Genomic DNA, 576716 nt, shown 5'->3' with positions numbered 1-576716 from the left:
GGGCAGCACTTGAGAGATTGACAAAGAGTCTCTACAGGAAGTCAGAGTTGGTGGCAGTTGAGACAGCAGATCTCCTCCCAGAGAGCAATCTACAGTTTCTGGAGACAACAGCACATTACATAAAACCTGTCTGCTAGAGCCAGTGCATCTTTGTCAAAAATCAAGAACCTAATAGGATAAAGAGCTAAAATTAGAAATTCTCTACAGTTACCTGTAACATGCACTCCTGGTAGTTACAATTACTAGTCTGTCCTAGGCCCAATAGAGTACCTTTGACCATTGACCTTTGCAGTGTCAACTCTACCCGGCTAGCCTCCTCTGAGGCCTTCAAAGATCTCTAGCCATGATCTCTTAAATCTATAGCTTAATAACCGGTAGCACACTCAAGAACAGCCACGTGTAATCTTAAAAGCCTTTATCATACCTACTCACATAATGCCCTGACTTCATGCCCTGACTTGTTGTTCCCGAGTGAACACCTGGTCAGAAGACCCATGTGTTCACTACCAAAATCCGTACCTCTCTGGGCTATTCATCTGCTTGTCTCAGGGAGCCAGGTTAAAGACCGCCAAGTTAAAGAGAGCAACTGCTCTCTGCAGTGGGCTTATAAAGGTTCTGTGAGGTCACACACACAGCCAATCAGCGAGAGAGTCACCCATTACGAAGCTATCTCAATGTGGCCAAGATCCCACCCACTGGGCAGTCCTAATATCTACAGAGAATATTTCCGGGCCTCAATCTCCTGTTGCACTCTGGCGCTGCCCATTTAAAGGGCCCTTACAGTTACCTGTGCCTCCTGCTTTCTTTTGTTTTTGGAGGAGTGTCTTGATGTCTCTGTTTCTCCTATCTAATACTGCCTGTCCCTGAGGATTAAAAGGTATGCCAGTGGTGTGTAAAATCTGATCCTGTGCACAAAAGTGTGCAAAATGTTTAAAAGTATATCCAGGTCAATTATCTGTTTTTATTGCTTGTGGCACATCCATAATTGCAAATGCTTATATAAGGAATTCTGTGGCCACTCAGGCTGTCTCTTTGGCTGTTGGTCTTGCAAAAGTGAATCCTGAAAAGGTATCTACTACAGCATGGATAAAAGACAGATGACCAAAAGATTTATAATGGGTCACATCCATTTGCTAAATTTCATTGGGTCTCAAACCATAAGGGTTCTTCCCTGGAGGGAGGGTAAGAGCATGGAAAGGAAGGCAAGCTGTACAGGCTTTTACTATGTTCCTAGCTTTTTCTCTTGTTTTCCCAAATTGTAAATGTAAAGCTGGAGCAAACTGATGATAATTAGGATGAGATTTTTGAGTTGCCTGAAATAAAGGAGTATTGGCCAACATGGTTAGAAGGCTCTCTGCCTTTTAACTTCCATCAAAAAATAGGACCTGGAAGTCCACTATGAAAATGAACATGCAAGATATAAGTCTTACCTGAATGCTTTCTCTTGAAGTTCCTTAAAGAGCTGTTATATATTGGAAGCTACAAATTTTATTTGGGCTGTGGCAATTCTTTGCACCACACCTACTGAATAGTCCAAATTAGATATTATATTTACATCTCCTGGATAATAATTAAGAGCTAGAATGATTGCATATAATTCATTCTGCTGAGTGGACTGAAAAGGAGTTGTGACTACTCTATAGTTAAGTCACGAGAGAACACAGCACATGTTATGTTTGGATGCATTTATAAAGGTAGTTGGTCCTTTAAGAGGACTTTTAGAAAACTTTTCTTCAAGAATCCATCATCAATTATGTAATAGTCTGGTTATCTTTAATGGAGACCCATGTATAAAATTTGGAGCCATGGTCAATAAAATTTGCTTCTCTGGGATGGTTTCACAGCATACATTAATTTGTGCATTAGTATAAAAGGTGTATATCTTGTCAGGTCTTATCCCAGATAATTGTACTGCTGGCTTAGTGCCTTTAATAAAATTCTGATCACAAGCAATATGTAAGGCTTTGGTCAGCTTGTGCTGAGAGGTTCACCCACTCTATCACACTGTCTCCTTGATAAAGGACTTCTGTGGGTGCCTCTTTTGTAGCAAAAACTTTTATTCCCAAGGGTTTTTGAGTGACTCAACCACATTGGATAAAGCCAGTTTGACTTCTCTCAAAGCCTCTTTAGCTTCTTTTGTAAGCTGGCATAGTGCGTTTAAAGCACTGTCTACCCTTAAAATGTCATATAATGGTTGCATTTGATAGGTAGTCAAGGCTAACACTGGACGCATCCTTTGTGAAATTCATTTGAGGTGTTTAGCTTCTCTGTTCTTTAGAAAAGTATTTGTATTATAAGCACTTTGAGGTATATTTTATATTCTAAATATTGAAAAGAAGCATGTCTTTTAATTTTTTCTGGAGCCACATGCAATTTGTAGTTCCTTAGTGTTTCCATGGTATTTTGCAGACATGCTTCTAGCATTTGTTCCTCAGGTGCACATCTCAATATATCATCCATATAATGTAATAATAATACTTCTGGAAATGCTTTTCTTGTTGGAGTAAGAGTAGTAGCACCATATATTTGAACATAGTGGGCTATTTTTTATTCCCTGTGGCAAAACTGTCCATATCTTTTATAGGACTCACCTAAGCTAACCTGGGCACTGAAAAGGCAAATCTTTTCATATCCTCTTATCTAGAGGGATAGAATGGAAACCATCATTTATGTCTATAACCAAGAGGCCATTCTCTAGGCAATTGAATAGGAGATGCAAGTCCAGGCTGAAGAGTTCCCATAGTTTCCATCTGATCATTTACTCTTCTTAGATCAGTCAACATCCTCCATTTTCCAGATTTCTTTTTTACAACAAATACTGGGGAATTCCAAGGACTTAGAGAAGGTCACAGGTGTCCTTGGTCAAGTTGCTCTTGCACTATATCTAATAAGGCCTGAATTTTATCGCTTGTTAAGGGCCCACACTGTTCTACCCACACTGGTGAATCAGTCTTCCACTGAATAGGAACCAGTGAGAGTGCAGGTAGGCCTTCAACAGCAGCCCTGCCTAAAAAGCCAAGTACTGATTTGTAATCCTATCTGCTGCAAATGTCTCTTCCCCACAGACTGATAGGGATGTTTTCAAGTATAGAAGGGAGAACAACTCCTGTTTCACCTTCAAATGTTCATCTCAAAGGGTTAGCATTAATTTCGGCTACTATTGATCCTCCTAAGCCAGACATATAGGTGTTTCTTAATCTTTGACCAGTGACTGGACCAGTTAGCACCTGTAATGATTGTACCATCTGCACCTGTGTCTACCAATCCTTCTAGTGGTATGCCATTATATAAACAGTGAGCATAGGTCTGTCAGCTGTGTTGCAGTCCAGAATTGTAATGTTCTTCTCTAAAATATAATATTGTCTGGTGTTATGGGCCAGAACTTGAAACAAGATGCTAATGCTTGTACTTAGTACACCTTTAGAGGAGTTCACATCTTAGTTCACACATTCACACCTTTAGAAATTCCTGGTATTAAGAATTGTTCCCATAATTGGCTTTTTCTTTTCAAAACATATGCATACTTTTCAACATTCACCCTTGCAAAACCTTGCATTCCAATTTTTTTCCTCCTTTCCCCCACCCCACTCTTTAGATGACAAGTAATCCAATATATGTTAAACCTGTGCAACCCTTGAAGACATATTTCCACATTTATGATGCTGCACCAGAAAAATTAGATTAAAAAGTAGGAAAAAGGGGCAGCTAGGTGGTGCCATGAATAGAGTACCAGACACTTAACACTTCTTAGCTGTGTGACCCTGGGCAAGTCACTTAACACCTATTGTTAAGGGACAGGTCAATTCTTTGAGAGCCTCCACAGCTGTGAATCATAACATCTGAAGGAGTTTCAAGGCAGCCTTTGCTGACACAGGTGTTGTAGACTGGGAATGAGATAAATTGGAGGCTGAGGGAAGAGGAGGGAGGTCAGACAAGGCAACAGCCTCTCAGTCAGAAAGGTCAGAGACCAGCAACTGCCTCTCAGTCTCCTTGTATCATGGTCTCACAAGAAGAGATCCATTCTGGGTTGGATCTACAGCAGCCACTGTCAGGTGGTTCCCATGTATTCCAACAGCTCCCGTGTATTCCAACCCAGTTGCCTTGGGGGGGAGAGAGAGAGAGAGAGAGAGAGAGAGAGAGAGAGAGAGAGAGAGAGAGAGAGAGAGAGAGAGAGAGAGAGAGAGAGAGAGAGAGAAATTGTAAAAATACTATGCTGTGATTCATATTCAGTCCCTGTGTCCTTTCTGGATGCAGATGGCTCTCTCTATCACAAGATGATTGGAAGTGACCTGAATCATCTCCCAATTGAAAGGAGTCATGACTGTCAGAATTGATCATTGTATAATCTTGCTGATGCTATGTACAATGATCTTCTGGTTCTGCTCATTTCACTCAGCATCAGTTCATTTAAGTCTCTCCAGGGCTCTCTGAAATCATCCTGCTGGCCGTTTCTTATAGAACAATAATATTCCATAACATTCATACGCCATAACTTATTGAGCCATTCTCTAACTGATGGGCATCCACTAAGTTTCCAGTTCCTTGCCACTACAAAAATGACTGCTATAAACAATTTGCACATGTGGGTCCTCTATCCTTTTATGATCTCTTTTGGACACAGACCCAGTAGAGATACTACTGTGTCTGTGAATATCCACAGTTTGAGAGAACTTTGGGCATAGTTCCATATTGCTTTCCAGAATGGTTCACAACTGCACCAACAATGTATTAGCATCCCAGCTTTCCAACATCTCCTCCAACAGATATCATTTTTTCTTGTCATACTTACATTCTTAGGAATACCATGTATTTGTAATGGTATCTCTTTGATTTTGTAGCATAGTCTTTGAAATCATCTAGTAACCCATCTGAAAATAGCAATCCACTTCTTGTTAGCTCTATGTTAGTATATGTGTCTGTGTCTAAATGCTTTTGGTCAGAACACTTGGAACAATAGACTTTTAAAACAGCTCAACCAGTTAATAGGGACTCAGTACTCATAAAGCTCTAGTGAGGGATAAGGAAGAAGTCCTTGCCAGTAAATAATTCTCTGTGTCTCTCTTATCATATAACTTGTGAAAGCCAAATAAGCTTTTACCTGGGTCATTATCAGCCCAAAGATTAAGAACAAAATGAAAACTTTTTCTTGAGAAAGCATATCTCTCTGTCTTTTAATTATGACTAAGTTAGAAGACAGATAAGAGATGCAATCTTTTCCCCATTTTGCAGAAATATATAACATTAGAAACTGATTAGAAATTCAGTTTGTGACTACAATGTACATTTTGCTTTGAATTTCCAAATTGTGATTTGAATATTTTTTAAAATGTTGAATAAATGCTAAAGAAATTGCTGAAATATTCTAGTGAGTTCCTGAAGGTAGTTTGAACAAAGTAGCAGTGAAATTCCAAAGTAAAAGAGAAATAGATCGCACCATGCATTTTAAATTTTAAATGACTTTTAGAAACTACTTGCTTGTTATTAACTCTTTTCTGGCTAATAAAAAAAGAGACAAATTTATGTAAATCAGAAACACCTAAAAAGTTTAAAAGTTTTATTAAAAATGTAAATCTAATTCAAATTCTGTTTACATTAATTAAACTTTATTGAAACAATTGGTTCCAGCAATAGTATTGGGGGAGAGATGCTCATTCTTAATCTGAGCTCCTGGGTAACAAATTCTTGAGCACCCATTAGGAAGACTTTTTTTCAGCTGGAAGGACTGGAGATTGAGGATTTCTCTTTGAAAAAAGTATAAGCAAAGTGTGAAATAGGAATGAGTTTTCTTTCATGTTTTAAATTAAAGATACTGTTGACATTATTACTTCCCTAACTGGTATTATACACACTGGGAAAATATTGTATAAGAAATGCAATTAGGAATGTAATACAATTGTATTAATAAAATTTAAACTTTTTTGACATGGTTACTGTGAAACTATTAACTAATTTATTAGAGGTCATTGCCATTATGTTAAAACCCTAAATGTTTAATTGGTATATATTAAAAAAGGAAATTAATAATTACTTACTGTGTGGGAGAAAGTACAAAAGAAAAGACCTTGTAAAATCTTTTTATTGATAAACCTGCCAAATTTCTTGAGACTATCTGGTTAAGATCAGGACATCCAATAATTCCTGGGAAAGAATTTGTGAATTGGTTTGAGAAAAATGGGATCTCTTCTTCTAAAACAAACATTCTTTTACAATGGTGGTGGTGGGGGGGATTTACAAGTTTATTTATAATATGGCAATATTTCTGTCATGATTTGAGATTATGAATTTATACCTGGAATAGTATACATTGAAGTTGTATCTTGACCTAATTTAATCTCAGCTCTCTAGTCTTGCATATTTAATCTGATGTAAAGCCTGTGGGGAGGAAATAGCACTGAGCCAATAGCACTTTATTAGAGTCCATGTTCTGCTCTAATGAAGTGGCTCTCAGATCTTTCTCATGACTTGAGATGCTTCCTCCTTCAAGGGGCCTATTTTTATAGGGCTAGATATCCAGTTATTGAAAAACAGTTATATCAAATACAGAATAGTTCCATAGATTGATATATGACACATAAACCAAAATATGGAAAATAATATATCAGCAGGGTTACAAATTAGGTGAAGTAAGGAACATCTCCATACAAGATGGACAGGCTTCTCCTCAGGTTGGGAAGGAAGAAATAGCACAAGCTATCACAAATTGGTTCTAAATGGTCAGAAGATAGTCACCTGCTCCTATTGAACAAATGCTTCCTGTAGAGGTACAAAAATATTTTGAAGTCTTTCCATTTATTTGTCACCTCTGTCAGTCTGGATTTGGTCACCATGGTAAGTCAAAAGAAGGGTGTTGGGCCATTAGTTAAATTCCTATAGTTTAGTAAGTGAACTAAAAATCTGCAGCTCACAACTCTGGGGCCTTATCCACAGAAATAATTTTATCAAATTCCATCAAATATTGATTGGAATAGAGTAGGGGTCCAAATAAATCATCTCTCACAGGGGTTAATAATATGTATTTAGAGATTTGATATCTGATATTTGTTAGTCTGGAGATAGGACAAACACAATCCCCAATCATTTTGGCTCTCTTGGATAGTCTTCATCTCTAAATGAGCCTCACAATTCCCATTAAGGATATGATAGACCTGTTTTCTCCTCAAATGTGTTACACCATCTCTTTCTTTAGGTAAAGGATGTTACCTGGGAATGAATGTTTAAATATTAATCAAGCGATTTCTATGTACCAGATACTCAGGTAAGTGCTGGGAGTGCAATCAAATTTAATGAAGACAATCCCTTGCCCTCAAGGAGCTTTCATTTTAAGAGGAGTAGAGAGAACATAAAGAAAGAAGGTGGGAAGAGAAGTAAAAATGCTTTAGAAATGTTTAGGAAGTGATATGGAGGCATGTAAAGGGCTGAAACTCTTGAGTCAATGCATTGAGGTTGGACAATCGCGCACTTGAGGCGAATTACCGATTGGACAATACTCTCTAGAGTATGCTTGGAAAATGGCCCTTCCCACTATCCTGTGCTGGCCCAATCATTTAGTGTATACAGAGAATTGTGGGAGGGACTAGGAGGTAGAGGGAGACTAGCCAGGGTCACTTCGAGAGAGAGACGAGGTGAGGTCAAAGACATCCTACATGTCCACTCTACCGCTAAAGACCAAGAATAAAGACTTTTGCTCAGCCTGACTCTGGCTGATTTGAAGGTTCCAGGGTGCTAATGTGTTTGCCACAGATGCAAGATAAGGTGAAAGCAAAAATATTAGGAATCCAGGAACAGAATTCAGGTGATTTCAGCCCACAATATCTCTTAATCTGTTACCTTCTTTCCATTCATTTTGTCTCTTCCCCAACCTCATTATTTCTTACCTGGGCCTGGCTTCCCCTTCTTCAGTATTCTCCTTCTACCAAAATAATCTTCTGAATGTACCACCAAGCATTTGTAGGTCACTCCCTTGTTTCTAAACTTTGAATTACTCTCCATTGACTATATAAAAATACAAGCCAGTCATACATCTCAGACCTCATTTATTTCTGAAGTCTTCCATGATTCCTATCTAGAAGTATGCCTATGAATATTCCAGCTCTCTCTAGTTTCCAATTAATCTCTATTATTAATATTTTCTTAAGCCTGGGCCATTAACAAACACATAAAACAAGCCTTAGTTTGTAGCATTTACTGACTTCCAAGGTGTAAATACTGACAATAAAAACTAAAAACAAACAAACAAAAAAATGCTGACAAAAACCTCCTAAAAACACAATTGTCTCTGGCTCCAGAATACTCTTACCTTATTTCCCTTCACAATCAGACTTTGATTTTGAGTTTTGGTGTAAAGCTAATGAAGTTAGATTGTGGCATATTGAACTTCATTTGCCTTTAAGACATCTAGTTTTATATTAAAACTAGATATATAGATCTGAAAGACATCCAAAAAGAGATAATGTTTCTGAGATGATCAAATGAGAGGATATAGAGATAAGGAGAGTGTAGGACATAACTTTGATAATGGTACAAACACAGTTAGGGGAAGTAAAAGCAGCTGAAAAGGAATGGTCAGAGAGGTAGAACTAAGAGGATGCATTGCCTCAAAAATTCCGAGGGAGTGTCCCAGATGAGAAGGTGGCCAAAAGTGTGAAATGCTACAGAGAGATCCAGAAATATGAAGACTCAGGGAAGACCAAAACTCTGTATGGTTCTCAAGTGCTCTTTAACAAATATTTTGTTCTATTATTTTCCCTCTTGCCTTCTTTTTCAGAAAATCTACTATTAAAGACTGCCTGTTTTTTGGTAGTGTAATGCTGGAGAAACTGAGGCAAAATAGAGATTAGAAAGTATTTAATATTTTATTTGAAAGGGAGAGATTTCCTGGGATCCAATGGATCCATGGTTTGGTCCCAGGGCTGAAGGAGACTATCATCTCTAAGAATTCAACAAACAATGTGAATTCTCAATGACATATATGCACATGGCTCAGACATAGTGGGTAGATGGAGGCAGGGCAGAGTCAGGGTGCTAAGAGTGGGAATAGGACTCGGACAATACAATTGTGACAGGGTGAGGAGAGCCACGGGAGATGGGGATGACATAATGAGAGGAGGCACCCCCTTCCCCCCCCCCCCCCGGCCAGATGGGGAGAGTCATCTTGATAAGACAGTATCTGTTATTCTGATAAATTGGAATGGGGAGAGGCATTCTGATATTCTAAAATATGAGATCATTTACCCTTATCAAGTATTCTGATGATTAAGAGGGAGGGGTGATTGCAGGATTGACCAGAACAATTAGGTCACAATTCAGGGAAACTGAGGCTGGACAATTTAGGGAAACTGAGTCAGGATAATTAGAGAAATTGAGTCAAGACAATAAAAGAGAACTGTGGCACACCAATAGTTTCTGGTTAGACATGCTCATTTCTTCCTAGAGACCTCTAAATTCTGTTCTTAATATTTTATGTATTCTTTTCATTCATTAATTGCTTTTCTGAACCACTCCAGGGTCCTTGATTGCCCTGTTGATGTTTTGTATGGTCAAATTATGGTCATTTTTCCTTCCTTCCTACTCCCTTTCTTGTTCACCAGTCTCTAAAATCCTCCCCATTTGATCCCTTTACTTCTTGATTCTAATAGCTAGTGCCAAATTCACTTACTTATGTTTTAACACTGCAATTTGAGAAATGGGTTAATCACAAAAGTCAGGGAAGGGTGGAATAGCTGCTCAGCATGCCCACAAAAACTTTTTGAGAGTGAGTTGAACCCAATGATTGTGCAATATTGTTCATATTTTAAGTATTCGTTAATTTTTTATGGATCTTTTGTGTTATATGTTTTTATGGTGGAGAAAATAACTGTTCCAGATTTGATACCGCCTCTAAATGTCTGAGTACTTTTTTTGAAGGGAAATACTGATTCCTTTTGTGGAAACTGTAGTCATGAGACACATCTAAATCTTATGTTCAGATATATTCACTGGAGTTCTAGTCTCGTTTGGGTGTAAATCAGAATTATGAGAGAAAAAGCATGAATTTCTCTTCTTTGGTCAGGTTGTCCTCCAAATGAATCCCGATCCACTTAATCAGAACTAAAATCCAAATGTGAGAAGAGCTTTCATTTGGGTCATGGATGACAGGCCAAAATATTCACCCTTTTTGTGGTAGCATAGTACATAGTAAGAGTATCCATTTAGATATGAATGTAATGAGATGTGATCATATAATAAGAAATGACAAATATGAATGATTCAAAAAAATCAAAAGACTTCTGTGATTGGACCTAGTCTAGATAGCTACATGAGGATTCTGGATCTTTTTCTGAAGTACAGTTTTTTAGGGAATTATTCTTTTTGACAAGAGTCTGGGAAGATGTTAAGGACTGGATCCCTGGTTTTACTTCTCAGGTTGAGAACTTTTTCTTCCATGGACAGCCCTGTAATACCTCAGGATTTGTGAGTCACTGCTGATCAGCACAAAAGGGCTAAGCATTGGAAAACAGGAAGCCAAGAGGGCAGAGCTATGCAACAGCCAGGGTCTAGGTGTCATTGAGTGCATGCAGGCAGTCAAGATAGAATTAAGTAAGTAAAAAGTGACAAAAGTGCTCACTAGCAGGAGGATCATTTGGGTGGCTCTGGTTTCTGGGGAGGATCTAGTAAAACAGCTATTAGAGTGAATCTGTTGAACTCTCTTGTGATGCTTGTGTAGAAGATAAACCTTGTAGCCACTGGTAAAGCTAATGAAAGTCATACACACAGCATCAGGGAGGGAGAACACAACTCCATGAAGTGAGTTACTAATAGAAGTTGCAGCATTCACAGAGCAGTATCCATATATATTTGTTTTTGAAGTATTTCTGGTGCTCCTTGGTCCTTTAAGTTTCTCAAGAATAGCAATATTTTGTAGTAGGGGGAAAATCCAGCAGAGAAGAATAGAGGGCATAATGTATCTTGGGAGTCTGGTTTTAAGCTTCATGAACCTGGAGTTCAGGGGACTGATATTGATGGCCTGAAAACCACTCAGAAGACAGGTTATGCAGAGGGAAAGCCCTCGACCTACTCTGTGAAGGTAAAAGACAATTTTACAACCAATGTCATCCAGTAAGTTTTTCAGACCCAAAGCTGCCAATCCCTGAAGGAATCCCTTGGAGAGAAGCACCAAGGAATTAGCCAAAGCCAGCTGGCTGAGAATCAGATCTATGAGCCTCAGATTCTGACCAGTGAAGAAAAGAAAGCTGAAGAGATAAAGTAGGAATAGATTTCCCTGAATCCCAATTCCTGTCTGGGAGAAGAAGGCAATACTCAGGAATATGTTCATAGGAATCATGTTCTTGGTGTGGTGAGATAAAGAACTTCAATCCGAGCCTGAGGACCCTGGAGAGAAACACAAGGACTTTATGCCATCTCATTCCAATCTAAAGAAAACTAGTGACATAACTCCTTCCATGCTACAGATGACAAAGGATACCTGTCATTTATACATTATTGATTTGGGGAATCATTTATTTTTCAGCTCAGGTGTTAGTAGGCTCAGTTTCATTATCTGTATTTATGCCATGAATCATTTCACATTTTGTTCCAGGCTTAGCTTTCTGTTTTCCCTGAGCTCACTTAAGGAAACTAGCCTAGTTGCTTGTTAACTGCTCTGGCTCAAAGTCCTTACTTGCCATTTTTCTCATCTGGTTACTATTACTCTGCCAACTCATTGTGAACTTCCAGTCTATTATACTCCACAGATCTTTCTTAATCACAGTCCTTTCTTTCTAGACACACTTGTTTCATACTCCTTCCTACATTAATGTAATATAGTTTTAGATCCCAGGTCTAAGAATTTATATTTAATTTCATCTTATTAGATTCAACCCAATGAATTTAGAAAGAGCTCTACAAATTAGAAAGCTGGGCTGAGTAAAAGAAAAAAAGCAAATTTAATAGGAAAAATATAAAGCAGCTTTGGAATTCCTTCATGCAAAAGTTGCTCCTCCCAAAGATTCCTCTACTCATTTTTCAAGGCACAGGGATTGGGGGTAGGTGTGGTGGGAGTTAGCATCCCCACAAAATCATGGCTTTTTTGTCCCCACCAGAGTAGTTACTTTTACCAACCATCCCATGGACAGATTAACTTTTTAAAAGATATTATATCGGGGGAGCTAGGTGGCCCAGTGGATAGAGCACCAGCCTTGAATTCAGGAGGAACGGAGTTCAAATCTGGTCTCAGACACTTAACACTTCCTAGCTGTGTGACCCTGGGCAAGTCACTTAACCCCAGCCACAGGGGGAAAAAAAGATATTATACCCACTGGCATAAAAATTGATTGCCAAGAAAAGATTCTTGCCTATTTCTATAAGTATACTTTCCCACAGTTTATAATAAGGGAGAATGCATGCATACACACACACACACACACACACACACACACACACACACACACAGAGCTTGTGAATAAAGAACTGATGAACATATATGAAATTCTAGGAAATAGACATTGGTTGTACATATGGAAGCAACCTTTTCTGGACACTGTGTAGCGTATCACTTTGAATAGCAGTAAGTCCAGATGTGGCATAACAAGGATAAATTTTAGAGGGTATGTCTTCTCAGAAGCATGGTGGTGAAATCTGGAGAGCCTGAAGGAGAGATAGAAGAGCAGTTGTCTTCAGAACAGACCCCAAAGAGTTGTTAGCGTTTTATTCCAGAAAGATCTTATGAAATTCATAAGAATTTATTCTAGATCCAGCTCCTACATTATAATTATTGTCTTAATTAGTTTCTTTGCTAATTATCTGGGATCATCCAAATAAGGTTTCATGTCATCAGCAAACACAGAGAATTTTTGCCTCTCTTTGTCTTTTTTTGGTGCTGTTAATTTCTATCTTTCCTCCTTTTGCTGTTAGCACTTCTAGAACCATAGGAAACAAAAGTAGACAAAAAGAACATTCTTTTTTTTAAAAATACTCTGTTAGTGTTTTTGCTTAAAAAAAATACTGTTGAATTGAGTTTTAGACTATTTTTTTCTATTATAATAAAAATGTCTTATTTTAACCCTGTGCTTTGAAGGTTTTCTTTTTAAAGCACTGATGAATACTATACTTTATTAATTAACAACACACTAATGAACTGGACTAGTTAAGTAGAAAATGAGGAAGAAAGAATTTATTTGACTAAAAAGGGGAAAATGTATCAGTAGATAAAAGCAAGAGAGAGAAACTAATACACTAAACTGTAAAGAAAGGGACTAACTGTTGAGAAGAAGGAATCTAAAGTAAGAGAAAGTTAGTCATTGAGAACAGTCCACCTAAAAATAGATTCAAGTAACAAGAAAAACTTAATACTGTTTTTACAACAGTAAATACCTTCTTCCCCCACCCCTCAATTTAGAGACAGCTGAAGAAAATTGTAAACCCAGCTCTTACAACTTGAAATTAAATAGATTAAACAATCCAAATAAAATGAAAAGTTGTGATAGATTGGATAAGAAAACAAAACCCTACCATCTGATGTTAACAAGAAACACATTTAAACAACAAAGATGTACACAAAATAAAAACTGTGGCAATGGAATAATATTATGCATCCTAATGAATTAAAAAAAAAGAAATCAGAGATTGCCACTATGTTATCAAACATCAGCAAAATAAACATTAAAGATATTAAAATACAATATAAATAAATAAGTAAACTATTTTAGGCTGATATGACAAAACAATATCAGTAATAAATGTGTGCACTCCAAATGTCTTAGCATTTTAAAATTTATAAATGAAATTGAGCTTCAAGAAGACATAAACAGTAACAATGTTATGTGAGAGGAGACTTTAATAAGAACTGGCTTTGGTTTCTAGGAGGCTCTGAAGGAAAGTGGAGGAGAAGAGGTATTAGATGTCTACTAAACTGAAGATCTATGTGCTGACCACATTGTATTACTATGAAATCTGGACAGTCTATCAGCACCATGTCAGAAAACCGAATCATTTCCATTTGAATTGCCTTAGGAAAATTCTGAAGAGTTGAACAATGAGGATTTTTGTCAAGCTGGAATGCCAACTTCCACTGCAAAGATGACCACTATGATGGTCTGTTACTGCTGTTTGAATGCTTAAAAGATTGTTTTTTAGAGAACTCAAACAAAGCAAGCACTTATTTAGACAATAGAAGAAGTAATACCAGGACAGTTTCAAGGTCTCTGTAGAGAAATTTGGAATAAATTATGAGACATAGGAGACACTGACACAGGATTTCTGAGTACAGCATGCTCATATCAAAGAAGACACTTTGTTCTATGAACAAAGTAGAAATTGCAGGCACTCAAAATAAAGACGAGATGTACAAATTTAGAGGCATTTAAACTCTAATTGATCATATGGACTATTTGTGTCCAATATGTTGCAGTATTCTGAGCTTGTATTGGTCTGATCAGACATAGTAGGATGCAGTGTACCTTGACCCCACCCTAATGATGTCATTTTGGTCTTCCTGGAAAATGGACAACAACCAATCAGTTTTGCCTAAGTCTATCAGAAAGATAAACAAAAGGGGAAAAAAGTGGAACTGAACTGATTTCTGGAGAAACTAGAGTTAATAAAACTTTTGGCATCTTCTAAATAGGACATCAAAAGATTGTATTTGTTCTGCAGCATATGAAATTTTTACAAATATTGACCATACACTAGGGCATAAGGATATTGCAAATAACTCTAATAGGACAAACATAATGAATATATGCGTTACAGATCATAATAAATTCAGAATAGAAATTATTTCAGGAATGAAAAACAAAAGATACAGCTCTAAAAGTAGACGTAATGAAATCTTAAATTATGGATGGGTCAAAGAGAAAATCTATGTTTTTCTATGTAATAATCAACAACCATGAAAAAGAATATCATAAACAACATGCCGAATTTTCTGGGATGAAGTTAATTCAGTCACTCAGGGAAAAATAATATTCTTACAATCATACATTAACCAAATTTAAAAAGAGAAGTTCAAGGAACTGAATATGCATTAAAATTATATAATCAACAAATAAACTAAAATAAGCACAAAACAGAAGAAATAAAAGATTAGAAGGGAAACAGATAAATTGGAACTCCACCATAAATAGATAAATAATATCAAAATCAGATTTCTTAAAAAAAACTAATGAAATTTATAAACACTTACATAATCTGATTAAAAAGAACAGCAGAAAATCAACTCAATAAAATAGCAAATGAATAAGGTAAAATCACAACAAAATCCAAAGAAAAAGGAATATTAAAAACAAATTATACACAACCATAGTCTAACACAATAGAAAGCAGGACAGATATAGGAGAATACCTTCAAAACTATGAAAAGAAAATGGAAGTCCTGGGAAAATTAATGAATGGAAAATAGGGACTATGGGGGCAGAGGAATATTCAAAAGTGAGAAGGTTGCTGAGGCTGATTGCAAAATCTAGAATGTCAGAGGCAATTCAGTTTAGTAGTCTCCTTGTCTGATCTTTTAAATATACTTTCTTTAATTTTCAAAATGTCCTTTTGGTGTCTATTTTGGTTGTATTTATTTGTGGGCTTTGCTAATTTTGCAACTGCATTTAAGTTCACCAATTGGATATTTTCTGTTTTCTTTTTTCTATTCTCCTAATACTTGTTTTCAGAAATGGCACTTTTCTTATGACTAATGATTTGTTGCATCAAGGAAATTTGGGTAAGATGTATAATTGTTACCAGCTTTTTATACATAGTTATTGTTTTTATGCTTTCTGCTTTGACTCAATAATCACTCAGGTTGTTAGTATTCAGTCTCTATTTAGGTTTATTCACCACATGTTATTTTCTATTTTTACAGCATTACATTCCTTAAATGATGTGGTTGTGTGCTCTACTAATATTTATTAATATTATTCTGTGCTGTAGCATGTCAGGTGAAAACTTGTAATACCCATGTCATATACTCATGAAAATATTCTTTTAAAAATATTTCATTTTTTAACCCCAATTGCAGGTTAAACATTTAAAAAACATTTTAAAAAGAGGGGCAACTAGGTGGTGCAGTGAATAGAGTACCAGCCCTAGATTCAGGAGGACCTGAGTGCAAATCTGGTCTCAGATACTTAATACTTCCTAAAAAGAGTTTTGAGTTTCAAATTCTATCTGTCTTTTACTTTTCTTCCTGCTTGCCCACATTGAGCTAGTTAGCAATATATTATAGGTTATGCGCACAATCATGTAAAGCATTTCTATGTTAGCATTTCTTCTTGCAAGAAAACTCCAATCAAATGAAACACAGGAAAGAAGGAAGGGAGGAAGGGAGGAAGGAAGGAAGGAAGGAAGGAAGGAAGGAAGGAAGGAAGGAAGGAAGGAAGGAAGGAAGGAAGGAAGGAAGGAAGGAAGGAAGGAAGGAAGGAAGGAAGGAAGGAAGGAAGGAAGGAAGGAAGGAAGGAAGGAAGGAAGGAAGAAAAGACATAGCATCATCATTTGTCTGTTTGCATTGTCTTGGATCACTATATTCCTGAGAATACGTAAGTCATCCACAATACTTCCTGCTATGATATTTCTGTTATTGAATACAATGTTTTTATAGTTCTGCTCACTTTCTATTGGGTTAGATAAGTGTAACGAGCTGTTGTCTCTAGAAGCTGCCGGATCGCTCTCTGGGAAGAGATCTGCTGTGTCTTCTACTCAAATCTCTCCAACAGATTCTTCTTCCTGTAGTGAACCGTTGTCTCCATGTAGTTGCTGTTAACTCTTGTCCAGAGAAGTGACTTCCCTTCCTGCAGAGAGCCCCGTCAGGCCTGATGCAATGCAGACACTTCTCCTTGAATCCTGGCTCTGAATCTCCTCCAGCTCTTATCCTTCTCCAGGCAGACTCACTTTCCAGGCCCACTGTTCTCTCTTTTATTCTCCCAGAGAATGGGCGTGGGATAATGCAAGGGCTTCTGGGAAGAACCACCTCAGCCAATGAGCCTGCTCCTTCCATCAAGTCAACCTGAGTTCTCACCTTGTAATTGTCCAACCTGAATTCTCACCTTGTCACTATCCAGACAACCCGAGTTCTCACTTAGTAATCCTAACAGATAAGTCTTTCAAGATGTTTTTGAAATCATCCTGCTTATCATTTCTTATGGCATCATCTAGTAAAATGTGTTCAGCTATTCCCTAGTTGATGGGCATCCCTTCAATGTGCATTCTTTGTCACCACAAAAAGAGATGTTATAAATATGCTTGTACATTTACATCCCTTTTTTGGGTATGTCTTTTTGGAATACAGACTTAGCAGTGGTATTAGTGGATCAAAGGGAATACACAGTTTTATAGCCCTTTGGAATGAAAATGTTGTTGAGGAGGATCATTATCCTAAAAGTAGCTTGGTGATATAGTAGATAGCATGCTGGAACTCAGGAATTTCTAAATTCAAAACTGATCTCAAACACTAGCTGTGCGATCCTTGTTAAGTCACTGCTTGCCTCAGTTTCCTCAACTGTAAAATGAGGATAATAACAGTACTGACCTTTTCAGGACTATTATGGAATAAAGTGAGTTAATATCAGGAAAGTACTTGGCACAGTTCCCAGCAAATAGTGGGTGTTTAATAGATGGTTGTTGTCTTCCCACCTGCAGCCCCCTTTCCTCAGTCTTTCCCCTCCAGAGAAGTTGTCAGGTAATAAATTATTCTGTAAGAGTCAGAGGCAAAACCAATAGTTATAGCTAGTGAATCCTTTCCCAAGAGCATAGAGGTAGTTATTTCTCAACCTGATAACAGTAGAATTGGTGTTTATTATCTTCCTGAGGCACATAGCCAAATTATAACCAGGATGTACTGAAGTGGATTATCACAATTTATTTCTGATAACTCACTTTGGCACAAATGGCATTGTCAGAAGGAAGCTGAGAAAGGTTTTCAAAAATTATGAGGTGAGAAATTGAAGGCCATTGGCACATAGGTTTTCATTTCATTCTTGTTGCCCAATGAAAATGTTATACAGAAGAGAAAAACTCAGTTGGAAAATGAACAGCATATAAGCAGATATAAAAACAAAATAATGATTTGGTAGATTGGCCAGTTTCTTATAACATTCTAATTCTTAGGACTAAAGGCAAAAAATTTCTGCAGGAGGAGAGAATAAAAATGTGTGTTCTGATAACATACAGGCCACCGAATGTAGCCAGTCTTTGAGAACTTAAACATTGAAACATCACTGACAGTCATCAGAGGTAGAAAGTCTTCTATATAAAAATCTAAGTGAGTCATTTTTGAGGACGATCACCCCATCTTACATCTTGTTATACTTAGAGTCCATCTTGTGGTGTTCTGGTCCCCACTATTACCCCACTGATTAATTAGAGTCTACAAAGGTTCTGTGGTACCCTCATTACTTCTGGACACACAACTTAATATGTATACCCAAGGAAGCATAATAACCCCCATTTTCATATGCTCAGTACCTTGGCTGGTTTTATAAAATATCCTCCAACAAAGCTCCTTATGATAGGTTGATAAGTTTTATTCAGAAATGGTTCATTTTTTCCCTTCCAGTCTCCTATTTAGATTATAACAAAATTACCCATTTAGATAGCAATTGCTATTAAATATAGGCAATATATGATCACAGAATCATAAAACCATTGACTTGGAGCTAAAAGAGAACTTAGTGGCTGTCTCATTTTACATCAGGAAACTAGGACAGAAATGTTGCATGAGCTAGCAACTATCTGAAATGGGATTTGAACTTTAGTCTGCCTGACTGCAAGTTCAGTGCTCTCTCCACTGCTACATGAAATTAATGATCCTTCTTTCCAGCCATTCCCACAGCTCTCCAAAGAGCACTGAGTCAGATCATACTGTACAAGACCAGCAGTGATCTGTAGATAAACAGATAATAGGTTATGATGGTGTTCAGACAATTTATTTAACATACCTTTCCACTTTCTCTTCTTGTTTCCTGTGATATATAGATTTATCTACCCAATAGAGTGGCATAAAGAAGAACCAAGAGTATAAGAAATGGCACAAAATAGATGTAGAATGGGAAGAAGGAAGAGCCAGGAACTTCAGAGGACTTTGAACAGGAGAGGAAACAGAAGTAAGCTGGATTTAGAGGTGCAAAAGACCCACCTAGTAGAAACAACATTTCTCAGATTCTGAAGGAACAAAATACCAATCCCTGTTGCAGAGACTTTCCTCTGCAATATACAAACATCTTGCATGCATTTCTGTGTTTCTCCTTAACTTTTTGACTCTGAGGACAGAATCTTTGTGGCTAAGCCTGAAACACAAGAACTCACCTTGCTTTTATCTCTATTTCTGGGCCCGACGATGACTCCAGCAAGGAGTGTAGACTTTAATTTGGTTCTGTGTTTGTGCATATATGGGGGATACATCCAGGGCTATCTTTATAAGACTTGATTCACTGATCTGATCTGCCCCAGAGCAGCAATAATCATGTCTCCTGAAAAACACAGAACACTGTCTATCCCCAAGGTGCAAATCAGAAAAGCAATTAATGTTGATTAATCATACTTCTTAGCAATTACCAACGAATATGAAAAGTGCCAAGAAAGTAGCAGGAGCAGCTGAGGGAGAAGAGGACATGAAGGTGGGGCAGTGATTAGACTTGATAAGTGAGTGCCTCTGAACCTGTGTCTGTCCACTGGATTGGGTTTGGGAATCATTCTCTGAGTGCCCTAGGCCCATTGTATATAACCATTGTACCTCCAGAGAGTTTTTTTTCCTATTCAGTGTTTTCACAAGTGCTTACAGGGTTCTCAACTACTCAGTCCTGATGGAGTAACTTTGGTTAATAATAAGGACATGATAATAGAGAGATGGGCTGAACCCTTCCATGGTATATCTCAGGGATGAAGTCAGTGATTATATATTTCAAGTAGAAGTCAATCTCTTTCTAGCCTGAATTCCAAGTGAAGAAGAGGTTTCAATTGCCATTTGTCTTTTTTTCCCCATGACTAAGCACTGGATATTGATTCTATTCCAGCTGAGATTTACAAGATAGGGAGGCCATTACTTATATAAAAGTCAACTGAAATTTTTGGGTTTATATGACAAGAGCAAGTTATTCCTCAAGAATTTAAGGACTCTATAATCTTTATAAAGGTAAAGGGAATAGATTGTCATGTAAAAATCACAGGGATATGTATGTGGGGGTATCTCCCAGTTATTGGTCGTAAAATTTTTGCCATAGTCCTGCTTAATAGGTTGATCCTTCACCTGGACGGTGATCGTCTATTTAAGAGACAGTAGTGCTTCAAAAAGGGCCCATAAATGGTTGATATGGTGTTTGCTGCCTGAGTCCTCCAGGAGTAATACAAGAGCAAAATGTACAGAATGTTTGTCAATCTGACAGTGGTATTTAATACCGTCAGTTCTGAGGGCTTTTGGAAAATCATGCCAAAATTTGTTTGCCTGGAAAAGTTCATCAGTATTTTATGTCAGTTTCCTGACAGCATGTTTTCTCATATAGGTAATTTTCCCTTAATATTCATTTTCTTTCCTTTTTTTTTTTCTGAGTCAATTTTGTTTAAATGACTTGCCCAGGGTCACACAGCAAAGAAGTGTTAAATGTCTGAGGCTAGATTTGAACTCAGGTCCTACTGATTGCAGGGCTGGTGTTCTATCCACTGCACTACCTAATCACCCCTAATATTTCTTGAAATAAGATATTTAGGCTTTTTTATGTGGAGCTGGAGGGTCATAATATTTGGGAAGCCTGGTGGTTCTTTTTTTTTTTTTTTTTTTTTTTTTTTGTATCTTTATTATATATATAAGTTACCACCTAATAGTTTTTGGTCAACTGAGTTTAATGTTTTGTTTTGTTTTGTTTTGAAGGAATCATTGGCTTCTGTTTTGTTCATTCTAATTTTAAAATATTTCTCTGGCAAAGTTTTGTATTTTTTGTGATAAGTTGTTAATTCCCATTCCAATTCTTTCTTCCATAGTTCTGATCCTTTCACTCTTTTTCTTTTATTATTTTGGAGTGTAGACATGTAATATTCTCTTTAAAATGTAAAGTTCTTTGTTGAGGTTTCCTTGGGGTCTCTGAAGAAAGCCTTCATTTCAGTTCAGTAATCACTACAGGAGAGCAGCCAAGTGTTAAAGTCCAAATCCTTTATTATCTCTTTCAAAGTCTTGTCTCCTTTCCTGGGGCCAGTTTAGCTTTCTTAGAGGCCTATTCCTCTCCTTGCTTCCGTGGGCTTGAGCTCCTGCTTCCTTCTCTACCTTCTGAATCTCTGCGAATCCAAAGGTTTCTGCTTCAGCCTCCAACCAAAGGTTGGAAGATGCAATGAATCTGTCTCAGCCTCCCAGAGCTTCTAGTGCAGTTGTCCCTTCTGACCCTGAGAGCTTCTTGCTTATATGCTGTACACTGAGTAAAAACCAGTCATTACATCACTAGGAAATCATTATTTGTTGTAAGATTAAATCAATGATAAACTAGATTCAACATTGTCTCCTCAATTCTGCTTAGTACCTTGTTTCAAGTTCTAGCCCATAACATCTCCTTGTAGGATTAAATCAATCCTACTGAACCATGCTAAATTAGATAACTATTGTCTATATCAATTCCACTGACTTCATACCTTGTAAGAATCCTTTGTTTCAAGTTCAGAGTTCTGGCCCATAACATATTTCTATTCTCTTCAGACTTTATGCATGACAATGAGAATAATAGTTTTAGGAATCATAACCTGAGTTGACTCTCTTGACCCTACTTTGAATATCCTCAAAGCTACCCCTGCTTCTAAAAAAGGAGATATGCATTCAATATTTAGGTTGCAATACTTTAGATTTAATAGGATGTGAGTATTCCTTCCTTCTGATCAGAGTCTTCCAGAAGTCAGTCTGGTCAGGTATTTTAGCTTGATAGTAGGATCAAAATCTGAGTTTTCCATCCCAGAAAAGAGCACAGTAGTATTTGGGAACTCCTAGGTAATTATTAACCAACACACAAGGGCTAATACTTGGGAAATATGAAAATAGAAAGGCAGAGGCATATCTCAATTATGATAGGAGATTAATAAAAACATATAAGGTGTCACAGGGGAATTAAGAGGAAACAAAGGTAATCACCACTAATAGGATAGTTTTCTTGTTTCTTTCAAGAGAAATTCTGGCAGAGATGCAGATAATTTGGATTTACTGGATTTTTTGGGGTGCCTGTGTAGATGAAATACTATGTTGGTGCTGGAAAATACCATGATTCCCAAATACACAGAATCAGGAAAGGACAGAATGATTGCAAAAATGGAGTCATGACATATAGAAGAAATTAAATGGGAACAATATTTGTAATCCTCTCTCTCAGGAATGTTTCTGTTATGAATTGACCATTAATTCTCCAAGAAATTATGAAATTTAAAAACAGATGGAGAGTCCCACAGAAGATAGTGGAAGGACTGTGTTTTTGAGTTCTGCCTATATGAAGTTACTGGGGCTGATGGTAATGACCTGAAAGGTACTCTGAGCATAAATAATGCTTAGAGGCAAACACTGAGCCATTCTGAAGGAAGAAAAATTTACAGCTAAAGACATCTGTGAAATTCTTCAGATTCAAGATCATCCTTGTTTGGGGGATGCTCTTGGAAAGAAGCACCAATAAATTGGCCAAGGATAACAAAGATCATATCTGTGTTTTGGTTTATGTCTATTAAGATACACTTAGAGATAAAGAGACAAGCAAGGAAGGGATTCCTAAGGACCCTACTTCCTTCCTGAGAGAAGAGAATGATTAGGATAATAACATTAGGAGATCAATTCTTAGAGTCCTGGGAAGGGAAATTGTTATCAGAGTAAGAAGTATCCATAGGAAAACACAAATTAATGGTATTTATGAACATTATCTCTTCAATCCCACACAAAAGAACCTATTGAGAATATCTCCTTTGATTTCTTGGTAAGGAAATGAATTAATAAATTTATAAAGTCTTATCATTTCCATTATATTGGCTCAGCCTAACTATGAAACATTAATATTTCTTTACATGTTTTATTTTTTCATTTTCCTCAAGAGGGTTACATAATATTTAGTCCTTTTTGCAGATTTTAGGGAATATTTCTTTTTTAATCCCATTTCTTATTTTTTTTTACTTTTGATAAAATATTTATAGTGCTTAATATTTTAAACAAATTTAAAGGTGTTTTACAGAAAAGATAACAGGCTCTTATATAGCAATTCATCATGTTAAGAAATTTGAACAGAAATACACCAAAATTAATTTTTAATAACTAAAAAGTCACCTAAAATTCATCTTAGAATTTTACTAGAAAATGTGTCTTGGACACCTCTTTATTGTGCACTAATGACTATCCAAGGGAAAGAAAATGAGTAGTATAATGTTTAATAAAAATACAATAACTGGGGAAGCTAGGTGGCACAGTGGATAGAGTTAGCCCTGAAGTCAGGGGAACTTGAGTTCAAGTGTGGCCTCAGACACTTAACACTTCCTGACTGTGTGATCCTGGGCAAGTGTAGTATAATGTGTAATAAAAATACAATACTTGGGGCACCAGGTCTAATTCAGTTCCAATTAATCAATGATGGACAGAATCAGCCACACCCAGAGAAGAAACACTGAGAAATGAGTGTAAACTCTTTGCATTTTTGTTTTTCTGTCCAGGTTATTTTTACCTTCTGAATCCAATTCTTCCTCTGCAACAAGAGAACTGTTTGGTTCCGCACACATATACTGTATCTAAGATATACTATAACATATTTAACAGGTATAAGACTGCTTTTCATCTAGGGGAGTGGGTGGAAGGAGGGAAGGGAAAAATCAGAACAGAAGTGAGTGCAAGGGATAATGTTGTTAAAAAAAAAATTGCCCATGCACATGTACTGTCAATAAAAAGTTACAATAATAAAAAAAAAAAGAAAAAAACTTTAAAAAAACCCAATAGTTCCTGCAGTTAGAAATACTTGTGGTTATTTTTAAACATACTGTAAAGTATACCTCTGAGGGTCTTCAAAATATCATGGAATCCCATATCGTTTATGTGAAAATTTATGCCACTCTAAGTCTCAAATACATTGTAACTGGAGACCCATCCAGAGACTGGATAATGTGGGTCTTCATTCACCAATAAATTCCAATTCCCCCTCTTTAAATAAGCGGCTCAAAGGACCTGGGAGCAGGGCATGGGTGATCTCATCTTCTGAAACTACTTGCTGAGAATGAGTATAGATTTGAGTCACTTGCAGGGTCCCATCTTATTATGGAGGGTTGGCAAGTTACAAATCCATCTGGTCATGGTGCTTTTTTCTTAGGAACTCATTTACGTCTTGTTCAATTCAATTTTTTTTTTTCTCTCTAATATACCTCTTTTTAAATATTGTATTTCCTCTTCTACTAATCTTGGTAGTTTACAATTTTGTAAATATTCTTCCATTTCATTTAAGTTGTTAAATTTACTGGTATAAAATTAGGCAAAATATTCCTTATGATTGCTTTGATTACAAAATAGTGATATATATACCCTTTTCATTTTTGATTCTATGATTTAGTTTTTTTCTCAATATTTTTTCAATCAAATTAAACAATGATTTATCTATTTAATTTTTTTATGATTATACTTTGTGAAGTTTCCTCCATTTTATTGTTACTCACTATTCTCTGCCTTTCTTTTTAACCTATCTCGGTTACCTTAGGTCTCCCCCTTGTTCCACTAGGAGTTCCTCCCTTATTTTCTCCCCCACCCTTTCTAAAAGTCCTGCCATTATCCTTTACCCAGTTTTCCACCTCTCTAGAATGTCAGAACTCACATTTGGATTTTCAGGCTGTTTTCCCTTCAACTCTGAGGAGAGCAAGATTCTAATATTTCCAACATATCCCACTGTAAAGTTATTGAATTGTGAGGATCCAGTCGTCTGCTCAATTTTAATCTTTGTCTGTGAGGAGGTCTGAAAAATTTATATCTCTGTGCACAGAGAAGGATTATAATTGAGCAGATGACCAGATACTCACAATTCAAGAACTTTAGATACTGGCGCCCAAAGTGGGCCAAGGACTTTTGGTTATCCTGTCAAGGACTTATTCTGAGCCCTTCAGAGGAGCTAGTCCAGACCTTCACATTTAAGGACTTATTCTGAGCCCTTCAGAAGAGCTAGACTGGACCATTGCAATTTGGTGCCTGAACAGGGACAGACACGATCCTGATTCCAGTGGAAAATTTTGCCTCCGATTCAGATTACAGTGGAAAAGACTTTCTGACACAGAAATAACCATGAGTAACAAGGAAACTTTGTTAAAGATTAAGTGAGTGTTCTAATAGACAAATAAGGAACTTACCTTGTTAAGGGCTAAACCAGCAATATCTTATAGCTGAAATGGGGCAGATGTTAGCTAAGAATATTCCTTTGACCTTAGCAAACTCAGCCCCAGCCCCAGAGGCAGCCTCAGCTCCACCCCCAATCAGGAGTGGTACTATAGAGAGTATAATTAAGATAATTGAGGAACAGAGTTTACTTGTAAACTGGGTACAGAGTACTAAACTCTTGGCTGCATTAAGATGCACGTCCCCATGGTTCTTATAGGAAGAAAAGATAGAAGTAGATAACTGGAAGCTAGTGGGATTTGAAATGAAAGAATTTCATGCAAAAAAAAATGGGCCTTGTTCAATTTCTGCAGAGTTTTTTATATCTACAACATAATTCAATTAGCCTTAAACTATGGAGCAAGTTGTAGGAGAAGGAAAAGTTTTTAAAATGAACAGAAGAGGAAGTGTGAGGAAAAAAGGAAAGATCAAGCTCTTGCCCAAGAGCAAAGGGATTTAAATGAGGAATTAGGGAGTGATGACTCTAATTCTCTTGAAGAAGCTTCAACCCCACCTAGAGAGCAGATTATTGACAGGCCCACATCAACTCCACCTTCAGAGGTGGAGGAAGAAGGAGGAAGGGAAGAGGCAGAAACACAAACAGAATTGCCTGTGAAGCAGCCTAAGCCTATGACAAGATTAGAAAAAGCATTGGTTAAAGCTAAGAGAGAAGGACAGGATATAAGTGATTTTATACATGCATATCCTGTGATTAAAGAGATTGACTCTGTAGGTCAAAAAGGAGAAGATATGCACCTTTAGATTTGAATAAAATTAAAGATTTGAAAAAAGGTTGTACCCTTTATGGGGCTCCATCAGCTTATGTTAAAATGTTACTAGATGGTTTGCTTATGAAGTCCTAACCCTGAATGATTGGAAATCCATAGCAAGGACATGTCTAGAACCTGGACAAAATTTGTTACGGCTTGCGGAGTTTCATGAATTATGTAAAATCCAAGTCAGATGCAATTTGGAAATAGGAGTTAACACACAATTCACTTTTGAGCAATTACCTGGTGAAGGTCACTATGGAGAGAATTCAGAACAGATTGATTATACCATGACAATATATGATCATATTGCTAAAGCTGCAATAATAGCTTGGGGTATCCTCACTGGACAGAAAGATCAGGGAGAGGCTTTCACTAAAATAGAGCAAGGTCCCAATGAACCTTTGGCAGATTTTGTGGGACGTTTGCAAACTGCTGTCAAAAGAACTATTGGAGAAAATGCAGCTACAGAAATAATGACCAGATATCTGGCTAAGGAAAATGCCAATGAGATTTGCAAAAGAATTATATGGTGATTAGACAAAGATGATCCTTTAGAGGAGATCATAAGATGATGTGCTACAGTAGAAATAAATGCTTTCTACACCCAGACTATGACGAACATGGAAAGACAGGGTCCCTCCTGGCAAGGACCTTCTAGAGAAACTCATCGATGTTTCCAATGTGGAAAAATTGGGCATCTAAGAGCTCAACATAGATATGGAGATATAGTGAGAAGACAGGGTGAGAGAAAAACTAAAACTCCATGTCCAAAATGTCACAAGCGCTTCCACTGGGCCTCCGAATGTAGATTGACCAAGGGAAATGAGAGGTGGGGCTTAGCTCCAGCCCCCCAGGTGAAGTGTGATGGCAGCCAAGGTTACATCCAGAGAAATTTAAGACATGATCAATCAGCCAAAAGGCTATCAGATGGAAGAATGGATTAAATTAGGAAAAACAGAGTTGTATGCAGTAGAGACTACTGAGATATTCCCTGGAGAAGTGAAACCTATTCCTGTTGAGCCTATGGATCCTTTGCCTCCAGGCTTGACCATTTCACTTTCTGAGAGTGCCTACAAAACAGTGTCCATCCATACACTGATGTGGGAAACTGGAGAACGTGTAGCTAATATCCCAGTCACTAACACAGGTAGACAATAGGTGATTTGTCAACCAGGAGAAGTAATAGCATCAGACTTATTGTTATGTACCCCTAATAAGCAACCTGGTAATAGTCACCTAGATACTGACTCCAATCAAGAAAATCTAGGAATATATTGGACAGCAGCTGTGACAGCTGACCAACCTGGGCTTACTATTTATATAAATGGAATACCATTTGAAGGATTGGTAGACACGGGTGCTGATTGTACAGTTATTAGAGGTGCCAATTGGCCCAGTCACTGGCCAACGATTAAGGTAGACACCTACATGTCTGGGGTAGGAGGATCAATTGCAGCACAAGTTAGTGCTAGGCCTTTGAGATGGATATTTGAAGGTGAAACAAGAGTTTTTACTCTTTTGTGGTTGAAAAAAACCCCATCAATCTGTGGGGAGGAGACATTTTACAGCAGATAGGATTATAAATAAGCACTTTGGCTTTTTAGGCAGGGCTGCTGTTGAAGGCTTACCTGCACTTTCATCAGTTCCTATTCAGTGGAAGACTGATTCATCAGTGTGAGTAGGACAGTGGCCCTTAACAAGTGGTACAATCCAGGCCTTATTAGACATAGTGCAAGAACAACTTGACCAAGGACACTTGCGGCCTTCTCTAAGTCCTTGGAATTCCCCAGTATTTGTGGTGAAAAAGAAATCTGGAAAATGGAGGATGTTGACTGATCTAAGAAGAGTAAATGAACAGATGGAAACTATGGGAACTCTTCAGCCTGGACTTCCATTTCCTACTCAGTTGCCAAGAGAATGCCCTCTTTGGGTTATAGACATTAAGGACTGTTTCTATTCTGTCCCTTTAGATAAGGAGGATATGAACAGATTTGCTTTTTCAGTGCCTAGTGTTAATTTGGCTGAGCCTTATAAAAGATATGAATGGACAGTTTTGCCACAGGAAATGAAAAACAGTCCTACCATGTGCCAAATGTATGTTGCTGCTGCTCTTGCTCCAGTAAGAAAAGCATTTCCAAAAGTAATATTGTTACATTATATGGATGATATTTTGGGATGTGCACCTGAGGAACAAATGTTAGAAGCATGTCTACAACAGAACCTAAACACTAAACAACTAAAATCTAAACAACACTAAAGTACTACAAACTGCATATAGCTACAGAAAAAAATTCAAAGACATGCTCCTTTTCAATATTTAGGATAAGCAGTATATCCTAAGATACTCACAGTACAAAAGCTTTAAGAACAGAGAAGTTGGACATCTTAAATGATTTCCAAAAATTAATAGGAGATATCCAATGGATGTGTCCAGTGTTAGGCCTAACTACCAATCAACTGCAACTTCTATATGACATTTTAAGGGGAGACAGTGCTTTAAATTTACCACACCAGCTTACAAAAGAAGCACAAGAGGCTTTGAGGGAAGTTAAACTGGCTTTATCCAATGATAAAGAGTCACTCAAAAACCCTTGGAAATATCAATTTGTTACAAAAGAGGCACCCACAGCAGTCCTTAATCAAGGAGACAGTGTGATTGAGTGGGTGAACCTCCCAGCACAACCAGAACAAAGGCTTACTCCTTACCCAGTGCTTGTGGCTAGGATTTTATTAAAAGCTATTAAGAGAGTAATACAATTATCTGGAATAAGTCCTGAAAAAATATACACATTCTATACTAATGCACAAATTAATGTATGCTGTGAGACCATCCCAGAATGGCAAATTTTATTGGCCACAGCTCCAAATTTTGCACATGGGTCTCCATTAAAAATAACCCAGCTACTACATAATTGGCAATGGATTTTTGAAGAAAAGGTTTCTAAGGTTCCTCTTAAAGGACTAACAATCTTTACAGATGCCTCCAAAGAAAATATTTGTGCTGTATAATCTCATGATTTAACCATAGAGAGAGTAGTCAGGACTCCTTTTCAGTCTACTCAACAGAATGAATTATTTGCTATCATGCTAGCTCTTACTTATTACCATGAAGACGTAAATATAATTACTGATTCAGCCTATTCAGTAGGTGTAGTACAAAGAATTGCCACTGCCCAAATAAAATTGGTAGCCTCCAATATATATCAGCTCTTTAAGGAGCTTCAAGAGCAAGTGAAAAAGCATCCAGGCAAGATTTATATCTTACATGTCCACCTACATAGTGGACTTCCAGGTCCTATTTTTGATGGAAATTCAAAGGCAGATAGCCTTTTAACCATGTTAGCCAGTACTTCTTTATTTCAGGAACCACAAGAATCTCATTCTAAATATCATCAGGCTGCTTGATTTGGAATAACAAAAGAAGAAGCTAGAAGCATAGTAAAAAGTTGTACAGCTTGCCTTCCTTTCCATGCTCCTACACTCCCTTCAGGAAGAACCTAATGAATTCTGGCAAATGGATGTGACCCATTATAAATCTTTTGGTCGTCTGTCTTTCATCCACGTGGTAGTTGATACCTTTTCAGGATTCACTTTTGCAGTGCCAACAGCAAAAGAGACAGCCCACGTGGTCACTGAATTCCTTATCCAAGCATTTGCAATTATGGGTGTGCCACAAGCAATAAAATCAAACAATGGACCTGCTTATAATTCTAAACATTTTGAGCACTTCTGTGTGCAGTATAAGATTTTACACTCTACTTGAATAACTTTTAATCCACAAGGTCAGGCAATAGTAGAGAGAAGTAACAGAGACATTAAGACACTCCTCCAAAAACAAAAGAAAGGGGGAGCCACAGGTAGCCCTAGAGTACTTCTAAATTTAGTTCTCTATACCATTAATTTTCTAATTTTGGACAAAGATGCACTGGCTTTGCCAGACAGGTTTGATAACCCACCAGAAGGGCAGTGTCCAGTGCGAGCAGCTCCATTGTCCTTAGATAATTGCTAGGTGATGTGGAGAGACCCAGAAAGTGGTGAATGGAAGGGACCAGAGAGGGTTTGCTTGTATTTCTTCAGATGGAGAAGGAATCAGATGGGTGCCAACGAGTCATATTCTCCTTGTCCATCAGAGAGAGACAGAAAAAGAGAAAGACCTCAAAACAAAAGAGAAAATCTAAGAAACATCTGACACTGAAAGAGCATGGCTAATAAGAAGACTGGGAAAGAACTTTAAAACCAGCAGGAATCATTGGATTTCCTAACACAAGATGAGACTAATGGACAGTAGACTTCTGGACATTTATAAATTGTCAATTTATGATTATTTGATCATGTTATTTGTTATGTACTTCTAGTATGTACTATGTTACTATGTTACACTATGTTACTATGTGTTCATGTAATTTATGTAATTATGTCTACTACCTCCCATAGTGATGGATTTATGTTTCAAGGTCATGACTACCCTATGTTCTAAATCAAAAGAAAGGGGGAGATGTTGGGATTACAAGGTGAGAACTCAGGTTGTCTGGACAGTGACAAGGTGAGAACTCAGGTTGACTTGACAGTTCTCTGGCTCAGACCTTTGGTTCGGGCCTTTAAAGGGAGTTTACACCTTAGGAATTCTAAGAGGGTCAAGTTCATTGGTGGAAGTATTTCCCCACGCCCTGTTGAGTTCTCACATGCCTATTATCTGGGAGGATAAAAGAAGGGCAGCATTGGGTGTGAGAGAATCGACTCTGGGATAGAGTTTTGATGCCAGGCAGGCTGAAAGGAGACCAGTCTGATTTGGGGAAGAATAAGAGCCGGAGGAGATTCAGAGCTCCCAAGAAACCTGGGCACAGAGATAAAGATTTTACAGATCTCCCAGAGAATAGGTATGTGAGAACTCAAAGGGGGCGTGGGGAAATACTTCCACCAATGAACTTGCTCCTCTTAGAATTCCTAAGGTGTAAAGTCCTTTAAAGGCCCGAACCAAAGGTCTGAGCCAGAGAACTGTCAAGTCAACCTGAGTTCTCACCTTGTCACTGTCCAGACAACCTGAATTCTCACCTTGTCACTGTCCAGACAACCTGAGTTCTCACCTTGTAATCCTAACATCCCACCTTCAGCCTCTGTGCAGTTCCTTCTTTCACACTCAAATTTATGAAGTGATTGCTCCGTTTTACCCTTTTGTAACCAGTTTTGTTTTTCAGAAGCACTCCATCATATACAACTCAGCTCTCACCTTTCTTTCAAACTTCTCAGTAATGATGAGAGCTTGAAGAATTCTGACAGCATTTGTGTATATAGGCAAACTTAGGGTGTTTGGAGTTAATTTTTCCAGGTTTACTGTGTCCCCAACATAATATTTGTGGTGCTATTACTTACTGTCTACTTATTCTTCCAGGTTCCTTTCTGACCTAAGACTTAGCTCTCTCCATATATAGAGGAAATGTCCAGGATATTCTTATGGCTCTTTCTTGGTGTAAGGAGTTTTGAAATTTCCCAGGATATCAAAAAAACTAAAACACAAACAAAACAATCAAACAAACAAAACAAAACTTTTGCTGGGGTCCTTCAATCTTTCAGTGCTCTGTAAATGGTGTCATTTCCTCTTCTCTTTCTTATTGTGGTTCTCAAAATCCTGACTTCTTTTTGTACTTGTATGGATTTCCCCCATGTGAGGTTTCAGAAGATTATTGATGCATTCAGTCTCTTTAACCCAGCTAGAAAACTGTATTGGTCCCTACTGAGAAAACTTCAGGGTCCTTTCTTTTATAAAAGTCTAGTTTTCTGCTACAAGCATTAGGCTGGGCTGGAGGTTGGATCTGAAACTTCACTCTAGGATCAGAACTCTACAGTTGCTTTTTGTGTTGAATGTATTCCTTGATTAATACCCAATTTAAGGTTCAGAATCTTCTCCTCCCCTTAGATCAAACTTTTGACACCTGGAAAGCCCCCACTTTGGACCTGCCTCATTTCTGGATTTTGGTGGAAAGCCTAACCTCAGAATCTTGGGAGAGCACTCTGAGCCAGTCTGACTCTAACGGGAACCTTTCAGTGTTCCTGATACCCTTGTGAACAATTTTTTCTTGAAACTTACTTAGAAGCTTTGACAAATGGGATTGCCATGTTTGAACTTTGCCTTGTGTATCATAGAGACTAGATTTGTTTGAAGCTTTCAGACTAGATGTGTTGCTTAATCAGGATGTGCTGGTCACGCTGATCCCAGAGCCTTTTGGGGGGACAGGGAGAGTGATCCAGACAATGAGGAAAGGAATTTTCTGAGATCTACCTTTTTAGCAACTTGTGTGCTGTATTTGGAAAGTGCTTCAAGCTGAGCACTAAGCTGTTATATGTAATCACATCACACTCTCAGAATCATTTTTTAGATTAGTATTTTTATACTCTAGTTTCCCCAAATATCAATATAAGAAAAACTAGAAATATAACAATAATATAAATAAGGTTTTTGTTTTAAAACATGGAGAAAAATTGTCAGTGAAATTACATCAATGCATTTCTAAATTCTCTTCCATAAACAAATCTTCATCCTTCTGACTATTTGACTCTCTTGACTTGCTGGGGACCACAGGACTTCAGTTGTTGATCTGGACTGGGACTCTGTTCCTCTTTTACCCAAGTGAAACTGGTCTTTCCTGCAGTCTTTTTAAATTATCTAAGGTTGGAAAATTTTCTCACCATCCTTTTGTAGGTCCTGTCACTCCACTCTTAAATGAAAGTTACTTCATAGGAAACTGGAGAGAGTTGAGGCAATATCCTGCCTTTTCTCTCCCATCTTGACTCCACTGTTTTCATTTTTCAACCTGCCCCTCCTTTCAGCCTCTCTTCCCCTGTTTGCTGGGGTCTCTGCTCTACAGGCAGAGTAACTTCCCTGGAACCTCATCCTCTGTAATTTCCTGTAGGCTAGCCCCCTGTCCAGGAAAAGAAGGAAACAATATCTGTGCAGCTATAATCATCCCAATCATCCCGCCCCCCCTCCCCCCCCACAGCCTGCAGAGGACCAAGGCCTGCCCAAGCAGGGAGCCTGAAGCCAGAGGGAATGGCCCCTGAGAACTGCAGAGCCCCACCCCAGGTGAGTGTATTCTGCCTACAGATGGCAGCACAAGAGGCCATTTCCATGGATCTGGAAGGTGGTCCGTGAGGCAGGCCATCTCTCTTATCATTGGATCCTTTACAAAGATAGGTAGGAAAGTGAATGCAGTAATAACAAGGCTGCCCTCCTCTCTCCTAAGTTTTAGACTGATTCACTGTTCCTTTGGCATCTTGAGCACTAACTCTCTTCCCCCAGTTGCTGCCCAAACATGTTTGTTTAAATTTCCCCTCAATATAAGTCCCTGACTAGGATGACTACTTCACTCATTAGTGTCTGTCCTGTAGGTATTATGTCTTTGTTTTAGTCCAGAACCAGCTCCCCACTACACACACACACACACACACACACACACACACACACACACACACAAACACACACACACACACACACACACACACACACACACACACACACACACACACCTACACCTTCTAGCCACTCTCTGTGTGCTGTGACCAACCTCCCTCCTGTAGCCACTGACTTTCCTGGCAACCGTTGACCTTGTGGTCTGGAGCAGAACCCTGGAAGCTTCCCCAGTCATTCTATCCCTGGCTGGTAGCAGATTAGAATTTGTCCCCCTGCTGTTGCTCAATTGTCTCAGGTCATACAGATCTTCCCAAATTTCTCTGAATCCCTTCTCTTTACCATTTTTGCCGTTATTATTGTAATTTTATTTCATTTTTTCTCCTGAGGCAATTAGAGTCACTAACTTTGCCCAGGGTCACACAGCTAGAAAATATTAAGTATCTGAGGTCAGATTTGAACTCAGGTTCTCCTGACTTCAGGGCCAGTGCTCTATCCACTGTTCCATCCAGCAGCCTCTATTAGAATTTCTTTTAACCTTAAATACAAAATAAGAAAAGAAAAAATATTTCAGGTAACCAGCAGAACATAAGAGCAAATTCGATAAAACAAACCCACATAATATATGTCACATATGGTTCAGGAGCTGTCCAGCATTTCTTTGCTTCCTGGTAGGTTTTGTTTTATTCTATTTTATTTTCTTTATCTCCTGAGACCCCCTCAGCTGCAATTAGGCACTTCTAGAATCACTCCATCACACTTGGCTCATACTTAGCCTTTCTCTCCCTTTACCATTGCTTGGGTCAAAGCAACAGGCATTTAGAAAGGGAAGAGGCTCTGTGGGAATATAGAGGAGATGCAAAGAAAGAAAGATCGGTCCCTGACCTCAAGAAACTTCCATTCTAACATGGAAGACAACATATCAGCAGCTGTGTCCACACCAGCTGTGTACAGTAAAGATGGGAGGCCTTTGCATGGCAGTGCTTCCAAGTGCTCTCATGGAGGATGTGACCTTTGGGTAAATCCCTTTTCTCTGCTTCAGTTTCCTTTTATAAATTGGTGACCATTGATCCACATCCATTAAGAAGTGTGTGCTGCTGAAATTTGGAATGCCAAACCTTACAAAAATGAGTGTTGAAAAGTATCTGTACTTGCATTTGGAAAAATAAAATATTATTTGGGGGAAAGATAGTGTTTTCATCAGTATAAAACTTAATTTCTGGCCTTTGGAAAATTCACAAGATCTTTTTTTCTCCTCAAGGATCATGGAAATGTTTTAGCTCTACAGCACATAATACTTGCTGCCTTCACACAAACACTTCATGCCATTTTCTTAACATAGCACTGTCTGATTTCACCTCCAAGAGTCCTCCTCTCTCTCTGATAGAACCCATAAGTTTCCTGATTGCACAGGCAGTAATTTCCTAGTAAGACATTTCTCCATTTTATTCCAACTGAATATAAAATGTGTTTCTCTATATTCCACTGGTTTTGGGGGGACTTTGGTTTCAGTGCAGGCTCAGAATCCTGTAAGGGCTGTCACCTTTGGGCAGATCCCTCCTCCATGCTTCAGGTCCCTTCTGTAAATTGAGGAGCATTAGATCAGAACAGTTAAAGCTTGTTTCAACTCTGAAGTGCTCTGTGTCTTGGTGTTTTAGGAGTTGGTGACCTTCAAGGATGTGGCTGTGGACTTTAGCCCTGAGGAGTGGGGTCTATTGGACCTGGATCAGAAAGAGCTGCACAAGGAGGTCATGCTGGAGAATGCCAAGAACTTGCTCTTCTGGGTAAGGAACACTTCCCTTGGAACTCTGGGAATGGCATCAAAAGGAGTGACACTATCCCATCCCTGAGGTGCAGAGTTTCAGGCTTTTATCAGTTCTTAGAAAGGCCCAAGGGCAGCCTCCTGTCCCCAAGAGACAGGGTCCTCCTGCTGCCTGTTCTTCTATGGGTGGTGTTTACATTGTAAGATGGGCACCTAGCACTTGTGTCTGCAAAGCTTCTGAAAACTGCTCCTGCCCCTTTTCATTGAACATGGGATAGGGGAAGGAACCCCCTTCCTCTTGGGGAGAACCATTTTGTCTTTGCCATGTTCTTTTTACCTTGCTGCCCCTGGGGTAACTGAAATTCCCAGCACAACAAGTGGGCCCCTGTTCCTTCATACATCCCCCAAAGGTCTGTGCAGATACAGGGGGAGAAGGGGAAGGGAGGAGGTCTTTCCATACATTTGCTGGGATCCAGGCCTTGTGCTCAGAGCTTCCTTCATGTCCATTATTGAACTTGATTCCCACCACAATCCTTTGTTTTGGGCACCATCTTTATCCCCATTTTACAGGTCTGCAGGCTAAAGCAAAAAGATGAAATTACTTGCCCAGAGTCACATAGCCAGGATATGTCTAAATACAAATTTGACCTCGGGGCTTCCTAACTCCAGGCCTGGTGCTCCCTTGTCTATGCTACCAGCTCCTTCTAATGTCCAGAAAAGGGAGGATGTTATGTCCACCCTGCTGAGGAGGCAGCAAAATCAGGATCTTCTGACTCCAGATTGCTTGCATGGACTCCTTTGCCCTCTGCACTCTTCCCTTGGAAATAAGTACCCTGAAAACCATCTTTGAGTTGTCCTTGGAATCCTCCAATGGGCCTCCCACCCCAGCCCTATTGCAATGGGGAATAATGACAAGTTTCCAGGCTCACACCCACTATCTCCTCCCATCCCAGGATTTCCAGTTCCCAGAGAAGATTTCATCTCCCATGTGGAGAGAGGATGTCCTGGTGAGTGAGTTGCAAGCTGGGGTGCAGGCTGCTATCCCAGGAAGCTTCTTGATGTGATGGGCCTGGGGGTGGGTAAACTGGCTTGGAATCCCATTTCAGACTCTTGTGATAGGGAGATCTTGAGCACTTCTCTGAATCTCTCAACTTCAGTCACTTCATCTGTAAAAGGAGGGTTTTGTACTCTAAGGCCTTTCAGTTGCCTTCTAATAAAGAATCAGTGGTCCTAGTGGAAATTTGGGGCCATGCAACTATCTACAACCAAAGAAAGAGGGGTCAGGCTGTCTAATATGACTTTTCTTATACCTTCCTTAAGCCAAAAAGCATTTATTTGTACTTTTTTGATATTTATTTAAAACTAAAAACAAAATAGAAAAAGACAGAAAAGAACAATTTTAAAAAATGTTTTATGTTCAGCAGAACATAAGGGAGGATTCTAAATATGTAACAATAAATTTTCATAAACCACAAATGAAAGACATTATATTCAGAACCCTTCATCGATTTTTGCTTTCCTGTAGTTGTTCTTTTGTTCTCTGTTGGGCACTTTTACTTTATTGTTCTCTCCCCCTCACTTCCCCTTCATCCTTTGCCAACTTCCTGAAGCAGGCTATAGTTGAACACAGATATATAGAAAAAGCAACAATTTCTGAGGAAAGCTGGCTGCAAGCTGGAATCAATGAATCTTCCTTACCTGCCTTCTTCCCTCCATTCCTGCCTTTTCTCTCTCTCTACTCTCTTCTTCCTTCATTGCCTGTTTCCTTCTTTCTTTTCATCTTTCCTCCTTCCCTCTGTCTAGCTAGGATATCATATACCCTTACCTACAAATGCTCTTAAAATTATTCCCCCCCTTTCTTCACCACTGTACCATCCCTGCATAATGTCTCTCTCTCTCTCTCTCTCTCTCTCTCTCTCTCTCTCTCTCTCTCTCTCTCTCTCTCTCTCTCTCTCTCTCTTCGCTGAGGCAATTGGGGTTAAGTGACTTCCCTAGGCACACACAGCTAGAAAAGTATTAAGTGTCTGAGGCTAGATTTGAACTCAGTTCCTCTTTGCTTCAGGACTGGTACTCTATCCACTATGCCCCAATTCCTTCCTTAAGGAACAAACCTTAAATCAAAATCAGTCTGATTCTCATTGAGCACCCATAGGTCCCTTGCTAAACCACATTTGGTCTTTGTTTGGATCCTGATTGACTCAGATTGAGTGTAAATTGAAGTCATTTCTGCTTTAACCAGAAACCTGAGGTTCTTCCCAGAGTCACTCATTCATTCCTTTTTATTTATTGAGAGTTTTCTTTTTGCCTAGGTGAGACAGGAGATTCTTTGCCTCCATTGCTCCCTAGCCTTAATCACTGGATGGGCGCAGCCTCAGTCACAGGAGACATGTTGGAGGCCTTACCTTAAGAAGGCCCAGGTCTCCCATGGCCATCTGCATCGAGAGCCATTTGCAATAATCTTGATCTGTACCTGGCCATGGGACATTTTTGGCTCTGTGGGAGAAAATGAGGCCAGTAACATTCGGCAGCCCTCCCTCACTTAAATTCAAGCAATTCACTATATATAACTGACAGCTTCCCTTGGATTAGAGATATGGGAGGGAAAGACTGGTGGTTATTCCATAACAACCAGGAGCCCTAGGCCCTTGTTATCTTCACTATGGGATTTGTTCATAGGTGAGAGAGAGCAGGAAAGAGATAGAAATAGAAACATAAATTTGGCCCCTCAGAGGGACCAGCATGCAAGCACTGAGGTGGGGTTAGGCCATAAGATGAGCACTAGGGAATGTTAACCAATTAATACACATCGAATAAGCACCTGTTCATTATACACATTGCATCGAGCCCTAGGTATACAAACAGAACTTGTCAGGAAGTTTTAAATCCAGCATAGAAACTTGGAGATGGTTTGAGAATAAGCAACAGTTTATGAAACGTATTCTTAGCTAATTCAGGCAAAGGAAAGTGTTTTTATTGAAATGGATCACATTCAACAGACATATGTATATAAAGAGAGGTTGGAAGGGAAGTTGATGAAGGAAGGGTTGAGGTGGAGAGAATCAAAATCATAGTGCAATGATAGTAGTTAACAAACATATATGCCTACTGTGTGCCAAGAGATTTAAAGATATTGTCTCTTTTGAAGCACAAAACAACCTCGGAAGTGGGTACAATTATTACCTTCACTCTACAGGAAAACTGAGGCAAAGAAACACATTCCCAAGGGTGCAGAGCTAGGTGGTGCCTGAAATTGAGTTTGAAAGAAAGGATTGGAAGTAAAATGGAGAACATGTCTAATGTAATGGATTGAGAAGACTCAAGTTTCCAGTTTCCACTTCTAATCTCCTTCAGGGATTTGAATCAGATTACTCAGCCATTCAGAGTACATATCCTGGTTTCTAAATTATGAGAACCTTGCCTTTGTCTCAGCTTTGTTGTGGGGGTCCCATGAGTGTGAGTGGAACTCTGTGTTAATTGAACCACTTTATTGGTGTGAGCTAATAGCATTTAAAAATGATTGAATCTCTCCATTTCAGTTTGAAAACTTTGCCTGGAGAAATTAAAAGTCAATCATTTTATTATCAGCCAGTATTAGAGGGTACATTTATATACATGTGTGTTTGTTTCTTTCAGATGCAGAGACATGGTTTGATATGAAGGAGATGAGTGCAAATCTGAAAATGATCTCATGGAAAGACCTTTTTCAATATCGTGAATACAGGGCTGTTATTGCTAAGCACAAAAGAAACCACATTGGAGAGGAACACTGTGAATGGAATACATACAACAAAGCTTTAAGAAAGAGTTCCATTGTTGCTAAAGATAAGAATATACATCCTGAAGAGAAGACACCTGAGTGTCATGAATATGATAAAGCTTTTCTTGTACTCTCTTCCCATCAGAGAATCCATGCTGGAGAGAAGCCTTATAAATGTAAGAAACATGGAAAAGCTTTGAGAGAGAGATCTACTCCTGCTAAACATGAGAGAATTCACATGGAAAAACAACAATCTTACATATGTAATCAATGTGGAAAAGATTTCCAATGTTATTCCAAATTGGTCCAACATCAGAGAATTCACCCTGGAGACAAGCCTTATAAATGTAATCAATGTGGAAAGGCTTTCATAGATCGCTTCAGTCTGGCTAAACATCAGAGAATCCACACTGGAGAGAAGCCTTATAAATGTAATGAATGTGGAAAGGCTTTCACATTTCACTCTTATCTTAATGCACATAAGAGAATCCACACTGGAGAGAAGCCTTATGAATGTAAAGAATGTGGAAAGACTTTCATACAGAGTTCCTGTCTTCATAAACATCAGAGAATCCACACTGGAGAAAAGCCTTATAAATATAATCAATGTGGAAAGGTTTTCACACAGAGTGGCAGTCTTGCTTTACATCAGAGAATCCATACTGGAGAGAAACTATAAATGTAATCAATGTGGAAAGGCTTTTATAGATCTCTCCTACCTTGCTATCCATCAAAGAATCCACACTGGAGAGAATCTTTATGAATGTAATGAATGTGGACAGGATTTCACAAAGCTCTCCTACCTTTTAGCACGTCAAAGAATCCACACTGGAGAGAAGCCTTATGAATGTAACGAATGTGGAATGACTTTTACACAGCGCTCCCATCTTGCTGTCCATCAGAGAATCCACACTGAAGAGAAGCCTGATAAATGTAATGAATGTGGAAAGACTTTCATAGATCGCTCCTACCTTGTAGTACATCAGAAAATCCACACTGGAGAGAAGCCTTATAAATGTAATGAATGTGGAAAGGCTTTCACCCTGCGCAGCACTCTTACTTCCCATGAGAGAATCCACACTGGAGAGAAGCCTTACAAATGTAATGAATGTGGAAAGACTTTCATAGATCGCTCCTACCTTGTAGTACATCAGAGAATCCACACTGGAGAGAAGCCTTATGAATGTAATGACTGTGGAAAGGGTTTCCTAGATCGCCCCTATCTTGCTGTCCATCAGAAAATTCACACTGGAGAGAAGCCTTATGAGTGTAATCAATGTGAAAAGGCTTTTACATTTCACTCTTGTCTTGCTATGCATCAAAGAATCCACACTGGAGGGAAGCCTTATGAATGTAATGACTGTGGAAAGGCTTTCACAAGGCATGAAAGTCTTGGTAAACATAAGAAAATCCACATTGGATAGAAACCTTCAGACAAAGGTCAAATCTTGCTTAGCAACAAAGAGTGCACATTAGAGAAAAACTTTAACTATCTGGATCATGGTAAAGTTTTTTAATATATTAGTCTCTGACTAGACATAGGAGATACCATACTAGATGTAAAACCTCATTTATATAATCCATGTGAAAAATCATTCAGGCTCACTTCATCCCTGAATTGCCTCTAGAAAATTCCTAGAAGATTGAAATCCCAAATAAAGGCATAAAAATGGAGGAGAGACCTTGTTAATCAGCAGAGATTTTCTGTTTGGAAACAAGTCTCCTATGGACTTGGCATGGGAAGGTCTTTAGCCCAGGTTTACATGTGAGTATACGGAGTTCAGGGAAGAGTTACAGATGTGCTGAAGGAAGACATGCCCTTACCTGGAGCATAAAGGTCACTACATATCACAATATTCACACTGGAAAGAAACATTATACAAAATGTATTTGCAGAAAGGCTGGATCTCATCCTTTGTGTAGAAATCTAGCAGCAGATGAAACATGTGAATATAATGAATGAGGGAAGGCCACTTCCTACAGCACAGATTGCATTAGACATTGCAATTTTATACTGTGTATAAAGATCAGAAAAAAGATGTGAGTTTTTCTCTGAAATCCCCAGATTGCTATCCAATGAAGGGTCTTTATAATGGGGGGGGGGGAAACCAATTGTTTTAATCTCTTTACTCTATTAAGAATGATTAAGAGATTTTAAAATCTAATTTTACATTGTTTTTATTACTTAATTTTCCTCTTCATTGTCTTGTTTATTCCTAAATTCTTTGGCTTTCCATTTGTATAATAAATTATATGTTACATGTTTTAATTTTCTTTTAAAATATCTGTGGCATGGCAGCTAGGTGGTGCAGTAGATGGAGGGCAAAGCTTGAAGTCAGGAGGACCTGAGTTCAAATCTGGTCTCAAACACTTAACACTTCCTACCTGTGTGACCTGGGCAAGTCACACTTAACCCCAGCCTCAGAAAAAATAATAATAAAAAAAGAATAAAATATCTGTAGTTAGGTCTCCATTTTGACCTTTTTTTGCTAAATTATGTTGGAGGGGATGGTGGGCCTTTTCAGAAATTTGATCCCCAGAAGAGTGCCATAGTTTAGGGCTACATTTCCAGAAAAACTTTCCCCCTTAGACTTTGCTTAATCTTGCACAAACAAATTTGCTACATCAGAAAGCTTTATAATGTATAGTTACTGTTAAGTGGAATGGGTTGGTTTAAAAAAAAAAATTTATTTTAAAGGAAAATATACCAGTTAAACAGATAAATTTTCAATCATTCTAGCACAGAGATAAGAGCAAATTTATTCATCTGAGGATAAGCGTGTGTGTGTGTGTGTGTGTGTGTGTGTGTGTGTGTGTGTGTGTCTGTGCACTTTAAACAAAGCCAATAGTGTGTCCTCCTGGGAATATTAGTCTTTTCTCATGGGACTATAAGCTATGAAATCACCCAGACAGTTTCTTCCCTTCCTTGCAATCTCCAAGGACATTCTTTTCCCTTGAGACAGAACAGAGGAGTGGTGAGCCACCATTCTGAGTTCTCACAGCCATGGAACAGGGATCAAGCTTTAGGGAAAGCCTGAGCTGGTCTGTATCCTCTGCCTCCTCAGAGCTGGCCCTCTTCCTGTTCTTCTGTGCTACCTTGAGATACAGAAGAGATACTTGAAGCTCATCTAAGGAGTGGTGAGCTTGTCTTAGAAAACAGGGTAGGAGGAAACATGCCAAGGTAACAAAACTTATTCAAGGCAGAAAATGCAACAGCAAGCTTGATACATTATTAAGAGGATTGGGTTGATTTATCCACTTCCACAATGTGTTTGCAATATCATGAGGATCAGTACCGTCCATCTGAGAATCACCTCCTTTATGTTGTATCTTAGACAATTGAATAATTTCCCATGAAATATTTTCAGAATGCAGCACCCTATATAGCTTGTTCAATATTTGCTTAATAGTTCAGTTGTTAAGAGTTGGAATATATATAAGTAGTTATCCAGATAAAGGAATAGTGATAATCACATTCCCAAATTCAGGGTCACCCAGAGTCAGGATGAATTAAAGTCCTTGGTCTTTAATTAAAGTCCTTGGTCTTTAAGGGGAGAAGTGAAGGACCTAGGCAAGCTGCCATGAAGCTTGTCAAAGATCTCTCTTTGATTCTGGAATCCAGAATCTCCAGCTTCATTCCTCCTCGTCCTACTGCCAAGTGACTGTGGCCTCTCTCATCCTGCTCTCTACAATTATTGCTTTCAATTATCTTAACACCAAACATTCTGCAAGCTCCATTTATGAGAAGAACCATTTATCCAAACATATGCAAATAGAGTCATTGTCTCATGTCTAACAGGTGATTAATCTTACATGCTCAGTTGTCTGATTCAAGCATATCTTTTTTGAGTTTCAACCCTCTACATCTACTGCTTTCTTTTGTTTTAGAACAGAGGTGGTCATGCCCTCCCTGACCTCTCAGGGAGGTGAGAACTCCCCAAAATGGAGGAATGACTTCTCAGGAAAGGAAGTGAAAACAAAAAAGGATGTGATCACCCCCCCCCCCGACTTCTCAGGAAAGGAGGTGAAAAACACCAAATGGAAGTGGGGAGTCAAGCCAGATATTGTTAGTGGGTTTCTGGACTGAAGGGTCTTAATAGAAACTAATATACATGAACCCTTCAACAAGGGAAGTATTGCACATGCACATAGCAATAAAGCACAGGCTAGCAGTAATGACTCCCCCCACAGCTGGTGTAGGCACCATGTGGTATAACAAACATAAATTGCACATGCAATATAACATGACAAACAACATGAAACAATATGGTGTTGTAAAAGATTTCCTGAAGTCCTAGAAGGACAGCATGTAAACAACAATCACACATACACCTCCTTCAGCAGCCAAGAGATAGTCCAAAACCAATCTATTGTCCATTGCTTCACATGTCAGGGAATCCATGATCCCTGCAAGTTTTTGAAATCCCACAAGTCTTTTTATGTGTTAAGGAATCCAATGCAGATTTTGAAGTCTTAAAATAGTCTTATCATGTCTCAGGGATTCCAATGATGCCTGAGGGTTTTGAAATCCTGCATTAATCTCTTTATCAGATTTTGATGTGCATGAGTCAATTGCCATAACTGCCATGCTCTTTCAGTTGTGGGCACAATCATCAATAGAGCCTCCAAATGTTTCTTGGGTGTTCTTCATTTTAAGGGTCTTCTCCATCTGTCTCTGATGGACAAGGTGAATACGGTTCATTGGCACCCATCTGATTCTTTCTCCATCTGTAGAGATACAAGCAAACCCTTTCCCCCAAGCAATTAACCTATATGGTCCTTTCCATTCAGCACTTTCTGGATCTTTCCACATCACCTGGTGAATATCTAAAGATAGTGTGTTTAGGAAGAGCAAGTTCATTGGTTGAAGTATTTTTCCCAGAAGCCTTTGCGTTATCCCACACCCATTCTCTAGGAGGATAAAAGAGGGTGGCTCTTGAGAGATTGACAAAGAGTCTCTACACTAGGTCAGAGTTGGTGGCAGTTGAGACAGCAGATCTCCTCCGAGAGAGCGATCTACAGTTTCTGGAGACAACAGCACATTGCATAAAACCTGTCTGCCAGAGCCAGTGCATCTTTGTCAAAAGTCAAGAACTTAATAGTATCAAGAGCTAAAATTAGATATTCTCTAGAGTTACCTGTGGCTGCCGCTTTCTTTTGTTTTTGGAGGAGTGTCTTGATGTCTCTGTTTCTCCTCTCTACTATTGCCTGTCCCTGAGGATTAAAAGGTATGCCAGTGGTGTGTAAAATCTGATACTGTGCACGAAAGTGTGCAAAATGTTTAGAAGTATATCCAGGTCAATTATCTGTTTTTATTGCTTGTGGCACATCCATAATTGCAAATGCTTATATAAGGAATTCTGTGGCCACTCAGGCTGTCTCTTTGGCTGTTGGCACTGCAAAAGTGAATCCTGAAAAGGTATCTACTACAACATGGATAAAAGACAGATGACCAAAAGATTTATAATGGGTCACATCCATTTGCCAAATTTCATTGGGTCTCAAACCATAAGGGTTCTTCCCTGGAGGGAAGGTAAGAGCATGGAAAGGAAGGCAAGCTGTATAGGCTTTTACTATGTTCCTAGCTTCTTCTCTTGTTTCCCCAAATTGTAAATGTAAGGCTGGAGCAAACTGATGATATTAGAATGAGATTTTTGGATTGCCTGAAATAAAGGTGTATTGGCCAACATGGTTAGAAGCCTCTCTGCCTTTTAATTTACATAAAAAAATAGGACCTGGAAGTCCACTATGAAAATGAACATGGAAGATATAAATCTTACCTGAATGTTTTCTCTTGAAGTTCCTTAAAGAGCTGTTATATATCGGAAGCTACAAATTTTATTTGGGCTGTGGCAATTCTTTGCACCACACCTACTAAATAGTCCAAATCAGATATTATATTTATATCTCCTGGATAATAATTAAAGGCTAGAATGATTGCATATAATTCATTCTGCTGAGTGGACTGAAAAGGAGTTGTGACTACTCTATAGTTAAGTCACGAGAGAACACAGCGCATGTTATGTTTGGATGCATTTATAAAGATAGTTGGTCCTTTAAGAGGACTTTTAGAAAACTTTTCTTCAAGAATCCATCCTCAATTATGTAATAGTCTGGTTATCTTTAATGGGGACCCATGTATAAAATTTGGAGCCATGGTCAATAAAATTTGCTTCTCTGGGATGGTTTCACAGCATACATTAATTTGTGCATTGGTATAAAAGGTCTTATCCCATATAATTGTCCTGCTGGCTTAGTGGCCTTTAATAAAATTCTCATCACAAGCCATGTGTAAGGCTTTGGTCAGCTTGTGCTGGGAGGTTCACCCACGCTATCACACTGTCTCCTTGATAAAGGACTGCTGTGGGTGCCTCTTTTGTAGCAAAAACTTATATTCCCAAGGGTTTTTGAGTGACTCAACCACACTGGATAAAGCCAGTTTAACTTCTGTCAAATCCTCTTTAGCTTCTTTTGTAAGCTGGCATAGTGAGTTTAAAGCACTGTCTACCCCTAAAATGGTTGCAATTGATAAGTAAAGGCTAACACTGGACACATCCTTTGTGAAAGTCATTTGACGTGTTTAGCTTCTCTGTTCTTCAGAAAAGTATTTGTATTATAAGCACTTTGAGGTATATTTTATATCCTAAATATTGAAAAGGAGCATGTCTTTTAATTTTTTCTGGAGCCACATGCAATTTGTAGTTCCTTAATGTTTCCATGGTCTTTTGCAGACATGCTTCTAGCATTTGTTCCTCAGGTGCACATCCCAATATATCATCCATATAATGTAATAATATTACTTTTGGAAATGCTTTTCTTGTTGGAGTAAGAGTAGTAGCACCATATATTTTAACATAGTGGGCTATTTTTTATTCCCTGTGGCAAAACTGTCCATATCTTTTATAGGGCTCACCTAAGCTTACCTAGGTATTGAAAAGGCAAATCTTTTCATATCCTCTTATCTAGAGGGATAGAATGGAAACCATCCTTATGTCTATAACCCAAGAGACCATTCTCTAGGCAATTGAGTAGGAGATGCAAGTCCAGGCTGAAGAGTTCCCATAGTTTCCATCTGGTCATTTACTCTTCTTAGATCAGTCAACATCCTCCATTTTCCAGATTTCTTTTTTACCACAAATACTGGGGAATTCCAAGGACTTAGAGAAGGTCACAGGTGTCCTTTGTCAAGTTGCTCTTGCACTATGTCTAATAAGGCCTGAATTTTATCCCTTGTTAAGGGCCCACATTGTTCTACCCACACTGGTGAATCAGTCTTCCACTGAATGAGAGTGCACTTCCACTAGTGAGAGTGCAGGTAGGCCTTCAACAGCAGCCCTGCCTAAAAAGCCAAGTACTGATTTGTAATCCTACCTGCTGTAAAATGTCTCTTCCCCACAGATTGATAGGGATGTTTTCAAGTATAGAAAGGATAACAACTCCTGTTTCACCTTCAAATGTTCATCTCAAAGGGGTAGCATTAACTTCAGCTGCTATTGATCCTCCTAAACCAGACATATAGGTGTCTCTTAATCTTTGACCAGTGACTGGGCCTGTTGGCACCTGTAATGATTGTACCATCTGCACCTGTGTCTGCCAATCCTTCTAGTGGTATGCCATTATATAGGCAGTGAGCATAGGTCTGTCAGCTGTAAGTGTTGCAGTCCAGAATTGTAATGTTCTTTTCTAAAATATAATATACTCTGGTGTTATGGGCCAGAACTTGAAACAAGGTGCTAATGCTTGTACTTAGTACACCTTTAAAGGAGTTCACATCTTAGTTCACACATTCACACCTTTAGAGAGCATATAGAAGGAGGAATTCACAAGCCCACTAAAGGACAAGTCTACTCTTAGACTTTGAGGAGATTCAGAAGTCAGAAACCCACAAGCCCACTATCTGGGAGGAGGAGTCAAGATTCATTCCAACTTCCACCTTTGTGCTGGATGGAGACATTTGGAGAGAGCTTTCTGAACCAAGGAGTGAGATATGCCTCTAAGAAAGCTAACCAGTCCAAGGAAAAGAGACAAGAATTTGAAGGAGAAAATAAAGGATCTGGACTTTAACTCCTGGCTGCAGTTGGGATTATTGAACTGAACTGAAACTAGGCTGCTCTCAGAAGCTCCCTAAGAAACCTGCTCCAAGAGAACTTTACATTTTAGGGAAGAGAACATTACATTTTGGTTCCTGAACAGGGACAGAGAGAATCCTGATTTCAGTGGAAAAGTCTTCTTGACACAGAAATTAGGGTGAGTGCAACAAGGAAACTTTGTTAAAGAGCTAAAGTAGAATTTCAGCTGAAATGGGACAGATGTTTAAAAAACAGCCTTCTGATTCTCTTCAAGGAAAATGTTTAGAGAACATTGTCAGATTTATGAAAAGCCAAGGTATGAGTATAATTTGGGAGCAGATCACTGAACTTTTAGAAACTGTACAGTACACATATCCTTGGTTTTCTATGGAAAAAGAATTGGATCTAGAGGAATGGAAATTAGTAGGAGAGCAACTTTGTCAATACTACAATAAAAATGGACCTGACTCAATTTCCAAAGACACACATAATACATATAATTTAATACAACTGGCTTTAAGAAATTATATAAGTTATAGAATAAAGAAAAAGAAGAAAGAACAGGAGGTGAGGTGCCAAATGAACTAGGTGAAATGAAGAATCAGATAAGAATTCACAGCAAGAGAAATTAGATTATTTCCCATCCCCTGACCTCCCTCCCTCAATTAACCCTTCATGGTGAAGGGAGAAGGAGGAGGGGGAGAGACAGTAATGAAATCAGAACCACCAATTAAACAGCCTATGAGAAGATTAGAAAAAGCATTGGTTAAGGCAAAAAGTGAAGGACAGGATGTATCTGATTTAATACATGCATACTCTGTAATTGAAAAGTCAAAAAAGGAGAAGATACACTCCTTTTGATCTGGAAAAAATTAAGGATTGAAAAAAAGGTTGCACTCTTTATGGGGCTACATCCTTTTATGTTAAAATGTTACTAGATAATTTGGCTTATGAAATCCTAACCATGAATGACTGGAAATCCATAGCAAGGACATGTTTAGAATGTGGACAAAACTTGTTGTACCTTTCAGAGTATCATGAATTATGTAGGATTCAAGTCAGATGCAATAAGGAAACAGGAGTTAACACACAATTCACTTTTGACCAACTAGCAGGTGAAGTTCAGTATGAAGAGAATCCAGCACAGATTAATTATCCCATAACAGTGTATGTGCAAATTTCTAAGGCTGCAATAAAAGCTTGGGGTTCCCTTCCCGGACAAAAAGATTGATGGAAAGACTTCACAATAATAGAGCAATGTGCCAATGAAGCCTTTGCAGATTCTGTGGGATGTTTGCAAACAGCTGTGACAAGAAATGCAGCTACAGAAATAATGACCAGACATCTGGCTAAGGAAAATGCCAATCAGCTTTGCAGAAGAATTATATGGGGACTACACAAAAATTCTCTTTTAGAGGAGATCATAAAACGCTGTGCCACAGTGGGCATAAATGCTTATTATACCCAGACTATGATGTACATGGAAAGACAGAGTACCTCTTGGCAAGGGAGTTCTAGAGAGAGTCTTCGATGTTTTCAGCGTGGAAAAGTTGGACATCTAAGAGCTCAGTTTAGATATGGAGTTAGAATGAGAGGACAAGGTGAGAGAATACCTAAAACCCTATGTCCAAAATACCAGAAGGGCTTTCATTGGGCCTTAGAATGTATATTACCGCAGGGAAATGAGAGGTGGAGCCCAGCTCCAAGAAATCATACAAAAGGCAGGTGGGGCATGATGGCAGCTGAGTTTGCACCCAGAGAGTCTTTAGAAGATCAGGACTCTGCTGTGATCTATCCGCCAAAAATCAATCACATGGCATAGAGTACCAGCCCTAGATTCAGGAGGACTTAAGATCAAATCTGGTCTCAGATACTTAATACTTCCTAAAAAGAGTTTTGAGTTTCAAATTCTATCTGTCTTTTACTTTTCTTCCTGCTTGCCCACATTGAGCTAGTTAGCAATATATTATAGGTTATGCGCACAATCATGTAAAGCATTTCTATGTTAGCATTTCTTCTTGCAAGAAAACTCCAATCAAATGAAACACAGGAAGGAAGGAAGGAAGGAAGGAAGGAAGGAAGGAAGGAAGGAAGGAAGGAAGGAAGGAAGGAAGGAAGGAAGGAAGGAAGGAAGGAAGGAAGGAAGGAAGGAAGGAAAGGAGAGAGGGAGGAAGGAAGGAAGGAAGGAAGGAAGGAAGGAAAGACATAGCATCATCATTTGTCTGTTTGCATTGTCTTGGATCACTATATTCCTGAGAATACTTAAGTCATCCACAATACTTCCTGCTATGATATTTCTGTTATTGAATACAATGTTTTTATAGTTCTGCTCACTTTCTACTGGGTTAGATAAGTCTTTCAAGATGTTTTTGAAATCATCCTGCTTATCATTTCTTATGGCATCATTTAGTAAAATGTGTTCAGCCATTCCCTAGTTGATGGGCATCCCTTCAATGTGCATTCTTTGTCACCACAAAAAGAGCTGTTATAAATATGCTTGTAAATTTACATCCCTTTTTTGGGTATGTCTTTTTGGAATACAGACTTAGCAGTGGTATTAGTGGATCAAAGGGAATGCACAGTTTTATAGCCCTTTGGAATGAAAATGTTCTGAGGGGGATCATTATCCTAAAAGTAGCTTGGTGATATAGTAGATAGTGTGCTGGAACTCAGGAATTCCTAAATTCAAAACTGATCTCAAACACTAGCTGTGCGATCCTTGTTAAGTCACTGCTTGCCTCAGTTTCCTCAACTGTAAAATGAGGATAATAACAGTACTTACCTTTTCAGGACTATTATGGAATAAAGTGAGTTAATATCAGGAAAGCACTTGGCACAGTTACCAGCAAATAGTGGGTGTTTAATAGATGGTTGTGGTCTTTCCACCTGCAGCCCCCTTTCCTCAGGCTTTCCTCTCCAGAGAAGTTGTCAAGTAATAAATTATTCTGTAAGAGTCAGAGGCAAAACCAATAGTTATAGCTAGTGAATCCTTTCCCAAGAGCATAGAGGTAGTTATTTCTCAACCTGATAACAGTAGAATTGGTGTTTATTATCTTCCTGAGGCACATAGCCAAATTATAACCAGGATGTACTGAAGTGGATTATCACAATTTATTTCTGATAACTCACTTTGGCACAAATGGCATTGTCAGAAGGAAGCTGAGAAAGGTTTTCAAAAATTATGAGGTGAGAAATTGAAGGCCATTGGCACATAGGTTTTCATTTCATTCTTGTTGCCCAATGAAAATGTTATACAGAAGAGAAAAACTCAGTTGGAAAATGAACAGCATATAAGCAGATATAAAAACAAAATAATGATTTGGTAGATTGGCCAGTTTCTTATAACATTCTAATTCTTAGGACTAAAGGCAAAAAATTTCTGCAGGAGGAGAGAATAAAAATGTGTGTTCTGATAACATACAGGCCACTGACTGTAGCCAGTCTTTGAGAACTTAAACACTGAAACATCACTGACAGTCATCAGAGGTAGAAAGTCTTCTATATAAAAATCTAAGTGAGTCATTTTTGAGGACGATCACCCCATCTTACATCTTGTTATACTTAGAGTCCATCTTGTGGTATTCTGGTCCCCACTATTACCCCACTGATTAATTAGAGTCTACAAAGTTTCTGTGGTACCCTCATTACTTCTGGACACACAACTTAATATGTATACCCAAGGAAGCATAATAACCCCCATTTTCATATGCTCAGTACCTTGGCTGGTTTTATAAAATATCCTCCAACAAAGCTCCTTATGATGGGTTGATAAGTTTTATTCAGAAATGGTTCATTTTTTCCCTTCCAGTCTCCTATTTAGATTATTAAAAAATTACCCATTTAGATAGCAATTGCTATTAAATATAGGCAATATATGATCACAGAATCATAAAACCATTGACTTGGAGCTAAAAGAGAACTTAGTGGCTGTCTCATTTTACATCAGGAAACTAGGACAGAAATGTTGCATGAGCTAGCAACTATCTGAAATGGGATTTGAACTTTAGTCTGCCTGACTGCAAGTCCAGTGCTCTATCCACTGCTACATGAAATTAATGATCCTTCTTTCCAGCTATTCCCACAGCTCTCCAAAGAGCACTAAGTCAGATCATACTGTACAAGACCAGCAGTGATCTGTAGATAAGCAGGTAATAGGTTATGATGGTGTTCAGACAATTTATTTAACATACCTTTCCATTTTGTCTTCTTGTTTCCTGTGATATATAGATTTATCTACCCAATAGAGTGGCATAAAGAAGAACCAAGAGTATAAGAAATGGCACAAAATAGATGTAGAATGGGAAGAAGGAAGAGCCAGGAACTTCAGAGGACTTTGAACAGGAGAGGAAACAGAAGTAAGCTGGATTTAGAGGTGCAAAAGAACCACCTAGTAGAAACAACATTTCTCAGATTCTGAAGGAACAAAATACCAATCCCTGTTGCAGAGACTTTCCTCTGCAATATACAAACATCTTGCATGCATTTCTGTGTTTCTCATTAACTTTTTGACTCTGAGGACAGAATCTTTCTGGCTAAGCCTGAAACACAAGAACTCACCTTGCTTTTATCTCTATTTCTGGGCCCGACGATGACTCCAGCAAGGAGTGTAGACTTTAATTTGGTTCTGTGTTTGTGCATATATGGGGGATACATCCAGGGCTGTCTTTATAAGACTTGATTCACTGATCTGATCTGCCCCCAGAGCAGCAATAATCATGTCTCCTGAAAAACACAGAACACTGTCTATCCCCAAGGTGCAAATCAGAAAAGCAATTAATGTTGATTAATCATACTTCTTAGCAATTACCAACGAATATGAAAAGTGCCAAGAAAGTAGCAGGAGCAGCTGAGGGAGAAGAGGACATGAAGGTGGGGCAGTTCACAGTGATTAGACTTGATAAGTGAGGGCCTCTGACCCTGTGTCTGTCCACTGGATTGGGTTTGGGAATCATTCTCTGAGTGCCCTAGGCCCATTGTATATACCCATTGTACCTCCAGAGAGTTTTTTTTCCTATTCAGTGTTTTCACAAGTGCTTACAGGGTTCTCAACTACTCAGTCCTGATGGAGTAACTTTGGTTAATAATAAGGACATGATAATAGAGAGATGGGCTGAACCCTTCCATGGTATATCTCAGGGATGAAGTCAGTGATTATATATTTCAAGTAGAAGTCAATCTCTTTCTAGCCTGAATTCCAAGTGAAGAAGAGGTTTCAATTGCCATTTGTCTTTTTTTTCCCATGACTAAGCACTGGATATTGATTCTATTCCAGCTGAGATTTACAAGATAGGGAGGCCATTACTTATATAAAAGTCAACTGAAATTTTTGGGTTTATATGACAAGAGCAAGTTATTCCTCAAGAATTTAAGGACTCTATAATCTTTATAAAGGTAAAGGGAATAGATTGTCATGTAAAAATCACAGGGATATGTATGTGGGGGTATCTCCCAGTTATTGGTGGTAAGATTTTTGCCATAGTCCTGCTTAGTAGATTGAGCCTTCACCTGGAAGGTGATCATCTATTTAAGAGACAGTAGTGCTTCAAAAAGGGCCTATAAATGGTTGATATGGTGTTTGCTGCCTGAGTACTTCAGGAGAAATACAAGAGCAAAATGTACAGAATGTTTGTCAATCTGACAGAGGCATTTAATACCGTCAATTCTGAGGGCTTGTGGAAAATCATGGCAAAATTTGTTTGCCTGGAAAAGTTCATCAGTATTTTATGTCAGTTTCCTGACAGCATGTTTTCTCACATAGGTAATTTTCCCTTAATATTTATTTTCTTTCTTTCCTTTTTTTTTTTTTTCTGAGTCAATTTTGGTTAAGTGACTTGCCCAGGGTCACACAGATAAGAAGTGTTAAATGTCTGAGGCTAGATTTGAACTTAGGTCCTCCTAATTGCAGGGCTGGTGTTCTATCCACTGCACTACCTAATCACCCCTAATATTTCTTGAAATAAGTTATTTAGGCTTTTTTTATGTGGAGCTGGAGGGTCATAATATTTGGGAAGTCTGGTGGTTCTTTTTTTTTTTTTTTTTTTTTTTTGTATCTTCATTATATATATAAGTTACCACCTAATAGTTTTTGGTCAACTGAGTTTAATGTTTTGTTTTGATTTGTTTTGTTTTTTTTGAAGGAATCATTGGCTTCTATTTTGTTCATTCTAATTTTAAAATATTTCTCTAGGAAAGTTTTGTATTTTTTGTGATAAGTTGTTAATTCCCATTCCAATTCTTTCTTCCATAGTTCTGATCCTTTCACTCTTTTTCTTTTATTATTTTGGAGTGTAGACATGTAATATTCTCTTTAAAATGTAAAGTTCTTTGTTGAGGTTTCCTTGGGGTCTCTGAAGAAAGCCTTCATTTTAGTTCAGTAATCACTACAGGAGAGCAGCCAAGTGTTAAAGTCCAAATCCTTTATTATCTCTTTCAAAGTCTTGTCTCCTTTCCTGGGGCCAGTTTAGCTTTCTTAGAGGCCTATCCCTCTCCTTGCTTCCGTGGGCTTGAGCTCCTGCTTCCTTCTCTACCTTCTGAATCTCTCCGAATCCAAAGGTTTCTGCTTCAGCCTCCAACCAAAGGTTGGAAGATGCAATGAATCTGTCTCAGCCTCCCAGAGCTTCTAGTGCAGTTGTCCCTTCTGACCCTGAGAGTTTCTTGCTTATATGCTGTACACTGAGTAAAAACCAGTCATTACATCACTAGGAAATCATTATTTGTTGTAAGATTAAATCAATGATAAACTAGATTCAACATTGTCTCCTCAATTCTGCTTAGTACCTTGTTTCAAGTTCTAGCCCATAACATCTCCTTGTAGGATTAAATCAATCCTACTGAACCATGCTAAATTAGATAACTATTGTCTCTAACAATTCCACTGACTTCGTACCTTGTAAGAATCCTTTGTTTCAAGTTCAGAGTTCTGGCCCATAACATATTTCTATTCTCTTCAGACTTTATGCATGACAATGAGAATAATAGTTTTAGGAATCATAACCTGAGTTGACTCTCTTGACCCTACTTTGAATATCCTCAAAGCTACCCCTGCTTCTAAAAAAGGAGAGATGCATTCAATATTTAGGTTGCAATACTTTAGATTTAATAGGATGTGAGTATGCTTTCCTTCTGATCAGAGTCTTCCAGAAGTCAGTCTGGTCAGGTATTTTAGCTTGATAGTAGGATCAAAATCTGAGTTTTCCATCCCAGAAAAGAGCACAGTAGTACTTGGGAACTCCTAGGTAATTATTAACCAACACACAAGGGCTAATACTTGGGAAATATGAAAATAGAAAGGCAGAGGCATATCTCAATTATGATAGGAGATTAATAAAAACATATAAGGTGTCACAGGGGAATTAAGAGGAAACAAAGGTAATCACCACTAATAGGATAGTTTTCTTGTTTCTTTCAAGAGAAATTCTGGCAGAGATGCAGATAATTTGGATTTACTGGATTTTTTGGGATGCCTGTGTAGATGAAATACTATGTTGGTTCTGGAAAATACCATGATTCCCAAATACACAGGATCAGAAAAGGACAGAATGATTGCAAAAATGGAGTCCTGACATATAGAAGAAATTAAATGGGAACAATATTTGTAATCCTCTCTCTCAGGAATGTTTCTGTTATGAGTTGACCATTAATTCTCCAAGAAATTATGAAATTTAAAAACAGATGGAGAGTCCAACAGCACTGTGTTTTTGAGTTCTGCCTATATGAAGTTACTGGGGCTGATGGTAATGACCTGAAAGGTACTCTGAGCATAAATAATGCTTAGAGGCAAACACTGAGCCATTCTGAAGGAAGAAAATTTTACAGCTAATGACATCTGTGAAATTCTTCAGATTCAAGACCACCCTTGTTTGGGGGATGCTCTTGGAAAGAAGCACCAATAAATTGGCCAAGGACAACAAAAATCATATCTGTGTTTTAGTTTATGTCTATTAAGATACACTTAGAGATAAAGAGACAAGTAAGGAAGGGATTCCTAAGGACCCTACTTCCTTCCTGAGAGAAGAGAATGATTAGGATAATAACATTAGGAGATCAATTCTTGGAGTCCTGGGAAGGGAAATTGTTATCAGAGTAAGAAGTATCCATAGGAAAACACAAATTAATGGTATTTATGAACATTATCTCTTCAATCCCACACAAAAGAACCTATTGGGAATATCTCCTTTGATTTCTTGGTAAGGAAATGAATTAATAAATTATCCATCATATTGGCTCAGCCTAACTATGAAACATTAATATTTCTTTACATGTTTTCTTTTTTCATTTTCCTCAAGAGGGTCATGTAATATTTAGTCCTTTTTGTAGATTTTAGGGAATATTTCTTTTTTAATTCCATTTCTTATTTTTTTTTACTTTTGATAAAATATTTATAGTGCTTAATGTTTTAAACAAATTTAAAGGTATTTTACAGAAAAGATAACAGGCTCTTATATAGCAATTCATCATGTTAAGAAATTTGAACAGAAAACATGCCGAAATTAATTTTAATAACTAAAAAGTCACCTAAAATTCACCTAAGAATTTTACTAGAAAATGTGTCTTGGACACCTCTTTATTGTGCACTAATGACTATCCAAGGGAAAGAAAATGAGTAGTAGAATGTATAATAAAAATACAATAACTGGGGCAGCTAGGTGGCACAGTGGATAGAGTTAGCCCTGAAGTCAGGGGGATTTGAGTTCAAGTGTGGCCTCAGACACTTAACACTTCCTGACTGTGTGACCCTGGGCAAGTGTAGTATAATGTGTAATAAAAATACAATACTTGGGGCACCAGGTCTAATTCTGTTCCAATTAATCAATGATGGACAGAATCAGCCATACCCAGAGAAGAAACAATTCTTCCTCTGCAACAAGAGAACTGTTTGGCTCTGCACACATATACTGTATCTAAGATATACTATAACATATTTAACAGGTATAAGACTGCTTGTCATCTAGGGGAGGGGGTGGAAGGAGGGAAGGGAAAAATCAGAACAGGAGTGAGTGCAAGGGATAATGTTGTAAAAAAAAAAAAAATGCCCATGCACATGTACTGTCAATAAAAAGTTGCACTAATTAAAAAAAAAACAACAAACAAACCAACAGTTCCTACAGTTAGAAATACCTGTGGTTATTTTTAAACATAGTGTAAAGTATACCTCTGAGGGTCTTCAAAATATCATGGAATCCCATATCTGAGATGTGAAAATTTGTGCCACTCTAAGTCCCAAATATATTGTAACTGGAGACCTGTCCAGAGACTGGATAATTTGGGTGTCCATTCACCAATACATTCCAATTCCCCTTCTTTAAATAAGCGGCTCAAAGTCCTTGGGAACAGGGCATGGATGATCTCATCTTCTGAAACTACTTGCTGAGAATGAGTATAAATTTGAGTCACTTGCAGGGTCTCATCTTATTATAGAGGGTTGGCAAGTTACAAATCCATCTGGTCCTGTTGCTTTTTTCTTAGGAACTCATTTATGTCTTGTTCAATTTCTTTTTTTTTCCCTCTCTCTAATATACCTCTTTTTAAACATTGTATTTCCTCTTCTACTAATCTTGGTAGTTTACAATTTTGTAAATATTCTTCCATTTCATTTAAGTTGTTAAATTTACTGGCATAAAATTAGGCAAAATATTCCTTATGATTGCTTTGATTACATCATAGTGATATATGCACCCTTTTCATTTTTGATTCTATGATTTGGTTTTTTTCTCAATATTTTTTCAATCAAATTAAACAATGATTTATCTATTTAATTTTTTTATGATTATACTTTGTGAAGTTTCCTCCATCTTATTGTTACTCACTATTCTCTGCCTTTCTTTTTACCCTATCTCTGTTACCTTATCTCTCCCCCTTGCTCCACTAGGAGTTCCTCCCTAATCTTCTCCCCCACCCTTTCTAAAATCCTGCCACTATCCTTTCCCCAGTTTTCCACCTCTCTAGAATTTCAAAACTCATTTTTGGATTTTCAGGCTGTTTCCCCTTCAACTCTGAGGAGAGCAAGATTCCAATATTTCTAACACATCCCACCGTAAAGTTCTTGAATTGTAAGGGTCCGGTCGTCTGCTCAATTTTAATCTTTCTCTGGGAGGAGATCTGTAAAATGTTTTCCTCTGTGCACAGAGAAGGATTATAATTGAGCAGACGACCAGACACACACAATTCAAGAACTTTAGATACTGGCGCCCAAAGTGGGTCAAGGATTTTGGTTATCCTGACAAGGACTTATTCTGAGCCCTTCAGAGGAGCTAGACTGGACCATCACAATTTGGCGCCTGAACAGGGACAGACACGATCCTGATTCCAGTGGAAAGTTTTGCCTCTGATTCAGATTCCAGTGGAAAAGTCTTTCTGACACAGAAATAACCATGAGTAACAAGGAAACTTTGTTAAAGATTAAGTGAATGTCCTAATAGACAAATAAGGAACTTACCTTGTTAAGGGCTAAACCAGCAATCTCTTATACCTGAAATGGGGCAGATGTTAGCTAAGGATATTCCCTTTACCTTAGCAAACTCAGTCCCAGCCCCAGAGGCAGCCTCAGCTCCACCCCCAATCAGGAGTGGTACTATAGAGAGTATAATTAAGATAATTAAGGAACAGTTTACTTGTAAACTGGGTACAGAGTGCTAAACTCTTGGCTGCATTAAGATGCATGTTCCCTTGGTTCTTAGAAGAAGAAAAGATAGATGTCGATAACTGGAAGCTAGTGGGATTTGAAATGAAAGAATTTCATGCAAAAAAATGGGCCTCGTTCAATTCCTGAAGAGTTTTTTATATCTACAACATAGTTCAATTAGCCTTAAACTATGGAGCAAGTTGTAGGAGAAGGAAAAGTTTTAAAAATGAACAGAGGAGGAAGTGTGAGGAAAAAAGGAAAGATCAAGATATTGCCCAAGAGCAAGAGGATTTAAATGAGGAATTAGGGTATGATGACTCTAATTCTCTTGAAGAAGCTTCAACCCCACCTAGAGAGCAGATTATTGACAGGCCCACATCAACTCCACCTTCAGAGGTGGAGGAAGAAGGAGGAAGGGAAGAGGCAGAAACACAAACAGAATTGCCTGTGAAGCAGCCTAAGCCTATGACAAGATTAGAAAAAGCATTGGTTAAAGCTAAGAGAGAAGGACAGGATATAAGTGATTTTATACATGCATATCCTGTGATTGAAGATACTGACTCTGTAGGTCAAAAAGGAGAAGATATACACCTTTAGATTTGAATAACATTAAAGATTTGAAAAAAAGGTTGTACCCTTTATGGGGCTACATCAGCTTATGTTAAAATGTTACTAGATGGTTTGTCTTATGAAGTCCTAACCCCAAATGATTGGAAATCCATAGCAAGGACATGTCTAGAACCTGGACAAACCTTATTGTGGCTTGTGGAATTTCATGAATTATGTAAAATCCAAGTTAGACCCAATATAGAAACCGGAGTTAACAAACAATTCACTTTTGAGCAATTAGCTGGTGAAGGTCAGTAGGGAGAGAATTCAGAACAGGTTAAATATCCCATGCAGCTAAGGCTGCAATAAAAGCTTGGGGTATCCTCCCTGGACAGAAAGATCGGGGAGAGGCTTTCACTAAAATAGAGCAAGGTCCCAATGAACCTTTGGCAGATTTTGTGGGACGTTTGCAAACTGCTGTCAAAAGAACTATTGGAGAAAATGCAGCTACAGAAATAATGACCAAACATCTGGCTAAGGAAAATGCCAATGAGATTTGCAAAAGAATTATATGGGGATTAGACAAAGACGCTCCTTTAGAGGAGATCATAAGATGCTGTGCTACAGTAGGAACAAATGCTTTTTACACCTGGACTATGATGAACATGGAAAGACAGGGTCCCTCCTGGCAAGGGACTTCTAGAGAAACTTGGCGATGTTTTCAATGTGGAAAAATTGGACATCTAAGAGCTCAGTGTAAATATGGAGATACATTGAGAAGAAAGGGTGAGAGAAGACCTAAAACTCCATGTCTAAAATGTCACAAGGGTCTCCACTGGGCCTCCAAATGTGGATTGACCAAGGGAAATGAGAGGCAGGGCTCAGCTTCAGCCTCTCAAGTGGGGTATGATGGCAGCCGAGGATACATCCAGAGAATTTTAAGACATGATCAATCAGCCAAAAGGCAATCAAATGGAAGAAACAGATTGAAGTTAGGAAAAACAGAGTTGTGTGCAGTAGAGGCTACTGAGATAACTCCCTGGAGAAGTGAAATCTGTTCCTGTTGAGCCTATGGATCCTTTGCCTCCAGACACAGTAGGCTAGATCATTTCACCTTCTGAGAGTGCCTACAAAACAGTGTCTATCCATACACTGATGTGGGAAACTGGAAAACGTGTAGCTAATATCCCAGTCACTAACACAGGTAGACAATGTGTAGCATCAGGCTTATTGTTATGTACCCCTAATAAGCAACCTGGTGATAGTCACCTAGATTCTGACTCCAATGAACAGAATCCAGGAATATATTGAACAGCAGCTGTGACAGCTGACCAACCTGTGCTTACTATTTATATAAATGGAATACCATTTGAAGGATTGGTAGACACGGGTGGAGATTGTACAGTTATTAGAAGTGTCAATTGGCCCAGTCACTGGCCAAAGATTAAGGCAGACACCTACATGTCTGGGGTAGGAGGATCAATAGCAGCAGAAGTTAGTGCTAGGCTTTTGAGGTGGATATTTGAAGGTGAAACAGGAGTTTTTACTCCTTTTGTGGTTGAAAAAATCCCCATCAATCTGTGGGGAAGAGACATTTTACAGCAAATAGGATTGCAAATAAGCACTTCAGCTTTTTAGGCAGGGCTGTTGTTGAAGGCCTACCTTCACTTTCACCAGTTCCTATTCAGTGGAAGACTGATTCATCAGTGTGGGTAGAACAATGGCCCTTAAGAAGTAATAAAATTCAGGCCTTATTAGACATAGTGCAAGAACAACTTGACCAAGGACACTTGAGGCCTTCTCTAAGTCCTTGGAATTCCCCAGTATTTGTGGTGAAAAAGAAATCTGGAAAATGGAGGATGTTAACTGATCTAAGAAGAGTAAATGAACAGATGGAAACTATGGGAACTCTTCAGCCTGGACTTCCATCTTCTACTCAGTTGCCAAGAGAATGGCCTCTATGGGTTGTAGACATTAAGGATTTTTTCTATTCTATCCCCCTAGATAAGGAGAGTATGAAAAGATTTGCTTTTTCAGTGCCTAGTGTTAATTTGGCTGAACCTTATAAAAGATATGAATGGACAGTTTTGCCACAGGGAATGAAAAACAACCCTACTATGTGCCAAATGTATGTTGCTGCTGCTCTTGTTCCAGGAAGAAAACCATTTCCAAAAGTAATATAGTTACATTATAGGATGATATTTTGGGATGTGCACCTGAGGAACAAATGTTACAAGCATGTCTACAAAAGACCATGGAAACACTAAAGTACTACAAACTGCATATAGCTACAGAAAAAATTCAAAGACATGCTCCTTTTCAATATCTAGGATATGAAGTATATCCTAAGACACTCACAGTACAAAAGCTTTAAGAACAGAGAAGTTAGACACCTTAAAAGATTCCCGAAAATTAATAGGAGATCTCCAATGGATCCGTCCAGTGTTAAGCCTAACTACCAATCAACTGCAACCTCTATATGACATTTTAAGGGGAGACAGTGCTTTAAATTCACCACACCAGCTTACAAAAGAAGCACAAGAGGCTTTGAGAGAAGTTGAACTGGCTTTATCCAATGTGGTTGAAAGAGTCACTCAAAAACCCTTGGAAATATCCGTTTTTGCTACAAAGGAGGCACCCACAGCAGTCCTTCATCAAGGAGACAGTGTAATTGAGTGGGTGAAACTCCCAGCACAACCAGAACAAAGGCTTACCCAGTGCTTGTGGCTAGGATTTTATTAAAGGCTATTAAGAGAGTAATACAATTATCTGGAATAAGTCCTGAAAAAATATACACATTCTATACTAATGCAGAAATTAATGTAAGCTGTGAGACCATCCCAGAATGGCAAATTTTATTGGCCACAGCTCCAAATTTTGCACATGGGTCTCCATTAAAGATAACCGAGCTACTACATAATTGGCAATGGATTTTTGAAGAAAAGGTTTCTAAGGTTCCTCTTAAAGGACCAACAATCTTTACAGACGCCTTCAAAGAAAATATTTGTGCTGTATAATCTCATGATTTAACCATAGAGAGAGTAGTCAGGACTCCTTTTCAGTCCACTCAACAGAATGAATTATTTGCTATCATGCTAGCTCTTATTTATTACTCAGGAGATGTAAATATAATTACTGATTCAGCCTATTCAGTAGATGTAATACAGAGAATTGACACTGCCCAAATAAAATTGGTAGCCTCCAATATATATCAGCTCTTTAAGGAACTTCAGGAGCAAGTGAGAAAGCATCCAGGCAAGATTTATATCTTGCATGTCCACTCACATAGTGGACTTCCAGGTCCTATTTTTGATGGAAATTGAAAGGCAGATAGCCTTCTAACCATGTTAGCCAGTAGTCCTTTATTTCAGGAAGCACAAGAATCTCATTCTAAATATCATCAGGCTTCTTGAGCTTTACATTTACAATTTGAAATAACAAAAGAAGGAGCTAGGAGCATAGTAAAAAGCTGTACAGCTTGCCTTCCTTTCCATGCTCCTACACTCCCTTCAGGGAAGAATCTTTGTGGTTTGAGACCCAATGAAATCTGGCAAATAGATGTGACCCATTATAAATCTTTTGGTCGTCTGTCTTTCATCCACGTGGTAGTAGATACCTTTTCAGGATTCACTTTTGCAGTGCCAACTGCAAAAGAGACAGCCCAAGTGGTCACTGAATTCCTTATCCAAGCATTTGCAATTATGGGTGTGCCACAAGCAATAAAATCAGACAATGGACCTGCATATAGTTCTAAACATTTTGAGCACTTCTGTGTGCACTATAAGATTTTACACTCTACTTGAATACCTTTTAATCCACAAGGTCAGGCAATAGTAGAGAGAAGTAGCAGAGACATTAAGACACTCCTCCAAAAACAAAGGAAAGGGGGAGCCACAGGTAACCCTAGAGAACTTCTAAATTTAGTTCTCTATACCATTAATTTTCTAATTTTTGACAAAGATGCACTGGCTCTGCCAGACAGGTTTGATAACCCACCCTTAGAAGGGCAGTGTCCAGTGCGAGCAGCTCCACTGTCCTTAGATAATCACCAGGTGTTGTGGAGAGACCCAGAAAGTGGTGAATGGAAGGGACCAGATAGGTTAACTGCCTGGGGGAGAGGGTTTGCTTGTATTTCTTCAGATGGAGAAGGAATCAGATGGGTGCCAACGAGTCATATTCTCCTTGTCCATCAGAGAGAGACAGAAAAAGAGAAAGACCTCAAAACAAAGGAGAAAATCTAAGAAACATCTGACACTGAAAGAGCATGGCTAATAAGAAGACTGGGAAAGAACTTTAAAACCAGCAGGAATCATTGGATTTCCTACCACAAGATGAGACTAATGGACAATGGACTTCTAGACATTTATAAATTGTCAATTTATGATTATTTGATCATGTTATTTGTTACATACTTCTAGTATGTACTATGTTACTATGTTACACTATATTACTATGTGTTTATGTAATTTATATAATTATGTTTACTACCTCCCATAGTGATGGATTTATGTTTCAAGGTCATGACTACCCTATGTTCTAAATCAAAAGAAAGGGGGAGATGTTGGGATTACAAGGTGAGAACTCAGGTTGACTTGACAGTTCTCTGGCTCAGACCTTTGGTTCAGGCCTTTAAAGGGAGTTTACACCTTAGGAATTCTAAGAGGAGCAAGTTCATTGGTGGAAGTATTTCCCCACGCCCCGCTGAGTTCTCACATGCCTATTCTCTGGGAGGATAAAAGAAGGGCAGCATTGGGTGTGAGAGAATCGACTCTGGGATAGAGTTTTGATGCCAGGCAGGCTGAAAGGAGACCAGTCTGATTTGGGGAAGAATAAGAGCTGGAGGAGATTCAGAGCTCCCAAGAAACCTGGGCACAGAGATAAAGATTTTACAGATCTCCTCCCAGAGAATAGGTATGTGAGAACTCAAAGGGGGCGTGGGGAAATACTTCCACCAATGAACTTGCTCCTCTTAGAATTCCTTTTAAAATCCTTTTAAAGGCCCGAACCAAATGTCTGAGCCAGAGAACTGTCAAGTCAACCTGAGTTCTCACCTTGTCACTGTCCAGACAACCTGAATTCTCACCTTGTCACTGTACAGACAACCTGAGTTCTCACCTTGTAATCCTAACATCCCACCTTCAGCCTCTGTGCAGTTCCTTCTTTCACACTCAAATTTATGAGGTGATTGCTCCGTTTTACCCTTTTGTAACCAGTTTTGTTTTTCAGAAGCACTCCATCATATACAACTCAACTTTCACCTTTCTTTCAAACTTCTCAGTAATGATGAGAGCTTGAAGAATTCTGACAACATTTCTGTATATAGGCAAACTTAGGGTGTTTGGAGTTAATTTTTTCCAGGTTTACTGTGTCCCCAACATAATATTTGTGGTGCTATTACTTACTGTCTACTTATTCTTCCAGGTTCCTTTCTGACCTAAGACTTAGCTCTCTCCATATATAGAGGAAATGTCCAGGATATTCTTATGGCTCTTTCTTGGTGTAATGAGTTTTGAAATTTCCCAGGATATCAAAAAAACTAAAACACAAACAAAACAATCAAACAAACAAAACAAAACTTTTGCTGGGGTCCTTCAATCTTTCAGTGCTCTGTAAATGGTGTCATTTCCTCTTCTCTTTCTTATTGTTGTTCTCAAAATCCTGACTTCTTTTTGTACTTGTATGGATTTCCCCCATGTGAGGTTTCAGAATAATATTGATGCATTCAGTCTCTTTAACCCAGCTAGAAAACTGTATTGGTCCCTACTGAGAAAACTTCAGGGTCCTTTATTGTATAAAAATCTAGTTTTCTGCCACAAGCATTAGGCTGGGCTGGAGGTTGGATCTGAAACTTCACTCTAGGATCAGAACTCTACAGTTGCTTTTTGTGTTGAATGTATTCCTTGATTAATACCCAATTTAAGGTTCAGCATCTTCTCCTCCCCTTAGATCAAACTTTTGACACCTGGAAAGCCCCCACTTTGGACCTGCCTCATTTCTGGATTTTGGTGGAAAGCCTAACCTCAGAATCTTGGGAGAGCACTCTTAGCCAGTCTGACTCTAACAGGAACCTTTCAGTGTTCCTGATACCCTTGTGAACAATTTTTTTCTTGAAACTTATTTAAAAGCTTTGACAAAATGGGATTGCCATGTTTGAACTTTGCCTTGTGTATAATAGAGACTAGATTTGTTTGAAGCTTTCAGACTAGATGTGTTGCTTAATCAGGATGTGCTGGTCACACTGATCCCAGAGCCTTTTGGGGGACAGGGAGAGTGATGCAGATAATTTGGAAAAGAATTTTCTGAGATCTACCTTTTTAGCAACTTGTGTGCTGTATTTGGAAACTGCTTCAAGCTGAGTACTAAGCTGTTATATGTAATCACATCACACTCTCAGAATCATTTTTTAGATTAGTATTTTTTATACTCTAGTTTCCGCAAATCCCAATATAAGAAAAACTAGAAACATAACAATAATATAAATAAGGTTTTTGTTTTAAAACATGGAGAAAAATTGTCAGTGAAATTACATCAATGTATTTCTAAATTCTCTTCCATAGAAAAATCTTCATCCTTCTGACTATTTGACTCTCTTGATTTACTTTATTCAGAGTAGAATGGAATCATTGTAATGTAATTATGCCGAATGTTTATTCCTATAGCTCCCAATAAAATGACCTCAATGTCAAATTTTTTGTGATCTCCCAGTAGAGGCTCAAACATCCCTATTATTATAATGGAAGAACAAGTCTTTAAGTGAGCCCACATTGCAATTCATTTATTTTTAAAATTATTTTTATAATTATAACATTTTTTGATAGTACATATTCATATGTAATTTTTTACATTATCCCTTGTACTCCCTTCTGTTCCAAATTTTCCCCTCCTTCCCTCCATATCTACCCCTAGATGGCAGGCCAGTGCCATCCATGTTAAATATGTTATAGTTTATCCTAGATACAATATATATATGCAGAACGGAAATTTTTGTTGTTGTTGTTGCAAAAGACGAATTGGATTCGGAAGGTAAAAATAACCTGGGAAGAAAAACAAAAAATGCAAACAGTTTACACTCATTTCCCAGTGTTCCTTCTCTGGATGTAGCTGTTCATCATTGATCAATTGGAACTGGATTTGATCTTCTCTATGTCGAAGATATACACTTCCATCAGAATACATTCTCATACAGTGTCAGGATTACAAGGTGATAACTCAGGTTGTCTGGGCAACTCTCTAGCTCAGAATTCACATCTGTGTTTCAGGCCTTTGAAAGGAGTTTGCACTTTTGGACTTCTGGGGGAGAGTTTACATGTTTAAAAGAGTTTGCACCTTTAAGAGGAGCAAGTTCATTGGTTGAAGTATTTCCTGAAGGCCTCTTGAGTTCTCACTAGCCCAATCTCAGCCAGGATAAAAGAGGAGGGCAGTCAGGCAAGGAGAGGCTAGTCCGGGAGAGTTGGGACTGCAGTCTGGAAGGAGAGAGTCTGGCTGGAGGCTCCAGAAGCTTCCCAATAAACCTGTTCACAGAGGAAAAGATTTTACAGAAGAGATCTCCTCCCAGAGAAGGATTATAATTGAAGAGTCAACAGGACCTTTAAAATACAGTATTATTGTTGAAGTGTATAATGATCTCCTAGTTCTGCTCATTTCACTCAGCATCAGTTCATGTAAGTTTCTCCAACCCTCTCTGTATTCATCCTGTTGGTCATTTCTTACAGAGCAATAATATTCCATAACCTTCATATACCATAATTTACCCAACCATTCTCCAATTGATGGACATCCATTCATTTTCCAGTTTCTAGCCACTACAAAAAGGGCTGCCACAAACATTTTGGCACACACAGGTCCCTTTCCTTTCTTTACTATTTCCTTGGCATATAAGCCCAGGAATAGCACTGCTGGATCAAAGTGTATGCACAGTTTGATAACTTTTTGGGCATAATTCCAGATTGCTCTCCAGAATGGTTGGATTCTTTCACAACTCCACCAACAATGCATCAGTGTCCCAGTTTTCCCACATCCCCTCCAGCATTCATTATTATTTGCTCTTGTCATTTTAGCCAATCTGACAGGTGTGTAGTGGTTTCTCAGACTTGTCTTAATTTGCATTTCTCTGATCAGTAATGATTTGGAACACTCTTTCATATGAGTGGATATAGTTTCAATTTCATCCTCTGAGAATTGTCTGTTCATCTCCTTTGACACATTGTAATTTAGATTAGGAAAAATCCAATACAATCTGCATTAACACTTGAAGGTAAATAGAATCCCCAATGTTCCCAAAGTCGACTCGCACCTCAAATTCGGGACCCACTACTTCCGGTTTGGCTACGGCCCAGGATTGCTCTCACCACCCTTTCAGCTCCAGAGCGGAAGGAGGGAGCCCCCGAGCAGGAAATGAGAGTGAGAAAAGGAGGCCCCTGGGGGGGGCCGAGGGGGGGGGTGGAGAGGAGATCTCAGAGAGGAACAGCCTGGTGCGTGCTGATCCAGGTGGAATAAGAGCCTTGGGGTGGAGTTTGGAAGCCTGGGCGGAGTCCAGGGCAGACATTGGGCCTCTCCTGCGGTGAAGACATTTCACGTGATGGGGGCGGGGTTTGGGGCGGGGAAGCAGCTCAGGGCCTGACTTCCTGCTCTTGGGCGTCCTAGAAGGAGACCGCTCATTTTGGGAAGTCTCAGGGCTGGCTAAGGTGGGATCTCTTGCGCCCCGGAGAAATCTCTTCCGAGAGCTGGCTGGAAACTGGGACTTCCGGACTTGAGATCTCTCTGCCTCCTGCAAGGCAGCTCTGTAGGGGCAGGTCCCAGGTAGGTCCGTCCACCTCCCGGCATATCTCCCCCCCCACCTCCCTAGAACTAGAGAACTGAGAAAGGGGAGGAAGGCGGAGAGCTAGAAACATTGGAACCTTCCTCTCTGAATTCTCGAGGAAACAATGTATGCATCGGGAAGGCTGTAGAAGCCTTGTGATTTATGTAAGAAACCTTGGGGCTGGAAGGAGGGCTCTGGATGGAGGCGCCAGGGGAACCTGAGATCTAGCCCGGGGAGGGAGGGGGCAGGTGAGGTTTGAGGGCACCTCCGAGCTGTTGCTAGTTGCCTTTGTCTTTGCTGATGGGGCATCATCTCTTCAGCTGCACCAGGAACGTGCTGCTCTGCCAGACTCGGCTGTCGGACAAGTCCTCCCTTCCCGGCTCCCCCTCACCCCCCCCTGCTTTTCCCACCCAGAACTTCCCAAACGTCAGACGTTACTGTCCCCGGATTTATCTCGGATTCACATTTCCCCAATTTCTGACCTTGCCCACAAGGACCCGGGACTCCCGCCTTGTTCCTGGATCCCAGTTAGAAACGTGGTGCTTCTGTCTTCCGACTTGGGCCCCTGATAGATTCCAGAGTTCTGCCTGAGAACCACTCTGGACGTGGGCCCCAAAACTCCTGCCTGCCTCTGCCTCTCTCCCCCCCAATTCCCCAGGCCTTGACTCCCTGTGTCCAGGCTCCCTTTAGGGTCGCCAAACCTAAGCTCTACCAGCGTCCCAGACAACCTCCCCTGCTGCTCTGTAGACGTCAGGGCACAGTCACGCTGCTTTCCCAGGGTCCGTGTCCCCCCCAATCCTTGTGCCCCTCCAGTGTCCCTCATCTCCTTACCCTGAGCTTGGTCAGAATTTCGCTCTCCTTTCCTCCTGCTTCCCTGCCCCCTCTCTTAAAGCCCTCACTATCTCCACCCCAGGGGACCAGATCCCAGGCTTCCCCAGCTTCCCTGGCGCCTCCATCCAGAGCCATCGTTCCCTCCCCAAAGTTTATTACATATTCACCAGGCTGCTACATCCTTCCCCATGCATACATTGTTTCCTCCTGAATTCGGAAAGGAAGGTTACAGTGTTACCAGCTCTCCACCTCCCCCCTTCTCTGTATTAGTTCTTCCTCTTGCCCAGTTTTTATACTTGTTTCCTTTTACCCTTTCCTGCCCGTCACACACATTTTAGTCCCAACCTTTAAAACTACCTATAGTTATACCGATAACATTTTCTCCTATAGAAGTAAACAATTGGCCGTAATGAGGGCCTTGGAATTTGTCATTAATGTTTTCCTTTTTTTCTGGACCTTCTATATTAAATTTTCTATTGACTTCAGCTCTTTTTGTTACAAATACATGGAAGTTTTTCAGTTTGTCAAATGTCTACTTTTCTCCTTTTTCCATATTCTATTCCAGATTTCTGGGTAAATTATTCAGGATGTAAGTCCAGTTCTTTTGTTCTTTGAAATTTAATATAAAAACCCATGGTTTTGAAGCTGTTGGTTTTGTGAAATCCTGACTCTTTCTGCAATGTTGAAGTCTACTTTTTTTCTGCTTGGATTGCAAGATTTTCTCCTTCACCTGGGAATTGTGAAATTTTGCTAAGATATTCTTGTACGGTTTTCTCCTGTGATCTCTTCAGTTGGTGAACAGTAGATTTTTTCTTTTCCCCTTTGCCTGCTTGTTGTAGAACTTCAAGGCAATTTTCTTTCATAATTTTTTGAAATATTGTATCCATATTCATCTTTCAAAAACATAGTCTAACCATTTTTCTATTGTTTCACCTTGATCTGTTCTCTACTTTTTCTAATAAGATGTTTCAGATTCTCTTCTATGTTTTCTAATTTAATTATTTTTTGGTGTCCCATGTCACTCGATTCCTCTTTTTCAATTCTGTTTTTCAAGAACTTTTTTGTTGCCTCTTTCAAATTGATTAACTTTCTTTTCCTAATTCCTTGGTTTGATTTTATTTCCCCTCCTAATATTTCCTTGATCTCTTATTTGATTTTTGAATTCCTCTTTATGTTCTTGCGGGAACTCCTTTTGGGCTTGTTGTGTACCATTGATGTTACCCTTTGGGATAGGAATGGCTTGTTTTTTAACCTCACTATTTTCTGGATATTTACCGTGATCTCCTTTTATAGCAGAGTGGCTATGGTGAGGTCCTTTTTCCTTTACTTATTCATCCTGAATTTTCATTTGGTTTTATTTTTATTTTTAGCAACTTATAACAATGATCATTATTACAGTCAAGTTTGATTTCTGGGTAATGCTGCCTTAACCCTCAGCTCCTCCTTACTGTTATGTTCAGAATTTTGTCCAGGGGCTCAACCTCAGCAGCAGTTCTCACCTAAGGCACATGTAGGTTTCCTCTACTGCTGTCCTGGAAATGTTTTTGCTCCCTAAAGTACGTTCCCAGCAGTGCTCATTCCTCCTTGTTCACAACCACAGCCCAGCACAATGTCTGGCCAGCACTGCTAGCCCTTTTGTTTGTGCAAAACCCTTTTAATTCAATGTAATCAAAATTGTCCATTTTGTATGTATTAATATTCTCTACTTCTTTGGCCACAAATGCCTTTCTTCTCAGATCTGAGAGGCAAACTATCCCTTGTTCTCCTAATTTGTTTATAGTATGGTCCACTATATCTGAATCAGGAACTCATTCTGACCTTATCTTAGTCAATTGGTCAATGCCTAGTTTCTGCAATGCTCAAAAAGCAATGTAGCATTAAATAATTTTTTAATAGGAGCTAATCTGAGACATGACTTCCAGTCTAACTTCTAAACAGATGTGAATTTTGTCTACAAAGTCTCTAAAAACTATCACTGCAGCCTTTTCTTGAAGTCGTGCAGTGAAGGGAACCCCTTCCTTATTGGGATAGGTCTAGACTTAGGTCTTCTTATTATCAAGCATAAATTGGCCCTCTTGTTCTTAATGCTGCCTGGTATCAGAAATTTGTCCTTATACTTCCTTCCTTGGTCCCTCAAATTCCAGCACAGTTAGTGGGAAAAAGAAGGGTAAGGAATAATCTGTACATACTTAGTATGTGGCAGCTACTTTACTAAGTATATACATATTTTTTCATTTGAGCCCCACAACATATCTGTGGCTTTGGCTCTATCATTTTCCTTATTAATAATTGGGGAAACCGAGGCACACATATATGAAGTAATGTGTCCTGGACATATAGCGAGTAAGAGTATGAGGATGGATTTGAAATCAACCTTTCTTGAGTCCATTCTCAGGATTCTTAGCACTGAAAGACCAAATGTGTCTTATTTCTAATGATGGAATTGTTTAATTTAAAATAAATATGGAACGAAGGGGATCATTGTAATTTCCAGGTGTTTGCTATCACAAAGAGCCACTTTATACATCCCATTCAAATAACTGATTGGATTTCCATCTTATATTTATTCACCATTCTCTCAAGCCCATTTTTACCTTATCAAATAACACGAAAATCATGATATAGAAAGGCTTCTAGGGAGTAATCTAAGAAGTTTATGTTAATGATGATGTTTTATTCTTTTGTTTTTATCTTTTTTATTATACCTTTTTATCGACAGAACATATGTATGGGTAATTTTTCAACATGGACTCTTGCAATGACTTCTGTTCCAACTTTTCCCTTCCTTCCTTCCACCCCCTCCCCTAGATGCCAAGCAGCCTCATACATGTTAAACTTGTTAAATTATATCTTAAATACAATATGTGTGTACATATCTAAAACTGTTGTCTTGTTGCACAAGAAAAATCAGATCCAGAAAGGTAAAAATAACCTGGGAAGAAAAACGGAAATGCAAGCAGTCCACACTCATTTCCCAGTGTTCTTTCACTGGATATAGCTGGTTCTGTTCCAATGATTCTTGAAGAGGACTGCTGATAAAAGGGAGATGTCTCCATTTGTGTTTGAATGGAATGTAAGGGAGGCAGTGCTCTGCCAAGTCCAGTGGCAAGGTAAAAGTCCCGAATCCTTCCTCCCACAAAACATGAGGTGATGGAAGCATGGGGGAGGAGGAGCTCATGGGAGACAAGATGAACTGCCTGGTGGATCTATCCAGGTGAAATATGTGTCCTAGGGTGGAGTTTGGAAGCCTGGGAGGAGTCTAGGGCTGGAGAAGAGCCATTGCAGTGACCTTTGACCAAGTGATGAAGGGAAGGCCTGGGAGAAGGGAGCCAGACAGCTTTCAGAGGTCATCACCCTTCATGATTTGGGGAGTGAGGTCCCACCCTCCAGGCTGCTTGGGGCTCTTGAGCCTTAGAGGACAGCCCTGGAATAGATTAATGGGAAGCAGAAAGGCTTGGAACTGAGATCTCTGGGCATTCTCTTGCATCTGCCATTTTCTACTTACTGCAAACCTTCCCTGCTGGGGTAGGACCCAGCTCCTCATAAGTCCTGGTTTCTGCTGGCTGCCCTTGCATAAGCATTCACACTTCTTATCTGCTCTGATGGCCAGTGTCCTCCCCATCTGTCAGAACAATTCCCTTCCAGGTCTGGCTACTTAATGAATTCTTGGCTCCTACCTCTTTTTCAGGTTCCCAAACACTTCACAAATATCCAGTGTTCCCCTCTTCCTCAAGCTTACCATTGGGTCATGTTTGCCCAAAGACAGGCTTTCCCACAGTAACCCCAATTCCCATTTTCAGCCTCCCCTTCTGTACCTAGGTGTCCTAGCTCTGCCTCCAGCTCCTGTTTGGTGAATTGATTGTGAGACTTTAGACATGATTTTTTATGAGCTTCCACAGGCTCTGCCTTCTGCTTCCAAGAACTTGGTTGCAGGAACTGAAGCTGTTTACTGAGCCAAGTTCTCTGGACCCGCACATCTTGGGCTCCTTCCCAGGCATGTGGCTCACAGTTCGCACATTCCCTTTCAGGATTCTAAACCTAAAATCTACCCAAGAGTCTTGGGAACCTTCCCCCATCTTCTGCTTAGATTTCGGGACTCAGCCATCTTGTTTTTCCTGATTCAACTACTCACCTAAATCCCTTCTGGACACTTACATTTCTTTTTGTTTTTACTCAGGCTTCCCAGTTTCCTTCCCCTTCCCTTACCATAGGTTCTGGCAGCTGAATCCTAGACTAGATTGTCTCCCAGCCTTAGGTTTTGTCTAGTTTTTCCCTAGGGGCTCCATCTCAGAGCCCTTACCTCCTTACTAGATCCCTCAGTCAGTTTATTTTCTAGACAATATGTCTGTTGGGGAGAAGGGATGCTGGGAGGACCAAATATCACTGGCAGGGAGATTTCTGACTCAGGGGACATTGAGATTCTACACACTCTCATCCCACTTGGGGTCTTAAATCCCTCCTGCATCTTACTTCTGTAAGAAGGTAGGGGAGAGAAAGGTGTCAGAAGAGTAGCAATAAGAGAAGATGAGCTCATCTTCAAATTTATACCATCCCATCCATTCCCCTTGTCATCCTTTCTACCTTGTAAACTCTTGACTGTCTCTATGGCCAGTAACCCTGAGGACTTTTCCCTCCCAGACTTGTTTTTGACTGGGTAAAAGAGAACATTCTGGGCTTCATTTCTTCCCCAACTTTAGTCACTCAAAGGGTGTTGAGACTGAGAGTTAGCTTAAGGTCAAGGTCATCTCCAGTCATTCTGATTTATATCTTGCCTCTGGAACCAAGAAGCTCTGAAGGAGGAGGTGAGGCACCTCACCACCCTCTCCTCCCCTGAACCAGTTCAGTTGATTAACTTCCCAATCTTGGCTTGCCAGGTGTAGCGAGCTATCGTCTCCAGAAGCTGCTGGATCGCTCTCTGGGAAGAGATCTGCTGTGTCTACTCAAATCTTTAAGACAGATTCTTCTTCCTGTAGTGAACCGTTGTCTCCAGGCAGTTGCTGTTAACTCTTGTCCAAAGAAGTGACTTCCCTTCCTGCAGAGAGCCCCGTCAGGCCTGATGCAATGCAGAGAGTCTTCTTCTATCTCTGAGAGTCCTCTTTGCTTGTTTCCATGCTGGTCATACTTCCACTGTCTGAGGAGTCCGCATCATCGAATCTGAGGGTCCAGGGTTCAAGTCCCTGTTCGGGCGCCAAATTGCGAAGGTCTGGTCTAGCTCCTCTTGTCAGGATAAGTTAAAGTCCTTGCCCCACGTTGGGCGCCAATTGTAACGAGCTGTCGTCTCCAGAAGCTGCTGGATCGCTCTCTGGGAAGAGATCTGCTGTGTCTACTCAAATCTTTAAGACAGATTCTTCTTCCTGTAGTGAACCGTTGTCTCCAGGCAGTTGCTGTTAACTCTTGTCCAAAGAAGTGACTTCCCTTCCTGCAGAGAGCCCCGTCAGGCCTGATGTAATACAGAGAGTCTTCTTCTTGAATCCTGGCTCTGAATCTCCTCCAACTCTTATCCTTCTTCAGGCCGATCTGCCCTCTGCGCCCAGTGCTGTCTCTTTTTATTCTTCCAGAGAATGGGCGTGGGATAATGCAAGGGCTTCTGGGAAGAACCACCCCAGCCAATGAGCTTGCCCCCTCTATCAAGTCAACCTGAGTTCTCACCTTGTAATTGTCCAGAAAACCTCAGTTCTCACTTAGTAATCCTAACATCTCCCCCTTTCTTTTGATTTAGAACATAGGACAGTCATGACCTTGAAACATAAATCCATCAATATGGGAAGTATTACAGATAATTACATAAATTACATAAGCACATAGTAACATAGTAACGTAACACATGCTAGAAGTATATAACATAATCATAAATTGAAAATTTATAAATGTCCATAAGTCCATTGTCCATTAGTCTCATCTTGTGTGAGGAAGTCCAATGATTCCTGCTGGTTTTTAAAGTTCTTTAACAGTCTTCTTATTATCCATGCTCTTTCAGTGTCAGATGTTTCTTAGATCTTCTCCTTTATTTTGAGGCCTTTCTCTTTTTCTGTCTCTCTCTGATGGACAAGGCGAATATGACTCGTTGGCACCCATCTGATTCCTTCTCCTGCTGAAGAAATACAAGCAAACCCTCTCCCCCAGGCAGTTAACCTATCTGGTCCCTTCCATTCACCACTTTCTGGATCTCTCCACATCACCTGGCGATTATCTAAGGACAGTGGAGATGCTCTCACTGGACACTGCCCTTCTGGTGGGTTATAAAACCTGTCTGCTGGAGCCAGTGCATCTTTGTCAAAAATTAGAAAATTAATGGTATAGAGAACTAAATTTAGAAGTTCCCTAGGGCTACCTGTGGCTCCCCCTTTCTTTTGTTTTTGGAGGAGTGTCTTAATATCTCTGTTTCTTCTCTCTACTATTGCCTGCCCTTGAGGATTAAAGGGTATGCCCGTAGTATGTAAAATCTTATACTGTGCACAAAAGTGTGTAAAATGTTTGGACGTATATGCAGGTCCATTGTCTGTTTTTATTGCTTGTGGCACACCCATAATTGCAAAAGCCTGTATAAGGAATTCAGTGACCACTCGGGCTGTCTCTTTTGCTGCTGGCATTGCAAATGTGAATCCTGAAAAGGTGTCTACCACAACATGAATAAAAGATAGACGACCAAAAGATTTATAATGGGTCACATCCATTTGCCAGATTTCATTGGGTCTCAAACCACGAGGATTCTTCCCTGGAGGGAGTGTAGGAGCGTGGAAAGGAAGACAAGCTGTACAGCTTTTTACTATGCTCCTAGCTTCCTCTCTTGTGATTCCAAATTGTAAACGTAAAGCTCGAGCAGCCTGATGATATTTAGAATGAGATTCTTGTGCTTCCTGAAATAAAGGACTACTGGCTAACATGGTTAGAAGGCTATCTGCCTTTGAATTTCCATCAAAAATGGGACCTGGAAGTCCACTATGTGAGTGGACATGCAAGATATAAATCTTGCCTGGATGTTTTCTCACTTGCTCTTGAAGTTCCTTAAAGAGCTGATAAATATTGGAGGCTGCAAATTTTATTTGGGCTGTGGCAATTCTTTGTACTATACCTACTGAATAGGCTGAATCAGTAATTATATTTACGTCTCCTGGGTAATAAGTGAGAGCTAGCATGATAGCAAATAATTCATTCTGTTGAGTGGATTGAAAAGGAGTCCTGATTACTCTCTTTATGGCAAATGTAGCGAGCTATCGTCTCCAGAAGCTGCTGGATCGCTCTCTGGGAAGAGATCTGCTGTGTCTACTCAAATCTTTAAGACAGATTCTTCTTCCTGTAGTGAACCGTTGTCTCCAGGCAGTTGCTGTTAACTCTTGTCCAAAGAAGTGACTTCCCTTCCTGCAGAGAGCCCCGTCAGGCCTGATGTAATACAGAGAGTCTTCTTCTTGAATCCTGGCTCTGAATCTCCTCCAACTCTTATCCTTCTTCAGGCCGATCTGCCCTCTGCGCCCAGTGCTGTCTCTTTTTATTCTTCCAGAGAATGGGCGTGGGATAATGCAAGGGCTTCTGGGAAGAACCACCCCAGCCAATGAGCTTGCCCCCTCTATCAAGTCAACCTGAGTTCTCACCTTGTAATTGTCCAGAAAACCTCAGTTCTCACTTAGTAATCCTAACAGCCAGGGACCATGGGACCTCAGTTGTTGATCTGGGCTGGGGCTCTGTTCCCCTTTTACCCAAGTGAGACTGATCTTTCCTGCAGTCTTTCTAAATTATTTAAGGCTGGAAAATTTTCTCACCATCCTTTGGTAGGTCCTGTCACTCCACTCTAAAGTGAAAGTTACTTCATAGGAAACTGGAGAGAGTTGAGGCAATATCCTGCCTTTTCTCTCCCATCTTGACTGCACCATTTTCATTTTTCAACCTGCCCCTCCTTTCAGCCTCCCTTCCCCTGTTTGTTGGAGTCTCTGCTCTAGGGGCAGAATAATTCCCCTGGAACCTCACCCTCTGTAATTTCCTGTAGGCTAGCCCCCTGTCCAGGAAAAGAAGGAAACAATATCTGTGCAGTTATAATCATCCCAATCATTCCACACACACACAGCCTGCAGAGGACCAAGGCCTGCCCAAGCAGGGAGCCTGAAGCCAGAGGGAATGGCCCCTGAGAACTGCAGAGCCCCACCCCAGGTGAGTGTATTCTGCCTACAGATGTGGCCACATCAGCACAAGAGGCCATTTCCATGGATCTGGAAGGTGGTCTGTGAGGCTGGCCATCTCTCTTATCATTGGATCCTTTACAAAGATAGGCAGGAAAGTGAATGCAGTAATAACAAGGCTGCCCTCCTCTCTCCTAAGTTTTGGACTGATTCACTGTCCCTTTGGCATCTTGAGCACTAACCCTCTTCCCCCAGTTGCTGCCCAAACATGTTTGTTTAAATTTTCCCTCAATATAAGTCCCTGACTAGGATGACTACTTCACTCATTAGTGTCACTCCTGTAGGTATCATGTCTTTTAGTCCAGCACCATCTCCCCACTACACACACACACACACACACACACACACACACACACACACACACCCCTACACCTTCTAGCCACTCTGTGTGTCCTTTGGCCAATCTCCCTCCTGTAGCCACTGACTTTCCTGGCTTGTGGTATGGAGCAGAACCCTAGAAGCTTCCCCAGCTCTTGTCCTTTCCCTGGCTAGTAGCAGAGCAGAAATTGTCCCCCTGCTGTTGCTCAGCTCCTGTTGCCTCAGACCACACAGATCTTCCCAAATCTTTCTGAATCCCTTCTCTACCATTTTTGCCGTTATTATTGTAATTTTATTTCATTTTTTTCTCCTGAGGCAATTAGAGTCACTAACTTTGCCCAAGGTCACACAGCTAGGAAATATTAAGTATCTGAGGTCAGATTTGAACTCAGGTTCTCCTGACTTCAGGGCTAGTGCTCTATCCACTGACCCATCTAGCAGCCCCCATTATAATTTCTTTTAACCTTAAATACAAAATAAGAGTAAAAGTAATTTCAGGTAACCAGCAGAACATAAGAGCAGATTCGATAAAACAAGCCTGCATAATAAATGCTTACACATGGTTCAGGAGCTGTCCAGCATTTCTTTGCTTCCTGGTAGGTTTTCTTTTATTCCATTTTATTTTCTTTATCTCCTGAGACCCCTCAGCTGCAATTAGGCACTTCTAGAATCACTCCATCACACTCAGCTCATACTTAGCCTTTCTCTCCCTTTACCATTGCTTGGGTGAAAGCAACAGGCATTTAGAAAGGGAAGAAGCTCTGTCTGAGTATAGTAGAGATGCAAAGAAGGAAAAATCAGTCCTTGCCCTCAAGAAACTTCCATTGTAACATGGAAGACAATATATCAGCAGCAGTGTCCACACCTGCTGTGTACAATGTAGTTGGGAGGCCTTTGCATGACTGCTTCCAAGTGCTCTCATGGAGGATGTGACCTTTGGGTAAATCCCTTTTCTCTGCTTCAGTTTGCTTTTGTAAATTAATGACCTTTGGCCAGATGCATTAAGAAGTGTGTGATTCTGAAATTTGGAATGCAAAATCTTGCAAAAATGAATGTTGAAAACTATCTGTATTTGCATTTGGAAAAATAAAATATTATTTGGGGGAAGGATAGTGTTTTCATCTGGATAAGACTTAATTTAAAATCACAATATCTTTTTTCGTCCTCAGTGATCATGGAAATGTTTTAGCTCTACAACACATAATACTTGCTAGCTTCACACAAACACTTCATCCCATTTTCTTAACATATCACCTTCTGATTTCACCTCCAAAAATCCCCATCTCTCTCTGATAGAACCTGTAACTTTCCTGATTCCAGGCAGTAATTTCTTAGTGAGACATTTCTCAATTTTATTCCAACTGACCATATAAAATGTGTTTCTCTATATTCCAATGGTTTTGGGGAACTTTGGTTTCAGTGCAGGCTCTGACTCCTGTAAGGACTGTCAGCTTTGGGCAGATCCCTCCTCCATGTTTCAGGTCCCTTTTGTAAATTGAGGAGCATTGGATTAGGCCAGTTAAAGCATGTTTCAATTCTTAAGTTCTCTAAGTGTTGGTGTTTTAGGAGTTGGTGACCTTCAAGGATGTGGCTGTGGACTTCAGCCCTGAGGAGTGGGGTCTGTTGGACCCGGATCAAAAAGAACTGCACAAGGAGGTCATGCTGGAGAATGCCGAGAACTTGCTCTCCCTGGGTAAGGAGCGCTTCCCTTGCAACTCTGGAACTGCCATCAATTTGAGTGTCACCATTGCCTCCCTGGGGTGCAGAGTTTCAGGCTTTTATCAGTTCTTAGAAAGGCCCAAGGGCAGCCTCTTGTCCCTTAGAGACAGGGTCCTCCTGCTGCCTGGTTTTTCTACGACCACTATCTTTGCATTGTAGGATGGGAGCCCAGCAGTTGTGTCTGCAAACTTTCTGAAAACTGGGATAGAGGAGGAGGAATCCCCTTCCTCTTGGGGGGAACCATTTTGTCTTTGCCATGTTCTTTTTACCTTGCTGCCCTGGTGTAACTGAAATCCCCAGCATAGCAAGTGGGCCCCTGTTCCTTCATACATCCCTCAAAGGCCTGGACAGATACAGGGAGAGAAAGGGAAGGGAGGAGCTCTTTCCATACATTTGCTGGGATCCAGGCCTAGTACACAAGAGCTTCCTTCATGTGCATTATTGCACTTGATTCCCACCACAATCCTTTGTTTTGGGCACCATCTTTATCCCCATTTTACAGGTCTGCAGGCTAAAGCAAAAACATGAAATTACTTGCCCAGAGCCACATAACCAGGATGTGTCTAAATACAAATTTGAACTTGGGGCTTTCTGACTACAGGCCTGGTGCTCCCTTCTCTGTTTTACCAGCTGCTTCTAATGTTTAGAAAATGGAGGATATAGAATGTGTCCACCCTGCTGAGAAGGAGGCAGCAAAATCAGTATCTTCTGACTCCAGATTGTTTGCATGGCCTCCTTTCCCCTCTGCTCTCTTCCCCTGATAATAAGTACCCTGAAAACCATCTTTGAGTTGTCCTTGGAACCATTTAGTGGAATGAGAAATAATGACAAGTTTCCAGGCTCACACCCACTATGTCTTCCCTCCCCAGGACTTCCAGTTCCCAGAGAAGATTTTATTTCCCATGTGGAAAGTGGAGGCCTGAGGAACTCCTGTCCTGGTGAGTGAGTTGCAAGCAGGTTGCAGGCTGCTATTCCAGGAAACTTCTTTAAGTGCTGGGCATGGCAGTGAGAAAAGACCCCATTTGGTCTTTGTTTGGGTCCTGATTGACTCAGATTGAGTGTAAATTGAAGTTATTTCTGCTTTGGCCAAAAACCCTGAGGTTCTTCCCAAAGTCACTCATTCATTCCTTTTTATTTATTGACATTTTTTTTTAACCTAGGTGAAAGAGGAGGTTCTTTGCCTCCATTGCTCCCTAGCCTTAATCACTGGATGGGGGAAGCCTCAGTCACAGGAGACCTATTGGAGCCCTTACCTTAGTCTCCCCTGGCCATTTGCATCAAGAGCCATTTGCAATAATCCTGATTTGTACCTGGCCACGGGACATTTTTGGCTCTGTGGGAGAAAATGAGGCCGGTGACATTCGGCAGCCCTCCCTCACTTAAATTCAAGTAACTCACTATATATAACTGACAGCTTCTCTTAGGTTAGAGATATGGGAGGGAAAGACTGGTGGTTATTCCATAACAACCAGGAGGCCTAAGCCCTTGTTATCTTCACTATGGGATTTGTTCATAGGTGACAGGGAGCAGGAAAGAGATAGAAACAGAAACATAAATTTGGCACCTCAGAGGGACCAGCATGCAAGCACTGAGGTGGGGTTAGGCCATAAGATGAGCACTAGGGAATGTTAACCAATCAATACACATCGATTAAGCACCTGTTCATTATACACATTGCATTGAGCCCTAGGTATACAAACAGAACTTGTCAAGAAGTTTTAAATCCAGCATAGAAACTTGGAGATGATTTGAGAATAAGCAACAGTTTATGAAACTTATTCTTAGCTAATTCAGGAAAAGGAAAGTGTTTTTATATAAATGCATCACATTCAACAGACATATGTATATAAAGAGAGATTGGAAGGGAAGTTTATGAAGGAAGAAAAAGTTAAGATGGAGAGAATCAAAATCATAGTGATAATGATAGTAATTAACAAGCATATATGCCTACTGTGTGCCAAGAGATTTAAAGATATTGTCTCTTTTGAAGCACAAAACAACCTCGGAAGTGGGTACAATTATTACCTTCACTCTACAGGAAAACTGAGGCAAAGAAACACATTCCCAAGGGTGCAGAGCTAGGTGGTGCCTGAGATTGAGTTTGAAAGAAAGGATTGGAAGTAAAATGGAGAACATGTCTAATGTAATGGATTGAGAAGACTGAGTTTCCAGTTTCCAGTTCTAATCTCTTGCAGGGATTTGAATCATGTTACTCAGCCATTCAGAGCACATATCCTGGTTTCTAAATAATGAGAACCTTGCCTTTTTCTCAGCATTGATGTGGGTGTCCCATGTCATTATACTGTGAGTGGAACTCTGTGTTAATTGAATCACTTTATTGGTGTGAGGTAATAGCATTTAAAAATGATTGAATCTCTCCATTTCAGTTTGAAAATTTTGCCTGGAGAAATTAAAAGTCAATCATTTTATTATCTGCCAGCATTAGAGGGCATATTTATACACGTGTGTGTTTATTTCTTTCAGATGCAGGGACATGGTTTGATATGAAGAAGATGAGTGCAGATCTGAAAATGATCTCATGGAAAGACCTTTTTAAACATCGTGAATACAGGGCTGTTTTTGCTAAGTACAAAAGAAACCACTTTGGAGAGGAACATTGTGAGTGGAATACACACAACAAAGCTTTAAGAAAGAGTTCCATTGTTGCTAAAGATAAGAATATATGTTCTGAAGAGAAGACACCTGAGTGTCATGAATGTGATAAAGGTTTGCTTGTCCTCTCTTCCCTTGCCAAGCACCAGAGAATCCATGCAGGAGAGAAACCTTATGAATGTAAGAAACATGGAAAGGCTTTGAGAGAGAGATCTACTCCTGCTAAACATGAGAGAATTCACACAGAAAAACAATCTTACATATGTAATCCATGTGGAAAGGATTTTCAATGTTATTCCAAATTGGTTCAACATCAGAGAATTCACACTGGAGATAAGCCTTATGAATGTAATCAATGTCGAAAGGCTTTCATAGATCGCTTCAGTTTGGCTAAACATCAGAGAATCCACACTGGAGAGAAGCCTTATAAATGTCAAGAATGTGGAAAGGCTTTCACACGGAGTGACAATCTTCATGAACATCAGAGAATCCACACTGGAGAGAAGCCTTATGAATGCAATGACTGTGGAAAGGCTTTCACATTTCACTCTTATCTTAATGCACATAAGAGAATCCACACTGGAGAGAAGCCTTATGAATGTAAAGAATGTGGAAAGAGTTTCATACAGAGCTCCAGTCTTCATAAACATCAGAGAATCCACACTGGAGAAAAGCCTTATAAATGTAATGAATGTGGAAAAAATTTCACAAAGCGCTCATCCCTTGATGCACATCAGAGAATCCACACTGGAGAGAAGCCTTATGAATGTAATCAATGTGGAAAGGCTTTTATGGATCGCTCCTACCTTGCTGTCCATCAGAGAATCCATACTGGAGAGAAGCTTTATGAATGTAATGAATGTGGAAAGGCTTTCACAAAGCTCTCCTATCTTTTAGCACATCAGAGAATCCACACTGGAGAGAAGCCTTATGAATGTAATGAATGTGGAAAGACTTTTACACAACGTTCCCATCTTGTTGTCCATCAGAGAATCCACACTGGAGAGAAGCCTTACCAATGTAATGAATGTGGAAAGGCTTTCATAGATCGCTCCAACCTTGTAGTACATCAGAGAATTCACACTGGAGAGAAGCTTTATGAATGCAATGAATGTGGAAAGGCTTTCACAAGGCGCTTCTGCCTTGTAGTACATCAAAGAATCCACACTGGAGAGAAGCCTTATGAATGTAATGAATGTGGAAAAGCTTATACAAATCGCAACTGTCTTGATGTACATCAGAGAATCCACACTGGAGAGAAGCCTTATAAATGTAATGAATGTGGAAAGGCTTTCACCCAGCGCAGCAATCTTACTTCCCATCAGAGAATCCACACTGGAGAGAAGCCTTATGAATGTAATGAATGTGGAAAGACTTTCATAGATCGCTCCTACCTTGTAGTACATCAAAGAATACATACTGGAGAGAAGCCTTATGAATGTAATGAATGTAGAAAAGCTTACACGAATGGCTACTGCCTTGATGTCCATCAGAGAATCCACACTGGAGAGAAGCCTTATAAATGTAATCAATGTGGAAAGGCTTTCACACAGCGCAGCAATCTTACTTCCCATCAGAGAATCCACACTGGAGAGAAGCCTTATGAATGTAGTGAATGTGGAAAGGCTTTCACAAGGCGCTCTTCCCTTGAAGTACATCAGAGAATCCACACTGGAGAGAAGCCTTACAAATGTAATGAATGTGGAAAGGCTTTCACTAAGCGCTTCTCCCTTGAAGTACATCAGAGAATCCACACTGGAGAGAAGCCTTACAAATGTAATGAATGTGGAAAGGGTTTCCTAGATAGCTCCTACCTTGCTGTCCATCAAAGAATCCACACTGGAGAGAAGCCTTATGAATGTAATCAATGTGGAAAGTCTTTTATCTATCGCTCCCATCTTGCTGTCCATCAGAGAATCCACACTGGAGAGAAGCCTTATGAATGTAATGACTGTGGAAAGGCTTTCACACGGCGCGAAACTCTTGGTAAACATGAGAAAATCCACATTGGACAGAAACCTTCAAAGCTCAAATCTTGCTTAGCAACAAAGAGTGCACATTAGAGAAAAACTTTTAAGTATCTGGATCACGGTAAAGTTTTTCATATATATTAGTCCCTGACTAGACATGGGAGATCCCATACTAGATGTAAAACCTCATTTATATAATCCATGTGTGTTAAGATTCTTAATGCACTTAGTTCACACTTTTAAAGGAATTCAAACTTTAAAGGAGTTTTCATTTTTAAAAGAGTTCACTCATTGGTCTACTCATTAGACTGACACCTTTAAAGAGCATATAAAAGCCCACACTCTGGGAGGAGGAGTCAAGATTTCATTCCAACTTCGATGTTCATGCAGGCTGGAGACATTCAGACAAGAGCTCTCGGGAACCAAAGAGAGAGGAAGGCCTCCAAAAAGCTAGCCGAGCCCCAAGTGAAGGAGACAATACTTGAAGGAGAAAAAGGATCTGGAGATAAGATTTGGAAAAAGACAGTAAAGGACTTTAACTCCTGGCTGCATTTTGAGGTGATGAAACTGAACTGAAGCCAAGGCTGCCTTCCAGAAGCCCCCCCCAAGAGATCTGCTCCCAGAGAAGGATTACAGTCTATAGCAGTGGTCCTCAAAATTTTTAAGTAGGGAGCCAGTTCAGTGTCCCTCAGACTGTTGGAGGGCTGGACTATAGTAAAAACAAAAGCTCACACTCTGTCTCCGCCCCTCAGCCCATTTGCCAAAACCCAGGGGGCCGCATAAACGTCCTCAGCAGGCCACATCTGGCCTGCAGGCCGTAGTTCAAGAACCAGTGGTCTAGAGAAACAGAACACTACATATATGGAAAAACATTCAGACTCACTTCATCCCTGAATTGCATCCAGAAAATTCCTAGAAGATTAAAATCACAGATAAAGGCATAAAAATGGAGGAGAGACCTTGTTATTCAGCAGGGATTTTCTGCTTGGGAAGAAGTAGAAGGTCTTTAGCCCAGGTTCATCTCTAAGTTTACATCTAAGGATATGGAGTGCAGGACTGACTTACAAATGTGCTGAAGGACGACTAGCTCTTACCTGGAACGGAAGGGTCACTGAAAATCACAATACTCACACTGGAAAGAAACATTATACAAAATGTATTTGCAGAAAGGCTTTCACCTGGATCTCATCCTTTGTGTAGAAATCTTGCTGCAGATGTTAACATGTGAATATAATGAATGAGGGAAGGCCTCTTCCTACAGCATAGATTTCATTAGACATTGCAATTTTATACTGTGTATAAAGGTCAGGAAAAAAAGATGTGAGTTTTTCTCTGAAATCCCAAGATTTCTATCCAAAGAAGGGTCTTCATAATGGGGGGAACCAATTGTTTTAATCTCTTTACTCTTATCAAGAATGATTAAGAGATTTTAAAATCTGATTTTACATTGTTTTTATTCCTTAATTTTCCTCTTCATTCTCTTATTCCTAAACTCTTTGGTTTTCCATCTGTGTAATAAGTATTATGTTACAGGTTCTAATTTTCTTTTAAAATATCTGTGGCTTAGGTCTCCGTTTTGGCCTTTTTTGCTAAATTATGTCAAGTGGGTTGGAGGGGATATGAGGTCTTTTCAAAAATTTTACCCCCCAAAAAGTGCCATAGTTTAGGGCTACATTTCCAGAAAAACTCTTCCCCCTTATACTTCGCTTAGTCTTGCACAAACCACTTTGCCACATCAGCAAGCTTTGTAATGTATAGTTATTCTTAATTGGAATGGGTTCCTATGACAGATTGGGAGCCCAATGTGAGATATCATATAAATTCTAATCTTGTATTTGACAAATATAAAAAGTAAAGACTTGGGGATAAAAATTTATTATTTGGTTAAAAAAATTTAATATTCATTTTAAAGGAAAATATACCAGCTAAACAGGTAAGTTTCAAACATTCTAGCTACAATTTTTCACATTAATTTTAGAATCCAGATCAGAAGAGTTCATTTTCTAAGGGAACATTTACATAATCTTCTAGAAATTATTTTTCAAATACCAGTATTTCTATGAAAAGATTTTCCCCTAAATTCCAAATGAGAAAAATCAGACGAAAAATAATGGCATGAATGTTTTTGAAACAAGAGAAAATTGCCAAATAACATGAACTCAGTTGTTCATCTTAGAATTGTCTCATGTTGCTGTCCATCCAACCCTAGCAGCCAAGCAGCCTGTGAGCTTCTAGACCTTGGTGAAGGACAAGCTGACAGGAAACAGAGAGATAATTTATTCATCTGAGGCTAACCAGGTGTATATGTGTGTGTATTTTAAACAAAACCAATAGTGTGTCCTCCTGGGAACATTAGTCTTTTCTCATGGGACTATAAGCTATAAAATCACCCAGTTTCCTCCCTTCCTTGCAATCTCCAAGGACATCCTTTTCCCTCAAGACAGAACAAAGGAGTGGTGAGCCATCATTCTGAGTTTTCACAGCCATGGAACAGGGATCAAGCTTTAGGGAAAACTGGAGCTGTTCTGAATCCTCTGCCGCCTCAGAGCTAGCCCTCAACCTCTTCCTGTTCTTCTGTACTACCTTGAGATACAGAAGGGATATTTGAAGCTCATCTAAGGAGTGTAGAATGTGTCTTAGAAAACAGGGTAGGAGGAAACATGCCAAAACATCCAAGGCAGAAAATGCAACAGCAAGCTTGATACATTATTAAGAGGATTGAGTTGATTTATCCACTTCCACAACCTGTTTGCAATATCATGAGGATCAGTAGCGTCAATCTGAGAATCAGCTACTTTATGTTATATCATAGACAACTAATTTCCCATGTAATATTTTCAGAATGCAGCACCTTATAGCTTGTTCAATATTTGTTTAATAGTTCACTTGTTAGAGTTGGAATATATATATATATATATATATATATATATATATATATATATATACATATATATATATATATATATATATATATATATATATATTATATATATATGAGTTATACAGATAAAATGATGATAATCACATTCCCAAATGAAACAAGTTTCTAATTGTCTGGCACATTTTTTATTATGACCACAGAGTGGGATTTCCATTTGCCATATTAATTAGGCCAGGGTTGGGTAAGCAGACACTTTTAGGGCATCTTTTATTGCCCCTTCCTCAGAGATGATCAGTGCAATCCTCATAAAGCTGTTCAGATACTTAGGTGGCTGCTGGATCCCACTGCTGCTTCCAGTGACAAGATGACTTTATGGCCTGGGCCACCTCTGTGCAGGGTTGTGACCACAGCTTCCATTGTATTCATACCTACTTCTTCATCACTCACCCATAGCTCAGCCCCTCCCCCCCCAGGCTCTCAGAGCTCTTATGGGGGCTTGTTAAGGACTATCCCTAAGTATGAAGGGGGCAGTTTGGTTCTCCAAAAGCCCCCACAACTATGAATCATAATACTCCTGAAGGAATTGCAAATTGGCCTTTTTTGACATAGATATTGTTCGTGGATTGGGAATGAAATAAAGCAGAAATGAACAGGAAGAGATCTGTTCTGGTCAGAATTAGATCCCCAGCAGCCACCAGTGGGTGGCTCCCATAACGCCCACCCACTGAGAAGAGCTTGTCAGAAGCATCTATGGACCTCTCCGAAAGATAACTGCTGTTGTGGGTGGGAGAGAGTGAAGCAAGGCAGGTGGGAAAAGAACTATGCTGGAAATTTTCTTCTCTTGTTTCTTCTCTTTGATGTACAGACCTAGTAAGTTATATTTCTGGGTCAAGGAAATAGAGGTAAACCATTAATTTTTAAAAGTAAATGACCTTAGACTTTGTCACCTTAGAGTTTTGGGAGGAAGCTTCTTTCAATTGGAATGTCATTTGATATGATTGTTTTCATTATGGCCTTTTATGAATTTTCAAATATTCTATTGGGACACACATGGTCCTTAGGTTGTCTTTATGCTTCTCTTCAAGATCAGTAAGTTGGTTTTTAAAAATAGTGAACATATTTCCTTTTAATGTGATTGGGTTTTGTTTCCCTTTTGATCAGTTGTCCTTTATTTCTATGTATTTGAATTCCCAATCAATTGTTCTCTCTCTCTTGTTTCTTTAGTGAAGCTTGCCATTGGAGATTCAAATTTTTCTATACTATTATTTTCAAAGGACAAAATTTCTGTTCACCTAAAATTTATTTTACTTTTAAGACACTCAGGAACAGCATGTTGTGGCCAATGTTCTCAAATTCCAGAGTTTTCTGTGTCATTAAGCATTACTTTCCTTTATTTTGATTCAGAGAATCATGAGACTTCTTCACTATATCTGGAGACAATATTTCCTGTTCCCACTGTTTTTCCCAATTATTTATTTATGTTCTAATCTTGGAGTTTTCATCTTACTGAAATCCTTGGTACTTTCAGTGTCCCATATACAAACACTTCTTTTTCTCCGCATTTACTTCCAGACTCTCTCCCCTCTGATCTGGTTTCCTTTGGGGCATTCATACTTCCCCCGCCAAGTTCTCTGCCCTAACTTTTAAATGGACATAATTGACCGCAGCTGGGTGCTAGGCGATGCTCCTTCCAATAGATTTAGTGGAATATTGCACATCATTCCATACCGTACATGCAAGAATTCTTTCTATCCTGCTGATCTGTCCCATTCCCTCTGTTCTTCAGTTCTCTAGTGCTGCTCCAATACTTTTTGTCTACAACCACTGAAGCTTTGTGGTACTGAGGGAGACACTTCCACTTGCAGGGCTGTGGCCAAGCAAGAATATTTCCACAGGATGTCCAAAGACTGGAAATAGAAAGGGGTACCAGGTATAAGGATATATATTTTTTTAATAAGCCCATGTTTTGTCCTATGTCTGCTAGTGTAATTTCACTGCCTGTAGTGTTGGAGGTAGGGGGAGAGTACTGAATGGGCTCAGGGTTAATGAATATCATTTTAACTTTCTTTTGGATTCTGTATGTCCTAGACCTTAGGAATAGCTGAAGTTGCTTTATCTTTAAAGCACAATTTCTACTTTGGAAAGCTTCAATGAGGATTGGGGGGAAAGTCTAATCCACTATCTTGTTGCTTATTCATATAAATTCCTATCAGAACTTCTATTTACAAGAAGTATCCGTCTTTCATCCTCTTCTGGCTTTATTCTGACTCTTCAGGCATTGCTTCAAACTCTTGGAGAGCAAGGACTGACTTTCTTTGTGCTAATATTTATAGCCCCAGCATTTAACACAGTGCCTTGCACATAAGAAGTGCTTAATGAATGCTTTTTGACTTGTCTCACCTTATAGGGAAATGGAAAGGTGGAAACTAATGGAAGGGAAAACAGAAGTAGTAAGTAGAGGGGAAGGTACAAGAAAAAGAGAGGGGCTATAAAGGGGAAGGGCTATTTGAGGGAAGTGGTGGTCAAAAGCAAAATACTGGAGAAGAAAGAAAGGGGGAAAAGAAAGAAAAAAGTATAATTTGGGATAAATAAGATGGCAGGAAACACAGAATTAGTTATTTTAACTGTCAATGTGAACTCTAATAAATAAGAACAGCAGACTGGATTGAAAGTCAGAATCCAACAATATGTTGTTTTTTTAAAAGAGTGATGATACACACAGAGTAAAGTAAAAGACTGGAGTAAAATCTATTGTGCTTCAGGTGAAGTAAAAAAAAAAAGCAGGGGTAGCCACCCTGATCTCAGATTAAGCAAAAACAAAAATTGATCTAATTTTTAAAAATAAGGAAGGAAACTATATCTTGCTAAAAGCACTATAGATAATGAACTAACATCAATACTAAACATATGCACCAAGAGATATAGCATCTAAATACTTAAAGTATCTAAAGGAGAAGTTAAGAGAGCTGTGAGAAGAAATAGACAGCAAAAAAAAAAAAAAAAAAAAAAAAAAAAAAAAAAAAAAAAAAAAAAAAAAGCTCTCTCAGAACTAGATAAATCAAAACACAAAATAAATAAGAAAGAAGTTAAGGAGGTAAATACAATGTTAGAAAAGTTAGGTATGCTAGATCTTGGAGAAAATTAATGGAGACAGAAAGGAATTTCTTTTTTCTCAGCAGTTCATGGAACCTATACAAAAATTGACCATGCATTAGGGTATAAAAATCTCAAAATTAAATGCAGAAAAGCAGAAACAGTAAATGCATTTTTTTTCAGACCATGATGCAATAAAAATTACATGCAATAAAAGGGCAGGAGAAAATAGACCAAAAAACAAATTGGAAACTAAATAATCTAATCCTAAAGAATGAATGGGAAAAACAACAAATCACAGACACAATCAATAACTTTATCCAAGAGAATGACAACAATGAGATAACATACCAAAATTTGTGGGATGCAGCCAATGTGGTTAATAGTGGAAAATTTATATCTCTAGATGCTCAATTGCATAAAATGGAGAATTGGGCTTGCAACTAAAAAAGCTAGAAAAAGAACAAATTAAAACCCCCCATTTAAATACCAAATGTGAAATTCTAAAAATTGTAATGTTCTAGTTTAATATTCTTGAGGTCTTTGAACCAGCCTTGGTTTCTGCTGAGTAATCACTACAAGAATAGCCAGGGATAAAGTCCAAATTCTTTATTGTCTTCTTCATAGTCTATCACCTTTCCTGGGGCTGGGCTAGCTTTCTAGAGGCCCTTCAGATCGGCCTTGGTCTCAGTGGAGAAATGAAAAACAGGTCAGCCACCATGGTGGTGGGAGATGGAATGAATGTTTCTTTTTGGCTCTGAGAGCTTGAGCTCCAGCCTCCAGTACTCTGTCTTCTCCAAGTCTGTCTCTGGCTGAGTTTGTCCCAGGTTATATGCTCTATTATAATTACATCTTCATAGGTGTAAATCTTGTAGCATAGGTGTCAATCTTGTAGAACTATATTAAATACTAAGTACATGTACTAAACTAGAGAACTATTAATCACCATGCTAAACTAGATAACCATTGTATTATCAATTCCATTGAGCTAACACCTTGTTGTAAGAATTTCTCCAGAATTCTGGCCCATTACAAAAAATAAAAGGAGATTAATAAAATTTAAAGTAAGAAAACTACTGAATTAATAAATATAACTAAGAGTTGGTTTTATGAAAAAACTAACAATTCATAAACCTTTAGTTAATTTGATTTAAAAAAGGAAAAAGGAAAATCAAATTATTAGTCTCAAAAATGAAAAAGGGGAACTTTCCAGCAATGGAGAGGAAAGTAGAAGAATAATTAGCAGTGATTTTGCCCAACTATATGTCAATAAATTTGATCATCTAAGTGAAATGGAAGGATACATATAAAAATATAGATTGCCCAGGTTAACAGACAAAGAAATAAATTGTTTAAATTTTAGAAAAAGAAATAGAACAAGCTATTAACTCCCTAAGGAAAAAAAAAATCTCATTAATTAAGTGGGCCAAAGATAAGATGGTAAAATCAGGAACTTACCTTAATACTTCCCTAAGACCCTCCAAATACCTTTACATAGTGATTGAAATTTTAGAGTGCCAAAACACACAAAAAATACAGTGAAGCAATTTCCCACACTAGATAACCTAGGTTTGCGGGAAACTTCTGCTGGACCATTATGAGAGTAGATCTCACAGTCTCCACTCCCAAGCAAACCAGTAGCAGTCTTCAGGACAATGGAATCCATGGCAGCAGGGGTGGTTTCCAGACCTCTCATCCCACAGACTAAAGACAGCTTAAAAGGGTAGCAGAAAAGTATTGGTGCACCACAGAGCAAATGAAGCATAGTCCAATACAACGTTCAACAACATAGCCCTGAAGTTCTCCCGGAAAGTCTTCTTCTTGACTGAATCCTGACTCTCTCAATCTTCCCACTGAATCCTGGCTCCTTATATCCTCTCAGAGAGTGGGCTTGTGGGTACTCCCTGGGCTTGTGGGAAATTCTTTAAAATATGCTCTCTTAAAAATGTGAATCTCATGGAATTCTAGAAAATACATAACTGAACTAGAGAATTATTCAGTACCATGCTAAATTAGATAATTATATCCATTTCAGTGACTTAGCACCTTGTAAGAATCCTAACACAGGAGAATGGTACATTTCTCCTTACATTGGAGAAACTGAAAAATTACAGGTCCTTGGAAGTATCTCTGAAAACAACTACACAAACCCCAAAGCTTTGAATGTTGCATTTTCTACCCCAAAGTCCTACTTTATCAAAGAATGAAAAGTCAAATAATATATCATAAAAATGAGCAAACAATGAGAAAAAATTCTGACCATAGAAAGTTAAGATGGTAACAAGGAAGATCAAAGCACACACTCAGAAGATAACAAAATCAAAATTCCAATATCCTAAGCCACAAGAAAAATATGAATTAGTCACATGAAAGAGCTCAAAAAGAATTCTGAAAATTAAGAGATATAGAGAAAAGATTGTGAAGACAAATGAGAGTAATGCAAGAAAATCATGAACAAAAATGAGCCAACACCTTGATAAAGGAGATACAAAAAAGTAAAAATACTGAAAAAAAATAACTTCTTCAAAATGGAGTAGGGCAAATGGTAAAGAAAGTACAAAAAGCCAATGAGGAGAAGAATGCCCCCCAAAGGAAGAATTGTCCAAATGGAAATAGAGTTACAAAAAAAATTCCTCAAAAAATAGAATTATGCAAATCAAAAAAGGGGAACAAAAGCTAACTGAAAAAAAAATTCTTAAAATTTTGAGTTGGGTAAGTGGAAGCTAAAAACTTTGAGACATCAAGAAACAATAAAACAAAAACTAGAAAACTGTGAAATATCACATTGGAAAAACAATTTATCTGGAAAAATAGATGCAGGAGAAATCATTTTAAATTATTGGACTACCTAAAAGCTGTGATCAAAAATAGAGTTTAGATATCTTGCCAAAAAAAAATTATCAAAGAAAACATCCCATATAATCTAGAATCAGAGAGTAAAAAATAGAATCATCTCCTTAAAGAGATCCCAAAAGAAAACTCTCAGAAATATTATATCCAAATTCTAGAGCTCCTAAGTTAAGGAGATCATATTACAAACAGCCAGAAAGAAACAATATAGTAGCTTGTATTTTAGCAATTTGGATGGCTTTGGATATGCTATTCCAAAGGAGAAATGGGGGGGGGGGGGAAGAGAAAAGGATGGTCATTCAATGAAATAAAAGACTTTCAAGCATTCTTGTTGAAAAGATCTGAGTTGAATAGAACATTTGACTTTCAAATACAAAATTCAAGAGAAACATAAAAAGGTAAACAGGAAAGGAAAATCATAAGGCATTTAATGGGGCAAACTATTTACATTTCTACATTGGAAAATTATTCTTGCAGCTCATAACTTTTTCATTATTAAGGCAGTTACAAGGAGTATTTATAGATAGAGGGAACAGGTGTGGGTTGAATATGAAGGAATGATATCTAATACAATTAAAGGGTGAGAAAGATTTACTGGGGCAAAGGAAAAGGGAGAGGTAGGATGGAATCAATTACCCCACAAAAAGTGAAAATAAAAAGCTTTTTTTTTCATATTACTACAAATAGTTTCAATTTCTTCATGTGAAAATTGTCTGTTCATATCCTTTAACCATTTGTTGATTGGAGAATGGTTTGAATTCTTATGTTAGTTAATTCTCTATATATTTTAGAAATGAGGCCTTTATCAGAACTTTTGAATGTAAAAATGTTTTCAGTTTACTGCTTCCTTTCTAATGTTGTCTGTATTACTTTTGTTTGTACAAAATCTTTTTAACTTAACATAATCAGAATTATCTGTTTTGTGATCAGTAATGATCTCTAGTTCCTCTTTGGTCACAAATTCCTTTTTCACTTTTACACTCATTTCCCAGTGTTCCTTCTCTGGGTGTAGCTGATTCTGTCCATCATTGATCAAGTGGATCTGAGTTAGATCTCTTTATTGAAGATATCCACTTCCATCAGAATACATTCTCATACAGTATTGTTGTTGAAGTGTATAATGATCTCCTGGTTCTGCTCATTTCACTCAGCATCAGTTCCTGTAAGTCTCTCCAAGCCTCTCTGTATTCATCCTGCTGGTGATTTCTTACAGAACAATAATATTCCATGATATTCATATACCATAATTTACCCAACCATTCTCCAATTGATGGGTATCCATTCATTTTCCAGTTTCTAGCCATTACAAAAAGGACTGCCACAAACATTTTGGCACATACAGGTAGGTCCCTTTCCTTTCTTTAGTATTTCTTTGGGATATAAGCCCAGTAGTAGCACTGTTGGATCAAAGGGTATGCACAATTTGATAACTTTTGGGGCATAATTCCAGATTGCTCTCCAGAATGGTTGGATTCTATCACAACTCCACCAACAATCTATTAGTGTCCCAGTTTTCCCACATCCCTTCCAACATTTATCAAGATCTTTTCCTGTAATCCTAGTCAATCTGACAGGTGTGTTGTGGTATCTCAGAGTTGTCTTAATTTGCATTTCTCTGATCAATAGTGATTTGGAACACTCTTTCATAGGAGTGGAAATAGTTTTAATTTCATCATCTGAAAATTGTCTGTTCATATCCTTTGACCATTTATCAATTGGAGAATGGCTTGATTTCTTATAAATTAGAGTCAATTCTTTGTATATTTTGGAGATGAGGCCTTTATCAGAACCTTTAACTGTAAAAATGTTTTCCCAATTTGTTACTTCCCTTGTAATCTTGTTTGCATTAGTTTTGTTTGTACAAAAGCTTTTTAATTTGATGTAATCAAAATTTTCTATTTTGTGATCAATAATGATGTCTAGTTCTCCTTTGGTCACAAATTCCTTCCTTCTCCACAAATCTGAGAGGTAAACTATCCTATGTTCCTCTAATTTATTTATGATCTCATTCTTTATATCTAAATCATAGACCTATTTTGATCTTATCTTAATATGTGGTAAGTGTGGGTCCATGAAAAATTGGCAAAAAACTTGACAATCATAGTCTTCCCTGAGTCTTCATGTTTCTGAATATAGCATTTAACTTTTTTGGCCACTTTCTTGCAATCTTCTGGTTAGCTTTCTGGAGGTATTTGTTTCATCTGAAAAATTACTACAAGAATAGTCAGAGATAAAGTCTAAATTCTTTATTATCTCCTTCATAAACTGTTTCCTTGCCTGGGGCCCAAGCTAACTTTCTGGAGGCCCTTCAGACAGGCCTTGGTCTCTATTTTATTGGCTTTTTCATAAAACCAACTCTTGGTTTTATTTATTAATTCAATAGTTTTTTTTACTTTCAATATTATTGATTTCTCCTTTTAATTTTTGTATTTCAAGTTTAATTTTTGGTTGGGGGTTTATAATTTGGTCTTTTTCTAGCCTTTTAAGTTGTAAGCCCAATTCGTTAATCTTCTCTTTCTCTATTTTCTTCAAATAAGCCTCTAAAGATAAAAATTTCCCCTTATTACTGCTTTAGCTGCATCCCAAAGATTTTGATATGATGTCTCATCATTGTCATTATCTTGGGTGAAATTGTTAATTGTTTCTATAATTTGCTCTTTCACCCAGTCATTCTTTAAGATGAGATTATTCAGTTTCCAATTACTTTTTATTCCATTTACCCCTAACTTTTTACTGAATGTAGCTTTTATTGCATTGTGATCTGAGAAGAAGGCATTTATTATTTCTGCCTTCCTACATTTAATTTTGAAGAGCTAACAGCCTGTGCCAGATTCTTTTACCTCAGTGGCTTCTCTGATCCCAGAGCCCTTCCCAGCGCAATGGGCGCAGTATGCGAGCACCCAGCAGTCTGTGCTGGCCTCTCTTCCTCCCCTGGAAACTGACCTTTCCTGTTGAAACTCCAGATTCTCTTCAGCTGGTAAGTCGTGCTTCCAGTCCTTGTGGTATCTATCAGTCCTGGGCTTATTCTGAGGCTGATTTATCTAATTGGTTGTGAGGGAGTGAGGACCTTTACAGAGTCGTGTGTTTCTTCTCCGCCATCTTGGCTCCGCCCCAGCAGGCCTTGGTCTCAATGGAGAAATGAAGGCGGACAGGCCAGCCACCATGGTGTTGGAAGATGGAATGAATGTCTTTCTTGTTAGGTTCTTACTAAGTGCTAATGAGATAATGAGATATTAGGTTCTTACTAAGTGCTAAATTGGCACATAACAATTCTCTAGTTCCGGCCTTTAAGGGGAGTTTTATCCCTTTTACCCCTTTTTCTGATGACAGAAAGGGCCCTTGAAAGATTTCTAGCATTTCAATGGGCTGAGGATGGAGTAAAGACCATCATATTATGGGAGACAAGTGGAAGCAGGAGAGAGAAAGGTGAGATTGAGTAATGGTAAGCAGGAAAATGTGGCTGGACGGCATTGTGGTTATTCTGCAAAGGGAATCAGATCTGAAGACTTTGAATGATAGGCGAAGGAGTTTATAATTAATAGCTAGGCAGTGTGGATGATTTTGGATCACAGAATGTGTGGGAGACATTCCTAAGCAATGAGCTTAAGTCAGGGGAGACAGCGAAGCCTTTATACATGACCCCCCTGTTCTCCTCAGTAGAAGAATCCTGGCTGGGTGGATTAAAGGGCATTCCACATTGGAGTTCTTATACTTTTAGATTCTTGCTTTATTTACTCATTCATGTAACAAATAATTGGGCAGTAGCTATTGGGTACCAAGCCCCAAGTTAGATACATAGTTCGCTACTGTAGCTTCTCCTGTCCATTCTCACCTCCCAAGGAGGTAGCTATCTATCTACTTCCTAGGAGGGATAAGACTTGGATGTAGTCTTTCATTAAGAGGCATGTGAACAAGTTAGTCTATTACAAGGCTGAATTTGAAAGTTTCTAAGAATAGAATTGATGGTCCGTGTTCCACGCAGTGCCTGGACTCCCTGTCTCTCGACCAAGGTCTGGGACCATTTAAGCTCTTTTTATATTTGAGGGATAACTCGCTTTCTCGGCCAGAGGTCATCTGCAATCCGGAATCTGTCATCCACGTCAGATTTTGGTGTCTTGTTACCCATTTCAAGGTGTGAGTTGTGGGGTAGCTATTGTTATTTTTAAGGCCTAAGGTTCTAGAAGGGCAAACCTTTGTGGGATGTTTGAAATGAAGGTGTCTTTGGGGGAATTTTCATGGTTAAGAAACTACCTGACTTAGCACTTAGTAAAAACCTAATATCTCATTAGCACTTAGTAAGAACCTAACACTTTCTTATCCAGTCCTTGTTGGCTCTTAAATACTCTATTAGGATTACATCATCAGAAGTGTCAATCTTGTAGAATAGGTGTCAATCTTGTCGAATTATATTAAGTACTAAGTACATGTAAGGAACTAGAAAATTATTAATCACCATGCTAAACTAGATAACCATTGTCTAATCAATGCCACTGAGTTAACACCTTGTTTGAATAAATCATTTGCCCTCTACACTTTTTCATCTTAGATTTCCCTCCTCTGGATTTTTGTGGCACTGTATTCTCTTAGTTGTATCTTTCAGCAGCCTTTACTTCCCCTAATTGAGGATGTACTATCAAAATTATGCACTGGTCCTTCTTTACTCTCTCTAGCCTTTCATTTTATCACTCAGAAACTCCCAGGGATTTAATTATCTTTCTGCAAATGTCTTTCAAATCGATAGATCTAGTTTTAATGTCAAACTAGATGTCTTAAACATATATAAATTCAACATGCCACAATCTGACTTTAAGAGCTTTACCTACAAACCTAAAATCAAAGAAGGATGAGGATTCTGGAGCCAGAGACAAATGTGAGGTTTTTAGAATGAGCATGAGCATTTGTACCTCAGAAGTCAGCAAAAACTACAATCTGGAGTTTGTTTTAAGGGTTTAATGATGGTCTAGAATTAAGAAAATGTAGAGATTAAATGGAAATTAGAGCTAAACACTGACAAGCATAATCCCAGGTAGAAAACAGAGAAGACTTCAGAAGTAAATTTGGTCTGAGATGTATGACTAACTTGTATTTTCATATAATCAATGGAGAATAATCCAAAATTTAGAAAAAAGAGAGTGGCCTACAAAGTCCTGCTGGTGCATTCAGAACATTATTTTGGTAGGAGGGCAAGGGAAAGACAGATCCTAGGCAAGAAATAATGAGGATGGGGAGAGAAAATATGAATGGAAAGAAGAGAACAGATTAAGAGATATTGTGGGTTCAGTTTGCCTGAATTCTGTTCCTCTTCCCTGGGGTCTGATATATTTATTAGCTTTGATGCTATTTTATTTCCATATCACTTCCTGCACTTTTTCTAAGCTTTTGCATCTTCCTTTCCTTCCTTCAGTTTCTCCTTGTGTGTTGTCTTCTCCCATTAGAATGTGAACTCCTTGAGGGCAAGGACTATCTTGATTAAATGAGATTGCATTCCTAGAACTTGGCAGAGTGTTTGATACCTAGCAAGTGGCAATGTTTCAACATTCATTCCCAGGTAAGAGAAAGTTTACATAGAGAAAGTTAGACAGAGATGATGTAATATATTTGAGGAAAGAAGAAAAAAATCTATAATATCATTTATAAGAATTGTGAGTACTCAGAGAAAAGGTCCCCAAATCCCATCAAATATGCAGATACAGATTCAGAGGCCCTCACTTCTCAAGTCTAATCATTGTAAGTTGATCTCTAGTCCTACCTGCCCCAACTTCTTGTTATCCCCTCCCTCAGACTACAGGAAAATGTCTTGCCTAGCTATTCCCACTAATAGCTTGGCACTTTTAACATTTGTTAGTAATTGCTGTTAAGGAATTATAATTAATCAACGTAATTGCTTTTGTGATTTGCAGCTTGGGGACATGCAGACATGTTTTTCAGGGGATATAATTATTGTTGCTCTGGGGGCAGATCAGATCAGAGAATCATGATTATAAGTAGGGTCCTTGCTGTGGCCCCCCTCCCCATAGATGTACATATGCATAACCAAATCAGAGTCTACACAGATTGCTGGAGTCATCCTCAAACCCAGAAACCAGACAGATGCAAGGTGAGTTTTCTAATTTCAGTCTCAGCTACAAGGATTCTGTCCTCCCAGGAGTATGTCCAGGCAGGCAGTAAGTGGAGAGGGACACAGAAGTGAATGAAAATTGTTTTTAAGTTGCAGAGAGGAAAACCTCTGAAACAGGGATTGCAATTTTTCTCTTAAAAATCTGATCTAGTGCAACAAGAAAATGGTATTTATACAGATATGTTGTATCTAGGTTATATTGTAACACATGTAAAATGTATGGGATTACCTGCCATCGGGGGGAGGGAGTGGAGGAAGGGAGGGGATAATTTGGAAAAATGAATTAAAAAAAAAAAAAATCTGATCTACTGGATAGTTTTGTGGTTTTTTTTTTTTGCACCTCCCAGTCTAATTTAGTTCTCTTCCCTCTCCCTGTTCAAAGGTTTCTCAAAACCCTGACTTTTCTCTCTCCCCAGTCTACCTCTATTTTGTGCCATTTCTTATATTGTTGAATCTCCTTTATGTCATCTTATTGGATAAATTCATATATCATATGAGACACTAAAAGAGAAATAGAAAGATATATTAAATAAATGAAGTGTCTAAACACCACCAGAATCTTTTTCCTGTATATCTAGAGATTACTGCTGGTTTTATAAACTATGATCTGAATCAGTGCTCTTTGGAAGGTTGTGGGAATGATTGGATAGGAAAGATAATTAATTTCTCATAATGGAGAATAGAGTACTGGACTTGTCAGTAGATCAGAGTTCAAATCCCACCTCAGATACTTATTAGCTCACTCTGCCCCAGTTTCCTGATTTGTAAAATAAGACAGCCACTAATATCCCTTTTAGCTTTAAGTCAATGACCTTATAATCCTTATAATAATTATGTAATTGCCTACATTTAGTAGCAATTACTATCCAACTAAATAATTTTGTTACAAGCTAAATAGCAGACTAGGGGTGGGGGTGGAAACAGTTTCTGTATATGTCCCAGATAGCTTTCTAGAGGACCTCCAGATGGGCTTTGGTCTCAGCAGGATAGTCATAACTAGGATAGTCAGGAATAAAGTGTAAAGTCTTTATTTTCACATTCTGTCTGCTTCATAATCTGTCCCAGTCTGACTCCTTCATAGTCTATTCCAGTGGTCCTCAAACTTTTTAAATAGGGGGCCAGTTAACTGTCCCTCAGACTGTTGGAGGGCTGGACTATGGTAAAAACAAAAGCTCACACTCTGTCTCTGCCCCTCAGCCCATTTGCCATAACCCAGTGGGCCGTATAAACGTCCCCAGCAGGCTGCATCTGGCCCATGAGCCGTAGTTTGAGAACCCCTGCTCTATTTACTCTGACTGACCTTGTCCCCAATTCTCTCAGCCCTTAAATACCCTATTACAATTACATCATTACATCATACTGAGTATGTATGAACTAGAGAACCATTACATTGCTATACTAAGTACTAAGTATATTTAAACTAGAGAACTATCATCACATCAGAGTTAACACCTTGTTTCAAATATACTTCTCCAGAGTTCCAGCCCTCTACATGTATAGAATTTATTAACCCATCATAATAAGATTTATTGGAGGATATTTTGTATAAAAACAGCCTAGGTATTGGAAATAGTGAAAATGGGGATTATACATCTCAAATTCGGTGTCCATAAGTAATGAGGGTACCACAGAAGCCTATAGACTCTAATCAGCTAGTGGGGAGGGGTGGGGTGAGAATAGAGGCTAAAAAGCACAAGATATACTCTAAATCTAACAAAATTCCAGATGACATGGCCATCCACAAAAATGGCTTGCCAGATTTTATTTTTTTTGTATATAGAAATGTTTCCATCCCTGATAATATGTCAGTGATATTTCAGTTTTTAAGTTCTCAAGGACTGGTTAAATGGGGTACATATGTGTGATCAGAACGTTCATCTTTATTATCTCCCTTCAGGATGCAGAAATTTTTTGCCTATAGTCCTAATAATCAGAACATTATAAGACACTGCTCAGTTTGGGATAGTTCTCTCAAATCATTACTTTTTTATATCTGCTTATTGAGTTGTTCACTTTCCAATTTACTTTTTCTCCTCTGTATAACTTGCTTTCGTTAGGCAACAGCAATGAAAAGAAAACCTATGTCTTCATGGTCTTCACTTTATTACCTCATATTTTTTGGTAACCTTTCTCAGGGCTTCCTGACAATGCCATTTATACCAAAGTGAGTCATTAGAAATAAGTAGTGATCATCCAGTTTGATAAGTCTTGGTTATAACTTGGCTATATGCCTCAGGAAGATATTAAATACCTTTTCTATTATTGAAAGGCTGATAAATAACTGTCTTTATACCCCCTGAGAAAGGATGCATGATCTAAAACTGTTCTTCCATTTTGCCTTTGACTCTCGCAGCATGATTTGTCATCTTATGACTTCTCTGGAAGAGAGAGACTTGGATAGCAGAATAAAAGAGAGTCCAGGTGAGAAGGAAACAAGCATTTATTTATTAAGCACCCACTATGTGTTGAAAATGTGCCAAGTGTTTTCCTGATATTATCTCACTTTATTCTCACAACAGTTCTGAAAGGTAGGTACTATTATATCTCTGTTTTACATTGAGGAAATTTAGGCAAGCAGTGATTTTCCAAGGATCACACAGGTAGTAAATGTTTGAAATCAGATTTGAATTGACGACTTCCTGACTTCTGCTTCAGTACACTATCTATTATATCACCTAAGTGCCTCTAAGGGAAAAGGATAATAGTTCCACTCAAGAACATTTCCATGGAACCATGCCCAAAGAGTTATAAACTGTGTGTACCCTTTGATCCAGTAATACCACTGCTAGGTCTGTATCCCAAAAAGGCCTAAAAAGGAAAAGGATCTAAATGTACAAAAATATTTATAACAGCTTTTTTTGTGTGTGGTGATAAAGAATTGGAAATTGATGAGATGCTTATCAATTGGAAAATGGTTGAATAAGTTGTGTTATATTATGGTTATTGAATATTATTGTGGTATAAGAAATGAGAGACAGTATAATTTCATGGAAACCTAGAAAGACTTACTGACCTGATAGAAAATAACCAGAACTAGGAAAATATTTTATATAGTAACAGTAATATTATACAATGTAAATCTGTGAATCACACAACTATTCTCACCATTACAATCATCCAAGGCAATCCAAAAGAACAAATGATGAAACATGCAATCCACCTCCAGAAAAAGAACTGATGTAGTCTGAATAGAGACTGAAGCATACTAGTTTTTCACTTTCTTACTTCTTTCCTTCCTTCTTGTCTTTTTTGCTTGAGTCTTCTTGAAAAAATTTTTTTTACTAATATGGAAATGTACATAGTTGCACATATGTAACTTGCATCAAATTGCTAACCATCTCAGTGGGGGTGGGAAAGAAAAGAATGGAAGGAGAGAAAGAATTTGAAACTTAAAACTTTTTAATGTTAAAAATTTGTATTTACATATAGTTGGGGTAAAAACTAAAATATTTTTTTAAAGAACATTTCCATGAGAAAAGAGACATAGATCTGTAGTATATGGCATGGGTATTTAAAGTTTTCACAAGGCATGCTACAGCACAGAATAATCAAAATAAATATTAGAAGAACATATAACCTCATCTTTTACAGATCATACTGTGATCAAATGGAAAAATAACACATCTGAAAAAACTTAAACCTAAATAGAAACAACCTGAATGATAACTGAGTGTTCACCAGCACTAATAGTTAAGCACTTTGTGGTGCTGAAGGAGACTCTTATACTTGCTGGGCTGTGGCCGAGATAGTTGTTGAGGGTCAAGAATACTTCCACAGGATGTCCAAGGACTGGAAAGAAGAGGAGTATCAGGTGTAAGAATGGGTAGTTTTTTATAAGCCCATGTTTTATCCTTTGATCTACTAGTGTAATTTTGCTGCCTGTAGTGTTAGAGGTGGGGGGAGAGTGCTGAATGGGCTCAGGGTCAATGAATATCATTTTCTAGGTTCTGTTTGTTTTTTTAACCTTGTTTTGGATTCTGTATGTCTTGGACCTTAACAACAGATGAAGTTGCTTTATCTCTGATGCACAGTTTCTACTTTGGAAAGCTTCAATGAAGATTAGGGAAAAAGTCTTGTTGCTCATATGACCTGGTACAAGAAGCGTCCTGTCCAACTATCTTTTACCCACTTCTGGTTTTACTCTGATTCTCCAGACTTTGCTATCATAATTCATAGACAGAACTTTCCCATAATTTGTCAGCTCCCTTGCACATGTTTCCCTCTTTGAGATCAAGGGTTAACTTTCTTTTTGCTTGTATTTACAGCCTCAGCATTTAACACAGTTCCTGGTATATAATAAGTGCTTAATGAATGCTTTTTGACTTAATTTAATAAATGAAGCTCAAACTCATCTATATAAAAAGACAAATAAAACTAGTAAGCCTTCTGCTAGCATGATCAAAAAAGAAAATGGACAAAAATCAAATTATCACATAAAAAATGAACAATGTGAAACCAATATAGAGAAGAAGATATAATGATCAGCATCTGACTACAGAAGTATCAAACAGAGAATTGGTAAATAGAGGTTTATCTGTGAAAATAAAAAAAAATAAATTAAGAGAAATTAAAATATAGATCCTAAATAATTCACCCATAGACTCTGAGACTGAACTATGAAATATCAGATTGAGATATGAAGGAGGAAATTCTCAAAGAAGAAAAGCCTTTGTCTAACATGATTTATAGGCAAGTGAAAATGTGTGCTATAAATTTATTCTCAAAATTTGATAAAGCAAATATTCTACAAAATATCCTTCACAAAAAAAATTGGGTTTCTAATATAAAACTCAGGGAAGAATAGAACAAAGAAATAGAACTATGGAACAATATAACTAAAGAATGTTAATACAAAAAAAAAGTATAAACAAAATCCTAGCAAAAACATAGCAATTATAATACTCAAAATTTATTTCCTGTGGTCAAGTTGGATTTATACTGAAGTAGCAAAAATGCTTCAATTGCAGAAAAGAAATGAATATGATTAATATTATTCAAAAGAAAATACCCCATATATGTCAAAAAAGAAAGAAAATGCCTTTAGCACTCATCAGTGCTTTAAAAAAAAAAAACCTTCAAAGCATAGGTTTATTAAAAGAGCATTTTTATAATAATAAAAATATGTCTAAAACCCAAATCTAGCATTATTTTCTAGCAAAAACAAATGGAATTTTTAAAAGTATGTTCTTTTTGTTTACTCTTATTTAATATGATTCTAGAAGTTCTAATAGTAAAAGGAGGAAAGATAGCACCAGTAAAGACAAAGAGAAGAAAAATTCTCTATATTTGTTGATGACATGAAAACTTGGATAATTCCAGATAATTAGCAAAGACACTAATTAACACAATAACTATAATGTAGGAAGTGGATCCAAAATGAGTTCTTAATATCTTTCTAGAATAAGACACTAACAATCTCTCTGTGGTGTGTTCTCAAGACAACTGCTCTTCTGTCTCTGCTTCTGGTTCTCCAGACTTCCCCATCATGTTCCATCATGGAAGACATGCCCTCAAAACTCTAGCCTGGTCCCACCACTTCTAGAATTTCCAGTATTCAGGAGGTATACTGATAGGATGCACAGTGTCCAGAGAAGGTTGCCACCATGTGCACAACTCATGCCTATTTCCTCTTCCCTTAGTATGTGCTCATCAGTTCTGTGACTACTTGTTTGTGTGTGTGTGTGTATGTGTGTGTGTGTGTGTGTGTATGTGTGTGTTCTGTCTCTCTTATTATAAACTGTGAAAGAGTATACTCAGTGATTCCAATACAGCATGCATGTGGGGAAAGTCAGGAATATTTTTTTGGCAATTAATTTTTTATGCCTTTGGATACAATATTCTTTTTTTAAAATTAATAATATTATCTCTTGTATTCATTTTTCCAAATTATCCCTCCCCTCCCTCCACTCCCTCTCCCCGATGACAGGCAATCCCATTCATTTTACATGTGTTACAATATAACCTAGATACAATATATGTGTGTAAATACCATTTTCTTGTTGCACATTAAGTAATTATTAGATTCCGAAGGATACAATATTCTTTTAAAAAGCTCATCATCTTCCATGAGATGGTTGATAAAAATAAGCCATATTTTTGTGATCCATTCTATCCATTCTCTATCCCTGTGCCTTGACTGTTGGGTAGCTTTTGATGGGGGAAACTTATGTAAGAAGGAATGTCATGTTCTCTTCTCTAAAGATATAATGTTCTCTGTGAACAGGTCTCTTGGGTAGCATCTGGAGGCAGCCTTAGTTTCAGTTCAGTTTCAATAATCCCAAAGGCAGCCAGGAATTAAAATCCAAATTCTTTATTGTTCCTTTTAATTCTTGTCTCTTTTCCTAGGGCCTGGTTAGCTTTAATAAAAGCCTATCTCTCTCCTTGGTTCCAAGAGTTCTTGCCACTAGTCCTTTGTCTCTGCCAGCTTCAGCCTCTTGTCCTCCCAATGTCTCCAGCCAGCACAAAGGTGGAAGTTGGAATGAATCTTGACTCCTCTTCCCAGAGAGTGGGCTTGGGGGCTTCTGTGGGCTTGTGGGTCTGGCCCTGAGAGCTTCTTGCTTATGTTTCTGCCCGACTTGTGAATTTCCTCTTTATATAAATTCTCTAAAGGTGTGAAGTCTAATAAGTACTTAAGTACATAATCACTTAGCACCTTGTTTCAAGTTCTGGCCAATAACAAAGGAATTCCACAGGTATTACATATTTTTCATCTTAAATTTTATTTTTTTGAGTCAGCTCAGTGTTCTAGTCTGTTGAGCTCTTTTAAAAAGCATAGGTTTGAATCTAATAAAATGAAATGAAAATATAAATGCTTAGACCTGGGATCTAAAACTGTTATGTTAATATAGGAGAGAGGCATGAAACAAGGGTATCTAGAAAGAAAGGAGTATGTCTAGAAAAGGTTTGTGAGGTATTATGGACTGTAAGTTGAAAATGAACTGGCAGGGTAATAAGTCAGCCAAAAGCAGCTGAGAAAAAAATTGAGAAGGGAGTTTGAGCCAGAACAGCTAATAAGCAACAAAGCAAGTTTCCATAAGTGAACTCAGGGAGAATAGAAAGCTAAGCCTGGAAAAAACATTCACCATTTTATCCTGTATTTGTATTTGTACCACAAAGACAGATATGAGCCTACTAATTTTAGCTAAAAAATAAATGATTCCTGAATCCAATAATGTGGAAATGACAGAAGATATCCTTAAGTTGTACAAACAGAATCACTGCAGAAAAATCACTGACTTTGTGGCATGAAAGGAGTCATGTTATGATTTCTCTGAAGGAGGGAATAAGATTCCATAAAATCATTGTGTTTCTCTCCAGGATCCTTCGGCTCAGACTGAAGATCTTCTGCTCACCACACAAAAACCATGATTCCTATGGACATACTTCTGAGTATTGCTTTCTTCTCCCAGACAGGAATTGGGGTTCAGGGAAACTTCTTCCTACTTTATCTTTTCAGCTTTCTTTTCTTCACTGGTCATAATCTAAGGCTCATAGATCTGATTCTCAGCCAGCTGGCTTTGGCCAACTCCCTGGTGCTTCTCTCGAAGGGATTATTTCAGGGATTGGCAGCTTTGGGTCTGAAAAATTTACTGGGTGACATTGGTTGTAAAATTATCTTTTTCCTGCACAGAGTAGGTCGAAGTCTTTCCCTCTGCATAACCTGTCTTCTGAGTGGTTTTCAGGCCATCATCATCAGTCCCCAGAACCCCAAGTTCATAAGGCTTAAAACCAGAGGCCCAAAGTACATTATCCCCTCTATTCTCCTCAGCTGGATTTTCTCCCTGCTGCAAAATATGCTTATTCTTCAGGCTCTTGAAGGACCAAGGAGCATCAGAAATACCTCAAAAACAAAAGGGTATTTGTATTGCTCTGTTAATTCTGCTATAGATTTTAATGCTTCACTCCATGCAGTTGTGTTCTCCCTGCCTGATATTGTGTGTATGACATTCATCTGCTTTACCAGTGGCTACAAGATTTATCTCCTGTACAAGCACCACAAGAGAGTCCAGCAGCTTCACTCTAACAGATTTCTCCCTAGAGCCTCCCCAGAGACCAGAGCCACCCAGATGATTCTCCTGCTAGTAATCATCTTTGTCACTTTTTACTTATTCAATTCTATGTTGACTGCATGTATGCATTCAATGACCCCTGGACCCTGGCTGCTGCATAGCTCTGCTTTCTTAGCTTCCTGTTTTCCAATGATTAGCCCCTTTGTGCTGATCAGCAGTGACTCGAAAATCCTGAGATATTACAGGGTTGGCTGTCCATGGAAGAAAAAGCCTTCAACAGGGGAAGTAACTCAAGGGACTTAATACCTTTGCAGGCTTTGGTGAAATAGAAACATTCATTAAAAGATCTTAAGCCAGAATTGTCAAAGCAGATTCAGAATAATCATGTAGCTATTTGGACTAGCTCCAATTTCACATCTTTCCACTTTTTTAAATGCTCTTAGTCATTTCTTATTACATAATCACATACCATTATATTTATAGTCTAAATTGATATTCTTATATTGTTTCCAGGTCTATCCTGCCACAAAAAGGGCAGCTATGACTATTTTGGTACATTATCCATGACCCAAAGAGAAACCTTTATTACATGAGGGTATCATTTCTGAGGTCAAGTGAATCTGAATTCATTTGGATGACAACTTGATCACAAGGAAGGGAAATTCAGGATAGTTTTTCCCATACACTAACTTGTTACATCCACAAACCAGACTGAAACTCCAATGAATGTATCTTAACATAAGGTTTAGATGTGGCTCATGTGTACAGTCTCCACAGAAGGAATCAGTATGTTCAATTTTAGAAAAACACTCAGACATTCAAAGTAATTATCAGAGCTGGGTCAGTTATTTTTTTTTCTACAAGGAAAAAAAGGATACTCACAATACAAAAAAATCCATAAGCAAATTAACAAATAATTTAAAATATGAACAACATATCACAATCACTGTAATCAACTCTTCTCTCCAAAAAAAGTAATTTTTTTGACAAAGACAGCTCACAGAAAAAGAAAGGAATAAATACTGGAAGAAGAGTTATCTCAATGCACAAGTATTCACAACAAAGGAACTTGAGTAAAAACAACCTCCTAAGAAAGAGGAAGAAGGAGGTATTTCAATAAATTAAGAATTCCCAAAGCACCCACAGGGTATTTAAGTATGCCAGAATGGTTCAGAAGAGGAATCAATGAATAAAGTGAAAACAGAAAATTCTAAGAACAAAATTTAGAAGTTTCTAGGAAGAAATGAGCATTTCTAACCAGAAAATACCCAATTCAGACTAAAAAAACCGACAGAGTCTTTAATGATCGAGTCTCTAAAAGAGAACTAGAGAATGAGGCTAGAAAGAAAGGAGAGGGAAGCAGAAAAATAACAGAACAACATGTTTGTGGAAGATTGGCAGAACACTTGATAACTAAAGACAAAGATGGTCTTTCCTGAGTCTACATGTTTCTAGATCTCTCCATAACGTTTGACACTTTTGGCCACCTTCTTCTCTTGGGATACATTCAGTGGATACTCATTTTTCTGGTGCTGCATTCTCTTAGTTCTGCCTCTCAGTTCTTCCCTCCCATCCCCCAACTGTGGATCTACCATTATCAAAGGTATGTGCTGGGCCTTATTTACTCTTTACACCCTCTAATTTGATCATCTCTGATACTTCCAGGAAATTAATTATCTCACTGTGAATGATCTGTATGTTCAGTCTGATATAAACTAAGATATTTTGGAGGGAAGGGTCGGAAAGGTCCTGATGTGAACCATGTACTCTTTAATCTAGGGGGGGAAGGGTGATTCGGGATCTCAAACTGTCTAGGACTTTGGGAAGAGCCACACCCATTCATGATAAGTAATCTCATTCAATTCAAGATCTTGGCCTGGGGCATAATCACCACCCTCTATTAAATTGGAAATTAATCCCTTGAACTGTTCCCTGCTCAGGGGGCTGGGCAAATCTCCATAAAACCTGAGAAGACTAATAAAAGGTGACTCTAAAGCCTGAGTCTTTGCTATTTGCCCTTCTGGACTTAGCCCATTGATGAAGACATTTTCTTCTCAGTGTAAATTCATCTTTACAAGAGGATCCTACCCACTAAGAAAGCTGACTTCTTAGTGCAAATAGATCCCCTTTTGCCACAAACTTCGGGGTTGTGCATTCTTTTGCAAGGGATCTGCACATCAACCAGAGGGGATCTCTTGCCCCCAATTTTCACACCTCATCATTTGTTGGCCTGATACAGGGATCCCTGAGAGTCTGGCCAACATAAAGCTTTTTTTTTGCTGGTTGTCTATGCTATAGCTCGGACACCCTATATTTCCTGGGAAAATTTGGGTCATTGGAGCTCAAGCAGAATTCTCTCAGGAATGCCTGAAATCAGAATTCCTGTGTTTTCTGACAAAAATTAATTCCCTTAATCAGGGAGCATTTTGTCAGAGAAGGATAAGTCACCATGGAATCAGGGAAATCTAAAGCTTGTGGCAAAATAGGGCAATTGGCCTCTTTACCCCTAAGGATTCTCCCTTAGGTAATCTCTTAAAAAACAGAGACAAATTCAGCTTAAAATATCTTAAAACAAAAAAAAAAACTTAAATAAAAACATCACTGCAGGATGCTGCTTAAATTTGCTAGAGGGAAATCAAACTCCCTCTTTCCTACTCCTCTAGGGACATAGGATCCTTTCTCTGCACCCCTATGTAGTTCTTATCAGAAGGCTTCTGAACTGAATCCCTTCCAGAACAGGACCTTATGTCTGACAATATTTCTTTAACTCTATCCCCCTCACCTGAACCAGATCCTGGGACTTCCCAGCCCCCACTCCTCAATCCCTCTGATACCAGGAGTCGGAACCCTTTTTTTCCTCCTCAGGACACTGATTTTAACCTCTGCTCCCTGGGAAAAGTAGTAGACTCTCAGAGAGAGACGCTCAGAGAGAGATGCTCAGAGACTCTGAGAAACTCACCCAGCTTTTTGAGGGGTCCGGCCGATGCTCATCTTGATCTTTCCTGGGGAGATATTAATATTAAACAATCTGCCCCAGATACACAGAGGAAGCTGCAGAAGCCAGTTTGGGGCTCTCAAATTTCTCTCACTCTGCTATTAGAAACAGCTGTTGGAGTCTTTAATAACAGGGATCAAACTGCAGCAGAGGAAGGACTGCAGAGTTAAAGTGAGAAGGGGCAGGGCAATTCTCCAAGAGCCTCCACAGGTGTGAATCATAACATCATAAGGAGTTGCAAAGCAGCCTTTGCTGACACGGATAGATGTTCCTTGTGGATGGGGAATGAAATAAATTGGAGGCAAGAGGGAAGAGGAAAGAGGACAGACAACAGCAATTGCCTCTCAGTCTCCTTGCGTTATCGTCATCATCCTCTCACAGGAAGAGATCCATTCTTCTAATCTGAGTTGGATCTCCTGCAGCCACTGGCAAGTGACTCCCATATCACAACAGAAAAATGGAGAGCAGTCCCTACTCCTGGCTGCTGACGTTTCTAGGAATCATACATAGAGGTTCGTGCTTTAGGTGTCATGGAAACTGTGTGAGGAAACTCCCCAGTCCTTGCCCTAAGAGGCACTGGAGGAGAGACTGCCTAGAGGGGACAAGTTGCTCCCCCCCATGTCTTGTCTTCCAGCAGAAGTTGGGACTTGGTCAAGCTTCCACTTTCTCCACTACCATACCCAACACCTGGCTGGTAAGATCATTGAAGTTATTTTTGCCATTGGGGCGAGGGGGAACTTCTCTTTCTTCCTCGATCCAGCACTCTGGTCTCATTTGGCCCTCCCCCCAAAAAAGTAGGGCTTGCAGAGGAACTTAAGAATTGTTTGAAGACTTTCTCTCTGCCTTGCCAGTTTGGTGAGCTGTTATTTAAACACTCTTATTCCCTCCTATCCTGTTCCCTCATTGGGGTGTGATTTAATTGTGAAATTGGGGGCTCAATTTTCTCTCCTTAGACCTCCAGATGGTCTTTTCTTGCTGCTCCCAAAGCCCTCCCATATTCCCTCTGAAATCTGGGAGAAAATAGATTCTTTTGTCTGGGATCAACAGATTCCCAGGAGGACCATACACACCACCCCAGCCTTAGTTAAGCTGCAGGACCCCAGTGTATTTTCCCATAAATATCAATACCCAATAAAACTGGAGGCTAGGGAAGGGTTGCAACCTCTTACTGGGAAATTCCTTAAGTATAAGCTTCTAGTTCCCTTCCAGTCTCCCTGCAACACTCCAATTCTTTGTTAGAAAATCCAATGGGGAGTTTCACATGATGCAGGACCTCAGGGCAATTAATGAAGCTATCCTTCAGATCCATCCCATTGTGCCTAACACTTATACAATCTTTAGTCAGATTCCAGGGGACACAAAATGGTTCTCCTCCCTAGATCTTTTTTTTTCCCCCCCTGAGGCTGGGGTTAACTGACTTGCCCAGGGTCACACAGCTAGGAAGAGTTAAGTGTCTGAGACCAGATTTGAACTCAGGTCCTCCTGAATTCAAGGCTGGTGCTCTATCCACTGTGCCACCTAGCTGCCCCCTCCTCCCTAGATCTTAAAGATGCTTTCTTTTGTATACCTTTGCATAAAGACTCACAGTTTCTTTTTTGCTTTTGAATAGGCAAAGCCAGGGAAACTTCCCCACTAACTACTTGGACAGTTTTGCCCCAAGGCTTCTGGGATAGCCCTACATATTTGGATGGGCACTGGCTAAAGAATTAAGAGAATTGGAGCTGCTTGACAGCAGTCTCATCCAGCACCTGGATGATATTTTAATCTGCAGTCCCAATAAAAAGGAGTACTTAAATGCAGCCATGAAAACTCCAAATTTCCTAGGCTTGAGGGGCTATAGGGTTTCCACCCAAAGCCCACAATGCCTGTCAGTCTGTCAAATATTTGGGCCACAATCTCACCCCCACTTCTTGCTCTCTAATTAAGGAGAGAAAATAGACCATTTTAGTCCTTCTAGACCCTACCTCAAAGAAGCAGCTATATACTTCTTGAGCATGGCTGGTTTCTGCAAAATCTGGATTCCTAATTTCAGGATTATTGCCAAACCTCTTTACTTTTCTATTCAAGGCTCTGATAATCTTCCCCTTGAAGGGGACCTGATCAAGCCAAGGCTTTTAAAACCCTGAAGGCCAAATTGACCACCACCCCTGCTCTGGCCCTATCTAATTTAGAAAAACCTTTTACTCTATATGTGGATGAAAGATGAAGTCAGGCTTTTGGGGGGAGGGGTGTCAACTCAGTCTCTAAGACCTGACCCCAGACCAGTCATCTATTTCTCAAAGGAAACAGAAGCAATTTGCCTAGAATGGTTCTTGTGCCTTAGAAAAGAATCCTCAAATTTTACCCTATGGCATCAGAACATTTTAGAAGCCAAAGGGCATCAGCGGCTTGCTAGTAGGAGGCTTACCAGATACCAGGCTCCCTTGTTAAATACCCCTGACCTGACTCTCTGTGTGTGCCATACCTTTAATCCTGCCACTTTGCAAATGCTCTAATTTGGGGCTTGTTTTATGGATTTGTTGATAGTGTAGACTTTTTAAAAAGGTGGACAAAATGTAGAGATTAGATAGAAATTAGAGAAAGCAATGGTTGTTAAACATTTACAAGCATAGTACTAGGTACGCAGCATGAAAAACTTAATGGGATCAGAGATGAATGACTGGCTTGGATTTTCATATAGTCAATGGGCAATAATCCAAAACTTAATAGAAAGGGAATGAATGGCCTACAAAACCCGGCTGGTGCATTCAGAAGATTATTTTGGTAGGAGGGGAGTCCTGGAGAAGGGGAAGGCAGACCCTAGGCAAGAAATAATGAGGATGGAGAGAAACTATATAAATGGAAAGAAGAGAACAGATTAAGAGATATTGTGGGCTTGAAGAGGGAACCCCAAAACTCTGAAAAATCCTTAAAGGAGAAAACCTTCTTTGACTCTGCCTCAATGAGGGGACTCCACCCCAAGCACAAACAGTGCTTCATCTTTGTTATCTGGGTGGGGACAGATCAGTCCCAAAACCCCTTGAATGCAATTCAAATTCTAACCCTAGCTTAAACCTGGGACTCCATCCATGAACTGCCTTCAGCTTGTAGCCAAAACCCCCTATTATAAAAGCCAGACTGGAGCCCTCTCTTTGCAGAGGCTCTAAACATGTCAGCGCCATGCCTGGCACTCCAAAGACTCTCTGTCTCCTGGAATGCTTCCAGTGTCCTCCTCTCTTTATCCTCACCTATTCCTTTAACTAGGCTTTAACCTTACTTCCAATCCCCATGATAAACCTCTTTTATCAATCTAGCTTTTCAGGTCTGTAAATTCCTTTACAGACAACTGCTTACACTGCCACTTGAGCTCATTTTCATTTGGGGACCCCAAATCTAAACCTCATCAGAATGGCAAAAATAACAATTGCATGGAAACTCCCTTAAAATATTTTTATACCTCCATTTGTTCAGTAGGAGCAAGTAACCATGCTATGACCATTTAGGTCACCCAATTTGTGATAGCTTTTTACCATTTCCTCCTTCCCAACCTGAGGAGAAGCCTGTCCATCTTTTATGAAGATATTCCTGACTTCACTCAACTTGTGACCCTGTTGACATGTTATTTTCCTTATTTTGGTTTATGTATCAAACATCAATCAATAGAATTACTCTGTATTTGGTATAACTGTTCTTCAATGACTGTACATCTATCCCTAAAAAAAATAGGACCCTAAAAGAAGGAGTAAGTTCCAATCATGTGGAACATCTGAGGCCCACTTCATTAGAGTGGGGACTATGAGCTTTAATAAAGTGCCATGGGTTGAGAACTTTCCTCAGTTTCTTTTACTGTAGGTGGGATAATTTTAATCCCCACATACCTTAAATCGAGTTAAACCTGTAAGACTAGAGTCTGTTGAGTGTTAGTTCAAGATATAACATCAATGTATACTATTCCAAATATAACTTCATAATTTTCATAATCCCAAAAGATCACAAATATTGTTGCTATATTATAACCAAACTGATAAAATAATTTGTAAAAGAATTATAAAAGAATATTTAAATTGGAAGAGAAGATCCTATTTTTCTCAGTAAAACAGTTCCCAAATTCTTTCCCAGGACTTATAGCTTTGAGGATATTCATAGTAGGGTCAAGAGAGTCATTATTCCTAAAACTATTATTGTCATTGTCATGCATAAAGTTCTAAGAAAACAGAAATGGTGTTTCCTGATAATGTCTATACTCCAAATTAATAAAAAGAAAAAAAAAAGAGGAAGATTTATCTATAAAATAATATTTATAAGGACTTTCTCATGGTAACCCAATATTACTGTCCTATTGGGGAATAACTGAACAAATTGTGGTACGTTAACATAATGCGATATTGTGTGCCATGAAAATAATCAATTTTAGGATAGACTGGGAATATCTCTGTGAACTAATACAGAGCAAAATGAACAGAACTAGAAGAGCAATTTATATAACAACATAATTTGTAAAAAGCCACTTTGAGGGGCAGCTAGATGGCACAATGGATATAGCACCAGCCCTGAAATCAAGAGACCCGAGTTCAAATTTGGTTTTAGAACTTAATACTTCCTAGCTGTGTGACCCTGGGCAAGTCACTTAATCCCAATTGCAAAGAAAAAAAAAGCCACTTTGAATGGCTTTAGAACTCTAAACAGTATAGTAATAACCTTTTAGTCTAGATTAGTTTATCTTCACTGAAGTTTAAAAAGGGGAGAGGAAAATAATTTGAAATAAACAGAGAGAGAGGAGTAGAGATAACAAAGTCTCAGAAAATGGAAGGAAATAATTGTCATAGTTATGAGGGTGAATGGAAGGAACTCATAAAACAAAAGAAGTTATCAAAATGAATAAAATATATTTGTATGTATGTGAATTTTAAAAATCTAAATGGCCTATTATAAGAGTTATATCAAACATATTTTCCATTTTTGCAATGTATTGTCCCATCACAGTCCACAAGATCAGCTGACTGCTTTCATCATCTCCTTGCCACCTCTAATTTGCTACAAAAATTTTTAATGCTGCAAAGGAAGACTTTGATAGCATAGAAATTTCCTCTCTTTTTCATTATCTTTTCTGGTTCTTTGATCTAGAGTGAATGACTATGCTAACAAGGGTACGACCTTTTTTTCTAATGGGATAATATTATGTTTTTCTTTTATGCTTATTAAAAATTAATATGCATGGAATCTCAAAATCTCTTCCAGGTATATGCTCACTAATGACTTTATTGCTGATTTGTCTTTCTTTTGTAGTTACTAAAAGTTCATGTATGTTTAACACATGATTAGCAAATTCTTTTATTGTAACAAATCTGGTCAGGTAATAGAGTGGAAGAATGAATAACCAATAGAAATAATGTTGTTTTTTTAAAAAAAAATCACATCATAATAAGTTATTATGGTGGCCAAGACATTCAAGACATAAACCCAAGGGGAAAAAAAATTGACTCCAAACTATCTATAAGCAAAAGTTCCAAAGAAAACATAGCTTGGAAAGAGATTCAACTAGAATTCCTGGAACAGATTAAGCAAGAGATTGAAACAATGACACTTGAGGAGTAAAATTGGAAAAGAAATGAGAACTATGTAAGAAAGAATTGGAAAGGGAATTAATAATTTAACACAAGAGGTACAAAACTGTCCCTGAAAATACCTTAAAATTAGAATGAACAAAATAGAAGCCCATGATTCCTTGAAACGAGCAAAAAACCATTAAATTCAATTGACCAACAAAATAAGAAACTATGATGGAGGTGACAGTTTCTTTTTTTATGATGTGGTTACAAAGCAGCTAAAGAGGAAAAAAGTTAAGAACCACTGGATTTCCTAAATGTCATGACCCTCCACCTCCATTAAAAAAACAAAAACAAAAAAAAAAAAAAACCTAAATACATTATTTCAAGAAATATTGAAGGAAAATTACCTAGATGAGAAAATGTGCTGTCAGGAAATTGACATATAATACTGATGAATTTTTCCAGGCAAATTTTGCCACGATTTTCCACAAGCCCTCAGGATTGACAGCATTTAATGCCATGGTCAGATTGACAAACATTCTGTACAGATTATTATTTTGCTCTTGGATTTCTCAGGCAACAAAAACCATAACAACAATTTATAGGCCCTCTTTGAAGCACTACTACTCAATGACCATCTTCCAGATGAAGAATCAACTTATTAAACAGAACTATGGGGAGAATCTTGCCCCCAATGACTGAGAGACATCCCCACATCCCTGTGATTGTTACATTACAATCTATTCCCTTTATCTTTATAGAGATTATAGAGACCTTAAATTCCTGAGGGATAACTTGCTCATATAAATCCAAAACTTTCAGTCAGCTGTTATATAAGCAATGGGCTCCCTACCATATAAATCTCAGCTGGAATAGAATCAACATCAGATACCTAGTCATAGGAAAAAAAAGACAAATGGCAATTGAAATCTCTTCATCAGTTGGAGTTGGGCTAGAAAGGGATTGACTTTAACCTGAAGTATATAATCAGTGACTTCAACATTGACTAATGGTTTGTTGAGAACACCATGGAAGGATTCAGGCATCTCTCTAGTATCATGTCCTTATTACTAATCAATGTGACTCCATAAAGATTGAGTAGTTGAGAAGTTTTAGCAGGCAGGTTAAACTGTATTGAGGGAATCTCAAACCCTACAGAGAATTTGAAAACACTGTAAGCACTTGTGATAACACTAAATAGGAAGAAAAGCCTCTCTTGAGGCACAATGGGTACATACAGTAGATTTGGGAGCATTGGGAGAAATCCCCAAATCCAATCCAGTGGACAGACACAGATTCAGAGGCCCTCACTTATCAAGTGTAATCACTGTGAGCTGTCTCACCTTCATGTCACCCTGTCCCTCAGAGTACATGAAAGTTTCTTGTCTACCTGCTCTTGCTTTCTTGGAACTTTTCATATACTTTGGTATATCAGCATTAATTGCTTTTCTAATTTGCACTTTGGGGACATGTAGACAGTGTTATGTGCTTTTCAGGAGACATGATTATTATTGCTCTGGGGGCTGATTGAGATCTGGGAACCATGTCTTATAAGGACAGCTCTGGATATGTGCCCGATATATGCACACACACATAACCAAATTAAAGTCTACACTCCTTGCTGAAGTCATCGTCAGGCCCAAAACAGAGGCAGAAGTAAGGTGAGTTTCTGTGTTTGTCTCAGCCACAGGGATTATGTCCTTGGAGAAAGAGCATGTCCAATCAGAAAGTGGAAGGAAAACACAGAAATGCATGCAAGACGTTTGGGTGTTGCAGAGAGAGAAGCCTCTATAACAGGGATTGGGACTTTTTTTCTTTACAATCTGAGAAACGTTGTTTCTAGTGGGTGGTTCTTTTGCACCTCTAAATTCCTCTCCCTGTTCAAAGTCCTCTGAAGTTCCTGGCTCTTCCTTCTTCCTACTCTACATCTATTTTGTGGCATTTCTTTTTTATGCCACTTTATTGGGCAAATAAATCCATGTATTATGTGAAACAAGAGAAAATGGAAAGATATATTAAATAAAGTATCTGAACACCACCATAACTTGTTACCTGTGTACCCACAGATTACTGCTGGCCTTGATCTCAATCAGTGCTCTTTGTAAGGTTGTTGGAATGATTAGAAAGGAAAGATGATTTCATAGAGCAGTGGATAAGATACTGGATTTGCACTCAGGAAGATTAGAGTTCAAATCCCATCTCAGATACTTACTAGTTCACTCAACAACTCTACCTCAGTTTTGTGACCTGTAAGACAGCCACTAAGTTCCCTTTTAGCTCTTATAATCCTGTAATCAGATGATTGCCTACATTTAGTAGCAAATGTTATCCAAGTGGGTAATTTTGTTATAAACTAAATAGGACACTGGAGAAAAAGAGAACAGTTTCTTCATAAACTTATGAACCCATCATAAGGAAATTTGTTGGAACATATTTTATATAACCAGCCAAGGTACTAAGCATAGAGAAAATCAGGGGTATTGTGATTCTTTGGTTATACATATCAAGTTGTGTGTCCAGAAGTAATGGGGACACCACAGAACCCTGTATTCTTTAATCAGCCAGTGGAGGTGATAGTGGGGACCAGAACTCAACAAGATGGACTCTAAGTTTAACAAAATCCAAGATAAAGTGACCATCCCAAAAAATAACTCACCAGATTTTATTTTACATAGGAAATTTTCCATCTCTGATGTGTGTCAATGATGTGACAGTTTTTAAGCTCTCAAAGACTGATTCAATATGGTACATGTGTGTGGTCAGAACATTCATTGTTATTTTCTTCCCCAAGGATGCAGAAATTTTTTTGCCTTTAATCCTAGGAATTAGCATGTTACAAGAGAGTCGTCTATCTACCAAGTCTTTTTTTAAATATCTCCTTATTGAGTTATTCATTTTTCCAATTACGTTTTTCTCTTCTATATAACTTGCTTTTGTTTGGCAACAGTAATGAAAAGAAAAACTAAGTCTTAATGGCCTTCAGTTTCTTACCTCATAATTTTTGGTAACCTTTCCTTCTGACAATGCCATTAATACCAAAGTGAGCCATTAGAAATAAGTGTGATCATCCAGTTTGATAAGTCTTGGTTATAACTTGGGCATGCGCCTCTGAAAGATAATAAACACCAATTCTGTTGTTATCAGGTTTGAGAAATAACTGCTTCTGTACCCCTGGGAAAAGATTCATGAGCTAAAACTATTCTTTTTCCCTCTGACTCTTGCAGTATGATTTATCACCTGATAACGTCTCTGGAGGGAAAAGCCTAGTTGGCAGAGTAAAGGAGGCTGCAGTTGGGAAGAGAACAATCATTTATTAAGTACCTACTATGTGCTGGGAACTATACCAAGTGCTTTCCTGATGTCTCATTTTATTCTCACAACAGCCCTGAAAGGTAAGTGCTATGTTAATCTCCGTTATATAATTGAGAAAACACACAAGAATTGATTTGCCAAAGATCACAAAGATAGTGTTTGAGGGGAGATTTAAATCCAGGATTTCCTGTTTCCCAGTACACTATCATATCACCTTGCTGCTTTTAGGGTAATGCCCCCCCCCAAGAACATTTTCATGTCCAAAGGGCTATAAAATTGTTCTACTACTAAGTTTGTATTCCAAAAACACATGCAAAAGAAAAGATCTAAATGTGCAAACATATTTATAACAGCTCTTTTTGTGGTGGCAAAGAATTCACATTGATGGGATGCCCAACAATTGGGGAATGGCTGAACAAGTTGTACAAGATGATGGTAATAGAACATTATTGTGATAAAGGTTTTATATATATATATATATATATATATATATATATATATATATATATATATATATATATATGAGAGAGAACTGTGTCAAATTTATAAGAATACAAGTCAGTTCCCAAGTGATAAATGGTCAAATGATATGAACAATTTTCAGATGACAATATTAAAGAAATTTATAGTTATATGAAAAAATGCTCTAAATCACTATTGATTAGAAAGAGGCAAATTAAAACAAATCTGAGGTACAACTTCACATCTCTCAGACTAAGATGACAGGAAAAGAATGACAAATGTTGGAGGGAATGTGGGAAAAATGGGACACTGATTCATTGTTGATGGAGTTGTGAAACAATCCAACCATTCTGGAGAGCAATGTGGAACTATGCCCAAAGGGCTATCAAACTGTGAATAACCTTTGGCCTAACACTGACATTTCTAAGTCTATATCCCAAGAAAATCATAAAGGGGGAGGGGGGAAAGGACCCACATGTGCAAGAATGTTTGTGGCAGCTTCTTTGTGGTACCAAAGAATTGGAAAAGGAGTGGATGCCTTTCAGTTGAGGAATGGCTGAACAAACTGTGGTACACGAAGGTAATAGAATATTATTGTTTTATAAAGAATGATGAGCAAACTGATTTTAGAAAGGCCTGTAAAGATGAACTGATGCTGAGTGAACCAAGAAGAATCAGGAATACATTGTACACAATAACAGCAAGAATGTGTGATGCTCAACTATGAAAGGGTTGGCTCTTCTCAGTGATTTAGTGATGCAAAGTAATCCCAATATGCTTTTCAATGAAAGTGCCATCTACATCCAAAAAAAGATCTAAGGAGACGAAATGTAAATCAACACATGATATGTTCACTTCTTTTTTTTTCTGTTTATTTTATCTCTCCTATGTTTTTTTTCCCTTTTGTTCTGATTTTTCTCTCCCAATGTGATTCATAAACCAATATGTATTAAAAATGAACTTACTACAATAAAAAATAAATAAGTATTAGGAGAGCACATAACTACATCCTTTCCCTACCATAATATGGTAAAAATAGAGGGGGAGAGAGAAGGTGGGGGAAGAGAGAGGGGGAAAGACAAGGCTGGGGAGAGAGATAAAGAATGAGAGAAAGAGACTCTATATCATATTTGAGGGGAAAAGATCAGTTCTATCATATTCTTTATGGGAATTGTGAGGCTCAATCAGAGATGAAGAATATATAAGAGCCAAATTGGTTGGGTTGTTAAGTTCAAGCTAGCTCCCGGAGGCCTCAAGATCAGAGTCAGGATAAATAAAAGTCTTTAGGGGAAGAAGTGAAAGAAGCAGGCAAACTGCCAGAAGTTTTGCCAAAGATCTCTCCTAGATTCTAGAGTCCAGAATCTCCACCTTTTTCCTCCTCCTCCTTCCACCAAGTTACTCTGGCCCGTCCCATCCCACCCTCTAATCCTTGCCTACGATTATCGTATTTTTTTAAAATTAATTTTATAATTATAATTTTTTTGACATTACATATGCATGGGTAATTTTTTTACAGCATTATCCCTTGTACTCACTTCTTTTTCAAATTTTCCCCTTCCTCCTTTTACCCTCCCCCCTAGATGACAGGCAATCCCATACATGTTACATGTGTTACAGTATATCCTAGATACAATATATGTGTGTAAAACTGAGTTTCTTGTTGTACCGTAAGAATTGGATTCAGAAGGTAAAAGGAAACTGGGTAGAAAGACAAGAGTGCAAACAGTTTACACTCAATTCCCAGTGTTCCTTCTCTGGGTATAGCCGATTCTGTCCATCATTGATCAATTGGAACTGAATTAGATCTTCTCTATGTTGAAGATTTCCACTTTAATCAGAATACATCTTCATACAGTATCGTTGTTGAAATGTATAATGATCTCCTGATTCTGTTCATTTCACTCGCATCAGTCCATGTAAGTCTCTCCAAGTCTCTCTGTATTTATTCTGCTGGTCATTTCTTACAGAGCAATAATATTCCATAACCTTCATATACCATAATTTACCCAACCATTCTCCAGTTGATGGACATCCATTCATTTTCAAGTTTCTAGCCACTACAAAAAGGGCTGCTACAAACATTTTGGCACATACAGGTCCCTTTCCCTTCTTTACTATTTCTTTGGGATATAAGCCCAATAGTAGCATAGCTGGATCAAAGGGTACGCACAGTTTGATAACTTTTGGGGCATAGTTCCAAATTGGTCTCCAGAATGGCTGGATTCTTTCACAACTCCACCAACAATGCATCAGTGTCCCAGTTTTCCCACATCCCCTCCAACATTTGTCATTATCTTTTCCTGTCATCTTAGCCAATCTGACAGGTGTGTAGTGGCATCTCAGAGTTGTCTTAATTTGCATTTCTCTGATCAGTAGTGATTTGGAACGCTCATATGAGTGGATATAATTTCAATTTCATCATCTGAGAATTGTCTGTTCATATCTTTGACCATTTATCATTTGGAGAATGGTTTGATTTCTTACAAATTAGGGTCAGTTCTCTATATATTTTGGAAATGAGACCTTTATCAGAACCTTTAACTGTAAAAATATTTTCTCAATTTGTTACTTCCCTCTTAATCTTGTTTGCATTAATATTGTTTGTACAGAAACTTTTTAATTTGATGTAATCAAAATCTTCTATTTTGTGATCAATAATGATCTCTAGTTCTCCTGTGGTCATAAATTCCTTCCTCTTCCACAGATCTGAGAGGTAGACTATTCTCTGTTCCTCTAATCTATTTATGACCTTATTCTTTATGCCTAAATCATGGACCCATTTTGATCTTATCTTGGTATATGGTGTTAAGTGTGGATCCATATCTAATTTCTGCCATACTAATTTCCAGTTTTCTCAACAGGCAAAAGCCCATTTATTCCTATACTCTTTAAGTATTTATAATAGGAATGGATGTTGGATTTTATCAAATGCTTTTTCTACATCTATTGAGATGATGATATAGTTTTTAATTTGGTTATTGATATAGTCAATTATGCTAATTATTTTCCTAATATCGAACCAGCCCTGAATTCCTGGTATAAATTCTACTTGGTCATGGTGTATTATCCTGGGGATGATTTTCTGTAATCTTTTTGCATCAATATTCATTTTGGAGATTGGTCTATAGTTTTCTTTCTCTATTTTCAACCTACCTGATTTAGGTATCAGTATAGTACCATGTCTGTGTCATAAAAGGAATAGGAGTCCTCCATTCCCTATTTTTTCAAATACTTTATATAGCACTGGAGTTAATTGTTCTTTAAATGTGTGGAGGAATTCACATGTAAATCCATCTGGTCCTGGGGATTTTTTTCTTAGGGAATTGATTAATAGCTTGTTCTATTTCTTTTTCTAAAATAGGACTGTTTAACCAATTTACTTCCTCTGTTAACCTGGGCAAGCTATATTTTTAAAGGTATTCATCCATTTCATTTAAGTTATTGAATTTACTGCCATAAAGTTGGGCAAAGTAACTCCTAATTACTGCTCTAATTTCTTCATTAGTGGCAAATTCTCCCTTTTCATTTTTAAGACTAACAATTTTATTTTCCTCTTTCCTTTTTCTAATCAAATTTACCAAGGGTTTATCTATTTTTTTGTTTTTTTCATAGAACCAACTCTTAGTTTTCTTCATTTAATAGTTTTTTTTCTTAAACTTTCAATTTAATCTCTCCTTTTATTTTTAGAATTTCAAGTTTAGTGTTTGACTGGGGTTTTTTAATTTGCTCTTTTTCTAGTATTTTTAGTTGCAAGCCTAATTTATTGATTTTTCTCTTTCTCTATTTTATGCAAGTAGGCCTCTAGAGATATAAAATTTCCCCTTATCACTGCTTTGGCTGCATCCCACACATGTAATTTTCATTGCATCGTGATCTGAAAAGGATGCATTTACTATTTCTGCCTTTCTGTATTTGAATTTGAGGTCTTTATGTCCTAATATATGGTCAGTTTTTGCATAGGTTCCATGAACTACTGAAAAGTGTACTCCTGTCTCCATTCAGTTTTCTCCAAAAGTCCATCATACCTAACTTTTCTTGTATTCTGTTTACCTCTTTAATTTTTTCTTATTTATTTTGTGGTTTGATTTGTCTAGTTCTGAGAGTGCAAGGTTGAGATCTCCCACTATTATAGTTTTGCTGTCAATTTCTTCTTGCAACTCTCATTGTGCCTGCATCATAAAATTCTTATGATTTTCAAATGATTTAATACATGGAAATAATTTGGCAAATATTAAAGTACTATATAAATTTATGGAATTTGGGGCTGGATCTGATTGTTCATGACCTCATTTGAGTTTTGTTTTGTTTTTGTTTTTGTTTTTTGGCAAAGAAACTGGTGTTTGGTATTTCTTCCTCCAGCCCATTTTTTCTATGAGGAAGATGAGGTCATCAGGGTTAAGCGAGTTTCCTACAATCACACATTTAGTAAGTGTCTGAGACCACATTTGAACTCAGAAAGATGAGACTTCCTGCTTGCAGGTCCTATATAGAGCCTCTGTTCCATCTACTGTAACAACTTCACATACCTGTAGAAGGGAAAACTCTCCTGCAGGTAAACAGTATCTTTTTTTCTTTCTTTCTTTTTTTTTTTTTTTCTGTTTTCTGAGGCTGGGGTTAAGTGACTTGCCCAGGGTCACACATCTAGAAAGTGTTAAATGTCTGAGACCAGATTTGAACCCGGGTCCTCCTGAATTCAAGGCTGGTGCTCTATCCACTGAGCCATCTAACTGCCCCTAACAGTATCTTTCTTGAACTGCTTCTCAAACTTTTTCTAACCCTCACACTTGTGAAGATCTAATATAATATGACTCTGGCATACATCCCAAAGAGAGGCATTGCTGCCTAGATTGAAGGGCATTTATGAGAATTTACCATTAATAAATTATCACTGAAATGTCCTTGAGAATAGGATCCTGTGTTTGCTTCCCAATGCCCAGAGAGAGGGAGCTTAGTTCATGAGGGGCTCTTGGAACCATTCCTGCTTGGGGCTTTGATTGCTATAAGACATGATAAAAGGAACAAGTCTGATCTCCTCAATCTCTGTTGTCTATGTCTTCTCTGAGTCACTTGAAAGGTAAGTTAGATACCAGAATTTCCCAAAGCTATTTGGGGGCAAATTGTGGCAGACCCTTCAAGGCCTGCCTCTGCCATTCAACCAGTATAGACTAAATTGAGATTATTATTTCCTACCGGTGGGAACTAACAAGAGTTCCAGTATGGTTCCCATGGAGAATGGCCACTACACCCTTGCCTAACCTCTCACAGCTGTTATTTAGAATAGTCTGTCCCTTCCCTGAGAGCCACTTAAGGGAACTCTCCAAGGTCCTCTCATCATTGTGACAGGCATTGTAGATGTGGAATCCCAGAGTAATGTTGGGTAACAGATTGAAGTTCCTGTTGATCTCTTCTATAAAAAACATTAAGGTGAGGACCTGATAATAGTGTTTGAGCAGAAACCTGCAGTGGGAGGGAGATTGTCAAGGACAAGGATTATTTCTGGTTCTACTCTTGCCTGAACAGGAACTGAAAATTTCAGAAATAGAATTTCCTCAGCCACATGAAGGTGCAACTTTAGGCCACAATATGTGGCAAGTTACTTTTTAATTCCATTTTGTAATGATAGTTTTATCCTGAATATTTTTTCTATTACTAGCAATGAGGCCTTTACCATCTTACTCATATCTGGCCTGAAAGCATTAGCAGCATTATTAAAGAGTCTCCTTCCATTTACCTCTATTCAGATTTATCACATTTAAAAAGCTACCAGTTCATCTCTAAAAATTACAAGCTGTTATTCTATAGACTACCAATCTTTTAGATAATCAATTACTAAATTTTCAAAAAGTGGAACAATTTAATACAATCATAAAAAAGACAAAATTTTGGGAAAACTGCTTGTTAGCTTAGTAGAACTCTAATCTAAAAAAGATATTTCAATATAATCTCTTTTTTTTATAATTTAATTTTTATTTTATTTTATAATTATAACTTTTTTTTTTGACAGTACATATGCATGGGTAATTTTTTACAACATTATCCCTTGCACTTACTTCTATTCAGATTTTTTCCCTTCCTCCCCCAACCCCCTCCCCCAGATGGCAGGCAGTCTTATACATGTTAAATATATTACAGTATATTCTAGAAACAATATATGTGTGTAGAACCGAATTTTTTGTTGCACAGGAAGAATTGGATTCAGAAGGTAAAAATAAGTTTACACTCATTTCCCAGTGTTCCTTTTCTGGATGTAGCTGATTCTGTCCATCATTAATCAATTAGAATTGGATTAGCTCTTCTCTATGTTGAAGATAACTATTTCCATCAGCATATATCCTCATACAGTATCATTGTTGAAGTGTATAATGATCTTCTGGTTCTGCTCGTTTCACTCAGCATCAGTTGATGTAAGTCTCTCCAATCCTCTCTGTATTTCTCCTGTTGGTCATTTCTTTTTTTTTTTTTTTTTTAGATAGTCTAATATTTTCATTTTTTTTTTAATTTTTTATTATATATATATATTTTATAATATTATCCCTTGTATTCATTTTTCCAAATTATCCCCCCCTCCCTCTATTCCTTCCCCCCGATGACAGGCAATCCCATACATTTTACATGTGTTACAATATAGTCTAGGTACAATACATGTGTGTGAATATCATTTTCTTGTTGCACAATAAACATTAGAATCCGAAGGTACATGCAACCTGGGCAGACAGATATTAGTGCTAACAATTTACATTCACTTCCCAGTGTTTCTTCTCTGGGTGTAGCTACCTCTGTCCATCATTGATCAACTGGAAGTGAGTTGGATCTTCTTTATGTTGAAGATTTCCACTTCCATCAGAATACATCCTCATACAGTATTGTTGTTGAAGTGTACAGTGATCTTCTGGTTCTGCTCATTTCACTCAGCATCAGTTGATTTAAGTCTCTCCAGGCCTCTCTGTATTCCTCCTGCTGGTCATTTCTTACAGAGCAATAATATTCCATAACCTTCATATACCATAATTTACCCAACCATTCTCCAACTGATGGACATCCATTCATCTTCCAGTTTCTAGCTACAACAAAAAGAGCTGCCACAAACATTTTGGCACATACAGGTCCCTTTCCCTTCTTTAGTATTTCCTTGGGATATAAGCCCAGTAGTAGTATGGCTGGGTCAAAGGGTATGCACATTTTGATAACTTTTTGGGCATAATTCCAGATTGCTCTCCAGAATGGTTGGATTCTTTCACAACTCCACCAACAATGCATCAGTGTCCCAGTTTTCCCACATCCCCTCCAACATTCATCATTATTTGTTCGTCATCTTAGCCAATCTGACAGGTGTGTAATGATACCTCAGAGTTGTCTTAATTTGCATTTCTCTGATCAATAATGATTTGGAACACTCTTTCATATGAATGCAAATAGTTTTAATTTCATCATCTGAAAATTGTCTATTCATATCCTTTGACCATTTATCAAATAGAGAATGGCTTGATTTCTTATAAATTAAAGTCAATTCTCTGTATATTTTGGAGATGAGGCCCTTATCAGAACCTTTAACTGTAAAAATGTTTTCCCAATTTGTTACTTCCCTTCTAATCTTGTTTGCATTAGTTTTGTTTGTGCAGAAACTTTTTAATTTGGTGTAATCAAAATTTTCTATTTTTGTGATCAATAATGGTCTCTAGTTCTCCCTTGGACACAAACTCCTTCCTCCTCCACAAGTCTAAGAGGTAAACCATCCCATGTTCCTCCAATTTATTTATGATTTCGTTCTTTATGCCTAAATCTTGGACCCTTTTGATCTAATCTTAGTATGTGGTGTTAAATGTGGGTCCATGCCTAGTTTTTGCCATACTAATTTCCAGTTTTCCCAGCAGTTTTTGTCAAATAATGAATTCTTATCCCAAAATTTGGGATCTTTGGGTTTGTCAAAGATTAGATTGCTATTTTTATTCACTATCTTGCCCTGTGAACCTAACCTATGCCACTGATCAACTAGTCTATTTCTTAGCCAATACCAAATGGTTTTGGTGACTGTTGCTTTATAATATAGCTTTAAATCAGGTACACTTAGACCACCTTCCTCTGACTTTTTTTTCATTAGTTCCCTTGCAATTCTCGACCTTTTATTCTTCCATATGAATTTTGTTGTTATTTTTTCTAGGTCATTAAAATAGTTTCTTGGGAGTCTGATTGGTATAGCACTAAATAAATAGATTAGTTTGGGGAGTATTGTCATCTTGATAATATTCACTCGGACTATCCAAGAGCACTGAATGTCTTTCCAATTATTTAAATCTGACTTTATTTTTGTGGCAAGTGATTTGTAATTTTGCTCATATAATTCCTGACTCTCCTTTGGTAGATATATTCCCAAATATTTTATACTATCAACTGTTATTTTGAATGGAATTTCTCTTTGTATCTCTTGCTGTTGGATTGTGTTGGTAATGTATAAAAATGCTGAGGATTTATGTGGATTTATTTTGTATCCTGCAACTTTGCTAAAATTCTGAATTATTTCTAATAGCTTGTTAGCAGAGTCTTTGGGGTTCCCTAAGTATACCATCATGTCATCTGTGAAAAGTGATAATTTGATTTCCTCATTTCCTACTCTAATTCCTTGAATCTCTTTCTTGGCTCTTATTGCCGAGGCTAGAGTTTCTAGTACTATATTGAATACTAATGGTGATAGTGGGCAACCTTGTTTCACTCCTGATCTACAGGGAAAGGTTCTAGTTTATCACCATTACAAATGATGTTTACTGAAGGTTTTAAATATATGCTCCTTATTATTTTAAGGAATAGTCCATTTATTCCTATACTCTCAAGCGTTTTTAGTAGGAATGGATGTTGGATTTTATCAAATGCTTTTTCTGCATCAATATAATCTCTAGATGTTACATAACTTAGAACAATAACATAATAAAAACTTAGAGGTATATGGAAAAATTACTTTTCAGCATTATGACTTCAAGAAAAATTCATGACCAAAATAGTAATTTTTTTTTACATAAAATTTTTTAAAGCATTTTTTGTCCCCCCCCCCAAATTGAATGCAGTCAAAATTAGAAGGAAAACAGTTAAGTGGAAAAAACATTTTTCTTACAATTTTCTTTTGAAAGGTTTGGTTTCCAAGATATCTAGGGAATTACTTCATATTTATAAAAATATGTGCTATTCCATTCTCCAATTGATAGTCAAAGGATATGAACAGATAATTTTCAGATGATGAAATTGAAATAATTTCTACTCATATGAGTGTTCCAAATCATAATTGATCAGAGAAATACAAATTAAGAATTTACTATACACCGTCAGATTGGCTAAAATGACAGGAAAAGACAATGATGATTGTTGAGGGGATGCAGGAAAACTGGGACACTGATGCATTGTTGGAGGAGTTGTTAATGGAGCTAACCATTCTGGAGAACAACTTGGAAATATACTCAAACAGTTATCAAACTGTGCATACCCTTTGATCCAGCAGTATTTTTACTGGGCTTATATCCTAAAGAGATACTAAGGAAGGACCTGTATGTGCCAAAATGTTTGTGGCAGCTCTTTTTGTAGTGGTTAGAAACTAGAAACTGAATGGATGCCCATCAATTGGAGAATGGTTGGATAAATGATGGTATATGAATGTTATGGAATATTATTGTTCTATAAGAAATGACCAGCAGGATGAATACAGAGAGGCTTGGAGAGGCTTACATGAACTGATGCTAAGTGAAATAAGAAGCAGGAGGTCATTATACACTTCAACAACAGTACTGTATGAGGATCAACTCTGGTGGAAGCGGCTATCTTTGGCAATGAATGGATCCAATTCAGATCTAATTGATCAGTAATGAAGAGAACCAGCTACACCCAGCAAAAGAACACTGGAAAATGAGTGAGGACTGCTAGCATTTTCATTTTTCTTCCCAGGTTATTTTTTTCCTTTCTAAATCCAATTTTTCTTTTGCAACAAGAGAACTGTATAAATGTGTACGCATATTGTATTCTAGATATACTTTAACATGTTTAACATGTATAAGACTGCCTGCCATCTAGGGAAGGGGGTGGAGGAAAGGAAGGGAAAAGTTGGAGCAGAAGTGATTGCAAGGGACAATGTTGAAAAATTACCCATGCATACATTCTGTCAAAAAAAAAAAAAAAGTGCTATTTTTCAGTTGATGAATTGCTAAAGGATATAGAAAAGTAGCAGTCTGAGAAATGTAAACTAATGCTAGACCCATGAAAAATCATCCAAATAACTAATAACTATGGTAATGAAAAGAAAACCACCATTGAGTTTTGGCCTTCACTCGATCATATTGATAAAATGCACTGGAAAACAGACAAATGTATAAGACATTGGAAGGTAACAATCACATAGAGTTGGAATTCTTGATTGATTTAGACATTCTGGAAAGCAATTTGTATTTATGGCCAAAAGTGACTGAACTGTAGATATCTTTTGACCAAGCAATGTCTCAAAGAGCTTTTCAAAAAGAGGAAAAGAAACTATATGAAATGAAACACATGTACTGTTTCTTTTTGTAGTGAAAAAAATCTGGACATGGAAGTGTTACTCACTGATTAGGGAATGGCTGAACAAAATAAGACATATGGATGTAATTGAATACCAGTATGCTGTTGAAAATGAAACAATACGCTGCCAATCATATTCAGTTAAGAGACTTTTAGGAACTGGAAAAGGAAGAACAGCTTTTACTTTACTTCAGAGCTCTGTGGAAACGATGATCTACAATGATTGCAAAGGATTGATTATGAAGAATGTACTCACATCAGTATAGAAAGTTGATGAATTGATGAACAAAAAATACTTTTCATTTGTTCACTATGCAAATTTTTGTTTGATTATGTTTAATTGTTAGAAGTATTTTTCTTTTTTTTCCCTTTTTTTCCATTGGGTAACTGGAGGTGATACACTTTCAATTACCAAGGGTTTATTTTTCTGCAAGTTAAAAATAAAATAGAATAAGTACTTACTGCTGCTCTTTAATGTTAGATTTAGGGTGAAACCAAAACCTTTTCCCAAATTGGTAATTGGTAAATCTTTGTGTAACTAAATGAAAAAATCCTCCAATAACAAGGTCCCCATCTCTTTAGTATATGGGGCTGAAAGTGTTTACTAGGTAGCAGAGGTTCCCTTCCTCCATATTCCCACAGAGAATGGCAGTTGAGAGAGCAGGAAGAATAGCAGGGACAACATCAGAGAGATCACTTTCCAGTCCACCTGTTTTCTAGCCATTTTTTGTGGTGCACTATAGAATAAGCAAAGTAAAAACATCTATAGCAACTTCAGATAGCTGGGGAAGGGAAAACTCTCCTGCAGGTTAACAATATCTTTCTTGAACTGCTTCTCAAACTTTACTCCAACCCTCACACTTGTGGAGACCAAATGTAAAAAGACCCTGGCACATTTCCTAAAGAGAGGCATTGCAGGCTAGGTCAGAGGGCATTTATGAGAATTTACCCTTAATAAATGATCACTGTGAATGGCCTTGTGAATAGGATCCTGTGTTTGCTTCCCAATGCCCAGAGAGAGGCAGCTTTTTTTTCTTAAAATATAATGGCTAAGCTCTTTTTTGGGTCATGAATTTTAGGAAATCCAATTCTCCTTAATTACTTTTTCTCCTTGATATGTTTTCCTGCTTGGTTAATGTATAATTTCTCCCATTTTTCAATATTTTATCTTGTAATATTTTTCATTTTCTCAAAGATAATTGATTAATTGGGTATAATCTAATTTTCAGGGAGTTGTTTTCATTGGGATAAAATTATGTATTTCATGTGTCAAGGTGTTCCTTTCCTCTAGAATTCATTCTTTTTTCTCTCATTTACTGTCAGTATGTAACATTCATGGGGTTAATTTTTGCGGCTTCTAGTATTGTAGGATTTTACTCCTAACTTCATTTTCACTTGTGATCAGAAATTATTTATAGACAGAAGAGAAAAAAATTAGAATTAAGCTTTGTGGGCCATCAACCTGATTCTGGACTCTGATACCCTTAAGGATCTCAAACACTGCAGAAGTAGATGTTATTGATGGATTATTTCCAGGTGGTGCATTCTTTGTGATTTCCAACAACTACCTGTCATCAGGCACCAACCCAGATTCCAGAGACAGACCACCAGAAGGTAAGGGTGAAGCGAAAGATTACTTTATTCCTAGATAGCACAAAATTATACCTCCCCTGAGGATCTGAGGGAAGGCTGAGGTCCTCTAGGAACCTGGCATAATAGAATTGGCCCAAGAAGAGGGAGGGAGACTTGCTAGGCTTTGAGAGCACTAAGGAGGGAGCCGTGGTACCTGGGGTCAGAAGCAGCCTCTTGGGGCTATGCCCCACCTCCACATAGGACTCACCTGTGCCTTAGTACCTCTCATCCCTCAGGTCCTCTCACATGCCTTGAACTCCATTCTTTCCTTCTAGAGCCTTTTTGACCCTTACAGTAAGGGATGATGTCAAGGCCTAAGCAGTCTTGATGAATCCAGGAAGAAATTACTAATGGTATGGAACCTTCTCCTTTGGCCTTCTGAAAGCAGCAATATAGAGGCACCATCATCTGACAGAAGACAAAGTAAGATAAAAATGTTTTAAATTTAAGAATTCTATTCATTGTCTATGATACTGTAAATTTTGTGTATTATAAAAATTAAATAGTCACTGCTTTTTACTTATTTTTGTTTATTTTATTAAGATGTCAGCACAAAACATTACAGAATGCTAGGGAATTATCTGTGAGAAAAATGTTTTGTGTTTTACCATGTCTTACGTCTGTTCCATTTCATAAGATAGTTCATAGTTGCTATGCTATGGAAAGTGCAAATTATTAAAATTAACATTTTTTAAAAAAATTTGCATGAGAAAAGTATATTTTTAGCAATCTGGATCAAAAGATTAGTTTTTGGTGGTTGAAGGAAGCTGATGCTCTTGTTTCCTACTTTCAATATATCAGCATAGAATTTTGGCCATTTGCAAGCAACATTGCCTCTGTGAAACTTGAGCTTGAGCACAATTTTTCCAATATTGCCATCCAATTGGATAGATATCCAATTGATAGCCATCAAATTGATACTTTTTTTTTTCTTTTTTAAAAAACCTATTTGTTTTTAACACACATTGATTTGTGAATCCTGTTGGGAGAGCAAAATCAGTGTAAAAGGGAAAAGCCATGACTGCTGTTTAATTGATGGAAATGCTTTTCAACTTGAAGATACCTGAAAGTTTTCAGGAATTCCTGAGCTGTGCTTTACTTGAGGCCTTTTTTGGGAGCTCTTTTGCTGGGCTCTTGGGCAAAACCAAGTTTTCGGCCAGCCCCTAAGCCCCAGCCCCAGGCCAGGGTAGGGATGTACAATTAGAAACAATTAGAACAGGAAGAGGTTGAGGGCCAGCTCCAGGGAAGCAGAGGATAGAGACCAGCTCAAGTTTTCCCTAAAACTTGATCCCTGTTCCATGGCTGTGAGGTCACCAACCTTCTGTTCTGTCTCTAGATAAAAGGATGTCCTTGAAGACTGCAAGGAAGGGAGGAAACTGGGTGATTTCATACCTAATAGTCCCATGAGAAAAGACTAATGTTCTCAGGAGAACACACTATTGCCTTGGTAAAAGATATACCCTTAGATGAATAAATGAAACATATATATACCCACACACACACTTACCCTCAGATGAATGAATGGAATTTGCTCTTATTTCCCACCAGCCTTTCCTCCTCCAAAGTCTAGAACATTACAGGCTGCCTGGCTGCTAAGGCTTGATGGGCAACAACTTAAGATAATTCTAAGATAATCAATTGAATTCATGTTATTTGGCAATTTTCTCTCATGTTTCAAAAACATTATTCATGCCATTATTTTCATTCTGATTTTTCTCATTTTGAAATTTAGGAGAAAATATTTTCTTAGAAATACTGCTTATTTGAAAAAAGAATTTCTAGAGGATTATGTAAATGTGCCCTTAGAAAATGAAAATGAATTCTCCTTTTGATCTGGACTCTGTAAAATTAATGTGAAAAATTGTAACTAAAATGTTTGAAAAGTTACCTATTTAACTGGTATATTTTCCTTTAGAATGAATTATTAATTTTTTAACCCAATAATAAATTCTTATCCACAAGTCTTTATTTTTTGCATTTGTCAAATACAAGATTATAATTTATATGATATCTTACACTGGCTCCCAATCTCTCATAGGAACCCATTCCGCTTAAGAACAGTAACTATACATTACAAAACTTGCTGAGATGGCAAAGTGGTTTGTGCAAGACTAAGCAAAGTACAAGGGGGAGAGTTTTTCTGGAAGTATAGCCCTAAACTATGGCACTCTTCTGGGGAATCAGCTCTCTACAAAGGCCTCACATCCCCTCAAACCCACCCAACAATTTAGCAATATAAGGTCAAAATGGAGACCTAAGCCACAGATATTTTAAAAGAAAATTAGAACATGTAACATAACTTATCACACAGATGAAAAGGCAAAGAATTTAGGACAAAACAAGAAAATGAAGGGTAAAATTAAGTAATTAAAACAATTTAAAGTCAGATTAAAAAATCTGATTAAGAGATCATTATTGATTGAGAGAGGAGATTGAAACAATTGGTTCCCCCATTATAAAGACCCTTCTTTGGATACTAATCTTGGGATTTCAGAGAGAACCTCAAATCTATTTTCCGACCTTTATACACAGAATAGAATTGCAATGTCTAATGAGATCTCTACTGTAGGAAGAACCCTTCCCTCATTCATTATATTCACATGTTAACATCTGCAGCAAGATTTCTACACAAAGGATGAGATCCAGGTGAAAGCCTTTCTGCAAATACATTTTATATAATGTTTCTTTCCAGTGTGAAAATTGTGATTTATAATGACCCTTATGTTCCAGGTAAGGACAAGTCTTCCTTCAGCACATTTTTAAGTCTTCTCTTGACTTAGTATCTTCAGATGAACCTGGGCTGAAGACCTTCCTGTGCCAAGTCCATTAAGAGATTTCTTCCCAAGCAGAAAATCCCTGCTGACTAACAAGCTCTGTCCTCCATGTTAATAACTTTATTCATGATTTCAATCTCCTAAGAATATTCTGGAGGCAATTCAGGGATAAACTGAGCCTGAATGTTTTTCCACGTGGATTATATGAATGAGGTTTTACATCTAGTATGGTATCTCCCATGTCTAGTCAGGGAGTAATTTATATGAAAAACTTTACCATGATCCAGATATTTAAAAGTTTTCCTCTAATGTGTACTCTCTGTTGTTAAGCAAGAGTTGATCTTTGTCTGAAGTTTTCTGCCCAATGTGAATTTTCTCATGTTTACCAAGACTTTCGCGCCGTGTGAAAGCCTTTCCACAGTCATTACATTCATAAGGCTTCTCTCCAGTGTGGATCGTCTGATGGGAAGTAAGACTGCTGCGCTGGGTGAAAGCCTTTCCACATTTGTTACATGCATAAGGCTTCTCTCCAGTGTGGATTCTTTGATGTTCTTTAAGGGAGGAGCGTTTTGTGAAAGCCTTTCCACAATCATTACACTCATAAGGCTTCTCTCCAGTGTGGATTCTCTGATGTGCATCAAGGGAGGAGCGCTTTGTGAAAGTCTTTCCACATTCATTACATTCATAAGGTTTCTCTCCAGTATGGATTCTCTTATGTTCATTAAGACTGGAGTGAGATGTGAAAGCCTTTCCACATTCATTACATTTATAAGGCTTCTCTCCAGTATGGATTCTCTGATGGACAGCAAGTTTAGAATTGCATCTTAAACTCTTTCCACACTGATTACATTCATAAGGCTTCTCTCCAGTGTGGATTCTCTGATGTTCACGAAGACTGTCCCACCATGTAAAAGTCTTTCCACATTCATTACATTCATAAGGCTTCTCGCCAGTGTGGATTCTCTGATGGATAGCAACATGGGAGCGTTGTGTAAAAGTCTTTCCACATTCTTTACATTCATAAGGCTTCTCTCCAGTGTGGATTCTCTGATGGACAGCAAGGTAGGAACGATATATGAAAGCCTTTCCACATTCATTACATTCATAAGGCTTCTCTCCAGTGTGGATTCTCTGATGGACAGCAAGGTAAGAGCGATCTATGAAAGCCTTTCCACATTCATTACATTTATAAGGCTTCTCTCCAGTGTGAATTCGCTGATGTTCACGAAGACTGTCACTCCGTGTGAAAGTTTTTCCACATTCATTACATTCATAAGGCTTCTCTCCAGAGTATAGTCTCTCATGGACAGCAAGACTGGAGTAAGATGCAAAAGTCTTTCCACATCTGTTACAATCATAAGGCTTATCTCCAGTATGGATTCTCTTATGTGTATTAAGATAGGAACGATGTGTGAAAGCCTTTCCACATTCATTACATTGATAAGGCTTCTCTCCAGTGTGGATTCGCTGATGTTCTCGAAGACTGTCATTCCTTGTGAAAGTCTTTCCACATTCATTACATTTATAAGGTTTCTCTCCAGTGTGGATTCGCTGATGTTCACGAAGACTGTTACTCCTTGTGAAAGTCTTTCCACACTGGTTACATTCATAAGGCTTTTCTCCATTGTGGATTCTCTGATGTTGAGCCAATTTGGAATAACATTGGAAATCCTTTCCACATTGATTACATTTGTAAGATTGTTCTTCTGTGGGAATTCTCTCATGCTTGTCAGTAGCTCGCTCTCTCAAAGTCTTTCCATGTTTCTTACATTCATAAGACTTCTCTCCAGCATGGATTCTCTGGTGCTTGGGAAGGGAAGAGAGTACAAGAAAAGCTTTATCATATTCATGACACTCAGGTGTTTTCTCTTTAGGATGTATATTCTTATCTTTAGCAACACTGGAACTCTTTCTTAAAGCATTTTTCTTTGTATTCCATTCACAGTGTTCCTCTCCAATGTGGTTTTTTTTATGGTTGGCAAGAACGGCCCTGTATTCACTATATTGAAAAAGATCTTTCCATGAGATCATTTTCAAATTTGCACCCATCTCCTTTATATGAAACCACGTCTCTGCATCTGAAAGAAACAAACACACGTGTATCAATATACCCTCTAATGCTGGCTGATAATAAAATCAATGACTTTTAATTTTTCCAGGCAAAAGTTTTCAAACTAAAATGGACAGATTCAATCATTTTTAAATGCTATTAGCTCACACCAATAAAGTGATACAATTAACACAGAGTTCCACACAGTACACACATTGGATCCCCTCAGCAAAGCTGAGACAAAGGCAAAGTGAAGGTTCTCGTAATTTAGAAACCAGGCTATGAGCTCTGAGTAATCTGATCCAAAGTCCTGCAAGAGATTAGAACTCAAATCTGTAAACTGAGCTTTCTCAATCCATTGCACTAGACAGATGTTCTCCATTTTACTTTCAATCCTTTCTTTCAAATTCAATCTCAGGCACCACCTAGCTCTGCACCACTGGGAATGTGCAGAGTGAAGGTAATAATTTTACCCACTTCCCAGGTTGTTGTGAGCATCAAAACAGATAATACTGAATGAGATGAGGAGAGATCTTTCAAGACAGTTGTGAAAATAGAGTAAGGCTTCATCTACTTCAGAATTGGAGTAGGCCTGAAGGACTTTGAGCATTGATAGGGCATAATTGAGTCTCCTTCCTGCTATCCTCCCATGACACACTCCCTATTTCAATCAAATATGGACAACTATGTACTTATTGGTCAAGTTCAATTTTGTGGGTAGATCTCACGTTTAGAATGTAAGACTCTCAGCCAATGAGGATGAGGTCAGTGGTGGGAGGGGGTGTTTTGCTAGGGATTAAAGGTGCTAATCCTGCCCACAGGAGGCGCTTCTGCTTGAGGGGTGGGACACCTTTCTTGCTAGAATGTACAATAAACATTGCCTTGCTCTAGAGATCTCTCCAGCTTTTTTTATTAAATGGTGATCTCTCACCATTTCCGTACCACACAATATCTTTAAAACTCTTGGTACAAGGGAAAATCAGAAACTATGTGAGCAACACTACAAAATACTTTCCACACATTAAATCTGATCTAACCAATTGGAAAAACATTAAATGCTCTTGGATAGGGCGAGCAAATGTAATAAAGATGACGATACTACCTAAACTAATCTATTTATTTAGCATTATACCAGACTCGCAAAAAAGCTACTTTAATGACCCAGAAAAAATAACAACAAAGTTCATATGGAAAAACAAAAAGTCAAGAATTTCAAGGAAATTAATGAAAAAAAAAAAAAAATCAAATGAAGGTGGCTTAGCTGTACCAGATTTAAAATTATATTATAAAGCAGGGGTTACCAAAACCATTTGGTATTGGCTAAGAAATAGACTAGTTGAGCAGTGGAATAGGTTAGGTCCAAAGGACAAAATAATCAATAACTCTAATAACTTAGTGTTTGACACACCCAAGGGCCCAAGCCTTTGGGATAAGAACTCAATCTCTGAGAAAAATTGCTGGGAAAATTGGAAATTATTATGGCAGAAACTAGGCATTGACCCACACTTAACACCATACACCAAGGTCAGGTCAAAATGGCTTCATAGCCTAGGAATAAAGAATGAAATTATAAATAAATTTGAGGAACATAGCACAGTTTACCTCTCAGACCTGTGGAAGAGGAATGAATTTATGTCCAAAAGAAGGGACTAGATAGAAGTTGTCAAAAAGCAATGTTTGGCTTTTCTTCAGGAAAAATTTCCTAACAATTGAAGTTGTACAACGGTAGCATGAATTGCTTTGAGAAGTTCCCAATTTTGGGGTGATTAAAAGCAGAGGCCACATAATGATTTGTTAAGTGTATTCTAGTGGTTATTATTTTCGCATGTGAATGAGTTGAACTAGAGGGTCACTGAGTTTTTTCCAACTTTCAAATTCTGTATTTCTGAGTTAAAATTGGAGAGGAATAATAACCTGGAGTAAAATTTTGAAGATTTAAACTATAGTTTACTATTATAATAAAAATTATTATTAAATTTCTAAAGTGGCAAACATTTGTTACACATTATGTTGTTTGCTTTAATAGAAATTTGGAAACCTTAAATAATAAACATAAAATAAAGTTGTTGAATATTAAAAAAAAAAAAAGAAAAGAATTTATGTCCCAAGAAGAACTAAAGATCATTATTGATCACAAAGTAGAAAACTCTGATTATATCAAATTGAAAAGTTTTTATACAAACAAAACTAATGCAGATAAGATTAGAAGGGAAACAATAAACTGGGAAAACATTTTTACAGTCAAAGGTTCAGATAAAAGCCTCATTTCCAAAATATATAGAGAACTGACTCTAATTTATAAGAAATCAAGCCAATCTCCAATTGATAAATGGTCAAAAGATATGAACAGACAATTCTCATATAAAGAAATTGAAACTATTTCTAGTCATATGAAAAGATGCTCCAAATCATTATTGATCAGAGAAATGCAAATTAAGGCAACTCTGAGATACCACTACACACCTGTCAGATTGGCTAGAATGATAGGGAAAGGTAATGCAGAATGATGGAAGATTGTGGGAAAAGAGGGACACTGATACATTGTTGGTGGAATTGTGAATACATCCAGCCATTCTGGAGAGCAATTTGGAACTATGCTCAAAAAGTTATCAAACTATGCATACCCTTTGTCCCAGCAGTATTGCTACTGGGTTTGTATCCCAAAGAGATCTTAAAGAAGGGAAAGGGAGCTGTCTGTGCAAGAATGTTTGTGGCAGCCCTCTTTGTGGTGGCCAGAAACTGGAAACTAAGTGTATGCTCATCAATTGGAGAATGGCTGAATAAAATATGGTATATGAATATTATGGAATATTATTGCTCTGTAAGAAATGACCAACAGCATGATTTCAGAAAGGCCTGGAGAGACTTACATGAACTGATGCTGAGTAAAATGAGCAGGACCAGCAAATTGTTGTATATTTCAACAACAATATTATATGATCAATTCTGATGGATATGTCCATTTTCAACAATGAGATGAACCAAATCAGTTCCAATAGAGCAGTAATGAACTGAACCAATTACACTCAGCAAAAGAACTCTAGGAGATGATTATGAACTACTATATGGAATTTCCAATCCCTCTAATTTTGTCCGCCTGCATTTTGGATTTCCTTCACAGGCTAATTGTATACTATTTCAAAGTCCGATTCTTTTTGTACAGCAAAACAACTTTTTGGTCGTGTATACCTATATTGTATTTAATTTATACTCTAACATATTTAACATGTATTGGTCAACCTGCCATCTGGGGGGGAGGGGAAAAATTAGAACAAAAGGTTTGGCAATTGTCAATGTTGTAAAATTACCCATGCATATATCTGGTAAATAAAAACTATTTAAAATAAAAAAAATAAAAATAAAGAACAGGTCTTGCCAGACATAAATAAATGAATGAATGAATGAATGAATAGATAGATAAATGCACAAGCAGTAAGCAGGGGGAAAAAAAAAACTCTTGGCACACTGTAGGTACCATATGCTTGTTAACTACTATCATTGTCACAATGATTTTGATTTTCTCCACCTCAACTCTTCCTCCATAAACTTCCCTTCCTCTCTCTCTTTATATACAAATGCTGTTGAACATGATGCATTTCCATGAAAAACAAAAAAAAAAACACTTTCCTTTGCATGGATTAGTTAAGAATAAGTTTCATAAACTGTTGCTTATTCTCAAACCATCTCCAAGTTTTTATGCCCGATTTAAAACTTCTTAACAGCTTCTCTTTGTATACCCAGGGCTCAATGCAATGTGTATAACAGAACAGGTGCTTAATCAATGTTTATTGATTGGCTGACATTATCCCAGGCTGATAATATGGCCTAACCCCACCCTCAGTGCTTGAGTGCTGGTCCCTCTGAGGGGCCAAATCTCTGTTTCTATTTCTGTCTCTTATTTGCTTCCTCTCATTTATGAACAAATCCCATAGTGTAGATAACAAGGGCCTAGGGTTCCTGATGCCATTATGGAATAACCACAAGACTTTTCCTCCCATATCCCTAACCTACGGGAAGCTGTCAGTTATGTAGTGAGTGACTTGGATTTAAGTGAAGGAGGGCTGCCCAAGGTCATCAGCCTCATTTTCCCCCACAGAGCCATCTGCTTCCTATGATCAGGTACAGATCAGGATTACTGGAGATGACCGTGCATACAGGGGCAGACCTAGGCCTTCTTAAGGTAAGTTCTCTAATAGGTCTCCTGTGACTGAGGCTGCTCCCATCCAGTGATTAAAGCTAGGGAGCAATGGAGGCAAAGAATATCCTCTCTCACCTGGGCCAAAAAAATCTCCATAAATAAAAATGAATGAATGAAAACTCTGGGAAGAAGCTCAGGGTTTCTGGTCAAAGCAGAAATGACTGCAATTTATACTCAGTCTAAGTCAGTAAGAATGCAAACAAAGACCAAATGAGTTTAGCAAGGGATCTATGGGTGGTCAATGAGAATCGGACTGATTTTGACTTAAGGTTCCTTAAGAAAGAAATTGGGGAATCTTAGTGGCACAGTGGATAGAGTACCAGACCTGAAGTAAAGAGGACCTCAGTTCTAATCTGGCTTTAGACAGTTAATACTTCCTAGCTGTGTGTCCTTGGGCAAGTCCCTTAACCCCAATTGCCTCGGGGAAGGAGGGAAGGAGGAAGAGAAAGAAGAGAGGGAGGGGAAAAAAGGAAGGAAGAGAGGTAGGTAGGTAGGTAGGGAAGGAAAAGAAGGAAGGAAGGAAGGAAGGGAAAGAAGAAAGGTAAGGAAGGGAAAGAAGAAAAGGAAGAAAGGGAAGGAAGGGAAAGAAGAAAGGGAAGGAAGGAAGAGAAGGAAGGGAAGGAAGGAAAAGAAGAAAGGGAAGGAAGGATCGGATCAAGGGAAGAAAGGAAGGGAAGAAAGGAATCAAGGGAAGGAACGAAGGGAAGGAAGAGAGGGAAAGAGGGAAGGGAAGGAAGAAAGAGAAGGAAGGAAGGGAAGGAATGAAGGGAAGGAATGGAAGGAGGAAAGGGAAGGCAGGGGAAGGAAGAAAGAAAGGGAAGACAGGGAAGGAAGGAAGGGCGAGAATGAAATCTATCCAGGAATGGTTCAGTGGTGAAGAAAGAGAGAGGGTAAATGCTTTTAAGAAACAGGCAATGGAGCCAGGAAAAATGGCCAAGATGGTGGAGAAGATACACACTCTTTCAGCTCCCCTCATGCCCTCATTACCATTCTTTGAATTTAGCCTCAAAAATAGTGCTTGACTAGTGAAATTCAAGAAGATTTAAGGTGCAACAACTTACCAGCTGAAGATAATCTGTAACACTGCCAGAGCAGGCTTGTCCTGAGGGGCAGGAACAGACCAGTGGCAGGCAGGGAGATAAAAGTCTAGTGTCCTTAGCAGACATGGGACAGTGGTAGCCTCTGTGGCTAAAAGAGCAGTAGAAAAGACTGCCATAGGAGTCTTGTAAAGCAGGGGACCAACATAGAAATTAGAGCCAGAGGTACATGGTACTCTAAAAACACCAGAACTATGCCCCCCCCCCCAAACGGAAAGTGACTAAGCATAGGCCAGAGCTACTGTGAAGCTGCATGCCAAAGCAAGCCAGGGCAGCTGCAAATCTACATGGCACGGTGGGGTGCAGCATGGTGCAGCCTCTAATATGCAGTGTGGGGCTCAGCCTGGGGCAACAGAACTTCCTCAACAGGGCAGAGACACTTCTGGTCAGAGAAGGGCTATTCAGCTGGTCAGCTGCTAATACCCATAGCTCCATAGCCCCACAGCCTGCTTTGGATTGGGGTAGTTACATTTTCACTGCTCAGACTCTTGCCACAGAGAAGTTGTTAATCCACACAGCGGGGTTCTTAGCAGGGCATCCACTCAGCTGGCGTGCAGACCTGAGTCACTTCCTTTGGGGAACTATTTCCCAGAGCACTCCCCTACCTGGCCACTCTTTGTAGCTAGTTGACAGGCCATCCATACGCCTATCCCTGTTCTGCAGAAGAAGCTGGTAACCTCCTGGACCTGAAGGCAGACCCTAAAGGCTTTAAAAAATGAGTAAAAAAATTAAAAGGGGGACAGCTAGGTGGCGCAGTGGATAGAGCGCCAGCCTTGATGTCATGAGGACCCGAGTTCAAATCTGGTCTCAGACACTTAACTAGCTGTGTGACCCTGGGCAAGTCACTTAACCCCAGCCTAAAAAAAAAAAAAAATTAAAAAAAAATTTAAAAGGACAATTGATAGCTTCTATATAGAAAGAGAGCAGGTTTTCAACCCCCAAGAGACTCATAGCAGACAGTCTCCAGACAATTGTTAGTCCCCAACACAAAAGGCTCTCGTAGAAGAGACTATTAAAAATCTTAAAAGAGAGCTAGAAGAAAAATGGGGAAAGGAAAGAGAAGCTATGCAAGAGAATAACAACTTCCTGAAAGGTGAATTGGAAAAGGTAAAAAACTCCCAGGAAGTACAGGGAAACAGAATTTGTGAATTGGAAAAGGTAAAGAACTCCCAGGAAAGTAGGATTTGTGAATTAGAAAAAGAAAATAACTCACTAAAAAAAAAATAATGAAATAAAATAATGAAATGGAAAAAAATTTTATAGAGCAAAAAAACTCATTTAAAAACTCAATTGGACATACACAAAAAGAAGCAAAAAAAGGCTAATAAAGAAAATAACTCATTAAAAATCAGAAGAATAAATAGAAACAAATGATTCCCTGAGACATCAAGAATCAGTCAAGCAAAACCAAAAAAATGAAAAAATAGAAAGAAATATTACATATCTACTTGGAAAAACAACAGACCTAGAAAATATATCTATGAGAGATAATCTGAGGATTATTGGACTTTGAGAAAATTATGATGGAAAAAAAGAGCCTAGGGATACTATTTTACAGGAAATCATCAAAGAGAACTGCCCAGAGGTAACAAAACCAGAAGGGAAAATGTGCATCATCTCAAAATATGATTATCTCAATAGATGCAGAAAAATCATTTGATAAAATCCAACATCTATTCATACTAAAAACACTTGAGAGTATAAGAATAAATGGGACTATTCCTTAAAATAGTCAGGAGCATCTATTTAAAACTGGCAGTAAGTATCATATGTAATGGGGATAAACTGGAACCTATTTCAGAAAGATCATGAGTGAAATAAGGTTGCCCACTATCACCATTACTATTCAATACTGTATTAAAAATAATAGCCTCGGCAATAAAGAGTCGAGAAAGAGATTAAAGGAATTAAGAGTAGGTAATGAGGAAACTAAACTATCACTCTTTGCAGATGATATGATGGCATACTTAAGAGAACCCCAGAGATTCTAATAAAAAGCTATTAGAAATAATCCACAGCTTTAGCAAACTTGCAGGATACAAAATAAATGCACACAAATCCTCAGCATTTTTATGCATCAACAAAATCCAACAGCAAGAGATACAAAGAGAAATTCCACTCAAAATAATTGTCGATAATATAAAATATTTGGGAATCTATCTACCAAAGGAAAGTCAAGAATTATATGAGCAAAATTACTAAACACTTGCCACAAAAATAAAGTCAGATTTAAATAATTAGAAAGACATTAAGTGCTCTTGGATAGGCTGAGGGAATATAATAAAGATGACAATACTTCCTAAACTATCTATTTATTTAGTGCTATACCAATCAGACTCCCAAGAAACTATTTTAATGACCTAGGAAAAATAACAACTAAATTCATATGGAAGAACAAAGGGTCAGGAATTTCAAGGGAATCAAAAAGATCAAATGAAGATGGCCTAGCTGTACCTGATCTAAAATGATATGATAAAGCAGCAGTCACCAAAACCATTAGGTATTGGGAAAGAAAGAGACTAATTGATCAGTAGAATATGTTAGGTTCACAGGACAAAATAGTGAAAAACTGTAGCAATCTAGTGTTTGACAAACACAAAGATCCCAACTTTTAGGATAAGAACTCATTATTTGACAAAAACTCCTGGGAAAACTGGAAATTAGTATGGCAGAAATTAGGCATGGACCCACACTTAATGCCACATACGATCAAAATGGGTCCATGATTTAGGCATAAAGAATGAGATCATAAATAAATTAGAGGAACATACGATAGTTTACCTCTCAGACTTGTGGAGGAGGAAGGAATTTGTGACCAAAGGAGAACTAGAGATCATTATTGATCACAAAATAGAAAATTTTGATTACATCAAATTAAAAAGCTTTTTTACAAACAAAATTAATGCAAACAAGATTAGAAGAGAAGTAACAAATTGGGAAAACATTTTTACAGGTAAAGGTTATGATAAAGGCCTCATTTCCAAAATATATAGAGAACTGACACTAATTTATAAGAAATCAAGCCATTCTCCAATTGATAAATGGTCAAAGGATATGAACAGACAATTCTCAGATGATGAAATTGAAACTATATCCATTCATATGAAAGAGTGTTCCAAATCACTACTGATCAGAGAAATGCAAATTAAGACAACTCTGAGATACCACTACACACCTGTCAGATTGGCTAGGATGACAGGAACAAATAATGATGAATGTTGGAGGGGTTGTGTTGGGATTACTAGGTGAGAACTGAGGTTGTCTGGATGGTGACAAGGTGAGAATTCAGGTTTTCTGGACAATTACAAGGTGAGAACTCAGGTTGACTTGATAGAGGGGGCAAGCTCATTGGCTGGGGTGGTTCTTCCCAGAAGCCCTTGCATTATCCCACGCCCATTCTCTGGGAGAATAAAAGAGAGGACAGCACTGGGCGCAGAGCAGATCGGCCTGGAGAAGGATAAGAGCTGGAGGAGATTCAGAGCCAGGATTCAAGAAGAAAGACTCTGAATTGCATCAGGCTTGACGGGGCTCTCTGCAGGAAGGGAAGTCACTTCTTTGGACAAGAGTTAACAGCAACTGCCTGGAGACAACGGTTCGTTACAGGAAGAAGAATCTGTCTGAGAGATTTGAGTAGACACAGCAGATCTCTTCCCAGAGAGCGATCCAGCAGCTTCTGGAGACGAAGCTCGCTACATTTGGCGCCCAACGTGGGGCAAGGACTTTTGCTTATCCTGACAAGAGGAGCTAGACCAGACCTTCGCAATTTGGCGCCCGAACAGGGACAGCAGCAAAAGAGACAGCCCGAGTGGTCACTGAATTCCTTATACAAGCTTTTGCAATTATGGGTGTGCCACAAGCAATAAAAACAGACAATGGACCTGCATATACGTCCAAACATTTTACACACTTTTGTGCACAGTATAAGATTTTACATACCACGGGCATACCCTTTAATCCTCAAGGGCAGGCAATAGTAGAGAGAAGAAACAGAGATATTAAGACACTCCTCCAAAAACAAAAGAAAGGGGGAGCCACAGGTAGCCCTAGGGAACTTCTAAATTTAGTTCTCTATACCATTAATTTTCTAATTTTTGACAAAGATGCACTGGCTCCGGCAGACAGGTTTTATAACCCACCAGAAGGGCAGTGTCCAGTGCGAGCAGCTCCACTGTCCTTAGATAATCGCCAGGTGATGTGGAGAGATCCAGAAAGTGGTGAATGGAAGGGACCAGATAGGTTAACTGCCTGGGGGAGAGGGTTTGCTTGTATTTCTTCAGCAGGAGAAGGAATCAGATGGGTGCCAACGAGTCATATTCGCCTTGTCCATCAGAGAGAGACAGAAAAAGAGAAAGACCTCAAAATAAAGAAGAAGATCTAAGAAACATCTGACACTGAAAGAGCATGGATAATAAGAAGACTGTTAAAGAACTTAAAAACCAGCAGGAATCATTGGACTTCCTCACACAAGATGAGAATAATGGACAATGGACTTATGGACATTTATAAATTTTCAATTTATGATTATTTGATTATGTTATATACTTCTAGCATGCGTTATGTTACTATGTTACTATATGCTTATGTAATTTATGTAATTATCTGTAATACTTCCCATATTGATGGATTTATGTTTCAAGGTCATTTATGTAATTATCTGTAATATTTCCCATATTGATGGATTTATGTTTCAAGGTCATGACTGTCCTATGTTCTAAATCAAAAGAAAGGGGGAGATGTTGGGATTACTAGGTGAGAACTGAGGTTGTCTGGATGGTGACAAGGTGAGAATTCAGGTTTTCTGGACAATTACAAGGTGAGAACTCAGGTTGACTTGATAGAGGGGGCAAGCTCATTGGCTGGGGTGGTTCTTCCCAGAAGCCCTTGCATTATCCCACGCCCATTCTCTGGGAGAATAAAAGAGAGGACAGCACTGGGCGCAGAGCAGATCGGCCTGGAGAAGGATAAGAGCTGGAGGAGATTCAGAGCCAGGATTCAAGAAGAAAGACTCTGAATTGCATCAGGCTTGACGGGGCTCTCTGCAGGAAGGGAAGTCACTTCTTTGGACAAGAGTTAACAGCAACTGCCTGGAGACAACGGTTCGTTACAGGAAGAAGAATCTGTCTGAGAGATTTGAGTAGACACAGCAGATCTCTTCCCAGAGAGCGATCCAGCAGCTTCTGGAGACGAAGCTCGCTACAGGTTGTGGGAAAACTGGGACACTGATGCATTGTTGGTGGAGTTGTGAAAGAATCCAACCATTCTGGAGAGCAATTTGGAACTATGCCCAAAAAGTTATCTAACTGTGCATACCATTTGATCCAGCAGTGCTACTACTGGGCTTATATACTAAAGAAATACTAAAGAAGGGAAAGGGACCTGTACATGCCAAAATGTTTGTGGCAGCTCTTTTTGTAGTGGGTAGAAACTGGAAAATGAATGGATGCCCATCAATTGGAGAATGGTTGCGTAAATTATGGCATATGAATGCTATGGAATATTATTGCTCTGTAAGAAATGACCAGCAAGATGAATACAGAGAGGCTTGGAGAGACTTGCATGAACTAATGCTGAGTGAAATGAGCAGAACCAGGAGATCACTATACACTTCAATACTGTATGAAGATACAGTGGTTATCTTCAACATAAAGAAGATCCAACTCACTTCCAATTGATCAATGATGGGCAGAAACAGCTACACCCACAGAAGGAACACTGGGAATTGAATGTAAACTGTTTGCACTATTGTCTTTCTACCCAGGTTACTTATACCTTTGGAATCCAATTCTCATCGTGCAATAGGAAGTTTGGTTTTGCACACATGTATTGTATCTAGGATATACTGTAGCATATTTGATATGTATGGGATTGCCTGTCATCTGAGGGAGAGGGTGGAGGGAGGGAGGGGAAAATTTGGAAAAATGAATACAAGTAACAATGTTGTAAAAAAAAAAAAAAAAAAAAAAAATTACTCATGCATATGTACTGTCAAGAAAGATTGTAATTATAAAATTAATTTTTAAAAAAGTGATAGACAATTATGAATACAATCTTTCACTTATGGTTTATGGAAAGTTATTATTACATATTTTGAATCCTTATATTCTACTGAACATAAAACATTATTTAAAAATTTTTTTTCTATTTTTTCTATTTTGCTTTTAGTTTTAAATAAATATCAAAAATAAATAAATAAATAAATAAATGCTTTTTGGCTTAAGGAAAGTCTAAGAAAAGTCATATTAGACAGCCTGAGCCCTCTTTCTTTGGTTGTAGGTAGTTGGACGGCCACAAATTTCCAACAAAGACTTCCACTAGGATCATGATTCTTCATTTGAAGGGAACTGAAAGGCCATGGAGTCCAACCCCCTCACTTTACAGATGAAGAGACTGAAGTTCAGAGGTTCAGTGAAGTGCTTAGGATCTCCCTATTACAAGTCTGAAAAGGGTTCCCTGCCCCCATACCTATCACATGAAGAAGCCTCCTGGGATAGCAGCTTGCATCCCGGCTTGCAACTCACTTACCAGGACTGGAGTTCCTCAGGCCTCCTCTCTCCACATGGGAGATGAAATCTTCTCTGGGAACTGGAAATCCTGGAGAAGGGGAGTGACTGTGAGTCTTGAAACTTGTCATTTATTCCTCATTAGAATAGGGCTGAGGTGCAAGGTCCATTGGGTGGTTCCAAGGACAACCCAAAGATGGTTTTCAGGGTGCTTATTTCCAGAGGAAAAGGGCAGAGGGGAAAGCATGCTATGCAAGCAATCTGGAGTCAGAAGATTCCAGTGGGGCTGCCTCCTTCTCAGCAGGATGGCCACATCCCACCACCTCTATTTTCTAGACATTAAAGGCACCTGGTAGCAAAGAGAAGGGAGCACCAGGTCAACAGTTAGGAAGCCCTGAGTTCAAGTTTGGATTGAGACATATCCTGGCTTTGTGACTCTGAGTAAGTAATTTCATATCTTTGCTTCAGCCTCAACATGTATAAAATAGAGATAAAGAAGGCGCCCAAAACAGAGGATTTTGGTGGGGACCAAGTGTGATAATGTGCATGAAGGAGGCTCTGAGCACAAGGCCTGGATCCCAGCAAATGTAGGGAAAGACCTCCTCCTTTCCCTTTCTCCCCCTGTATCTTTCTGTACAGGCTTTTTGGGGGATATATGAAGGAAGAATAAAGGCCCACTTGCTGTTTTGGGGATTTATGAGTTATACCAGGTGCAGTGAGGTAAAAAAAATTTTTTTCCCAAAAGAATATTGCAAAGACAAAATGATTCCCCCCCAAAAGGAAGAGGGTTCCTTCTCCTATCCCATGTTCAGTGAAAAGGGGCAGGATCAGTTTTCAGAAGGTTTGCAGAAAAAATTGCCAGGTTCCCATCCTACAAAGCAAACATGACTCATAGAAGAACCAGGCAGCAGGAGGACCCTGTCTCTTGGGGACAGAAGGCAGCCCTTGGGCTGATAAATGCCTGCAACTCTGCATCCTAGGGACAGTACAGTGACACTTCTGTTGATGGCAGTTCCAGAGTTGCAAGGGAAGCACTCCTTACCCAGGGAGAGCAAGTTCTTGGCATTCTCCAGCATGACCTCCTTGTGCAGCTCTTTCTGATCTGGGTCCAACAGACCCCACTCCTCAGGGCTGAAGTCCACAGCCACATCCTTGAAGGTCACCAACTCCTAAAACACCAACACCCAGAGGATATAAGAGTTGAAACTGGCTTCATAACTGACCTAATCCAATGCTCCTCAATTTACAGAAGGGACCTGAAGCATGGAGGAGGGATCTGCCCAAAGCTGACAGCCCTTACAGGAGTCAGAGCCAGCACTGAAACCAAAGTTCCCCAAAGACCAGTGGAATATAGAGAAACACATCTTATATTTTCAGTTGGAATAAAATTGAGAAATATCTTACTAGGAAATTACTTCCTGTGGAATCAACAAAGTTATGAATTCTATCAGAGAGAGAATAGGATTTCTGGACATGAAATCAGACAGTGCTATGTTAAGAAAATGGGATCAAGTATTTGTATGAAGCTAGCAAGTATTATGTGTTGTATAACTAAAACATTTCCATGATCCCTGAGGAGGAAAAAAGATCTTCTGATTTAAATTAAGTCTTATCCAGATGAAAACACTATCCTTCCCCCCAATAGTATTTTTTTTCCAAATGCAAGTATAGATAGTTTTCAACATTCATTTTTGCAAGATTTTGCGTTCCAAATTTCAGAATCACAGACTTATTAATGCATCTGGCCCAAAGGTCATCAATTAACAAAAGCAAACTGAAGCAGAGAGAAAGGATTTACCCAAAGGTCCTTAAGAATTAGAAATGGGAAAATGAAAACTATGATTCTATGAGATCAAAAATGAATTTTTAAAAGCCACAGCTGCAGACATGTTGTCTTCCATGTTACAATGGAAATTTCTTGAGGGCAAGAACTGATTTTCCTTCTTTGTTTCTCCTCTATATTCCCACAGAGCCCTTTCTAAATGCCTGTTGCTTTCACCCAAGCAATGGTGAAGGAAGAGAAAGGCTAAGTATGAGCTGAGTGTGATGGAGTTATTCTAGAAGTGCCAAACTGCAGGTGAGGGGTCTGAAGAGATAAAGAAAATGAAATGAAATAAAAGAAAACCTACCAGGAAGCAAAGAAATGCTGGACAGCTCCTGAACCATGTCTAAGCATTTATTATGCAGGCTTGTTTTATCAAATCTGCTCTTATGTTCTGCTGGCTACCTGAAATTATTTTTCCTCTTATTTTGTATTTAAGGGTAAAACAAATTATAATAGGGACCATTAGATGAGGCAGCACCTACAGTACAAGCCCTAAAGTCAGGAGAACCTGAGTTCAAATTCTACTTCAGACAGTTAATACTTCTTAGCTGTGTGACGTTGGGCAAAGTCACTGAACCACAACTGCCTTGGAAAAAAATAAAATTTATAATAATAACTACTAAAATGGTAAAGACAAGCGATTCAGAGAGATTTGGGAAGATCTATGTGCCCTGAGACAACAGGAGCTAAGCAGCAGGGGGACAATTTCTGCTTTGCTACTAGCCAGGGAAAGGACAAGAGCTGGGGAAGCTTCCAGGGTTCTACTCCAGACAACAGGATAAAGGGGTTTTGGGAAAGTCAGTGGCTACAGGAAGGAGCTTCACCACAGGACACAGAGTAGCTAGAAGGGGTGTGTGTGTGTGTGTGTGTGTGTGTGTGTGAAAGAGAGAGTGTAGTGGGGAGATGGTGCTGGACTAAAGCAAAAACAGGATATCTCCACAGAATAGACACTAGTGAGTGAAATGTTCATCCTTGTCAGTGACCTATATTGAGGGGAAATTTAAACAAATGTGGGAGCAGCAACTGGGGGAAGAGAGTTAGTACTCAAGGGACAAGGAATCAGTTCAAAACATAGCAGAGAGGAGGGCAGTGTTGTTATTACTGCATTCACTTTCCTGCCCATTTTTGTAAAGGATCCACAGATAAGAGAAATGGCTAGCCTGACAGACCATCTTCCGAATTTGTGGAAATAGCTTCTTGGGCTGATGTGGCCACATACATGGGCAGAATACACTCACCTGGGGAGGAGCTCTGCAGCTCTCAGGGGCCATTCCCTCTGGCTCCAGGTTTGCTTCTTGGTCCAGGCCTTGATCCTCTGCAGGCTGTTGGGAGGAGACGATTATAACTGAACAGATGTTGTGCCCTTCTTTTCCTGGACAGGGAGCTAGCCTACAGGAAATCACAGAGGGTAAGGATCCAGAGGAGTTACTAAGCCCCTAGCACTGCCCTTAGGGCACAGACCCCAGACAACAGGGGGAGGGAAGCTAAAAGCCGGGTCAAGTTGAAAAATCTAAATGGTAAAGTGACCAGTTCAAGAAAGATGGAAAAGGAAAAGGAAAGAGAACCATGAACTCAGCACTCCCATACCTAGAACATCTTGTCCCAGCCTGAATCTTCCCTGGACAATCCTAGAAACCACACTGAGGCCTTGTTCCAGACCCACTCCTCCCAGTGATCACTGGCATAGCAGGTGAACAGTGAGTTCCAGATCCCCGGCACAAATGGCAAGGAGTCAGTCCCTGAGGCTCTGAGTAATACAGCAAGTCAGTGCCCAAACTCCTGGCCACAGAGCAAAAACCTTGGGGAGGTGCCATCAGCAGAGCTCAAGCTTAAAAAATCTCAGAATAGGCTGGGAAATGGGGAAAAAAAAAAAAAAAGCAACCACAAAAATCCTGAAAATAGAAAATTACTGTGGTAGAAGAGAAGTTCGAAAGACAAATGTAGAACAAGTCAAGGTCAAAATGCCTCTAATTCGGTGATTTTAAAAATCAAATAAGGGAAGTAGAATAAATTTAGGAAAGGAAATGAGAGTGGTGCAAGAGAATCATGGGGGGAAAAAAGTCACCAGTTTGGTTTAAGGAAAACACAAAAATCCACTAAAGAAAACACCTTTAAAAGAATTGGTCAAATGAAAAGGAAGGTACAAAAGCTCACTGAAAAAAAAAATTCCTTAAGAATTAGAAATGAGAAAATGAAAGCTATGACTCTATGAGATCAAAAATGAATTTTTAAAAGTCAAAGGAATTAAAAAAACAAAGGCCAAAATAAACTAGTTGGGAAAAAGCATCTGATTTAGAAGCCAGATCCAAGAAAGATAATTTAAGAATTCTAGGACTAAAAGCAATGATCACAAAGAGAGCAAACTGACTTCATATCTTAGAGTAAAAAGGTAAAATATAAATCTATAAAGCAGTCCTATAAAGGGGTTCTAAATAATAAAGAGCTGGAGCCTAAGAGAGCTGGCCTAGAGGCAGGTATTAGAAATGAAGTACCTGTTTAAGTTATCGCTTTCACAGTGAGGAATACACTTTGCAAATTAGAAGCTCTCCTGGGCAGGAGATTTCCACTTATTGCAGAAAAGGTAGAGGTTTTAATGTAATATGACTTGTGATCTCCTGATTTTAGGGATCTTCTGTTCTAACAATAAGTTGGGAAATCCTAAATCTTTTGATTGTAGAGTCTGTCTCAGAGTCCTCCCAATCTAAGAACAACAATCTGTCTGATTCTGAATAGATTATTTCCCAATTCAATTCAATGATGACTGATAATCTTGTCAATGGAAAGCAACTTCCAGAGAAAACCAGGCAGCCTCTGCATTTGGTAAGATCACCATTTTCTGTCTCAATTATGGACATTTCTTAGCTATGAAATCTAGAGACAAACTATTTTGTCTCTGCTCAATTTTCTGATTTGTCAAGAGAAATAATAGATATTATTGTAAAGTGCTTAACAAAAAAACATGCTATATGAATGTTAACTGCTTTACTGGATGTAATTGCTTCATATTTGATAACTTTATAGCCAGCATACAGAAATGCTAGTTGTTATTTCATTTATGTTATTATTATTATTATTAAATTAACTTGATGTGGAATCATGTCAAGGAATTCTACTTATTATAGTGGAATCACATGATCAGTTTAGAACTTTGGAAAGCAAATGTTATCCTGGGCATTCATGTAAATACTTAATACATAGATGTGAAAGAATATTATGAATAGGAAAGTGAATGACAAGAGGGCTTCACAACACTAATTTTTTGTTTATGAAAGGAGCTCTAAAAACAAAACTTTAGAGAACTAATGCTTTGGAGTCATGGCTTCACTGTATTGCTCAGTGTTGCTACAGTACAAACTGTTCCCCTGATTCTGGCTCACTTCTCTCTGAATCAGTTCAGACAATTTTCCCAAGATTTTCTGACACGGTGCCTTTCTTATGTCTCCATAACCTTCCATTATATTTCTAGGTCATCATTGTTGATGTATTTACCAACATATGGGCACCATCTTTTCTTTCTAGATCTTTTTTGTCCCTAAGGCAATTGGGGTTAAGTGACTTGCCCAAGGTCACACAGGTAGGAAGCATTAAGTATCTGAGACCAGATTTGAACTCAGGTTCTCCTGACTTCAGGGATGGTGCTCTATCCACTGCACCACCTAGCTACCCCCCTCCCTAGATTTTTTGTTTTTAATAAAAATCCATTAGGAAATTTCATGTGGTATATATGGGCCATATAACTTTTTAGTTTATAGGTTTACTGATTCTCATTGGGTTAGAGGAGATATAATAGAGTGACTTTAGGGGCCAACTCCAAAAGATACTACACAACTTTGATCTTTTCATTTGATGGCCATGTGAATCTTTGTGTCAAGTGTGTTTCTTTTTGCAGAATATCGAGTTCTACTTTCTAATGCATTGTGCTACCCTCCCTCGGTATTAAATGTGTACCAAGTCATGTACATTTTATTATGAAAATTGTAAATTTCTCAATGATATCTTTTGTTACTATCTCATTGTTTCTACCCCTCCTTATCTTTACACAAAAACTAAATGGGAAAAAGGAATGGGATCAGCAGGCAGTAACTGATCACTGAAGTGGTCTGAACCCCACTCTTCAGCCCACCTAAACTTCCATTCATTCTACTCAAAAAAAAAAAACAAACAAAAAAAAAAACTGACAATAGCTACTTTGTATGAAAGAAGATCTGGGTTGATATTCAAAAGAATATTGTGAGCTTTAAAAAAAAGCCACTTTGTCCCAAAGAGTAACATCAAAAGATATACAAGCTAAAAAAAAAAAAAAAAAAATGCTTGGAAGAATATAAAAAGGAATTCAAAAATCAAACAAGACATCAAGTAAATATTGGGGGGGGGGTTAGGTGAGGGGGAAATAAAAGCAATCCAATAAATTATGAGAAGAAAGTTAATCAATTGGAAATAAGTTTTTTTTTTAATAAGTCCTTGAAAAATAGAATTAGAAATAGAATTGAACAAGAGGAATCTAGTAACATTATAAGACACCAAAAAAATTAAACTTGAAAAAACAAAAGGGATAGAATTGATTATGCTGATAGCTTTCCTAATATTGAACCAGCCCTGTACTCCTGGTATAAATCCTTCTTAGTCATAATGTATTATCCTAGCGATGACTTTGTGTAATCTCATTGCTAATATTTTATTTAAGATTTTTGCATCAATATTCCTTAAGGAAATTGGTCTATAATTTTCTTTCTCTGTTTTCACCCTACCTGGTTTAGCTGTCAGCCACATATCTGTGTCATAAAAGGAATTTGGTAAAACTCCTTCTTTCCCTATTTTTTCAAATAGTTTCTATAGTACTATAATTAACTGTTTTTGAATGTTTGGTACAATTCACATGTAAATCCATCTGGCCCTGGAGATTTTTTTCTTAGGGAGTTGATTAATAGCATGTACTATTTCCTTTTCTAAAATGGGACTATTGAAATAATTTATTTCCTCTTCTGTTAACCTGGGCAATCTATTTTTGGAGATAATCCTCCATTACATTTAAATTATCAAATTTGTTGGCAACTGGAAAATGACTGAATATGAATGTTATGGAATATTATTGTTCTGTAACAAATGATCAACAAGATTATTTCAGAGAGGCTTAGAGAGACTTATATAAACTGATGCTAAGTGAAATGAGCAGAACGAGGAGATCATTATACACAGCAACAAAAAGATTATAGGATGGTCAATTTTGATGGACATGACTCTCTTCAACAATAGATAATTCAAACCAATTCCAATTTTTCAGTAACAAAAAGAGCCATCTACACCCAGAGAGAGGACTATGGGAACTGAATGTGGACAACAATGTAGCATCTTCCCTCTTTCTGTTGATGTTTGCTTGCATTTTGTTTTTGTTCTTGAGTTTTATTTTCCCTTCTATACCCAATTTTTCTCATTTAGCAAGATAACTGAATATATTTATATAGATATTGGATTTAACATATATTTTAACATATTTAAAATGTATTGGACTACCTGCCATTTAGGGGAGGGGTGAGGGGAAGGAGGGAAAAACTTGGAACAGAAAGTTTTGCAAGGGTCACTGCTGAAAAATTACCAATGCATATGTTTTGTACATAAAATTAAAAAAAGAAAAGAAAAGAAAAAATAGAAGAGAATCTGAAACATCTCATGAGAAAAACTGGAAAACAGATCAATGAGAGACAATATAAGAATTGTTGGACTACCTAAAAGGTATTATTTTTAAAAGAATCTGGATACAGTATTTCAAGAAATTATGAAAGAAAATTGCTCTTAAGTTCTAGAATAAGAGGGTAAAAGGGGGAAGGAAAAAAATCTACTGTCCACCAATTGAAAGAGATCAGAAGAGGAAAACTTAAAAGAATATCCTAGCAAAGTTTCAAAATTCCCTGATTAAGGAGAAAATATTGCAGTCTAAACAGAAAACAAGACAATAAAATATTCCAGAAATGGTCAAGATGTCACAAAACCCAGCAGTATAGTGTGGAATAGAGAAATAAGGTGAAGAACTTAAGGAATATGTGAATTGCTTTTCTATATTTTATTTTCATTATTTCTGTGTTTCCCCTATGACATGTCCAATATGTGCAAGTCCATATTTACTTTAGTCTTGGCCAGCTATAAACATATTTACTTAATCTGAGCTGATAACATTTATCAATATTTAGTCTATTAGCTTGACCACTGGTTATTCAAAGCCAGAAGGCCTGATTTTTTGTTTTCTAGAAACCAGATGATTTCCAGGAAACATTCCATTCCAATCTCTCCAGATAGCAACAACCAATTAGATGCCTCTCCCTCTCCTTCTCAATGCTCTCTTACTTGTGATGTAATTTCTTATATAAAAGCTGTGTATCTTTACTACTTCTTTAGGCCCAGGAGCTTTCTCTTTCCCTTGTCTCAGGATAGAATGGCTCATCCTGCAAAGGTTTTAATAAACAACCTTTCTGCTCTCTACTGAATGACCTCTGAATATTCATTTTGGGTATGGGTCCTCTACATCCCAGAGTTTCTACTCTAAAAGACCATAGGTTTGCTTACATTAAATATCATAGAGCAAAAGAACTGCAGTTGCATCCAGAATAATTTACCCAGAAAGTTGAAAATAATCTGGAATGAAGGGGGGAAAAATGGACGTTTGATAAACTGAAAAGCTTTCAAGTATTTGTAACAAAAGGAGCAGAATTCAATGGAAAATTTAATATAAAAGATACAGAAAAAGGAAAACATTAAAGACTAATTCTGAGGCATTCCTTAAGGCCAACTAGTTACTTATATATGTGAAAATGTTGTCAGTATAACTGTAGGTAGTTTGAAAGACTGGGGCATGATAGGGTAGGAAAAGGTAAAAGGAAACAATTATAAAAATTGGGTAAAAGGAAGAAGTAATACTGAGAAGGCAGGTGGGGGAGGGGTGCAGAGCTGGTAATATTGTAACTTTAAAATCGCAGTGATTTCCCCCCCCCTTCATTCCTTATGTATTTTAAATTTAAAATTCCATTCATTATTAGAAATTGGAGACAGGTGGTTTTGCAGTGCTAAGAATCCTGAGACTGGACTCAAGAAAGGTTGATTTCAAATCCATCCTCATACTCTTAACTAGCTGTGTGTCCCTGGGCACATTACTTCATAGATGTGGGCCTCAGTTTCCCCAATTATTAATAGGGAAAATGATAGGACCACACTCACAGATACGTTGTGGGGCTCAAATGAGAAAATATTTATATACTTAGTACAGTAGCTACCACATACTAAGTATATACAGATTATCCTTTTCCCTTCTTTTCCCACTAACTGAGCTGGAATTTGAGGGAACAAGGAAGGAAGTAAAAGGATAAATTTCTTGTACCAGGCAGCATTAGGAACAAGGAGGGCCAATTAATGCTTGATAACAAGAAGATCTTTCTAAAGTCTAGACCTATCCCAACAAGGAAGGGGTTCCCTTGACAGGTGGAGGGTTCCCTTCACTGCACAACTTGAAGAAAAGGCTGCAGGGGCAGTTTTAGAGCCTTTGTAGACAAAATTCACATCTGGTTAGAAGTTACACTAGATGGCATGTCTCAGATTAGCTCCTATTAAGAAATTCTTTAATGCTGTATTGCTTTTTGAGCATTGCAGAAACTAGACACTGACCAAGATCTAACACTCTATACCTAGATAAAGTCAGAATGTGTTCCTGAGTCAGATATAGTGGACGATACTATAAACAAATTAGGAGAACAGGGGATAGTTTGCCTCTCAGATCTGGGGAGAACAAAGGCATTTCTGGCCAAAGATGAACTAGAGAATATTAAATACACATACAAAATGGATAATTTTGGTTACATTCAATTAAAAAGATTTTGCACAAACAAAAGAGCTAGCAGTGCTGGCCAGATAGTATGCTGAGCTGTGGCTGTGGACAAGGAGGAATGAGCACTTGCTGGAAAAGTACTTTAGGGAGAAAAAATGTTTCCAGGACAGCAGTTGAGGAACCCTACATGTACCTTAGGTGAGAACTGCTGCTGAGGTTCAGCCCCTGGACAGAATTCAGAACATAACAGTAAGGAGAGCTGAGGGTTAAGGCAGCATTACCCACAGCTCAGAAATCAAAGTTGAGTGTAATAATGATCATTGTTATAAGCTAAAATAAAAATAAAAATAAAATAAAACCTACAGGTTAATTTAGCCTTCCGAGGCTGATTGCCAGGGACATACATACCAATCTTACACATGAAGACCAGCTGATGTTAAGGGGCCAAATAGTTTTTCTTAGATGGTAATCACAGCAGGGGTTAGCAGGAAGTGTATGTATGTCTCTGCTTCTCTCTTTCTACATCCTTCTTTGACGAAGGACTCAAAGCTGGCCATTTATATTTATTTACTCTCCTCTGGGATTACCCTGTGCCTAGCCCACTCAGCACTGAGTAGGTGGATCACCAACAGGGACACCTGGAGTTAGTGCTACATCCTAAGACACACCTGCAAGACACAGCCTCCTGTCTCAGAGGCCAAGCCCCTTATACCTCCTGAGTCCACCCCACCAGCTGACATGGCATATAGGGCAATTCCCAGAAGGAAAGTCCCTAACAAAAAACAAATGAAAATTCAGGATGAGTAAGCAAAGGAAAAAGAACCTCACAATAGCTACTTTGGTATAAAAGAAGATCATGGTTAATATCCAGCAAATAGTGAGGTTAAAAAACAAGCCATTTCTATCCCAAAAGGTAACATCAAAGATACACAACAAGCCCAAAAGGAGTTCCCGCAAGAACATAAAAAGGAATTCAAAAACCAAATAACAGATCAAGGAAATATTAGAAAATGAACTGAAAGCAATCCAAGAAATTATGAAAAGAAAGTTAATCAATTTGAAAGAGGTACCAAAAAAGAAAAATGAAGAAGAATGAAAAATAGAAGAGGAATGGAGTGACATTATGAGGCACCAAAAAAGAAATAAACTAGAAAACATGGAAGAGAATTTGAAACATCTCATTAGGAAAACTGGAGAATAGATCAAAGTGAGACAATATAAGAATTGTTGGACTACTTGAAAGTTATTTTTTAAAGAACAATCTGGATACAATATTTCAAGAAATTATGAAAGAAAATTGCCCTCAAGTTTTAGAACAAGCAGGCAAAGGGGGAAAGAAAAAAATCTGCTGTTCGCCAATTGAAGAGATCATGCAAGAAAACCTTACAAGAATATCAGCAAAATCTCACAATTCCCAGGTTAAGAAGTAAACACTGCAATCCAAAGAGAAAATCAGACAGACTTGGACATTGAAGAAATAATCAGGATTTCAAACCCAGCAGCTTCAACTCTAAAAGACCATGGCTTTGGTGACATTAAATTTCAAAGAACCAAAGACCTGGACTTGCATCCTGAATAATTTACCCAGAAATCTGGGGTATGGAATGAGGGGAAAATAGATATTTGGCAAACTGAAAAACTTTCATGTCTTTGTAACAAAAGGAGCAGAACTGAATGGAAAATTTAATCTAAAAGATCCAGAAAAGAGGAAAACACTAAGGACCAATTCCAAGGCCCTCATTATTTACTTCTAAAGGAGAAAATGTCATCAGTATAGCTCTAAGGGGGAGGGCGGGGAGAGCTGGTAACATTGTAACCTTTCTCTCAATTCATGAGGAAACAATGTATACTGCCTTGTGGTTATGTAACACACACCGGGGATGGAAGGAGGGCGCTGGATGGAGGCTCCAGGGGAAGCCTGAGATCTAGCCCGGGGAGGGAGGGGGCGGATGAGGGGAAGTTTCAGGGCTTTAAAAGAGGGGGCAGGGAAGCAGGAGGAAAGGAGAGCCCAGGTCAGATCTGGGAGAGAAATTCTGACCCAGCTCAGGGTAGGATCAGGGACACTGCAGGGGCAGAAGGATTGGGGGGACACGGATCCCGGGAAAGCAGCGTGACTGTGCCCTGAGGTCTTCCTAGGAGCTGGGGAGGTTGCCTGGGACCCTCTGGTAGAGCTTGAGCTTGGCGACTCTAAAGGGGGCCTGGACACAGGGAGTCAAGGCCTGGGGTCTGATGGGGCAGCAGCCCAAGAGCCTGGGGAATTGGGGGGTGGGGGGAGAGGCAGAGGCAGGCAGGAGTTTGGGGGCCCACGTCCAGAGTGGGTCCTCGGGGCAGGCAGAACTCTTGAATCTATCCGGGGCCCAAGTCAGAAGGCAGAAGCACCACGTTTCTAACCGGGATCCAGGAACAAGGGGGGTCTCCTGGTCCTTACGGGCAAGGTCTGAAATTGGGAAAATGTGAATCAGTGATAAATCCGGGGACCATAACGTCTGACGTTTGGAAGTATTGGGGGTGGGGAAAGAAGAGATGGCGGGGAGGGGGGGTTGGGAAGGGAGGGCTTATCCGATAGCCGAGTCAGGCAGAGCAGCACGTTCCTGGAGCTGCAGAGGAGATGATGCCCCATCAGCAAAGACAAAGGCAACTAGCAACAGCTCAGAGGTGGGAGGGGGTAGATATGCCGGGAGGTGGACGGACCTACCTGGAACCTGCCCCTGCAGAGCTGCCGCACAGGCAGAGAGATCTCAAGTCCGGAAGTCCCAGTTTCCCGCCAGCTCTCTGGAGGAGATTTCTCCGGGGCCCAAGAGTTGCCACCTTAACCAGCCCTGAGACTTCCCAAAATGAGCTGTCTCCTTCCAGGACGCCCAAGAGCAGGAAGTCAGGCCCTGAGCTGCTTTTCCGTCCTAAACCCCACCTTCCATCACGTGAAATGTCATCACCACTGGAGAGGTTCAACGTCTGCCCTGGATTCCGCCCAGGCTTCCAAACCCCACCCCACGAGCTCATATTCCATCCACTGGGCTGTTCAGCTCCGAGATCTCCTCCTCCCCCCAGGCCGCCTCCTTTTCCCACTCTCATTCACAGCTTTGGGGCTCACTCCTTCCTCTCTGGATCTGAAAGGGTGGCTAGAATAAGCCTGGGCCGCAGCCAAACAGAAAGTAGTAGGTCCCGTATTTGAGGTCGACTTTGGGAACATTGGGGATTCTATTTACCCTTAAGTGTTCATCGAGATTGGATTGGATTCTCTCCTAATCTAAATTAGAATGAGGGCTCTCTTAAAGAAAGACTTGTTCTCCCATTATAATAATAGGGATATTTCAGCTTCTTCAGGGAGATCATTAAAAATTTGACAATGAGGTTATATGATTAGGAGCTGTAGTAATAATCATTCACCATAATTGGATCAGAATGACTCCGTTCTACTCTGAAGGCAGTAAAATATCCACAGGGTCAAATGGTCAGAAGAGTGAAGTGATTTTTCTATGGAAGGGAATTCAGAAATGCCTTGCTGTCGTTTCACTGGCAATTTGTCTCCATGTTTTAAAACGAAAACATTACTTATATTATTGTTATGTTTCTAATCTTATGTTGAGAATTGGGGAAACCACAGTATAAAAAATGCTAATCTAAAAAGTGATTCTGAGAGTGTGATGTGATTGCCTATTTAGAAAATTCACTAATATTTTGATCTGGTAGAGGCAAGAGCTGAAATCGAAAAAACCAGAACCTTTAGGAAGTTTTACATTAATAGAGCTCAAAACCAGGAACAAGATAACAGCTAAGTGCTCAGCTTGAAGCAGTTTCCAAATACAGCACACAGGTTGCTGAAAAGGTAGATCTCAGAAAATTCCTTGCCTCAGTGTCTGGATCATCCTCCCTGCCTCCCTGGGATCAGTGTGAGCAGCACATCCTGATTAAGCAACAAATCTGGTCTGAAAGCTTCAAACCAATCTAGTCTCTATGATACACAAGGCAAAGTTCAAACATGGCAATCCCATTTTCCCAAATGTTCTAAATGTGTTTCAAGAAAAAATGTCCACAGGGGTATCAGGAATACTGTAAGATTCCTGTTAGGGTTAGACTGGCTCAAAGTGCTCTCCCAAGATTCTGAAGTTGGGCTTTCCACCAACATCCAGAAATGAGGCAGGTCGTAAGTAGCAACTTTCCAGGTATCTTCCAGAGGGAGTAGAAGATGCTGTAACTAAACTGGGTATTAAGCAAGGAATACAATTCAACACAAGCAGCAACTGAGGGGTTCTGATCCCAAAATGAGGTTTCAGATCCAGCCTCCAGCCCAGCCTAATTCCTGTGGCAGAAAACTACAGGACTTTCATACAAAAAAGGACTCTGAAGTTCTCAGTCTGGACCAATATAGTTTTCTAGCTGGCTTAAAGCCGGTTGGGTACAAATAGGGGCATGAAGATTTGGGGTAGCTTCTCTAACTCTGCTTATCTCAGATTTCTTCTCAGCTAATTCACTTCTGCTTTGCTCATAGAACACAGCACCTTCCCTAAGAAGGATATGCCATGCTGGGAATGCCAGTGTCTCCCATGTTATACAATCAATTCTAAAGTTCTTCAGCGATACCTTGAGGATGTCTTTGTATTGCTTTTTCTGACCACTTTGTGGCCAGATCCCTTGCCCTGTGTGAGTCTTTCTGGCAAGTGAACATTTGGCATTCAAACAATGTGGTCAGCCAATTGAAGTTCTGCTCTCTGCAATAGAGTTTGAGGGTGTGACAATTTAGTTCAAGAAAGGACCTTAGTGTTTGGTGCTTTATGCTGATAGGAGATCTTCAAAATCTTTCAAAGAAAATTTGTATGGAAACAATTCAGTTTCCTAGTGGTGGACTGTCCAGATGTCCTAAGTATACAACCATGAGGTTAGGACAAGGGCTCTGTAGGCTTTCTTTTTGATAGTCAGTCTAATACAGGTGTTCTCAAACTATCGCCCACTGGCCAGATGTGACCCACTGAAGAAGTTTATGCGGCCTGCTGGGTTATGGCAAATGGGCTGAAGGGGGGAGACAGAATGTGAGCTTTTGTTTTTACTATAGTCTGAGGGACAGTGAACTGGCCCCCTATTTAAAAAGTTTGAGGACCACTGGTCTAATACTTCTTCTGTCCCCCACTTTCCTTTGGAGCCTCACAAAATATCTCTGGCAATCCTCGAGTCAACCTCATTATCAATGTGACCTCCCTGGAAAGTATGCTGCCAGCATAACCGAACTCATCCACAGCTGTCAGAACTTCTCTATTTGCTGTAACCAAGGGTTTATAGATGTTACAAGCTCCATAGCAGACCAGAGGAAAATGAATAGTTTGTGCCTAAATCTTAACTCATCATAATGAGATTTGTTAGAAAATATCTTACGTGACCAGCCAAGGTATTGAGCACAGTGAAGATGGGGTGGGGATGGGGGGATATTTGGTTTCTTGAGTATACATCCAGAAGTAATGAGGCCACCACAAAACCCTATAGACTCATCAGCCATAGTGCGTGATAGCATGGACAGAACACCATAAGATGGACTGTAAGTCTGACAAAATCCCAAATGAGGTGACTGTCCCCTAAAATGGCTCACCACCTTTCATATTTTTATATAGTTAAATTTCCATTTCTAATGTGTCAGGGATGTTTCAGGTTTGAACTTCTCAAGGATTGGCTAAAGGTGGTGGCTTGTTTGTGATCAGAATATGATATATTTTCCTGGTTGGTTGATGTACAATTTCTTCTATTTTTCAATATTTGATCTCATACTATTTTTCTTTTTCTTAAAGATAATTGATTTTACAGAGAAATGCAAATTAAGACAACTCTAAGATACCACTACACATGTGTCAGATTGGCTAAGATGACAGGAACATATAATGTTGAATGTTGGAGGGGCTGTGGGAAAACTGGGACACTAATCCATTGTTGGTGGAGCCGTGAAAGAATCTGGCCATTCTGGAGAGCAATCTGGAATTATGCCCAAAAGGTTATCAAACTGTACCTACCCTTTGATCCAGCATTGCTGCTATTGGGCTTATATCCCAAAGAAATACTAAAGGGGGGAAAGGGACCTGTATGTACCAAAATGTTTGTGGCAGCCCTTTTTGTAGTGGCTAGAAACTGGAAGATGAATGGATATCCATCAATTGGAGAATGGTTGGGTAAATTATGGTATATGAAGGTTATGGAATATTATTGCTCTGTAAGAAATGACCAGCAGGAGGAATTCAGAAAGGTTTGGAGAGACTTACATGAACTGATGCTGAGTGAAATGAACAGAACCAGAAGATCGCTGTACACTTCAACAACAATGCTGAATGAAGATGTATTCTGATGGAAGTGGATATCTTCAACATAAAGAAGATCCAACTCACTTCCAGTTGATCAATGATGGACAGAAACAACTACACCCAGAGAAGGAACACTGGGAAATGAATGTAAATTGTTCACTACTGTCTATCTACCCAGGTTACTTATACTGTTGGAATCTAATACTTAACGTGCAACAAGAAAATTGAATTTACATACATATATTATATCTAGGTTATACTGTAACACATGTAAAATGTATGGGATTGCCTGTCATCTAGGGGTGGGACTAGAGGGAGGGAGGGGAAAATTTGGAAAAATGAATACAAGGGATGTTATAAAAAAAATTACTCATGCATATATACTGTCATAAAAAAGTTTTATAATTAATAATAGCTATCACTTTAAAAAAGATAATTGATTTTAATGGGGCATAGTCTAATTTTCAGGAAATTTTTCATTGGCATGAAATTGTGTACTGTGCCAATCTGTTCATTTCCTCTAGAATTCATTCTTCCTTTGCTCTCATTTACTGTCAGTATGTAACACTCATGGGGTTAATTTTTGTGGCTTCTAACATTGCATGATTTTACTCCTAACTTCATTTTCACTTGTGATCAAAAGTTGTATATAGACAGAAGAGAAAAATATTAGAACTAAGATGAGTTTGTGGGCCTGTCTCTGCTATGTTCCTAGGCTCTGATACCTTTAAGGATCTCAGTGCAGAAGCAGATGTTGCTGAGGGATTATTTCTAGGTGGTACATTCTTTATGATCTCCAAGAACTTCCACCTTGGGTCAAGGACTCATTGTAAGGGGTGATTCCAAGGCCTAAGCAGTCTTGGATCTCCAGAAAGAAGTCACTAATGATACAACAACTTCTCCTTTGGTCTTCTGAAAGCAAATAAAGAGGCACCATCATCAGACAGAAGACAAGGTAAGATAAAAATGTTTTCAATTTAAGAATTCTATTTATTTTCTATGATCTTGTAGATTTTGTGTATTATAAAAATTAAACAATGTCTGGTAACTGGTTTTTGGTTTTTTAAAGAGATGATTGCACAGAATGCTAGGAAATTATTTGTAAGAAGAATGCTTTGCATTTTGCCGTATCTTATGTCTGATAGTTCATGGTTGTTGTGCTATGGAAAGTGAAAATTATTAGAATTAAACATTTTTAAATAAAAAAATAAGATTTAAAAAACCTATTTATTTGTGTGTAACACACATTGCTTTGTGAATCCTGTTGGGAGAGCAAAATCAGTGTAAAAGGGAAAACCATGACTCCTGTTTAGTTGATAAAAATGCTTTTCAACTCCAGGAATTCCTGAGCTGTGAGTCCTTTTTAGGGAGCTCTTTAGCTGGGCTTTTGGGAAAAACCAAGTTTTTGCCTAGTCCCTCAACCCCGGCTCCAGCCCCAGCCCAGGGAACAACCCTAGAACTCGCCCCAACCCTAGCCCAGCCCCAGGTGGAGATATACAATTAGAAACTTGTTTCACTTGGGAACAAGTTATTTTATCTGTGTAATATGTATATTCAACTTTACCAAATGAACTCTTGAGCAAGTATTGAACAAGCTGCAGGGTGCTCAATTCTGAAAATATAACATGGGAAATTAGTCAGTTGTCTAAGATACAACATAAAATAGCCAATTCTCATATAGTATTGATCCTCATGATATTGTAAACAGATTGTTGAACTGGATCAACCAACCCAATCCTCTTAATAATGTATCAAGCTTACTATTGCATTTTTGGCCTTTCTGCTATGTATTAGGATTCTTACAAGGTACTTATGTACTTAGTTCACATCTTTAAAGGAGTTTGCTCATTGGTCTACACATTAAACTTCATACCTTTAGAGAGCATATAAAAGGACAAGCCCACTGGGAGGAGATAGAGAGCCAGGATTCAGTGGAGAGATTCCCAAGGCCAGGTGATTCCTAAGTCTAAAAAAAAAAAAAAAGCCTGCTCATGGACTTCGAGGAGATTCACAAGGCAGAAACCCACAATCTCACACTCTTGGAGATTTAGAGTCAAATTCATTCCCACTTTAACCTTCTTGCTGGCTGGAGACATGCGGTCAAGAGCTCTCAGGAACCAAGAAAAGAGATAGGCCTCTAAGAAAGCTAACTAGGCCGAAGAAAAGATTCAGGATTTTGAAGGATACAATAAAGGATCTGGATTTTAACTCCTGGCTGCATATTGGGATTATTGAACAGAACTGAAACTAAAGCTGCCTCCAAAAGCTCCCCAAGAAACCTGCTTGTTAGGATTACAAGGTGATAACTCAGGTTGTCTAAACAATTCTCTAGCTCAGAATTCAGACTTTTGTTTCAGGCCTTTGGAAGGAGTTTGCACCTTTGGACTTCTGGGGAAGAGTTTACATGTTTAAAGGAGTTTGCATCTTTAAAAGGAGCAAGTTCATTGGCTGTAGGAGTTCTCCCAAGCCCCATTGAGTTCTCACTAGCCCAATCTCTTCAAGGATAAAAGAGGGCAGCATTGGGTCTGGAGAGTAGCCTGACTGGGAGATTGAGTTTAGACGGTGGTCTGGAAGGAGGGTCGAGGCTGGGAGAGTGAGTTGAGATGGCAGTCTAGAAGGATAACTTAGAGACTACAGGACCTTCACAATTTGGTGCCTGAACAGGGACGACAAGATCCTGATTCCAGTGGAAAAGCTTCTGATCCAGATCTCAGTGGAAAAGTTTCTCTGATCCAGAAGCGTGATTAACAAGGAAACTTTGTTAAAGAGCTAAAGTAGAATTTCAGTGAAATGGGGCAAATGCTTTCTGTTCAAGGAAAATGTTTAGAGAGCATTATCAAGATTGTGAAAAGCCAAGGATTGATTATAATTTTGGAGGAGATTACTGAACTTTTAAACTGTGCAGGTCATATGTCCTTGTTTTTCTCTGGAAAAAGAATTGGATCTAGATGAATGGGAATTAGTAGGAGAGCAATTAGGTGAATACTACAATTCCAAACCAAACTTAATTTCAAAAGATACACTTCATACCTACAATTTAATACAAGTGTCTTTAAAAATTGTTAGACTAAAGGAGCCAGAGGGGGAGGATCCAACTAAACTAGGTAAAGACTATGAATCAGATAACAATGGGGTTAAGTACAATTCTGAGGAAAAGGAGAACTGCCCATCTCCTCCCTCAAGTAACCCTTCAGGGGTAGAGCAAGAAGGAGGAGGGGAAGAGGCAGTGATACAAACAGAATTGCCTATGAAGCAACCTATGACAAGATTAGAAAAAGCATTGATTAAGGCTAAGAGAGAAGGACAGGATATAAGCGATTTTATATATGCATATCCTGAGATTGAAGATATTGACTCTGTAGGTTAAAAAAGGAGAAGATATGCACCTTTAGATTTGAATAAAATTAAAGATTTGAAAAAAGGTTGTACCCTTTATGGGGCTACATCAGCTTATGTTAAAATGTTACTAGATGGTTTGTCTTATGAAGTCCTAACCCCAAATGATTGGAAATCCATAGCAAGGATATGTCTAGAACCTGGACAAAACTTATTGTGGCTTGTGGAATTTTATGAATTATGTAAAATCCAAGTTAGACACAATATAGAAACAGGAGTTAACACACAATTCACTTTTGAGTAATTAGCTGGTGAAGGTCAGTATGGAGAGAATTCAGAACAGATTAATTATCCCATGATAGTGTATCAGCAAATTTCTAAGGATGCAATAGAAGCTTGGGGTTCCCTCCCCAGACAGAAAGATCAGGGGGAGGCTTTTACTAAAATAGAGCAAGGTCCCAATGAACCTTTTGTGGATTTTATGGGACGTTTGGAAACTGCTGTCAAAAGAACTATTGGAGAAAATGCAGCTACAGAAATAAGGACCAGACATCTGGCTAAGGAAAATGCCAATGAGATTTGCAAAAGAATTATATGGGGACTAGACAGAGATGCTCCTTTAGAGGAGATCATAAGCTACTGTGCTACAGTGGGAACAAATACTTTTTACACCCAGACTATGATGAACATGGAAAGACAGGGTCCTTCTTGGCAAAGTACTTCTAGAGAAACTCAGCGATGTTTCCAATGTGGAAAAATTGGGCATCTAAGAGCTCAATGTAGATATGAAGATAGAGTGAGAAGATAGGGTGAGAGAAGACCTAAAACTGCATGTCCAAAATGTCACAAAGGCTTCCACTGGGCCTCAGAATGTAGATTGACCCAGGGAAATGAGAGGCAGGGCCCAGCTTCAGCCCCCCAGGTGGGGCATGATGGCAGCCGAGGACACATCCAGAGAAATTTAAGACATGATCAATCAAGCAAAAGGCAATCAGATGGAAGAAAGGTATTGAAATTAGGAAAAATAGAGTTGTATGCAATAGAGACTACTGAGATACTCCCTGGAGAAATGAAACCTGTTCAGCCTATGGATCCTTTGCCTCCAGACACAGTAGACTTGACCGTTTCACCTTCTGAGAGTACTTACAAAACAGTGTTTGTCCATACACTGATGTAGGAAACTGGAGAATGTGCAACTAATATCCCAGTCCCTAACACAGGTAGATAATATGTGATTTATCAACCAGGAGAAGTAGTAGCATCAGGCTTATTGTTACATACCCCTAATAAGCAATCTAGTGACAGTGGCCCAGATTCTGACTACAATGAACAAAATCCAGGAATATATTGGCCAGAAGCTGTGACAGCTGACCTGCCTATGCTTACTATTTATATAAATGGAATACCATTAGAAGGATTGGTAGACACGGGTGCAAATTGTACAGTTATTAGAGGTGCCAATTGGCCCAGTCACTGGCCAAAGATTAAGGTAGACACCTACATGTCTGGGGTAGGAGGATCAATTGCAGCACATGTTAGTGCTAGGCCTTTGAGATGGATATTTGAAGGTGAAACAGGAATTTTTACTCCTTTTGTGGTTGAAAAAATCCCCATCAATCTGTGGGGAGGAGACATTTTACAGCAGATAGGATTACAAATAAGCACTTCAGCTTTTTAGGCAGGGCTGCTGTTGAAGGCTTACCTACATTCTCACTGCTTCCTATTCAGTGGAAGACTGATTCATCAGTGTGGGTAGAACAATGGTCCTTAACAAGTAATAAAATCTAGGCCTTATTAGACATAGTGCAAGAACAATTTGACCAAGGACACTTGTGGCCTTCTCTAAGTCCTTGGAATTCCCCAGTATTTGTGGTGAAAAAGAAATCTGGAAAATGGAGGATGTTAACTGATCTAAAAAGAGTAAATGAACAGATGGAAACTATAGGAACTCTTCAACTTGGACTTCCATTTGCCTCTTTGGCCTCTTTGGGTTATAGACATTAAGGATCGTTTCTATTCTATCCCTCTAGATAAGGAGGATATGAAAAGATTTGCTTTTTCAGTGCCTAGTGTTAATTTGGTTGAGCCTTATAAAAGATATGAATGGACAGGTTTGCCACAGGGAATGAAAAACAGCCCTACTATGTGCCAAATGTATGTTGCTGCTGCTCTTGCTCCAGTAAGAAAAGCATTTCCAAAAGTAATATTGTTACATTATATGGATGATATTTTGGGATGTGCACCTGAGGAACAAATGTTACAAGCATGTCTACAAAAGACCATGGAAACACTAAAGTACTACAAACTGCATATAGCTACAGAAAAAATTCAAAGACATGCTCCTTTTCAATATTTAGGATATGAAGTATATCCTAAGACACTCACAGTACAAAAGCTTTAAGAACAGAGAAGTTGGACACCTTAAATGATTTCCAAAAATTGATAGGAGATATCCAATGGATGCGTCCAGTGTTAGGCCTAACTACCAATCAACTGCAACCTCTATATGACATTTTAAGGGGAGACAGTGCTTTAAATTCACCACACCAGCTTACAAAAGAAGCACAAGAGGCTTTGAGAAAAGTTGAACTGGCTTTATCCAATGTGGTTGAAAGAGTCACTCAAAAACCCTTGGAAATATCAGTTTTTGCTACAAAAGAGGCACCCACAGCAGTTCTTCATCAAGGAGACAGTGTAATTGAGTGGGTGAACCTCCCAGCACAACCAGAACAAAGCCTTATTCCTTACCCAGTGTTTGTGGCTAGAATTTTATTAAAGGCCATTAAGAAAGTAGTACAATTATCTAGAATAAGTCCTGAAAAATATATATACATTCTATACTAACACACAAATTAACATATGCTATGAGACCATCCCAGAATGGCAAATTTTACACATGGATCTCCATTAAAGATAACGATGTTGGGATTACTAGGTGAGAACTCAGGTTGTCTGGACAGTGACAAGGTGAGAATTCAGGTTGTCTGGACAATTACAAGGTGAGAACTCAGGTTGACTTGATAGAAGGAGCAAGCTCATTGGCTGAAGTGGTTCTTCCCAGAAGCCCTTGCATTATCCCACGCCCATTCTCTGGGAGGATAAAAGAGGCAACATTAGGCCTGGAGAGCAGATTGGACTGGAGAAGGACAAGAGTTAAAGAGGAGAAGTCTCTGCATTACATCAGGGGTGACAGCTCTCTGCAGGAAGGGAAGTCACTTCTCTGGACAAGAGTTAACAGCAACTGCTTGGAGACAACGGTTCGCTACAAGAAGAATCTGTCTGAGAGATTTGAGTAGACACAGAAGATCTCTTCCCAGAAAGCGATCCAGCAGCTTCTGGACACGACAGGTCGCTACAATTGGCGCCCAACGTGGCGAAAACGTGATGAAAAGATTTGCTTTTTCAGTGCCTAGTGTTAATTTGGCCGAGCCTTATAAAAGATATAAATGGACAGTTTTGCCACAGGGAATGAAAAACAGCCCTACTATGTGCTAAATGTATGTTGCTGCTGCTCTTGCTCCAGTAAGAAAAGCATTTCCAAAAGTAATATTGTTACATTATATGGATGATATTTTGGGATGTGCACCTGAGGAACAAATGTTACAAGCATGTCTACAAAAGACCATGGAAACATTAAAGTACTACAAACTGCATATAGCTACAGAAAAAATTCAAAGACATGCTCCTTTTCAATATTTAGGATATGAAGTATATCCTAAGACACTCACAGTACAAAAGCTTTCTTTAAGAACAGAGAAGTTGAACACCTTAAATGACTTTCAAAAATTAATAGGAGATATACAATGGATGCGTCCAGTGTTAGGCTTAACTACCAATCAACTACAACCTCTATATGATATTTTAAGGGGAGACAGGGCTTTAAATTCACTACGCCAGCTTACAAAAGAAGCACAAAAGGCTTTGAGAGAAGTTGAACTGGCTTTATCCAATGTCATTGAAAGAGTCACTGAAAAACCCTCGGAAATATCAGTTTTTGCTACAAAAGAGGCACCCACAGCAGTCCTTCATCAAGGAGACAGAGTGATTGAGTGGTGAACCTCCCAGCACAACCAGAACAAAGCCTTACACCTTACCCAGTGCTTGTGGCTAGGATTTTATTAAAGGCTATTAAGAGAGTAACACAATTATCTGGAAAAAGTCCTGAAAAAATATACACATTCTATACTAACGCACAAATTAATGTATGCTGTGAGACCATCCCAGAATGGCAAATTTTATTGGCCACAGCTCCAAATTTTTCACATGGATCTCCATTAAAGATAACCCGGCTACTACATAATTGGCGATGGATCTTTGAAGAAAAGGTTTCTAAGGTTCCTCTTAAAGGACCAACAATCTTTACAGATGCCTCCAAAGAAAATATTTGTGCTGTATACTCTCATGATTTAACCATAAAGAGAGTAGTCAGGACTCCTTTTCAGTCCACTCAACAGAATGAATTATTTGCTATCATGCTAGCTCTTACTTATTACCCAGGAGACGTAAATATAATTACTGATTCAGCCTATTCAGTAGGTGTAGTACAAAGAATTGCCACAGCACAAATAAAATTTGCAGCCTCCAATATTTATCAGCTCTTTAAGGAACTTCAAGAGCAAGTGAGAAAACATCCAGGCAAGATTTATATCTTGCATGTCCACTCACATAGTGGACTTCCAGGTCCCATTTTTGATGGAAATTCAAAGGCAGATAGCCTTCTAACCATGTTAGCCAGTACTTCTTTATTTCAGGAAGCACAAGAATCTCATTCTAAATATCATCAGGCTGCTCGAGCTTTACGTTTACAATTTGGAATCACAAGAGAGGAAGCTAGGAGCATAGTAAAAAGCTGTACAGCTTGTCTTCCTTTCCACACTCCTACACTCCCTCCAGGGAAGAATCCTCGTGGTTTGAGACCCAATGAAATCTGGCAAATGGATGTGACCCATTATAAATCTTTTGGTCGTCTATCTTTTATTCATGTCGTGGTAGACACCTTTTCAGGATTCACATTTGCAATGCCAGCAAAAGAGACAGCCCGAGTGGTCACTGAATTCCTTATACAAGCATTTGCAATTATGGGTGTGCCATAAGCAATAAAAACAGACAATGGACCTGCATATACATCCAAACATTTTACACACTTTTGTGCACAGTATAAGATTCTACACACTACTGGAATACCTTTTAATCCCCAAGGTCAGGCAATAGTAGAGAGAAGAAACAGAGACATTAAGACACTCCTCCAAAAACAAAAGAAAGGGGGAGCCACAGGTAACCCTAGAGAACTTCTAAATTTAGTTCCCTATACCATTAATTTTCTAATTTTTGGGTTTTATAACCCACCAGAAGGGCAGTGTCCAGTGCGAGCAGCTCCACTGTCCTTAGATAATCGCCAGGTGATGTGGAGAGATCCAGAAAGTGGTGAATGGAAGGGACCAGATAGGTTAACTGCCTGGGGGAGAGGGTTTACTTGTATTTCTTCATCAGGAGAAGGAATCAGATGGATGCCAATGAGTCGTATTTGCCTTGTCCATCAGAGAGAAACAGAAAAAGAGAAAGACCTCAAAATAAAGGAGAAGATCTAAGAAACATCTGACACTGAAAGAGCATGGATAATAAGAAGACTGTTAAAGAACTTTAAAACCAGCAGGAATCGGGGGCGGAGCCAAGATGGCGGAGAAGAAACACACGACTCTGTGAACGTCCTCACTCCCTCACAACCAATTAGATAAATTAAGTCTCAGAATTAGCCCAGGACTGATAGATACCACAAGGACTGGAAGCACGACTTACCAGCTGAAGAGAATCTGGAGTTTCAACAGACAAGGTCAGTCCCCAGGGGAGGAAGAAGAGAGGCCAGCACAGGCGGCTGGGTGCTCGCATACTGCGCCCATTGCGCTGGGAAGGGCTCTGGGATCAGAGAAGCCACTGAGGTAAAGGAATCTGGCACAGGCTGTTAGCTCTTCTCTGCTAATTATTTAGCTGTTCAGAAGAGAAAGCCAAAATATTTTAAAACTCAGATTAGATTTTCCCCGAACCCTGGGGGTGACTCAGCAGATCTCCGCACCAGGGGGTGTGGCCTCAGCTACCTCCTGAGAATAGTTAAGAGATTGACAAGTGGGTGGATACGGCCCAAGGCAACACACACTGCCTAGCTTAGCTGGAGGGAGTGGAACTCAGCTCCAGGAAGTCCCAGAGAAGCGGAACCTTTGAACTAGGGACCGCGGTTTCTGGCAGACACTTCCAGTTTGAGCACAGGGGCTTTTCACGTCACCTGCTGCAGACATCCACTCCCCACCCGGACACATAGGCTGGGCTTTGTACTGTCTTTACTATTCAACGCCCTCCAAGCACAGTAGTGCTAATCACCTCTGAGGCACCTCCAGGGAGGGGGTGGGGAACTCTCTCCCAGAGCTCTATCTTAGCTCAGGCGCAGGAGCCACTGCATCCATCCGGTCTGGGAGGAAGCTGGTAAAGAAGTAAATAAATAATTTCCTATCCCAGGGACAGACCCCAAAACATTTTTTAAGTATGAGCAAAAAGCCAAGAAAAACCATAGATTCCTTCTATACAGAGAAAGAGCGGGTATCCAACCCCGAGGAAGTTAACAGCAGAGAGACAGCAGATAACAACCTAAAGGGGAACGATTCCTGCCCCCCATCACATAACTCTCTCCTAGAAGAAACTCTTAAAAAATTAAGGGAGATTGAAGAAAAATGGGGAAAGGAAAGGGAAGCTATGATAGAGAATAACAACGTCCTGAAATTGGAGTTGGAAAAAATAAAGAATTCACAGGAGATGCAGGGAAACAAAATTTATGAATTAGAAAAGGTTAAAAAAACACAGGAAAGTAGGATTTCTGAATTGGAAAAGATAAAAAAGTCTCAAGAAAATAGAATTTCTGAATTGGAAAAAGAAAATAATTCTCAAAAAAAAATTAGGGAAATGGAAAAAAATTCAATAGAGCAAAATAATTCATTTAAAAACGAAATTGGGCATTTACAAAAAGAACTAAAAACTGTGAAAGAAGAAAATAACTCCTTAAAAGTCAGGATGGAACAAATAGAAATGAATGATTCACAGAGAACCCAAGAATCAGTCAAACAAAACAAAAAAAATGAGAAGCTGGAGAACAACGTCAAATACTTACTGGGAAAATCTATAGACCTGGAAAATAGATCTAGGAGAGATAATCTGCGGATTATTGGACTTCCAGAAAACTATGACCCAAAAAAGAGCCTAGATTCTATTTTACAGGAAATTATCAAAGAGAACTGTCCAGAGATAATAGAAACAGAAGGGAAAGTAGATGTGGAAAGAATTCATCGAACTCCTTCTGAAATAGACGCTAAAAAAAGAACACCACGGAATATAGTGGCTAAGCTGCAGAATTACCACACAAAGGAGAAAATCCTGAAAGCAGCTAGAAAAAAACAATTTAAATACCAAGGTGCCACAATAAGGGTCACCCAAGATCTGGCTGCCTCCACATTAAAAGATAGAAGGGCCTGAAACCTGATATTCCGTAAGGCAAAAGATCAAGGACTGCAACCAAGAATGAACTACCCAGCTAAGTTTAGCATCTTTTTCCATGGAAGAAGATGGTCATTCAATGAAACAGAGGAATTCTATATGTTTCTAAGAAAAAAACCAGACTTAAACAAAAAATTTGATCTACATCCACAAGACTGAAGAGAAACAGAAAAAGGTACATAGAACCCTTGAGAACTGTAACTCTGTTGTGGGTATATAAAAAGTACTCAAGGATAATTTGATTTTACTGATATAAAAGAAAAAAAGGGGGGTGTAGTAAAGGGAAGGAGGTCGGTTCAGAAAAAGGGGAAGGAATGATAAAAAGAGAGAAACTACATCCCAGGAAGAGGCATAGAAAATACACCATATCTGAGGGAACTTAGTGAGGGGGAGAATCATTGTGTGAATCTTACTCTCATCAGGAGAGGCTCAAAGAGTAAATAATTAACATATTTGTTTTTCAGAGAATTTTCTCTCACCTCATTAAAAGGGGGGAGAGGAAAAGGGAAAAGGAAAAGGAGAATAAGTGAAGGGACTTGGAGGGAGGGGGGAGGGATACTAAAAAAAAAGGGGAGGGTTGCACGTCACAAGGGGGGTCTGTAAATTAAATATTGGGGAAGGGGTTCAGGGGGGTCAAGGGAAAAAGCATAATCTGGGGATAATATGATGGCAGGAAATACAGAATTAGTAATTTTAACTGTAAATGTGAATGGGATGAACGCTCCCATCAAACGGAGACGGATAGCAGATTGGATCAAAAAGCAGAACCCTACAATATGTTGTCTACAGGAAACACTTAAAGCAGGGAGATACATACAGAGTAAAGGTAAAAGGTTGGAACAGAGCCTATTATGCTTCAGGTAAAGCCAAAAAAGCAGGGGTAGCTATCCTTATCTCAGATCAAGCAAAAGCAGAAGTAGATCTCGTTAAAAAAGATAAGGAAGGAAACTATATCCTGCTGAAAGGTAGCATAAATAATGAAGCCATATCAATACTAAACATATATGCACCAAGTGGTATAGCATCTAACTTTCTAAAGGAAAAGTTAAGAGAACTGCAAGAAGAAATAGACAGTAAAACTATAATAGTGGGAGATCTCAACCTTGCACTCTCAGATTTAGACAAATCAAACCACAAAACAAACAAGAAAGAAATTTTAAAAGTAAATAGAACATTAGAAAAACTAGGTATGATAGACCTTTGGAGAAAACTGAATGGCAATAGAAAGGAATATACTTTCTTCTCAGCAGTTCATGGATCCTATACAAAAATAGACCATATATTAGGACATAAAGATCTCAAAATTAAATGTAGGAAGGCAGAAATAATAAATGCCTTCTTCTCAGATCACAATGCAATAAAAGCTACATTCAGTAAAAAGTTAGGGGTAAATAGACCAAAAAGTAATTGGAAACTGAATAATCTCATCTTAAAGAATGACTGGGTGAAAGAGCAAATTATAGAAACAATTAACAATTTCACCCAAGATAATGACAATGATGAGACATCATATCAAAATCTTTGGGATGCAGCTAAAGCAGTAATAAGGGGAAATTTTATATCTTTAGAGGCTTATTTGAAGAAAATAGAGAAAGAGAAGATTAACGAATTGGGCTTACAACTTAAAAGGCTAGAAAAAGACCAAATTATAAACCCCCAACCAAAAATTAAACTTGAAATACAAAAATTAAAAGGAGAAATCAATAAAATTGAAAGTAAAAAAACTATTGAATTAATAAATAAAACCAAGAGTTGGTTTTATGAAAAAGCCAATAAAATAGATAAACCTTTGGTAAATCTGATCAGAAAAAAGAAAGAGGAAAATCAAATTGTTAGTCTTACAAATGAAAAGGGGGATCTTTCCACCAATGAAGAGGAAATTAGAGAAATAATAAGGAGTTACTTTGCCCAACTTTATGCCAATAAATTTGATAACTTAAGTGAAATGGATGACTTCCTCCAAAAATATAGGCTCCCTGGATTAACAGAGGAGGAGATAAATTGCTTAAATAGTCCATTTCAGAAAAAGAAATAGAACAAGCTATTAATCAACTGCCCAGGAAAAAATCCCCAGGGCCAGATGGATTCACATGTGAATTCTACCAAACATTTAAAGAACAATTAGCCCCAATGTTATATAAATTATTTGAAAAAATAGGGGATGAAGGAGTCCTACCAAACTCCTTTTATGACACAGACATGGTACTGATACCTAAACCAGGTAGATCGAAAACTGAGAAAGAAAATTATAGACCAATCTCCTTAATGAATATTGATGCTAAAATCTTAAATAAGATATTAGCAAAAACACTTCAGAAAATCATCTCCAAGATAATACACTATGATCAAGTAGGATTTATTCCAGGAATGCAGGGCTGGTTTAATATTAGGAAAACTATTAATATAATTGACCATATTAATAATCAAATTAATAAGAACCATATGATCATCTCAATAGATGCAGAAAAAGCATTTGACAAAATCCAACATCCATTCCTACTAAAAACTCTTGAGAGTATAGGAATAAATGGACTATTCCTTAAAATAATCAGGAGCATATATTTAAGACCTTCAGTAAGCATAATATGCAATAGAAATAAACTGCAACCTTTCCCAGTAAGATCAGGAGTGAAACAAGGTTGCCCATTATCACCATTACTATTCAATATAGTACTAGAAACGCTAGCCTCGGCAATAAGAGCCGAGAAAGAGATTCAAGGAATTAGAGTAGGAAATGAGGAAATTAAACTATCACTTTTTGCAGATGACATGATGGTATACTTAGAGAACCCCAAAGACTCTGCTAAAAAGCTACTAGAAATAATTCAAAATTTCAGCAAAGTGGCAGGATACAAAATAAATCCACATAAATCCTCGGCATTTTTATATATCACTAACAAAATGCAACAGCAAGAGATACAAAAAGGAATTCCATTCCAAACAAATGTTGAGAGTATAAAATATTTGGGAATCCATCTACCAAAGAAAAGTCAGGAATTATATGAGAAAAATTACAAAACACTTGCCACAAAAATAAAATCAGATTTAAATAATTGGAAAGACATTCAATGCTCTTGGATAGGCCGAGCGAATATAATAAAGATGACAATACTCCCCAAACTAATCTATTTATTTAGTGCTATACCAATCAGACTCCCAAGAAACTATTTCAATGACCGAGAAAAAATAACAACAAAATTCATATGGAAGAATAAAAGGTCGAGAATTGCAAGGGAACTAATGAAAAAAAACTCAGAGGAAGGTGGTCTAAGTGTACCTGATCTAAAGCTATATTATATAGCAGCAGTCACCAAAACTATTTGGTATTGGCTAAGAAATAGACCGGTAGATCAGTGGAACAGATTAGAGACAAAGGACAAAAAAGGATACATATATAGCAACCTAATCTTTGACAAACCCAAAGATTCCAACATTAGGGATAAAAATTCATTATTCGGAAAAAACTGTTGGGAAAACTGGAAATTAGTATGGCAGAAATTAGATATGGATCCACACTTAACACCATATACCAAGATAAGATCAAAATGGGTCCATGATTTAGGCATAAAGAGGGAGATAATAAATAGATTAGAGGAACAGAAGATAATCTACCTCTCAGACTTGTGGAGGAGGAAGGAGTTTATGACCAGAGGAGAACTAGAGATCATTATTGATCACAAAATAGAAGATTTTGATTACATCAAACTAAAAAGTTTCTGTACAAATAATACTAATGCAAACAAGATTAGAAGGGAAGTAACAAATTGGGAAAATATTTTTAAAAACAAAGGTTCTGACAAAGGTCTCATTTCCAAAATATATAGAGAACTGACCATAATTTATAGGAAACCAAACCATTCTCCAATTGATAAATGGTCAAAGGATATGAACAGACAATTCTCAGAGGAAGAAATTGAAACTATATCCACTCACATGAAAGAGTGTTCCAAATCACTACTGATCAGAGAAATGCAAATTAAGACCACTCTGAGATACCACTACACACCTGTCAGATTGGCTAAGATGACAGGAACAAATAATGATGAATGTTGGAGGGGATGTGGGGAAATTGGGACACTAATACATTGCTGGTGGAGTTGCGAAAGAATCCAGCCATTCTGGAGAGCAATCTGGAATTATGCCCAAAAAGTTATCAAACTGTGCATACCCTTTGACCCAGCAGCGCTACTACTGGGATTATATCCCAAAGAAATACTAAAGAGCGGAAAGAGACATATATGTGCCAAAATGTTTGTGGCAGCTCTTTTTGTTGTAGCTAGAAACTGGAAGATGAATGGATGTCCATCAGTTGGAGAATGGTTGGGTAAATTGTGGTATATGAAGGTTATGGAATATTATTGCTCTGTAAGAAATGACCAGCAGGAGGAATACAGAGAGGCCTGGAGAGACTTAAATCAACTGATGCTGAGTGAAATGAGCAGAACCAGAAGATCACTGTACACTTCAACAACAATACTGTATGAGGATGTATTCTGATGGAAGTGGAAATCTTCAACATAAAGAAGATCCAACTCACTTCCAGTTGATCAATGATGGACAGAGGTAGCTACACCCAGAGAAGAAACACTGGGAAGTGAATGTAAATTGTTAGCACTAATATCTGTCTGCCCAGGTTACATGTACCTTCGGATTCTAATGTTTATTGTGCAACAAGAAAATGATATTCACACACATGTATTGTACCTAGACTATATTGTAACACATGTAAAATGTATGGGATTGCCTGTCATCGGGGGGAGGGAATAGAGGGAGGGGGGGTAATTTGGAAAAATGAATACAAGGGATAATATTATAAAAAAAAAATATATATATATATATAATAATTAAAAAAAAAAAAACCCAGCAGGAATCATTGGACTTCCTCACACAAGATGAGACTAATGGACAATGGACTTATGGACATTTATAAATTTTCAATTTATGATTATTTGATTATGTTATTTGTTATATACTTCTAGCATGTGTTATGTTACTATGTTACTATGTGCTTATGTAATTTATGTAATTATGTGTAATACTTCCCATATTGATGGATTTATGTTTCAAGGTCATGACTGTCCTATGTTCTAAATCAAAAGAAAGGGGGAGATGTTAGGATTACTAGGTGAGAACTCAGGTTGTCTGGACAGTGACAAGGTGAGAATTCAGGTTGTCTGGACAATTACAAGGTGAGAACTCAGGTTGACTTGATAGAAGGAGCAAGCTCATTGGCTGAAGTGGTTCTTCCCAGAAGCCCTTGCATTATCCCACGCCCATTCTCTGGGAGGATAAAAGAGGCAACATTAGGCCTGGAGAGCAGATTGGACTGGAGAAGGACAAGAGTTAAACAGGAGAAGTCTCTGCATTACATCAGGCGTGACGGGGCTCTCTGCAGGAAGGGAAGTCACTTCTCTGGACAAGAGTTAACAGCAACTGCCTGGAGACAACGGTTCGCTACAAGAAGAAGAATCTGTCTGAGAGATTTGAGTAGACACAGAAGATCTCTTCCCAGAGAGCGATCCAGCAGCTTCTGGAGACGACAGCTCGCTACATAACCTGGCTACTACATAATCAGCAACAGATTTTTGAAGAAAAGGTTTCTAAGGTTCCTCTTAAAGGACCAACAATCTTTACAGACGCCTCCAAAGAAAATATTTGTGCTGTATACTCTCATGATATAACCATAAAGAGAGTAGTCAGGACTTCTTTTCAGTCCACTCAACAGAATGAATTATTTGCTATCATGCTAGCTCTTACTTATTACCCAGGAGACGTAAATATAATTACTGATTCAGCCTATTCAGATGTAGTACAAAGAATTGCCACAGCCCAAATAAAATTTGCAGCCTCTAATATTTATCAGCTCTTTAAGGAACTTCAAGAGCAAGTGAGAAAGCATCCAGGCAAAATTTATATCTTGCATGTCCACTCACATAGTGGACTTCCAAGTCCTATTTCTGATGAAAATTCAAAGGCAGATAGCCTTTTAACTACACTCCTTCCAGGGAAGAATCCTAGTGGTTTGAGACTCAATGAAATCTGGCAAATGGATGTGACCCATTATAAATCTTTTGGTCATCTGTCTTTTATGCACGTGGTGGTAGATACCTTTTCGGGATTCACTTTTGCAGTGCCAACAGCAAAAGAGACAGACCGAGTGGTCACTGAATTCCTTATCCAAGCATTTGCAATTTTGGGTTCCCACAAGAAATAAAAACAGATAATGGATCTGCATATACTTCTAAACATTTTTGTGCACTTTTGTGCACAGTATAATATTTTACACACCACTGGCATTCCTTTTAATCCCCAAGGTCAGGCAATGGTAAAGAGAAAAAACAGAGTCATTAAGACAATCCTCAAAAAAAATAAATAAATAAATAAGGGGGAGCCACAGGTAACCCTAGAGAACTTCTAAATTTAGTTCTCTATACCATTAATTTTCTAATTTTTGACAAAGATGTACTGGCTCCAGCAGACAGGTTTTATAACCCACCAGAAGGGCAGTGTCCAGTGCGAGCAGCTCCATTGTCCTTAGATAATTGATGTGGAGAGACCCAGAAAGTGGTGAATGGAAGGGACCAGATAGGTTTACTGCCTAGGGGAGAGGGTTTGCTTGTATTTCTTCAGATGGAGAAGGAATCAGATGGGTGCCAACGAGTCATATTTGCCTTGTCCATCAGAGAGACAGAAAAAGAGAAAAACCTCAAAACAAAGGAGAAGATCTAAGAAACATCTGACACTGAAAGAGCATGGCTGATAAGGATACTGTTAGATTCCCTAACACAAGATAAGACTGTTAAAGAACTTTAAAACCAGCAGGAATCATTGGATTTCCTAACACAAGATGAGACTAATGGACAATGGACTTATGGACATGTATAAATTCTCAATTTATGATTATTGATCATGTTATTTGTTACACACTTCTGGAATATGTTATGTTACTATGTGTTTATGTAATTATGTGTAATACCTCCCATATTGAGGGATTAATGTTTCAAGGCCATGACCACACTATATTCTAAATCAAAAGAAAGGGGAAGATATTAGGATTACAAGGTGATAGCTCAGGTTGTCTAAACAATTCTCTAGGACAGAATTCACATTTTTGGTTCAGGCCTTTGAAAGGAGTTTGCACCTTTGGACTTCTGGGGGAGAGTTTATATGTTTAAAGGAGTTTGCATCTTTAAAAGGAACAAGTTCATTGGCTGTAGGAGTTCTCCTAAGCCCCATTGAGGTCTCAGTAGCTAGCCCAATCTCTGAGAGGATAAAAGAGAGCAGCATTGGGTCTGGAGAGTAGTCTGACTGAGAGAGTGAGTTGAGATGGCAGTCTAGAAGAATAACTTGGAGACGACAGGACCTTCACACTTGCTCACAGAGAACGATTACAATTTAGAGAGAGAGAACATTATAAATATGTTTTCTTACCCTGGCATGTTTCTTCCTGCCCTGTTTTCTAAGACATACTTGCCACTCCTTAGATGAGCTTCAAGTATCCCTTCTGTATCTCAAGGTAGCACAGAAGAACAGGAAGAGGTGAAGGCCAGCTACAAGGAGGCAGAGGATACAGACCAGCTCAGGTTTTGACTGTAGCTTTCTCCTGTTCAATGGCTATGAGAACTCAGGATGGTGGCTCACCACTCCTCTGTTCTGTCTCAAGGGAAAAGGATGTCCTTGCAGATTGCAAGGAAGGAAGAAAACTGTCTGGGTGATTTTATACGTAATAGTCCCATGAGAAAAGACTAATGTTCTCAGGAAAACACACTATTGTCCTGATTAAAAATATATAAATCCTTGTCCTCAGATGAATAGAGTTTGCTCTTATCTACACCTGACCTTTGTTTCATGTCAACTTGTCTTCCAGCCCTTCCTCCACCAAAGTCCAGAAGTTCACAGGCTACCTGACTGCTACAGCTGGATGGGCAGCAACATAAGATACTTCTAAGATAATCAGCTGAATTCATGTTATTTGGCAATTTTCTCTCGTTTCAAAAACATTATTCCTGCCATTATTTTTATTCTGATTTTTCTCATTTTGGAATTTAGGGAAAAATATTTTCTTAGAAATATTATTATTTGACCAAAAATTTCTAGGGGAATATATAAATGTGCCCTTTGAAAATGAATTCTTCTTTGCTCTGGACTCTGTAAAATTAATGTAAAAAATTGTAGCTAGAAATTTTGAAAACTTACCTGTTGGTTATATTTTCCTTTAAAATGAGTATTACAGAGAGGATTAGAGACTTACATGAACCGATGCTGAGTGAAATGAGCAGAATCAGGAGATCACTATACACTTCAACAACCATACTGCATATAGATACATTCTGATTGAAGTGGATATCTTCAACATAAAGATCTAATTCAGTTCCAGTTGATCAATGATGGATAGAAACAGCTACACCCAGAGAAGGAACACTAGGAATTGAGTGTAAAATGTTTGCACTATTGTCTTTCTACCCAGGTTACTTATACCTTCGGAATCCAATTCTTACTGTGCAACAAGAAATTCAGTTCTGCACACATATATTGTACCTAGGATATACTATAACACATTTAAGATGTATGAGACTGCCTGCCATCTAGGAGAGGGAATGGAGGGAAGGAGGGAAAATTCAGAATAGATGTGAGTGCAAGGGACAATGTTGTAAAAAATTATGCATGAATATGTACTGTCAAAAAAAAGCTATAATTATAAAATTAATTAAAAATGTAAAATTAAAAAATAAATGACTATTAAACTTTTTAATACTTTTTACTCTTTACATTTGTCAAATACAAGATTATAATTTATATGATAAATTATACCATGTGGGATAATGATCACAAACCCATAATAGTTCAAATGGACATTTCTCAGAGTCAGAGCAGAAAGCAGTTGATTCCATTTCTGCAGGAATAGGGCAACAACTCTACTAATGCAGTCTAGAGAAGGGAGGCAAAGTACAGGCAACGGAGCAGGAGTTTTTACACTCTGGACTGAGCAACTTTACCACATAGTGGACTCCAGCTAGAAACCCACTCCACATAAAAACAGTAACTATATATTACAAAGTTTGCTGATATAGCAAAGTGGTTTGTGGAAAACTAATCAAGGATACAAGGGGGAGAGTTTTTTTTTTGGAACTGTAGCCCTAAACTATAGCACTCTTCTGTGGGTCAGCTTTCTGAAAAGGCCTCAAAAACCCTTAAACCCACACAACACAATTTAGGCAATATAAAGTTAAAATGGAGATCTAAGCCACTCATATTTTAAAAGAAAATTAGAACATGGAGCATATTACTTATCACACAGATAGAAAGCCAAAGAATTTAGGAATAAACAAGAGAATGAAGAGGAAAATTAAGTAATAAAAACAATTTAAAGTCAGATTTTAAAATCTCTTAATCCTTGTTGTTTGAGAAAGGAGATTAAAACAATTGGTTGATCCTATTATAATGATCCTTCTTTGAAGACCAATGGTAGGATTTCAGAGAAAAACTCAAATGCATTTTCTAACCATTATACACAGTTAAAATTACAATATCTAATTAGATCTGTGCTGTAGGAAGAGGCCTTTCCTCATTCATTATGTTCACATTTCACCTGCAGGAAGATTTCTACACAAAGGATGAGATCCAGTCTCATTGTAAATATATTTTGTAAACTGTTTCTTTCCAGTGTGAATCATTTAATTAACCTTTATCTTCCAGGTAAGGGCTACTCTTCCTTCAGCACATTTCTAAGTCTTCTCTCCACTCCATATCATCTGATATAAACTTAGAGATGAATCTGGGCTAAAGACCTTCCCAAACTAAGTCCAGAGGAGATTTCCTCCCAGTCCCTGCTGACTAATAAGCTACATCCTCCATTTTTATGTCTTTATCCATGATTTCAATCTACTAGGAATTTTCTGGAGGCAATTCAGGGATGAAGTGAGCCTGGATGTTTTTCCACATGGATTATATGAAAGAGGTTTTACATCTAGTATGGGATTGCCCATGTCTAGGCAGGAACTAATATATATTAAAAACTTTACCATGATCCAGCCACTCAAAAGTTTTTCTCTAATGTATACTCTCAGTGGTTAAGCAAGATTTTAGCTTTGTCTGAAGGTTTCCACATTCATGAGGTTTCTGTCCAATGTGGATTTTCTCATGTTTACAAACACTATGGCGCTGTGTAAAAGTTTTTCCACAATCATTACCTTCATAAGGCTTCTCTCCTGTGTGGATTTTATGATGTTTTATGAGACAGTTTTTGTATTTGAAAGTCTTTCCACATTGCTTACATTCATAAGCATCCTCTGCAGTGCAGATTGTATGATGGGAAATAAGATTGCTGCGCTGTGTGAAAGCCTTTCCACAGTCATTACATTCATAAGGCTTCTCTCCAGTGTGGATTTTCTGATGTACACGAAGACTGAAGTTACATCTAAAATTCTTTCCACATGTGTTACATTCATAAGGCTTCTCTCCAGTGTGGATTCTCTGATGGACAGCAAGATTTGAGCGATATGTGAAAGTCTTTCCACATTCATTACACTCAAAAGGCTTCTCTCCAGTATGGGTTCTCTGATGGACAGCAAGATTGGAGCGATAAATGAATGTCTTTCCACATTCGTTACATTCATAAGGTTTCTCTCCAGTGTGGATTTTCTTATGTGCATCAAGATAGGAGCGATATGTGAAAGCCTTTCCACATTCATTACATTTATAAGGCTTCTCTCCAGTGTGGATTCTCTGATGGACAGCAAGGTAGGATCGATCTATGAAAGCCTTTCCACATTCATTACATTTATAAGGCTTCTCTCCAGTGTGGATTCTCTGATGAACAGCAAGATGGGAGTGCATTGTGAAAGCCTTTCCACATTGATTACATTTATAAGGCTTCTCTCCAGTGTGGATTCTCTGATGGACAACAAGATGGGAGCGATAAGTGAAAGTCTTTCCACATTGATTACATTTATAAGGCTTCTCTCCAGTGTGGATTCTCTGATGGGCAGCAAGACTGGAGTGAGATGTGAAAGTCTTTCCACATTCATTACATTCATAAGGCTTTTCTCCAGTGTGGATTCTCTGATGGACAACAAGATGGGAGCGATATGTGAAAGTCTTTCCACATTGATTACATTTATAAGGCTTCTCTCCAGTGTGGATTCTCTGATGAACAGCAAGATGGGAACGCACAGTGAAAGTCTTTGCACATTGATTACATTTATAGGGCTTCTCTCCAGTGTGGATCCTCTGATGTTTAGCAAGACAGGAGTGATATATGAAAGCCTTTCCACATTCTTTACATTCATAAGGCTTTTCTCCAGTGTGCAGTCTCTGATGGACAGCAAGATGGGAACGCACAGTGAAAGTCTTTCCACATTGATTACATTTATATGGCTTCTCGCCAGTATGGATTATCTGATGTTTAGCAAGACTAGAGTGATATATGAAAGCCTTTCCACATTCCTTACATTCATAAGGCTTCTCTCTAGTGTGCATCCTCTGATGGTTAGCAAGATTGGCAGGAGATTTGAAAGGCTTTCCACATTCGTTACATTTATAAGGCTTCTCTCCAGTGTGGAGTCTCTGATGGATAGCAAGATGGGAGTGATATATGAAAGCCTTTCCACATTCATTACATTTATAAGGCACCTCTCCAGTGTGGATTCTCTGATGCACAGCAAGACGGGAACGATATATGAAAGCCTTTCCACATTCTTTACATTCATAAGGCTTCTCTCCAGTGTGGATTCTCTGACGTGCGTCAAGACAGAAGCGCTTTGTGAAAGCATTTCCACCTTCATTATGTTCATAAAGTTTTTCTCCAGTGTGGATTCTCTGATGCACAGCAAGACTGGAGCAATGTATGTAAGCTTTTCCATATTCATTACATTCATAAGCCTTCTCTGCAGTGTGGATTCTCTGATGTTTAGCAAGACAGGACTGATATATGAAAGCCTTTCCACATTCTTCACATTTATAAGGCTTCTCTGTAGTGTGCATTCTCTGATGGTTAGCAAGATTGGCAGGAGATGTGAAAGCCTTTCCACATTCATTACATTTGTAAGGCTTCTCTCCAGTGTGGATTCTCTGATGGACAGCAAGACGGGAGTGAGATGTGAAAGTCTCTCCACATTCTTTACATTCATAAGGTTTCTGTCCAGTGTGGCTTCTCTGATGTTGAGCCAATTTGGAATAACATTGGAAATCTTTTCCACATTGATTACATTTGTAAGGCTGTTTTTCTGTGTGAATTCTCTCATGTTTAACAGAAGTAAATTCCTCTCTCAAAGTCTTTCCATGTTTCTTACATTCATAAAGTTTCTCTCCAGTATGGATTCTCTGATGCTTGCCAAGGGAAGAGAGTACAAGAAAAGCTTCATCACATTCATGACAGTCTGATGTTTTCTCTCCAGGATATATATTCTTATATTTAGCAATACAGGAACTCTTTCTTAAAGCATTTTTGTGTGTACTCCATTCACAATGTTCCTCTCCAGTATGGTTTCTTTTCTGCTTAGCAACAACAGCCCTGTGTTCATTATATTGAAAAAGGTCTTTCCATGAAATCACTTTCAGATTTGTACTCATCTCTTTCATATCAAACCATGTATCTGCATCTGAAAGAAATAAACACGCATCTGTATAAATGTACTCTCTAAAGCTGACTGAAAATAAAATTATTGCCTTTTAATTTTTCCACGCAAAATTTTCCAAACTGAAATAGACAGATTCAATCATTTTTAAGTGCTATTAGCTCACACCAATAAAGGAATTCAATTACCACAGAGTTGTACACACAATACAACAAAATTGGACCCCCACAACAAAGCTGAGAGAAAGCCAAAGTGAAGGATCTCATACTTTAGAAACCAGGCTATGAACTCTGAATGGCTCAGTAACCTGATCCAAATCCCTGCAGCAGAGATTAAAAATAGAACCTGGCAAAGGAAGCTTCTCAATCTATTGCATTACATAGATATGCTCCATTTTACTTCCAATCCTTTCTTTCAAATTTCATCTCAAGAACCATCTAGCTGTGTACCACTGGGAATGTGCTTATTTGCCTCAGTTTTCTTTTAGAGTGAAGGTAATTATTGTACCCACTTCTCAGATTGCTGTGAGCATCAAAAGAGATAATACCTATAAAACACTTGGAACACAGAAGGGACCATATGCTTGTTAACTATTATCGTTATCACTATAATTTTGATTCTCTCCACCTCAACTCTTCCTCCTTCATAGACATCCCTGTCCTCCATATACATATGTCTGTTCAACATGATACATTTCTGCAATATTCTATTTAAAATGTAATATTCTCTGTTGAGGTTTTCTTGGGGTCTCTAAAGCAGGCTTCATTTCAGTTCAGTAATCACCATACGAGTGGCCAGAGGTTAAAGTCTAAATCCTTTATTGTCTCCTTCAAAGTCACATCTCCTTCACTTGGGACTCGGCTAGTTTTCTGGCGGCCTTGTGGATCTTAGTCTCAGTGGAGAAGTGAATGAGGAGAGCCTGCCACCACTTGTCTGTCTTTCCTCTCTGTCTTTCCTAGTTCTGATTCTGGCTGAGTTTCTCTGAGCTTATATGCTCTCTTATCATAGGTGTGAATCTTGTAGAACTATATTAAGTACTAAGTACATGCACTGAAATAGAGAAATATTAAGCACCATGCTAAATTAGATAACTATTGTCTCTATCAATTCCACTGACTTAGCACCTTGAAAGAATCCTTTCGTTTAAATTCAGAGTTCTGGTCCAGAGCACATTTCCATTAAAAACACTTTCCTTTGCCTAGATTACTAAGAATAAGTTTCATAAACTGTTGCTTATGCTCAAACTATCTCTAAGTTTTTATGCCAGATTTAAAACTTCTTGACAGTTTCTCTTTGTACACCCAGGGCTTAATGCAATGCCTAGAGCAGAACAGGTGCTTAATCGATGTTTATTGATTGGCTGACATTACCCCAAGCTGATCATATGGTCCAATCACACCTCAGTGCTTGCATGCTAGTCCCTCTGAGGGGTCAAATCTCTGTTTCTATTTCTGTCTCTTTTCTGTTTCCTTTCACCTATGAACAAATCCCATAGTAAAGATGACAAGGGCTTAGGACTCCTAGTGCTAGAATCTTTCCCTCCATATCCCTAATCTAAGGGAAGCTGTCAGTCATGAAGTGAGTGACTTGAATTTAAGTGAAGGAGGGCTGCCCAAGGTCACAAGCCTCACTTTCCTGGACACAGCCCATCTGTGTCCAGTGGCAGGTACAGATCAGGATTACTCGAGATGGCTCTGGATACAGATGGCCAGGGGAGACTTGGGCCTTCTTAAGGTAAGGTCTCCCTGTGACTAAAGCTGCCCCTATCCAGTGATTAAGGCTAAGGAGCACTGGAGGCAAAGAATCTCTTCTCTTACCTAGGCTAAAAAAATCTCAATAAATAAAAAGGAATGAATGAATGACTAGGGGAGGATTCAGGGTTTCTGGCCAAAGCAGAAATGACTCTGATTTACACTTAGTTTAAGTCAATGAGGACCCAAACAAAGACCAAATGAATTTAGCAAGGAAGCTATGGGCACTCAATGAGAAGCAGACTGATTTTAATTTAAGGTTTCTTCCTTAAGAAAGGAATCAGGGGCACAGCGGATAGAGTACCAGCCCTGAAGTCAAGAGACCCCAGTTTAAATCTGTCCTCAGACAATAATTCCAAGCTGTGTATCCGTGGGCAACTGAATTAACCCCAATTGCCTCAGGGAAAAAAAAAAAGAAAGAAAAAAGAAAGAAAGAAAAGAACACATAAAGGAAATCTATTCACTGATGAAAAAGAGGGGGAAAATGCTTTTAAGAGCATTTTTAGTTAAGGGTATATGATATCCTAGGTGAACAGAGGGATGGAAGGAAAGAAGAAAGAAGAAAACAGGCAAGGAAGGAAGAAGAAAGTGGAGAGAGAGAGAAAGGAGGAAGGGAAAGAAGGAGGCAAGAAGGGAGTCTTGCAACTAATCAGTTCCAGCTTGTGGCCAGCTTTCCTCAGAGGCTGTTCTTTGCCCTATGTAATTGTGCTTACCTGTAGCCTGACTAAGGGAGTTGGCAGAAGATGAAAGGGGAGGGGGGGGAAGAATAAAATAAAAAGTGTACAGCAAAGAAGAAAAGAAAAACTTAAGGAAAGCAGAAAGATAATACATTGTCTTTCATGTATGGCTTATGGAAATTTATTATTATCTATTTTGAATCCTCCCTTATGTTCTGCAGAACATAAGATATTTGCAAAAATTTTTCTTTTCTGTCTTTTTCTATTTTATTTTAGTTTCAAATAAATATAAAAAAAGTAAAAATAAATGCTTTTTGGCTTAAGGAAGGTCTAAGAAAGTCCTATTGGACAGCCTGAGATCTCTTTCTTTGGTTATAGATAGTTGGACAGCCCCAAATTTCCAACAAAGACTCCACTACAATCACTATTCTTCATTAGAAGGGAACAGAAAGGCCATGGAGTCCAAGCCCCTCATTTTATAAATGAAGAGACTGAGGCAGAGGTTCAGTGAGGTGCTCAAGATCTCCCTACCACAAGAGTCTGAAAAAGCATTCCAAGCCATTTTCCCCACCCACATGCCCATCACATGAACAAGCTTCCTGGGATAGCAGCCTGCACCCCAGCTTGCAACTCACTCACCAGGACAGGAGTTCCTCCGGGCTCCTCTCTCCAAAAGGGAGATGAAATCTTCTCTGGGAACTAGAAGTCCTGGGGAGGGGGAAGATAGTGACTGTGAGTCTTGAAACTTGCAATTTATTCCTCATTGGAACAGGGTGGAGGTGTGAGGCCCACTGGGTGGTTCCAAGGACAACAAGGATGGTTTTCAGGGTGCTTATTGCCAAGGGAAGAGGGAAGAGGGGAAAAGAGGCCAAGCAAGCAATCTGGAGTTAGAAGATCCTGATTTTGCTGCCTCCTTTGTAGCAGGATGGCCACACCCCACAGCTTCCATTTTCTAGACATTAGAAGCAGCTGGTAGCCCAGAGAAGGGAGCACCAGGCCTGCAGTCAGGAAGCCCGGAGTTCAAATTTGGATTTAGACACATCCTGGCTATATGCTCTGGGTAAGTAATTTCATCTGTTTGATTCAGCCTCCAGACCTGTAAAATGAAGGTAAAGATGCAGCCCTAAACAAAGGGTTGTGTTGGGAATCAAGTGCAATAATGCCCAAGAAGGAAGCTCTGACCACAAGGCCTGGATTCAAGCAAATGTATGGGAAAACCTCCTCCCTTCCCTTTCTCTCCCTGTATCTGTGCAGGACTTTGGGGGAATGTATGAAGAAAGAACAAGGATCCACTGCTGTGCTTGGAATTTATGAGTTACACAAGGGGCAGTGAGGTAAAAATTTATTTTTTTTACTCAAAAGAACATTGCAAAGACACAATGATTTCCCCCAAGAAGAAGGAGTTCCTCCTCCTATCCCATATTCAGTGAAAAGGGGCAAGACCAGATTTCAGAAGGTTTGCAGACACAACTGCTGGGTTCCCATCCTACAATGCAAAGACCACTCCTAGAAGAACCAGGCAGCAGGAGGACCCTGTCTCTTGTGGACAGGAGGCAGGTAGTCTCTCACCTACACTGTACACAACTGCTGTGGACACAGGTGCTGGCATGTTGTCTTCCATGTTAGAATGGAAGTTTCTTGATGGAAGGGACTGATTTTTCCTCCTTTGCATCTCCTCTATATGTGCACAGAGCCTCTTCCCTTTCTAAATGCCTGTTGCTTTCACTCAAGCAATGGTGAAGGAAGAGAAAGGCTAAGTATGAGCCGAGTGTGATGGAGTTATTCCAGAAGTGCCTAATTGAAGCTGAGTTCTAAGAACGGGTAAAAGCCTGAAACTCTGCACCCTAGGGAGGGGATAGTTACATTCCTTTTGATGGCAGTTACAGAGTTCCAAGGGAAGCACTCCTTACCCAGGGAGAGCAAGTTCTCGGCATTCTCCAGCATGACCTCCTTGTGCAGCTCTTTCTCATCCGGGTCCAACAGACCCCATTCCTCTTGGCTGAAGTCCACAGACACATCCTTGAAGGTCACCAACTCCTAAAACACCAACACCCAGAGGACTTAAGAGTAGAAGCACACTTCATAACTAGCCCAATTCAATGCTCCTCAATTTACAGAAGGGACCTGAAGCATGGAGGAGGGATCTGCCCAAAAATGGTATCCCCTATAGGATTCAGAGCAAGCACTGAATCCAAAGTCCCCCAAAGTCCAGTGGTATATGGAAAAACACATTTTCTGGTGGAATAAAATTGAGAAATGTCTTACTAGGAACAGGTACTGCCTGTGGAATCAGGAAAGTTATGGGTTCTATCAGAGAGAGAGGAGGATTTTTAGAGGTGAAATCAGACAGTGCTATGTTAATAAAATGGCATCAAGTGTTTGTGGGAAGCTAGCAAGTTATTATGTGCTGTTGAGCTAAAATATTTCTGTGATCACTGAGGAGAAAAAAAGATCCTGTGAAATTTCCAAAGGCCAGAAATTAAGTTGTATACAGATGAAAACACTATCCCCCCCACCCCACCAAATTATTTTATTTTTCCAAATGCAAGTACAGATAGTTTTCAACACTCATTTCTGTAAGATTTTGCATTCCAAATTTCAGAATCACACACTTCTTAATGGATCCAGTCCAATGGTCATCAACCTACAAAAGCAAACTGAAGTAGAGAGAAGGAATTTACCCAAAGGTAACATCCTTTGTGAGAACATTTAGAAGTAGTCATTCAAAGGTCTCTCACCTACACTGTACATAGCTGCTGTGGACACAGGTGCTTGCATGTTGTCTTCCATGCTAGTATGGAAGTTTCTTGATGGAAGGGACTGATTTTTCCTCTTTTGCATCTCCTTTATATGTGCACAGAGCCTCTTCCCTTTCTAAATGCCTGTTGCTTTCACCCAAGCAATGGTGAAGGAAGAGAAAGGCTAAGTATGAGCCAAGTGTGATGGAGTTATTCCAGAAGTGCCTAATTGAAGCTGAGGGGTCTCAGGAAATATAGAAAATAAAATAGAAGTACCAGGAAGCAAAGAAATGCTGGACAGCTCCTGATCCATTTGTAACATTTATTGTGCAGGTTTGTTTTATCCAATCTGCTGTTATTGTTCTGCTGGTTCCCTGAAATTTTTTTCTTCTCTTATGTATTTAAGGTTAAAAGAAATTCTAATAGGGGCCACTAGATTGGGCAATGGATAGAGCAGTGTCCCTGAAGCCAGGAGAACCAGAGTTTAAATACTACCTCAGACAATACTTCCTACCTTTGTGACCCTGGGCAAAGTATTTAATAACAATTGCTTGGGGGGGGGGAATATATATATATATATATATATATATATATATAACACTACAAAAATGGTAAAGAGAAGGGATTCAGAGAGATTTGGGAAGATCTGTGTGGCCTGAGGCAGCAGGAGCTGAGCAGCAGCAAGAAGACAATTTCTCCTCTGCGGAAAAGACAAGAACAAGGGAAGTTTCCAGGGTCCTGCTCCAGACAATACTCAAGGTCAAGGGTTTGAGGAAAGTCAGTGGCTGCAGGAGGGAAATTGGCCACAGGACACAGAGTGGTTAGAAGGGTGTGTGTGTGTGTGTGTGTGTGTGTGTGTGTGTGTGTGTATGTGTCTAGTGGGGAGATGGTGCTGGACTAAAGCAAAGACATGATACTCACAGGACACTAATGAGTGAAGGGGTCACCCTTGTCACTGACCTATATTCAGGGAAAATTTAAACAAACATGTGTGGGCAGCAACTGGGGGAAGGGGGTTAATGCTCAAGATGCCAAAGGGACAATGAATCATTCCAAAACATAGAAAAGAGGAGGACAGTGTTATTATTACTGCATTCATTTTCCTGCCCATTTTTGTAAAGGATCCACAGAAAAGAGAGGGGCCAGCATCACAGACTACCCTCCAGATCTGTAGAAATGGCACCTTGGACTAATGTTGCCATATCTGTGGACAGAATATACTCACCTGGGGTGGAGCTCTGCAGCTCTCAGGGGCCATTCCCTCTGGTTCCAGGCTCCCTGCTTAGGTTAGGCCTTGGTACTCTGCAGGCTGTTGGCAGGGGATGATTATAACTCCACAGATGTTGACTCCTTCTTTTCCTGGATAGGAGGTATGCCTACAGAAAATTACAGAGGATGAGGTTCCAAGGAAGTTACCAAACCCCTGGGCCTGCCCATAGGGCAGAGACCCCAACCAACAGGGTAGGGAGGCTGAAAGGAGATTCAGGCTAAAAAATGAAAATGATGGAGTCAAGATGGGAGAGAAAAGGCAGGATATTGGCTGAACGCTCTCCAGTTTCCTATGAAATAACTTTCAATTAAGAGTGGAGTGACAGGACCTACAAAAGGATGGTGAAAAACCATTTTCTAGTCTTAGATAATTTAGAACTGCAGGAAAGATCTGTCTCACTTGGGTAAAAGGGGAACAGAGCCCCAGCACAGATTAACAACTGAGGCCCAGTGGTCCCTGACAAGCCAATATTGGGAAGTTAGTTAACTGAATTGGAAAAGAGTAGGAGAGCATGGTGAGGTGCAAAGTCACCACCCTCACCTTCTCCTCCAGAGCCACTTGGCTCCAGTGGCCAGATATAGATCAGATGACTGAAGATGGCCCTGAAAGCAGTGGAGACCTTGACCTTAAGCTAAATCTCAGTCTGAAGGAGGCAATACCCATTGAATGCTTAAAATTGGGGAAGAAATGAAGCCAAGAAAGTTCTCTTTCACCCAGTTAAAAACAAGTCTGGGAGCATATATTTAAAACCGTCAGTAAACATCATATGTAATGGCGATAAACTGGAACCTTTCACAGTAAGATCAGGAGTGAAACAAGGTTGCCCACTATCACCATTTCTATTCAATATAGTACTAGAAATGCTAGCCTCAGCAATAAGAGCCGAGAAAGAGATTAAAGGAATTAGAGTAGGTAATGAGGAAATCAAACTATCACTCTTTGCAGATGCTGTGATGGTATACTTAAAGAACCCCAAAGGTTCTGCTAAAAAGCTATTAGAAATAATTCATAACTTTAGCAAAGTTGCAGGATACAAAAAAATCCACACAAAAACAAGTCTTGGAGGGAAAAAATCCCCAGAGCTATTGGACATAGGGGCAGTTAGGAGTTTATATAGAAGGTACAGGGAATAAGATAACTAGGATAGGATGGTATGAAATGGAAGATGAGCACACCTTCTCTTACTCCTACTGTTAAGACTCCCTTCTTCTCCCCCACAGAGGGAGGAGGGATTTAAGGCCCCAGATGGAATGAGAGTGTGTAGAACCTCAATGTCCCCTGAGTCAGAAATCTCCCTGCCAGTGATACTTGGTCCTCCCAGCATTCCTTCTCCCCAATAGACATATTGTATAGATAAATAAACTAACTGAGGGATCCAGTAAGGAGGTAGACTCTGAGATGGAGCCAGCAGAGAAAGACCACAAGAAACCTAAGGTTAGGAGACAATCTAGTCTGGGATTCAGTTCCCAGAACCTTTGGCGAGGGAAGGGTCTGGGTGCTAGGAAGCCTGGGTAAAAAAGAAGAAATGTAAGTGTCCAGAAGTGATTTAGGTAGATAGTTGAATCAGGAAAAATAGGAGGGCTGAGTCCTGAAATCTATTCAGAAGATTCTTGGGTAGATTGTAGGCTTAGAATCCTGAAAGGGAATGTGGAAACAGTGAGCCACATGCCTGGGAAGGAGCCCCAGATGTGCGGGTCCAGAGAAGTTGGCCCAGGAAACAGCTTCAGTTCCTGCAAACAAGGAGAGTTCCTCAGGGCACAAAGACAGGGCCTGTGGAACCTCATAAGAAATCAAGTCAATTAAATCAACTGTTGCTGAGTGAAATGAGCAGAACCAGAAGATCACTATACACTTCAACAACAATACTGTATGAGGATGTATTCTGATGGAAGTGGAAATCTTCAACATAAAGAAGATCCAACTCACTTCCAGTTGATCAACGATGGACAGAAATAACTATACCCAGAGAAGGAACACTGGGAAGTGAATGTAAATTGTTAGCACTACTGTCTATCTACCCAGGTTACTTATACCTTCGGAAGCTAATAATTAATGTGCAACAAGAAAAAGGTATTTACACACATATATTGTATCTAGGTTATATTGTAACACATGTAAAATGTATGGGATTACCTGCCATCGGGGGGAGGGAGTGGAGGGAGGGAGGGGATAATTTGGAAAAATGAATAAAAAAAAAAAAAAAAAAAAAAAAAAAAAAAGAAAGAAATCAAGTCAATTCACCAAACAGGAGCTGGAGGCAGAGCTAGGACACCCAGGGCCAGAAGGGGAGGCTGAAACTGGGACTCCTGGATTATTATGAGGAAAGCCTGCCTTTGGGCAAATATGACCTAATGGTAAGCTTGATGAGAGAGGAACACTGGATTTTTGAGAAGTGTTTGGGAACCTAAAAAAGAGGTAGGGGCCAAGAATTCATTAAGTAGCAAGACCTGGAAGGAAATTGTTCTGACAGATGGGGAGGACACTGGCCATTAGAGCAGAAAAGAAGTGTCAAGGCTTATGCAAGGGCAGCCAGCAGAAGCCAGGACTTGTGAGGAGCCCTGGCTCACACCTACCTGGGTCCTACCCCAGCAGGGATGGTTTGCAATAAGTAGAAAATGACAGATGCAACAGAATGCCCAGAGATCTCAGTCCAAAGCCTTCCTGCTTCCCATTAGTCTATTGCAGGAATGTCCTCTCAGGCTCAAGAGCCCCAAGCAACCAATCCCCTGATGTCAGGGGGGTAGGACCCTGCTCCCTGCCTCCCTTCCCCAAGGCCTGCTTATCATCACATGGCCAATGTCCACTAGAATGGCTCTTCTACGGTCCTAGATTCCTCCCAGGCTTCCAAACTCCACCCTAGGACTCTTATTTCACCTGGTCACTTACCCACCAGGCTTGTCATCTTATCTCCCATGCTTCCATCACCTGATGTTTTGTTGGAGGAAGGATTCAGGACTTTTATCTTGCCACCGGAATTGGCAGAGCATTGTCTCCCTAACATCCCATTCAAACAACTCTGAGATACCACTATACACCTGTCAGATTGGCTAAGATGACAGGAAAAGATAATGATGAATGTTGGAGGGGCTGTGGGAAAACTGGGACACTGATACATTGTTGGTGGAATTGTGAAAGAATCCACCCATTCTGGAGAGCAATCTGGAATTATGCCCAAAAAGTTATCAAACTGTACCTACCCTTTGATCCAGCATTGCTGCTACTGGGCTTATATCCCAAAGAAATACTAAAGAGGGGAAAGGGACCTGTATGTGCCAAAATGTTTGTGGCAGCCCTTTTCGTAGTGGCTAGAAACTGGAAGATGAATGGATGCCCATCAATTGGAGAATGGTTGGGTAAATTATGGTATATGAATGTTATGGAATATTATTGCCCTGTAAGAAATGACCAGCAAGATGAATACAGAGTGGCTTGGAGAGACTTAACATGAACTGATGCTGAGTGAAATGAACAGAACCAGAAGATCACTGTACACTTCAACAACAATGCTGTATGAAGATGTATTCTGATGGAAGTGGATATCTTCAACATAAAGAAGATCTAATTCACTTCCAGTTGATCAATGATGGATAGAAACAGCTATACCCAGAGAAGGAACACTGGGAATTGAGTGTAAACTGTTTGCACTATTGTCTTTCTACCCAGATTACTTATACCTTCAGAATCCAACTCTTACCATTCAACAAGAAATTTACACACATATATTGTATCTAGGTTACACTATAACACATTAAATATGTATGGGATTGCCTGTCATCTAGGGGAGGGAGTAGAGGGAGGGAGGGGAAAATTTGGAAAAATAAATACAAGGGATAATGTAAAAAAAAAAAAAATTATCCATGCATATGTACTGTGAAAAAAATTTATAATTATACAATTAATAAAAAAAAAAGAAAAAAGAAATAGCATATTATCCTGCGAATGACTTTCTGTAATCTCGTTGCTAATATTTTATTTAAGATTTTTGCAACAATACTCATTAGGTAAATTGGTCTATAATTTTCTTTCTGTTTTCACCCTATGTGATTTAGCTATCAGCCACATATCTGTGTCATAAAAGGGATTTGATAGTTCTTTTTTCCCTATTTTTCCAAATGGTTTATATAGTTTTGGAATTAATTGTTCTTTGAATATTTGGTAGAATTCACATGTAAATCCATTTGGCCCCAGAGATTTTTCCTTAGGGAGATGATTAATAGCTTGTTCTATTTCTTTTCTAAATTAAGACTATTTAAATAATTTATTTCCTTTTCTGTTAACCTGGGCAATTTACATTTTTCTAGCTAATCCTCCATTTCATTTAGATTATCAAATTTGTTGGCAATTGTAGAATAACTGAATAACTTATGGAATATGAATGTTAGGGAATATTATTCTTTTGTAAGAAATAACCAATAGGATGATTTCAGAGAATCCTGGAGAAACTTATATGAACTGATGCTGAGTAAAAATGAGCAGAACCAGAAGATCATTATACACTACAACAATAAAATTATAGGATGACCAGTTTTGATGGACATGGCTCTCTTCAACGAGATGATTCAAACCAGTTCCAATTCTTCATTGATGAGAGCCATCTACACCCAGAGAGAGCACTGTGGAAACTTTGTGAACAATAATGTAGCATCTTCACTCTTTCTGCTGATGTTTGCTTATATTTTCTTTTTGTTCTCTTTTCCTTTTACACCAGACTTTTCTTGTGTAGAAAGATAACTGTATAAATATGTATATATAGATATTGGATTTAACATATATTTTAACATATTTAACATGTATTGTACTACCTACCTGCTATCTAGGGGAAGGAGTAAGGGGAAAGAGTGAAAAATTTGGAATGAAGTTTTGCAAAGGTCAATGCTGAAAAATTACCCATGCATATGTTTTGTAATAAAAAGTTTTAATCCTTTTTTTAAAAAGAAAAGAAAAAATAGAAAATCTGAAACATCTCATTAGAAAAACTGGAGAACAGATCAAGGAGAGACAATATAAGAATTGCTGAACTATCTAAGTTGTTATTTTAAGAAGACTCTGGATACAAGATTTCAAGAAATTATGAAAGAAAATTGCTCTGAAGTTCTAGAACAAGAGGGAAAAGGAGGAAAGAAAAAAATTGACTGTTCACCAAGTGAGAGAGATCAGAGGAGGAAAACTTACACAAATATCCTAGCAAAGTTTCAAAATGCCCAGGTTAAGGAGAAAATATTGCAATTCAACAAGAAAATAACAATAAAATACTGCAGAAAGTCAGAATGTCACAAAATGCAACAGTTTCTACTCTAAAAGACCATAGGTCTGGTTATATTAAATTTCATAGAACAAAAGAACTGCAGTTGCATCCAGTATAATTTACCCAGAAAGTTGAATATAATGTGGAAAGAAAGGGAAAAAAATGAACTTTTGATAAACTGAAAAGCTTTCAAGTATTTGTAAAAAGATCAGAATTCAATGGAAAAAATAATATGAAAGATCCCGAAAAAAAGGAAAACATTAAAGACTAATTCTAAGGCATTCCTTAAGGCAACTATTTACTTATGTAACTGAAAATGTTACCAGTATAACTGTAGGTAGTTTGGAAGACTGGGGCTGAGTTATGTATGATGGGGTAGGAAATTATAAAAACTGGCAAGAGGAAGAAGTAATACTGAGAAAGCAGGTGGGGAGGGGGGGGGTGGAAAGATGGTAATATTGTAACCTTTCTCTCTGAATTACCCAGGAAACAATGTATACATCCAGAAGGATGAAGAAGCCTGAATATATAGAGGTGAGGAAACTGGGGGATGGGGTGGGGGAGGGACTTTTAGCTGGATGGGAGAGAAGATCAAGTGACAGAGATAGTGTTAAAAGAGGATTGAGAAAGAGAATGGTAAGTAAATATAAGAAGGAAAGACATTCAGTTGTTTGGATGGAAAGTTTAAAGTGGCTCTTTGTGACAGCAAATTTCAGTGATCCCCCTTTATTCCTTATTTATTTTAAATTTAAAATTCCATTATTAGAAATTAGAAACAATTGGTCTTGCAGTGCTAAGAATCCTGAAACTGAAGAGATCACAGGAGAAAACCTTACAAGAATATCCTAGCAAAATTTCACAATTCCCAGGTTAAGGAAAAAAAATCCTGCAATCCAAGCAGAAAATCAGACTTGGACACTGCAGAAATAGTCAGGATTTCACAAAACCTGCAGCTTCAACTCTAAAAGATCATGGGTTTGGTTACATTAAATTTCAAAGACCTGGACTTGCATCCTGAATAATTTACCCAGAAATCTGCAATATGGAATGAGGGGAGAAATAGATATTTCACAAACTGAAAAACTTTCATATATTTGTAACAAAAGGAGCAGAACTGAATGGAAAATTTAATCTTAAAGATCCAGCAAAAAGGAAAACACTAAAGACCAATTCCCAGGCCCTCATTATTTACTTCTATAGGAGAAAATGTTATCAGTATAACTTTAGGTGGGGGGAAGGGCGAGGGGAGCGGGTAACATTGTAACCTTCCTCTCAATACCTGAAGAAACAAAGTATAGATCGGGAAGGCTGTGGAAGTCTCGTGGTTATGTAACACACACCGGGGATGGAAGGAGGGCGCTGGATGGAGGCTCCAGGGGAAGCCTGAGATCTGGTCCGGGGAGGGAGGGGGCGGATGAGGGGAAGTTTCAGGGCTTTAAAAGAGGGGGCAGGGAAGCAGGAGGAAAGGAGAGCCCAGGTCAGATCCGGGAGAGAAATTCTGACCCAGCTCAGGGTAAGATCAGGGACACTGAAGGGGCAGAAGGATTGGGGGGACACAGATCCCGGGAAAGAAGCGTGGCTGTGCCCTGAGGTCTACCGAGGAGCTGAGGAGGTTGCCTGGGACCCTCTGGTAGAGCCTAGGCTTGGCGACCCTAAAGGGAGCCTGGACACAGGGAGCCATGGCCTGGGGTCTGATGGGGCAGTAGCCCAAGAGCTTGGGGATGGGGGGGAGCCAGGGAGAGCCAAGCGGGAGTTTTGGGGCCTACGGCCAGAGTGAGTCCTCAGGGCAGGGAGAACTCTTGAATCTATCCGGGGCCCAAGTCGGAAGGCAGAAGCACCGCGTTTCTAACCGGGATCCAGGAACAAGGCGGGACTCCTGGGTCCTTGTGGGCAAGGTCAGAAATTGGGGAAATGTGAATCGATGATAAATCCGGGGACGGTAACGTCTGACGTTTGGGAAGTTCTGGGGTGGGAAAAGCAGCGGGGGTGAGGGGGAGGCTGGCAAGGGAGGGCTTGTCCGACAGCCGAGTCTGGCAGAGCAGCAGGTTCCTGGAGCTGCTGAAGAGATGATGCCCCATCAGCAAAGACAAAGGCAACTAGCAAAAGCTCAGAGGTGGGCAGGGAGGGTTAGGGTTATACCGGGAGGTGGACGGACCTACCTGGGTCCTGCCCCTACAGAGCTGCCTTGAGTCCCAGTCCAGAAGTCCCAGTTTTCAGCCAGCTCTCGCAAGGAGGTTTCTCCGGGGCCCAAGAGTTGCCACCTTAGGCACCCCCTGAGACTTCCCAAAATGAGCCGTCTCCTTCTAGGACGCCCAAGAGCAGGAAGTCAGGCCCTGAGCCGCTTCCCCGCCCTAAACCCCGCCCCCATCACGTGAAATGTCTTCACCGCCGGAGAGGCCCAACGTCTGCCCTGGTCTCCTCCCAGGCTTCCAAACTCCACCCCAAGGCTCCTATTCCGCCTGGATCACCACCCACCAGGCTGTTCCGCTCGGAGATCGCCTCCTCCCCCCAGGCCGCCTCCTTTTCCCACTCTCATTCACAGCTTTGGGGCTCCCTCCTTGCGCTCTGGAGCTGAAAGGGTGGCTACATCAATCCTGGGCAGCAGCCAAGCAAAAAGTAGTGGGTCCCATATTTGAGGTACTGACTGCAAGTCAAGTTTGGGAACTTTGGGGATTCTATTTACCTTCTACTGTTAATGCAGACTAGATTGGATTTTCTTCTAATCTAAATTAGAATGAGGGCTCACTTAAAAAAAGACTTGTCCTATTACAACAATAGGGATGTTTGAACCTCTACAGGGAGATCACTGAAAATTTGACATTGAGGTGATATGATTAGGAGCTGTAGGAATAAACATTCAGCATAACTGGATCAGAATGACTCTGTTCTACTCTGAAGGCTGTATGTCCACAGAGTCAAGTGGTCAGAAGGATCACGTGATTTTTCTATGGGAGATAATTCAGAAATGCATTGATGTCGTTTCACTGGCAATTTTTCTTCATGTTTTAAAAAGAAAACCTCATTTATATTATTGTTATGTTTCTAATCTTATATTGGGATTTGGGGAAACCACAGTATTAAAAAATGCTAATCTGAAAAATGATTTTGAGAGTGTGATGTGATTGCCTATTTAGAAAATTAACTAATAATTTGACCTGGTAGAGGCAAGAGCTGAAATAGAAAAAACCAGAAATTTTAGGAAGTTTTACATTGATAAAATTTCAAAACCAGGAACAAGATAACACCAGCTTAGTGCTCAGCTTGAAGCAGTTTCCAAATACAGCACACAGGTTGCTGAAAAGGTAGATCTCAGAAAATTCTTTGCCTCATTGTCTGATCACCCTCCCTGCCTCCCAAAGGGCTCTGGGATCAGGGTGACCAGCAAATCCTGATTAAGCAACCAATCTGGCCTGAAAGCTTCAAACCAATCTAGTCTCTATGATACACAAGGCAAAGTTCAAACATGGCAATCCCAATTTTCCAAAACTTCTAAATTTGTTGGAAGGAAAAAATGTTCACAAGGGTATCAGGAACACAGAGATTCCTGTTAGAGTCAGATTGGCTCAGAGTGCTCTCCCAAGATTCTGAGGTTGGACTTTCCACCCACATCCCAGAAATGAGAGAGGTCCAAAGTGGGGACTTTCCAAGTGTCAAAAGGTTCTTCCAAGGGGAGTAGAAGATTCTGGACCCTAAACTGAGTATTAAGCAAGGAATACATTCAACACAAAAAGCAACTGATCCTAGAGTAAAGTTTCAGATCCAGCCTCTAGCCCAGCCTAATGCCTATGGCAGAAAACTACAGGACTTTCATACAAAAAGGACCCTGAAGTTCTCTCAGTCTGGACCAATATAGTTTTCTAGCTGGCTTAAGAGACTGAATGAATCAATTTTCCTCTGAAATTCCACATGGAACAAATAGAAAGAAGTTCAAACATAAATCAGTATTTTGAGATCTACTATGCGGAAGAAAAGAGGGAATGAGACATCTACAGAACTCTGAAAGACAGAAGGACCCTAACAGGAGGTTTTCTTTGTTCTTGTTGTTTTGGGTTTTTTTGGTTGTTGTTGGGTTTTGTTTTGGGGTTTTGTTGTTGTTGTTGTTGTTGTTGTTGTTGTTGTTGTTGTTGTTGTTGTTGTTGTAGTTTTTTGATATCCTGGAAAATTTCAAAACTCATTATCCCAAGAAAGAGCAACAAGAATATACTGGACATTTCCTCCAGATATGGCAACAGCCAAGTCTTAGATCAGAAAGAAGCCTGGAAGAATAAGTAGACAATAAGTAATAGCACTACAAATATTATATTGGGGACACAGTAAACTTAGAACAAGAGACTGACTCCAAACACACTAAGTTTACTTATATATAGACATGCTGTCAGAATTCTTCAAGCTGTCATCATTACTGAGAAGTCTAAAAGAAAGGTGAGGGATAAGTTGTGTATGATGGAGTGCTTCTGAAAAACAAAAGTGGCTAGAAAAGGGTAAAACAAGGCAATTACCTCATAAATTTGGGTGTGCAAGAAGGAACTGACACAGAGGGAGCAGGTGGGATATGTTGGAACCTTGTTCTCAGAGTTGAAGAGGAAACAGCCTTGAAATCTAAAAGTGTGTTGTCAGGTTCTAGAGAGGTGAAAAACTGGGGAAAGGATAGCAACAGGACTTTTAGAAAGGGTGGGGGAGAAGATAAGGGAGGAACTCCTCAGGAACAAGGGGGAGAGATAAGGTAACAGAGATAGGGTAAAATGAAAGGCTGAGAAAGATAATAGTGAATAAGAATAAAGAATCTCATTCTAAATATCATCTGGCTGCTTGAGCTTTACCTTTACTATTTGGAATAACAAGCAAGGAAGCTAGGATCCTAGTAAGCTAGACAGCTTGCCTTCCTTTCTACCCTCCTATGCTCCCTCCAGGGAAGAACCCTCATGGTTTGACTCCTAATGAAATTTGGCAAATGGATGTGACCCATTATAAATCTTTTGGTCATCTCTCTTTTATCCACGTGGTGGTAGATACCTTTTCAGGATTCACTTTTGCAGTGCCAACAATGGTCACTGAATTCCTTATCCAAGCATTTGCAATTATGGGTGTGCCACAAGAAATAAAAACAGATAATGGACCTGCATATACTTTTTTTTTTAATTTTTTTTCCTGAGGCTGGGGTTAAGTGACTTGCCCAGGGTCACACAGCTAGGATGTGTTAAGTGTCTTCACCAGATTTGAACTTGGGTCCTCCTGAATTCAAGGCTGGTGCTCTAAATACTGCGCCACCTAGCTGCCCCATGGCCTGCATATACTTCTAAACATTTTGTGCACTTTTGTGCACAGTATAAGATTTTACACACCACTGGCATACCTTTTAATCCCCAAGGTCAGGCAATGGTAAAGAGAAAAAACAGAGACATTAAGACAATCCTCAAAAAAAAAAAAAAAAAGAAAAAAGAAAAAGAAAAAGAAAAGAAAGGGGGAGCCACAGGTAACCCTAGAGAACTTCTAAATTTAGTTCTCTATACTATTAATTTTCTAATTTTTCACAAAGATGCACTGGCTCCGGCAGACAGGTTTTATAACCCACCAGAAGGACAGTGTCCAGTGGGAGCAGCTCCACTGTGCTTAGATAGATAATCGCCAGGTGATGTGGAGAGACAAAGAAAATAGTGAATGGAAGGGACCAGATAAGTTAACTGCCTGGGGGAGAGAGTTTGCTTGTATTTCTTCAGATGGAGAAGGAATCAGATGGGTGCCAATGAGTCGTATTCGCCTTGTCCATCAGAGAGACAGAAAAAGAGAAAAACCTCAAAACAAAGGAGAAGATCTAAGAAATATCTGACACTGAAAGAGCATGGCTGATAAGAAGACTGTTAAAGAACTTTAAAAACTTGCAGGAATTATTGGATTTTTGGCACATGAACTAATGGACAATGGACTTATGGACATATATAAATTCTCAATTTATGATTATTTGATCATGTTATTTGTTACATCACTTCTAGCATGTGTTATGTTACTATGTGTTTATGTAATTATGTGTAATGCCTCCCATATTGATGGATTTATGTTTCAAGGTCATGACCACCCTATGTTCTAAATCAAAAGAAAGGGGGAGATGTTAGGATTACAAGGTGCTAACTCAGGTTGTCTAAACAATTCTCTAGCTCAGAATCCACACCTTTATTTCAAATCTTTAAAAGGAGTTTACACTTTTAGACTGCTGAAAAGGAGTTTACACATTTAAAGGAGTTTACACCTTTAAAAGGACCAAGTTCATTGGCCATAGGAGTTCTCACAAGCCCATTCTCTTTGAGGATAAAAGAAGGCAACATTGAATGTGAAGAGCAGTCTAAACTGGGACATTGAATTGGGACGGCTGTCTGGATTGAGTCAAAGAGAAGACGTCCGTGGATTCGAAAATCCAGCAATCCCACACTTTTGGAGGGGAAAGCTCCAGAAGCCTGCCAAGAAACCTGCTCACAGAAGAAAAGATTATACAGAAAAGAAACCTCCTCCCAGAGAAGGATTACAATTGAGAGACGATCAAGAACATTACAGGAGGGAAATCCATAAAGTGTAATTATAAAAATATAATAACACAGATAAATCATTGTTTAATTTGATTTTTAAAATATAGACAAGAAAACCAAATCACTAGAATCAAAACTGAAAAGGATGCATATAGCACTATGATGAAAATAAAGCAATCATAAGGAATTTAGGGTTAGAGTCGGGAGTCGGGAGGGTTAGAGTCGGGAGGCATTTTGCCTCATTCTGTGCCAGTAAATTTAACAATTTCAGTGAAATGGAAGAATACTTTAAAAATTCTAAATTACCAAGATTAGTAGAAGAGGAAATACAATGTCTAAATAGAGGTATATTAGGAAAAAAAAAGAAATTGAACAACACATGAGTTCCTAAGAAAAAAGCACCAAGACCAGATATATTTACAACTTGTCACCCCTTACATAAAAAGAGGGGACCCTGCAAGTGACTCAAATCTATGGGCATTCTCAGCAAAAAATAATTTCAGAAGATGAGATCATTCCCCCCCTGCTCAAAGAGGACTCTGAGCCACATTTGTTTAAAGAGGGGGAACTGGAAGTGTTTGCTAAATGGACACCCATATTATCCAGAATCTGGTTGGGTCTCCTATTATAATGTATGTGAGAGTTAGAATGGAAGAAATTTTCCCATCTCAGATTTGGGATTCCATGATGTTTTCAGGACCCTTAGAGATATACTGTACAGCATGTTAAAAAATAACCACAGGTATTTCTAACTGCAGATACCATTTTAAGGAGACTCTGGAGAGCCTGAAGACAGGAGTGCCAGGAAAACAAAGCCAGATGGGATTCCAGGAAAAAGTCTTCCTTGACCTAGAAGAATGGTTAGAAAAGACAGGGGCCCTTGAGAAGTCAAGACTAGGATCTCAGTCCTTGTAGTTGTGAGAGGAGTAGAAGAAAGTTAGTAAACCCCTTCTGAAGAGTGTAGAACCTTTCCCCCATCCCACCCTTAGGCTATGAGGCTTAGAAACTGGAATAGTCATGAGTGTCCACTCTGAGACAATGTAGCCTAAAGGTCCATTAGAGAGGCCAGGCAGGAGCAGTTAGGATGTAATACAGTCCTATGGCCTGGAGATCTCCAGATGTGATTAGCTATGAGTACATAGGGACTACTTTCATGGGTGGGATCTCCAGCCAGTCAAGAGTCCCAAACACTCTGAGACTGCTTCAGGTACAGGAGGTATTTCTGTCACTGATTGGCTGTGCCTGTGACCTCATGGACCCAATATAAGTTCAGTGGAGAGGGAGCCAGGACCCTTTTTTCACCTGGAGCTCAGATGAAAGAAGAGAGACTAAAGAGTGCAGGAAGTCATACAGTAAGATGTAAACCACCTGAATGAAGTCTTTGAGCTTACCTGCTAAAAACACTCAGGAGCTCTGTTATGCTTAAATTACATGCATATGAGATAGCAGCTAGAGGATTTCTAAAGGCCTCAAGAAGAGGTAAGATTGATATTACTATTTACCAGAGATTTCTCTGATGCCCTAAGAATTAGGAGAGACTGGCAATAGCAAATGCAACTATAGCATGTTGCAATGTATTTGAGATTGGTTATTGTCTTTAGTTTTCCAAGAGGATCAAAATAACATCACTATGTTAGAGTGTATCCATTTGCAGCTGATCATACCAATATGAGCTCAGAAGGCTATGCCATGGATCGGGTAGAAATAGGGGCCATGAAGATTTGGGGTAGCTTCTCTAATTCTGCTTATCTCAGATTTCTTCTGAGTTAATTCACTTTTGCTTTGCTCATAGAGCACAGCACCTTCCCTAAGAAGGATATACCATGCTGGGAATGCCAGTGTCTCCCATGTCATACAGTCAATTCTAAAGTTCTTCAGAGAGACCTTGAAAATGTCTTTTTCTGGCCAACTTGTGGCCAGATAATTTGCTCTGTATGAATTCTCTATAAAACTGTCTTTCTGGCAAGTAAACATTTGACATTCAAACAATGTGGCCAGCCAATTAGAGTTCTACTCTCTGCAATAGAGTTTGAGAGTGTGACAGTTTAGTTCAAGAAAGGACCTTAGTGTTTGATCCTTTATCCTGACAGGATATCTTCAAAATCTTTCAAAGAAAAATTGTATGGAAACAATTCAGTTTCCCAGTGTGGCACTGGTGGACTGTCCAGGATTCCAGGCATACAACCATAAGGTTAGGACAAAGGCTCTGTAGGCTTTCTTTTTGGTAATCAGTCTAATACTTCTCTGCCCCACTTTCCTTTGGAGCCTCACAAAATATTTCTGACAATCCTCAAGTCAACTTCACTATCAATGTGACCTCCCTGGAATTGCCAACATAAGTGAACTCATCCACAGCATTCAGAACTTCTCCATTTGCTATAACTAAGGTTTTATAGATGGCTGGTGTGGTGCTGGCTGATGGAGGACCTGGGTTTTCTAGATGTTCAATTAGCAGGAGTAGCAGAGAACTGATGCATCCTTTGTTGCACCTCAGCTTCAGGGGCTGCATTGAGGGCACAATCATCTGCAAACAAAAAATCAGGCACCAATACTCCCTTTAGTTTTGACTTGTAGCCTTTTAAAGGAGAAGAATTAGCCATCAGTGTGGTAGCTGACTTTGATGCTATGTTTCTCCTCCTTGGAGGGGTTTGAAAACATCAGGCTGAAAAGCCTGGGAGCAAGCACACAGCCTTGTTTGACTCCACTGGTGACTGGGAAAGCTGAAGAGCATTGTCCATTGTCCAGAGTGGCAAGCACACCATAGTGAGGAACAATACTGATGAACTTCTCTGTATGCTTAAATTTTGAAATAATTTTGCATGAGTCACTAGTGATTGAAAATATTAAAGACCTTGGTCAAATCTCTAAATGTTGTATACAGATTTCTGTTCTCACTCCTGGCATTTCTCCTGTTATATAGAAGCAAACACCATATCAACTGTTCCTTGGCCCCTTCAGAAGCCACCCTGGGTCTCAAGTAGATGATCTTTTTCCAGATGGAGCTTCACACTTTTTTTTTTCTCAGTTATTTTTAAAATTAATTTTATAACTATACTTTTTTTGACAGTACATATGCATGAGTAATTTTTTTATAACATTATCCCTTGCATTCATTTTTCCAAATTTTCCCCTCCCTCCCTCTACTCCCTTCCCTGGATGACAGGCATTCCCATACATATTTAATGTGTTACAGTGTAACCTAGATATAATATATGTGTGTAAAACCAAATTTCTTGTTGCACCGTAAGAATTGGATTCCGAAGGTATAAGTAACCTGGGTAGAAAGACAATAGTGCAAACAGTTTACATTCAATTCCCAGTGTTCCTTCTCTGGGTGTAGCTGTTTCTGTCCATCATTGATCAATTGGAAGTGAATTAGATCTTTATGTTGAAGATATCCACTTCACTCAGAATATATCTTAATATAGTATCATTGTTGAAGTGTATAGTGATCTCCTGGTTCTGCTCATTTCACTCAGCATCAGTTCATGTAAGTCTCTCCAAGCCTCTCTGTATCCACCCTGCTGGTCATTTCTTACAGAGCAATAATATTCCATAACATTCATATACCATAATTTACCCAACCATTCTCCAATTGATGGGCATCCATTCATTTTCCAGTTTCTAGCCACTACAAAAAGAGCTGCCACAAATATTTTGGCACATACAGGTCCCTTTCCCTTCTTTACTATTTCTTTGGGATATAAGCTCAGTAGTAGCACTGCTGGATCAAAGGGTATGCACAGTTTGATAACTTTTTGGGCATAGTTCCAAATTGCTCTCCAGAATGTCTGGATTCTTTCACAACTCCATCAACAATGCATCAGTGTCCCAGTTTTCCCACATCCCCTCCAACATTCATTATTTTTTCCTGTAATCTTAGCCAATCTGACAGGTGTGTAGTGGTATTTCAGAGTTGTCTTAATTTGCATTTCTCTGATCAGTAGTGATTTGGAACACTTTCATATGAGTGGAAATAGTTTCAATTTCACCCTCTGAAAATTGTCTGTTCATATCCTTTGACCATTTATCAATTGGAGAATTGTTTGATTTCTTATAAATTAGAGTCAGTTCTCTATAAATTTTAGAAATGAGGCCTTTATCAGAACCTTTAACTGTAAAAATATTTTCCCAATTTGTTACTTCCCTTCTAATCTTGCTTGCATTAGTTTTGTTTGTACAAGCCTTTTTAATTTGATGTAATCAAAATCCATTATTTTGTGATCAATAATGATCTCTAGTCCTCCTTTGATCATAAATTCCTCCTCCTCCTCCACAAGTCTGAGAGGTAAACTATCCCATGTTCTTCTAATCTATTTATGATCTCAATCTTTATGCCTAAATCATGGACCCATCTTGATCTTATCCTGTTATATGGTGTTAAGTGTGGGTCCATATCTAATTTCTGCCATACTAATTTCCAGTTTTCCCAACACTTTTTTTCAAATAATGAATTCTTATCAAAAAAGTTTGTATCTTTGGTTTTGTCAAACACTAGATTGCTATAATTCTACCCTATTTTGTTTTGTGTACCTAACCTGCTCCACTGATCAACTAGTCTATTTCTTAGCCAATACCAAATGGTTTTGGTCACTGCTGCTTTATAATATAGCTTTAGATCAGATACAGCTAGACCACCTTCATCTGATTTTTTTTTCATTAATTCCCTTGAAATTCTCGACCATTTATTCTTCCATATGAATTTTGTTGTTATTTTTTCTAGGCCATTAAAATAGTTTCTTAGTGGTCTGATTGGTATAGCACTAAATAATTAGTTTAGGGAGTATTGTCATCTTTATTATATTCACTCAGCCTATCCACAAGCACTTAATGTCTTTCCAATTATTTAAATCTGACTTTATTTTTGGGCAAGTGTTTTGTAATTTCGCTCATATAATTCCTAACTTTTCTTTGGTAGATGGATTCCCAAATATTTTATACTCTTGACAGTTGTTTTGAATGGAATTTCTCTTTGTATCTCTGGCTGTTGCATTTTGTTGGTGATGTATAAAAATGCTGAGGATTTATGTGGATTTATTTTATATCCAGCAACTTTGCTAAAGTTGTGAATTATTTCTAATAACTTTTTATTAGAATCTCTGGGGTTCTCTAAGTATACCATCATATCATCTGCAAAGAGTGATAGTTTGGTTTTCTCATTACCTACTCTTATTCCTTTAATCTCTTTCTCGACTCTTATTGCCGAGGCTAGCATTTCTAATACAATATTGAATAGTAATGGTGATAGTGGGCAACCTTGTTTCACTCCTGATCTTACTGGGAAAGGTTCCAGTTTATCCTCATTACATATGATGCTTACTGACAGTTTTAAATATATGCTCCTGACTATTTTAAGGAATGGTCCATTTATTCCTTATACTCTCAAGAGTTTTTAGTAGGAATGGATGTTGTATTTTATTAAATGATTTTTCTGCAGAGTTTTCTCCTCTTTTTAAGGAGGATTTTGGCAAGACTCTTGCTAGCAGAGAGAGAGAGACAGAGACAGAGACAGAGAGACAGAAAGAGATAGAGAGACAGAGAGAGATAAAGACTAAGAGACCGAGACAGACAGAGATAGAGAGACAGAGAGATCCTCCCTGGAACTGTCACACTCAAATAAATTCCATTTAATTTATACAGATGGACAATGGAAGCATTCCTGAATTCCTAGGGCATAACCTGTTCTTGCTACGTAATCTAGAAAATGTCAGTCAGCTTTTGTATGAGCATTGGCCCCCCACCTTGTGAATCTCACCTGATGTATAAAATATGATGTCCACTAAGTTCCCTTTTAGTTCTAAATCAATGATATTATGATCCTGTCATCATATGATTGCTTACATTTAATAGCAATTTCTCTCAAGGGAGTGATTTTGTTATAAGTTACATAGCAGAACCAGATCCAAAGGAACAGTTTATCACTAGAACTCATGAACCTTCATAATGAGATTTGTTGGAGAATATCATATGTAACCAGCCGAGGTATTGAGCAGAGTGAAGATGGGGGGTGTTTTGATTCATTGGGTACACATCCCAAGTTGGTGGTCCAGAAGAAATAAGGGCACCACAATTGCCTTAGCACAGGAAAGTAGTCTAATGGCATTCAAAGCCTTTTCTTTACTTAGAACTTCAGCTAAGGAGTGATTGATTTTAACTTGAAGCAAACAATCAGTGGCTTCAGCATGGATTGATGATGATCTGTTAAGAACACTATGGAAGTGTTGAGCCCATCTCTAGTATCATAGCCTCATCACTAATGACTGTGACTTCATCAGCACTAAGTAGTTGAGATGTTTCAGCAGACAGACTAAACCAGGTTGAGGATAACCAAGAGGATCTCAAACCCTAAAATGAATCTGAGAACACTGAAAGCATTCGGATAACACAAAATAGAAAGAAAATCCTCTCTAGAGGTACAATGAGGATGCACACTGGACATGGGAGCACTCAGAGTTTTCTAAATCCCAAAGACTCAGGTTCAGAGGCCCTCACTTCTCAAATCTAATTATTGTGACCTAATCTCTAGTCCTACCAGTCCCACTTCCATGTCACTCTCTCCTGCAGAGTACGGAATTTTTAATATTCATTAGTAATTACTGTTGAGGAATTGTGATTAATCAGCATAATTGCTTTTGTGATTTGCACCTTAGGGATATAAAGACAACATTATACATGTTTCTGGAGAATTGATTACTATTACTCTGGGTGCAGATCAGATCAGGGAATCTTGTTTTATAAGGAGGACCTTGCACATGTTTCCCCATATATGCATACATATAACCAAAGTTTGCATCATTGTTGGAGTTATCCTCAGGACCAGAAACAGAGACAAAAATGAGGGGAATTTCTGTTTCACTCTCAGTCACAAAGATTCTGTCCTCAGAGAAAGAGCATGTCCAGACAGGAAGTGGAGGGGAAATACAGAAATGGTGCAAGCTGTTTGTGGGTTGCAGAGAGGGAAGCCTCTGAAACAGGGACTGTGATATCTTTTTCTTCAGAATCTGAGAAATATTGGTCCCAGTGGGGATATCCTCTTGCACCTCTAAATTCAGCTTAGGTCTCTTTCCTCTCCTTTTCAAAGTCCTCTAATATCTGTGACTTTTCTCTCTTCCCCCTCTACATCCATTTTATGCCATTTCTGTTGGTCCTTCTTTATACCTCTTTATTGAGTAGATAAAAATATATGTATCAGATAGGACATCAAGAGAAAAATGGAAAGATATATTAAATAAATTCAGTGTCTGAACACCACCACAACCTCTTTCCTGTATATCTATAGGTCACTGCTGGTCTTATACACTATGATCTGGATCAGTGCTCTTTGAAATGCTGTGGGAATGATTGGAAAGATAATTAATTAAATTCTCACAATTTCTCATAGCAGTGAAGAGATACTGGACTCGCATTCAGGAAGACCAGAGTTTACATCCCATCTCAGACATTTACTAGCTCACTCAACATCTCTGCCTCACTTTCTTGATCTGTAAAATATGATGGCCACTAAGTTCCCTTTTAGCTCTTAATTAATGATATTAGGATCCTGTAATCATATGATTGTCTACATTTAATAGCAATTTCTCTCTAATTGAATGATTTTGTTACAAGTTCCATAGTAGACCAGAGAAAAAAGAACAGTTTGTGCCTAAATCTTATGAACCCATCATAATGAGGTTTGTTAGAAAATGTCTTATGTGACCAGCTAAGATATTGAGCAGAGTGAAGATGGGGTGGAGGTGGGGGAAATATTTGGATCCTTGAGTAAACATCTCAAGTTGTGTGTCCAGAAGTAATGAGGGCACCACAGAACCCTGTAGACTAATCAGCCATAGTGGGTGATAGCATGGACAGAACACCACAAGATGGACTGTAAGTCTGACAAAATCCCAGATGAGGTGGCTGTCCCACAAAATGGCTCTCCACCTTTCATATTTTTATATAGTTAATTTTCCATTTCTAACATGTCAGGGATGTTTCAGGTTTAAACTTCTCAAGGATTGGCTAAAGGTGGTGGCTTGTTTGTGATCATAACATTAATTTTTATTATCTCCCCTCATGCAGATTTTTTTTCCCTGAGACAAGTGGGTTAAGTGACTTGCCCAGGATCACACCTAGGAAGTGTTAAGACCAGATTTGAACTCAAGTCCTCCTGACTTCAGGGCTGGTGTTTTATCCACTGAACCACCAAGCTGCCCCAATTTTAAAATTTCTTAAAATATAATGGCTAAGCTCTTTTTTGGGTCATGGATTTTAGGAAATCCAATTCTTTGTATTTTTTCTCCTTGATATGTTTTCCTGGTTGGTTGGTGTACAATTTCTTCTATTTTTCAAAATTCGATCTTGTACTATTTTTCTTTTTCTCAAAGATCATTGACTTTAATGGGGTACTATCTAATTTTCAGGAAGTTTTTCATTAGCATGAAATAGTGTACTTCCATGTGCCAATCTGTTCATTTCCTCTAGAATTCTTTCTTCCTTTGCTCTCATTTACTGTCAGTATGTAACGCTCATTTTTGTGCCTTCTATCATTGTATGATTTTATGCCTAACTTCATTTTCACTTGTAATCAAAAATTGTCTATATACAGAAGAGAAAAATATTAGAATTAAGACAAGTTTGTGGGCCTGCCTCTGCTATGTTCCTGTTCTCTGATACCCTTATGGATCTCAGTGGGGAAGCAGATGTTGCTGAGGGATTATTTCCAGGTGGTGCATTTTTTATGATCTCCAAGAACTCCCATCTTGGATCAAGGACTCATTGTAAGGGGTGATTCTAAGGCCTAAGCAGTCTTGGATCTCCAGAAAGAAGTCACTAATGATACAGCAACTTCTCCTTTGGTCTTCTGAAAGCAAATAAAGAGGCACTATCATCAGAAGACAAGGTAAGATAAAAATGTTTTCAATTTAAGAATTCTATTTATTTTCTATAATACTGTAGATTCTGTGTATTATAAAAATTAAATAATGTGAAATGACTGGTTTTGGGGTTTTTTTTTTAGAGATGATTGCACAATATGCTAGGGAATTATTTGTGAGAAAAATGCTTTGCATTTTACCGCGTCTTAATTCTCCACCATTTTACAAGATAGTTCATAGCTGCCTTCTATGGAAAGTGCAAATTATTAGAATTAAACATTTTTAAATAAAAAAATAAGATTTAAAAAACCTATTTATTTGTGTGTAACACACATTGCTTTGTGAATCCTATTGGGAGAGCAAAATCAGTGTAAAAGGGAAAACTATGATTCCCATTTAGTTGGTGGAAATGCTTTTCAACTCCAGGAATTCCTGAGCTATGCTTTACTTGAGTCCTTTTTAGGGAGCTCTTTAGCTGGGCTTTTGGACAAAACCAAGTTTTTGCCTAGCCCCTCAACCCCAGCTCCAGCCCCAGCCCAGGGAACAGTCCTAGAACTCACCCCAACCCCATCCCCATCCCCAGGGGGGCATGTACAATTAAAAACTTGTTTCACTTGGGAACAAGTTATTTTATCTAATATGTATATTCAACTTTACCAAAAGAACTCTTGAACAAGTATTGAATAAGCTGCAGGGTGCTCCATTCTGAAAATATAACATGGGAAATTAGTCAGTTGTCTAAGATACAATATAAAATAGCTGATTCTCATGATGACAGTATTGATCCTCATGATATTGTAAACAGGTTGTTAAACTGGATCAAACAACCCAATTAATAATGTATCAAGCTTGCTATTGCATTTTCTGCCTTGGATATGTGTTAGGTTCTTACTAAGTGCTAAATTGGTACTTAATAATTCTTTAGTTCTGGCCTTTAAGGGGAGTTTTACCCCTTTGAACTTCTGGGGAGGAGCTTACATGTTTAAGAGGAGCAAATTCATTGGTTGAAGTATTTTTCCAACAAGCCCCTGAATTATTCCATGCCCATTCTCTGGGAGGATAAAAAAAGAAATTAGGGTCTGGAAAGTGAGTTCTGGATTGGATCAAGAAGCCATCCCATGGATTCACAAGGAAAGAGGACAGAGAAAAAGATTCACAGAGAAAAGAAACCTCCTCCCAAAGAAGGATTACAACTGAGAGTCTATCAGAACTTGACAGATATGTGTTAGGATTCTTACAAGGTACTTATGTACCTAGTTCACACCTTTAAAGGAGTTGGATCACCATTGTCCACACTTTAGACTTCATACCTTTAGGGAGCATATAAAAGGACAAGCCCACTGGGAGGAGATAGAGAGCCAGGATTCAGCCTGCTCATGGACTTCCAGGAGATTCATAAGGCAGAAACCCACAATCCCACACTCTTGGAGATTCAGAGTCAAGATTCATCCCCACTTCAACCTTCGTGCTGGCTGGAGACACTTGGACAAGAGCTCTCAGGGAACCAAGAAGATAGGCCTCTAAGAAAGCTAACTGCGCCCAGGAAAAGATTCAGGATTTTGAAGGACACAATAAAGGATCTGGACCTTAACTCCTGGCTGCATTTTGGGATTATTGAACTGAACTGAAACTAAGACTGCCTCCAGAAGCTCCCCAAGAAACCTGCTCACAGAGAAAGATCACAATCTAGAGAAAGAACATTACAAATATGTTATCTTGGCATGTTTCCTCCTACTCTGTTTTCTAAGACAAGCTCACCACTCCTTAGATGAACTTCAAGTATCCCTTCTGTATCTCAAGGTAGCCCAGAAGAACAGGGAGACATTGAAGGCCAGTTCCAAGGAGGCAGAGGATTCAGACCAGCTCCGGTTTTCCCTGTAGCTTGTCCCCTGTTCAATGGCTATGCCTCACCACCTCTCTGTTCTGTCTCTAGGGGAAAGGATGTCCTTGGAGATTGCAAGGAAGGGAGGAAACTGTCTGGGTGATTTCATACCTAATAGTCCCATGAGAAAAGGAGAACACACTATTGCCTTGGTTGAAGAGATATATACCCGTGTCCTAAAATGAATAAATAGAGTTTGCTCTTATTGCCCACCTGACCTTTGTTTTATGTCAGCTTATCTTCCAGCCTTTCCCCCACCAAGGTCTAGAAGCTCACAGGGTGCCTGGCTGCTAGGACTGGATGGGCAGCAACATAAGATAATTCTAAGATAATCAGCTGAAGTCATGTTATTTTGCAATTTTCTCTTGTTTCAAAAACTTTATTCATGCCATTATTTTTATTCTGATTTTTCCCATTTTGGAATTTGGGAGAAAATATTTTTCTAGAAATACTGTTATTTGGGGGCACCTAGGTGGCACAGTGGATAGAGCACCAGCCCTGAATTCAGGAGGACCCAAGTTCAAATCTGGTCTCAGACACTTAACACTTCCTAGCTGTGTGACCCTGGGCAAGTCACTTAACCCCAGCCTCAGAAAAAAAAAAAAAAAGAAAAAAATACTGTTATTTGACCAATAATTTCTGGGGGATTATGTAAATGGGCCCTTTGAAAATGAACTCTTCTTTGCTCTGGACCCTGTAAAATTAATATAAAAAACTGTAGCTACAAATTTTGAAAACTTACCTGGTTGGTATATTTTCTTTTAAAATGAGTATTCAACTTTTTAGCCAAATAATAATTTCTTATCCAAGTCTTTACTCTTTACATTTGTCAAATACAAGATTACAATGTATATAACATCTCACACCATGTGGAACAATGACCACCAACCCCAAATAGTTCAAACAGATGTTTCTCAGAGTCAGAGCAGAAAGCAGTTGATTCCATTTCTGCAGGAATAGGGCAACAACTCTACTAGTGCAGTCTAGAGAAGGGAGGCAAAGTACAGGCAATGGAGCAGGAGTTTTTACACTCTGGACTGAGCAACTTTACCACATAGTGGACTCCAGCTAGGAACCCACTCCACTTAAGAACAGTAACTATACATTACAAAGCTTGCTGATGTGGCAAAGTGATTTGTACAACATTAAGCAAGGATTCAAGGGGGAGAGTTTTTCTGCAACTGTAGCACTAAACTATAGCACTCTTCTGTGGGCCAGCTTTCTGAAAAGGTCTCACAAAACCTTAAACCCACACAACACAATTTAGCAATATTAGGTCAAAATGGAGATCTAAGCCACAGATATTTTAAAAGAAAATTAGAACATGGAGCATATTACTTATCACACAGATAGAAAGCCAAAGAATTTAGGAATAAACAAGAGAATGAAGAGGAAAATTAAGTAATAAAAACAATTTAAAGTCAGATTTTAAAATCTCTTAATCTTTGTTGTTTGAGAAAAGAGATTATTCAGGAAGACCCGAGTTCAAATCTGGTCTCAGACACTTAACACTTCCTAGCAAGTCACTTAACCCTAGCCTCAGAAGAAAAAAAAAAGAGAGAAAGGAGATTAAAACAATTGGTTTCTCCCATTATAAAGAACCTTCTTTGAACACAAATCATGGGATTTCAGAAAAAAACTCAAATGTATTTTCTGACCATTATACACAGTTAAAGTTACAATATCTAATGAGATCTGTGCTGTAGGCAGAGGTCTTTCCTCATTCATTATGTTCACATTTCACCAGCAGGAAGATTTCTACACAAAGGATGAGATCCAGCCTTTCTGCAAATATATTTTGTATACTGTTTCTTTCTAGTGTGAATATTGTCATTTATATTACCCTTTAACTTCCATGTAAGGGCTAATCTTCCTTCAGCACATTTCTAAGTCTTCTCTCCACTCCATATCGTCTGATATAAACTTAGAAACGAATCTAAGCTAAAGATCTTCCCAAGCCAAGTCCAGAGTAGATTTCCTCCCAGTCCCTGCTGATTAATAAACTATGTCTCCATTTTTATGTCTTTATCCATGATTTCAATGTACTAGGAATTTTCTGGAGGCAATTCAGGGATGAAGTGAGCCTGGATGTTTTTCCACATGCATTATATGAAAGAGGTTTTACATCTTGTATGGGATTGCCAATGTCTAGGTAGGGACTAATATATATGAAAAACTTTATCATGATCCAGCCTCTCAAAAGTTTTTCTCTAATGTGTACGTACTCTCAGTGGCTAAGCAAGATTTCAGCTTTGTCTGAAGTTTCCCACATTCATGAGGTTTCTATCCAATGTGGATTTTCTCCTGTTTAAAATCATTATGGAGCTGTGTAAAAGTCTTTCCACATTCATTACCTTCATAAGGTTTCTCTCCTAAGTGGATTTTATGATGTTTTATGAGACAGTTTTTGTATTTGAAAGTCTTTCCACACTGCTTACATTCATAAGCATTCCCTGCAGTGCAGATTGTATGATGGGAAGTAAGATTGCTGCGCTGTGTGAAAGCCTTTCCACAATCATGACATTCATAAGGCTTTTCTCCAGTGTGGATTCTGTGATGGACAACAAGATGAGAGCGATATGTGAAAGTCTTTCCACATTGTTTACATTTATAAGGCTTTTCTCCAGTGTGGATTCTCTGATGGGCAGCAAGACTGGAGTGACATGTATAAGTCTTTCCACATTCGTTACATTTATAAGGCTTTTCTCCAGTATGGATTCTCTGATGGGCAGCAATACTGGAATGAGATGTGAAAGTCTTTCCACATTCGTTACATTTATAAGGCTTCTCTCCAGTGTGGATTCTCTGATGGACAGAAAGATAGGAGCGATCTATGAAAGCCTTTCCACATTCATTACATTTATAAGGCTTCTCTCCAGTGTGGATCCTCTGATGGACAACAAGATGGGAGTGCATTGTAAAAGCCTTTTCACATTCATTACATTTATAAGGCTTCTCTCCAGTGTGGATTCTCTGATGGACAACAAGATGGGAGCGATATGTGAAAGTCTTTCCACATTGATTACATTTATAAGGCTTCTCTCCAGTGTGGATTCTCTGGTGGGCAGCAAGATGGGAACGATATGTGAAAGTCTTTCCACATTCATTGCATCCATACAGCTTCTCTCCAGTGTGCATTCTCTGATGATCAACAAGACTGGAGCGATGTATGAAAGCTTTTCCACATTCATTACATTCATAAGGCTTCTCTCTAGTGTGCATTCTCTGATGGTTAGCGAGATTGGCAGGAGATGTGAAAGCCTTTTCACATTCATTACATTTAAAAGGCTTCTCTCCTTTATGGATTCTCTGATGGGCAGCAAGACTGGAGTGAGATGTGAAAGTCTTTCCACATTCATTACATTCATAAGGCTTTTCTCCAGTATGGATTCTCTGATGGACAACAAGATGGGAGCGATATGTGAAAGTCTTTCCACATTGATTACATTTATAAGGCTTCTCTCCGGTGTGGATTCGCTGATGGGCAGCAAGACTGGAGCGATATAGGAAAGCCTTTCCACATTCTTTACATTCATAAGGCTTTTCTCCACTGTGGATTCTCTGATGGATAGCAAGACGGGAGCGATATATGAAATCTTTTCCACATTCTTTACATTCATAAAGCTTCTCTCCAGTGTGGATTCTCTGATGTTGAGCCAATTTGGAATAACATTGGAAATCCTTTCCACATTGATTACATTTGTAAGGCTGTTTTTCTGTGTGAATTCTCTCAGATTTAGCAGAAGTAAATTCCTCTCTCAAAATCTTTCCATGTTTCTTACATTCATAAAGATTTTCTCCAGCATGGATTCTCTGATGCTTGCCAAGGGAAGAGAGTACAAGCAAAGCTTTATCACATTCATGACACTCAGGTGTTTTCTCTTCAGGATGTATATTCTTATCTTTAACAACACTGGAACTCTTTCTTAAAGCTTTTGTGTGTGTACTCCACTCACAATGTTCCTCTCCAGTATGGTTTCTTTTCTGCTTAGCAACAACATCTCTATATGCACTATATTGAAAAAGGTCTTTCCATGAAATCACTTTCAGATTTCCACTCATCTCTTTCATATCAAACCATGTATCTGCATCTAAAAGAAACAAACACACACATGTGTAAATATACCCTCTAATGCTGCCTTATAATAAGATTATTACCTTTTAATTTTTCCAAGCAAAATTTTCCAAACTGAAATGACAGACTCAATCATTTCTAAATGCTATTAGCTCACACCAATAAGTGATTCAACTACCACAGAGTTCCACACAAAATACAATAAATTTGGACCTCCACAACAAAGCTAAGACAAAGGCAAAGTGAAGGATCTCATAATTTAGAAACCAGGCTATGAGCTCTGAATGGCTCAGTAACCTGATCCAAATCCCTGCAGCAGAGATTAAAAATAGAACCTGGCAAAGGAAGCTTCTTAATCTATTGCATTACATAGATGTGCTCCATTTTACTTCCAATCCTTTCTTTCAAATTTAATTTTAAGCACCACCTAGCTATGCATCACTGGGAATGTACTTATTTGCCTCAGTTTTCTTTTAGAATGAAGGTAATTATTGTACCCACTTCCCAAATTGTTGTGAGCATCAAAAGAAATAATACCTATAAAACTCTTGGCACACAGTAGGCACCATATGCTTGTTACCTACTATCATTGTCACTATCATTTTGATTCTCTCCACCTCAACTTTTCCTTCCTTACAAGACATCCCTCCCCCCATATACATATGTCTGTTCAACATGATGCATTTCTGCAATATTCTATTTAAAATGTAATATTCTCTGTTGAGGTTTTCTTGGGGTCTCTAAAGCAGACTTCATTTCAGTTCAGTAATCACCATATGAGTGGCCAGAGGTTAAAGTCCAAATCCTTTATTGTCTCCTTCAAAGTCCTATCTCCTTCACCTGGGGCTCGGCTAGTTTTCTGGCGGCCTTGTGGATCTTACTCAGTAGAGAAGTGAATGAGGAGAGCCTGCCACCACTTGTCTGTCTTTCCTCTCTGTCTTTCCTAGTTCTGATTCTGGCTGAGTTTCTCTGAGCTTATATGCTCTCTTATCATAGGTGTGAATCTTGTAGAACTATATTAAGTACTAAGTACATGCACTGAACTAGAGAAATATTAAGCACCATGCTAAATTAGATAACTATTGTCTCTATCAATTCCACTGACTTAGAACCTTGTAAGAATCCTTTATTTCAAGATCAGTGTTCTGGGGAAGACAACAGACCTGTAAAACAGATCCAGGAGAGACAATTTGAGAATAATCGGACTCCCTGAAAAATATGAGAAAAAAAAGAGCTTGGACACTATTTTCTAGGAAATTATCAAAGAGAACTGCCCAGATGTTTTAGAAACAGAGTGAAAAATAAACATTGAGAAAATTCATAGATCACCTACTGAAAGGGACCTTAAAATCAAAACGCCAAGAAATATAGTGGCCAAGTTCAAGAATTTTCCATTAAAAACACTTTCCTTTGCCTAGATTACTAAGAATAAGTTTCATAAACTGTTGCTTATGCTTAAGCTATCTCTAAGTTTTTATGCCAGATTTAAAACTTCTTGACAGTTTCTCTTTGTACACCCAGGGCTTAATGTAATGCCTAAAGCAGAACAGGTGCTTAATCGATGTTTATTGATTGGCTAACATTACCCCAAGCTGATCATATGGTCCAATCCCACCTCAGTGCTTGCATGCTGGTCCCTCTGAGGGGCCAAATCTGTTTCTATTTCTGTCTCTTTCCTGCTCCCTCTCACCTATAAACAAATCCCATGGTGAAGATGACAACGGCCTTGGGCTCCTGGTGCTGTGATGGAGTCTTTCCCTCCATATCCCTAATCTAAAGGAAGCTGTCAGTTATGTAGTGACTGACTTCAATTTAAGTGAAGGAGGGCTGCCCAAGGTCACCGGCCTCACTTTCCCCCCGCACAGCCATCTGTGTCCAGTGGCCAGGTATAGATCAGGATTACTGGAGAAGGCTCTGGATGCAGATGGCCAGGGGAGACCTGGGCCTTGTTAAGGTAAGATCTCTAACAGATGTCCTGTGACTAAAGCTGCTCCCATCCACTGATTAAGGCTAGGGAGCAGTGGAGGCAAAGAATCTCCTCTCTTATCTAGGCTAAAATAATCTCAATAAATAAAAAGAAATGAATGAATGACTAGGGGAGGACTCAGGGTTTCTGGCCAAAGCAGAAATGACTCTGATTTATGTTAAGGTCAGGGGCAGATCTCAAGGGCAGAGTATAAGAGGCACTCGGAAGCTTATTCTGCCTGAGCCTGATAACAGGACATTAAGGTATTGAGTAAGCTTCATTAACGAGGAAAAGTCTCCTCGATCTTGCTGATCATGCTCAAACTTGTGCACTCTCAGTCATGTGATCTGGGGACTATAAAAAAGGGGTTGCAGAAGGTGGAGAGAACTCCAAGGGGACTCGAGGGAACTTGGGGAAACTCCAGGAGAACTCTGGAGGGAATGCTAGAGGGAATGTTAGGGAATATTTACTTATGTTAGAATTAAGTTAGAATAAAGACCTGTTGTTGCATACTTAAGTGACTCGGGTGCTCTGTGGTGGAACCTCTAAAGAGGTAGCTCTCTGATTGGGATAATCAGAGCTGAGACTTCTGAAGACCTGATGAAGGTGAGAAACCAGTTGAACCCCTGCTAAGGTAAGCAGCTGGGAAGTAACGGATTTACACTTAGTTTAAGTCAATGAGGACCCAAGCAAAGACCAAATGAATTTAGCAAGGAAGCTATGGGCACTCAGTGAGAAGCAGATTGATTTTAACTTAAGGTTTCTTCCTTAAGAAAGGAATCAGGGCACAGTGGATAGAGTACCAGCCCTGAAGTCAAGAGGGCCCTAGTTTAAATTTGTCCTCAGACAATAATTCCTAGCTGTGTATCCCTGGGCAAATGACTTAACCCCAACTGCCCAATTGCTTCAGAAAAAAAAAAAAAAAAAAAAAGATAAGAAAAAGAAAAAAGCTCTAAACATTTTATGCACTTCTGTGCACAGTATAAGATTCTACACACTACTGGAATACCTTTTAATCCCCAAGGTCAGGCAATAGTAGAGAGAAGAAACAGAGACATTAAGACACTCCTCCAAAAACAAAAGAAAGGGGGAGCCACAGGTAACCCTAGAGAACTTCTAAATTTAGTTCTCTATACCATTAATTTTCTAATTTTTCACAAAGATGCACTGGCTCCGGCAAACAGGTTTTATAACCCATCAGAAGGGCAGTGTCCAGTGGGAGCAGCTCCACTGTGCTTAGATAATCGCCAGGTGATGTGGAGAGACCCAGAAAGTGGTGAATGGAAGGCACTAGATAGGTTAACTGCCTGGGGGAGAGGGTTTGCTTGTATTTCTTCAGATGGAGAAGGAATCAGATGGGTGCCAATGAGTCGTATTTGCCTTGTCCATCAGAGAGAGAGAAAAGGAGAAAGACCTCAAAGCAAAGGAGAAAATCTAAGAAACATCTGACACTGAAAGAGCATGGCTAATAAGAAGACTGTTAAAGAACTTTAAAAACTTGCAGGAATTATTGGATTTTTGGCACATGAACTAATGGACTATGGACTTATGGACACATATAAATTCTCAATTTATGATTATTTGATCATGTTATTTGTTACATATTTCTAGCATGTATCATGTTACTATGTGTTTATGTAATCTATGTAATTATGTGTAATGCCTCCCATATTGATGGATTTATGTTTCAAGGTCATGACCACCCTATGTTCTAAATCAAAAGAAAGGGGGAGATGTTAGGTTCTTACTAAGTGCTAATGAGATAATGAGGTGATAAGTTCTTACTAAGTGCTAAGTAGGTACTTGACAATTCTCTAGTTCCTGCCTTTACTGGGAGTTTTACTTCTGTGACCTCCTGGGGAGGAGCTTGCATGCTTAGGTGGAGCAAGTTCATGGGTTGAAGTAATTTTCCCCAGAAGCCCTTGCGTTATCCCCCTCCCATTCTCTGGGAGGATAAAAGAGGGCGGCACTTGAAAGATAGAGAGTCTCTGCTCTAAGCCAGAGCTGAGGTGGCTCTCTGGAGGAAGAAGTCTCTCCTCTAGACCAGAGAGTGATCGGCAGTCTCTGGAGACAACATCACATTACAAAAAAAGAAACAGAAAAAGAAAAAAGAAAGAAAGAAAAGAAAACATAAAGGAAATCTATCCAAAGATGGTTTAGTGATGAAACAGAGGGGGAAACTGCTTTTAAGAGCATTTGTAGTTAAGGGTATATGATATCCTAGGTGAACAGAGGGATGGAAGGAAAGAAGAAAGTAGAGAGAGAGAGAAGGGAGGAAAGGAAGGAGGCAAGAAGGAAGTCTTGCAACTAATCAATTCCAGCTTGTGGCCAGCTTTCCTCAGAGGTTGTTATTTGCCCTATGTATTGGTGCTTACCTGTAGCCTGCCTGGGGGAGTTGGCAGAGGATGAAAGGGGAGGGGGAGAAGAATAAAATAAAAAGTGTACAGCAAAGAAAAGAAAAACTTAAGGAAAGCAGAAAGCAATGGATGGCACTGAATACATTATCTTTCATTTATGGCTTATGGAAATTTATTATAATCTATTTTTAATCCTCCCTTATGTTCTAATGAACAAAAAACAATTGTAAAAATTGTTCTTTTCTGTCTTTTTCTATTTTGTTTTAGTTTCAAATAAATATCAAAAAAGTCAAAATAAATGCGTTTTGGCTTAAGGAAGGTCTAAGAAAGTCCTATTAGACAGCCTGAGCTCTCTTACTTTGGTTGTAGATAGTTGGAGAGCCCCAAATTTCCAATAAAGACTCCACTAGTATCACTGATTCTTCATTAGAAGGGAACAGAAAGGCCATGGAGTACAAGCCCCTCATTTTATAAATGAAGAGACTAAGGCAGAGATTCAATGCTCAATATCTCACTACCACAAGAGTCTGAAAAAGCAATTCAAACCAGTTTTCCCACCCATATGCACATCACATGAAGAAGCTTCCTGGGATAGCAGCCTGCATCCCAGCTTGCAACTCACTCACCAGGACAGGAGTTCCTCAGGCCTCCTCTCTCCACATGCCAGATGAAATCTTCTCTGGGAACTGGAAGTCCTGGGAGGGGGGAAATAGTGGGAGTGAGCCTTGAAATTTGTCATTTATTCCTCATTGGAACAGGGTGGGGGTGCAGGGCCCACTGGGTTGTTCCAAGGACTACAAGGATGGTTTTCAGAGTGCTTATTGCCAGGAGAAGAGGGCAGAGGGGAAAAGAGGCCAAGCAGTGAGAAAATCCTGATTTTGCTGCCTCCTTTGCAGCAGGATGGCCACACCCCACAGCTCCCAGTTTCTGGACATTAAAAGCAGCCAGGAACAGAGAAGGGAGCATTGGAACTGCAGGCAGGAAGCCCAGAGTTCAAACTTGGATTTAGATACATCCTGGCTATGTGCTCTGGACAACTAATTTCATCTGTTTGCTTCAGCCTCCAGACCTGTAAAATGAAGCTAAAGATGCAGCCCTAAAGAAAGGGTTTTTGTGGGGATCAAGTGCAATAATGCACATGAAGGAAGCTTTGAGCACAAGCAAATGTATGGGAAAACCTCCTCCCTTCCCTTTCTCTTCCTGTATCTGTGAAGAACTTTAAGGAATGTATAAAAGAAGAACAAGGACCCGCTGCTGTCCTGGGATTTATGAGTTACACAAGGGGCAGTGAGGTAAAAATTTATTTTTTTTTTACCCAAAAGAACATAGCAAAGGCACAATGGTTCCCCACCAAGAGGAAGGAGTTCCTCCTCCTATCCCGTGTTCAGTAAAAAGGGGCAGGAGCAGTTTTCAGAAGGTTTGCAGACACAACTGCCAGGTTCCCTCCTACAATGTAAAGACCACTCATAGAAGAATCAGGCAGCAGGAGGACCTTCGCTTGTGGACAGGAGGCAGCCCTTGGGCCTTTCTAAGAACTGAAACTCTGCACCATAGGGAGGGGATGGTGACACTCCTTTTGATGCCATTCCCAGAGTTCCAAGGGAAGCGCTCCTTACCCAGGGAGAGCAAGTTCTCGGCATTCTCCAGCATGACCTCTTTATGCAGCTCTTTCTGATCTGGGTCCAACAGATCCCACTCCTCAGGGCTGAAGTCCACAGCCACATCCTTGAAGGTCACCAACTCCTAAAGCACCAACACACAGAGGATATGAGTGGAAGCTCCTTCATACCTGACCTGATCCAATGCTCCTCAATTTACAGAACAGACCTAAAGCATGGAGGAGGGATCTGCCCAAAAGTGACAGCCCCTATAGGATTCAGAGCAAACACTGAAACCAAAGTCCCTCAAAGACCAGTGGAATATAGAGAAATACATCTTATATGTTCTAGTGCAATAAAATTGAGAAATGTCTTACTAGGAAATTACTGCCTGTGGAATCAGGAAAGTTATGGATTCTATCAGAGAGAGAGTAGGATTTTTGGAGGTGAAATCAGACAGTCCTATGTTAAGAAAATGGCATGAAATGTGTGTGTGAAGCTAGCAAGTATTATGTGCTGTTGAGCTAAAATATTTCCATGATCACTGAAGAAGAAAAAAAAATCCTGTGAATTTTCCAAAGGCCAGAAATTAAGTCTTATCCCAGATGAAAACACTATTCCCCCCCCCAATATTATTTTATTTTTCCAAATTCAAGTACAGATAGTTTTCAACACTCATTTCTATAAGATTTTTTGTTCCACATTTCAGAATCACACACTTCTTCTTCTTCCTTTTTTTTTTTTTTTTAAATAGTTTTTATTTGTCAGATATATGCATGGGTAATTTTACCGAACAGTTCACACACTTCTTAAGGGATCCAGCCCAATGGTCACCAATTTGCCCAAAAGTCACATCCTTTATGAGAATATTTCGAAGCAGTCATTCAAAGGTCTCTCACCTACACTGTACACAGGTGGTGTGGACACAGCTGCTGATATGTGTCTTCCATGTTAGACTGGACCGATTTTTCCTTCTTTGCATTTCCTTTATATTAGCACAGAGCCTCTTCCCTTTCTAAATGCCTGTTGCTTTCACCCAAGCAATGGTAAAGGAAGAGAAAGGCTAAGTATGAGCTGAGTGTGATGGAGTGATTCTAGAAGTGCCTAAATAAGCTGAGGGGTCTCAGGAGATAAAGAAAATAAAATAGAATAAAAGAAAATGTACCAGGAAGCAAAGAAATGCTGGACAGCTCCTGATCCATTTGTAACATTTATTGTACAGGTTTGTTTTATCAAATCTGCTGTTATTGTTCTGCTGGTTCCCTGAAATTTTTTTCTTCTCTTATTTTGTATTGAAGGTTAAAAGAAATTCTAATAGGGGCCACTAGATTGGGGATAGAGCACTGTCCCTGAAGCCAGGAGAACCAGAGTTCAAATACTACCTCAGACAATACTTCCTACCTTTGTGACCCTGGGCAAAGTCAACAATTGCTTTGGGAAAAAAAAAAAATTATATATATAAAACCACAAAAAGAGAAAAGGGTAAAGAGAAGGGATTCAGAGAGATTTGGGGAGATCTGTATGGCCTGAGGCAACAGGAGCTGAGCAGCAGCAAGAGGACAATTTCTCCTCTGCTCCCAGCCAGGGAAAGGACAAGAGCTGGGGAAGCTTCCAACAGGATCAAGGGTTTGAGGAACGTCAGTGGCTGCAGGAGGGAAATTGGCCACAGGACCCAAAGTGGTTAAACTGTGTGTGTGTGTGTGTGTGTGTGTTGTGTGTCTAGTGGGAGATGGTGCTGGACTAAAGCAAAGACAGGATACCCACAGGACAGACACTAATGAGTAAAGTGATCATTCTTGTCAGGGACCTGTATTGAGGGGAAATTTTAAACAAATATGTGGGGGCAGCAACTGGGGGAAGGGGGTTAATGCTCAAGATGCCAAAGGGACAGTGAATCAGTCCAAAACATAGCAGAGAGGAGGGCAGTGTTGTTATTACTGCATTCATTTTCCTGCCCATTTTTGTAAAGAATACACAGAAAAAGAGAGATGGCCAGCCTCACAGACCATCCTTCAGATTCGTGGAAATGACCTCTTGGGCTGATGTTGCCACATCTGTGGGCAAAATACACTCACCTGGGGTGGGGGTCTGTAGCTCTCAGGGGACATTCCCTCTGGCTCCAGGCTCTCTGCTTAGGTTAGGCCTTGGTTCTCTGCAGGCTGTTGGCAGGGGATGATTATAACTCCACAGATGTTGACTCCTTCTTCTCCTGGACAGGGAGCTAGCCTACAGGAAATTACAGAGGTGAGGTTCCATGGGAAGTTACTAAGCCCTTGGCCCTGCCCTTAGGGCACAGACCCCAACCAACAGGAGGAGGGAGGCTGAAAGGAGATTCAGGCTGAAAAATGAAAATGGTGGAGTCAAGATAGGAGAAAAAAGGCAGGATATCACCTTAACTCTCTCCAGTTTCCTGTGAAATAACTGTCAATGAAGAGTGCAGTGACAGGACCTACAAAAGGATGGTGAAACACCATTTTCTAGCCTTAGATAATTTAGAACTGCAGGAAAGATCTGTCTCTCTTGTATAAAAGGGGAACAGAGCGCCAGCACAGATTAACAACTGAGGCCCAGGGGTCCCTGGCAAGCCAAGATTGGGAAGTTAGTTAACTGAATTGGAAAAGAGTAAGAACCATGGTGAAGTTCAAAGTCACCAGCCTCACCTTCTCCTCCAGAGCCACCTGGCTCCAGTGGCCAGATATACATCAGGATGACTGGAGATGGCCCTGAAAGCAGTGGAGACCTTGACCTTAAGCTAAGTCTCAGTCTGAAGGAGGCAACACCTATTGAGTGACTAAAAGTAGGGGAAGAAATGAATGAATGTTCTTTTACCCAGTCAAAAACAACAAGTCTGGGAGTGAAAAGCCCAGGGCTATTGGTCACAGGGGCAGTCAGGAGTTTAGATAGAAAGGACTGGGAATAAGATAACTGGGGTGGGATGGTATAAACTTGTATATTATCCTGGGGATGATTTTCTGTAATCACCTTTAACTTATATAACTGAAAATGTTATCAGTATAACTGTAGGTAGTTTGAAAGACTGGGGCTGAGTTATGTATGATGGGGTAGGAAATTATAAAAACTGGCAAGAGGAAGAAGTAATACTGAGAAAGCAGGTGGGAAGGGGGGTGGAAAGATGGTAATATTGAAACCTTTCTCTCTAATTACCAATGTATACATCCAGAAGGATGAGGAAGCCAGAATATATACAGGTGAGGACACTGGGGATAGGGTAGGGAGTGGGAGAATGGGAGAGAAGATCAAGTGACAGAGATAGGGTTAAAAGAGGATTGAGAAAGAGAATGGTGAGTAAATAGAAGAAGGAAGGTGTAATGTTCTGTTGTCTCCAGAAACTGCCCATGGCTCTCTGGGAGGAGATCAAGGATATTCAGTTGTTTGGATGGAATATTTAAAGTGGCTCTTTGTGACAGCAAACACCTGGAAATTGCAGCCACCCCCCCCCCTTCATTCCTTATTTATTTTAAATTTAAAATTCCATATTAGAAATTAGAAACAATTGGTCTTGCAGTGCTAAGAATCCTGAAACTGTTCACCAACTGAAGAGATCACTGGAGAAAACCTTACAAGAATATCCTAGCAAAATTTCACAATTCCCAGGTTAAGGAAAAAAAATCCTGCAATCCAAGCAGAAAATAAGACAGACTTGGACCCTGCAGAAATAGTCAGGATTTCACAAACTCAGCAGCTTCAACTCTAAAAGACCATGGCTTTGGTTACATTAAATTTTTTTTCTTTTTTTAATTAATTTTATAATTATAACATTTTTTTGACAGTACATATGCATAGGTAATTTTTTTTTTTTACAATATTATTGCTTATACTCCCTTCTGTTCTGAATTTTCCCCTCCTTCCCTCCACCCCCTCCCCTAGATGGCAGGCATTCCCATACATATTAAATATAGTATATCCTAGGTACAATATTTATGGTTACATTAAATTTCGAAAAAGAAAAGAATTGGTGTTGCATCTTCAATAATTTACCCAGAAATCTGCAATATGGAATGAGGGGAGAAATAGATATTTCACAAACTGAAAAACTTTCATATATTTGTAACAAAAGGAGCAGAACTGAATGGAAAATTTAGATCCAGAAAAGAGGAAAACACTGAGGACCAATTCCAAGGCCCTCATTATTTACTTCTATAGGAGAAAATGTTATCAATAGAACTCTCGGTGGGGGGAAGGGCGGGGAGAGCTGGTAACATTGTAACCTTCCTCTCAATACCTGAAGAAACAATGTATAGATCGGGAAGGCTGTGGAAGCCTTGTGGTTATATAACACGCACTGGGGATGGAAGGAGGGCGCTGGATGGAGGCTCCAGGGGAAGCCTGAGATCTGGTCCGGGGAGGGAGGGGGCGGATGAGGGGAACTTTCAGGGCTTTAAAAGAGGGGGCAGGGAAGCAGGAGGAAAGGAGAGCCCAGGTCAGATCCGGGAGAGAAAGTCTGACCCAGCTCAGGATAAGATTAGGGACACTGCAGGGGCAGAAGGATTGGGGGGGGGCGCGCGGGAGGGGGGCACGGATCCCGGGAAAGCAGCGTGGCTGTGCCCTGAGGTCTTCCTAGGAGCTGAGGAGGTTACCTGGGACCCTCTGGTAGAGCTTAGGCTTGGCGACCCTAAAGGGGGCCTGCACACAGAGAGTCAAGGCCTGGAGTCTCATCGGGCAACAGCCGAAGAGCCTGGGGGATGGGGGAGCCAGGCACAGGCAGGCAGGGGTTTGGGGCCCACGTCCTCAGGGCAGGCAGAACTCTCGAATCTATCAGGGGCCTAAGTGGGAAGGCAGAAGCACCGCGTTTCTAACCGGGATCCAGGAATAAGGCGGGACTCCCGGGGCCTTGTGGGCAAGGTCTGAAATTGGGGAAATGTGAATCTGTGATAAATCCGGGGACGGTAACGTCTGACGTTTGGGAAGTTCTGGGGTGGGAAAAGGGATAGGGAAGGGTGGGGTCTGGGGAGGGAGGGCTTGTCCGACAGCCGAGTCTGGCAGAGCAGCAGGTTCCTGGAGCTGCTGAAGAGATGATGCCCCATCAGCAAAGACAAAGGCAACTAGCAAAAGCTGGGAGGTGGGCAGGGAGGGTTAGGGTTATACCGGGAGGTGGACAAACCTACCTGGGACCTGCCCTTACGGAGCTGCCTTGCAGAGGCAGAGAGATCTCAAGTCCAGAAGTCCCGGTTTCCAGCCAGCTCTCTGGAGACTTCTCCTGGGCCCACCTTAGCCAGCCTCTGAAAATTCCCAAAATGAGCTGTCTCCTTCTATGACGCACAAGAGCTGGATCTCAGGCCCAGAGCTGCTTCTCCGCCCCAAACCCCGCCCCCATCACGTGAGATGTCTGCACCGCGGGAGAGGCCCCACCTCTGCCCTGGACTCCGCCCAGGCTTCCAAACGCCACCCCAAGGGCTCATATTCGGCCTGGATCGCCACCCACCGTTCTGCCCTGAGATCTCCTTTTCCCACTCTCATTCACAGCTTTGGGGCTGACTCCTTCCTCTCTGGAGCTGAAAGGGTGGCTAGAATAAGCCGGGGCCGCAGCCAAACAGAAAGTAGTGGGTCCTGTTTGAGAACATTGGGGATTCTATTCACCTTCAAATGTCAAACCAGATTGGATTGGATTTTCTCCTATTCTAAATTGCAATGTGGGCTTTCTTAAAGACTTGTTGTCCCATTATAATAATAGGGATGTTTGAGCCTCTTCTGGGAGATCACTGAAAATTTGACATTGAGCTGATATGATGAGGAAGTATAGGGAAAAACATTCGGCATAACTGGATCAGAATGACTCCGTTCTACTCTGAAGGCTGTATGTCCACAGAGTCAAGTGGTCAGAAGGATCAAGTGATTTTTCTATGGGAGATAATTTAGAAATGCATTGATATTGTTTCACTGGCAATTTTTCTTCATGTTTTAGAACCTTATTTATATTATTGTTATGTTTCTAATCTTACATTGGGATTTGAGGAAACCACAGTATAAAAAATGCTAATCTAAAAAATGATTCTGGGAGTGTGATGTGATGGCCTATTTAGAAAATTAACTAATATTTTGATCTGGTAGAGGCAAGAGCTGAAATAGAAAAAACCAAAACCTTTAAGAAGTTTTACATTAATAAAGCTCAAAACCAAGAACAAGATAACAGCTAAGTGCTCAGCTTGAAGCAGTTTCCAAATACAGCAAAAAAGTATCTCAGAAAATTCCTTGCCTCATCGTCTGGATCATCCTCCCTGCCTCCCTGGGATCAGGGTGACCACACATCCTGATTAAGCAACAAATCTGGTCTTAAAGCTTCAAACAAATCTACTCTCTATGATATACAAGGCAAAGTTCAAACATGGCAATTCCATTTTGTCAAAGCTTCTAAATAAGTTTCAAGAAAAAATTGTTCGCAAGGGTATCAGGAACACAGACAGACTCCTGTTAGAGTCAGACTGGCTCAGAGTGCTCTCCCAAGATTCTGAGGTTGGGCTTTCCACCCACATCCCAGAAATGAAGCAGATCCAAATGTTGTGCCACAGTTCCCTTTTAAAGTCCTGACCCATGTTCCCTAATTCTCCTATTCTGTTATTCTGCCTCTGGTTATAACCATTCCCACTTTAAGTTAAGATTTAAGTTAAGTCTTATATCTTAGATCTTAGGCTATAGTCATTCCCTCTCAAGGTTTGATGGAATAAAGGTCTTTATCCATTTTAGATCTCATTAGAATATCAGGAGCCTCTCCTGTACTTGCCTTCATTAAGTCATCATTCTTGTAACCCTATAAAAGAATCTTGTATCTGACATTCCGGGCTGGATTCTTGGAGACAATAATAATCTCATTAAGCCCTGGAACCAAACCATGGATCCATTTTGTCCCAGTAAATCTCTCCCATTTAATAAATTGTTAAATACTCTCTAATCTCTATCTTGCTCAGGTTCTCCATCATTACACAAAGTGGGGACTTTCCAGGCTTTGCAAGGAGAGGAGAAGATGCTGGAACCTAAAGTAGGTATTAAGCAAGAAATACATTCAACACAAGCAGCAACTGTGGGTTCTGATCCCAGAGTGAGGTTTCAAAGCTAGCCTCCAACCTAATGCCTGTGGCAGAAAACTAGACCACTTTCATACAAAAAAGGACTCTGAAGTTTTCTCAGTCTGGACCAATATAGTTTTCTAGATGGTTTAAAGAGACTGAATGGATCAATATTCCTCTGAAACCCCACATGGGGGAAGTCAAAAGAAGTACAAACAGAAGTCAGATTTTTGGGATCCCTTTATGGGAAAGAGGAAAGGAAATGAGACCATCTACAGAGCAAGAAAGACTGAAGGACCCTAGCAAGAAGTTTTTCTTTTTTTATTCTTTTGATATCCTGGGAAATATCAAAACTCATTATCCCTAGAAAGAGCAATAAGAATATCCTGGACATTTCCTCCAGATATGGGAGAGACAAGTCTTAGGTCAGAAAGGAGCCTGGAAGAATAAGTAACAATAAGTAATAGCACCACAAATATTATGTTGGGGACACGGTAAACTTGGAAAAAGAGATTAACTCCAAACACATGAAATTTGCTTATACATGGACACGCTGTCAGAATTCTTCAAGCTATCCTTATTACTGAGAAGAATGAAAGAAAGGTGAGAGCTGAGTTGTGTATGATGGAGTCATTCTAAAAAACAAAACTGGCTAGAAAAGGGTAAAATGGAATAATGGTATCTCAGAAAATTCCTTGCCTCATCGTCTGGATCATCCTCCCTGCCTCCCCAAGGGCTCTGGGATCAGGGTGACCAGCACATCCTGATTAAGCAACAAATCTGGTCTGAAAGCTTCAAACAAATCTACTCTCTATGATACACAAGGCAAAGTTCAAACATGGCAATCCCATTTTTTCCAAAGCTTCTAAATTTGTTTCAAGGAAAAAATGTCCACAAGGGTATCAGGAGCACAGACAGATTCCTGTTAGAGTCAGACTGGCTCAGAGTAGAGTAAAATGGAATAATCACTTCATAAATGTGGGTGTGAAAGAAGGAATTGGCACAGAGGGAGCACAGTAGAGTGAGCAGGGCCATTCTCCAAGCATATGCAATATTGTCCAACCAGTAATTAGCCTTAAGTGCTCAGTTATCCAACCTTATCCAACTCAGTTTCAGCCCTTTACAGTTTTCCCATCGCAGATATGGGAATTCCATGATGTTTTCAAGACCTTCAGAGATATCCCATACAGCATGTTTAAAAATAACCACAGGTATTTCTATCTGCAGATACTGTTTTAAGGAGAATCTGGAGAGCCTGAAGACAGGAGTGCCAGGAAAACAAAGCCAGATGGGAATCCAGGAAAAAGTCTCCTTTGACCTAGGAGAAAAGTTAGAAAAGCCTATGAGAAGCCAAAACAAGGATCTCAGTCTTTGTAGTGAAGTGGACAGACACGAGATAGACAGCTCTGATCAGATTATTCAATTTAAAGCATCATTTATTAGCTGGCCAGCAACTGACTGGTTAGTAGAGATCAGCCCCGAACCTTTAGTGAGGTACACTTTTAAGCCCATTTGCCACATCCGGGTACAGCCTTGCGGTTACACAGCTTCTTGTTTACAATGGGGCAGTGTCTGGATGAGAGTTAAGTACATGTTTTGCATGTTTTGCAATGTTGTGACTTTGTTAGACACTTACTTTTTCTGGTCAAAACCAGTTCTGAGAAAATCAGATAGGGAGTTTGAGCCAGAACAGCTACCAATTTACAAGGTAAGTTTCCTTAAGTGAACTCAAGAAGAGCAGAAAACTAAGTCAGAAACAAAAAATTAACTACTTTCTCTTGATTTGTTGTACAAATCAGAGCATGAAAACATAGCTTATTCATTTTAGCTAAAAAAAAAAAATGATATTTCAGTGCAATAATGTGTAAATGACGCAAGGCATCCTTAAGTCACACAAGCAGAGTCCCTGCAGAGAAATCACTGACTTTGTCTATAGCATGGAAAGAGTCATGAATTGGGCTCTTCTCAGATGGGAATAAGATGGCATAAAGTCCTTGTATTTCTCTCCAGGTACCCCAGGCTCAGACTGAAATTCTTTTGCTCACCACATTGAGAGCATGATTCCTATGGATATTTTCCTGAGAATTGCCTTCTTGGCTCAGACAGGAATCAGGGTTCAGGGAGGTTCAGGAAGAGGTTTCTCTTCCTACTTTGTCTCTTCAGCTTCTTGTTCTTCACTGGCCAGAGGCTGAGGGCCATAGAGCTCATTCTCTTCCAGCTGACTTTGGCCAAGTCTTTGATGCTTCTCTCTAAGGGCTTCCTTCAGGGATTGGTAACTTTGGGTGTGAAGAATTTTCTGGATGATATCAGCTGCAAAATTATATTCTATCTTCATAGAGTAGATGGGGGCTTTCCCTCAGCATAACTTGCCTCCTGAGTGGTTTTTAGGCCATCATCATCCATCCCCAGAACCCTAGGTTCACAAAGTTGAAGTCCTAAAATACATAATCCTTTCTATTCTCCTCTTCTGGATTTTCCCAATGCTGCAAAATATTATTATACTTGAGGAACTTAAAGGACTAAGGAGCACCAGAAACACCTCAGAGACAAAAGAATAAGTCTTTTACTGTGACTCCTATTAATGCCTCACTCTATGCAGTTGTGTTCTCCCTGCCTGATACTGTGTGTATGACCACCATCAGCTTTTCCAGTGGCTATAAGGTTTACCTGTTGTACACGGACCACAAGAGAGTCCAGCAGCTTCATTCTGACAGATTTCTCCCTAGAGCCTCCCCAGAGACCAGAGCCACCCAGATGATTCTCCTGCTAGTAATCATCTTTGTCACTTTTTACTTATAGCTCTGCCTTCTTAGCTTCCTGTTTCCCAAGGGTTAGCTTAGAGGCAGGAGGAAGAACAAAGGAAAACGCTTTGACACTTTTCGGTCCATGTCATTTGACCATTTATCATTTGAGGAAAGTCTCTCCCTAACTCTCCTTTCTTCCTTAATCTAGACTCTCGGCCGTTGGAAGCTATTCACACTGGATCCGAGACCCCAGGTTCATTCCAGTGACCGGAGTGAACATCACCCTTGTGGGTCCCTGACCTGCTGAGGAGCAGGCGAGGCTGGGAGAATAAACCCGCAGGAACACTCCCATAAATCACGCGTCTCTTCCAAAAACCCAGCGATCCTCGTGACTTTCTGTGTTCGTCCCACAAGCTGATATTACTGTGAGCTTTCAAGAAATCCTTTATAGAAGATTCACTGATGTTCCTTCTGTGGTCCTCGGGGATTTATAGGAAGCTTGCTTGTTCTTCATTTTCAGTCCGAGACCTGGCTTTTCTGCTCATACATAGTCTTGTGGTAACCCATAATGCCGCTCTCATCTGCAAGTTCCTTTTTTCCAAGTTAGGTTTGTTTGTTTTTTTTTCTTTTTGGTATTTATTTTTTTATTGGTAACATGCTTCAGCCTTGTTCTTCGGCTAACTTGAAATTTTGATTTTTCTGGCGAGTCACTGGCAAATAGCATCTTCAGAAGAAATAGTGGAATTTGGGATCTTTTAAATCATGGCCATTTTCCTTGCTTTTCCTTAAGAAATCAAATCCATGACTATTATAGATCCCATTTTTAATCTCAGTACAGAAATCACTGAGCTCTTATTTTCAGGCACCAGAAGACTATTTTGAAATATTACCAACTCTTCAATAAAGGGAGATCTCCTTATCCCAAAGTTTTTTAAAATGGTATTTCCCCTTAATTACATCAAGACTATTTTTAGCATTAAATTTGTTTTTTATTTATTTATTTATTTTTTACAATTTGGAGCTCCAAATTTTTCTTCCTCTGTCCCTTCCCTCTCCTTTTCCTGAAATGTAGAACCTCTTTCCATCTTAGCCACAGTTGTGGAAAAAAAAATCAGAATGGAAAAGAAAAACATTAAAAAGAATGACGTTATTAATGAATTAAAAAAAAAGACTGCTTTATGTGTATTCAGCCTATCAGTTCTTTATCAGGAGGTGGATAGTATTTTCCATGGTGAGTTCTTTGTCATTTGTGTTCCTGACAAGACCTGACTCACTCAGAGTTGATCATCACACAACGATGTTGCTGATTTATGTATTATGATTTTATAGGAAAGTTCGGATTCGTTCCTATAAATGACGCTCTCAAACTCAATAAAAAGGTAAAAGTATAAAAGTTTTAATCAAACAAGACAAAATACAGACAAGTCAGACTTACATAAAAAGCAAATAATTATGAGAATAACTAAAATAACAACAAGAATAGTTAATATAACAGATAGAGGAAGAGAATACATCACCAATTCAAGGGAACCTCATGGGAGGGAGTCCCGTTTCAGCCTCAATCAGCTTGAATTGTGTAAAGATTTTTCCGGGCGAAGCGTCCTCCCCACGGATGAGACTCAGTGGAGATGTAAGATTCTTAATCTTATATACCTCTCTTAAACAAAGAAGGCTTTCAGCCAGGAAGTCTGGCATGTGTACATGTATAGAAATACGTGACCTTCTAGTGTTTTGACTTACTCCCTATATCATCTTGACATATATGAAAATAAGTGACCATCTGGTGTTTTGACCCATTCTATATTGTCTATACTTTGACGTATTTCCTTATCAATTGTGTATGCTCAGGGAGGAAGCCAACCACCCTAAGCATAAACATTCCCAGGAATGGCTAGTTCCTGGTATCTATTGTCAAGGACATATAGAGTTCATAGAATGGTCAAATTCCCATAATTTTAGAAGCTCAGGCCTGTTAGATTTGAGTGAGCTTACAATTACAATTTTAATTTCTTATTCATTTGGCCTTAAGATCACGAAAATAATAAGAGGACTGAGCTAATGGGGTAAAATTAGAATAAATTGTTTTCATCTTCCGATACATATAACAATTACACATACATAGTATTACAAAAAAGAATAATAATAATGATATGGGTATGGCCAAACTATTAAAATACATGGTAGCACTACCTAATCTGAATAAGAAGTCATACCAATGATGATTAGTATCTGACGTCACTATATGAGAGGCCTCGATAAGCTGTCCTGCAGCTATATGAGTTTGTATTCGATGTTCATTTAACGCGCTGATTAGACTCTAACAGTTTCTTCAAAGTCAAGGATTTGTTCAGGATATCCATAAGAGGTTGTAGTGATAGGGAGACATGGGGTAAAGGAAGAAGCTTGGGTACCCAGGTTAAATTCTTGATTACAGTTGTATCAGGTGAGAAATAAAAGTCTTTTCCTTGCCAATGCAAGAAAGAGACGTTAGACAAACAGCCAGAAAAAGGGACAGTAACAATATTTACAGAACTAAGATCAGTAAGATTACTAGTAGTTATACAAAGGAATTGCGAGGATACCTCATATATCATGGAAAAGTTGTTCACGGGATACAGTGTTCAATCACACAAATTGGATGAATGTGAGAGAAGGCAGGGTTCCATCTGCCGAGTCATCATCCCACAAACAATCCCCCTATCAGTTGCAGTACAGTCAGACAAAGTGTGGGTCACATTATTCAAATCTATGTAGTTTCCATATATATGGGGCAAAGCAAAGTAGTTATGTAGGACAAAAGGTATTACATGGAATTGACACATAACAGTCCATATTTTAACTTGATAATATACAATAGTTCCAGTACACCAAAGAGAAGTACATATAGCATTTTCAGGTCGTTGTTTTCTCCATGCTTCTTGTAAGTCAAACATATGATCCCATATTTGAGTATTTCCTTCTTGTAGTAATCTCTGAGCATTTTCTTTCTGTATTAATGCATACATATTTTGCAAAGAGCATTTGGTCCACTTAAATAGTCTGCTGATGTTCCCAGCGAGGCCCAAACTAGCAATTGTACTATCGTTAAAAGCTTGTAAGAATTGGCCTTGATAATTTAGGGTATTTTGGTGGGGCAGGATCGTCGTGGGCAACTATTTGAGCATTTACAGTCAAAGCTTGAGAAACATCTTGTCCAGCACTGCACAGTCTGCTGGCCAAGGCCTTAAGATCTATAGAATTAACTATGCCCAAACCAGTTCCTCCTCCACCAAGTAAGGTATCATACCAAGTTCTTTTCTCTCTGACACAATGTAATAAGGGAGGAAAAGTTACATTATAATGGAATATAATTTTATGTTGAGAAATGGAAGCATTAATGCAAGACTTAGGAACCCTTATAATGGACGGGGGCTCCTGACTGATAGGATTGTTCCATACTAATTTATTATACCATTCTTTATAACATCGGTCTAATATTGGAGTGGCATTATGACAATAAATAAATTTGTTGTTCATTTCTGGCATATAAATGGAAAATTCCACAGTCCTATTATATACATTAGTCCACGTAATATTACTCCACATGGTCCATTGTCTATCAAGATAATTAAGAGAAGGGTGAATATTGAATGACATATCAGTAATGGCACAGGAGATATTAGCTCCTGCAGCAGGAGTAATAGTTATGTTAAACGCAGTTAAATTAGTCTTTAATAAGAAAAAGATTGGGCCAGAAATAGCCCATATATCAACACTTTCAGGATATGACCAGTTCATATAATTACACTGTGACACGGGAGGACATGCAAAGCTGTCTTGCGTTTGAGTGTCATCATAATCCCAGGACATATAGGATATTGGTACGGTAACAGGTCCTCTGGTGTTGCTATACATCTGGGTCCCTGGAGTCCACGTTTTCGTCAATAGACAATAGCCGAGTACTAGAAAACACTTAATTTCGTAGAAACATTTGGGTTAGTGGAACATGGTACCATTTATCATCACCAGGGTATACTACAATAGCAGTACTAGTATTTCCTTGTGCTATTAATTCAGCTGGCCTTGGTTTATCGGCTGAATGTTTCTTAACCCAGACTTTAGTTCCTGGTATAATTTTCTCAGGAGTCCAATATATATCGTGGGACTTTTCGGACTCCTGATTATGTCCTTCAGTCCTATTGGATGATTGATGTATCAATTCCCATTGGCCAGTCAGATATGGTAGTATTATGAATTGACATATTCTTTCTCCAATCTTACAGGTATATGCTTTTGTGTTGTTTAAATTTTGTAAACAAACCTTAATTTCCCCTCTATAATCATTGTCAATTATTCCTCCCAACACGTGTATCTGATGTTTCGACACCAGCTCTGGACTGGAAAAAAGTTGTCCATAATACCCGTTAGGAAGTTTAATTCCAATACCAGTAGAACACAATTGTTGATTTAAAGGAGGAATATTAACATCATGTGTAACATATAGATCATATCCTGCGGAGCCTAATGAAGCTCTCCAGGGTTGTCTAGCATTAGGATGTAAAGTCCACCACTGAATAGTGGGCACAGAGGACAATTTTCTAATTTGTAAATTAGGAGTCATCATCCTGGATAGTGGGGTTCCACCCTCATGAGTTAAGGGCCTATTATTTAATTGTTTTAGGGCTTCAAATAGATTTTCTTTCCATTTTTTCAAATCATTATTATCACTTAGTTTTCTTAATTTTTCCTTTAGTAAGCCATTCATTCTCTCTATTAGGCCGGCAGCCTGGGGGTGATAGGGTATATGATAAATCCATTCAATATTATTGTATCTACAATATTCATCGATTTCTTTTCCTTTAAAATGGGTACCATTATCACTTTGTATTTGTAAAGGTGTACCATAATAAAGAGAAACAATATCCAAGGTTTTACATGTATTCTTCTGAGTAGCTCTCTTATAAGGGCATGCAATTAATACCCCAGAATAAGTATCCACACAAGTGCAGGCATATTGACATCCTTGGCTAATAGGTAATGGTCCAATATAATCTATTTGCCATATTTGGGCAGGTAAAGTGCCTCTAGCCAATTCTCCCATTATTTTCTTAGGCAAAGGCCTCTGAATAAATAATTGGCATTGAGGGCAATCCTGTACAATTTGCTTAAATACATCTAAAGGTAGATTAATTCCTCTATCTAATGCCCACCTGTAAGAGGCAAGGGCGCCAAGCTGTCCTGCCGTGTTGTGGATCCATTTTCCTAATTGTTTATCATCTTCTTCGCTAGGAGCTATTTTCAAAGCTTTCCCTTGGAGTTTAGATAATTCATCAGCGCGAGCATTATACTCACGTTCCACCGAATCCTTGTTCACATGGGCATCTACATGAAACACAGATACGTTAGTACAGTGGCACCATTCCCATATTTGTTTCCATAACTTTTTTCCCCACACATCCTTATCTCTGATTTTCCAGTCATGTTCCTTCCACATTGGCATCCAGACCACCAGGCCATTGGCCACAGCCCAGGAATCAGTATACAAATGACATTGACCACCCTGCTCCTTTTGGATTGCTTGATGGACAGCAATTAATTCAGCCCATTGACTGCTACGACCCTCACCAGTACTTTCTAAAATAGTCTTTTTCATAGGGTTGTAAGCTATGGCTTTCCAATATCTCTTTGATCCTATGTATTTAGTTGATCCATCAGTAAACCAAGCATGTTCTTTTTGTGTAGTAATGAATCATATCCGTGATTCCAAGAAACAGGTGATTGTTCATAAATTTTAGGGGTGTTGATTTCAACAGATTGATTAGGTAATTCTAGCACTTTCTCATGTAGGGCTGAAACTCCCTGTTTACCTGTTTTAACTATTTTGTAAATACCATTTCCATTTAATTATAGATGACTCTTGAGCATGGCCTATTTTATGTGAGGCAAGTGTGCCCAATATCCAACTCATTATTGGAATAGCTGGTCTTAAGATAACTTCATGATTTAAGGTCAAATGTTCTGTTTCTACCAAGGCCCAATATGCGGCTAACAATTGTTGCTCAAATGGGGTATAATTTTGTCCAGCAGGAGGCAGTTTTCTGGACCAGAATCCTAAAGGGACATTTTTACTTTGTTGTTTTTGCCATAAACTCCAATCAGCATATCCATTTAACACTGAAACTTGAAGCTCCATAGGCCCTGGTTGTACAGGCCAAAGATCTAAGGCAGTCTGAATGGCTATTTTGGCCTCCTCAAAAGCTTTTGACTCTGTATCTCCCCATTCAAATTCATATTTTTTCCTAGTTACTTTATACAATGGTTGCAGTACTTGCCCCAGGTGAGGAATATGGTTTCTCCAAAAGCCAAATAATCCAATAAATTTTTGGGCCTCCTTTTTATCTTTAGGGGGTGAGAAATCTAATATTTTCTGTCGGGCCTTAGGTAAAATTTCCCTATGGCCTTTATTCCAAATTATTCCTAAAAATTTTACACTTTGGGCAGGACCTTGTAATTTTTTCTGGATTGATTTCCCACCCTTTTTTCCTCATATATTCTATCAATTGAATTAGTCTCTCTTCTACAATGCCTTTATCATCAGCTTGGATCATAATGTCATCTATATAATGAGTTATTTTTACATCAGACCATTTTAACTCGTCTAAATGTTCTGCTACAATTCTGTGGCAAATAGTAGGACTATGTAAGTATCCTTGAGGCAGTCTTGTAAAAGTATATTGTCTGCCTTGCCATGTGAATGCAAATTGATCCCACTGTTTTGGTTCTATAGGAATGGTAAAAAATGCATTGGCTAAATCAATGACTGCATACCAGGAGCCCGGGAAAGTTTGTATTGTTTCAATTAAGGTTATAGTATCAGGAACAGCAGCATACAAAGGTGGGGTGACTTTATTTAACTGCCTGTAGTCTACTGTCATTCTCCATGAACCATCAGATTTTCTCACCGGCCAGACTGGATTATTCCAGGCAGTAGTGGTAGGAACCAGTACTCCTGCCTGTACATACTCTTGAATAGTTTTAGTAATTTCTTCAGTTCCTCCCGGTATCCTATATTGTTTTAAACTGACTATTTTAGATGGGACAGGGACTGATACGGGAGGCATTAACAGCTTCCCAACTACAACATGTACTTTTAAAGTCCTTATAGCAAATTGATATCGACCATCAGGTAAATGTAGAGTCATTCCTTTCAAAATGTCTATTCCAATGATATATTCAGGGATGGGAACTATAACTACTTTATATTCCTTTTTAGGGAAGTTGCCTATTTTTATTTCTAACTGTACTTGTCTGGCCTTTACTTCATTACCTCCTAATCCAGATATGGTTATAGGGGTCCCTTTCTTAAATTTAGAAGGATTTCCATAAATTAGAGTGGCCTCCGCCCCCGTGTCCACCAGGGCATTTGCTTTAGTAGTTGATCCATTTTTCCAAAACACCGTTATTGGTACGTGAGGCCGATAGTCTGTATGCAAAACATGGACACGTAGGGTTTGGCCTATATCCTATTCTCCTTTCAAATGACTTAAGGAGGGGTAAAGTGAAGGGAAAGGGGGAGCACTGGGAGCTGTATTTAAAACTGACACTTGACCGCTTTTCCCTACTTTCTTCTTGTATATTTGAACTAATTCGGGAGTAGAAATACCATCTATTTCTTCTCTATTAACTCCAGCCTTTAAAAGAGCCATAAACATTTCCTTTCTAGTCAACCTATTATTGGAATTATGGCGGGGCCGTCCCCATTCCTTTGGAGCAGATTCTCCCACATCTTTAAATTCTCCCAGATCTCCTAGTTGAGATAGTTTATCAATTACTTGTCCCAATGATTCTCCAATGGCCGCTACTAACAAAGTTAAAATCAGGTGTTTATATGCCGGAGGGGCGGATTTAACAATGGGAGCCCTATGCAAAGCTATCACTGGAGTGTCTGTGTAAGAATCGGCGTCTCCCATTAATACCGCCGTTTTCATGACCTCTTCTTTTAGTCTCTGTATCCCCTCTCTTAAAGTATACCAGGGGCGGGAGGCATGTGGCCACATAGATGAATCAGGATATTGAGTCCTTAATCCCTGAGCAACTAACTCTAAAACCAATGTGCTGCTATTATTCTGTCCCAGTCCTACCTGGCTATGGTCCCTGATTGCTTGTTGTACAAAGGGGTTAGAAGTTAAACTTAAAAGTTTTACACAATCTTTAGGATCTAACCACACTCCCCCAGCTCCCCCATCACTCAGTCTTACTAACCAGATGATTGCTGGTTCTCCTGATTTCTGGGAGAATCTGCTGAGTAAATCAGTGATTTCCCTCTGTGAATAATCCTCAGTAATCTCTGTTATTTGGGGAGGATTGTTTCCTTCTTTCTCAGCCTTTCTTCTAACAATTGGCCTAACTTCTTCATCTCTGACATCAGGAATTTCTTCCTCTATCACATTTTCCCATCTCTCATCGTCTTCGTCCCAAATATCACCATCCCAATTATCTGGATCCCAATTCATGTCAGCGGTGGCTATGACAGCATGCACTTTCTTTTTATTCACCTTTCCTCTCCTATTTCTAGATTTATATTGTGCCACTCGAACGGCAGCTTTCTCAGCTACATTCTGATAGTTTCTAACTTGGTCTCCTAATAGAAAGTTCTGACACTGTAACATTGACATACGCCCTTGCAATTCAGCCATTTCCTTTTCCATTTGTATTTTCTCCTCCTCTTTCTTTTCTAATGCTAAACATACAGCTCTATAAGCAGTTAGGAGAGCCCATCCCCTCCTACACACTCCGCTCATTTCCTTTCCCTTTTCAATCGCTATGTTTGTTAAACAAGCAGTTAACGGTGGAGGCTTTCCCTTTCTAATCCTACTTCCCCAGTCCTCGCTAGGTCCCCTATGCTGTGACCAGACTTTAGCAAGCGAGGAAAACGGGGAATCTTCCCAGCCCGGGACTTCCACCGGAGCTGGGGGTTCAATATTTTTCTTGAATAGAGGCATTTATACAGCGAATCCTGCCGACTACGCCAATTTATGTATTATGATTTAATAGGAAAGTTCGGATTCGCTCCTATAAATGACGCTCTCAAACTCAATGAAAAGGTAAAAGTATAAAAGTTTTAATCAAACAAGACAAAATACAGACAAGTCAAACTTACATAAAAAGCAAATAATAATGAGAATAACTAAAATAACAACAAGAATAGTTAATATAACATATAGAGGAAGAGAATACATCACCAATTCAAGGGAACCTCAAAAACTCATGGCTGGGAGTCCCATTTCAGCCTCAATCAGCTTGAATTGTGTAAAGATTTTTCCGGGCGAAGCGTCCTCCCCACGGATGAGACTCAGTGGAGATGTAAGATTCTTAATCTTATATACCTTAAACAAAGAGGGCTTTCAGCCAGGAAGTCTGGCACGTGTACATGTATAGAAATACGTAACCTTCTAGTGTTTTGACTTACTCCCTATATCATCTTGACATATATGAAAATAAGTGACCATCTGGTGTTTTGACCCATTCTATATTGTCTATACTTTGACGTATTTCCTTATCAATTGTGTATGCTCTGGGAGGAAGCCAACCACCCTAAGCATAGACATTCCAAGGACATATAGAGTTCAGGGAATGGTCAAATTCCCATAATTTAGAAGCTCAGGCCTGTTAGATTTGAATGAGCTTACAATTCTATTATGAAATTTTAATTTCTTATTCATTTGTGGGTGCACAATTGTACAATGTTTTTCTGGTGCTGCTCATTTCACTTCGTAGCAATTCATCCAAATCTTTCCAGGTTTTTCTGAAATCTGCCTGCTCTTGTTTCACAATTTCTTGTTACACAATATTTCATTACATCCTTATATCCCAGCTTGTTCAGCCATTTCCCATGGATGTGCATGCCTTCCATTTTCAATATTTTGCCTCCATAAAAAGAGCTGCTGTAAATATTTTTGCCCATGTAGGTGCTTTTCTATTTATTTATTTTTTTAATGATCTCTTTGGGATACATACTTAGTACTGGTATTGCTACATCAAAGGTTATACACAATTTGGTTGCCTTTTAGGTATAGTTTTAAATTGCTCTCAAGAATGGTTGGATCGTGTCAGATTGGCTAAGATGACAGGAACAAATAATGATGAATGTTGGAGGGGATGTGGGAAAACTGGGACACTGATACATTGTTGGTGGAGCTGTGAAAGAATCCGGCCATTCTGGAGAGCAATCTGGAATTATGCCCCAAAAGTTATCAAACTGTGCAAACCCTTTGATCCCGCAGTGCTGCTATTGGGCTTATATCCCAAAGAAATACTAAAGAGGGGAAAGGGACCTGTATGTGCCAAAATGTTTGTGGCAGCTCTTTTCGTAGTGGCTAGAAACTGGAAGATGAATGGATGTCCATCAGTTGGAGAATGGTTGGGTAAATTATGGTATATGAAGGTTATGGAATATTATTGCTCTGTCATCCTGTCAGCAGGATGAATTCAGAAAGGTTTAGAAAGACTTCCATGAACTGATGCTGAGTGAAATGAACAGAACCAGAAGATCGCTGTACACTTCAACAACAATGCTGTATGAAGAGGTATTCTGATGGAAGTGGAAATCTTCAACATAAAGAAAATCCAACTCACTTCCAGCTGATGGATGATGGACAGAAACAACTACACCCAGAGAAGGAACACTGGGAAGTGAATGTAAACTGTTAGCACTACTGTCTATCTACCCAGGTTACTTATGCCTTCGGAATCCAATACTTAACGTGCAACAAGAAAATTGGATTTACACACATATATTGTATCTAGATTATACTATAACACATGTAAAATGTATGGGATTGCCTGTTATCTAGGGGAGGGAATGGAGGGAGGAAGGGGAAAATTTGGAAAAATGAATACAAGGGATAATGTTATAAAAAAAATTACTCACGCATATATACTGTACAAAAAATTTTATAATTATAAAATTAAAAAAATAAATTAAAAAAAAAAGAATGGTTGGATCAATTCATAATTCCACCAACAATGTATTAATGTCCCAATTTTTTCACATCCTTTCCAACATTTATCATTTTTTTCTCCTTAGCCAATGTGATAGGTGTATTTGCATTTCTCCAGTCCAAAGTTATTTAGGGTGGTTCTTCATATAAATATAGATGGCTTTGATTTCTTCACGGAAAATTTTCTGTCCATATAATTTGACCATTTATCATTTGAGGAAAGTCTCTCCCTAATTCTTCTCATTTCTTCCTTAATCTAGATTCTAGGGGGTTTGGAGTATATTTCTCTAATTATCTCATGAACCCCTCCCTCACTTAAACTTATTCCTTTGTCTCATTACTGCTGTATTTCAATGGAAGCTATTTACAAAGGCACCAGAGCCTGTGATTCTTTATCTCAGAAATGACTAAATATATCCATGTCCCTAATGCGGACATTTCCTCTCAGTCCTCATGAGACTCTTCAGGTTCATACTAAGCCACTGATGGAAAACAAACCCAAACCCAGGGGCTCAGTTCCTTTTTCTAGCTGCTCCAGTAGGGGTAGAGTCTGATATCCTCCCTGGTTTCTGCTCCTTGTGGACAGCAACAATAACGCTAGAACTCAGGACTTTTGGTCTCTCCCTTTTTTCTTTTTCAAACAAATACTATTTTTTCTGATTTCTCCTTACTTTTTATATCTATAATCCTTCTCCCCAGTGTTGGCTTTTCCCCCCAAGATAGCTTGGGCCTAGGTCTTCTAGCAATGTGAATTGAGTGTGGATTACCCGCTTGTGCCCCAGCTCTTGGGCAAGTGTCTTTTGCTCTACTTTCATTGTGGCACATGTGAAGGAGGGGATTTCTCTTCAGGAAACGGCGGGTTTTCTCTCAGTGCTTTCCAGGTGTCCATGTTCTTAATCTTTCCTTCACATCCCTTTCAGTGCTGTTCCGTTTGCTTCATTCTGCATCAGTCCACCCAAGCTGTCCCATGTTTCTCTGAATTGTACACAGTCGTTATTTCCTACGATGTAGCGTTGTCGAGGACTCCCCAGAGCTTGGGTGGGTATGTTTTCTCCCTAGTGATATTTATCCCATTCAAAACGAAAGGATTGTAGTAGGGTTTTGAGAATGCATTCGGTCCAGGGAACCCTTTAAAAGGCCTAAGAGACCTCAGGAGTGTCTGGACCATACTTTGAAAAGTATTGACATAATGGATAGAACCGGTGACCTTGAAGTTAATGAATTCTACTTCCCAGACTTACCATGTGTCACTAATGGAGCAAGCCAGGTCTTTTTTTTTTTTAAGGCTGGGGTTAAGTGACTTGCCCAGGGTCTCACAACTAGGAAGTGTTAAGTGTCTGAGACCAGATTTGAACTCCGGTCCTCCTGAATTCAAGGCTGGTGCTCTATCCACTGCGCCCCCTGGCTGCCCCCTTTTTTCCCTTTTCTTTCCCCTCCCTCCCTCCCTCCCTCCCTCTCTCGCTTCCTTCCTTCTGTAAGGGCCCTTTAAAGGGGCGGACACAGTGCATCGGGATTGAGGCCCAGAAGTAATTTCTGTGGATATTAGGACTGCCCTTGGGCGGGATCCTGGCCATATTGAGATAGTTTTGTAATGGGTGACTCTCTCGCTGATTGGCTGTGTGTGTGACCTCACAGGCCCTATATAAGCCCACTGCAGGCAGCAACCGCCCTCTTTAACCTCCTGCTGTTCACCCTGGCTCACCAGCCTGGGTGGCCAAGCCAAGATGGGTAGCCGAAAGAGGTAAGGGTTTTGGTAGTGAACACATGGGTCTTCTGACCAGGTGTTCACTAGGGAACCAACAAGTCAGGGCATCAGTTAAGGCATTATGTGAGTAGGTATAATAAAGGCTTTTAAGATTACATGTGGTTGTTCTTGAGTGCGCTACCGGTTACTAAGCTATAGATTCAAGAGATTGTGGCCAGAGACCTTAGAAGGCCTCAGAGGAGGCGAGCCGGGTAGAGCTCACACTGCAAAGGACAGTGGTCAAAGGTACTCTGGTGGGTCTAGGACAGACTAGTAATTGTAACTGCCAGGAGAGCACGTTACAAATGGCGCTCAACGTGGGGGACGCATCAGGAATTATCAGGTTTTGAAAATATTTAATATTCAGAATTAAGATTCTGAAAGATCCGGTAGAAACGCCACTTAAGAGGGAAGACAGAGAAGCAATATGGACCCAGGTAAATCTGGGATCAGACTCAAGGACACAGCTGAACATAATGCTTATTATATAAAGACGTTAAAGAGCCAGATGGAAGATCTTTTAACAAAGATCGCCACTGAAGAACAGCAGGAAGCTTGTAATCAAGCTCCACAAAGGCTATCCCCACACCCAGTAAATAGAGCTAGGAGAGGGAGCAACCTAGAGCTAATGCGATTGTATGACAGTAGAGAGTATAAAATGCCACAGCAAGAGTTGCTGGAATTGCAGGTTAAACTACAGATGGAGATAGAGAAAGAAGAAAAAGCTAGGTTACTACAGATAGAACAGGAAGAGTTCAAACCAGTGGCTGAAACTAAGGAAGGAAATAAACGAATCACATGGACTTCAGTTGTAGAAATTCTTCTTAGCTTTTTGTTGGTTTACCTTGTGCATTGTTGTTTTAAGGAATTTATTGATTACTCTTTCATTGAGAAGAAGTTTAGTTCTTTTTATGTGCAAAGCTCAGGTTTGATTTTAAATCAGCCTTTGGGGAATTTTCCAATTCTTCTTCCCTCTGCCTCACCTTCTTGGGCCAAGGGAGTAGGGGGAGGAGGAAAAGGAAGGGCGATAATGCTATCAGCACTGCCCATTAATCCATTTAAAACTCCTGTGTCTTCATTTCAAAGGACTGGAGTAGGCTTTATGCCCCAAGGCAAAAAGGAATTGTGGGGTATTGAGTATAATCAGAAAAGTTTTAAAAATACAGTTCAGTTAATTTCTAAGAAACCTTACTGGGACAAGACCTTGCAGTTAGAGAGAGTGGAGTTTTATACTTGTAAAACTGCTAGGATCGTCTTTGGAGAGTTGGAACTCCTCTTTTATTACCTCGTGGATTTTCCACTTCCACAGGTGAGCTTGATTTCCCAACCCCCTACGGGTACTTATAAAACAGTGTTTATGTTTAGAATGGGTTGGAAAATTGTTGTTTTAATCACTAGAATAAATAGACAGTGTGTGATCTTTGACCCAGGAGGAAAAGTAATATCAGATTTATTGATTCACACTCCTGGAGTACAATTCGGTATCAGAAACTCAAACTTTGATTTTTAGGCAAAAGAATTCAGGGATATAGCCGAGTGTTCTAGTAAAGTCATTACTGCACAGACTATCCCCAAGATCTTCTCTTCTAAACAAGAGAAGGGAATTTTGGGATATGTGATTGCTTACAATTTTTAAATTTTGATTTTACATTTTTAAACATTTTTGATTTTACATCTTCAAAGTATTTTGATTTTACATTTTAAAGTTATTTTGGTTTTACATTTTTAATCTATTTCGGTTTTACACTTTTAAATTATTTTGGTTTTACATTTTTAAATTCTTTGCATTTTACCTTAGCAATGCACTTCGGGCATACACAGAAAGTGCAGCTAAGTGACAGACTGACTTTTGTCTGACTTGTTAATCTTTTTGACAACAACTTTGTTTCCACTGTGATGTGGAAAGGCCTGGATGGCATTTGGAAAGGCCCAAGTTGGGCCCCGGGGACATTCCTTCCTAGGTGCAGATCCAGCAGCAGAGTTCATCCCCACCAGAGACATTTGTAACCTGGGGATCCAAGAGAAGGACCAGACAACAGCCCAGAGGGACCAGCCAGATGTCCGCAGCCCTTCAGACGCTGATGGCAGCAATGTCCCTCCTGACCGTGACCAGAGACACCAGACACAGTTCCAGTGTTGCAGCTGAAATGGACTGTTTTGGGTGATACGCAATATAAAGACTGTAAATGGACAATGGGCCTGCTTGCTTCTCCCGTGGCTACTTGCCATATGGTGGCCTGGGGAGAGGCTTTGCCCTATGCTTTCTATTGAAGGACTATGCTTTTAAATTAGTGGGTGAAAAACCAACACACCCACCTGCCATTGTTATTGAGACAATGTTACTGGACATGACTTTGCTTATGTGCACCTGTGAATCTAGAATTGTTCTAGAATTGTGAAAAGTGCAATAGAGAATTGTGATAAACTAGAATTGTTCTAGAATTGTGAAAAGTGCAATAGAGAATTGTGATAAGCTAGAATTGTTCTAGAATTGTGAAAAGTGCAATAGAGAATTGTGATAAACTAGAATTGTTCTAGGATTGTGACAAGTGCAATAGAGAATTGTGATAAGCTATAATTGTTCTAGGAGTGTGAAAAGTGCAACAGAAAATTGTAAGAAACTAGAATTGGTCTAGAACTGTGATAAATGTAACTAGAATTGTGACAACCTACCTACTGATATTTGTTAACTAGAATTGTGATGTTTTACCTTGTTGACTTCCCACCTCAGTGTTGACATCCTACCTCATTGGCATCCAATCTCTTTGGCCTATTATCTCGAGTATGACTTTGATGAATGGGTTGAACATTTGGGCCACTGTTGAGCCTGGTTCTCATTGTCATACTTCTGTTTACTGATTTGCTGCTTTGTACCTCCTTGGGCATAACACTCTGTCATCTCATGGACCAAGTGAACTATAGCTGGTGCTAAAAGTTTAGCTTGGTGAGATGTGTGGTTCCCGCAAAACAAGAGAAAGGGAATTGTAAGGGCCCTTTAAAGGGGCGGACACAGTGCATCGGGAGATTGAGTGGTCCGGAAGTAATTTCTGTGGATATTAGGACTGCCCTTGGGCGGGATCCTGGCCATATTGAGATAGTTTTGTAATGGGTGACTCTCTCGCTGATTGGCTGTGTGTGTGACCTCACAGGCCCTATATAAGCCCACTGCAGGCAGCAACCGCCCTCTTTAACCTCCTGCTGTTCACCCTGGCTCACCAGCCTGGGTGGCCAAGCCAAGATGGGTAGCCGAAAGAGGTAAGGGTTTTGGTAGTGAACACATGGGTCTTCTGACCAGGTGTTCACTAGGGAACCAACAAGTCAGGGCATCAGTTAAGGCATTATGTGAGTAGGTATAATAAAGGCTTTTAAGATTACATGTGGTTGTTCTTGAGTGCGCTACCGGTTACTAAGCTATAGATTCAAGAGATTGTGGCCAGAGACCTTAGAAGGCCTCAGAGGAGGCGAGCCGGGTAGAGCTCACACTGCAAAGGACAGTGGTCAAAGGTACTCTGGTGGGTCTAGGACAGACTAGTAATTGTAACTGCCAGGAGAGCACGTTACATCCTTCCTTCCTTCCTTCCTTCCTTCCTTCCTTCCTCCCTCCCTCCCTCCCTCCCTCTCTCCCTTCCTTCCTTCCTTCCTTCCTTCCTTCCTTTCTTCCTTCCTTCCTTCCTTCCTTCCTTCTTTCTTTTTTTTTCTGTGCTATAATTTCCTCATTTGTAAAATGAGGAAATTGGACTTCTTGGCCCCCAAAATCTCTCCCATAATTTGGTCTCCAGATCTCTTATTCCATCTGCATCCTCCTGCTTTCGAGGAAGCAGTATTGTACAACATGATTACTGGCTGTACTGTATGTGGAGCTCATTCTATATTCCTACAGTCCAGAACCAGGAAGAACAAAAAATGCCATTTCAGCACCTCTGACCAGGCCCGGAAGGGCTGCCTGAGGGCAGCAGGAACTGATCTTTAGGGCTTTGGATGACCCAAGGAAAGCTTTCCTACCACTTGAGGTCATTCAGGAGCCAGCTCCATGTGACCAACGCTAATTCAGGCACGGGGACGGCTGATTGTTCACCTGAGACCGGCAGAGGGAAAAGGGGGGGGAGCGGCGATCTCAAACCAAAATGTCAAACCAGCCACGGGAGAGATGACAGTTGTTTCATGAATGTTGTGAATGCTTTTATTTTTCATGTCAATCGGTTCCCAATACCCGGCCTCGAACTCGGGCCCCAAAGCCCTGCCTCATGGCAGAGCCGAGCAAAGCCCCTTATTTCCTGGGACCTGGTGCTCAGAGTCTCTGTTCTGGCCTTTCTTTGGAAGAGGAAAGCGAGCGTTCGTTCTGTTCTAGGCTCCTCTGCCGGGCTCTGGAGTCGAGGCTGACGGGTGCCTGAACGGGCCTCCTGATGACTGCTAGGGTCTTTTCCCACTTCCTGAGGGTCACTGCCCATGGCTGCCCTCTGTGGGGGGGGAGCCCTCTATAGGGTTGGCTGCGCTCTGTGGCTGGGTGTGCCCTCTATGGGGGAGGAGCTGCCCTCTGTGGGAGGGGCTGCCCTCTGTGGGGGTGTGACCTCAGTAGGGGGGGGTGAGCTCTGGAGGGGGGCTGCTCTCTATGGCGTGGGTGAGCACTCAATGGGGAGGATACACTCTGAGGCGGAGAGTTCCCTCAGGGGTTGGGCTGCCCTCTGTGGAGAGGGATGACCTCTGTGGGGGGGGGCTGCCCTCTGTGGGGGGGGTTGCCCTCTGTGGGGGAGGTGACTTCTGTGGGGGGGCTGCCCTCTGTGGAGAGGGATGCCCTCTGTGGGGGGGGTTGCCCTCTGTGGGGGAGGTGACTTCTGTGAGGGGGCTGCCCTCTGTGGGGAAGATGACCTCTTGGGGGGGAGCTGCCTCTATACAAAGGGGTGACCTCTGTGGGTGGGGCTGGGCTCAGTATGAGGGGTGACCAATATGGGGGGAGCTTACACTCAGTGGGGAGGGTGAACTATGAAAGGGAGCTGCCCTATATAAGGGGGGTGACCTCTGTGGGGGGAGTTCCATCTGTGGGGAAGATGACCTCTAGGGGGGAGCTGCCCTCTATAAAAAGGGGTGACCTCTGTGGGGGGGGGCAGGCCTCGGTGTGGGGGGTGACCACTGTGGGGGGAGCTTAAACTCAGTGGGGAGGGTGAACTATGGGGGGGAGCTGCCCTCTATAAGGGGGGGTGACCTCTGTGGGGGGCTGCGCTCTATAAGGGGGGGTGACCTCTGTGCGGGGGCTGCCCTCTATAAGGGGGGGGTGATCTTTGAGGGGGGAGTTCCATCTATGGGGGGGGCTGCCCATTGTGGAGTCTTGTAACATCTGTGGCGAGGTGTGACCTCTGTTAGGGTGTCGACCCTCTGTGGAGCCATGTGACCTCCAAGTTGAGGTATGACCTCTTTAAGGGGCGCCTCCAGGAGTGCAGCCATGTGACCTCTGTAGGAAGGTGTAACCTTTTTAAGGGGGATTCCCTGAGTGGAGCCTGTGACCTCTGTGGCAAGGTGTGACTTCTGTAAGGGGGGCTTCTCTGAGTGGAACCATGTGAGCAGTGTGGTGAGGTATGACCTCTGTAAGGGGCGCTTCCCTGAGTGGAGCCATGTGACCTCACTGTTGAGGTGTGACCTCTGTAAGTGGGGCTTCCCTGAGTGGAGCCATGTGACCAGTGTGGCGAAGTGTGACCTCTTTAAGGGTGGCTTTCCTGAGTAGAGATATGGGACCTCTGTTGGGGGGTGTGAACTCTGTAAGAGGTTCTTCCCTGAGTGGAACCATGTGACCTCTGTTACGAGGTGTGACCTCTGTAAGAGGTTCTTCCCTGAGTGGAACCATGTGACTTCTGTGTTGAGGTGTGACCTCTTTAAGTGGGGCTTCCCTGAGTGGAGCCATGTGACCAGTGTTGTTAGGTATGACCTCTGTAAGGGGGGCTTCCCTGAGTGGAGCCATGTGACCAGTGTGGCCAGGTATGACCTCTGTAAGGTTGGCTTCCCTGAGTGGAGCCATGTGACCAGTGTGGCGAAGTGTGACCTCTTTAAGGGTGGCTTTCCTGAGTAGAGATATGTGACCTCTGTTGTGGGGTGTGAACTCTGTAAGAGGTTCTTCCATGAGTGGAGCCATATGACCTCCGTGTTGAGGTGTGACCTCTTTAAGTGGGGCTTCCCTGATTGGAGGCATGTGACCTCTGATGCGAGGTGTGACCTCTGTAAGAGTGGCTTTCCTGAAAGAAGCCATGTGACCTCTTTTGTGAGGTGTGACCTCTGTAAGAGGTTCTTCCCTGAGTGGAGCCATGTGACCTCTGAGGGGACGTGTGACCTCTCTAAGGGTGGCCTCCATGAGTGCAGCCATGTGACTTCTGTGTTGAGGTGTGACCTCTTTAAGTGAGGCTTCCCTGAGTGGAGCCTGGGACCTCTGATGCGAGGTGTGACCTCTATAAGGGGGGTTTCCCATAGTGGAGCCATGTGACCTCTGTTGTAAAGGGTGACATCTGTAAGCGGTTCTTCCCTGAGTGGAGCCATGTGACTTCTGTGTTGAGGTGTGACCTCTATAAGGGGGGCTTCCATGAGTAAAGCCATGTGACCTCTGAGGTGAGGTGTGACCTCTGTAAGAGCTTCTTCCATGAGTGAAGCCATGTGAGCAGTGTGGCGAGGTGTGACCTCTTTAAGTGAGGCATCCCTGAGTGGAGCCATGTGACCAGTGTGGCGAGGTGTGACCTCTATAAGGGGGGCTTCCATGAGTGGAGCCATGTAACCAGTGTGGCGAGGTGTAACCTCTTTAAGGGTGGCTTTCCTGAGTAGAGATATGTGACCTGTGTTGGGGGGTGTGAACTCTGTAAGAGGTTCTTCCATGAGACGAGCCATGTGACCTCCGTGTTGAGGTGTGACCTCTTTAAGTGGGGCTTCCCTGATTGGAGGCATGTGACCTCTGATGCGAGGTGTGACCTCTGTAAGAGTGGCTTTCCTGAATGAAGCCATGTGACCTCTTTTGTGAGGTGTGACCTCTGTAAGAGGTTCTTCCTTGAGTGGAGCCATGTGAGCAGTGTGGCGAGGTGTGACCTCTTTAAGTGAGGCATCCCTGAGTGGAGCCATGTGACCAGTGTGGCGAGGTGTGACCTCTATAAGGGAGGCTTCCCTGAGTGGAGACATGTGACCAGTGTGGTGACGTGTGACCTCTTTAAGGGTGGCTTTCCTGAGTAGAGATATGTGACCTCTGTTGGGAGGTGTGATCTCTGTAAGAGGTTCTTCCATGAGTGGAGCCATGTGAACTCCGTGTTGAGGTGTGACCTCTTTAAGTGGGGCTTCCCTGAGTGGAGCCATGTTACCAGTGTGGTGAGGTATGACCTCGGTAAGGGGGGCTTCCCTGAGTGGAGCCATGTGACCAGTGTGGCGAGGTATGACCTCTGTAAGGTTGGCTTCCCTGAGTGGAGCCATGGGACCTCTGTTGGGGGGTGTGACCTCTGTAAGAGGTTCTTCCATGAGTGGAGCCATGTGACCTCCCTATTGAGGTGTGACCTCTGTAAGTGGGGCTTCCCTGAGTGGAGCCATATGACCTCTCAGGTGAGGTGTGACCTGAATAAGGGGGGTTTCCCATAGTGGAGCCATGTGACCTCTGTACCGAGGTAAGACCTCTGTACAGGGGGCTTCACTGAGTGGAGCCATGTGACCAGTGTGGCGAGGTGTGACCTCTATAAGGGGGGCTTCCATGAGTGGAGCCATGTGACCAGTGTGGCGAGGTGTAACCTCTTTAAGGGTGGCTTTCCTGAGTAGAGATATGTGACCTGTGTTGGGGGGTGTGAACTCTGTAAGAGGTTCTTCCATGAGACGAGCCATGTGACCTCCGTGTTGAGGTGTGACCTCTTTAAGTGGGGCTTCCCTGATTGGAGGCATGTGACCTCTGATGCGAGGTGTGACCTCTGTAAGAGTGGCTTTCCTGAATGAAGCCATGTGACCTCTTTTGTGAGGTGTGACCTCTGTAAGTGGGGCTTCCCTGAGTGGAGCCATATGACCTCTCAGGTGAGGTGTGACCTGAATAAGGGGGGTTTCCCATAGTGGAGCCATGTGACCTCTGTACCGAGGTAAGACCTCTGTACAGGGGGCTTCACTGAGTGGAGCCATGTGACCAGTGTGGCGAGGTGTGACGTCTATAAGGGGGGCTTCCATGAGTGGAGCCATGTGACCAGTGTGGCGAGGTGTAACCTCTTTAAGGGTGGCTTTCCTGAGTAGAGATATGTGACCTGTGTTGGGGGGTGTGAACTCTGTAAGAGGTTCTTCCATGAGACGAGCCATGTGACCTCCGTGTTGAGGTGTGACCTCTTTAAGTGGGGCTTCCCTGATTGGAGGCATGTGACCTCTGATGCGAGGTGTGACCTCTGTAAGAGTGGCTTTCCTGAATGAAGCCATGTGACCTCTTTTGTGAGGTGTGACCTCTGTAAGAGGTTCTTCCTTGAGTGGAGCCATGTGACCTCTGAGGCGAGGTTTGACCTCTTTACGGTTGGCTTTCGTGAATGAAGCCATGTGACCTCTGTTGGGAGGTGTGACCTCTGTAAGAGGTTCTTCCCTGAGTGGAGCCATGTGACCTCTGAGGGGAGGTGTGACCTCTTTAAGTGGGGCTTCCCTGAGTGGAGCCATGTGACCAGTGTGGTGAGGTATGACCTCTGTAAGGGGGGCTTCCCTGAGTGGAGCCACGTGACCTCTGTTGGGGAGTGTGAACTCTGTAAGAGGTTCTTCCATGAGACGAGCCATGTGACCTCCGTGTTGAGGTGTGACCTCTTTAAGTGGGGCTTCCCTGAGTGGAGCCATGTGACCAGTGTGGCGAAGTGTGACCTCTTTAAGGGTGGCTTTCCTGAGAAGAGATATGTGATCTCTGTTGGGGGGTGTGAACTCTGTAAGAGGTTCTTCCATGAGACGAGCCATGTGACCTCAATGTTGTGGTGTGACCTCTTTAAGTGGGGCTTCCCTGAGTGGAGCCATGTGACCAGTGTGGTGAAGTGTGACCTCTTTAAGGGGGGCTTCCCTGAGTGGAGCCACGTGACCTCTGTTGGGGAGTGTGAACTCTGTAAGAGGTTCTTCCATGAGACGAGCCATGTGACCTCCGTGTTGAGGTGTGACCTCTTTAAGTGGGGCTTCCCTGATAGGAGGCATGTGACCTCTGATGCGAGGTGTGACCTCTGTAAGAGTGGCTTTCCTGAATGAAGCCATGTGACCTCTTTTGTGAGGTGTGACCTCTATAAGAGGTTCTTCCTTGTGTGGAGCCATGTGACCTCTGAGGCGAGGTTTGACCTCTTTACGGTTGGCTTTCCTGAATGAAGCCATGTGACCTCTGTTGGGAGGTGTGACCTCTTTAAGTGGGGCTTCCCTGAGTGGAGCCATGTGACCAGTGTGGTGAGGTATGACCTCTGTAAGGGGGGCTTCCCTGAGTGGAGCCATGTGACCAGTGTGGCGAAGTGTGACCTCTTTAACGGTGGCTTTCCTGAGAAGAGATATGTGATCTCTGTTGGGGGGTGTGAACTCTGTAAGAGGTTCTTCCATGAGACGAGCCATGTGACCTCAATGTTGTGGTGTGACCTCTTTAAGTGGGGCTTCCCTGAGTGGAGCCATGTGACCAGTGTGGTGAAGTGTGACCTCTTTAAGGGTGGCTTTCCTGAGTAGAGATATGTGACCTGTGTTGGGGGGTGTGAACTCTGTAAGAGGTTCTTCCATGACACGAGCCATGTGACCTCCGTGTTGAGGTGTGACCTCTTTAAGTGGGGCTTCCCTGATAGGAGGCATGTGACCTCTGATGCGAGGTGTGACCTCATTAATGGTGGCTTTCCTGAATGAAGCCATGTGACCTTTTTTGTGAGGTGTGATCTCTGTAAGATGTTCTTCCCTGAGTGGAGCCATGTGACCTCCCTATTGAGGTGTGACCTCTATAAGTGGGGCTTCCCTGAGTAGAGCCATGTGACCAGTGTGGCGAAGTGTGACCTCTTTAAGGGTGGCTTTCCTGAGTAGAGATATGTGACCTCTGTTGTGGGGTGTGAACTCTGTAAGAGGTTCTTCCATGAGTGTAGCCATGTGACCTCCGTGTTGAGGTGTGACCTCTTTAAGTGAGGCTTCCCTGATTGGAGGCATGTGACCTCTGATGCGAGGTGTGACCTCTATAAGGGGGGTTTCCCATAGTGGAGCCATGTGACCTCTGTTGTAAAGGGTGACATCTGTAAGCGGTTCTTCCCTGAGTGGAGCCATGTGACCAGTGTGGTGAGGCATGACCTCTGTAAGGGGGGCTTCCCTGAGTGGAGCCACGTGACCTCTGTTGGGGAGTGTGAACTCTGTAAGAGGTTCTTCCATGAGACGAGCCATGTGACCTCAATGTTGTGGTGTTACCTCTTTAAGTGGGGCTTCCCTGAGCGGAGCCATGTGACCAGTGTGGTGAAGTGTGACCTCTTTAAGGGTGGCTTTCCTGAGTAGAGATATGTGACCTGTGTTGGGGGGTGTGAAATCTGTAAGAGGTTCTCCCATGAGACGAGCCATGTGACCTCCGTGTTGAGGTGTGACCTCTTTAAGTGGGGCTCCCCTGATTGGAGGCATGTGACCTCTGATGCGAGGTGTGACCTCTGTAAGAGTGGCTTTCCTGAATGAAGCCATGTGACCTCTTTTGTGAGGTGTGATCTCTGTAAGATGTTCTTCCCTGAGTGGAGCCATGTGACCTCTGAGGGGACGTGTGACTTCTATAAGGGTGGCCTCCATGAGTGCAGCCATGTGACTTCTGTGTTGAGGTGTGACTTCTTTAACGGGGCTTCCCTGAGTGGAGCCTGGGACCTCTGAGGCGAGGTGTGACCTCTATAAGGGGTGTTTCCCATAGTGGAGCCATGTGACCTCTGAGGCGAGGTTTGACCTCTTTACGGTTGGCTTTCCTGAATGAAGCCATGTGACCTCTTTTGGGAGGTGTGACCTCTGTAAGAGGTTCTTCCCTGAGTGGAACCATGTGACTGCTGTGTTGAGGTGTGACCTCTTTAAGTGGGGCTTCCCTGAGTGGAGCCATGTGACCTCTGAGGCGAGGTTTGACCTCATTAAGGGTGGCTTTCCTGAATGAAGCCACGTGACTTCTGTTGGGGGGTGTGACCTCTGTAAGAGGTTCTTCCAGGAGTGGAGCCATGTGACCTCCCAATTGAGGTGTGACCTCTGTAAGTGGGGCTTCCCTGAGTAGAGCCATGTGACCAGTGTGGCGAAGTGTGACCTCTTTAAGGGTGTCTTTCCTGAGTAGAGATATGTGACCTCTGTTTTGGGGTGTGAACTCTGTAAGAGGTTCTTCCATGAGACGAGCCATGTGACCTCCGTGTTGAGGTGTGACCTCTTTAAGTGAGGCTTCCCTGATTGGAGGCATGTGACCTCTGATGCGAGGTGTGACCTCATTAATGGTGGCTTTCCTGAATGAAGCCATGTGACCTCTTTTGTGAGGTGTGATCTCTGTAAGATGTTCTTCCCTGAGTGGAGCCATGTGACCTCCCTATTGAGGTGTGACCTCTATAAGTGGGGCTTCCCTGAGTAGAGCCATGTGACCAGTGTGGAGAAGTGTGACCTCTTTAAGGGTGGCTTTCCTGAGTAGAGATATGTGACCTCTGTTGTGGGGTGTGAACTCTGTAAGAGGTTCTTCCATGAGACGAGCCATGTGACCTCCGTGTTGAGGTGTGACCTCTTTAAGTGGGGCTTCCCTGATAGGAGGCATGTGACCTCTGATGCGAGGTGTGACCTCATTAATGGTGGCTTTCCTGAATGAAGCCATGTGACCTCTTTTGTGAGGTGTGATCTCTGTAAGATGTTCTTCCCTGAGTGGAGCCATGTGACCTCCCTATTGAGGTGTGACCTCTATAAGTGGGGCTTCCCTGAGTAGAGCCATGTGACCAGTGTGGAGAAGTGTGACCTCTTTAAGGGTGGCTTTCCTGAGTAGAGATATGTGACCTCTGTTGTGGGGTGTGAACTCTGTAAGAGGTTCTTCCATGAGACGAGCCATGTGACCTCCGTGTTGAGGTGTGACCTCTTTAAGTGGGGCTTCCCTGATTGGAGGCATGTGACCTCTGATGCGAGGTGTGACCTCTATAAGGGGGGTTTCCCATAGTGGAGCCATGTGACCTCTGTTGTAAAGGGTGACATCTGTAAGCGGTTCTTCCCTGAGTGGAGCCATGTGACTTCTGTGTTGAGGTGTGACCTCTTTAAGTGGGGCTTCCCTGAGTAAAGCCATGTGACCTCTGAGGTGAGGTGTGACCTCTGTAAGAGGTTCTTCCATGAGTGAAGCCATGTGAGCAGTGTGGCGAGGTGTGACCTCTTTAAGTGAGGCATCCCTGAGTGGAGCCATGTGACCAGTGTGGCGAGGTGGCGAGGTGTGACCTATATAAGGGGGGCTTCCATGAGTGGAGCCATGTGACCAGTGTGGCGAGGTGTAACCTCTTTAAGGGTGGCTTTCCTGAGTAGAGATATGTGACCTTTGAGGTGAGGTGTGACCTCTGTAAGAGGTTCTTCCCTGAGTGGAACCATGTGACTTCTGTGTTGTGGTGTGACCTCTTTAAGTGGGGCTTCCCTGAGTGGAGGCATGTGACCAGTGTGGTGACGTGTGACCTCTTTAAAGGTGGCTTTCCTGAGTAGAGATATGTGACCTCTGTTGGGAGGTGTGATCTCTGTAAGAGGTTCTTCCATGAGTGGAGCCATGTGAACTCCGTGTTGAGGTGTGACCTCTTTAAGTGGGGCTTCCCTGAATGGAGGCATGTGACCTCTGAGGCGATGTGTGAGCTCTATAATGGAGGTTTCCCATAGTGGAGCTATGTGACCTCTGAGGCTAGGTGTGAACTCTTTAAGTGGGGCTTCCCTGAGTGGAGCCATGTGACCAGTGTGGTGAGGTATGACCTCGGTAAGGGGGGCTTCCCTGAGTGGAGCCATGTGACCAGTGTGGCGAGGTATGACCTCTGTAAGGTTGGCTTCCCTGACGGAGCCATGGGACCTCTGTTGGGGGGTGTGACCTCTGTAAGAGGTTCTTCCATGAGTGGAGCCATGTGACCTCCCTATTGAGGTGTGACCTCTGTAAGTGGGGCTTCCCTGAGTGGAGCCATATGACCTCTCAGGTGAGGTGTGACCTGTATAAGGGGGGTTTCCCATAGTGGAGCCATGTGACCTCTGTACCAAGGTAAGACCTCTGTACAGGGGGCTTCCCTGAGTGGAGCCATGTGACCAGTGTGGCGAGGTGTGACCTCTATAAGGGGGGCTTGCATGAGTGGAGCCATGTGAATTCTGTGTTGAGGTGTGACCTCTTTAAGTGGGGCTTCCCATAGTGGAGCCATGTGACCTCTGAGGCGAGGTGTGAACTCTGTAAGCGAGGCATCCCTGAGTGGAGCCATGTGAATTCTGTGTTGAGGTGTGACCTCTTTAAGTGGGGCTTCCCATAGTGGAGCCATGTGACCTCTGAGGCGAGGTGTGAACTCTGTAAGCGAGGCTTCCCTGAGTGGAGCCATGTGACCAGTGTTGTTAGGTATGACCTCTATAAGATTGGCTTCCCTGAGTGGAGCCATGTGACCTCTGTGGCGAGGTGTGACCTCTTTAAGCTGGGCTTCCCGGAGTGGAGCCTGTGACCCCTGAGGCAAGGTGTGACCTCTATAAGGGAGGCTTCCCTGAGTGGAGCCATGTGACCAGTGTGGTGACGTGTGACCTCTTTAAGGGTGGCTTTCCTGAGTAGAGATATGTGACCTGTGTTGGGGCGTGTGAACTCTGTAAGAGGTTCTTCCATGAGACGAGCCATGTGACCTCCGTGTTGAGGTGTGACCTCTTTAAGTGGGGCTTCCCTGATTGGAGGCATGTGACCTCTGATGCGAGGTGTGACCTCTGTAAGAGTGGCTTTCCTGAATGAAGCCATGTGACCTCTTTTGTGAGGTGTGACCTCTATAAGAGGTTCTTCCTTGAGTGGAGCCATGTGACCTCTGAGGCGAGGTTTGACCTCTTTACGGTTGGCTTTCCTGAATGAAACCATGTGACCTCTGTTGGGAGGTGTGACCTCTGTAAGAGGTTCTTTCCTGAGTGGAGCCATGTGACCAGTGTGGTGAGGTATGACCTCTGTAAGGGGGGCTTTCCTGAGTGGAGCCACGTGACCTCTGTTGGGGAGTGTGAACTCTGTAAGAGGTTCTTCCAGGAGTGGAGCCATGTGACCTCCGTGTTGAGGTGTGACCTCTTTAAGTGGGGCTTCCCTGAGTGGAGCCATGTGACCAGTGTGGCGAAGTGTGACCTCTTTAAGGGTGGCTTTCCTGAGAAGAGATATGTGATCTCTGTTGGGGGGTGTGAACTCTGTAAGAGGTTCTTCCATGAGTGTAGCCATGTGACCTCAATGTTGTGGTGTGACCTCTTTAAGTGGGGCTTCCCTGAGTGGAGCCATGTGACCAGTGTGGTGAAGTGTGACCTCTTTAAGGGTGGCTTTCCTGAGTAGAGATATGTGACCTGTGTTGGGGGGTGTGAACTCTGTAAGAGGTTCTTCCATGAGACGAGCCATGTGACCTCCGTGTTGAGGTGTGACCTCTTTAAGTGGGGCTTCCCTGAGTGGAGCCATGTGACCTCTGAGGCGAGGTTTGACCTCATTAAGGGTGGCTTTCCTGAATGAAGCCACGTGACCTCTGTTTGGGGGTGTGACCTCTGTAAGAGGTTCTTCCAGGAGTGGAGCCATGTGACCTCCCAATTGAGGTGTGACCTCTATAAGTGGGGCTTCCCTGAGTGGAGCTATGTGACCAGTGTGGCGAAGTGTGACCTCTTTAAGGGTGGCTTTCCTGAGTAGAGATATGTGACCTCTGTTGTGGGGTGTGAACTCTTTAAGTGAGGCTTCCCTGATTGGAGGCATGTGACCTCTGATGCGAGGTGTGACCTCTATAAGGGGGGTTTCCCATAGTGGAGCCATGTGACCTCTGTTGTAAAGGGTGACATCTGTAAGCGGTTCTTCCCTGAGTGGAGCCATGTGACTTCTGTGTTGAGGTGTGACCTCTTTAAGTGGGGCTTCCCTGAGTAAAGCCATGTGACCTCTGAGGTGAGGTGTGACCTCTGTAAGAGGTTCTTCCATGAGTGGAGCCATGTGAGCAGTGTGGCGAGGTGTGACCTCTTTAAGTGAGGCATCCCTGAGTGGAGCCATGTGACCAGTGTGGCGAGGTGTGACCTCTGTAAGGGGGGCTTCCCATAGTGGAGCCATGTGACCTCTGAGGCGAGGTGTGAACTCTGTAAGCGAGGCTTCCCTGAGTGGAGCCATGTGACCAGTGTTGTTAGGTATGACCTCTATAAGATTGGCTTCCCTGAGTGGAGCCATGTGACCTCTGTGGCGAGGTGTGACCTCTTTAAGCTGGGCTTCCCGGAGTGCAGCCTGTGACCCCTGAGGCAAGGTGTGACCTCTATAAGGGAGGCTTCCCTGAGTGGAGCCATGTGACCAGTGTGGTGACGTGTGACCTCTTTAAGGGTGGCTTTCCTGAGTAGAGATATGTGACCTCTGTTGGGGGGTGTGAACTCTGTAAGAGGTTCTTCCATGAGACGAGCCATGTGACCTCCGTGTTGAGGTGTGACCTCTTTAAGTGGGGCTTCCCTGAGTGGAGCCATGTGACCAGTGTGGCGAAGTGTGACCTCTTTAAGGGTGGCTTTCCTGAGTAGAGATATGTGACCTCTGTTGTGGGGTGTGAACTGTGTAAGAGGTTCTTCCATGAGACGAGCCATGTGAGCTCCGTGTTGAGGTGTGACCTCTTTAAGTGAGGCTTCCCTGATTGGAGGCATGTGACCTCTGATGCGAGGTGTGACCTCTATAAGGGGGGTTTCCCATAGTGGAGCCATGTGACCTCTGTTGTAAAGGGTGACATCTGTAAGCGGTTCTTCCCTGAGTGGAGCCATGTGACTTCTGTGTTGAGGTGTGACCTCTTTAAGTGGGGCTTCCCTGAGTAAAGCCATGTGACCTCTGAGGTGAGGTGTGACCTCTGTAAGAGCTTCTTCCATGAGTGAAGCCATGTGAGCAGTGTGGCGAGGTGTGACCTCTTTAAGTGAGGCATCCCTGAGTGGAGCCATGTGACCAGTGTGGCGAGGTGTAACCTCTTTAAGGGTGGCTTTCCTGAGTAGAGATATGTGACCTCTGAGGTGAGGTGTGACCTCTGTAAGAGGTTCTTCCCTGAGTGGAACCATGTGACTTCTGTGTTGAGGTGTGACCTCTTTAAGTGGGGCTTCCCTGAGTGGAGCCATGTGACCAGTGTGGTGACGTGTGACCTCTTTAAGGGTGGCTTTCCTGAGTAGAGATATGTGACCTCTGTTGGGAGGTGTGATCTCTGTAAGAGGTTCTTCCATGAGTGGAGCCATGTGAACTCCGTGTTGAGGTGTGACCTCTTTAAGTGGGGCTTCCCTGAATGGAGGCATGTGACCTCTGAGGCGATGTGTGAGCTCTATAATGGGGGTTTCCCATAGTGGAGCTATGTGACCTCTGAGGCTAGGTGTGAACTCTGTAAGCGAGGCTTCCCTGAGTGGAGCCATGTTACCAGTGTGGTGAGGTATGACCTCGGTAAGGGGGGCTTCCCTGAGTGGAGCCATGTGACCAGTGTGGCGAGGTATGACCTCTGTAAGGTTGGCTTCCCTGAGTGGAGCCATGGGACCTCTGTTGGGGGGTGTGACCTCTGTAAGAGGTTCTTCCATGAGTGGAGCCATGTGACCTCCCTATTGAGGTGTGACCTCTGTAAGTGGGGCTTCCCTGAGTGGAGCCATATGACCTCTCAGGTGAGGTGTGACCTGTATAAGGGGGGTTTCCCATAGTGGAGCCATGTGACCTCTGTACCGAGGTAAGACCTCTGTACAGGGGGCTTCCCTGAGTGGAGCCATGTGACCAGTGTGGCGAGGTGTGACCTCTATAAGGGGGGCTTCCATGAGTGGAGCCATGTGACCAGTGTGGCGAGGTGTAACCTCTTTAAGGGTGGCTTTCCTGAGTAGAGATATGTGACCTCTGAGGTGAGGTGTGACCTCTATAAGACGTTCTTCCCTGAGTGGAGCCATGTGACTTCTGTGTTGAGGTGTGACCTCTTTAAGTGGGGCTTCCCTGAGTAAAGCCATGTGACCTCTGAGGTGAGGTGTGACCTCTGTAAGAGGTTCTTCCATGAGTGAAGCCATGTGAGCAGTGTGGCGAGGTGTGACCTCTTTAAGTGAGGCATCCCTGAGTGGAGCCATGTGACCATTGTGGCGAGGTGTGACCTCTATAAGGGGGGCTTCCATGAGTGGAGCCATGTGACCAGTGTGGCGAGGTGTAACCTCTTTAAGGGTGGCTTTCCTGAGTAGAGATATGTGACCTCTGTTGGGAGGTGTGATCTCTGTAAGAGGTTCTTCCATGAGTGGAGCCATGTGAACTCCGTGTTGACGTGTGACCTCTTTAAGTGGGGCTTCCCTGATTGGAGGCATGTGACCTCTGAGGCGATGTGTGAGATCTATAAGGGGGGTTTCCCATAGTGGAGCTATGTGACCTCTGTAGCGAGGTGTGAACTCTGTAAGCGAGGCTTCCCTGAGTGGAGCCATGTTACCAGTGTGGTGAGGTATGACCTCTGTAAGGGGGGCTTCCCTGAGTGAAGCCATGTGACCTCTGAGGCGAGTTGTGAACTCTGTAAGCGAGGCTTCCCTGAGTGGAGCCATGTTACCATTGTGGTGAGGTATGACCTCTGTAAGGGGGGCTTCCCTGAGTGGAGCCATGTGACCAGTGTGGCGAGGTATGACCTCTGTAAGAGGTTCTTCCATGAGTGGAGCCATGTGACCTCCCTATTGAGGTGTGACCTCTGTAAGTTGGGCTTCCCTGAGTGGAGCCATGTGACCTCTCAGGTGAGGTGTGACCTGTATAAGGGGGGTTTCCCAGAGTGGAGCCTAGTGACCTCTGTACCGAGGTAAGACCTCTGTACAGGGGGCTTCCCTGAGTGGAGCCATGTGACCTCTATTGGCAGGTGTGACCTCTGTAATGCAGGCTTCCTTGAGTGGAGCCATGTGACCTCTGTTGGGAGGTGTGACCTCTGTAAGAGGTTCTTCCATGAGTGGAGCCATGTGACTTCTGTGTTGAGGTGTGAACTCTTTAAGTAGGGCTTCCCTGAGTGGAGCCATGTGACCTCTGAGGAGAGGTTTGACCTCATTAAGGGTGGCTTTCCTGAATGAAGCCATGTGACCAGTGTGGTGACGTGTGACCTCTTTAAGGGTGGCTTTCCTGAGTAGAGATATGTGACCTCTGTTGGGAGGTGTGATCTCTGTAAGAGTTTCTTACATGAGTGGAGCTATGTGAACTCCGTGTTGAGGTGTGACCTCTTTAAGTGGGGCTTCCCTGAGTGAAGCCATGTGACCTCTGAGACGAGGTGTGACCTCTGTAAGAGGTTCTTCCATGAGTGGAGCCATGTGAATTCTGTGTTGAGGTGTGACCTCTTTAAGTGGGGCTTCCCATAGTGGAGCCATGTGACCTCTGAGGCGAGGTGTGAACTCTGTAAGCGAGGCATCCCTGAGTGGAGCCATGTGACCTCTGTGGCGAGGTGTGACCTCTTTATGCTGGGCTTCCCGGAGTGAAGCCTGTGACCCCTGAGGCAAGGTGTGACCTCTATAAGGGAGGCTTCCCTGAGTGGAGCCATGTGACCAGTGTGGTGACGTGTGACCTCTTTAAGGGTGGCTTTCCTGAGTAGAGATATGTGACCTGTGTTGGGGGGTGTGAACTCTGTAAGAGGTTCTTCCATGAGACGAGCCATGTGACCTCCGTGTTGAGGTGTGACCTCTTTAAGTGGGGCTTCCCTGATTGGAGGCATGTGACCTCTGATGCGAGGTGTGACCTCTGTAAGAGTGGCTTTCCTGAATGAAGCCATGTGACCTCTTTTGTGAGGTGTGACCTCTATAAGAGGTTCTTCCTTGAGTGGAGCCATGTGACCTCTGAGGCGAGGTTTGACCTCTTTACGGTTGGCTTTCCTGAATGAAGCCATGTGACCTCTGTTGGGAGGTGTGACCTCTGTAAGAGGTTCTTCCCTGAGTGGAGCCATGTGACCTCTGAGGGGAGGTGTGACCTCTTTAAGTGGGGCTTCCCTGAGTGGAGCCATGTGACCTCTGTTGGGGAGTGTGAACTCTGTAAGAGGTTCTTCCATGAGACGAGCCATGTGACCTCCGTGTTGAGGTGTGACCTCTTTAAGTGGGGCTTCCCTGAGTGGAGCCATGTGACCAGTGTGGCGAAGTGTGACCTCTTTAAGGGTGGCTTTCCTGAGAAGAGATATGTGATCTCTATTGGGGGGTGTGAACTCTGTAAGAGGTTCTTCCATGAGACGAGCCATGTGACCTCAATGTTGTGGTGTGACCTCTTTAAGTGGGGCTTCCCTGAGTGGAGCCATGTGACCAGTGTGGTGAAGTGTGACCTCTTTAAGGGTGGCTTTCCTGAGTAGAGATATGTGACCTGTGTTGGGGGGTGTGAACTCTGTAAGAGGTTCTTCCATGAGACGAGCCATGTGACCTCCGTGTTGAGGTGTGACCTCTTTACGTGGGGCTTCCCTGAGTGGAGCCATGTGACCTCTGAGGCGAGGTTTGACCTCATTAAGGGTGGCTTTCCTTAATGAAACCACGTGACCTCTGTTTGGGGGTGTGACCTCTGTAAGAGGTTCTTCCAGGAGTGGAGCCATGTGACCTCCCAATTGAGGTGTGACCTCTATAAGTGGGGCTTCCCTGAGTGGAGCCATGTGACCAGTGTGGCGAAGTGTGACCTCTTTAAGGGTGGCTTTCCTGAGATATGTGACCTTTGTTGTGGGGTGTGAACTCTGTAAGAGGTTCTTCCATGAGTGTAGCCATGTGACCTCCGTGTTGAGGTGTGACCTCTTTAAGTGAGGCTTCCCTGATTGGAGGCATGTGACCTCTGATGCGAGGTGTGACCTCTATAAGGGGGGTTTCCCATAGTGGAGCCATGTGACCTCTGTTGTAAAGGGTGACATCTGTAAGCGGTTCTTCCCTGAGTGGAGCCATGTGACTTCTGTGTTGAGGTGTGACCTCTTTAAGTGGGGCTTCCCTGAGTAAAGCCATGTGACCTCTGAGGTGAGGTGTGACCTCTGTAAGAGGTTCTTCCATGAGTGGAGCCATGTGAGCAGTGTGGCGAGGTGTGACCTCTTTAAGTGAGGCATCCCTGAGTGGAGCCATGTGACCAGTGTGGCGAGGTGTGACCTCTATAAGGGGGGCTTCCATGAGTGGAGCCATGTGACCAGTGTGGCGAGGTGTAACCTCTTTAAGGGTGGCTTTCCTGAGTAGAGATATGTGACCTCTGAGGTGAGGTGTGACCTCTGTAAGAGGTTCTTCCCTGAGTGGAACCATGTGACTTCTGTGTTGAGGTGTGAACTCTGTAAGCGGTTCTTCCCTATGTGGAGCCATGTGACTTCTGTGTTGAGGTGTGACCTCTTTAAGTGGGGCTTCCCTGAGTGAAGCCATGTGACCTCTGAGGCGAGGTGTGAACACTGTCAGCGAGGCTTCCCTGAGTGGAGCCATGTGACCAGTGTTGGGAGGTATGACCTCTGTAAGGGGGGCTTCCCTGAGTGGAGCCATGTGACCAGTGTGGCGAGGTATGACCTCTGTAAGGTTGGCTTCCCTGAGTGGAGCCATGGGACCTCTGTTGGGGAGTGTGACCTCTGTAAGAGGTTCTTCCATGAGTGGAGCCATGTGACCTCCCTATTGAGGTGTGACCTCTGTAAGTTGGGCTTCCCTGAGTGGAGCCATGTGACCTCTCAGGTGAGGTGTGACCTGTATAAGGGGGGTTTCCCATAGTGGAGCCTAGTGACCTCTGTACCGAGGTAAGACCTCTGTACAGGGGGCTTCTCTGAGTGGAGCCATGTGACCTCTATTGGCAGGTGTAACCTCTGTAATGCAGGCTTCCTTGAGTGGAGCCATGTGACCTCTGTTGGGAGGTGTGACCTCTGTAAGAGGTTCTTCCATGAGTGGAGCCATGTGACTTCTGTGTTGAGGTGTGAACTCTTTAAGTAGGGCTTCCCTGAATGGAGCCATGTGACCTCTGAGGAGAGGTTTGACCTCATTAAGGGTGGCTTTCCTGAATGAAGCCATGTGACCAGTGTGGTGACGTGTGACCTCTTTAAGGGTGGCTTTCCTGAGTAGAGATATGTGACCTCTGTTGGGAGGTGTGATCTTTGTAAGAGTTTCTTCCATGAGTGGAGCCATGTGAACTCCGTGTTGAGGTGTGACCTCTTTAAGTGGGGCTTCCCTGAGTGAAGCCATGTGACCTCTGAGGCGAGGTGTGAACTCTGTAAGCGAGGCTTCCCTGAGTGGAGCCATGTGACCAGTGTTGTTAGGTATGACCTCTGTAAGGGGGGCTTCCCTGAGTGGAGCCATGTGACTAGTGTGGCGAGGTATGACCTCTGTAAGGTTGGCTTCCCTAAGTGGAGCAATGTGACCTCTGTTACGAGGTGTGACCTCTGTAAGAGGTTCTTCCATGAGTGGAGCCATGTGAATTCTGTGTTGAGGTGTGACCTCTTTAAGTGGGGCTTCCCATAGTGGAGCCATGTGACCTCTGAGGCGAGGTGTGAACTCTGTAAGCGAGGCATCCCTGAGTGGAGCCATGTGAATTCTGTGTTGAGGTGTGACCTCTTTAAGTGGGGCTTCCCATAGTGGAGCCATGTGACCTCTGAGGCGAGGTGTGAATTCTGTAAGCGAGGCTTCCCTGAGTGGAGCCATGTGAATTCTGTGTTGAGGTGTGACCTCTTTAAGTGGGGCTTCCCATAGTGGAGCCATGTGACCTCTGAGGCGAGGTGTGAACTCTGTAAGCGAGGCTTCCCTGAGTGGAGCCATGTGACCAGTGTTGTTAGGTATGACCTCTATAAGATTGGCTTCCCTGAGTGGAGCCATGTGACCTCTGTGGCGAGGTGTGACCTCTTTAAGCTGGGCTTCCCGGAGTGCAGCCTGTGACCCCTGAGGCAAGGTGTGACCTCTATAAGGGAGGCTTCCCTGAGTGGAGCCATGTGACCAGTGTGGTGACGTGTGACCTCTTTAAGGGTGGCTTTCCTGAGTAGAGATATGTGACCTCTGTTGGGGGGTGTGAACTCTGTAAGAGGTTCTTCCATGAGACGAGCCATGTGACCTCCGTGTTGAGGTGTGACCTCTTTAAGTGGGGCTTCCCTGAGTGGAGCCATGTGACCAGTGTGGCGAAGTGTGACCTCTTTAAGGGTGGCTTTCCTGAGTAGAGATATGTGACCTCTGTTGTGGGGTGTGAACTGTGTAAGAGGTTCTTCCATGAGACGAGCCATGTGAGCTCCGTGTTGAGGTGTGACCTCTTTAAGTGAGGCTTCCCTGATTGGAGGCATGTGACCTCTGATGCGAGGTGTGACCTCTATAAGGGGGGTTTCCCATAGTGGAGCCATGTGACCTCTGTTGTAAAGGGTGACATCTGTAAGCGGTTCTTCCCTGAGTGGAGCCATGTGACTTCTGTGTTGAGGTGTGACCTCTTTAAGTGGGGCTTCCCTGAGTAAAGCCATGTGACCTCTGAGGTGAGGTGTGACCTCTGTAAGAGCTTCTTCCATGAGTGAAGCCATGTGAGCAGTGTGGCGAGGTGTGACCTCTTTAAGTGAGGCATCCCTGAGTGGAGCCATGTGACCAGTGTGGCGAGGTGTAACCTCTTTAAGGGTGGCTTTCCTGAGTAGAGATATGTGACCTCTGAGGTGAGGTGTGACCTCTGTAAGAGGTTCTTCCCTGAGTGGAACCATGTGACTTCTGTGTTGAGGTGTGACCTCTTTAAGTGGGGCTTCCCTGAGTGGAGCCATGTGACCAGTGTGGTGACGTGTGACCTCTTTAAGGGTGGCTTTCCTGAGTAGAGATATGTGACCTCTGTTGGGAGGTGTGATCTCTGTAAGAGGTTCTTCCATGAGTGGAGCCATGTGAACTCCGTGTTGAGGTGTGACCTCTTTAAGTGGGGCTTCCCTGAATGGAGGCATGTGACCTCTGAGGCGATGTGTGAGCTCTATAATGGGGGTTTCCCATAGTGGAGCTATGTGACCTCTGAGGCTAGGTGTGAACTCTGTAAGCGAGGCTTCCCTGAGTGGAGCCATGTTACCAGTGTGGTGAGGTATGACCTCGGTAAGGGGGGCTTCCCTGAGTGGAGCCATGTGACCAGTGTGGCGAGGTATGACCTCTGTAAGGTTGGCTTCCCTGAGTGGAGCCATGGGACCTCTGTTGGGGGGTGTGACCTCTGTAAGAGGTTCTTCCATGAGTGGAGCCATGTGACCTCCCTATTGAGGTGTGACCTCTGTAAGTGGGGCTTCCCTGAGTGGAGCCATATGACCTCTCAGGTGAGGTGTGACCTGTATAAGGGGGGTTTCCCATAGTGGAGCCATGTGACCTCTGTACCGAGGTAAGACCTCTGTACAGGGGGCTTCCCTGAGTGGAGCCATGTGACCAGTGTGGCGAGGTGTGACCTCTATAAGGGGGGCTTCCATGAGTGGAGCCATGTGACCAGTGTGGCGAGGTGTAACCTCTTTAAGGGTGGCTTTCCTGAGTAGAGATATGTGACCTCTGAGGTGAGGTGTGACCTCTATAAGACGTTCTTCCCTGAGTGGAGCCATGTGACTTCTGTGTTGAGGTGTGACCTCTTTAAGTGGGGCTTCCCTGAGTAAAGCCATGTGACCTCTGAGGTGAGGTGTGACCTCTGTAAGAGGTTCTTCCATGAGTGAAGCCATGTGAGCAGTGTGGCGAGGTGTGACCTCTTTAAGTGAGGCATCCCTGAGTGGAGCCATGTGACCATTGTGGCGAGGTGTGACCTCTATAAGGGGGGCTTCCATGAGTGGAGCCATGTGACCAGTGTGGCGAGGTGTAACCTCTTTAAGGGTGGCTTTCCTGAGTAGAGATATGTGACCTCTGTTGGGAGGTGTGATCTCTGTAAGAGGTTCTTCCATGAGTGGAGCCATGTGAACTCCGTGTTGACGTGTGACCTCTTTAAGTGGGGCTTCCCTGATTGGAGGCATGTGACCTCTGAGGCGATGTGTGAGATCTATAAGGGGGGTTTCCCATAGTGGAGCTATGTGACCTCTGTAGCGAGGTGTGAACTCTGTAAGCGAGGCTTCCCTGAGTGGAGCCATGTTACCAGTGTGGTGAGGTATGACCTCTGTAAGGGGGGCTTCCCTGAGTGAAGCCATGTGACCTCTGAGGCGAGTTGTGAACTCTGTAAGCGAGGCTTCCCTGAGTGGAGCCATGTTACCATTGTGGTGAGGTATGACCTCTGTAAGGGGGGCTTCCCTGAGTGGAGCCATGTGACCAGTGTGGCGAGGTATGACCTCTGTAAGAGGTTCTTCCATGAGTGGAGCCATGTGACCTCCCTATTGAGGTGTGACCTCTGTAAGTTGGGCTTCCCTGAGTGGAGCCATGTGACCTCTCAGGTGAGGTGTGACCTGTATAAGGGGGGTTTCCCAGAGTGGAGCCTAGTGACCTCTGTACCGAGGTAAGACCTCTGTACAGGGGGCTTCCCTGAGTGGAGCCATGTGACCTCTATTGGCAGGTGTGACCTCTGTAATGCAGGCTTCCTTGAGTGGAGCCATGTGACCTCTGTTGGGAGGTGTGACCTCTGTAAGAGGTTCTTCCATGAGTGGAGCCATGTGACTTCTGTGTTGAGGTGTGAACTCTTTAAGTAGGGCTTCCCTGAGTGGAGCCATGTGACCTCTGAGGAGAGGTTTGACCTCATTAAGGGTGGCTTTCCTGAATGAAGCCATGTGACCAGTGTGGTGACGTGTGACCTCTTTAAGGGTGGCTTTCCTGAGTAGAGATATGTGACCTCTGTTGGGAGGTGTGATCTCTGTAAGAGTTTCTTACATGAGTGGAGCTATGTGAACTCCGTGTTGAGGTGTGACCTCTTTAAGTGGGGCTTCCCTGAGTGAAGCCATGTGACCTCTGAGACGAGGTGTGACCTCTGTAAGAGGTTCTTCCATGAGTGGAGCCATGTGAATTCTGTGTTGAGGTGTGACCTCTTTAAGTGGGGCTTCCCATAGTGGAGCCATGTGACCTCTGAGGCGAGGTGTGAACTCTGTAAGCGAGGCATCCCTGAGTGGAGCCATGTGACCTCTGTGGCGAGGTGTGACCTCTTTATGCTGGGCTTCCCGGAGTGAAGCCTGTGACCCCTGAGGCAAGGTGTGACCTCTATAAGGGAGGCTTCCCTGAGTGGAGCCATGTGACCAGTGTGGTGACGTGTGACCTCTTTAAGGGTGGCTTTCCTGAGTAGAGATATGTGACCTGTGTTGGGGGGTGTGAACTCTGTAAGAGGTTCTTCCATGAGACGAGCCATGTGACCTCCGTGTTGAGGTGTGACCTCTTTAAGTGGGGCTTCCCTGATTGGAGGCATGTGACCTCTGATGCGAGGTGTGACCTCTGTAAGAGTGGCTTTCCTGAATGAAGCCATGTGACCTCTTTTGTGAGGTGTGACCTCTATAAGAGGTTCTTCCTTGAGTGGAGCCATGTGACCTCTGAGGCGAGGTTTGACCTCTTTACGGTTGGCTTTCCTGAATGAAGCCATGTGACCTCTGTTGGGAGGTGTGACCTCTGTAAGAGGTTCTTCCCTGAGTGGAGCCATGTGACCTCTGAGGGGAGGTGTGACCTCTTTAAGTGGGGCTTCCCTGAGTGGAGCCATGTGACCTCTGTTGGGGAGTGTGAACTCTGTAAGAGGTTCTTCCATGAGACGAGCCATGTGACCTCCGTGTTGAGGTGTGACCTCTTTAAGTGGGGCTTCCCTGAGTGGAGCCATGTGACCAGTGTGGCGAAGTGTGACCTCTTTAAGGGTGGCTTTCCTGAGAAGAGATATGTGATCTCTATTGGGGGGTGTGAACTCTGTAAGAGGTTCTTCCATGAGACGAGCCATGTGACCTCAATGTTGTGGTGTGACCTCTTTAAGTGGGGCTTCCCTGAGTGGAGCCATGTGACCAGTGTGGTGAAGTGTGACCTCTTTAAGGGTGGCTTTCCTGAGTAGAGATATGTGACCTGTGTTGGGGGGTGTGAACTCTGTAAGAGGTTCTTCCATGAGACGAGCCATGTGACCTCCGTGTTGAGGTGTGACCTCTTTACGTGGGGCTTCCCTGAGTGGAGCCATGTGACCTCTGAGGCGAGGTTTGACCTCATTAAGGGTGGCTTTCCTTAATGAAACCACGTGACCTCTGTTTGGGGGTGTGACCTCTGTAAGAGGTTCTTCCAGGAGTGGAGCCATGTGACCTCCCAATTGAGGTGTGACCTCTATAAGTGGGGCTTCCCTGAGTGGAGCCATGTGACCAGTGTGGCGAAGTGTGACCTCTTTAAGGGTGGCTTTCCTGAGATATGTGACCTTTGTTGTGGGGTGTGAACTCTGTAAGAGGTTCTTCCATGAGTGTAGCCATGTGACCTCCGTGTTGAGGTGTGACCTCTTTAAGTGAGGCTTCCCTGATTGGAGGCATGTGACCTCTGATGCGAGGTGTGACCTCTATAAGGGGGGTTTCCCATAGTGGAGCCATGTGACCTCTGTTGTAAAGGGTGACATCTGTAAGCGGTTCTTCCCTGAGTGGAGCCATGTGACTTCTGTGTTGAGGTGTGACCTCTTTAAGTGGGGCTTCCCTGAGTAAAGCCATGTGACCTCTGAGGTGAGGTGTGACCTCTGTAAGAGGTTCTTCCATGAGTGGAGCCATGTGAGCAGTGTGGCGAGGTGTGACCTCTTTAAGTGAGGCATCCCTGAGTGGAGCCATGTGACCAGTGTGGCGAGGTGTGACCTCTATAAGGGGGGCTTCCATGAGTGGAGCCATGTGACCAGTGTGGCGAGGTGTAACCTCTTTAAGGGTGGCTTTCCTGAGTAGAGATATGTGACCTCTGAGGTGAGGTGTGACCTCTGTAAGAGGTTCTTCCCTGAGTGGAACCATGTGACTTCTGTGTTGAGGTGTGAACTCTGTAAGCGGTTCTTCCCTATGTGGAGCCATGTGACTTCTGTGTTGAGGTGTGACCTCTTTAAGTGGGGCTTCCCTGAGTGAAGCCATGTGACCTCTGAGGCGAGGTGTGAACACTGTCAGCGAGGCTTCCCTGAGTGGAGCCATGTGACCAGTGTTGGGAGGTATGACCTCTGTAAGGGGGGCTTCCCTGAGTGGAGCCATGTGACCAGTGTGGCGAGGTATGACCTCTGTAAGGTTGGCTTCCCTGAGTGGAGCCATGGGACCTCTGTTGGGGAGTGTGACCTCTGTAAGAGGTTCTTCCATGAGTGGAGCCATGTGACCTCCCTATTGAGGTGTGACCTCTGTAAGTTGGGCTTCCCTGAGTGGAGCCATGTGACCTCTCAGGTGAGGTGTGACCTGTATAAGGGGGGTTTCCCATAGTGGAGCCTAGTGACCTCTGTACCGAGGTAAGACCTCTGTACAGGGGGCTTCTCTGAGTGGAGCCATGTGACCTCTATTGGCAGGTGTAACCTCTGTAATGCAGGCTTCCTTGAGTGGAGCCATGTGACCTCTGTTGGGAGGTGTGACCTCTGTAAGAGGTTCTTCCATGAGTGGAGCCATGTGACTTCTGTGTTGAGGTGTGAACTCTTTAAGTAGGGCTTCCCTGAATGGAGCCATGTGACCTCTGAGGAGAGGTTTGACCTCATTAAGGGTGGCTTTCCTGAATGAAGCCATGTGACCAGTGTGGTGACGTGTGACCTCTTTAAGGGTGGCTTTCCTGAGTAGAGATATGTGACCTCTGTTGGGAGGTGTGATCTTTGTAAGAGTTTCTTCCATGAGTGGAGCCATGTGAACTCCGTGTTGAGGTGTGACCTCTTTAAGTGGGGCTTCCCTGAGTGAAGCCATGTGACCTCTGAGGCGAGGTGTGAACTCTGTAAGCGAGGCTTCCCTGAGTGGAGCCATGTGACCAGTGTTGTTAGGTATGACCTCTGTAAGGGGGGCTTCCCTGAGTGGAGCCATGTGACTAGTGTGGCGAGGTATGACCTCTGTAAGGTTGGCTTCCCTAAGTGGAGCAATGTGACCTCTGTTACGAGGTGTGACCTCTGTAAGAGGTTCTTCCATGAGTGGAGCCATGTGAATTCTGTGTTGAGGTGTGACCTCTTTAAGTGGGGCTTCCCATAGTGGAGCCATGTGACCTCTGAGGCGAGGTGTGAACTCTGTAAGCGAGGCATCCCTGAGTGGAGCCATGTGAATTCTGTGTTGAGGTGTGACCTCTTTAAGTGGGGCTTCCCATAGTGGAGCCATGTGACCTCTGAGGCGAGGTGTGAATTCTGTAAGCGAGGCTTCCCTGAGTGGAGCCATGTGAATTCTGTGTTGAGGTGTGACCTCTTTAAGTGGGGCTTCCCATAGTGGAGCCATGTGACCTCTGAGGCGAGGTGTGAACTCTGTAAGCGAGGCTTCCCTGAGTGGAGCCATGTGACCAGTGTTGTTAGGTATGACCTCTATAAGATTGGCTTCCCTGAGTGGAGCCATGTGACCTCTGTGGCGAGGTGTGACCTCTTTAAGCTGGGCTTCCCGGATCGGAGCCTGTGACCCCTGAGGCAAGGTGTGACCTCTATAAGGGAGGCTTCCCTGAGTGGAGACATGTGACCAGTGTGGTGACGTGTGACCTCTTTAAGGGTGGCTTTCCTGAGTAGAGATATGTGACCTGTGTTGGGGGGTGTCAACTCTGTAAGAGGTTCTTCCATGAGACGAGCCATGTGACCTCCGTGTTGAGGTGTGACCTCTTTAAGTGGGGCTTCCCTGATTGGAGGCATGTGACCTTTGATGCGAGGTGTGACCTCTGTAAGAGTGGCTTTCCTGAATGAAGCCATGTGACCTCTTTTGTGAGGTGTGACCTCTATAAGAGGTTCTTCCTTGAGTGGAGCCATGTGACCTCTGAGGCGAGGTTTGACCTCTTTACGGTTGGCTTTCCTGAATGAAGCCATGTGACCTCTGTTGGGAGGTGTGACCTCTGTAAGAGGTTCTTCCCTGAGTGGAGCCATGTGACCTCTGAGGGGAGGTGTGACCTCTTTAAGTGGGGCTTCCCTGAGTGGAGCCATGTGACCAGTGTGGTGAGGTAAGACCTCTGTAAGGGGGCCTTCCCTGAGTGGAGCCACGTGACCTCTGTTGGGGAGTGTGAACTCTGTAAGAGGTTCTTCCATGAGACGAGCCATGTGACCTCCGTGTTGAGGTGTGACCTCTTTAAGTGGGGCTTCCCTGAGTGGAGCCATGTGACCAGTGTGGCGAAGTGTGACCTCTTTAAGGGTGGCTTTCCTGAGAAGAGATATGTGATCTCTGTTGGGGGGTGTGAACTCTGTAAGAGGTTCTTCCATGAGACGAGCCATGTGACCTCAATGTTGTGGTGTGACCTCTTTAAGTGGGGCTTCCCTGAGTGGAGCCATGTGACCAGTGTGGTGAAGTGTGACCTCTTTAAGGGTGGCTTTCCTGAGTAGAGATATGTGACCTGTGTTGGGGGGTGTGAACTCTGTAAGAGGTTCTTCCATGAGACGAGCCATGTGACCTCCGTGTTGAGGTGTGACCTCTTTAAGTGGGGCTTCCCTGATTGGAGGCATGTGACCTCTGATGCGAGGTGTGACCTCATTAATGGTGGCTTTCCTGAATAAAGCCATGTGACCTCTTTTGTGAGGTGTGATCTCTGTAAGATGTTCTTCCCTGAGTGGAGCCATATGACCTCCCTATTGAGGTGTGACCTCTGTAAGTGGGGCTTCCCTGAGTAGAGCCATGTGACCAGTGTGGCGAAGTGTGACCTCTTTAAGGGTGGCTTTCCTGAGTAGAGATATGTGACCTCTGTTGTGGGGTGTGAACTCTGTAAGAGGTTCTTCCATGAGACGAGCCATGTGACCTCCGTGTTGAGGTGTGACCTCTTTAAGTGAGGCTTCCCTGATTGGAGGCATGTGACCTCTGATGCGAGGTGTGACCTCTATAAGGGGGGTTTCCCATAGTGGAGCCATGTGACCTCTGTTGTAAAGGGTGACATCTGTAAGCGGTTCTTCCCTGAGTGGAGCCATGTGACTTCTGTGTTGAGGTGTGACCTCTTTAAGTGGGGCTTCCCTGAGTAAAGCCATGTGACCTCTGAGGTGAGGTGTGACCTCTGTAAGAGCTTCTTCCATGAGTGAAGCCATGTGAGCAGTGTGGCGAGGTGTGACCTCTTTAAGTGAGGCATCCCTGAGTGGAGCCATGTGACCAGTGTGGCGAGGTGTGACCTATATAAGGGGGGCTTCCCTGAATGGAGGCATGTGACCTCTGAGGCGATGTGTGAGCTCTATAATGGGGGTTTCCCATAGTGGAGCTATGTGACCTCTGAGGCGAGGTGTGAACTCTGTAAGCGAGGCTTCCCTGAGTGGAGCCATGTTACCAGTGTGATGAGGTATGACCTTGGTAAGGGGGGCTTCCCTGAGTGGAGCCATGTGACCAGTGTGGCGAGGTATGACCTCTGTAAGGTTGGCTTCCCTGAGTGGAGCCATGGGACCTCTATTGGGGGGTGTGACCTCTGTAAGTGGGGCTTCCCTGAGTGGAGCCATGTGACCAGTGTGGCGAGGTGTGACCTCTATAAGGGGGGCTTCCATGAGTGGAGCCATGTGACCAGTGTGGCGAGGTGTAACCTCTTTAAGGGTGGCTTTCCTGAGTAGAGATATGTGACCTCTGAGGTGAGGTGTGACCTCTGTAAGAGGTTCTTCCCTGAGTGGAGCCATGTGACTTCTGTGTTGAGGTGTGACCTCTTTAAGTGGGGCTTCCCTGAGTAAAGCCATGTGACCTCTGAGGTGAGGTGTGACCTCTGTAAGAGGTTCTTCCATGAGTGAAGCCATGTGAGCAGTGTGGCGAGGTGTGACCTCTTTAAGTGAGGCATCCCTGAGTGGAGCCATGTGACCAGTGTGGCGAGGTGTGACCTCTATAAGGGGGGCTTCCATGAGTGGAGCCATGTGACCAGTGTGGCGAGGTGTAACCTCTTTAAGGGTGGCTTTCCTGAGTAGAGATATGTGACCTCTGAGGTGAGGTGTGACCTCTGTAAGAGGTTCTTCCCTGAGTGGAACCATGTGACTTCTGTGTTGAGGTGTGACCTCTTTAAGTGGGGCTTCCCTGAGTGGAGCCATGTTACCAGTGTGGTGACGTGTGACCTCTTTAAGGGTGGCTTTCCCGAGTAGAGATATGTGACCTCTGTTGGGAGGTGTGATCTCTGTAACAGGTTCTTCCATGAGTGGAGCCATGTGAACTCCGTGTTGAGGTATGACCTCTTTAAGTAGGGCTTCCCTGAATGGAGGCATGTGACCTCTGAGGCGAGGTGTGAACTCTGTAAGCGAGGCTTCCCTGAGTGGAGCCATGTTACCAGTGTGGTGAGGTATGACCTCGGTAAGGGGGGCTTCCCTGAGTGGAGCCATGTGACCAGTGTGGCGAAGTATGACCTCTGTAAGGTTGGCTTCCCTGAGTGGAGCCATGGGACCTCTGTTGGGGGGTGTGACCTCTGTAAGAGGTTCTTCCATGAGTGGAGCCATGTGACCAGTGTGGCGAGGTGTGACCTCTATAAGGGGGGCTTCCATGAGTGGAGCCATGTGACCAGTGTGGCGAGGTGTAACCTCTTTAAGGGTGGCTTTCCTGAGTGCAGCCATGTGACCTCTGTTGTGAGGTGTGACCTCTGTAAGAGGTTCTTCCATGGGTGGAGCCATGTGACTTCTGTGTTGAGGTGTGACCTCTGTAAGTGGGGTTTCCCTGAGTGGAGCCATGTGACCCCTGTCGCAAGGTGGGTATTCTGTGGCATTCTGTGACCTCGGTAGCTTGGTGTGAACTCTCTAATGGGTTTTACCATCTATGCAGTCATGAGTGCCCTGTGGCAAGGTGTGACCTTTGTAAGGGGGGCTTCCCTGAGTGTAGCCAAGTGAATTCTGTGGCAATGTGTGACCTCTGTAAGGAGGTTGAACCTTTGTGGAGCCATGTGACCTCTGAGGCGAGTTGTTACCTCTATAAGGGCGGTTTCCCTGAGTGGAGCCATGTGACCTCTGTAGCGAGGTGTGAACTCTGTAAGAGGTTCTTCCATGAGTGGAGCCATGTGACCAGTGTGGTGAGGTATGACCTCTGTAAGGGAGGATTCCCTGAGTGGAGCCATGTGACCTCTGAGGCGAGGTGTGACCTCTATAAGGGGGGTTTCCCATAGAGGAGCCATGTAACCTCCATGTTGAGGTATGACTTCTTTAAAGGGGGCCTCTATGAGTGGAGCCATGTGACCTCTGTAGCGAGGTGTAACCTTTTTAAGGGGGATTTTCTGAGTGGAGCCTGTGACCTCTGTAGCGAGGTGTGACCTCTGTAAGGTGAGCTTCCCTGAGTGGAGCCATGGGACCCCTGTGGCAAGGTGGGTATTCTGTGCCATACTGTGACCTCGGTAGCTTGTTGTGAATTCTCTAAGGGGTTTTACTTTCTGTGCAGTCATGAGTGTCCTGTGTTGAGGTGTGACCTCTGTTGTGAGGTGTGACATCTGTAAGAGGTTCTTCCATGAGTGGAGCCATGTGACCCCTGTGGAATGGTGGGTATTCTGTGGCATTCTGTGACCTCAGTGGCTTGGTGTGAACTCTCTAAGGGCTTCTACCCCCTGTGCAGTCACGAGTTCCCTGTGGCGAGGTGTGATCTCTGTAAGGGGGTTTAACCTTTGTGGAGCCCTGTGACCTCTGTGTCGAGGTGTGACCTCGGTTAGGGGGGCTTCCTTGAGTGGAGCCATGTGACCAGTGTGGTGAGGTATTACCTCTGTAAGGGGGGTTTCCCATAGTGGAGCCATGTGACTTCCATGTTGAGGTATGACCTCTTTAAGGGGGGTCTCCATGAGTGCAGCCATGTGACCTCTGTAGCGAGGTGTAACCCTTTTAAGGGGGATTCCCTGAGTGGAGCCTGTGACCTCTTGGCAAGGTTTGACTTCTGTAAGGGCGGCTTCTCTGAGTGGAGCCATGTGACCTCTGTAGCGAGGTGTGAACTCTGTAAGCAAGGCTTCCCTGAGGGGAGCTATATGACCAGTGTGGTGAGGTATGACCTCTGTAAGGGGGGCTTCCCTGAGTGGAGCCATGTGACCTCTGTGGCGAGATGTGACCTCTTTAAGCTGGGCTTCCCTGAGTGGAGCCATGTGCCCCTGTGGCAAGGTGGGTATTCTGTGGCATTCTGTGACCTCAGTGGCTTGGTGTGAACTCTCTAAGGGGTTCTACCCTCTGTGCAGTCACGAGTTCCCTGTGGCGAGGTGTGACCTCTGTAAGGGGGTCTTCCCTGAGTGGAGACATGTGACTTCTCTGGCGAGATATGATCTCTGTAGTGGGGCTTCCCTGAGTGTGGCCACGTGACATCTGTGGCAATGTGTGACCTCTGTAAGGGGGTTGAACCTTTGTGGAGCCATGTGACCTCTGAGGCGAGGTGTGACCTCTGTAAGGGGGGCTTCCCTGAGTGGAGCCATGTGACCAGTGTGGTGAGGTCTGACCTCTGTAAGGGGGCTTACTTGAGTGGAGCCATGTGACCTCTGAGGTAAGGTGTGACCTCTATAAGGGGGGTTTCCCATAGTGGAGCCATGTGACTTCCATGTTGAGGTATGACCTCTTTAAGGGGGGCCTCATGAGTGCAGCCATGTGACCTCTGTAGCGAATTTAGGGTTAGGGTCCTGCCCTGTGTAGAGGCAAATGACCTCTGTGCCGAGGTGTGACCTTAGTGGCTTGGTGTGACTTCTGTGGGGGCCTGCCCTCTGTGGAGGCCTGTGACCCCTGTGTTGAGGTGTGACCTCTGTAAGGGGGGCTGCCCTCTGTAGATGCGTGAGCCCTCTGTGGGGTTTTGTGAACTCTGTGGCAGGGTGAGCCCTCTCTAGTGGGTTGCGGTGGTGTGGGGAGGATGGGGGCTGTCTTCTCTCGGGGGTTGTGTACTCTCTGGGCTGGGGGTTCCCTCTCCTGCAGTATTGTACCCTCTCCTGGGGGTGGGGTTGGAGGGAGATTGTGCCCTCTCTTGTGGGGTGGGGAAGGGTGTGCCATCTCTGGGGGGGTATCCTCTCCCATGGGTGTACCCTCCCCCCCTGGGGGGGAGGGGTCGGGTGGGAGTGGAGTGTGCTTTCATTGGGGGGGGTGTCCTCTCTCAGGGGGATTTTTGCCCTGTCTTGGAGGGGTGCCCTCTCTGGGGGGGGCGTGTCTTCTCCATTGGGCATGTACCCTCTGGGGGGTGTGCCCTCTCTTGGGGGGGGTCGTCCCCTGATAGGGGGGGCGTCTTCTCCAGGGGAGGTGTACCCTCTGGGTGGGGTGCTGTCTCTGGGGGGGGGTGTCCTCTTGGGGTGGGGCGGGTGTGCCATCTGGGGGGCGGGGTGGTAGGCGTGCCCTTTCTGGGGGGGTGTCCTCTCCCATGGGTGCACCCTCCTCCCGGGGGGAGGGGTGGGGTGGGAATGGGGGGTGCTGTCTGGGGGGGGGGGGGGGGTTGTCCTCTTAGGGTGGGGTGGGTGTGCCATCTGGGGGGGGGGGTGGGGGCGTGCCCTCTCTAGGGGGTGTCCTCTGGGGGCGTGCCCTCTCTAGGGGATGTCCTCTGGGGGAGTGCCCTCTCTAGGGGGTGTCCTCTGGGGGGGTGCCCTCTCTGGGGGGTATCCTCTGGGGGCGTGCTTTCTCTAGGGGGTGTCCTCTGGGGGGGTGCCCTCTCAGAGGGGTTTTCCCTGTCTGGGTGGGGTGCCCTGTCTGGGGAGGGGCGTGTCTTCTCCATTGGGCATGTACCCTCTGGGGGGGTGTGCCCTCTCTTGGGGGGGTCGTCCTCCTCACAGGGGGGCGTCTTCTCCAGGGGAGGTGTACCCTCTGGGTGGGGTGCTGTCTCTGGGGGGGGGTGTCCTCTTGGAGTGGGGGGTGGGGCGGGTGTGCCATCTCGGGGGGCGGGGTGGGGGCGTGCCCTCTCTAGGGGGTGTCCTCTGGGGAGGTGCCCTCTCTAGGGGGCGGGGCCCTCGCTTTCCCCGCTGCCCCTCCTCCTAGATTTGCTTCAGGCTTAGCTTTTTCAGGGTGCGCTCGTCCAGCTGGGCCTGGGTGGGCCTGCTCGTGCTGTGGGTGCTCAGGTGCTCGCCCAGGGCCTCGTCTGCTTCACCGCCTTGCCCAGGTGGCGGCTCTCGGGGAAGTCACAGAGGGCGATCCCCGTGGCTCGAGTCCAGGGCGTGCGGCTCCGGGAAGGCCGTTCGGACACTTGTTCAGGTTCAGGGCTGCCAACCTGCGGGCCCTCTCCTCTTGGGCAGGTTTCTTGGAAAGGTGAAAAGCAAACGCCAGAGAACTTCATTCCCCAGAAGCCTCTGGGGGTAGTTCAGCAGCTCCCAAGAGGAATCTTGGCCGCACGGCCCTCGGGGAAATGTAGTCCATAGAACACCTGCTCTCCCTACACTTGCCAGCAGGAGGAGCCAGCCCTCACGCGGGCTCAGGAGCTTCAAGAGCTGCTCGGCGCCCTGTTTGTCCTTTCCCAGCTCCCACAAAAGTGCAGGCCCTGCACAGGGCGCCGCCCCGCCGGGGACACGGAAAGCCGGGGACAGGGAGGAGGCGGCGGCCTGCAGGCGGGGCCGGGCGGGTGGGCGAGCACAGCCTCTGAGAAGTTTGGGCGGGTCTGGGAGCTGGAGCTCTGGCACTGACGGGAGGCGGCGGCGGCAGCGGAGGCGGCAGCTTTGCCGGGCCGGCAGGAAGGCGAGGGCGAAAGTGAGGGGAGCCTGGGGGGGTCCGGATCTGTTCCGTCCAAACACCGATGAAACAAGAACCGAGCCGGGAGAGCGCCGCGGCCCGGAAACCTTTGAAAGCCCCTTGTGGTGACCCCCACAGCGCCGGCGGGTTCGGGCCGGCTCACTTCTGGCCTCCGCTGCCCATCTGGGTTCTTCTTTTACCGCCCGTGGTCTGATTCTCCGAGCTCCAACACCTTCCCCCGAGCACCAGGGACGTAGCCCAGCCCCTTGAGCCCGAGCCGCCAGCGCTGTCCGGAGCTGGGGGAGGATCGGGCTCAGCATCCTGGGGAAGGTCAGAGGTTAGGGGGAGAGACGCGGCCACCTGAGCTGGAAGCGCTCTTCAGACGCTGCTGCCTTTGTGCATCTGCCCCTTGACCTCTGGACTCGCTGTGGTTGTCGGACACTGACTCCTCGGGGTCAAAGGCCAACTCTCCGTACCCTTTGCCAGAGAGGGCCGGGGTGCAGAACCGGGCGTCTTCCGTTCCTGCTTCCTGGGCCCAAGCCTCTGCCCCGCGAAATGCCGGGAAGTGTTGTTCCCACCCCGTCGGGATTCTTGTCAGCCTTCAGTCAGAAAATCGATGGAAGGTGCTCTGGGATGAACTATTTGCCCTTAATAGCTCCTTGTGGATGAAATTGCATGGGGCCGCTTTGTTAATATCTGCAAAGGTGGCACTTTTGTGACTCTTCGGGCTTCTAACTCCTGAGATACAGCGACGGTCCGGTCCCAGCCCCTCCCGGAGCGGTACTGCCTGGTGGAAGCCCCACTTCTACGGTCCGCTCCTGCCGCCGTCTCCGCTCAGTGTGACCCTCCCTCGGGCTTGCGGAGGTTAATGATGCTCTCGGGAGCGCGGGTCCCTCTGTGACTCAGAGCGAAGGCTCTGTTCTGTCATCAGGGACTCCTCTCCCGAAAACTCCCTCTGTGACGCAGAGCGAAGGCTCTGTTCTGTCATCAGGGACTCCTCTCCCGAAAACTCCCTCTGTGACTCAGAGCGAAGGCTGTGTTCTGTCATCAGGGACTCATCTCCCGAAAACTCCCTCTGTGACTCAGAGCGAAGGCTCTGTTCTGTCATCAGGGACTCCTCTCCCGAAAACTCCCTCTGTGACGCAGAGCGAAGGCTGTGTTCTATCATCAGTGACTCCTCCCTCTGTGACTCAGAGCGAAGGCTGTGTTCTGTCATCAGGGACTCCTCTCCCGAAAACTCCCTCTGTGACGCAGAGCGAAGGCTCTGTTCTGTCATCAGTGACTCATCTCCCGAAAACTCCCTCTGTGACGCAGAGCGAAGGCTCTGTTCTGTCATCAGGGACTCATCTCCCGAAAACTCCCTCTGTGACGCAGAGCGAAGGCTCTGTTCTGTCATCAGTGACTCCTCCCTCTGTGACTCAGAGCGAAGGCTGTGTTCTGTCATCAGGGACTCCTCTCCCCAAAGCGCCGGCCGCTTCTTGTCTAACGCGAGTGCTCGGATTCTTTCTGTGCCCGCGGTCCTCGGGCCTGAGGTCAATGGAACTTTGCCTTGTGCGGGAGACCGGGCTGTTTCTGTGTGTGTGTGTGTGTGTGTGTGATATATAGATAGATATATATTTACATATGCATATACGTGTGTACATTAAGGGTCCACGATTTCCGCAGCCCAACAGGGACAGACCGCCCCGCCACAATTAGGAGATAAGACTTGTCTGATGCTCAGCAAGATTAATGGATTTCTCCGTGGCTCACGGGCCAGTGTGTGGGTATGTTTGTGAATTTGTATATATACATACATATGTGTACTGACATCTGTCTATTATTGACTCTTTTACAAATCATTTACATGCTCAGATTTATCCTCAAGAAACATGTGGATAGTGTAAGTTTAATTATTATTTTTGCTATTAAATGTTATTATTTCATTTGGTTCTTTAGGAGGTAGATGCCCTAAGTACCCCATTTTACAGATGAGAAATCTAAGACCAAGAGAAGTTAAGACACTTGACCGCACTCTCACAGCAGACAGGCGTCTCAGCCCGAGGTCTTTTTTATTTGAAGCATTTATTGGAGAAATGTTTAACTATTTCCTTCCTTCGAGGAATTTATATTGTACGTGGGGGAGACAATATGTACCTAAATAGGCGAGGGACTTTGTGGTGGACTGGAGCTCCCAAGTGAATTGATGGTTCTCTGTCTCTCTGTGCATATAGATTTGTCTCTTTATATATTCCTATACGTATATCCACACACATAGACCTGGAACATAAGGCCAATATAGATTATATATAACAGATCTTTCTAATGCATGTGTATGTACACGTGTACAGATGCGTGTTCCTTTGTGTGGCATTGTAAATTTATGCTTATAGAGAAAGGCGAGTGAAAAGTAGATGTAGAACTGCCCGTTGTAGCCGCTAGGATGGATGGAAACGTTAAGAGAAAGCGGGGAGAGTGGAGATTATCTGCTTGGGGGACACTGACTTTTAGAGGCTGGGATAATGACCCAACCAAATGGACCCAGAAGGAAGAGTCGGGTAGAGGGGAGGGGAGTGTCGCTGCCGGCGAGAGGAGGCTCTAGAGCTTCAGGAAGAGGGGCTGGAGGTCCGTGGCAGTAGCGGGACAGAAATCAGAGAAGCTTAGGCCTGAAAAGGGCTGTTGTATTTATCAAGTAACAGGTGGCTGGGAGAGGCCAGGTTCAGTAATGGGGCCGGAAGTGACAGTGCAGGGGGCTAAAATGAGTTGGAGGAAAGGGCGGGGTGAAAATATGGATTTCCAGGCATAGATGACTCTTTTTTCAGAGGTTTGTGAACATGAGACTAGAGAGAAGAGGGTGACTTGAGGAGCTGGAAGGACAAGGTTGTTCATGGGCAGCAGGGAGGCAGCTGGTCAATAAGGGGAGACTAACCGATGATGAAAGAAAAGAGAGAGGAATGAGAAGGCTCCCAGAGTTCTTAGAATGCACAGGATCAAGGGTGCCCATAGAGGGGTTGGTCTTGCTTAATAAAAAGAGGAACGTCTTCCTCAAAGCAGATGGCTTGGATCAAAGTGGATAAGGATGGGGGATAGTGGGAAAGGATATTGAAGAGCAGAGGAGGAGTAAGCTGGCGTTCATGGTGGTGCTTGGATTTTCTGATAAGTAGGAGTTGGGGCTCTTGGCTGTGGGAGAGATAGCGGATGGAAGTAAGGAGAGAAAAGAAAGTTGCAAGTGGATGCTGTGAGAATCGTGCTAAAGGTTTAACCGGGCTACAATAGATTGTCCTGTAACTTTTTAAATTTTTAAATTGTTAATGTGTTGTTGATGCCTTTTTCCCGTCATCTTCATTTCCAGATCCATTCCTGTAATGTTCTTCTCTAAAGTGTAATGTTCACTGGGAGCAGGTTTCCTGGGGAGCTTCTGGAGGCAGCAGCCTTTGTTTCAGTTCAGTTCAATAATCACCTCAAATGCAGCCAGGAGTTAAAGTCCGGATGCTTTATTGTCTCTTTCCAAGTGTTCTCTCCTTCCTTGGGCCCAGTTAACTTTCTTAGAGGCCTTTCTCTCTGTTACCCCCTATCCCACCCCCATGGTCTGGGGTGTCTCAAGCCCTCCCCAGCCCTAGAACGCCTCCCCTCCCATTTCCATCACAACCCACTCCTCCTCCGAGACCAGACTCCAGCGTCCCCTCTTCCAGGAAGCCTTCCCTGATTTTGCCTACTCCTCAGAGCAATCTGAGCATTTTCCATCCACACGTGCCCTTAATTCGTATTCTATCTATCCACTTTGTGTCTCTTCCTTCTACTGGACTGTGAGCTCCTGGTGGGCAGGAACCGTCCTCAGTTTGCAGCTTTCTGAGCTTTTTGCACAGAGCCTTACACGTAATGGGAACTGCAGGGGGAGGGGGGACTGGATTACTGAATTTACAGGGTTCGGTGGGTTAGTTCTGTGTCATAGATTCCCTAACCAGACCCTCCCAGGCTGCTCCGGCCATTGATAATAAGCAAACCCGTCCTGGAGAGAGGAATTGGCTGCTGTTTTTCGTCATCTACTTCTTCTCTCTGGGTCTCTAATTTTAAAACAACACGTTTTCCTCCACGCCTGTTGTATGGATGATTTCAGCTCTTTCTTTTCTCCTACCGCCAGTGGCAAATACAGAAAGAAGAACCCACGCTCAGCAAGGCGTCCTCTGACACTTGCCCAGATTTAAGGAAAGTCTCCGGGCCATGAGACTCAACAAATTATAGAACGTGAATCCAATGGAATGGAAGCAAAGTGAAGCAGAGGAGTGAGGAGAGGCAGGGTGAGTAGGGTGAGAAGGATACTGAGGAAAAGAGGGGAAAAACACAGTCATTATAATTTAGGATGTGGCTGGGACAAACACCCAGAATATGAGGATTAAAAGTCTGAATTGTGTAAAAATGTTTTCCCAATTTGTTACTTCCTTTCTAATCTTGTTTGCATTAGTTTTGTTTGTGCAGAAACTTTTTAATTTGGTGTAATAAAAAATTCTATTTTGTGATCAATAATGGTCTCTAGTTCTCCCTTGGACACAAACTCCTTCCTCCTCCACAAGTGCGAGAGGTAAACCATCCTATGTTCCTCCAATTTATTTATGATTTCGTTCTTTATGCCTAAATCTTGGACCCATTTTGATCTTATCTTAGTATGTGGTGTTAAATGTGGATCCATGCCTAGTTTCTGCCATACTAATTTCCAGTTTTCCCAGCAGTTTTTGTGAAATAATGAATTCTTATCCCAAAATTTGGGATCTTTGGCCTTGTCAAACACTAGATTGCTATTTTTATTCACTATCTTGCCCTGTGAACCTAACCTATGCCACTGATCAACTAGTCTATTTCTTAGCTAATACCAAATGGTTTTGGTGACTGTTGCTTTATAATATAGTTCTAGATCAGGTACAGCTAGACCACCTTCATTTAATCTTTTTTTTCATTACTTCCCTTGAAATTCTCGACCTTTTGTTGTTCCATATGAATTCTGTTGTTACTTTTTCTAGGTCATTAAAATAGTTTCTTGGGAGTCTGATAGATTAGTTTAGGGAGTATTGTCATCTTAATTATATTCGCTCGGCCTATCCAAGAGCACAGTTAAAGGTTCTGATAAAGGCCTCATCTCCAAAATATACAGAGACTTTAGTTTATAAGAAATCAAGCCATTCTCCAATTGATAAATGGTCAAAGGATATGAACAGACAATTTTCAGATGATGAAATTGAAACTATTTCCACTCATATGAAAGAGTGTTCCAAATCACTCTTGATCAGAGAAATGCAAATGAAGACAACTCTGAGGTATCATTACACACCTGTCAGATTGGCTAAAATGACAGGAACAAATAACCAGGAATGTTGGAGGCGCTGTGGGAAAACTGGGACACTGATGCATTGTTGGTGGAGTTGTGAAAGAATCCAACCATTCTGGAGAACAATCTGGAATTATGCCCAAAAAGTTATCAAAATGTGCATACCTGTTAGGTTCTTACTAAGTGCTAATGAGATAATGAGATATTAGGTTCTTACTAAGATTGTTCTTTCACATCATCACGGTTACGGAAGTACACTTAAAAGTGTTGTACATGTCTAGGCTGTATCACATTGCTTCCTGTCTTGGGGAAGGGGAGGTAAAGGACAGAGGGAGGGAGAAAAAATTTGGAACACAAAATCATACAAAAATGAATGTTGAAAACCATTTTTAATGTACTTGGGGAAAATACTATTGAGGAACCAAAAAGAATGTAGACCATAGAAAATGAGAGATTCAAGGGAACTGAGGTCTCAGAACATAGAATTTCAGAACTGGAAGGAATCTTTAAGCAACATGACCCATCGATGAATCAAATAGCAAGAATTTATTAAGCTCATACTGTTTGTCAAAAACAGTTCCCGCCTTGAAGGAATTCACAAATCTAATGAGACAGACAACAAACAAACAAATCACACACACAAAAGTACAAAGTAAACTAGATAGCATAAAAAAGAGAAATACTTAACAGAGGGAAGGCACTAGAATGAACATTCCTGTAGAAGACGGGATTTTAGTTGGAACCAGAGGGACAGGCAGGATGGCTTTGCCCTCTGCAGGATTAGGGAAGGTCAGGGGAGGGGGAGGATTGAACTGACCAAGTTCTGTCCTCAGTGTGTTGAGTTTAAATATCTTGTGGACATCCAGCTCAAGATGTCTAAAAGGCAGTTCCAGGTGCAAGGTTGGAGCTGAGCTGGGTCGCTGGGCAAGAGATGGACTGGGAAATTATCAGCTTTGAGATGGTAATTAAATCCATGAGAGTTGTCAGGTTCCTCAAAGGAAACAATGCCATAGTATGGAGGGAGTGGAGAAAGGGGACATTTGAGGACAACAGCTGCCTGAGGATCCAGCCAAGGAGATTGAGTAGAAGGGTTAGGCAAGTGGGGGAGAAAACCTAGAGGGGAGAGAGGCCCACGGAGAGGGTGGTGACCCCCAGGGTCAGAGGCTGCAGCAGCTCAAGAAGAAAAAGGCCCTGGATCTGGCCACCAGGAGAGCTCTGGCAATAGGAGGGGGAGCCGAGCTCGGAAGGAAGCCAGCAAGTCCCCCTGCCAGGCTCGGGGCGGGCAGAGATGTAGGCCATAAAACCCAGAACTCTGGAGATGGAAGGAGCACCTAGAGCTTGGGAGAAGCACCTAGAGCTTGGGAGGAGCACCTGGAGCTTGGGAGAAGCACCTGGAGCTTGGGAGGAGCACCTAAAATTTGGGAAGAGCATCTAGAGCTTGGGAGGAGCATCTAGAGCTTGGGAGGAGCACCTGGAGCTTGGGAGGAGCACCTAGAGCTTGGGAGGAGCACCTAGAGCTTGGGAGGAGCACCTGGAGCTTGGGAGGAGCACCTAGAGCTTGGGAGGAGCACCTGGAGCTTGGGAGAAGCACCTGGAGCTTGGGAGGAGCACCTGGAGCTTGAGAGGAGCTCTTAGAGTTTGGGAGGAGCACCTGGAGCTTGGGAGGAGCACCTGGAGGTTGGGAGGAGCATCTAAAATTTGGGAAGAGCTCCTAGAGCTTAGGAGGAGCATCTAGAGCTTGGGAGAAGCATGAAGAGCTTGGGAGGAGCACCTGGAGCTTGGGAGGAGCATCTAAAATTTGGGAAGAGCTCCTAGAGCTTAGGAGGAGCATCTAGAGCTTGGGAGAAGCATGAAGAGCTTGGGAGGAGCACCTGGAGGTTGGGAGGAGCTCTTAGAGCTTGGGAGGAGCACCTGGACTTTGGGAGGAGAAGGGCTTCACCCATTGGCCGTCCTCCAGGCTCTTGGCCTGTGGGAAGCCTGCGGATCCTTCTCAGAACAGCGTTCTTAAGGGAGTAAGCTGAAGCACGCTGGGTACAAAGAAGCCAAGGATCCGGAAATACAAATCGGTTCGGGAAGTCCGCAGAGAGGGTTCGTCCTCCCGGGAGGAGGGAGGGGCCCACGGGGGCCGGAAAGCAGAGGAAGTGACGCCCGGGGCGCCCACGCAGGCTTTTCCTTTTCCCGGCCGTGCCTCGGCGGCCCCCTTGGAGATCACGGACCGGGAGCACGCTGGGCCGAGCGCTAACTGCCTCTTCTCCGGGCAGGAGAGGTCGTGTTCCCTCCTCGCCGCGTCCCGGGTCGGGGCTCAGGGCTCCTCCTTTCTCTACAGATACAACCTGTCGGTGGTCAACGCCCCCTCGCGGATAAGTCCTGAAAGTCCCCGCGTCCTCGGCCGGAAGGGGGCGGCCCCGCCTCACGCACCGCGCGTCCTCGGCCGGAAGGGGGCGGCCCCGCCTCACGCACCGCGCGTCCTCGGCCTGAAGGGGGCGGCCCCGCCTCACGCACCGCGCGTCCTCGGCCGGAAGGGGGCGGCCCCGCCTCACGCACTGCACAGGCCGGTTCGGCCCCTTTGCTGTGGACAGAACCCGGGCCGGCCTTGGGGGGAACGTCGCCCGCTGGCCGCCGCGGTTTTAGCCGAAAAATCGCCCTGCTGCTCCTTGATTTTACGGCGTAATTCTTTTCCTTTCCTCCTCCCTCCTCTCCTCAGTGGAAGCCGTTCTTACTGACTAGGGAGCCGGTAAGCAGTTATTAAGCTCCATCTGTATGCCAGCCGCTGGGCAGCTGCCGGGACAGAGAGTCCGAGAATCCTTGTTTTTAGGGCAGAACGCGGCTCCTGTCGCTCTATTCGAGGAGCGGCCCTTGCGGCTGAGGGGCCAGGAGGGGCCGATCCCGGAGGGGAACTAGGGGCCCAAGTCCGAGCTCCCGAGGGCTCCGGTGGGAGGGACAGCGGGGAGGCTGGAGATGGGCGGCTCTGTCTGCCAGAAGAGTTGTCTGGAATAAAGCTGGGAGTAATCCGGGAGGAGCTCAGAGAGGGGGCGGGGACAGGTGGGGAAGAGCTTTCCATACCAAACTGCAGAACTTGGAAGTGATAAATCAGGCAGCAAACATTTCTCAGGTACCTCCTAGGTGTCCCAGGCCGCGCTGAATGCCGGGACCACGGAACGGGGTTCGGACCCGGGGAGTAGTTGGGAGTGGATTTATTTCATTAGATCTTGATTCAACCTCTACCCCATTTAAACCCATTCCTTGGTCTCATCCCCACGTATTTTCATGGAGGCTGTTAACAAAGGCCCCGCCCTCCGAGGCTCTTTAATCCTATTAGAAAAGAGGACAAGTAAATGCCGGAATGTTCCTCCTGGGAGAATCTGCTCCCGGCCCACGCTGGCCCCCCTGTGAGGAGCCGAATACCTGCGTGCGAGGAAGCTCGCGGTGACAGCCCTTTTGTGCTGATCAGCAGTGACTTACAAATCCTGAAGTACTATAGGACTGTCCTTGGGAAAAAAAGTCCTCATAACAAACTTGACTACAGTAATACCCAGTCCCTAATTTTGTTCATCATAGATTTTTGGCCATTTGCAAGCAACATTAACCCTGAGAAACTTGAGCCTGAGCTCGATTTTCCAAAATTGCCTCCAGCACTCCATTAAATTGATAGGTTTTTTGTTGTTGTTGTTTTAAAAACACCTATTTATTTGTTTTTAACACATATTGCTTTGTGAATCCTGCTGGGAGAGCAAAATCAGTGTAAAAGGGAAAATCATGACTCCACTTTAATTGATGGAAATGCTTTTCAACCTGAAAATACCTGGTTTCCAGGAATTCCTGAGCTATGCTTTACTTGAGGCCTTTTTCAGTTCTTTTGCTGGGCTATGAGCAAAACCAAATTTTTGCCTAACCCTTCAACCCTAGCACTCAAAACAACAACAGCAACAGCCCCTGCCCCTGCCCAAGAAAGGGATGTAAAATTAGAAACTTGTTTCACTAGGGAACATGATTATCATGATTTTATGTCTAAAATATATATTCTAACTTTTATCAAATAAACTAGCAAATATTGAACAAGCTACAGGAAGCTTAACATACTGAAAATATCACATGGGAAATTAGTCAGTTGTCTAAGAAACAACATAAAATAGATGATTCTTAAATTGATGATATTGATCCTCATGATATTGCAAACAGGTTATTGAACTGGATCAATCAACCCAATCCTTTTAATAATGTATTAAGCTTGCTGTTACATTTTCTTTCTTGGATATGTTTTATAACTCTGGCATGTTTCCTCCTGCCCTGTTTTCTAAGATACACTCACCAATGCTCAGATGAGCTTCAAGTATCCCTTCTGTATCTCCCAGAAGAACAGGGAGAGGTTGAGGGCCAGCTCCGAGGAGGCAGAGGATTCAGACCTGCTCAAGTTTTCCCTGTAGCTTGTCCCCTGTTTGATGGCTGTGAGAACCCAGGATGGTGCCTCACCACCCCCTGTCTCTAGGGAAAATCATGTCCTTGGAGACTGTAAGGAAGGGAGGAAACTGTTTGAGTGATTTCATAGCTAATAGTCCCATGAGAAAAGACTAATGTTCCCAGGAGGACACACTATTGCCTTGGTAAAAGATATATAAACTCCCACCTGTCAGCTTGTCTTCCAGCCCTTCCTCCACCAAGGTCCAGAAGCTCACAAGCTGCCTGGCTGCTAAGGTTGGATGGGCAGCAACATAAGATCATTCTAAGATAATCAACTGAATTCATGTTATTTGCCAATTTTGTCTCATTATTCATGCAATTATTTTTATTCTGATTTTTCTCATTTTGGAATTTAGGGGAATTATTTTCTTAAAAATACTGGCATTTGAAAAATAATTTTTAGAGGATTATGTAAATGTTCCCTTAGAAAATGAACTCTTTTTTTGATCTGGACTCTAAAATTAATGTGAAAAATTGTAGCCAGAATGTTTGAAAACTTACCTATTTAACAGGTATATTTTCCTTTAAAATGAATATTATTTTTTAAAACCAAATAAATTCTTATCCCCAATTCTTTACTTTTTATATTGGTCAAATATAAGATTATAATTTATATGATATCTCACAGTGTGGGACAATGACCACCAACCCAAAATAGTTCAAATAGATATTTCTCAGAGTCAGAGTAGAAAGCAGTTGATTTATTTTCTGCAGTAAAAGGGCAACACCTCAAGTAGTGCAGTCTAGTGAAGGGAGGCAAATTACAGGTGATTGAGCAGGATGTTTTACACTCTGGACTGAGCAACTGCACACAGTGGACTCCAGCTAATCCGAACTTTGTATCAGGGCTCACAATGTATCATACGAACCCACTCTATTTAAGAACAGTAGCTATACATTACAAAGCTTGCTGATGTGACAAAGTGGTTTGTGCAAGACGGCAAGGGTACAAGGGGGAGAGTTTTTCTGGAACTATACCACTAAACTATGGCAGTCCTGGGGGGGGGGGGAGTGTCATTTTTCTGAAAAGGCCTCACTTCCCCTGGAACCCAACTGATACAATTTAACAAGATAAGGTCAAAATGGAGACCCTTCTTCGGACACCAATCTTCGGATTTCAGAGAAAAACTAAAATCTATTTTCTGACCTTTAGACATAGAATAAAATTACAATTAGATCTGTGCTGAGGAAAGAGGCCTTCCCTCATTCATTATATTCACATGTTTCACCTGCAGGAAGATTTCTACACAAAGGATGAGATCCAACCTTCCTGCAAATACATTTTTTATAATGTTTCTTTTCAGCCTGAATACTGTGATTTATATTAACCTTTATCTTCCAGGTAAGGGCAAGTCTTCCTTCAGCACATTTGTAAGTCTTCTCTCAACTCCATATCCTGAGCTGTAAACTCTAGAGATTTCTCCCCAAGCAGAAAATCCTGTTAACTAATAAGCTCTGTCCTCCATCTTAATACCTTTATCCATGATTTCAATCTTCTAGGAATTTTCTGGAGGCAATTCAGTGATGAAGTGAGCCTGGATGTTTTTTCCACATGAATTATATGAATGAGGTTTTACACATAGTATGGGATCTCCCCTGTCTAGTCAGGGACTGATATATATTGAAAACTTTACCATGATCCAGACACTCAAAAGTCTTCCCCTAATGTGATTTCTCTTTTGTTAAGCAAGATTTCAGCTTTGCCTGAAGGTTTCCACATTCGTGAGATTTCTGTCCAATATGGATTTTCTCATGTTTACCAAAACTGTTGCATCATGTGAAAGGCTTTCCATAGTCACTACAATCATAAGGCTTCTCCCCAGTGTGGATTCTCTGATGGGAAGTAAGATTGCTGCACTGTATGAAAGCCATTCCACGTTTGTTACATTGATAATGCTTCTCTCTAGTGTGGATTCTCTGATGTTTAGCAAGACTGGAGCAATATGTGAAAGTCTTTCCACATTCATTACATGCATAAGGCTTCTCTCCAGTGTGGATTCTCTGATGGATGGCAACATGGGAGCGTTGTGTAAAAGCCTTTCCACATTCATTACATTTATAAGGCTTCTCTCCAGTGTGAATTCTCTGATGTTTAGCAAGACTGGAGCAATATGTGAAAGTCTTTCCACATTCATTGCATTCATAAGGCTTCTCTCCAGTGTGAATTCTTTGATGGTCAGTAAGATGGGAGCTATATGTGAAAGCCTTTCCACATTGATTACATTCATAAGGCTTCTCTCCAGTGTGGATTCTCTGATGTACATTAAGATAGGAGCGCTTTGTGAAAGCCTTTTGACATTGCTTACATTTATAAGGCTTCTCTCCAGTGTGGATTCTCTGATGATCAGCAAGACTGGAGTGGGATGTGAAAGCCTTTCCACATTCATTACATTCATAAGGCTTCTCTCCAGTGTGGATTCTCTTATGAACAGAAACACTGGAGTGTGATGTGAAAGTCTTTCCACAATCTTTACATGCATAAGGCTTCTCTCCAGTATGGATTCTCTTATGTGCATTAAGATAGGAGCGATATACGAAAGCCTTTCCACATTCATTACATTCATAAGGCTTCTCTCCAGTGTGGATTCTCTGATGTTCATGAAGACTGTCGCTCCGTGTGAAAGTCTTTCCACACTGATTACATTCATAAGGTTTTTCTCCAGTGTGGATTCTCTGATGTTGCGCCAATTTGGAATAACATTGGAAATCCTTTCCACATTGATTACATTTATAAGATTGTTTTTCTATGCGAATTCTCTTATGTTTAGCAGGAGTAGACCGCTCTCTCAAAGTCTTTCCATATTTCTTACATTCATAAGGTTTCTCTCCAGCATGGATTCTCTGATGCTTGGCAAGGGAAGAGAGTACAAGAAAATCTTCATCACATTCATGACAGTCAGGTGTTTTCTTTTCAGGATGTATATTCTTATCTTTAGAAACACTGGAACTCTTTCTTAAAGCTTTTTTGTGTATATTCCATTCATAGTGTTCCTCTTCAATGTGGTTTCTTTTGTGCTTAGCAAGAACAATCTTGCGTTCACTATATTGAAAAAGGTCTTTCCATGAGATCATTTTCAGATTTGCACTCATCTGCTTCATATCAAACCATGTCTCTGCATCTGAAAGAAACAAACACATACCTGGATAAATATACCCTCTAATGCTGGCTGATAATAAATTTTTCAATTGCTTCAGGCAAAAAGTTTTCAAACTGAAATGGACAGATTCAATCATTTTAAAATGCTATTAGCTCACACCAGTAAAGGGACTCAATTACCACAGAGTTCCACACACAATACAATAAAATTGGACCCCCACAACAAAGCTGAGACAAAGACAAGATGAAGATTCTCATAATTTAGAAACCAGGCTAGGAGCTCTGAATGGCTGAGTAACCTGATCCAAATTCCTGCAATAGAGATTAAAACTGGAACCTGGTAAAGGAGGCTTCTCAATCTATTGCACTAGACATATATGCTTCATTTTACTTCCAATCCTTTCTTTCAAATTTAATCTCAAGCATCACCTAGCTGTGCACCTCTGGGAATATGCTTCTTTGCCTCAGTTTTCTTTTAGAGTGAAGGTAATAATTGTACCACTTCCCAGGTTCTTGTGAGCATCAAAAGAGATAATATCTATAAAACTCTTGGCACACAGTAGGCACTATATGCTTATTAAGTACTATCATTGTCACTATGATTTTGATTCTCTCCACACCTCAACTGTTCCTTTCTTCATAAACTTCCCTTCCCTTCTGTCTATATACAAATGTCTATTGAACGTGATTCATTTCCATAAAAACAAACAAACAAACAAACAAAAAACACTTTTTTTTTTTTGCCTGGATTAGCGAAGAATAACTTTCATAAACTGTTGCTTATTTTCAAAAGATCTCCAAGTTATATGCTGGATTTAAAACTTCTTGACAGCTTCTCTTTGTATATCCAGGGCTTAATGCAATACATAAAATAGACCAGGTGCTTAATCTATTTTTATAGATTGATTGCCATTATCCAAGGCTGATCACATGGCCTAACCCCACCTCAGTGCTTTTATGCATCTTTGTTTCTATTTCTGTCTCTTTACTGTTCCCTCTCACCTATGAACAAATTCTATAGTAAAGATAACAAGGGCCTAAGCTTCCTGATACTGTTATGGAATGACCAGGAGTCTTTCTCTTCATATCCCTAACCTAAGGGAAGCTGTCAGTTATGTAGTGAGTGAGTGACTGGATTTAAGTGAGGGAGGGCTGCCCAAGGTCACAGGCCTCACTTCCCCCCCCCAAGAGCCTTCTGCACCCTGTGGATAGGTACTAATAAGGATTACTACAGATGGCTCTAGATGCAGATGGCCAGGGGAGACCTGCCCTTTTGAAGGTAAGGTCTCCAACACATCTTCTGTGACTAAGACTGCCCGCATCCACTGATTAAGGCTAGGGAGCTAAAAAAAAATCACAACAACAAAAAAAAGGCAATGAATGACTCTGGGAAGAACTTCAGGGGTTCTGGCCAAAGCAGAAATGTTTGCGATTTATACTCAGTCTGACTCAATGAGGGTCCAAACAAAGACCAAATAATTTAGCAAGGGATCTATGAGTGGTCAATGAGAATCAGACTGGTTTTGATTTCAGATTTGTTCCTTAAAAAAGGAATCAGGGAAGCTAGATGGCACAGTGGATAGAGCACCAGCCCTGAAGTCAAGAGGACCCAAGTTCAAATCTGGCCTCAGACACTTAATACTTCCTAGCTGTGTGTCCCTGGGAAAGTCACTTAAACCCTAATTGCCTCAACAACAAAAAAGTTAAAAAAAAAAAAGAGAGAGAGAGAAGGGAGGGAGGGAGGAAGGAAGGAAGGAAGGGCAAGCAAGCAATCTATCCAGGGATGGTTCAGTGTTCAAGAAGAAAGGTTGGGGGAGGGGGAATCCTTTTAAGAACATTTGTAGGTAAGACTACATGATATCCTAGGTGACCAGAGGGAAAGAAGAAAAGAAAGAAGGAAACAGGCAATGAATGAATAAGAGAAGAGAAAAAGAGAGAAGGGAGGGAAGAAGGCAAGAAGGGAGTCTTCCAATTGATCAATTCCAGCCTGTGGCCAGCTTTACTCAGAGGTTGCTGCTTTTCCTACTTATCTGTGCTCAACTGTAGCCTGTGTGAGGGAGTTGGCAGAGGATGAAGGTGGGGGGAGAAGGATAAAGTAAAAAGTGCTCAGCAGAGAACAAAATAAAACCTACAAGGAAGCAAAAAGTGATAGTTCTGAATACAATATCTTTCATATATGGTTTATGGAAATTTATTCTTACAGATTTTGAATCCTCCCTTATGTTCTGCTGAACATAAAACATTTTAAAATTTTGTTCTTTTCTGTATTTTTCTATTTTGTTTTTAGTTTTAAATAAATATCAAAAAAAGGTACAAGTAAATGCTTTTTGGCTTAAGGAAGGCCTAAGAAAAGTCATATTAGACAGCCCAAGCCCTCTTTCTTTGGTTGTAGATAGTTGGAGGGCCCTAAATTTCCAACAAAGACTTCCACTAGGATCATTGATTCTTCATTAGAAGGGAACAGAAAGGCCATGAAGTCCAACCCCTTCACATTATAGATAAAGAGACTGAGGTTCAGAGGTTCAGTGAGGTGCTCAGGATCTCACTACCATAAGAATCCCGGAAAAGGGATTCCAAGCTAGTTTTCCTACCCACACTCCCATTAAGTGAAGAAGCCTCCTGGGAAAACAGCCTACACCCCAGCTTGCAACTCACTCACCGGGCCAGGAGTCCCTCAGGCCTCCTCCCTCTACTTGGAAGATGAAATCTTCTCTGGAAACTGGAAGTCCTGAGAGGGGGAAGATAGTGGGTGTGAATTTAAAAACTTGTCATTTATTACTCATTGGAATAGGGTGGGGATTCAAGGCCCACTGGGTGGTTCCAAGGACAACTGAAAGATGGTTTTCAGGGTGCTTTATTACCTGAGGAAGAGGGCAGAGGGGAAAGAAGGCTATGCAAGCAATCTGGAGTGAGAAGATCTTGATTTTGCTCCCTCCTTTGCAGCAGGATGGCCACATCCTACAGCTTCCAGTTTCTAGACATTAGAAGCAGCTGGTAGCATAGAGAAGGGAGCACCAGGCCTGAAGTCAGGAAGCCCTGAGTTCAAATTTGGATTTAGACACATCCTGGCTGTGCAACTTTGGGCAAGTAATTTCATCTTTTTGCTTCAGCCTCCAGATCTGAAATTGGGGATAAAGATGGAGGCCAAAACAAAGGGTTTTGGTAGAGATCCATTGCAATAATGCTCATGAAGGAAGCTCTGAGCACAAGGCCTGGATCTCAGCAAATATATGGAAAGACCTCCTCCCTTCCCTTTCTCTCCTGTATCTGTACAGGCCTTTGGGGAATATATGAAGGAAGAATCAAGACTCCTTTGTGCTGGGGATTTATGAGTTACAACAGGAGCAGTGAAATAAACATGGTTTTTTTTTTTTTTTTTTTTTTTTTTTTTTTTTTTTTTTTTTTTTTTACCCAAAAGAACATTGCAAAGACTAAAGGAAGGGGGTTCCTCCTCCTATCCCATGCTCAGTGAAAAGCAACAAGATCACTTTTTAGAAGGTTTGTAGACACACTTGCCAGATTCTCATCCTACAATGCAAACACCACTCATAGAAGAACCAGGCAGCAGGAGGACTCTGTCTCTTGGGGACAGGAGGAAGCCTTTGGGCCTTTGTGAGAACTGCTAAAAACCTAAAACTCTGCACCCTAGGGAGGCAATGGTGACACTCCTGTTGATGGCAATTACAGAGTTCCAAGGGAAGCGCTCCTTACCCAGGGAGAGCAAGTTCTCGGCATTCTCCAGCATGACCTCCTTGTGCAGCTCTTTCTCATCTGGGTCCAACAGACCCCACTCCTCAGGGCTGAAGTTCACGGCCACATCCTTGAAGGTCACCAACTCCTAAAACACCAACATCCAAAGGACTTAAGAGTGGAAGCACACTTCATAACTAGCCCAATTCAATGCTCCTCAATTTACAGAAGGGACCTGAAGCATGGAGGAGGGATCTGCCCAAAGGTGACAGCCCCTACAGGATTCAGAGCCAGCACTGAAACCAAAGTCCCCCAAAGACCAGTGGAATATAGAGAAACACATTTTATATTTTCAGGTGGAATAAAACTGAGAAATGTCTTACTAGGAAATGGTACTGCCTGTGGTATCAGAAAAATTATGGGTTCTATCAGGGAGAGATGAGGATTTTTGGAGGTGAAATCAGACAGTGCTATGATAAGAAAATGGGATCAAGTATTTGTGGGAAGCTAACAAGTATTGTATATTTTAGGGCTAAAACATTTCCATGATCACTGTGGAGAAAAAAAGATCCTGTGAATTTTCCAAAAGCCAGAAATTATCCAAATGAAATAACTTATCCAAATGTAAACATGATGCTTCCTCTCCAAGAGATTTTTATTTTTCCAAATGTAAGTACAGATAGTTTTCAAGATTTATTTTTGTAAGATTTTGTGGTCCAAATTTCAGAATCATAGACTTCTTAATGGATCTGGCCCAATGGTCATCAAATTACAAAAGCAAACTGAAGCAGAGAGAAGGGATTTACCCAAAGGTAACATCCTTTATGAGAACACTTAGAAACACAGTCATACAAACTGTACACAGGTGGTGTGGACCCAAATGCTGACATATTGTCTTCCATGTTAGAATGAAAATTTCTTGAGGGCAGGGACCGATTTTTCCTTTTTTTGCATCTCCCATATATATATTTGTACAGAGCCTCTTTCCTTTCTAAATGCCTGTTCCTTTGACCAAAGCAATGGTGAAGGAATAGAAAGGCTAAGTATGAGCTAAGTGTGATGGAGTTATTCTAGAAATGCCTAATTGCAGCTGAGGGGTCTCAGGAGATAAAGAAAATAAAATGGAATAAAAGAAAACCTACCAGGAAGCAAAGAAATGCTGGACAGCTCCTGAACCATGGATAGCATTTATTATGTACTTTTATTTTACTGAATCTGCACTTGTGTTCTGCTGGTTACCTGATTTTTTTTTTTTTTCTCTTAGTGTTTGAATACAGGGGGGCTGTTGAAATACATAGGATTCACTTGACAGTGACTGCTGGAAATCCAACCCAGAATGGATCTCCTCTTGTGAGACGATGATACAAGGAGATTGAGAGGCAATTGCTGTTCTCTGACCTGACTGAGAGACTGTTTGCCTGACCTCTCTTCTCTTCCCTCTGACTCAATTATCTCATTCCCACCTGTGTCAGCAAAGGCTATCCTGCAACTCCTTCAGAAGCTATGATCCACAGCTGTGGAGGAACTTTGAGAATTGAACTGTCCCTTAACATCTTATTTTGTATTTAAGGTTAAAACAAATTATAATAGGGGCTACTAAATGGGGCAGTAGATAGAGCACTGACCCTGAAGTCAGGAGAACCCAAGTTCAAATCCCACCTCAAACATTTAATACTTTCTAGCTGTGTGACCCTGGGCAAAGTCACTTAACTCCAATTGCCTCAGAAATTAAATAAATAAATGAAAATTATAATAATAACCATAAAAATGGTAAAGAGAAGGGATTCAGAGAGATTTGGGAAGATCTCTGTGGCCTGAGGCAGCAGGAGAACAATTTCTGCTCTGCTACTAGACAAGAGCAGGGGAAGCTTTCAGGGTTCTGCTCCAGACAACAAGGTCAAGGGTTTACAAGAAAGTGAATGGCTATAGAAGGGGGCTTGGCCATAGGACACAGAGAGTGGCTAGAAGGGTGTGTGTGTGTGTGTGTGTGTGTGTGTGTGTGTAGTGGAGAGGAGAGAAAGTGCTGGACCAAAGCAAGGGTGTGTGTGTGTGTGTGTGTGTGTGTGTGTGTGTGTGTGTAGTGGAGAGAAAGTGCTGGACCAAAGCAAAGACATGATACCCACAGGATAGATACTAATGAGTGAAGGAGTCACTCTTGTCAGGGACCTATATTGAGGGAAAATTTAAATAAACATGTGGGGGCAGCAACTGGGGGAAGGGAGTTAGTGCTCAAGATGCCAAAGGGACAGTGAATCAGTCCAAAACTTAGGAGAGAGGAGGGCAGTGTTGTTATTACTGCATTCACTTTCCTACCCATTTTTGTAAAGTAAGGATCCACAGATAAGAGAGATGGCCAGCCTTACAGACCATCCTCCTGATCTGTGGAAATGGTCTCTTGGGCTGATGTCACCCACATCCGTGGGCAGAATACACTCACCTGGGGTGGGGCTCTGTGGTTTTCAGGGGCCATTCCCTCTGGCTCCAGTTTTGCTACTTGGGCCAGGCCTTGATCCCTCTGCAGGCTGTTGGGAGTGGATGATTATAACAAATGTCATTCCCTTCTTTTCCTAGATAGAGGGTTAGCATATAGGAAATCACAGAGGGTGAGGTTCCATGGAAGTTACTAAGCCCCTGACCCTGACCTTAAGGCACAGACCCCAACTCACAGGGGGAGGGAGGCTGAGAGGAGGGGCAGGTTGAAAAATCTAAATGATAGAGTCAAGATGGGAGAGAAAAGGTAGGATATTGCCTGAACTCTTTCCAGTTTCCTATGAAATAAGTTTCAATTAAGAGTAGAGTGACAGGACCTACAAAAGGATGGTGAAAAAATTTTCCAACCTTAGATAATTTAGAAGGAGTGCAGGAAAGATCTGTCTCACTTGGGTAAAAGGGGAACAGAGCCCCAGCACAGATCAACACAACACAGATCAACAACTGAGGCCCAGTGGTCCATGGCAAGCCAAGATTGGGAAGTTAGTTAACTGAATTGGAAAAGAGTAGGAACCATGGTGAGGTTCAAAGTCACCAGCCTCACCTCCTCCTCCAGAACCCCCTGGCTCCAGTGGCCAGATATAGATCAGGATATGGCCCTGAAAGCAGTGGAGTCCTTGACTTTAAGCTAAACTCTCAGTCTGAAGGAGACAACATTGAGTGATTAAAGTTGGGGAAGAAAAGAAGACAAGAACTTTCTCTTTTACCCAGTCAAAAACACAAGTCTTGGAGGGGAAAGTTCCCAGGGCTATTGGCCACAGGGCCAGTCAGGAGTTAATATAGAAGGCACAGGGAATAAGATGACTGGAGTGGGATGGTATAAACTTAAAGATGAGCTCACCTTCTTTAATTCTTACTCTTCTGACTCCCTATCTCTCCCCACTGTTAGGCTCTTACTAAGTGCTAAGTTGGTATTTAACAATTCTCTAGTTCCCGCCTTTGGTTCTGGCTTTTAAGGGGAGTGTACTCCTTTGAACTTCAGAGGAGGAGTTTACATATGAAAAGGAGTTTACACAACCTTTAAAAGGAGCAAGTTCATTGGTTGAAGTAATTTTCCCACAAGCCCTTGAGTTATTACACACCCATTCTCTGGGAGGATAAAAGAAGACAACATTGAGCAAGGAGTGAGTCTACTCTGGGATTGAGTTGAGACCACTCTGGAGGAAGAAGAGTCTGGCCAGGAGATTGAGTTGAGACAACAGATCTCCTCCCAGAGAGTGATTGGCAATTTCTGGAGACAGCAGAACATTACAATTTGGTGCCCACAATGTGGGGCAAGGACTTTTGCTTATCCTGACAAGGACTGATGATGAGCCTTTCAGAGGAGCTAGTCTGGACCTTTGCATTTTGGCGTCCGAACAGGGATCCTCAGACCGACAAGATCCTGATTCCAGTGGAAAAGCCTCCGATCCAGATCTCAGTGGAAAAGTCTCTCTGACCCAGAAGCATGAGTAACAAGGAAACTTTGTTAAACTTTTGTTAAATTTTGTTTAACTTTGTTAAAGAGCTAAAGTAGAATTTCAGTGAAATGGGGCAAATGCCTTCTGTTCAAGGAAAATGTTTAGAGAGCATTATCAAGGTTATGAAAAGCCAAGGATTGATTATAATTTTGGAGGAGATTACTGAACTTTTAAAAACTGTGCAGGTCATATGTCCTTGTTTTTCTCTGGAAAAAGAATTGGATCTAGATGAATGGGAATTAGTAGGAGAGCAATTAGGTGAACACTACAATTCCAAACCAAACTCAGTTTCCAAAGATACACTTCATACCTATAATTTAATCCAAGTGGCTTTAAAAATTGTTATTCTAAAGGAAAGGAAGAAGGAGCAAAATGGGGAGGTGTCAACTAAAGTAGGTGAAAAGGATGAATCAAATAACAATGAAGTTAAGTACAATTCTGAGCAACAGGAGCATTTTCCATCTCCTCCCTCAACTAACCCTTCACGGGTGGAGCAAGGGGAAGAGGCAGAAGTACAAACAAAATCGACTATTAAGCAGCCTATGACAAAATTAGAAAAAGCATTGGTTAAAGCTAAGAGAGAAGGACAGGATATAAGTGATTTTATACATGCATATCCTGTGATTGAAGGGATTGATTCTGTAGGTCAAAAAGGAGATATACCTTTAGATTTGAATAAAATTAAAGATTTGAAAAAAAGGTTGTACCCTTTATGGGGCTACATCAGCTTATGTTAAAATGTTACTAGATGGTTTGTCTTATGAAGTCCTAACCCCGAATGATTGGAAATCCATAGCAAGGACATGTCTAGAACCTGGACAAAACTTATTGTGGCTTGTGGAATTTCAAGAATTATGTAAGATCCAAGTTAGATGCAATATAGAAACAGGAGTTGACACACAATTCATTTTTGAGCAATTAGCTGACGAAGGTCAATATGGAGAGAATTCAGAACAGATTAATTATCCCATAACAGTGTATGAACAAATTTCTAAGGCTGCAATAAAAGCTTGGGGTTCCCTCCCTGGACAGAAAGATCAGGGAGAGGCTTTCACTAAAATAGAGCAAGGTTCCAATGAACCTTTTGCGGATTTTGTGGGAGGTTTGAAAACTGCTGTCAAAAGAACTATTGGAGAAAATGCAGCAACAGAAATAAGGACCAGATATCTGGCTAAGGAAAATGCCAATGAGATTTGCAAAATAATTATATGGGAATTAGACAAAGATGCTCCTTTAGAGGAGATCATAAGACGATGTGCTACAGTGGGAACAATGATGAACATGGAAAGACAGGGTCCCTCCTGGCAAGGGATTTCTAGAGAAATTTGTCGATGTTTCCAATATGGAAAAATTGGACATCTAAGAGCTCAATGTAGATATGGAGATAGAGTGAGAAAACAGGGTGAGAGAAGACCAAAAACTCCATGTCCAAAATATCACAAAGGCTTTCACTGGGCCTCAATTCAGATTGACCCAGGAAAATGAGAAGTGGGACCCAGCTCCAAGATATCATTCAAAGAATAGGTTTGCATGATTGCAACTGAGTTTACACCCAAAGAGCCTTTAGAAGGTCAGAACTCTGATGTGATCTATCAGCTGAAAACCAATCACATGGAAGAAAGGGATTACCTGATCAGTCAGCCAAAAGGCAATCAGTTTGCAAAAATGGATTACACTTGGGGAGAATACAGGCCTTAAACCAACAGAGTTGTGTCCAGTGCAAACAACTCCAATGTAATTGCCAGATGATGAGAAGAGATTTAGAAAGTGGTAAACAAAAGGGAATTAGATAGGTTAACTGCCTGGGAGAAAGGGTTAGTTTGTATTTTAACAGACAGAAGGAAACAGATGAAGAAGGAAACAGATGGGTGGCAACAAGCACCTGGAGAGAGACAGAAAAAGAGAAAGACCTCGAAACAAAGGAGAAAAATCTAAGAAACATCTGACACTGTAAGAGCATGGCTAATAAGAAGATTGTTAAAGAACTTTAAAACCAGCAGGAATCATTGGATTTCCTAACACAAGATGAGACTAATCGACAATGGACTTATGGACATTTCTAAATTCTCAATTTACATACTTGTAGCATGTATTATGTTACTATATTATTATGTTACTATGTGTTTATGTAATTTATGTAATTATGTGTAATACCTCCCATATTGATGGATTTATCTTTCAAGGTCATGACTACCCTATGTTCTAAATCAAAAGAAAGGGGCAGATCTTACGTTCTTACTGAGTGCTAAGTTGGTACTTAACAATTCTCTAGTTCCCACCTTTGGTTCCTGCCTTTAAGGGGAGTTTACTCCTTTGAACTTCTGAGGAGGAGTTTACATATAAAAAGGAGTTTACACAACCTTTAAAAGGAGCAAATTAATTGGTTGAAGTAATTTTCCCACAAGCCCTTGAGTTCTTACATGCCCATTCTCTGGGAGAATAAAAGAAGACAACATTGAGCAAGGAGTGAGTCTACTCTGGGATTTAGTTGAGACAACACAACATTACACCCCACCTTCGTACAGACCCAAGAGGCAGGAGGGATTTAAGGTCCCAGATGGGATGAGTGTGTGTAGAACCTCAATGTCCCCTGAGTCAGAAATCTCCCTACCAGTGATACTTGGTCCTCCCAGCATCCCTTCTCCCCAACAGACATATTACCTAGAAAATAAACTGACTGAGGGATCCAGTAAGGAGGTAAGGGCTCTGAGATGGAGCTCCCAGGGAAAGACTGAGGAAATCTATGGCTGGGAGACAATCTAGTCTGGGATTCAGCTCATAGGACCTATGGTAGGGGAAGTGGCAGGGAGCTAGGAAGCCTGGATAAAAAGGAAGAAATTTAATTATCCAAAGTGATTCAGGTGGGTAATTGAATCAGGAAAAACAGAATGGCTGAGTCCTGAAACCTAAGCAGAAGATGGGGAAAGAGTCTCAAGACTCTTGGGTAGATTTTAGGCTTAGAATCATGAAAGAGAATGTGCAGTGAGCCACATGCCTGGGAAGGAGTGGGTCCAGAGAAATTGGCTCAGGAAACAGCTTCAGTTCTTACAACCAAGGAGGGTTCCTGGAAGTAGAAGGCAGAGCCTGTGGAACCTCATAAGAAATCATGTCTGAAGGCTCACAATCAATTCATCAAACAGGAGCTGGAGGCAGAGCTAGGACACCCGGGTCCAGGAGAGGAGGCTGAAAGTGGGACTTCTGGCTTCTTGTGAGGAACGCCTGTGTTTGGGCAAACATGCCCAATGGTAAGCTTGAGGAAGAGGGCAACACTGGATATCTGTGAAAGTGTTTGGGAACTTGAAAAAGAGGTAGGGGCCAAGAATTTATTAAGTAGCCAGACATAGAAGGGAATTGTTTTGACAGATGGAGAGGACACTGGTCATCAAAGCAGATAAGAAATATGAACACTTATGCAAGGGCAGCCAACAGAAGCCAGGACTTGTGAGAAGCCCTGACTCAGACCTGAGACCTACCCCAGCAGGTAAGGTTTGCAGTAAGTAGAAAATGGCAGATGCAAGAGAATGCCCAGAGATCTCAGTCCCAAGCCTTCCCGCTTCCCCTTAATCTATTCCAGGAATGTCCTCTCAGGCTCAAAAGTCCCAAGTAGCCTACCCCCTGAAGCCAGGTGGATGGGACCTCACCCCCAACATCATCTAGGGTGATTACCTCTGAATGTTGCCTGCCTCCCTTCCCCCAGGCCTGCCCAGCATCCCATGGCCAATGACCATTGAAAAGGCTCTTCTTCAGCCCTAGACTCTTCCCACAATTCCACACTCCACCTTAGGAGTCTTATTTCACCTGGCCACTTACCCACCAGGCTGCTCATCTTATCTCTCATGAGCACCCCCTACCTCATGATTCCATCACCTGAAGTTTGTTGGAGGAAGGATTCAGGACTTTTATCTTGCCACTGGCCTTGGCAGAGCACTGCCTCCCTTGCATTCCATTCAAACACAAATCAAGACATCTCCCTTTTATCTGTGGTCCTCTTCTAGAATAAAACATCATCTGAACAGAACCAGCTACACCCAGGGAAAGAACACTGGGAAGTGAGTGTGGACTGCTCCAATTTTTGTTTTTCTTCTTAGGCTATTTTTACCTTTCTGGATCTGATTTTTTCTTGTGCAACAAGAGGACAGTTTTAAATATGTACACATATATTTTATTTAAAATATGCTTAATATGTTTAACATGTATGAGAGTGCCTGCCATCCTGGGGAGGGGGTGGAGGGAAGGAAGGGAAAAGTTGGGACAGAAGTGATTGCAAGGGTTAATGTTGCAAAATTACCAATGCATATGTTCTGTCAATAAAAAGCTATAATAAAAAAAGAACAAAACATCATCAACAGATTAAAAAAATGAAAACTTTCTAGGCTTTCCACAGTGAAAACACACTGATTTTAATGTTATTCAATTTCATATTATATTTGTAATGAATATTTTATATTATATTCATAATGAATATACTAATAATTTAGATTTCTCAGAGCTGCCTTTTCTGGGTTAAGAGGCAGGACTCACAATGCAAAGTAAAATTATCAATCACTCTGATAATGCATATTCTTTTTTTAAAATTAATTTTATAATTATACATTTTTTTGGACAGTATATATGCACGAGTAATTTTTTTTTTATAACATTATCCCTTGTATTCATTTTTCCAGATTTTCCCCTCCCTCCCTCTACTCTCTCCCCTAGATGACAGGCAATCTCATACATTTTACATGTGTTACAGTATAACCTAGATATAATATATGTGTGTAAATACCATTTTCTTGTTGCACATTAAGTATTAGATTCCGAAGGTATAAGTAACCTGGGTAGATAGACAGCAGTGCTAACAGTTTACATTCACTTCCCAGTGTTCCTTCTCTGGGTGTAGTTGTTTCTGCCCATCATTGATCAACTGGAAGTGAGTTGGATCTTCTTTATGTTGAAGATTTCCACTTCCATCAGAATACATCTTCATACAGTATTGTTGTTGAAATGTATAGTGATGTTCTGGTTCTGCTCAGATAATGCATATTCTTGTGCTATACTGTACTTATGTACAATCAGTGAATTGACTGGAAAACTACAGAAAACTGTTCTTATCACAGAACTCTGTGCTTTGGAGAGGGAATGATCACAACCCTCAAGAATCAAAACAATCCAAGAAGTTGTAGTCTTCCATGGGAAACCAATCTAACTTGGGGATTGATTGTATCTTAACTGACTTTCCCCTACCCTTCCCACTTAGGATTTGTTTATAAAACCTCTGCCTATTCTGCAACAAGTGGAGATCTCCTGCCCAGGAGAACTTCCAATTTGCAAAGTGCATTCCTCACTGGGAAAGTGGTAACTTAAAAAGGTAATTTGTAAAACCTGCCTCTAGTCCAGCTGCCCACACATTGCATTTATGAGGCTTTTCAATAGGAAAAACTTTCTATCTAATAAGATTTGCATTCCAACCAAAGACATTCTGATACTGATTGAATATGTATGTTTTTATTGCTTTGTATATTATAGCAATTATTATGGCTATTATCTTAACATTTTTGAACAATTCTTACAGAAAATTCCACATAGAAGTTTCTTAATTATTACTTTGGGTTTTATAATTTTATAATTACTAATTAATCTGTCTACCTCAGTTTCTATATTTTAAGGAATGAGGAAAATAAGAAACCTAAGCTGTAAGGCTAAATCAGTCCAACATAAATGCCTCCTTTCTGTCAGATGCTGAATGATAGGGATTTTCAAAAAAGGTAAGTAATAATCTCTGCCTACAACAAGTGCACAAAATAATGGGAGAAACAACAAGCTAAGAAATAACTTGCAAAGAAGCCAAAGGCAAAATAAATGGGATATCATTTAAAAGAAGAAAACACTGGAAGCAAGAGAGCTTATGGATGAAGTGAACTGTGAAAGCTGTCTCACAAGATGGAGACAGTGCTCTAAAAATTGAGACATGGTTGGTTACATCCCAAGCCCAAGTTTCTTTCTCCAGAGATCACCAGTTTTACAAAGAATGGGATCATATTACCCTTTTATTGTGGGACTAAGTTAGGGCTATCTTGGCATTAAAACTCCCATATAACATAATTTAATAATCCTAGAGATGTGATTGGGTTAGAAGTTTCTCCTCATTTTGTACTTAGAATTCGAGCACATTTCTGCTGACTAAACAGGGCAAAGGTCCAACCTATAGGGAGTGTTACCCCAGCCCCTTATGTAATCATTGTCTGCTGACTGTCTCTTACCTCTCTGTACTGCCAGACCACCCTAGGTGTTTGGGGAGATGCTCAAATCTCCCAAGCTCTGGCAAATTAAAACTCCTTTATTTTCTACCTTAAGATGACTTTGATTTGTTGAAGTTGAAGGTCTTCTGCCCCACACAGTTAAAGGTTTCCTATAGAAAGAAAGAATGAAGATAACTTGGAGACACAAATTAGGGAGAGCACATAGCCAGAGAATAGCCAGAGAAATTTCTTGAAGGCTAGAGTTACAGTATCATCTTCCTAAAATAGCAAGGAAGCCATTGTCATGAGATCCCAAAGAACTAAGGTGTAAGAACCCTGCCCATAATCAGTGAGGAATAGAAAACATTCACATTTGCAGGTTGGTAGAAAATCCCTGCTGTTTACTAAGTCCAGGAAAATTGGATCTTCAGGAAAAACACCTTGTTGGCTGAATGAAGGATGCATTGGAGTCATGCAGTCTGCAATCAGGCCAACCCACAAGTAGGCTGTTGCTATACTCTAAGGGTGAGGTGATAAGGATCTACAGCAAGAAGGTTGAAACATCAGTGGAGAGAAGATGGAAGGCAGAGATGTTGCAGGGTTGACATGATGTAAGTGGGGGTAAAAAACAGGATTCATGGAGGACATCTTGGTTGTGAGCCTGAAGGACTGAGAGAGTAATAGGGCCCTTATCAGGAAGAAACAAAGAAAAGAAAGTGAGTTCAGGCTTACATGAAAATTGTAACTAGAGAACAAGTTCAATATGTCTAAAAGACTGAAGTTGATTGACCTCATTTTTTTTATATTAAATAGTATTTATTTCCCAATTATTGTAAAAGCAATTTTTAACACTTTAAAAAAAATTTTATTCAGTTACAAATTCTCTCCCTCCCCTTTTCACTTCCTCTCACCTTAAGGTGATAAGCAATTTACAGACCTTGTGTGTGACTTAGTTGAGAACTGTGGCTGAGGTTGAGCTCTTGGACAGAATTCAGAACAAAACAGTCAGGAGGAACTGAGGCTTAAGGCACAATTACACAGAACTCAGAATTCAAACTTCATTATAATAATGATTAGTATATAAAATAAAATAAAACCAAATTAAAATTCAGGATGAGTAAGCAAAGCAAAAAGAACCTGACAATAGCTACTTTGGTGTGAAAGATCTGGGTTAATATTCAGAAGAATATTGTGAGGTTAAAAAAAAGCCACTTTGTCCCAAAGAGTAACATCAAAAGTATACAAGACCAAAAAGAACACTTAGAAGAATATGAAAAGGAATTCAAAAATCAAATAAGAGTTCAGGTAAATATTGGGGAATGAGGGGTAGGGAAATGAAAGCAATCCAAAAAATTATGAAAAGAAAGTTAATCAATTGGAAAAATAGTTTTTAAAAAGTCCTTGAAAAGTAAAATTAAACAAGAGGAATCTAGTAACATTATAAGACACCCCCCAAAAAAATTAAACTTGAAAAAATAGAAGACATATAGTTGATTAGCTGATAGTTTTTTCTAATATTGAACCAGCCCTGTACTCCTAGTATAAATCCTTCTTGGTCATAGTGCATTAACCTGGGGATGACTTTCTGTAATCTCATTGTTAATATTTTATTTAAGATTTTTGCATCAATATTCATTAGAGAAATTGGTCTAAGATTTTCTTTTTCTTTTTTCACCCTACCTGGTTTAACTATCAGCCACATATCTGCTTCATAAAAGGAATTTGTTAGGAGTCCTTCTTTCCCTAATTTTTCAAAAAATTCATATAGTATTAGAATTAATTGTTTTGGATGTTTGGTAGAAATCATATGCAAATCCATCTGGCCCTGGAGATTTTTTTCTTAGGGAGTTGTTGTAGTTCCCTTTCTAAAATGGGACTGTTTAAATAATTTATTTCCTCTTCTGTTAACCTGGGCAATCTATAATTTTGTAGATATTATTCTATTACATTTAGGTTATCAAATTTGTTGGCAACTGGAGAATGACTGAATAAATTATGATATACGAATGTTATGGAATATTATTGTTTGGTAATATGAACTGATATTAAATGAAATGAGCAGAACAAGGAGATCATTATACATGGCAACAAGAAGATTATATGATCACCAGTTTTGATGGATGCAGCTCTATTCAACAATGAGATGATTCAAACCAATTCCAATTTTTATTGAAGGGAGCCATCTACACCCAGACAGAGGACTGCTGGAATTGAGTGTGGACAACAATACCTTCCCTCTTTCTGTTGATGTTTGCTTGCATTTTGCTTTTGTCCTCAAATATTATTTTCCTTTCTACACTCAAATTTTTTTCTTGTGCAGCAAGATAACTGCATAAATGTATATATAGATATTGGATTTAACATATATTTTGACATATTTAACAATGTATTAGACTACCTACCATCTAGGGGAGGGGTCAGGGAAAGGAGGGAAAAACTTTGAAAAGAAAGTTTTACAGGGGTCACTGTTGAAAAATTACCAATGCATATGTTTTGGAAATAAAAAGCTTTAATAATTTTTTAAAATAGAAAATATGACACATCTCATTAGAAAAACTGGAGAACAGATCAAGAAGAGACAAGAATCGTGAGACTACCTAAAAGCTATTATTTTAAAAAGAATCTGGATATATTATTTCAAGAAATTATGAAAGAACATTGCTCTGAAGTTCTAGAACAACAGGGTACAGGAGGAAATAAAAAATCTACTATTCACCAAATGGAAGAGATCAGTGGAGGAAAACTTACCAGAATAGCCTAACAAAGCTTCAAAATTCCCAGATTAAGGTGTAAAGAGGTGAAACTCTGAATAGGTGCACTGGAATCAGACAACTAAGCACTTAAGGCTAATTTCCTATTGGCCAATAACTCTATTAGCATGTTTGGAAAAATGGCCCTTCTCACTATTCTGTGCTGGCTCAATCTTTTGGTGTATACAGATAATCCTGGGAGGCTTTAGAGGGTGGAATGAGACAAGTCAGACTCACTTTGCAGGAGGTCCAGGAGAAGGAAGGTTGGTGGAGAGCTTGTGGCAGTTTCTTCCATCTCCTTTACTTCTCCTCCTGAAGACCAAGGCCTTTTGTTGATCCTGACTCTGGCTGTCCCTGAGGCCTCCAGGAAGCTATCCCGGACTTTAAATTTAGTAGAAAATATTGCAATCTAACCAGAAAGCAAGACAGAATAAAATATTGCAGAAATAGGACTTCACAAAACCCAGCAGTTTCTACTCTGAAAGACCATAGGTTTGGTTATATTAAATTTCACAGAACAAAAGAACTGCAGTTGCATCCACAATAATCTACACAGAAAGCTCAATATAATCTGGAATAATGGGGGGGAAATGAACTTTTGATAAACTGAAAAGCTTTCAAGTATTTGTAACAAAAAGCAAAATTTAATACAAAAGAGACAGAAAAAAAGGAAAACCTTAAAGACTAATTCTAAGGCATTTCTTAAGGCCAACTAGTTACTTATATATGTGAAAATGTTATCAGTATAACTTCAGGTAGTTTGAAAGATTGGGGCTGAGTTATGTATGATGGGGTAAGGAAAAGGTAAACTTGGCAAGAGGAAGAAATAATACTGAAAAAGCAGGTACAGAAGAGGGTGGGGAGCTGTTAATATAATTTTACTCTCTGAATTTCCCAGGAAAACAATGTATATATTCAAAGGGATGTAGAAGCCTTCTGAATATATAGAGGTGAGGAAACTGTGGGGTAGAGTGAGGGAGGGACTTTTAGTTGGATGGAATGGGAGAGAGAGAGTGGGAGAGAAGATGGAGTGACAGGGATAGGGTAAAATCTGGCTTCAGAAACAGAAAGGTGAGTAAATATAAGATGGAATCAGTCATTTGGATGGGACATTTAAAGTGGCTCTTTGTGATAGCAAACACCTGGAAATTGCAGTGATCCCCCCTTCATTCCATATTTATTTTAAATTTAAAATTCCATTATTAGAAATTAGAGAGAGTTGGTCTTGCAGTACTAAGAATTGTGAGACTGGACTCAAGAAAGGTTGATTTCAAATCCATCCTCATACTCTTACCATCTGTGTGTCCCAGGGAACATTACTTCATAGATGTGTGCCTCAGTTTCCCCAATTATTTTTTTTTCCTAAGACTAGGGTTAAGTAACTTGCCCAGGGTCACACAGCTAGGAAGTGTTAAGTGTCTGAGACCAGATTTGAACTCGGGTCCTACTGAATTCAAGGCTGGTGCTCTATCCACTGCGCCACCTAGCTGCCCCCCTAGTTTCCCCAATTATTAATAGGGAAAATGATAGGACCAAAGTCACAGATATCTTGTGGGGCTCAAATGAGAAAAGATGTATATATTTAGTACAGTATCTGCCACATAGTATGTATAGATTATCCCTTTCCTTTCTTTTCCACTAACTGCGATGGAATTTGAGGGAATAATGAAAGAAGTATAAGGATAAATTTCTGATATCAGGCAGCATTAAGAACAAGAAGGGCTAATTTATGCTTGATAACAAGAAGATCTTTCTAAAGTCTAGATCTGTCTCAAAAAGGAAGAGGTTGCCTTGACAAGTGGAGGGTTCCCTTAACTGTAAAATTTCAAAAAAAGGCTGCAGGGGCAGTTTTCAGAGACTTTGTGGACAAAATTCACATCTGGTTAGAAGTTACACTAGATGTCATGTCTCAGATTAGCTCCTATTAAGAAATTCTTGGGACCTCTAGGTGGTGCAGTGGATAGAGCACCAGCCCTGAGGTCAGGAGGACCTGAGTTCAAATCTGGCTTCAGACACTTAATACTTCCTAGCTGTGTGACCCTGGGCAAGTCGCTTAACCCTAACTGCCTCAGAAAAAAAAAAAAAATTCTTTAATGCTGTATGGCTTTTTGAGCATTGCAGACACTAGACACTGACCAACATCTAACACTCTATACCTAGATAAAGTCAGAATGACTTCTTGATTCAGATATAGTGGATGACACTATAAACAAATTAGGAGAACAAGGGATAGTATGCCTCTCAGATCTGGGGAGAAGAAAGGTATTTATGGCCACAGAAGAACTAGAGCATAGCATCAAATACAAAATGAATAATTTTGATTACGTTGAATTAAAAAGATTCTGCACAAACAAAAGGGCTAGCAGAGCTGACCAGACATTATGCTGGGCTGTGGCTGTGGACAAGGAGGAATGAGCACTTGCTGGGAAAGTGCAGTGCTTTAGGGAGCAAAAACGTTTCCAGGACAGCAGTTGGGGAAGCCTACATGTGATTTAGGTGGAAACTGCTGCTGAAGTTGAGCTGCTGGACAGAATTCTGATCATAACAGTAAGGAGGAGCTGAGGGTTAAGGCAGCATTACCCAGAGCTCTGAAATTAAATTTGATTGTAATAATGATCATTGGTATAAGCTGCTAAAAATAAAATAAAACCTGTAACCTCTCTCTCTGAGGCTGATTGCCAGTGCCATACATACCAATTTTACACATGAAGACCAGTGCCAAACATTTTTTTCTTTAATGGTAATCTCAGCAGGGGTTAGCAGGAAGCAAGAGCAAGTGCATGTATGTCTCTGTGTCTTTCTGAGATTCTCTGAATCTCTCTACATCTCTGCCTCTCTCTACTTCTCTCTGAATCCTTCTTGTCTATAGACTCAAAGCTGGTTATTTACATTTACTCTCCTCTGGGATTACCCTGTGCCTAGCCCACTCACCACTTCGGAGGTGAATCCCCAGAAGAGAGACACCTGGAGTTAGTGCTACATCCTAAGAAACACCTGCAAGACACAGCCTCCTGCCTCAGAGGCCAAGCCCCTTCTGCCTCCTGGATCCACCCCACCAGCTGACATGGTATATATGGCAATTCCCAGAAGAAAAGTCCCTAACAAAAAACAAATGAAAATTCAGGATGAGTTAGGAAAGAAAAAGAACCTCATAAGAGCTACTTTAGTACAAAAGAAGATCACAGTTAATATCCAGCCAATAGTGAGGTTAAAAAACAAGCCATTTCTATCCCAAAGGGTAACATCAAAGGTACACAACAAGCCCAAAAGGAGTTCCTCCAAGAACATAAAAAGGAATTCAAAAATCAAATCAAGGAAATACTAGGAGGGGAACTGAAAGCAATCCAAGAAATTATGAAAAGAAAGTTAATCAATTTGAAAGAGGTAATAAAAAACGTTCTTGAAAAATAGAAGAGGAATGGAGTGACATTATGAGGCACCAAAAAAATAATTAACTAGAAAACATAGAAGAGAATCTGAAACATCTCATTAGAAAACTGGAGAACAGATCAAGGTGAAACAATATAAGAATTGTTGGACTACCTAAAAGTTATTATTTAAAGAACAATATGGATACAGTATTTCAAGAAATTATGGAAGAAAATTGCCCTGAAGTTCTAGAAGAAGAGGGTAAAGGAGGAAAAAAAAAAAATCTAATGTTTACCAAATGAAGAGATCACAGGAGAAAACCTTACAAGAATATCTTAGCAAAATTTCAAAATTCCCACGTTAAGAAATTCCTTCAATCCAACCAGAAAACAAGACAGACTTGGACACTGCAGAAATAGTCGGGATTTCCAAGCCATTCTCCAATTGATAAATGGTCAAAGGATATGAACAGACAATTCTCAGAGGAAGAAATTGAAACTATATCCACTCATATGAAAGTGTTCCAAATCACTATTGATCAGAGAAATGCAAATTAAGACAACTCTGAGATACCACTACACACCTGTCAGATTGGCTAAGATGACAGGAACAAATAATGATGAATGTTGGAGGGGATGTGGGAAAACTGGGACACTGATACATTGTTGGTGGAGTTGTGAAAGAATCCAGCCATTCTGGAGAGCAACTTGGAACTATGCCCAAAAAGTTATCAAACTGTGCATACCCTTTGGTCCAGCAGTGCTACTACTGGGCTTATATCCCAAAGAAATACTAAAGAAGGGAAAGGGACCTGTATGTGCCAAAATGTTTATGGTAGCTCTTTTTGTGGTGGCTAGAAACTGGAAGATGAATGGATGCTCATCAATTGGAGACTGGCTGAGTAAATTATGGTATATGAATGTTATGGAATGAATATTATTGCTCTGTAAGAAATCACCAGCAGGATGAATACAGAGAGGCTTGGAGAGACTTGCATGAACTGATGCTGAACAAAATGAGCAGAACCAGATCATTATACACTTCAACAATACTGTATGAGGATGTATTCTGATGGAAATGGATATCTTCGACAAAGATAAGATCCAATTCAGTTCCAGTAGATCAATGATGGATAGAATCAGCTACACCCAGAGAAGGAACACTGGGAAATGAGTGTAAATTTTTGCACTATTGTCTTTCTACCCAGGTTACTTATACCTTCGGAATCCAATTCTTCCGGTGCAACAAGAAATTTGGTTTTACACACATATGTTGTATTTAGGATATACTGTAACACATTAAATATGTATGGACTGCCTGTCATTTAGGGGAGGGGGTAGAGGGAGAGAGGGGAAAATTCAGAAAAGAAGTGAGTACAAGAGATAATGTTGTTAAAAAAAAAAATTACCCATGCATATGTAATGTCAATAAAAAGTTATTTAAAAAAAGAAGAAGAAATAGTCAGGATTTCACAAACCAGCAGCTTCAACTCTAAAAGATCATGGGTTTGGTTACATTAAATTTCAAAGAACAAAAGACCTGGACTTGCATCCTGAATAGTTTACCCAGAAATCTGGAATCTGGAATGAGGGGAAAATAGATATTTGACAAACTGAAAAACTTTCATGTCTTTGTAACAAAAGGAGCAGAACTGAATGGAAAATTTAATCTAAAAGATCCAGAAAAAAGGAAAACATTAAAGACCAATTCCAAGGCCCTCATTATTTACTTCTATAGGAGAAAATGTTATCAGTATAGCTCTAAGGGGGAGGGCGGGGAGAGCTGGTAACATTGTAACCTTCCTCTCAATTCATGAGGAAACATTGTATATACCTCGGGAAGGCTGTGGAAGCCTCGAGGTTATATAACAACACACCGGGGATGGAAGGAGGGCGCTGGATGGAGGCTCCAGAGGAAGCCTGAGATCTAGCCCGGGGAGGGAGGGGGCGGATGAGGGGAACTTTCAGGGCTTCAAAAGAGGGGGCAGGGAAGCAGGAGGAAAGGAGAGCCCAGGTCAGATCCGGGAGAGAAAGTCTGACCCAGCTCAGGGGAGGGAGATCAGGGAAACTGGAGGGCAGAAGGCTTGGGGGGGGGGAACACGGATCCCGGGAAAGCAGCGTGGCTGTGCCCGAGTCTTCCTAGGAGCTGGGGAGCGTGCCTAGGGCGATGGTAGAGCTTAGGCTTGGCGACTCTGGGGTCAGATCGGACAGCAGCCCAAGAGCCTGGGGATGGGGGGAGCCAGGCAGAGCCAGGCAGGAGTTTTGGGGCCCGCGTCCAGAGTGGGTCCTCAGGGCAGGCAGAACTCTGGAATCTATCAGGGGCCTAAGTGGGAAGGCAGAAGCACCGCGTTTCTAACCGGGATCCAGGAACAAGGAGGGACGCCCGGGTACTTACGGGCAAGGTCTGAAATTGGGGAAATGTGAATCTGTGATAAATCCGGGGACGGTAACGTCAGACGTTTGGGAAATTCTGGGGGTGGGGGAGGGGCTGGGGGCTGGGAAGGAAGGGCTTGTCCGATTACCGGGTCTAGTAGAGCAGCACTTTCGTGGTGAAGTTGAAGACATGATCCCCCATTCGCAAAGACAAAGGGAACTAGCAACAGCTCAGAGGTGGGCAGGGAGGGGGGTGTAGATATGCCGGGAGGTGGACGGACCTACCTGGGACCTGCCCCTGCACAGCTGCCTTGCAGGAGGCAGAGGGATCTCAAGTGCAGAAGTCCCAGTTTACCGCCAGCTCTCGGAGATTTCTCCCGGGCCCAAGAGTTATCACCTTAGCCAGCCCTGAGACTTCCCAAAATGAGCCGACTCCTTCTAGGACGCCCAAGAGCAGGAAGTCAGGCCCAGAGCTGCTTCCCCGCCCCAAACCCCGCCCCCATCACGTGAAATGTCTTGACCACGGGAGAGGCCCAACGTCTGCCCTGGTCTCCTCCCAGGCTTCCAAACTCCACCCCAAGGGCTCCCATTCCACCTGGATCCACCCACCAGGCTGTTCCGCTCGGAGATCTCCTCCCCCCAGGCTCCCTCCTTTTCTCACTCTCATTCACAGCTTTGGGGCTCATTCCTTCCTCTCTGGAGCTGAAAGAGTGGCTAGATCAATCCTGGGCAGCAGCCAATTTACCTTCCATTATTAATGCAGATTGGATCTGTTTTTTCCTAATCTAAATTAGAATGAGGGTTCACTTAAAGGCTTGTTGTCCCATCATAATAATAGGGATGTTTGAGCCTCTACATGTAGATCACAGAAAATTTGACATTGAGCTGATATGATCAGGAAGTATAGGGAAAAACATTTGGCATAACTGGATCAGAATGACTCCATTCTACTCTGAAGGCTGTATGTCCACAGAGTCAAGTGGTCAGAAGGATCAAGTGATTTTTCTATGGAGATAATTTAGAAATTCACTGATGTTTCACTGGCAATTTTTCTTCATGTTTTAAAATGAAAACCTTATTTATATTATTGTTGGGTTTTTTTTTGTTGTTGTTGTTTTTGAGGCTGGGGTTAAATGACTTGCCCAGGGTCACACAGCTAGGAAGTGTTAAGTGTCTGAGAATAGATTTGAACTCAGGTCCTCCAGAAGTAAGGACTGGTGCTCTATCCACTGCGCCACCTGACTGCCCCTATTTATATTATTGTTATGTTTCTAATCTTACATTGGGATTTGGGGAAACCACAGTATAAAAATGCAAATCTAAAAAGTCATTCTGAGAGTGTGATATTGATGAGATTTAGATTTTGGGATTCCCTTTCAGGGTACCAAATGATAAGGGCTAGATTTAGGGAACCAAGATGAGATGAAGGTTTCTGGTGGTCAAGGAGTTAAATAAGATCTAATTGCAGGTTTGGGGTTCAGGGAACCAAATGGAGAGGTTTGGCTCCCCTACACCCCTTAGGATTTGGCACAAGGGTAGGGAGTTTGAGGAACCCTCTTCTAGTGGCACAGAGACTCTCTGTAAAAGAATTTACAGAACCAAAAACCTAAACTGATAAAAGGTTATTATAGGGATTGGGAAGCAAGGTTAGAAATCCTGATGGAATATTATAGTTGTGTGATAGCACAGAGTCCCCTGTAAAAGGAATTTACAGGCCCGAAAACCTAGATTGATAAAAGGTTTATTGTAGGGATTTGGAAGTAAAGTTAAAAGTAGACAGATGCCAGAGCCAGAGATAGTGGCTGGGCAGGCAGGAACCCTTACATGGCCGGAAAGATACCATTGTAATGTGCTATTGTCTCCAGAAGCTGCCTATCGCTCTCTAGGGGGAGATCTGCTGTGTCAACTCAAATCTCTCGGACCCATTCTTCCGTTGTCTCTAGACAGTTGCCGTTAACTCTGGTCCAGAGAAGTGATTTCCCTTCCTGCAGAGAGCTGCCTCAAGTCTGGTCTAGAGCAGAGACTGCCTTTTTCCTCCAGAGCTGCCCTCTTTATCCTCCCAGAGAATGGGCGTGGGATAATGCAAGGGCTTCTGGGAAGAATTACTTCAACCAATGAACTTGCTCCTCCTAAGCATGTAAGCTTTTCTTCCCCAGGAAAGGCCGGAACTAGAGAATTGTCAAGTACCGACTTAGAACTTAGTAAGAATCTAATATCTCATTAGCACTTAGTAAAGACCTAACATACCAGGTTTTGGGGAAAGGGCTCCTGCAAAGAGAGAGCTCCAGTTTAGCTTTTATACCTAAAGGGGCTTGTGGGTGGTATCCCAAGTTGGCTCAGATCCACTTGGTCGGGGCTTGGGACAGGCCCAAAGACTAGGATTTGTAAATCAAAGGTCAGCCATGGGGGACGGTGGATTTCTTAAAGGGACCTCAACCCCCATCAGGCAGAGACCTACTTGGCATAGCATAGCATGGCATAGTTTAGCATGGCATAGCATGGCCTGTTTAGAACCTCTGCAAAGAGAGCAAAGTTTGGCTCTTTTATAATTGGAGTTTTGGCTACAAGCTGAAGTGGGCTCATGGGTGGAGTCCCAAGTTGGCTCAGATACTCTCTGGGTTTCAGCTTGAGCTGGAATTTGAATAGAATGAGTTTCTGGAATAGAGAGTTGGAATTCTTTTCCTAAGGACTAGAATCAGCCCCACTTGGATAACAGAATGAAACTTCTTGTTTTGTTCCCCTCCAGCAGGGTCCCTCACTGAGTCAGAGTTAAAGGAAATTTTCTCCTTCAAGGAGTTTTAGGTTGTATGGGTCCCTTCTTCATTATGATTACATATTTAGAAAATTAACTAGTATTTTCATCTGGCAGAGACAAGAGCTGAAATAGAAAAAAAAACCAGAACCTTTAGGAAGTTTGTAATATTTTCTTTAAAATGTAATTTTCTCTTGTTGAGGTTTTCTTGGGGTCTCTGGAGACAGCCTTCATTTCAATTCAGTAATCAGTACAAGTGCAGCCAGGAGTTAAAGTCCAAATCCTTTATTGTCTCTTTCCGAGTCTTGTCTCCTTTCTTGCAGCCCGGTTAACTTTCTTATAGTACAGATCCTTCATTATTTCCTTCCTGGGGATGGGCAGCTTCCTGGAGAGCCTTTCAGTCTGACCTTTTCCAAGAGTTTGAGCTGCCTTCTCTGGCTTCTGAATCTCCCCAACTGAATCTTGGCTGAGACTCCTAGCTTAGATATGGTCTCTTATCAAAAGTGTGAATCTTGTAGAACTATAGTAGGTACTAAGTACATGTACTGAACTAGAGAACTGTTAAACACCATGCCAAATTAAGTAACTATTGTCTCTATCGATTCCACTGACTTAGCACCTTGTTTCAAGTTCTGGCCCATAACAGAAGTTTTACATTAAGAGAGCTCTAAACCAGGAACAAGATAACAACAGGTAAGTGCTCAGCTTGAAGCAGTTTCCAAATACAGTACACAGGTTGCTGAAAAGGTAGATCTCAGAAAATTCCTTGCCTCATTGTCTGGATCACCTTCCCTGTGCCCCTCTGGGATCAGTGTGACCAGCACATCCTAAATAAGCAACAAATCTGGTCTGAAAGCTTCAAACAAACTAGTCTCTGTGATACACAAGGCAAAGTTCAAACATGGCAATCCCATTTTCCCAAAGCTTCTAAATTTATTTCAAGGAAAAAATGTCCACAAGTGTATAAGAAACACTGAAAGGTTCCTGTTAGGGTCAGACTGGCTCAGAGTGCTCTTCCAAGATTCTGAGGTTGGACTTTCCATCAACATCCAGAAATGAAGCATGTCCAAAGTGGGAGCTTTACAGGTGTCAAAAGGTTGTTCTAGGGGTAGGAGAAGATGCTAGACCCTAAACTGGGTATTAATCAAGAAATACATTCAACACAAGCAGCAACTGTGGGGTGCTGATCCTAGAGTGAGGTTTCAGATCCAGCCTCCGGTCCAGCCCAATGCCTGTGGCAGAAAACTACAGGACTTTCATACAAAAAAAGGACCCTGAAGTTCTCTCAGTCTGGACCAATGCAGTTTTCTAGCTGGCTTAAAGAGACTGAATGCATCAATATTTCTCTGAAACTCCACATGGGAGAAATCCAAAGAAGTACAAACACAAGTCAGGATTTTGAGATCTACTATGGGGAAGAGAAGAGGGAATGAGACATCTACAGAGCTCTAAAAGACAGAAGGAACCTAACAGGAAGCTTTTGTTGTTGTTTTGGTTTTTTTGGTATTTGTTTTTTTCTTTCTTCCTTTCTTTCTTTCTTTTTTTTTTTTTTTTTTAAATATCCTGGGAAATTTCAAAACTCATTACACCAAGAAAGAGCCATAAGAATATCCTGGACATTTCCTCCAGATATGGAGAGAACCAAGTCCTTAATCAGAAAGGAGCCTGGAAGAATAAGTAGACAATAAGTAATAGCACCACAAATGTTATGTTGGGGACACAGTAAACTTGGAAGAAGAGATTAATTCCAAACACACTAAGGTTGCTTATATATGGAAATACTGTCAGAATTCTTCAAGCTGTCATCATTACTGAGAAGTCTGAAAGAAAGGTGAGGGCCAACTTCTGTATGATGGAGTGATTCTAAAAAACAAAACTGGATAGAAAAGGGTAAAATGGAGCAATCACCTCATAAATTGGGGTGTGAAAGAAGGAACTGATACAGAGGGAGCAGGTGGGATGTGTTGGAAATGTTGGAACCTTGCTCTCCTCAGAGTTGAAGAGGAAACAGCCTTGAAATTTAAAAGTCTGTTTTAAGGTTCTAGAGAAGTAGAAAACTGGGTGAAGGAAAGCAGCAAGACTTTTAGAAAGGTGAGGGAGAAGATAAGGGAGGAACTCCTAGTGGAGCAAGGGGGAGAGGTAAGGTAACAGGATAAAAAGAAAGGCTGAGAAGGACAATAATGAGTAACAGTAAGATGGAGGGAATTTCACAAAATCTATGCCCATTCTAAGCAGGAAGTACCCACTCTACCTCCCTTGCTCCCAGAGGACATTGAGCCACATTTGTTTAAAGAGGAGGAACTGGAACTAACTGGTGAATGAACCCAAATTACCAGTCTCTGGATGGGTCTCCTGTTACAATGTATTGGGGACTTAGAATGGCACAAAATTTTACATTTCAGATATGGGATTCCATGATGTTTTCAAGACCTTCAGAGATATAATTTACAGTATGTTTAACAGTAACCACAGATATTTCTAACTGCAGATACTGTTTTAAGGAGAATCTGGAGAGCCTAAAGACAAGAGTGTCAGGAAAATAAAGCTAGATGGGATTCCAGGAAGAAGTCTCCTTTGATCTAGGAGAAAAGTTAGAAAAGACAAGGGCCCATGAGAAATCAAGACAAGGATCTCAGTCCTTGTATTTGTGAGAGGAGTAGGAGAAAGTTAGTAAACCTCTTCTGAAATGTGTAGAACCTTTCCCCCATCCCACCCTTAAACTATGAGGCCTGGGGAACTGGAATAGCCATGAGTGTCTCCTCTGAGACAATGTATTTCAGGTTGGTTATTGTCTTTAGTTTTCAAAGACCAAAATAACATCATTATGTTAGAGAAAAGTTTGTGTATCCATTTGCAGCTGATCATACCAATATGAGCTCAGAAGGCTGTGCCATGGGTTGGGTACAAATAGATGCCATAAAGATTTGGGGTAGCTTCTCTAACTGTGCTTATCTCAGATTTATTTTTTGACATAATTTAATATGAGCCCTCGTGACTGAAAATATTAAAGGCCTTGGTCAAATCTCCAAATGTTGAATATAGATTTCTGTTCTTGATCCTGGTATTTCTCCTGGAGTTGTTGAGAAGCAAACACCATATCATCTGTTCCTTGGCCCATTCAGAAGCCACGCTGGGTCTCAGGTACATGACCTTTTTCCATATGAGAGTCAGTATTTTAAGGAGGACTTTGGAAGAATGTTACTAGCAATGATTGAGAGGGGAGGGGGTGGGGAAAGAGAGAGAGAGAGAATGAGAATGAGAGAAATCGAGAGAGAGATCCTCCCTGCAGTTGTCACAGTAAAATCAATTCCCTTTATATTTATAGAGATGGATAATGGAGTCATCCTTGAACTCCTGGGGCATAACCTCCTTTTGCCAGGTAATCTGCAAAATTTCAGTCAGCTTTTTTATGGCCATTGGACCCCTCACCTTGTAAATCTCACCTGATCTGTAAAATATAATGGCCATCAAGTTCCCTTTTAGCTCTAAATCAATCATACTCTGATACTGTGATCATATGATTGCTTACATTTAATAGCAATTTCTCTCTAAATGGGTGATTTTGTTATAAGTAGAGCAGATAAAAAGGAACAGTTTATGCCTAGAACTCATGAACCCATCATAAAGTTTGTTGAAGAATATCCTATATAACCAGCCAAGGTATTGAGCAGAGTGAAGATGGGGGGGGGGTGTTTTGGTTCGTTGGGTACATCCCAAATTGTGTGTCCAGAAGGAATGAGGACACTACAAGTGCTTTGCCACAGGAGAGTAGTCTAATGGCATTCAAAACCTCTTCTTTACTTGGAACTTCAGCTAGGGAGTGATTGATTTTAACTTGAAGCAAACAGTCAGTGGCTTCAGCATGGATTGATGATGGTCTGTTGAGAACACTATGGAAGTGTTGAGTGCATCTCTACTATCATAGCCTCATCACTAATGACTGTGACTTCATCAGCATTGAGTAGTTGAGATGTTTCAGCAGACAGACTAAACCAGGTTGAGGGTAACCAAGAGGATCTCAAACCCTAAAATGAATCTGAGAACACTGAAAGCACTTGGATAACACAAAATAGGAAGAAAATCCTCTCTAGAGATACAATGGGGATGCACACTGGACATGGGAGCACTCAAAGGTTTCCAAATCCAAATAATATTCTGGCACATACAGTTCCTTTTCCCTTCTTTAGTATTTCTTTAGGATATAAGCCCAGGAGTAGCACTGCTGGATCAAAGGGTATGCACAGTTTGATGACTTTTGGGGCATAATTCTAGATTGCTCTCCAGAATGGTTAGATTCATTCACAACTCCCAGGTGGTGCATTCTTTTTTTTTTTTTTTTTTTTTTTATATATATTTTATAATATTATCCCTTGTATTCATTTTTCCAAATTGCCCCCCCTCCCTCTATTCCCTCCCCCCGACGACAGGCAATACCATACATTTTACATGTGTTACAATATAGTCTAAGTACAATACATGTGTGTGAATATCATTTTCTTGTTGCACAATAAACATTAGAATCCGAAGGTACATGTAACCTGGGCAGACAGATATTAGTGCTAACAATTTACATTCACTTCCCAGTGTTTCTTCTCTGGGTGTAGCTACCCCTGTCCATCATTGATCAACTGGAAGTGAGTTGGATCTTCTTTATGTTGAAGATTTCCACTTCCATCAGAATACATCCTCATACAGTATTGTTGTTGAAGTGTACAGTGATCTTCTGGTTCTGCTCATTTCACTCAGCATCAGTTGATTTAAGTCTCTCCAACCCTCTCTGTATTCCTCCTGCTGGTCATTTCTTACAGAGCAATAATATTCCATAACCTTCATATACCACAATTTACCCAACCATTCTCCAACTGATGGACATCCATTCATCTTCCAGTTTCTAGCTACAACAAAAAGAGCTGCCACAAACATTTTGGCACATATATGTTTCTTTCCGCTCTTTAGTATTTCTTTGGGATATAATCCCAGTAGTAGCGCTGCTGGGTCAAAGGGTATGCACAGTTTGATAACTTTTTGGGCATAATTCCAGATTGCTCTCCAGAATGGCTGGATTCTTTCACAACTCCACCAGCAATGTATCAGTGTCCCAATTTCCCCACATCCCCTCCAACATTTGTCATTATTTGTTCCTGTCATCTTAGCCAATCTGACAGGTGTGTAGTGGTATCTCAGAGTGGTCTTAATTTGCATTTCTCTGATCAGTAGTGATTTGGAACACTCTTTCATGTGAGTGGATATAGTTTCAATTTCTTCCTCTGAGAATTGTCTGTTCACATCCTTTGACCATTTATCAATTGGAGAATGGTTTGGTTTCTTATAAATTATGGTCAGTTCTCTATATATTTTGGAAATGAGACCTTTGTCAGAACCTTTGTTTTTAAAAATATTTTCCCAATTTGTTACTTCCCTTCTAATCTTGTTTGCATTAGTATTATTTGTACAGAAACTTTTTAGTTTGATGTAATCAAAATCTTCTATTTTGTGATCAATAATGATCTCTAGTTCTCCTCTGGTAATAAATTCCTTCCTCCTCCACAAGTCTGAGAGGTAGATTATCCTCTGTTCCTCTAATCTATTTATTATCTCCCTCTTTATGCCTAAATCATGGACCCATTTTGATCTTATCTTGGTATATGGTGTTAAGTGTGGATCCATATCTAATTTCTGCCATACTAATTTCCAGTTTTCCCAACAGTTTTTTCCAAATAATGAATTTTTATCCCTAATGTTGGAATCTTTGGGTTTGTCAAAGATTAGATTGCTATAGATGTACCCTTTTTTGTCCTTTGTATCTAATCTGTTCCACTGATCTACCGGTCTATTTCTTAGCCAATACCAAATGGTTTTGGTGACTGCTGCTATATAATATAGCTTTAGATCAGGTACACTTAGACCCAGGTGGTGCATTCTTTATGATCTCCAACAACTCCCACCTTGGGTCAAGGACTCATTTTAAGGAGTGATGCCAAGGTCTAAGCAGTCTTGCCATGTCCAGACAGAAGTCACTAATGATACAGCAACGTCTCCTTTAGTCTTCTGAAAGCAAATAAAGAGGTACCATCATCTGACAGAAGACAAGGTAAGATAAAAGTGTTTTCAATTTAAGAATTCTTTTCATTGTCTGTGATACTGTAGATTTTTGATATTATAAAAATTAAATAATGTCTAGTAAGTGTTTTTTTTTTTTTAAGAGATGATTGCACAAAATGCTAGGGAATTATTTGTGAAAAAAAAATGCTTTGTATTTTACTGCATCTTTTGTCTGCACCACATTACAAGATAGTTCATGGTTGCTGTGCTATGGAAAGTGCAAATTATTAAAATTAACATTTTAAAATAAAAAAGGTTATAAAAAAAACCCTATTTATTTGTGTGTAACACACATTGCTTTGTGAATCCTGGTGGGAGAGCAAAATCAGTATAAAAGGGAAAACCATGACTCCCGTTTAATTGATGGAAATGCTTTTCAACTTGAAAATACCTAAAGATTTCCAGGAATTCCTGAGCTGTGCTTTACTTGAGGCCTTTTTTGGGAGCTCTTTAGCTGTGCTATTGGCTAGAATGTTTGAAAACTTACCTATTTAACTGGTATATTTTCCTTTAAAATAAATATTAAATTTTTAACCAAATAATAATTTCTTATCCAAGTCTTTACTCTTTACATTTGTCAAATACAAGATTACAATGTATATAATATCTCACACCATGTGGAACAATGACCACCAACCCCAAATAGTTCAAATAGATGTTTCTCAGAGTCAGAGCAGAAAGCAGTTGATTCCATTTCTGCAGGAATAGGGCAACAACTCTACTAGTGCAGTCTAGAGAAGGGAGGCAAAGTGGAGGAGATGGAGCAGGAGTTTTTACACTCTGGCCTGAGCAACTTTACCACATAGTGGACTCCAGCTAGGAACCCACTCCACTTAAGAATAGTAACTATACATTACAAAGCTTGCTGATGTGGCAAAGTGATTTGTACAACATTAAGCAAGGGTTCAAGGGGGAGAGTTTTTCTGCAACTATAGCACTAAACTATAGCACTCTTCTGTGGGTCAGCTTTCTGAAAAGATCTCACAAAACCTTAAACCCACACAACACAATTTAGCAATATAAGGTCAAAATGGAGATCTAAGCCACAGATAATTTAAAAGAAAATTAGAATATGAAACATATTACTTATCACATAGATAGAAAGCCAAAGAATTTAGGAATAAACAAGAGAATGAAGAGGAAAATTAACTAATAAAAACAATTTAAAGTCAGATTTTAAAATCTCTTAATCTTTGTTGATTGAGAAAGGAGATTGCAATTCAGGGATGAAGTGAGCCTGAATGATTTTCCACATGGATTATATGAATGAGGTTTACATCCAGTACGGTATCTCCAATGTCTAGTCACGGACTAATATATATTAAAAACTTTACCATGATCCAGCCACTCAAAAGTTTTCCTCTAATGTGCAATCTCAATTGTTAAGATTTAAACTTTTTCTGAATGTTTCTACATGAGGTTTCTGTCCAATGTGGATTTTCTCATGTTTACGAACACTATGGCACCGTGTAAAAGTGTTTCCACAGTTATTGCCTCCATAAAGGTTCTCTTCTGTGTGGATTTTCTGATGTTTTATGAGACAGTTTTTGTATTTGAAAGTTTTTCCACATTGCTTATATTCATAAGCCTCCTCTGCACTGCAGATTGTATGATGGGAAGAAAGCTTGCTGGCTGTGTGAAAGCCTTTCCATAGTCATTACATTCAAAAGGCTTCTCTCCAGTGTGGATTTTCTGATGTACATGAAGTTGCATCTAAAAGTCTTTTCACAAGTTATATTATTAAGGCTTCTCTCCAGTGTGGATTCTCTGATGGACAACAAGGTGGGATCGATCTATAAAAGCCTTTCCACATTCATTACATTCATAAGGCTTCTCTCCAGTGTGGATTCTCTGATGAACAACTAGATGAGAGCAATGTATGAAAGCTCTTCCACATTCATTACATTCATAAGGCTTCTCTCCAGTGTGGATTCTGTTGTGTGCATTAAGATAAGAGTGCCTTATGAAAGTCTTTCCACATTCATTACATTTATACGGCTTCTCTCCAGTGTGGATTCTCTGATGGACAGCAAGGTGGCATTGAGCTATGAAAGCCTTTCCACATTCATTACATTTATAAGGCTTCTCTCCAGTGTGGATTCTCTGATGGACAGGAAGGTAGGATCGATCGATGAAAGCCTTTCCACATTCATTACATTTATAAGGCTTCTCTCCAGTGTGGATTCTCTGATGGATATTAAAACCGGAGAGATGTGTGAAAGTCTTTCCACATTGATTACATTTATAAGGCTTCTCTCCAGTATGGATTCTCTGATGGGCAGCAAGATTGGAGTGAGATGTGAAAGTCTTTCCACATTCATTACATTCATAAGGCTTTTCTCCAGTGTGGATTCTCTGATGCACAACAAGTTGAGAGTGCATTGTGAAAGCCTTTCCACATTCATTACATTTATAGGGATTCTCTCCAGTGTGCATTCTCTGATGGACAGCAAGGTAGGATCGATCTATGAAAGCCTTTCCACATTCATTACATTTATAAGGCTTCTCTCCCGTGTGGATTCTCTGATGGACAACAAGAGGGGAGCGTTGTGTAAAAGTCTTTCCACATTCATTACATTCATAAGGCTTCTCTCCAGTGTGGATTCTCTGATGGGTAGCAAGATTGCAGTGAGATGTGAAAGTCTTTCCACATTCATTACATTCATAAGGCTTCTCTCCAGTGTGGATTCTCTGATGGACAACAAGACGAGATTGCATTGTGAAAACTTTTCCACATTCATTACATTCATAAAGCTTCTCTCTAGTGTGAATTCTCTGATGTTCAGCAAGACTGGAGTGCATTGTGAAAGTCTTTCCACATTCATTACATTCATAAGGCTTCTCTCCAGTGTGGATTCTCTGATGGACAACAAGACGGGAGTGCATTGTGAAAGCCTTTCCACATTCATTACATTCATAAGGCTTCTCTGCAGTGTGGATTCTCTGATGGGCAGCAAGATTGGAGTGAGATGTGAAAGTCTTTCCACATTCATTACATTCATAAGGCTTTTCTCCAGTGTGGATTCTCTGATGGACAACAAGATGGGAGCGATGTATGAAAGCTTTTCCACATTCATTACATTTATAAGGTTTCTCTCCAGTGTGCATTCTCTGATGGACAGCAAGTCGGGAGCGATTTATGAAAGCTTTTCCACATTCATTACATTCATACAGATTTTCTCCAGTGTGAATTCTCTTATGGTCAGCAAGACTGGAGTGAGATGTGAAAGTCTTTTCACATTCATTACATTCATAAGGCTTTTCTCCAGTATGGATTCTATGATGGACAACAAGACGGGAGTGAGATGTGAAAGTCTTTCCACATTCATTACATTTATAAGGCTTTTCTCCCCTGTGGATTCTCTGATGTTGAGTCAATTTGGAATAACATTGGAAATCCTTTCCACATTGATTACATTTGCAAGGCTGTTTTTCTGTGTGAATTGTCTCATGTTTAGCAGAAGTAAATTGCTCCTTCAAAGTCTTTCCATGTTTCTTACATTCATAAAGTTTCTCTCCAGCATGGATTCTCTGATGCTTGCCAAGTGAAGAGAGTACAAGCAAAGCTTTATCACATTCATGACACTCAGGTGTTTTCTCTTCAGAATGTATATTCTTATCTTTAGCAACACTAGAACTTTTTATTAAAGCATTTCTGTGTGTATTCCATTCATAGTGTTCCTTTCCAGGATGGTTTTTTTTCTGCTTAGCAACAAGAGGCCTGTATTCACTATATTGAAAAAAGTCTTTCCATGAGATCACTTTCAGATTTGTAGTCATCTCTTTCATATCAAACCATGTCTCTGCATCTGAAAGAAACAAAGACACACGTGTATAAATATACCCTCTAATGCTGGCTGATAATAAAATCAATGAATTTAATTTTTCCAGCCAAAAGTTGTCAAAGTGAAACAGACAGATTCAATCATTTTTAAGTGCTATTAGCTTACACCAATAAAGGGATTGAATTACCACAGAGTTCCACACACAATACAACAAAATTAGAACCCCACAACAAAGCAAAGAGAAAGGCAAAGTGAAGGATCTCATAATGTAGAAACCAGGCTATGAGCTCTGAATGGCTGAGTAACCTGATCCAAATCCCTGTAGCAGAGATTAAAAATAGAACCTGCAAAGGAAGCTTCTCAATCTATTGCATTACATAGATGTGCTGCATTTTACTTCCAATCCTTTCTTTCAAATTCAATCTCAAGCACCACCTAGCTATGCATCACTAGGAATGTACTTATTTGCCTAGTTTTCTTTTAGAATAAAGGTAATTATTGTACCCATTTCCCAGATTGTTGTATGCATCAAAAGAGATAATACCTGTAAAACACTTGGCACACAGAAGGCACCATATGCTTGTTAACTACTACTGTTGTCACTATAATTTTGATTCTCTTCACCTCAACTCTTCCTTCCTTCATAGACATCCCTCCCCTCCATATACATACATCTGTTAAACATGATGTATTTCTGCAATATTCTATTTAAAATGTAATATTCTTTGTTGAGACTTTCTTGGGGTCTCTAAGCAGCCTTCATTTCAGTTCAGTAATCACCATACGAGTAGCCAGAGGTTAAAGTCCAAATCCTTTATTGTCTCCTTCACCTGGGGCTCAGCTAGTTTTCTGGCGGCCTTGTGGATCTTACTCAGTGGAGAAGTGAATGAGGAGAGCCTGCCACCACTTGTCTGTCTTTCCTCTCTGTCTTTCCTAGTTCTGATTCTGGCTGAGTTTCTCTGAGCTTATATGCTCTCTTAACATAGGTGTGAATCTTGTAGAACTATATTAAGTACTAAGTACATGCACTGAAATAGAGAAATATTAAGCACCATGCTAAATTAGATAACTATTGTCTCTATCAATTCCACTGACTTAGAACCTTGTAAGAATCCTTTGTTTCAAGATCAGTGTTCTGGGGAAGACAACAGACCTGTAAAACAGATCCAGGAGAGACAATTTGAGAATAATCGGACTCCCTGAAAAATATGAGAAAAAAAAGAGCTTGGACACTATTTTCCAGGAAAATATCAAAAAGAACTGCCCAGATGTTTTAGAAACAGAGGGAAAAATAAACATTGAAAAAATTCATTGACCACCTACTGAAAGGGACCCTAAAATCAAAACACCAAGAAATATAGTGGCCAAGATCAAGAACCATCAGATGAGGGAAAAAATACTGGAACCTGCTAGAAAAAAAATCAATTCAGATATGGAGGAGCCACAATAAGGATAACCCAGGATCTAGCAGCATCCACATTAAAGGAGCGAAGGGCCTGGAATTTGATATTCCGAAAGGTTAAGGAACTTGGTATGCAGCCAAAAATAACTTACCCAGCAAAAATGACCATCTTTTTCCAGGGAAGAAGATGGACATTTAACGAAATAAATGAATTCCATCCATTCTTGATGAAAAAACCAGAGCTACACAAAAAGTTTGATCTTCAAATACAGAACTCAAGAGATTTCTAAAAAAGTAAAAAGAAATCTTGAGAACTATATTTCTGGCATAAAGATATGTAAAGAACACATAGATAATTTGTCCTAGAAACTAGAGGTGGAAAGGAAATTATATCACAAAAAAGGGTAAAGTGGTGGTACTACATCTCATGAAGAGGTAAAGGTAACCTGTTATATCTGAAAGAAAGAAAGGAGGGGGATGAACATAGTGTGTATAATTGGTATATTCGATTTATGGTGAAACTCCTTCCACTTCATTGAAAAGTGGGAGGGGAAAAGGGAAAAGGGAAGGAGTAAGGTAAGGAGAAGGGAATACAGAAATTGTGGGGTAAAATAGGGGGAGGAACTTTAAGGTGGGGAAGGGATACTAAAAAGGGAGGGCTGTGAAAAGCAAGTGGTGCTCACAAGTTTAATACTAGGGAGGGGGGTAAGAGGGATGGAAAGGAGAAAAGCATAAGCAGGGGTTAACAGGATAGCAAGCAATATAGAATTAGTCATTTTCACCTTAAATGTGAACGGGGTAAACTCCCCCATAAAGAGGAAGCAGTTAGCAGACTGGATTAAAAGCCAGAATCCTACAATATGTTGTTAACAGGAAGCACACCTGAAACAGGGTGATACATTCAGAATAAAGGTAAAAGAATGGAGCAGGATCTAGGATCTACTATGCTTCAGGTGAAGCCACAAAAGCAGGGGTAGCCATCCTCATCTCAGATCAAGCAAAAAAAAAATTGATCTAATAAAAAGAGATAAGGAAGGGCATTATATTTTACTAAAGGGTAGCATACATAATAAAACAGTATCAATATTAAACATATACGCACCAAGTGGTGCAGCATCTAAATTCTTAAAAGAGAAATTAAGAGAGCTGCAAGAAGAAATAGACAGCAAAACTAAAATAGTGGGAGATCTCAACCTTGCACTCTAAGAATTAGATAAATCAAACCACAAAATAAATAATAAAGAAGTCAAAGAGGTAAATAGAGTACTAGAAAAGTTTGATATGATAGATCTTTGGAGAAAGCTAAATGGAGACAGAAAGGAGTACACTTTCTTCTCAGCAGTTCATGGAACCTATACAAAAATTGACCATATATTAGGACATAAAAACCTCAAAATCAAATGCAGTAAGGCAGAAATAGTAAATATGCAATGAAAATTACATTCAATAAAAAGCCAGGGGAAAATAGAACAAAAAATAATTGGAAACTAAATAATCTCATACTAAAGAATGATTGTGTGAAATAGCAAATCATAGACATAATTAATAACATCACCCGAGAAAATGATAATAATGAGACATCATAGCAAAATGTGTGGGATACAGCCAAAGCAGTAATAAGGGGAAATTTTATATCTCTAGAGGCCTACTTGCATAAAATAGAGAAAGAGAAGGTCAATGAATTGGGCTTACAACTAAAAATGCTAGAAAAGGAGCAAATTAAAAACCCCCAGACAAACATGAAACTTGAAATTCTAAAAATAAAAAGAGAGATTAATAAAATTGAAAGTAAAAAAACTATTGAATTAATTAATAAAACTAAGAGTTGGTTCTATGAAAAAACCAACAAAAGAGACAAACCCTTAGTAAATCTGATTAAAAAAAGGAAAGAGGAAAAGCAAATTGTTAGTCTTAATAATGAAAAGGGAGAACACGCCACTAATAATTAGAACAATAATTAGGAGTTACTTTGCCCAACTTTATGCTAATAAACTCGATAAATGAAATGGAAGAATACCTTCAAAATTATAGCTTGCCCAGATTAACAGAGGAAGAAGTAAATAGTCTAAATAGTACCATTTCAGAAAAAGAAATAGAACAAGCTATTAACCAACTCCCTAAGAAAAAAATACCCAGGACTAGATGGATTTACATGTGAATTCTACCAAACTCTTAAAGAACAATTAACTCCAATGCTATATAAACTATTTGAAAAAATAGGGATTTGAAGGAGTCCTACCAAATTCCTTTTATGACACAGACATGGTACAGATACCTAAACCAGGTAGGCTGAAAACACAGAAAGAAAATTATAGACCAATCTCCCTAATGAATATTGATGCTAAAACTTAGATAAAATATTAGCAAGAAGACTACAGAAAATCATCCCCAGGATAATACACTATGACCAAGTGGGATTTATACCAGGAATGCAGGGTTGGTTCAATATGAGGAAAACTATTAATATAATCGACTATATCAATAACAAAATTGACAAAAACCATATGATTATCTCAATAGATGCAGAAAAAGCACTTGATAAAATTCAAAATCCATTCCTACTAAAAACACTTGAGAGTATAAGAATAAATGGACTATTCCTTAAAATAATCAGGAACATATATTTAAAACCATCAGTAAACATCATATGTAATGGCGATAAACTGGAACCTTTCCCAGTAAGATCAGGAGTGAAACAAGGTTGCCCACTATCACTATTACTATTCAATATTGTACTAGAAATGCTAGCCTCGGCAATAAGAGCCGAAAAGAGATTCAAGGAATTAGAGTAGGTAATGAGGAAATCAAACTATCACTCTTTGCAGATCATATGATGGTATACTTAGAGAACCCCAAAGACTCTGCTAAAAAGCTATTAGAAATAATTCATAACTTTAGCAAAGTTGTAGGATACAAAATAAATCCCCATAAATCCTCAGCATTTTTATACATTACCAACACAATTCAACAGCAAGAGATACAAAGAGAAATTCCATTCAAAATAACTATCGGTAGTATAAAATATTTGGGAATATATCTACAAAAGGGAAGTCAGGAATTATATGAGCAAAATTACAAAACACTTGCCACAAAAATAAAGTCAGATTTAAATAACTGGAAAGACATTAAGTGCTCTAGGATAGGCTGAGCGAATATAATCAAGATGACAATACTCCCTAAACTAATCTATTTATTTAGTGCTATTCCAATCAGACTCTCAAGAAACTATTTTAATGACCTAGAAAAAATAACAAATTCATATGGGAAGAAAAAAAGGTCGAAAATTTCAAGGGATTTAATGGGAAAAAAAATCAAATGAAGGTGTCCTAGCTATACCTGATCTAGAACTATATTAAAAAGCAGCAGTCACCAAGACCATTTGGTATTGGCTAAGAAATAGACTAGTTGATCAGTGGAATAGGTTAGGTTCACAGGACAAGATAGTGAATAAAAATAGTATCTAGTGTTTGACAAACCCAAAGATCCCAACTTTTGGGATAAGAATTCATTATTTGACAAAAACTGCTGGGTAACTGGAAATTAGTATGGCAGAAACTAGGCATGGACCCATACTTAACACCACATACTAAGATAAGTTCAAAATGGGTGCATGATTTAGGCATAAAGAACGAGATTATAAATAAATTAAAGGAACATAGGATAGTTTACCTCTCAGACTTGTGGAGGAGGAAGGAATTTGTGACCAAAGGAGAACTAGAGATCATTATTGTTCACAAAATAGAAAATTTTGATTACATCAAATTAAAAAGCTTTTGTACAAGCAAAACTAATGCAAAAAAGATTACAAGGAAAGTAACAAATTGGGAAAACATTTTTACAGTTAAAGGTTCTGATAAAGGCCTCATCTCCAAAATATACAGAGAACTAACTCTAATTTATAAGAAATCAAGCCATTCTCCAATTGATAAATGGTCAAAGGATATGAACAATTTTCAGATGATGAAATTGAAATTATTTCCACTCATATGAAAGTGTTCCAAATCACTATTGATCAGAGAAATGCAAATTAAGACAACGCTGAAATACCACTACATACCTCTCAGATTGGCTAAGATGACAGGAACAAATAATGATGAATGTTGGAGGGGTTGTGGGAAAACTGGGACACTGAGGCATTGTTGGTGGAGTTGTGAAAGAATCTAACCATTCTGGAGAGCAATCTGGAATTATGCCCCCAAAAGTTATCAAACTGTACATACCCTTTGATCCAGCAGTGCTACTACCAGGCTTTTATACCAAGGAAATACTAAAGAAGGGAAAGGGACCTGTATGTGCCAAAATGTTTGTGGCAGCCCTTTTTTAGTAGCTAGAAACTGGAAAATGAATGGATATTGATCAATTGGAGAATGGCTGAGTAAATTATGGTATATGAATGTTATGGAATATTATTGTTCTGTAAGAAATGACAGCAGGATGAATACAGAGAGTTTTGGAGAGACTTACATCAACTGATGTTGAGTGAAATGAACAGAACTAGAAGATCATTATACACTTCAACAAAAATATTATATGTGGATGTACTCTGATGGAAGTGGATATCTTCAACATAGAGAAGATCTAGTCCAATTCCAATTGATCAATGATGAACAGAAACAGCTACACACAGAGAAGGAACACTGGGAAATGAGTGTAAACTGTTTGCATTTTTTGTTTTTCTTCCCAGGTCATTTTTACCTTCCGAATCCAATTCTTCCTTTGCAACAACAACAACAACAACAACAAAATTCGGTTCTGCACATAGATACTGTATCTAGGTTATACTATAACATATTTAATATATATGGGAATGCCTGACATCTAGGGGAGGCGGTGGAGGGAAAGAGGGTAAAATTTGGAACAGAAGGGAGTGCAAGGGATAGTGTTGTAAAAAATTACCTACATATGTATCGTCAAAAATGTTATAATTATAAAATTAATTAAAAAAAAAAAAAAAAGATCAGTGTTCTGGTCCATAATACATTTCTTTTTTTTTTTTTTTTTTTTTTTTTTTTTTTACCATAATACATTTCAATAAAAAAGTTTCCTTTGCTTAGATTACTAAGAATAAGTTTTATAAACTGTTGCTTATGCTCAAACTATCTCTAAGTTTTTATTCTGGATTTAAAACTTCTTGACAGTTTCTCTTTCTACACCCAGGGCTTAATGCAATGCCTAGAGCAGAACAGGTGCTTAATCGATTTTTATTAATTGGCTGACCTTATCTGGGGCTGATCATATGGCCCAATCCCACCACAGTGCTTGCATGCTGGTCCCTCTGAGGGGCCAAATTTATGTTTCTATTTCTATCTCTTTCCTGCTCCCTCTCACATATGAATAAATCCCATACTGAAGATGACAAGGGCCTAGGGCTCCTGATGCTATTATGGAATAACCAGGAGTCTTTCCCTCCATATCCCTAACCTAAGGGAAGCTGTCAGTTATGTAGAGAGTGAATTGAATTTAAGTGAGGGAGGGCTGTCCAAGGTCACAGGCCCCACTTTCCCTCACACAGTCCATCTGTGTTCATTGGCCAGGTACAGATCAGGATTACTGGAGATGGCTCTGGATGCAGATGGACAGTGGAGACCTGAGTCTTTTTAAGGTAAGTTCTCCAACAGGTCTCCTATGAATAAAGCTGCCCTCATCCAGATTAAGGCTAGGGAGCAGTGGAGACAATTAATCTCTTATCTAGGCTAAAAAAATCTCAATAAATAAAAAGGAATGAATGAATGACTAGGGGAGGACTCAGGGTTTCTGGCCAAAGCAGAAATGACTCTGATTTACACTTAGTTTAAGTCAATGAGGACCCAAGCAAAGACCAAATGAATTTAGCAAGGAAGCTATGGGCACTCGATGAGAATCAGACTGATTTTAATTTAAAGTTTGTTCCTTAAGAAAGGAATCAGGGCATAGTGGATAGAGTAGTACCAGTCCTGAAGTCAAGAGGACCCCAGTGTAAATCTGTCCTCAAACAGTAATTTCTAGGTGTGTATCCCTAGGGGAGTAAGGAAGGAAGGAAGGAAGAGAGGGAGGAAGGGAGGGAGGAAGGAAGGAAGGAAAAGAAAACATAAAGGAAATCTATCCAAAGACAGTTTAGTGATAAAAAAGAGGGAGAAACTGCTTTTAAGAGCATTTATAGTTAAGGATATATGATATCCTAGGTGAACAGAGGGATGGAAGGAAAGAAGAAAAAAGAAAACAGGCAAGGAAGGATAAGAAAGTGGAGAGAGAGACAAGGGAGGAAGGGAAGGAAGGAGGCAAGAAGAGAGTCTTGCAACTAATCAGTTCCAGCTTGTGGCCAGCTTTCCTAAGAGGTTGTTATTTGCCCTATGTATTGGTGTTTACCTGTAGCCTGCATGGGAGAGTTGGCAGAAGATAAAAGCGGGGGAAAGGGAGGAGAAGAATAAAATAAAAAGTGTACAGCAAAGAAGAAAAGAAAAATTTAAGGAAAGCAGAAAGCAATGGATGGCACTAAATACACTATCATTTATGGCGGATGGAAATTTATTGTTATCTATTTTGAATCCTCCCTTATGTTCTGCAGAACATAAAACATGTGTAAAAATTGTTCTTTTCTGACTTTTTCTATTTTGTTTTAATTTCAAATAAATATCAAAAAACTAAAAATAAATGCTTTTTGGCTTAAGGAAGGCCTAAGACAGCCTGAGATCTCTTTCCTTGATTGTAAATAGTTGGACGGCCCCAAATTTCCAACAAAGACTCCACTAGGATCATTGATTCTTCATTAGAAGGGAACAGAAAGGCCATGGAGTGCAAGCCCCTCATTTTATAAATGAAAAGACTGAGGTTCAGAGGTTCAGTGAGGTGCTCAAGGTCTCACTACCACAAGAGTCTGAAAAAGCAATCCAAGCCAGTTTCCCACCCACATGCACATCACATGAAGAAGCTTCCTGGGATAGCAGCCTATACCCCAGCTTGCAACTCACTCACCAGGACAGGAGTTCCTCAGGCCTCCTCTCTCCAAAAGGGAGATTAAATCTTCTCTGGAAACCATAAGTCCTGGGAGGAGGAAGATAGTGGGTGTGAGCCTTGAAACTGATCACTTATTCCTCATTGAACAGGGCGGGGGTGCAAGGCCCACTGGGTGGTTCCAAGGACAAGGATGGTTTTCAGGGTGCTTATTGCCAGGGGAAGAGGGCAGAGGGGAAAGAGGCCAAGCAAGCAATCTGGAGTCAGAATATCCTGATTTTGTTGCCTCCTTTGCAGCAGGATGGCAACATCTCACAGCTTCCATTTTCTGGACATTAGAAGCAGCTGGTAGCTGCTGTGTTAGTAGCATAGCACTCCATGCTGGTAGCATAGAGAAGGGAGCACCTAGCCTACAGTCAGGAAACCCGGAGTTCAAATTTGGATTTAGACATGTCCTGGCTATGTCCTCTGGGCAACTAATTTCATCTGTTTGATTCATCCTCCAAACCTGTAAAAGAAAGGTAAAGATGCAGCCCAAAACACAGGGTTATGGTGGGGATCAAGTGCAATAATGTGCATGAAGGAAGCTCTGAGCACAAGGCCTGGATACAAGCAAATGTATGGAAAAACCTCCTTCCTTCCCTTTCTCTCCCTGTATCTGTACAGGACTTTGGGGGATGTATGAAGGAAGATCAAGGACCCGCTGCTGTGCTGGGAATTTATGAGTTCCACGGGGGCAATGAAGTAAAAATTTATTTTTCTTTTTTACCCAAAAGAATATTGGAAAGATTCCCCCCAAGAGGAAGGAGTTCTTCCTCCTATCCCATGTTCAGTGAAAAGGGGCAGGACCAGTTTTCAGAAGGTTTGCAAACAAAACTGCCAGGTTCCCTCTTAACTGTAAAGACCATTCATAGAAGAACAGGCAGCAGGAGGACCCTGTCTCTTAGGGACAGGAGACAGCCCTTGGGCCTTTCTAAGCAGTGGTAAAAGCCTGCAACTCTGCACCCTAGGGAGGCGATGGCGACACTCATGTTGATGGCAGTTCCAGAGTTCCAAGAGAAGCACTCCTTACCCAGGGAGAGCAAGTTCTCGGCATTCTCCAGCATGACCTCCTTGTGCAGCTCTTTCTGATCTGGGTCCAACAGACCCCACTCCTCCGGGCTGAAGTGCACAGCCACATCCTTGAAGGTCACCAACTCCTAAAACACCAACACCCAGAGGACTTAACAGTTGAAGCATGCTTCATAACTGACCTAATCCAATGCTGCTCAATTTAGAGAAGGGACTGAAAGCATGGAGGAGGATCTGCCCAAAAGTGAAAGCCCATATAGGATTCAGAGCCAGCACTAAAACCAAAGTCCCCCAAAGACCAGTGGAATATAGAAAAACACATTTTATACATTCAGTTGAAATAAAATTGAGAAATGTCTCATTAGGAAATTACTGCCTGTGGAAGTAGGAAAGTCATGGGTTCTAGCAGAGAGAGATGAGGATTTGTGGAGGTGAAATCAGGCAGTGCCATGTTAAGAAAATGGCATGAAGTGTTTATGGGAAGCTAGTAAGTATTATGTGCTGTAGAGTTAAAACATGTCCATGATCACTGAGGAGAAAAAAAGATTCTGTGAATTTTCCAAAGGCCAAAAATTAAGTCTTATCCAGATGAAAACACTATCCTTCCCCCCCAATGTTATTTTATTTTCCCAAATGCAAGTACAAATAGTTTTCAACACTCATTCTTGTAAGATTTTGTGTTCCAAATTTCAGAATCACATACTTCTTAATGGATGTGGCCCAATGGTCATCAACTTACAAAAGCAAACTGAAGTAGAGAGAAGGAATTTACCCAAAGGTCATATCCTTTGAGAACATTTCAAAGCAGTCATTCAAAGGTCTCTCACCTACACTGTACACAACTGGTGTGGATACAGCTGCTGGCATGTTGTCCTCCATGTTAGAATGGAAGTTTCTTGAGGGCAGGGACTGATTTTTCCTCCTTTGCATCTCCTCTATATTCCCACAGAGCCTCTTCCCTTTCTAAATGCCTGTTGCTTTGACCAAAGCAATGGTAAAGGAAGAGAAAGGCTAAGTATGAGCTGAATATGGTAGAGTTATTCTAGAAGTACCTAATTATAGCTGAGGGGTCTCAGGAGATAAAGAAAATAAAATAGAATAAAAGAAAACTTACCAGGATGCAAAGAAATGCTGGACAGCTCCTGATCCATTTGTAACATTTATTGTGCAGGTTTGTTTTATCCAATCTGCTGTTATTGTTCTGCTGGTTCCCTGAAATTTTTTTCTTCTCTTATTTTGTATTGAAGGTTAAAACAAATTCCAATAGGGGCCACTAGATTGGACAATGGTTAGAGCAGTGTCCCTGAAGCCAGGAGAACCTGAGTTCAAATATTACCTCAGACAATACTTCCTACCTTTGTGACCCTGGGCAAAGTCATTAATGACAATTGCTTCGGGAAAAAAAGAATTACATATATATATATATATATATATATATATATATATATCTGAAAACTACAAAAATGGCAAAGAGAAGGCATTCAGAAAGATTTGGGAAGATCTGTGTGGCCTGAGGCAGCAGGAGGTGAGCAGCAGCAAGAGGACAATTTCTCCTCTGCTCCCAGCCAGGAAAAGGACAAGAGCAAGGGAAGTTTCCAGGGTCCTGCTCTAGACAATACTCAGGATCAAGGGTTTGAGGAAAGTCAATGGCTGCAACAGGGAGATTGGCCACAGGACACAGAATGGTTAGAAGGGTGGGTGTGTGTGTGTGTGTGTGTGTGTGTGTGTGTGTGTGTGTGTGTGTATGTATCTAGTGGGGAGATGGTGCTGGAATAAAGGAAAGACTTGATACCCACAGGACATACACTAATGAGCAAAGGGGTCACCCTTGTCAGGGATCTGCATTGAGGGGAAATTTATACAAACAAGTGGGGGCAGCAACTGGGGGAAGGGGGTTAATGCTCAAGATGCCAAAGGGACAGTCAATCAGTCCAAAATATAGGAGAGAGGAGGGCAGTGTTGTTATTACTGCATTCACTTTCCTGCCCATTTTTGTAAAGGATGCACAGATAAGAGAGATGGCCACACTCACAGACCATCCTCCAGATCTATGGAAATGGCCTCTTGGGCTGATGTGGCCACATCCGAGGGCAGAATACACTCACCTGGGTTGGAGCTCTGCAGCTCTCAGGGGCCATTCCCTCTGGCTCCAGGCTCTCTGCTTGGGCCAGGCCTTGGTACTCTGCAGGCTGTTGGCAGGGGATGATTATAACTGCACAGATGTTGTTTCCTTCTTTTCCTGGACAGGAGGTATGCCTACAGGAAATTACAGAAGGTGAGGTTCCATGGAAGTTACTAAACCTCTGGGCCTGCCCATAGGGCAGAGACCCCAACCAACAGGAGGAGGGAGATTGAAAGGAGATTCAGGCTGAAAAATAAAAATGTTAGAGTCAAGATGGGAGAGAAAAGGCAGGATATTGGCTGAACTCTCTTCAGTTTCCTATGAAATAACTTTCAATTAAGATTGCAGTGACAAGGGGCAGCTAGGGGGTGCAGTGGATAGAGCATCAGCCCTGAATTCAGGAGGACCTGAGTTCAAATCTGGTCTCAGACACTTAACACCTCCTAGCTGTGTGACCTTGGGCAAGTCACTTAACCCCAGCCTCAAAAAGGAAAAAAAAAAAAAAGACTGCAGTGACAGGACCTACAAAAGGATAGTGAAAAACCATTTTCTAGCCTGTGGTCCCTGGTAAGCCAAGAGTGAGAAGTTAGTTAACTGAATTGGGAAAGAGTAGAAGAGCATGGTGAGGTACAAAGTCACCAGCCTTCCCTCCTCTTACAGAGCCACTTGGCTGCAGTGGCCAGGTATAAATCAGTATGAGTGGAGACGGCCCTGAAAGCAGTGGAGACCTTGACCTTAAGTCTCAGTCTGAAGAAGGCAACACCCATTGAATGATTAAAGTTGGGGAAGAAATGGAGCCAAGAAAGTTCTCTTTCACCCAGTCAAAAACAAGTCTGGGAGGGAAAAGTCCCCAGGGCTATTGGCCATGGGGCAGTCAGGAGTTTATATAGAAGGGACAGGGAATAAGATAACTGGGGTGGGATGGTATAAACTTGAAGATGAGCTCACCTTCTCTTACTCCTACTCTTAAGACTCCCTTCCTCTCCCCCACCTTCCTACAGACCCAAGAGGCAGGAGGGATTTAAGGCCCCAGATGGGATGAGAGTGTGTAGAACCTCAATATCCCTGAGTCAGAAATCTCCCTGCCAGTGATACTTGGTCTTCCCAGCATCCCTTATCCCCAATAGACATATTTTTCTAGAAAATAAAGTGACTCTACTGATCAGAGAAATGCAAATTAAGACAACTCTGAGATACCACTACATACCTGTCAGATTGGCTAAGATGACAGGAACAAATAATGATGAATGTTGGAGGGGATGTGGGAAAACTGGGACACTGATACATTGTTGGTGGAGTTGTGAAAGGATCCAGCCATTCTGGAGAGCAATTTGGAGATATGCCCAAAACGTTATCAAACTGTGCATACCCTTTGACCCAGCATTGCTGCTATTGGGATTATATCCCAAAGAAATACTAAAGAGCGGAAAGGGACCTGTATGTGCCAAAATGTTTGTGGCAGCTCTTTTTGTTGTAGCTGGAAACTGGAAGTTGAATGGATGCCCATCAATTGGAGAATGGTTGAGTAAATTATGGTATATGAAGGTTATGGAATATTATTGCTCTATAAGAAATGACCAGCAGGGGGAATACAGAGAGGCTTGGAGAGACTTACATCAACTGATGCTGAGTGAAATGAATAGAACCAGAAGATCACTGTACACTTCAATGTTGTATGAAGATGTATTCTGATGGAAGTGGATATCTTCAACATAAAGAAGATCCAACTCACTTCCAGTTGATCAATGATGGACAGAAATAACTACACCCAGAGAAGGAACACTGGGAAGTGAATGTAAATTGTTAGCACTACTGTCTATCTACCCAGGTTACTTATACCTTCGGAATCTAATACTTAATGTGCAACAAGAAAATGGTATTTACACACATATATTGTATCTAGGTTATATTGTAACATATGTAAAATGTATGGGATTGCCTATCATTGGGGGGAGGGAGTGGAGGGAGAGGGGGGATACTTTGGAAAAAATGAATACAAGGGATAATATTATTTAAAAAATTACTCATGCATATATACTGTGGGAAAAAATTCTAAATAAAAAAAAATAAAATAAAATAAAAAAAGAAAGAAAAAAAAAAGACAATAAAGTGACTGAGGGATAAAGTAAGGAGGTAAAGACTCTGAGATGGAGCCCTCAAAGAAAGACTATAAGAAACCTAAGGTTGGGAGACAATCTAGTCTGGGATTTAGTTCCCAGAATCTTTGGCGAGGGAAGGGTCTGGGTGTTAGGAAGCCTGGGTAAAAAAGAAGAAATGTAAGTGTCCAGAACTGATTTAGGTAGAGAGTTGAATCAGGAAAAACAGGAGGGCTGAGTCCTGAAATCTATTCAGCAGATTCTTGGGTAGTTTGTAGGCTTAGAATCCTGAAAGGGAATGTGGAAACAGTGAGCCACATGCCTGGGAAGGAGCCCCAGATGTGCGGGTCCAGAGAAGTTGGCCCAGGAAACAGCTTCAGTACCTGCAAACAAGGTGAGTTCCTCAGGGCACAAAGGCAGTGCCTGTGGAACCTCATAAGAAATCAAGTCAGTTCACCAAACAGGAGCTAGAGGCAGAGCTAGGACACCCGGGGCCAGAAGGGGAGGCTGAAACTGGGACTCCTGGGTTATTATGAGGAAAGCCTGCCTTTGGGCAAACATGACCCAATGGTAAACTTGATGAGAGGGGAACACTGGATTTTTGGGAAGTGTTTGGGAACCTGAAAAAGAAGTAGGGGCCAAGAATTCATTAAGTAGCCAGACCTGGCAGGAAATTGTTCTGACAGATGGGGAGGACACTGGCCATCAGAGCATATAAGACGTGTCAACGCTTATGCAAGGGCAGCCAGCAGAAGCCAGGACTTGTGAGGAGCTCTGGCTCAGACCTGCCTGGGTCCTACCCCAGCAGGGATGGTTTGCAGTAAGTAGAAAATGACAGATGCAACAGAATGCCCAGAGATCTTAGCTGGAAGCCTTCCTGCTTTCCATTAGTCTATTGCAGGAATGTCCTCTCAGGCTCAAGAGCCCCAAGCAATCAATCCCCGGAAGGCAGAGGGGTGGGACGCCACTCCCAAAATCATCCAGGATGATTACCTCTGAATGCTGCCTGCCTCCCTTCTCCCAGGCCTTCCCATCATCACATGGCCAATGGCCACTGGAATGGCTCTTCTCCAGCCCTAGACTCCTCCCAGGCTTTCAAACTCCACCCTAGGACTCTTATTTCACCTGGCCACTTACCCACCAGGTTGCTCATCTTATCTACCATGAGCTCCCCCTTCCCCTTGCTTCCATCACCTCATGTTCTGTTGGAGGAAGGATTCAGTACTTTTATCTTGCCACTGGCCTTGGCGGAGCACATCCTCCCTTACATCCAGTTCCAACACAAGTCAAGACATCTTCCTTTTACCTGTGGTCCTTTTCTAGAACAAAGCATTATCATCAACAGAAACTTCTTAGATTCATGAAAGTGAAACTTTCCAGAAGCCTTCCCACAGCAGAACCATTATGATTTTCATGTCATTTGATTTCATATTATATTTGTTAGGCTTGTCTTGGCATTCAAACTCCCATATAACATAATTTAGTAATCCTAGAGATGTGATTGGGTTAGAAGTTTTTCCTCATTTACAACTTAAAATGTGAGGTCATTTCTGCTGATTAAACGGCGCAAAGGTCCAACCTACAGGGAATGTTACTCCAGACCTTATGTAATCCTTGTCTGCTTGACCAGGGAAACTGAGGTCAGAGACCCTAAAAAGTCACTTTGACTTTCAACATTATCCTGACCCAGAAGTCAGCCTGACCCCACCTCTGTTAAGTACCACTAATTTACCTTTCTATAGAAAGTTTCTATAGAGTTCAGCTGACAGTACCCAAGTTTTCTATAGAGCTGAACTAAAGCTAAGTACTCCTACTTAACTTTCAATAAAACTGAATTAATGTTAAGTACCACCACTTAAGCTTTCTATAATTTGAACTATCACTAATCAAACTTTCTATAGCCTTACTGAAGCCTATTCAAATCCAAAAGCTCTGTATTGTCTCAAATCATATAACTATGTACTCTGACTGTAGGAGGGTGGGCAGAATGGGCAGAACAGACAGAACTCTAATTCCATCTGAGAGTTCTGGTCCACTGAGATCTCTTGATTGATTTAAAATAAACTTTTACTTTTACTTTTAATTGAGTAAATTCTTTTACTTCATCCGTGCCTTGTATCATGCATCATAAAGCCTGGAAATCCCCCAACATGCTGACCGTCCCTTACTTCTCCTCACTGCCAGACTACCCTCGGTGGTGGGGAGATGGACAAATCTCCCAAGTCTGGCATATTATAATTCCTTTGTTTTCTACCTTGAGATGTTTCTGACTGATTGAACTTGAAGGTCTTCTGCCCCACACAGTTAAAGGTTTCCTATAGAAAGAAAGCTTTCCGTTGGAAAAAGAAGATACTGGGAGGTACAAATGAGGGAGAACACATTGCCAGAGAATAACCATAGAAATTACTTGAAGGTGAGAGATAGGGATATCATCTTCCTGGAATAGCTAGGAAGCCATTGTCATGAGATCCCAAAGTACTAAGGTATAAGAACACAGCACATAATCAGTGAGGAAAATAAAGCATTCACATTTGCAGGTTGGTAGGAAATCATTATAAGACACCAAAAAAAAAAAAAATTAAACTCAAAAAATTTGAGGAGATATAACTGATTATGCTGATAGTTTTCCTAACATTGAACCAGCCCTGTACTCCTGTTACTTGATCACAGTGTATGATCCTGGGGATGACTTTCTCTAATCTCATTGCTAATATTTTATTTAAGATTTTTGCAATAATACTCATTAGGAAAACCTGTCTATAATTTTCTTTCTGTTTTCATCTTATGTGGTTTAGCTATCAGCCACATATCTGTGTCATAAAAGGAATTTGGTAGTTCTCCTTTCCCTATTTTTCCAAATGGTTTATATAGTTTGGGAATTAATTGTTCTTTGAATGTTTTGTAGAATTTACATGTAAATCCATCTGGCACCAGAGATTTTTCCTTAGGGAAATGATCAATACCTTGTTCTATTTCTTTTCTAAAATAAGACTATTTAAATAATTTATTTCCTCTTCTGTTAACCTGGGCAATTTATATTTTTGTAGATAATCCTCCATTTCATTTAGACTATCAAATTTGTTGGCAATTGTAGAATGGCTGAATAATTTATGGAATATTAATGTTATGGAATATTATTCTTTTGTAAGAAACAACCAATAGGATGATTTTAGAGAGGACCGAAGAAATTTACAGGAACTGATGCTGAGTGAAGTGAGCAAAACCAGAAGGTCTTTATACACTACAACAATAAAATTATAGGATGATCAGTTTTGATGGACATGGCTCTCTTCAACGAGATGATTCAAACCAGTTCCAATTCTTCATTGATGAAGAGAGCCATCTACACCCAGAGAGAGCACTGTGGAAACTTTGTGAACAATAATGTAGCATCTTCACTCTTTCTGCTGATGTTTGCTTGCATTTTCTTTTTGTTCTCTTTTCTTTTACACCAGATTTTTCTTATGCAGAAAGATAACTGTATAAATATGTATATATAGATATTGGATTTAACATATATTTTAATATATTTAACATGTATTGGACTACCTGCCATCTTGGGGAGGGAGTAAGGGGAAAGAATGAAAAATTTGGAACAAAGTTTTGCAGAGGTCAATGCTGAAAAATTACCCATGCATATGTTTTGTAATAAAAAATTTTAATAATTTTTTTTTAAAGAAGAGAAAAAATAGAATCTGAAACATCTCATTAGAAAAACTGGAGAACAGATCAAGGAGAGACAATATAAGAATTGCTGAACTATCTAAGTTGTTATTTTAAGAAGACTCTGGATACAAGATTTCAAGAAATTATGAAAGAAAATTGCTCTGAAGTTCTAGAACAAGAGGGAAAAGAAGGAAAGAAAAAATTGACTGTTCACCAAGTGAGAGAGATCAGAGGAGGAAAACTTACACAAATATCCTAGCAAAGTTTCAAAATGCCCAGGTTAAGGAGAAAATATTGCAATTCAACAAGAAAATAACAATAAAATACTGCAGAAAGTCAGAATTTCACAAAATGCAACAGTTTCTACTCTAAAAGACCATAGGTCTGGTTATATAAAATTTCATAGAACAAAAGAACTGCAGTTGCATCCAGTATAATTTACCCAGAAAGTTGAATATAATCTGGAAAGAAAGGGAAAAAAATGAACTTTTGATAAACTGAAAAGCTTTCAAGTATTTGTAACAAAAAGAGCAGAATTCAATGGAAAAATTAATATGAAAGATCCCGAAAAAAAGGAAAACATTAAAGACTAATTCTAAGGCATTCCTTAAGGTAACTATTTACTTATATAACTGAAAATGTTACCAGTATAACTGTAGGTAGTTTGGAAGACTGGGGCTGAGTTATGTATGATGGGGTAGGAAATTATAAAAACTGGCAAGAGGAAGAAGTAATACTGAGAAAGCAAGTGGGGAGGGGGGGGTGGAAAGATGGTAATATTGTAACCTTTCTCTCTGAATTACCCAGGAAACAATGTATACATCCAGAAGGATGAAGAAGCCTGAATATATAGAGGTGAGGAAACTGGGGGATGGGGTGGGGGAGGGACTTTTTAGCTGGATGAGATGGGGAGTGGGAGAATGGAAGAGAAGATCAAGTTACAGGGATAGGGTAAAAGAGGATTGAGAAAGAGAATGGGAAGTAAATCTAACATGGAAGGATTCAGTTGTTTGGATGGAATGTTTAAAGTGGCTCTTTGTGATAGCAAACACCTAGAAATTTCAGTGATTCTCCCTTCATTCCATATTTATTTTAAATTTAAAATTCCATTATTAGAAATTAGAGACAGTTGGTTTTGCAGTGATAAGAATCCTGAGACTGTTCACCAACTGAAGAGATCCACAGCAGAAAACCTTACAAGAATATCCTAGCAAAACTTCACAATTTCCAGGTTAAGAAGAAAATCCTGCCATCTAAGCAGAAAATAAGACAGACTTGGACACTGCAGAAATAGTCAGGATTTCAAACCCAGCAGCTTCGACTCTAATTTACCCCGAAATCTGGAATGTGGAATGAGGGGGAAAATAGACATTTGACAAATGGAAAAAAAAACTTTCATGTGTCTGTAACTAAAAGAGCAGAACTGGATGGAAAATTTAATCTAAAAGATCCAGAAAAGTGGAAAACACTAAAGACCAATTCCAAGGCCCTCATTATTTACTTCTATAGGAGAAAATGTTATCAGTACAGCTCTAAGGGGGAGGTCGGGAGAGCTGGTAACATTGTAACCTTCCTCTCAATTCATGAGGAAACAATGTATACATCGGGAAGGCTGTGGAAGCCTCGAGGTTATGTACCACACTCTGGGGATGGAAGGACGGTTCTGGATGGAGGCACCAGGGGAAACTGGGGAAGCCTGAGATCTAGCCCGGGGAGGGAGGGGGCGGATGAGGGGAAGTTTCAGCGTTTTAAAAGAGGGGGCAGGGAAGCAGGAGGAGAGCCCAGGTCAGATCTGGGAGAGAGAAATTCTGACCAAGCTAAGGGTGAGGAGATCAGGGACACTGGAGGGGCAGAAGGCTTGGTGGGGACACAGATACCTGGAAATCAGCATGGCTGGGTCCTGACGTCTACAGGAGGTTGCCTGGGACGCTGATAGAGCTTAGGTTTGGCGACCCTAAAGGTGGCCTGGACACAGGGAGCCATGGCCTGGGGTCTGATCGGGCAGCAGCCCAAGAGCCTGGGGGATAGGGGGAAGCCAGGCAGAGCCAGGCAGGAGTTTTGGGTCCTCAGGGCAGGCAGAAATCTTGAATCCATCCGGAGCCCAAGTCCGAAGGCAGAAGCACCACGTTTCTAACTGGGATCCAGGAACAAGGGGGGGGGGTCTCCCGGGTCCTTACGGGCAAGGTCTGAAATTGGGGAAATGTGAATCTGTGATAAATCCGGGGACGGGAACGTCTGACGTTTGGGAAGTTCTGGGGTGGGAAAAGCAGGGATGACGACGGAGGCGGGGGTGGGTGGGAGGGGAGGGCTAGTCCAATAACCGAGTCTGGTAGAGTAGCAGGTTCCTAGAGCTGCTGAAGAGAAAATCCCCCATTCGTAAAGACAAAGGGAACTAGCGAAAGCTCAGAGGTGGGCAGGGAGGAGGCGGGGGATAGATACACCGGGAAGTGGACGGACCTACCTGGGACCTGCCCCTGCAGAGCTCCCTTGCAGGAGGCAGAGAGATCTCTAGTCCAGAAGTCCCAGTTTCCAGCCAGCTCTCGGAGGAGATTTCTCCGGGGCCCAAGAGTTCCAACAACTTAGCCAGCCCCTGAGACTTCCTAAAATAAGCAGTCTACTTCTACGACGAACAAGAGCAGGATCTCAGGCCCAGAGTTGCTTCCCCGCTCCAAGCCCCGCCTCCCATACGTGAAAGGTCTTCACCACCGGAGAGGCCCAACGTCTGCCCTGGACTCCTCCCAGGCTCCCAAACGCTACCCCAAGGCTCCTATTCCACCTGGATCCACCCACCAGGCTGTTCCGCTCGGAGATCGCCTCCTCCCCCCTAGGCCGCCTCCTTTTCCCACTCTCATTCACAGCTTTGGGGCTCCCTCCTTGCGCTCTGGAGCTGAAAGGGTGGCTACATCAATCCTGGGCAGCAGCCAAGCAGAAAGTAGTGGGTCCCATATTTAAGGTGCTGACTGCTACTCGACTTAGAGAACTTTGGGGATTCTATTTACCTTCAAGTGTTAATGCAGACTGGATTGGATTTTCTCCTAATCTAAATTGGAATGTGGGCTCTCTTAAAGAAAGACTTGTTGTCCCATTATAATAATAGGGATGTTTGAGCCTCTACATGTAGATGCACAATCATCTGCAAACAAAAAACCAGGCACCAATATTCCCTTTTGTTTTGACTTGTAGCCTTTTCAAGGAGAAGAATTAGCCATCAGTGTGGTAGCTGACTTTGATGCTATGTTTCTCCTCCTTGGAGGGGTTTGAAAACATCAGGCTGAAAAGCCTGGAGCAAGCACATAGCCTTGTTTCACTCCACTGGTGATTGGGAAAGCTAAAGAGAATTGTCCATTGTCTAGAATAGCAAGCTCATCATACTGAGGAACAATACTGATGAACTTCTCTAGGCGCTTAAATTTTGACATAATTTTCCAAGAGCCCTTCTGACTGAAAATATTAAAGGCCTTGGTCAAATCTCTAAATGTTGTTCGCAGATTTCTGTTCTTGCTCCTGCCATTTTTCCTGGAGTTATTGAGCAGCAAACACTATATCAACAGTTCCTTGGCCCCTTCAGAAGCCACCCTGGGTCTCAGGAAGATGACCTTTTCCCAGGGAGAGCTTCAGTCTTTTAAGGAGGACTTTGGCAAGAATCTTGCTAATCGATGATTAAGAGAGAGAGAGAGAAACAGAGAGAGAAACAGAGAGAGAGAGAGAGAGAGAGAGAGAGAGAGAGAGAGAGAGAGAGAGAGAGAGAGAGAGAGAGAGAGAGAGAGAAGAGAGAAGAGAGAGAGAGAGAGAGAGAGAGAGAGAGAGAGAGAGAGAGAGAGAGAGAGAGAGAGAGAGAGGAGAGAGAGAAATCCTCCCTGCAATTGTCACAGTAAAATCAATTCCCTTTATATTTATAGAGATGGACAATGGAGCATGCTTGAACTCCTGGGGCATAACCTCCTTTTGCCAGGTAATCTACAAAATTTCAATCAGCTTTTGTACAAGCATTGTAACCCCCACCTTGTAAATCTCATCTGATGTATAAAATATGATGCTCACTAAATTCCCTTTTAGTCCTAAATCAATGATATTATGATCCTGTCATCATATTTATATTTAATAGCAATTTTTCTCTGATTTTGTTATAAGCTATGTAGCAGAGCAGAGAAAAAAGAACAGTTTCTGCCTAGAACTCATGAACCTTTCATAAGGAAGTTTGTTGGAGAATATTATATATAACCAGCTGAGGTATTGAGCAGAGTGAAGAGGGGGTGTTTTGGTTCCTTGGGTACACATCCCAAGTTTTGGGTCCAGAAGTAATAAGGGCACCACAAGTGCCTTACCACAGGAAAGTAGTCTAATGGCATTCAAAACCTCTTCTTTACTTGGAACTTCAGCTAGGGAGTGATTGATTTTAACTTGAAGCAAACAGTCAGTGGCTTCAGCATGGATTGCTGATGGTCTGTTGAGAACACTATGGAAGTGTTGAGCCCATCTCTAGTATCATAGCCTCATCACTAATGATTGTGACTTCAGCATTGAGTAGTGAGATGTTTCAGCAGACAGGCTAAACCAGGTTGAGGGAAATTAAGAGGGTCTCAAACCCTAGAGTGAATCTGAGAACACTGAAAGCACTCGGATAACACAAAATAAGAAGTAAATCCCTTTAGAGGCACAATGGGGATGCACATTGAGCATGGGAGCACTCAGAGGTCCCTAAATCCAATCCAGTGGAAAGACTCAGGTTCAGAGGCCCTCACTTCTCAAGTCTAATTATTGTGAGCTGATCTCTAGTCCTATCAGTCCCACTTTCATGTCACTCTCTCCCTCATAGTACAGGAAAGTTGCCTTCCTAGCTGGTCCTGCTACTTCCCTGTTATAGGCCAGAGCCCTGAAACAAGGAATCTTACAAGGTGTTAAGTCAGGGGAATTGATAAATATAATGCTTATCTAGTTTATCATGGTGGTTAATAGTTCTCTAAGTTCAGTATGATTGATGTTCTCTTACAACAAATAATGATTTCCTAGTGATATAATGATTGGTTTATACTCAGTGTGGAGCATTTAAGCAGGCATTGAGCACCACAGAAGACAAGCAGTGTTGTAGAGGTAGGAGCTTAAGCTCTCAGAGCCAAGAAGAGAGAATTCATTTCCACCTTCATCAGCACCCTGGCTGGCCTGGCCTCCTGCACTTCCCTCACTGTATTCAAGGCTGGCAAAGGCTCCAGGCAAGGAAATTAGATTGTGAAAGAGATAATAAAGGATTTGGACTTTAACACCTGGATATTCTTGTGGTGATTACTCTGCTGAAAAGAAGGCTGCCCCAAAGACCTCCAGAAAGCCATCAAAAACATTATACTTCCCTGACACTTTTTTTACCCCCTCACACTTTTAATAGTCCGTAATTATTATTGTGAGGGATAGAAAATCCTATCTAAAAATGACTACTCAGAGATCACTCATAGAAAAGCAGAACTATTTATTAGAATCTCTAGAAGCAGACCCCATCCTGGTCTGTGAGCCAGATTCACAGCAGGAGAGAGCCACTCTCTTGAAGATGTTTACAACTTTTATACATTTCAGACAAAGAACCTCCAAAATCCCACCCTCCATAGGTTGTGATTGGTCATATTTGGTCAGTGGAATGCAGCTGGCAATGTGATTTATAGCTTCTTCAGTCATGTATAGGTTAATCCCTATTTGGGCAAAGGAATGCAGCCTAGGCCTTCATGTGACTGGGGCCTATAGGCCTGATTTTATGTTAGCTAGCAGTCTCTGATCAATATGTGCTTAATCTGTAAGTTCTTCACCATACCTTACTCCACACACTCTTGAGGAACTGTGATTAATCAGCAGTAATCGCTTTTGTCATTTGCACTTTAAGGACCTAAAGACAGCATTATATATTTTTCCAGAGACATGATTATTATTGCTCTAGGGACAGATCAGATCAGGAAATCTTGTTTTATAAGGAGGACCTTGCACATATTCCCCAGATATATGCACACATATATACCAAATCAATGTCTGCACTCATTTTTGGAGTCATTCCCAGGTCCTGAAACAGAGACAAAAATGAGGGGAGTTTCTATGTTTCACTGTCAGTCACAAAGATTCTGCCTCAAAGAAAGAACATGTCTAGTCAGGAAGGGGAGTCAGGAGGGGAAATACAGAAATAGATGCAACTGTTTATGTGTTGCAGAGAGGGAAGCCTCTGAAATCAGGACTGGTATTTTTTTTTTTCTTCAGAATATGAGAAATATTGGTCCTACTAGATGATTCTCTTGCACCTCTAAATCCAGCTTAGTTCTCTTTCCTCTCCCTGTTCAAAGTCCTCTAATATCTATGACTTTTTTTTCCTCTTTCCACTCCACATCCATTTTATGCCATTTCTGCTAGTCCTTATTTGTACCTCTTTATTGAGTAGATAAAAATACTAAATAGATATATTTAGATAAATATATTTAGATAGATAAATAGATTTCATATGGGACATCAAGAGAAAAATGGAAAGGTATATTAAATAAATTCAGTATCTGAACACCACTACAACCTCTTTCCTGTATATCTATAGGTCACTGCTGGTCTTGATGAGATTTGGAAAGGAGATAGCTTAAGATCAAAAAATACCAACAGGAAATTCCTTTTTTTGGGAGACACTGAAGAAGATAACAATAGAGAATGTTTGTCTTATTTACAACAACAGAGAATTATTGTATTATTGACAAATATCTCCGGAACCTCTTGATAACATCTCTGTGCAAACATTGTTTTGATGACTCTAGTTATGTATATAAAGAAGGCTGAAAAATAAAATCTTTGCATTTTGGTATATACCAGCCAAATGCCCGTGTATTATGATATTAAAGAAAAGTTCTGATTCGCTCCTATAAATGACGCTCTCAAGCTCAATTAAAAAGTAAAAGTAAAAAGTTTTAATCAAACAAGACAAGGTACAGACAATTTAGATTTACACAACAAAACAAATAGAAACAAGAACAATTAACAACATGACAATTATAGTAGATAGAGGAAGAGAATACATCACCAATTCAAGGGAACCTCCAAAACTCAAATGGCTGGGAGTCCCGTTTCAGCCTCACTCAACTTGAATTGTGTAAAGATTTTTCTGGGCGGAGCGTCCTCCCCACGGATGAGACTTAGTGGAGATTTAAGATTCTCAATCTTATATACCTCTCTTAAACAAAGAGGGCTTTCAGCCAAGAAGTCTGGCACGTATACATGTGTAGAAATATGTGACCTTCTAGTGTTTTGACTTACTCCATATATTATCTTGACATCTATAAAAATACGTGACCATCTGGTGTTTTGACCCATTCTATATTGTCTATACCTTGACGTATTTCCTTATCAATTGTGTATGCTCAGGGAGGAAGCCAACCACCCTAAGCATAAACATTCCCAGGAATGGCTAGTTCCTGGTATCTATTGTCAAGGACATATAGAGTTCATGGAATGGTCAAATTCCCATAATTTAGAAGCTGAGGCCTGTTAGATTTGAGTGAGCTTACAATTCTAATATGAAATTTTAATTTCTTATTCAGCCCGTCAACTGACATCCCCCTTTTCAGGCAGTTTGGGTCTTCCTGAAGGCCAAATGCCTGTCTATCCTTTTACTATCAATAAATACTTTGTTTCCATACAGCATTAAGTAGCAAATTCCTTTGCTGCCGAACCCTGCCCTTGGTTACTTTGGGGAAGGAAGGAGAAAGAGAAAAGGAACTGCCCTATCTCGGTTTAGAACCTCAGTTTACTCCTCATCAGTCTTACACACTTGTAAGGGACCTAGAACCGATCTTCTCTGTGCGGAAGGGAGCCGCCCTAATGTCAGTCATCTCCAGGATGTGGTTCCCGGTAGACTAATAGAGCTACGTGTCGGTAGATGCGTGGAACTATGAGTTGCTTGGCCATATAAGGAGAAAAACGGCTAGGCATTGCTAAAGGAGCTGGCCCCGCCCACGATGGGAGGAATGGGGAGGGTCCAAGAAGATTCTGTATAAAAGTAGGGAACAGCAACCGCTCGGGGAGACATTTTGGGGAGCAGACAATAAAGAACAGCTCTGCTACATGTTGGCTCTCTGTTTGCTTATTCCCCGCTCCTGTCTCCAGAGCGGGGCCGGAGACGTCCAAAGGCTGGTGATAGCGTGAAGCGCGCAGTAAGAAACTTTCAGTTTCCAGTGAAGCTGCAGGGAAGCAGACCCACAACACACACTATGATCAGGATCAGTGCTCTTTGGAGGGCTGTGGGAATGATTGGAAAGGAAAGATAATTAAATTCTCACAGCAATTTCTCATACCAGTGAAGAGGTACTGGACTTGCATTCAGGAAAACCAGAGTTTATATCCCATCTCAGACATTTACTAGATTGCCCAATGTGGGGCAAGGACTTTTGCTTATCCTGACTCTGGCTGATTCTGAGCCCTTCAGAGGAGCTAGCCTGGACATTAACATTTTGGTGCCTGAACAGGGACCCATGTTGGGTGCCAAATTGTAGTGTCCTGTTGTCTCTAGATTTGCAATCGTTCTCTGGGAGGAAGTTTCTTTTTTGTAAAATCTTTTGTCCTTGTCTTGTCCTTCTCCAATCCCGACTGCTTCTCCAAATGCAATGTTGCCTCTTTTTATTCTCCCAGAGAATGGGCTTGTGGGTACTCCCAGGGGCTTGTGGGAATTATTTACAAGCAAAGAACTTGCTGCTTTTAAAGATGTGAATTCTTTGAGCTAGAGAATTGTTAAGTACCAACTTAGCACTTAGTAAGAACCTAACACCTTATCTTACCAGGTGACCTTCAGAATCCTCCTCCGGTAATTCAAATGCAAGAGATTGTTACTTAGCATGATGCTGTTAGAGTGTCCAGATTTCATAGGCATACAATGAAGTCAGCATAATGGCTCTGCAATCCTTCAGTTTGGTAGGCAGTCTAATTCTTCTCTCCTACTTTTCCTTCAGAGGATCCCAAACACAAGCCTCAAAATCTCCTGTCACCATGGTATTACTGTCTGTCTTCTTGAAGCTCAGATACAGTTTCTGTAACAAATTTGAATGCATTTGGAGTATCCATTTATTATTGATATTGATTTGTCATCTCTAGTACCTTTCAGCATAACATAGTTTCCTTGTTTATGTGTTTATATTTTTGAATGTTTACTTTTGCTTTGTCTGATAGCATGATGGTGTTGGGGGGATTTCTAGGTTTTATGGTGTATGAGACCAGGCTCGGGTGAAGTAAAAGAATTTACTCAATTAAAAGTAAAAAATAAAAAGTTTTTATTTTAAATCACCAAGATATCTCAGCGGACAGGAACTCCCAGATGGGATTAGAGAGTTCTGTCTGTTCTGCCCCCCCCCCCCCCCCTTGTACAGTCCGAGTACTTAGTTATAGGATCAGAGTTAGGTCTTCAGGGCTTTTGAGACAATACAGAGGTTTTGGGGTTTGAATAGGCTTCAGTAAGGTTATAGAAAGTTTGATATTTTGATAGTTCAAATTATATAAAGCAGTGGTACTTAACATTAATTCAGTTCTATTGAAAGTTAAGTAGGAGTACTTAGCTTTAGTTCAGCTCTACAGAAAACTTGGGTAGTGTCTGCTGAACTCTATAGAAAGGTAAATTGTGGTACTTAACAGAGGTGGGGTCAGGCTGACTTCTGGGTCAGGATAAGGTTGAAAGTCAAAATAACTTTTTTAGGGTCTCCAACCTCAGTTTCCCTGTTCAATGGCAAATTGCTTTTTTGTTGTTGTTTTTCAAATTCACTTGATGAATAATAGTTTTTCCTTTTCCCCAGTTTTATTTTGTGTATATATTTGTTATTTAAATGTGATTCTTGAAAGCTTTAGAAAGCAAGATGTTTTTTTTAAATCCAATCTGACATTCTTCATTTTATTGAATTGTTTGAGCCATTAACATTTCAAGCTGTAAGAGTTAAGTTTATATTTTCCTTTCACTGTTTCTTAATTGAGGGAAGAGAGTATCAACTTTTTATTTCCCCCTCTTCTCTTGTAAAAATAGTGTTAAATGCCTTTGGTTACTTTCATCTTTTTTAGGATGGCCTGTTCCCAGGGACTCTCTTCCTCTCACTTCAGATACTTTTTTTTTATTTGTTAGCTCTTTGTCATTTAGAGTTGAGTTTACTAGTTCTTCTCACCTATTTTTATCTAGTTATATATTTCTTCCTCTTCTTTTTTCCTCTTAGTCAAATAGATTGCCTCTTACTCTTTTTCCATTCAACTAGTCCAGTTCATTCATTTATTATTAGTTTTTGGTTTTTGAGTATTCTCTCACTCTCACCATTTTTCTCTCTCTTTTCTATTTAATCTAGATCCTCATTTCTGATTCATGATTCCTATTATTCATCTCTTTTCTTTGTATTCTTCATACAATGAAAACTTCCAAAATATCTATTCAATTTTCTACCCTCTAAGCACTTTCTTTCCTGGCCATGTATTTCCCTTTTCCATTGGGTCTCACTCTCAGAACAATATCAGATATTACAAGAGGATATTACCTCTTGGGAGTGCTCTTTCTGCACCTCTTCTGTTGACCTTTCTACATTTTCCTGATAATATCCTCCCTGTGTCCATGCTCTCCCACTCTTTCTGGTACTAGTTACACACAAAGATTCCAACTCCTCCTTCCAGAATGGGAATATTTTTCTGATATCAAATACTCCAGAACTCATCCACTTTAGGGAGCTCATTTCCCTTTACCTATTGGAGTATTTATCAGTGGAAGCCTCTCCCACCTCCAAAGTAAGTTCTCCTTCCTTCCTCCCCTTTCTAATCTTTTCCTCCTTCTCTCCTCCTACACCTACTCCCCTGTAGGCTCTTGCCTTTCTTAGAAATCACTCACACTGCGTTTCCCTTGCTGCTAGACTTTGATTTGATCTGGGCATATCATTCATCTTATTATCCTTTTATTCCTCTTCCTCCTTTTTATGCACTCTCCCAAATTGTAATGTAGTGCCATAAAAGATGTATTCACCTGTAGATAGGCTTTCACCAAGTTCTGTTATGATATTCCTATTCAGCTTTTCACTGTTTAACCAGATTTCTATCTATCTCTACCCTATCCCCTTGTAACCATTTAGAAGAAAGTCTCTTACTGATTTTTCTGTTGTCACTCTATTGCTGCTGCTCTCTGCCTTCTTCACATATTGGCTCCTCTTCCATTTCTATTGTTTGAGATATTCAAAAAACAAATAATCTCTTTAGTTCTGGTTTTCTTTTCATAGTTGTTGTTTTTTTTTTTTTTTTTTTTTTTCAAGAGAAGAGACTTACAGCAAAGAGTTCTATTAGAAATGCTAACCATACAGTAACAGGAATGATGGATTCAGAATGCAAAATTTGGACATGGCCAGTATCTGAATTTATTTTACTTGACTAAACATATTTGGAAGAAGGAGATAGTTATCGTGTCCAGTGTAAAGGAAACATGAGGAAGAGAAATTTTAAATAAAAATTCCTTGGATTAAAAAGAAATATTTCATTATCCTGAATGTTATCATGTTAGATTTAGAGATTTAAGAGAGTGAGAATGTGGAGGTAAAAATTTTAGTTCTCCTCCCTCTTCTCATTCTCAAAGAAACATATGCATACATAAAATTCATTAATTTGTCCACCCATCATGTTAAATATAGCATTTAGCATTTATTAATTATCAACAATTTCTAATAGCTGCTTCAAAGGGACTGTGAAATGGAAATCATTGGACTCCAGTGAAGAGGGAACCCCAATACTGAAAATCCTTAAAGGAGAAAATCTTTGATTCTGCCACATTGAGGGGACTACACTCCAAGCACACACAGTTTCATCAATGTTATCTGGGTGAGGTCAGCTCAGTCCCCAAACCCATTGAATTCAATTAAAATTCTAAGCATAGTTGAAATCCAGCAAGGAGCCTACCTGGGCTCCACCCATGAGCCTCCTTGAACTTGTAGCCAAAGCTCCCTATTATTTTTTAATTAATTATGCATTAATTTTATGCATAAGTAATTTTCCAGCATTGACAATTGCAAAACCTTTTTTTTCAACTTTTCCCCTCCTTACCCCCACCCCTTCCCCCAGATGGCAGATTGACTAATACATGTTAAATATGTTAAAGTATAAGTTAAATACAATATATGTATACATATCCAAACAGTTATTTTGCTGTACAAAAAGAATCGGACTTTAAAACAGTGTACAATTAGCCTGTGAAGGAAATCAAAAATGTAGGCAGACAAAAATATAGGGATTGGGAATTCTATGTAGTGGTTTATAGTCACTCCCAGAGTTCTTTCACTGGGTGTAGTTCATTACTGCTTTATTGGAACTGATTTGGTTCATCTCATTGTTGGAGATGGCCACATCCATCAAAATTGATCATCATATAGTATTATTGTTGAAGTATATAATGATCTCCTGGTCCTGCTCATTTCACTCAGCATCAATTCATGTAAGTCTCTCCAGGCCTTTCTGAAATCATCCTGTTGATCATTTCTTACAGAACAATAATATTCATACACCACAATTTACTCAGGCATTCTCCAATTGATGGACACCAACTCAGTTTTCAGTTTCTGGCCACTACAAAGAGGTCTGCCACAAACATTTTGCACATACAGGTCCCTTTCCCTTCTTTAAAATCTCTTTGGGATATAAGCTTAGTAGTAATGCTGCTGGATCAAAGGGTATGCACAGGTTTTTTGTTTATTTTTTGTTTTTTTTTGTTTTTTTTTTTTTGAGGCTGGGGTTAAGTGACTTGCCCAGGGTCACACAGCTAGGAAGTGTTAAGTGTCTGAGACCAGATTTGAACTCCTGTCCTCCTGAATTCAAGGCTGGTGCTCTATCCACTGCGCCACCTAGCTGCCCCGGCTGTGTATGCATAGTTTGATAGCTCTTTGAGCTTAGTTCCAAATTGCTCTTCAGATGTATTCATAATTCTACCAACAATGTATCAGTGTCCCAATTTTCCCACATCCCCTCCACCATTCTGCATTGTCTTTCCCTGTCATTCTAGCCAATCTGACAGGTATGTAGTGATATCTCAGAATTGTCTTAATTTGCATTTCTCTGATTAATAATGACTTGAAGCATCTTTTCATATAAAAGCTCCCTATTATAAAAGAGCCAAACTAAAACCCTCTCTTGGCAGAGGTTCCAAATATGCCAGCTATACCAGGTTTAGCATCCCAAGGAGCTTCTGCCCACTGGAATACTGTTTCTGGTGCCCTCTTTTCTTTACCTAACATCTTTTACTAACTAGACTTTAAACTTACTTCCAATCCCCATAATAAACCTCTTTTATCAATCTAGGTTTTGGGATAAATTCCTTTACACAGGACTCTTGCATCGAGAGAAGGGAATCCCAGAACTCCCTACCCTTGCGCTGTCACTAGACATCATTTAGACCTTATTTAATTCCCTGACCTTCAGAGATCCTTATTTCATTTGGGTACCCCAAATCTAAACCTCATCCTTTATGGTTCCCTGACTTGGAATCCTGAAAACTAGACATAATTTGGCGACCAAACTCAGAATCAATCTGTGTTTTGAGCCGTTCATTCAGTATTTTTCCGGGAAGAATATCTGAGTTCCTTCTTTTGTTTCACCCTATCTCTAAATGTAGTGAGCACCCAGACCTGGTCTGGGCTTTCCCCTGGAGTGGGGGTGGGGTGGAATATTTGGATTTTCTGACAAAAAGGCCCCTTTCTGTCACACTCTATTTTTAAAGATAGTGGGACCAGGATGAGCAGAGATGCTTGAAACTCCTTCTGCCCAGCCCCCCCCAGAGACAAAGGACCTTCTTTAGCATCTCAAGGCATTTCTAATCTTTTTTTTTTTCTCTCTCTCATCAGAAAGTCCTACACTCAGGCAGGAACTCTGAGACACAAGAGGAAATGTCTCTTTAACACCCCACCCCCAGACCAAGGACACACATGGCCATTCTGGGGGGGGGGTCCCAGGTCAGCATTTGCTTTGATCTGTTCTGGAGAGATAACTGGAAAAGCTTAAGAGGAGCTGTGTTTAGGCCCTTCTCCCACTCCACTGTTAAATACAATGGAGTGTCTAATGGTCAGGCTATAGCCATGAGGAGAAAGGTCACTGAATTGGGGTGATCTTGGAGATATGTCTCTGCCCAAGGCTGCTACTCCCTGAATAGGGGTGGAGCTCTCTCCTTCAGGACTTGCTCTCCCAGCAAGATTTGGGGCTTAGATGAGCTACCCACCCTCAAGTTCCAGCGTGGAATCACCAGAAGAGCCCTCACTATTTGGGACACACTGGTTAAGATGGCATCTCTTTCTCTCCCACCCTCCCTTTGGCCTTTCCTCCCTCTCCCCCATGGAGTGGGGATAACAAAACTCAAGGCCTTTTCAGATCTCTCCCATATGGCTTGGCAACCTGCCATTTAAATGCTCCTATCCTGTCCCCTTCTTGGGGTACTTGCAGTGGGGAAATTGGGGATTCATCTTAATCTCTCAAATCTCCAGAAAAGTTTTCACCAACTTTCAAAACAGAACTTTGCCAGCAATCTGGACATTTTAAACTTTGTCCCATACATTTTAAAACGGGACTTGCTTTCCCTGATTTGGTCATCCTGCCTGAGAGCAATGCTTCCTGTCATAGCCTTTTAACTGTAGAAGCCTCAAAATTATGCTTTTGCATGTTCATGGGGCTGTCTACAAGACAGAGGATTCCAAACTGATCTTGGTTTTTTCCCTAGCCTCAGGGCATTTCCTTAAACTTTTCTCAACCTGCTGGTGGAGAGATAAATAGCCTAGCTATCTCCTAAAACCTGGCTATGACTCTCTCTCGCTCTCTCTCTCTCTCTCTCTCTCTCTCTCTCTCTCTCTCAATCTCTCTCTCTCACTTACTTTCCTACCTAACTTTACATTTCAATCCTAACTCCTAATTTTCTCAGTCCTAAGACCTTTTGCTCTTAGCACACTCTCCTATTTTTGTGGATTGGCATTCTATGACCCTGCCAACAACTTAAGTTTTCTTTTCTATACTTCAAACCTGGCCAGGTTGCAACTTCAAGAAAGAACTTTGGAATGATGGCTGGGGAATAAATTCTGAATCATTGCAAATTACATTGTTAGAGTGAAGATAGCATCTTTCTTTCTTTTCTCTTCTCATTTCCTGACTGAAGCAGAAAATGAGGAGTTTAAGGGAGAGCCTGAACCTATTTAAAAACTCCTTAGCAATTTGGACTGATATTGGGGAATGGGAAAGTGGTTGAATTATTGTTAACATTTTAACTGTATCACTGTGTCTAAATAATTTTACTGTTGCTTTTGTAGGCTAGATTTGGTTATCTTTCAATATAAGATCTTAAGAACTTGTTTGGGTGAAATTCTGGTAACTTACTTGAAAGGGGTCACGTGTCTCCAATTAGTGTCTAAAAGCTTCAATGCCCCCAACCCACTAAAGGTTGGGTGAGGTAGGATCTTTTGTCTTAAACTCACCCACTGCTCTCTGCTAGCACCTAGTTAGCCTGGGGTGAAGGTTAGCTGCCTTCCCTCCCTCCTGCCTCTTGGAAAGTGGAGTGGGGGAAAGGGTGGCCACATGGAGCCCCCCCCCCCACACACACACACGCACTAAGTGGGTTGCAGATTCCTTTCTGCAGAGGCTTGGCTTTGGCAAAAGATTTCGAGATAGGTCGGCTTTTAAGTTAATTGACCTATTTTTAAGATTTGTTAAAATTGGGATTTGTTAAAACTGTTTAATTATTGCTGTATGTTTGAGGGAGACTTTAACTATTGCTGTATGTTAGAGGGATTTTTAGGATGTATATGAATTTTGATTCACTCTTGGGATTTATATGTGGAATGGTAATCTGATAATTTCTTTTCCGTGTAAAAAAGGGAGGAAGGAAATTGATTGAAACTGGTCAGAAAATTGGGAAAAATGGATATATTTTTCTTAGGCACTTCTGCCATGTCCCCTATTTCATTAGTTCAGATTAAATTGGAAGTAATTTAATTCCTTGCTTAAGATTTACCGGACTCTGATTTGTTGGGTTATGTTTTAACTTTGAATTCCCTTATTCTGCTGGAATTGCTCTGACAGACTCAGTTTTGGGGATTATTTTTTTAGAAACAACAAGAAATCAGACACCTGTCCTGGGACTGGCAGTCTCTCTGATCTGTTTCTCCATTCCTGTTACCCCAGTTCCTTAATTACTATTTCTGCATTTTGAAATTAAGACTCTAATAGTTTGGGTTTGTCTGTGTGTGGAATGGAGAGATAAGGTAAAGAACTTACGGGAATGTTTAGAATCTTTTTCTGTATTTTTGTCTTTTTTTATTATTATTATTATTTCTATGTCTCTGTGACCTACATAATATGGTGTGTGCTAGCCAATATTTACTTAAACTTCAGATACATTTACTTAACCAGAGATGACGTTTGTTCTTGTTCAATGTTATCAATATTTAGATTATTAAATGCTGTCAGCTCAGTAATCTGAAGTTTGAAGGCCTGATGGATGATTCCTCTCAGAATCAGGGAAACTGAAAATGTTCTGTTCTAATCTGCTTTTGGTATCTATTTCTTAATATTCCCCAACCTATAATGTAATCCTTTGTAACAGAAATTATAAAAATGGTATATCTCTACTACTTCTTTAGCCATTCTACTGTGAGCTTTCTCTCTTTCCCTCCTCATGGTGGAACTGCTCATTCTCATGAGAATTTATTAATAAACAATCGCTTTTATGATTTTTACTTCAAAAAGTCTCTTGAGTAGTCATTTTTGGATAGGAGTTCTATCCCTCACAGCTGTCTTGGTCTAACTGCATAATTTGTTCAGAAATATGTCTCCTAAGAGCAGCTCCTGTTCCATAGAAAGGGGACAGGTGGAGCTACTCCATGCCCCACTTTTTCCCTCTTTTGGAGCTCCTTACAGACTTGGGGTGCCCCTCTTAAAGCAGTAGGACTGCCTCAAGCTGCTACTCAGCAAAGGCTGAGTTTAATGCACAAATGACCATAGACCTCAAACTGTCCATCTCTGGCTGAGATGCTCCCCAACAGAGGACCTGAACAGGGAGGCCTGTGTGTCTCCCTAAATGAGGAATAATGTTTGATGCTAATAATTCTGGGGTTATCAGGGAGAAACTGATCCTTGCCACAAGTACTTGCATTTTTCTAATTTTATTGTCCTGACTTAGTTTCCCTAATTATCCTGACTCAGTCCTGCCTCAGTTTCCCTGCTTCACAGTTCTGCAAAACCTTCCCTTGCTCTTTATCAGAATACTTAATAAGGGTAAAAGATCTTCTGTTTTAGAATATCAGAATGTTTCTCCCCATCCCAAGCTATCCAAATGTCAGATACTGTCTTATCAAGATGCCTCTCCCCATGTCCAGGGTGTCTCCCCCTGATTGTCATCTCATGTTTGGAGGCTCACTCCATCCTGTCAGAGTCCCGTCCCACTCTCAGTACTCTGACTCCACCCCTGCCTCAGTCTAAGGATTTTAGTCTTTCTGATTTCCCATTTGGTGATTGTTCACCAGGTGTTTTTTTTTTTTTTTTTTGTTCGTTTGTTTGTTTTCAATAAGCCACCACCCCACCCTTTCTATAGTGAGGTGGGACAGCTCAACATCCCCAGACTTGGTTGACGCTGTCTAGAGCACCAATGCTCAGCAGAGTATTTTCTATAGAAACGTCTATGGTGAAAACTCCTGTGAAATTGACAAAAATTAAAGTTTTTGTCATATCTTTCTCTTTCTTGGGGACACCTGTAGAGAATGAAGAGCTATAGAATTGGCGTGCTTGGGCTTGTTCCCTTACCTTTAGGATGTCTCAATGTAAAGAAATACTTGGCTTGAAAAAATGCCTTAACCTCACAATTTGAACACTGATTAGATAATCTGAAAGGCTCCACCCATCTTGAAAGGAACTGCCTTTGCATTTTAACACTTCTGCCCTCAGACAAAAAGTGGCTAGTGAAACACACTCAGCAGACTAGTCTCTTTCAAAACTCCCAGCTTAATGAGACTTGGGACCCACCTAGACCCTCAGCCCTGGAAACAGCTATTTTTTGTTTTTTGTTTTTTTTTTCTTTAACTCTCTAACCTGAGACTCTCAGCTCTTTTCTTTCAGGGAAACTTCTGCCTCCTGAAACCTAGAGCGGAGCCCTTTTAATACAAATCTCCCCCAGACTTAGGCCTCTAGGTGCCACAGAAACTATCCAAGGAGACCCCAGTCTCTGTCTTGAATTCGAGCAGAAGGAACTGCCTTTCCACCATGACAGCAAACGCCAGGGGTTGAACTGATCCCCTAGCATCCTGCTCCCTGGTAGGAATTTAGGATCTGGCCCTGTTTCCCCTTTTATCCCAGGACAGTCCGAATGCCTCAGGGGCCGGTAAGCTGATATTTCTTTCTCTTGGGTCTTTGCTAAAATTAATTTGGAACTTAGCCTGCTTCAATTGGTATTACAATAAATTTTGTCCCATGACTTGGAGAGACTGCAAATTCTTTTAAGACACCTCACAACACTGGTCTTGATCCCCAACCTTTGGGGATCCTTTCTGAATTTCAACATATCCAATGTACCACCTAGCTGCTGCTCAGACAGCCATTTCTGAATTCAAAATTTGGAAAAATTTTAAATTACAATCACAAGAGATTTTCACCTCACATACCAAGTGAGCAAGATACATCAGAGCTTAGAGCTAGCTAAAATTATTATTACTCTCCTATTGCAATAATAGTTAAAAAGTTTACTAAGTCTTTTAAAAAAAGGACACTCAACTTAAAAAATTTTCATTCAACAGCCTTCTCTTGTATTTTTTCATAATAAAATTTCATACTGGTATAAAGATCGATCAGAAATTAAGAAGATAATCAAACTCTAGAATTCCATATTATGGAATTTCTAAATAACTAAGAATCAGGAGCTTTTTATATATGTGCTAACTTTGTATATTTGGAAAGAATAGCAAGTTGTACATGGCAGATTTGAAGTTCCATGGGCAATCATCTTTTTTTCTGTACTATATTATGGAAATGAGGCTTTCTTCAATAAATTTGTGTGGTACAGAAATGGTGAGGGGTCACCATTTAATAAAAAAGCTGGAGAGAGCTCTAGAGAAAAGCAAAGTTTATTGTACATTCTCTCAAGAAGGGCGTCCCACCCTTTGAGCAGACCATTGAAGAGAGGAAGTGCCTCCTGTGGGCAGGACAGCCCCTTTAATCCCTAATGAAAAACACCCCCTCCCACCACTGACCCTCATCCTCATTGGCTGAGAGTCTTACATTCTAAACTCGAGATCTGCCCATGAAATTGAACTTGACCAATAAGTACATAGTTGCCCATATTTGGCTGAAATAGGGAGATGATATCATGGGAGAGGAATGCAATTATGCCCTTGACTCAATGTTTAGAGTTCTTCAAGCCTACTCAAACTCTGAAGTAGATGAAGCCTTACTCGATTTTCACAACTGTCTTGAAAGATCTCACCTCATCTCATTCAAGTTGAAAACATTTTTTTAAAACATTGGGAAGCCAAGAAATAAATAGACATTATTACTGTATTAAATTACCAATATTAAACCAAGATTAAACATTTTGTGTAAAAAGGATAAACTAAATCATTTCTGATGAAATCAGAAGTAAAACAAGAATTGCCATTATTGGTGGTATTCTTTGATGTGGTGCTAAAAATACTAGCATGAAGAGGGGCTGTATGTTGTTCTTTGGGTGTACATCTCAGATTGTGTGTTCAGAAGTAATGAAGGCACTACAGAACCCTGATGTCTCTAATCAGCCAGTGGGGAAGATAGTGAGGATCATAGATGGACTCTAAGTCTCAAAAACCACAGACAAGGTGGCCATCCACCAAAATAGCTCACCAGCTTTTATTTTATATAAGGAAAGTTTCCATCTCTGATGTGATTCACTGATATATCAGTTTTTAAATTCTCAAGGATTAGCTAAAGGTGGTGGCTGTGTGTGAGCAGAACATTCATCTATATTCTCGTCCCTGAAAGGAAGAATTGGATTCAGAAGGTAAAAATGACCTGGGAAGAAAAACAAAAAATGCAAACAGTTTACATTCATTTCCCAGTGTTCCTTCTCTAGGTGTAGCTGGTTCTGTCCATCATTGATCAATTGGAACTGAATTAGATCTTCTCTTGCTGGATCAAAGGGTATGCACAGTTTCATAATTTTTTGGGCATAATTCCAGATTGCTCTCCAGAATGGTTGGATTTTTTCACAACTGCACCAACAATGCATCAATATCACAGTCTTCCCGCATCCCCTCCAACATTCATCATTATTTTCTCCTGTCATCTTAGCCAATCTGACAGGTGTGTAGTGGTGTAAGGATGCAGTTCCCACAAAACAAGAGAAGGGAATTGTAAGGGTCGTTTAAATGGGCGGCCTCAGCGCAACAGGAGATTTGAATGGCCCAGAAGTAATCTCTGTGGATATAGGACTGCCCTGTGGGTGGGATCCTGGCCATATTGAGATAGCTTCGTAATGGGTGATAGCTCTCTCACTGGTTGGCGGTGTATGTGACCTCACAGGCCCTTTATAAGCCCACTGCTTATACCTCTTTAACCTGGCTCTCTAGCCTGGGATGGCAGAGCCAAGCTGATGGATAGCCGAGAGGTAAGGAGTTTGGTAGTGAACAAGTGGATCTTCAGACCAGGTGTTCACTAGGGAGCTAACAAACCAGGGCATTAAGTCAGGGCATTATGTGAGTAGGCATAATAAAGGCTTTTAAGATTACATGTGGCTATTTTTGAGTACGCTACCGGCTATTAAACTATAATGGCCAGAGACATTTGAAGGCCTCAGAGGAGGTGAGCCGGGTAGAGTTGACACTGCAAAGGTCAGTGGTCAAAGGTACTCTGTTGGGCCTAGGACAGACTGGTAATAGTAACTGCCAGGAGGGCATGTTACATAGTGGTATCTCAAAGTTGTCTTAATTTGCATTTCTCTGATCAATAGTGATTTGGAACACTCTTTCTTATGAGTGGAAAGTTTCAATTTCATCATCTGAAATTGTTCATATCCTTTGACCATTTATCAATTGGAGAATGGCTTGATTTCTTATAAATTAGAGTCAATTCTCTATTTATTTTGGAAATGAGGCCTTTATCAGAACTTTTAACTGTAAAAATGTTTTCCAAGTTTTTTGCTTCCCTTCTAATCTTGTTTGCATTAGTTTTGTTTGTACAAAGGCTTTTTAATTTGATGTTATAAAAAAAATTTCTATTTTGTGGTCAATAATGATCTCTGGTTCTTCTTTGGTCACAAATTCCTTTCTCCTCCACAGGTGAACTATTCTATGTTCCTCTAATTTATTTATGATCTCGTTCTTTATGCCTAAATCATGGACCCATTTTGATCTTATCTTGGTATATGGTGTTAAGTGTGGGTTCATGCCTAATTTCTGCCATACTAATTTCCAGTTTTCCCAGCAGTTTTTTTTTTTTTTTCAAATAATGAATTCTTATCTCAAAAGTTGGGATCTATGGGTTTTTCAAACACTAGATTGCTATAGTTACCGACTATTTTGTCCTGTGAACTTAGCCTATTCTACTGATCAACTAATCTATTTCTTAGCCAATACCAAATGATTTTGGTGACTGCTACTTTATAATATAGTTTTAGATCAAGTACAGAGAGAATTTCTTTCTTTCTTTCATTAATTCCCTTGAAATTCTAGACCTTTTGTTCTTCCACATGAATTTTGTTATTTTATTATTATTATTATTATTATTATTTTTTGGTCATTAAAATAGCTTCTTGGGAGTCTGATTGGTATGGCACTAAAAGATTAGTTTAGGCAGTATTGTCATCTTTATTATATTTGCTCGGCCTATCCAAGAGTACTTAATATTTTTCCAATTATTTAAATCTGACTTTATTTGTGTGGAAAGTGTTATTTTGCTCATATAGTTCCTGACTTTCCTTTGGTAGATTCCCAAATATTTTGTGCTACAGTATTCTGATTGGAATTTTTCTTTGTATCTTTTGTTCTTGGATTTTTTGATGATGTATAAAAATTTTGAGGATTTATGTGGATTTATTTTATATCCTGCAACTTTGCTAAAGGTGTGGATTATTTCTAATAGCTTTTTAGTAGAATCTCTGGGGTTCTCTATACCATCATGTCATCTGCAAAGAGTAGGAATTTGGTTTCCTCATTACCTATTCTAATTCCTTTAATCTCTTTCTCAACTCTTATTGCTGAAGCTAGCATTTCTAATACAATATTGAATAGTAATGGTGATGATGGGCCACCATATTTTACTCCTGATCTTATTGGGAATGGTTCTAGTTTATCCCCATTACATATGATGCTTACTGATGGTTTTAAATAGATGTTATTAATTATTTTAAGGAAAAGTCAATTCATTCCTATACTCTCAAGTGTTTTTAATGGGAATGGATGTAGGATTTTATCAAATGCTTTTTCTGCATCTATTGAGATGATCATATGATTTTTGTCAATTTTGTTATTGATATAGTCGATTATACTAATAGTTTTCCTCATATTGAACCAACTCTGCATTCCTGGTATAAATCCCACTTGGGCATAGTGTATTAGCCTGGGGATGATTTTCTGTAATCTTTTTGCTAATATTTTATTTAAGATTTTAGCATCAATATTCATTAGGGAGATTGGTCTATAATTTTCTTTCTCTGTTTTCAACCTACCTGGTTTAGGTATCAGTACCATGTCTGTGTGATAAAAAGAATTTGGTAGAACTCTTTCAATCCCTATTTTTTCAAGTAGTTTACATAGCATTGGAGTTAGTTGTTCTTTAAATGTTAGGTAGAATGCACATGTAAATCGATCTGGTTCTGGGGATTTTTTTCTTAGGGAGTTAGTTAATAGCTTGCTCTATTTCTTTTTCTAAGATGGGAGTTTAACCAATTTACTTCTTCCTCTGTTAATCTGGGTAAGCTATATTTTTGAATGTATTCTTCCATTTCATTTATCGAATTTATTGGAATTCTAGGGAATATGATTATAATTATTTTATCTGTGTGATATGTATGTACATTCCAGCTTTACTAAATGAACCATTGAGCAAATATTGAACAAACTACAGGAAGCTTGACATTATGAAAGTATTACATGGGAAATTAGTGAATTGTCTAAGAAACAACATAAAATAGCTGATTCTTATATTGACAGTATTGATCCTCATGATATTGCAGATTGTGGAACTGGATAAATCAACCCAATCCTTTTAACAGTGTATCCAGCTTGCTGTTGCATTTTCTGGCTTGGATATGTTTTGTTATCCTGGCATGTTTCCCCCTGCCCTGTTTTCTAAGACATGCTCACCACTCCTTAGATGAGCTTCAAGCATCCCTTCTTTATCTTAAGGTAGCACAGAAGAACAGGGAGAGGTTGAGGGCCAGCTCCAAGGAGGCAGAAGATTCAGAAAAGCTCAAGTTTTACCTGTAGCTTGTCTCTGTTCAATGGCTGTGAGAAATCAGGTGGGTGGCTGAATCCTCAGGGTGGTGACCTTTCTGTTCTGTCTCTTGGGATGGGATGTCCTTGGAGATTGCAAAGAAGGGAGGAAACTGCCTGTGTGATTTCATAGCTAATAGTCCCATGAGAAAAGACTAATGTTCTCAGGAAAACACACTATTATTGCCTTGGTGAAAGATATGTAAACCCTAATCCTCAGATGAATAAATGGAATTTAGTCTTATCTCCTACCTGACTTGTGTTTCATGTCAGCTTGTCCTCCAGCCCTTCCTTCACCAAGATCTAGTAGCTCACAGGGTGCCTGGCTGCTAGAGATGGATGAGCAGCAACATGAGATAATTCTAAGATAATCAACTGAATTCATGTTATTTGGCAATTTTATCTCATGTTTCAAAAACATTCTTTTTATTCTGATTTTTCTCATTTTGGAATTTCAGGGAAAATGTTTTCTCAGAAATACTGTTATTTTATCCAGCCACTCTGGAGAGCAATTTGGAACTATGATCAAGAAGTTATCAAACTGTGCATACGCTTTGACCCTTTGACTACTGGGCTTATATCCCAAAGAGATCTTAAAGAAGGGAAAGGACCTGTATGTGCAAGAATGTTTGTGGCAGCCCTCTTTGTAGTGGCCAGAAACTGGAAACTGAGTGGAGACCCATCAATTGGAGAATGGCTGAGTAAATTGTGGTGTATGAATATTATTGTTCTGTAAGAAATGACCAACAGGATGATTTCAGAAAGGTCTGGAGAGACTTACATGAACTGATGCTGAGTGAAATGAGCAGCACCAGGAGATCATTATATACTTCAACAACAATACTATATGATGATCAATTCTGATGGATGTAGCCATCTTCAACAATGAGATGAACCAAACCAATTCCAATAGAGCAGTAATGAACTGAACCAATTACACCCAGTGAAAGAACTCTAGGAGATGACTATTAATCAGTACACAGAATTCCCAATCCCTCTATTTTTGTTCACCTGCATTTTTGATTTCCTTCACAGACTGATTGCACACTACTTTAAAGTCTGATTTTTTTTTGTACAGCAAAATAACTATTTGGACATGTATACATATATTGTATTTAATTTATACTTTAACATAATTAACATGTATTGGTCAACCTGCCATCAGGTGGGGTGGGGTGAGGGGTAGGGAAGAGGGGAAAAATTAGAACAAAAGGTTTGGCAATTGTCAATGTTGTAAAATTACCCATGCATATATCTGGTAAATAAAAACTATAAAAAGAAAGAAAGAATGAAAGAAATATTATTTGAAAAATAATTTCTAGATATTATGTAAATGTGCCCTTAGAAAATGAACTCTTCTTTAGATCTGAACCCTGTAAAATTAATGTGAAAAACTGTAGCTAGAATATTTGAGAACTTACCTCTTTAACTGGTATGTTTTCCTTTAAAATGAGTATTAATTTTTTAAACCAAATAATAAATTCTTATTCCCAATTCTTTACTTTTTACATTTGTCAAATACAAGTTTATAATTTATATGATATTTCACACTGGGCTGCCAATCTGTCATAGTAATCCATTGAACAGTAACTATACATTACAAAGCTTGCTGATGTGGCAAAGTGATCTGTGAAAGACTAAGCAAGGTAAAGACTAAGGAGGAGTTTTCCTGGAACTGTAGCTTTAAACTATGGCACTCTTTTGGGGAGTCAGATTTCTAAAAAAGCTTCACTTCTCAAACTGACCCACACAATTTACCAATATGAGGTCAAAATAGAGACATAAGCCACAGATATTTTAAAAGAAAATCATATAACTTATCACACAGATGGAAAGCCAAAAAATTTAGGAATGAAGAAGAGAATTTAGAGGAAAATTAAATAATAAAAACAATTTAAAATCAGATTTAAAAATCTCTTAATCATTATTGAGAGAGAAAGGAGATTAAAACATTGGTTCCCCCCATTAAAAAGACTCTTCTTTGGACACCAAACTTGGGATTTCAGAGAAAAGCTCAAATCTATTTTCTGATCTTTATACACAATATAAAATTGCAATGTCTAATGAGATCTGTGCTATAGGAAGCAAGATTTTTACACAAAGAATGAGATTCAGGTGAAATCCTTTCTGCAAATACATTTTGTATAATGTTCTTTCCAGTGTGAAAATAATGACCCTTATCTTCCAGGTAAGGGCAAGTTTTCCTTCAGCATATTTGGCAATCTTCTCTCCGCTCAGTATCCTCAGATGTAAACTTAGAGATGAACCTGGGCTAAAAACCTTCTGGTGCCAAGTCCATAGGAGATTTGTTCCCAAGCAGAAAATCCTTACTGACTAACAAGCTCTGTCCTCCATTTTTATGGGTTTATCCATGATTTCAATCTTCTAGGAATTATCTAGGAAGGCAATTAAGAGATGAAGTGAGCCTGAATGTTTTTTCACATGGATTATATGAATGAGGTTTTACATCTAATATGGCAACTCTCCTGTCTAGTCACTTTACCATGACATTGATGCATTATTGATGGTGTTGTGAACAGAGCCAACCATTCTGGAGAACAATTTGGAACTATCCTCAAAAAGTCATCAAACTGTGCATACTCTTTGATCCAGCAATGTTACTACTGAGCTTATATCCCAAAGAGATTTTAAAGAAGTGAAAGGGATCTGCATGTACCAAAATGTTTGTGGCAGCCCTTTTCAGAGTGGATAGAAATTGGAAATTGAATGGATGCCCATCAATTGGAGAATGGCTGGATAAGTTGTGGTATATGAATGTTATGGAATATTGTTGTTCTGTAAGAAACGACCAGCAGGATGATTTCAGAGAGGCTTGGAGAGACTTACATGAAATGATGCTGGTGAAATGTGGAGAACCAGGAAATCATTATACACTTCAACAACAATACTGTATGAGGATCAATTCTGATGGAAGTGGATATCTTCAACAATGAGAAGATCCAATTCAGTTCCAAGTGGTCAATGATGGACAGAATCAGTTACACCCAAAGAAGGAACACTGGAAAATGCATGTGGACTACTTGTATTTTTATTTTTCTTCCCAGATTATTTGTACCTTCTGAATCTGATTTTTCTTGTACAACAAGAGATTTGTATGGATCTGTACACATATATTGTATTTAAGATAAACTTTAACATGTTTAACATGTATAAGACTGCCTGCCATCTAGGGGAGGGGATGAAGGGAAGGAAGGGAAAAGCTGGAACAGAAATGAGTGCAAGGGACAATGTTGAAAAATTACCCATGCATGTGTTCTGTAAATAAAAAGCTATAATAATAATAATAAAAACCTTTACTATGATCCAGACACTTAAAAGTTTTCCTCTAATGTGTATTCTCTGTTGTTAAGTAAGATTTGAGGTTTGTCTGGAGGTTTCTGTCCCAAATGAATTTTCTTATGTTTACCAAGACCTTTGCGCCGTGTGAAAGCCTTTCCACAGTCATTACATTCATAAGGCTTCTCTCCAGTGTGGATTCTCTGATGGGAAGTAAGACTGCTGCGCTGTGTGAAAGCCTTTCCACATTCATTACATTCATAAGGCTTCTCTCCAGTGTGGATTCTCTGATGTACTTCAAGGGAGGAGCGCTTTATGAAAGCCTTTCCACATTCATTACATTTATAAGGCTTCTCTCCAGTGTGGATTCTCTTATGTTCATTAAGATTGGAGTGAGATGTGAACGCCTTTCCACATTCATTACATTTATAAGGCTTCTCTCCGGTGTGGATTCTCTGATGTAGAGCAAGTTTAGAGATGCATCTTAAAGTCTTTCCACACTGATTACATTCATAAGGCTTCTCTCCAGTGTGGATTTTCTTATGTTCTTTAAGATTGGAGTGAGATGTGAAAGTCTTTCCACATTCACTGCATGCATAAGGCTTCTCTCCAGTGTGGATTCTCTGATGGATGGCAACATGGGAGCGTTGTGTAAAAGCCTTTCCACATTCATTACATGCATAAGGCTTCTCTCCAGTATGGATTCTCTGATGAACAGCAAGGTAGGAGCGATATATGAAAGCTTTTCCACATTCATTACATTCATAAGGCTTTTCTCCAGTGTGGACTCTCTGATGTTCAAGAAGACTGGAGCTCTGTATGAAAGCCTTTCCACATTCATTGCATTCATAAGGTTTTTCTCCAGTGTGAATTCTCTGATGTTGAACCAATTTGGAATAACATTGGAAATCTTTTCCACATTGATTACATATGTAAGATTGTTTTTCTGTGTAAATATTCTCTTGTTTAGCAGGAATAGACTGCTCTCTCAAAGTCTTTCCATGTTTCTTACATTCATAAGGTTTCTCTCCAGCATGGATTCTCTGTTGTATATTCTTGTCCTTAGCAATACTGGAACTCTGTCTTAAAGCTTTTTTGTGTGTATTCCATTCACAGTATTCCTCTCCAGTATGGTTTCTTTTTTGCTTAGCAACAACAGCCCTGTATTCACTATATTGAAAAAGGTCTTTCCATGAGATCATTTTCAGATCTGCACTCATCTCCTTCATATCAAACCATGTGTCTGCATCTGAAATAAACAAACACACACACGTATAAACATACCATCTAATGCTAGTTGATAATAAAATCATTGAATTTTAACTTCTCCAGGCAAAAAGTTTTCAAACTGAAATGGACAGATTCAATCATTTTTAAATGCTATTAACTCAAATCAATAAGGTGATTCAATTAACACAGAATTCCACACATAATACAATGACATTGGACTCCCACAGCAAAGCTGAGACAAAGAAAAAGTGAAGGATCTCATAATTTAGAAACCAGGGTATGAGCTCTGAATGGCTCAATAACCTGATCCAAATCCCTGCAGGAGAAATTAAAAATAGAACCTGGTAAAGGAGACTTCTCAATCTATAGCACTACATGATGAACTCCATTTTACTTCCAATCATTTTTTTCAAATTCAGTCTCAGGCACTGCCTAGCTCTGCACCCCTCAGAATGTGCTTCTTTGCCTGACTTTTCCTGTAGAGTGAAGGTAATAATTGTACCACTTCCCAGCTTGTTATGAACATCAAATGAGGTAATACCTATAAAACTCTTGGCATGCAGTAGGCACCAATGCTTGTTAATTACTATCATTTTCACTATGATTTTGATTCTCTCCACCTCAACTCTTCCTTCATAAACTTCCCTTCCCCTCTCTCTTTATATACATAAGTCTGTTCAATGTGATGCATTTCAATAAAAACACTTTCCTTTGCCTGGATTAGCTAAGAATAAGTTTTACAAGCTGCTGTTTACTCTCAAACCATCTCCAAGTTTTTATGCCAGATTTAAAACTTCTTGATAGCTTCTCTTTGTATACCCAGGGTTAATGGACAGAACAAGACAGGTACTTAATTGATGCTTATTGATTGATTCACATTCCCCAGAGCTGATCACATGGCCTAACCCCACTTCAGTGCTTGCTTGTGGGTCTCTCTGAGGGGCCAAATCTCTGTTTCTATTTTTGTCTCTTTCCTGCTCCCTCTGACCTATGAACAAATCCCATAATGAAGATAACAAAGTCCTAAGGCTCCTGGTCATGTTATGCAATAACCAGGAGTCTTTCCCTCCCGTATCCCTAACCTAAGGGATGCTGTCAGTTATGTAGTCAGTGACTTGGATTTAACTGAGGTAGGGCTGCACAAGGTCGCTGGCTTCATTTTCCCCACACACAGCCATCTGTGTTCAGTGGCCAGTTATAGATCAGGCTTACTGGGAATGGCTCTGGATGCAGATGGCAATGAAAGACCTGGGCTTTCTTAACGTAAAGTCTCCAACAGATCTCCTGTGACTAAAGGTGCCCCCATCCAGTGATTAAGGCTAGGGAGCAATGGAGGCAAAGAATCTGCTCTCTCACCTGGGCTAAAAAAAAGTCTCAAATAAAAAGGAATGAATGAATGACTCTGGGAAGAACCTCAGGGTTTCTGGCCAAAGCAGAAATGATGGCGATTTACACTTAGTCTAAGTCAATGGAGACCCAAATAAAGACCAAATGGATTTATAAAGGGATCTATGGGAGGTCAATGACAATCAGACTGATTGTGATTTAAACTTTCTTCCTTAAGAAAGGAATTGAGGAAACTGGGGAATTGAGGAAGAAAAAAGAAAGAAAAGAAAGAAAGAAGGTAAGAAAAGAACAGAGAAAGAGAGAAAAAGAGAGAGAAAAGAAGGTAAAGAAAGCAAGAATAAAATCTAACCAGGGATGGTTCAGTGGTGAAGAAAGAAAGGAGGGAAATGCTTTTAAGAACATTTGTAGGCAAGGGTATGTGATATCTTAGGTGGACAGAGGGAAGGAAGGAAAGAAGAAAAGAAAGAAGGAAACAGGCAATGAAGAAATAAGAGAGGGGAGAAAGAGAGAGAAGGGAGGGAAGGAGGCAGGAACTGGGTATTCTAATTCATTGATTCCAGCTTTTGGCCAGCTTTCCTCAGAGGTTGATACTTTTCTTATGTATCTGTGCTTAACCGTAGACTGTGGGGGGGAGTTGGCAGAGGATGAAAGCAGGGGAAAAGAATAAAGTAAAAGTGCACAACAGAGAACAAAAGAACAACTACAGGAAAGCAAAAAGCGATAGATAGTTATGAATACAATACCTTTCATTTATGGTTTGTGGAAATTTATTATTACAAATTTTGAATCCTCCCTTATGTTCTGCTGAAGATAAAACAGTTTTTAAAATTGTTCTTTTCTGTCTTTTTCTATTTTGTTTTTAGTTTTAAATAAATATTTTAAAAGTGCAAATAAATGCTTTTTGGCTTAAGGAAGGTCTAAGAAAAGTCATATTAGATAACCTGAGCTCTTTTTCATTGGTTATAGATAGTTGGAGCTCAAATTTCCAAAAAAGACTTTCACTAGGATCATTGATTCTTCATTAGAAGGGAATTGAAAGGCCTTGGAGTCCAAGCCACTCATTTTACAGATGAAGAGATTGAGGTTCAGAGATTCAGTGAGGTACTCAAGATCTCACTACCACAAGAAAATGGATTCCAAGACAATTTCCCTACCCCCATGCCCATCACATGAAGAAGTCTCCTGGGATACCAGCTTGCACCCCAGCTTGCAACTCACTCACCAGGACAGGAGTTCCTCAGGCCTCCTCTCTCCACATGGAAGATGAAATCTTCTCTGGCAACTGGAAGTCCTAGGCAGGGGGGAGATAGTGGAACTTGCCATTTATTCCTCATTGGAACAGGGCTGGGGTGTGAGGCCCACTGGGTGGTTCCAAGGACAACTCACATATGGTTTTTAGGGTGCTTATTGCCAGGGGAGGAGAGCAGAGGGGAAAAGAGGCCATGTAAGCAATCTGGAATCAGAAGTTCCTGATTTTGTTGCCTCCTTCCCAGCAGGGTGAACACATCCACGACCTCCATTTTCTGGACATTAGAAGCAGCTAGGAGCACAGATAAGGGAGCACCAGGCCTGCAGTCAGGAAGCCCTGAGTTCAAATTTGGGTTTAGATACATCCTGGCTGTGTGACTCTGGGCAAGTAATTTCATCTTTTTGCTTTAGCCTCCAGACCTGTAAAATGGGGATAAAGATGGTGCCCAAAACAAAGGGCTTTGGAGGGAATTAAGTGTGATAATAGGCATGAAGGAAGTTCTGAACAAATGCCTGGATCCCAGCAAATGTATAGAAAGACCTCCCTTCCCTTTTTCTCCTTTATCTGTACAGACCTTTGGGGGATGTATGAAAAAGGAATAAGGGCCCACTTGTTTTGGTGGGGATTTATGAGTTACACCACGGGCAGTGAGGTAAAAATTTATTTTTTTTACCCAAAAGAACATTGCAAAGACAAAGTGGTTCCTCCCAAGAGGTAGGGGGCTCCTTCGCCTATCCCAGTTTCAGTGAAAAGGGGCAGGACCAGTTTTCAGAAGGTTCACAGATACAACTGCAGGGTTCCCATTCTACAATGCAAAGACCACTCATGGAAGATTAGGAGGACCCAGTTTCTTGGGGACAGGAGGCAGCCCTTGGGCCTTTCTGAGAAATGGTAAAAGCCTGAAACTCTGCACCCTAGGGAGGGGATGGTGACACTCCTTTTGATGGCAGTTCCAGATCAAGGGAAGGGTTCCTTACCCAGGGAGAGCAAGTTCTCAGCATTCTCCAGCATGACCTCCTTGTGTAGCTCTTTCTCATCTGGGTCCAAAAGAACCCACTCCTCAGGGCTAAAGTCCACAGCCACATCCTTGAAGGTCACCAACTCCTAAAACACCAACACCCAGAGGACTCAACAGTTGAAGCATGACTCATAACTGACCTTATCCAATGCTCTTCAATTTACAGAAGGGACCTGAAGCATGCAGGAGGAATCTATCCAACCCTTTTACAATTCAGAGCCAGCACTGAAAGCAAAGTTCCCCAAAGACCAGTGGAATATAGAGAAACACATTTTATATTTTCTGGTGGAACAAAATTGAGAAATGTCTTACTAGGAAATTACTGCCTGTGGAATTAGGAAAGTTATGGGTTCTATCAGAGAGGGGAGGATTTTTGGAGGTGAAATCAGACAGTGCTATGTTAAGAAAGTGGCATGAAGTGTTTGTGTGAAGCCAGCAAGTATTATGTGCTATAGAGTTAAAACATTTCCGTGGTCACTGAGGAGAAGAAAAGATCTTGTGAATTTTCCAAAAGCCAGAAAATTAGGTCTTATCCAGATGAAAACACTATCCTTCCTTCCTAATAATATGTACTTTTCCAAATGTAAGTACAGATAGTTTTCAACACTCATTTTTGTAAGATTTTGTGTTCCAAATTTCAGAATCATACACTTAATGGATCTGGCCCAATGGTCATCAATTTACAAAAGCAAACTGAAGCAGAGAGAAGGAATTTACCCAAAGGTCACATTCTCTATGAGAACTTAGAAGCACAGCCCTACAAAGGCCTCCCACCTAACACTGTACACAGCTGGTGTGGCCACAGCTGCTGACATGTTGTCTTCTATGTTAGAATGGAAGCTTCTTGAGGGCAGGGACTGATTTTTGCTCCTTTCCATCTCTATATTCGCCCAGAGCCTCTTCCCTTTCTAAATGCCTGTTGCTTTGACCCAAGCAATGGAAAAGGGAGAGAAAAGCTTGGAATAAGCTGAGAATGATGGAGTTATTCTAGAAGTGCCTAATTGCAGCTGAGAAGTCTCAAGAGATAAAGAAAATAAAATGGAATAAAAGAAAACTTACTAGGAAGCAAAGAAACGCTGGACAGCTCCTGATCCATATGTAGCACTTATTGTGTAGGTTTATTTTACCAAATATGCTGTTATGTTCTGCTCCTTACCTGAAATTTTTTTCTTCTCTTATTTTGTATTTAAGGTTAATACAAATTACAATAGGGGCCACTAAATGGCACAGTGGATACAGCACTGGCCCTGAAGTCAGAAGGATCTGAGTTCAAATTCTACCTCAGACACTTAACACTTCCTAGCTGTGTGACCCTGGGTAAAGTCATTTAACTCCAATTTCCTTGGCAAAATAATAATAATAATACATACATATATATATATATATATATATATATATATATATATATATATATATATATATATATATATATGTGAATAACCACAAAAATGGTAAAGAGAAGGGATTGAAAGAGATTTGGGAAGATCCTTGTGGCCTGAGGAAGCAGGAGCTGAGCAGCAGCAAGAGGACAATTTCTCCTCTGCTCCCAGCCAGGGAAAGGACAACAGCTGGGGAAGCTTCCAACAGTTTCAAGGGTTTGAAGAAAGTCAGTGGCTACAGGAGCGAGCTTGGCCACAGGACAGAGTGCCTAGAAGGGGTGTGTGTGTGTGTGTGTGTGTGTGTGTGTGTGTGTGTGTGTGTATGTGTGTATCTATGTGAATGTGTGTGTGAGTGTCAGTATGAGTGTAGTGGGGAGATGGTGCTGGACTAATGCAAAGCCATGATACCTACAGGACAGACACTAATGAGTAAAGTGATCACCCTTGTCAGTGATTTATATTGAGGGAAAATTTAAACAAACAAGTGGGGGAAGCAACTGGGGGAAGGGGGTTAGTGCTCAAGATGCCAAAGGGACAGTGAATCAGTCCAAAACACAGCAGAGAGGAGGGCAGTGTTGTTATTACTGCATTCACTTTCCTGCCTATTTTGTAAAATAGGAATCCACAGAAAAGAGAGATGGCCAGCCTCACAGACCATCCTCCAGATCTGTGGAAATGGCCTCTTGGGCAGATGTTGCCACATCTGTGGGCAGAATATACTCACTTGTGGTGGAGCTCTGCACCTCTCAGGGGCCATTCCCTCTGACTCGAGGCTCCCTGCTTGGGCCAGGCCTTGGTCCTCTTCAGGCTGTTGGGGAGGGATGATCATAACTGAGCAGATGTTGTTCCCTTCTTTTCCTGGACAGGGAGCTAGCCTATAGGAAATTAACGAGGGTGAGATTCCAAGGGAGTTACTAAGCCCCTGGCCCTGCCCTTAAGGCAAAGACCCCAACCAAGGGGGAGGGAGGCTGAAAGGAGGGACGGGTTGAAAAATGAAAATGGTGGAGTCAAGATGGGAGAGAAAAGGCAGGATATTGCCTTAACTCTCTCTAGTTTCCTACGGAATAACTTTCAATTAAGAGTGGAATGACAGGACCTACAAAAGGATGGCAAGAAACCATTTTCTAGCCTTAGATAATTGAGAAGAACTGCAGAAAAGGTCTGTCTCACTTGGGTAAAAGAGGAACAGAGCCCCAGCACAGATTAACAACTGAGGCCCAGTGGTCCCTGGCAAGCAAAGATTGGGAAGTTAGTTAACTGAATTGGTTCAGAAGAGAACAGGGTGGTGAGGTACAAACTCACTAGCCTCACCTCCTCCTCCAGAACCCCCTGGCTCCAGTGGCCAGATATAGATCAGGATGACTGGAGATGACCCTGGAAGCAGTGAAGGCCTTGACCTTAAGGTAAGCCCTTAGTCTGAAGGAGGCAACATCCATTGAGTGATTAAAGTTGGGGAAGAAATGAAGCCAAGAATGTTCTCTCCCAGTCAAAAACAACAACTCTGGGAGAGAAAGGTCTCCAGGGCTATTGGCCACAGGGGCAGTCAGGAGTTTACATAGAAGGGACAGGGAATAAGATGACTAGGTGGGATGGTATAAACTTGAAGATGAGCTCACCTTCTCTTTCTCCTACTTTTCTGACTCCCTTTCTCTCCCCCACCTTCCTGCAGACCCAAAAGGAAGGAGGGATTTAAAGCCTCAGATGGGATGAGAGCATGTACAATCTCAATATACCCTGTCAGAAACCTCCTTTCCAGTGATACTCACCCTTCCCCTCATCCCTTCTCCCCAATAGACATATTGTGTAGATAATAGTAAGGAGGTAAGGGCTCTGAGATGGAATACCCAGGGAAAGACCAGATGAAACCTAAGGCTGACAGACAATCTAGTCTGGGATTCAGCTCCCAGGACCTATGGTGAGGTAAAGGGCAGGGTACTGGGAAGTCTGAGTGAAAACGAAGAAATTTAAGTGTCCAGAAGTGATTCAGGTGGGTAGCTGAATCAGAAAAAATGGGATGGCTGAGTCCTGAAATCTAAGCAGAAGATGGGGGAAGGTTTCTAAGACTCTTGGGTAGATTTCAGGCTTAGAATCCTGAAAGGGAATGTGGAAACAGTGAGCCACATGCCTGGGAAGGAGCTTAAGATATGCAGGTCCAGAGAAGTTGGCCCAGGAAACAGCTTTAGTTCCTGCAAGTCACTGTACCTCTTTTTTTTCTTCTGTTACTTTTCCATACAGTTAAGATACTAATGGTACCTCCTACTTGCCATGATTGTTGTTAACATGAAATAAAGATTTCTCTATCAGTTGGACAATAGATAATTAATATATGAAGGTTAGCTATTAATGCTGTGATTTAGAGGGAGAAAACTTTGGAACACAAGGTTTGGTAATGGCGAATGTTGAAAACTATTTTTGCATGTATTTACAAAAATAAAAAATAATACCAGTAAAAACAATTCTGGATTGATTTTTGACCTAATGCTACTAAAATAAGAAACAAAATTAGAAGCAAAAGAAAGTCCCAGTTACTCTTCATAAGACTCAAACATCTTTCATAGGAAAACCAACCAGAAGGACCTTGGGGAGAAACCAACACTTTTGCCTTTCAAATAATTGTCTCATATGTTCATTGTAAGACATCTCGGATCAACCAACTGGTTCAAGATGTCCAAAAGAGAGTTTGGAACAGAAGGGCATGAGGTTTATTGACCTCAATTTTTTTTTTTTTAATACTTAATGTTACTTTTTTTCCAAAATACATCTAAAGACAATTTTTAATAATTTCAAAAAAAATTAGGGGGGCAGTTAAGTGGCCCAGTGGATACAGCACCTGTCCTGAATTCAGGATCACTTGAGTTGAAATTTGACCTCAGACACTTAACACTTTAGAGCTCTGAGGGCAAGTCACTTAACTTCAATAGCCTCAGGGGAAATTTTTTTTTTTAAGTTTCAAATTCTCTGCCTCCCCTTTTTACTTCCTCTTACCCTAAGATGATAAGTAAATTGCAAAGATTATATAGGTACAAAAATGTAAAACACATTTGCTCAAGAATTTTCACCTCATGAAAACTGAGTAGGCAAGACTGAAGTATCCTAGTCAGAGTTAGCAATGCTGGCCAGACATTATGCTGGGCTGTGGCTGTGGACAAGGAGGAATGAGCACTTGATAGGAAAGTGCAGTATTTTGAGGAGCAAAAACATTTCCAGGACAACAGTTGAAGAACTCTACATGTGACTTAGGTGAGAACTGTTGCTGAGGTTGAGCTCCTGGACAGAATTCAGAACATAACAGTCAGGAGGAACTGAGGCTTAAGGCACAATTACTTAGAACTCAGAATTCAAACTTGATTATAATAATGATCATTATTATTCACTGTTAAAAATACAATAAAACCAAATGAAAATTCAGGATGAGTAAGCAAAGCAAAAAACAAACAAACAATTAAACAAAAAAAACAAAACCTGACAATATTGATACTTTAGTATGAAAGAAGATCTGGGTTGATATTCAGAAGAATATTATGAGGTTAAAAAAAAAGCCATTTTGTCCCAAAGCTTAACATCAAAGGTATACAAAACCAAAAAGAATACTTGGAAGAATATAAAAAGGAATTAAAAAATCAAATAAGAGATCAAGTAAATATTGGAGGGGGGGTGGAGGGGAATGAAAGCAATATAAGAAATTATGAAAAAAAAAGTTAATCAATTGGAAACTTTTAAAAAAAGTCATTCAAAAAAATTGAACAAAAGGAATCTAGTAACATTTTAAAAAACTCCCCCCCCCCAAATAACTAAACTTGAAAAAATAGAAGAGATACAGTTGATTATGCTGATAGTTTCCCTAATATTGAACCAGCCCTGCACTGTTTTTCCCTCCTTCCTGTTACCCTCCATCAGGAAGGAGGGAAAAACTTGGAACAGAAAGTTTTGCAAGAGTCACTGCTGAAAAATTACCAATGCATATAATTTGTAAATAAAATTAAAAAAAAAAAAGAAAAGAAAAAAATAGAAGAGAATCTGAAACACCTCATTAGAAAAACTGGAGCACAGATCAAGGAGAGACAATATAAGAATTGTTAGACTACCTAAAAGTTATTATTTTAAAAATAATCTGGATACAGTATTTCAAGAAATTATGTAAGAAAATTGCCTGGAAGTTCTAGAACAAGCAGGTAAAGGGTCCTCTACATCCCAGAGTTTCTACTCTGAAAGACCATAGGTTTGCTTACATTAAATTTCATAGAGCAAAAGAACTGCAGTTGCATCCAGAGTAATTTACCCAGAAAGTTGAATATAATCTAGAATGAAGAGAAAAAAATGGACTTTTGATAAACTGAAAAGTTTTCAAGTATTTGTAACAAAAAGAGCAGAATTTAATATAAAAGATTCAGAAAAAAGGAAAACATTAAAGACTAATTCTAAGGCATTTCTTAAGGCCAACTATTTACGTATATATATGAAAATGTTATCAATATAACTGTAGATAGTTTAAAAGACTACGGCTGAGTCTTGTATGATGGAATAGGCAAAAGGTAAACGGAAACAATTATAAAAACTGGGCAAAAGCAAGAAGTAATACTGAGAAAGTAGGTGGGGAGGAGGATGGAAAGCTGGTAATATTGTAACTTTATTCTCTGAATTTACCAGGAAACAATGTATATATTCAGAAGGATGTAGAAGCCTTCTGAATATACAGAGGTGAGGAAACTGGGATAGGGGAGAGGAAGGACTTTTGGGTGTGATGGGGAGTGGGAGAATGGGAGAGAAGATCAAGTGACAGGGATAGGGTAAAATTGGGCTTGAGAAACAGAATGGTGAGTAATATAATATGGAAAGATATTCAGTTATGTGGATTGGATGTTTAAAGTGGCTCTTTGTGATAACAAACACGTAGAAATTGCAGTGATCCCCCCCCCTTCATTCCTTATTTATTTTAAATTTAAAATTCCATTATTAGAAATTAGAGACAGTTGGTCTTGCAGTGCTAAGAATCCTGAGACTGAACTCAAGAAAGATTGATTTCAAATCCATCTTCATACTCTTACCAGCTGTGTGTCCCAGGGCACATTATTTCATAGATGTGTGCCTAAGTTTCCCCAATTATTAATAGGGAAAAACGATAGGACCAAACTCACAAGTATGTTGTGGCATTCAAATGAGAAATTTATATACTTAGCACAGTACCTGTCATATGGTAAGTATATATGATTATTCCTTTCACTTCTTTTCCTACTAACTGTGCTGGAATTTGAGGGACCAAGGAAGTATAAGGATACATTTCTTATACCAGGCAACATTAGGAACAAGGAGGGCCAATTTATGCTTGATAACAAGAAGATCTAAGTCTACACTTATCCCAAAAAGGAAGGAGTTGCCTTGACAAGTGAAGAGTTCCCTTCACTGCACAACTTCAAGAAAAGGCTACAAGGGCAGTTTTCAGAGACTTTGTAGACAAAATTCACATCTGGTTAGAAGTTAGACTGGATGTCATGCCTAAGATTAGCTCCTATTAAGAAATTCTTTAATGCTGTATTGCTTTTTGAGGACTGTAGAAACTAGACATTGATCAAGATCTAACTTTCTATAATGAGATAAGCTCAGAATGAGTTCTTGATTCAGATACAGTGGATGATGATATAAACAAATTAGGAGAACAAGTGTAAAGGGCTGAAACTCTGAATAGGTGCACTGGAATCACACAACCTAGCATTTAAAGCTAATTACCTACAGAACAATAATTCTATTAGCATATGCTTGGAAAAATGGCCCTTCTGGCAAGGGACCTGTATGTTTGTGGCAGCCCTCTTTGTGGCTGCCAGAAACTGGAAACTGAGTGGATGCCCATCAATTGGAGAATGGCTGAATAAATGGTGGTATATGAATATTATTGTTCTGTAAGAAATGATCAACAGGATGATTTCTGAAAGGCCTGGAGAGACTTACATGAATTGATGCTGAGTGAAACGAGCAGGACCAGGAGATCATTATATACTTCAACAACAATACTATATGATGATCAATTCTGATGGACGTGGCCATCTCCAACAATGAGATGAACCAAATCAGTTCCAATAGAGCAGTAATGAACTGAACCAGCTACACCCAGCAAAACAACTTTGGGAGATGACCATGAACTACTACATAGTATTTCCAATCCCTCTATTTTTGTCTGCCTGCATTTCTGATTTCCTTCATAGTCTAATTGTACACTGTTTAAAAATCCGATTCTTTTTGTGCAGCAAAATAACTGTTTGGACATGTATACATATATTGTATTTAATTTATACTTTCACATATGTAACATGTATTGGTCAACCTGCCATCTGGGGGAGGGGGTGGGGGAAAGGAGGGGAAAAGTTGGAACAAAAGATTTTGCAATTGTCAATGCTGAAAAATTACCCATGTATATATGTTGTAAATAAAAAGCTATAATAAAAAAGAAAGAAAGAAAGAAAAGAAAATGGCCCTTCTCACTATTCTGTGCTGGCTCAATCTTTTGGTATATACAGATAATCATAGGAGGGAGTAGGGGTTGGAGTAAGACAAGCGAGAGTCACTTTGGAGGAGACTGAGGAGAAGGGAGGTCAGAAGGTCCCCCTAAAGACCAAGTATTTTTGCTGATCCTGACTCTGGGTAATCCTGAGGTCAACAGGGAGCGAACTTGAACTTCACAAACAAGGGATAGTCTGTCTCTCAGATCTGTGGAGAGAAAGGCATTTATGGCCAAAGAAAAACTAGAGAATATTATCAAATAAAAAATGGATAATTTTGATTACATTGAATTTAAAAAGTTTTGTACAAACAAAAAGGCTAGCACTGCTGGCCAGACATTGTGCTGGGCTGTGGTTGTGGACCAGGAGGAATGAGCACTTGCTGGGAAAGTGCAGTACTTTAGGGAGCAAAAACATTTCCAGGACAGCAGTTGAGGAACCCTACAAGTGCCTTAGGTGAGAACTGCTGCTGAGGTTGAGCCCCTGGACAGAATTCAGAACATAACAGTAAGGAGGAGCTTCGGATTACCCAGCATGACCCAGAGCTCAGAAGTCAAACTTGACAGTAATAATGATCATTGTTGTAAGCTGCTAAAAATAAAATAAAACCAAATGAAAATTTAGGATGAATAAGCAAAGGAAAAAGAATCTCACAATAGCCACTTTGGTATAAAAGAAGGTTAATATCCAGAACATAGTGAGCTTAAAAAACAACCCATTGCTGTCCCAAAAGGCAACATCAAAGGTACACAACAAGTCCAAAAGGAGTTCCTGAAAGAACATAAAAAGGAATTCAAAAATCAAATAAGAGATCAAGGAAATATAGGGAGGGTGTAATGAAAGCAATCCACGAAATTATCATCAATTTGTAAGAGGTAATAAAAAAGTTCTTGAAAAATAGGAGGAAAGGAATAGAGTGACATTATGAGAGTCCAAAAAATAATTAAACTGGAAAATAAAGAAGAGAATCTGAAACATCTCATTAGAAAAGCTGGAGAATAGATCAAGGTGAGACAATATAAGAATTGGTAGACTACCTAAAAGTTATCATTTAAAGAAGATCTGGATACAATATTTCAAGAAATTATGAAAAAAAATTGCCCTGAAATTCTAGAACAAGAGAGTAAAGGGGGAAAGAAAAAATCTGCTGTTCACCAATTGAAGAGATCATGCAAGGAAACCTTACAAGAATATCCTAGCAAAATTTCACAATTTCCAGGTTAAGAAGAAAATCCTGCAATCCAAGCAGAAAAAAAAAGCAGACTTTGACACTGCAGAAACAGTCAGGATTTCACAAACCCAGCAGCTTCAACTCTAAGACTATGGGTTTGGTTACATTAAATTTCAAAGAACAAAAGACCTGGACTTGCATCCTGAATAATTTACCCAGAAATCTGGGATATGGAATAAGAGGGGAAATAGACGTTTGACAAACTGAAAAACTTTCATGTCTTTGTAACAAAAAGAGCTGAAGTCAATGGAAAATTTAATATAAAAGATCCAGAAAAAAGGAAAACATTAATGACAAATTCCAAGACACTCTTTAAGGCCAGTTATTTACTATTATATGAGAAAATGTTAACAGTAAAAAATGTAGGTATTTTCAAGGGTTTGGGACCAAAATGTGTATGACGGGGCAGGAAAGGGTAAAAGGAAACAATTACAAAAATTAGGCAGGAGGAAGAAGTAATACTGAGAAAGAGGAGGGGGTGTGTGGAGAGCTGGTAACATAGTAACCTTCCTGCCTGAATTCCATAGGAAACAATGTATGCATCGGGAAGGATGTAGAAGGCTTGTGATTATATAATAAAAGTTGGGGATAGAAGGATGGTTCTGGATGGAGGCATCAGGGGAAGCTGGGGAAGCCTGGAAACAAGCGGGGGGGGGGGGGAGGGGAGAGGCTGGAGGGCTTTAAAAGAGGGGGCAGGGAAGCAGGAGGAAAGGAGAGCCCAGGTCAGATCTGGGAGAGAAAAATTCTGACCCAGCTCAGGGGAGGGAGATCAGGGGCACTGCAGGGGCAGAAAGATTGGGGGACACACGGAAAACAGCGTGACTGTGCCCTGAAATCTACAGAGGAGCTGGGGAGGTTGTCTGGAACCCTGTGGTACAGCTTAGACTTGGTGACTCTAAAGGGGGCCTGGACACAGGGAGCCATGGCCTGGGGTCTGATCGGGCAGCAGCCCAAGAGCCTGGGGATGGAAGGAGCCAGGCAGAGCCAGGCAGGAGTTTTGGGGCCCACGGCCAGAGTGGGTCCTCAGGGCAGGCAGAACTCTGGAATCTATCAGGGGCCCAAGTCGGAAGGCAGAAGCACCGCGTTTCTAACCGGGATCCAGGAATGAGGCGGGACTCCTGGGTCCCCATGGGCAATGTGAATCAGTGATAAATCCGGGGACTGTAACGTCTGACATTTAGGAGTATTTGGGATGGGAAAAGTAGAGATGGCGAGGGGGGGGGGGCTGGGAAGGGCGGGCTTGTCCGATAGCCGAATCTGGTACAGCAGCAAGTTCCTGGAGCTGCTAAAGAGATGATGCCCCATTTGCAAAGACAAAGGCAACTAGCAAAAGCTCAGAGGTTGGCAGGGAGGCGGGGGAGGATAGATATGCCGGGAGGTGGGCGGACCTACCTGGGACCTGCCCCTACAGAGCTGCCTTGCAGGTGGCAGAGAGATCTCAAGTCCAGCAGTCCCACTTTCCAGCCAGCTCTCTCGAGGAAATTTCTCCTGGGGCCAAGAGTTCTCATCTCAGCTAGCCCCTGAGACTTCCCAAAATAAGCTGTCTCCTTCTAAGACGCCCAAGAGCAGGAAGTCAGGCCCAGAGCTGCTTCCCCGCCCTAAAGCCCGCCCCCCATCACGTGAAATGTCTTCACCACTGGAGAGGCCCAACGTATGCCCTGGACTCCTCCTAGGCTCCCAAACTCCACCCCAAGGGTTCATATTCCACTTGGATCACCACCCACCAGGCTGTTCCACTCTGAGATCTTCTCCTCCCCCCAGGCTTCCACCTTTCCCCACTCTCATTCACAGCTTTGGGGCGCCCTCCTTCCGCTCTGGAGCTGAAAGGGTGGCGAGATAAATCTTGGGCCGCAGCAAACAGAAAGTAGTGGATCCCATATTAGAGGTGCTGACTGCGAGTCTACATTGAGAACTTTGGGGATTCTATTTACCTTCAAGTGTTAATCCAGATTGGATTGGATTTCCTCCTAACCAAAATTAGAATGAGGGCTCACTTAAAAAAAGACTTGTTTTCCCATTACATTAATGGGGATGTTTGAGCCTCTACAGGGAAATCACTAAAAATTTGACATCAAGGTGATATGATCAGTAGTTGTAGGAATAAACATCCGGCATAATTGGCTCAGAATGACTCCGTTCTACTCTGAAGGCAGTAAAATAGCCACAGGGTCAAATGGTCAGAAGGACGAAGTGATTTTTCTATGGAATATAATTCAGAAATGCATTGATATTGTTTCACTGGCAATTTTTCTTCATGTTTTAAAACGAAAACCTTATTTATATTATAATGTTTCCCAGTTTTCCCACATCCCCTCCAACTTTCTGCATTATCTTTCCCTGTCATTCTAGCCAATCTGACCTCAGAGTTGTTTTAATTTGCATTGCTCTGATAAATGATGACTTGGAGCATCTTTTCACATGGCTAAAAATAGTTTCAATTTCTTCACTGAGAATTGTCTGTTCATATTCTTTGACCATTTATCAATTGGAGAATGGTTTGATTTCTTATAAATTAGAGTCAATTCTCTGGATATTTTGGAGATGAGGCCTTTATCAGAACCTTTAACTGTAAAAATATTTTCCCCATTCATTGCTTCCCTTCTGATCTTGTCTGCATTAGTTTTATTTGTACAAAAACTTTTCAATTTGATATAATCAAAATTTTCTACTTTGTGATTAGTAATGATTTCTAGTTCTTCTTTGGTTATAAATTCCTTCTTCCTCCACAGGTCTGAGAGGTAAATATCCTATGTTCTAATTTATTTATAATCATATTCTTTATGCCTAGGTCATGAACCCATTTTGACCTTATCTTGGTGTATGGTATTAAGTGTGGATCAATGCCTTTTGGTTTGTCAAACACTAGGTTAAACCATTCTTTAGCCAGGACTTAAAATACTTCCATATGTTACATGACCTCTTACTGACTTTCTCCAGCTTTTCAATGTAAAGTCTCAACTGTGACATTAAGAAGAGCACCATATTGTGGGACTATCACCTTATTCTTCACTTATGCACTGTTTATTATAGCCCAGAATCACAAGAGCTTTTTGCCTTCCATATCATCCTGTTGACTTAAATTGAACTGTGGTACATTTGAATACCTAAAACTTTCATTTAAGAGTGATATACAGAATTAAATTTCTAATTATTCATTCCACAATTTCCCCCAGAAATTTGAGGAAATTTTAATGGCTCCTATATCCTGCCCCTCTCTTATTTGTGAAAGTAAAATTTTGAGCTTGTATAAGAATTTACATAAATTTTAAATTCTCTCTTCTTAGATTGACAACAATATTATCATTTTTCAAGATCTTTTTTTCTCAGCAAAGATGCCAACTATGATTTTTCATTAATTTATAATAAGTTCAAAATCTAAGGCTAAACACAGGTCCACTAGAAATCTTTTTCTAAGTTGATTTATTAAGAATTTCTTTTGGAACCATTCAAAGAATTTCAATTCCTTGTAGCAGATTCTTGCCCACACATCAATATCTTTCCCAAAATAATAGTATTAGGTGCTTTCTCCAATACTGTTAATTTTTTATTGCTATCTTTAAAAAAAAAATTCCCATTTCAAATTCTGTTCCTTATTCCTGTTTCTTTTTGTTTCTTTTCCACTTCTTAAAACATATATATATATATATATATATATATATATATATATATATATATATATATATATATACAATTCCTATTACACATGTAAAATAATGTAAAACATATTTCTATGTTTGCAATGTTGTGTAAAAAAAGAATGAAAATAAATCTCAGAGATTCTCAGTTTTCTTTTGAAAGTGGATATATTTTTCATCATGAATCCTTTGGAACTGTAAATCATTGTATTAAAATTAATATTCCTGTTATAGTATACAATTTCCTGGTTCTTTTGCTAAAATTTAATAAACTCTTTGCAATATTCACATTAATTACAGTACATTAGAGAATGAGATCCTTGAAGGCAGTGACTTCAGTTTTCACTTTATTTGGATATATCCATGCTTACTGAAGTGCCTGATACATACTAACTGCTTAGCAAGTGATTATTGATTGATTTTTCAATTTATACCTATGAAGTAATCCTGTCCACCTAGCAAATAAGTTCACTTTTGTATGGCCTCTTCTTGATAGAATTATGCTGGCTCCTTGAAATTTGATCTTCCTTTACTTTTAAATTTATATTTATTTTTACAATTAATTAAAAGTTTTTCTTTAATGGAATAGAGAGAAAAATAAAACTCTCAGAATAAACAAATATGTTCCAATTTAAACTCTCGGAACATAATCTCTTTATCAGGAGACTAGCATTATGTTTCATTATGATTCTTATGGTATTATCTCTTCCTTTTCTCAAAGTCCAGAAGTAGTTCTCCAAATTATTCCCGATTTCTTTTCCAGAAATCAGTATATTTCACTGGTTTCTGTATTCAGATTTAATCTCAAATTTGTGAAATTGCAGTTTGAACAATCATAAGAGTTTATACATGTCTGTATTGAATTCCACCTTCTTGCATTTAGGTCAGTATTCTGGCTTTCTGACATCTTATTTGCCCTTGTCTTCTTCACACAAAAGCACCTAGATACACATACAGGTACTTTTTCCAAAGACAGAGAAAAAAAACTACACATTTTAATTATTTCCTTATGCAATTTTGATAAAGGCCATGTATGGCTTTAACTCATTCTTTTATAAAATATCAATCATCTCTGGAAAAGAGACCCAATTAAAGTCTCTTTCCAAGCTTATAAAAGTAGCATTTCCGAAGATAACTAATAGTTTCTTTTTATATGTTTTGAACTCTGGTTATACGAGATCTGGGCAGTTTTGTTTATTTATTTATTTGTTTGTTTGTTTATTTATTTGCTCAGGCAATGGGGGTTAAGTGACTTGACCAGGGTCACACAGCTAGGAAGTGTTAAGACCACATTTGAACTCAGGTCCTCCTGACTTCAGGGCTGGCGCTCAGTGCACTGTGCCACCTAGCTGCCCAATTTTAAAATTTCTTAAAATATAATTGCTAAGCTCTTTTGGGGGTCATGAATTTTAGGAAATTCAATTGTCCTTACTTTCCATGATTTATTTTCCTGGTTAGTTGATATACAATTCCTCCTATTTTTCAACATTAGATCTTGTAATAGTTTTCTTTTTCTTAAAGATCATTGATTTCAATTGAGTATAGTCTAATTTTCATTGAGTTTTTTTTTTTAATTTTTAAAATTAATTTTATAATTATAACTTTTTTTGACAGTACATATGCATAGGTAATTTTTTACAACATTATCCCTTGTACTCCCTTCTGTTCCGAATTTTCCCCTCCTTCCCTCCACCCCCTCCCCTAGATTGCAGGCATTCCCATACATATTAAATATGTTATAGTATATCCCAGATACAATATATGTGTGCAGAACTGAAATTTTTTTTTTTTTTTGTTGTTGTTGTTGCAGAGGAAGAATTGGATTCAGAAGGTAAAAATAACCTGGGAAGAAAAACAAAAAATGCAACCAGTTTACACTCATTTCCCAGTGTTCCTTCTCTGGATGTAGCTGATTCTGTCCATCATTGATCAGTTGCATCTGAGTTAGATCTTCTCTTTGTTGAAGATATCCACTTCCATCAGAATACATCCTCATACAGTATTTTTGTTGAAGTGTTTAATGATCTCCTGGTTCTGCTCATTTCACTCAACATCAGTTGATGTAAGTCTCTCCAAGCCTCCCTGTATTCATCCTGTTGGTCATTTCTTGCAGAACAATAACATTCCATAACATTCATATACCATAATTTACCTAACCATTCTACAATTGATAGGCATCCATTCATTTTCTAGACACTACAAAAAGGACTGCACAAACATTTTGGCACATACAGATCCCTTTCCCTTCTTTAGTATTTCTTTGGGATATAAGCCCAGTAGTTGCACTGCTGGATCAAAGGGTATGCACAGTTTGATAACTTTTGGGGCATAATTCCAGACTGCTCTCCAGAATGGTTGCATTCTTTCACAACTCCACCAACTATGCATCAGTGTTCCAGTTTTCCCACATCCCCTCCGACATTCATCATTATCTTTTCCTGTCATCTTAGCCAATCTGACAGATGTGTAGTGGTATATTAGAGTTGTCTTAATTTGCATTTCTCTGATCAATAGTGATTTGGAACACTTTCATATGAGTGGAAATAGTTTCCATTTCATCATCTGAAAATTGTCTGTTTATATCCTTTGACCATTTATCAATTGGAGAATGGTTTGATTTCTTATAAATTAGAGTCAATTCTCTATAAATTTTAGAAATGAGACCTTTATCAGAACCTTTAACTGTAAAAATATTTTCTCAATTTGTTACTTCCCTTCTAATCTTGTTTGCATTAGTTTTGTTTGTACAAAAGCCTTTTAATTTGATGTAATCAAAATCCTCTATTTTGTGATCAATAATGATCTCTAGTTCTCCTTTGATCATAAATTCCTCCTCCTCCTCCACAAGTCTGAGAGGTAAACTATCCTATGTTCTTCTAATCTATTTATGATCTCAATCTTTATCCCTAAATCATGCACTCATTTTGATCTTATCTTAGTATGTGGTATTAAGTGTGGGTGGGTCCATGCCTAGTTTCTGCCATACTAATTTCCAGTTTTCCCAGCAGTTTTTGTCAAATAATGAATTCATATCCCAACTTTTGGGATTTGTCAAACACTAGATTGCTATATTTATTCACTATCTTGTCATATGAACCTAAGCTATTCCACTGATCAACTAGTCTATTTCTTAGCCAATACCAAAATGGTTTTGATGACTGTTGTTTTATAATATAGTTTTAGATCTGGTACAGCTAGGCCACTTTCATTTGATTTTTTTTTTCATTAATTCCCTTGAAATTCTTGACCTTTTATTCTTCCATATGAATTTTGTTGTTATTTTTTCTAGGTCATTAAAATAGTTTCCTGGGAGTCTGATTGGTATAACACTAAATAAATAGATTAGTTTAGGGGGTATTGTCATCTTGATTATATTTGCTCAGCCTATCCAAGAGAACTTAATATTTTTCCAATCATTTAACTCTGACTTTATTTTTGTGGCAAGTGTTTTGTAATTTTGCTCATATAACTCCTGATTTTCCTTTAGTAGATATATTCCCAAATATTTTATACTATTGACAGTTATTTTGAATGGAATTTCTCTTTGTATCTCTTGTTGTTGGATTGTATTGGTAATGTATAAAAATGCTGAGGATTTATGTGGATTTATTTTGTATCCTGCAACTTTGCTAAAGTTATGAATTATTTCTAATAGCTTTTTAGCAGAATCTTTGGGTTTTTCTAAGTGTACCATCATATCATCTGCAAAAAGTGATAGTTTGATTTCCTCATTACCTACTCTAATTCCTTTAATCTCTTTCTCAGCTCTTATTGCCAAGGCTAGCGTTTCTAGTACAATATTGAATAGTAATTGTGATAGTGGGCAAACTTGTTTCACTCCTGATCTTACTGGGAAAGGTTCCAGTTTATTGCCATTACATATGATGTTTACTGACGGTTTTAAATATATGCTCCTGAGTATTTTAAGGAATATTCTATTTATTCTTATACTCTCAAGTGTTTTTAGTAGGAATGGATGTTAGATTTTATCAAATGCTTTTTCTGCATCTATTGAGGTGATCATATATTTTTTGTTGTTGTTGTTATTTTGGTTATTTTTGGCTCCACCTGAGGCATAGTAGATTCTGCTCCAACCTTTTACCTTTATTCTGTTTGTATCACCCTGTTTCAGGTGTGCTTCCTGTAAACAACATATTATAGGATTTTTGCTTTTAATCCAGGCTGCTAACTGCTTCCTCTTTATGGGTGAGTTTACCCCATTCACATTTATGGTTATTTTTACCTTCCGAATCAAATTCTTCCTTTGCAACAACAACAACAACAACAAAATTTGGTTCTGCACATATACATTGTACCTAGGATATACTATAACATATTTAATATGTATGGGAATGCCTCCCATCTAGGGGAGGGAATGGAGGGAAGGAGGGAAAAATTCGGAACAGAAGGGAGTACAAGGGATAATGTTTTTTTTTTTTTTTTTCTTAAATTTTATAATTATAACATTCTTTTGACAGTACATATGCATGGGTAATTTTCTACAACATTATCCCTTGCACTTACTTCTATTCAGATTTTTTCCCTTCCTCCTCCAACCCCCTCCCCCAGATGGCAAGTAGTCTTATATATGTTAAATATATTACAGTATATTCTAGATACAATATATGTGTGTAGAACCGAATTTTTTGTTGCACAGGAAGAATTGGATTCAGAAGGTAAAAATAACAGTTTACATTCATTTCCCAGTGTTCCTTTTCTGGATGTAGCTGGTTCTGTTCATCATTAATCAATTGGAATTGGATTAGCTCTTCTCTATGTTGAAGAAATCCACTTCCATCAGCATACATCCTCGTACAGTATCATTGTTGAAGTGTATAATGATCTTCTGGTTCTGCTCGTTTCACTCAGCATCAGTTGATGTAAGTAAGTCTCTCCAAGCCTCTCTGTATTTCTCCTGTTGGTCATTTCTTATAGAACAATAATATTCCATAACATTCATATACCATAGTTTACCCAACCATTCTCCAATTGATGGACATCCATTCATCTTCCAGCTTCTAGCCACTATGAAAAGGGCTGCCACAAACATTTTGGCACATACAGCTCCCTTTCCCTTCTTTAGTAGTTCCTTGGGGTATAAGCCCAGTAGTAGTATGGCTGGGTCAAAGGGTATGCACATTTTGATAACTTTTTGGGCATAATTCCAGATTGCTCTCCAGAATGGTTGGATTCTTTCACAACTCCACCAACAATGCATCAGTGTCCCAGTTTTCCCACAGCCCCTCCAACATTCATCGTTATTTGTTCCTGTCATCTTAGCCAATCTGACAGGTGTGTAATGATACCTCAGAGTTGTCTTCATTTGCATTTCTCTGATCAATAGTGATTTGGAACACTCTTTCATATGAGTGGAAATAGTTTTAATTTCATCATCTAAAAATTGTCTGTTCATATCCTTTGACCATTTATCAATTGGAGAATGGCTTGATTTCTTATAAATTAAAGTCAATTCTCTGTATATTTTGGAGATGAGGCCTTTATCAGAACCTTTAACTGTAAAAATTTTTTTCCCAATTTGTTACTTCCCTTCTAATCTTGTTTGCATTAGATTTGTTTGTGCAGAAACTTTTTAATTTGGTGTAATCAAAATGTTCTATTTTGTGATCAATAATGGTCTCTAGTTCTCTACAAGGGATAATGTTGTAAAAAATTGCCTATGCATATGTACTGTCAAAAAAAGTTATAATTATAAAATTGATTAAAATAAAATAAAAAAATAAATGTGTGGGATGACTTCTACAGACTCTCTTGCCAAGCTTCCCTTTTGTTTTCCAATTTCTCTTCTAGCTCTCTTATGAGAGCCTTTTTGATTTCCTCTATGAGAGTTTTGTGTATTCAGGTACAGATCATATCCCTCTTTAGGGATTCCTCTGGAGACAGTGTTTTTAGACCACCCCCCCCCCACCTCAGGGTTTTAACTCTGTTCTCTATCCATATAGAAGCTGTCAATTCTAGGGAATTATTTGTGAGAAAAATGTTTTGCATTTTACTGTGTCTTATGTCTGATAGTTCATGGTTGCTTTTCTATGGAAAGTGCAAATTATTAGAATTAACATTTTTAAATTAAAAATATAGGTTTTAAAAAAGCCTATTTATTTGTGTGTAACATATTGCTTTGTGAATCCTGCTGGGAGAGCAAAATCAGTGTAAAAAGGAAAACCATGATTCCCGTTTAGTTGATGGAAAGCTTTTTAACTTTTAAATATCTAAAGGTTTCCAGGAATTCCTGAGCTGTGCTTTACTTGAAGCCTTTTTTGGGAGCTCTTTAGCTGGGCTATTGGGCAAAACCAAGTTTTTGCCTAGCCCCTCACTTCCAGACTCAGCTGGGGAAACAGCCCCAGAACTAGCCCCAACCCCAGCCCCCGCCCCAGCCCCAGCCCCAGGGAAAGATGTTCAATTAGAAACTTGTTTCACTTGGGAACGTGATTATCATTATTTTATCGGTGTAATATGTATATTAAACTTTACCAAATGAACTATTGAGCAAGTTTTGAACAAGGTACAATGTGCTTGGAATTCTTAAAACATTACATGAGAAATTAGTCAATTGTCTAAAATACAACATAAATAGCAGATTCTCATAATGACAGCATTGATTCTCATGATATTGAACTGCCTTAGGATTCTTACAAGGTACTTATGTACTTAGTTCACACCTATAAAGGAGTTCACTCATTAGTCCACACATTAGACACACCTTTAAGAGAGCATAATTTTAAGGAGCTCTCACAAGCCCATTCTCTGGGAAGATATAAGGAGCCAGAATTCAGTGGAGAGGGGGAGAGTCAGGATAGAGTCAAGGAGAGGACTTCCGGGAGAATTTCAGGGGACTTCCAAGAAGAGGACTTTGGGAGATTTACAACTTGGATTGACTTCTGGGAAACCCACAATGCCACACTCTCAGAGGTGGAATCTGATTCCCACACTCTAGGAGATTCAGAATCAAGAATTCATTTGATATTCCACTGTTGTGCTGGCTGGATACACTCAGACAAGAGTTCTCAAGAATCAAAGAGAGAGAGAAATCTCTAAGAAAGCTAGCTGAGCCCCAAGAGAAGGAGACAAGACTTGAAGGAGAAAATAAAGGATCTGGAGATAAGATTTGGAAAGAGACAGTAAGGGACTTTAACCCCTGGCTGCATTTTGGGGTGATGAAACTGAACTGAAGTCAAAGCTGCCTCCAGAAGCCTTCCAAAAAACCTGCCCCCAAAAGAATGATTACAATTTAGAGAACAGAACACTACAGAACTGGATCAATCAACCCAATCCTCTTAAAAATGTATCAAGCTTACTGTTGCATTTTCTGCCTTGGATATGTTTTCTTACCTTGGCATGTTTCCTCCTGCCCTATTTTCTAATACACTATCATCACTCCTTAGTGAGCTTCAAGCATCCATTTTTTTATCTCAAGGTAGCACAGAAGAACAGGGAGAGGTTGAGGGCCAGCTCCAAGGAGGCAAAGGATTGGGAGCAGTTCAGGTTTTCCCAAAGCTTGTCCCATGTTCGATAGCTGTAAGAAGTCAGGATGGTATCTCACCACCTCTCTGTTCTGTCTCTAGGTGTTAGCACCCTGGATACCTTAGAATCACCCAGAGTTAGGATAGGCAAAAGTCTTTATCATTGGTGTTTAGCAGTAGAAATGAAGGAGATGGATGCATAGGATCTCCCCAACCTCACCTCTTTGTCTCCCACCCAGAGTGAGTCTGGGTAGTCTCAATCCACCTCCTAGCCCCTCCCTAATTCTCTGTATACACCAATGATTGGGCCAGCACAGGATAGTGGGAAGGGCCATTTTCAAGCATATTCTTATAAAGTATTGTCCAATCAGTATTTTGCCTCAAATGCTCGATTGTCTGACCTCAGTGCATTGACTTAAGAGTTTCAGCCCTTTACAGCTAGGGAAAAGCATGTCCTTGGAGATTGCAAGGAAGGGAGGAAACTGTCTGAGTGATTTCATAGCTAATAGTCCCATGAGAAAAGACTAATATTCTCAGGAAAACACACTATTGCCTTGGTGAAAGATATATACAAATTTATCCTCAGATGAATAAATGGAGTTCTTATCTCCTACCTGACCTGTACTCAATGTCAGCTAGTCCTCCATCCCTTTCCCCCACCAAGGTTTAGAAGCTCACAAGCTGCCTGGCTACTAGGGCTGGATGGCAGCAGCATAATTCTAAGATAATCAACTGAATTCATGTTATTTGGCAATTATCTCTCATGTTTCAAAAACAATATTCATGCCATTATTTTTCTTCTGATTTTTCTCATTTTGGAATTTAGGGGACAATATTTTTTTTTTTTTTTAGAAATACTGGTATTTGAAAAATTATTTCTAGGAGATTATGTAAATGTGTCCTTAGAACATGACCTCTTCTCAAAGTCTTATCCCCAAGTCTTTACTTTTTCCATTTGTCAAATACAAGATTGTAATTTATATAATATCTCACACTGTGTGGGACAATAACCACAAACCCAAAATAGTTCAAAAAGATGTTTCTCAGAGTCAGATCAGAGAGCAGTTGATTACATTTCTGCAAGAATAGGGTATCACCTCAACTAGTGCAATCAAGCAAAGGGTATCAAAATACAGCTGATGGAGAAGGATTTTTTTACACTCTGGACTGAGCAACTTCACATACGACTCCAGTTATCCCAGATTTTCTATCAGGGTTGGCAATGTGTTATAGGAACCTACTCCACTTAAGAACAGTAAGTATACATTACAAAGCTTGCTGATGTAGCAAAATGGTTTGTGCAAGACTAAGCAAGGTATAAGGGGGAGAGGTTTTCTCGAACTGTAGCCCTAAACTATGGCACTCTTCTGGGGGTAAGCTTTCTAAAAATGTCTCACGTCTCCTCGAATCCACCTGATACAATTAGCAAAATAAGGTCAAAATGGAAATCCTTCTTTGGGCACCAATCTTGGGATTTCAGAGAAAAACTCAAATCTTTTTTCTGACCTTTATACACAATATAGAATTGCAATGTCTAAGGAGATCCGTGCTATAGGAAGAGGCCTTTCCTTATTCATTACATTCACATTTCATCTGCAATAAAATTTCTACACAAAGGAGGAGACCCACATGAAAGCCTTTCTGCAAAAACAATTTGTATGTTTCTTTAAAGTGTGAATATTGTGATTTATAGTGACCTTTATCTTCCAGGTAAGGGCAAGTCTTGATTCACCACATTTGTAAATCTTCTTTCCTCAGTATCCTCAGATGTAAACTCAGAGATGAACTTTGGCTAAAGACCTTCCAATGGCAAGACCTTTTTCACAAGCAGAAAATCCCTGTTGACTGACAAGCTCTGTCCTCCATCTTTATGCCTTTTTCCATGATTTCAATTTTCTAGGAATTTCCTGGAGGCAATTCAGGGATGAAGTGAGTCTGAATGTTTTTCCACACACATTATATAAATGAGGTTTACATCTAGTATAGGATGTCCCATGTCTAGTCAAGGACTAATATCTATTAAAAACTTTACCATGATCCAGACACTCAAAATTTTTCCTCTAATGTGGACTCTGTTGTTAAGCAAGATTTGACCTTTGCCTGAAAGTTTCCACATTCATAAGATTTCTGTCTAATGTGGTTTTTCTCATGTTTACCAAGACTGTTGTGTCATGTGAAAGCCTTTCCACAGTCATTACCTTTATAAGGTTTCTCTCCAGTGTGGATTCTCTGATGGAAAGTAAGATGGCTGTGCCACATGAAAGACTTTCCACAGTCATTACATTCATAAGGCTTCTCCCCAGTGTGGATTCTCTGATGGGAAGTAAGATTGCTACGCTTTGTGAAAGCCTTTCCACATTCTTTACATTCATAAGGCTTCTCTCCAGTGTGTATTCTCTGATGGGAAATAAGATGGCCGCGCTGGGTGAAAGCCTTTCCACATTCATTACATTCATGAGGCTTCTCTCCAGTGTGGATTCTCTGATGTACTTCAAGGTAGGAGCGATATATGAAAGCCTTTCCACATTCATTACATTCATAAGGCTTCTCTCCAGTGTGGATTCTCTGATGTACTTCAAGGTAGGAGCGATATATGAAAGCCTTTCCACATTCATTACATTTACAAGGCTTCTCCCCTGTGTGGATTCTCTGATGTTCATGGAGACTAGAGCTAAGCATAAAAGCCTTTCCACATTCGTTACATTTATAAGGCTTCTCTCCAGTGTGGATTCTCTGATGCAGAGCAAGTTTAGAGTTGCATCTGAAACTCTTTCCACACTGATTACATTCATAAGGTTTTTCTCCAGTGTGGATTCTCTGATGGACAGCAAGACTGGTGCAATGTGTGAAAGTCTTTCCACATTCATTACATTCATAAGGTTTCTCTCCAGTGTGGATTCTCTGATGGACAGCAAGATGGGAGCGATATGTGAAAGTCTTGCCACATTCATTACATTCATAAGGTTTCTCTCCAGTGTGGATTCTCTGATGTAGAGCAAGTTTAGAGTTGCATCTGAAACTCTTTCCACACCGATTACATTCATAAGGTTTTTCTCCAGCGTGGATTTTCTGATGAACAGCAAGTCCGGATTGAGATGTGAAAGTCTTTCCACATTCATTACATTCATAAGGCTTCTCTCCAGTGTGGATTCTCTGATGGACAGCAAGTTTAGAGTTGCATCTGAAACTCTTTCCACACTGATTACATTCATAAGGTTTTTCTCCAGTGTGGATTCTCTGATGGACAGCAAGACTGGAGCAATCTGTGAAAGCCTTTCCACATTCATTACATTTATAAAGCTTCTCTCCAGTGTGGATTCTGTGATGGACAGCAAGTTTCGAGCTGCATCTGAAACTTTTTCCACATTGATTACATTCATAAGGTTTTTCTCCAGTGTGGATTCTCTGATGGACAGCAAGACTGGACTGATATGAGAAAGCCTTTCCACATTCGTTACATTCATAAGGCTTCTCTCCAGTGTGGATTCTCTGGTGTGCATCAAGGGAGGACAGCTTTGTGAAATCCTTTCCACATTCATTACATGCATAAGGCTTCTCTCCAGTGTGGATTCTCTGGTGTTCATGAAGACTGTAACTGCGTACAAAAGTCTTTCCACATTCATTACATTCATAAGGCTTCTCTCCAGTGTGGATTCTCTGATGGTCAGCAAGATGGGAGCGATCTATGAAAGCTTTTCCACATTCATTACATTCATAAGGTTTCTCTCCAGTGTGGATTTTCTGATGTTCACGAAGACTGTCACTCCGTGTGAAAGCCTTTCCACATTTGTTACACTTATAAGGCTTCTCTCCAGTGTGGATTCTCTGATGTAGAACAAGTTTAGAGTTGCATCTGAAACTCTTTCCACACTGATTACATTCATAAGGTTTTTCTCCAGTGTGAATTCTCTGATGGACAGCAAGATTGGAGTGAGATGTGAAAGTCTTTCCACATTCGTTACATGTATTAAGTTTCTCTCCAGTGTGGATTCTCTGGTGTAGCACAAGTTTAGAGTTGCATCTGAAACTCTTTCCACACTGATTACATTCATAAGGTTTTTCTCCTGTATGGATTCTCTGATGTTCACGAAGACTGGTACTTCGTGTGAAAGCCTTTCCACATTCATTACACAAATAAGGCTTCTCTCCAGTGTGCATTCTCTGATGTTGAGCCAAGTTGAAATAACATTGGAAATCGTTTCCACATTGATTAATCATGTAAGATTGTTTTTCTGTATGAATTCTCTCATGTTTAGCAGGAGTAGATAGCGCTCTCAAATTCTTTCCATGTTTCTTACATTCATGAGATTTTTCACCAGCATGGATTCTCTGATGCTTGGCAAGGGAAGAAAGTACATGAAAAGCTGTATCACATTGATGACACTCAGGTGTTTTCTCTTGAGGATGTATATCCTTATCTTTAGCAACACTGGAACTCTTTCTTAAAGCTTTTGTGTGTGTATTCCATTGACACTGTTCCTCTTCAATGTGGTTTCTTTTCTGTTTTGCAAGAACAACCCTGTATTCACGATATTGAAAAGGGTCTTTCCATGACATCATTTTCAGATTTACACTCATCTCCTTCATATCAAACCATGTGTCTGCATCTGAAAGAATCAAACACACATGTGTATCAATATAGCCTCTAATGCTGGCTAATAATAAAATCATTGACTTTTAATATCTCAAGGCAAAAATTTTCAAACTGAAATGGACAGATTCAATCATTTTTAAATGCTATTAGCTCAAACCAATAAGGTGATTCAATTAACACAGAGTTCCACACACAATACAATGACATTGGACCCCTACAACAAAGCTGAGACAAAGGCAACATGAAGATTCTCATAATTTAGAAACCAGGCTATGAACTATGAATGGCTGAGTAACCTGATCCAAATCCCTGTAGCAAAGATTAGAACTGGAACCTGGAAACTCAACCCATTGCACTAGACAGATGTTCTCCATTTTACTTCCAATGCTTTCCTTCAAATTCAATCTCAGGCCCCAGTTAGCTTTGCACCACTGGGAATGTGCTTCTTTGCCTCAGTTTTCCTGAAGAATGACGGTAATAATTAAATCCACTTCCCAGATTGTTGTGAGCATGAAATGAGATACCTTTAAAACTCTTGGCACATACTAGGCACAATATGCTTGTTAAGTACTATCATTGTCACTATGATTTTGATTCTCTCTACCATAACTCTTCCTTCCTCCATATACTTCCCTTTCTCTCTCTCTTTATATACAAATGCCTGTTGAACATGATGCATTTCATAAAAATAAATAAATAAAACCCCAAAACTTTCCTTTGTCTGGAGTAGGTAAAAATAAGTTTCATAAACTGTTGCTTATTCTCAAACCATCTCAAAGTTTTTATGCTGGATTTAAAACTTCTTGACAAGTTCTTTGTATACCTAGGACTCAATGCAATGCATAGAACAGAACAGATGCTTAATCAATGTTTATTGTTTGATTGACATTATCCAGGGCTGATCACATGTCCTAACCCCACCTCAGTGCTTGCATGCTGGTCCCTCTGAGAGGCTAAATCTCTGTTTCCATTTTGTCTCTTTCCTGCTCCCTCTGACCTATGAACAAATCCCATAGTAAAGATAACAAGGGCGTAGGGCTTCTGGTCCTGTTATGGAATAACCAGGAGTCTTTCCCTCCCATATCCCTCACCTAAGGGAAGCAGTCAGTTATGTAGTCAGTGATTTGGATTTAAGTGAGGGAGGGCTGCCCAAGGTCACCAGCTCACTTTCCCCCACACAGCCATCTATGGCCCCTGGCCAGTTATAAATCTGGCTTACTGGGAATGGCTCTGGATGTAGATGGCCAGGAGAGACTTGGGCCTGCTTAAGGTAATGTCTCCAACAGATCTCTTGTGACTAAAGGTGCCCCCATCCAGTGATTAATGCTAGGGAGCAATGGAGACAAAGAATCTTCTCTCTCACCTGGGCTAAGAAAATCTCAATAAATAAAAAAGGAATGAATGAGTGACTTTGGGAAGAACCTCAGGCTTTCTGGCCAAAGCATAAATGACTGTGATTTACACTCAGTCTAAGTCAATGAGGACCCAAAGATCAAATGGGTTTGGCAAGGGATCTATGGGCAGTCAATGAGAATCAAACTGATTTTGATTTGAGGTTTGTTGGTTAAGAAAGGAATCGGGGCAGTTAGGTGGCACACTGGATAGGGTACCTTGAAGCCAAGAGGACCCAAGTTCAAATCTGGCCTCAGACACTTAATACTTTCTAGCTGTGTGTCACTGGGCAAGTCATTTAACTGCATTTGAAAAGAAAAGAAAGAAAAGAAAGGAAAGAAAGGAAAGGGGAGGGGAGGGGAGGGGAGGGGAGGCGAGGGACGGGGAGGGGAGAAGAGGGGAGAGGAGGGAAGGGAAGGGAAGGGAAGGGGAAAGGGTAAGGGAAGAGAAGGAGAAAGGGAAAGGGAAAGGGAAAGGAAAAAAGAAAGAAATCTATCTAGGGATGGTTCAGTAGTAAAGAAAGGGGGAGGGGGATGCTTATAAGAGCATTAACAGATAGGGGTATATGATATCCTAGGTCATGGGTTCTCAAACTACAGACTGAGGACATTTATGTGGCCCGCAGGGTTATGGCAAATGGGCTGAGGGGCAGAGCCAGTGTATGAGCTTTTGTTTTTATTGTAGTCCAGTCCTCTGAAAGTCTGAGAGATAGTGAACTGGTCCCCTATTTAAAAAGTTTGAGTGTTAGGATTACAAGGAGAGAACTCAGGTTGTCTGGACAGTGACAAGGTGAGAAGTCAGTTGTCTGGACAATTACAAGGTGAGAACTTAGGTTGACTTGACAGTTCTCTGGCTCAGACTTTTGGTTCGGGCCTTTAAAGGGAGTTTACAGCTTAGGAATTCTAAGAGGAGCAAGTTCATTGGTGGAAGTTTTTCCCCCACACCCCATTAAGTTCTCACATGCGTATTCTCTGGGAGAAGGGCAGCATTGGGTCTGAGAGAATCTACTCTGGGATAGAGTTGTGATGCCAGCCAGGCTGAAAGAGACAAATCTGATTTGGGAAAGGACAATAGCTAGAGGAGATTCAGAGCTTGCAAGAAACCTGCACACAGAGGAAAAGATTTTACAGATCTCCCAGAGAAGGATTATAATTGAGCAGACGACCAGACCCTCACAATTCAAGAACTTTACATTTTGGCACACAACCTGGGGCCAGAAGTTAGTGCTATACATTTGAGATGGATATTTGAAGGTGAAACAGGAGTTTTTACTCCTTTTGTGGTTGAAAAAAATCCCAATCAATTGGTGGGGAAGAGACATTTTACAGCAGATAGGATTACAAATAAGCACTTTGGCTTTTTAGGCAGGGCTGCTGTTGAAGGCCTACCTGCACTTTCACCGATTTCTATTCAGTGGAATTCTGATTCACCAGTGTGGGTAGAACAGTGGCCCTTAAGAAGTGATAAAATTCAGGCCTTACTAGACATAGTGCAAGAACAACTTGACCAAGGACACTTATGGCCTTCTCTAAGTCCTTGGAATTCCCCAGTATTTGTGGTGAAAAAGAAATCTGTAAAATGGAGGATGTTAACTGATTTAAAAAGAGTAAATGAACAGATGAAAACTATGGGAACTCTTCAACCTGGACTTCCATCTCCTACTCAGATGTCAAGAGAATGGCCTCTATGGGTTATAGACATTAAGGATTGTTTCTATTCTATCCCTCTAGATAAGGAGGATGTGAAAAGATTTGCTTTTTCAGTGGCTAGTGTTAATTTAGCTGAGCCTTATAAAAGATATGAATGGACAGTTTTGCCACAGGGAATGAAAAACAACCCTACTATGTGCCAAATGTATGTTGCTACTGCTCTTGCTCCAGTAAGAAAAGCCTTTCCAAAAGTAATATTGTTACATTATATGGATGATATTTTGGGATGTGCACCTGAGGAACAAATGTTAGAAGCATGTCTACAAAAGACCATGGAAACACTACAGTACTACAAACTGCATATAGCTACAGAAAAAATTCAAAGACATGCTCCTTTTCAATATTTAGGATATGAAGTATATCCTAAGACACTCACAGTACAAAAGCTTTCTTTAAGAATAGAGAAGTTGAACACCTTAAATGATTTCCAAAAATTAATAGGAGATATCCAATGGATGCGTCCAGCCTTAGGCTTAACTACGAATCAACTGCAACCTCTATATGACATTTTAAGGGGAGACAGTGCTTTTTAAATTCACCACGCCAGCTTATAAAAGAAACACAAGAGGCTTTGAGAGAAGTTGAACTGGCTTTATCCAATGATAAAGAAAGAGTCACTCAAAAACCCTTGGAAATATCCGTTTTTGCTACAAAAGAGGCACCCACAGCAGTCCTTCATCAAGGAGACAGTGTGATTGAGTGGGTGAACCTCCCAGCACAACCAGAACAAAGGCTTTCTCCTTACCCAGTGCTCGTGGCTAGGATTTTATTAAAGGCTATTAAGAGAGTACTACAATTATCTGGAATAAGTCCTGAAAAAATATACACATTCTATACTAATGCACAAATTAATGTATGCTGTGAGACCATCCCAGAATGGCAAATTTTATTGGCCACAGCTCCAAATTTTGCACATGGATCTCCATTAAACATAACCCAGCTACTACATAATTGGCGATGGAATTTTGAAGAAAAGGTTTCTAAGGTTCCTTCTAAAGGACCAACAATCTTTACAGAGGCCTCCAAAGACAATATTTGTGCTGTATACTCTCATGATTTAACCATAAAGAGAGTAGTCAGGACTTCTTTTCAGTCCACTCAGCAGAATGAATTATTTGCTATCATGCTAGCTCTTACTTATTACCCAGGAGATGTAAATATAATTACTGATTCAGCCTATTCAGTAGGTGTAGTACAAAGAATTGCCACAGCCCAAATAAAATTTGCAGCCTCTAATATTTATCAGCTCTTTAAGGAACTTCAAGAGCAAGTGAGACAGCATCCAGGCAAGATTTATATCTTGCCTGTCCACTCACATAGTGGACTTCCAGGTCCTATTTTTGATGGAAATTCAAAGGCAGATAGCTTTTTAACTATGTTAGCCAATACTCCTTTATTTCAGAAAGCACAAGAATTTCATTCTAAATATCATCAAGCTGCTCGAGCTTTACATTTACAATTTGGAATCACAAGAGAGGAAGCTAGGAGCATAGTAAAAAGCTGTACAGCTTGTCTTCCTTTCCACGCTCCTACACTCCCTCCAGGGAAGAATCCTTGTGGTTTGTGACACAATGAAATTTGGCAAATGGATGTGACCCATTATACATCTTTTGGTTGTCTGTCTTTTATCCACATGGTGGTAGATACCTTGTCAAGATTCACTTTTGCAGTGCCAACAGCAAAAGAGACAGCCCAAGTGGTCACTGAATTCCTTATCCAAGCATTTGCAATTATGGGTGTGCCACAAGAAATAAAAACAGATAATAGACCTGCATATACTTCTAAACATTTTGCACACTTTTGTGCGCAGTATAAGATTTTACACACCACTGGCATATCTTTTAATCCCCAAGGTCAGGCAATAGTAAAGAGAAGAAACACAGATATTAAGACACTCCTTCAAAAACAAAAAAAAGGGGGAGCCACAGGTAACCCTAGAGAACTTCTAAATTTAGTTCTCTAACTTACATGAACTGATGCTGAGTGAAATGAATAGAACCAGAAGATCGCTGTACACTTCAATGTTGTATGAAGATGTATTCTGATGGGAGTGGATATCTTCAACATAAAGAAGATCTAACTCACTTCCAGTTGATCAATGATGGACAGAAATAACTACACCCAGAGAAGGAACACTGGGAAGTGAATGTAAATTGTTAGCACTACTGTCTATCTACCCAGGTTACTTATACCTTCGGAATCTAATACTTAATGTGCAACAAGAAAATGGTATTTACACACATATATTGTATCTAGGTTATATTGTAACATATGAAACATGTATGGGACTGCCGGTCATCAAGGGGAGGGAGTAGAGGAAGGGAGGGGATAATTTGGAAAAATGAATACAAGGGATAATATTATTTAAAAAAATTTACTCATGCATATATACTATGAAAAAAATTATAAATAATAAAAAAATAATAAATAAATTTAGTTCTGTATACCATTAATTTTCTAATTTTTGACAAAAATACACTGGCTCCGGCAGACAGGTTTTATAACCCACCAGAAGGGCAGTGTCCAGTGCAAGGAGCTCCACTGTCCTTAGATAATCGCCAGGTGTTGTGGAGAGACCCAGAAAGTGGTGAATGGAAAGGACCAGAAAGGTTAACTGCCTGGAGGAGAGGATTTGCTTGTATTTCTTCAGCTGGAGAAGGAATCAGATGGGTCCCAATGAGTTGTATTCACTTAGTCCATCAGAGAGAGACAGAAAAAGAGAAAGACCTCAAAACAAAGGAGAAAATCTAAGAAAACATCTGACACTGAAAGAGCATGGCTAATAAGAAGACTGTCAAAGAAATTTAAAACCAGCAGGAATCATTGGATTTCCTAACACAAGATGAGACTAATGGACAATGAACTTATGGACATTTATAAATTCTCAATTTATGATTATTTGATCATGTTATTTGTTACATTGTTAATTTACGTAATTATGTGTAATACCTCCCATACTAATGGATTTATGTTTCAAGGTCATGACTACCCTATGTTCTAAATCAAAAGAAAGGGGGAGATGTTAGAATTACAAGGTGAGAACTCAGATAGTCTGGACGGTGACAAGGTGAGAACTCAGGTTGCCTTGACAGTTCTCTGGCTCAGACCTTTGGTTCGGGCCTTTAAAGGGTGTTTACATCTTAGGAATTCTAAGAGAAGCAAGTTCAGTGGTGGAAGTATTTCCTGACGCCCCATTGAGTTCTCACATGCCTATTCTCTGGGAGGATAAAAGAAGGGCAGCATTGGGTCTGAGAAAATCTACTCTGGGATAGAGTTGTGATGCCAGGCAGGCTGAAAGGAGACCAGCCTGATTTGGGGAAGGATAAGAGCTGGAGGAGATTCAAGCTCCCAAGAAACCTGTTGTATTGTGATTTTAAAGGAAAGTTCGGATTCGCTCCTATAAATGACGCTCTCAAGCTCAGTTAAAAAGTAAAAGTAAAAAGTTTTAATCAAATAAGACAAAATATAGATAGTTTAGATTTGCATAAAAAAACAAATAAAAATAAGAACAATTAACAATATGACAATTATAGCAGATAGAGGAAGAGAATACATCACCAACTCAAGGGAGTTGGTGGGTTCAAGGGAACCCACAAGATCATCAAACGGCTGGGAGCCCCTCTTTTTCAGCCTTCTCAACTTGAGTTGTGTAGAGATTTTTCCGGGTGAAGCGCCCTCCCCACGGATGAGACTCGGTCATAATATGGGGCACTGACTTTTTATAGGTCTTTAGACAAAGAAGGATTTTTGCCAAAAAATTATATAAGGGTTTGGCACATACATCTGTGCAGGTGCGGGGTACGGGAGGGCTTCACTAGTTGACTCGTTCCATATCGTCTGTATCTTGACAGTTCTTTATTAATTGTCTATGCCCAGGGAGGGAGCCACTCTTCTCTGGAGCACAAACATCTCTAGGAATGGCTAGTTCCCAGCATCTAGTGTCAAAAATATACAGAGTTCATGGAACGGTCAAGTTCCCATAATTTGGAAGCTCAGGCCTGTTAGATTTGAGTGAGCTTATAATCCTAATATGAAATTTTAAATTTCTTATTCACCTGTGCACAGAGGAAAAGATTTTACAGATCTCCTCCCAGAGAAGGATTATAATCACAATTCAAGAACTTTACATTTGAGGACCACAGTCCTAGGTGGAGAGAAGGAAGGAAGGAAAGAAGAAAAGAAAGGAAACTGGCAAGGAAGGAAGAAGAGAGGGAAAAAAGTACAGGGAAGAAGGGAGGGAAGCATGCAGGAAGGGAGTCTTCCAACTAATCAATTCCAATTTGTGGCCAGCTTTGCTCAGAGGTTGTTGCTGCGAAATCCTGCCATTCCTATCTCCATACTTTTCCCATTGGATCCTTTCTCTTAGCCACCTTAGTTCAAGTTCTCTTCACCTCTTTCCTACATTTTTCGTAACAGCCATTGATTGGTCTTCATGCCTGGTCTCTCTCCATTGCTGCCAAAGAGATTTTCCTTAAGGACAGTTCTGACTGCAGCACTCCTCTATTGAATAAATAAATGCCCTGTCTGTGCTTAACTATAGCCTGCATGAGGAAATTGGCAGAGGATGAAAAGGGAGGAAAGAACAAAGTAAAAAATGCACAGCAGAGAACAAATGAAAAATTACAGGAAACCAAAAAGCAATGGACCGCTCTGAATATAATATCTTTCATTTATGGTTTATGGAAATTTATTATTACAGATTTTGAATCCTCCCTTATGTTCTACTGAATATAAAACATTTTTAAAAATTATTCTTTTCTGTATTTTTCTATTTTGTTTTTAGTTTTAAATAAATATCAAAAGAGTAAAAATAAATGCTTTTTGGTTAAGGAAGGTCTAAGAAAAGTCATATTAGCCCAAGTTCTCTTTCTTTGGTTGTAGATATTTGGATAGCCCCAAATTTCCAATAAAGACTTCTGCTAGGATCATTGATTCTTCATTAGAAGGGAACTGAAAAGCCATGGAGTCCAACCCCCTCATTTTACAGATAAAGAGACTGAGGTTCATAGGTTCAGTGAGATGCTCAGTTTCTCACTACCACAAGAATTTGAAAATGGATTCCAAGCAAGTTTTCCTGCCCCCATGCCCATCACATGAAGAAGCCCCCTAGGATAGCAGCCTGCACCCCAGCTTCATACTCACTCACCAGGATAGGATTTCCTCAGGCCTCCTCTCTCCACATGGGAAAAGAAATCTTTGGGAACTGGAAGTCCTGGGGAGGGGGAGGATAATGGGTGTGAGTCTTGAAACTTGTCATTTATTCCTCACTGGAACAGGGCTGGGGTGTGAGGCCCACTGGGTGGTTCCAAGGACAATTCAAAGATGGTTTTCAGGGCGCTTATTGCCAGGGAAAGAGGGCAGAGGGGAAAAGAGGCCATGGAAGCAGCCTGGAAGCAGAAGATCCTGATTTTGCTGCCTCCTTCACAGCAGGGTGGACACATCCCACAACCTCCATTTTCTAGACATGAGAAGCAGCTGGTAGCACAGAGAAGGGAGCACCAGGCCTGCAGTCAGGAAGCCTCTAGTTCAAATTTGGATTTAGGCACATCCTGGCTGTGCCACTCTGGGCAAGTAATTTCATCTGTTTGCTTCAGCCTCCAGACCTGAAATTGGGGATAAATATGGTGGCCAAAACAAAGGGTTTGGGTAGAGATTAAGTGCAATAATGCACATATAGGGAGCTCTGAGCACAAGGCCTGGATCCCAGCAAATGTATGGGCAAACCTCCTCCCTTCCCTTTCTCTCCCTGTATCTATAGGGGCATTTAGGAGATGTAGAAAGGAATGTATGAGTTACACCAGGGGCAGTGAGGTAAAATTTTGGTTTTTTTACCCAAAAGAACATTGCCAAGACAAAAGGGTTCCCCCTAGGAATAAGGGGTTCCTTCTCCTATCCCATGTTCATTGAAAAGGGGCAGGACCAGTTTGCAGACACAATGTAAAGACCATTCATAGAAGAACATGCAGCAGGAGGAACCTGTCTCTTGGGGACAGGAGGCTGCCCTTGGGCCTTTCTTAGAATTGATAAAAGCTTAAAACTCTGCACGCTAGGAAGAGAATGGTGACACCCCTGTTGATGGTATTCCCAGAGTTCCAAGGGAAGTTATCCTTACCCAGGGAGAGCAAGTTCTCAGCATTCTCCAGCATGACCTCCTTGTGCAGCTCTTTCTGATCTGGGTCCAACAGACCCCACTCCTCAGGGCTGAAGTCCACAGCCACATCCTTGAAGGTCACCAACTCCTAAAACACCAAGACCCAGAGGACTTAACAGTTGAAGCACGCTTCATAACTGACCTGATCCAATGCTCCTCAATTTACAGAAGGGACCTGAAGCATGGAGGAGGGATCTGCCCAAAGGTGACGGCCCTTACAGGATTCAGAGCCAGAACAGAAACCAAAGTTCCCCAAAGACTGGTGGAATATAGAGAAACACATCTTATATTTTCTGGTGGAACAAAATTGAGAAATGTCTTACTAGGAAATGGTACAGCCTGTAGAATCAGGAAAGTTATGGGTTCTATCAGAGAGAGATGAGGACTTTTGGAGGTGAAATCAGACAGTGCTATGTTAAGAAAATGGCATGAAGTGTTTGTGTGAAGCTAGCAAGTATTATGTGCTGTAAAGTTAAAACATTTCCATGATCACTGAGGAGAAAAAAAGATTCTGTGAATTTTCCAAAAGCCAAAAATTAAATTTTATCCAGATAAAAACACTATCCCCCTTCAATATTATTTTATTTTTCCAAATGTAAGTACAGATAGTTTGCAACATTCATTTTTGCAAGATTTTGCCTTCCAAATTTCAGAATCACACACTTCTTAATGGATCTGGCCCAATGGTCCTCAACTTACAAAAGCAAACTGAAGCAGAGAAGGAATTTACCCAAAGGTCACATTCTCTATGAGAACTTAGAAGCACAGCCCTACAAAGGCCTCCCACCTACACTGTATACAGCTGGTGTGGACTTAGCTGCTGACATGTTGTCTTTCATGTTAGAATGGAAGCTTCTTAAGGGCAGGGACTGATTTTTCCTTCTTTGCATTTCCTCTATATTTGCACAGAGCCTCTTCCCTTTCTAAATGCCTGTTGCTTTAACCCAAGCAATGGTAAAGGGAGAGAAAAGCTTGGGATGAGCTGAGTATGATGTAGTTATTCTAGAAGTGCCTAACTGTAGCTGAGGGGTCTTGTCAGGGACTTTCCTTCTGGGAATTGCCATGTATGCCATGTCAGCTGGTAGGGTGGGCCCAGGAGGTACAAGGGGCTTGGGCTCTGAGGCAGGAGGTTATGCCTTACAGGTGTTTCCTTGAGAAGATGAGGGGGGGTGTCCTCTTGCTGATCTTTTCTGAGGAGGCAGCACTAGCTGCAGGTGTCTCCCTTCTGTGGATTCACATGAGCAGTGCTGAGTGGGCTACAACATGGGGTAGTCCCAGAGGTGAGTAAATATAATTGGCCAGTTTCGGGTCCATAAAAAGAAAGATGTGAAGAGAAATAGAGAGAAGCAGAAATGTAGAGAGATTCAGACACAGAAAGAGAGACGCAGAGACATACATCCATTGCTCTTGCTTCCCGCTAACCCCTGCTGAGATTACCAATAAAGAAACATTGGCTGGTCTCCATGTCTTTGGGGGAAGATGGTTATGTATGACCTTGGCAGTCAGTAGCCTCAGTGGGAGGTAACAAGAGATAAAGAAAATAAAATGGAATAAAAGAAAACCTACCAGGAAGCAAAGAAATGCTGGACAGCTCCTGATCCATTTGTAACATTTATTGCGTAGGTTTGTTTTCTCAAATCTGTTCTTCTGTTCTGCTGGTTCCTTGATTTTTTTTTTTTTTCCCCTTCTCTTATTTTGCATTTAAGGTTAAAAACTAATTATACTAGAGGCTGCTAGATGGGGCAATGGATACAGCACTGGCCCTGAAGTCAGGAGAACTTGAGTTCAAATCTGACCTCAGATACTTAATATTTCCTAGCTGTGTGACCCTAGCAAAGTCATTTAACTGCAATTTCCTTGGCAAAAAAAAAAAAAAAAAAAAAGATAATAATAACCCACAAAAATGGTAAAGAGAAGGGATTCAGAGAGATTTGGGAAGATCTGTGTGGCCTGAGGTATCAGGAGCTGAGCAGCAGCAAGAGGACAATTTCTGCTCTGCTCCCAACCAGAGAAAGGACAAGAGCAAGGGAAGTTTCCAGGGTCCTGCTCCAGATAATACTCAAGGTCAAGGGTTTGAGGAAAGTCAGTGGCTGCAGGAGGGAAATTGGCCACAGGACACAGAGTGGTTAGAAGAGTGTGTGTGTGTGTAAGGGGAGGTGGTGCTGGACCAAAACAGGATAGACACTAATGAGTGAAGTGGTCATCCTTGTCAATGACCTATATTGAGGAAAAAATTTAAAGAAATATGTTGAAGCAGCAATTGGGGGAAGAGGGTTAGTGCTCAAGATGCCAAAGGGACAGTGAATCAGTCCAAACACAGCAGAGAGGAGGGCAGTGTTGTTATTACTGCATTCACTTTCCTGCCCATTTTTTAAACTAAGGATCTAATGATAAGAGAGATGGCCAGCCTCATAGACCATCCTCCAGATCTACGAAAAAGACCTCTTGGGCTGATGTTGCCACATCTGTGGGCACTTACCTGGGGTGGGGGTCTGCAGCTCTCAGGGGACATTCCCTCTGGCTCCAGGCTCCCTGCTTGGGCCAGGCCTTGGTCCTCTGCAGGCTGTTGGGAGGGGATGAGTATAAGTGAACAGATGTCCTTCCCTTCTTTTCCTGGACAGAGGGTTAGCCTACAGGAAATTACAGAGAATGAGGTTCCAGGGGAGTTACCAATGCCCTGCCCTAGGGCACAGACCCCAACCAACAGAGAGGCAATACCCATTGAGTGATTAAAGTTGGGGAAGAAATGAAGCCAAGAATGTTCTTTTACCCAGTCAAAAACAAGTCTGGGAGGGAAAAGTCCCCAGGACTATTGGCCATGGGGCAGTCAGGAGTTTATATAGAAGGGATAGGAAATAAGATGACTCTGGGGGGAATGGTACAAACTTGAAGATGAGCTTACCTTCTTACTCCTACTCTTAAGAGTCCCTTCCTCTCCCCCACCTTCCTACAGACGGAAGAGACAGGAGGGATTTAAGGTCCCAGATGAGATAAGAGTGTGTAGAATCTCAATGTCCCTGGAGTCAGAAATCTCCTTGCCAGTGATACTTGGTCCTCCCAGCATCCCTTCTCCCCAACAGACATTTTACCTAGACAATAAACTGACTGACAGATAAAATAAGGAGTTAAGGGGTCTGGGAGGCAATTTAGTCTGGGATTCAGCTCCTAGAATTTATGGTTGGGGAAGGGGAAGGGAGCTGGGAAACCTGGGTAAAAAGGAAGACATTTAATTGTCCAAAGTGATTTAGGTGGGTAGTTGAATCAGGAAAAACAGGATGGCTGAGTTCTGAAATCTAAGCAGAAGATGGGGGAAGGTTCCTAAGACTCTTGGGTGAATTCTAGGCTTAATATCCTGAATGTGCAAACAGTGAGACACACGCCTGGTAAGGAACCCAAGGTTTGCAGATCTAGAGAAGATGCACAGGAAACCATTTAGTTCCTACAACCATAGGGGTTCCTAGAAGCAGAAAGGCAGAGCCTGTGGAACCTCAGAAAAAAATCCCTTCTGAAAGCACACAATCAATTCACCAAACAGAACCTGGAGGCAGAGCTAGGATTCCCGGGTCCAGGAGGGGAGGCTGAAAGTGGGCCTTCTGGGTCACTATGGGGAAAGCCTGCCTTTGGGCAAATATAACCTTATGGTAAGCTTGAGAAAGAGCACAACACAGGATATTGGTGAAGTGTTTAGGAACCTGAAAAAAAAGGTAGGGGCCAAGAATTCATTAAGTAGAAAGATCTGAAAGGGAATTATTGTGACAGATGGGGAGGACACTGGCCATCAGAGCAGATAAGAAGTGTGAATGTTTATATAAGGGCAGCCAGCAGAAGCCAGGACTTATGAGGAGCCATGGCTCACACCTAACTGGGTCCTACCCCAGTAGGGATGGTTTGCAGTAAGTAGAAAATGGAAGAGAATGCCCAGAGATCTCATTTCCAAGCCTTCCTGCTTCTTATTAATTTATTCCATAAATGTCCTGGGAGGCTCAAGAACCCCAAGAAGCCTATCCCCTGAAGCCTGGAGGGTGGGACCTCACTCCCCAAATCATCCAGGGGGATGACCTCTGAATGCTGTCTATCTCCCCTCCCCCAGCCCTGCCTACCATCATGTGGCCAATGGCCATTGGAAAAGCTCTTCTCCAGGTGGTCTAGACTCCTCCCAGGCTTTCAAACTCCACCCTAGGACTCTTATTTCTCCTGGCCACTTATTTCAGCCTGGCCACCAGGCTGCTCATCTTATCTCCCATGACCTTCTCCTCTCCTATGCTTCCATCACCTGATGTTTTTTGGGGGGAAGGATACAGGACTTTTATCTTGCCACTGGACTTGGCAGAGCACTGCCTCTTTAACATCCCATTCAAACACAAATCAAGACATCTCCCTTTTATCAGTGGTCCTCTGGAAGAATAAAAGCCTTTCCACAGTGTAACCATTACAGTTTTCATGAGATTCAATTTCCTATCATATTTGTAATGAATATTTTATATTAGATTCCTAATGAATATACTAATAATTTAGATTTCTCAGAGCTGCCTTTTCTGGGTTAGGAGGCAGGACTCACAATGCAAAGTGAAATTATCAAACATTGTGATAATGTATATTCTTGTGCTGTACTGTATTTATGTACAATCAGTGAATTGACTGGAAAACTACAGAAAACCGTTCTTACCACAGAACTCTGTTTTTTGGAGAGGGAATGATCTCAACTTTCAAGAATTGAAACAATCCAAGAACTCTTGTATCTTCTTCCATTGGGAAACCAATCAAACTTCGGGAATGATTGTAGTGTAACTGAGTTTCCCCCACTCTTCCCACTTAGGATTTGTGTATAAAATCCCTGCCTCTTCTGCAACAAGTGGAGATCTCCTGCCTAGGAGAACTTCCAGTTTGCAAACTGTATTCCTCACTGAGAAAGTGGTAACTTAATTTCTAAAACCTGCCCCTAGTCCAGCTCCCCACATATTCATTACATTTATGAGAGGATAAACCTTCTACCTAATAAGATTTGAATTCTAACCAAAGATCGTCCCACACTGATTGAGTATGTATATGTATATTTGTATCACTTTATATATTATAGCTATTATTATGGTTATCATTTAAAATTTTTTGAACAATTGTTACAGAAAATTTCACATAGAATTTTCTTAAATGTTACTTTGGGTTTTATAATTTTATAATTACTAATTAATCTGTCTGCCTCTTTTTCTATATTTTAGAGAATGAGGAAAATAGCAAATCTAAGCTGTAAGGCAAAATCAGTCCAGCATAAATGCCTCCTTTCTGTCAGATGCTAAATGACAGAAAGATTCTTTCTTTCTTTCTTTTTTTTTTTTTTTAATATATATTTTAATAGTTTTTATTTACCAGATATATGCATGGGTAATTTTACAACACTGATAATTGCCAAACCTTTTGTTCTAATTTTTCCCCTCTTCCCCCATCCCAGATGGTAGGTTGACCAATACATGTTAAATATGTTACAGTATAAATTAAATACAAAATAAGTATACATGTCCAAAAATTTGTTTTGCTATACAGAAAGAATGGGACTTTGAAATAGTGTACAATTAGCCTGTGAAGGAAATAAAAAATGCAGGCAGACAAAAATAGAGGGACTGCGAATTCCATGCAGTGATTCATAGTCATCTCCCAGAGTTCTTTCACTGGGTGTAGCTCCATTGGAACTGATTTGGTTCATCTCATTGTTGAAAATGGCCACATCCATCAGAATTGCTCATCATATAGTATTGTTGTTGAAGTATACAACGATCTCCTGGTCCTGCTCATTTCACTCAGCATCAGTTCATGTAAGTCTCTCCAGGTCTTTCTAAAATTATCCTGTTGGTCTTTTCTTACAGAAAAATAATATTCCATAATATTCATATGCCACAATTTATTCAGTCAATCTCCAATTGATGGGCATCCACATAGTTTCCAGTTTCTGGCAACTACAAAGAAAGCTGCCACAAACATTCTTGCACATACAAGTCCCTTTCCCTTTAAGATCTCTTTGGAATACAAACCCAGTAGCAACACTGCTGGGTCAGAGGGTATGCACAGATTGATAACTTTTTGAGCATAGTTCCAAATTGCTCTCCAGAATGGCTGGATATATTCACAATTCCACCAACAATGTATCAGTGTCCCTGTTTTCCCACATCCCCTCCAACATTCTACATTACCTTTCCCTGTCATTCTAGCCAATCTGACAGGTGTGTAGTGGTATCTCAGAATTGTGAATGACAGGAATTTTCAAAAAAAAAGGTAAATAACAATTTCTGCCCACAACAAATGCACAAAATAAGGGGAGAAACAAGAAGCTAAGAAATAACTTGCAAACAAGCTACAGGCGAGATAAATAGGATATCATTGAAAAGAGGGAAACACTGAGTACTTATAAATGAAGTGAACAGTGAAAGTTATCTCACAAGATGGAGACAGGGCTCTAAAAATTGATTTGCTACACCCCAAGCCCAAGTTTTTTTCTCCAGAGATCACCAGTTTTACAAAGAATAGGATCATATTGCCCTTTTTTTGTGGGACTAAGTTAGGGCTAAATTGGCATTAAAACTCCCACATAACATAATTTAATATTCCTAAAGATATGATTGGGTTAAAAGTTTTTCCTCATTTACAACTTAGAATGTGAGGCCATTTCTGCTGACTAATCAGGGCAAACGTCCAACCTATAGGGAGTGTTATCCCAAATCCTTATGTAATCCATGTCTGTTGACTGTCTCTTACCTCTCTTCAATGCCAGATTACATTAGGTGTTTGGGGAGATGCTTAAATCTCCCAAGTTCTGGCAAATTAAAATCCTTTGTTTTCTTAAGATGCCTCTGATTTGTTGAAGTTGAAGGTCTTCTGCCCCACACAATTAAAGGTTTTCTACAGAAAGAAAGCTTTCCATTGGAAAATGAAGGTAACTAGGAGGCACAAATGAGGGAGAGCACATAGCCAGAGAACAGTCAGAGACATTTTTTGAAAGCTAGAGTTAGGGTATCTTCTTCCTGGAATAAAAAGGAAGCCATTGTCATGAGCTCCCAAAGAACTGAGGTGTAAGAACCCTGCCCATAATCAGTGAGGAATAGAAAGCATTCACATTGGAGGTTATAGAAAATCCCTGCTGTTTACCGAGTCCAGGAAAATTGGATCTTCAGGAAAATCACTTTGTTGGATAAATGAAGGATACATTGGAGTCAGACAATCTGCAATCAGGCCAACACACAAGCAGGCTGCTTCAGTACTCCAAGGGTGAGGTGACAAGGAGCTAGAGCAAGAAGGTGGAAATATCAGTGGAGAGAAGATGGATGGCAGAGATGTTCCAGGATTGACATGATGTAAGTGTGGATAAGAATCAGGATTCATGGAGGACATGTTGGTTGTGATCCTGAGAGACTGAGAGAGTAGTGGGGCCCTTATCAGGAAGAAGAGACAAAGACAAGAAAATGATTTCAGTCTTACAGGGTAATTGTAAGACATCTCAAATTAGAGAACTAATTTGCTATGTCTAAAAGACATTTGGAACAGAGGGGATTGAGGTTGATTGACCTCATTTTTTAATATCAAATAGTATTTTATTTCCCAATTACATGTAAATACAATTTTAAACATTTTATTTTTAGTTCCAAATTCTCTCCCTCCCCTTTTTACTTCCTTTCACCTTAAGATAAGCAAGTTACAAAGGTTTCATAGGTACAATAATGTATAACAAATTTCCTCAAGAATTTTCTTCTCATGAAAACTGAGTAAGGCAAGAATGAAGGATCCAGGACTATTTCCAAATTCACAGTTGACTGATAATCTTGTCAATAAAAAACAAAATCCAGACCCACTCCACAGTTGTTTGCTGACTGATGATCTGGTCTGTGATAATCAAAACCCAGAGACTTCTCCCTAGTCCTACCCGTAGGCCATAGAATGAGCCTATCTGTGATTGAAAGTTGGATCATTATTATCTCCTTGCTTCTATTTCTCTGTAGAATTCCCTTTGAGGTTTAGCTGGCTTTGTAATGGTGTTACTATTAAAAGAAAGTATTCCCTGTTGAATAGGAGATAAGTTTAAGTCTGTAAATTCTATTGATATACCTCGTGACACCAGTCTGAGCCCCCAAATTTTTGGGGTCTCTCACCTGAGATAACAGAGAAGGCAGCAATGCTTTAGGTTAGCTTTTGACAAACATGGGCCAGTCCTCTTTCATGTCATGTTGTCTGGGTCTGTGCTTCTGGGTAGAATGTCTGTTTCACATTTGTTCTGTGAGCTACTTTAAAAGTACAATCAAAAAAATATCCCTGAAACACCTCAGTTATGGGGACTGTTACCAAGATCGGTGTAGCCCAAGTCTTTCTATTTGCTCACTCTTCTCATTTCAGAAGTGGAAAAAAATTCAATTTTTGCCTCACCTGTAGGAATAGAGGAAGCAAAACTGAAGGGACCACACACAACCTTGCCCAGATATCCCCAAACCAACTTGGGGGAATGGGAATGGGGTGGGGGTCAGGCTTTATGTTAAGCATTTCCTGAGCTCTGGCCCCTGAAAATATTTATGTCTCCATAAACTTCCATTAATTTCTAGATCATCACTTTGACATATTTACCAACATAGGGGCACCATCTTTTCTTTTGAAATCTTTTTTGTGCCCTGAGGCAATTGGAGTTAAGTAAGTTGCTTAAGGTCACACAGCCAACAAGTCTTAAGTGTCAGACATCACATTTGAACTTAGATCCTCCTGACTTCAGGGCTGGTGCTCTATCCACTACACCACTTAACTAGCCCCTCTAGATCTTTGCAGTAACAAAAATCCATTGGGAAATTTCATGTTATATATAGGGGTCATAAGACTTTGGAGTTTATAGATCTGCTGACTGGCATTGGGTTAGAGGAAATACAGTAGAGTGATTTTAGGGACCAAACTCCAAAAGATATTACAGAACTTTGATCTTTTCATTTGAAGGCCATGTGAATCTTTTGTCAAGTGTGTTTCTTTTGCAGAATTTCGAGTTCTACTTTCCAATGCATTATGCTACCCTCCTCTGCATTAATCGTCTATCACCTCATGTACATTTTATTATGAAAATTCTAATTTCCTCAATGATATCCTTTGATACTTCCTCATTATTCCTACCCCTCCTTATCTTTAGATAAAAACTAAGTGGGAAAAGGGAATGGGATCAACAGGCAGTAACTGATCACTGAAGTGACCTGAACCCCACTTTTTAGCCCACCTAAACTTCCCTTCCTTCCACTACCAGATGACTGATTAGAACTTTAGCTAAAAACTCTCTGATGCACTTATCTCCCTTATTTCAAGCTTCCATTATGGTGCAAAGCTATTTCCCACCACTCTGGAGGGACAATGGACAGAGCATACTGCCCGGAGTCAGGAAGACTTCAATTGAAAACCACTCAGACAGTTTTCACCTGGGTGACACTAGGCAAGTCACTGTCCCTCTGTTTTCTTCTGTTATTTTTCCATATATTTAGAATACTAATAGTACCTCCTACTTGCCATGGTTGTTGTAAAGAAGAAATATTATTTGTGTATCACTTGGACAATAAATGATATTATATGAAGGTTAGCTATTAATGCTGTGATTTAGAGGGAGAAAACTTTGGAATACAGGGTTTGTCAATGGTGAATGTTGAAAATGATCTTTGCATGTATTTACAAAAATAAAAAATACTACCAGTAAAAAAAATTCTGGATTGATTTTTGACATAAAGTTACCTAAAATAGAAGAGAAAATTAGAAATAAAAGAAAGTCTTACTTTCTCTTCATAAAACTCAAACACCTTTTATAGGAAAATCAACCAGAAGGAACTTGGGAAGAAACCAGAACTTTTGCCTTTCAAATAATTGCCTTACATGGTCATTGTAAGACATCTCAAATCAGTGAAATGAGCAGAACCAGGAGATCATTAGATACTTCAACAACAATAATGTATGAGGATGTATTCTGATGGACGTAGATATCTTCAACAAAGAGAAAATCTAATTCAGTTCCAATTGATCAATGATGGACAGAATCAGCTATACCCAGAGAAGGAACACTGGAAAATGAGTGTAAACTGACTGCATTTTTGTTTTTCTTTCCAGGTTATTTTTACCTTTTGAATCCAATTCTTCCTATGCAACAAGAAATTTGGTTTTGCACACATATATTGTATCTAGGATATACTATAACATATTTAACATGTATGGGACTGCCTGCCATCTAGGGGAGGGGATAGAAAGAGGGAAGAGGAAAGTTGAAACACAAATGAGTACAAGGGATAATGTTATAAAAAAATTGCCCATGCATATATACTGTCAAAAAAAAGTTATTACTATAAAATTAAAAAAAAAGAAATTAAAAAAAAAAAAAAAAAAAAAGAAGAAGACATCTCAAATCAGACAACTTGTTCAAGATGTCCAAAAGACAGTTTGGAACAGAAGGGCTTGAGGTTGATTGATATCAATTTTTGTTTATATTGAATATTACTGTTTTCCCCAATTATATGTAAAGACAATTTTTAACTTTTTCAAAAAAAATTTTAGCGGCAGCTAGATGGCACAGTGGAAAGAATACCATCCCTGAAGTCAGGAGGACCTGAGTTCAAATGTGGTCTCAGACTCTTAATACTTCCTAGCTGTGTTTGACCTGGGTAAGTCAATTAACCCCAATTGCCTAAGCAAAACAAACAAACAATCTTTGCTTCTTCTTTTGATGTTTGCTTGCATTTTGTTTTCATTCTTAGGTTTTTTTCTTTCTTTCCTTCTATACTCAATTTTTTCTTGTGCAGCAAGATATTAGATTTAACAAATATTTTAACATATTTAACATGTATTAGACTATATGCCATCTAGGGAAGGGGTGAGGGGAAGAAGGGAAAAACTTGGAACAGAAAGTTTCCCACTCATGCACATGTTTCATAATAAAAAGCTTTAATAAAATTTGAAAAGAAAAGAAAAAATAGAAAAGAATTTGAAACATCTCATTAGAAAAACTGGAGAATTGGAGAGGCTGTGGGAAACCTGGGACACTGATAAAATTGTTGGTGGAGTTGTGAAAGAATCCAACCATTCTGGAGAGCAATCTGGAATTATGCCCAAAAAGTTATCAAACTGTGCATATCCTTTGATCCAGCAATGCTACTACTGGGCTTATATCCCAAAGAAATACTAAAGAAGGGAAAGGAACTTGCATGTACAAGAATATTTATGGCAGCCCTCTTTATGGTGGCCAGAAATGGTGACTAAGTGGATGCCCATCAATTGGAGAATGGCTGAATAAATTGTGGTATATGAATGTTATAGGATATTATTGTTCTGTAAGAAATGACTAAGAGGATGATTTCAATAAGGCCTGAAGAGATTTACATGAACTGATGCTGAGTGAAATGAGCAGGACCAGGAGATCATCATATACTTCAACAACAATACTATATGATGATCAATTCTGATGGCCATCTTCAACAATGAGATGAAGCAAATCAGTTCCAATAGAGCAGTAATGAGGTGAATCAGCTACACCCAGCAAAAGAACTCTGGGAGATGACTATGAACCACTACATAGAATTTCCAATCCCTCTATTTTTGTCCGTCTGCATTTTGGATTTCCTTTATAGGCTAATTGTACACTGTTTCAAAGTCCGATTCTTTTCATACAGCAAAATAACTGTTTGGACATGTATACATATATTGTATTTAACTTATGCTTTAACATATTTAACATGTATTGGTCAACCTGCCATCTAGGGAAAAAGGTGAGGGGAAGGAGGGGAAAAGTTGAAACAAAAGGTTTTGCAATTGTTAATGCTGGAAAATTATCTATGCATAAAACCTTTTGTTAAAATTAATTCAATCAAAGGGGCAGCTAGGTGTCTCAGTGGATAGAACACCAGCCTTGAATTCAGGAGGACCAGAGTTCAAATCTAGTCTCAGACACTTAATTCTTCCTAGCTGTGTGACCCTGGGCAAGTCACTTAACCCCAGCCTCAAAAAAAAAAAAATTAATTCAATCAATCAATTAATTTAAAAAAAAAAAAAAAAAAAGGAAATTCGGTTCTGCACTCATATATTGTATCCAGGAAATATCATAACATATTCAACATGCCCCATTTAGGGGAAGGGATGAAGGGAAGAAGGGGAAAATCAGTACAGAAGTGAGTGCAAGGGATAATATTGTAAAAAATTACCCATGCATATGTACTGTCAAAAAAATGTTATAATTATAAAATAAAAATTAAAAAAAAAAAAGAAAAAAGAAAAACTAGAGAACAGATCAAGGAGAGACAATAAAAGAATTGTGAGATTACCTAAAAGTTATAATTTTTAAAAGAATCTGGATACAGTATTTCAAGAAATTAAGAAAATTGCTCTGAAGCTCTAGAACAAGGGGGAAAGAAAAAATTGACTGTTCACTAACTGAAAGAGATCAGAGGAAAACTTACAAGAATATCCTAGCAAGATTTAAAAGTTCTTAGATTAAGGAGAAAATATTGCAATCTAACCAGAAAATAAGACAGAATAAAATACTGCAGAAATAGTCAGGATTTCACAATACCCAGCAGTTTCTACCCTAAAAGACCATAGGTCTGGTTACATTAAATGTCATAGAACAAAAGTTGCATCCAGAGAATAATTTGCCCAGAAAGATGAATGTAATCTGGAATGAAGGGGGGGAAATGGACATTTGATAAACTGAAAAGCTTTCAAGTATTTGTAACAAAAAGAGCAGAACTCAATGGAAATTTTAATATAAAAGATCCAGAAAAAAGAAAAACATTAAAGACTAATTCTAAGGCATTCGTTAAGACCAACTACTTATAGATGTGAAACTATTATCAGTATAACTGTAGGTAGTTTAAAAGACTGGAGCAGGGGCAGCTAAGTGGCACAGTGGATAGAGCACCAACCCTGGAATTCAGGAGGACCCGGGTTCAAATCTGGTCTCAGACACTTAACACTTCCTGGCTGTGTGACCTTGGGCAAATTATTTAACCCCAGCCTCAGAAAAAAAAAAAAAAAAAAAGACTGGGGTTGAGTCTTGTATGATGGGGTGGGAAAAAGTAAAAGGGAACAATTGGGCAAGAGGAAGAACTAATACTGAGAAAGCAGGTGGGGAGGAGGTTGAAGAGCAGGTAATATTGTAAGCTTTCTCTCTGACTTTTCCAAGAAACATTGTATAACATCCAGAAGGATGTAGAAACCTTCTGAATACATAGAGGTAAGGAAACTGGGAGATGGGATGGGGGAGGAACTTTTAACTGGATGGGATGGAGAGTGAGAGAGTGGAAAAGAAGATCAAGTGATAGGGATAGGGTAAAATCAGGTTTGAGAAAGAGAATGGTGAGTAAATATAAGATGGAAAGACAATCAGTTGTGTGGTTTGGATATTTAAAGTGGTTCTTTGTGATAGCAAACACCTGAAAATTGCAGTGCTTCCCCCTTTGCTCCATATTTATTTTAAATTTAAAATTCCATTATTAGAAATTAAAGACAGTAAGCCTTACAGTACTAAGAATCCTGAGACTGGACTCAAGAAAGGTTGATTTCAAATCCATCCTCATACTCATTAGCTGTGTGTCCCAGGGCACATTATTTCATAGATCTGTGCCTCAGTTTCCCCAATTATTAATAGGGAAAATGATAAGACCAAAGGCACAGGTATATTGTGGGGCTCAAATGAGAAAATATTTATATACTTAGCAGAGTGCCTGCCACATAGTAAGTATGTATAGATTATCCCTTGCCCTTCTTTTCCCACTCACTGTGCTGGAATTTGAGGGACTAAAGAAGGAAGTATAAGGATAAATTTCTGATATCAGGCAGCATTAAGAACAAGAAGAGCTAATTTATGCTTGATAACAAGAAGACCTTTCTAAGTCTAGACCTATCCCAACAAGGAAGAGGTTCCCTTGACAGGTGGAGGGTTCCCTTCACTGCACAACTTCAAGAAAAGGCTGCAGGAGCAGCTTTCAGAGACTTTGTAGACGAAATTCTCATCTGGTTAGAAGTTACACTAGATATCATTTCTCAGATTAGCTCCTATTAAGAAATTCTTTAATGCTGTATTGCTTTTTACACATTGCAGAAACTAGACACTGACCAAGATCTAACACTCTATACCTAGATAAAGTCAGAATGAGTTCTTGATTCAGATATAGTCCATGATACTATAAACAAATTAGGAGAACATGAGATAGTCTGCCTCTCAGATCTGGGGAGAACAAAGGCATTTGTGGCCAAAGAAGAACGAGAGAATATTAACACACACAAAATGGATAATTTTGATTACATTCAATTAAAAAGGTTTTTACACAAATAAAAGTGCTAGCAGTGCTGACCAGACATTGTGCTGGGCTGTGGCTGTGGACAAGGCAGAATAAGCACTTGTTGGGAAAGTGCAGTACTTTAGGGAGGAAAAACATTTCCAGGACAGCAGTTGAGGAACCCTACATGTGCCTTAGGTGAAAACTGATATTGAGGTTGAGTTCTTGGACAGAATTCAGAACATTACAATAAGGAGGAGCTGAGGGTTAAGGCAGCATTACCCAGAAATCAAACTTGATTGTAACAATGATCATTATTATGAGCTGCTAAAAAATAATAAAACCAAATGAAAATTTGGGATGAATAATCAAAGGAAAAAGAACCTCACAATAGCTATTTTGGTTTAAAAGAAGATCACAGTTAATATCCAAAACATAGTGAGGTTAAAAAACAAGCCATTCCTATCCCAAAGGGTAACTTCAAAGGTACACGACAAGTCCAAAAGGAGTTCCTGAAAGAACATAAAAAGGAATTCAAAAATCAAATAAGAGATCAAGGAAATATAGGGAGGGTGTAATGAAAGCAATCCAAGAAATTATGAAAAACAAGTTCATCAATTTGTAGGAGGTAATAAAAAAATTCCTGAAAAGCAGAATTGAAGAAGAGGACTCGAGTGACATTATATGACACCAAAAAATAATTAAACTAGAAAACAAAGAAGAGAATCTGAAACATCTCATTAGAAAAGCTGAAGAACAGATCGAGGAGAGACAATATAAGACTACCTAAAAGTTATTATTTAAAGAACAATCTGGATACAAAATTTCAAGAAATTATGAAAGAAAATTGCCTGGAAGTTCTAGAACAAGCAGGTAAAGGGAGGAAGAAAAAATCTGCTGTTCACCAACTGAAGAGATCACCCAAGGAAACCTTATCCTAGCAAAATTTCACAGTTCACAGATTAAGGAGAAAATACTGCAATGAGAGCAGAAAATAAGACAGACTTCGACATTGCAGCAATAGTCAGGATTTCACAAACCCAGCAGCTTCAACTCTGAGACCATGGCTTTGGTTACATTAAATTTCAAAGAACAAAAGACCTGGAGTTACATCCTGAATAGTTTACTCAGAAATGTGGAATATAGTATGGAATGAGGGGGAAAATAGATATATGACAAACAGAAAAACTTTCATATATTTGTAACAAAAAGACCAGGACTCAATGGAAAATTTAATATATAAGCTCCAGAAAAAAGGAAAACATTAAAGACTAATTACAAGACGCTCTTTAAGGCCAATTATCTGCTTAGATATGAGAAAATGTTATCAGTATAAAATCCCAAAGGTTTGGAATTAAAATGTGTATGACCAGGCAGGAAAGGATAAAAGGAAACAATTACAAAAATTAGGCAAGAGGAAAAACTAATACTGGGAAAAGGGAGGAGCTGTGTGGAGAGCAGGTAACATAGTAACCTTCCTCTCTCAATTCATGAGGAAACAATGTATACATCGGGAAGGCTGTGGAAGCCTCGAGGTTATGTACCACACTCTGGGGCTGGAAGGACGGTTCTGGATGGAGGCACCAGGGGAAACTGGGGAAGCCTGAGATCTAGCCCGGGGAGGGAGGGGGCGGATGAGGGGAAGTTTCAGGGCTTTAAAAGAGGGGGCAGGGAAGCAGGAGGAAAGGAGAGCCCAGGTCAGATCTGGGAGAGAAATTCTGACCCAGCTCAGGGTAGGATCAGGGACACTAGAGGGGCAGGCGGCTTGGGGGGACACGGATCCCGGGAAAGCAGCGTGGCTGTGCCCTGAGGTCTTCTCAGGAGCTGAGGAGGTTGCCTGGGACCCTCTGGTAGAGCTTGGGCTTGGCGACTCTAAAGGGGGCCTGGAAACAGAGAGTCAAGGCTTGGGGTCTCATCGGGCAACAGCCCAAGAGCCTGGGGGATGGGGGAGCCAGGCACAGCCAGGCAGGAGTTTTGGGGCCCACGTCCAGAGTGGGTGCTCAGGGCAGGCAGAACTCTTGAATCTATTAGGGGCCTAAGTGGGAAGGCAGAAGCACCACGTTTCTAACCGGGATCCAGGAACAAGGAGGGACGCCCGGGTACTTACGGGCAAGGTCTGAAATTGGGGAAATGTGAATCCGAGATAAATCCGGGGACGGTAACGTCTGGCGTTTGGGAAGAATTGGGGTGGGAAAAGCAGGGGTGGCGAGGGGAGGAAGGCTGGGAAGGGAGGGCTTGTCCTATAGCCGGATCTGGCAGAGCAGCATGAAAGTCAGATGATCCCCCATTAGCAAAGACAAAGGCAACTAGCAACAGCTCAGAGGTGAGTAGGGAGGTGGGTGAGTAGATATGCCGGGAGGTGGACGGACCTACCTGGGACCTGCCCCTACAGAGCTGCCTTGCAGGAGGCAGAGAGATCTCAAGTCCAGCAGTCCCAGTTTCCAGCCAGCTCACTGGAGGAGATTTCTCCGGGGCCCAAGAGTTGCCACCTTAGCCAGCCCTGAGACTTCCCAAAGTGAGCCGTTTCTTTCTAGGACGCCCAAGAGCAGGAAGTCAGGCCCTGAGCTGCTTCCCCGCCCCAAACCCCGCCCCCATCACGTGAAATGTCTTCACCGAGGGAGAGGCCCCATGTGGGCCCTGGACTCCGCCCAGGCTTCCAAACTCCACCCCAAGGCTCCTATTCCACCTGGATCATCATCCACCAAGCTGTTCATATATTTCAGAGGCAGGATTTAAACCTAGGTTCTTTGACTTTTGAATGAGAGCTCTTTCCATGGTACTTACTATGCTCTCATAAGGAAAGACCGCCAGGAAAAGGAAACATGCATGGTTCTGACTTCCTCAGCCTAGTGGAGACATGGTACCTGTAATATTGATGGTCCTATGCTTTCTGACATTCTCTTTGTCAAAGATCAAAAGTTGATCTGGATTGTCTCTCATGCATCCTGTCCAGGAAACTGAAATGACCAGAAATGAATTAAAACATCTTGAGTCCACTGTGCAGAGGTTACTCACTGAAAAAAAGGGGTGAGCAGCATTACTAGTCCCTTATCTCTTTTGTGGATATGGCAGTTCCCTCAATCAGAGATTTGAGTTTCAGTGCTTGGGGGGAGGGGAAAGAAAAGAGGATATCTTACCTTTCAGGGATAAACAACCCTGTTGTCTCCATCTCTACTGGATTCCATTTCTGATGTTACCAGGAATATTTCATGAAGAGCCTAGGCTACATGCACAGTAATAATTCCCTCACTCCACCATTCTACAACTGAACCTGCTCTCTCCATTCCCTTCTACCTAGCATGGATTCTTCATTTCTACCTGGTAAAGTACTTCTGATTATTCAGACCTCCACCTAGGGCTGATCTCTTTTATCAAGCCTGCCCAGCTGATACAGATATATGAGTATTGTATGTCTTTCCAATTCTTGATATCTCTAGCATTGAACATGGATTTGAAAACATTAAATGTTTAATAATGCATGTAGGATTCAATTGCAAAATATTTAAAGCTCTGAAGGTCAAAATAGGCTGCTTGTTATAAGACATGATGAAAGGAACAAGTCTGATCTCAATCTCTGTGTTTTCTATTTCTTCTCTGAGTCACTTGAAAGGTAAGTTAGATACCAGAATTTCCGAAAGCTATTTGGGGGCAGAATTGTGACAGACCCTTCAAGGCCTGCCTCTGCCTTTCCACCACTATAGACTAAATTGAGATTATTATTTCCTACTGGTGGGAACTTATAGAGTTCCAGTATGTCCCATGGAGAAAGTCATTTCAGAAGTACTTCCTCCAATAACCACTACAGACTTGCCCAACCTCTTACAGCTTTTATTTAGAATATTTAGAGAGTCTTCCCCCATTCATCTCTATTCAAATTTATCACCACATTCAAATCATAACCACAGCTAAAAGCTACCAGCACATCTCCAAAACTTATAAGCTGCTATCTTTTAGATAATCAATTACTAAATTTTCAAAAAATGGAACAATTTAACACAATCATAAAAAAGAAAACAAATTTTTGGGAAAACTCGCTGTTAATTTGGTAGAATTCTCACCTAAAAAGATATTTCAATATAACCTCCAAATATTACATTACTTAGAAAGAAAAATAACATAATAAAAAGTTAGAGGCATATGGAAAATTTCTCTCCAGCATTATGAATTCAGGAAGAATTCATGACCAAAATAGTATATAGATAAATACACAAAATTTTTATATAACATTTTTAAAGCTTTTTTTTGGTCCTCCCCAAATCCAATGCAACCAAAATTAGAAGGAAAACGGTTAAGTGAAAAAAAATTTGTTTTATTACAATTTTCTTGGTTTCCAAGATATTTGGGGAATTATTTCATGTTTTTAAAAATAAGCGCTATTTTTCCTTTGATGAATTGCTAAAAGATTTAGTCAAGTAGCAGTCTAAGAAATATAAACTAATGCTAGACCCATGAAAAATGATTAATAATTATGGTGATGAAAAGAAAACCACCACTGAGTTTTGACCTTTAATTGATCATATTGATAAAATTCACCTGAAAACAGAAAAATGTGTAAGACATTGCAAGGTAACAATCACATTATGGTATTGGAGTTGGAATTCTTAATTGATTTAGACATTCTGGAAAGCAATTTGTATTTATGCCAAAAGTAACTGAATTATAGATGTCTTTTGACCAAGCAATGTGTCAAAGAGCTTTTCAAAAAGAGGAAAAGAAACTATATGAAATGAAACACATATAGCATTTCTTTGTGTAGGACAAAGTTCTGGATATAGATTCTGGCTCATGCCCCCAGATTAGGGAATGGCTGAACAAAATAAGACATATGGATGTAATTAAATACTAGTATGTTGCTGAAAATGAAACAATATGCTGCCAATCATATTCAGTCAACAGGAGACTTTTAGGAACTAGAAAAGCAAGAAGAATAGCTTTAACTTTAATAGCAATCTTGCAGAAATAAACAACTCCAAAAGAATTCAGAACTCTGTGGAACACAATGATCTATGATGATTGCAAAGGATTGATTATGAAGAATGTACTGAAATTAGTATAGAAAGTTTATGAATTGATGCACAAAATAAAATATTTTGATTTGTCCACTATGGGAATTTGTTTTGTTTGATTATGTTTAATTTTTTCAAGTGTTTTTTTTTTCTTTTTTCCATTGGGTAATTGGAGGTGATACAGAAAATAAACCCTTGGTAATTGAAAATGTGAATTAAAAATAAAATTGAATAAGTACTTACTGCTGCTCTTTAATGTTAGATTTAAGGTGAAACCAAACTTTTTCCAAAATGGATAATTGGTAAATCTTTGTATAACTAAATGAAAAAATCCTCCAAAAACAAGGTCCCCATCTCTGTAGTATCTGGGACTGAAAGTGCTTCTTAGATAGCAGAAGTTCCCTTCCTCCATTACCAAAGAGAATGGCAGTTGTGAGAGCAGGAAGAAGAGCAGCTCCAAGGTGAGGTTCACATGTTTTCTATCCATTTTGGGGATGCATTGTGCAACAAGCAAAATAAAAGCATCTAACAACTTCAGGTACCTGGGGAAGGGAGAACTCTCTCTTCCAGGTCAACAGTGTCTTTCTTGAACTGCTTCTCAAACTTTAACCCTCACACTTGTAGAGACCGAATGTAATATAACTCTGGCACATGTCCCCAGAGAGACATTGCTGGCTAGGTCAGAGGGTATTTATGAGAATTTACCCTTAATAAATGATCACTGAAATGTCCTTGTGGATAGGATCCTGTGTTTGCTTCCCAAGGTCCAGAAAGAAGGAGCTTCATTCATGAGGGGCTGTTGGAACCACTGCTCCTTAGGGCTCTACACCAGTGTCCCTGTGTCTGAGTAAAAAATTTGTTATTCTCAATTCTCCTTCCCAACTTCTCTATCCTCAGCACTACTAATTGCTATCAAGTGGGTAGGAATCCCAGTGACCTCTCCAGAAGCAGGGAAATTTTATTCTATGTGAGAACCTGTGTAGGAACCTGAGCAACTTTAATCTGGTACATCATAGTAGAGACTATGATACATAACAAGGCCAAAAAGTAATAGTGCCTGAATGGCCAATATCTGGATGATCTTAATCTCCTGCCCCACACTCTCAATTCAACAACCTTGACTCTCTGGCATAGATCCTCTTCCAATTATTTTTTCACTAGTCCTTCCAGCAGGATATAGAACTTTTTCCTGCAGTTATGGCCTGGCAAAATCCTCCAAGGTCAATTGGATTTCTAACTAGTTCTGATACAGAAGAACCTACCTTTTATTTCTGTATTCACTCAATTCTCAGCCCTTCAGTAGTGCATGCCTACTTTTGAATCAGGCATATCATAATTCAAAAGAAAGCACCATATTATATCACTCTAGTTCCACAAATACCGTACATTTTTATACTTTGATCATTAGTGATACAATGAAATGACTCATTTAAACTTATGAAAGAATTCAATAACTAAAACATTAATAGCAACTTAACAGCTACAGTGACAGATGGAGTTTTCTCAATGGAGAGGATTTTATACCAATGAATTAATGGATCTAGTCTCTAATGCTAAACTGTGTGTGCAGAGTCTGGGGATTCAAGGACTAAAACACCAATAGTCCTTTCTGTAAACAAATTTTCAGTCTCCTTAGAAAAAACTTGGTGTAAGAAAAAAATAAATGCTTCTTTACTTGGATCTGGGATGATGCTTTCAGCCTGATGCTATACCGATGTGGCAGCAGGGCCACTTGGAGTTGGTTCATGTCTTTTTTCACCACTCTGAGGTGGTTATTCTCCTCTACAAAAGTGAGGATATGATTGTAACATTCAGACTTGGGAGTGAGACCTCCACATAGCTCATGAGGAATCTTGTCTTCCTTGTAGCCACTGATATCATTTACAAGGCACTTTCATATACTGGTCCTGGTCTAAATAATTCTGTTTAACTTCTGTAACACTACTATCATTTTAAAGGAAAATAAACTAAGGCACAGATACAAGAAAAAAAAACTTTCTCATGATTCCATAGTAAGTATAACAGGATAGAATACAAATCTGTGTATCTTGCTTATAATTTCAGTTCTTGTGCCAGCATACCACATTGCCTATCAATGAGGTCATTCAGCTCTTTAGAGTATATCAAAAAGAGTTAAATTTGATCAATTCAAAGATTAACCATGATTCTAACAGTCTTAGTTTTAACCACCATTCATGAGATACTCTAAAACAATTCACTTTAGCTACTTTTCTGTGGAGAACTATTCTTTTTTTTTTAATAATAGTTTTTATTTACCAGATATATGCATGGGTAATTTTACAACATTGACAATTGCCAAACCTTTTGTTCTAATTTTTCCCCTCCTTTCCTCCTCTCCCTCCCTCCCCCACCCCTGCAGATGGCAGGTTGACCAATACATGTTAAATATGGAGAACTATTCTTTATTACTGAAATATCACTGAATTATCTGTCATTTCTAATGAGAGTTGAACTTAGTTAACTGTTATTTAGTTGAGAATTTCTGAGGAAATTCCTAAAGAGAATGGAAAGGGTAACTTCCATCTTGCATGAACTGCATTGATGAGATGCTGTTTGATTGTTTTGGATGAATGCAATAGTGATGAGTGTTGAGTAAATTCTAAGTGACAATATCTCATTTTCCTGCTTTTGAAGAACATAGGGTAATTTTTTAATGTAGCTTTTTATTTACAAGATATATGCATAGGTAATTTTTCAGCACTGAATGTTGCAAAACCTTTTGTTCCAATTTTTCCCCTCCTCCCCCTATCACCTCCCCCAAATGGCTGGTTAAAGTATATGTTAAATACAATATATGTATACATGTCCATACAGTTATTTTGCTGCACAAGAAGTATTGGACTTTGAAATAGTGTACTATTAACCTGTGAAGCAAATAAAAAATGCAGGCAGACAAAAATGGAGGGATTGGGAATTCTATGTAGTGTGTTCACTCATTTCTAAGAGTTCTTTCACTGGGTGTAGCTGGTTCAATTCATGACTGTTCTATTGACACTTGTAATGTTCTCTTCTCTAAATTGTAATCATTCTCTGGGAACACATCTCTTGGGGAGCTTCTGGAGGCAACCTTGGCTTCAGTTCAGTTTCAATAATCACCTCAAATGCAGCCAGGAGTTCAACGCCAGATCCATTATTGTGTCCTTCAAAATCCTGAATCTTTTCCTGGGCCCAGTTAGCTTTCTTCAAGGCCTATCTCTCTCCTTGATTCCTGAGAGCTCTTGTCCTAATATCTCCAGACAACACAAAGGTGGAAGTGGAAATGAATCTTGATTCTGCCTTCAAGAGTGGGATGGTGGGTTGGCTTGTGAATCTCCTGTTAGTCAATCCTAGTTGTGAATCTCCTGGAAGTCCATAAGCAGGCTTTTCCTTTCCTCCTTATATATGCTCTCTAAAGGTGTGAAATCTAATGTGTCAACCAATGAGTGACCTCCTTTAAGGGTATGAACTCCTTTAAAGGTGGGAACTAAATACATTACCTTGTCTCAAGTTCTGGCCCATAACATCTCCTTGTAGGATCAGATCAATCATACAATCATGCTGAACCATGCTAAATTAGATAATTAGTGTCTTTCTGATTCCAGTGACTTAGCACCTTGTAATAATCCTAACAGGAACTGATTTGTTTCATCTCGTTGCTGAAGAGGTCCACGTCCACCAGAATTGATCATCCACCAGAATTGATCATCATATGGTATTGTTGAAGTATATAATGATCTCCTGGCCCCGCTCATTTCATTCAACATCAGATCATGTAAGTCTATTCAGATCTTTCTGAAATTATCTAACTGGTCTTTTCTTACAGAACAATAATATTCCATAACATTCATATATTACATTACTCAGCCATTCTCCAATTGATGGTCATCCACTCAGTTTCCACTTTCTGGCCTGCCACAAACATTCTTGTATATACAGGTTCCTTTATATCTCTTTGTGAAATAAGCCAAGTAATAACACTGGATCAAATGGTGTGCATAGTTTGATAACTTTTTGAGCATAGTTCCAAATCACTCTCTAGAAGGGCTGAATATGTTCACAATTCCACCAACAATGTATCAGTGTCCCAGTTTTCCCACTTCCCCTCCAACATTCTGCATTATCTTTCCCTGTCCTTCTAGCCAATCTGACCTCAGAGTTTTTCAATTTGCATTTCTCTGCTTAATAATGACTTGGAGCATCTTTTCATATGGCTAGAAATAGTTTCAATTTCTTCATCTGAGAATTGTCTGTTCATATCCTTTGACCATTTATCAATTGGACAATGGCTTGATTTCTTATAAATTAGAGTCAATTATATATTTTGGAAATTGTTAGAATCCTTACTAGGTGTGAAGTCAGTACTTAAAAATTCTCTACTTCATAATTCACACCTTTAAAAGGACTTTACACCTTTAGACTTCTGAAAGGAGTTTATACCTGTAAAGAAGCTAGCTCATTGGTTCTCTAAGGAGTTTCCACAAGCCTGTGGAGTACCCACAAGCCCATTCTCTGGGAGGATAAAAGGAGCCAGGATTCAGGAAGGAGATGATTTGAAATTCTATAGTGGTGCTGACTGGGGACACTTGGAATGAGCAGATTCACAAGAACTAAAGGAAAAGCTTGCTCATGGAGATTCAAAACTAGGATTGACTTCCAGGAAACCCACAATCCCACACTCTTGGAGGAAGAGTCTGATTCATTCCTGTAAAGGTCCTGATCATCTCTAAGTTATAATCCTTCTCTGAGAGGACATCTCTTTTGTGTAAAATCTTTTCCTCTGTGACCAGGTTTCTTGATAGGCTTCTGGAGCCTCCAGCCAGAGCAAAGGTAGAATCTTGAATCCTCTTCTTCCTGAATCCTGGCTCTGAATCTCCTCGAGCTTCCCTGAAATTCTCCTGTGAAGTCTTGTTCTTCTTCCAACCTAGACTCTCCTTCCAGACCACCATCTAAACTCAATCTCCCAGTCAGATTCCTCCTTGCCTGACTGCCCTCCTCTTTTATCCTAGCAGAGATTGAGCTAGTGAGAACTCAACAGGGCTTCTGAGAGCTCCTACAGCCAGTGAACTTGCTTTTTTAAAAGGTGCAAACTCCTTTAAACATGTAAACTCTCCGCCAGAAGTCCAAAGGTGCAAACTCCTTTTAAAGGCCTGAACCAAAGGTGTGAATTCTGAGCTAGAGAATTGTTTAGACAACCTGACTTATCACCTTGTAATCCTAACATCTCCCCCTTTCTTTTTATTTAGAACATAGGGTGGTCATGGCCTTGAAACATAAATCCATCAGTATGGGAGGTATTACACATAATTACATGAATTGTATAAACACATATTAACATAGCACATATTAGAAGTGATAAAACAAATAACATGATCAAATAATCATAAATTGAATTGTGGTACATTTGAATACCTAAACCTTTCATTTAAGAGTGATATCCAGAAATAATTTTCTAATTATTCATTCCACAATTTCCCCTAGAAATTTGAGGAAATTTTAATGGCTCATATATCCTGCTTCTCTCTTATTTGTGAAAGTAAATTTTTGAGCTTGTATAACAGTTTACATATATTTTTGTTTAATTCTCTCTTCTTAGAGTGACAAAAATATTATCATTTTTCAAGATCTTTTTTCTCAGCAAAGATGCCAATTATGATTTCTGATTAATTTATAATATGTTCAGAATCTAAGGCTAAACACAGGTCCACTAGAAATCTTTTTCTAAGTTGATTTATTAAGAATTTCTTTAGGAACCATTCAAAGAATTTCAATTCCTTGCAGCAGATTCTTGCCCACACATCAATATCTTTCCCAAAAAACAATATTAGGTGCTTTCTCCAGTACTGTTAATTTTTTATTGCTGTCTTAAAAAAAATGCCCATTCCAAATTCTGTTCCTTTTTCCCATTTCTTTTCGTTTCTTTTCCACTTTTTTTTCTTTTCCACTTCTTAAAATATATATATATACAATCCTATTATACACGTAAAATAATGTAAAACATATTTCTATGTTTGCAATGTTGTGTAAAAAAAGAATGAAAATAAATCTCAGAGATTCTCAGTTTTCTTTCTGAAAGTGGATATTTTTCACCATGCATCCTTTGGAACTGTAAATCACACTCTTTGCAGATGATAACCCCAGAGATTCTAATAAAAAGTTATTAGAAATAATTCACAACTTTAGTAAAGTTGCTGGATGCAAAATAAATCCACATAAATCCTCGGCATTTTTATACATCACCAACAAAATGCAACAGCAAGAGATACAAAGAGAAATTCCATTCCAAATTCCAAACAAATCCAAACAGGAATTATATGAGCAAAATTATGAAGCACTTGCCACAAAAATAAAGTCAGATTTAAATAATTGGAAAGAAATTCAGTGCTCTTGGAGAGGCTGAGCGAATATAATAAAGATGACAATACTCCCCAAACTGATCTATTTATTTAGTGCTATGCCAATAAGACTCCCAAGAAACTATTTTAATGACCTAGAAAAAATAACAACAAAATTCATATGGAAGAATAAACGGTCGAGAATTTCAAGGGAACTAATGAAAAAAAAAGTCAGATGAAAGTGGTCTAGGTGTACCTGATCTAAAGGTATATTATATAGCAGCAATCACCAAAACCATTTGGTATTGGCCTAAGAAATAGACCAGTCGATCAGTGGAACAGATTAGGTACAAAGGACAAAAAAGGGTACATCTATAGCAATCTAGTGTTTGAAAAACCCAAAGATACCAACAATTGGGATAAAAATTCATTATTTGAAAAAAAAAAACTGTTGGGAAAACTGGAAATTAGTATGGCAGAAATTAGATATGGATCCACACTTAACACCATATGCCAAAATAAGATCAAAATGGGTCCATGATTTAGGCATAAAGAATGAGATCATATGGAAGTGGAAATCTTCAACATAAAGAAGATCCAACTCACTTCCAGTTGATCAATGATGGACAGAAATAACACTGGGAAGCGAATGTAAATTGTTAGCACTACTGTCTATCTACCCAGGTTACTTATACCTTCGGAAGCTAATAATTAATCTGCAACAAGAAAATGGTATTTATACACATATATTGTATCTAGGTTATATTGTAACACATGTAAAATGTATGGGATTACCTGCCATTGGGTGGAGGGAGGGAGGGGATAATTTGGAAAAATGAATAAAAAAAATTAAAAAAAAAAAAAAGAATGAGATCATAAATAGATTAGAGGAACAGAGAATAGTTCTGTGGAGGAGGAAGGAATTTATGACCAGAGGAGAACTAGAGATCATTATCGATCACAAAATAGAAGATTTTGATTACATCAAATTAAAAGGCTTTTGTACAAACATTACTAATGCAAACAAGATTAGAAGGGAAGTAACAAATTGGAAAAATATTTTTACAGTTAAAAGGTTCTGATAAAGGCCTCTTTCTAAAATTTATAGAGAACTGACTCTAATTTATAAGAAATCAAACCATTCTGAAATTGATAAATGGTCAAAGGATATGGACAATTCTTAGATGATGAAACTGAAATTATATCCACCCATATGAAAGAGTGTTTCAAATCTCTACCGATCAGAGAAATGAAATTAAGACAACGCTGAGATATGACCACACACCTGATAGATTGGCTAAGATGACAGGTACAAATAATGAATGTTGGAGGGGATATGGGAAAACTGGGACACTAATACATTGTTGGTGGAGCTGTGAAAGAATTCAGCCATTCTGGAGAGCAATTTGGAACTATGCCCAAAAAGTTATCAAACTGTGCATACCCTTTGATCCAACAGTTATGCTATTGGGCTTATATCCCAAAGAAATACTAAAGAGGGGAAAAGGACCTGTATGTGCCAAAATGTTTGTAGCAGCCCTTTTCATAGTGGCTAGAAACTGGAAGATGAATGGATGTGCATCCATTGGAGAATGGTTGGGTAAATTATGGTATATGAATGCTATGGAATATTATTGCTCTGTAAGAAATGACCAGCAGGATGAATTCAGAAAGGTTTGGAAAGACTTACATGAACTGATGCTGAGTGAAATGAACAGAACCAGAAGATCGCTGTACACTTTAACAACAATGCTGTATGAAGATGTATTCTGATGGAAGTGGATATCTTCAACATAAAGAAGCTCCAACTCACTTCCAGTTGATCAATGATGGACAGAAACAACTACACCCAGAGAAGGAACACTGGGAAATGAATGTAAATTGTTAGCACTATTGTCTATTTATCCAGGTTACTTATATCTTCAGAATCTAATACTTATCATGCAACAAGAATATTGGATTTACACACATATATTGTATCTAGGTTATACTGTAACACATGTAAAATGTATGGGATTGCCTGTCATCTAGAGGAGGGAGTAGAGGCAGGGAGGGGAAAATTTGGAAAAATGAATACAAAGGATAATGTTATTTAAAAAATTACTCATTCATATATACTGTCAAAAATTTTATAATTTTAAAATTAAAAAAAAGCTGGAGTTTTTATAATGTATAATAAAGTAAAATGTTAAAAAAAAGGAACTGCAAATCATTGTATTAATCAGAGTAGCAAAGTCTTTACATTTGATTAAAATTAATATGCCTGTTACAGTATACAATTTCCTGATTCTTTTGCTAAAATTTAAACATCTCTTTGAAATACTCACATTAATTACAGTACATTAGAGAATGAGAACCTTGAAGGCAATGACTTCAGTTTCCACTTTATTTGGATATATCCATGCTTACTGAAGTGCCTGATACATACTAAATGCTTAGCAAGTGATTATTGATTGATTATTCAATTTATACCTATGTAGTAATCCTGTCAACGTAGCAAATAAGTTTACTTTTGTATGGCCTCTTCTTGATAGAATTGTGCTGGCTTCTTGAAATTTGATCTTCCTTTACTTTTTTAATTTATATTTTATTTTTACAATTAATTAAAATTTTTTCTTTAATTGAATAGAGAGAAAAATAAAACTTTCAGAATAAAAAAAAATATGTTCCAATTTAAACTCTTGGAACATCATCTCTTTGTCAGGAGACTAGCATTACATTTCATTATGAGTCCTATGGTATCATCTCTTCCTTTTCTCGTTATCGAGAAGTAGTTCTCCAAATTATTCCCAATTTCTTTTCCAGAAATCAGACATTTCACTGGTTTCTATATTCAGATTCTATATTAATCTCAAATTTGTGAAATTACAGTTTGAACAATCATAAGAGTTTATACATGTCTGTATTGAATTCCACCTTCTTGCATTTAGGTCAGTATCCTGGCCTTCTGACATCTTATTTGCCTTTGTCTTCTTCACAGAAAAGCACCTAGATACATGTACAGGTAATTTTTCCAAAGAGAAAAAAAGCTACACATTATAATTATTTCCTTATGTAATTTTGATAAAGGCCATGTATGCCTTTAGCTCATTCTTTTATAAAATATAAACATCTCAGGGCAAAAGAGACCCAATTAAAGTTTTTTCCAAGCTTATAAAAGTTGCATTTCAGAAGAAAACTGATTTTTTTTTTAAATGTTCTAAACTCTGGTTATACAAGACCCAGGCAGTTTTATTTTATTTATTTGCTGAGGCAATCAGGGTTAAGTGACTTGCCTAGGGTCACACAGCTAGGAAGTGTTAAGACCACATTTGAATTCAGGTTCTCCTGACTTCAGGGCTAGTGCTCTGTCCACTGCACCCTCTAGCTGCCCCAATTTTAAAATTCTTAAAATATAATGGCTAAGCTCTTTTTTCGGTCATGGATTTTAGGAAATCCAATTCTCCTTATTTTTTCTCCTTGATATGTTTTCGTGGTTGATGTACAATTCCTATTTTTCATATTAGATCTTGTAATATTTTTCTTTTTCTCAAAGATCATTGATTTTAATTGAGTATAGTCTAATTTTCAGGGAGTTTTTCATTGGCATAAAATTGTGTATTTCATGTGACAAGTTGTTCATTTCATCGAGAATTCATTGTTCCTTTGCTCTAATTTACTGTCAGTATGTAACATTCATGAGGCTAATTTTTGTGCCTTCTAGCATTACATGATTTTACTCCTAACTTCATTTTCATTTGTGATCAAAAATTGTCTATAGACAAAAGAGGAAAACTTTAGAACTAAGACGAGTTTGTGGGCCTTCCTCTATGTTCCTGTGTTCTTATACCCTTAAGGATGTCAGACAGAGCAGAAGCAGATGTTGCTGAAGGAGTATTTCCAAGTGGTGCATTCTTTATGATCTTCCACCTCGGGTCAAGAATTCATTGTAGGGGGTGATGCCAAGGCCTAAGCAGTCTTGCTATCTCCAGACAGAAGTCAATAATTACACAGGAACGTCTCCTTTAGCCTTCTGAAAGCAAATGCAGAGGCACCATCATCTGAGAGAATACAAGGTAAGATAAAAATGTTTCCAATTTAAGAATTCTATTTATTGTCTGTAATACTGTAGATTTGGTGTATTATAAAAATTAAATAGTATCTAGTGATGTGTTTTTGTTTTTTGTTTTAAATTCTGATGATAGCACAGGTCATCATAGAATGCTAGGAAATTGTGCAAAGAATGCTTTGCATTTCACCATGTCTTGTGTCTGATAGTTCATGGTTGCTGCTCTATGGAAAGTTCAAATTATTAGAATTAACATTTTAAAATAAAAAATAGCTTTTGAAAAACATTTATTTCTGTGTAACACACATTGCTTTGTGAATATTGCTGGGAGAGAAAAGTGAGTGTAAAAGGGAAAACCATGACTCGTGTTTAATTGATGGAAATGCTTTTCAACTTGAAAATACCTAAAGGTTTCCAGGAATTCTTGAGCTGTGCTTTACTTGAGGCCTTTTTGGGGAGCTCGTTAGCTGGGTTACTAGACAAAACCAAGTTATTGCCTAGCCCCTCAACTCCAGACCCAGCCTGGGGAACAGCCCCAGAACTAGCCCCAAACCCAGCCCCAGCCCCAGGTAGGGATGTACAATTAGAAACTTGTTTCACTTGGGAATGTGATTGTTATTTTATCTGTGCAATTATGTATATTCAACTTTACCAAATGAACTATTGAGCGAGTATTGAATAAGCTACAGGGTGCTGCATTCTGAAAATATTACATGGGAAATTAGTCAATTCTCTAAGATACAACATAAAATAGCCAATTCTCACGACAGTATTGATCCTCATGATATTGCAAATAGGTTGTTGAACTGGATCAATCAATCCAATCTTCTTAATAATGTACCAAGCTTCCTGTTGCATTTTCTGGCTTGGATATGTTTTGTTACCCTGGCATGTTTCTTCCTGCCTTGTTTTCTAAAACACTTTCACCACTCCTCAGATGAGCTTCAAACATCCCTTCTTTTATCTCAAGGGCACAGAAGAACAGGGAGAGATTGAGGTACAGCTCCAAGGAGGCAAAGGATTGGGACCAGCTCAGGTTTTCCCATAGCTTGTCCCATGTTTGATGGATGTGAGAACTTAGGATGGTAATTCACCACCTCTCTCTTCTGTGTCTAGGTGTTAGCACCCTGGATATAGTAGAATCACCCAGAGTTAGGATAGGCAAAAGTCTTTATTATTGGTGTTTAGCAGTAGAAATGAAGGGGATGCATGCGTAGGATCTCCCCAACCTCATCTCTTTGTCTCCCACCCAGAGTGAGTCTGGGGAGTCTCACTCCACCTCCTAGTCCCTCCCATAACTCTCTGTATACACCAAACGACTGGGCCAGCACAGGATAGTGGGAAGGGCCATTTTCCAAGTATATTCTTATAGAGTATTGTCCAATCGGTATTTTGCCTCAAATGCTCGATTGTCTGACCTCAGTGCTTCGACTTAAAGAGTCTTAGCAATTTACATCTAGGGAAAAGCATGTCCTTGGAGATTGCAAGGAAGGGAGGAAATTGGGTAATTTCATAGGTAATAGTCCCTAGAGAAAAGACTAATGTTCTAGGGAGAACACACTATTACCTTGGTGAAAGATATATAAGCCCTTATACTCAGATGAACAAATGGAGTTCTTATCTCCTACTGTACTGTACAGCTAGTCCTCCATCCCTTTCCCCCACCAAGGTTTAGAAGCTCACAGGCTGCCTGGCTGCATGGGGATCAACATCATTCTAAGATAATAAATTGAATTCATGTTATTTGGCAATTTTCCCCCTTGTTTCAAAAACATTATTCATGCCAATATTTTTATTCTGATTTTTCTCATTTTGGAATTTAGTGAACAATATTTTTTTTAAATACTAAATTTCTAGGATATTATGTAAATGTGTCCTTAGAACATGAACTCTTCTCAAAGTCTTATCCCCAGGTCTTCACTTTTTCCATTTGTCAAATACAAGATTATAATTTATATAATATTTCACACTGTTTGGGACAATGACCACAAACCCAGAATGGTTAAAAAAGATGTTTCTCAGAGTCAGATCAGAAAGTAGTTTATTCCATTTCTGCAAGAATAGGTTATCACCTCAACTTGTGCAATCAAGCAAAGGGAGTCAAAGTACAGCCAATAAAGGATTTTTTTACACACTGGATTGAGCAACTTCACCACACATAGGACTCCAGTTATCCCAGATTTTCTATCAGGGCTGGCAATGTGTTATAGGAACCCACTCAACTTAACAACAGTAAGTATACATTACAAAGCTTACTGATGTGGCCAAATGGTTTGTGCAAGACTAAGCAAGGTACAAGGGGGAGAGGTTTTCTGGAACTGTAGCCCTAATCTAGGGCACTCTCCTGAGGATAAGCTTTCTAAAAATGCCTCCTGCCCCCTCCAATCCAACTGATACAATCAGCAAGATAAGGTCAAAATGGAAACCCTTCTTCAGACACCAATCTTAGGATTTTAGAGGAAAAACTCAAATCTTTTTTCTGCTCTTTATACACAGTATAAAGAATTGCAATGTCTAAGGAGATCTGTGCTGTAAGAAGAGGCCTTTCCTTATTCATTATATTCACATTTCAGCTGCAATAAGATTTCTACACAAAGGATGAGATGCAGGTGAAAGCCTTTCTACAAATACATTTTGTATGTTTCTTTCCAGTGTGAATGTTGTGATTTATAGTGACCTTTATCTTCCAGGTAAGGGCAAGTCTTGATTCAGCAGATTTGTAAATCTTCTTTCCACTCAGTATCCTCAGATGTAAACTCAGAGATGAACTTTGGCTAAAGACCTTCCAGTGCCAAGTCCATAGGAGACTTCTTCACAAGCAGAAAATCCTGTTGAATGACAAGCTCTGTCCTCCGTCTTTATGCCTTTTTCCATGATTTCAATTTTCTACGAATTTTCTGGAGGCAATTCAGGGAAGAAGTGACTCTGAATATTTTTCCACATAGATTATATAAATGAGGTTTACATCTAGTATAGGGTGTCCCATGGCTAGTCAAAGACTAATATCTATTAAAAACTTTACCATGATCCAGAGACTCAAAATTATTCCTCTAATGTGGACCCTCTGTTGTTAAGCAAGATTTGGCCTTTGCCTGAAAGTTTCCACATTCATGAAATTTCTGTCTAATGTGGATTTTCTCATGTTTACCAATACTGTTTTGTCTTGTGACAGCCTTTCCACAGTCATTACCTTTATGAGGTTTCTCTCCAGTGTGGATTCTCTGATGGAAAGTAAGACTGCTGCGCTGGGTGAAAGCCTTTCCACATTCATTACATTCATAAGGCTTCTCTCCAGTGTGGATTCTCTGATGGACAGTTAGACTAGAGTGAGATAAGTAAGCCTTTCCACATTCATTACATTTATAAGGTTTCTCTCCAGTGTGGATTCTCTGATGTCGAGCAAGTTTAGAGTTGCATCTGAAACTCTTTCCACACTGATTACATTCATAAGGTTTTTCTCCAGTGTGAATTCTCTGATGGACAGTAAAACTGGAGCAATCTCTGAAAGCCTTTCCACATTCATTACATTCATAAGGCTTCTCTCCAGTGTGGATTCTCTGATGGACAGCAAGATTGGAGTGAGATGTATAAGCCTTTCCACATTCATTACATTCATAAGGCTTCTCTCCAGTGTGGATTGTCTGATGTAGAGCAAGTTTAGAGTTGCATCTGAAACTTTTTCCACACTGATTACATTCATAAGGTTTTTCTCCAGTGTGGATTTTCTGATGAACAGCAAGACTGGAGTGAAATGTGTACGTCTTTCCACATTCATTACATTTATAAGGCTTTTCACCAGTGTGAATTCTCTGGTGGACAGCAAGTTTAGAGTTGCATCTGAAACTCTTTCCACACTGATTACATTCATAAGGTTTTTCTCCAGTGTGGATTCTCTGATGGACAGCAAGAGTGGAGCAATCTGTGAAAGCCTTTCCACATTCATTACATTTATAAAGCTTCTCACCAGTGTGGATTCTGTGATGGACAACAAGTTTAGAGCTGCATCTGAAACTCTTTCCACATTGATTACATTCATAAGGTTTTTCTCCAGTGTGGATTCTCTGATGGATATCAAGACTGAAACGATATGCGAAAGCCTTTCCGCATTCCTTACATTCATAAGGCTTCTCTCCAGTGTGGATTCTCTGATGTTTAGCAAGACTGGAGCAATGTGAGAAAGCCTTTCCACATTCATTACATTCATAAGGCTTCTCTCCAGTGTGGATTCTCTGATGTTTAGCAAGACTTGAGTGAGATAAGTAAGTCTTTCCACATTCATTACATTTATAAGGCTTCTCTCCAGTGTGGATTCTCTGATGTCGAGCAAGTTTAGAGTTGCATCTGAAACTCTTTCCACACTGATTACATTCATAAGGTTTTTCTCCAGTGTGGATTCTCTGATGGACAGCAAGTTCAGAGTTGCATCTGAAACTCTTTCCACAATGATTACATTCATAAGGCTTCTCTCCAGTGTGGATTCTCTGGTGGACAACAAAAGTGGAGCAATCTGTGAAAGCCTTTCCACATTCATTACATTTATAAAGCTTCTCTCCAGTGTGGATTCTGTGATGGACAACAAGTCTAGAGCTGCAAGTAAAAGTCTTTCCACACTGATTACATTCATAAGGTTTTTCTCCAGTGTGGATTCTCTGATGGACCCTAAGACTGGAGCACTGTCTGAAAGCCTTTCCACATTCATTACATTCATAAGGTTTTTCTCCAGTGTGGATTTTCTGATGGACAGTAAGACAGAAGCGCTGGCTGAAAGCCTTTCCACATTCATTACATTCATAAGGCTTTTCTCCAGTGTGGATTCTCTGATGTTTAGCAAGACTGGAGCAACGTGTGAAAGCCTTTCCACATTCATTACATTCATAAGGCTTCTCTCCTGTGTGGATTCTCTGATGTCTAAGAAGTTTAGAGTTACATGTGAAACTCTTTCCACACTGATTACATTCATAAGGCTTCTCTCCAGTGTGGATTCTCTGATGAATAGCAAGACTGGACTGAGATATGAAAGTCTTTCCACATTCATTACATTCATAAGGCTTCTCTCTTGTGTGGATTCTCTGATGTTGAGCCAAGTTGGAATAACATTGGAAATCCTTTCCACATTGATTACATATGTAACATTGTTTTTCTGTATGAATTCTCTCATATTTAGCAGGAATAGATTGCTCTCTCAAAGTCTTTCCATGTTTCTTACATTCATGAGATTTCTCACCAGCATGGATTCTCTGATTCTTGGCAAGGGAAGAAAGTACATGAAAAGCTGTATTATATTGATGACACTCAGGTGTCTTCTCTTGAGGATGTATATCCTTATCTTTAGCAACACTGGAACTCTTTCTTAAAGCTGTTGTGTGTGTATTCCATTCACATTGTTCTTCTTCAATGTGGTTTCTTTTCTGTTTTGCAAGAACAACCCTGTGTTCATGATATTGAAAAAGGTCCTTCCATGAGATCATTTTCAGATTTGCACTCATATCCTTCATATCAAACCATGTGTCTGCATCTGAAAGAAACAAACACACATGTGTATCAATATACCTTCTAATGCTGGCTGAAAATAAAATCATTGACTTTTAATTTCTCAAGGCAAAAACTTTCAAACTGAAATGGACAGATTCAATCATTTTTAAATGCTATTAGCTCAAACCAATAAGGTCATTCAATTAACACATAATTCCACACAAAATACAATGACATTAGACCCCCACAACAAAGCTGAGACAAAGGCAACATGAAGGTTCTGATTATGTAGAAACCAGGCTATGAGCTCTGAATGGCTGAGTAACCTGATCGAAATCCCTACAGCAGAGATTAGAACTTGGAACCTGGAAACTGAGGCTTCTCAATCCATTGCACTAGTCAGATGTTCTCCATTCTACTTCTAATCCTTTCTTTCAAATTCAATTTCATACATCAATTGATGCTGAGTGGAACGAGCAGAAATAGGAGATCATTATACACTTCAACAATGATACTGTATGAGGATGAATTCTGATGGAAGTGGATATCTTCAACATAGAAAGAGTTAATCCAATTCCAACAGATCAATGATGGACAGAATCAGCTACACCCAGAAAAGGAACACTGGGAAATGAGTGTAAACTGTGAGCATTTCTTTTTGTTTTTCTTCTCAGATTATTTTCACCTTCCAAATAAAATTCTTCCTTTGCAACAATAACAATAACAAAAAAAAAAAAAAAAAAATTCAATTTCAGGGCCCACTTAGCTTTGCACTACTGGGAATGTGTTTCTTTGCCTCAGTTTTCTTGCAGAGTGAATATAATAATTGTACCCACTTCCCAGGTTGTTGTGAGCATGAAATGATATACTTTTAAAACTCTTGGCACACACTAGGCACAATATGCTTAAGTTCTATCTCTATCACTATGATTTTGATTCTCTTCACCTTAAGTCTTCCTTCCTTCATACTTCCCTTTTCCTCTCTCTTTATATACAAATGCCTGTTGAACATGAGGCATTTCAATAAAAAACAAAAACAAAAACACTTTCCTTTGTCTGGAGTAGCTAAAAATAAGTTTCATAAACTATTGCTTATTCTCAAACCATCTCCAAGTTTTTATGCTGGATTTAAAACTTCTTGAAAGCTTCTCTTTGTATACCCAGGGCTCAATGCAATGCATAGAACAGAACAGGTGCTTAATCGATGTTTATTGTTTGATTTGACATTATCCAGGGCTGATCACATATCCTAACCCCACCCCAGTGCTTGCATGCTGGTCCCTCTGAGGGGCCAAATCTGTTTCTATTTCTGTTCATTTCCAGCTCACTCTCACCTATGGACAAATCCCATAGTGAAGATAACAAGGGCCTAGGGCTCCTGGTGCTGTTATGAAATAACCCTAACCTAAGGGAAGCTGTCAGTAATGTAGTCAGTGACTTGGCTTTAAGTGAGGGAGGGCTGCCCAAGGTCACTGGCCTTACTTTCCCCCACAGAGCCATCTATGGCCCTTATCCAGTTATAGATCTGGCTTACTGGGAATGGCTCTGGATGCAGGTGGTCATGGGAGTCTTGGGCCTGCTTAAGGTAAGGTGGGGTCTCCTGTGACTTAGGCTGCCCCCATCCAGTGATTAATGCTAGGGAGCAATGGAGGCAAAGAACTGCCTCTCTCAATAAATTAAAAGGACTGAATGAGTGATTCTGGGAAGAACTTCAGGCTGTCCGGCCAAAGCATAAATGACTGATTTGCATGCAGTCTAAGTCAATGAGGACCCAAAGATCAAATGGGTTTGGCAAGGGATCTATGGGCAGTCAATGAGAATCAAACTGATTTTGATTTGAGGTTTGTTGCTTAAGAAAGGAACCAGGGCAGCTAGATGGCATCCTGGATAGAGAACCTTGAAGCCAAGAGGAACCAAGTTCAAATCTAGCCTCAGACACTTAATACTTCCTAGCTGTATGTCTCTAGGTAAGTCACTTAACCACATTTGGAAGAAAAGAAAGGAAAGAAAGGAAAAAAAGGAAAGAAAGGAAAGAAAGGGAAGGAAGGAAAGGAAAGAAAGAAGGAAGGATGGAAGGAAGGAAGGAAGGGAAGGATGCAGAAGGGAGTCTTCCAACTAACCGATTCCACCTTGTGGCCAGCTTGGCTCAGAGGTTGTTGCTTGTCCTATCTATCTGTGCTTAACTGTAGCCTGCATGAGGAAGTTAGTAGAGGATGAAAGGGGAGGAAAGAATAAATTAAAAAGTGCACAGCACAGAACAAATCAAAAACTACAGGAAACCAAAAAGCAATGGACCTCTCTGAATACAGTATCTTTCATTTATGGTTAATGGAAATTGATTATTACAGATTTTGAATCGTCCATTATGTTCTGGTGAACAGAAAACATTTTTTAAAATTATTCTTTTCTGTATTTTTCTATTTTGTTTTTAGTTTTAAATAAATATCAAAAGAGTAAAAATAAATGCTTTTTGGTTAAGGAAGGTCTAAGAAAAGTCATATTAGCCCAAGTTCTCTTTCTTTGGTTGGAGATAGTTGGAGTGCCCCAAATTTCCAATAAAGACTTCCGCTAGATTCATTGATTCTTCATTAGAAGGGAACTGAAAAGCCATGGAGTCCAACCCTATCACATTATAGATAAAGAGACTGAGGTTCAGAGGTTCAGTGAGGTGCTCAGGATCTCACTACCACAAGAGTCTGAAAAGGGATTCCAAGCCAGTTTTTCCACCCCCATGCCCATCACATGAAGAAGCCTCCTGGGATAGCAGCCTGCACTCCAGCTTGCAACTCACTCACCAGGACAGGAGTTCCTCAGGCCTCCTCTCTCCACATGGGAAAAGAAATCTTCTCTGGGAACTGGAAGTCCTGGGAGGGGGGAAGATAGTGAGTCTGAGCCTTGAAACTTGTCATTTATTCCTCACTGGAACAGGGCTGGGGTGTGAGGCCCACTGGGTGGTTCCAAGGAAAACTCAAAGATGGTTTTCAGGGTGCTTATTGCCAGGGAAAGGGGGCAGAGGGGAAAAGAGGCCATGGAAGCAGCCTGGAAGCAGAAGATCCTGATTTTGCTGCCTCCTTCTCAGCAGGGTGGACACATCCCACAACCTCCATTTTCTAGACATTAGAAGTAGCTGGTAGCACAGAGAAGGGAGCACCAGGCCTGCAGTCAGGAAGCCTCTAGTTCAAATTTGGATTTAGGCACATCCTGGCTGTGCCACTCTGGGCAAGTAATTTCACATGTTTGCTTCAGCCTCCAGACCTGAAATTGGGGATAAAGATGGAAGCCAAAACAAAGGGTTGTGGTAGAGATCAAGTGTAATAATGCACATATAGGGAACTCTTAGCACAAGGCCTGGATCCCAGCATATGTATGAAAAGAACTCCTACCTACCCTTTCTCTCCCTATGCAGGTCTTTAGGGGATGTAAAAAGGAGGAACAAGGGCCCACATGCCATGCTGGAAATTTATGAGTTACACCAGGGGCATTGAGGTAAAAATTTATTTTTTTACCCAAAAGATCATTGCAAAGACAAAAGGGTTTCCCCTAGGATAGGGGTTCCTTCTCCTATCTCATGTTCAGTGAAAAGGGGCAGGACAGTTTTCAGAAGGTTCACAGATAGAACTGCAGGGTTCCCATTCTACAATGCAAAGACCATTCATGGAAGATTAGGAGGACCCAGTTTCTTGGGGACAGGAGGCAGACCTTGGGCCTTTCTAAGAACTGATAAAAGCCTGAAACTCTGCACCCTAGGGAGGGGATGGTGGCACACCAGTTGATGCCATTCCCAGAGTTCCAAGGGAAGCGCTCCTTACCCAGGGAGAGCAAGTTCTCGGCATTCTCCAGCATGACCTCCTTGTGCAGCTCTTTCTGATCTGGGTCCAACAGACCCCACTCCTCTGGGCTGAAGTGCACAGCCACATCCTTGAAGGTCACCAACTCCTAAAACACCAACACACAGAGGATATAAGAGTGGAAGCACATTCATAACTGACCTGATCCAATGCTCCTCAATTTACCGAAGGGACCTGAAGCATGGAGAACGGATCGGCCCAAAGGTGACAGCCTTTTAGGCTTCAGAACCAGCACTGAAAGCAAAGTCCCACAAAGACCAGTGGAATATAGAGAAACACATTTAATATTTTCAAGTGGAATAAAATTGAGAAATATCTTACTAGGAAATGGTATTGTCTGTGCAATGAGGAAAGTTATGGGTTCTCTCAGAAAGAGATAAGGACTTTTGGAGGTGAAATCAGACAGTGCTATGTTAAGAAAATGGAATGAAGTGCTTGTGTGAAGCTAGCTAGTATTATGTGTTGTAGGGCTAAACCGTTTCCATGATGGCTGAAGAGAAAAAAAGATCCTGTGAATTTTCGAAAGGCTAGAAATTAAGTCTTATCCAGATGAAAACACTATCCTTCCTCCCAATAATATTTATTTTTCCAAATGTAAGTACAGATGGTTTGCAACATTCATTTTTGCAAGATTTTGCATTCCAAATTTCAGAATCACACACTTCTTAATGGATCTCGCCCAGTGGTTATCAACTTACAAAAGCAAATTGAAGAAGAGAGAAGGGATTTACCCAAAGGTCACATCCTGGATGAGAACACTTGGAAGCACAGCCATGCAAAGGCCTCCCACCTAACACTGTACACAGCTGGTGAGGACACAGCTGCTGACATGTTGTCTTCCATGTTAGAACTGAAACTTTTTGATGGAAATGACTGATTTTTCCTCCTTTGCATCTCCTCTACATTCCCACAGAGCCTCTTCCCTTTCTAAATGCCTGTTGCTTTGACCCAAGCAATGGTAAAGGGAGAGAAAGGCTAAGTATGAGCTGAGGATGATGGAGTGACTCTAGAAGTGCCTAACTGCAGCTGAGGGGTCTTGTCAGGGACTTTCCTTCTGGGAATTGCCATGTATGCCATGTCAGCTGGTAGGGTGGGCCCAGGAGGTACAAGGGGCTTGGGCTCTGAGGCAGCAGGTTGTGTCTTACAGGTGTTTCCTTGAGAAGGAGAGGGGGGTGTCCTCTTGCTGGATCTTTTCTGAGGAGGCAGCACTAGCTGCAAGTGTCTCCCTACTGTGGATTCACATGAGCAGTGCTGAGTGGGCTACACAAGGGGTATTCCCAGAGGAGAGTAAATGTAAATAACCAGCTTGGAGCCCAAAGGAAGAAGGATGCAGAGAGAAGTAGAGAGAAGCAGAGATATAGGGAGATTCAGATATGCAGAAAAAGAGAAGCAGAGACATCCATTGCTCTTGCTTCCTGCTAACCCCTGCTGAGATTACCAATAAAGTAACATTGGCTGGTCTCCATGTCTATCCAGGGAAGAAGGGCATGTATGGCCCTGGCAGTCAGTAGCCTCGGTGGGAGGGAACAAGAGATAAAAGAAAATGAAATGGAATAAAAGAAAACCCACTAGGAAGCAAAGAAATGCTGGACAGCTCCTGATCCATTTGTAACCTTCATTATGTAGGTTTTTTATCAAATCTGTTCTTCTGTTCTGCTGGTTCCCTGATTTTTTGTTTTCCCTTCTCTTATTTTGTATTTAAGGTTAAAAACTAATTATACTAGAGGCCGTTAGATGGGACAATGGGTAGAGCAGTGGCCCTGAAGTCAGGAGAACCTGAGTTCAAATCCTACATCAGACCTTTAATAATTACTAGCGGTGTAACCCTAGTGAAGGCATTTGACTCCAAATTCCTTGGCAAAAAAAAAAAAAAAATTCAAGCATAACCACAAAAATGGTAAAGAGAAGGGATTCAGAGAAATTTGGGAAGATCTGATGGTCTGAGGCAGCAGGGGGATAATTTCTGCTCGGCTCCCAACCAGGGAAAGGGCAAGAGCTAGGGAAGCTTCCAGGGTTCTGTCCCAGACAATAATAGAAACTTGGTGACAGGAGGAAACTTGGTCACAGTAAATAGAGTGGCTAGAAGGGGTGTGTGTGTGTGTGTGTGTATGAGTGTAGTGGGGAGATGGTGCTGGACCAAAGCAAAGACACTAATGAGTGAAGTGGTCATCCTTTTCAGTGACCTATATTGAGGGAAAATTTAAACAAACATGTTGGGGCAGCAACTAAGGGAAGGGAGTTCCTTCCTTCCTGTCTTGTCCTGCCAAAGAGACAGTGAATCTGTCCAAAACACAGCAGACAGGAGGGCAGTGTTGTTATTACTGCATTCATTTTCCTGACTCTTTTTGTAAAGTAAGGATGCAATGATAAGAGAGATGGCCAGCTTCACAGACCATCCTCCAGATCTATGAAAAAGACCTCTTGGGCTGATGTTGCCACATCTGTGGGCAGAATACACTTACCTGGGGTGGGGGTCTGCAGCTCTCAGGGGACATTCCCTCTGGCTCCAGGCTCCCTGCTTGGGCCAGGCCTTGGTCCTCTGCAGGCTGTTGGGAGGGGATGCGTATAAATGAACAGATGTCCTTCCCTTCTTTTCCTGGACAGGGGGCTAGCCTACAGGAAATTACAGAGGATGAGATTCCATGGAAGTTACTAAGCCCCTAGCCTTGCCCTAGGGCACAGACCCCAACCAACAGAGAGGCAACACCCATTGAGTGATTAAAGTTGGGAAAGAAATGAAAGAAATGAAGCCAAGAATGTTCTTTTACCCAAAAACAACAAGTCTGGGAGGGAAAAGTCCCCAGGACTATTGGCCATGGGGCAGTTAGGAGTTTACATAGAAGGGACAGGGAATAAGAAAACTGGGGTGGGATGGTGTAAACTTGAAGATGAGCTTACCTCCTCTTACTCCTACTCTTAAGACTCCCTTCCTCTCCCCCACCTTCCTACAGACCCAAGAGGGAGGAGGGATTTAAGGCCCCAGATGGGATGAGAGTGTGTAGAATCTCAATGTCTCCTGAGTCAGAAATATCCTTGCCTGTAATACTTGGTCCTCCCAGCATCTCTTCTCCCCAACAGACATATTACCTAGACAATAAACTGACTGATGGATAAAATAAGGCGGTAAGGGCTCTCTGGGAAGCAATTTAGTTTGGGATTCAGCGACCAGGACCACCATGTCGGGAGAAGGGGCAGGGAGCTGGGAAGCCTGGGTAAAAAAGAAGAAATTTAAGTGTCCAGAAGTGATTTAGGTGGGTAGTTGAATCAGGAAAAACAGGATGGCTAAGGCCTGAAATTAAGCAGAAGATGGGGGAAGGTTCCCAAGACTCTTGAGTAGATTGTAGGCTTAGAATCCTGAAAGGGAATATGCAACCAGTGAGCCACATGCCGGGGAAGGAGCCCAAGATGTGCGGGTCCAGAGAAGTTGGCACAGGAAACAGCTTCAGTTCTTGCAACCAAGGAGAGCTCCTGGAGGCAGAAAGGCAGAACCTGTGGAACCTCCTAAGAAATCATGTCTGAAGCCACACAGAAAACAGGAGCTGGAGGCAGAGTTAGGACATCCGGGTCCAGGACGGGGGCTGAAAGTGGGACTTCTGGGTTACTATGGGGAAAGCCTGCCTTTGGGCAAATATAACTCTATGATAAGTTTGAGGAAGACGGCAACATTAGATATTTGTGAAGTGTTTGGGAACCTGACAAATAAGTAGGAGCCAAGAAATCGTTATGTAGCCAGACCTGGAAGGAAATTTTTCTGACAGATGAGGAGGACAATCCAAGGGAAAGGTGATAAAGATCTACTCAAAGAAGGTTGAAACAGAGAAGTGGATGGCAGAGATGTTGCAGGGTTGACATGAAATAAGTGGGAATAAGAAAAATGATTCATGGAGGACACCTTGTTGTGAGCCTGAGGGAAGGAGAGGGTAGTGGGGCCCTTATCAGGAAGAAAGAAGAGACAAAGACAAGAAAATGAGTTCAGTCTTAAAGGGTAATCATAAGACATCTCAAATTAGAGAACTAGTTTGGTATGTCTAAAAGACATTTGGAACAGAGGGGATTCTGGTTGATTGACCTCATTTTTTTTTTTTTTCAATCACACCAAACATAAAACATTTTATTCTTATAACCATATAGCATGTATTTCTGTACTTTTTAATTCTACAGATGAAAGATTTTAAGAAATAAAATCATATATCAACTTGTGACATGAAGTATGGCATTAAATGGATCCCTTTTAGATATTCATAATTTTGTCATAGATTAGATATCAGAGAACATAAAAGTATCATGTAGTTTACATTTTAAATACCTCTAAAGTCTTATTTCTCTTTACTGATCATCTTAACCTGTGATATTAATATCTATTCAGTGCTATAAATGACATGAATACCTTATGTCAACAAAGGCAAAATATAATCCAAATAAGATTTACTGACCTCATTTTTTATATCAAATAGTATTTTATTTCCCAATTATATGTAAATACAATTAACATTTTCAGTTCCATATTCTCTCCCTCCCCTTTTTACTTCCTTTCACCTTAAGATGATAACCAACTTATAAAGGGTTTATAGGTGCAATAATGTTAAACAAATTTCCTCAAGAATTTTCACTTCATGAAAACTGAGTAAGGCAAGAATGAAGGATCTTGGACTATTTCCCAATTCACTGTTGACTGATAATCTTGTCAGTAAAAACCAAAATTCAAACCCACTCCTCAGTTGATTTCTGACTGATGATCTGGTTTGTGATAATCAAAACCCAGAGACCACCCCTCAATTCACTGCTGATTAATGATCTGGTCAGTAAAAACCAGAGATTACTCCCTAGCCCTTCCCCTAGGCTATAAAATAGGCTATCCATATTTGAATGTTGGATCATTTTATCTCCTTGCTTCTGTTTCTCTGTAGAATTTCCTTGGAGTTTCAGCCAGCTTTGTAATGGTGTTACTATTGCAATAAAGCTTTCTCCCTGGGCTAGGAGATGGGGTCAAGCCTGTAAATTCTGTTGAGACACTTTGTGACACCAGTCTGAGCCCCCCCACATTTGGGGTCTCTCACCTGGGATGCCAGAGAAGGCAGAAGTGCTATAGGGTAGCTTTTGACAAAGATGGGCCAGTCCTCTTTCATGCCATTTTGTCTGGGCCTCTGTCTCTGTGTAGAATGTCTGACATGTTTCTTCTGTGAACTATTTTAAAATTGCCACCAAAAAAATATTCCTGAAACACCTCAGTTATGGGGATTGTTAGCAAGATTAATATAGCTCAAGTCTCTGTTTGCTCAACTCTTCTCATCTCAGAATTGGAGGGAAATTAAAATTCAGCCTCAACTGCAGGAATAGGGGAAGGAAAACTGTGGGGACCACACACAACCTTGCCCAGAAATCCCAAGCCAGCTTGTGGGAATGGGGATGGGGTGGGGTCAGGCTTTATGGTCAGCATTCCATGAGCTCTAGCCCCTGAAACTATTTATGTCTCCTTAACCTTCCATTGTATTTCTAGATCATCACTGTTGACATATTTACCAACATATGGGCATTATCTTTTTTTTATAGATCTTTTTTGTGCCCTGAGGCAATTGTGGTTAAATGACTTGCCTAAGGTCACACAGCCAAGAAATATTAAGTGTAGGAGACCAGATTTGAAGGCAGGTCCTCCTGACTTCAGAGCTGGTCCTCTATCCACTGTATCACCTACCTAGCCTCTGTAGATTATCCCAGTAACAAAAATACATTAGAAATCTCATGTTGTATACATGGGCCTAAGACTTTGGAGTTTATAGATCTACTGACTGGCATTGTGTTAGAAGAAATACAGTAGAATGAGTTTAGGGGCCAATCTCCAAAAGGTATAACAGAACTTTGATCTTTTCATTTGCAGGCCATGTGAATCTTTTCTCAAGTGTGTTTCTTTTACAGAATATCATGTTCTATTTTCCAATGCATTGTGCTGCCCTTCTCTGTATTAATTATCATTCACCTCATGAACATTTTATTATGAAAATTCTAATTTTCTCAATGACATCTTTTGATACTTCCTCATTGTTCCTAATCCTCCTTATCTTTACACAAAAGCTAAATGGGAAAAGGGAATGGGATCAACAGGCAGTAATTGATCACTGAAGTGGCCCACATAAACTTCCCTTCCTTCAACTCCCAGATGACTGGCTAGAACTTTAGCTGAAAAGTCTCTGACCTTTTTTCTCTTATATCTCCCTTATTTCAAGCTTCCATTATGGTGCAAAGTTATTTTCCACTACTCAGAAGACACAAAGGACAGAGTATACTGCCCGCAGTCAGGAAAACTTGAATGGAAAATCACTCAGACATTTTTCACCTTGGTGAAACTAGGCAAGTCACTGTCCCTCTGTTTTCTTCTGTTACTTTTCCATACACTTAGAATACTAATAGTACCTCCTACTTGCTATGGTTGTTGTAAAGAAGAAATATTGTTTGTGTATCACTTGGACAATAAATGATATTATATGAAGGTTAGCTATTAATGCTGTGATTAAGAGGGAGAAACTTTGAAACACAAGGTTTGGCAATGTTAAATGTTGAAAACTATCATTGCTTGTATTTACAAAAAAAAAAAAAAATACTACCAGTAAAAAAATTCTGGATTGATTTTTGACCTAAAGTTACCTAAAATAGGAGAGAAGATTAGAAATAAAAAGTCCCACTTTCTCTTCATAAAACTCAAACACCTTTCACAGGAAAATCAACCAAAAGCAACTTGGAGAGAAACCAGCACTTTTGCCTTTCAAGCAATTTACTTACAGGGTCATTGTAAGATATCTGAAATCAGTGAAATGAGCAGAACTAGCAGATCATTAGACACTTCAACAACAATACTGTATGAGGGTGTATTCTGATGGAAGTGGGGTATCTTCAACAAAGAGAAAATCTAATTCAGGTCCAATTGATCAATGACGGACAGAATCAGCTACACCCAGGGAAGGAACACTAGGAAATGAGTGTAAACTCTTTGCATTTTTGTTTTTCTTCTCAGGTTATTTTTACCTTCTGAATCCAATTCTTCTGGTTCAACAAGAAATTTGGATCTGCACACATACATTGTATCTAGGATATTCTATAACATATTTAACATCTATGGGACTGCCTGCCATCTAGGGAAGGGGAAGGAGGGGAAAATTTGGAACAGAAGTGAGTGCAAGGGATAATGTTGTAAAAAATTACCCATGCATATGTACTGTCAAAAAGAAGTTATAAGTATAAAATTATTTTAAAAAATAAAGTAAAGTTTAAAAAAAATTAAAAAAAGAAAAACTGGAGAAAATTCATTCTATGCAACAAGAAATTCAGTTTTGCCCAGAGATTCTACTAAAAAGCTATTAGAAATAATCCACACCTTTAGCAAAGTTGCAGGATACGAAATAAGCCCACACAAACCATCAGCATTCTAATAGATCACTAACAAAATCCAACAGTTACAACTACAAAGAGTAATTCCATTTAAAGTAACTACTGATAGTATAAAATATTTAGGAATCTATCTGCCAAGGGAAAATCAGAAACTATATCAGCAAAACTATAAAACACTTTCCACACAAATAAAGTCAGATCTACTCAATTGGAAAAAGATTAAATGCCCTTGGATTGGGTGAGCAAATATAATAAAAATGATAGTACTATCTAAACTAATATATTTATTTAGTACTCTACCAATCTAAACTAATCTATTTATTTAGTACTATACCAATCGGACTGCCAAAAAAATATTTTAATGAACTAGAAAAGATAACAACAAAGTTCATATGGAAAAACAAAAGGTCAAGAATTGCAAGGGAATTAATTAAAAAAAAAAAAAAATCAAATGGAGGTGACCTAGCTGTACCATATCTAAAATTATATTATGAATTAGCGGTTACCAAATTTGAACTGGCTAAGAAATAGACTAGTTGATCAGTGGAATAGGTTAGGTTCAAAACAAAAAACAGCTAATAACTTCAATAATCTAGTGTTTGACAAACCCAAAGATTCCAGCTTTTAGAATAAGAACTCACTGTTTGACAAAAATTGCTGGGAAAATTGGAAATTAGTGTGGCAGAAACTTGGCATTGACTCATACTTAACACCATACACCAAGATCAAGTCAAAATGGGTTCATGCCATAGGCATAACGAATGAGATTATAAATAAATTAGAAGAGCATAGGATAGTTTACCTCTCAGACCTGTACAAAAGGAAGGACTTATGACTAAAGAATAATTAGAAATCATTATTGATCACAAAATCAAAAAATTTGATTATATCAAATTAAAAAGGTTTTGTACAAACAAAACTAATGCAGACAAGATTAGAAGGGAAGTAATAAACTGGGAAAACAATTTTACAATTAAAGGTTCTGATAAAAGCCTCATTTCCAAAATATATAGAGAATGAACTCTAATTTATAAGAAATCAAACTATTCTCCAATTGATAAAAGGTCAAACGATATGAATAGACAATTCTCAGATGAAGAAATTGTAGCCATATGGAAAGATGCTTCAAGTTATTGTTAATCAGAGAAATGTAAATTAAGACAACTCTGAGATACCACTACATACTTGTCAGATTGGCTAGAATGACAGGGAAAGATAATGCAGAATGTTGGAGGGGATGTGAGGAAATTGGGACACTGATACATAGTTGGTGAAATTGTAAATACATCCAGTCATTTTGGAAAGCAATTTGGAACTATGCTCAAAGAGTTCTCATACTGTGCATACCCTTTGATCCAGCAATATTACTACTGGGCTTATATCCCAAAGAGATTTTAAAGAAGGGAAAGGGACCTGTATGTGCAAGGTTTGCGGCAGCCCTCTTTAGAGTGGCCAGAAACTGGAAACTGAGTAATGCCCATCAATTGGAAAATGGCTGAATAAATTGTGGTATATGAATATTATTGTTCTGTAAGAAATGACCAACAGGATGATTTCAGAAAGGCCTGGAGAGATTTTCATGAACTGCTGCTGAGTGAATTGAGCAGAACCAGAAGATCACTATACACTTCAACAACAATACTTTATGAAGATATATTCTGATAGACAAGGCGCTTTTCAACAATGAGATGAACCAAACCAGTTCCAATAGAGCAGTAATGAGGTGAACCAGCTACACCCAGTAAAAGAACTCTGGGAGTTGACCATGAACCACAACATAGAATTCCCAATCCCTATGTTTTTGTCTGCCTACATTTTTGAATTCCTTAACAGGCTAATTGTACATTGTTTCAAAGTAAGATTCTTTTCGTAAAACAAAACACATGTTGGGACATGTATACATATGTTGTATTTAACTTATACTTTAATTTATTTAACATATATTGGTGAACCTGCCATCTGGTGGAAGGGGTGGGGGGAAGGAGAGGAAAAGGTGAAACAAAAGGTTTTGTAATTGTCAATGCTAGAAAATAACCTATGCATAAAATTTTTGCAAAAATTAATTTATTAATAATAAAAAAAAAGAAATTTGGTTCTGCACTCATATATTGTATCTAGGATAGATTATAACATGTTCAACATGTATAAGACTGCCTGCTATCTAGGGGAAGGGGTGGAGGGAAGGAAGGGGAAAATTGGAACAGAGGTGAGTGCAAGGGATAATGCTGTAAAAAATTACCCATGCATATGTAGTGTCAAAAAAAAATGTTATAATTATAAAATAAAAACAATAAAAATTAAAAAAAAAAGAAAAAGAAAAAGAAAAACTGGAGAACAAATCAGGAAGTAATATAAGAAATTTGACATTTCCTAAAAGCTATAATTTTTAAAAGAATCTGGATACAATATTTCAAGAAATTAAGAAAATTGCTCTGAAGTTCTAGAACAAGCAGGTAAAGGGGGAAAAGAAAAAAATCGACTGTTCAACAACTGAAAGAGATCAGAGGAAAAGTGCTAGGAATATCCTAGCAAGGTTTAAAAATTCCCAGATTAATGAGAAAATATTGCAATCTAACCAGAAAATAAGACAATAAAATAATGTAGAAATAGTCAAGATTTCACAAAACTGAGCAGTTTCTGCTCTAAAAGACCATAGGTTTGGTTACATTAAATCTCATAGAACAAAAGAACTGCAGTTACATCCAGAATAATTTACCCAGAAAGTTGAATATAATCTGGAATGAGGGGGGGAAATGGACATTTGATAAACTGAATAGCTTTCAAGTATTTGTAACAAAAAGAGCAGAACTCAATGGAAAACTGAAGACTACCTATTTACTTATAGATGTGAAAATGTTAACAATATAAATGTAGGTAGTTTAAAAGACTGGGCCTGAGTCTTGTATGATAGGGTAGGAAAAGGTGAAAGGGAACAATTATAAAAATTGGGCAAGAGGAAGAACTAATACTGAGAAAGCAGATGGGGAGGAGGTTGGAGAGCTGGTAATATTGTAACTTTATTCTCTGAATTTACCAGAAAACAATATATACATTCAGAAGGATGTAGAAGCCTTCTAAATATATAGAGGTGAGGAAACTGGGAGATGGGATGGGGGAGGAACTTTTAGCTGGATGGGATGGGGAGAGTATCAGAGAAGATCAAATGACAGGGCAAAATCAAGGTTGAGACAGACAATGGTGAGTAAATATAAGATGGAAAGACAATCAGTTGTATAGATTGGATGTTTAAAGTGGTTCTTTGTAATAGCAAACACCTGGAAATTGCAGTGATTCCGCCTTTAGTCTGTATTTATTTTAAATTGAAAATTCCATTATTAGAAATTAGAGACACTAGGTCTTGCAATACTAAGAATCCTGAGAATGGACTCAAGAAAGGTTGATTTCAAATGCATCCTCATATTCTTACTAGCTGTGTGTCCCAGGACACATTATTTCATAGATGTATGCCTCAGTTTCCCCAATTATTAATAGGGAAAATGATAAGACCAAAGGTAGGTTGTGGGGTTCAAATGAGAAAATATTTATATACTTAGCAGAGTGCCTGCCACATAGTAAGTATATACAGATTATCTCTTTCGCTTCTTTTCTTAGTAACTGCACTGGAATTTGAGGGTCCAAGGAAGGAAGTATAAGGACAAATTTCTAAAAGCAGACAGCATTAGGAACAAGGAGGGCCTATTTATGCTTGATAACAAGAAGACCTTTCTAAGTCTAGACCTATCCCAATAAGGAAGAGGTTCCCTTGACAGGTGGAGGGTTCCCTTCACTACACGACTTCAAGAAAAGGCTGCAGGAGCAGCTTTCAGAGACTTTGTAGACGAAATTCTCATCTGGTTAGAAGTTACACTAGATATCATTTCTCAGATTAGCTCCTATTAAGAAATTCTTTAATGCTGTATTGCTTTTTACACATTGCAGAAACTAGACACTGACCAAGATCTAACACTCTATACCTAGATAAAGTCAGAATGAGTTCTTGATTCAGATATAGTGCATGATACTATAAACAAATTAGGAGAACAAGGGATAGTCTGCCTGTCAGACCTGGGGAGAACAAAGGCATTTGTGGCCAAAGAAGAACTAGAGAATATTAACACACACAAAATGGATAATTTTGATTACATTCAATTAAAAAGGTTTTACACAAATAAAAGGGCTAGCAGTGCTGACCAGACATTGTGCTGGGCTGTGGCTGTGGACAAGGAGGAATGAGCACTTGATAAGAAAGTGCAGTACTTTAGGGAGCAAAAACATTTCCAGGACAGCAGTTGAGCATGTGCCTTAGGTGAGAACTGATATTGAGGTTGAGTGCCTAGAAAAGAAAATTTAGGATGAATAATCAAAGGAAAAAGAACCTCAAAATAGCTACTTTGCTATAAAAGAAGATCACAATTGATATCCAAAATATAGTGAGGTTAAAAAACAAGCCATTCCTATCCTAAAGGGTAACTTCAAATATACACGACAAGCCCAAAAGGAGTTCCTGAAAGAACATAAAAAGGAATTCAAAAATCAAATAAGAGATCAAGGAAATATAAGGAGGGGAAATGAAAGCAACACAAGAAATTATGAAAAATAAATTCATCAATTTGTAAGAGGTAATAAAAAATTCTTGAAAAATAGAATTGAAGAGGACTCGAGTGACATTATATGACACCAAAAAATAATTAAACTAGAAAACAAAGAGAATCTGAAACATCTCATTAGAAAAGCTGGAGGACAGATCAAGGAGAGACAATATAAGAATTGGTGGACTATCTAAAAGTTATTATTTAAAGAACAATCTGGCTACAATACTTCAAGAAATCATGAAAGAAAATTGCCTGGAAGTTCTAGAACAAGCAGGTAAAGGGGGGAAGAAAAAAAATCAACTGTTCAGCATCTGAAGAGATCACAGGAGAAAACCTTACAAGAATATCCTAGCAAAACTTCACAATTCCCAGATTAAGGAGTATACACTGCAATCCAAGCAGAAAATAAGAGAGACTTGGACACTACTAAAATAGTCAGGATTTCACAAAACCAGCAGCTTCAACTCTAAAAGACCATGGCTTTGGTTACATTAAATTTCAAAGAACAAAACACCTGGACTTGCATCCTGCATAATTTACCCAGAAATCTGCAATGTGGAATGAGGGGGGAAATAGACATATGACAAACTGTATTTGTAACAAAAAGGCCAGGATTCAATGGAAAATGTAATATAAAAGATCCAGAAAAAAGGAAAACATTAAGGACTAATTACAATGTGCTCATTAAGGCCAATTATTTTCTTAGATATGAGAATATGTTATCAGTATAAAATCCTAAAAGTTTGGGATTAAAATGTGTATGTCCAGGCAGGAAAGGGTAAAAGGAAACAATTACAAAAATTAGGCAAAAGGAAAAAGTACAACTGAGAAGTGGGGGAGGGGAGGTGAAGAGCTGGTAACAAGGTAACATTCCTCTCTGAATTTAGGAGGAAACAATGTATGCATGGGGAAGGATGTAGAAGCCTTGTGAATATGAAATAAACTTTGGGGAGGGAACGATGGCTCTGGATGGAGGCGCCAGGGAAGCTGGGGAAGCCTGGGATCTGGTCCCCTAAGGGTGGGGATAGTGAGGGCTTTAAAAGAGGGGGCAGGGAAGCAGGAGGAAAGGAGAGCCCAGGTAAGATGTGGGAGAGAGAAATATTGACCCACCTCAGGGTAAGGAGATCAGGGACACTGGAGGGGCAGAAGGCTTGGGGGGACTCGGATCGCGGGAAAGCAGCGGTGACTGTGCCCTGAGTCTTCCTAGGAGCTGGGGAGCGTGCCTGGGACCCTCTGATAGAGATTAGACTTTGGTGACTCTAAAGTGAGCCAAGAAGGAGCCATGGTCTGGGGGATGGGGGGAGAGAGGCAGAGCCAGGCAGGAGTTTTGGGGCCCACGTCCAGAGTGGGTCCTCAGGGCAGGCAGAACTCTTGAATCTATTCGGGGCCCAAGTCGGAAGACAGAAGCACCACGTTTCTAACCGGGATCCAGGAACAAGGCGGGAGTCCCGGGTCCTTGTGGGCAAGGTCAGAAATTGGGAAAAAGTGAATCGGTGATAAATCCGGGGACGGTAACGTCTGACGTTTGGGAAGTTCTGGGGTGAGAAAAAAAGGAATAGGGAGGGGGGGGCTGGGAAGGGAGGGCTTGTCCGAGTCTGGCAGAGCAGCACGTTCCTGGTGCAGCTGAAGGTCAGATGATCCCCCATTAGCAAAGACAAAGGCAACTAGCAACAGCTCAGAGGCGGGCGGGGCGGGGGGGAGCGGGGGGAAGGGGAGGGTAGATATGCCGGGAGGTGGACAAACCTACCTGGGACCTGCCCCTACAGAACTGGCTAGCAAGAGGCAGAGAGATCTCAAGTCCAGCAGTCCCAGGTTCCAGCCAGCTCTCTGGAGGAGATTTCTCCCGGGCCCAAGAGTTCCCACCTTAGCCAGCCCTGAGACTTCCCAAAATGAGCGGACTCCTACTATGACTACCAAGAGCAGGAAGTCAGGCCCGGAGCTGCTTCCCCGCCCCAAACCCCGCCCCTATCGCGTGAAATGTCTTCACCGCGGGAGAGGCCCAAAGTCTGCCCTGGACTCCGCCCAGGCTTCCAAACTCCACCCCAAGGCTCCTATTCCACCTGGATCACCACCCACCAGGCTGTTCCGCTCTGAGATCTCCTCCCCCAGGCCGCCTCCTTTTCCCACTCTCATTCACAGCTTTGGGGCTGATTCCTTCCTCTGTGGAGCTGAAAGGGTGGCTGGAATAAGCCTGGGCCGCAGCCAAATAGAAAGTAGTGGGTCCCATGTTAGAGGTGCTGACTGCTACTCGACTTTGGGAACATTGGGGATCCTATTTACCTTCAACTGTTTACCCAGATTGGATTGGATTTTCTCCCAATCTAAATTAGAATGAGGGCTCTCTTAAAGAGACTTGTTCTTCCATCATAATAATAGGGATGTTTGAGCCTCTTCAGGGAGATCACTAAAAATGAAACATTGAGGTGATATGAGTAGGAGCTGTAGGAAAAAACATTCAGCATAATTGGATCAGAATATAACTCCATCCTACTCTGAAGGCAGTGTGTCCAAAGGGTCAAATGATCAGAAGGATCAAGTGATTTTTCTAAATGTGTGATTCAGAAATGGTGAAGGACCACCCTTTAATAAAAAAAAAGCTGAAGAGATCTCTAGATGGAAAGCCAAGTGTATTATACATTCTCTCCAAAATGGGGAGTCTCAACTGTGGAGCAGACACTAGAAGGGAAGAAACACCTTCAGGGGCAGGGTTAACACTTTTAATCCCTAATGTATATACCCCCTCCCATCACTGACCCTCATCCTCATTGGCTGAGGATCTTACATTCTAAACAAGGGAACTACCCCAGAAATTGACCTTGACCATTAAGTACCTAGTTGCCCATATTTGGCTGAAATAGGGAGAAAATTATGTCATGGGAGAATAGCAGGAAAGAGAATTTAAGTATGCCCTTGACTTAATCTTCAAAGTCCTTCAGGCCTACTCAAACTCTGAAGTAGATGGATCCTTACTGGATATCAGATAGCAGAAAGGGATTTACCTTACCACTTTCCAAATTTCTCCTCATCACCTGGCAATTACATTGGAGCTGCTTGAACTGGACACTGCCCTTCTGTTGGGTTAAAAAAGCTTGTATTATCCCCAATTGTATCCCTTTCTGCTATCTGATTGCTTTTTTGCTGAGTGATCACATCAGAGTCCTGAACTTCTAAAGGTGTAACCTTGGTTGCCATCATGCCCTATTTGGGGCCCTGAAGCTGGGCCCCATCTCTCATTTCCCTGGGACAATCTACATTCTGAGTCCCAGTGGAAAACTCTGTTGCATTTTGGACACAGAGTTTTGGGTCTTCTCTCACCCTGTCTTCTCACTCTATCTCTATACCTACATTGGACTCTCAGATGTACTATTTTTCCACACTGAAAACATTGGCGAGTCTCTCTAGAAGTCCCTTGCCAAGAGAAACCCTGTCTTTCCATGTCCATCATAGTCTGGGTGTAATAAGTATTTGTGCCCACTGTGGCACAGCATCTCATGATCTCCTCTAAAGGAGCATCTTTGTGCAGTCCCCATATAATTCTTCTGCAAACCTCATTAGCAGTTTCCTTAACCAGATGTCTGGTCATTATTTCTGTAGCTTCATTTTCTCCAATGGTTCTTTTGACAGCTGTTTGAAAACATCCCACAAAATCTGCAAAAGTTTCATTGGGACCTTGCTCTATTTTTATGAAGGCTTCCCCTCAATCTTTCCCTGGGAGGGAACCCCAAGCTTTTATTGCAGCAGTAGCAATTTGTTCATACACTTCTATGGGGTATTTAGTCTGTGCTGAATTATCTGCATACTGACCTTCACCTGATAGTCAAAAGTAATTTATATGTTAACTCCAATTTACTTATTGCAACAACTCATAACTCATGATACTCTGAAAGCCACAAAAAAGTTTTGTCCATTGCAGATGATATGATGGTATACTTAGAGAACCCCAAAGCTTTTGCTTAAAAGCTATTAGAAATAATTCATAACTTTAGCAAAATTCCAGGATACAAAACAAATGCACATAAACCCTCAGCATTTTTATATATTACCAACAAAATCCAACAGCAAGAGATACAAAAAGAAATTCCATTCAAAATAACTGTGGATACTATAAAATATTTAGGAATCTAGCTAACAAAGTAAAGTCAGGAATTATATGAGCAAAATTACAAAACACTTGCCACAAAAATAAATTTAAAAATGAAATAGATTTAAATAATTAGAAAAATATTAAATGCTCTTGAATATGCCTAGCGAATATAATAAAGATGACAATAATCCCTAAACTAATATATTTACTTAGTGCTATACCAATCAGACTCACAAGAAACTATTTTAATGACCTAGAAAAAATAACAACAAAATTCATATGGAACAACAAAAAGTCTAGAATTTCAAGGGAATTAATGAAGAAAAAAAAGTCAAATGAAGGTGGCCTAGGTGTACCTGATCTAAAACTGTATTATAAAGTAGCAGTCACCAAAATCATTTGGTATTGACTAAGAAATAGACTAGTTGATCAGTGGAACAGGTTAGGTTCACAGGACAAGATAGTGAATAAATATAGAAATCTAGTGTTTAACAAACACAAAGATCCCAACTTTTGGGATAAGAATTCATTATTTGACAAAAACTGCTGAGAAAACTGGAAATTATTATGGCAGAAAATAGGCATGAACCCACGCTTAATACCACATACCATGATAGGATCAAAATGGGTCCATGATTTAGGCATAAAGAACGAAATCATAAATAAATTAGAGGAACATAGGATAGTTTACCTCTCAGACTTGTGGAGGAGGAAAGAATTTGTGACCAAAGGAGAACTAGAGATCATTATTGATCACAAAACAGAAAATTTTGATTACATCAAATTAAAAAGCTTTTGTACAAACAAAACCAATTCAAAGAAGATTAGAAGGGAAGTAACAAATTGAGAAAACATTTTTACAATTAAAGGTTCTGATAAAGGCCTCATCTCCAAAATATACAGAGAATTGACTCTAATTTATAAGAAATCAAGCCATTCTCCAATTGATAAATGGTCAAAGGATATGAACAGAGAATTTTCAGATGATGAAATTGAAACTATTTCCACTCATATGAGTGTTACAAATCACTATTGATCAGAGAAATGCAAATTAAGACAACTCTGAGATACCACTACACACCTGTCTGATTGGCTAAGATGACAGGAAAAGATAGTAATGAATGTTGGAGGGGATGTGGGAAAACTGGAACACTGATGCATTGTTGGTGGAGTTGTGAAAGACTCCAACCATTCTGGAGAACAATCTGGAATTATGCCCAAAAAGTTATCAAACTGTGCATACCCTTTGATCCAGCAATGCTACTACTGGGCTTATATCCCAAAGAAATAATAAAGAAGGAAAAGGGACCTGTGTGTGCCAAAATGTTTGTGGAAGTCCTTTTTGTAGTGTTTAGAAACTGGAAAATGATTGGATGCTCATCAATTGGAGAATGGTTGGGTAAATTATGGTATATGAATGTTATGGAATATTATTGTTCTGTGAGAAATGACCAATAGGATGAATACAGGGAGGCTTGGAGAGACTTACATGAACTGATGCTGAATGAAATAAACAGAACCAGGAGATCATGGTACACTTCAACAAAAATACTCTATGAGGATGTATTCTGATGGAAGTGGATATCTTCAACAAAAAGAAGATCTAACTCAGATCCAATTGATCAATGATGGACAGAATCTGGATGTAGATCCAGAAAAGGAAATGAATGTAAACTGCATTTTTTTTTCTTCCCAGGTTATTTTTACCTTCTGAATCCAATTCTTCCAGTGCAAAAAAAAAAAAAAAAATCGGTTCTACACCCATATATTTAATATGTATGGGATTGCCTGCCATCTAGTGGAGGGAATTGAAGGAAGGAGGGGAAAATTTGGAACAGGAGGGTGCAAGGGATAATGTAAAAAATTACCCATGCATATGTACTGTCAAAAAAAAAAAAAAGTTATAATTATAAAATTAACAAAACAAATGTTAAAAAAAAATTAAAAAAAAAAAGTTTTGTCCAGTGTTAGGATTACCAGGTGGGAATTCAGGTTTTCTGGAGAGTGACAAGGTGAGAATTCAGGTTGTCTGGACAATTACAAGATGAGAACTCAGGTTGACTTGACAGTTCTCTGGCTCAGACCTTTGGTTGGGGCCTTTAAAGGAAGTTTACACCTTAGGAATTCTAAGAGGAGCAAGTTCATTGGTTGAAGTAATGTTTCCCAGAAGCCCTTGCATTATCCCATGCCCATTCTCTGGGAGGATAAAAGGAGGGAAGCATTGGGTCTGAGAGAATGACTCTGGGATAAAGTTTTGACGCCAGGCAGGCTGAAAGGAGGCCAGTCTGATTTGGGGAAGGACAAGAGTTGGAGGAGATTCAGAGCTCCCAAGAAACCTGCACACAGAGGAAAAGATTTTACAGATCTCCTCCCAGAGAAGGATTATAATTGAGCAGACGGCCAGACCCTCACAATTCAAGAACATTACAGTCCAGGTCCTAAATATATCCCTGCTATGGATTTCTAATCACTGGGGGTTAAGATTTCATAAGCCAAATTATCTAGTAACAGCTTAACATAAGACAACATAGTCATGTAAAGAGTACAACACTTTTTCAAATCCTTAATTTTTTCCAGATCCAAAGAAGTGTGTCTTCTCCTTTGTTGACCTGAAGAGTCAAGCTCTTCAATGGCAGGGTATGCATTTATTAAATCAGATATATCCTGTCCTTTTTTAGCCTTAACCAATGACTTATGTAATCTTGTCATAGGCTGATTGTTGTTGCTGATTTTGTTACTGCCTGTCCCCCTCCTCCTTTTCCCTCCACCCATGAAGAGTTAATTGAGGGAAGTAGATCAGGGAATGGGGAATGCCCTAATAGCTTCTCCTGTGAATCACCACTCAAAATTGTACTTAAATCCATTATTATCTGATTGTTCATCCTTTTCACCTAATTTATCTGGATCCTCCCCCTCCTGCTCTTTCTTGTTTTTCCTTATTCTATATCTTATATAATTTCTTAAACTCAATTGTAGTAAATTATATATATATATATATGTAAAGCATTTCTTTGGAGATTGAGTCAGGTCCATTATCATTGTAGTATTGACATAGTTGCTCTCCTACTAATTTCCACTCATCTATATTAAATTATTTTTCCATAGAGAACGAAGGAGATGTATACTATACTGTTTCTAAAAGTTCAATGATCTGCTCCCAAGTTACAATCAAACCTTGATTTTTTATCATTCTGATCAAGCTTTCAACATATTTTCCTTTTGGGAGAGAAATATCTTTTCTAAACTTTTGTCCCATTTTACTTGAAATGCTATTTAACCCTTAACAAAATTTCCTTATCTATTTTTGTACTCCCCCTAATTTCTGGGTCACAGATGAAGGTTCTTGGTCCCACATTCTGGAGCCAAAATGTAATGTTTTCACCAAAATATAATATTCTCTGTTGAGGTTTTCTTGGGGTCTCTGGGGATATTGGGAGCAGCCTTCCTTCCAGTTTAGTAATCAACACGAGTGCAGCCAGGTGTTAAAGTCCAAATACTTTGTTGTCTCATTTAAAATCTTTTCTTTTTTCCTGGGGTCAGGTTAGCTTTCTTAGAGGCCTATCTCTCTCCTTGGTTCTGTGAGCTTGAGCTTCTGCCTCCTTCTCTGCCCTCTGAATCTCTCCCAACCCAAAGGTTTGTGCTTCAGCCTCCAGCCACCACAAATCGAATGAATCTGTCTCAGCCTCCAAGAGCTTCTAGTGCCCTTGTCTTTTTTGGCCCTGAGAGCTTCTTGCTTATATGCTCCACAGAGTATACACCAATCATTATATCACTAGGAAACCATTATTTGTTGTAGGATTAAATCAATGCTAAACTAGATTTAAGCATTGTCTCCTCAATTCCACTTAATACCTTGTTTCAAGTTCTGACCCATAACATCACTTGGAGGATTAAATCAATCATATTGAACCATGCTAAATTGGTAACTATTTTGTCTCTCAATTTCATTGACAGTACCTTGTAAGAACCCTTTGTTTTGAAAATGGTATTTACACACATATATTGTATCTAGGTTATATTGTAACACATGTAAAATGTATGGGATTACCTGTCATGGGGGGAGGGAGTGGAGAGAGGGGGGAGATAATTTGGAAAAAATACAAGGGATAATATTATTTAAAAAAAAGATAATTGTATAAATATGTTTACATATATTGAATATTGTATAGCATATATTGGATTGCTTACTATCTAGGAGAAGAGGGTAGGGGGAGGAGGGGAAAATTTGGAACACAAGGCTATGCAACTGTCAATGTTAAAAAATAATGCATGCATATTTTTTGAAAATAAAAAGTATTAAAAAAAAAGAAATAACAAAGGGTATGGTTTTAGACTTGGTTATAAATTGACACACAGTGGAGTAATTTGTATTATTAGAACAATATTGTATTTTTAAAAAAATCAATGAACTTGAAAGATTTAATGACTTAGCAAACATGATTCCAGAGTACGAGCACCAATGATCAATCATTCTACCTATTTTCTGCATGATTAGAGATGAATTCAAGATGTCAAATAAAATATACATTTTTGGACATGTTCAATTAAAAAAAAAAAAAAAAAAAAGAACCCTTTGTTTCAAGTTCAGAATACTGGCCCATAATAGACAATCATTGTCTCAACAATTCCACTGAATTAGCACCTTGTAAAAATCCTTGTTTCAACTTCAGAGTTCTGGCTCATAACAGTATACCACAATAAACTGGAGCTAAATTCACACTAAAAAAAGAAAAAAGAAAAAAAAAACATCAGGGGTACACAGTTCAATTAGGAGACATTAGGAAATTCATGGACATTGATTACAAAGTTTCTCCAAGGTTACCTGAGGAAGGCTGTTCCAATTGTTATAGATGGATTGCTTCTAAAAAACAAAGCTGGCTAAAAAAGGGTAAAACAGAGCAATCACCTCATAAATTTGGGTGGTGAAGAAGGAACTGACACAGAGCCTGCAGGTGGGATGTGTTGGAAATGTTAGAACCTTGCTCTCCTCCGAATGGAAGAACCTGGAAATCTAAAAGTGTGTTCTCAACTTCTAGAGAGGTAGAAAACTGGGGAAAGGATAGCAGCAGGACTTTTAGAAAGGGTGGGGGAGAAGATAAGAGAGGAACTCCTGGGGAGCAAGAGGGAGAGATAAGGTAACAGAGATAGGGTAAAAGGAAAGGCTGAGAAGGACAATAGTGAGTAACAGTAAGACAGAGCAAAGCTCACAAAGTGTAATTATTTTTTAAAAAATGAAATACATCAATCATTTTTTAATTGAATTGAAAAAATACAGGGAAGAAAACCAAATCACTAGAATCGAAAAAGAAAAGAGTACATATACCACTATGATGAAATCAAAGCAATCATAAGGAATAGTTTGCCTAATTTTGTGCCAATAAATTTAACAATTTTAGTGAATGGAAGAATGTTTACAAAAATATAAATTACCTAGATTAGTAGAAGAAGAAACACAATGTCTAAATGGAGGAGCCAGGAATATATTTTAATTGTAGGCTGAAAGATTTCTTTCCAGTATTTTTAGGCAAGTTCTTTTCCCATTCTTTCTGTATCAATCAAGGAGAAAAAATGTTCTGTATACATTTATGGCAGTCTGAATAGACGCTTTTCCTAAGCTACCATTTTCACTGAACTCTTGTTATGGAAAGACCATCCTCCCAACACTTTCCTTTAGTAATCAGTGATAAATTGCATATTGCCTGAGGTTAAATTATTTCAACATTATGTATTATTTCCCTTTCCCTCATTTTGACAGTTAATTTGCCACATTAGTGCCTACTTGTACAAGTTTGTCAGCTTAAACTATCTTCAAAGTGTACTTGCATCTTCCACAAGATCAGTTTTGCACTGAATAAGTAGTAAGTCCTTCAATAAGTCACTTTCAAGCAGAATTCAAGGAATTTTCTGAGTAAGACATGGGGTTGGGTTGCATAGATTGTTGCCTTCTTGGCATCCAGTGTGTATCATATAGATATACATCAGGAGAGTGGAAATGAATTGAAAAATGCAATATATTGCATTCCAGTGGCCCACCTGGAGTTCTAGTTCTATTAGATGTGTTACTTCCCCTTTCTCTTCTCTACAACTAGAATGCAAGTATTCACATTTTGTCATTACTGTCTTGATAGGAAAGATTTGTTGAAAACTCTAAAGTCCAATGTAAATGGAAGAGATTTTGGTAAATATGTCTTCTTGCCAGCCATCTATCCCTGAGCAACTGAGCCACAGAGAAACTGGGCAAGAAATTTCCAATTTTGTAGACCTCTAACTCACAAACTCCCTGATACTGCTGACTCTGAGACTTCAGTCTCTTGGACCTTTCTTCTAGGCTTTTCTTGGCACCTGGACAGGATATGCTGTCAAGTTTCTATTGTTCGATTGTCATGTGGGAAACTCATTCAGCTTTCTTTGGTTATTCCTGGGTCTGTTTTTGCTGAAGGATAACAAAAGCATCCTCACAGACTTACCTGTATGGTTGGAAATGTGCTCCTCTGTTTTGCTACAGACAAAACAGCAGACAGGTTTTCCTTTTTGGGCTTTTATCTGCAATCCAGGGCCACAGATTGCACCACATCTGGACTGAAAAGGCTACACAGGCAAGTATCCAAAGGCTTTTCAGGCAGCATCAATTAAAGACTTACTAGAGTTTGTTACCCATGCTTAATTTATTTGTAGCAATACATACACAATGTGACTATTCTGCAAAGCCTACTAATGCTCTTTTTTTTACATAAGTAGAGCAGTCATTCTGCCACAGCTCAAGTCATTTCCCCTGCAAAAGTGCCCCACATTATTAAAGACCTTAGGAATTGTATTTTGTTCCATCCGCAAAAGAGAAATCTTATTAGAATCAGAAGTAGTTGACATTTTCTTAAATAAGCAAAGAGAAGGAAACAATAGAATGAAAAATTTCAGAAAATTAGAGATATCAAGGGAAAATTTCACACAAAAATGGACTTAAAAAAACACAATGTTAGTGATTTAATAGAAGTAGAACTTACCCTAAAGAGTTAGGAAGACACAAAGGACCTATCCAAGGAAGGTTCTAGCAGCAGCAATAACCACAGTGGTGTCAAGGTATTCTGCAGAATGAAATCAAAAGCCCCTCAAAAAGCACTGCTAAGAAGACTGAGGGAAGAAATGGAATTCTAGCTGAGATATATTTTAAATTCCAAAAGATGGTGCTATTAAATGATGCACTCATTTTTTATAAAGATTTTTCCAAGCGAGGTCTCAACAATAAATGTATCAAGAATAACCAGAAGAGCAGGTTGGTTTTCAGATAGAGGAACTAGAGGTAAAATTGTCAACATTCACTGGATTATGGAAAATGGAAGGGAATTCCAGGGGAAAAAATCGATGTCTGTTTCATTGAATACCTCCTTGACTATATGATTCATGACAAATGTGCCAAGTCCTCAAAAAGGTGAGAGTACCAGATTATCTTACTTGTTGCCTGAGGAAACTGTATACAGACCAAGAAGTAACAGATAGACTTAGCCTTGGAACAACTTGTCAATTTCAGATTGGAAATGAAGTATGATGAAGCTGTATATTATCTCAGTTATTTAAATTATATGCAGATTACATCATGAGAAATATCAGGCTAAATGAACCAAAAGCTGTAATTAAGTTTTCCAGGAAAAATATTCACAATCTCAGATATGCAGACAATACCTTTGTGAGGGCGGTAAGACAAGAACTAAGAAGTCTCTTGAGTAGAGCAAAAGAAAGCTTACAATTGAAGCTAGAAGCTCACAATAAAAAGCAAAGAAAAAAGTTAATATCTTGTTAACACTGTCTAATTAGTGGAAGAAGAAATAGTAGTGTAACATTTTGTATTTTTTAGGTCAAAGATCACAGCAGATGATGTCTGCAACCATGAAATTAAAAGGCTTTTTCTCCTTGAAGGAAAGCTCTGACATGTTTAAATAACATACTGAATATCAGAGAGTTCACCTCATCAGCAAAATCTGTACAGGTGTTTTTTCCCCAGTAATTGTGTATGATTGTTAGAGTTAGACTGCAAGAAAAGTTAAACACAGCAGAATTAACAGTTTTGAATTGTGATGCTGGAGATGTTTAAGAGTCCATGGGAAAGCAAAAAGATGAAGTTAATCAATACTTACAAAATATAGTTCAGTATATGAACATGGTGATAAAACACTTCACACAAATAAACTCGAGAAAACACACTATTACCTTAGTGAAAGATATATAAACCCTTTTATTCAAATGAATAAATGGAGTTTGTTCTTATCTCCCACCTGATCTGTACTCAATGTCAGCTTGTCCTCCACCAGTTCGCCCACCAAGATTTAGAAGCTCACAGGCTGAGTGGCTGCTAGGGCTGGCTGGGCAGCAACATAATTCTAATATAATCAACTGAATTCATGTTATTTGGCAATTTTCTCTCATGTTTCAAAATCAATATTCATGTCAGTATTTTTTTTTCTGATTTTTCTCATTTTGGAATTTAGGGGACAATATTTTTTAGAAATACTGGTATTTGAAAAATAATTTCTAGGAGATTATGTAAATGTGTCCTTAGAACATGAACTCTTCTCAAAGTCTTATCCCCAAGTTTTACTTTGTCCATTTGTCAAATACAAGATTATAATTTATATAATATCTCACACTGTGTGGGACAATGACCACAAACCCAAAATGGTTCAAAAAGATGTTTCTCAAAGTCAGATCAGAAAGCAGTTGATTACATTTCTGCAAGAATAGGGTATCACCTCAACTAGTACAATCAAGCGAAAGGAGTCAAAGTATTATAGCCAAAAGAGTAGGATTTTTACACTCTGGACTGAGCAACTTAAACACACATAGGACTCTAGTTATTCCATATTTTCTATCAGGGCTGGCAATGTGTTATAGGAACCCACTCCAATTAAGAACAGTAACTACACATTACAAAGCTTGCTGATGTAACAAAATAGTTTGTGCAAGACTAAGGAAGGCATAAGGGGGAGAATTTTTCTGGAATTGTAGCCCTAAACTATGGCACTCTTCTGGGGGTAAGCTTTCTAAAAATGCCTCACTTCCTCTTGAATGCACCTGATACAATTAGCAAGATAAAGTCAAAATGGAAACACTTCTTCAGACATCAATCTTAGGATTTCAGAGGAAAAACTCAAATCTTTTTTCTGCTCTTTATACACAGTATAAAGAATTGCAATGTCTAAGGAGATCTGTGCTGTAAGAAGAGGCCTTTCCTTATTCATTATATTCACATTTCAGCTGCAATAAGATTTCTACACAAAGGATGAGATGCAGGTGAAAGCCTTTCTACAAATACATTTTGTATGTTTCTTTCCAGTGTGAATGTTGTGATTTATAGTGACCTTTATCTTCCAGGTAAGGGCAAGTCTTGATTCAGCACATTTGTAAGTCTTCTCTCCATTCAGTATCCTCAGATGTAAACTCAAAGATGAACTTTGGCCAAAGAACTTCCAATTCCAAATCCATAGGAGACTTCTTCACAAGCAGAAAATCCCTGTTGATTGACAAGCTCTGTCTTCCATCTTTATGCCTTTTTGTATGATTTCAATTTTCTAGGAATTTCCTGGAGGAAATTCAGGGATGAAGTGAGTCTAAATGTAAATGAGGTTTACATCTAGTATAGTATCTCCCATGTCTAGTCAAGGACTAATATCTATTAAAAACTTTACCAAGATCCAGACACTCAAAATTATTCCTCTAATGTGGACTCTCAGTTGTTAGGCAAGATTTGACCGTTTCCTGAAAGTTTCCACATTCATGAGATTTCTGTCTAATGTGGATTTTCTCATGTTTACCAAGAATGTTGTGTCTTGTGAAAGCCTTTCCATAGTCTTACCTTTATAAGGTTTCTCTCCACTGTGGATTCTCTGATGGAAAGTAAGACTGCTGCGCTGGGTGAAAGCTTTTCCACATTCATTACATTCATAAGGCTTCTCTCCAGTGTGGATTCTCTGATGGACAGCAAGATTGGAATGAGATGTGAAAGTCTTTCCACATTCATTACATTTATAAGGCTTCTCTCCAGTGTGGATTCTGTGATGGACAGCAAGTTTAGAGCTGCATCTGAAACTCTTTCCACACTGATTACATTCATAAGGTTTTTCTCCAGTGTGGATTCTCTGATGGACAGTAAGACTAGAGCAATCTTTGAAAGCCTTTCCACATTCATTACATTCATAAGGCTTCTCTCCAGTGTGGATTCTCTGATGGACAGCAAGATTGGAGTGAGATAAGTATGCCTTTCCACATTCATTACATTTATAAGGCTTCTCTCCAGTGTGGATTCTCTGATGTCTAGCAAGTTTAGAGTTGCATCTGAAACTCTTTCCACACTGATTACATTCATAAGGTTTTTCTCCAGTGTGGATTTTCTGATGAACAGCAAAACTGGAGTGAAATGTGTAAGTCTTTCCACATTCATTACATTTATAAGGCTTCTCTCCAGTGTGGATTCTCTGGTGGACAGCAAGTTTAGAGTTGCATCTGAAACTCTTTCCACACTGATTACATTCATAAGGTTTTTCTCCAGTGTGGATTCTCTGATGGACAACAAGAGTGGAGCAATCTGTGAAAGCCTTTCCACATTCATTACATTTATAAAGCTTCTCTCCAGTGTGGATTCTGTGATGGACAACAAGTTTAGAGCTGCAACTGAAAGTCTTTCCACACTGATTACATTCATAAGGTTTTTCTCCAGTGTGGATTCTCTGATGGACAGTAAGACTGGAGCACTCTCTAAAAGCTTTTCCACATTCATTACATTCATAAGGCTTCTCTCCAGTGTGGATTCTCTGATGGGAAGTAAGACTGCTGCGCTGGGTGAAAGCCTTTCCACATTCATTACATTCATAAGGCTTCTCTCCAGTGTGGATTCTCTGATGTTTAGCAAGACTGGAGCAATGTGTAAAAGCCTTTCCACATTCATTACATTCATAAGGCTTCTCTCCAGTATGGATTCTCTGATGTCGAAGAAGTTTAGAGTTACATGTGAAACTCTTTCCACACTGATTACATTCATAAGGTTTTTCTCTTGTATGGATTCTCTGATGTTCACAAAGACTGGTACTCTGTGTGAAAGCCTTTCCACATTCTTTACATTCATAAGGCTTCTCTTCTGTGTGGAGTCTCTGATGTTGAGCCCAGTTGGAATAACATTGGAAATCCTTTCCACATTGATTACATATGTAACATTGTTTTTCTGTATGAATTCTCTCATATTTAGCAGGAGTAGATTGCTCTCTCAAATTCTTTCCATGTTTCTTACATTCATGAGATTTCGCACCAGCATGGATTCTCTGATTCTTGGCAAAGGAAGAAAGTACATGAAAAGCTGTATCACATTGATCACACTCAGGTGTTTTCTCTTGAGGATGTATATCCTTATCTTTAGCAACACTGGAACTCTTTCTTAAAGCATTTGTGTGTGTATTCCATTCACATTGTTCCTCTTCAATGTGATTTCTTTTCTGTTTTGCAAGAATAACCCTGTATTCACGATATTGAAAAAGGTCTTTCCATGAGATCATTTTCAGATTTACACTCATCTCCTTCATATCAAACCATGTGTCTGCATCTGAAAGAAACAAACACACATGTGTATCAATATACCCTCTAATGCTGGCTGATAATAAAATCATTGACTTTTAATTTCTCAAGGCAAAAATTTTCAAACTGAAATGGACAGGTTGGCTCAAACCAATAAGGTCATTCAATTAACACAGAGTTAACGCAATGACATTGGACCCCCACAACAAAGCTGAGAAAAAGGTAACATGAAGGTTTTCATAATGTAGAAACCAGGCTATGAGCTCTGAATGGCTGAGTAACCTGATCTAAATCCCTGCAGCAGAGATTAGAACTTGGAACCTGGAAACTGAGGCTTCTCAATCCACTGCACTAGACAGATGTTCTCCATTTTACTTCCAATCCTTTCTTTCAAGTTCCATTTCAGGCCCCAGTTAGCTTTGCACCACTGGGGATGTGCTTCTTTGCCTCAGTTTTCCTGCAGAGTGAAGGTAATAATTGTACCCACTTCGCAGGTTGTTGTGAGCATGAAATGATATACCTTTAAAAATCTTGGCACATACTAGGCACAATATGCTTATTAAGTACTATCATTGTCACTATGATTTTGATTCTCTCCACCTTAACTCTTCCTTCCTTCATATACTTACCTTTCCCTCTCTCTTTGTATACAAATGCCTGTTGAACATGAGGCATTTCAATAAAAAACAAAAACAAAAACACTTTCCTTTGTCTGGAGTAGCTAAAAATAAGTTTCATTAACTGTTGCTTATTCTCAAACCATCTCCAAGGTTTTATGCTGGATTTAAAACTTCTTGAAAGCTTCTCTTTGTATACCCAGGGCTCAATGCAATGCATAGAACAGAACAGGTGCTTAATCGATGTTTATTATTTGTTTGACATTATCCAGGGTTGACCACATGTCCTCACCCCACCCCAGTGCTTGCATGCTGGTCCCTCTGAGGGGCCAAATCTCTGTTTCTATTTCTGTCTATTTACAGCTCAATCTCACCTATGGACAAATCCCATAGTGAAGATAACAAGGGCCTAGAGCTCCTGGTCCTATTATAGAATAACCAAGAGTCTTTCCCTCCCATATCCCTAACCTAAGGGAAGCTGTCAGTTATGTAGTCAGTGACTTGGATTTAAGTGAGGGAGGGCTGCCCAAGGTCACTGGCCTTACCTTTCCCTACAGAGCCATCTATGGCCCCTGGCCAGTTATACATCTGGCTTACTGGGAATGGCTCTGGATGCAGATGGTCATGGGAGACTTGGGCCTGCTTAAGGTAAGGTGGGGGTCTCCTGTAACTTGGGCTGCCCCCATTCAGTGATTAATGCTAGGGAGCAATGGAGACAAAGAATCTTCTCTCTCACCTGAGCTAAGAAAATCTCAATAAATAAAAAGTAAGCAATGAGTGACTCTGGGAAGAACCTCAGGCTTTCTGGCCAAAGCATAAATGACTGTGATTTACACTCAGTCTAAGTCAATGAGGACACAAAGATCAAATGGGCTTGGCAAGGGTCTATGAGCAGTCAATGAGAATCAAACTGATTTTGAGGTTTGTTGCATAAGAAAGGAATCAGGGCAGCTAGATGGCACCCTGGATAGAGTACCTTAAAGCCAAGAGGACCCAAGTTCAAATCTGGCCTCAGAAAGGAAAAAAAGGGAAAGAAAGAAAAGAAAGAAAAGAAAGAAAGAAAAGAAAAGGAAGGAAGGAAGGAAAGGAAGGAAGGAAGGAAGGAAGGAAGGAATCTATTCACCAATGGTTCAGTGGTAAAGAAAGGGGGAGGGAGGATGCTTATAAGAGCATTAAGAGATAGGTATGTAATGTTCTTGAATTGTGAGGGAAAGGTCTTCTGCTCAATTATAATCCTTCTCTGGGAGGAGATCTATAAAATCTTTTCCTCTGTGTGCAGGTTTCTTGGAAGCTCTGAATCTCCTTCAACTCTTGTCCTTCCTCAAATCAGACTGGTCTCCTTTCAGCCTGCCCGGCATCAAAACTCTATCCCAGAGTCGATTCTCTCAGATCCAATAGTGCCCTTCTTTTATCCTCCCAGAGAATAGGCAGGTGAGAACTCAGTGGGGCGTGGGGAAATATTTTCACCAATCAACTTGCTCCTCTTAGAATTCCTAAGGTGTAAACTCCCTTCAAATGCCAAACCAAAGGTCTGAGACAGAGAACTATCAAGACAACCTGAGTTCTCACCTTGTCACTGTCCAGACAACCTGAGTTCTCACCTTGTAATCCTAACAGCGGTATACAATATCCTAGGTGGACAGAGGGAAGGAAGGAAAGTAGAAAAGAAAGGAAAACAGCAAGGAAGGAAGAAGAGAGGGGAAAGAAAGCACCGGGAAGAAGGGAGGGAAGGATGCAGGAAGGGAGTCTTCCAACTAATCGATTCCAGCTTGTGACCAGCTTGGCTCAGAGGTTGTTGCTTGTCCTATCTATCTGTGCTTAACTGTAGCCTGCATGAGGAAGTTAGTAGAGGATGAAAGGGGAGGAAAGAATAAAGTAAAAAGTGCACAGCAGAGAACAAATGAAAAACTACAGGAAACCAAAGAGCAATGGACTGTTCTGAATATAATAACTTATGACTTATGGAAATTTATTATTACAGATTTTGAATCCTCCCTTATGTTCTGGTGAACAGGAAAGATTTTTAAAAATTATTCTTTTCTGTATTTTTCTATTTTGTTTTTAGTTTTAAATAAATATTAAAAGAGTAAAAATAAATGCTTTTTGGGTTAAGGAATGTCTAAGAAAAGTCATATTAGACAGTCCAAGTTCTCCTTCTTTGGTTGGAGATAGTTGGAGGGCCCCAAATTTCCAATAAAGACTTCCGCTAGATTCATTGATTCTTCATTGGAAGGGAACTGAAAAGCCATGGAGTCTAACCCCTTCATATTATAGATAAAGAGACTGAGGTTCAGAGGTTCAGTGAGGTGCTCAGGATCTCACTACCACAAGAGTCTGAAAAGGGATTCCAAGCCAGTTTTTCCACCCCCATGCCCATCACATGAAGAAGCCTCCTGGGATAGCAGCCTGCACTCCAGCTTGCAACTCACTCACCAGGACAGGAGTTCCTCAGGCCTCCTCTCTCCACATGGGAAAAGAAATCTTCTCTGGGAACTGGAAGTCCTGGGAGGGGGGAAGATAGTGAGTCTGAGCCTTGAAACTTGTCATTTATTCCTCACTGGAACAGGGCTGGGGTGTGAGGCCCACTGGGTGGTTCCAAGGAAAACTCAAAGATGGTTTTCAGGGCGCTTATTGCCAGGGAAAGGGGGCAGAGGGGAAAAGAGGCCATGGAAGCAGCCTGGAAGCAGAAGATCCTGATTTTGCTGCCTCCTTCACAGCAGGGTGGACACATCCCACAACCTCCATTTTCTAGACATTAGAAGCAGCTGGTAGCACAGAGAAGGGAGCACCAGGCCTGCAGTCAGGAAGCCTTTAGTTCAAATTTGGATTTAGACACATCCTGGCTGTGCCACTCTGGACAAGTAATTTCACATGTTTGCTTCAGCCTCCAGACCTGAAATTGGGGATAAAGATGGAGGACAAAACAAAGGGTTGTTGTAGAGATCAAGTGCAATAATGCACATATAGGGAACTCTTAGCACAAGGCCTGGATCCCAGCATATGTATGAAAAGAGCCCCTCCCTTCCATTTCTCTCCCTGTATCTGTGCAGGCCTTTAGGGGGTGTAGATAGGAGGAATAAGGGCCCACATACCATGCTAGAAATTTATGAGTTACACCAGGGGCATTGAGGTAAAAATTTATTTTTTTACCCAAAAGATCATTGCAAAGACAAAAGGGTTTCCCCTAGGAGGAAGGGTTCCTTTTCCTATCTCATGTTCAGTGAAAAGGGGCAGGACCAGTTTTCAGAAGGTTCACAGAAACAACTGCAGGGTTGCTATTCTACAATGCAAAGACCACTCATGGAAGATTAGGAGGACCCAGTTTCTTGGGTACAGGAGGCAGTCCTTGGGCCTTTCTAAGAACTGATAAAAACCTGAAACTCTGCACCCTAGGGAGGGGATGGTGGCACTACAGTTGATGCCATTCCCAGAGTTCCAAGGGAAGTGCTCCTTACCCAAGGAGAGCAAGTTCTCGGCATTCTCCAGCATGACCTCCTTGTGCAGCTCTTTCTGATCTGGGTCCAACAGACCCCACTCCTCCGGGCTGAAGTGCACAGCCACATCCTTGAAGGTCACCAACTCCTAAAACACCAACACACAGAGGACTTCAGAGTTGAAACAAGCTTTAACTGTTCTGATCCAATGCTCCTCAATTTACAGAAGGGACCTGAAGCATGGAGGAGGGATCTGCCCAAAGGTGACAGCCTTTTAGGGTTCAGAACCAGCACTGAAAGCAAAGTCCCCCAAAGACCAGTGGAATATAGAGAAACACATTTAATGTTTTCAACTGAAATAAAATTGAGAAATATCTTACTAAGGAATGGTACTACTGCCTGTGCAATGGGGAAAGTTATGGGTTCTATCAGAGAGAGATAAGGACTTTTGGAGATGAAATCAGACAGTGCTATGTTAAGAAAATGGCATGAAGTGCATGTGTGAAGTTAGCTAGTATTATGTGTTGTAGGGCTAAAACATTACCATGATCGCTGAGTAGAAAAAAGATCCTGTGAATTTTCCAAAGGTCAGAAATTAAGTTTTATCCAGATGAAAACACTATCCTTCCCACCCCCCAATATTTATTTTTCTAAATGTAAGTACAGATAGGTTGCAACATTCATTTTTGTAAGATTTTGCCTTCCAAATTTCAGAATCACACACTTCTTAATGGATGTGGCCCAATGGTCCTCAACTTATAAAAGCAAATTGAAGGAGAGAGAAGGGATTTACCCAAAGGTCACATCCTGGATGAGAACACTTGGAAGCACAGCCATGCAAAGGCCTCCCACCTAACACTGTACACAGCTGGTGAGGACACAGCTGCTGACATGTTGTCTTCCATGTTAGAACTGAAACTTCTTGATGGAAGTGACTGATTTTTCCTCCTTTGCATCTCCTCTACATTCCCACAGAGCCTCTTCCCTTTCTAAATGCCTGTTGCTTTGACCCAAGTAATGGTAAAGGGAGAGAAAGGCTAAGTATGAGCTGAGGATGATGGAGTGACTCTAGAAGTGCCTAACTGCAGCTGAGGGGTCTTGTCAGGGACTTTCCTTCTGGGAATTGCCATGTATGCCATGTCAGCTGGTAGGGTGGGCCCAGGAGGTACAAGGGGCTTGGGCTCTGAGGCAGGAGGTTGTATCTTACAGGTGTTTCCTTGAGAAGGCGAGGATCTTTTCTGAGGAGGCAGCCACTAGCTGCAAGTGTCTCCCTTCTGTGGATTCACATGAGCAGTGCTGAGTGGGCTACACAAGGGGTATTCCCAGAGGAGAGTAAATGTAAATAACCAGCTTGGAGCCCAAAGGAAGAAGGATGCAGAGAGAAGTAGAGAGAAGCAGAGATATAGGGAGATTCAGATATGCAGAAAAAGAGAAGCAGAGACATCCATTGCTCTTGCTTCCTGCTAATCCCTGCTGAGATTACCAATAAAGAAACATTGGCTGGTCTCCATGTCTATTGGGGGAAGATGGGTATGTATGGCCTGGCAGTCAGTAGCCTCGGTGGGAGGGAACAAGAGATAAAAGAAAATGAAATGGAATAAAAGAAAACCCATCAGGAAGAAAAGAAACTTTGGACAATGCCTGATCCATTTGTAACCTTCATTATGTAGGTTTGTTTTATCAAATCTACTCTTCTGTTCTGCTGGTTCCCTGAATTTTTTTTTTCCCTTCTCTTATTTTGTATTTAAAGTTAAAAACTAATAATACTAGAGGCCGTTAGATAGGACAATGGATAGAGCAATGGCCCTGAAGTCAGGAGAACCTGAGTTCAAATCCTACCTCAGACCTTTAATAATTACTAGCGGTGTAACCCTGGTGAAGGCATTTGACTCCAAATTCTTTGGCCAAAAAAAAAAAAAAAAAAAAAAAATTACAAGAATAACCACAAAAATGGTAAAGAGAAGGGATTCAGAGAAATTTGGGAAGGTCTGTATGGTCTGAGGCAGCAGGGGGATAATTTCTGGTCAGCTCCCAACCAGGGAAAGGGCAAGAGCTAGGGAAGCTTCCAGGGTTCTGCTCCAGACAATACTTAGGGTCAAGGGTTTGAGGAAACTTGGTGACTACAGGAGGAAACTTGGTCACAGGACACAGAGTGGCTAGAAGGGGTGTGTGTGTGTGTGTGTGTGTGTGTGTGTGTGTGTGTACCCACAGGACAGACACTAATGAGTGAAGTGGTCATCCTTTTCAGTGACCTATATTGAGGGAAAATTTGAACAAACTTGTCAGGGTAGCAACTAAGAGAAGGGAGTTAGTTCATTCCTGTCCTGTCCTGCCAAAGGGACAGTGAATCAGTCCAAAACACAGCAGAGAGGAGGGCAGTGTTGTTATTACTGCATTCATTTTCCTGACTCTTTTTGTAAAGTAAGGATCCAATGATAAGAGAGATGACCAGCTTCCCATACCATCCTCCAGATCTATGAAAAAGACCTCTTGGGCTGATATTGCCCTTATGTGTGGGCAGAATACACTCACCTGGGGTGGGGGTCTGCAGCTCTCAGGGGACATTCGCTCTGGCTCCAGGCTCCCTGCTTGGGCCAGCCCTTGGTCCTCTGCAGGCTGTTGGGAGGGGATGCGTATAAATGAACAGATGTCCTTCCCTTCTTTTCCTGGACAGGGGGCTAGCCTACAGGAAATTACAGAGGATGAGGTTCCATGGAAGTTACTAAGCCCCTAGCCCTGCCCTAGGGCACAGATCCCAACCAACAGAGAGACAACACCCATTGAGTGATTAAAGTTGGGGAAGAAATGAAAGAAATGAAGCCAAGAATCTTTTCTTTTACCCAGTCAAAAACAACATGTCTGGGAGGGAAAAGTCCCCAGGACTATTGGCCATGGGGCAGTCAGGAGTTTACATAGAAGGGACAGGGAATAAGAAAACTGGGGTGGAATGATTAAACTTGAAGATGAGCTTACCTTCTCTTACTCCTACTCTTAAGAGTCCCTTCCTCTCCCCCACCTTCCTACAGACCCAAGAGGGAGGAGGGATTTAAGGCCCCAGATGGGATGAGAGTGTGTAGAATCTCAATGTCTCCTGAGTCAGAAATATCCTTGCCTGTAATACTTGGTCCTCCCAGCATCTCTTCTCCCCAACAGACATATTACCTAGACAATAAACTGACTGACAGATAAAATAAGGAGGTAAGGGCTCTCTGGGAAGCAATTTAGTTTGGGATTCAGCGACCAGGACCACCATGTCGGGGGAAGGGGCAGGGAGCTGGGAAGCCTGGGTAAAAAAGAAGAAATTTAAGTGTCCAGAAGTGATTTAGGTGGGTAGTTGAACCAGGAAAAACAGGATGGCTGAGTCCTGAAATTAAGCAGAAGATGGGGGGAGGTTCCCAAGACTCTTGGGTAGATTGTAGGCTTAGAATCCTGAAAGGGAATATGCAAACAGTGAGCCACATGCCGGGGAAGGAGCCCAAGATGTGCGGGTCCAGAGAAGTTGGCACAGGAAACAGCTTCAGTTCTTGCAACCAAGGAGAGCTCCTGGAGGCAGAAAGGCAGAACCTGTGGAACCTCCTAAGAAATCATGTCTGAAGCCACACAGAAAACAGGAGCTGGAGGCAGAGTTAGGACATCCGGGTCCAGGACGGGGGCTGAAAGTGGGACTTCTGGGTTACTATGGGGAAAGCCTGCCTTTGGGCAAATATAACGCTATGATAAGTTTGAGGAAGATGGCAACATTAGATATTTGTGAAGTGTTTGGGAACCTGACAAATAAGTAGGAGCCAAGAATTCGTTAAGTAGCCAGACCTGGAAGGAAATTTTTCTGACAGATGAGGAGGACACTCCAAGGGTGAGGTGATAAAGATCTACACAAAGAAGGTTGAAACAGAGAAGATGGATGGCAGAGATGTCGCAGGGTTGACATGAAGTAAGTGGGAATAAGAAATACAATTCATGGAGGACATCTAGGTTGTGAGCCTGAGGGAAGGAGAGGGTAGTGGGGCCCTTATCAGGAAGAAAGAAGAGACAAAGACAAGAAAATGAGTTCAGTCTTAAAGGGTAATCATAAGACATCTCAAATTAGAGAACTAGTTTGGTATGTGGAAAAGACATTTGGAACAGAGGAGATTGAGGTTATCAACCTCAATCACACAAAAACATAAAATATTTCCTTCTGATATCTTACATAGCATGTATTTCTGTACTTTTTAATACTACAGATGAAAGATTTTAAGAAATAAAATCATATATCAACTAGTGACATGAAGTGTGGCATTAAATGGATCCCTTTTAGATATTCATAATTTTGCCATAGATTAGATATCAGAGAACATAAAAGTATCATGTAGTTTACATTTTAAATACCTCTAAAGTCTTATTTCTCTTTACTGATCATCTTAACCTGTGATATTAATATCTATTCAGTGCTAGTAATATCTGTCTGCCCAGGTTGCATGTACCTTCGGATTCTAATGTTTATTGTGCAACAAGAAAATGATATTCGCACACATGTATTGTACCTAGATTATATTGTAACACATGTAAAATGTATGGTATTGCCTGTCGTCGGGGGGAGGGAATAGAGGGAGGGGGGGTAATTTGGAAAAATGAATACAAGGGATAATATTATAAAATATATATATATATATATAATTTTAAAAAAATATCTATTCAGTGCTATAAATGACATGAATTACCTTATGTCAACAAAGACAAAATATAATCCAAATAAGATTTACTGACCTCATTTTTTATATCAAATAGTACTTTATTTCCCAATTATATGTAAATACAATTTTTAACATTTTTTTTCCGGGCCATATTCTCTCCCTCCCCTTTTTACTTCCTTTCGTCTTAAGATGATAACCAAGTTACAAAGGTTTTATAGGTGCAATAATGTAAAACATATTTCCTCAAGAATTTTCACCTCATGGAAACTGAGTAAAGAAAGAATGAAGGATCCTGGACTATTTCCCAGTTCACTGTTGACTGATAATCTTGTCAGTAGAAACCAAAATTCAGACCCACTCCTCAGTTGTTTGCTCACTGAAGTGGTTTGTGATAATCAAAACCCAGGGACCACCCTTCAATTCACTGCTGACTAATGATCTGGTCAGCAAAAACCAGTACCAGAGACTACTCCGTAGCCCTTCCCCTAGGCTATAAAATAGGCTATCCATGTTTGAAAGTTGGATCATTTTATCTCCTTGCTTCTGTTTCTCTGTAGAATTTCCTTGGAGTTTCAGCCAGCTTTGTAATGGTGTTACTATTGCAATAAAGCTTTCCCCTGGGCTAGGAGATGGGGTCAAGGCTGTAAATTCTGTTGAGATACTTTGTGACACCAGTCTGAGCCCCCCAATATTTGGGGTCTCTCACCTGGGATGCCAGAGAAGGCAGAAGTGCTATAGGGTAGCTTTTGACAAAGATGGGCCAGTCCTCTTTCATGTCATTTTGTCTTGGCCTATGTCTCTGTGTAGAATGTCTGACACGTTTCTTCTGTGAACTATTTTAAAACTGCGACCAAAAAAATATTCCTGAAACACCTCAGTTATGAGGATTGTTAGCAAGATTAATATAGCTCAAGTCTCTGTTTGCTCAACTCTTCTCATCTCAGAATTGGAGGGAAGTTAAAATTCAGCCTCACCTGCAGGAATAGGGGAAGGAAAACTGTGGGGACCACACAGAATCTTGCCCAGAAATCCCAAGCCAGCTTGTGGGAATGGGGATGGGGTGGGGTCAGGCTTTATGGTCAGCATTCCATGAGCTCTAGCCCCTGAAACTATTTATGTCTCCTTAACCTTTCATTATATTTCTAGATCATCACTGTTGACATATTTACCACCATATGGGCATCATCTTTTCTTTATAGATCTTTTTGTGCCCTGAGGCAATTGTGGTTAAATGACTTTCCTGAGGTCACACAGCTAAGAAATGTTAAGTGTAGGAGACCAGATTTGAACTGAGGTCCTCCTACTTCGGGGCTGGTCCTCTGTCCACTGCACCACCTAGCTAGCCCCTCTAGATCTTCACAGTAACAAAAATCCATTGGGAAATTTCATGTTACATATATGGGTCATAAGACTTTCGAGTTTATAGATCGACTGACTGGCATAGGGTTAGAAGAAATACAGTAAAGTTTAGGGGCCAATCTCCAAAAGGTATTACAGAACTTTGATCTTTTCACTTGCAGGCCATGTGAATCTTTTGTCAAGGGTGTTTCTTTTACAGAATATCGGGTTCTACTTTCCAATGCATTGTGCTGCCCTCCTCTGTATTAATCGTCTATCACCTCATGTACATTTTATTATGAAAATTCTAATTTTCTCAATGATATCCTTTGATACTCCTCATTGTTCCTACCCCTCCTTATCTTTAGACAAAAATTGAGTGGGAAAAGGAAATGGGATCAACAGGCAGTAACTGACCACTGATGTGGCCTGAATCCCACTCCTTCAGCCCACCTAAACTTCCATTCATTCCACTCCCAGATGACTGGCTAGAACTTTAGCTGAAAAGTCTCTGATCCACTTATCTCCCTTATTTCAAGCTTCCATTATGGTACTAAGTTATTTCCCACCACTCAAGAGGGACAATGGACAGAGCATACTGCCCAGAGTCAGGAAGACTTGAGTTGAAAACCACTCAGACATTTTTCACCTTGGTGACACTAGGCAAGTCACTGTCCCTCTGTTTTCTTCTGTTACTTTTCCATACACTTAGAATACTAATAGTACCTCCTACTTGCCATGGTTGTTGTAAAGAAGAAATGTTATTTGTGTATCACTTGGACAATAAGTGATATTAGATGAAGGTTAGCTATTAATGCTGTGATTTAGAGGGAGAAAACTTTGGAATACAGGGTTTGTCAATGGTGAATGTTGAAAACGATCTTTGTATGTATTTACAAAAATAAAAAATATTACCAGTAAAAAAAATTCTGGATTGATTTTTGACCTAAGTTACCTAATATAGGAGAGAAAATTAGAAATAAAAGAAAGTCCCACTTTCTCTTCACAAAACTAAAACAGCTTTTATAAGAAAATCAACCAGAAGGAACTTGGGGAGAAAATCAGAAGGTAGATGAGCAAAACTACAAAACACTTTCCACACAAATAAAGTCAGATCTAACCAATTGGAAAAATATTAAATGCTCTTGGATTGGGCAAGCAAATATAATACAGATCACAATAATACCTAATCTATTTATTTAGTGCTATACCAATCAGACTCCCAAAAAACTATTTTAATGACCTAGAAAAAATAACAACAAAGTTCATATGGAAAAACAAAAGGTCAAGAATTTCAAGGTAATTAATTAAAAACAAAAACAACAACAAAAAAAAATCAAATGGAGGTGGCCTAGCTGAAGCAGATCTAAAATTATATTATGAAGCAGAGGTTAATAAAACCATATGAATTGGCTAAGAAATAGACTAGGTGATCAGTGGAATAAGTTAGGTTCAAAGGAAAAAGCAGATAATACCTTCAATAATGTAGTGTGTGAAGAACCCAAAGACTCCAGCTTTTAGGATAAGAACTCACTGTTTGACAAAAATTGCTGGGAAAATTGGAAATTAATGGGGCAGAAACTTGACATTGACTCATACTTAATACCATGCACTAAGATCAGGTCAAAATGGGTTCATGACCTAGGCCTAAAGAATAAGATTATGAATAAATTAGAAGAGCATAGGATAGTTTACCTCTCAGACCTGTGGAATAGGAAGGAATTTATAACCAAAGAAGAATTAGAGGTCATTATGGATCACAAAATCGAAAAATTTGATTATATCAAATTAAAAAGGTTTTGTACAAACAAAACTAATGCAGACAAGATTAGAAAGGAAGTCATAAACTGGGAAAACAATTTTACAATTAAGGTTCTGATAAAGACCTCATTTCCAAAATATATAGAGAATGGACTCGAATTTATAAGAAATCAAACCATTCTCTAATTGATAAATGATCAAACCATATGAACAGACCATTATCAGATGAAGAAATTGAAACTATTTGTAGCCATATGAAAAGATGATCCAAGTCATTGTTTATCAGAGAAATGTAAATTAATGCAACTCTGAGATACCACTACTTACTTGTCAGATTGGCTAGAATAACAGGGAAAGATAATGCAGAATGTTGTAGGGGATGTGAGAAAATTGGGACACTGATACATTGTTGGTGGAATTGTGAATACATCCAGCTATTCTGGAGAGCAATTTGCAACTATGCTCAAAGAATTCTCATACTGTGCATACCCTTTGATCCAGCAATATTACTACTGAGCTTATATCCCAAATAGACTTTAAAGAATGGAAAGGGACCTATATGTGTAAGAAGGTTTGTGGCAGTCCTCTTTGTAGTGGCCAGAAACTGGAAACTGAGTAATGCCCATCAATTGGAGAATGGCTGAATAAATTGTGGTATATGAATATTATTATTCTGTAAGAAATGATCAACAGGATGATTTCAGAAAGGCCTGGAGAGACTTACATGAACTGCTGCTGAGTGAATGAGCAGAACCAGGAGATCATTATATACTTCAACAATAATACTATATGATGATCAATTTCTGATGGATGAGGCGCTTTTCAACAATGAGATGAACCAAACTAGTTCCAATAGAGCAGTAATGAGGTGAACCAGCTACACCCAGTGAAAGAATTCTGGGAGTTGACTATGAACCACAACATAGAATTCCCAATCCCTCTGTTTTTGTCTGCCTACATTTTTGATTTCTTTCACAGGCTAATTGTACACTGTTGCAAAGTCCGATTCTTTTTGTACAGCAAAATAACTGTTTGGACATGTATACATATATTGTATTTAACTTATACTTTAATATATTTAACATGTACTGGTCAACATGACATCTGGAGGAAAGGGGGGGGAAGGAGAGGAAAAGGTGAAACAAAAGGTTTTGCAATTGTCAATGCTAGAAAATTACCTATGCATAAAATTTTTGCAAAAATTAATTAAATTAATTAATAATAAAAAACAAAATTCAGTTCTGCACTCATATATTGTATCTAGGATATATTACAACATGTTCAACATGTATAAGACTGCCTGCCATGTAGGGGAAAGGATGAAGGAAAGAAGGGGAAAATCGGAACACAAGTGAGTGCAAGGGATAATGTTGTAAAAAATTACCCATGCATTTGTACTGTCAAAAAAAATGTTATAATTATAAAATAAAAACAATAAAAGAAAAAAGAAAAACTGGAGAACAGAAAAAGGAGAGACAATATAAGAATTGTGTGATTACCTAAAAGCTATAATTTTTAAAAGAATCTGGATACAAAATTTCAAGAAATTAAGAAAATGGCTCTGAAGCTCTAGAACAAGCAGGTAAAAAGGGAAAGAAAAAAATGGACTGTTCAACAACTGAAAGAGATCAGAGGAAAACTTATAAGAATATCCTAGAAAGGTTTAAAAATTCCCAGATTAAGGAGAAAATATTACAATCTAACCAGAAAATAAGACAATAAAATACTGTAGAAATAGTCAAGATTTCACAAAACTGAGCAGTTTCTACTCTAAAAGACCATAGGTTTGGTTACATTAAATCTCATAGAGGGGGCAGTTAGGTGGCACAGTGGATAGAACACCAGCCCTGAATTCGGGAGGACTGAGTTCAAATCTGGTCTCAGACACTTGGCACTTCCTGGCTGTGTGAACCTGGGCAAGTCACTTAACCCCAGCCTCAGGGGGGAAAAAAAAAATCTCATAGAACAAAAAAACTGCAGTTGCATCCAGAATAATTTACCCAGAAAGTTGAATATAACTGGAATGAAGGGGTCAAAATGGACTTTTGATAAACTGAAAAGCTTTCAAGTATTTGTAACAAAAAGAGCAGAACTCAATGGAAAATTTAATATAAAAGATCCAGAAAAAAGAAAAAACATTAAAGACTAATTTTCGTTAAGACCACGTATTTACTTATAAATGTGAAAATGTTATCAATATAACTGTCGGTAAAAGGGTAGGAAAAGGTGAAAGGGAACAATTATAAAAATTGGGCAAGAGGAAGAACTAATACTGAGAAAGCAGGTGGGGAGGAGGTTGGAGAGCTGGTAATATTGTAACTTTACTCTCTGAATTTACCAGGAAACAATGTATACATTCAGAAGGATATAGAAGCCTTTTAAATATACAGAGGTGAGGAAACTAGGAGATGGGATGGGGGAGGAACTTTTAGCTGGATGGGATGGGGAGAGTGGCAAGAGAAGATCAAGTGACAGGGCAAAATCAAGGTTGAGAAAGACAATGGTGAGTAAATATAAGATGGAAAGACAATCAGTTGTATGGATTGGATATTTAAAGTGGTTCTTTGTAATAGCAAACACCTGGAAATTGCAGTGATTCCCCCTTTAGTCCATATTTATTTCAAATTAAATTAAATTTAATATTCCATTATTAGAAATTAGAGACACTTGGTCTTGAAGTACTAAGAATACTGAGACTAGACTCAAGAAAGGTTGATTTCAAATCCATCCTCATACTCTTACTAGCTGTGTGTCCCAGGACACATTATGTCATAGATGTGTGCCTCCGTTTCCCCAATTATTAATAGGGAAAATGATAAGACCAAAGTCACAGGTATGTTGTGGGGTTCAATGAGAAAATATTTATATACTTAGCAGAGTGCCTGCCACATAGTAAGTATATACAGATTATCTCTCTTGCTTCTTTTCTCAGTAACTGCACTGGAATTTGAGGGACCAAGGAAGGAAGTATAAGGACAAATTTCTAAAAGCAGACAGCATTAGGAACAAGGAGGGCCTATTTATGCTTGATAACAAGAAGACCTTTCTAAGTCTAGACCTATCCCAACAAGGAAGAGGTTCCCTTGACAGGTGGAGGGTCCCCTTCACTGCACAACTTCAAGAAAAGGCTGCAGGAGCAGCTTTCAGAGACTTTGTAGACGAAATTCTCATCTGGTTAGAAGTTACACTAGATATCATTTCTCAGATTAGCTCCTATTAAGAAATTCTTTAATGCTGTATTGCTTTTTACACATTGCAGAAACTAGACACTGACCAAGATCTAACACTCTATACCTAGATAAAGTCAGAATGAGTTTTTGATTCAGATATAGTTCATAATACTATAAACAAATTAGGAGAATATGGGATAGTCTGCCTCTCAGATCTGGGAAGAACAAAGGCATTTGTGGCCAAAGAAGAACTAGAGAATATTAACACATACAAAATGGATAATTTTTTTTTTACTTAATAATTTTGTATTATATATATATTTTTTATAAAATTATCCCTTGTCTTCATTTTTCCAAATTATCCCCCCATCCCTCTACTCCCTCCCCCCATGACAGGCAATCCCATACATTTTACATGTTTTACAATATAGTGTAGGTACAATACATGTGTGTGAATACCACAAAATGGATAATTTTGATTACATTCAATTAAAAAGGTTTTTACACAAATAAAAGTGCTAGCAGTGCTGACCAGACATTGTGCTGGGCAGTGGCTGTGGACAAGGCAGAATAAGCACTTGTTGGGAAAGTGCAGTACTTTAGGGAGGAAAAACATTTCCAGGACAGCAGTTGAGGAACCCTACATGTGCCTTAGGTGAAAACTGATATTGAGGTTGAGTTCTTGGACAGAATTCAGAACATAACAATAAGGAGGAGCTGAGGGTTAAGGCAGCATTACCCAGAAAGCAAATGATCATTGTTGTAAGTTGCTAAAAATAAAATAAAACCAAATGAAAATTTAGGATGAATAATCAAAGGAAAAAGAACCTCAAAATAGCTACTTTGGTATAAAAGAAGATCACAGTTAATATCCAAAACATAGTGAGGTTAAAAAACAAGCCATTCCTATCCCAAAGGGTAACTTCAAAAGTACTCGACAAGCCCAAAAGGAGTTCCTGAAAGAACATAAAAAGGAATTCAAAAATCAAATAAGAGATATAGGAAATGTAAGGAGGGGAAATGAAAGCAATACAAGAAATTATGAAAAACAAGTTCATCAATGTGTAAGAGGTAATAAAAAATTCTTGAAAAATAGAATTGAAGAAGAGGACTCGAGTGACATTATATGATACCAAAAGATAATTAAACTAGAAAACACAGAAGAGAATCTGAAACATCTCATTAGAAAAGCTGGAGAACAGATCAAGGAGAGACAATAAAAGAATTGGTGGATTACCTAAAAGTTATTATTTAAAAAACAATCTGGCTACAATACTTCAAGAAATCATGAAAGAAAACTGCCTTGAAGTTCTAGAACAAGCAGGTAAAGGGGCGAAGAAAAAAAATCAACTGTTCAGCAACTGAAGAGATCACAGGAGAAAACCTTACAAGAATATCCTAGCAAGACTTCACAATTCCCAGATTAAGAAGTAAACACTGCAATCCAAGCAGAAAATAAGAGAGACTTGGACACTACTAAAATAGTCAGGATTTCACAAAACCAGCAGCTTCTACTCTAAGACCATGGCTTTGGTTACATTAAATTTCAAAGAACAAAACACCTGGACTTGCATCCTGCATAATTTACCCAGAAATCTGCAATGTGGAATGAGGGGGGAAATAGACATATGACAAATTGTATTTGTAACAAAAAGGCCAGGACTCAATGGAAAATGTAATAGAAAAGATCCAGAAAAAAAGGAAAACATTAAGGACTAATTACAATGTGCTCATTAAGGCCAATTATTTTCTTAGGTATGAGAAAATGTTATCAGTATAAAATCTCAAAGTTTGGGATTAAAATGTGTATGTCCAGGCAGGAGAGGGTAAAAGGAAACAATTACAAAAATTAGGCAAAAGGAAAAAGTACAACTGAGAAGTGGGGGAGGGGAGGGGAGGAGCTGGTAACAAGGTAACATTCCTCTCTGAATTTAGGAGGAAACAATGTATGCATGGGGAAGGATGTAGAAGCCTTGTGAATATGAAATAAACTTTGGGGAGGGAACGATGGCTCTGGATGGAGGCGCCAGGGAAGCTGGGGAAGCTTGGGATCTGGCCCCCTGGGGTGGGGATAGTGAGGGCTTTAAAAGAGGGGGCAGGGAAGCAGGAGGAAAGGAGAGCCCAGGTAAGATGTGGGAGAGAGAAATATTGACCCACCTCAGGGTAAGGAGATCAGGGACACTGGAGGGGCAGAAGGCTTGGGGGGACTCGGATCGCGGGAAAGCAGCGGTGACTGTGCCCTGAGTCTTCCTAGGAGCTGGGGAGCGTGCCTGGGACCCTCTGGTAGAGATTAGACTTTGGTGACTCTAAAGTGAGCCAAGAAGGAGCCATGGCCTGGGGGATGGGGGGAGCCAGGCAGAGCCAGGCAGGAGTTTTGGGGCCCACGTCCAGAGTGGGTCCTCAGGGCAGGCAGAACTCTTGAATCTATTCGGGGCCCAAGTCGGAAGACAGAAGCACCACGTTTCTAACCGGGATCCAGGAACAAGGCGGGAGTCCCGGGTCCTTGTGGGCAAGGTCTGAGATTGGGAAAAAGTGAATCGGTGATAAATCCGGGGACGGTAACGTCTGACGTTTGGGAAGTTCTGGGGTGAGAAAAGAAGGAATAGGGGGGGGGGGGAATCTGCGTAGGGCGGGCTTGTCCGATAGCCGAGTCTGGCAGAGAAGCACGTTCCTGGTGCAGGTGAAGAGATGATCCCCCATTAGCAAAGACAAAGGCAACTAGCAACAGCTCAGAGGTGAGTAGGGAGGTGGGTGAGTAGAGATGCCGGGAGGTGGACGGACCTACCTGGGACCTGCCCCTACAGAGCTGCCTTGCAGGAGGCAGAGAGATCTCAAGTCCAGCAGTCCCAGTTTCCAGCCAGCTCTCGGAAGGAGATTTCTCCCGAGCCCAAGAGTTCCCACCTTAGCCAGCCCCTGAGAGTTCCCAAAATGAGCGGTCTCCTACTATGACTACCAAGAGCAGGAAGTCAGGCCCGGAGCTGCTTCCCCGCCCCAAACCCCTTCCCCAACCCCGCCCCCATCACGTGAAATGTCTTCTCCACGGGAGAGGCCCAACGTCTGCCCTGGACTCCGCCCAGGCTTCCAAACTCCACCCCAAGGGCTCATATTCGGCCTGGATCACCACCCACCATACCCACCATTCTGCCCAGAGATCTCCTCCTCCCCCCAGGCCGCCTCCTTTTCCCACTCTCATTCCTAACTTTGGGGCTGACTCCTTCCTCTGTGGAGCTGAAAGGGTGGCTGGAATAAGCCTGGCCCCAGCCAAACAGAAAGTAGTGGGTCCCATGTTAGAGGTGCTGACTGCTACTCGACTTTGGGAACATTGGGGATCCTTCAACTGTTAACCCAGATTGGATTGGATTTTCTCCCAATCTAAATTAGAATGAGGGCTCTCTTAAAGAGACTTGTTCTTCCATCATAATAATAGGGATGTTTAAGCCTCTTCAGGGAGATCACGAAAAATGAAACATTGAGGTGATGTGAGTAGGAGCTGTAGGAAAAAACATTCGGAATAATTGGATCAGAATATAACTCCATTCTACTCTGAAGGCAGTATGTCCAAAGGGTCAAATGGTCAGAAAGATCAAGTGATTTTTCTAAGTGTGTGGTTCAGAAATGGTGAAGGATCACCCTTTAATAAAAAAAGCTGAAGAGATCTCTAGATGGAAAGCAAAGTGTATTATACATTCTCTCCAGAATGGCGAGTCCCAACTTTGGAGCAGACAGTAGAAGGGACAAGCACCTTCTGGGGCAGAGTTAACACTTTTAATCTTGAAATGGACAGACAGGACATAGACAGCTCTGACCAGATTATTCAATTTAAAGCATCATTTATTAGCTGGCCAGTGACTGACCCCACTAGACAGGCCAGTAGAGATCAGCCCCGACCCTTTAGTGAGGTACACTTTTAAGCCCATTTACCACATCTTGGTACAGCCTTGTGGTTTCAAAATCATAAAAATCACTTACACAGCTTCTCCTATACTTCTTATTTACAAAGGGAAAGTGTCTGAACATGAGTTAGCACACACAACGGGCCCTTTGGACACGTCATGCAATGTTGTCCTGTCTTTGTTAAGTTTACACCTCCCAGAAAGTTTGGCCTTTCAACACTTCTTGGAAAATCCAAGGTCTCATGTTCCGGGGGATGGGGCCCACTCTGTACATAGCACTTCCCTAAATTGCCTATAAGCCTGAGGCCCCTTGACCTAGCAGGTGAGGGGGCCAGCTTTTTGTCCATTTCATTCCCCCATTTGTTTGGTCAAACTTGTGTCTCATCTGAGGCCAAAGGGGAACAGGTCATCCGCAGGGTAACTTGACGGCCTGTATATGGTCCTGGACATACGTGACAAGGCTCTTAACAACACAGGGGACTATGAGGAGAAGGAGTAAGAACAGAAGGAAAGGCCCCACAATTCCTGAGAGGAGAGTGGTCAGCCAAGGGGACCAGCTATGGAGGGATTGGCACCAATGCAGTGAAGCCCTAAAAACAGCCTCATGGTCATCTCAGCCAGAGACTCCCTAATTACCCCTGAGCAATTTACATAGAAACAAGATTCTCCTAGGGCCATACACAAACCTCCCTGCTTCATGAACAGCAAATTTAACCCACAGCAATTCTGCACAACCTCCATCCACTGATTTTTCTAAATGGGTGATGAGACTCGCTAGAGTCCTAATGTCTGCATCTACTTGGGAGCTAAGAAGGCAAATGTAGGGCCGGAGAAACTGAGGCAAAATAGAGTCAGAGAGCTCCCAACATTCTATTAATTGCAGAGTTTGGTTGACTGGGCAGGACTCTCATCTCAAAGTACCCAGTGATGAATGTGAGTTCCCGATAACATGTATACACACATGGCTCAGCTACAGGGGTAGACCAAGGCAGGGGCAGGGTCAGAACACTTAGAGTGGGAACAGACTATCAACCTGGTTCTGACACTGGACATCCTGATAGGAGCCAGGAAGTCTGAACTCCCCCTTATCTTGAGTCTCACATTAACAATTTATAATCTTAGAGCAAGTGGCTTTTAGTCTTCAATGAACCAGAGGTGAGGTTTGCAACTAAGAGGATTGAGGCAGAACAGTTAAGGAGACTGAGGCAGAACAATCCAGGGAAACTGAGTCAGGACAATTCTCAAAGTATAACAGTTAAGGAAACTGAGGCAGGTCAATTTAGGGAAACTGAGACAGAACCAATTAGGGAAACTGAGGCAGGACAATTAAAGAGCACTGTGGCACAACATTCCATACTCTCTTTCCTGAATAAACCAAAAGAAAACTACAAAAGAAAAAAAAATACAAGGACAGGTCTCTCCCTGATAACCCCAGAGTTAACAGCTCTACAAAGGTTCCCTTGTTGTTGTTGTTTTTTATTTTATAATTATAAAAATTTTTGAGAGTATATATGCATGAGTAATTTTTTTAAATAACATTATCCCGTGTATTCATTTTTCCAAAATTTCCCCTCCCTTCCTCTACTCCCTCCCCTAGATGACAGGCCATCTCATACATTTTGCATGTGTTACAGGAAAACTTAGATACAATATATGTATGTAAATCCAATTATCTTGTTGCATGTTAAGTATTAGATTCCAGAGGTATAAGTAACCTGGGTAGATAGACAGTAGTGCTAACAATTTACATTCACTTCCCAGTGTTCCTTCTCTGGGTGTAGTTATTTCTGTCCATCATTGATCAACTGGAAGTGAGTTAGATCTTCTTTATGTTGAGGATATCCACTTCATCAGAATACAACTTCATACAGCATTGTTGTTGAAGTGTACAGCGATCTTCTGGTTCTGTTCACTTCACTCAGAATCACTTCATGTAAGTCTGTCCAAACCTTTCTGAATTCATCCTGCAGCTCATTTCTTACAGAGCAATAATATTCCATAACCTTCATATACCATAATTTACCCAACCATTGTCCAAGTGATGGACATCCATTGATCTTCCAGTTTCTAGCTACTACAAAAAGAGCTGCCATAAACATTTTGGCACATACAGGTCCCTTTCCCCTCTTCAGTATTTCTTTGGGATATAAGCCCAATAACAGCAATGCTGGGTCAAAGGGTACGCACAGTTTGATAACTTTTTGGGCATAGTTCCAAATTGCTCTCCAGAATGGCTGGATTCTTTCACAACTCCAACAACAATGTATCAGTGTTCCAGTTTTCCCACATCCCCTCCAACATTCATCATTATTTGTTCCTGTCATCTTAGCCAATCTGACAGGTGTGTAGTGGTATCTCACAGTTGTCTTAATTTGCATTTCTCTGAACAGTAGTGATTTGGAACACTCTTTCATATGAGTGGATATAGTTTCAATTTCATCATCTGAGAATTGTCTGTTCATATCCTTTGACCATTTATCAACTGGAGAATGGTTTGATTTCTTATAAATTAGGGTCAGTTCTCTATATATTTTGGAAATAAGACCTTTGTCAGAACCTTTAACTTTAAAAATATTTTCTCAATTTGTTACTTCCCTTCTAATCTTGTTTGCATTAGTATTGTTTGTACAGAAATTTTTAGTTTGATGTAATCAAAATCTTCTATTTTGTCATCAATAATGATCTCTAGTTCTCCTCTGGTCATAAATTCCTTCCTCCTCGACAGGTCTGAGAGGTAGACTATCCTCTGTTCCTCTAATCTATTTATGATCTCATTCTTTATGCCTAAATCGTGCACCCATTTTGATCTTATCTTGGTATTTGGTGCAAAGTGTGGATCCATATCTAATTTCTGCCATACTAATTTCCAGTTTTCCCAACAGTTTTTTTTCAAATAATGAATTTTTATCCCAAATGTTAGTATCTTTGGATTTGTCAAACACTAGATTGCTATAGATGTACCCTTTTTTGTCCTTTGTACCTAATCTGTTCCACTGATTGACTGGTCTATTTCTTAGCCAATACCAAATGGTTTTGGTGACTACTGTTATATAATATAGCTTTAGATCAGGTACACCTAGACCACCTTCATCTGACTTTTTCTTCATTAATTCTCTTGAAATTCTTGACCTTTTATTCTTTTTTTTTTTTTTAATTTATTTTTTGACCTTTTATTCTTCCATATGTGTTAGGATTACTAGGTGAGAACTCAGGTTGTCTGGACAGTGACAAGGTGAGAATTCAGGTTGTCTGGACAATTACAAGGTGATAATTCAGGTTGACTTGACAGTTCTCTGGCTCAGACCTTTGGTTTGGGCCTTTAAAGGGAGTTTACACCTTAGGAATTCTAAGAGGAGCAAGCTCATTGGTTGGAGTCCTTCTTCCCAGAAGCCCTTGCATTATCCCACGCCCATTCTCTGGGAGGATAAAAGAGGACAACACTCCAGAGAAAGAAGAAGTCTCTGCTCTACCTCAGGCTTGATGAGGCTCTCTGCAGGAAGGGAAGTCACTTCTCTGGACCAGAGTTGACGGCAACTATCTGGAGACAAAGATTCTCTAAAGGAAGAAGAATCTGTCCAAGAAATTTGAGTCGACCCAGCAGATCTCCTCCCAGACAGCGATCTGCAGCTTCTGGAGACAACAGCACATTACACTTGGTGTCCACACGTGGGGCCAGGACTTTTCCTTATCCTGACAAGAACTTATTCTGAGCCCTTCAGAGGAGCTAGACTGGACTATAGCAATTTGACGCCTGAACAGGGACAGACACAATCCTGATTCTAGTGAAAAAGCCTCCCATCCAGATCTTAGTCTCTCTGACCCAGAACCGTGAGTAACAAGGAAACTTTGTTAAAGATTAAGTGAGCATGCTAATAGATAAATAAGGAACTTAAATTGTTAAGGGCTAAGTCAGCAATCTCTTATAACTGAAATGGGGCAGATGTTAGCTAAAGACAATCCCTCGACCTCAGCTGACTCAGCCCCAGTCCCAGAGGCAGCCTCAGCTCCAGCCCCATTCAGGAGTGGTACTATAGAGAGTATAATGAAGATAATTGAGGAGCAGAGTTTACTTGTAACCTGGGTACAGATTACTAAACTCTTGGCAGCATTAAGACACACATCCCCTTGGTTCTTAGAGGAAGAAAAGATAGATGTAGATAAATGGAAGCTAGTGGGATTTGAAATGAAAGAATTTCATGCAAAAAATGGGCCTCGTTCAATTTCTGCAGAAATATTTTATATCTACAACATAGTTCAATTAGCCTTAAACTTTCAAGCAAGTTGTAGGAGAAGGAAAAGTTTTAAAAATCAACAGAGGAGGAAGTGTGAGGAAAAAAGGTAAGATCAAGATCTTGCCCTAGAGCAAGAGGATTTAAATGAGGAATTAGGGTATGATTCTCTTAAAGAAGCTTCAACCCTGCCTAGAGAACAGATTATTGACAGGCCCACATCAACTCCACCTTCAGAGGGGGAGGAAGAAGGAGGAGGGGAAGAGGCAGAAACACAAACACAATTGCCTGTAAAGCAGCCTAAGCCTATGACAAGATTAGAAAAAGTATTGGTTAAAGCTAAGAGACAAGGACAGGATATAAGTGATTTTATACATGCATATCCTGTGATTGAAGATACTGACTCTGTAGGTCAAAAAAGGAGAAGATATGCACCTTTAGATTTGAATAAAATTAAAGATTTGAAAAATGGTTGTACCCTTCATGGGGCTACATCACCTTATATTAAAATGTTACTAGATGGTTTGTCTTATGAAGTCCTAAGCCCAAATGATTAGAAATCCATATCAAGGACATGCCTGGAACCTGGAGAAAATTTGGTATGACTTGTGGAGTTTCATGAATTATGTAAAATTCAAGTCAGATGCAATTTGGAAACAGGAGTTAACACACAATTCACTTTTGAGCACTTGGCTGTGAAGGTTGGTATGGACAGAATTCAGAACAGATTAATTAAACCATGACAATATATGAGCAAATTGCTAAGGCTACAATAAAAGCTTGGGGTGTACTCCCTGGACAGAAAGATCGGGGAGAGGCTTTCACTAAAATAGAGCAAGGTCCCAATGAACCTTTTGCAGATTTTGTGGGACGTTTGCAAACTGCTGTCAAAAGAACTATTGGAGAAAATTCAGCTACAGAAATAATGACCAGACATCTGGCTAAGGAAAATGCCAATGAGATTTGCAAAAGAATTATATAGGGATTAGACAAAGATGCTCCTTTAGAGGAGATCATAAGACGCTGTGCTACAGTGGTAACAAATGCTTTTTACACCCGGAATATGATGAACGTGGAAAGACAGGGTCCCTCCTGGCAAGGGACTTCTAGAGAAACTTGGTGATGTTTTCAATGTGGAACAATTGGACATCTAAGAGTTCAGTGTAGATATGGAGATACAGTGAAAAGACAGGGTGAGAGAAGACCTAAAACTCCATGTCCAAAATGTCACAAGGGTCTCCACTGGGCCTCTGAATGTAGATTGACCCAGGGAAATGAGAGGTGGGGCTCAGCTTCAGCCCCCCAAGTGCGGCATGATGGCAGCCGAGGTTACATCCAGAGAATTTTAAGACATGATCAATCAGCCAAAAAGCAATCAGATGGAAGAAAGGGATTGAAATTAGGAAAAATAGAGTTGTGTGCAGTAGAGACTACTGAGATACTCCTTGGAGAAGTGAAATCTGTTCCTGTTGAGACTATGGATCCTTTGCCTCCAGGCACAGTAGGCTTGACCATTTCACCTTCTGAGAGTGCTTACAAAACAGTGTCCATCCATACACTGATGTGAGAAACTGGAGACTGTGTAGCTAATATCCCAGTCACTAACACAGGTAGACAATGTGTGATTTATCAACCAGGTGAAGTAGTAGCATCAGGCTTATTGTTACATACCCCTAATAAGCAACCTGGTGATAGTCGCCTAGATTCTGACTCCAATGAACAAAATCCAGGAATATATTGGACAGCAGCTGTGACAGCTGACCGACCTATGCTTACTATTTATATAAACGGAATACCATTTGAGGGATTGGTAGACACGGGTGCAGATTGTACAGTTATTAGAGGTGCCAATTGGCCCAGTCACTGGCCAAAGATTAAGGCACACACCTACATGTCTGGGGTAGGAGGATCAATAGCTGCAGAAGTTAGTGCTAGGCCTATGAGATGGATATTTGAATGAGAAACAGGAGTTTTTATTCCTTTTGTGGTTGAAAAAATCCCCATCAATCTGTGGGGAAGAGACATTTTACAGCAGATAGGATTACAAATAAGCACTTTGGCTTTTTAGGCAGGGCTGCTGTTGAAGGCCTACCTGCACTTTCACTGGTTCCTATTCAGTGGAAGACTGATTCGCCAGTGTGGGTAGAACAGTGGCCCTTAAGAAGTGATAAAATTACGGCCTTATTAGACATAGTGAACGAAACACTTGACCAAGGACACTTGCGGCCTTCTCTAAGTCCTTGGAATTCCCCAATATTTGTGGTTAAAAAAGAAATCTGGGAAAAGGAGAATGTTAACTGATCTAAGAAGAGTAAATGAACAGATGGAAACTATGGGCACTCTTCAGCCTGGACTTCCATCTCCTATTCAGTTGCCAAGAGAATGGCCTCTATGGGTTATAGACATTAAGGATTGTTTCTATTCTATCCCTCTAGATAAGGAGGATATGAAAAGATTTGCTTTTTCAGTGCCTAGTGTTAAATTGGCTGAGCCTTATAAGAGATATGAATGAACAGTTTTGCCACAAGGAATGAAAAACAGCCCTCCTATGTGCCAAATGTATGTTGCTGCTGCTCTTGCTCCAGTAAGAAAAGCTTTTCCAAAAGTAATATTGTTACATTATATGGATGATATTTTGGGATATGCACCTGAGGAACAAATGTTAGAAGCATGTCTACAAAAGTCTATGGAAACACTAAAGTACTACAAACTGCATATAGCTACAGAAAAAATTCAAAGACATGCTCCTTTTCAATATTTAGGATATGAAGTATATCCTAAGACACTCACAGTACAAAAGCTTTCTTTAAGAACAGAGAAGTTGAACACCTTAAATGATTTTCAAAAATTAATAGGAGATATCCAATGGATGTGTCCAGTGTTAGGCTTAACTACCAATCAACTACAACCTCTATATGACATTTTAAGGGGAGACAGTGCTTTAAATTCACCACGCCAGCTTACAAAAGAAGCACAAGAGGCTTTGAGAGAAGTTGAACTGGCTTTATCCAATGATAAAGAAAGAGTCACTCAAAAACCCTTGGAAATATCAGTTTTTGCTACAAAAGAGGCACCCACAGCAGTCCTTCATCAAGGAGACAGTGAGATTGAGTGGGTGAACCTCCCAGCACAACCAGAACAAAGCCTTACTCCTTACCCAGTGCTTGTGGCTAGGATTTTATTAAAGGCTATTAAGAGAGTATTTCAATTATCTGGAATAAGTCCTGAAAAAATATACACATTCTATACTAATGCACAAATTAATGTATGCTGTTTGACCATCCCAGAATGGCAAATTTTATTGGCCACAGCTCCAAATTTTGCACATGGATCTCCATTAAATATAACCCGGCTACTACATAATTGGTGATGGATTTTTGAAGAAAAGGTTTCTAAGGTTCCTTCTAAAGGACCAACAATCTTTAAAGAGGCCTCCAAAGAAAATATTTGTGCTGTATACTCTCATGATTTAACCATAAAGAGAGTAGTCAGGACTCCTTTTCAGTCCACTCAGCAGAATGAATTATTTGCTATCATGCTAGCTCTTACTTATTACCCAGGAGATGTAAATATAATTACTGATTCAGCCTATTCAGTAGGTGGAGTACAAAGAATTGCCACAGTCCAAATAAAATTTGCAGCCTCTAATATTCATCAGCTCTTTAAGGAACTTCAAGAGCAAGTGAGACAGCATCCAGGCAAGATTTATATCTTGCATGTCCACTCACATAGTGGACTTCCAGGTCCCATTTTTGATGGAAATTCAAAGGCAGATAGCCTTCTAACCATGTTAGCCAGTAGTCCTTTATTTCAGGAAGCACAAGAATCTCATTCTAAATATCATCAGGCTGCTTGAGCTTTACGTTTACAATTTGGAATCACAAGAGAGGAAGCTAGGAGCACAATAAAAAGCTGTACAGCTTGTCTTCCTTTCCATGCTACTACACTCCCTCCAGGGAAGAATCCTCGTGGTTTGAGACCCAATGAAATCTGGCAAATGGATGTGACCCATTATAAATCTTTTGGTCGTCTATCTTTTATTCATGTCGTGGTAGACACCTTTTCAGGATTCACATTTGCAATGCCAACAGCAAAGGGAGAGCCCAAGTGGTCAGTGAATTCCTTATACAAGCATTTCCAATTGTGGGTGTGCCACAAGCAATAAAAACAGACAATGGACCTGCATATACGTCCAAACATTTTACACACTTTTGTTCACAGTATAAGATTTTACATACCACGGGCATACCCTTTAATCCTCAAGGGCATTCAATAGTAGAGAGAAGAAACAGAGATATTAAGACACTCCTCCAAAAACAAAAGAAAGGGGGAGCCACAGGTAGCCCAAGGGACCTTCTAAATTTAGTTCTCTATACCATTAATTTTCTAATTTTTGACAAAGATGCACTGGCTCTGGCAGACCGGTTTTATAACCCACCAGAAGGGCAGTGTCCAGTGCGAGCAGCTCCACTATCCTTAAATAATTGCCAGGTGATGTGGAGAGATCCAGAAAGTGGTGAATGGAAGGGACCAGATAGGTTAACTGCTTGGGGGAGAGGGTTTGCTTGTATTTCTTCAAATGGAGAAGGAATCAGATGGGTGCCAATGAGTCATATTCGCCTTGTCCATCAGAGAGAGACAGAAAAGGAGAAAGACCTGAAAATAAAGGAGAAAATCTAAAAAACATCTGGCACTGAAAGAGCATGGCTAATAAGAAGATTGTTAAAGAACTTTAAAAACCAGCAGGAATCATTGGACTTCCTAACTCAAGATGAGACTAATGGACAATGGACTTGTGGACATTTATAAATTTTCAATTTATGATTATTTGATCATGTTATTTGTTATATACTTCTAGATTATGTTACTATGTTACTATGTGCTTATGTAATTTATGTAATTAGGTGTAATTCCTCCCATATTGATGGATTTATATTTCAAGGTCATGACTATCCTATGTTCTAAATCAAAAGAAAGGGGGAGATGTTAGGATTACTAGGTGAGAACTTAGGTTGTCTGGACAATTACAAGGTGAGAACTCAGGTTGACTTGAAAGTTCTCTGGCTCAGACCTTTGGTTTGGGCCTTTAAAGGGAGTTTACACCTTAGGAATTCTAAGAGGAGCAAGCTCATTGGTTGGAGTACTTCTTTCCAGAAGCCCTTGCATTATCCCACGCTCATTCTCTGGGAGGACAAAAGAGGACAGCACTCCAGAAAAAGAAGTCTCTGCTCTACCTCAGGCTTGAGGAGGCATACTAATGCAAACAAGATTAGAAGGGAAGTAACAAATTGGGAAAATATTTTTAAAAGTAAAGGTTCTGACAAAGGTCTCATTTCCAAAATACATAGAGAACTGACCCTAATTTATAAGAAACCAAACCATTCTCCAATTGATAAATGGTCAAAGGATAGGAACAGACAATTCTCAGATGATGAAATTGAAACTATATCCACTCATATGAAAGAGTGTTCCAAATCACTACTGATCAGAGAAATGCAAATTAAGACAACTCTGAGATACCACTACACACCTGTCAGCTTGGCTAAGATGACAGGAACAAATAATGATGAATGTTGGAGGGGATGTGGGAAAACTGGGACACTAATACATTGCTGGTGGAGTTGTGAAAGAATCCAGCCATTCTGGAGAGCAATTTGGAACTATTTCCAAAAAGTTATCAATCTGTGCTTACCCTTTGACCCAACATTGCTGCTATTGGGCTTATGTCCCAAAAAACTACTAAAGAGGGGAAAGGGACCTGTATGTGCTAAAATGTTTGTGGCAGCTCTTTTTGTAGTAGCTAGAAACTGGAAGATGAATGGATGTCTGTAACGAGCTGTCGTCTCTAGAAGCTGCCGGATCACTCTCTGGGAAGAGATCTGCTGTGTCTTCTACTCAAATCTCTCCGACAGATTCTTCTTCCTGTAACGAACCGTTGTCTCCAGGTAGTTGCTGTTAACTCTTGTCCTTAGGAGTGACTTCCCTTCCTTCAGAGAGCCCCGTCAAGCCTGATGCAATTCAGAGTCTTCTTCTTGAATCCTGGCTCTGAATCTCCTCCAGCTCTTATCCTTCTCCAGACCGATCTGCCCTCTGCGCCCAGTGCTGTCTCCTTTTATCCTCCCAGAGAATGGGCGTGGGATAATGCAAGGGCTTCTGGGAAGAACCACCCCAGCCAATGAGCTTGCCCCCTCTATCAAGTCAACCTGAGTTCTCACCTTGTAATTGTCCAGAAAACCTGAATTCTCACCTTGTCACCATCCAGACAACCTCAGTTCTCACCTAGTAATCCCAACATCTCCCCCTTTCTTTTGATTTAGAACATAGGACAGTCATGACCTTGAAACATAAATCCATCAATATGGGAAGTATTACAGATAATTACATAAATGACCTTGAAACATAAATCCATCAATATGGGAAGTATTACAGATAATTACATAAATTACATAAGCATATAGTAACATAGTAACATAACGCATGCTAGAAGTATATAACATAATCAAATAATCATAAATTGAAAATTTATAAATGTCCATAAGTCCATTGTCCATTATTCTCATCTTGTGTGAGGAAGTCCAATGATTCCTGCTGGTTTTTAAAGTTCTTTAACAGTCTTCTTATTATCCATGCTCTTTCAGTGTCAGATGTTTCTTAGATCTTCTCCTTTATTTTGAGGTCTTTCTCTTTTTCTGTCTCTCTCTGGTGGACAAGACGAATATGACTCGTTGGCACCCATCTGATTCCTTCTCCTGGTGAAGAAATACAAGCAAACCCTCTCTCCCAGGCAGTTAACCTATCTAATTATTACCTTCTATTTACAACTTTCTAAATCTCTTCTCATCATCTGGCAATTACATTGGAATTGTTTGCACTGGATACAGCCCTGTTGGTTTAAAAGGCCTTTATTCTCCCCAAGTGTAATCCATTTTTGCAATCTGATTGCCTTTTGGCTCACTTATTAGGTAATCCCTTTCTGCCATGTGATTGCTTTTCTGCTGGTTGATCAAATCAGAGTCCTGGCCTTCTAAAGGTTCTTTGGATGTAACATCAGCTGCCATCATGCCCCAAGTCTTTTTTGCCTGGGGCCCTGGACCTGGGCCCCTCATCCCATTTCCCTGAATTATTCTACACTCTGATGCCCAATGGAGTCCTCTATTGCATTTTGGACATGGGGTTTTAGGTCTTCTTTCACCCTGTCTTCTCACTATATCTCCATACCTACACTGAGCTCTTAGATGTCCAATTTTTCCACATTGAAAACATCGCCGAGTTTCTCTAGAAGTCCCTTGCCAGAAGGGACCCTGCCTTTCCATGTTCATCATTGTCCGGGTGTAAAAAGCATTTGTTCCCACTGTAGCACAGCGTCTTATGATCTCCTCTAAAGGAGCATCTTTGTCTAATCCCCATATAATTCTTTTGCAAATCTCATTGGCATTTTCCTTAGCCAGATGTCTGGTCATTATTTCTGTAGCTGCATTTTCTCCAATAGTTCTTTTGACAGCAGTTTGCAAACGTCCCACAAAATCTGCAAAAGGTTCATTGGGACCTTGCTGTATTTTAGTGAAAGCCTCTCCACGATCTTTCTGTCCAGGAAGGACACCCCAAGCTTTTATTGCAGCCTTAGCAATTTCTTCATATATTGTCATGGTATAATTAATCTGTTCCGAATTCTCTCCATACTGACCTTCACCAGCTAAGTGCTCAAAAGTGAATTGTGTGTTAACTCCTATTTCCAAATTGCATCTGACTTGAATTTTACATAATTCATGAAATTCCGCAAGCCATAATAAATTTTCTCCAGGTTCCAGACATGTCCTTGCTATGGATTTCCAATCATTCGGGGTTAGGACTTCATAAGACAAACCATCTAGTAACATTTTGACATAAGCTGATGTAGCCCCATAAAGGGTACAACCTTTTTTCAAATCCTTAATTTTATTCAAATCTAAAGGTGCATATCTTCTCCTTTTTTTACCTACAGAGTCAGTATTTTCAATCACAGGATATGCATGTATAAAATCACTTATATCCTGTCCTTCTCTCTTAGCTTTAACCAATGCTTTTTCTAATCTTGTCATAGGCTTAGGCTTCTTCACAGGCAATTCTGTTTGTGTTTCTGCCTCTTCCCCTCCTTCTTCCTCCACCTCTGAAGGTGGGGTTGATGTGGGCCTGTCAATAATCTGTTCTCTAGGCAGGGTTGAAGCTTCTTCAAGAGAATCATACCACAATTCCTCATTTAAATCTTCTTGCTCTAGGGCAAGATCTTGATCTTTCCTTTTTTCCTCACACTTCCTCCTCTGTTCATTTTTAGAACTTTTCCTTCTCCTACAACTTGCTTGATAGTTTAAGGCTAATTGAACTATGTTGTAGATATAAAATACTTCTGCAGAAATTGAACGAGGCCCATTTTTTGCATGAAATTCTTTCATTTCATATCCCACTAGCTTCCATTTATCTACATCTATCTTTTCTTCCTCTAAGAACCAAGGGGATGTGTGTCTTAATGCAGCCAAGAGTTTAGCAATCTGTACCCAGGTTACAAGTAAACTCTGCTCCTCAATTATCTTGATTATACTCTCTATAGTACCACTCCTGAATGGAGCTGAGGTTGCTTCTGGGGCTGAGGTTGAGTCGGCTGAGGTCCAGGGATTGAATATAGCTTACATCTGCCCCATTTCAGCTATAAGAGATTCCTGGTTTAGCCCTTAACAAGTTAAGTTCCTTATTTATCTATTAGCACGCTCACTTAATCTTTAACAAAGTTTCCTCGTTACTCACGGTTCTGGGTCAGAGAGACTGAGATCTAGATCGGAAGCTTTTCCACTGGAATCAGGGTCGTGTCTGTCCCTGTTCGGGCGCCAAATTGCGAAGGTCTGGTCTAGCTCCTCTTGTCAGGATAAGCAAAAGTCCTTGCCCCACGTTGGGCGCCAAATGTAACGAGCTGTCGTCTCTAGAAGCTGCCGGATCACTCTCTGGGAAGAGATCTGCTGTGTCTTCTACTCAAATCTCTCCGACAGATTCTTCTTCCTGTAACGAACCGTTGTCTCCAGGTAGTTGCTGTTAACTCTTGTCCTTAGGAGTGACTTCCCTTCCTTCAGAGAGCCCCGTCAAGCCTGATGCAATTCAGAGTCTTCTTCTTGAATCCTGGCTCTGAATCTCCTCCAGCTCTTATCCTTCTCCAGGCCGATCTGCCCTCTGCGCCCAGTGCTGTCTCCTTTTATCCTCCCAGAGAATGGGCGTGGGATAATGCAAGGGCTTCTGGGAAGAACCACCCCAGCCAATGAGCTTGCCCCCTCTATCAAGTCAACCTGAGTTCTCACCTTGTAATTGTCCAGAAAACCTGAATTCTCACCTTGTCACCATCCAGACAACCTCAGTTCTCACCTAGTAATCCCAACAGATGTCCATCAGTTGGAGAATGGTTGGGTAAATTATGGTATATGAAGGTTATGGAATATTATTGCTCTATAAGAAATAACCAGCAGGAGGTATAGAGAGGCTTGGAGAGACTTACATCAACTGATGCTGAGTGAAATGAATAGAACCAGAAGATCACTATACACTTCAACAACAATACTGTATGAGGATGTATTCTGATGGAAGTGGAAATCTTCAACATAAAGAAGATCTAACTCACTTCCAGTTGATCAATGATGGACAGAGGTAGCTACACCCAGAGAAGGAACACTGGGAAGTGAATGTAAATTGTTAGCACTAATGTCTGTCTGCCCAGGTTACTTGTACCTTCGGAATCTAATGCTTATTGTACAACAAGAAAATGGTATTTACACACATGTATTGTATCTAGGTTATATTGTAACACATGTAAAATGTATGGGATTGCCTGTCATCAGAGGGAGGGAGTAGAGGGAGGGGGGGATAATTTGGAAAAATGAATACAAGGGATAATATTATAAAAAATATATAATAATAAAAAAAAAGATATTCCAGAGGTAAAAAAAAAAAAAAAAAAAAAAAGGAATGGTGATAGTGGGCAACCTTGTTTCGCTCCTGATCTTACTGGAAAGGTCCAGTTTATCTTCATTACATATTATGCTTAATGATGGTCGTAAATATATGCTCCTGATTATTCTAAGGAATAGTCCATTTACTCCTATACTCTCAAGCATTTTTAGTAGGAATAGATGTTAGATTTTATCAAATGCTTTTTCTACATCTATTGAGATGATCATATGGCTTTTATTAATTTGATTATTAATATGGTCAATTATACTAATAGCTTTCCTAATATTAAACCAGCCCTGCATTCCTGGTATAAATCCCACTTGGCGATAGTGTATTATCCTGGGGATGATTTTATGAAGTCTTTTTTCTAATATCTTATTTAAGATTTTAGCATCAATATTCATTAAGGAAATCGGTCTATAGTTTTCTTTCTCAGTTTTAGATCTACCTGGTTTAGGTATCAGTACCCATGTCTGTGTCATAAAAGGAGTTTGGTAGGACTCCTTCATCCCCTATTTTTTCAAATAGTTTAGATAGCTAATTGGGGCTAATTGTTCTTTAAATGTTTGGTAGAATTCACATGTAAATCCATCTGGTCCTGGGGATTTTTTCTTGGGGAGTTGATTAATAGTTTGTTCTATTTCTTTTTCTGAAATGGGACTATTTAAGCAATTTGTCTCCTCCTCTGTTAATCTAGGAAGCCTATATTTTTGGAGGAAGTCATCCATTTCACTTAAGTTATCAAATTTATTGGCATAAAGTTGGGCAAAGTAACTCCTTATTATTTCTCTAATTTCCTCTTCATTGGTGGAAAGATCCCCTTTTCATTTGTAAGACTAACAATTTGATTTTCCCCTTTCCTTTTTCTGATCAGATTTACCAAAGGTTTATCTATTTTATTGGCTTTTTCGTAAAACCAACTCTTGGTTTTATTTATTAATTCAATAGTTTTTTTACTTTCAATATTATTGATTTCTCCTTTTAATTTTAGTATTTCAAGTTTGATTTTTGGTTGGGGGTTTTTAATGTGGTCTTTTTCTAGCTTTTTAAGTTGCAGGCCCAATTCATTAATCTTCTCTTTCTCTATTTTGTTCAAATAAGCTTCTAAAGATATAAAATTTCCCCTTCCACTTTAGCTGCATCCCACAGATCTTGGTATGATGTCTCATCATTGTCATTATCTTGGGTGAAATTATTAATTGTTTCTATAATTTGCTGTTTCACCCAGTCATTCTTTAAGATGATATTATTCAGTTTCCAATTACTTTTTGGTCTATTTACCCCTAACTTCTTATTGAATGTGGTTTTTATTGCATTGTGATCTGAGAAGAAGGCATTTATTATTTCTGCCTTCCTGCATTTAATTTTGAGATCTTTATGTCCTAATATATGGTCATTTTTTTTTATAGGTTCTATGAACTGCTGAGAAGAAAGTATATTCCTTTCTATCACCATTCAGTTTTCTCCAAAGGTCTATCATACCTAGTTTTTCTAATGTTCTATTTACCTTTTTAGTTTCTTTCTTATTTATTTTATGGTTTGATTTGTCTAAATCTTGAGAGTGCAAGGTTGAGATCTCCCACCATTATAGTTTTACTGTCTATTTCTTCTTGCAACTCTCTTAACTTTTCCTTTAGAAAGTTCAATGCTATACTACTTGGTGCATATATGTTTATTATTGATATGGCTTCATTGTTTATGCTACCTTTTAGTAGGATATAGTTTCCTTCCTTATCTATTTTAATTAAATCAACTTCTGCTTTTGCTTGATCTGAGATAAAGATGGCAACCCTGCTTTTTTGGCTTTACCTGAAGCATAATAGATTCTGCTCCAACCTTTTACCTTTACTCTGTATGTATCTCCCCACTTTAAGTGTGTTTCTTGTAAATAACATATTGTAGGCTTCTGACTTTTGATCCAGTCTGCTATCCGTCTCTATTTGATGGGAGAGTTCATCCCATTCATATTTACAGTTAAAATTACTAATTCTGAATTTCCTACCATCATATCATCCCCAGATGATGCTTTTTTCCCTTGACCACTCTGAACCCCTTCCCCAATATTTAGTTTATAGACCCCACTTGTGACGTGCAGCCCTCCCTTTTTAGTATCCCTCCCCAATCCTTTTAAGTCCCTTCCCTTTTCTTGTGCCCTTCCCTTATTCCCCTTTTCCTTTTCCCTTTTCCTCTCCCCCCCTTTTAATGAGGTGAGAGAGAATTCTCTGAAAAACAAATATGTTAATTATTTACTCTTTGAGCCTACTCTGATGAGAGTAAGATTCATACAATGTTTCTCCCCCTCTCTAAATTCCCTCAGATGTGGTAGATTTTCTATGCCTCTTCCTGGGATGTAGTTTCCCTCTTTTTATCACTCCTTCCCCTTTTTCTGATATTACCCCCTTCCCTTTACTATTCCCTTTTTTTTATATCAGTAAAATCAAATTATCCATGAAGACTTTCTGTATGTCCACAACAGAGATATAGTTCTCAAGAGTTCTTTTTACCTTTTTCTACTTCTCTTCAGTCTTGTGGATGTAGATCAAATTTTTTGTTTAAATCTGGTTTTTTTCTTAGAAACAAATGGAATTCCTCTGTTTCATTAAATGACCATCTTCTTCCATGGAAGAAAATGCTAAACTTAGCTGCGTAGTTTATTCTTGGTTGCAATCCTTGATCTTTTGCCTTTCAGAATATCAGGTTCCAGGCCCTTCGATCTTTTAATGTAGAGGCAGCCAGATCTTGAGTGACCCTTATTGTGGAACCTTGATATTTTAATTGTTTTTTTTCCTAGCTGCTTGAAATATTTTTTCCTTTGTTTGGTAGCTCTACAGCTTAGCCACAATGTTCCTTGGAGTTCTTTTTTTAGGGTCTTTTTCAGAAGGTGTTCAATGAATTCTTTCAACGCCTATTTCCCCTTCTGTTTCTATTATCTCTTGATAGTTCTCTTTGATGATTTCCTGTAAAATAGAATCTAAGCTCTTTTTTTGATCATAGTTTTTGGGAAGTCCAATGATCCTCAGATTATCTCTCCTGTGTCTATTTTCCAGGTCTATAGATTTTCCCAGTAAGTATTTGATGTTATTCTCCAGATTTTCATTTTTTGGTTTTGTTTGACTGATTCTTGGGTTCTCAATGAATCGTTCATTTCTATTTGTTCCATCCTGATTTTTAATGAGCTATTTTCTTCATTCACATTTTTTAGTTCTTTTTCTATATGCCCAATTGAGTTTTTAAATGAATTATTTTTCTCTATTGAATTTTTTCCCATTTCCCTAATTTTTTTAGAGATTTATTTTCTTTTTCCAATTCAGAAATCCTACTTTCTTGAGAATTTTAAATCTTTTTCTAATTCACAAATTTTGTTTCCCTGCACCTCTTGTGAATTCTTTATTTTTTCCAACTCAAATTTCAGGACATTGTTATTCTCTGTCATAGCTTCTCTTTCCTTTCCCCATTTTTCTTAAAACTCTCTTAACTTTTTAATAGTCTCTTCTAGTTGAGAGTTATGTGATAGAAGGCAGGTATTATTTCCCTTTAGGTTGTTATCTGCTGACTCTCTGATGTTAACTTCCTCTGGGTTGGATACCCGCTCTTTCTCTGTGTAGAAGGAATCAATCGTTCTCTACAGCTTCTTACACATTGTTAAAAATCTGTTGGGGTCTGCCCTTGGGGTAAGAAGTTTATTTACTTATTTATTTACCAGCTTCCTCCCAGACTGGATGGATGCAGTGGGTCCTGTGCCTGAGCTAAAAGAGAGCTCTGGGAGAGTTGCCCTCCCCCCTCCCCAGAAATGCCTCAGAAGTGTTTAGGACGGCTGCATTGTGAGGAGTGCCCAGTGAAGGACCCTGCTGTGTGGCCTAGCAACTTCACTGAGGTTTAAAGCTGAACAGTGAAGTCACTAACCCCAGTCAATGCATCCGGTGGGGTGTAGATATCGGGAGCTGACTTGAAAAGCCCCTGTGTTCAAACTGGAAGTGTCTGCCGGGAAACCATGGTCCCTATTTCAAACGTTCTGATTCTCTGGGAATTCCTCCACTGCTAGAGTTCCACTGCCTCAGGCTGAGCCTGGCACTATGTGGATTAAATGTTGCTTCAGGCTTATTTATAATCCTATCTGGTGTAAAATGTCTCTTCTCCAAATATTGATGGAGATTTTTTAAACCACAAAAGGAGTACAAACTCCTGTTTCATTTTCAAATGTCCATCTCAAAGGCATAATACTAACTTCTGCTGCTATTGATTCTCCTACACCAGACATAGAGGTGTCTGCCTTAAACTTTAGCCAGTGACTGGGCCACTTGGCACCTCTAATAACTGTATGATCTTCACCCGTGTCTACCAATCCTTCTAATGGTATTCCATTTATATAAATAGTAAGCATAGGTTGGTCAGCTGTCACAGCTGCTGACCAATATATTCCTGGATTTTGTTCATTGGAATCACAATCTGGGAGACTGTCACCAGATTGCTTATTAGGGGTACAACACAATAAGCCTGATGCTACTACTTCTCCTGGTTGATAAATCACACGTTGTTTACCTGTGTTAGTGACTGGGATATTAGCTACACATTCTCCAGTTTCCCACATCAGTGTATGGATGAAGACTGTTTTGTAAGCACTCTCAGAAGGTGAAAGAGTCAAGCCTACTGTGCCTGGAGGCAAAGAATCCATAGGCTCAACAGGAACAGATTTTACTTCTCCAGGGAATATCTCAGTAGTCTCTACTGCATATAACTGTATTTTTCCTAATTTCAATCCATTTCTTCCATCTGATTGCTTTTTGGCTGATTGATCATGTCTTAAATTTCTCTGGATATAACCTCGGCTGCCATCATGACCCACATGGGGGGGCTGAAGTTGAGCCCTACCTCTCATTTCCCTGGGTCAATCTACATTCTGAGATCCAGTGGAGACCCTTGTGACATTTTGGACATGGAGTTTTAGGTCTTCTCTCACTCTGTCTTCTCACTCTATCTCCATATCTACATTGAGCTCTTAGATGCCCAATTTTTCCACACTGGAAACATCACGAATTTCTCTAGAAGTCCTTTGCCAAGAGGGACCCTGTCTTTCCATATTCATCATAGTCTGGGTGCAAAAAGTATTTGTTCCCACTGCAGCACAGCGTCTTATGATCTCCTCTAAAGGAGCATCTTTGTCTAATCTCCATATAATTCTTTTGCAAATCTCATTGGCATTTTCCATAGCCAGATGTCTGGTCCTTATTTCTGTAGCTACATTTTCTCCAATAGTTCTTTTGATAGCAGTTTGCAGACGTCCCACAAAATCCACAAAAGGTTCATTGGGACTTTGCTCTGTTTTAGTGAAAGCCGTCTCCTGATCTTTCTATCCGGGGAGGACACCCCAAGCTTTTATTGCAGCCTTAGCAGTTTGCTCATACACAGTCATGTTCTGAGTACTCTCCATACTGATCTTCACCAGCTAATTGCTCAAAAATGAATTGTGTGTTAACTCCTGTTTCTATATTGCATCTAACTTGGATCTTACATAATTCATGAAACTCTGCAAGTCACAATAAGTTTTGTCCAGGTTCTAGACATATCCTTGCTATGGATTTCCAATCATTTGGGGTTAGGACTTCATAAGGCAAACCATCTAGTAACATTTTAACATAAGCTGATGTAGCCCCATGAAGGGTACAACCATTTTTCAAATCTTTAATTTTATTCAAATCTAAAGGTGTATATTTTCTCTTTTTTTGACCTACACAATAAATCCCTTCAATCACAAGATATGCATGTAGAAAATCACTTATATCCTGTCCTTCTCTCTTAGCTTTAACCAATGCTTTTTCTAATCATGTCACAGGCTGCTTAACAGGTGATTCTGTTTGTGTTACTGCCTCTTCCTCTCCTCCTTCTTGCTCCACCCCTGTAGGGTTAATTGAGGGAGGAGATGGGAAATGTTCCTGCTGTTCAGAATTTTACTTCACTCCATTGTTATCTGATTCATCCTCTTCACCTAGTTTAGTTGGATCCTCCCCCTCTGGTTCTTTCTTCTTTTCCTTTAGTTTAAGAATTTTTAAAGCCACTTGGATTAAATTGTAGGTATGAAGTGTATCTTTGGAAATTAAGTTTGGTTTGGAATCGTAGTGTTTTAGGTCTCCTGCTAATTCCCATTCATCTAGATCCAATTTTTTTCAAGAGAAAAACAAGGACATATGACCTGCACAGTTTTTAAAAGTTCAGTATTCGCCTCCAAAAGTATAATCAATCCTTGGCTTTTCATAACCTTGATAATGCTCTCTAAACATTTTCCTTGAACAGAAATGGAAGGCATTTGCCTCATTTCACTGAAATTCTACTTTAGTTCTTTAACAAAGTTTCCTTGTTTCACACACTTCTGTGTCAGAGACTTTTCCACTGAGATCTAGATCAGAGACTTTTTCCAGTGGAATCAGGATCTTATCTGTCCCTGTTCAGGTACCACAAATGTAAAGGTCTGGGCTAGCTCCTCTGAAGGGCTCAGAATAAGCCCTTGCCCTATGTTGGGCACCAAATTGTAAAGGTGCTGATTGTCTCTAAGATATAATCCTTCTCTGGGAGGAGATCTCTTTTCTGTACAATCTTTTCCTTTGAGAGCAGGTTTCTTGACAGGCTTGTGGAGCCTCCAGCCAGAGTGAAGGTAGAATCTCGAATCCTCTTCTTCCTGAATCCTGGCTCTGAATCTCCTCCAGCTTCCCTGAAGTTCTCCTGGGAAGTCTTGTTCTTCTCCCAGCCTAGACTCTCCTTCCAGACCACTGTCTAAACTCATTCTCCCAGTCAGACTCCTCCTTGCCCAACTGCCCTCCTCTTTTGTCCTAGCAGAGATTGGGCTAGTGAGAACTCCTACAGCCAATGAACTTGCTCCTTTTAAAGGTGCAAACTCCTTTAAACATGTAAACTCTCCCACAAAAGTCCAAAGGTGCAAACTCCTTTCAAAGGCCTGTACCAAAGGTGTGAATTCTGAGCTAGGGAATTGTTTAGACAACCTGAGTTATCACCTTGTAATCCTAACACATTCCCACATCTACTTTCTCTCTGGCTGGAGGGTCCAGAAGCCTTCCAAGAAACCTGCTCCCAGAGAAAAAGGATTTACAGAAAAGAAACCTCCTCCTAGAAAAGGATTATATTTGAGAGACAGGACTTCACAGCAAATGAGACCTTTATCAGAACCTTTGACTATAAAAATGTTTTCCCGGTTTATAGCTTCCCTTCTAATCTTGTCTGCATTAGTTTTGTTTGTACAAAAACTTTTCAATTTGATATAATCAAAACTTTCTACTTTGTGATCAGTAATGATCTCTAGTTTTTCATTGGTTATAAATTCCTTCCTCCTCCACAGGTCTGAGAGGTAAACAATCCTAGGTGCTTCTAATTTATTTATAATCTTATTCTTTATGCCTAGGTCATGAACCCATTTTGACCTTATCTTGGTGTATGGTATTAAGTGTGGGTCAATGCCTAGTTTCTACCAAACTAATTTCCAATTTTCCCAGCAGTTTTTGTCAGTGAATTCTTATCCCAAAAGCTGAGGTCTTTCAGTTGGTCAAACACTAGACTAATCTATTTTTCTATGTCTTTGCATCATTCTTTAGCCAGGACTTAAAATGCTTCCATATGTTACATGACCTCTTATTGACTTTCTCCAGCTTTTCAATCTCAGTCTCAACTATACCATTAAGAAGAACACCATATTGTGGGACTATCACCTTATTCTTCACTTATGCACTGTTTTTCATAGCCCAGAATCAAAAGAGCTTTTTGCCTGCCATATCATCCTGTTGACTTAAATTGAACTGTGGTACATTTGAATGCCTAAAACTTTCATTTAAGAGTGATATCCAGAATTAATTTTCTAATTATTCATTCCACAATTTCCCCCAGAAATTTGAGGAAATTTTAATGGCTCATATATCCTGCTTCTCTCTTATTTGTGAAAGTAAATTTTTGAGCTTGTATAACAGTTTACATATATTTTTGTTTAATTCTTTCTTCTTAGATTGAAAAAATATTATCATTTTTCAAAATCTTTTTTGTCAGCAAAGATGCCAACTATGATTTCTCATTAATTTATAATATGTTCAGAATCTAAGGCTAAACACAGATCCACTAGAAATCTTTCTCTAAGTTGATTTATTAAGAATTTCTTTGGGAACCGTTCAAAGAATTTCAATTCTTTGTAGCAGATTCTTGCTCACTCATGAATATCTTTCCAAAATAATAGTATTAGGTGCTTTCTCCAATACAGTTAATTTTTTATTGCTGTCTTAAAATAAATTCCCATTCCAAATTCTGTTCCTTTTTCCCATTTCTTTTCTACTTCTTAATATGTATATACAACTCTATTAAACATGTAAAATAATGTAAAACATATTTCTAATTTTGCAATGTTGTGTAAAAAAATGAAAATAAAACTCAGAGATTCTCAGTTTTCTTTCTGAAAGTGGATATTTTTCATCATGCATCCTCTGCAAGTGTAAATCATTGTATTAATCAGAGTAGGATAGTCTTTACAATTGATTAAAACTAATATACCTGTTACAGTATACAATTTCCTGGTTCTTTTGCTAAAATTTAAACAACTCTTTGCAATGGTCACATCAATTACAGTACATTAGAGAATGAGAACCTTGAAGGCAGTGACTTCAGTTTTCACTTTATTTGGATATGGATATTTGGATATGGCTAGTCACTTTATTTGGATATGCTTACTGAAGTGCCTGATACATGCTAAATGCCTAGCAAGTGATTACTAATTGATTATTCAATTTATACCCATGTAGTAATCCTGTAAACCTATCAAATAAGTTTACTTTTGTATGGTCTCTTCTTGACAGAATTGTGCTGGCTCCTTGAAATTTGATCTTCCTTTACTTTTTGAATTTATATTTTATTTTTACAATTATTTAAAAGTTTTTCTTTAATTGAATAGAGAGAAAAATAAAACTCTCAGAATAAAAAAATTATGTTCCAATTTAAACTTTTGGAACATCATCTCTTTGTCAGAAGACTAGCGTTATGTTTCATCATGAGTCTTATGGTATCATCGCTTCCTTTTCTGGATGTCCACAAGTTGTTCTCCAAATTATTCCCAATTTCTTTTCCAGAAATCAGACATTTCACTGGTTTCTATATTCAGATTTAATCTCAAATTTATGAAATTACAGTTTGAACAATCATAAGAGTTTATACATGTCTGTATTGAATTCCACCTTCTTACATTTAGGTCAGTATTCTGGCTTTCTGACATCTTATTTGCCCTTGTCTTCTTCACACAAAAGCACCTAGATACATATACAGGTGACTTTTCTAAAGAGAGAGAAAAAAGCTACACATTATAATTATTTCCTTATGTAATTTTGATAAAGGCCATGTATGCCTTTAGCTCATTCTTTTATAAAATGTCAAACATCGCAGGGCAAAAGAGACCCAATTAAAGTCTTTCCCAAGCCTATAAAAGTTGCATTTCAGAAGAAAAGTGTTCTGAACTCCAGGCAGTTTACAAGATCCAGGCAATTTTATTTTATTTATTTGCTGAGGCAATCAGGGTTAAGTGACTTGCCTAGGGTCACACAGCTAGGAAGTGCTAAGACCACATTTGAACTCAGGTCCTCCTGACTTCAGGGCTAGTGCTCTGTCCACTTCGCCCCCTAGCTGCCCCAATTTTAAAATTCTTAAAATATAATGGCTAACCTCTTTTTTGGGTCATGGATTTTATGAAATCCAATTCTCCTCCTTTTTCCTCCTTGATATGTTTTCCTGGTTGGTTGATGTACAATTCCTATTTTTCATATTAGATCTTGTAATATTTTTCTTTTTCTCAAAGATCATTGATTTTAATTGAGTATAGTCTAATTTTCAGGGAGTTTTTCATTGGCATAAAATTGTGTACTTCATGTGATAAGTTCATTTCATCGAGAATTCATTCTTTGCTCTCATTTACTGTCAGTATGTAACATTCATGAGACTAATTTTTGTGCCTTCTAGCCTTGCATGATTTTACTCCTAACTTCATTTTCACTTGTGATCAATAATTGTCTATAGACAAAAGAGGAAAACTTTAGAACTAAGACGAGTATGTGGGCCTGCCTCTATGTTCCTGTGTTCTTATACCCTTAAGGATGTCAGACAGAAGATGTTGCTGAAGGAATATTTCCAAATAGTGCATTCTTTATGATGTTCCACCTCGCGTCAAGGACTCATTGTAAGGGGTGATGCCAAGGCCTAAGCAGTCTTGCTATCTCCAGACAGAAGTCAATAAAGATACAGTGATTTCTCCTTTAGTCTTCTGAAGGCAAATAAAGAGGCACCATCATCTGACAGAAGACAAGGTAAGAATTCTATTTACTGTCTATAATACTGTAGATTTTGTGTGTTATAAAAATTAAATAGTGTCTGGTGATGTGTTTTTGTTTTAAATTGTGATGATAGCACAGACCATAGAATGCTAGGGAGTTATTTGTGCGAAGAATGCTTTGCATTTTACCATGTCTTATGTCTGATAGTTCATGGTTTCTGTTCTACGGAAAGTGCAAATTATTAGAATTAACATTTTAAATAAAAAAGGTATCTATTTGTAAAAGGTATTTGTAAAAAGGTATTTATTTGAAAAACCTATTTATTTGTGTGTAACACATATTGCTTTCTGAATGTTGCTGGGAGAGCAAAATGAGTGTAAAAGGGAAAACCATGACTTGTGTTTAATTGATGGAAATGCTTTTCAACCTCAAAAATACCTAAAGGTTTCCAGGAATTCCTGAGCTGTGCTTTACTTGATGCCTTTTTGGGGAGCTCTTTAGCTCAGTTACTGGGCAAAACCAAGTTATCGCCTAGCCCCTCAGCTCCAGACCCAGCCTGGGGAACAGCCACAGAACTAGCCCCAGGTAGGGATGTACAATTAGAAACTTGTTTCACTTGGAACAATGTGTATATTCAACTTTACCAAATGAATTGAGGAAGTATTGAATAAGCTACAGGGTGCTGCATTCTGAAAATATTACATGGGAAATTAGTCAATTCTCTAAGATACAACATAAAGTAGCCAATTCTCACGACAGTATTGATCCTCATGATATTGCAAATAGGTTGTTGAACTGGATCAATCCAATCTTCTTAACAACATATAAAGTTTCCTGTCCTCAGATGAGCTTCAAACATCCCTTCTTTTTTCTCAAGGTAGCACAGAACAGGGAGATATTGAGGTACAGCTCCAAGGAGGCAAAGGATTGAGGAGACCACCTCAGGTTTTCTCATAGCTTGTCCCATGTTTGATGGGTGTGAGAACTTAGGATGGTAATTCACCACCTCTCTCTTCTGTGTCTAGGTGTTAGCACCCTGGATACAGTAGAATCACCCAGAGTTAGGATAGGCAAAAGTCTTTATTATTGGTGTTTAGCAGTAGAAATGAAGGGGATGGATGCATAGGATGTCCCCAAACTCTTTGTCTCCCACCCAGAGTGAGTCTGGGTAGTCTCAGTCCACCTCCTAGTCCCTCCCATAATTCTCTGTATACACCAAACGATTGGGCCAGCACAGGATAGTGGGAAGGGCCATTTCCCAAGCATATTCTTAAGAGTATTGTCCAATTGGCATTTTGCCTCAAGTGCTCCATTGTCTGACCTCAGTGCATTGTTTCAGCCCTTTACATCTAGGGAAAAGCATGTCCTTGGAGATTGCAAGGAAGGGAGGAAACTGGGTGCTTTCATAGCTAATAGTGCCATGAGAAAAGACTAATGTTCTAGAAAGAACACACTATTGCCTTGGTAAAAGATGTATAAGCCCTTATCCTCAGATGAATAAATGGAGTTCTTATCTTAACCTGGTTTAGAAGCTCACAGGCAGCCTGGCTGCATGGGCATCAATATTATTCTAAGATAATCAACTTTATTATTTGGCAATTTTCCCCCTTGTTTCAAAAACATAATTCATGCCACTATTTTTATTCAGATTCTTCTCATTTTGGAATTTAGGGAACAATATTTTTTTAGAAATACTAAATTTTTGTGTCCTTAGAACATGAACACTTCTCAAAGTTTTATCCCCAAATCTTAGGCCCAAGTTTTACTTTTTCCATTTGTCAAATACAAGATCATAATTTATATAATATTTCACACTGTTTGGGACAATGACAACAAACCCAAAGTAGTTCAAAAAGATGTTTCTCAGAGTCAGATCAGAAATCAGTTTATTCCATTGCTGCAAGAATAGGGTATCACCTCAACTTGTGCAATCAAGAAAAGGGAGTCAAAGTACAGCCGACGGAGGAGGATTTTTTTACACTCTGGACTGAGCAACTTCACCACACATAGGACTCCAGTTATCCCAGATTTCCTATCAGGACTGGCAATGTGTTATAGGAACCCACTCAACTTAAGAACCGTAAGTATACATTACAAAGCTTGCTGATGTAGCAAAATGGTTTGTGCAAGACTAAGCAAGGTAGAAGGGGGAGAATTTTTCTGGAACTGTAGCCCTAAACTAGGGCATTCTTCTGTGGGTAAGCTTACTAAAAATGTCTCACTTCCCCTCGAATCCACCTAATACAATTAGCAAGTTGATAAGGTCAAAATGGAAACCCTTCTTCAGACACCAATCTTAGGATTTCAGAGAAAAACGCAAATTTTTCTGACCTTTATACACAGTATAAAGAATTGCAATGTCTAATGAGATCTGTGCTGTAGGAAGAGGCCTTTCCTTATTCATTATATTCACATTTCAGCTGCAATAAGATTTCTACAGAAAAGATGAGACACAGGTGAAAGCCTTTCTGCAAATACATTTTGTATGTTTCTTTCCATTGTGAATGTCGTGATTTATAGTGACCTTTATCTTGCAAGTAAGGGCAAGTCTTAGATTCAGCACATTTTTAAGTCTTCTCTCCACTTAGTATCCTCAGATGTAAACTCAGAAATGAACTTTGGCTAAAGACCTTCCAGTGCCAAGTCCATAGGAGACTGCTTCCCAAGCAGAAAATCCTGTTTACTGACAAGCTCTGTCCTCCATCTTTATTCTTTTTCCCATGATTTCAATTTTCTAGGAATTTTCTGGAGGCAATTCAGGGCTGAAGTGAGTCTGAATGTTTTTCCACATGGATTATATAAATGAGGTTTACATCTAATATAGGCTCTCCCATGGCTAGTCAAGGACTAATATCTATTAAAAGCTTTACCAAGATCCAGACACTCAAAAACTTTTCCTCTAATGTGGACTGTATTGTTAAACAAGATTTGGCCTTTGCCTGAAAATTTCCACATTCATGAGATTTCTGTCTAATGTGGATTTTCTCATGTTTACCAAGACTGTTGTGTCATGTGAAAGCCTTTCCACAGTCATTACCTTTATAAGGTTTCTCTGCAGTGTGGATTCTCTGATGGAAAGTAAGACTGCTGTGCTGGGTGAAAGCCTTTCCACATTCATTACATTTATAAGGCTTCTCTCCAGTGTGGATTCTGAGATGGACAACAAGGTAAAAGTTGCATCTGAAAGTCTTTCCACACTGCTTACATTCATAAGGCTTCTCTCCAGTGTGGATTCTCTGATGGATAGTAAGACTGGAGCGAGAGCAGTAAGCCTTTCCACATTCATTACATTCATAAGGCTTCTCTCCAGTGTGGATTCTCTGATGGACAACAAGGTTAAAGTTGCATCTGAAAGTCTTTCCACACTGCTTACATTCATAATAAGGTTTTTCTCCAGTGTGGATTCTCTGATGGAAAGTAAGACTGGAGTGAGATAAATAAGCCTTTCCACATTCATTACATTTATAAGGCTTCTCTCCACTATGGGTTCGCTGATGGCCAGTAAGACTGGACCAATGTGAGAAAGCCTTTCCACATTCATTACATTCATAAGGCTTCTCTCCAGTGTGGATTCTCTGATGGTAAGTAAGACTGCCGGGCTGGGTGAAAGCCTTTCCACACTGCTTACATTCATAAGGTTTTTCTCCAGTGTGGATTCTCTGATGGAAAGTAAGACTGCTGTGCTGGGTGAAAGCCTTTCCACACTGCTTACATTCATAAGGTTTTTCTCCAGTGTGGATTCTCTGATGGATAGTAAGACTGGAGCGAGAGCAGTAAGCCTTTCCACATTCATTACATTCATAAGGCTTCTCTCCAGTGTGGATTCTCTGATGGACAACAAGGTTAAATTTGCATCTGAAAGTCTTTCCACACTGCTTACATTCATAAGGTTTTTCTCCAGTGTGGATTCTCTGATGGACAGTAAGACTGGAGCAATTTGAGAAAGCCTTTCCACATTCATTACATTCATAAAGCTTCTCTCCAGTGTGGATTCTCTGATGGAAAGTAAGACTGGAGCAGTGTGTGAAAGCCTTTCCACATTCATTACATTCATAAGGCTTCTCTCCAGTGTGGATTCTCTGATGTTTAGCAAGACTGGAGGAGTGTGTGAAAGCCTTTCCACATTCATTACATTCATAAGGCTTCTCTCCAGTGTGGATTCTCTGATGTTTAGCAAGACTGGAGCAGTGTGTGAAAGCCTTTCCACATTCATTACATTTATAAGGCTTCTCTCCAGTGTGGATTCTCTGATGTTCACAAAGACTGCTGTGCTGGGTGAAAGCCTTTCCACATTCATTACATTTATAAGGCTTCTCTCCAGTGTGGATTCTGTGATGTTGAGCAAGGTTCAATTTGCATGTGAAACGCTTTCCACACTGCTTACATTCATAAGGTTTTTCTCTTGTATGGATTCTCTGATGTTCATAAAGACTGCTATTCTGTGTGAAAGCCTTTCCACATTCATTACATTCATAAGGCTTCTCTCCTGTGTGGATTCTCTGATGATTAGCAAGACTGGAGGAGTATGTGAAAGCCTTTCCACATTCATTACATTCATAAGGCTTCTCTCCAGTGTGGATTCTATGATGTTTAGCAAAACTGGAACAGTGTGTGAAAGCCTTTCCACATTCATTACATTTATAAGGCTTCTCTCCAGTGTGGATTCTCTGATGTTTAGCAAGACTGGAGCAGTATGTGAAAGCCTTTCCACATTCATTACATTCATAAGGCTTTTCTCCAGTGTGGATTCTCTGATGTTTAGCAAGACTGGAGGAGTATGTGAAAGCCTTTCCACATTCATTACATTTATAAGGCTTCTCTCCAGTGTGGATTCTCTGATGTGCAGTAAGACTGGAGCAATGTGTGAAAGCCTTTCCACATTCATTACATTTATAAGGCTTCTCTCCAGTGTGGATTCTGTGATGTCGAGCAAGGTTCAATTTGCATGTGAAACGCTTTCCACACTGCTTACATTCATAAGGTTTTTCTCTTGTATGGATTCTCTGATGTTCACAAAGACTGGTATTCTGTGTGAAAGCCTTTCCACATTCATTACATTTATAAGGCTTCTCTCCTGTGTGGATTCTCTGATGCTGAGCCAAGCTGGAATAATACTGGAAATCCTTTCCACATTGATTATATATGTAACATTGTTTTTCTGCTTTAGCAACACTGGAACTCTTTCTTAAAGCTTTGGTGTGTGTATTCCATTCACAGTGTTCCTCTTCAATGTGGGTTCTTTTCTGCTTAGCAACAATAGCCCTGTATTCACAATATTGAAAAAGGTCTTTCCATGAGAGCATTTTCAGATTTGCACTCATCTCCTTCATATCAAACCATGTCTCAGCATCTGAAAGAATCAAACACACACGTGTATCAATATACCCTCTAATGCTGGCTGATGATAAAATCATTGACTTTTCACTTCTCAAGGTAAAAATTTTCAAACTGAAATGACAGATTCAATCATTTTTAAATGCTATTAGCTCAAACCAAGAATGTCATTCAATTAACACAGAATTCCACACACAATGACATTGGACCCCCACTACAAAGCTGAGACAAAGGCAACATCAAGTTTCTCATAATGTAGAAACCAGGCTATGAGCTCTGAATGGCTGAGTAACCTGATCTAAATCCCTGCAGCAGAGATTAGAACTTGGAACCTGGAAACTGAGTCTTCTCAATTCATTGCACTAGACAGATGTTCTCCATTTTACTTGCAATGCTTTCTTTCAAGTTCCATTTCAGGCCCAAGTTAGCTCTGCACCACTGGGAATGTGTTTCTTTGCCTCAGTTTTCCTGCAGAGTGAAGGTAATAATTGTACCCAATTCCCAGGTTGTTGTGAGCATGAAATGATATACCTTTAAATTTTTGGCACACACTAGGTACATAATGCTTGTTAAGTACTATCATTGTCACTATGGTTTTGATTCTCTCCACCTTAACTCTTCCTTCCTTCATATACTTCCCTTTCCCTCTCTCTTTATATACAAATGCCTGCTGAACATGATGCATTTCAATTAAAAAATGTTTGGAGTAACTAAAAAGAAGTTTCATAAACTGTTGCTTACTCTCAAACCATCTCCAAGTTTTTATGCTGGATTTAAAACTTCTTGAAAGCTTCTCTTTGTATACCCAGGGCTCAATACAATGCATAGAACAGAACAGGTGCTTAATCGATGTTTATTGTTTGATTGACATTATCCAGGGCTGATCACATATCCTAACCCCACCCCAGTGCTTGCATGCTGGTCCCTCTGAGGGGCCAAATCTGTTTCTATTTCTGTCTCTTTCCTGCTCACTCTCACCTATGGACAAATCCTATAGTGAAGATAACAAGGGCCTAGAGCTCATGATTCTATTATGGAATAACCAGGAGTCTTTCCCTCCCATATCCCTAACCTAAGGGAAGCTGTCAGTAATGTAGTCAGTGACTTGGATTTAAGTGAGGGAGGGCTGCCCAAGGTCACTGGCCTTACTTTCCCCCACACAGCCATCTATGGCCCCTGGCCAGTTATAGATCTGGCTTACTGGGAATGGCTCTGGATGCAGATGGCCAGGAGAGACTTAGGACCGCTTAAGGTAAGGTGGGGGTCTCCTGTGACTTAGTTTGCCCCCATCCAGTGGTTAAAGCTAGGGAGCAATGGAGACAAAGAATCTTCTCTCCCACCAGGGCTAAGAAAATTTTAATAAATAAAAAGGAATGAATGAGTGACTCTGGGAAGAACCTCAGGCATTCTGGGCAAAGCAGAAATAACTGTGATTTACACTCAGTCTAAGTCAATGAGAACATAAAGATCAAATGGGCTTAACAAGGGTCTATGGGAAGTCAATGATAATCAAACTGATTTTGAGTTGAGCTTTGTTGCTTAAGAAAGGAATCAGGGCAGCTAGATGGCACCCTGGATAGAGTACCTTAAAGCCAAGAGGACCCAAGTTCAAATCTGGCCTCAGAAAGGAAAAAAATGAAAGGAAGAAAAGAAAAGAAAAAAAAAAAGAAAAGAAAGGAAGGAAGGAAGGAAGGAAGGAAGGAAGGAAGGAAGGAAGGAAGGAAGGAAGGAAGGAAGGAAGGAAGGAAGGAAGGAAGGAAGGAAGGAAGGAAGGAAGGAAGGAAGGAAGGAAGAAAGAAAGAAAGAAAGAAAGAAAGAAAGAAAGAAAGAAAGAAAGAAAGAAAGAAAGAAAGAAAGAAAGAAAGAAAAGAAAAGGAAAGGAAGGAAGGAAGAAAGGGAGGAAGAAAGAAATCTATTCACAGATGGTTCAGTGGTAAAGACAGGGGGAGGGAGGATGCTTCTAAGATCATTAAAAGATAGGGATATGTAATGTTCTTGAATTGTGAGGGAACTGTCTTCTGCTCAATTATAATCCTTATCTGGGAGGAGATCTAGAAAATCTTTTCCTCTGTGTGCAGGTTTCTTGGGAGCTCTGAATCTCCTTCAACTCTTGTCCTTCCTCAAATCAGACTGGTCTCCTTTCAGCCTGCCCGGCATCAAAACTCTATCCCAGAGTCGATTCTCTCAGACCCAATGCTGCCCTTCTTTTATCCTCCCAGAGAATAGGCAGGTGAGAACTCAGTGGGGAGTGGGGAAATATTTCCACCAATGAACTTGCTCCTCTTAGAATTCCTAAGGTGTAAACTCCCTTTAAATGCCAAACCAAAGGTATGAGACAGAGAACTGTCAAGACAACCTGAATTCTCACCTTGTCACTGTCCTGACAACCTGAGTTCTCACCTTGTCACTGTCCAGACAACCTGAGTTCTCACCTTGCCACTGTCCAGACAACCTGAGTTCTCACCTTGTAATCCTAACAGGGGTATACAATATCCTAGGTGGACAGAGGGAAGGAAGGAAAGAAGGAAGGAAACCAGCAAGGAAGGAAGAAGAGAGGGGAAAGAAAGCACCGGGAAGAAGGGAGGGAAGGATGCAGGAAGGGAGTCTTCCAACTAATTGATTCCAGCTTGTGACCAGCTTGGCTCAGAGGTTGTTGCTTGTCCTATCTATCTGTGCTTAACTGTAGCCTGCATGAGGAAGTTAGTAGAGGATGAAAGGGGAGGAAAGAATAAAGTAAAAAGTGTAAAGCAGAGAACAAATGAAAAACTACAGGAAACCAAAAAGCAATGGATTGTTCTGAATATAACAACTTATGGCTTATGGAAATTTATTATTAAAGATTTTGAATCCTCCCTTATGTTCTGGTGAACAGGAAACATTTTTAAAAATTATTCTTTTCTAATTCCTTGAGTCTCTTTCTCGGCTCTTATTGATGAGGCTAGTGTTTCTAGTACTATATTGAAAAGTAATGGGCATACATTCATTTTTCAGTTACTAGCTACTACAAAAAGGGCTGCCACAAACATTTTGGCACACACAGGTCCCTTTCCCTTCTTTACTATTTCCTTGGGATATAAGCCCAGTAGTAGTGCTGCTGGGTCAAAGGGTATGCACAGTTTGATAACTTTTTCTGCATAATTCCAGATTGCTCTCCAGAATGGTTGGAGTCTTTCACAACTCCACCAACAATGCATTAGTGTACCAGTTTTCCCACATCCCCTCCAACATTCATCATTATTTGTTCCTGTCATCTTAGCCAATCTGACAGGCGTGAAGTGGTAACTCAGAGTTCTCTTAATTTGCACTTCTGTGATCAACAGTGATTTGGAATACTCTTTCATATGAGTGGAAATAGTTTCAATTTCATTATCTGAGAATTGTCTGTTCATATCCTTTGACCATTTATCAATTGGAGAATGGCTTGATTTCTTATAAATTAGAGTCAATTATATATTTTGGAAATTGTTAGAATCCTTACTAGGTGTGAAGTCGGCACTTAAAAATTCTCTAGTTCAAGACAATTCTCAGATGATGAAATTGAAATTGTATCCATTCATATGAAAGAGTGTTCCAAATCACTACTGACCAGACAAATGCAAATTTAAACAACTCTGAGATACCACTACACACCTGTCAGATTGGCTAAGATGACAGGAACAAATAATGATGAATGTTGGAAGGGATGTGGGAAAACTGGGACACGAATACATTGCTGGTGGAGTTGTGAAAGAATCCAGCCATTCTGGAGAGCAATTTGGAACTATGCGCAAAAAATTATCAATCTGTGCATACCCTTTGATCCAGCATTGCTACTATTGGGGTTATATCCCAAAGCAATACTGAGGAGGGGAAAGGGACCTGTATGTGCCAAAATGTTTGTGGCAGCTCTTTTTCTAGTGGCTAGAAACTGGAAGATGAATGGATGCCCATCAATTGGAGAATGGTTGGGTAAATTATGGTATATGAAGGTTATGGAATATTATTGCTCTGTAAGAAATGACAGGCAGGAGGAATACAGAGAGGCTTGGAGAGACTTACATCAACTGATGCTGAGTGAAATGAATAGAACCAGAAGATTGCTGTACACTTCAATGCTGTATGAAGATGGATTCTGATGGAAGTGGATATCTTCAACATAAAGAAGATCCAACTCACTTCCAGTTGATCAATGATGGACAGAAACAACTACACCCAGAGAAGGAACACTGGGAAGTGAATGTAAATTGTTAGCACTAATATCTGTCTGCCCAGGTTACATGTACCTTCGGAATCTAATGCTTATTGTGCAACAAGAAAATGGTATTTACACAAATATATTGTATCTAGGTTATATTGTAACACATGTAAAATATATGGGATTGCTGTCATCTAGGGGAGGGAGTAGAGGGAGGGAGGTATGGAACATATATACATATATATTGTCAAAAAAATTATAAATAAAATTTAAAATAAATTATTCTTTTCTGTATTTTTCTATTTTGTTTTTAGTTTTAAATAAATATCAAAAGAGTAAAAATAAATGCTTTTTGGCTTAAGGAAGGTCTAAGAAAAGTCATATTAGCCCAAGTTCTCTTTCTTTGGTTGGAGATAGTTGGAGGGCCCCAAATTTCCAATAAAGACTTCCGCTAGATTCATTGATTCTTCATTGGAAGGGAACTGAAAAGCCATGGAGTCCAACCCCTTCATATTATAGATAAAGAGACTGAGGTTCAGAGGTTCAGTGAGATGTTCAGTTTCTCACTACCACAAGAGTCTGAAAATGGATTTTAAGCCAGTTTTTCCACCCCCATGCCCATCACTTGAAGAAGCCTCCTGGGATAGCAGCCTGCACTCCAGCTTGCAACTCACTCACCAGGACAGGAGTTCCTCAGGCCTCCTCTCTCCACATGGGAAAAGAAATCTTCTCTGGGAACTGGAAGTCCTGGGAGGGAGGAAGATAGTGAGTTTGAGCCTTGAAACTTGTCATTTATTCCTCACTGGAACAGGGCTGGGGTGTGAGGCCCACTGGGTGGTTCCAAGGAAAACTCAAAGATGGTTTTCAGGGCGCTTATTGCCAGGGAAAGGGGGCAGAGGGGAAAAGAGGCCATGGAAGCAGCCTGGAAGCAGAAGATCCTGATTTTGCTGCCTCCTTCACAGCAGGGTGGACACGTCCCACAACCTCCATTTTCTAGACATGAGAAGCAGCTGGTAGCACAGAGAAGGGAGCACCAGGCCTGCAGTCAGGAAGCCTCTAGTTCAAATTTGGATTTAGACACATCCTGGCTGTGCCACTCTGGGCAAGTAATTTCATCTGTTTGCTTCAGCCTCCAGACCTGAAATTGGGGATAAAGATGGAAGCCAAAACAAAGGGTTTTGATAGAGATCCAAGGGCAATAATGCACATATAGGGAACTCTTAGCACAAGGCCTGGATCCCAGCATATGTATGAAAAGAGCCCCTCCCTTCTCTTTCTCTCCCAGTATCTGTGCAGGCCTTTAGGGGGTGTAGATAGGAGGAACAAAGGCCCACTTGCCATGCTGGAAATTTATGAGTTACACCAGGGGCATTGAGGTAAAAATTTATTTTTTTACCCAAAAGATCATTGCAAACATAAAGGGGTTTCCCCTAGGATAGGGGTTCCTTCTCCTATCTCATGTTCAGTGAAAAGGGGCAGGACCAGTTTTCAGAAGGTTCACAGATACAACTGCAGGGTTGCTATTCTAAAATGTAAAGACCACTCATGGAAGATTAGGAGGACCCAGTTTCTTAGGGACAAGAGGCAGCCCTTGGGCCTTTCTAAAAACTGATAAAAGCCTGAAACTCTGCACCCCAAGGAGGGGATGGTGACACCCCTGTTGATGCTATTCCCAGAGTTCCAAGGGAAGTGCTCCTTACCCAGGGAGAGCAAGTTCTCGGCATTCTCCAGCATGACCTCCTTGTGCAGCTCTTTCTGATCTGGGTCCAACAGACCCCACTCCTCCGGGCTGAAGTCGACAGCCACATCCTTGAAGGTCACCAACTCCTAAAGCACCAACACACAGAGGATATCAGTGGAAGCAAGCTTGATAACTGACGTGATCCAATGCTCCTCAATTTACCGAAGGGACCTGAAGCATGGAGGAGGGATTTGCCCAAAGGTGACAGCCTTTTAGGGTTCAGAACCAGCACTGAAATCAAAGTTCCCCCAAAGACCAGTGGAATATAGAGAAACACATTTAATGTTTTCAACTGAAATAAAATTGAGAAATATCTTACTAGGGAATGGTACTACTGCCTGTGCAATGGGGAAAGTTATGGGTTCTATCAGAGAGAGATAAGGACTTTTGGAGATGAAATCAGACAGTGCTATGTTAAGAAAATGGAATGAAGTGCTTGTGTGAAGCTAGCTAGTATTATGCATTGTAGAGCTGAAACATTTCCATGATGGCTGAAGAGAAAAAAAGATCCTGTGAATTTTCCAAATGTCAGAAATTAAGTTTTATCCAGATGAAAACACTATCCTTCCTCCCAATAATGTGTACTTTTCCAAATGCAAGTACAGATAGTTTGCAACATTCATTTTTGTAAGATTTTGCCTTCCAAATTTCAAAATCACACACTTCTTAATGGATCTCGCCCAGTGGTTATCAACTTACAAAAGCAAATTGAAGGAGAGAGAAGGGATTTACCCAAAGGTCACATCCTGGATGAGAACACTTGGAAGCACAGCCATGCAAAGGCCTCCCACCTAACACTGTACACAGCTGGTGAGGACACAGCTGCTGACATGTTGTCTTCCATGTTAGAACTGAAACTTCTTGAGGGCAGGGACTGATTTTTCCTCCTTTGCATCTCCTCTATATTCCCACAGAGCCTCTTCCCTTTCTAAATGCCTGTTGCTTTGACCCAAGCAATGGTAAAGGGAGAGTAAGGCTAAGTATGAGCTGAGTGTGATGGAGTGATTCCAGAAGTGCCTAACTGCAGCTGAGGGGTCTTGTCAGGGACTTTCCTTCTGGGAATTGCCATGTATGCCATGTCAGCTGGTAGGGTGGGCCCAGGAGGTACAAGGGGCTTGGGCTCTGAGGCAGGAGGTTGTGTCTTACAGGTGTTTCCTTGAGAAGGCGAGGATCTTTTCTGAGGAGGCAGCCACTAGCTGCAAGTGTCTCCCTTCTGTGGATTCACATGAGCAGTGCTGAGTGGGCTACACAAGGGGTATTCCCAGAGGAGAGTAAATGTAAATAACCAGCTTGGAGCCCAAAGGAAGAAGGATGCAGAGAGAAGTAGAGAGAAGCAGAGATATAGGGAGATTCAGATATGCAGAAAAAGAGAAGCAGAGACATCCATTGCTCTTGCTTCCTGCTAACCCCTGCTGAGATTACCAATAAAGAAACATTGGCTGGTCTCCATGTCTATTGGGGGAAGATGGGTATGTATGGCCTGGCAGTCAGTAGCCTCGGTGGGAGGGAACAAGAGATAAAAGAAAATGAAATGGAATAAAAGAAAACCCACCAGGAAGAAAAGAAACTTTGGACAATGCCTGATCCATTTGTAACCTTCATTATGTAGGTTTGTTTTATCAAATCTACTCTTCTGTTCTGCTGGTTCCCTGAATTTTTTTTTCCCTTCTCTTATTTTGTATTTAAAGTTAAAAACTAATTATACTAGAGGCCGTTAGATAGGACAATGGATAGAGCAATGGCCCTGAAGTCAGGAGAACCTGAGTTCAAATCCTACCTCAGACCTTTAATAATTACTAGCGGTGTAACCCTGGTAAAGGCATTTGACTCCAAATTCTTTGCCCCAAAAAAAAAAAAAAAATTACAAGAATAACCACAAAAATGGTAAAGAGAAGGGATTCAGAGAAATTTGGGAAGGTCTGTATGGTCTGAGGCAGCAGGGGGATAATTTCTGGTCAGCTCCCAACCAGGGAAAGGGCAAGAGCTAGGGAAGCTTCCAGGGTTCTGCTCCAGACAATACTTAGGGTCAAGGGTTTGAGGAAACTTGGTGACTACAGGAGGAAACTTGGTCACAGGACACAGAGTGGCTAGAAGGGGTGTGTGTGTGTGTGTGTGTACCCACAGGACAGACACTAATGAGTGAAGTGGTCATCCTTTTCAGTGACCTATATTGAGGGAAAATTTGAACAAACTTGTCAGGGTAGCAACTAAGAGAAGGGAGTTAGTTCATTCCTGTCCTGTCCTGCCAAAGGGACAGTGAATCAGTCCAAAACACAGCAGAGAGGAGGGCAGTGTTGTTATTACTGCATTCATTTTCTTAACTCTTTTTGTAAAGTAAGGATCCAATGATAAGAGAGATGACCAGCCTTATAGACCATCCTCCAGATCTATGAAAAAGACTTCTTGGGCTGATATTGCCCTTATGTGTGGGCAGAATACACTCACCTGGGGTGGGGGTCTGCAGCTCTTAGGGGACATTTCCTCTGGCTCCAGGCTCCCTGCTTGGGCCAGGCCTTGGTCCTCTGCAGGCTGTTGGGAGGGGATGAGTATAAATGAACAGATGTCCTTCCCTTCTTTTCCTGGACAGGGGGCTAGCCTACAGGAAATTACATAGGATGAGGTTCCATGGAAGTTACTAAGCCCCTAGCCCTGCCCTAGGGCACAGACCCCAACCAACAGAGAGGCAACACCCATTGAGTGATTAAAGTTGGGGAAGAAATGAAAGAAATGAAGCCAAGAATCTTTTCTTTTACCCAGTCAAAAACAACAAGTCTGGGAGGGAAAAGTCCCCAGGACTATTGGCCATGGGGCAGTCAGGAGTTTATATAGAAGGGACAGGGAATAAGAAAACTGGGGTGGAATGGTGTAAACTTGAAGATGAGCTTACCTTCTCTTACTCCTACTCTTAAGAGTCCCTTCCTCTCCCCCACCTTCCTACAGACCCAAGAGGGAGGAGGGATTTAAGGCCCCAGATGGGATGAGAGTGTGTAGAATCTCAATGTCTCCTGAGTCAGAAATATCCTTGCCTGTAATACTTGGTCCTCCCAGCATCTCTTCTCCCCAACAGACATATTACCTAGACAATAAACTGACTGACAGATAAAATAAGGAGGTAAGGGCTCTCTGGGAAGCAATTTAGTTTGGGATTCAGCGACCAGGACCACCATGTCGGGGGAAGGGGCAGGGAGCTGGGAAGCCTGGGTAAAAAAGAAGAAATTTAAGTGTCCAGAAGTGATTTAGGTGGGTAGTTGAACCAGGAAAAACAGGATGGCTGAGTCCTGAAATTAAGCAGAAGATGGGGGGAGGTTCCCAAGACTCTTGGGTAGATTGTAGGCTTAGAATCCTGAAAGGGAATATGCAAACAGTGAGCCACATGCCGGGGAAGGAGCCCAAGATGTGCGGGTCCAGAGAAGTTGGCACAGGAAACAGCTTCAGTTCTTGCAACCAAGGAGAGCTCCTGGAGGCAGAAAGGCAGAACCTGTGGAACCTCCTAAGAAATCATGTCTGAAGCCACACAGAAAACAGGAGCTGGAGGCAGAGTTAGGACATCCGGGTCCAGGACGGGGGCTGAAAGTGGGACTTCTGGGTTACTATGGGGAAAGCCTGCCTTTGGGCAAATATAACTCTATGATAAGTTTGAGGAAGACGGCAACATTAGATATTTGTGAAGTGTTTGGGAACCTGACAAATAAGTAGGAGCCAAGAATTCGTTAAGTAGCCAGACCTGGAAGGAAATTTTTCTGACAGATGAGGAGGACACTCCAAGGGTGAGGTGATAAAGATCTACACAAAGAAGGTTGAAACAGAAAAGATGGATGGCAGAGATGTCGCAGGGTTGACATGAAGTAAGTGGGAATAAGAAATACAATACATGGAGGACATCTGGGTTGTGAGCCTGAGGGAAGGAGAGGGTAGTGGGGCCCTTATCAGGAAGAAGGAAGAGACAAAGACAAGAAAATGAGTTCAGTCTTAAAGGGTAATCATAAGACATCTCAAATTAGAGAACTAGTTTGGTATGTGAAAAAGACATTTGGAACAGAGGAGATTGAGGTTATCAACCTCAATCACACAAAAACATAAAATATTTCCTTCTGATATCTTACATAGCATGTATTTCTGTACTTTTTAATACTACAGATGAAAGATTTTAAGAAATAAAATCATATATCAACTAGTGACATGAAGTGTGGCATTAAATGGATCCCTTTTAGATATTCATAATTTTGCCATAGATTAGATATCAGAGAACATAAAAGTATCATGTAGTTTACATTTTAAATATCTCTAAAGTCTTATTTCTCTTTACTGATCATCTTAACCTGTGATATTAATATCTATTCAGTGCTATAAATGACATGAATTACCTTATGTCAACAAAGACAAAATATAATCCAAATAAGATTTACTGACCTCATTTTTATATCAAATAGTACTTTATTTCCCAATTATATGTAAATACAATTTTTAACATTTTTTTCCGTTTCATATTCTCTCCCTCCCCTTTTTACTTCCTTTCACCTTAAGATGATAACCAAGTTACAAAGGTTTTATAGGTGCAATAATGTAAAACATATTTCCTCAAGAATTTTCACCTCATGGAAACTGAGTAAAGAAAGAATGAAGGAACCTGGACTATTTCCCAGTTCACTGTTGACTGATAATCTTGTTAGTAGAAACCAAAATTCAGACCCACTCCTCAGTTGTTTGCTCACTGAAGTGGTTTGTGATAATCAAAACCCAGGGACCACCCTTCAATTCACTGCTGACTAATGATCTGGTCAGCAAAAACCAGTACCAGAGACTACTCCGTAGCCCTTCCCCTAGGCTATAAAATAGGCTATCCATGTTTGAAAGTTGGATCATTTTATCTCCTTGCTTCTGTTTCTCTGTAGAATTTCCTTGGAGTTTCAGCCAGCTTTGTAATGGTGTTACTATTGCAATAAAGCTTTCCCCTGGGCTAGGAGATGGGGTCAAGGCTGTAAATTCTGTTGAGATACTTTGTGACACCAGTCTGAGCCCCCCAATATTTGGGGTCTCTCACCTGGGATGCCAGAGAAGGCAGAAGTGCTATAGGGTAGCTTTTGACAAAGATGGGCCAGTCCTCTTTCATGTCATTTTGTCTTGGCCTATGTCTCTGTGTAGAATGTCTGACACGTTTCTTCTGTGAATTATTTTAAAACTGCGACCAAAAAAATATTCCTGAAACACCTCAGTTATGAGGATTGTTAGCAAGATTAATATAGCTCAAGTCTCTGTTTGCTCAACTCTTCTCATCTCAGAATTGGAGGGAAGTTAAAATTCAGCCTCACCTGCAGGAATAGGGGAAGGAAAACTGTGGGGACCACACAGAATCTTGCCCAGAAATCCCAAGCCAGCTTGTGGGAATGGGGATGGGGTGGGGTCAGGCTTTATGGTCAGCATTCCATGAGCTCTAGCCCCTGAAACTATTTATGTCTCCTTAACCTTTCATTGTATTTCTAGATCATCACTGTTGACATATTTACCACCATATGGGCATCATCTTTTCTTTATAGATCTTTTTGTGCCCTGAGGCAATTGTGGTTAAATGACTTGCCTGAGGTCACACAGCTAAGAAATGTTAAGTGTAGGAGACCAGATTTAAACTGAGGTCCTCCTACTTCGGGGCTGGTCCTCTGTCCACTGCACCACCTAGCTAGCCCCTCTAGATCTTCACAGTAACAAAAATCCATTGGGAAATTTCATGTTACATATATGGGTCATAAGACTTTCGAGTTTATAGATCTACTGACTGGCATTGGGTTAGAAGAAATACAGTAAAGTTTAGGGGCCAATCTCCAAAAGGTATTACAGAACTTTGATCTTTTCACTTGCAGGCCATGTGAATCTTTTGTCAAGGGTGTTTCTTTTACAGAATATCGGGTTCTACTTTCCAATGCATTGTGCTGCCCTCCTCTGTATTAATCGTCTATCACCTCATGTACATTTTATTATGAAAATTCTAATTTTCTCAATGATATCCTTTGATACTCCTCATTGTTCCTACCCCTCCTTATCTTTAGACAAAAATTGAGTGGGAAAAGGAAATGGGATCAACAGGCAGTAACTGACCACTGACGTGGCCTGAATCCCACTCCTTCAGCCCACCTAAACTTCCATTCATTCCACTCCCAGATGACTGGCTAGAACTTTAGCTGAAAAGTCTCTGATCCACTTATCTCCCTTATTTCAAGCTTCCATTATGGTACTAAGTTATTTCCCACCACTCAAGAGGGACAATGGACAGAGCATACTGCCCAGAGTCAGGAAGACTTGAGTTGAAAACCACTCAGACATTTTTCACCTTGGTGACACTAGGCAAGTCACTGTCCCTCTGTTTTCTTCTGTTACTTTTCCATACACTTAGAATACTAATAGTACCTCCTACTTGCCATGGTTGTTGTAAAGAAGAAATATTATTTGTGTATCACTTGGACAATAAGTGATATTAGATGAAGGTTAGCTATTAATGCTGTGATTTAGAGGGAGAAAACTTTGGAATACAGGGTTTGTCAATGGTGAATGTTGAAAACGATCTTTGTATGTATTTACAAAAATAAAAAATATTACCAGTAAAAAAAATTCTGGATTGATTTTTGACCTAAGTTACCTAATATAGGAGAGAAAATTAGAAATAAAAGAAAGTCCCACTTTCTCTTCATAAAACTAAAACAGCTTTTATAAGAAAATCAACCAGAAGGAACTTGGGGAGAAAATCAGAAGGTAGATGAGCAAAACTACAAAACACTTTCCACACAAATAAAGTCAGATCTAACCAATTGGAAAAATATTAAATGCTCTTGGATTGGGCAAGCAAATATAATACAGATCACAATAATACCTAATCTATTTATTTAGTGCTATACCAATCAGACTCCCAAAAAACTATTTTAATGACCTAGAAAAAATAACAACAAAGTTCATATGGAAAAACAAAAGGTCAAGAATTTCAAGGTAATTAATTAAAAACAAAAACAAAAACAAAAAATCAAATGGAGGTCGCCTAGCTGAAGCAGATCTAAAATTATATTATGAAGCAGAGGTTAATAAAACCATATGAATTGGCTAAGAAATAGACTAGGTGATCAGTGGAATAAGTTAGGTTCAAAGGAAAAAGCAGATAATACCTTCAATAATGTAGTGTGTGAAGAACCCAAAGACTCCAGCTTTTAGGATAAGAACTCACTGTTTGACAAAAATTGCTGGGAAAATTGGAAATTAATGGGGCAGAAACTTGACATTGACTCATACTTAACACCATGCACCAAGATCAGGTCAAAATGGGTTCATGACCTAGGCCTAAAGAATAAGATTATGAATAAATTAGAAGAGCATAGGATAGTTTACCTCTCAGACCTGTGGAATAGGAAGGAATTTATAACCAAAGAAGAATTAGAGGTCATTATGGATCACAAAATCGAAAAATTTGATTATATCAAATTAAAAAGGTTTTGTACAAACAAAACTAATGCAGACAAGATTAGAAGGGAAGTCATAAACTGGGAAAACAATTTTACAATTAAGGTTCTGATAAAGACCTCATTTCCAAAATATATAGAGAATGGACTCGAATTTATAAGAAATCAAACCATTCTCTAATTGATAAATGATCAAACCATATGAACAGACCATTATCAGATGAAGAAATTGAAACTATTTGTAGCCATATGAAAAGATGATCCAAGTCATTGTTTATCAGAGAAATGTAAATTAATGCAACTCTGAGATACCACTACTTACTTGTCAGATTGGCTAGAATAACAGGGAAAGATAATGCAGAATGTTGTAGGGGATGTGAGAAAATTGGGACACTGATACATTGTGGGTGGAATTGTGAATACATCCAGCTATTCTGGAGAGCAATTTGCAACTATGCTCAAAGAATTCTCATACTGTGCATACCCTTTGATCCAGCAATATTACTACTGAGCTTATATCCCAAATAGACTTTAAAGAATGGAAAGGGACCTATATGTGTAAGAAGGTTTGTGGCAGTCCTCTTTGTAGTGGCCAGAAACTGGAAACTGAGTAATGCCCATCAATTGGAGAATGGCTGAATAAATTGTGGTATATGAATATTATTATTCTGTAAGAAATGATCAACAGGATGATTTCAGAAAGGCCTGGAGAGACTTACATGAACTGCTGCTGAGTGAATGAGCAGAACCAGGAGATCATTATATACTTCAACAATAATACTATATGATGATCAATTTCTGATGGATGAGGCGCTTTTCAACAATGAGATGAACCAAACTAGTTCCAATAGAGCAGTAATGAGGTGAACCAGCTACACCCAGTGAAAGAATTCTGGGAGTTGACTATGAACCACAACATAGAATTCCCAATCCCTCTGTTTTTGTCTGCCTACATTTTTGATTTCTTTCACAGGCTAATTGTACACTGTTGCAAAGTCCGATTCTTTTTGTACAGCAAAATAACTGTTTGGACATGTATACATATATTGTATTTAACTTATACTTTAATATATTTAACATGTACTGGTCAACATGACATCTGGAGGAAAGGGGGGGGGAAGGAGAGGAAAAGGTGAAACAAAAGGTTTTGCAATTGTCAATGCTAGAAAATTACCTATGCATAAAATTTTTGCAAAAATTAATTAAATTAATTAATAATAAAAAACAAAATTCAGTTCTGCACTCATATATTGTATCTAGGATATATTACAACATGTTCAACATGTATAAGACTGCCTGCCATGTAGGGGAAAGGATGAAGGAAAGAAGGGGAAAATCGGAACACAAGTGAGTGCAAGGGATAATGTTGTAAAAAATTACCCATGCATTTGTACTGTCAAAAAAAATGTTATAATTATAAAATAAAAACAATAAAAGAAAAAAGAAAAACTGGAGAACAGAAAAAGGAGAGACAATATAAGAATTGTGTGATTACCTAAAAGCTATAATTTTTAAAAGAATCTGGATACAAAATTTCAAGAAATTAAGAAAATGGCTCTGAAGCTCTAGAACAAGCAGGTAAAAAGGGAAAGAAAAAAATGGACTGTTCAACAACTGAAAGAGATCAGAGGAAAACTTATAAGAATATCCTAGAAAGGTTTAAAAATTCCCAGATTAAGGAGAAAATATTACAATCTAACCAGAAAATAAGACAATAAAATACTGTAGAAATAGTCAAGATTTCACAAAACTGAGCAGTTTCTACTCTAAAAGACCATAGGTTTGGTTACATTAAATCTCATAGAGGGGGCAGTTAGGTGGCACAGTGGATAGAACACCAGCCCTGAATTCGGGAGGACCTGAGTTCAAATCTGGTCTCAGACACTTGGCACTTCCTGGCTGTGTGAACCTGGGCAAGTCACTTAACCCCAGCCTCAGGGGGGAAAAAAAATCTCATAGAACAAAAAAACTGCAGTTGCATCCAGAATAATTTACCCAGAAAGTTGAATATAACTGGAATGAAGGGGGCAAAATGGACTTTTGATAAACTGAAAAGCTTTCAAGTATTTGTAACAAAAAGAGCAGAACTCAATGGAAAATTTAATATAAAAGATCCAGAAAAAAGAAAAAACATTAAAGACTAATTTTCGTTAAGACCACGTATTTACTTATAAATGTGAAAATGTTATCAATATAACTGTCGGTAAAAGGGTAGGAAAAGGTGAAAGGGAACAATTATAAAAATTGGGCAAGAGGAAGAACTAATACTGAGAAAGCAGGTGGGGAGGAGGTTGGAGAGCTGGTAATATTGTAACTTTACTCTCTGAATTTACCAGGAAACAATGTATACATTCAGAAGGATATAGAAGCCTTTTAAATATACAGAGGTGAGGAAACTAGGAGATGGGATGGGGGAGGAACTTTTAGCTGGATGGGATGGGGAGAGTGGCAAGAGAAGATCAAGTGACAGGGCAAAATCAAGGTTGAGAAAGACAATGGTGAGTAAATATAAGATGGAAAGACAATCAGTTGTATGGATTGGATATTTAAAGTGGTTCTTTGTAATAGCAAACACCTGGAAATTGCAGTGATTCCCCCTTTAGTCCATATTTATTTCAAATTAAATTAAATTTAAAATTCCATTATTAGAAATTAGAGACACTTGGTCTTGAAGTACTAAGAATACTGAGACTAGACTCAAGAAAGGTTGATTTCAAATCCATCCTCATACTCTTACTAGCTGTGTGTCCCAGGACACATTATGTCATAGATGTGTGCCTCCGTTTCCCCAATTATTAATAGGGAAAATGATAAGACCAAAGTCACAGGTATGTTGTGGGGTTCAATGAGAAAATATTTATATACTTAGCAGAGTGCCTGCCACATAGTAAGTATATACAGATTATCTCTCTTGCTTCTTTTCTCAGTAACTGCACTGGAATTTGAGGGACCAAGGAAGGAAGTATAAGGACAAATTTCTAAAAGCAGACAGCATTAGGAACAAGGAGGGCCTATTTATGCTTGATAACAAGAAGACCTTTCTAAGTCTAGACCTATCCCAACAAGGAAGAGGTTCCCTTGACAGGTGGAGGGTCCCCTTCACTGCACAACTTCAAGAAAAGGCTGCAGGAGCAGCTTTCAGAGACTTTGTAGACGAAATTCTCATCTGGTTAGAAGTTACACTAGATATCATTTCTCAGATTAGCTCCTATTAAGAAATTCTTTAATGCTGTATTGCTTTTTACACATTGCAGAAACTAGACACTGACCAAGATCTAACACTCTATACCTAGATAAAGTCAGAATGAGTTTTTGATTCAGATATAGTTCATGATACTATAAACAAATTAGGAGAATATGGGATAGTCTGCCTCTCAGATCTGGGAAGAACAAAGGCATTTGTGGCCAAAGAAGAACTAGAGAATATTAACACATACAAAATGGATAATTTTTTTTTTACTTAATAATTTTGTATTATATATATTTTTTTTTATAAAATTATCCCTTGTCTTCATTTTTCCAAATTATCCCCCCATCCCTCTACTCCCTCCCCCCGATGACAGGCAATCCCATACATTTTACATGTTTTACAATATAGTGTAGGTACAATACATGTGTGTGAATACCACAAAATGGATAATTTTGATTACATTCAATTAAAAAGGTTTTTACACAAATAAAAGTGCTAGCAGTGCTGACCAGACATTGTGCTGGGCAGTGGCTGTGGACAAGGCAGAATAAGCACTTGTTGGGAAAGTGCAGTACTTTAGGGAGGAAAAACATTTCCAGGACAGCAGTTGAGGAACCCTACATGTGCCTTAGGTGAAAACTGATATTGAGGTTGAGTTCTTGGACAGAATTCAGAACATAACAATAAGGAGGAGCTGAGGGTTAAGGCAGCATTACCCAGAAAGCAAATGATCATTGTTGTAAGTTGCTAAAAATAAAATAAAACCAAATGAAAATTTAGGATGAATAATCAAAGGAAAAAGAACCTCAAAATAGCTACTTTGGTATAAAAGAAGATCACAGTTAATATCCAAAACATAGTGAGGTTAAAAAACAAGCCATTCCTATCCCAAAGGGTAACTTCAAAAGTACTCGACAAGCCCAAAAGGAGTTCCTGAAAGAACATAAAAAGGAATTCAAAAATCAAATAAGAGATCAAGGAAATGTAAGGAGGGGAAATGAAAGCAATACAAGAAATTATGAAAAACAAGTTCATCAATTTGTAAGAGGTAATAAAAAATTCTTGAAAAATAGAATTGAAGAAGAGGACTCGAGTGACATTATATGATACCAAAAGATAATTAAACTAGAAAACACAGAAGAGAATCTGAAACATCTCATTAGAAAAGCTGGAGAACAGATCAAGGAGAGACAATAAAAGAATTGGTGGATTACCTAAAAGTTATTATTTAAAAAACAATCTGGCTACAATACTTCAAGAAATCATGAAAGAAAACTGCCTTGAAGTTCTAGAACAAGCAGGTAAAGGGGCGAAGAAAAAAAATCAACTGTTCAGCAACTGAAGAGATCACAGGAGAAAACCTTACAAGAATATCCTAGCAAAACTTCACAATTCCCAGATTAAGAAGTAAACACTGCAATCCAAGCAGAAAATAAGAGAGACTTGGACACTACTAAAATAGTCAGGATTTCACAAAACCAGCAGCTTCTACTCTAAGACCATGGCTTTGGTTACATTAAATTTCAAAGAACAAAACACCTGGACTTGCATCCTGCATAATTTACCCAGAAATCTGCAATGTGGAATGAGGGGGGAAATAGACATATGACAAATTGTATTTGTAACAAAAAGGCCAGGACTCAATGGAAAATGTAATAGAAAAGATCCAGAAAAAAAGGAAATCATTAAGGACTAATTACAATGTGCTCATTAAGGCCAATTATTTTCTTAGGTATGAGAAAATGTTATCAGTATAAAATCTCAAAGTTTGGGATTAAAATGTGTATGTCCAGGCAGGAGAGGGTAAAAGGAAACAATTACAAAAATTAGGCAAAAGGAAAAAGTACAACTGAGAAGTGGGGGAGGGGAGGGGAGGAGCTGGTAACAAGGTAACATTCCTCTCTGAATTTAGGAGGAAACAATGTATGCATGGGGAAGGATGTAGAAGCCTTGTGAATATGAAATAAACTTTGGGGAGGGAACGATGGCTCTGGATGGAGGCGCCAGGGAAGCTGGGGAAGCCTGGGATCTGGTCCCCTAAGGGTGGGGATAGTGAGGGCTTTAAAAGAGGGGGCAGGCCAGGTTGCATGTACCTTCGGATTCTAATGTTTATTGTGCAACAAGAAAATGATATTCACACACATGTATTGTACTTAGAATATATTGTAACACATGTAAAATGTATGGTATTGCCTGTCGTCGGGGGGAGGGAATAAGGGAGGGGGGGTAATTTGGAAAAATGAATACAAGGGATAATATTATAAAATATATATATATATATATAATAAAAAAATTAAAAAAAAAAAAAAAAAAAAAAAAAAGAGGGGGCAGGGAAGCAGGAGGAAAGGAGAGCCCAGGTAAGATGTGGGAGAGAGAAATATTGACCCACCTCAGGGTAAGGAGATCAGGGACACTGGAGGGGCAGAAGGCTTGGGGGGACTCGGATCGCGGGAAAGCAGCGGTGACTGTGCCCTGAGTCTTCCTAGGAGCTGGGGAGCGTGCCTGGGACCCTCTGATAGAGATTAGACTTTGGTGACTCTAAAGTGAGCCAAGAAGGAGCCATGGTCTGGGGGATGGGGGGAGCCAGGCAGAGCCAGGCAGGAGTTTTGGGGCCCACGTCCAGAGTGGGTCCTCAGGGCAGGCAGAACTCTTGAATCTATTCGGGGCCCAAGTCGGAAGACAGAAGCACCACGTTTCTAACCGGGATCCAGGAACAAGGCGGGAGTCCCGGGTCCTTGTGGGCAAGGTCTGAGATTGGGAAAAAGTGAATCGGTGATAAATCCGGGGACGGTAACGTCTGACGTTTGGGAAGTTCTGGGGTGAGAAAAGAAGGAATAGGGGGGGGGGGGGAATCTGCGTAGGGCGGGCTTGTCCGATAGCCGAGTCTGGCAGAGAAGCACGTTCCTGGGGCAGGTGAAGAGATGATCCCCCATTAGCAAAGACAAAGGCAACTAGCAACAGCTCAGAGGTGAGTAGGGAGGTGGGTGAGTAGAGATGCCGGGAGGTGGACGGACCTACCTGGGACCTGCCCCTACAGAGCTGCCTTGCAGGAGGCAGAGAGATCTCAAGTCCAGCAGTCCCAGTTTCCAGCCAGCTCTCGGAAGGAGATTTCTCCCGAGCCCAAGAGTTCCCACCTTAGCCAGCCCCTGAGAGTTCCCAAAATGAGCGGTCTCCTACTATGACTACCAAGAGCAGGAAGTCAGGCCCGGAGCTGCTTCCCCGCCCCAAACCCCTTCCCCAACCCCGCCCCCATCACGTGAAATGTCTTCTCCACGGGAGAGGCCCAACGTCTGCCCTGGACTCCGCCCAGGCTTCCAAACTCCACCCCAAGGGCTCATATTCGGCCTGGATCACCACCCACCATTCTGCCCAGAGATCTCCTCCTCCCCCCAGGCCGCCTCCTTTTCCCACTCTCATTCCTAACTTTGGGGCTGACTCCTTCCTCTGTGGAGCTGAAAGGGTGGCTGGAATAAGCCTGGCCCCAGCCAAACAGAAAGTAGTGGGTCCCATGTTAGAGGTGCTGACTGCTACTCGACTTTGGGAACATTGGGGATCCTTCAACTGTTAACCCAGATTGGATTGGATTTTCTCCCAATCTAAATTAGAATGAGGGCTCTCTTAAAGAGACTTGTTCTTCCATCATAATAATAGGGATGTTTAAGCCTCTTCAGGGAGATCACGAAAAATGAAACATTGAGGTGATGTGAGTAGGAGCTGTAGGAAAAAACATTCGGAATAATTGGATCAGAATATAACTCCATTCTACTCTGAAGGCAGTATGTCCAAAGGGTCAAATGGTCAGAAAGATCAAGTGATTTTTCTAAGTGTGTGGTTCAGAAATGGTGAAGGATCACCCTTTAATAAAAAAAGCTGAAGAGATCTCTAGATGGAAAGCAAAGTGTATTATACATTCTCTCCAGAATGGCGAGTCCCAACTTTGGAGCAGACAGTAGAAGGGACAAGCACCTTCTGGGGCAGAGTTAACACTTTTAATCTTGAAATGGACAGACAGGACATAGACAGCTCTGACCAGATTATTCAATTTAAAGCATCATTTATTAGCTGGCCAGTGACTGACCCCACTAGACAGGCCAGTAGAGATCAGCCCCGACCCTTTAGTGAGGTACACTTTTAAGCCCATTTACCACATCTTGGTACAGCCTTGTGGTTTCAAAATCATAAAAATCACTTACACAGCTTCTCCTATACTTCTTATTTACAAAGGGAAAGTGTCTGAACATGAGTTAGCACACACAACGGGCCCTTTGGACACGTCATGCAATGTTGTCCTGTCTTTGTTAAGTTTACACCTCCCAGAAAGTTTGGCCTTTCAACACTTCTTGGAAAATCCAAGGTCTCATGTTCCGGGGGATGGGGCCCACTCTGTACATAGCACTTCCCTAAATTGCCTATAAGCCTGAGGCCCCTTGACCTAGCAGGTGAGGGGGCCAGCTTTTTGTCCATTTCATTCCCCCATTTGTTTGGTCAAACTTGTGTCTCATCTGAGGCCAAAGGGGAACAGGTCATCCGCAGGGTAACTTGACGGCCTGTATATGGTCCTGGACATACGTGACAAGGCTCTTAACAACACAGGGGACTATGAGGAGAAGGAGTAAGAACAGAAGGAAAGGCCCCACAATTCCTGAGAGGAGAGTGGTCAGCCAAGGGGACCAGCTATGGAGGGATTGGCACCAATGCAGTGAAGCCCTAAAAACAGCCTCATGGTCATCTCAGCCAGAGACTCCCTAATTACCCCTGAGCAATTTACATAGAAACAAGATTCTCCTAGGGCCATACACAAACCTCCCTGCTTCATGAACAGCAAATTTAACCCACAGCAATTCTGCACAACCTCCATCCACTGATTTTTCTAAATGGGTGATGAGACTCGCTAGAGTCCTAATGTCTGCATCTACTTGGGAGCTAAGAAGGCAAATGTAGGGCCGGAGAAACTGAGGCAAAATAGAGTCAGAGAGCTCCCAACATTCTATTAATTGCAGAGTTTGGTTGACTGGACAGGACTCTCATCTCAAAGTACCCAGTGATGAATGTGAGTTCCCGATAACATGTATACACACATGGCTCAGCTACAGGGGTAGACCAAGGCAGGGGCAGGGTCAGAACACTTAGAGTGGGAACAGACTATCAACCTGGTTCTGACACTGGACATCCTGATAGGAGCCAGGAAGTCTGAACTCCCCCTTATCTTGAGTCTCACATTAACAATTTATAATCTTAGAGCAAGTGGCTTTTAGTCTTCAATGAACCAGAGGTGAGGTTTGCAACTAAGAGGATTGAGGCAGAACAGTTAAGGAGACTGAGGCAGAACAATCCAGGGAAACTGAGTCAGGACAATTCTCAAAGTATAACAGTTAAGGAAACTGAGGCAGGTCAATTTAGGGAAACTGAGACAGAACCAATTAGGGAAACTGAGGCAGGACAATTAAAGAGCACTGTGGCACAACATTCCATACTCTCTTTCCTGAATAAACCAAAAGAAAACTACAAAAGAAAAAAAAATACAAGGACAGGTCTCTCCCTGATAACCCCAGAGTTAACAGCTCTACAAAGGTTCCCTTGTTGTTGTTGTTTTTTATTTTATAATTATAAAAATTTTTGAGAGTATATATGCATGAGTAATTTTTTTAAATAACATTATCCCGTGTATTCATTTTTCCAAAATTTCCCCTCCCTTCCTCTACTCCCTCCCCTAGATGACAGGCCATCTCATACATTTTGCATGTGTTACAGGAAAACTTAGATACAATATATGTATGTAAATCCAATTATCTTGTTGCATGTTAAGTATTAGATTCCAGAGGTATAAGTAACCTGGGTAGATAGACAGTAGTGCTAACAATTTACATTCACTTCCCAGTGTTCCTTCTCTGGGTGTAGTTATTTCTGTCCATCATTGATCAACTGGAAGTGAGTTAGATCTTCTTTATGTTGAGGATATCCACTTCATCAGAATACAACTTCATACAGCATTGTTGTTGAAGTGTACAGCGATCTTCTGGTTCTGTTCACTTCACTCAGAATCACTTCATGTAAGTCTGTCCAAACCTTTCTGAATTCATCCTGCAGCTCATTTCTTACAGAGCAATAATATTCCATAACCTTCATATACCATAATTTACCCAACCATTGTCCAAGTGATGGACATCCATTGATCTTCCAGTTTCTAGCTACTACAAAAAGAGCTGCCATAAACATTTTGGCACATACAGGTCCCTTTCCCCTCTTCAGTATTTCTTTGGGATATAAGCCCAATAACAGCAATGCTGGGTCAAAGGGTACGCACAGTTTGATAACTTTTTGGGCATAGTTCCAAATTGCTCTCCAGAATGGCTGGATTCTTTCACAACTCCAACAACAATGTATCAGTGTTCCAGTTTTCCCACATCCCCTCCAACATTCATCATTATTTGTTCCTGTCATCTTAGCCAATCTGACAGGTGTGTAGTGGTATCTCACAGTTGTCTTAATTTGCATTTCTCTGAACAGTAGTGATTTGGAACACTCTTTCATATGAGTGGATATAGTTTCAATTTCATCATCTGAGAATTGTCTGTTCATATCCTTTGACCATTTATCAACTGGAGAATGGTTTGATTTCTTATAAATTAGGGTCAGTTCTCTATATATTTTGGAAATAAGACCTTTGTCAGAACCTTTAACTTTAAAAATATTTTCTCAATTTGTTACTTCCCTTCTAATCTTGTTTGCATTAGTATTGTTTGTACAGAAATTTTTAGTTTGATGTAATCAAAATCTTCTATTTTGTGATCAATAATGATCTCTAGTTCTCCTCTGGTCATAAATTCCTTCCTCCTCCACAGGTCTGAGAGGTAGACTATCCTCTGTTCCTCTAATCTATTTATGATCTCATTCTTTATGCCTAAATCGTGCACCCATTTTGATCTTATCTTGGTATTTGGTGCAAAGTGTGGATCCATATCTAATTTCTGCCATACTAATTTCCAGTTTTCCCAACAGTTTTTTTTCAAATAATGAATTTTTATCCCAAATATTAGTATCTTTGGATTTGTCAAACACTAGATTGCTATAGATGTACCCTTTTTTGTCCTTTGTACCTAATCTGTTCCACTGATTGACTGGTCTATTTCTTAGCCAATACCAAATGGTTTTGGTGACTACTGTTATATAATATAGCTTTAGATCAGGTACACCTAGACCACCTTCATCTGACTTTTTCTTCATTAATTCTCTTGAAATTCTTGACCTTTTATTCTTTTTTTTTTTTAATTTATTTTTTGACCTTTTATTCTTCCATATGTGTTAGGATTACTAGGTGAGAACTCAGGTTGTCTGGACAGTGACAAGGTGAGAATTCAGGTTGTCTGGACAATTACAAGGTGATAATTCAGGTTGACTTGACAGTTCTCTGGCTCAGACCTTTGGTTTGGGCCTTTAAAGGGAGTTTACACCTTAGGAATTCTAAGAGGAGCAAGCTCATTGGTTGGAGTCCTTCTTCCCAGAAGCCCTTGCATTATCCCACGCCCATTCTCTGGGAGGATAAAAGAGGACAACACTCCAGAGAAAGAAGAAGTCTCTGCTCTACATCAGGCTTGATGAGGCTCTCTGCAGGAAGGGAAGTCACTTCTCTGGACCAGAGTTGACGGCAACTATCTGGAGACAAAGATTCTCTAAAGGAAGAAGAATCTGTCCAAGAAATTTGAGTCGACCCAGCAGATCTCCTCCCAGACAGCGATCTGCAGCTTCTGGAGACAACAGCACATTACACTTGGTGTCCACACGTGGGGCCAGGACTTTTCCTTATCCTGACAAGAACTTATTCTGAGCCCTTCAGAGGAGCTAGACTGGACTATAGCAATTTGACGCCTGAACAGGGACAGACACAATCCTGATTCTAGTGAAAAAGCTTCCCATCCAGATCTTAGTCTCTCTGACCCAGAACCGTGAGTAACAAGGAAACTTTGTTAAAGATTAAGTGAGCATGCTAATAGATAAATAAGGAACTTAAATTGTTAAGGGCTAAGTCAGCAATCTCTTATAACTGAAATGGGGCAGATGTTAGCTAAAGACAATCCCTCGACCTCAGCTGACTCAGCCCCAGTCCCAGAGGCAGCCTCAGCTCCAGCCCCATTCAGGAGTGGTACTATAGAGAGTATAATGAAGATAATTGAGGAGCAGAGTTTACTTGTAACCTGGGTACAGATTACTAAACTCTTGGCAGCATTAAGACACACATCCCCTTGGTTCTTAGAGGAAGAAAAGATAGATGTAGATAAATGGAAGCTAGTGGGATTTGAAATGAAAGAATTTCATGCAAAAAATGGGCCTCGTTCAATTTCTGCAGAAATATTTTATATCTACAACATAGTTCAATTAGCCTTAAACTTTCAAGCAAGTTGTAGGAGAAGGAAAAGTTTTAAAAATCAACAGAGGAGGAAGTGTGAGGAAAAAAGGTAAGATCAAGATCTTGCCCTAGAGCAAGAGGATTTAAATGAGGAATTAGGGTATGATTCTCTTAAAGAAGCTTCAACCCTGCCTAGAGAACAGATTATTGACAGGCCCACATCAACTCCACCTTCAGAGGGGGAGGAAGAAGGAGGAGGGGAAGAGGCAGAAACACAAACACAATTGCCTGTAAAGCAGCCTAAGCCTATGACAAGATTAGAAAAAGTATTGGTTAAAGCTAAGAGACAAGGACAGGATATAAGTGATTTTATACATGCATATCCTGTGATTGAAGATACTGACTCTGTAGGTCAAAAAAGGAGAAGATATGCACCTTTAGATTTGAATAAAATTAAAGATTTGAAAAATGGTTGTACCCTTCATGGGGCTACATCACCTTATATTAAAATGTTACTAGATGGTTTGTCTTATGAAGTCCTAAGCCCAAATGATTAGAAATCCATATCAAGGACATGCCTGGAACCTGGAGAAAATTTGGTATGACTTGTGGAGTTTCATGAATTATGTAAAATTCAAGTCAGATGCAATTTGGAAACAGGAGTTAACACACAATTCACTTTTGAGCACTTGGCTGTGAAGGTTGGTATGGAGAGAATTCAGAACAGATTAATTAAACCATGACAATATATGAGCAAATTGCTAAGGCTACAATAAAAGCTTGGGGTGTACTCCCTGGACAGAAAGATCGGGGAGAGGCTTTCACTAAAATAGAGCAAGGTCCCAATGAACCTTTTGCAGATTTTGTGGGACGTTTGCAAACTGCTGTCAAAAGAACTATTGGAGAAAATTCAGCTACAGAAATAATGACCAGACATCTGGCTAAGGAAAATGCCAATGAGATTTGCAAAAGAATTATATGGGGATTAGACAAAGATGCTCCTTTAGAGGAGATCATAAGACGCTGTGCTACAGTGGTAACAAATGCTTTTTACACCCGGAATATGATGAACGTGGAAAGACAAGGTTCCTCCTGGCAAGGGACTTCTAGAGAAACTCGGTGATGTTTTCAATGTGGAACAATTGGACATCTAAGAGTTCAGTGTAGATATGGAGATACAGTGAAAAGACAGGGTGAGAGAAGACCTAAAACTCCATGTCCAAAATGTCACAAGGGTCTCCACTGGGCCTCTGAATGTAGATTGACCCAGGGAAATGAGAGGTGGGGCTCAGCTTCAGCCCCCCAAGTGCGGCATGATGGCAGCCGAGGTTACATCCAGAGAATTTTAAGACATGATCAATCAGCCAAAAAGCAATCAGATGGAAGAAAGGGATTGAAATTAGGAAAAATAGAGTTGTGTGCAGTAGAGACTACTGAGATACTCCTTGGAGAAGTGAAATCTGTTCCTGTTGAGCCTATGGATCCTTTGCCTCCGGGCACAGTAGGCTTGACCATTTCACCTTCTGAGAGTGCTTACAAAACAGTGTCCATCCATACACTGATGTGAGAAACTGGAGACTGTGTAGCTAATATCCCAGTCACTAACACAGGTAGACAACGTGTGATTTATCAACCAGGTGAAGTACTAGCATCAGGCTTATTGTTACATACCCCTAATAAGCAACCTGGTGATAGTCGCCTAGATTCTGACTCCAATGAACAAAATCCAGGAATATATTGGACAGCAGCTGTGACAGCTGACCGACCTATGCTTACTATTTATATAAACGGAATACCATTTGAGGGATTGGTAGACTCGGGTGCAGATTGTACAGTTATTAGAGGTGCCAATTGGCCCAGTCACTGGCCAAAGATTAAGGCACACACCTACATGTCTGGGGTAGGAGGATCAATAGCTGCAGAAGTTAGTGCTAGGCCTTTGAGATGGATATTTGAATGAGAAACAGGAGTTTTTACTCCTTTTGTGGTTGAAAAAATCCCCATCAATCTGTGGGGAAGAGACATTTTACAGCAGATAGGATTACAAATAAGCACTTTGGCTTTTTAGGCAGGGCTGCTGTTGAAGGCCTACCTGCACTTTCACTGGTTCCTATTCAGTGGAAGACTGATTCGCCAGTGTGGGTAGAACAGTGGCCCTTAAGAAGTGATAAAATTACGGCCTTATTAGACATAGTGAACGAAACACTTGACCAAGGACACTTGCGGCCTTCTCTAAGTCCTTGGAATTCCCCAATATTTGTGGTTAAAAAAGAAATCTGGGAAAAGGAGAATGTTAACTGATCTAAGAAGAGTAAATGAACAGATGGAAACTATGGGCACTCTTCAGCCTGGACTTCCATCTCCTATTCAGTTGCCAAGAGAATGGCCTCTATGGGTTATAGACATTAAGGATTGTTTCTATTCTATCCCTCTAGATAAGGAGGATATGAAAAGATTTGCTTTTTCAGTGCCTAGTGTTAAATTGGCTGAGCCTTATAAGAGATATGAATGAACAGTTTTGCCACAGGGAATGAAAAACAGCCCTCCTATGTGCCAAATGTATGTTGCTGCTGCTCTTGCTCCAGTAAGAAAAGCTTTTCCAAAAGTAATATTGTTACATTATATGGATGATATTTTGGGATGTGCACCTGAGGAACAAATGTTAAAAGCATGTCTAAAAAAGTCTATGGAAACACTAAAGTACTACAAACTGCATATAGCTACAGAAAAAATTCAAAGACATGCTCCTTTTCAATATTTAGGATATGAAGTATATCCTAAGACACTCACAGTACAAAAGCTTTCTTTAAGAACAGAGAAGTTGAACACCTTAAATGATTTTCAAAAATTAATAGGAGATATCCAATGGATGTGTCCAGTGTTAGGCTTAACTACCTCTATATGACATTTTAAGGGGAGACAGTGCTTTAAATTCACCACGCCAGCTTACAAAAGAAGCACAAGAGGCTTTGAGAGAAGTTGAACTGGCTTTATCCAATGATAAAGAAAGAGTCACTCAAAAACCCTTGGAAATATCAGTTTTTGCTACAAAAGAGGCACCCACAGCAGTCCTTCATCAAGGAGACAGTGTGATTGAGTGGGTGAACCTCCCAGCACAACCAGAACAAAGCCTTACTCCTTACCCAGTGCTTGTGGCTAGGATTTTATTAAAGGCTATTAAGAGAGTATTTCAATTATCTGGAATAAGTCCTGAAAAAATATACACATTCTATACTAATGCACAAATTAATGTATGCTGTTTGACCATCCCAGAATGGCAAATTTTATTGGCCACAGCTCCAAATTTTGCACATGGATCTCCATTAAATATAACCTGGCTACTACATAATTGGTGATGGATTTTTGAAGAAAAGGTTTCTAAGGTTCCTTCTAAAGGACCAACAATCTTTACAGAGGCCTCCAAAGAAAATATTTGTGCTGTATACTCTCATGATTTAACCATAAAGAGAGTAGTCAGGACTCCTTTTCAGTCCACTCAGCAGAATGAATTATTTGCTATCATGCTAGCTCTTACTTATTACCCAGGAGATGTAAATATAATTACTGATTCAGCCTATTCAGTAGGTGGAGTACAAAGAATTGCCACAGCCCAAATAAAATTTGCAGCCTCTAATATTCATCAGCTCTTTAAGGAACTTCAAGAGCAAGTGAGACAGCATCCAGGCAAGATTTATATCTTGCATGTCCACTCACATAGTGGACTTCCAGGTCCCATTTTTGATGGAAATTCAAAGGCAGATAGCCTTCTAACCATGTTAGCCAGTAGTCCTTTATTTCAGGAAGCACAAGAATCTCATTCTAAATATCATCAGGCTGCTTGAGCTTTACGTTTACAATTTGGAATCACAAGAGAGGAAGCTAGGAGCACAATAAAAAGCTGTACAGCTTGTCTTCCTTTCCATGCTACTACACTCCCTCCAGGGAAGAATCCTCGTGGTTTGAGACCCAATGAAATCTGGCAAATGGATGTGACCCATTATAAATCTTTTGGTCGTCTATCTTTTATTCATGTCGTGGTAGACACCTTTTCAAGATTCACATTTGCAATGCCAACAGCAAAGGGAGAGCCCAAGTGGTCAGTGAATTCCTTATACAAGCATTTGCAATTGTGGGTGTGCCACAAGCAATAAAAACAGACAATGGACCTGCATATACGTCCAAACATTTTACACACTTTTGTTCACAGTATAAGATTTTACATACCACGGGCATACCCTTTAATCCTCAAGGGCAGGCAATAGTAGAGAGAAGAAACAGAGATATTAAGACACTCCTCCAAAAACAAAAGAAAGGGGGAGCCACAGGTAGCCCAAGGGACCTTCTAAATTTAGTTCTCTATACCATTAATTTTCTAATTTTTGACAAAGATGTACTGGCTCTGGCAGACCGGTTTTATAACCCACCAGAAGGGCAGTGTCCAGTGCGAGCAGCTCCACTATCCTTAAATAATCGCCAGGTGATGTGGAGAGATCCAGAAAGTGGTGAATGGAAGGGACCAGATAGGTTAACTGCTTGGGGGAGAGGGTTTGCTTGTATTTCTTCAAATGGAGAAGGAATCAGATGGGTGCCAATGAGTCATATTCGCCTTGTCCATCAGAGAGAGACAGAAAAGGAGAAAGACCTGAAAATAAAGGAGAAAATCTAAAAAACATCTGGCACTGAAAGAGCATTGCTAATAAGAAGATTGTTAAAGAACTTTAAAAACCAGCAGGAATCATTGGACTTCCTAACTCAAGATGAGACTAATGGACAATGGACTTGTGGACATTTATAAATTTTCAATTTATGATTATTTGATCATGTTATTTATTATATACTTCTAGATTATGTTACTATGTTACTATGTGCTTATGTAATTTATGTAATTAGGTGTAATTCCTCCCATATTGATGGATTTATATTTCAAGGTCATGACTATCCTATGTTCTAAATCAAAAGAAAGGGGGAGATGTTAGGATTACTAGGTGAGAACTTAGGTTGTCTGGACAATTACAAGGTGAGAACTCAGGTTGACTTGACAGTTCTCTGGCTCAGACCTTTGGTTTGGGCCTTTAAAGGGAGTTTACACCTTAGGAATTCTAAGAGGAGCAAGCTCATTGGTTGGAGTACTTCTTTCCAGAAGCCCTTGCATTATCCCACGCCCATTCTCTGGGAGGACAAAAGAGGACAGCACTCCAGAAAAAGAAGTCTCTGCTCTACCTCAGGCTTGAGGAGGCATACTAATGCAAACAAGATTAGAAGGGAAGTAACAAATTGGGAAAATATTTTTAAAAGTAAAGGTTCTGACAAAGGTCTCATTTCCAAAATACATAGAGAACTGACCCTAATTTATAAGAAACCAAACCATTCTCCAATTGATAAATGGTCAAAGGATAGGAACAGACAATTCTCAGATGATGAAATTGAAACTATATCCACTCATATGAAAGAGTGTTCCAAATCACTACTGATCAGAGAAATGCAAATTAAGACAACTCTGAGATACCACTACACACCTGTCAGCTTGGCTAAGATGACAGGAACAAATAATGATGAATGTTGGAGGGGATGTGGGAAAACTGGGACACTAATACATTGCTGGTGGAGTTGTGAAAGAATCCAGCCATTCTGGAGAGCAATTTGGAACTATTTCCAAAAAGTTATCAATCTGTGCTTACCCTTTGACCCAACATTGCTGCTATTGGGCTTATATCCCAAAGAACTACTAAAGAGGGGAAAGGGACCTGTATGTGCTAAAATGTTTGTGGCAGCTCTTTTTGTAGTAGCTAGAAACTGGAAGATGAATGGATGTCCATCAGTTGGAGAATGGTTGGGTAAATTATGGTATATGAAGGTTATGGAATATTATTGCTCTATAAGAAATAACCAGCAGGAGGTATAGAGAGGCTTGGAGAGACTTACATCAACTGATGCTGAGTGAAATGAATAGAACCAGAAGATCACTATACACTTCAACAACAATACTGTATGAGGATGTATTCTGATGGAAGTGGAAATCTTCAACATAAAGAAGATCTAACTCACTTCCAGTTGATCAATGATGGACAGAGGTAGCTACACCCAGAGAAGGAACACTGGGAAGTGAATGTAAATTGTTAGCACTAATGTCTGTCTGCCCAGGTTACTTGTACCTTCGGAATCTAATGCTTATTGTACAACAAGAAAATGGTATTCACACACATGTATTGTATCTAGGTTATATTGTAACACATGTAAAATGTATGGGATTGCCTGTCATCAGAGGGAGGGAGTAGAGGGAGGGGGGGATAATTTGGAAAAATGAATACAAGGGATAATATTATAAAAAATATATAATAATAAAAAAAAAGATATTCCAGAGGTAAAAAAAAAAAAAAAAAAAAAAAGGAATGGTGATAGTGGGCAACCTTGTTTCGCTCCTGATCTTACTGGAAAGGTCCAGTTTATCTTCATTACATATTATGCTTAATGATGGTCGTAAATATATGCTCCTGATTATTCTAAGGAATAGTCCATTTACTCCTATACTCTCAAGCATTTTTAGTAGGAATAGATGTTAGATTTTATCAAATGCTTTTTCTACATCTATTGAGATGATCATATGGCTTTTATTAATTTGATTATTAATATGGTCAATTATACTAATAGCTTTCCTAATATTAAACCAGCCCTGCATTCCTGGTATAAATCCCACTTGGCGATAGTGTATTATCCTGGGGATGATTTTATGAAGTCTTTTTTCTAATATCTTATTTAAGATTTTAGCATCAATATTCATTAAGGAAATCGGTCTATAGTTTTCTTTCTCAGTTTTAGATCTACCTGGTTTAGGTATCAGTACCCATGTCTGTGTCATAAAAGGAGTTTGGTAGGACTCCTTCATCCCCTATTTTTTCAAATAGTTTAGATAGCTAATTGGGGCTAATTGTTCTTTAAATGTTTGGTAGAATTCACATGTAAATCCATCTGGTCCTGGGGATTTTTTCTTGGGGAGTTGATTAATAGTTTGTTCTATTTCTTTTTCTGAAATGGGACTATTTAAGCAATTTGTCTCCTCCTCTGTTAATCTAGGAAGCCTATATTTTTGGAGGAAGTCATCCATTTCACTTAAGTTATCAAATTTATTGGCATAAAGTTGGGCAAAGTAACTCCTTATTATTTCTCTAATTTCCTCTTCATTGGTGGAAAGATCCCCTTTTCATTTGTAAGACTAACAATTTGATTTTCCCCTTTCCTTTTTCTGATCAGATTTACCAAAGGTTTATCTATTTTATTGGCTTTTTCGTAAAACCAACTCTTGGTTTTATTTATTAATTCAATAGTTTTTTTACTTTCAATATTATTGATTTCTCCTTTTAATTTTAGTATTTCAAGTTTGATTTTTGGTTGGGGGTTTTTAATGTGGTCTTTTTCTAGCTTTTTAAGTTGCAGGCCCAATTCATTAATCTTCTCTTTCTCTATTTTGTTCAAATAAGCTTCTAAAGATATAAAATTTCCCCTTCCACTTTAGCTGCATCCCACAGATCTTGGTATGATGTCTCATCATTGTCATTATCTTGGGTGAAATTATTAATTGTTTCTATAATTTGCTGTTTCACCCAGTCATTCTTTAAGATGATATTATTCAGTTTCCAATTACTTTTTGGTCTATTTACCCCTAACTTCTTATTGAATGTGGTTTTTATTGCATTGTGATCTGAGAAGAAGGCATTTATTATTTCTGCCTTCCTGCATTTAATTTTGAGATCTTTATGTCCTAATATATGGTCATTTTTTTTTATAGGTTCTATGAACTGCTGAGAAGAAAGTATATTCCTTTCTATCACCATTCAGTTTTCTCCAAAGGTCTATCATACCTAGTTTTTCTAATGTTCTATTTACCTTTTTAGTTTCTTTCTTATTTATTTTATGGTTTGATTTGTCTAAATCTTGAGAGTGCAAGGTTGAGATCTCCCACCATTATAGTTTTACTGTCTATTTCTTCTTGCAACTCTCTTAACTTTTCCTTTAGAAAGTTCAATGCTATACTACTTGGTGCATATATGTTTATTATTGATATGGCTTCATTGTTTATGCTACCTTTTAGTAGGATATAGTTTCCTTCCTTATCTATTTTAATTAAATCAACTTCTGCTTTTGCTTGATCTGAGATAAAGATGGCAACCCTGCTTTTTTGGCTTTACCTGAAGCATAATAGATTCTGCTCCAACCTTTTACCTTTACTCTGTATGTATCTCCCCACTTTAAGTGTGTTTCTTGTAAATAACATATTGTAGGCTTCTGACTTTTGATCCAGTCTGCTATCCGTCTCTATTTGATGGGAGAGTTCATCCCATTCATATTTACAGTTAAAATTACTAATTCTGAATTTCCTACCATCATATCATCCCCAGATGATGCTTTTTTCCCTTGACCACTCTGAACCCCTTCCCCAATATTTAGTTTATAGACCCCACTTGTGACGTGCAGCCCTCCCTTTTTAGTATCCCTCCCCAATCCTTTTAAGTCCCTTCCCTTTTCTTGTGCCCTTCCCTTATTCCCCTTTTCCTTTTCCCTTTTCCTCTCCCCCCCTTTTAATGAGGTGAGAGAGAATTCTCTGAAAAACAAATATGTTAATTATTTACTCTTTGAGCCTACTCTGATGAGAGTAAGATTCATACAATGTTTCTCCCCCTCTCTAAATTCCCTCAGATGTGGTAGATTTTCTATGCCTCTTCCTGGGATGTAGTTTCCCTCTTTTTATCACTCCTTCCCCTTTTTCTGATATTACCCCCTTCCCTTTACTATTCCCTTTTTTTTTATATCAGTAAAATCAAATTATCCATGAAGACTTTCTGTATGTCCACAACAGAGATATAGTTCTCAAGAGTTCTTTTTACCTTTTTCTACTTCTCTTCAGTCTTGTGGATGTAGATCAAATTTTTTGTTTAAATCTGGTTTTTTTCTTAGAAACAAATGGAATTCCTCTGTTTCATTAAATGACCATCTTCTTCCATGGAAGAAAATGCTAAACTTAGCTGCGTAGTTTATTCTTGGTTGCAATCCTTGATCTTTTGCCTTTCAGAATATCAGGTTCCAGGCCCTTCGATCTTTTAATGTAGAGGCAGCCAGATCTTGAGTGACCCTTATTGTGGAACCTTGATATTTTAATTGTTTTTTTTCCTAGCTGCTTGAAATATTTTTTCCTTTGTTTGGTAGCTCTACAGCTTAGCCACAATGTTCCTTGGAGTTCTTTTTTTAGGGTCTTTTTCAGAAGGTGTTCAATGAATTCTTTCAACGCCTATTTCCCCTTCTGTTTCTATTATCTCTTGATAGTTCTCTTTGATGATTTCCTGTAAAATAGAATCTAAGCTCTTTTTTTGATCATAGTTTTTGGGAAGTCCAATGATCCTCAGATTATCTCTCCTGTGTCTATTTTCCAGGTCTATAGATTTTCCCAGTAAGTATTTGATGTTATTCTCCAGATTTTCATTTTTTGGTTTTGTTTGACTGATTCTTGGGTTCTCAATGAATCGTTCATTTCTATTTGTTCCATCCTGATTTTTAATGAGCTATTTTCTTCATTCACATTTTTTAGTTCTTTTTCTATATGCCCAATTGAGTTTTTAAATGAATTATTTTTCTCTATTGAATTTTTTCCCATTTCCCTAATTTTTTTAGAGATTTATTTTCTTTTTCCAATTCAGAAATCCTACTTTCTTGAGAATTTTAAATCTTTTTCTAATTCACAAATTTTGTTTCCCTGCACCTCTTGTGAATTCTTTATTTTTTCCAACTCAAATTTCAGGACATTGTTATTCTCTGTCATAGCTTCTCTTTCCTTTCCCCATTTTTCTTAAAACTCTCTTAACTTTTTAATAGTCTCTTCTAGTTGAGAGTTATGTGATAGAAGGCAGGTATTATTTCCCTTTAGGTTGTTATCTGCTGACTCTCTGATGTTAACTTCCTCTGGGTTGGATACCCGCTCTTTCTCTGTGTAGAAGGAATCAATCGTTCTCTACAGCTTCTTACACATTGTTAAAAATCTGTTGGGGTCTGCCCTTGGGGTAAGAAGTTTATTTACTTATTTATTTACCAGCTTCCTCCCAGACTGGATGGATGCAGTGGGTCCTGTGCCTGAGCTAAAAGAGAGCTCTGGGAGAGTTGCCCTCCCCCCTCCCCAGAAATGCCTCAGAAGTGTTTAGGACGGCTGCATTGTGAGGAGTGCCCAGTGAAGGACCCTGCTGTGTGGCCTAGCAACTTCACTGAGGTTTAAAGCTGAACAGTGAAGTCACTAACCCCAGTCAATGCATCCGGTGGGGTGTAGATATCGGGAGCTGACTTGAAAAGCCCCTGTGTTCAAACTGGAAGTGTCTGCCGGGAAACCATGGTCCCTATTTCAAACGTTCTGATTCTCTGGGAATTCCTCCACTGCTAGAGTTCCACTGCCTCAGGCTGAGCCTGGCACTATGTGGATTAAATGTTGCTTCAGGCTTATTTATAATCCTATCTGGTGTAAAATGTCTCTTCTCCAAATATTGATGGAGATTTTTTAAACCACAAAAGGAGTACAAACTCCTGTTTCATTTTCAAATGTCCATCTCAAAGGCATAATACTAACTTCTGCTGCTATTGATTCTCCTACACCAGACATAGAGGTGTCTGCCTTAAACTTTAGCCAGTGACGGGGCCACTTGGCACCTCTAATAACTGTATGATCTTCACCCGTGTCTACCAATCCTTCTAATGGTATTCCATTTATATAAATAGTAAGCATAGGTTGGTCAGCTGTCACAGCTGCTGACCAATATATTCCTGGATTTTGTTCATTGGAATCACAATCTGGGAGACTGTCACCAGATTGCTTATTAGGGGTACAACACAATAAGCCTGATGCTACTACTTCTCCTGGTTGATAAATCACACGTTGTTTACCTGTGTTAGTGACTGGGATATTAGCTACACATTCTCCAGTTTCCCACATCAGTGTATGGATGAAGACTGTTTTGTAAGCACTCTCAGAAGGTGAAAGAGTCAAGCCTACTGTGCCTGGAGGCAAAGAATCCATAGGCTCAACAGGAACAGATTTTACTTCTCCAGGGAATATCTCAGTAGTCTCTACTGCATATAACTGTATTTTTCCTAATTTCAATCCATTTCTTCCATCTGATTGCTTTTTGGCTGATTGATCATGTCTTAAATTTCTCTGGATATAACCTCGGCTGCCATCATGACCCACATGGGGGGGCTGAAGTTGAGCCCTACCTCTCATTTCCCTGGGTCAATCTACATTCTGAGGTCCAGTGGAGACCCTTGTGACATTTTGGACATGGAGTTTTAGGTCTTCTCTCACTCTGTCTTCTCACTCTATCTCCATATCTACATTGAGCTCTTAGATGCCCAATTTTTCCACACTGGAAACATCACGAATTTCTCTAGAAGTCCTTTGCCAAGAGGGACCCTGTCTTTCCATATTCATCATAGTCTGGGTGCAAAAAGTATTTGTTCCCACTGCAGCACAGCGTCTTATGATCTCCTCTAAAGGAGCATCTTTGTCTAATCTCCATATAATTCTTTTGCAAATCTCATTGGCATTTTCCATAGCCAGATGTCTGGTCCTTATTTCTGTAGCTACATTTTCTCCAATAGGTCTTTTGACAGCAGTTTGCAGACGTCCCACAAAATCCACAAAAGGTTCATTGGGACTTTGCTCTGTTTTAGTGAAAGCCGTCTCCTGATCTTTCTATCTGGGGAGGACACCCCAAGCTTTTATTGCAGCCTTAGCAGTTTGCTCATACACAGTCATGTTCTGAGTACTCTCCATACTGATCTTCACCAGCTAATTGCTCAAAAATGAATTGTGTGTTAACTCCTGTTTCTATATTGCATCTAACTTGGATCTTACATAATTCATGAAACTCTGCAAGTCACAATAAGTTTTGTCCAGGTTCTAGACATATCCTTGCTATGGATTTCCAATCATTTGGGGTTAGGACTTCATAAGGCAAACCATCTAGTAACATTTTAACATAAGCTGATGTAGCCCCATGAAGGGTACAACCATTTTTCAAATCTTTAATTTTATTCAAATCTAAAGGTGTATATTTTCTCTTTTTTTGACCTACACAATAAATCCCTTCAATCACAAGATATGCATGTAGAAAATCACTTATATCCTGTCCTTCTCTCTTAGCTTTAACCAATGCTTTTTCTAATCATGTCACAGGCTGCTTAACAGGTGATTCTGTTTGTGTTACTGCCTCTTCCTCTCCTCCTTCTTGCTCCACCCCTGTAGGGTTAATTGAGGGAGGAGATGGGAAATGTTCCTGCTGTTCAGAATTTTACTTCACTCCATTGTTATCTGATTCATCCTCTTCACCTAGTTTAGTTGGATCCTCCCCCTCTGGTTCTTTCTTCTTTTCCTTTAGTTTAAGAATTTTTAAAGCCACTTGGATTAAATTGTAGGTATGAAGTGTATCTTTGGAAATTAAGTTTGGTTTGGAATCGTAGTGTTTTAGGTCTCCTGCTAATTCCCATTCATCTAGATCCAATTTTTTTCAAGAGAAAAACAAGGACATATGACCTGCACAGTTTTTAAAAGTTCAGTATTCGCCTCCAAAAGTATAATCAATCCTTGGCTTTTCATAACCTTGATAATGCTCTCTAAACATTTTCCTTGAACAGAAATGGAAGGCATTTGCCTCATTTCACTGAAATTCTACTTTAGTTCTTTAACAAAGTTTCCTTGTTTCACACACTTCTGTGTCAGAGACTTTTCCACTGAGATCTAGATCAGAGACTTTTTCCAGTGGAATCAGGATCTTATCTGTCCCTGTTCAGGTACCACAAATGTAAAGGTCTGGGCTAGCTCCTCTGAAGGGCTCAGAATAAGCCCTTGCCCTATGTTGGGCACCAAATTGTAAAGGTGCTGATTGTCTCTAAGATATAATCCTTCTCTGGGAGGAGATCTCTTTTCTGTACAATCTTTTCCTTTGAGAGCAGGTTTCTTGACAGGCTTGTGGAGCCTCCAGCCAGAGTGAAGGTAGAATCTCGAATCCTCTTCTTCCTGAATCCTGGCTCTGAATCTCCTCCAGCTTCCCTGAAGTTCTCCTGGGAAGTCTTGTTCTTCTCCCAGCCTAGACTCTCCTTCCAGACCACTGTCTAAACTCATTCTCCCAGTCAGACTCCTCCTTGCCCAACTGCCCTCCTCTTTTGTCCTAGCAGAGATTGGGCTAGTGAGAACTCCTACAGCCAATGAACTTGCTCCTTTTAAAGGTGCAAACTCCTTTAAACATGTAAACTCTCCCACAAAAGTCCAAAGGTGCAAACTCCTTTCAAAGGCCTGTACCAAAGGTGTGAATTCTGAGCTAGGGAATTGTTTAGACAACCTGAGTTATCACCTTGTAATCCTAACACATTCCCACATCTACTTTCTCTCTGGCTGGAGGGTCCAGAAGCCTTCCAAGAAACCTGCTCCCAGAAAAAAAGGATTTACAGAAAAGAAACCTCCTCCTAGAAAAGGATTATATTTGAGAGACAGGACTTCACAGCAAATGAGACCTTTATCAGAACCTTTGACTATAAAAATGTTTTCCCGGTTTATAGCTTCCCTTCTAATCTTGTCTGCATTAGTTTTGTTTGTACAAAAACTTTTCAATTTGATATAATCAAAACTTTCTACTTTGTGATCAGTAATGATCTCTAGTTTTTCATTGGTTATAAATTCCTTCCTCCTCCACAGGTCTGAGAGGTAAACAATCCTAGGTCCTTCTAATTTATTTATAATCTTATTCTTTATGCCTAGGTCATGAACCCATTTTGACCTTATCTTGGTGTATGGTATTAAGTGTGGGTCAATGCCTAGTTTCTACCAAACTAATTTCCAATTTTCCCAGCAGTTTTTGTCAGTGAATTCTTATCCCAAAAGCTGAGGTCTTTCAGTTGGTCAAACACTAGACTAATCTATTTTTCTATGTCTTTGCATCATTCTTTAGCCAGGACTTAAAATGCTTCCATATGTTACATGACCTCTTATTGACTTTCTCCAGCTTTTCAATCTCAGTCTCAACTATACCATTAAGAAGAACACCATATTGTGGGACTATCACCTTATTCTTCACTTATGCACTGTTTTTCATAGCCCAGAATCAAAAGAGCTTTTTGCCTGCCATATCATCCTGTTGACTTAAATTGAACTGTGGTACATTTGAATGCCTAAAATTTTCATTTAAGAGTGATATCCAGAATTAATTTTCTAATTATTCATTCCACAATTTCCCCCAGAAATTTGAGGAAATTTTAATGGCTCATATATCTTGCTTCTCTCTTATTTGTGAAAGTAAATTTTTGAGCTTGTATAACAGTTTACATATATTTTTGTTTAATTCTTTCTTCTTAGATTGAAAAAATATTATCATTTTTCAAAATCTTTTTTGTCAGCAAAGATGCCAACTATGATTTCTCATTAATTTATAATATGTTCAGAATCTAAGGCTAAACACAGATCCACTAGAAATCTTTCTCTAAGTTGATTTATTAAGAATTTCTTTGGGAACCGTTCAAAGAATTTCAATTCTTTGTAGCAGATTCTTGCTCACTCATGAATATCTTTCCAAAATAATAGTATTAGGTGCTTTCTCCAATACAGTTAATTTTTTATTGCTGTCTTAAAATAAATTCCCATTCCAAATTCTGTTCCTTTTTCCCATTTCTTTTCTACTTCTTAATATGTATATACAACTCTATTAAACATGTAAAATAATGTAAAACATATTTCTAATTTTGCAATGTTGTGTAAAAAAATGAAAATAAAACTCAGAGATTCTCAGTTTTCTTTCTGAAAGTGGATATTTTTCATCATGCATCCTCTGCAAGTGTAAATCATTGTATTAATCAGAGTAGGATAGTCTTTACAATTGATTAAAACTAATATACCTGTTACAGTATACAATTTCCTGGTTCTTTTGCTAAAATTTAAACAACTCTTTGCAATAGTCACATCAATTACAGTACATTAAAGAATGAGAACCTTGAAGGCAGTGACTTCAGTTTTCACTTTATTTGGATATGGATATTTGGATATGGATAGTCACTTTATTTGGATATGCTTACTGAAGTGCCTGATACATGCTAAATGCCTAACAAGTGATTACTAATTGATTATTCAATTTATACCCATGTAGTAATCCTGTAAACCTATCAAATAAGTTTACTTTTGTATGGTCTCTTCTTGACAGAATTGTGCTGGCTCCTTGAAATTTGATCTTCCTTTACTTTTTGAATTTATATTTTATTTTTACAATTATTTAAAAGTTTTTCTTTAATTGAATAGAGAGAAAAATAAAACTCTCAGAATAAAAAAATTATGTTCCAATTTAAACTTTTGGAACATCATCTCTTTGTCAGAAGACTAGCGTTATGTTTCATCATGAGTCTTATGGTATCATCGCTTCCTTTTCTGGATGTCCACAAGTTGTTCTCCAAATTATTCCCAATTTCTTTTCCAGAAATCAGACATTTCACTGGTTTCTATATTCAGATTTAATCTCAAATTTATGAAATTACAGTTTGAACAATCATAAGAGTTTATACATGTCTGTATTGAATTCCACCTTCTTACATTTAGGTCAGTATTCTGGCTTTCTGACATCTTATTTGCCCTTGTCTTCTTCACACAAAAGCACCTAGATACATATACAGGTGATTTTTCTAAAGAGAGAGAAAAAAGCTACACATTATAATTATTTCCTTATGTAATTTTGATAAAGGCCATGTATGCCTTTAGCTCATTCTTTTATAAAATGTCAAACATCGCAGGGCAAAAGAGACCCAATTAAAGTCTTTCCCAAGCCTATAAAAGTTGCATTTCAGAAGAAAAGTGTTCTGAACTCCAGGCAGTTTACAAGATCCAGGCAATTTTATTTTATTTATTTGCTGAGGCAATCAGGGTTAAGTGACTTGCCTAGGGTCACACAGCTAGGAAGTGCTAAGACCACATTTGAACTCAGGTCCTCCTGACTTCAGGGCTAGTGCTCTGTCCACTTCGCCCCCTAGCTGCCCCAATTTTAAAATTCTTAAAATATAATGGCTAACCTCTTTTTTGGGTCATGGATTTTATGAAATCCAATTCTCCTCCTTTTTCCTCCTTGATATGTTTTCCTGGTTGGTTGATGTACAATTCCTATTTTTCATATTAGATCTTGTAATATTTTTCTTTTTCTAAAAGATCATTGATTTTAATTGAGTATAGTCTAATTTTCAGGGAGTTTTTCATTGGCATAAAATTGTGTACTTCATGTGATAAGTTCATTTCATCGAGAATTCATTCTTTACTCTCATTTACTGTCAGTATGTAACATTCATGAGACTAATTTTTGTGCCTTCTAGCCTTGCATGATTTTACTCCTAACTTCATTTTCACTTGTGATCAATAATTGTCTATAGACAAAAGAGGAAAACTTTAGAACTAAGACGAGTATGTGGGCCTGCCTCTATGTTCCTGTGTTCTTATACCTTAAGGATGTCAGACAGAAGATGTTGCTGAAGGAATATTTCCAAATAGTGCATTCTTTATGATGTTCCACCTCGCGTCAAGGACTCATTGTAAGGGGTGATGCCAAGGCCTAAGCAGTCTTGCTATCTCCAGACAGAAGTCAATAAAGATACAGTGATTTCTCCTTTAGTCTTCTGAAGGCAAATAAAGAGGCACCATCATCTGACAGAAGACAAGGTAAGAATTCTATTTACTGTCTATAATACTGTAGATTTTGTGTGTTATAAAAATTAAATAGTGGAATTTTTTTCCATTGTATCCATTTTATTTTTTAGAGAGCTGATTTCTTTTTCCAGCTCTCTAATCCTGTTTTCCTTGGAGTTGTTTACCTTTTCCAGCTCACTAATCCTGTTTTCCTTGGAGTTGTTTACCTTTTCCAGCTCACTAATCTTGTTTCTCAATGATTTGATTTCTTTATCCATTCTGTCTTTGAATGCATGGGATGACTTCTCCAGGCTCTCTTGCCAAGCTTCCCTTTCCTTTTCCCATCTCTCTTCCAGCTCTCTTGTGAGAGCCCTTTTGATTTCCTCTATGAGGTTCTTTTGTATTGAGGAGCAGCTTATATCCCTCCCAGGGGATACATCTGGGGACATTCTGTTCCTAGTCTCCTCAGCATTTGAAGTCTGCTCCCTCTCCACACAGAAGCTGTCAATGGTTAGAGCCCTTTTGAATTTTTCATTCATTTTGTCAGAGTAGGAATCAAAGAAAACAAACTGACAAGAGAAACAATTGGTCTGTTTTGCGGGGGATAAGGCTGGATGTTATTAATGGGCTTCCTCTACAGACTGGGGCTAGGGCAGCAGAGAGCCACTAACAGAACAGCAATGAGAATGCACCGAGTCAGTCCAGGTGGGGGTTGGGGGTGGCCGGGCTCTGAGAGACGCTGGCTTTCTGGGGTTTTAATCTTCACCTCCGGTGTTTACACCCTCTCTGCTGCTCCTGGCTTGCTGCCAAGACGGAGCATCCACACTGGGGCAAAAGCCCTTTCGCAGAAACGGCAGAGATCACACCCCTCCCCCTCAGGTCTGAGCTGTGTGAGCTGCCTGTCTTGCTCTGGCTGTCTGCCCTCAGTCTGCGCCCAGTCTGATTGACCCTCCCCCGAACAAACACAGACCTTTTCTGGCGAAACTCAATTGGACAATTACAAAGAGATATAAAAAAAGTGAGTGAAGAAAATACATCATTGAAAATTAGACTGGAACAAGTAGAAATGAATGACTCAAGGAGAAACCAAGAGGGAGTCAAGCAAAACCAGAGAAATGAAACAATTGAAAAGACTGTCAAGTACCTTACCAGAAAGACAACAGACCTGGAAAACAGATCCAGGAGAGACAATTTGAGAATAATCGGACTCCCTGAAAAATGGGAGGAAAAAAAGAGCTTGGACACCATTTTCGAGGAAATTATCAAAGAGAACTGCCCAGACGTTTTGGAAACAGAGGGTAAAATAGACATTGAGAAAATTCATCGATCACCTACTGAAAGGGACCCTAAAATCAAAACGCCAAGAAATATAGTGGCCAAGTTCAAGAACCATCAGACAAAGGAAAAGATATTGGAAGCTGCTAGAAAAAAACAATTCAGATATGGAGGATCCACAATAAGGATAACACAGGATCTAGCAGCATCCACATTAAAAGAACGCAGGGCCTGGAACATGATATTCCGAAAGGCTAAGGAACTTGGTATGCAGCCAAGAATAACTTACCCAGCAAGAATGAGCATCGTTTTCCAGGGAAGAAGATGGACATTTAACGAAATAAATGAATTCCATCTATTTTTGATGAAAAAACCAGACCTACATAAGAGGTTTGATCTTCAAATACAGAACTCAAGAGACTTCTAAAAAAGGTAAAAAGAAATCTTGAGAACTATACTTCTGTCAAAAAAAATATGTAAAGAACATATGTACAATTTGTCTTAGAAACTAGAGGTGGAAAGGAGATTATATCATAAAAAAGTATAAAGTGGTGGTACTACATCTCATGAAGAGGCAAACGTAACCTATTATATCTGAGAGAAAGAAAGGAGGGAGATGAACATAGCGTGTATCAATAGACATATTCGATTTATGGTGAAACTTCTTCCACTTCATTGAAAAGTGAAAGGGAAGGAGTAAGCTAAGGGGAAGGGAATACAGTAATTTCGAGGAAAAGGGGTAAAATAAGGGGAGGATCTTTAAGGTGGGGGAGGGATCCTAAAAAGGGAGGGCTGTGAAAAGCAAGTGGTGTTTACCAGTTTAATACTGGATAGGAGGGTAAAAGGGAAGGAAAGGGGAAAAGCATAAGCAGGGGTTAATAGGATGGCAAGCAATATAGAATTAGTCCTTCTAACCATAAATGTGAATGGGGCAAACTGCCTCGTAAAGAGGAAGCAGTTAGCAGACTGGATTAAAAGTCAGAATCCTACTATATGTTGTTTACAGGAAACACACCTGAAACAGCATGAGACATTCAAACTAAAAGTAAAAGGGTGGAGCAGAATCTATTATGCTTCAGGCAAAACCAAAAAAGCAGGAGTAGCCATCCTCATCTCAGATCAAGCAAAAACAAAAATTGATCTAATTAAAAGAGATAAGGAAGGGCATTATATCCTGCTAAAGGGAAGCATCAATAGTGAAGCAGTATCAATATTAAACATGTATGCACCAAGTGGTGCAGCATCTAAATTCTTAAAAGAGAAATTAAGAGAGCTGCAAGAGGAAATAGATAGCAAAACTATAATAGCGGGAGATCTCAACCTTGCACTCTCAGAATTAGATAAATCAAACCACAAAATAAATAAGAAAGAAGTCAAAGAGGTAAATAGAATACTAGAAAAGTTTGATATGATAGATCTTTGGCGAAAGCTAAATGGAGACAGAAAGGAATATACTTTCTTCTCAGCAGTTCATGGAACCTATACAAAAATTGATCATATACTAGGGCATAAAAACCTCAAAATCAAATGCAGTAAGGCAGAAATAGTAAATGCATCCTTTTCAGACCATAATGCAATCAAAATAACATTTAATAAAAAGCCAGGGGAAAATAGACCAAAAAATAATTGGAAACTAAATAATCTTATACTAAAGAATGATTGGGTAAAACAACAAATCATAGACATAATTAATAACTTCACCCAAGAAAATGACAATAATGAGACATCATACCAAAATGTGTGGGATACAGCCAAAGCAGTAATTAGGGGAAGTTTTATATCTCTACAGGCCTACCTGCATAAAATAGAGAAAGAGAGGGCCAACGAATTGGGTTTACAACTAAAATTGCTAGAAAAGGAACAAATTAAAAACCCCCAGACAAACACAAAACTTGAAATTCAAAAAATAAAAGGTGAGATTAATAAAATTGAAAGTAAAAAAACTATTGAATTAATTAATAAAACTAAGAGTTGGTTTTATGAAAAAACCAACAAAATAGACAAACCCTTAGTAAACCTGATTAAAAAAAGGAAAGAGAAAAAGCAAATTGATAGTCTTGAAAATGAAAAGGGTGAACTCACCACTAATGAAGAGGAAATTAGAACAATAGTTAGGAGCTACTTTGCTCAACTTTATGCCGATAAATTCGATACCTTAAATGAAATGGAAGAATACCTTCAAAAATATAGCTTGCCCAGATTAACAGAAGAAGAAGTAAGTAGTCTAAATAGTCCCATCTCAGAAAAAGAAATAGACCAAGCTATTAACCAACTTCCTAAGAAAAAGTCCCCAGGACCAGATGGATTTACAGGTGAATTCTACCAAACATTTAAAGAACAACTAACTCCAATGCTATGTAAACTATTTGAAAAAATAGGGATTGAAGGAGTCCTACCAAATTCCTTCTATGACACAGACATGGTACTGATACCTAAACCAGGTAGATCGAAAACTGAGAAAGAAAACTATAGACCAATTTCCTTAATGAATATTGATGCTAAAATCTTAAATAAGATATTAGCAAATAGACTTCAGAAAATCATCCCCAGGATAATACACTATGACCAAGTGGGATTTATACCAGGAATGCAGGGATGGTTTAATATTAGGAAAACTATTAGTATAATTGACCATATTAATAATCAAATTAATAAAAACCATATGATCATCTCAATAGATGCAGAAAAGGCATTTGATAAAATCCAACATCCATTCCTACTAAAAACGCTTGAGAGTATAGGAATAAATGGACTATTCCTTAAAATAATAAGGAGCATATATTTAAAACCTTCAGTAAACATCATATGTAATGGTGATAAACTAGAACTTTTTCCTGTAAGATCAGGAGTGAAACAAGGTTGCCCACTATCACCATTACTATTCAATATAGTACTAGAAACTCTAGCCTTGGCAATAAGAGCCAAGAAAGAGATCCAAGGAATTAGAGTAGGAAATGAAGAAATCAAATTGTCACTTTTCGCAGATGACATGATGGTATACTTAGAGAACCCCAAAGATTCTGCTAAAAAGCTATTAGAAATAATTCAGAATTTTAGCAAAGTCGCAGGATACAAAATAAATCCACATAAATCCTCAGGATTTTTATACATTACCAACACAATCCAACAGCAAGAGATACAAAGAGAAATTCCATTCAAAATAACAGTCGATAGTATCAAATATTTGGGAATATATCTACCAAAGGAGAGTCAGGAATTATATGAGCAAAATTACAAAACACTTGCCACAAAAATAAAGTCAGATTTAAATCATTGGAAAGACATTCAATGTTCTTGGATAGGCCGAGCAAATATAATAAAGATGACAATACTCCCCAAACTAATCTATTTATTTAGTGCTATACCAATCAGACTCCCAAGAAACTATCTTAATGACTTAGAAAAAATAACAACAAAATTCATATGGAAGAATAAAAGGTCGAGAATTGCAAGGGAACTAATGAAAAAAAAGTCAGAGGAAGGTGGTCTAAGTGTACCTGATTTAAAGCTATATTATAAAGCAACAGTCACCAAAACCATTTGGTATTGGCTAAGAAATAGACTAGTTGATCAGTGGCATAGGTTAGGTTCACAGGACAAGAAAGTGAATAAAAATAGCAATCTAATCTTTGACAAACCCAAAGATCCCAAATTTTGGGATAAGAATTCATTATTTGACAAAAACTGCTGGGAAAACTGGAAATTAGTATGGCAGAAACTAGGCATGGACCCACATTTAACACCACATACTAAGATTAGATCAAAATGGGTCCAAGATTTAGGCATAAAGAATGAAATCATAAATAAATTGGAGGAACATGGGATGGTTTACCTCTCAGACTTGTGGAGGAGGAAGGAGTTTGTGTCCAAGGGAGAACTAGAGACCATTATTGATCACAAAATAGAACATTTTGATTACACCAAATTAAAAAGTTTCTGCACAAACAAAACTAATGCAAACAAGATTAGAAGGGAAGTAACAAATTGGGAAAAAATTTTTACAGTTAAAGGTTCTGATAAAGGCCTCATCTCCAAAATATACAGAGAATTGACTTTAATTTATAAGAAATCAAGCCATTCTCCAATTGATAAATGGTCAAAGGATATGAACAGACAATTTTCAGATGATGAAATTAAAACTATTTCTACTCATATGAAAGAGTGTTCCAAATCACTATTGATCAGAGAAATGCAAATTAAGACAACTCTGAGGTATCATTACACACCTGTCAGATTGGCTAAGATGACAGGAACAAATAACGATGAATGTTGGAGGGGCTGTGGGAAAACTGGGACACTGATGCATTGTTGGTGGAGTTGTGAAAGAATCCAACCATTCTGGAGAGCAATCTGGAATTATGCCCAAAAAGTTATCAAAATGTGCATACCCTTTGACCCAGCCATACTACTACTGGGCTTATACCCCAAGGAACTACTAGAGAAGGGAAAGGGTCCTGTATGTGCCAAAATGTTTGTGGCAGCCCTTTTCATAGTGGCTAGAAGCTGGAAGATGAATGGATGTCCATCAATTGGAGAATGGTTGGGTAAACTATGGTATATGAATGTTATGGAATATTATTGTTCTATAAGAAATGACCAACAGGAGAAATACAGAGAGGCTTGGAGAGACTTACATCAACTGATGCTGAGTGAAACGAGCAGAACCAGAAGATCATTATACACTTCAACAATGATACTGTACGAGGATGTATGCTGATGGAAGTGGATTTCTTCAACATAGAGAAGAACTAATCCAATTCCAATTGATTAATGATTGACAGAACCAGCTACATCCAGAAAAGGAACACTGGGAAATG

At 40.1% G+C, this 576716-nt stretch overlaps 8 protein-coding genes and 2 long non-coding RNA genes across 28 annotated transcripts; 3 read left to right on the top strand and 7 right to left on the bottom strand.

Moving 5' to 3' along the window:
* Positions 1-66819: 66819 nt before the first annotated feature.
* Positions 66820-85525, top strand: LOC141564560 (uncharacterized). Of its 2 annotated transcripts, XM_074307166.1 has the most exons (5): positions 66878-67032; positions 75846-76006; positions 77920-78046; positions 78942-79010; positions 80557-85525. In XM_074307166.1, the coding sequence occupies exons 2-5, from the start codon at positions 75974-75976 to the stop codon at positions 82746-82748; spliced, it is 2421 nt and encodes an 806-aa protein (XP_074163267.1). In that variant the 5' UTR covers positions 66878-67032; positions 75846-75973; the 3' UTR covers positions 82749-85525. The 2 variants fall into 2 exon arrangements, with proteins under 2 accessions (XP_074163266.1, XP_074163267.1); XM_074307165.1 differs by lacking the exon at positions 75846-76006 and having other exon boundaries at positions 66820-67032.
* Positions 85526-117344: 31819 nt separating this feature from the next.
* LOC141565012 (uncharacterized) lies at positions 117345-130608 on the top strand. The gene is made up of 3 exons (XR_012488827.1): positions 117345-117521; positions 129970-130047; positions 130341-130608. It is a non-coding gene; the product is annotated as an uncharacterized LOC141565012 (long non-coding RNA).
* Positions 130609-132009: 1401 nt separating this feature from the next.
* LOC141564996 (uncharacterized) lies at positions 132010-350848 on the bottom strand. Of its 11 annotated transcripts, none has more exons than XM_074307934.1 (7): positions 318517-318646; positions 312728-312899; positions 309762-309910; positions 149748-149831; positions 147727-147853; positions 146707-146775; positions 132010-134917 (listed from the first exon to the last, which is right to left on the bottom strand). In XM_074307934.1, exons 4-7 carry the CDS (start codon positions 149778-149780, stop codon positions 133131-133133), a joined length of 2016 nt encoding a protein of 671 aa, XP_074164035.1. In that variant the 5' UTR covers positions 149781-149831; positions 309762-309910; positions 312728-312899; positions 318517-318646; the 3' UTR covers positions 132010-133130. The 11 variants fall into 11 exon arrangements, with proteins under 11 accessions (XP_074164035.1, XP_074164037.1, XP_074164038.1 ...); XM_074307936.1 differs by having other exon boundaries at positions 312728-312871; positions 318517-318627; XM_074307937.1 differs by lacking the exon at positions 312728-312899 and having other exon boundaries at positions 318517-318609.
* LOC141564987 (uncharacterized) lies at positions 182209-200053 on the bottom strand. Its single transcript, XM_074307906.1, has 5 exons — positions 199885-200053; positions 192436-192586; positions 190383-190509; positions 189112-189180; positions 182209-186068 (listed from the first exon to the last, which is right to left on the bottom strand). Exons 2-5 carry the CDS (start codon positions 192466-192468, stop codon positions 183520-183522), a joined length of 2778 nt encoding a protein of 925 aa, XP_074164007.1. The 5' UTR covers positions 192469-192586; positions 199885-200053; the 3' UTR covers positions 182209-183519.
* Positions 215775-318548, bottom strand: LOC141564995 (uncharacterized). Of its 2 annotated transcripts, none has more exons than XM_074307931.1 (5): positions 318517-318548; positions 227049-227199; positions 224992-225118; positions 224002-224070; positions 215775-219068 (listed from the first exon to the last, which is right to left on the bottom strand). In XM_074307931.1, exons 2-5 carry the CDS (start codon positions 227079-227081, stop codon positions 217261-217263), a joined length of 2037 nt encoding a protein of 678 aa, XP_074164032.1. In that variant the 5' UTR covers positions 227082-227199; positions 318517-318548; the 3' UTR covers positions 215775-217260. The 2 variants fall into 2 exon arrangements, with proteins under 2 accessions (XP_074164032.1, XP_074164030.1); XM_074307929.1 differs by lacking the exon at positions 318517-318548 and adding an exon at positions 230100-230285.
* LOC141565011 (uncharacterized) lies at positions 290517-302012 on the top strand. Of its 2 annotated transcripts, none has more exons than XR_012488825.1 (3): positions 290517-291058; positions 300100-300238; positions 300834-302012. It is a non-coding gene; the product is annotated as an uncharacterized LOC141565011 (long non-coding RNA). The 2 variants fall into 2 exon arrangements; XR_012488826.1 differs by having other exon boundaries at positions 299298-300238.
* On the bottom strand, positions 293466-302098 carry LOC141565007 (uncharacterized). The gene is made up of 4 exons (XM_074307965.1): positions 302007-302098; positions 299591-299717; positions 298539-298607; positions 293466-295901 (listed from the first exon to the last, which is right to left on the bottom strand). The coding sequence occupies exons 1-4, from the start codon at positions 302037-302039 to the stop codon at positions 294556-294558; spliced, it is 1575 nt and encodes a 524-aa protein (XP_074164066.1). The 5' UTR covers positions 302040-302098; the 3' UTR covers positions 293466-294555.
* LOC141564989 (uncharacterized) lies at positions 328591-466658 on the bottom strand. Of its 6 annotated transcripts, XM_074307914.1 has the most exons (6): positions 466459-466589; positions 455202-455352; positions 452701-452827; positions 412774-412839; positions 402251-404539; positions 373481-375754 (listed from the first exon to the last, which is right to left on the bottom strand). In XM_074307914.1, the coding sequence occupies exons 2-6, from the start codon at positions 455232-455234 to the stop codon at positions 374910-374912; spliced, it is 3360 nt and encodes a 1119-aa protein (XP_074164015.1). In that variant the 5' UTR covers positions 455235-455352; positions 466459-466589; the 3' UTR covers positions 373481-374909. The 6 variants fall into 6 exon arrangements, with proteins under 6 accessions (XP_074164014.1, XP_074164015.1, XP_074164011.1 ...); XM_074307913.1 differs by lacking the exons at positions 373481-375754; positions 402251-404539; positions 412774-412839; ... (1 more) ...; positions 455202-455352; positions 466459-466589 and adding exons at positions 328591-330894; positions 339224-339292; positions 340275-340401; positions 416258-416408; positions 430407-430587; XM_074307910.1 differs by lacking the exon at positions 373481-375754 and having other exon boundaries at positions 400985-404539.
* Positions 466659-473395: 6737 nt separating this feature from the next.
* On the bottom strand, positions 473396-498281 carry LOC141565004 (uncharacterized). The gene is given in 6 exon segments (XM_074307961.1): positions 473396-478637; positions 478640-480376; positions 483399-483467; positions 484421-484547; positions 486932-487082; positions 498127-498281. Coding segments are annotated over 5 exon segments (2103 nt in total). The 5' UTR covers positions 486965-487082; positions 498127-498281; the 3' UTR covers positions 473396-478500.
* A 27318-nt stretch (positions 498282-525599) lies between these two features.
* Positions 525600-548823, bottom strand: LOC141564990 (uncharacterized). Its single transcript, XM_074307916.1, has 5 exons — positions 548624-548823; positions 537425-537575; positions 534939-535065; positions 533917-533985; positions 525600-529080 (listed from the first exon to the last, which is right to left on the bottom strand). Exons 2-5 carry the CDS (start codon positions 537455-537457, stop codon positions 526739-526741), a joined length of 2571 nt encoding a protein of 856 aa, XP_074164017.1. The 5' UTR covers positions 537458-537575; positions 548624-548823; the 3' UTR covers positions 525600-526738.
* Positions 548824-576716: the final 27893 nt, after the last annotated feature.

Source organism: Sminthopsis crassicaudata, chromosome 3, assembly GCF_048593235.1.
Source record: "Sminthopsis crassicaudata isolate SCR6 chromosome 3, ASM4859323v1, whole genome shotgun sequence".
In the NCBI taxonomy this organism is placed as follows: Eukaryota; Metazoa; Chordata; class Mammalia; order Dasyuromorphia; family Dasyuridae; genus Sminthopsis; species Sminthopsis crassicaudata.
The sequence above is the reverse complement of the archived record's forward strand: the minus strand, read 5'-3'. Positions and strand labels throughout refer to the sequence as shown.

Coding starts and splice junctions, on each gene's coding strand:
- LOC141565007 (XM_074307965.1), bottom strand. CDS start 302,039: ATGGCCCCTGAAAACCACAGAGCCCCACCCCAG. Junction 298,608..299,590: donor CGAGAACTTGCTCTCCCTGG/GTAAGGAGCGCT, acceptor TCCCCCTCTCAG/GACTTCCAGTTTCCAGAGAA. Junction 295,902..298,538: donor CCTGAGGGACTCCTGGCCCG/GTGAGTGAGTTG, acceptor TGTTTCTTTCAG/ATGCAGAGACATGGTTTGAT.
- LOC141564987 (XM_074307906.1), bottom strand. CDS start 192,468: ATGGCCCCTGAGAGCTGCAGAGCTCCACCCCAG. Junction 190,510..192,435: donor GCTGCAGAGCTCCACCCCAG/GTGAGTATATTC, acceptor TTGGTGTTTTAG/GAGTTGGTGACCTTCAAGGA. Junction 186,069..189,111: donor CCGGAGGAACTCCTGTCCTG/GTGAGTGAGTTG, acceptor TATTTCTTTCAG/ATGCAGATACATGGTTTGAT.
- LOC141564560 (XM_074307166.1), top strand. CDS start 75,974: ATGGCCCCTGAGAACTGCAGAGCCCCACCCCAG. Junction 76,007..77,919: donor ACTGCAGAGCCCCACCCCAG/GTGAGTGTATTC, acceptor TTGGTGTTTTAG/GAGTTGGTGACCTTCAAGGA. Junction 79,011..80,556: donor CCTGAGGAACTCCTGTCCTG/GTGAGTGAGTTG, acceptor TATTTCTTTCAG/ATGCAGGGACATGGTTTGAT.
- LOC141564989 (XM_074307914.1), bottom strand. CDS start 455,234: ATGTCCCCTGAGAGCTGCAGACCCCCACCCCAG. Junction 452,828..455,201: donor GCTGCAGACCCCCACCCCAG/GTAAGTGTATTC, acceptor TTGGTGTTTTAG/GAGTTGGTGACCTTCAAGGA. Junction 375,755..402,250: donor GCGTAGCAATCTTACTTCCC/ATCAGAGAATCC, acceptor AATTGGTTCAAC/ATCAGAGAATTCACACTGGA.
- LOC141564995 (XM_074307931.1), bottom strand. CDS start 227,081: ATGTCCCCTGAGAGCTACAGACCCCCACCCCAG. Junction 225,119..227,048: donor GCTACAGACCCCCACCCCAG/GTGAGTGTATTT, acceptor TTGGTGCTTTAG/GAGTTGGTGACCTTCAAGGA. Junction 219,069..224,001: donor CCTGAGGAACTCCTGTCCTG/GTGAGTGAGTTG, acceptor TGTTTCTTTTAG/ATGCAGATACATGGTTTGAT.
- LOC141564990 (XM_074307916.1), bottom strand. CDS start 537,457: ATGTCCCCTAAGAGCTGCAGACCCCCACCCCAG. Junction 535,066..537,424: donor GCTGCAGACCCCCACCCCAG/GTGAGTGTATTC, acceptor TTGGTGCTTTAG/GAGTTGGTGACCTTCAAGGA. Junction 533,986..534,938: donor CGAGAACTTGCTCTCCCTGG/GTAAGGAGCACT, acceptor CCTCCCTCCCAG/GACTTCCAGTTCCCAGAGAA.
- LOC141564996 (XM_074307933.1), bottom strand. CDS start 149,780: ATGGCCCCTGAGAGCTGCAGAGCTCCTCCCCAG. Junction 146,776..147,726: donor CAAGAACTTGCTCTCCCTGG/GTAAGGAGTGCT, acceptor CCCCTTCTCCAG/GATTTCCAGTTCCCAGAGAA. Junction 134,918..146,706: donor CCTGAGGAACTCCAGTCCTG/GTAAGTGAGTTG, acceptor TGTTTCTTTCAG/ATGCAGAGACGTGGTTTCAT.